At 37.3% G+C, this 576,716-nt stretch overlaps 2 long non-coding RNA genes across 2 annotated transcripts; one reads left to right on the forward strand and one right to left on the reverse strand.

Annotated features, from left to right (window-relative positions):
* Positions 1-3,670: 3,670 nt before the first annotated feature.
* Positions 3,671-43,501, forward strand: LOC139075797 (uncharacterized). The gene is made up of 2 exons (XR_011526602.1): positions 3,671-3,824; positions 43,278-43,501. It is a non-coding gene; the product is annotated as an uncharacterized lncRNA (long non-coding RNA).
* A 172,497-nt stretch (positions 43,502-215,998) lies between these two features.
* Positions 215,999-484,845, reverse strand: LOC139075796 (uncharacterized). Its single transcript, XR_011526601.1, has 7 exons — positions 484,709-484,845; positions 392,732-392,913; positions 352,766-352,893; positions 352,091-352,255; positions 350,750-350,864; positions 242,392-242,486; positions 215,999-216,150 (listed from the first exon to the last, which is right to left on the reverse strand). It is a non-coding gene; the product is annotated as an uncharacterized lncRNA (long non-coding RNA).
* Positions 484,846-576,716: the final 91,871 nt, after the last annotated feature.

The following is a 576,716-nucleotide window of genomic DNA, read 5'->3' on the forward strand; positions in this document are numbered from 1 at the left end:
TGTACTTGTACACTGACCTGTGGGGGAGCACAATAATGGTAGGAAAGTTCAAGAAAAAGCCCCTGAAAATTCCTCCTTCCAAGTGGGCTAACAAATTAAAAGCAATCCTGCATCCCAGGTAGCAGAGCAGAATGGTAGCGGCCTAAAGGATGCAAGGATGGTGGTTTTTATTTTAACCCTAAATAGTTGACCTCCCCCATCTAAGGAAAAAAAAAAAGATGGAGCATGGCAAACGATAGCAAGTAGCATACACTTAATCAGGTGTTATTTCCAATTGCAGCTGCTGTGCCAGATGTGTAACTTTATTAGAACAGATCAATACAGGCTTGAGCTTTTGATATACAGTTATTGATCTGGCATTTGTGTTTTTTGCTCCAATACTAACCAGGACAGAGACTTAGAAGCTATTTACATTCACCTAGAATAGATGGTACTATAAACTCATAGTCTTGCCCTAAAACAACAACTCTACTGATTTTAGCCAAACATAGTCAGAATAAACTCTGGTTATTTGACCTCCAATCGAATGTTTTCATGTCATCATATTATAGCTGGTTTTCATGTCGTCATATTAATTGGACCCAGTGAGTAGGAAGTGCGAAGTACTTTTGATGTCATATGCTCCACACTGTGGAAGAAAAACCCATTATGTGAATAATGGACCCAGACTTATGAACCTTTCAAATGAGGGAAATTTTTAGAAATTTAGAAACTGTAGCATATCAGGACATTTCCACCAAATTGAAGAACAAGTTATTGTACCTTGAACCTCTTAGCATTATCAAATAATCACTCCACTTGGTAGGCCCGTTTGGATTTTGAAGCTGGCACATGGAGACTTGGTTACACTGGCCTCATCCATTTATTGAGTGACTCAGCAATCTGTCAGTTTTGAGTGGGCCCAGAGAAAGAAAGGATTCTGCAGCACTTCCAGGCTGCCATACAAGCATCCCTACAACGTTATGTGACGTTATGACCAGGGGGGTTCCATGGTGCTGGAGGTGTCTGTCTTAGAAAAGGGTGTCATATAAACTCTATAGTATAGAAGCTGTTTGAAGCAGAAAACTATTAACCATTGAAAAGCAGCTTCTGGCATTTACTGGGCCCTAACAGAGACTAAGAAACTGGTGTCTTTCTATTATGAGCTGGAATTACAACTGGTACTACTCATCGTGAGCTGGGAATTATTGACCTACCAAGTAATAAAGTTGTATAGACACAATAGAAACCCATCATATAACAAAAATGTCATATTTAAGACTAGGCTTGAAACAAGTCAGAGACTACAAGTAATTTACAAAAGAGCTGGCCCAGACTCCAACTTACCTAATTCTTCTGTTCCAACATCTCTTGCACCTCAGCTCACATTTATAACCTGATATGGAATTCCCTAGTCTCAGCTTGTGGATGTAAACATGGTCCAGATTCATGGTGAAGTTAGTTGTTGTGAGCCAATATGTTGACGTTAGCCAAAAGTAATCTGTCACAGAGGGGGCCTCAAAAGACAGTATTGAAAGGAAATCTTCCTAATGGGCAGAGCTTTGAGCAACGCTCAGGTCACCAATTGATAAGGAGATTAATAAATTCCTGGGCTGAGACAAATGGCCTAGTTTGTTGCTTTGAAAGAGCAAGACTGAAACACAGAGTTGAAGAAAAGCAAGTAGATTGTTCTATGAGAAAGTGAACAAAACGTGAGGCTCTTTGTGTCTCATAGCAGTGCCTATCAAGAACATCCATCACAGAGAAAGCATTGGCAACTAGGCAGATAGAAAGACTCCTACAGTGGTGGTTAGCCACGCTCAGACTGAGTTACACCAGTGCTTGCACAATAATCCCATGAATGGAGTTCCCTGAGTGGGAGAGGGGGAGATTGTTCATTGGACTTTCACCACAGGCTCCTTCCTCACTAAGATGAACCTAGCTACTGCTGCTATTGAATGTATGACCTATCAGCAACTTAGACCGATGGTGACCCCTTGATATACTGATTTTCAATTGTCTCTAGGCTCTTAGTTCACCCTTCTTTGCCTACTCAGTGATAGTGGGAACTTAACCCTACTAACATTTCTCCTTTGGCAGCTGGTGCAATATTAAGTTTTGTTAGTAGACGGTGCTGAAAGATTACTGCAAGGTCATAGTGGGACAAAAGGGCTTCTCTCCTTGGTACTGGTTTACTTGTGTTTTCCTATGAGAGACTGCCAGGAAATCAGTGTACCAGAGGCCTGGTGGCAAATGCTCTTTGGTAATTTCTTCACCACACTACAGGCCTTTCCTACCCAACAGTTCAAGTCCATACCCTCTGACAAATTTCTTGTCCACTCCTCAGAATATTTGTATGGCAGCCACGCTTTCTTTAACGAGCTCTGAATCTTAGCCTGGGGGATGGTGTCTCTTCTAAGTTCCTAGCCCCTTCCTTGTACACTCTCTCAGCTCTACATGTAGTAGCAAGTCCTCTTTTACTCTTTTTAGTATTTAACAATATTTTACATTAAAATTTCCTTGTTTAAATTACTGGTATGATTTTTGTGTCCTAACTGGATCCTCACTAATACACATACCATCCCTCAAAGAAACAGACCAGCTACTTTTTGACTAGTTTATTGCCTTCCATGGTGGAAGAACCATGATTCATCCTTACTAGGATTCTGACATTTTCCAGGTTTAGGTTTGTGTTTCCTCTTTTCAGTGTCTCAGACCACATCACTATCAGAAGATTTCACAGGATAAGTTAAAGAGTTAAGAAACAATTCAAGACTATTGCAATAGATGAAAGAGATTGAACTCAACTCCACTGAAACAAAATGCAGGAGAGTTTTTAAGTGCTGGGATGAGCTAGTGGAAAAATCTTGGAGGATCTTATGGAGGAGGCTAGTCAATGCGATCAGGCCATCTATGTTTGCTAATTGGTGTTTAGCTTAGGGAAATTAAGCTCCTACCTTCCCACAGAGACTGGGATATAGAGGTACTGTCTTCCTGGATGATTAGGTTTCAAAGGGATAGCTCCTGGGACCTTGAGAAAGACAGTCTTAGCTTGTAAAACTGGCAAGAAGCTAGAGAAGATTTACATCTCAAAAAGGTAGAGAAAGAATTTATAATTACTAGTTCACTGAAGAAAGAGCTTTAAGAAAAGGGAGGTCAGGGGCCTATAGTCAGGAAGAAACCTGTCAAGAGTTTAGTCAAGTTGAGGGGAATGTTAAGTCTGTCCTGGTCAGAGCTCATAAAGTGACCAATTTTATTCCCAGTGGATCCTATATGATATCACCTTGGATCAAAAAACAGAAAATGAGGTGAACAATGGATACATGAGCATGGGATCCTTCAGATGCAAATATACCTCATCACTTAGAAGCTGTGAGACTAATACAATGGTAATATGGCCTCGTAAATACATAGCTGGGATACCAGCATGGGAATGATGCCATTCATGGTTGAGTGCTGTCCCTCAAGGTGTGGAATATAGTTGAACCACTGGATATTATATGATATTATAGTTCTGATAGAATAAGTATATCTAAGAAACAGAGGATAGAAACAGTGGTTCTTCTCACCACACTTCCAGGTACTCACATAGGGAATTTGTACTTCTTATGCCTAGAACTTTAAGGTCTGCTGGACTAGAGTTCTTGGTTTCCAAGGGGACTCTTATAATAGGTAATACAATAGATGTTCCAGAGAACCTAAGTGCGGGATTGTTACCTGATCGTTTTGGACTTCTCCAGATTGAAGATCATAAAGCAAAACAAACAAACAAAATGTTACTGTGCTAACAGGAATAATAGAATCTGATTATCATGAAGAGATAGGATTGCTGCCACCTGATGGAGGTAGGGAGAATTATGTCTAGAATTCACGCTATTCCCCTGAGAGTCTCCTAGGCTTCCATGATCAGAGATATTCATTAATGAGTAGTTATAGAAAGTATGGCTTTACAAGGATGTGTTGTCCAGGGGTACAGATCACTGAGGGATGAAGGTCTATGTTTACCTATTGGGCAAGCAACCCAGACCAGTAAGAAGGCTGGCTGAGAGTGAAGGGATGTAGAATAATAGTTGGGGAGGTGGGGTGGGTGGTAGTTTGTTCCAATTCTTCTTCTCTTCTATTTTTTCAATGAAACTCTGGCTGGTCACCACGCAAAAAAGCAGTGGTACTATTGAGATATTGATGGATTTAACATAGGACATGGGAGGATCTGGTCAGGGTAAGGAGTAGACTGTTGCAGATGCTTTTGGTGCTGCACCCATATCTCCTCTAGCCATATCATTTAAGTGCATACTAATTGATTACCAACTGCCATCCTTGGTATCTCTTTGTCCAAGGACTTATCTGGAACCTTTTCTGCCCATGCTGGCAGTAGACAGGAAGTGATGGAAAAATAATGCTTCCAGAATCAGTCCTCAACTATTGACTCTGAGAGCTAATTTTAAAATACCCTACCTCCCATGGTGCTAAAAGGAAACATCTCTGAGCCCTATAATCTACAATCTTTCCCAGACTTCTGGTTATCTACAGTGGCAACTTGCTTAATTGAATCCTTGTCTCAAGTTCTGCCCCTGGTAAAATCTAAATTAAAACAGACAAGCTTTGAGATCAAACTGACTAGGGTTCTAAAGTTCATTTGGAAACATCTCTTTGTAATACCTTTTCCCCTTTTTACTTCCTTCTTCTCATTTTTCCCCTCTTTCATTTTGCAAAACCAAATTTATTTTAAAACCTAATTCATTTTTGCAACTTGATAATGATAAATTCTTCATAACATTAGGTAAATAGTTTTTAATTAGTCACTTAGCATCTAATATCCTCAGTTTTCTATAAAATCTATAAAATGGCTTAGTAATATTCATTTTACAGAATATTTATTACTAATAAATAAAGTATCTAGTTCTTCATCTGGTAAATACTAGACTCCCTCTTTAAAGAGTCTTGCATTTATTTAAAGATAGGTAACTTGCTTTAATAAATTGAAGTCAAAAGAAACGTAGTTTGTACTTATACCTGAGTTAGATTCAGTTAACACTAACTGTGTCATTTTACATAATTTACACAGCATATGCAAAAAGCAGTTGGTATTAGAAGATATTCATTAAAAGACATGTATTTGAATTTTCGTAGCAGCGTTATTAATAATAGTAGCAAACCAAAACTACTCAGTCATTGAGAGTAGGATGGATGAATAAATTATAGAACAATTATCTAATGGAGTACTATGCAGCAATAAAAATTAACAATGTACAACTATTAGCTATGGTATGGATTACTCCCATAAACATAATGTTGAGTGAAGGAAGGCAGTCTCAGAAAATTAGATACTGTCTTTTTTGTTCCATTAACATAAAATGTAAAAATAGGCAAAATACTCTATTTTGCCAGCAGTCAGGATAGTAATTACTTTGGGAGGCAGGCAGAGATAGGAAGAGGGCATGAATGAGGGCTTGTGGTGTGTTGAAAATGTTTTTTTTTTTTTTTTTTTTTTGATCTGGGTATTGATTGCACAGAGGTGCTCAGTTTGCGAAAGTTTAGTGAGCTTTACACTCATAATACGTATACTTGTGTGGATATACATGTGTGTGTATGTGCATGTTAATAAAAAGTTAAAAACCAGTTAAAGTTAAAATCAGAAATATTGCTCTAGAAGTTATCTGGCTTTTACAAACAGTAGAGTACGTTATTTAAATACACCAAAATATTTCCTTTGACGTTCATCATGATTTCAACTGAAATACTTCATTACTAACGAGTAATTGATTTCTATTGTATCATTATTTCTTGGGTAGTTCTGTGGTATTTGAAGCTCCAATATCCATACAGTATGCATCAGGATACTTTTTAAACTCAGTTAAAATTCATGACAGGCTTGACAGATTCTGATTCAAAACATTAAATGTATCCTTCAAATTAATTTCCATGATATTACTTTGAAATGCTTTAAGATTGGCTTTCAACTTTTTAATTTCATTACATAAATCATAACAGACAGACAATATTTCTTGGATACTCACATTCTCATTATATTCTCTTTCTCCTTCTTCTTTTGACTTTTTTCTTATACTTCAGGAAAAAATTGTTCTTGTCATTATACCTTCACATCAGTTGATAAACTTTCTTTTATTTAATCTTCTGCCTTGTTAGAGATTAAAATGGCTTTAATAATGGGGGAGAGGTGACAGTAGTAGACAATGAAAGGTGACTTTTTCCATGTTAATATCAAGGTTATGTTGATATTATAAAACTTGGTTTACCAGAGTTTACCTTATGTTTACGAAAAGCATAAAATGTATTTATAAAATCTATGTTGATTAATTTATCTGCTCATTCAACATTTTTAGAGAAACTATTACAACCACATAATTGAATCCTGTTCTCAAAGAACTCGTTGTCTTGTGGCACTGAGATAAAGCAAAAATTATGCTATGTCTCCATTGTCTTACTAGAGGTGCTAACTAGAGGTTTGAAGAGTTTCTAGGCAAGCACTCTTAAGCCTTTCTGGGTTAGTACATAATTATTTTATCAGATTTTATTTGGATATTTTAGCCAAATTAGTGATTGAGGGTCATTTTCTGCTCTGTCATTAATTAATTCACCCATCTATTCATACATTCATTTTTTAGCCCCAGGTTTTCTTCTCCATCCAAGGTCAGCTCCTAAAGCATTTTGCTTTCACCTGCAGAAGACCACAGATAAATTTATGCTGGTTTCTTCACCTGATAAACCTGTCAAGACAAGATCCAAGACTCATCTCTCCCATTAGTTCAACAAAGCCTTGATCTCTTTGGAGTATTAAGTGACATGCCAGGCACTGGATAAATATCAAAAGGAAACAAATAAGAAAACACTTTTTAAACAGAGTGGTAGGAGCTAAAACTGAACTGTGTACAGAGGCTTTTCAAGGGATGAATAAGTGCTGAGTGGCAGAGTAGAAGATGGTGGTGCTGGAGAAAGAGTTCTGGGAAATTTTCACTAAAGTGATAAACTGTTTGGAACAGGGCTCCCTCCCTAAGTGGTAATGACCTCTCTGGGAATAGCCAATACAATATATGCATAGTGTGCAATATATGTATATGATGCATAGTGTGAGTTTTATATGCCATTTGGCCCTTTAATCCCAAAGGCATAGACTATGCTTTGCATCAGAGGCTGCCTGCAATCCTTTACATCCCATTAAATCAATTTGTCACCCTGGGAACCCAGCCACCATGTTATTAGGAAGTACAAACCACATGGAGAGGCCAGTGATGAACATACTGGTCAACAGCTTCAAGTAGCAGCCAGTATTACCCACAAGATATGTGAGCAAGGAAGTCTTCAAATCATTCCAGAACCCAGATTTCCAGCTGCCCCAGCTGACACCTATTGTAACAAGGATGAACTATCCCTACTGAACCCTGGAACCCTGCCCAAACTATAGATTGATGAGTATAATAGATGTTTTTGTTGTGTTAAGCCACTGAATTTTGGGGCAATGTTTTTTAATCTGGACTTATAAGTAGAATGATCAATATGACTATGTGAGGCAAAGAAACTCTGAATGAAACTCTGAAATACCTCTTGAAAGAGTTTGCAGAATACTAAAGCAGCATAGGATAAGCATACAAATCTTTATAGTATAAGGCAGAATATTTTCACAAAATGTGTAATCATAAAGGCATAATGGTCATGAAGGTTGTTAGGCTGACACAGGACACGTACCAATTTTGGAGTCAGGAAATACTTCATGGAAGAGGTGGCATTTCAGATGTACTTTGTACATTTATTTCCGGGAAAATTATGTGTTTTTATTCTTATACAAAATTTGTACTTTGATGATAATTTAGTTTCTTAGGACTATAGCATAAGTCTGATAAATGTAGTTTTAAAGAAATTTCTTTCCCATTCTCAGTCAATACTCTGTCCATATATGCAGACTAAAAATAAGTGTGGAATGAGACCCTCTGCATGAGTTCTATAATAAAATCTGTCGGACATGCAAAGAGATAAATAGATGTATTTGCTTCACGTCTTTCACTAGGGCTTAGGAGACATTTGGGGCACCTGAAAGTGCATAGGCAGTTAAATTGAACAATTAGCTGCCCAGTTGTATATTTATTGTAAACACCAAGATAACTTAAATAATGTTGCAGGTATAACTTGAGGATTTAACCCACATGTACGAAATATCCTCTATCAGAGCAATTTGTAAGCTGTGTAGTTAAGGAAGGGTAGAAGTCAAAGCTGCTGGGAATTAGAAATATAGATTTTATTCTTCGCTTTTCAATCTTCCAGTTAAGTGCTTCTCAATTCCTAGTGAATGTCCCAGTGTGAATGCCTCTGGGAGAATTACCTTCAGACTACCAAACCAGAGTCATTATTTTGAATAGCCTTACATTGCTAAGATGTTTTAATTCACATCTAGAATTTCCCAAGTAGTGAAGTGGCCTCAAGGCTAAATCAGACCACAAACTGTAAGAGTTTCAGAATTCAGATATTTCTCAAAAACATCACAAACCCAAACCTGAGATCTATACAAACTAGGTAATGCCTTTTTAGGCCAAATTTATGCTAAAGAATTTTTACGGGATAGAAATTCATCAGATAATTGTTCATTTTTCAACAGTGATTAAAAACGCAATTGTAATGTCTAACGTATAATTTTAAATACTCTAATATTCATGTGTAACTAAGCTATATGACTCAAATTTCTTATTCAGTATTTGTTCTCCACCCCTCCCCCATTCCAATAGCAAAACGCTAAGAAATCCATGAACCCAATTTGCTCTATCTTGATAATTTCTTGACACTGTATACTTACATTGGCTCAACCATACTAAAAGCATATTAGTTTCTCCTTCATTATGAAAGTTAAAACCAATGAATTAGCCCACAGCGTCTCATTCAATATCGACTTGCCTGAAGTCCATATTGGGTAACAGCTGTATAAACATAAAACAGTTCTGCCCTCTGGATGGTGAATTACTGCAAGGAGGAATGTGCTGTGATTTAGTTCTCCAAAGTTAAGAGCATAATGTGAATATTTACCATATTTGCAATTAAGATAATAAAACTATGATGTCCAGTGGTTCTCAACTAAGAGTAAATTTGGCAAAATCTTGGGACATTTATTCCAACCAGGAGGCATCCAGTAGGCAGAGGCTAGGAATCCTGCTAACTGTCCTACAATATAAGGACAGCTCTCCAAACAAAGAGTTATCTGGTCCAAAACATCAATAATGCCAAGGTTGAAAAACTCTGCCGTATACCTCTTGTTAAAATTTTTTTTTTCATTTGGCTTATAAACATCCAAGTAACAATACATTTACTCCTCATACTTTCAATTTTTAGATAAAATATTTTATTTTTTAAATTTAAAAACTGCAGAATATTAATGAGTTTGAATAAAGATGTTTCTTGAAACAAAAAACTATTGATTGACCCATTGAAGTTCCAAATGGTACTTGAAAAGAAATGGTATTTTAGATAATAGAGATGAGTGCTATTTATTTCTGAAGCTGTCTTAGGTGAACATCCAGGTATGAAAGTGACTTGAGGGATATTGAAAAGGTTAATTCAATATGCTTCATAAAGCGGTTCCAGCTTAAGTCCTCTTGGGTGTAGGAGTTAAGGGGACCTTAGGAGTTAGGGGGACCTACGCCAAATCAAGAGGAATGAAGGTAATGATCTTAGCAGCATTGTCGAAGCATCGCTACTCCCTAGAGGGAGAGATTGTTACTTAGGTGAAAGCGTGTACTTGGCTCCCTCTTCTATCATTTCAGCCAGTAAATTAAGCATCCACTGGAAGACACAATTTAAAGATTTGATAAAATTGAAAAAAAAGAAAGCGAAGAGAGAGAAATAAGGAGCCACAAATGCTAATGTTTAAAATAGTCTCTGGCTGGAGAGATCTCTTTCTAAGTGACGGTATGTGAGAAACCGACGTTATGGCCACAGTTTTCATTTGTATTCTGCACTTGCTTCTCTCTCGTCTATGACTTAAATCAACTAACCTTGAAGACAGATGAGTCTTTTGTATAAAAGAGTAGAAAATGGATTGGAAAAGAAAGTTGTAAATAAATTCTTAATTTTAAAAAGATAGTTACCATTTCACAATAATGCAATATGGCTCCTTTTGAATTCTAAACATTTTGAATTCTGAGAAAGCCCATTTTATAATTTAAGGTTCACAGTATAGCTTTATATTTTAAATGCAATTTCAATAGAATTGATAAATCCAGCATAATTATTCCATTAACCTCTATAAACATTCTCATTTTTTCGTGCAACTCAGTAGCTGAATGAAAACAGACCCCCAGGACCTCATTTACTTGCTATACCTGTCTCATTTACAAGCTGATTAATTTACATTTTCAGCACTTCAATTACACGGCTCCATTAATGCCCCAAATAATCTATAGTAAATAGCTTTTTAAGTTCAAACTACTCTGAAACTCTAAAATTGTAAGTTTTGTGTCATTTGACATAAACAAATTACAAGTTAAGACATATGACATGAACCCAAATATGTACTATTCTGCATTTTTATAATCCACATGAAACAGTTTATTATTATCAAAAATCATACAATTAATATTTTATTTTTGGATCCTCAAAAAAACCACAATATTTAAAATGTGCCAGTGTCTAGAACAATGTATTGCCCATAATAGAAGCTCAATATACATGTGCTATTCCGATAGGCAAATTGCTACCTGTTCTCAAAACCCTATTTCTCTTCTTCTTGGGCACACAGCTGGACAGGTGAGCGTGGCCATGTAATGGAGATCTAGCCAGTAGAATGTGAGCAAAACAGAAATGTGCATTCCTGGCCTGGTCTATGAAACACTCCCAGGCAGGGTCCTCCCAGTTGCCAGGAATGGAGACGATCCCAGGGTGATGTGGACCTTTGAATTTCTGCCAGAAGGAGAACTGGCTGCCTAAGAGCATCTGCTTTTGTATATCGCATGAATGAGAAATGAACCTTTGGAGTACAAGTCATGAAATGTGAGGGTTTATCTGTAAAAGCATCCAGCGTAATATTAGTAACTTTAGAGGTAAAAACTCTGAGTAAATTTTCTCTGACATATGTAATCATGGAAATAAGCTGTTTGGGAAATGTGTATGTGTGTCTGTATTTATACACTCACACACACACACATATATATACACACATGTTTATTTTTATATATGTGTTTATATATAAACACACATATATCAAAACATATTTATGTATGTTTTGATAAATTTCTCCAAAAAATATTTTTTATGGCTTATAAACTATTGTTCATCATAAGAAGTTTAACAAATCTAAACTCAACGAGCTGAGGACTAAAAGCCTCTTTTATCTTGTTGCTCGCCTTTCCATCACGAGTTCTCAAATGGCTTTGTTCACATAAATCTTGCACTGACACAGAAAGCAAATCTTCCTGTTTTATCATTACACTGTTTTGTTCTCTCTACTCTGATTTTCCTTCATTCCTAATGACTCAACTTGTAGCAATTCCACTTGGTTTCACTTTTTATTCCAACTTTATCTTTTGTGCCCTTGAACTTTCTGTCATGAGTATTCAGTTATCATAAAACTTTTACCTCAAAAGTACTAAACATTTGACTTGTTCTGAATATTATGTAAACCTGGACAATATTCATTTCGAACGTCTGCTTGATTAGATCAATAGGCAATATTTCAGCAACTATTCACCTGATACTCACTTTTTAGAGAGCTTTATTTTTTTTGTTTCAAGCAGTGGAACTGAACAAAATTCTTGTTTCTGTCTTTTATTGTCTCAGAACTGTTAACTCAAGTAGAGTATATAAAAATGTAGATAAGAATTTCAAAATTATATGCGTCTGGTGACATTTCTCTTCATGATGTGAACATTGCTGCGTGTTCTTTTCCACCAGGATAGCTTTTACAAGGTACACCATGTCATTGGCCTTTTATTTCACTGAGAGGCTTGCTGTGTTCACAAAAGGCTGACAGGTCTACTCCAACTAGTCAGATTTCAGAGGCAATGGTGACAGTGTGGCTGAGCCAGGCTTCACAATGGGTTGTCTTTGCAGTGTTAACATGAAAAGTCAGACAGCAAAAAGAAGACTGAATAGAGTCCCAGATAAAAGGGAAATAAAGACCTAAGGACCTGTCATATAACACTTATTTTCCAGAGTAAAAGTAGCTGAGATATAATAAAGAACAATGGCTTTGAAGTCAGAAAGACCGAGATTCACATATTTTAATCTCTCTCAGTTTCAGTGTCTTGATCTTAAAAAAAGGAGACAAAAGTATTTACATAATAGGATCATTATGAAGGGTAAGTGAAAAATGTGGGTAAACAGTCCAACGCCATGTCTGTCACTCTGAAGTACTAATATTGATTGAACACTCCTATGCGCCAAACATTGGTCTAGGGAAGTAGACAAAAATCCTCGCCCCATGGGACACACATTTTAGTGGGAGAAACTGGGAATAAAGAAGACAAATAAGTGAAATATCTAGTGCATCAGATTGCAAAAAGGAAGGAGAAAAGTAATCTAGAGGAGAGGAATAGGAAGGATTGTATTTGTAATAATAGGATGGCCTGAAGAGTCTCGTGGAAAGGTGACATCGCAGTCAAGTGAGAGAGTAAGCCATGTGGATACTTGAAGTAAAGCATTCTAAGGAAAAGAAAGAGCAAACATAAAAATACCAAGGCAAAAGCATGCTGAAATATTCCTAGAACAGCAAGGGGGCCTTGACTCAAGCAGAGTGAGCAAAGGTGGAGGCAGTGGGAAATGAGGGTCAGAAATATCGTGTATGACCTTGTAAGGTTTTGTGGGGGCTTTGGCGTTTACTCCGATGGAGATGACATGCCTGAAAGAATACTGAGCAGAAAAGTGACATGATCTGACTTATGTTTTCATAGGATCACTCCAGTTGCTGTTTTGAAAATAGATAGAGTGGAAACAAGTAAAGAAGCACATGGACTAGTTTAAAAGCTTTTTATCAATCCTGGTAAAAGATGAGGGTCACTTGGCCCACAGTGGTCGCAATACAGGTGATAAGAAGTAGTTAAATTCTGTATACAATTTGTAGGCAGAATAGGCAGGATTATCTGAGGGACTGGATATGGAGTGCGAGAGGCAGCGAGGTGTCAAGGATGACACCAAGGTTTTTATATGAATAACTGGAAGAATGTTAGTTCTTCTCCCTTTTCCTTTTTCTCTTTGTCTTTCTCATATTTGGGGGTTATTGGCTGACAGTAAATAATCATTTATCTTCTAAAAACCGGATCTTCAACAAGTTTATAAATGAAGAATCTGCTAATCAGTGCCATAACCAGAGGACTATATGTGGGAATTGAAGGAAAGAAGATCTCAATCAAGCTCTAAGCCCAATATTTAAGAAATATTCATAAATATGTTTTTAAGTCTTATAGAAGTCGAATGATACAATGGTGATTAAAGAGACTATTCCTTTGTTGGCTCAAAAGTTCATTTTATAATACTCTATATATACTATTTAAGGGTCTATTTTTTGTAGATCAAATTGTAAGATCATTTGTTGACATATTTCTTTCCATATTAGGTGAAAATGGGTTCCAGTAATAAGTAACAAAAGGATTTTAGTGCAACAAAGTTTTATTTCTTGCTTATGAAAAGTCTAGAGGATCAAGCCATGCTCCTACTAGGCAGTGACTCAGAGTTTTCGGTTCCAAACACCTCAAAAATAACTTCGAAGGATACCAAGGAAGTGGAAGTGAGAGCTACAAGGGGAGTGCAGGCTTTTAAAAACTTCGGCTCTAGAAACAGCACACTCAATTCCATTCACATTTCTTCGGCTGCAACAGTGAAACTATCTTACTATAAAGGTCTAAGAAGTCAAGGGAAATATATGAAACATTTGAAAAACACCATTTTCTCTGCTGCTGGTAACTAATCCAGAGTCTTTATCTTCCTGCCCTCCTCCCCCAAAAATCAAAGCACTGGATTTCATAGAGTTAAGATATAACATTTAATATTGTGACTATATGAATTATATAAACTCTGATGATATAAAAATGGAGTCATTGCAATTTGCTAAAGAGTAGAGCTTAAATATCCTCACCAAAAAAACAAAAAAAGGTATATATGTTAAGTGATGGCTGAGTTAACTCAGTGGAAGGGGATTCTTTCACAATGTATAAGTATATCAAATCATCATATTTATACTTAATTATCCCACAATAAAAATAAATAAATAAATGGAGTCATTGAAGGGATTCATTCAAGGGAATGGAGATACACTAGGCAAATGGTACAGCTGGAACCATATTCAAAATGTGGAAATTGCACGGGACCTTGCTGCTACAAGGACTCACCTTCCTGTGGAAAGTAGACAGGAATTCTGGATTTTAAACCTTTGTCCTGACTGATTTTCTCCACTGTTTTTCTATTCTTCATTTCATTTGTTTCCACTCTAGTCTTTATTATTCCCTTCCTTATGATTGCTTTAGGTTTAGTATGCTCTTCTTTTTTTACTATTTTCATAAAATTGAAGGTTTCATTATTGATTTGAGGTCTTTCTTCTTTTTGAAAATAGGAATTCGCAGCAATAAATCTCCCTCTGAGTACTGCTTCTGCTGCATTCCATAAGTTTTGGTATGTTTTGGTTTTGTTTTCATTTATCTCAAAGTATTTTCTGATTGCCCTTCTGATTTGTGATTGTTGTCTTTTCCCATAGGTTATTTAGGAGAGTGTTTTTGAACTGCCACATTTAATTTTTTTTAATTTCCTTATTTATTGGTTTTTATTTTTTTTTATTATGGTAGGAAAACGTACTTTGTGTAATTTCTGTCATTTTTAAATTTATTGAGGCTTGTTTTATGGCTTAATATACGGTCAATCCTGCCTAATGGTCCATGTGCCCTTGGAAAGAATGCATATTCTGATCTTATTGGAGGAAGTGTTCTATAGGTATCTATTAAGCCTATTTGGTTTATAGTGTTATTCAAGTCCTCTATTCCCTTATTAATCTCCTGCTCAATTGCCCTACACATTCTTAAATGTGGAGTATTGAAGTTTCCAACTATACGGTAGAATTATCTATTTCTCTGTTCATTTCATTCATTTTATGCTTCATATATTTTAGAGTTCTTTTGTTAGGTGCATATAAGTTTATAATTGTTTTATCTTCAAGATGGGCAATCCTTTTATCTTTCTTCTTTGACTTAACAGTCTTAACATTCTTCAACTCCAGTCACAATCTTTGTCTTAAATTCTGTTTTTGTGTAATATGAGTATAGCCAGCCCAGCTCTCTTTTGGGTCCTTTATGAATGGCATATCTTTTCTCATCCTTTTACTTTGAACCTGTTTGCATCTTTGAGACTAAATTTTGTCTTATGTATACAGCATATAGTTGAATCATATGCTTTTTGTCTCTTCTTCCAGTTTCTGCCTTTTGATTGAAGTGTTTAGTCCATTCACTGTAATTGTCAGTACTTGTCATTACTAATTGTCATTGTTAATAAGGTAGTATTTATGTATGCCAAGTTACTATTTGCTTTTTATATATTTTATGTCTTTTTTATTTCTCTATTCCTCCATTACTTCCTTCTTTAGTTTTAAATAGACATTTTCTATTATACCCTTCTGATTCCCTGTTTGTTCATTTTTTTTTGATTATTTCCTAGTGATTACCTTGGGAATTACATTTTGCATCTGAACTTAAAAGAATCTTGTTCATATTAAAACCAACTTAATTTCAATAGTATACAAACTTTTTTCTCTTATTAGCTCTATAACTTTCTCTCCTCCATGTGCTATTATTGCAATATAAATTGCATCTTTATACACCATAAGCCTATCCCTAAACAAAATCTAATTAAGTATTATTTACTGTAAAGTGGATATCAGGAAATATTTTGACCTCTAAGGCCATGAAGAATGTAATGAACTCTCAGAAACTAATTTTGTTCTAGTCCAATCTGTCTGAAACAAGACAAGAGATTTTAATTTGACTTAATATACGCTAAGATTCACCATTTAACCTAAAGGTGGAGTTCAGTGTAAAGCTCACATAAATTATCATCAAAAGTCCAGAAAATTCGACAGGAGATTAGGCGAAAGAATTGTTAAATTGAAGCCATATAATACAGTTTCCAAACATTGACCTACTCGTGCAAAGGTAATAAGGCACTTTAAGGTAAGATAGCCACAGATGATCAGAAGCTTCTCTATGTTATTCTTAATTCCTCAGGCTATATGTTTGAGGATCCAAAAGCCCTCACTTAGTTTCAGTGATTTGTTAGAGGAACTCACAGAGCTCAATAAAGCTTTTATACTCACGCTTAGAGTTTATTATAGCAAAAAGGAAAAAGGTGCATAGGGTCCAGAAGACACCAGGTGCAAGCTTCCAGTTTTTCTCTCACAGTAGAGTCATGTGTATAACACTTATTTCTCTCAGCAATAATATGTGGCAATACGCATAGAGCATCACCAACCAGGAAACTTCACCTGAGTCTTGGTGTGGACCATCACATAGGCACGGCTGACCTGAGTCTCGAGCCCCTCCAGAAGTCAAGCTGATTCTCTGTGGCCCAAGGTCCCCATCATAAATCCCAATGTTAGCGTAGACTGTTTGGTATGGCCTGTGGCCCCCATGTAAACAAAGACACTCTTATCAGAAAAGATATTCCAAGGGCTTAGAAGTTACCTACCAGGAGCAGGGCAAGGGCTAAACCTTTCTTTGGCATGTGTAGAGTGTGGACAACACAGACTTGCTGAATTAACTCTTTACTGCACAGGATCCCAGCATGAAAAACCATGGACAGGTCTGAGTCTCATGTAAATGACCCGCTCTTCTGGCAAAGCCTGAGGTCTCATGTACTTGCCAGAGGAAACATTTACCATTGCTCGAAGACAAAACTGTCCCATTAAGTTTTCATAGTCAAGAATAAGATTTATTTCCCTGGGCAATTGTGTCCTGCAACTAAACAACCTTGTGGTCAACTCTAGACAACAGGTGTTTACTATGTATCTACTTAGTGAGTTTCTGAAAATAAGCATAACACAGTCTTTCCCCTCAAGAAAGTCACTGTCAAGTGTAGAGAAAGACAAGAGAAATTGTTTAAATATGGTAAAGTAGGCGCTGTGAAAAGCATAACATAGGACATAATGGTGCACAAAGAAAGGACCCCTAACTCAGCTAGAGCAGGCAGAGATCACTGCAATGGGAAGTGACATTGAATCTGAGTTTTAAGGATGGATATGAGAAGGAGAGAAGCAGAAATGTGCATTACTGTCAGAAATTGGCCCCTCTACATTCACGGAATTATGAAATAAAATGGAGTGCTTGGGGAAACTTTAAGAAGGTTAGAATGGATGAGCACAGGAGTGCTGGCACCACATAAAACATGATGACCATGAAAACCTGTGGAAGAATCAGGGCCATACAATATCCAAGGCTAATCCACTTTCTGACATACTAAATTTTTAACTGTTTTATTCCTTCACAAACAAAAAGTAGAAATTCAAATAAATAGCAACAATGAAGTTTTAACTCAAGAAGGATTGAATATTCTAAAGTTATTTAAGCAGTCTTTTACCTTGTTTCTTAATATAATCCATGATTTTATTCTAGAATATTACATTTTCTGTTTGCATACATAAAAGCAAACAAATATAAGAAAGCCCAGTAGGCATTAGTTGAGTATATGCAAACTAGTGATAAAATCTCATTGAAATACAGAAGGTCAATGATCAGAGGAGTAAAATAATATTTAATAAAGCCATACCAAGCTGTTAGATGGGAATCTGTGATAAACAACATGAGATGCAGGAGCTCATTTCATAGCCCTTTCTGCTGTTATGATATCCCTTATTGTGAACAAGATGAGTCTTTTTTATAGCACTTTGCAGTCCCTACATCCAATAGGAGCACAGAAATGCAGAAATAATTGAACTTCACTCAGATCTTACCACTTGTGAATGTATTTTTAGCTCTTTGCGTCTTAGAAATAGCCCAATATGCCTCCTGGTGGCAAACCGCAGGTGCACATCAATTGTAGCTTCTGCTTCATATACATCATAAGGGTGAAGCCAACTTCAAAATTGCCCCTGGAACATCAACTCTTCAATGGCTTCCCCGCAATACTGTGAAAGGAAGGCTAGAATTTAGGGCAAGTGCTAGGCGAGGCATGAGTTAAATCAGATGCCACAAGCATGAAGCAACGGTCATTTTTGCAAATCAACCATAAAAACATTGTAAAGCATCTACCAATAAAAACTCTGAAAAAATGATGTGATTCCTGAGAGGGCTTTGCAGATATTCAGTAGTTACTCATGAAATTTGAGATGGTGTGCCAAAGGGTTTAATGTCCCGTTTCTCTCTTAAGAGACTCAAAATTACACTGTGAAATGGATTCTTCTAGATCTGCACAATAATTTGAGGGAAACTGACACTACTCTTAGTATGGTAAAAAAGGGACAGAGCAAGGGAAGCATTATCCCTTGGTGATGAAACTGGAGTCCAGAGGGTAAACTCCTGGAATTACTCCCCCATCACGTGTTCTCAAGTTATGCTTTTTAAATCTCTTCCTATTTCTGTCCTCAATTCCTGTATTTTAGCCCATTAGAGTCAAAATCCTAATATAAACACAAAGTAAGGAAAGGGACATTGAGTCTGGTCACACAAAAGACTGAACGGTTTTGAAATTTATTTCCTTGGCAAAAAGCTAAATAATGTCTATTGCAAGATTATTTTCTTCTCAAAATGAAGCTAAAATGATTCCCTGAATGTATTTTTGAAACTTTCTCAATGCCTCAAATTTAGATAACAATTAGAACAAGTTAATTGATTCTGCGTGCTCGAACCCAACTCCTGCGATAGCTCTGGAAAGATGTAAACGTGATGAATACATTTTAACTAATATGGGTAATTCTCCTTATTAGTCTTTAAATGAATATGTGCTGTCAGTTGGATTCCGTGGCTGTTTGCCATTTGTGAAAGCCAGAGATTAATAATAGCCTGCTTGAAAGAATAGATTTATTCTTTGGCTTCACTGCCAGAATAAAAATGTTAAAGGCTGAATGTTGAATTCATTGCTAACAATTAATTCCCCTGGATAATGCATGTGTTGTGGGCATGTTGTGAGTGTAAACGGTCAGTGTTCATATTAGTCTGAAATACCAGCCCTGTAAGTGATGTTAGAGCTTGGCTCAAAACATCCACAATGTACACAGCTGACGAAGTAGCAGACCGAGGTGGTTAATGGAGATAGAGCAATTCTTTAACAGTAGCCACCCAGCTGTAATTTATAGGGAAAGTAAATGATTTTAACTGCCTCTATTTGATCTCTTACCTGTCAAATATTATTTCCTATCAGTCCTATAAATTCTACCTAACACTTAGAGTAAGCAGCAACGATGATCTTTATAGGAAAGCAATGAATAGCACAGGATTTAATATGAAAAGTAGCATACAAAAGTGAAGATTTTTTTAAATTTTTAAAATTTATTTTATTGCAGTAACATTGGATTATAACATAATATAGCTTTCAGATGTACATCGTAATATATTTCAAATTCTGTGTAGGTTACATCATGTTAACCACCCAAAAACTAACTATAGTCCATTCCCTCACATGTGAGCCTAATCACCCCTTTTGCCCCTCCCCCTCCCTCACCCCCATGGTAACCACAGATTTAATGAAAATTTATCAAGGCTGGTTTGCAGAAACATGTGCTAAGTTATCTTGGAGTTTTTTAACTCTCTGAAACAAACAGTTAAGTTATAATGAGTAACGTTGGTAGAAGAGTCCTCAATGTACTCTCCCTCACAAACAAATGTCTGTATTCTTGGTCAATAACGTAGCTGTGAGATGCTGCTATACTGCAGAACAGGAATAGCTGTCTGTGGTTTGTCAAGTTTAAAATCTATGGTAAAGAAATAATTGTCTAGAACAGGGTTTGGCAACCTAGCTCTCGGATCAGCTCTGTCCCACCATCTCTTTTGTAAACAGCTTCATTAGAAGACAGCCACCCTTGTTCCTTTTATGTTTTATCTATGGCTGCTTTCATAGTACAAAGGCAGAGGTGCATAGCTGCAATGGAGACAGAAAGGCCCCAAAGCCTAAAATACTTGCTATCTGACCCTTTTCAGAAGTTTACTTGGCCTACATAGCATTGTAATGCACCCAGCCTTCACCCCAGCACCACTGACAGGAAAAGGCCCAATGAAGCTGACTTATCACTTGGTCTTTGAAAAGGCACTATGTCTTGGTGTGTAGAAATATGTCGATTTTTTTATAACCTCAATTTTTTGAGATGTTAGCTAGATCACAGGTGTACCTAAACTTTCTAAATACAATCTATACGAATTACATTCCTAGGACTGCTGTAACAAATTACCACAAACTGACTGACGTAAAATAACAGAAATGTATTCTTCAACAGAATTCTAAATGTTAGAAGTCCAAAGTCAAGGTGCCAGCACTGCCAATCTTTTCTCTGAAGGTTCTAGAGGAAGATTCTTCCTTGCCTCTTCCTAGCTTCTCATGGTTGCTGGCACTCCTTAGCATTCTTTGGTTAGTAGATGCGTCACTCCAATCTACTTCCATTGTCACATGGCCTTCTCCTTGTGCATCTTCATATCATTTTTCCCCTGTGAATGCATGTCTCTGTTTCTCCATATGACATTTTCTCTCTATGTATGTGTGTTCAAATTTCCTCTTCTTGTAAGGACAATAGTCATTGGATTAGGGCTCACTCTAATTTAGTATGACCTCATTTTAACCCGATTACATCTGCGAAGACCCAGTTCCTAAATATGGTCACATTCATAGATGTCAGCTGTTAGGACTACAACATATCTTTTTGGGAGACATAATCCAAATAATAACACTACAGAACATTACTTTTTTCTAAACAGTTCCAATGTCTATTCTGATTTGTTTTTGTTTTTAATCACTCAATGTATTTATTAAATATCAGTAGATCACTTTTGAGCATCCTTTTATCTTCCCCAAATACACTTCTAGGAAACTTCAAATCTTATTCCTTAGTTATAGTATCTTGGGATGTAATGAGTAAGTCAGTCTGTGTCCTCATTGTAACTTTCATCAATGTATATTTTGGTCATATCCTCTCTTCAGATTTATTTGAAACATAGAAATATTCTAAATCAAACAAATTTTATCCTCACATTGGATTCTCACAATTTTGGACTCTTATTGGGCCTACTTCCAATGTGATGTTATTCAACTATCCGCCATAATTCCCCTCACTTTTTATTTCCTTTGTTTTTCTTTCCCTCATCTTTTGCTTTGTCCCCATTTTCCCAAGTTACACTGTAATCCAGAAGTGAGCATAGCAATAGGTGAAAAAATTACATATATAATTTTTTTTGCTTGATCTGTCTGATAAAGCAATTGAGAAAGAACGGCTGAATTCTGTTCAGTACTCTTTGTTTATAAGTTGGAAGAGAAAGTGGTCAGCGATAGACTAACTCTTAGAATGCTATTTTAGATGCATGAAAGGCAGTGCTAGGAATTTTCAAATTTGTGAGTTCCAGGAGCTCCTGAGACCCACCAGCAGCTGTACAGAAAAAGGATATTCTGTGGTAGTTTCCATAAAATGTTTTCTAAGGCATGAAGGAGTCAAGAATTATAGATATGGACGGACCTGAAGGGCATGTTTTATATCTGTGCTCCTGTCTGAAGTGATAACCATTCATAGAGTCTGAAACTGGTTTCCCTGCTTGAGCAAAAGGAGAAGGGTAATATAGTGGTCAGCAACATCTGCTTCAGACATGTGAGCATGTGTAAGTACACACATATACACACTATTAAATATCTGCTGTTCTGAACCTAGGGAATTGCAGACCCCAAGGAGAGAGCGCATCTAGGTGGGCAACAACAGTAGGCACCTGCAGCCTGAAGCCCCCCGTGACGGCCCCCACGGCAGAGGAGGGAATCCAAAGGGCCACTGTGGCTACGAAGAGGGGCCCAGGCCCAGTTAGCAACTACGGACAGGGTTCCTGGTTGGTGAAGTATAAACAGCTGCTCCCCCCACCGCAGCAGCTGAAACAAGTGAAAGGAGCAACTAAACTCTATCTCCATGCGGAGGCACAAATCAACATCATCAAGCAATATGAAAAAATACATTAAATCTCCAGAACAGAAAGAAAGTAACAAATACACAGAAAACAATCCCAAAGAAAATGAGATATATAACCTAAATGATGATGACTTCAAAACAGCCATCATTAAAATACTCACTGAGTTAAGAGAGAATTCTGACCGACAACTCAACGAGTTCAGGAGCTATGTCACAAAAGAGTTTGATACGATAAAGAAGAACCAAACAGAAATACTGGAAATGAAGAACACAATAGAGGAGATTAAGAAAAATCTAGATGCTCTGAACAGTAGGGCCGATAATATGGAGGAAAGAATTAGCAATTTGGAAGATGGCAATATAGAATTGTTGCAGGCAGAGGAGGAGAGAGAAGCAAGACTTAAAAGAAATGAAGAAACTCTCCGAGAATTATCAGACACAATTAGGAGATGCAACGTAAGGATTATAGGTATACCAGAGGGAGAAGAGAAGGAGAAAGGGGCAGAAAACCTATTCAAAGAAATAATGGCTGAGAACTTCCCAAATCTGGTGAGGGAGATGGATCTTCAGGTGACAGAAGCCAATAGATCTCCAAACTTTATCAATGCAAGAAGACCAACTCCACGGCATATAGTAGTGAAGCTAGCAAAAGTCAACGACAAGGAGAAAATATTAAGGACAGCCAGGCAAAAGAAACTAACCTACAAAGGAACCCCCATCAGGCTATCAGCAGATTTCTCAGCAGAAACTTTACAGGCTAGAAGAGAGTGGAATGATATATTCAAAAATCTGAAGGACAAAAACCTACAGCCGAGAATTCTCTACCCAGCGAAAATATCCTTCAAATACGATGGAGAAATAAAAACTTTCCCAGATAAACAAAAATTAAGGGAGTTCATTGCCACAAAACCTCCTCTTCAGGAAATCCTCAGGAAAACCCTCATTCCTGAAAAATCCAAAAAAGGAAAGGGGCTACAAAACCAAGAGCAGAGGAGATAAGTAGAAGGACAACAACAGAGAGTAGCAGCTCTACATCAGAACAGATTAAACCATGGGACGAGAAACAAAGGAAACTGAAGAAAACCGGAAAACAAGACACAAAATGGTAGTGGTAGGCCCCCACGTCTCAATAATCACTCTAAATGTAAACGGATTGAACTCCCCAATCAAAAGACACAGAGTGGCAGGATGGATCAAAGAACAAGATCCAACAATATGCTGCCTCCAGGAAACACACCTCAGCCCCAAAGACAAACACAGACTCAGAGTGAAGGGATGGAGAACAATACTCCAAGCTAATAATGAACAAAAGAAAGCAGGTGTCGCTATACTAATATCAGACAAGGTAGATTTCAAAGCAAAACAGATAAAGAAAGACAAAGAGGGACAGTATATAATGATAAAAGGGACTCTCCACCAAGAAGACATAACACTTATAAATATATACGCACCCAACACAGGAGCACCAAAATTTGTAAAGCAACTCTTAATAGAACTAAAAGAAGACATCAACAACAATACAATAATAGTAGGGGACCTCAACACACCATTAACACCAATGGACAGAACATCCAGACAGAAAATCAACAAGGAAATAATAGAATTAAATGAAAAATTAGACCAGATGGACTTAATAGATATATATAGAACACTTCATCCAAAAACAGCAGGTTACACATTCTTCTCAAGTGCACATGGAACATTCTCAAGGATCGACCATATTTTGGGAACCAAAGCAAACATCAATAAATACAAGAGAGTTGAAATAATATCAAGCATCTTTTCTGATCATAACGCTATTAAACTAGAAATCAACTACAAGAAAAAAGCAGAGAAAGGTGCAAAAATGTGGAGACTAAACAACACGCTTCTCAACAAACAATGGATCATTGAAGAAATTAAAGAAGAAATCAAATATTATCTGGAGACAAATGAAAATGAGAACACGACATACCAAATCATTTGGGATGCAGCAAAAGCAGTCCTAAGAGGGAAATTCATCGCAATACAGGCTCACCTCACTAAACAAGAAAAAGCTCACGTAAGCAACCTCAAACGACACCTAACAGAACTAGAAAAAGAAGAACAAACAAGGCCCAGAGTCAGTAGAAGGAGGGAAATAATAAAAATAAGAGCAGAAATAAACGATATTGAAACAAAAAAGACAATAGAAAGGATCAATGAAACAAAGAGTTGGTTCTTCGAAAGAATTAACAAAATTGACAAACCCCTAGCCAGACTCACCAAGAAAAGAAGAGAGAAATCGCAAATTAATGAAATCAGGAATGACAGAGGAGAAATCACAACAGATACCAATGAAATACAAGAGATCATAAGAGAATACTATGAAAAACTATATGCCAACAAATTGAACAACCTGGAAGAAATGGACAAATTCCTAGACACCTACAATCTCCCCAAACTGAATCAGGAAGAAATGGAGAATCTGAATAGACCAATCACAAGTAAGGAAATAGAAACGGTAATCAAAAACCTCCCCAAAAACAAGAGTCCAGGACCAGACGGCTTCTCTGGAGAATTCTACCAAACATTCAAAGAAGACTTAATACCTATTCTCCTCAAACTGTTCCAGAAAATTGAGAAAGATGGAGAACTCCCTAACACATTCTATGAAGCCAACATCACTCTGATCCCCAAACCTGACAAGGACAACACAAAGAAGGAGAACTACAGGCCGATATCACTGATGAACATAGATGCAAAAATCCTCAACAAAATTTTGGCAAACCGATTACAGCAATACATCAAAAAGATTATACACCATGATCAAGTGGGATTTATACCAGGGACACAGGGATGGTTCAACATCCGCAAGTCAATCAACGTGATACACTACATTAACAAAATGAAAACCAAAAACCACATGATCATCTCAATAGATGCAGAGAAAGCATTCGACAAGATCCAACACCCATTTATGATAAAAACCCTCAGTAAAATGGGTATAGATGGAAAGTACCTCAACATAATAAAGGCCATATATGATAGACCCACAGCCAACATCATACTCAATGGACAAAAGCTGAAAGCCATCCCTCTGAGGACAGGAACAAGACAAGGGTGCCCACTTTCACCACTCCTATTCAACATAGTTCTGGAGGTGCTGGCCAGAGCAATTCGGCAGGAAAAAGAAATAAAAGGAATCCAAAGAGGTAACGAAGAAGTAAAACTCTCGTTGTTTGCAGACGACATGATCTTATACATAGAAAACCCCAAAGAATCCACAGAAAAACTATTAGAAATAATCAACAACTACAGCAAAGTAGCAGGGTATAAAATTAACGTGCATAAATCAGTAGCATTTCTATACACTAACAATAAACTAACAGAAAAAGAACTCAAGCACTCTATCCCATTCACAATCGCAACGAAAAGAATAAAATACCTTGGGATAAACTTAACCAAGGAAGTGAAGGATCTATACAATGAAAACTACAAGACTCTCTTGAAAGAAATAGGCGATGACATAAAGAGATGGAAAGACATCCCTTGCACATGGATTGGAAGAATAAACATAGTTAAAATGTCCATACTACCTAAAGCAATATACAGATTCAATGCTATCCCAATCAGAATCCCAAGAACATTCTTCACAGAAATTGAACAAACAATCCTAAAATTCATATGGGGCAACAAAAGACCGCGAATTGCTAAAGCAATCCTGAGCAAGAAAAACAAAGCCGGCGGAATCACAATCCCCGATTTCAAAACATACTACAAAGCTACAGTGATCAAAACAGCATGGTACTGGTACAAAAACAGGTCCACAGATCAATGGAACAGAATTGAAAGCCCAGAGATAAAACCACACATCTATGGACAGCTAATCTTCGACAAAGGAGCAGAGGGCCTACAATGGAGAAAAGAAAGTCTCTTCAACAAATGGTGCTGGGAAAACTGGACAGCCACATGCAAAAGATTGAAAATTGACCATTCTTTTTCACCACACACCAAAATAAACTCAAAATGGATCAAAGACCTAAAGATTAGGCCTGAGACAATAAGTCTTTTGGAAGAGAATATAGGCAGTACACTCTATGACATCAGTTTCAAAAGAATCTTTTCGGACACTGTAACTCCTCAGTTGAGGGAAACAATAGAAAGAATAAACAAATGGGACTTCATCAGACTAAAGAGCTTCTTCAAGGCAAGGGAAAACAGGATTGAAACAAAAAAACAGCTCACTAATTGGGAAAAAATATTCACAAGCCACTTATCCGACAAAGGGTTAATCTCCATAATATACAAAGAACTCACACTACTTAACAACAAAAAAACAAACAACCCGATCAAAAAATGGGCAGAGGACATGAACAGACATTTCTCAAAAGAAGATATGAATATGGCCAATAGACACATGAAAAGATGTTCATCATCGCTAATCATCAGGGAAATGCAAATCAAAACTACACTAAGATATCACCTTACCCCCGTTAGATTGGCAAAAACATCCAAAACCAAGAACGACAAATGTTGGAGAGGTTGTGGAGAAAGAGGAACCCTCATACACTGTTGGTGGGAATGCAAACTGGTACAGCCACTATGGAAAACAGTATGGAGATTTCTCAAAAAGTTAAAAATAGAAATACCCTATGACCCAGCCATCCCATTACTGGGTATCTATCCTAAGAACCTGATATCAGATATCTCAAGAGTCCGTTGCACCCCTATGTTCATTGCAGCATTATTTACAATAGCCAAGACGTGGAACCAGCCTACATGCCCAGAAACTAATGATTGGATAAAGAAGATGTGTTATATATACACAATGGAATACTACTCAGCCATAAAAAAAGACGAAATTGGCCCATTCACAACAATGTGGATGGACCTCGAGGGTATTATGTTAAGCGAAATAAGTCAGTCAGAGAAAGACGAACTCTATATGACTCCACTCATAGGTGGAAATTAGTATATTGAGAAGGAGATCTGATTGGTGGTTACCAGGGAAAAGGGGGGGTGGGGGGAGGGTACGGAGGGGGAAGTGGTGTACCCACAACATGACTAACAAAAATGTACAACTGAAATCTCACAAGGTTGTAATCTATCATAACATTAATAAAAAAAAAAAAAAAAAAAAAGGGACCCACCTCTGGTTATCAGTCTAAATATAAACTGATGAGATAACAAAAGAAAACTATATAAAAGCAAATATTTTCAATCTCTTTATGTAGGTGGTATATATTTTCTGTTATTCTTAATCTTCTGTTCTCTGGGCCCACTTGAGAAGGCAACCAATTTTACAAGTGGTAGCCGCAAATCTCATACTTTCTTGCTTTAGAGTTCAAGCTATAGCTTGCTTCACTTTTTATTTATTAATTGTTAGAATTTGGACGAATGAGTAATTGGCTTTGATGAACATCTTCAGCATCAGCCTCTAAAACCTGTACAACTGCTCTACATAGACACTGTGGGAGTTATGTGTCAGAGATGGCAGAGTGCCCACCACCACATCGTAGAACACCACCACCCTCTCTGGTTCTTGGTTTCAGTCTGGAGACCAAGGTCAGCTTGGCAATTCTGCAACAAAAGTAGCAAGAGGAAGAAGAATTGGAAATCTGTTCAGACCACCACATGATGCAATCAATTTTTTTTTCTTTTTTCAGAATCATATAATATATTCTTATTGAAATAAGTGAATTTAATTAAGCATTTTAAATATCTTATTAAGGTAACTGAAATTGGTCATGTTCCTTTAATTTCTGGCCAACCCATAGAGAGAATTTGCAAATTCCCATAGTTGGAGCAAATGCCTAAAAGACAACACTTTTCCAATTGCACATCTTTTGTTAGCTAAATGAAAATTCATCAGGAGAAAAAAAGCACTAATATGGTTGAAATAAATCAAAGTTACAAAATTTTTATAAGCAGGAGAACATGACTTAATGAGAGATAATGAGTAAGAGACTTTCATTTGGTCAATTCTAAAAGGCATAAGGCTCTTCTCAGAGATGATGAGCCTAACTAATAAACAATGAAGGCTTATTTCATCCTTCAGAGAGTATAGTATGATCTGCGTGTTCACAGGGAAAAGCAGGAATGCTGTCACCACCATAGAAAAAAACTTATAATAATATTTGAGGAATCTCTTCTAAAGACTGTCTAAATAGCATATGCAGGTGTGATATAGCTGCTGAAATTCTTACCAGAAAAAGGTAAATTATAAACCAATAAATAGGCCTGAAATATCAAATTGGTAAGTGTGTTATCTTCTTAGAAGAATAAGTCAACACCTTCCAACCTGTCAAAATGTATTCAAACTACTAATTTTTCTCGTATTTCTTGTGGGAAAAATTAACAGGACTGGCGTTAAAAATTCAAACTAATTTATTAAGTCCCCACTCCATGCTAAATACACTGAGGGAGTTTGGAGGCCACAAACAAAAATCACTGCATTTGCTCCCAAGAACATTACAATATACTAAGGAGACTTGCATTTAAATAAAGCAAGACGATTAAACACATTACCTGTTGCTATGGAGTCAAGGACGGGGGTACTGAGAGCATGGTGGGTAGAGCTCCTAGATCTGAGAACTCAAGGTCAAGAGAGAGTCGGGGAGGCCTTCCCAGAGGAGTGGAGTAGAAGTACAGTGGGGGGCTTTGGAGAAGAAATGAATGAAAGTCACAAGTGGTATTATTATGCAAGCACATTTCTAGCTACATGGGCAGAGGAAGGACATGGATGACAGTTTTCTAGAAAATGTTGAAAACTGAATTTGAAGCCTGAAATCAAATTTTGTTAAAAAGTGAAATATCTGCTATATTCCAAAGATGAATGAAATAGACAAAATTCAAACAAAATTGTTGAAAGAGAGAAATCTATCTCCCCTCATATATACACACATATATATTATATATGTACTATACATGTACACACTTATATGTACTACAGTGTATATATATGTGTGTGTGCACATGAGTGTACGTAGTAGAGTTATTATTCTTGAAATCACAAATACAATGAATGAGTTAATGCTAATAAGTTATCAAACGTATATGATAGACATTTTCTAAAAACAAATAAATTATCTCAAGAAGAAATTGGATCTCTAAATGGATCAACAGACGTTAAGTAAATGGAGTAGATAGTTAAAATTTCCCCTTTTCCCTACTCTCCAATGACACCAAATCTAGATGCTTTTACAGGCAAGTTTAAGCAAACCTTCCAAATGTTTTATCTCTGACCTTCACACATTTTTCCAGAGAACATAATAGAGTGAAACTTTTCCAATTCTTTTTGTGAGATTCATATAACAAAAATGCCAAAACTAGACAAGGACAGTACAAAAATTTATAGGTCACTCTCATTCATAGAGTCAAACCTTAGATTCATTAAATTGTATTAGTAAATTGATGCCAACAATGTAAAAAAATTTATCTGTCTGGTATGCAAAGCAATCTAGCCACACAATTCATTAAGAGATTAAAAAATGCATCTGATCATCTCAAAAGAGAGAGAAAAATCTTCAAATAAATTTTGCTTGCAATCATCATTAAAATAAAAAAGACACTTTGGAAATTAGTAGTTGGAAGGAAACTCCTCAACATTATTTATCAAAACCCTGTAGTAGACAACATACTTAATGGCAAGTATTTAGAAGCTTTCCCACCAGGAATAAGGCAAGTATATCTGCTCTTCTTGCTGTCTTGTGCCTTTAAATGTTGCTTCTCTAACAGTTCCTCCTTTCCCCTACTAGACAAGGTGAAACTTTATATGTCCATATTTTTTTACCTTGTTTTCCATCTCTTTAATTTTTTGTTTGTACTGCAGAAGTATTCAGCTCTGTCTTCTGACACAATTATTTTTTCCTATAGCTTATCAGTCTATTGTTCAACCCATCTATTAAGATGTTTTTCCTATAACTATATTACTTATTTTACTATATGTAGGACATATATTTTGTCCTTTTTCAATTATTCTTATTTTTTCATTCATACTATACTGCTCTTGCCCTTTGATCTCTATTAATCTTCTAACCATTTGGACATTTTACTTTTCATTCAGATTATTCTAGTGTCTCAAGGTCATGGGCTTTGAATTTTCTCATGTGCTTCATTACTGACTCCCCATTGTGGTGGTTTCTTTCCTTGATTGGTTTGTAAGTTTGACTATATCCCATTGCAGTGATAGTTTTCCTGAGAACTTCATATGATCCGGTTTGTGGGAGCATCCCGACAGCATCAACTCATGATGCTTTTGCCTAACCTCACAGATTGCTGGTACAGGACAACTTTCTTAAATTTTTTGGTCTTAAATTTCCTGAAACACATAGCTGTTATGAATTCAGATTCTGTTCCCAAGGTTGGTATGAACCAGAAGAGTGGTTTCCTCTGGGTGTTTCTTACACCCTGAGCCCTAGTCGGGGGTGTTCTTCCATGCTGCTTCCCAGGACTAAGCGTTGTTTTTTAGCCTCCCTTTCTTTCAAGTGGCAGCCTTTGTGAGTCTTGATACATGCTCTTGACTTGATTTCCCTCTTCTTCGCAGCCATAAGACAATTTTCTTTTATCAGTTTCAAGATGACTGATGTACGCTAAGTTACTTTTATTCTATTTTTTCCATCATGTTGACAGGTTAAGAGTGGCTTTTGAATCAGCTCAGATTGGCATATTAATTGATAATATATGTTAGACTATTTGAAGTCACTTTCAAAATGGTGATTTAAAATTCAGCTACGGTTCTTTGGCTAGAGACTCTGAATGGAGCGTAATCTGAAGTGTAGGCACCATGAACCTAATAAATCTCAAGCTTTGAAGGTCCTGCATGGGCTACTTTCATAGTCCTATAAAATTTTTAAAAGTAAGGTGTTTTATGTTATTTTTATTAAAAAAGACTTCCCTCCCCAATTGTATAAGGTTCAGGCCCCATAAAACCTGGAATATCCCCTGGGTGTGCTTTTGAGAGACTGAAGTTTCAAAAAAGAAAATCTAAATATACACTCAATGCCAGCAATTATAGAACTATAGGAAGTGTCCACTACAGTAAACAGAATCTCAGATTTTTAAAATCTTTGTAAGATGAAAAGAGAAACGCATAATCACGAATGAGTACTAAAGGCGGCATGATTCAGAGGTAATCTGGTCAGGAAAAGAGTGCCAGAATGAGCTGAAGTTTCAAGAAAAGTGCCAACAAAGAGAATGCATATATATATATACTCTATAATATGAAAGAGAAATAGAAAGTCATAATCCCAGTGCTTAAGGAAAATGATAACATGCTAGCACCCGAAGACAGAAGGCACTCCTACTCAAACCTAATTTTAGTTCAGTCTCTCAGAGTCAGGAAAATAACGTGTATAATGGAAATGTATTGGAGGCCACAAACGAGTGATAAAATAATCTAAGATCTCCAGTTAGCAAGTGAAGAAGCATGTAACAAGATACTAAAGAGACTGCGAATGTGGTGCCATAGTTTGAACAATTATGAAAATGAGGGAGAGAGAGTACACTCAGAAAACTGGAGTTAAGCAAATGTTCTGAGCTTTCAAAGTGAGGAGAGAAAAGATAAGTTATTTGAGAAAATTATAATCTGAGGGGTAAGAAAGGCCTCAGAAAATTTTTCTAGCAAAAATTTAAATAATCAAAGAGTCTGAATGGATTTTTTAAAAGTATATGATGATCCCTGTGATCTAGCTGCATTCAACAGCAGGACGTAATGACAAGCATGCCTCATTCACATTTTAGATGAAATTGCTAGGAGATGCTTAGGTAGTAGTAGATCCACTGTATTAACATCAAGACACAGATATAATGGGAAATTATTTTGTGAAAGAACGAAAGGGGTTTTTTTGTTGTTGTTGTTGTTTTCCCTGAGGAAGGTTTGCCCTGAGCTAACCTGTGTCACCAATCTTCCTCTACGTTGTATGTGGTTTGCTGCCACAGCATGGCTGATTAGTGGTGTAGATCCGCCCCAGGGATCCAAACCTGTGAACCAGGGCCACCAAAGCAGAGCATGCTGAACTTAACTACTATGCCATGGGGCTGGCCCCTAAAATGGGATGATTTTAAGAAGCCTATTTATTGTTGGTTAAGTTCTGTTGAAACCTGGGGGAAGCTGCTGGTGGAATGTCATGTGGCTTTGTTTTAGACTTTATCATGATGCTTTGGTTTAGTTTTTTTCCGTTTTGGATTTTTTCCAATTAAAAACATTGAAGGCAGAGTTATCAAATTTTTAAGTTCAAGAAGATGGGACAAAAACTAATTTAGTAGCAACAAGATCAAATTCTTCTATTTAGGTCAAAACTAAAGAGACAATTAGAAAAGATTGTGAAAATCTTCTCTTAGATTTCCAAGCATATGCTAGGGTGGGACACCAGCCCTATGCTTCATTGATCAAAATACAGGTACAGGGTAAGCCAACAAAATAATGATGCTATTGGCACAAACTCTAATACAACCTTAATATGTGAGAAAATGCTCCAATCACACAGAATGAAGTCTTGTTTCTGCAATGAGCAGAATATATCTGATGAAGGGGCTTTAAATCATGGTGGTTCACATTAATAGGGATACTAAAGAAGTAGAGAATAATTATAGATAGCGTAAAGGATAGATATTCGTATTTTTTTGGTCGGATGTGGGTGTCATACATAATATTTAAGGAATTATTTGAGTTGGTTGTTTAGTCTAATGAGAAGAAGACCAAGAAGAGACACAGTAGAGTTTTTAAATATTAAAAAAAAAAAAAATAAGGGCTGGCCCCGTGGCCGAGTGGTTAAGTTCGCGCGCTCCGCTGCAGGCGGCCCAGTGTTTCGTTGGTTCGAATCCTGGGCGCGGACATGGCACTGCTCATCAAACCACGCTGAGGCAGCGTCCCACATACCACAACTAGAGGAACCCACAACAAGAAATATACAACTATGTACTGGGGGGCTTTGGGGAGAAAAAGGAAAAAATAAAATCTTTAAAAAAAAAAATAAAAATAAAAAAAATTTTTTATAAATCATGTGGATTAAGGGAAAAAAGTCATTAGGATTAGCAGAAAACTTCTGTGTTCTCCTTTTGCATAATTTGCCATGATTCACAGTCCAAGTCAAAGAGCAAATCCTCTGTGAAACTGTCCATTCACTCCAGCAATATACGTTTCTGAGCAGTTTTTGTGGATTTCTCTAGTATGACTTTTATTACATGTGTATTGGAATTATGTTTTAATGGCTTTATTCCTCTTCAGAGTTCAGAACAGAGACCATATTTTATTCAAATTTATAGCAAATCAGAACTCAATTCAACTTAAGCCAGAACTTTCAAGCAATTAAGCTATTTAATGGAATGGAATGCGGTGTTTTGAGATAAAATGCTCATTTGTAACTGTTTCTAAAGTGAAAATTCATCTCTCCAGCTGCTGTTGAGAGGGCTTTCTCATCAGGTTGCATTGAGAGAGAAGTAGAGATTGACAAGATGACCATAGGTTTGCTTTCAACTCTGACATTCAGTGGTTTCCTGTCCATGTCTTTCCCTTCTGCCCTTCTTTTCCTGCAGCATTTTTGGTGCCCTGTTCTCTTCCTACCGCCTATAGGATTGTCCTGGCCTGGGATTCTTTAGAAATAAGGTCCTTTAGAAATAAGTAGCCAAAAGGTTGCTTTATTTACTTCAGTAAAACTCCCATTATATGGGCAGCCCTTCTAATTACAGCCTCAAAGATTTATCACAAGTGGAGCAAACAAGTGAAAACGGCCCTGGGCATGGATTTAGAATACTCGTGTTGAAAGTTTGCTTCAACTTACTATATGACCTTTGGTAACTCACTTGGCTTCTATGAATCTAATATTAAATTATAGGAAACCTCAATTAGGATCATTATTGTGAGAGAATCTATAGGTGTCACACAAATATTAAGTAGTAGTATTAGCATTATTTTCAGGGTTATTCTACCATCCTTGCCCTCATGTATGTGGATGGGAGATCTCTCTATGTGGACAAGAATGTGTTTAAGATACAGTGGCCACATCTAGCACCCAGCTTCTCTTTCACAAGTCATTTCCCTCTCCCAACAGAACATAAAACAAAAGTTTAGTATCATTCAATGCACAGACTCTAAAGGTCCTTACTCTTGGTATCATAGAAAATTGCACATTTCTAAGAAAGATCACTCTAATCACTCTATTTTGCATTCAGTGAGAATTGGTGGTACCTCACTCTGAAGAAGCCTGGTTCTATATATCATCCCTAATTGCCTTGTCGAAATAGGCCCATATACTCAAGTGCTAGAGTCTTTGCTCTGGTGTCTTTGGAGATCTTACAGACCCTTGATGACTTATTATATGTCTCATCAAGTGCTAGAACTGGCCACATCATTTGCAGGTCTCAGTGCAAAATGAAAACATAGTCTTTTGTTCAACAATTATTAAGAATCTCAAAATGGTGACAAGGAAGGATTAAACCAAACACAGAACCCTTCTGAACACTGGGCCCTGGGCAAATGCACAGATCACACACCTGTGAAGCAAGCCCTGTCACATGTCAATGCACAAATGAAGGTGAGATAGTTGTAAACCACCAAAAAAGTAAAGTGAGCATTATTACAAATTATGTAAACACTTGAATTAATGCAAAGAGAAATTTCTGAATAGACACAGTCGTTAAAGAACTTCAGACACAATTCAAAATACAATCATAGCTAAGAGAAATTCTGCTTTAACTGTCTTTGAAGGCAAAATTGAATAACTGCACTCTCCCTTTCGACTATAGACCTGAACACCAGAAAGAACTGAGTTGCTATTAAATAGCTCTTGTGTTTCACCAGAGGTGGTTCCACCTCAGGAGACATGGGTATCTTGTAACAGTATATCTATAAATATTTGTAAATGATTTTGAGGCAAAATATCCCTCTATTAGTACAAGTCATTATTTTTGTATAATAGAGTCTACTAGACACTGTTAGTCATTTCTTATTAACAGCAAAAAAAAAAGAAGAAAAAAGAAAGAAAAGCAGCAGAAGAAAAAAATCTGTTGGGGAGACTTCAGTCCTTGGGCGACATTCCTTACTTTTTATCAGATGCTAACTGCTGGAATCTGTGAAACAGATTTTTGACTGTGTCAGGGCTGGCTCCATCTCAGCTATGAACTGGGAATTTTCAAGGAGAGTTTTATAGTAATTTCATTTGGATTGACAGAACTGACTTTGGTGTTTTATAAACTGATCAAGGGGCAGGAATTTTCGGACAAGGACTTGATTTTCTCATATTTATGATATCAATATTCACTGATCTAATCATTCTTCTCCTTCCTTCTTCAATAATAATAAAGATCTGTGGTTATTTCAAATGCAAACTTAGGGAAGACAAGAAAAATATCTATTCGGACTGAATCGCAAGTTTTTAGATTATCTTCAAAACATTGTCTCAAATAAGCATTCAGATTTTAATTTGGTGGTGAAGGAAATTGTTTAAATTTTTTTCTCAAGTGTTTTCTACATTACAATTATTATTCCATACTATATATTAGAAATTAGAATTGATATCATATATTATATATTAATCCCTTCCAATGCTAGCCCCAGCCACAATTCATTGCTGGTTTAACAGACATTGTAGTGCTTAGTCATCCCTCAGTGTTCATAGAGGATTGGTTCCAGCACACCTAGCCAGATACTAAAATACAGGGATGACCAAATCTCTTGTCTAAAATGGCACAGTATTGGCATATAACCTACGCACATTGTTACATATGCAAATATGGAGGGCCAACTGTACTCACACATAAACACACATCTCACTTTAAAAGGAGACTCCTTGAGGTTCTCATCAAGATGGCGCTGTGAGCAGATGTTGAACTCGCCTCCTCCCGCAAGCACAACCAGGTTACAACAATTTTAGGAGGAATCACCCTGGATTGAAAACTGAAAACTGGATGAAAAGAACCCCCACAACAAGGGACAGTCCTGACGAAAGCAGAAGAGGCAGTAACTCTGGCCAGAGAGGAAAAAAGCCACCTTTGGGAGCAGTGGAGCTTCTCAGCTGGCCAGGCGGGAGCCAACCTAAGGATATTCCGATAGCATCTCAAGATGCCTAAGAGTCTCATGCTACTATACATCGGAAGGTGGACGGACTTCCCCCAGGGAGGAGGTGGAAATAGGTGAAAACTCTCCGACCCCCGACCCCCGGACAGCCTAGTTCCTGCAGGAGGCTCTCTTCCAGCAGACTCCCCCATAGCATCGCCACACACCAAGGGCGGGAGTGTGCACTCACAAGTGGAGCGATGGTGGAAACAGGTGACAACAGCCCTACTCAAGCCCCCTGCGATTACACCTAAGCCCAAGGGGAATCCCCAGGGTCCCACACCCACTGGCAGGGAAGGCCTCCGCTCGCCATTAGCAGGGAGGCCCCGTCCAGAATCCAGAACAAAGGGCAGCTCCCGGTGGGTGGATTCCCTGGCACGGCACCAGACCGCAAGCTGCTGCTGGGCCCATGGTCTCCGGCACACTGGTCGGTGCAGGGGACGCCCGGACTTCCCGTAGACATATTGGGGACACGGAGCTCCAGCACCAGGCTCAGCAGCCCAGGGTGAGGCTCCGGGGTCCCGCACCCCCCACCCCCGGCAGGGAAAGCCTCTGCTCGCCATTAGCTGGGAGGTCCTGCCCAGAATCCAGAACAAAGGGAAGCTCCCGGTGGGCAGATTCCCTGGCATGGCACCAGACCGCAAGCTGCTGCTGGGCCCACAGTCTCTGGCACATGGGTCGGTGCAGGGGGTGCCAGGACTTCCCGTGGATGTGCTTGGGGACTGGGTGGAGCTCCAACACCCAGCTCTGCGGCCCAGGGGGATGCTCCAGGGTTCCGCACCCCCCAAGCAGGAAGGGCCTCTGCTCGCCATTGGCAGGGAGGCCCTGCCCAGCATTCAGAACAGCAGGAAGCTCCCTAGAGCAGAATTCCCCAGAAGGCAGCAGCTTACAAGCCACCGCCAGGCCCATGGACTCTGGCCATGTCCCAGACGAGGCAAGGGGCTCCCAGAGATACCATGAGAGTGGAGTGGGGCAGAGTGGAGCTCCGGTGAAATGGCTACATAGCCCAGGGGGGAGCTCCAGGTTCCTACAGCAGCCTCAGTGAAAGCCTCTGCACAGCACTAGTGGAGAGGTTCCAACTGGCAATAACAAGGCGGGAAGGCCCTGGGGCAAAAGTAGCACAGCTAGGTGAGCTAACGACAGACTGCAGAAGATACCCATAGCTCTGCTGGGACCTATAGTGGACAAGTGTGATCTTATGGGCTCTGTTAGGGACAAAGCAGAGATTATAGGTGATCCTGCTCCTGGCTGCTGGGAAAGCCCACAACACCACTGCAGACCACAAGGAGGGAGTGGGTCTAAGTGGGCTGCAACAGTAGGCACCACCAGCCTGAGGCCCCCTTGCAATTGCCCCCACAACCGATGAGGGACCCCACAGGACCACTGTGACTATGAGGAGGGGTCCAGGTCCAGTCAGTAACAGCTGACAGGGTTCCTGGTTGGTGCAGTCTAAACAGCTGCCACCCCCCCCCCCCCACCAGCCGCAACAAGTGGTAGCAGCGACTAAACTCTATCTCTATGTGGAGCACAAATCCACGCCATCAAGCAGTATGAAAAAATATATTAAATCTCCAGAACAGAAGGAAAATGATAAGCACCCAGAAAACAATCCCAAAGACAATGAAGTCTGTAACCTAAATGACGATGATTTGAAAAATGCCATTATTAAAAAACTCAACAAGTTAAAAGAGAATTCAGATAGACAACTCAATGAGTTCAGGAGCTATGTCACAAAAGAGCTTGACACTATAAAGAAGAACCAATTAGAAATACTGGAGAAGAAGAACACCATGGAGGAGATTAAGAAAAATCTGGACTCTCTGAACAGTAGGGTTGATAATATGGAGGACAGAATTAGCAAATTGGAGGATAGGAATATAGAAATGCTGCAGACAGAGGAGGAGAGAGAACTAAGACTAAAAAGAAACGAAGAAACTCTCCGAGAATTATCTGACTCAATTAGGAGATGCAACATAAGGATTATAGGTATACCAGAGGGAGAAGAGAAGGAGAAGGGGGCAGAAGGCCTGTTCAAAGAAATAATAGCTGAGAACTTTCCAAACTTGGGAAGAGAGATGGAACTTCATGTGACAGAAGCCAATAGATCTCCAAACTTTATTAACACAAGAAGACCCACCCCAAGGCATATAGTAGTGAAACTAGCAAAAGTCAATGACAAAGAGAAAATACTAAGGGCAGCCAGGCAGAAGAAAATAACTTACAAAGGAAACACCATAAGGCTATCAGCAGATTTCTCAGGAGAGACCTTACAGGCTAGAAGAGATTGGAATGAAATATTCAAAACTCTGAAGGACAAAAACCTGCAGCCAAGAATACTTTACCCAGTGAAAATATCCTTCAAATACAATGGAGAAATAAAAACTTTCCCAGATAAACAAATGTTAGGGGAGTCCATCACCACAAAACCTCCTCTTCAAGAAATGCTCAGGAAGAACCTCATTCCTGAAAAATCTAAAAAAGGAAAGGGGTTACAAAATCCAGAACAAAGGAGATAAGCAGAAGGACAATAACACAAATTAACAGCTCTCCATCAGGACAAAATGCAAAAGAACCGGAAAACAAGTGATAAAATGGCAACAGTATGCCCCCAAGTTTCAATAACCACTCTAAACGTGAATGGATTGAACTCTCCAATCAAAAGGCACAGAGTGGCAGGATGGATCAAAGAACAAGATTCAACAATATGCTGCTTCCAGGAAACACACCTCAGCCCCAAAGACAAACACAGACTCAAAGTGAAGGGATGGAAGACAATACCCCAAGCTAATAATGAACAAAAGAAAGCAGGTGTTGCCACACCTATATCAGACAAAGTAGACTTCAAAGCAAAACAGATAAAGAAAGACAAAGAGGGGCAGTATATAATGATAAAAGGGATGCTCCATCAAGATGACATAACACTTATAAATATATATGCACCCAACACAGGAGCACCAAAATTCATAAAGAAACTATTAACAAAACTTAAAGGAGACATCAACAGCAATACAATAATAGTAGGGGACCTCAACACCCCATTAACGCCAATGGACAGATCATCCAGACAGAAAATCAACAAGGAAATTATAGAATTAAATGAAAAATTAGATCAGATGGACCTAATAGATATATATAGAACACTTCATCCAAAAACAGCAGGTTACACATTCTTCTCAAGCGTGCATGGAACATTCTCAAGGATAGACCATATCTTGGGAAACAAAGCAAGCATCAACAAGTTCAAGAGGGTTGAAATAATATCAAGCATCTTTTCTGATCATAATGTTATGAAACTAAAAATCAACTACAAGAATAAAGCTGGGAAAGGGCCAAAAATGTGGAGACTAAACAACATGCTACTGAACAAACAATGGATTATTGAAGAAATTAAAGAAGAAATCAAATATTATCTGGAGACAAATGAAAATGAAAACATACCGTACCAAATGATTTGGGACGCAGCAAAGGTAGTCCTAAGAGGGAAATTCATTGCAATACAGGCTCACCTCAATAAGCAAGAAAAATCTTACATAAACAACCTCAAATGACACCTAATGGAATTAGAAAAAGAAGAACGAACAAAGCCCAAAGTCAGTAGAAGGAGGGAACTAATAAAAATTAGAGCAGAAATAAATGATATTGAAACAAAAAAGACAGTAGAAAGGACCAATGAAACAAAGAGTTGGTTCTTCGAAAAAATTAACAAAATCAACAAACCCTTACCCAGACTCACTAAAAAAAAAAGAGAGAAGTCTCAAATAAATAAAATTAGAAACGAGAGAGGAGAAATCACAACAGATACCGAAGAAATACAAAGGATCATAAGAGAATACTATGAAAAACTATATGCCAACAAATTGAACAACCTAGAAGAAATGGATAAATTCCTAGACTCATACATCCTACCCAAACTGAATCAGGAAGAAATAGAGACTCTGAATAGACCAATCACAAGTAAAGAAATAGAAACAGTAATCAAAAACCTCCCCAAAAATAAGAGCCCAGGGCCAGACGGCTTCTCTGGAGAATTCTACCAAACATTCATAGAAGATTTAATACCTATCCTTAAACTATTCCAGAAAATTGAGGAACAGGGAGCACTCCCTAATACATTCTATGAAGCCAACATCACCCTGATCCCCAAACCTGACAAGAACAACACAAAGAAGGAAAACTACAGGCCAATATCACTGATGAACATAGATGCAAAAATCCTCAACAAAATTTTGGCAAACCAAATACAGCAATATATCAAAAAGATTATACACCATGATCAAGTGAGATTTATACCAGGGACACAGGGATGGTTCAACATCCGCAAGACAATCAACGTGATTCACTACATTAACAAAATGAGAAACAAAAACCACATGATCTTCTCAATAGATGCAGAGAAAGCATTCGACAAGATCCAACATCCATTTATGATAAAAACCCTCAATAAAATAGGTACAGAAGGGAAGTACCTCAACATAATAAAGGCCATATATGACAAACCCACAGCCAGCATCATATTCAACAGACAAAAACTGAAACCCATCCCTCTCAGAACAGGAACAAGACAAGGGTGCCCACTTTCACCACTCTTATTCAGCATAGTACTGGAGGTTTTGGCCAGAGCAATTAGGCAGGAAAAAGAAATAAAAGGAATCCAAATAGGCAATGGAGAAGTAAAACTCTCGCTGTTTGCAGATGACATGATCTTATATATAGAAAACCCCAAAGAATCCATAGAAAAACTGTTAGAAACAATCAACAACTACAGCAAAGTTGCAGGGTATAAAATCAACATACATAAATCAGTAGCATTTCTATATGCTAACAATGAACTAACAGAAAAAGATCTCAAGAACTCAATCCCATTCACAATCGCAACAAAATGGATAAAATACCTTGGGATAAATTTAACCAAGGAAGTGAAAGATCTATACAACGAAAACTACGAGACCTTCTTGACAGAAATCGACGACGACATAAAGAGATGGAAAGACATTCCATGCACATGGATTGGAAGAATACACATAGTTAAAATGTCCATACTACCTAAAGCAATCTACAGATTCAACGCTATCCCAATCAGAATCCCAAGGACATTCTTTACAGAAATTGAACAAAGAATCCTAAAATTCATATGGGGCAACAAAAGACTGCGAATTGCTAAAGCAATCCTGAGTGAGAAAAACAAAGCCGGAGGAATCACAATCCCCAATTTCAAAACATACTACAAAGCTACAGTGATCAAAACAGCATGGTACTGGTACAAAAACAGGTCCACAGATCAATAGAACAGAATTGAAAGCCCAGAGATAAAACCACACATCTATGGACAGCTAATCTTCGACAAAGGAGCAGAGGGCCTACATTGGAGAAAAGAAAGTCTCTTCAACAAATGGTGCTGGGAAAACTGGACAGCCACATGCAAAAGATTGAAAATCGACCATTCTTTTTCACCATTCACCAAAATAAACTCAAAATGGATCAAAGACCTAAAGATTAGGCCTGAAACAATAAGTCTCCTAGAAGAGAATATCGGCAGTACACTCTTTGACATCAGCTTCAAAAGAATCTTTTTGGACACCATAACCCCTCACATGAGGGAAACAATAGAAAGAATAAACAAATGGGACTTCATCAGACTAAAGAGCTTCTTCAAGGCAAGGAAAAACAGGATTGAAACAAAAAAACAGCCCACTAATTGGGAAAAAATATTCACAAGTTATTTATCTGACAAAGGGTTAATCTCCATAATATACAAAGAACTCACACAACTTAACAATAAAAAATCAAACAACCCAATTACAAAATGGGCAGGGGACATGAACAGACATTTCTCCAAAGAAGATATATGGATGGCCAATAGACACATGAAAAGATGCTCATCATCACTAATCATCAGGGAAATGCAAATCAAAACTACACTAAGATATCACCTTACACCTGTTAGAATGGCAAAAATATCCAAAACCAAGAGTGACAAATGTTGGAGAGGCTGTGGAGAAAAGGGAACCCTCATACACTGTTGGTGGGAATGCAAACTGGTGCAGCCACTATGGAAAACAGTATGGAGATTCCTCAAAAAGTTAAGAATAGAAATACCTTATGACCCAGCCATCCCACTACTGGGTATCTATCCTAAGAACCTGAAATCAGCAGTTCCAAAAGTTCCATGCACCCCTATGTTCATCGCAGCATTATTCACAATAGCCAAGTCATGGAACCAACCTACGTGCCCAGCAACCGAAGATTGGATAAAGAAGATGTGGTATATATATACAATGGAATACTACTCAGCCATCAAAAAGGACAAAGTCGTCCCATTCACAACAACATGGATAGACCTTGAGGGTATTATGTTGAGTGAAATAAGCCAGACAGAGAAAGATGAACCCTATATGACTCCACTCGTAGGTGGTAGTTAATATATGGACCAAGAGAACTGATCGGTGGTTGCCAGGGGAAAGGGGGGTGGGGAGAGGGCACTAGGGGTGAAGTGGTGTACCTACAAGATGACTAATAATGATGTACAACTGTAATTTCACAAGGATGTTAACTTTCACAACCTTAATAAAAATAAAAAAAGAATGAAAAAAAAAAAAAAGGAGACTCCTTGAGCATAGACTGAAGAATTATTATTATTTTATGAAAGAGATACATCTTGGTGGCATTGACTCTGTCATTGCTTAATTTGGAGAGTGATTTCAAATAACTTTTATAAGTTTCAAAAGCATATAATTTTCAAAGCAAATGCCTGTAGAAGCTCCATATCTTATTTAAAAGCCAGAAAACTATGTCTTCAATCCACGGTGCTACTATTCTCTGAAAATAATATTTTATGTGACTTGTGACCTAACTTCATTTATTCAACATTTATTGAGAAAATGCCGTGTACTGCGTACTGTGGCAAGAAGTTGTGATATTAACATAAATATTAAATGGGAACTTTTAGGTAAAAAATAAGGCTGTTTCCTTTCCTTCAGAGCCAACAAAATTTGCTGTATCCTAATATCACAGTTTCTAGGATATTCAAATGGGCTAAAAGTCTAACAGAAATATTTTGAAACATGTCGAAATTCATTGATGTCTATCAAAATATTAACCTGCATAAGAAATATATTAGCTACATTTTAACAAAGCAAACAGAGCTTTGAGGGAATACTTTGGGAAATATGATTATTGTCTTCAAGTTCCAATGCAGATTTATTTGTTTATTTGTTTGTTTGTTTACAGGTCCGTTTTCCCCCCTGAAATTCAGCCAAATAGTGGATGAATCACACCTGCTCAAACAGTAGGAAATGATTAGTGACATCTGTTGTAGATGACTGGAGACATCTGTGAACTTTAGATCAATTTCTACTTCCATTTTAACACTTTATGTTCAAAAGTGACAGCTGTTGTCTCTGAAGCTTCTCACTTTCATATCTGAAATAAAACATAAGAGTTTTAAGATAAAATAATTTCTGCTAATTTCAAAGTGTCTTTGCAGATTGTGTTCCAAAATATTTTTGGAGTTGTATTTGTTGCTTGCATGTTCAAAAAATTAATTATTGTATGCACACATTCATTGATTCATTCTGGGCTTTGTTGGTACCTGGCTCTTTAGACATTTGAAAATTCAGGATATGAGTTCACAGAAGAGACAAGTCTGGCTTCATTATCACGAGCCAGAACACTTAGCATCTGTATATTCGTGGTGATTGGGACTGACATCAAGATTCTAAATCATACCTGAGGCAGCCTGGTTTCAGAGAAAGAAATAGCTTTTGAAAAATCTAAAACCTGCCTGAATGGAATTTTCCCTAATCAAAGCTAGCAAGTAAACAAAATGTTTTATTATGAGTGACCTCTCCTTTTCCCGTCCAATTTTCCCTTTCTCTTTCACCAGATACAGAGGTTCTTGATATTCTTAGCACCTCCCAAGCTCCCTAGTGGTTTCCTTAATATATCTACCTGTTTTCTAGATAGCTCCTCCTCTGCCTGCCTTCTGCACACCCATCAGTACCTGTACAGCATAGTTTCCCTTAGAGACCAACTATTTACTTATATAAATAACCAGATGAATTATGGACTATGGACTGAATGTTTGCGTCCCCCCCTCCCCCCCCAAAAATCCACGTGTTGAAACCTTAATCTCCTCTGTAATGGTGCTTGGAAGTGGAGTCTTTGAGAGATAATTAGGGTTATATTAGGTCATGAAGGTAGGACCTTCATGTTGGGATTAGTCCTTTTATAAAAAGAGAAGGAGATCTGAGACCTCGCTCTTCCTTGTGAGCGCACAGCCAGAAAGCAGCTGTCTACCAGTCTTGCCAGAACCCAACCATGCGGACATCCTGATCTCTGACTTCAGCCTATAGAACAATGAGAAATAAGTATTTGTTGTTCAAGACACTAGCCTATGGTATTTTGTTACTGCAGCCTGAGCAGACTAAGACACTTCCCACACAACATTTGCATTGTAATTGAAGCTTCTAAAAGGTGATATCATATGGGGCACCATGAGAGGGCCCATGGAGATATTTGGGAAAGAGTGGCTTAAAAAATTACCTCACTTAAAGGCAGAGAACAGAAAAAGCCTGTTTTCTTCTTGTTCTACATCACCATTCCCTTTTTGAATACTATTACTTCTTAAAAAACAAAAAGAAAGAAAGAAGAGACTTCCACAAACATACTAAAAACTTTATATACACACAGATATACACATACTCACTACTTATACATGGTAAACAACTCTGGCTTCCTCAGACCATGTCACCAGTGTTTTCTCATTCAGTGTTTCAGCCTACCTAGAATACATTTTATTAGAAACATTTTTCTTCTTTTGGACTTTCTTTTACCTTGGAAAAAATTTTTCTCTTTTAATGGTGTAATTATTTTTCCATATATCATTAAAATATGAAAAAAAACTTGCAGATTTTCCCTATTCTTCACCTCCTTGATAAGAATTCATCTGGATTAAATTTTTATTATTATTTTAGTAAGGTAGGTTTGTATTTTCCAAAGCAGCAGACTAGCTGTGGCTGCCAAGATGCATCCTGTGCCAGCCATGAGGAGAAGGCACTGCTGCCAGCAGGGCCCCTGCAGCAGAAGCTAAAGTGGGTGTTCGACTTAGTCTGTCTGTCCTTATCAGTGGATGCTAGGAAATGCTGAAGCATGATCTTTCTCATTTAACGTCTCATTCTACTAATGACAGCTTCTTATCTGCAGTGCATTTTGCCACAGGTATTTTGGACAAATTTCCTCTTTTCCTGGCTGCACAAAAGAGACAGTCATACTGAGACTATTGTTGCTAGGCTTCCTTCTGCCTCTTACAGGGTGGTGGAAATCTCCACACAAGGATGAGGGTTGCTGCTGCCCAACCCAGAGCCACCTGAGCCACTGAGGGACTGGCCTGCCTATGGCCATTAGAGAAGGATTCCTCATCTCCACAGAGACAGGGATACAATTCCTTGCCATGAAATACTGTATTCTTTTAACTTCAATATTTGTTGAGCAGCATCAACGCGGGAATTATGAACATAGAGATTCATAAAATGTATTATCACTGCTTCAAACAGCTCACTATCTTGTTTCTTGGGCACAGGTCACTCTCAAATAGCAGTCCCACAATATATCTCAATGACAATTAGTATGTACCAAAGACTTCGCCAAACTTCATCTGTGTTTTCTTCCACCAAACTTACCAGAAAAATTCCAAGATGATTGATTTGACTTTTATCTAGTGAACGCGCTGACTTTTAACATGTGGGTCTAAATAATCGGTAAGCTATTGGAAATTGAGATAAAAATAATGGGGAAAAAAACTGGATAGCTGAGAAATAATTGTTGATCTTTTTGATATGTTTATATGGCTTGACTAGTAAAAATGCCCTGCTAAAGCATAAGCCTGCAGGACCCCTTATCAATTCTCTGAAGAGAAAAAATAGGCATAACAGTTTTTGTAACTCTGTAGTCTAGACACGAACTACAAAGACAAGGTGTACTTTCACCCAGCACGTCATTCTTGAAAAGCACTGATGATGACAGTAATAAAAGTAAATCAGATTTCCCTGATTTCTTCTTGAATATCCTTAATCGGAAAATATGACGTGGTAAACAAATTGTCGGCTATTCTTAAATTCTTCCTTATTGGTTATGCACCCAGTGGTGGGTTTTGTTTTGTTTGTTTTAAAATAAGTATTACGTTGAAGTAAGAATCAATTTACTGAATTTTCTCGCAACACAGTTGGCCTAACACATAGGCCTCGATGATGCGATTTATGAGAAGAGACCAAGAAAACTTCAGCCTAAAAATACTTCCCTTGTTAATGACCAAAATTCTCAATTAGCAATTTCTTTACCTTGCTTTTACTTCATCGCCCTTTCTCAATTCATTTTTATTGAAAAATCAAAAAATGTTTTCAAATATCATCCAATTAAAGGACACCTTGAATTTAATCCATGCAGGCGCCTAAGTAACAGCATTTTAAATTTTTTTCCAGTCTTCTTTTCACCTCAAACTGACAGACCTGGGGAACCTAAACCTGTGAGCCAGATCTGACATTTCCCTCATTTCAGCCAAGTACGAAAATGACTCTTTGGTGAAGAAGGGCCCTCTATGTCTTTTAAGGAAAGTTTCCTGAGAGTTTACAAGATAGAAATATTCTATGAAAGTCTTTATCAATTTGTTCTGTGTTTATTTATCTTGTGGATCTATCTGATACTATCCTTGAAATTAATAGCTATATATTTTTTCATTTCTTTTTCCCTATCTCCCCTATTTTTTTCTGTTTCTCCTTTTTTCTTCAGTACTTTTGTCTATGTATTGGGGAATAATGTAAATAAGAAGTGTGATAGTTTTTTATTGAATAGAATCTTATCTTTCTTATTCTTATTGCAAACATCATATTTTGGACCATTTTATGTCTCTTAAGCATAGTTTGCCTTTTACCTTGGTGGTCCTCATTTGTTTGCATTGTTGTACTATTACTAATAAGGAAAAGGCCTCCATTTCTACTTCTTACCCATAAGCATTGTGTCCAGACTCCATCCACAGGATTCTTCTTATCTTGTATATAAAGTTAAAAAATTATATGGCTTCCAAAGAGAGATTCTACATCATTTGCTTTATTTAATCCTATTAATGATTTGTTGATGATTCCTCAGATATTATGTTTTCACTGACTTAATGAGATATGATTGACATATAATTAATGGCTCAGCACATATTTAATGTACAATTTGATAAGGTTTGGTTTTTATATACACCTGTCAAACCATCACCACAATCAACATACTGACATGTCCATTATTGCCCAATGTTTCTCACGCCCCTTCTTAATCCCTCCTTTCTGTCCACCCCACTCCCTGATTCCAGTCAACCACTGATCTGCTTTTCTGTAGTTATAGATTTCCTTGTTTTTTCTAGAATGTTATAAAATGGAATCATATAGCATATACTCTTTTTCTGGGGGAAAGTCTGGCTTCTTTGTCTCAGTAAAATTATTTTGAGATTCATCCATATTGTATGCATCAATAGTTCATTCTTTTTTATTGCTAAGTAATATTCTATTACATTAGAGTACCACAGTCTATGTATTCATTCATCTGTTGATGGAAATTTGTGGGTTTTTTGCTATATTATTTTAAAATTCTGGCAAATGTTCATTATTCTGCTACCAAGTGTAAGTCATCATTTCAGATGCACAAACTGCTTTAAAATGTCCAGTCAGGTAAAAGTTCCCCTTGTCATGTTGTCTAAACATAACCTTTACAAAAATTGTGCAGAGAAAAAAAAAATTTGTCCACCAGAATTTCACATTTCAAAATATGGAGGATGGCTATGAACAAATCTATATATTTCATGAAATTAACAAATGGATAATATAAGACTACTGTCTATATAATTTATTTCTTTAAAACATGAGTAGGGTGTGAGTGAGTGAGTCAGGTGATGTTCCAGAAAAAGATGTATAATCTAGCAAAGACTGATATATCACAATAGCTTCAACAGGGAGGGTACTCTCGCTTTTTAAGTCCTATTAGGTATTATTAGGCTAAAGGCAGTCACTGTAGGAATCCAATGTTTATGTCAATAGCCGGCTTTGTTTCATTTGGAGACACTGTTTTCTTAGCAGAGCAAAGCCCTATGTGATGGTGTCTAGGCAGGGCATAAAAGATCCTGTCTTGACCATACACTGAATCTGATGCATCCTGCTTCTGCCTCATCCCTCCTCCTCCCTTTCCCAGATGTGCCATGTCAAGCAAGGCAAATGTCAGGGCAAGAATCTAGCAGTGAAATGGCAGAGCTCTTGACTCTGAGCCTGGAGAAGCTGCAGCAGATGAGCCTATTTATCAGAAGTGTAACCTGTCACCTACACCGCCCATGAAATCAAATAACATTCTCTCTAAGGCAGCTGTGTGTGTGTTTTATTTGCCTTTTTCCTCACAAGAATCGCATAGGAGAAACTAACAGCTGTGTGTCTTAAGAGCTGTAGGGTAACCTGGGAGCCACCTTCTAGTGAGATGTAACACAGAGCCATGCTCTTCTCTGAAATCTGATCTGATAGCAGAGGGAAGCCATCCCTCCCAAAGATAGAAGGGCCTCTGAAACATACTCTCCCTTACTTTCCAGCAACAACTTTCCCTTACGTACTTCCAAAAATAGTGCTTTGGATAAGCAAAGACTAATTACTTTTACTCATGTGAATGACATACTATTTGTGCCTTATTAACTAGCATACCCTAACAAGTATGCATATTGATTTAATATGTATTAGCATACCTTTTTTTGGTCCTATTCTCTTACAACCTTTTCTCTGATGATGTGCATTTAGTTTTATTTTCACGGTCTGTGACTTACATGGCAAGTTACCTGCTTAGAACTTAAGAATAAGTAAGAGAATATTGACAGACATATAACAGCACACCCCTACAATGTTCCCCTAAGAGATCAACAGTTCAAATGCTGGTTTCTGGCAAGTTTTTCTACTTAAAAAGAAGACCACCTTTTCCATTTCACTGAGGAAATATCTATTGTTTTCTCAGCAATCTCTGGTGCCCTGGAAGAACACACCTGGGTAATTAGGCATTAATCCCAGGTATCGGGACAGCCTGGCCTGCCCTTGACTCCATCAGCACACATCAGGAAGACTATTACTTTTTAGTGAGGCTTGTTCTCTGTTCCTTTTCTTGTTCTGCATCTTGTCAAATTGAGGGAACACAGTGTTCCCTTGACTGGATCTGCGCTGTGGGGATGCCCTGCTCCACAGTCATGGGAGTAGTTGAAGATACAAAGAAATCCAGACACAACATACTGCTTCTTTCACAGAAAATATCCTGCAGAGAAATAGCATTGATTATTCCTGGGGACGTTTTAAGAAGGCTTAATTATGGCTCTTGGAACATCTTTCCTTTTCATTTTGTGTCATACATGAATAGAAGTGAAAGATGCTTTCACACAGCAAACCCTCTATGAGAAACAGAAAGAACTGAATTGAATAAATGTGGTTCGGTAAAGATCACTGACTACATTGCTATATAGCAAAAAAAAATGCCTTTAAAAGCTTACTATATGCAAAATCCATAATAAAATATAGTCAGTATATGTTTTTTGATAGCCTGAATTTTGAAGTCAAGTAGAGAGGCAGGTGTATTCTCATATGACTATAATACAAAGCAACTGTTGATGCAAATAATCCACAACCAACCTATAAATCAGAATTTATAGGTGTGAGTTTATTATAAGCCAGAGTGAGGATTATAACCCTGGAAGGCCTTCGAAGGAGTTCTGCAGAAGCATGGGTTTCAGTACAGTCATTATCTTTTTAGAACAAAGAACATACATTAAACCTACCCAGGATACATTTTCAGTAAAATTTCAAAGAGGTGTTCAGTTGTAAATTAGCAAGTCAACATGACCCTGATGTCAGCAAAGGCACTAATCCTGGCATTACAAATAGGGCATTATCAATAGAGTGTAAGAGGGGAAGTATAAATTCTTATCCTAAGAGAATGCATTCCTTGCTTTAATGGTTAAGCAGATCTACAATGTGTTTGATAGGCCCTAAGTCAGGCTTCTTAGTTCAAGCTGAATCAGTTTTGAACTCGAATAGTTACCCCATATACCTCAATATGTGAAAATCTCTTGTCACATGTATGAAAGACGTTATAACAGAATCAAAATCATTCTTTTGAATGTCGAATACTAGATCTCCAAATATCTGCCAATACGACATTCACCAAAACAACCTAGTGATAAGACAAAGCTGAGTTTTGCATAGGTGAGAGCAAATACTTCCTCCACAGAGCTTTGCTAGTGTCTCAAAGTGGGGAAGGTGAGATTGGAATTCCAGAGAACTGAAACTTTGGTTTAAAGGAGGGCTTTCAATAGGAGTGAGAGAAGGGGGAAGAGAGGATGGGAGCTTGATTAGGGTTGGGGAAGGATCATAATATAACAGTTTAGGGTTGGTACAACAAGCAAGGTAAGGAGTTTTGAGACAAAGGATTCATAGAATCTTAGAGTGAAAGCTGTCTGTTGATGTGCTCCATTTGAAGAATTCTTGGTTCTTTTGGGAAGTTCCTTCCTATAATAGTAAAGTCATGCTAATGCAGACAATGGAATAGAAAAGTTATGTTAATGTAGACCAGGGATCAGCAAACTGTGCCTCTGTACAACAGCTGACCCTGTGGGCAAAGCTGAGATTCTTAAAGGATTGTAAGAAAGAAAATTCAACAGAGACCTTATATTCCCTGCAAATCCTACGATGTATACTATCTGGCCCTTCACAGACAAGTTTGCCAACCCCTAATGCAGACAGTAAGTTGGGTGGATGGGGAGGTAGTTTGAGTTTCAGCTCCAAGCCTCGTGTAGGGGTAGACAGTTTTGTTTCTCAATACTCAGGCCTACTGCAGAGAAGGAGAAGCTCATTCCTACAGATAATGGGTGGTGAGAAATTTGGGTTTGGCCTGGGAACTCTGACATGAAGATTGGGAGATGAAGTAGGGAAAGGCATATTCAAAAAGCAAAAGGAACAACTTGCGCAAAAGCAAATGTAGGGGAATACAGCAATTTTCTCTTTTTTTAATCATCGCCTCTAGAAGCACTTATTCAGATCTTGATTTTTAACAAGTGGTGTAATAAGCAGGCCGATCAGCTTTATCCCTGCTCTTTGTGAACCAATTTTGTCTGACAACAAAGAGTGACAAGAACTGAACCATTAAGAATGTGGATTCTCAGGGAAAACCCCTCATACATATGTCACAGCTAGCAATCTCTATTATTTCTTTCTTTTTATTGTTTAAATACTGAATTCCAAATGAGTCTTTTCCTCTAGGAAATATTTCTATTGTATTTTCTTCTCATGAGTAAGTATAAAACTAACTAGAATTGAATTGTGTAATAGTCCATTCGGAATCTATTAGAGGAGTTAGACCCATTTGATACAATGCAAATTGCTAATTAATGAACTGATGCAAGTAAATCCTTAACAACATAAGTAGCAATTATTTTTGGTTTGAGTAGTAGATAATACATGAACTTTTCATGTAATCCAGAAAACAGTATATTGTTTTATTCCACAGTCTTTCTGTTCTTTGAAGCTATCACAGAGTGAGTGTAGTTGAATACTAGCATATCACAATATGTCATACTGAACGTAACCCAGTATGAGAAACTATAATAATTTCCTCTGGATCCAAGTGAGATATACAAGTCCTAGAGCATTTCCATCCACAGTTCACTTCCAGGCTATATCAACCTCACACTGATCCTAGGTGTTTGGTCTTTGGATTAATCTGTCAGAATATCCAAATAGCAATATATGAATATTATATACAGATAAAGCTAACATCCAGATAAAGCCAGAAATCAGTGTTTTCCATCCACTCATAAAGGCAGTTTCTCTAGATTCTTGAAGTAAAACTAAAACAGAGGAAGGGTGACTTTGTCCAAGAGAGTTAAGAGAAAACAGAGACAGAGAAATAGAGATAGAGATGAGAGAGAGAGAGAAGAGGGGAAGAGAAGAAGACAAAAAGCCTTCGGTCATACGGAATGAAGAGATTTAACTTTGGAATTAGAGTGTTTAGAATTACCAAAATGAAAATTCAATGCTCAGAGTTTTCATTTAAATAATTCTCTTGGAGCTTTAGGAAAATAGAAGTTGCACAGAGCACAGCATCCGGTTTATTTCCACAACGGTTATAAGTACCTTTTTTCAGGAAAATATTAGAGAAAAAATAGGCATTCTCATGATGACTAAGTCCATCTGCTATAGACCATTAAGAATTTGATCTGTTTTGTGTTATTTAAAATGTAGCACTGTGCCAGAATTTTATCCTACTGATCAAATAAAGGGAAACTAACAAAATAAATGTGCTTATATGATTGAAGTCTATTAATTATAGACATCAGACAAACTAGATCATTTGTAGATCATTTGCCTAACTGAGCACATTATGTCTTTGGGATTAATTCCGTTTCTGTGATAATTGCAACAATGAGGGAAAAGAGAAGGGTAATGAAAAATAACCCTAATACACATGAGGTACAGCTTTATGTTGACATATGGAATGGTCTGTTAAAAGCTCCTTTTTGCATTCCCCCCAACTCTCAAATTCTAATCTTTGTACAATGATTCAAGGAATAGATGATACTACAGATAATCCAAACATTTTAGAAAGAGAAGAAAATGAGTCTCAGAAAGGTCAAGTGTGTTTTTCAGATTCCTACATTAGATCTCCTGGGCCCCCATTTCTGTGCTTTCCACTAGATCCTAGCCACGGTAAGTCGTATTAATCCTGTTATGTATTTCCATCACCAAACACTTCAATAATGAGTTCAACAATTTTAAGAAAGGCTTTGAGATCTCAGAGTGTTCACTTCAGCCAAGGATAGCTGGAAGGCACATTATATGCAAACAGGAAAGGACATAGTTGTTATTCCCTTGCCCACTTTCAGCACTCTACTGTATCCTACTTATTGACGCTCTAATCCTTGAAGATACATACAGGACCTGAATCCCTCCATTTTGCTTAATCTATGTATCATCCTTCCTCATCTTCATTTATATGTTGGTCCTGGATGTCATATTAATTACCTGATCTACCCCTTCATCAGTTCGCTCAATCCCAAGTAACTTCTGTACTTCTGTCACAAATTGGATCAACTCCCAAAGTAGTTTGATAATATTTATTTTCAGCACCTTCAGAGTGGATGCTAAGTATCTCTGGAGATGAGTACTATCTTCTGATTGGGTGACAATTCAGTGCTAGAAAGAACCTTAAGCTACTAGACAATCACTTAATGTGTCTTTGGTGCCCTCTCTCTTATGCTCCTCAGTGACTGTCCAAATATTAACAGCTTTCCTCAGTTTTTTACACAATCCAGTTCCTGTGCTCCCATCTTCAATAGCAAATCTTACCACCCAAAATACCAAACAGTGGCACTTGCAGTACTGTATTACAACTCTGTCTTGCTTATCTGTATTCACTATTTGATTGTAAATTGTTTAGGAAGTGATCATTTCTTATGTAATTTTGTATCTCCAATGGCTAGTATACAGAAAGATCTAACATAAGCAAATAGATGGATATTGATTCATTCCTCTGTTTTTTTGTTCATATTCTTCTTGTTGGAATTTCTTTCGCCTACTCTCCCCCTCCCTTCCCACCATCCGTCCAATTTGTTGCCAAATTACTTCTGAATTCATTTTATCATGTACGACTCATGTATCCTCTCTCAGAAGACTTACTTGAATACCTCTAATCTGGGTTACCTGCCCTGACTCTATGCTCACAACACGCCTGTGAATAACTCCATTATAGTTATTGTTATATTGCCTCTACTAATTAAATTATATGCATCGTAAAAAAAATCAAATAACACAGAAAGATAGGAAATTAAAACTAAAACATCTCTCCCCACTTCCTTGAAGAACAATGTTAGAGTCAAATGGCCTATCTTTTCTCAAACTATACCAGTTACTCAAAATCATGAATCAGTTAAGTTCACTTTGAATTTGGGTTATGATTTTTAAGAACTTTTTTGTCTTCCTGGAGCTTTGAATTGCCTCTCCTTTTGCTCGCCTGTAGGAGAAGCATATGTCTTCAGCCTGACTTTAAGATCATTCAAGTTCTTAGTCATAACATTTGTTAAAATGAAGTCTCAACTTCCTGTTTCAGTTAGGGCAAGTAGCTCTCGAACAGTGCAGCATAGCTCTCATTCTGTCATGGTGAATTAAGTGCATTTTAAAAATCTTGTGCATTTTTCTTTCTTGATTTTTATTTAAATTTTACTTCAGAGTATACCTTACACATCTAAAAAGAATTTTTTTGTCCTCATATATTGTGGATAATTTAGCAAGAATGTACAATTTTCTGTTTGTCATACAGCATCCAGTTTTCTGATGCAAATTTGATTTCTGTTCATTTGTCTATAAACTGACATTTTTCCACAGTCACTTTTAAGACCATCTCTTCATTCTTATGTTCATAAAATTTTGAGAATGTGTCTTAACAATAAGACTTTTTCTGTCTATTGTTTCAGGCACTCCTTGAGTCTTCTCAATCTGATATTTAGACTTAAAGGATGTGAAGTAATCTCAATTAGTTCTTTCACTAGTGTCTTGCCTCATTTTTCTTCATTCACTCTTTCTAAAAAACTTGTTAGTTGGATCATGAAATTTAACCCACCATATCTCTGATGTTTCTCACATAATTTCCTCCTTTTTCCACTTTTTGCTCTATCTTTTGATTCATAATCTTGATTTTATTTTCTAACACTTTTTAAATGATTTTTTCTTTTCAGAAACACTTCTTATTCTCTGATCACTTTTTGAAATAGAAGCTTCGTCTTGTTTTATGGAAAGCAGAATCTTCTGGAATCTCTCTAAAGATTTAAATATCGATTTTAAAGGCATTTTTCTGATCTTTAAATTCTGTTTCTTTTGGAATAATTTTTCTTGTTTGTTCACCATGATGCTTCTCTATTTTTGTTCTTGACTCCTAAAAATTTCTGGCCATATTTTGTTCTGAACTCATATCTATGAATTAAGAAATGTGTGTTAAATATTAGCTATTGACCCTGATTTCATGTGTAGGTCTCTGTTCTCCTCCATAGAAGAATTGACTAGGTAGGGACATGTCAACTGACGCCCTTCAGTATGCCCTGCATGTGTGGGAAGCATACTGGCATCCTGTAACCATCACGCCACCTGTCTTATACCAAAATAAGATGTTTATTCTTAGTCTTTGCCCACCATAAATAGATTGTTCAATTCCTTTAGAAAGCAGATCTCCAGTCTTCATTTTTGGGTTAGCCTCTCTAAATATGTACTGTGGGAAAATTGTGATCCTCTGCCTTTAATATTATGAATAAAAGCATAAATGTATGACTCTGGTCTGTAGCCTACTCCTGTTCTCTAAGCTTGAAGATTCCCCAGGACTCGCCTGGGAAGTATGTTTTCTCCAGCTACAGTCTCCTCCTATCCATGTATCCAGATTGCTACTGGATTCCTCCACTAGTTTTTATACTCCAAATTTCCCTACATGTTTCAAAGTCTCTGATCCGCTGATGAAACCCTGTTCAGTATAAGAGCAATTACAAATTCATTTCCATATATACAACTTCACGGTCATTTCATGAAATTTGTAGTGAGGAGTAGGACAAATGTATGTACTTAGCCACTTTGAACTGTAGCACAACCAACACACTGCCTTAACAAGATCCATTTGCCAAAGTTGCAACAGGTAATGGTTGGCATTACCATGATGCATTTTCTAATTTCCTTCCTGATATCCACTTACCTTTTTGTCAACAATAAATATAAATTGTGGCACTGGTAATACCTATGTGTGTAAATATTCATGTATTTATCTCACTCTACTCAAGAGTTGAAGTCATAGCTCTACGGACCACATCTTCTCAGTCTTTGGTTTGATAGCAACTGCTTCTCAAATGTTTGTTCAAGTAGCTAGCCAATGTGCACACTTCTCAAGCTGAAAAAGCCATTTGGCAATCAAAACTTCTTCTCTGGTGTCACATAAGAGATGTAGCCCCCTCCATAAGAAATATACTCTATAATGAGAACAATAATATCTGTCTACCAAAGTTTTTGCTTGCTTGAAATATGGTTTCTTTTACTATCTTCTTAATTTATTCAACACTGGTCCTAACTTGACAGGCCAGGGAGAATAAATCTGAAGTATAACAATTAGGAATAAAGCAATGCTAATTATAAGCAAAAATAATTATAATTTCTTGAGCAGCAGCGTTTCTACCCTCATTACAAAGGAATTCAAAGCAGTTTAGAACCATTATAAACTGCATGTCTGATCTTTGGTTGCATAGATCTTTTCACACATTTTTCTACTCTTATATTGGTCTTTTATAAACATAAAACAGCTTTCTAAACCAGAGATGCAGGAAATTGTCTGGCATTTATTATAATAATAATAAACATAATAAATGTCTGTACGATTTCTCCTCTGTCCTAGTGTTGATTAGTTTCCATAAATTAAGATACCTACAGGGCGCTAGCAGGTAAAGTAAGTGAGTATTTGGGGTTGCTATTAAAAAAAACAATTTTTAAAAATAAATATTTTATTCTCTCCTTAATAACACTTGAGGGAAAAGCAACAGTCAATATCAGAGTGGCAAGCAGGGTGTCAGTGGTAAATCAGAGACTAAAAGCCTGTATATTTTAATGTTATTTTAAAATTCATTGTGAAAGATTGCAGATATACTAGAAAGAATAAACAATATGAAAGTAGATAGTTAAGTAGATACTTAAGTACCCATCAATTAGTTTTAGAAGTAAAACATCACAAATGCTTTTGGGGACTCCTGAGTACCCAACTTTCCCTCCTCACCCACCTACCCCGAGACGTATTCATTCTATCGATTTTGGTTCTTACTAGTTCCTTGCATTTTTGTAAGTATTTATTATATAATTGTGTATCTTTAAATAATAAATTTAATTGTTTTCCATATTTTAAGATTTATATACATGATGTCATATTGTGTGTATTCTTTTGCCGACTGTTTGGTCTAATGACATCAATTGTTTGAAATTTGTTGAGACTTTATATCTAGTGCATGGTTAGTTTTCTCAAATATTCCATGTGTGTGTAAAGAATGTGCACCCTTTAACTGGGTATGTTTTATATGTTTCTATTAAGCCAGGCTTACTAATTAGGCTTTCAAATATTCTCTTTCTTTTCTCATTTTTGTCTGCTTGATTTATCACTTACAAAAACAAGTACTCAAAAATCTTCCCCTCTGAAAGGGGATTTGTAAATTTCTTCTTGCGATTTTTGTCAAATTTGTTTTACATTTGTTGAAGCAATTTGGTACATAACGTTTAGAATTTTAACATAACATAATATCTAGTGAACTAAAACATTCTTTTTTATGTGGCTATTGTAAAATCTATACTAATATAGCTCCAGAAGCTTTCTTTTGGTTAATGTTTGCTTGGAATTACTTTTTCATCATTCAAGTTTCAATATTTTATGTTCTTATGTTTTAGATATGTATCTTTTCAATGGCTTGTATCTATATTTTTATAGCTATTCTGAAAATATCAGCCATTTATCTCACATTCTTTTATTCATATGCATAATTATTTTGATTTATGATAAATTCTGATTCATTTTAACATCACATTTTGTTCTTCCTTTTACTCTACTGGTCAATGCTATTCTTCCCTTCTTTCCTGTCTTCTTTTGAGGCAATGAGTTTTTTTCATTTTATTTACATACTTTTTTCTATGTTTTTAGAATTTACGCATTGTCTTTTCATCCTTTTGTTATATTCTCTCCTTCTTCTTTCCCTCCTTCCTTTCTTCCTCTTTTCTTCACTTCCTTCTTCTCTTCTTTCTATGCCCCTTATAAAGGGGCACCTGGTATATAATTCCAAATTATTGCCATGTGGAAATCTGTTGCCAGAATCTGTTGCTTGTATATTTTCTTAACCTGTTATTTTGAAATATTATAGACTCCAGAGAAGTTGCAAAAATGTACAGGGAGTTCTTGTGTGCCCTGACCCAGCCTTCCACCAATAGTGACTTCTTGTATTACTGTAGTACACTACCAAAACCAGGAAATCAACATTGGTATAATCCACAGAGCTTATTCAGATTTTACCAGTTTTACAGGCACTAATTTGAGTGTGTGTATAGTTTTATACAATTTTATCACGTGTAGCTTTGTGTAACTACTACCATATTCAGGATACAGAACTCTTCCGTTGCTATGGGGCTCCCTTGGGCTACCCCTTTATTTGTCTTAGATATTTTCTAATAAGCCATTTATATATGTATCTGGATTTTATACAAAATATCCTATTTTTCCAATTGTCAAAAATATAGTCACGTCCCACATAATGACATTTTGGTCAATGACAGACCACATACACAATGGTGGTCCCATAAGATTAGTACCATACAGCCGAGGTGTGTAGTAGGCTATACCATTTAGGTGTGTGTAGTACATTCTTTGATGTTTGCACAACTACAGAATCATCTAACAACACATCTCTCAGAACATATCCCCGTCGTTAAGTGATGCATGGCTATACATCAAAACATTTAAGCTAGCATCTCATTCAACATTGTGCAGGCCTATAAAACATGTCTTTTGGCTGAAATCAGCCTAGAGTTGCTTGTTTGCCATCTGGTATACATTACAACTCAGCTAAATAAAACTGTGTATCTGATGATATATTATATATCTTCATCTAGTATTTGGTATTTGTTTATCTGGAGATGTAGACATATACATTCTATACTCACTCCTTACTATTCAGACATTTTAAAGAAAAGGTTGAGATTGTTTATTTCTAAGACTGTTTATCATTTACTATGTAGAATATTTAGAGTTAAACATAGTAAGTCAGAGGTCATTCTTTTCCTTCTAGCAATCAGCACATGCCATCCATAACTCTCTTTTCCCAGGCTCCTGACTCTTGTCAGTGTGTCAATGTATATGAATTTCAATTGTGATTTCCCCACTAAGGATGTCCAATATTTATCATTCCCATTATAGTCAGCACAACCTCAAGCCTAAAAGTCTACCTTGGGTCTGTATGTGTTTATTAACTTATAGCCCTGTGTTAGACATGCTTCCTGGGGAAACAAAGTTGTGTTTACTTTTCTGACTCTAAATCTCTGAAGAACCATCATAATCCTTTACATTTCTACTTCACATTTTTAAGATAATAATGACACAAATGACAGAAAACGTATTCTAGGCCCTTCCTGTATGTGTGGAACTCTGCAGTGCACTTAACAAGGATTGTTCCATTTCATCTTCACAGCAACCCTGTTGGGTGGATAATATTAACATGTTTAACTGATGAGAAAATTGAGGCTTTGGGAGGTTAGTGTGCCTGATAAAGGTCAAGTGTGAATATTAAGTGAGATATGAATATAAATAGTCTCACACATCATTATGCTCTAGAGAACTAGTTTTTAGACCTTGTAATTCAAAATGGGAAAAATGGTGGAAAATGATAAAATAGCAAGATTCAGGCCACACTGAGTCTGGGAGATGAATACCACACATTCTTTTCTGATCAAGTTTATGCAGAATTTTCTTTTTAAATTAAAAATAACAAAAATCGACAGACCAAGTGTTCTTTGAAGCGTAACTATTTGAAACAATGAGGTACATGCAAAATATACCTTCTTCTTCACTGACATCAAAGTGGAGACACTGGTCATTGTATCCAACTATAGCTAAACACAGGGCCATGGACAGGTTTAAGATTGCTACAGCACCCTACCATTGGATTGGACAAAAGTTGATAGAGATAAAGACTATTGTCTTTTAAAAGAATAAGTCAGAGCAATGTAATTTATTTATTTTTAACACTGAATTTAAAAGAGCAAATTTCATATTATATCCATCTACAGTGTGAAGAAGGAACAGTTAATGAACAATCTGATGGTTGGCTAATAGATTCTTTCAAGAGATCAGAGATGAGGGCAGGCTCATTATGAGGTGTCTGTTAAGAGTTCATTTTTAAAGACGTGGGATTTGGCAGAGGATTTTCTTGCTCAAAGCATTCGTTGTTATTCCTGGGCACGTAGGAAAAATGGAGTGTCTGACAATGATGAACAGTGCAGCAGCAGCCTTGCTGCCTGGAAATTAATTTGAAGTCCTCTTCTAGAGAACTGCTATCTTCTGTTACTACACAGAAACTTGACTGTACTAATAATGTGTGCCCAACTCCATAAGAGACACACTGCAAGGTGGAAGCCTAGAATTTCTAAAGAGAAACAAAAACATTGCAGAAAATAATCAAAGAGAAATTTTTTAGGGAAATGTCTAAATCCTAATTATCAGGGTATTTAATGAATATTCTGTGCCCATACTTCAAATTTCAACAGCCAGCTTTAAACCACATACAGGATGCAATATAGGGACATACATTCTATATTAGGAAAGGTCTCATGTGTGTTTGACCTAACACTAAAATTAAGACTAATATTAATAATAGGTCAGATATTGATTGAAATCTGTTTAATAATAATAACACATTAATAATGATAATAATAAAAGAAGCTTAGAATTATTGAGCTCTTAGTATATGCAAGGTATGATGCCAGATAGTTTATAGGTGTTAGATTATTTAATATTTGTAATGACCCTGTAAATAGTATTATCATCTCAGTTTCACAAGTGAGGTAACAAAGTCTTTTAAAGGTTGAATAAATTGCCCAAAGCAATCTTACTTCAGAGTCTATACATTTAATCACTATCCAATATGCTCCCTGTCTCTCGCTGTCTGTATTGTGAGCTCCCAGACAGCGAAGGATAGTGAACAAATATTAACCGCAGACACTTAGTACTTATATGTGCATGTGCGAGACATTCTTTAAGATGTGTGTATGTGTGTATCTTAAAGAATATATACATACATATACATACATCTGCATACATATTTTACTATAATGAGTTATATAATGACTATACATATTCATTCATATATTATGAAATATTAATGTATAATTTATATAAAATAAATGCGTATGTATGCATTTGATTCTTGCAACCACCTTATGAGGCAGGAATTTTATTTATTATTATTATTATTAACTGCATGTTCAGATGAGCAAACTGAAGCACTGAAAGGCTGGATCACCTGGCCAGAGGCTTCTCCAGAGCCAGCTGGGTCCAGAGCTGCACTCTTACCCACAATGCTCTGCTACGCTCGCTAGTGATAAGGAGGCAAAACCAGAATGACAATGAGTCCAAGGCAGCAGTGTTTTGTGAGAGATATTTTTAAACCAAGACCGTGTTTGGCCTGGGATTTGACACCCTTTCTCACTCCCTTCTCCATATTTTCGTGAAGAAATCGGTTATTGGATCTGCCAATCAGCTACGGTCAAAATGTTTGTGTCCCTGCAAAGTTCTTATCTTGAAATCCTAATGCCCAATGTGGTGGTATTTGGAGGTGGTGCCTTTGGAAGGTACTTAGGTCATGAGAGTGGAGCCCTCAGGAATGAAATTAGTGCCTCTATAAACAGACTCCAGCTAACTCCCTAGCCCCTTCCACCACGTGAGGACAAAGCCAGAAGAGGCAGGCTATGAACCAGGAAGAGGGCTCTCGCCAGAACGCAGCCATGCTGGCACCTTGCACTTCCAGCCTCCAGAACTGTGAGAAGTAAATTTCTGTTGTTTCTAAGCCACACAGTCTGTGGTATTTTGTTATAGCAGCCCAAACAGCTTAAGACCTAAGGTTAACAGAAAAAAGCTCATGTGACTGACATAATCAAGGTTCTTTCAACATCAATGAAACATGGCGAGGCACAACAGAGAGAAAACAAGCAGTCATGCCTTCTGGATGAAGAGAACTGCCGTCGCTACCTTAGACCACTGAGTCGAGTTTTTAGGCTATGACTGTTTTTTGGAGGAATAGTACAGAATAATTTTTTAAAAAGAACAGTATATGCATATACAGAGAGAGTATGTATGTATATACATGTATATGCTCTGTGTGTGTGTAATTTGTATGTGTATATTCATTCCTATCACACACAGACATGATTTTTTCGGAAAGAAAATTTTAAAAACCACTCCAGCTCTTCTTTAAAAGGGAAAAGTCTGGGATTCTTTTTTTTTTTAAAGAAAGATATTACATTCCTCGGGTTTTTGGTAATAAATTTTGTTTGCAGTTACATTTTGTTTGTATAAAAAATATGACAGATTGAGCAGCTTAGGACATATGCTACAGTTTGAGATATTTGGGAGATTATTCATTTAACAATAGCATCACTTTTGGATTAATATTAGCACACAGCTTCTTCTTGCTGTGCTAGGTGAGTGTAACTGAAGTAGTGTCCAGAACTGAAATAGAATAGCTAACGTGGCAGTACCATATTTTACTAACATCGCACCATGAACTTTGCTGTTGGGATCCAAATAGATAAAAAAGAAGGGAGAGAGGCCAAGTATTGTACGCTGTATCTGGTAGTAGTTGCTGATAGAAGTTTAATGATCAAGATAATGATTAAGATAGCAAGCTTCCTTGCTATTATGACTCTATCACTTATCCGCTTTGTGGCCTTGTATATACTTAATTTATCTGTGTCTTAGCTTCTTTGTCTGAGAGATAGAAATAATATTTTCTACATCACAGAGTTTTATGAGCATTAAGTCAGTTAATACCTGTAAAGCTCTCAAAACATCCATGACACATAATAGGTAATGTATATGTTTCCAAAAAAGAATTACTGGAAAACTCCAGCCCTTCCTTGGTATTTAAAAGCATAAAAAAATTAGGAGCATTCTTCAGGAGGTTAAGGGTTTACTCAGGGCATTCCGTCTTCTAGAATCGATGAGGGGTAATGCGTGGATCCCCAGAACTCTGTATGCAAAGCTGTAGGGAGGCTTGGTCTGTTTTTTCCAAGGGAGGAGGCGGATTTTGGCAGATGTGTTATACTGTACCACAAATAGCCTATTGTTATGAACTTATATCTAATAAATTACTGAAGCAAAACTACCTGAGCAAGTGACAAGCTGGGTACATTTTGTTTTCCGGATGCACACACCACCAAAATCTACATCCATCTCCTTCCTTCTTGATTACCCTATCTTCCTGGGACTCTGAGGCTGGCAGCTACCCAGGGCTGCCCAACACCATACTCCAAACCCACCACCTGAGTCGGCTGTCAGGAGTGCATGACAAATGTATCTCTTCACCCTAAATCTCATCAAAGCATATTTTTCCTTAGAGTCTTGCTTTAGCTGGCTGAGGAAAAACATAATCTGTTTGTATGGTGAAGACTGCCAAAAATGTAGTACATAAGTATTTATATTTTCGCAAAATACTCCTAGAACCATCACTGCTTTTGCCTAGAGGAAGTGTCTACTGCTTATTCTAGAAACAAAGGAATTGACTTCAATGCAGGGTAGGGTAGAAGTGGGAGATGAGTAAGTAGTTTCCATCAAATCATCCCCCTTTGATTTGATGGCTGCTGCATAAAGACAGCAACCTGTGTAATCCTATTTCCTGATAAGTACTAGAGCACAATCATTAAAATAATAGTCAATATTTACTGTATTGCAGGCACTATACTAAGTGCTTATATGGATGCCTTTATTTCATTCTCATGATTTAGCCCCGTGTAGTAGTAGTAAAGATTATTATGTTTATGGATGAGGAAACTGAGGTTTACAGCACTTAAGGATTTTGTCAAAGACAAACAGCTGGTAAACTGAGGAACCAGGAATCTAACCCAAACTGATGAAATTAAAGTCACCAAGATGATCAGGTATCTCGGTGAAGTTCTCATGATTGGTAAAGGATGGAACTAAAACAAACATAGGCCCATTTTAAAACAAAGCTCAGGCTTTTTTTCCTCCAGATCTGCCTCTCACGACATTTGTTGAAAACAATGAATGTCACTAGGGTAGGCCATTGATGGTACCATTTTCTTTTTCCCATTCCTTGTGAGGAGGAGAATTGAGGGATTTTCTTTGATCACTTTTGTTTGGGCAGGCAGAGAGGAAGAGAGAAATGTTAGACATTTAAGTATAGCAGAAGCAAAAGGAATGCCTTCTTCTCCATACTTTTATAAGAAGCAATATTGAAGAGATTAATAAAGACGATAGAGGTGACAAAGGTATAAAGAAGGTGCCTGACATAATAATGACAGTATATTTCAACCCAGAATAAAATGGAAAAAATGTAAAACACTGGTTGGATTTAACAGGCATCCAGCTTTATGTCAGCATCACAGGGGTGTGCTTTATAAGCAATAAGAGGTCTACCTGCTCCATAATGATCTTTCATTATCCATCACAGTGCCTGAAATTACCACGTAACTGTAACTCCAGTGGTTTAAGATTTCAGAAGATATCAATTCCAGTTGCAGCCTAATCTTCATTAGTATGTAAAACTCTAACTTGTAGGATAATGAGTTAACCCATTAATGTACTAACATATCACATTTAATGCAAGCTACAAAATAAACATCGGTTTTTTAAAATATGGCAGTGAATTGTGCATCATGACAAAGCAGGTAGATTTCATTATTCACAGACCTAGATATCCAGGCAAAACACGAATTCTTGGGAGGCCAGGGAAGGTTAGAGCCCAAGGGGTACTTGGAAATGGGTGAGAAAGGGGAGGAAAGGAGAGGAACCTGGAGGAATGACAGAGAGGAAGGTAATTAAAGTGAGAGTGGGATGTTCCTAAAAACTACCTGCCAATTCTCTCAAAAGTAGATCCTTAAAACACTGGATTAAATAATCAGAGAGTTTTGGGGATCTAGACTTTCTCAGAGGCAAAGTAAAAGATGAGGGTTGACTGAGGCTAAAAGTTTGAGGCTGGTAGGTTTGAACCAAGCAGGATAAATGAGTGGCATTAAGTTACTTTCTATCTCTTTGCCATTTACACTCAGGCATATCATTTGTACAGCCTTCTGCAAAGCAAGAGCTGAACCGTGATAGGAATTGATGCTTTCAATTTTTCATGCATTAATTTTCTATTTGGCTGATATGTCCAGAAACCCTTACTTGTCTTTTCTTAAACTGTCTAGATAATTGCTTCAAGTCTCTGCTTTTCTTTGACTGTGGGAACTTAGCCCATTTAAGCCATTTTTCTTTCAACTCACACTCACTTGGCTTAAAAAGGTGCCACTGCTGAAGCCAGGAGGTCGAGATAGGCAGATAGACCTGACAATTCACATTGCCCAAGTTCCTGACTCAGTTACTTGAAGTTTGTAAGAGGGAGAGAAAAATGGCAGAGACCTTATTCTGCTCAGCTACTTTAAAGTGTAAATAATTAACCAGATGTCAAAGTCAGCTGCAACTGGCTCCCTCTGTCTGCCCACATCTTCCTTTCCAATGAATTGCCTCACGCACAGCTGAATCTGTGGGTGGAAATATGTTCCGAAGTAGGTATATTTTCTAATACTTTCATGGCTAATCCTCCCCAGAGCTGTGCAATGGCTTAGTGCCAATATCCTGTTATCTTTCTAAATGCAAGACAGTTATTTTAGAGGATGAATTAAAATTACGCAGCAGGTTGGAGGACCAGGATGGTGGCGTAAGGCAGAATCTTGTACATGGGCATCCACTTTTGTCTTCAAACTTATTTGGAGTCTGTGCTCCTTGCACCCAAGAAGGTATTGGCAGTAGAAGGAATGTGACCTACCTGAAACAAATGGGGGAATGATGAAAATTTGCCTCATCTGCTTTCTTCAGAGATTGAAAAGAAACTTAATTTAATTAGCGAAAATGTAGTGATCACATTTCAATATCCTTGTATATAAATTAGATTTTTAGAGTTAGAAACTTTTTCACCCGATTAGGAATATAAAGTTAAAAAATTTACAGCTATCAAAGCTATCAATTATGTTTTACATATTAAAGCTATGTAAGCAGTCTGTTTATTGCTGAGCAAAAGCTTCTGGATCCAGAAATTTTAAATCAAAAACTTATTAGTATTCTCACATACAAAATTATTACTAGGTTATAAACCCATTTAGTAATATTTTAATTGTGTAAAACTCCAAAAAGATCCATATAAATTAGAGAAATGTAAAAGTTATCTCAGAAAACTAGAGAGAAATTCTAATGTTAATCCAAACTTCACATCTTTTTTCCTTGTAGACACACAAAACTTGTTTATGATAGTACTTGCAATGAGATGCATGAATAGGGAAAAAAAATAAGTGCTACCAAAGTCCCAAGGCAGAAAAAAATCACTTTCAATTTCAGTATTGGAAGCATGAGAGGACTGGATTCTTTTTCATTTGGACCTGGAAGCATGAGAAGAATTTTAGCTTTTGAAGATATTCAATAGAAAGTTCAAGGCTGAGAAGACTCCTTAAGAAAAATGCCTAGATGTAGAAAAGGGATCGCCATTTTGGCAGGAGCATCTTTGGGTACCAATGGTAGATCATCTTAGTAAGGTAGACAGCAGTCCAATTTTCATAGGCATGTGATAGTAAATTATAAAGCATACAGTACAGTATAATTTTTTGAGTTTAAAAATATATGCACAGACACACAAACACACACAAGAAAAGTCTGAAAGAATATAAAGATATGAACCAAAATGTTGTCAATGATTTTCTCCACATGGTAGGATTACAGGGTTTATTTTACTTTTTTCAAATTTATATGCATTTAAAAGTATTTTACGGTAAACATTTTGTGATATAATGTGAACTTATTTTTTTAATAAAACATAGTAAAACCATTTCAGACCGTTTGCAGTGGTCATGCAGCTTGTTAAAAGGTATTATTCACTCAAAAACATGCATTGGGCATCTGCCAGCCAGCACTGATGGATGAGAGGTTCATGGATAAGTGTGAAAATTAAACTACTCAGTTTGGTTTTTGAGAACAACTTTCTTGGTTGTCAAATTTGAAAATGAAAACACATTATTTATATAGATACACCTTAGCTTGTGTATAAAATATTTTTGCCTACAGTGGAAAATAACCATTTTGTGCCATAAATATAGGAAAGAATAATTGCAGTCTACTTGCATATTGGTAAGTCTGAATATAATAATTACTAAGGTTTAGAAAAAGCATATTTGAAACCAAGTTGAACTTTTATTTGAAAGGTTTACATTTTTTTCAACATCAGTGTGGTTTTATTTTTTATGAAAGTAATGCATGTGCATTGTAATAAATTCAAACATTAGTGAAGATTTTAAAAGCACCTATAATCCTTTGATAGATAATCACAGAAAACGTTTGAAAAATTTATGTTTGCAAATATAATTACTTGCAATATATATGAATATACAAATAAATATAATGGGATTATACTAAACCTATTTTTGTAACTGCTTTTTAATATCAATATATCTCAAGCATCTTTTCATGATAAATATAGATTTATATAATTTTGATTGCTAGTGTCCAATTACATGAATATTAAATAGCATAAAGTAATAGGAAAATTGAAAAGTGAATAGAGATAAAATTTGTATTTTCAACTCTATTCATCACTATAAAAAGTTGGGAGTCACAGTAATTTGGACCAAAGCACAAAGGAATTATTTTTATTTCTATGTTGCCAGAACTCTGCAGATAGCGATTCAAATTCTTTGCTGGTACAGACTTTTCTGATACCTACAAATCATGGGAAAATATTTTAAATGTGTGCCTTAGTTTGATAATCTATAAGATTTGGAGTGTTTTTAGAGATAGTGAAGTACAAAGAAAGTAAGCCTGGGTAGGGGGGAAGCTTTGAAGCTCTGAAAAAAACAGATGGAGTCCTATTCTGAGCACTAAAATCAAGGACTAGGGACTAGTAGATCAGAAAGCATCTTAGAAGGATACGTATTCAACTCAATCTTATGAGTCAGGAAATAGGGAGCAATAGAGTTAAGGTGGCACAGACAATGAGAGACACATGGAGGGTTACAAACAAGATCTTCTGGCTTGAAGTACAAGAATCTTTTAAGTACAACACACCACACATTCTCTTTTACCTTCCTTTTACAAATGTAGTTTATTTTATGTTGTCTTTGGTACTTCTAGTATAAATTCAAAATACTGTGGTTATAAGATGATGACTATTTGCCCTTAACCTGAGAATGTTTATTTGGTCAAGGGCTTTTATAAGAAGTAATACATTGATCTCTGTGCAAGACATTTATGGACATTTCTGGCATAGCTTTTCTTTTTATTTTTTTGTAATGCCAGTCCAACATTCTCAGCTAATCAGATTGAAAGCTTTCTCTCTATCAGGAATCAGTAAATGCTGCTACCTAAATCTGTCTGCTTTGATTGAGGGGGTGATTTGTGTAACCATGGAGTAAGACACTGTGGTTTTCTGCAGCTTGAAATAAGCCTCATTAGAAAGCAAAATTTCCTGGGCAACTAGGATAGATCTGGGAGGAGGCAGATATGAGTCTGTGGTACTTGGTTACAAGCTCTCCTGGCACCAGCGATGCAACATGTCACTTAAGGTAATAAAAACCTTTAGTAACATAGTTAAAATGCTTGCCACAGCTTATAACAGGCATGCCAAGCTACATGAAGGCTTTTTATGATATTGTCCTTGTCAGAGGGGAAATGTATCTATAGCTCACCACTGCCTCCCACAAGGGTTGCCTGCTATGATTGCAAGAACTGAGAAAAGCCATTAGTTCCCACAGCACCCAGTCCTGCTTTTAGAGGAGATGCTGAGCAGCATGGTGACGAGAAGCACTGATAGCCGCATGTGGCTTCTCTATGATGAATCACACCTTTATCACAACTTTGAGATCATGTAGTCATACCTCTCAGATCATCTAGTTGTGCCGTCTCAGAAGAGACTGAAAGCCAAAGGATTAAAGAGAATTAAAGTCCAGCCCTACACCCAAACTATGTCTCCTAACTCACACAACCAATATTCTCTCTGCCACACTCTGAGACTCTACAATTAAACTGAAATAAGAAACCCCACAAATGTGAGAATAACCAGAATGCCTACCACCACTCTACAGCTAGGAGTTTGAAAGGCTTATACGTTAGAGGCTATTTCCTCAAAGTCACTGGGTCTGTACTTCGGAGAAATGACTGCTAGATTATTAGCAGTGCCTGAGAAATATCTTTGTAGCCTTACTGTTGAGACTCACCTAAGCTAATGATTATCTGAATGGTATACTTTTAGCATTATCTTTTTGTATGTGAAAGAATGTTTATTTCAGATACTTTAACAAAATTTGTAAAATTTGCTAATCAGTATGTTTATTAATATAATACATAATTGGATAAATAATCTAGAAAATTTAAAAAAATGATGAAATTAGGTAAATTCACTTAATATTTTTTCTCAGTCTAACCTTGCTTTTCTCTACAGACTTGACCAGAAAATATGTTGATTTATCCTGAGACTGTCCATGGTGCTGAAAGTTCTTCCAGGGATTTAACGGAGCATCATGGCAGTATCACGGCAGAATCCTCTTCAAGTAATTTCTTTCCAGTTTTATTGAAACATTATTGACGTATAACATATGTAAGTTTAAGTTGAACAATGTGATGATTTGGTGAACATACGTGTTACAAAACTGCTACCACAATAAGATTAGTTAACGCCTCCATCCCCTCACATAATTACCTTTTTGTGTGTGCGGTGATAATATTTAATATCTACTCTCTTAACAGTAATAGAGTATTGTTAATTATATTCACCAGGCTGTACTTTAGATACCTTGACCTTATTCATCTTTTAACTGGAAGCTTGGACCCTTTGACAAACATCTCCCCATTTCCCCCACACCACCAGTACCTGACAATCTCCATTCTACTCTCTATTTCGATAAGTCTGGGTTTTTAGATTCCACTTATAAATGAAAACATACAGTATTTGTCTTTCTCTGTCTGACATTTTACTTAGCGTGATGCCCTCAAGGTATATCCATGTTGTTCAAATTGCAGGATTTCCTTCTTTCTCATGGCTGAATAATATATCTATCTATCATCCAGCTAGCTAGCTATCATCTGTCGATGGTTCTATCTATCTATCTATCTATCTATCTATCTATCTATCTATCTATCTATTTCTATCTCGTATTGTCTTTATCCATTCATCTGTTGATGGACACTTAGGTTGTTTTCATGTCTTAGCTATTGTGAATAATGCTGCAATGAACTTGGGAGTGCAGATATCTCTTTGAGATAGTGATTTCATTTCTTTCAGCTATATACCCAGACATGGGATTCCTGGATCATATGGTAGTTCTATTTTTAATGTTTTGAGGAACCTCCATCCTGTTTTCCATAGTGGCTTTACCAATTTGCATTCCCACCAACAGTGCGCAAGTGCTGCCTTTTCTCTACATCCTTGCCAACACTTGCTTCCTCTTGTCTTTTTGGTAACAGTCATTCTAACAAGTGTGAGGTGATATCTCTTTGTGGTTTTGATTTACTTTTACCTGATGAGTAGTGATACTGAGCACCTTTTCATGTACTTTTTGGCCATTTGTCTATCTTTGGAAAAATGTCTATTCAAGTCCTTTGTACAATTTTTAGTTAGATTTGTTTGGTTTTGGGTTTTTTTGCTATTGAGTTATATGAATTTCTTATGTATTTCAAATATCAACCACTTAGCAGATAGAGAGTTTGCAAATATTTTTTTCTATACTGTAGGTTGACCTTTCATTTTGCTGACCATTTCTTTTCCTTCAAGAAATTTTTACGTTTCTTTAATTTTTTTCCAAGCAAGCAAGAAGGCTGTGTTAATAGCAGAATGAATAGATAGCTTTAAATTGTTTATATTTCCTTCCACTTCAGAAACTTTACACTTAGAACTTTCTTTACCTAGAACATTCTCCATCCTGCTCTGCCACCACCTGATCTATCAACTCTATCCCCCTACCCTTTAATCTACTTATTTTGTGTCATCCTTAAGTCTTAGATAGTATATTTCTTTTCTGACATACCATTTTAGCTCTACTTTGTGCCTCTACTATATGCTCTCATGGTACCCAGTGTATCTCCTCTATATTTCCTTCGTAGCATTTATAACATTTTACGGTAGATGTTCACTACTTTTATACAACTGATTTTTAAATTCCAGTTTTCCTATTGTCTCAAACTTTTTTAGAAGTTCCAAAGGTTGAAAACAATGGGTGCCAAATATCCTATATTCAAAATTAAAGTGCTGGAACATTTATATATAAGAAGACTTTATTATTTATCATCTAAACTTGAACAATTATGTGAATACAATGGAATGCTATTTAAAATTAAGCTTTTGGGGCTAGCCTGATGGTGTAGTGGTTAAGTTTGCGTGCTCCACTTTGGAGGCCTGTAGTTTGCAAGTTTGGATCCCTAGTGTGGACCTAGCACTACTCATCAAGCCATGCTGTGGCAGTATCCCATATCCAAAATAGAGAACTATGGACACAGAGGTTAGCTCAGGAATAACCTTCCTAAGAAAAAACAGGAAGATTGGCAATGGATGTTAGCTCAGGGCCAGTCTTCCTCACAACAAATAAATAAATAAATAAAATTAAGCTTTGGCCACTCATGTAAACTGGGACTATTCCAGGTAAATGAGAATATAAGGTTACCTAATTTTCTGGGTCATATGTTTGTGTCCCCCCCCAAATTTCTATGTTGAAGGCCTAACTCTCAATTTGACTGTATTTGTAGAGAAAGCCTATGAGGAAGTGAAAGATTAAATGAGGTCATAAGGGTGGGGCCTAATTCAATAGAGACAATGTCCTTATAAGAAGAGAAAGAGACCCCAGAGCTTTCTCTCTCTCTCCATCATATAAGGATAGAGTCAGAATACAGCTGTCTGCAAGCAGGGAAGAGAATCCTTACCAGGAACCAAATTGGCCAACACCTTGGTCTTGGACTTCATAGTCTCCAGAACTGTGAGAAATAAATTTCTGTTGTTTAGTCTATGGTATTTTGTTAAGCAGTCCTATAGACTAAGACACCAACCTGTATAGAGCTCTCAAGAAAAGTGCTAGAAAGCTCCCTCTGCTAGCATTACACCATCATCCACCTACAGAATATGAAATAAAAAGGCATTTTGGAGATTATTTGGAGTTCACTATTTGATTATTTGGAGAAAATTGTTTATGTGCTGTGGTTTTCAATACCATGAGGCTGTAAGCGAGTTCTTGAGAGTCTATGCCTTGACCTGAGGAGAGAGAGACAGAGACAGAGAATGAGAGAGAGAGAAAAGATCAGAACAAAAGAGATGGCTGCAATGTAACTAAGCTGCACTATCACAAAAGACAGAGCACAAAAGGCATTTTCCTGAATGAAGAGAGGTGACTTCAGCAGAAAGTACCTTGAAGTCCCACTGGAGGCAAGAGCTTGATGGGCGGGATAATTTGGGAAAGAGTGGAGATTTAGGCCAGCCTAATTAAAGGAAACTATAGTTCCTCTATATTGTTCCACCAATTAGATGAAAATATAGTTGGAAGACCCCAGCAGAAAGATCTCTAAGTAACACAGAAGAACATCCACCACAGACAATCTACTGCAATCCAAAATTTCTATTTCTGGATTAAAATTTACCCATTAAATATGGCCTTTCCTGCACTTTATCTCTCCTCTGCTTACCTAATTTTGCCTACCCCACAATTCTAGTGGTTCCCAAATTGCAATTGCCTACTTGTAGAGGAGGCAAAGAAAGGAAGAGAGAAGAAATCTATAATATTTCTCTTACTGTCTATAGGCCTCTGAAGATAACTAAGACTTGAAGTGGAGGAGAGATTTCTCTTTTTCACATGGTAGTTCCATTTTTAATTCTTTGAGGAATCTCCATACTGTTTTCCATAGTGGATGCACCAATTTACATTTCCACCAACAATGTATGACGGTTCGCTTTTCTCCACATCCTCTCCAGCACTGGTTATTTCATTTCTCTTTTCTTTTTGTATTGTGATAACATTGGTTTATAACATTATATAAATTTCAGGTGTACATCATTATATATTTCAATTCCTGTGTAGATCACATCATGTTCACCACCCAAAGACTAATTACAATCCATCACTACACACGTGCCTGATCATCCTTTTCTCCCTCCTCCCCCCCCTTTCCCCTCTGGTAACCACAAATCCAATCTCTGTTTCTATGTGTTTGTTTGCCATTGCTTTTATCTTCTACTTATGAGTGAGAGCATGTGGTATTTGATTTTGGAGGAGAGAATATTTAAATGGTATGATATGTATATTTTTTAGTTTTGATAATATACTAGACTGGAGTTTTTATTACCTAAACAAAGGAAGCTATATGTTTATTAATGGAAAGGGACTAAAAAACCTTTGAATCCAGCCAGATATTACAACCAGTGTTAGGGAAGGATATTAAGGAGACGGTTTTGAAAGGAAGTTTTGAGTAATTACAAAGATTTAAATGCTTGTACAGTACAAATACTGCTGATTACCTGGCCTTTTATATATCTATAAATTGTTTTTTTGTTGTTATTTGATTAATTTTTCTTTCCTTTTTGATTCCAAGTCAGAGTAGGGACAGTATCTGGTTTGGCCATAGCACTGTCCCTGGCATGTAACAGATCTGCATAAATATTTTTGAATGGTTGTACGTGTATGTGAAAGTCCCGATTATCCATCCTTGTACCTCATTACTAAATTTTTTTTGGTGAACTAAGCATTGTTGTCTTCCAGTTCTCTAGGATAAAATGTAATTAATTATACACCATTTCCAAAATTTGTGGATTTTTTTTACACATACCTTTTTTATTGGGGCAAAATATGCATAACATAAAATACAGGTCAGTGGCATCAAGTACATTCACGTTGTTATGCAACCACCACATTTTGTTTATCAATTCATCCATCGATGTACACTTGGGTTTCTTCCATCTTTTAACTATTGTGAATCATGCTGCTATGAACATGGATGTACAAATATCCGTTTGAGTCCCTTCTTTCACTTATTTTGAGTAATACCCACAAGTGGAATTGCTAGATTATGTGGTAATTCTATCTTTAATTTTTTGAGCAATGCCTTTAATGTTTCCCACACCCCCTTCACCATTTTACATTCCCACCAGCAATGCACAAAGGTTCTAATTTATCCATATCCTCACAAGTACCTGTTATTTTTTTTCATAATAGCCAACCTAATGGATGTAAAATGGTATCTCCTTGTGGCTTCAATTTGTATTTCCATAATGATTAGTAACATCTCTTCATGTGCTTATTGGTACTTTGTATATCTCCTTTAAAGAAATGTCTATTCGATTCCATTGCTTATTTTTTTTAATTGGACTGTTTGGTTTTTTTGTTATTGATTTGTAGGAGTTCTTTATTTATTTTGCATATTAACCCCTCATCAGAATATGATTTGCGAATATTTTCCCCCATTCTGTGGGTTGTCTTTTCACTTTCTTGATATTGTCCTTTGATACACAAAAGTTTTTAATTTTAATGAAGTGCAATTTATTTATTTTTTCCTGTTCTTCTGTTGCTTATCTAAGCAACAAAAATTTTGTATAATATCCAAGAAGTCATTGCCAAGTCCAATGCCATGAAACTTCTGCCTATGTTTTCTCCTAAGAGTTTTAGCTTTAGCTCTTACATTTAGATCTTTGATCTGTATTGAGTTAACTTTTGTACATGGTGTAAGGTTAGTGCCAATTTTTGTTTGCATGTGGATATCCAGTTTTACTGACACCACTTGTTGAAAATACTGTCTTTTCCCCATTGAATCGTCTTGGCACCTTGTCTCTTGACTATATATGTGAGAGCTTACTTCTCAGCTCTCTATTTTATTTTACCAAAATATGTTTCTTTTTAAAGTTAGAGTGTATCTTTTCTTAAGAAGCAAAATAATTACCAATGTTAAGATGAAGGTGTTTATTTCACTTTTCCCTGAAACAGAGGAAATGAGGAGAGCTCCATTAGGATCTAGTTCACGAGGAATGAAGGAGAGAAATTGTTGAAAAATGATTTTTAAAAAAGGCATAGAAAGGAAGGAGATACTGCTGGGGTGAGTGGCCCTCACCTGCAATTTGACTTGGGCAAGTAAAAGTCTGTTTATATTCTTATGTTCTCCCCACTACAAATTCTCTTTCTTCTTTCCATTCTATCTTGAGAGGTCAGTCCTGAGGTTGGTACCAGGGACAGCTCCAAGCTGGCTAACAATGTGGAGCAATTAAGTCTTTCAGCTCTCCTGTTTCTCATTTTAGATGCAATCTCCCATCATCTCTTTTCATTCCAAACTCATATACACACATTCTTAGGTGTGTTAACTAAAGCACAAACAACCTGGTACCCATTATTTGAAGTAAAAAGAAAAATTTGTAAGATGATATATTGGGCTTTGCAGGAGCCATTCAGTGATTATTTGTTGTTTTACATAAATGTGAATTGCTTTGAAATTTTCTGAAAGCTAGGTAGCTGCAGTTTGCATAGGATTATGCTTCCTTTTCAATCTACTTGTACTAGTCATGGTGTGACTTACACCCTTGATCACAATAATGAAAGTTGGTAGAGAATGAAAATAGAAAATTGGTTGGCAGCTAAGGTGCCTTAGGTTGGAATAATGTCCCACATGATGACAGTGATAGAGTTCTAGCTGTCAGCAGAGTATCACTACCCCCAGCAGGGGTATAGATGGAAGCATCAGAAGCAGATGAATGAGGAAGCAGCAGGAAAGTATCTGAGAAAGATCAGAAAGATAAGTTCAGAAAACATAGTCTGAATAATTTTTATGAGTCCTTTATATCAACTGAGTTTTATGTTTTTCCTAGGTGACATAAATAACCATTAAAAGCTCTATGGCTTGGGTCAGTCTTAAGGAGTTTGAAAAATGAGAGATAAGTAGTTTAAAAAAGAAGAATCTAGCTGAGTCCTGATTAAAATTTGTAATAATATAATTGAGGAACCAGTCACATCATGCTGATAGGAACATTAGAGCTCAAATAGTTGAAACTTGAAGATATTTTTATTTAAATGCATAAATAAATCTCTTCTCCTATGATTGTTTTCCAGCAAGAACACAAACTCACTTGATCTTAAGACGTAATATAGTGACAACTTTAAACAGTGTGTGGTAGGTTTTTTAAAAGATAGTGGGCTACGCACGTGCATTATCTCCTTTCTCCCTACAGTGCCCATTACCGTGATACTAAAGGAATATAAATGTTGCAAATCCTTAATAAAAAGAAATCAGACTTTTCAGTAATTTCCACATACTAGGAGCAAATAGAAAGCAGAACAGAGGAGACTGCAACCTAGAACGTGCAGAAGCCCTGCAGAGGAAACAAGCCCGAGAGAGCTCCTGAACCGTCCCAGCTCCGAGAGGCCATCGAGGACTGAAGGAGCAAGCGAGGGTCAAATGGGGCTGAAAGCAAAAGAGCCACTGAAGTCCACTGTTTTTCTCACTACAAGAAAGGAATGCAATCTGCACACTCAGAGCAAACAAAATCTGTCAAAGAAATTGTGGTTTAAATAGAAGATGTGTTAAGACATGATTTAGAGAAATTGTTGGGAGGTGAGAAAGAATTATAAACAGAGCTCCTTTCCTTTCATAATAAAAGATCATAAAATTAAGAATTCCAGGGAGATTAAAGAATTTAGAGAGTTAAAACCATGAAGGTAATAAAAAAAAAAAAAAAAACAGGAAAATGTGTTTAGGGCTTTGAGGTAAGGAAGGCAATCTCAAAAGGGATGCATAAAGCAAAAACCAAAATTGATAAATTAAATTAGATTAGAATTGAGATGAAATTTTGGAAGGAGAAAGAACATGGAAAAGTTAGACAATAAGCGGTAGCTTAGCTTAAAAATTTGCAACATTTATGAAGCAAAGGGTTAATATCCAAAATTTATTCAGAGCTCCTAAAAATCAATAAAATAAGGCAAATAACCAGATAAAGTTAGAGCAAAAGATATAAATAGGTAACATGTAGAAGACGGATTTTGAAGTTGTTTCAAGTTTTCCCTACTGCAAACAATGCTGCAGTAAACACCCTCGGACACATTTCCACATTCAAGCGCACAGGTGCTTCTATGTAGGATACGGTGCGGTGGAACTCCAGTAGCAGAGTGCGCACAGCCTTTGTTTGTTTGCTTGGTTTGTTTGTTTTAACAGATGCTACTAAATTGCCCTCCAAAGTGGCTGTGCTAATTTATACTCCTTTCAACACTGCATGTGAGTGTCCATTACCCTGCATCCTAGTATCACCACAGATTTTGCCTTTTTCTAGTCTAATGTTTGAAAAAAGGATCTGACTAATCGGTTTTGCCTTTCCCTGATTACTAGCTGTGGGTAGAATAGTTTCTGTGCTGTGGTTGAGTAGAGAACTGTATTTCCTCTTTTAAGACTTATTTCCACTGTGTTACTTGCCACATAGATTTATCTTCTCTCTCTTTTACAGTACTCTGTAACTTATTCTTAGCCCTTTTTATACTTTGTTTGAAGAAAAATGGCTATCTATTGCATATAATCTGTGAAAAGAGAGTGGCATATGCATATTATTAGAGAAATGGAGCTAACTACCAGAATACCTCCCAAAACAAATGATTAACAGTAGCTGCCTCCAGCATAGTGAAGGTTATGGCAGAAGACCATCAGAATCTGCCCACTTTCTAGTCCTTCCTAAAGCCCTGTTCTTCCTCTACTTCAGTGAGTTGCTCAGTATCCTGCCAATAAACTTGTGTGTGTGTCTGTGTGTGTGTGTGGGGGGGGGGGGGGGGCGGGAGATGTGTCTATGAATTTTTGTTTTGTTTTTCCATTTTGCTTTGCTTAACTTAATCAAAATCAGTTTCTGTTGGCAACAAGCACAGTGCTCTAATTGATAAAGCTGCCTAATGTACCTGTACATGATTTGCAAACAAGGAGGAACAGTTAAAATTTATTGAAGAGTCATATGATAAGGATGTAATTTGGGAAAAATTGAAGCAACCAGGAATTAGAGTTAGAATACAAGCAAGAGGAAGCACAGTGTTGTGTGGAATTAAGAAGATTAAGCAGGAGTAGAGGGATGTAAGACATTATGGAAATAACACATAGTTCAGTGGAATGAACACTAGACATTATTATTTTAAAAAAAATGGGTTTGAATGCCAGGTTCTGCCCAGCTTCTGACTTGCCTAGGTAAGTTGCTTTTGCTTACTAAAGCTTTATTTCCAAAACTTTATAAAGTGGACAGTAATACCCTTTCATGTTAAGTTTTGAGGATTTAAATCACAATATATGCAAAGTGCTAAAAATCATCTCTGTCATAGTAGGTGCCAAATTAATGTTTTATATTAGTTCCTAAATTCAATAGAACTTGGCAAGTGATTGACTCTTACAAGTGAACTAAGAAGGCAAGGTCAACATTGACTTCAAGGTTTTGAATCTGGGAGATGTAGGTGCTGATAACATTTGGACAAGAGTGGGTGATAAAATGGACTGGTTAAAGCAAAAAACTGAATTTTTGGCATGTAGATTTTTGAGATAACAAGGAAATAATTTTCTCAAGAATTAAGAGAATGCTGAGACTTAAAGAATTTTTGAGTCATCCTCATAACTGTGGAAAATTGAAAGATGTGATAACCAAGTCAGTGACTTCAGAAAAAAAAATATGGATGGAAAATTCTAGTATGTGTTTATGTAAAGGGTGTGAGGGAGTAGAGTAAGTCAAGGAGACAGAAGGGAAAACAACATCACAACAGCACAGAAGCCAAAAGAAGAGACTTCCAGAGACAGGGATTTCTTATTGAACTGCCTCAAATGAGGCATACGCTACAGAAAGGAGAAGTATGGGGATTAAAAGGAATCCATTAAATTGTCTCATTAGTGAGTCTTCTCAGAGATTTGCTTCAGCGAAGTCATAAAAGTAGAACTAAATGTAAGGGATTGTGAGAATAATGCCCCATTCATGTTTCAGGACAGTTCTTATCTATGTTTCAGAAGTTGTTTGGGGAGTGGCATAGGACATAGCAAAAAAAGAAAACAAAAGAAAATTGTCTACAAAAAAATAATCAGTACTGGAATAATTAGAACTGATTTGATAGTATGACAGCAATTACACAGTTTAATGTAGTCATCCAAATTAACACGTGAACAAGTCCTACAAAAAGAAAGGGCATTTAGAAGCCTCATACTGCAAACGCCAACACAGCGATTCTACTATATCTCCGCCAATTGTCACAATATTGCAAATGTTTGTAATATTTTTTACAATAAAACATTTCATCTTAATAAATTCAAAATAAGCCACAGAATCATAGGCTTTAAAATTGGTATTTTCTGATCTTGGTGAACACTGGGATTTAAAGATATATTTTGACAGAGTTTCCAAAATAATTTCTTTCCCATGTCAGCTTTCTCTAGAAATAAATTTCTTTTTCCTTTCAAAGATCCCTCAGTAGTACTTTCCATCACGATAGTTCATTTTTTTGTATATAGATTTTAGCTCTCCATACGCAATCATGATATATTTAATAATGGGGGTAATTTCCCAAAACTCTTATTAAATAATTCACTTTATATTTTGTTCATTAAAAACTCTCTAATAAGCTGAAATGTAAAGGAGGACACATTGGCAATCATCTGTTCTGAACCCTGGGGAAACAGTGACCACATCAGCTCTTGCACAAGACTTCTTGGCATCCTTGATGGGAGAGCTTGAGCCAAACTCTGGCACTGGGGAAGAAAGTATTAGACTATCTTCCTGGATAACCATGGACTGAATCCGCAGTTTGTATTATATTACATAGTGTAGCTATTATTTTCCCTGATAAAGATTCTGAAGAGAAAGGACGGCTAGATTTTTAAAAATGTAATTATAAACAACACACAGAAAACTCTCAATCCCCACTTAGCATCACAATCGCATCCAGTTATTTGCATGAACAGTTATTAACTTTTTCTGATAGAAAAAAATGAGTGCTGGATTTTAGATACATTGTTATGAAATTTCCTAGAAAAGACGATTAATTACTTCAAATGAGACTCCAAGTTAAGTGTTTTCTGTTTGTTTGCTCTCTTCCTTTTCTTTTCTTTATTTCTTGTGGCTAAACCCCAACACTCTTATGAACTGAAATCTAAGGCATTTACAAGGAATTTGATGCTAAGTTTTAGCACTAAGGTCAAGTTTATGCTAACAAAATAAAGGCCATAAGTACTAGGTGATTCAAATATAAATAAAAGCTTCTGATTCTATCTCTGTGTATTTAGGGCCAAAACAAAATGCACAAGCTAGGTTGCATTTAAAACACTCTAGATAACTGGGAAGATATAGAGAAGGGAAATACACGGTTTTGCCTAAAGAAGCATACTGTTAGGAAACGTTTCACAGACAGGAGCCTAATGAAACTGGCTCTTGAAGAAAATAGAATTGCCTCTCTTTCCACCAAGACAGTAATGCAATTCCCTTTCTTGTCATTGCCTTTAACTCCTAATTTGTACTGAAAAGAAAATTAATGATAAAAAAAATGAAAATAGCTAGTTCACCCTGAATATTTATTGTATGCCAATGTGTGAGTTGGTCACTCAGGTCTAAAGAACTAACGTTTTGAAGTAAAATTTTATTTAAGAACAACATTTGTACAAATAACTTTGGCAGAGGGCCTGTCCTGTGAGTTCCACCAGCTTGTGGTGACATCACACCTTTTGATTCATCAGGTATCGTGATTCCACGAGGAAACCACGATTATATGTGTGTTTAGCCTAAGGCCCAGAGGGTTATCTTTTAACACTGAAAAGCTTTTAAAACTTGAAAATGTGAAATTAACTGCGCCTTAAGCTTTCCATGCACTTCCCCATCTCTGCTTATCTGCCTCTCCATTTCTGTTTTTGTTTTGCTTTTAAGCCAAGGAAAAAATAGAGGTTAAACTAGATATATAAAAAAAAGGAGACAAAAAGGAAGGAGAAAGGGGGTTGGAGGATGGGGATGTCTGAGGTGTTGGCTTTGTTCAATCAAAGAAATGATTTTCGAGAAGCAACATGGCTCACAGCTCTGTCAGTTTCCTCCTCCAGGGCAGCATTTAGAAAGTGAAGTGCGCATAGAGACCATGTCCCTGGACAGCTTCTGTGGTATGTGAGTGAGCCCCGCTCACCAGTTACTATTCTCTCCACAGTCTGATGATGGTGGGCCTTGGGTTTAGATTTTCAAAATCTAAGCTCTGGGCTCACCCTGGCTCACTAGTGAGTCCTCTTTGTTTCAGCTTTTGGAAACACACCTGTATTCAGTTTTCATCCAGCTAGAACACAAGCTGTGCTGGTGGGGAGACAAAGGAGAAGAAGTTGCAGGTAAACCTTAGTCCTCCATCCTTCTAACACATGGGTAGGAATTCACACCATGGATTTTTAATGTGATCTTTCATTCTAAGCAACTGGGAGTCGGTATGGTACTTTTCTTTGAAATTTCTAATGTGTCTCTATTTTATATGGCTTTGATTTGTTTCCTTAACCTAAATATTTACAAATATATATGGCCTTTAAAAGAACAATTAATTAAGGAGAAACAAACTTCACTGATTCAAATGTTTTCAACTTAGGAGGTTCCCGATCAGAAACTTGTCCTCACCGTGAAGGCGCACCAGCTACAGTCCAGATATGTAAGCAGTACAGGAGCAGGTAGGATGTATGAAACTCTCCTTTTCTTATCTTTTTTCCTACTGTGTTTCAGGATATTTGCCTCACATGCAAGTAGAAGCATTAAAAATATATAACTCCATGAAATGAAATTACTTATTTCAAGCACACGAAGTACTTTTTGAAAGCAAATCTTATTTCACCTCCAGATGAATGGGAAGGACAAATAAAAAGATTTATTTTCCAAAGGATATTAGAGAAATAAAATAAAATAACTTGTAATAGCACAGAAAAATGTACATTATGTTTAGATGGCTAATCAATAACCCAAAAGATATAATTTCATAAAATAGAGAATAGTGCTTATATCACTTATGATAAAAATGCTAATTCCTGGTAATCTGCTAAAATTCCCAGAAAAGCAGGAATGGTGGCATGCTTCCACTTAGTCGTTAAACATTTACTATTAAGAGCAAAGTGATAGGTTGGTAATTATCATTTTCCTTTTCATTTTATCTGTTGTTCTTAGTTCTTTAATTAATTCAACAAAGTGTGCATGCAATGAATGAATAATTTCATTCAGATGCAAGTGCAAGAGTGATCTCATGCACAAATATCTCAGATCATAGGATCCTGTCTCCCTAACTACCTATTTTAATGTTTTTCAAACTATAGTTTGCAACCCACCAGTAGATCTTAACATAAATTCAATTGGGTGGAACAAAATTTTTCTTTTTATTAAATAAAGTAGAATGGAACGTAGTAGAGTACATTATATATAGAAAGGTAAATATAGTTTCCAAAAGCTTCTGTTTCAGACACAGATGGCTGTGTGTGTGTGTGGGGAGGGGGGTACTGTTTCATTGTGGATCATCTCAAAAAGGTTTGAAAGCTACTGGCTTATACCACATATTAGCCCTTCAGTCAGATAGCTAATTGTGGCTTCCATTTTCTTTGTATGAGGAAACTGAAACTCAGAAAGGAGAGGTGAATTGTTTAAGATCTCCCAGGCATCACATGGAAAAACTGCCCTTCTATTTGTATCATTAAAATAAAAAGAATTGCTATGTTTTCAAAATATAAATCTATCTTAGGCACGTAGACTTATCTTGTCAGTTATGTCTCAGTCACTTGTCTTGGGGGGGCGTGTATCTGTGTGTGTGTCTAACTCTAACTATAAAGAAAACCAGAACAGACCCTATGCATTCCTACCATAATTAGCTCCTAGTTAATATCATCTTATTCCTGAAATTGATGCAAACCTATTCATCCATTGTTTTTCATTGATTTTTTAATATTGCAGTCAGTCTGATGAATCCTCAGAGAATCTCATCTGTTACACTGATAAAGTTCTTAGCATTAAGAGGGCCTGTGAGGACTATCATCTGACTTTTGACATTTTGACTTAGGATCTTCTGGAAATTTGGCAAACCGCTATGATAAGTATAGTTAAAGTTTAGGGTTATTCGTATAAAATTCTTGATGTTTAGAAATTTTCTCATCTGATTCTTGTTGAATGAACTTAGACACTTTTGTATTCTTGCTTACCCATTCAAAGCTCCTCTTCTCTGCAGCCGTTCATTCATTCACTTAAGTTCCAAAAGCTTGTGTTACTCATTCTTCCTTGAAAGGCATTGTACTAATCACTGGACTGATACAAACAAATAAGAACTGCTTTTGTAAAACTTTTTGTCTAATTGCCAACTATTTTTGATGATGGAAAAAACAAAGATCTGCAAATAACAGTTCTGTTACAATTCTTTTTTCTATTTCAGATGAGTGACTATCTACATGTAGCCTTGCTAGGATGCTAGCATTCATTCCTTTCTTTGAGTGGTAGGGCAATTGTCAAAAGATAGTTTCTTAATTAAAATGGTTGAGTCTTTATTAAGAACCCACTAAGAAAAATGTAAAGTATATTAGAAGAAGAAAATAAAAACAGAATAAAAGACATAACTAGAATAAAATCAAGGACATTTGTCTAGGAATCAATTATATCGTGTTAATTTGTAGTTCCAATGTGCCTCCAGGACAGATCCACAGTGGATGGGCGGCTCCAGGACTCATGCTGTTTTATTATCACTTGATATTAGAAAACTCAAAGCCATTTCTGTAAGATCATTCCATGGCTTCATTCTCTCCTTCCACGTGTGTAGGCTCCTAAAACCAAGAAAGAACTGAGCTAGTTGCTAAGCAACAACTAAGCTGTTAGGAGTGGATCCAGAGATGCATCTCTTGAATTAAGTAATTGATCAGCAGGTTTTAGAAACTAAGAAATGCAATAGTGAAAGCACCCATTAAGCCATATGTTTTAGGGAAAAGATGGAAAGGTAAATTCTAGCTTAGATGTAGGATTGTACAGAGTTTGTTTTCTTTAAAATATTATTATATTTTTAAAAATAAAATCAACTTAATGAATCTTTTTCTCAAGAAACATTAATGCTTAGTAAACTAGTTGACTCATAAACAGAAAGTAGTGTTTGATGTGTATTTTTAATCCAGCCAAAGAGAAATAAGCAAAACAGAGAAAAAAATCCAATGAAGAGTGTATTTTTCAAAACTGTGTATACAAGTTGAAGAAATTAGGAATGAATATTATAAATATCAGCATCTTTGAATGCACATATTCTTAGATTTTTGAGATTCATAAAAGAAAATCCCACAGTGCATACCTGAATAAACTATAATCTTACCAGTCAAGCACATGTCCAAAACTTGGGGGGAAATTGGACTTGAGCCTCATATAGTCTAAATGCATAGGATTAAACTTAAATGGCCCAATGAAAACTCAGATAACTTGGTTGCCAACTGATATATCAGTGGAACAGGATAAAACAGGTGGAGAATTGAGAGAGATTTGTCAGAGCCTTGAGTCCAGGATGCCTATGGCCAACTCCAGAAGGTGAGAAACTGCTATGGCGATAGAAAAAGGAGAGACCAGGAATTGATGAGGATATGAAGTAATATTTGTCATAAGCATGGAATGTGACAGTAGTAGAACATTGTCATTTATTTGCCATCTCTACCCCAGGTTTATATCTATATATATTTGATGTTTTGTGGCATAAAAAGCAGGCCACATATTATGAATGGTAATGAAAATCAAAGAGTTCTCCCTCTGTACCCCTGAAAAAACAAGTAATGAGCCAATCCCGGACAGAGATCAGCCTGAATGTTCACATGCGAGTTAATGAGAGTCAGGATGATTTATGACACATTCACCTTTCAGCAGAAACAACATTCTCTTTTAGAAGGAAGCTACCGAGTGCCTTATTTTGTGACAGAGTCTAAAAGTAATTCTCCTTTTCTAACTGCTCAACCAAACATAAATACCATGCTTAAAATTAGCATTAGATTTTTGAACAGAGAAATGATTGAAGGGTTCCCTAGAGTCCACTCCCTTAATCAAAAGTTTGATGAAGAGAATTTTTTGTTCTTCTTGGAGATTATGGCGCTTCTGAGAGGAGCAGAAGAACTTTAAAATGATAAGCAGTAGCACTGTAGTAAAAACATATTGGTAGCTAGGGCTTAAATAAGGATCATCCTTTTTAAATACCCATAATTAACCACCTTCTAAATGTAATACTAAAACATATGAAATGTTCTTCACATTTGATTAGGGTAACTTTTTTATTTCTTATTCTACAGTGAATAGATGAACCTGGTTCAATATAAGCTCATACATTTCAAAAGATAATTTATATGAGACACCAAGACCAGAAATAGTAAATATACACATGTATGTCCCAGTCTTGGACTTCTTTATTCATACCTAAGTCCTGGGGTCTATATGTAACTATTTGGGGAAAGCAGAAGAACAAAAAAATACTGTTCCAACTCATCATATAAATAGCTTTCCCATAGGAGTGACACAAATAATTTTGCTCCTTTGTAAAGCCAAGTTAATAATAAATTGCACTCTATTACAGCTGAAATTAATGTAGAAATCCCTGTTGTAATCAGTTTCAAAAGAGAATGAAATGTTTCTGTCACCTGATTATTGGTAGCAAGTTAGTGGTGGGAATCACTAATTAGGAATTAGAGTCAAGTATAGTTTTAATTATGCATGAATAATAATTTGCCTAGAGGGGTTTGAAAATATGGGATTGTTGCTGAATGTATACACACATAGATTCTCCATATTATGAGGAGGATCTGCCTAAAGCGAGTTGTTAAAGTCAAGGTACCAGGTGAGGCCTTTTAAGAGAGAGTATAAACATAGAAAGGAGAGAATGCTTTTGCTTCAAAACATTTCATGGCTGTTTGACTTTCCTGGATTAAGTTTCAAAATACTTATCACTCAAAGTTTTCTAACATTTGATCTAACCTCAACTTGTCTATCCATCATTGGTTCCTATTAGTTCCTTACTCAAATATTTAATCTAATCAAACTGATCTGTTCTTGGTACCCTAAGCAATTCATAAATTACTGTGTATCCATCTCTATCTGATTTTTTAAATTTCATTCTTTCTTTAAGGCCTATTGTCAGGAACCGTAAAGGACCTGAGACTTTTCTCTACTTGAGAGCTAATAAGTTAGCCTACCACAGTTCCATGGATGTTGACCAAAGACACAAGACTTCTGGGTCAGAAACAAAGGATTTTATTTCTCATGGAATAGCAAGCATCATTAGCTCCATGCTCCCAAGACCCATAGAGGCAAAAAGGAATGACTCAAGTGGATGTTATGTACGCAGAGGGTTTATGTCATAGACAAGGAACACCAATATTAGGAGACCAAAATCTTTTATAGTGGCTGTAAGCAAGACTGCCGCAATTTTGTCTCAGAGAGAAGGATTGTCTTTATCATATTGGACAGCCTTCTGTTCTTAAGGGAGGGATACACTATCTCTATCTTCCATGGCTGTTTAGTGTACAAATATCCTTGTAAAAATAGTCAGAACAGAAGCTGTCTTGTGCAAACACTGCTTGTGTTCATAAGTCATGAGAAATGAATGAGACACGTGAAGAATTATCTCCCAACATGCGTTACTTTCATGAAGCCTGCCATTGCTACTCAAGTCCTACCTCCACTACATTTTCTGTACTTCCACCAAACACTTAATGTATGCTCTCACATTTGTAATTTATCATTAATTATAGTATGCTTAGAACATACTGAGCATGCAATACATGTCAGCTATCATCATTGTATTTGTTTTATTCTAGGTGTACGCCTATCTCATAAAAGAGATGGTGAGGACAGTATCATTTTAGTGTTCTGAGTGATGAGCATTGGCAAATGAATGTACAGCTAAGTGCTTCAGATTCCCCTTCTACTAAAATTACAGAGTTCTCACAATGTCTTTCTAAAAGTGTGAGAGTCTAAAGGACAAATACTCCCTCCTTCAGATTTAGGCTCCCTAATGGCTGATGGCAAAATTTTCTACTCCTCCACCTTCCAAATGATCAGATGCCTTCAGTTTGCCTGGCTCTCTAGGCCATTGTATGGATGTCAGCTCTGGCTTTCAATATATGCCTAATGCTTTTGGTCTGCCAAGATTTCCTGGATTTCTTACTTAGATATCTCAGTACTCACATATAGTCCTGAATTTGTCTAGAAATCCTACCCTCCCACTGCCCTTCTTGAGTGTGTTAGCATCTTTCTGAATGCATTTTACCTCACTAGACTTACCTGAAATCTGGTTCAAATTCACCATTTAGTTAATTCAGTTAAATGCTCCAGGTCCCATCAACAGCTGACCATCGTATTTTTCCCACCATCTTCAGCTTTTTCTTTTCCAGGGACAATATAAAATGGTGCCTAAGACTTCAGGCCCTGGGCATTGTGCTTGGGATCAAATCTTGCTTCTGCCACTTCATGTGGCTCTTGGGGAGGTAATCACGGTACTGAGTGTCCTCATGTATAAAATGTAGATAATATCTCCCACTCTATGGAACTGTTGTGAGATAATAGGTATAAGGCCCTTAAAAAAGTATCAACACATGGTAATTGCTGAATAAATGTTAAGCATCATTGATTATTACTGTTATTATTACTATTATTGTCATTCACTGAGGAACTTGTATTGTAACTCATAGAAGTGGGTGGGTTACTATTCACACGACTAATCAAATAAAACAAGTCATAATCCCACCATAATCTCAATGCCCAGGAATCCTATTCGAGCAAGAGAGACTGATTGAGCCACTGAAGTAAAATTCTGCTGCAAAGATGGAATCTCCTTTCACTGACTGGATCTTATTCTTCAGCCTGGTCCAGCAGAACCTTTGGGATATGTGTCCTCCTGACTCATTCTGTATCCCTCTATCAGGGCACATGCTTTCCTAAAAAATGACTGCTGGGAGGAATCTGGAAAGGGATGGGAAACAGTGATGGCTGAACAATCCCAAGAAGGAAGATAAAATTAAACATTTTTCTAGGAAATTAGAAAGGAAAGATGGTTTTATAACTATCTCTACTATTGGAAGTGGTAATCATCTCTCCTGAAGATAGAAATAAGAATTAGGATTAAAATATAATAAAGGAAACTTAGGTTGTTTATAATGTAGTTTGAAAGGAATATTGACTCAAATTCTGCAGTGTAGAGGGAAGAGGATAAGGGAGTATAAAGATGTCATGGTAATGTGTATAAATTCCATACCTTACCTACTTCTTACTTATCTCTCAAAAGCCTGTTTGCAAAAGATAAGTATCATTCAGTATACAAATAAGAGAAACTGTGCCATGAAAAATAATTCTTACGCTGTTCATAGTCTTAAGTGCTTTTAGTAATTGAATCATTTGGAGTATTCACATAAAATAAAAATAAAATATAAATAAAATAAAAACCCATATGGAAACAATATAAATAGAAAAAGTTACATGCTTAGTAATTAAACTTACTTCTTTATATTGCCCTTGATTGAAATCAAAGTATTACTCAAGAATGATAAGGGGGTATTATTATGAGTTAAATTTTTGAAATGTAAAATTGTATTTTCTGTTAATTTTTTCTCTGCTTGTTTTGTATGAAAAATAATACTATTCAATAAATGCATCGCTTATGTCCAAATACATGTCTGAAACAAGACCTATTCTTGAGTTTATATCCCATTGAGAAAATTGTGGCCTCATTTTCTCTTTCACATTATTTAATATTTGGCTGCAGCCACTTTTTGGCAGTAGGTAGAATATTTTATAATTCTTCCGTGTTGCATAAACTACTTCAAAGAGATTGCCTGTCCATATCCCACTGCAATTATGTCAAGCCAGATGTCTAATTCCGTCCAACATCTTTAATGTCTTCAAAATCATCTTGGGTGTTGTTAGTGCAGTATCATTAGGTACAATTTGAAACTTTTCAATAGGCAGTACACGCTTCGGACTATTTGTGCAACATGTGCCCTTGCTTCTGAAGTCTTTGGGCGATTTTCTTTTATATACTATTCTCCTAACATCTTATTTTCTTCTCCAGTTGATTTACTTATGCAGTCATGGTAAATATTATCTTTCCATTTGACAAATATTTATTGAAACTCTAATAGGATACAAACATTGCACAAAGCACTGGGATAAGATGTGACGCCTGCATCACAGAAGCTATGGACGAGTCAGCAGGAAAGGAGGCAAGGTAGAAATAAACTTTAGTACAAGAGAGGCCAGGTACAATGTGCCATGAAAGCCCAGACTTGGGAGTTCTTAATATCGTTGAGTGGGAGAAGGAACATTTTAATCAGGGCCTCACTTTCACAGGAGCACAAGGAAAATAATCCCAAGAAGGAGGATGTCCTTAAGCAAAGGTACATAAGGATATAGTTTGTTCTAAGAACAGAATGCAATTCTCCATCAACTGAAGGAAGCTGAAGGAAGGGAGAGAACAATCTGTACTATGCTAAGATAGCTGGCTTTATCCTACAGGAAACTATTAAAATTTTAAAACAGGCTGTATCATGGTCAGATTTATATTTGCCAAAGATAAATCTGAAGGTCACATGTTGGATGGATTATTTGGGAGATAAACTTAAGTAGCCATATCAGTTAGGAAGTACTTGAATCACTACACATGAAGGATTGAACTAGCACCAGAAGTGGAAAGAAGAGAAATAATTGAAGAATAGTTTATTCAGAAGCTCTTTCAGTTCAACATGTAACATAATCATAAGCAGGGCTCAAAAAGTGACACTTGAATGAAAAAGAAAAAGATTAATGCACTAAAAATGGATTTCAAATGTAAAATTGCCAAAGGTTTAAAAATGATAGAGTCATATTTTATGCTCTTATATGTATTTATATATATATATATATCTCTTTTTCATTTTTTCCCTCTGTATTGAAAGAAGGGATATTTCAAACTACATATAGTGTGTGCTCATGTTTGTAGATTTATGACAGAGTGGTGTGTTTTCTGTTCTAGAATGTCTGTATTCTACTAGAGAGACGTCCCTCACGATATCCTAGGATCGCGCTGTTCAGTCTGATTAACAACGGGCACAGGCTTTGCATCTTCCATTTTGCTAATGGGCCCAAACATTCCAACTCAGTGAAGTTTCAAGAACGTTTTTGCATTACAGGTTCAGGTCATAACAGAAATAGAAAACTGACTCTATTCCACACAGCTGCCCCATATCACCAAACAAGAGAGTATCGAGACACTGGAGTAAACCAGCACACCTACATTAGAGTATGTATGAAGTGAGAATTTACTCACACCAACTCCAAGTGCCTCTACCCTGCTCTCCTATAGCTACTTTCCATAGCTCTTCTTACCTTTAAAGATACAATATAACATTTATTTTTCAATTCCAGAAAATTTAACTTTGATATAATACCTCTATCTAATCTAAAGGCGATTTCCTACTTACTCCAATAATATCCTTTATAGAATTTGTGTTATAGTTCAGGAGACATCGCGGATCTCATATTGCATTTACTTGATGCATCTTTTTAGCCTCCTTTAATCTGGAACAGTTATTTTTAGCCTTTATTTTTCATGACATATATATATTTGAAGAATGTAGGACAGTTATTTTAGAAAGCGTCCCTCAATTAGAGTTTGCCTGACGTTTTCTTGAAATTTGAATCAGGTTATACACTTTTGGTTTGAATATGACATTACGCATATTATATCCTTAAGGTATCAAAATACACGATGTACGTTTGCACTTTACTGGTGATGTTGATTTTAATTACTTAGTTTACGGATTATCCAGTTTCTACACAGTATAGTTTGTATGCATTAATATAATTTTACTTTCAGAATTAATATATAATTTATAGACTATGTAAATATCCTGTCCTCATCAAACTTCATCATCCTCTAAGATGCTAAACTTGATGAATGGTTGATGAATGGTTCTTGCCTAAATCAATTTTATTATGATAATTGTAAAATAGTAATTTTTCTCCATTCATTATTTCTTCTATGTTTATAAGTTGACACTTCATCATAAGAAAGAGGTTTCCCTTTCCTCCTGTCTGTCTGTCTATCTATCTATCTAAATATCCATCCATCTCAGTATCTATCTATAAGTGTGACTCATGGATTCTTATTATGTCTTGCATAGATATTCATAACTATAAAATCTCTGTTGTAAATTGTGCCTTTTAGCATTAAAAAATGCCCTGCTTTATCTCATTGAGTGCTTTGGAAAAAATTTTGGCTTACCTCTCTTTAATCTGATATCTGTTTTCTTATTGCTTTCAGTTACTCAGTATATCTTTGTCCATCTATTTTTAGCCTTTTTTAAATCAGCTCGTTTAAGGTATATCGTATACACAGAGTTAGGATTTCCTTTATGAGACAGTTTGAAAATCCTTTTCTTGGGTGAGTTCAGCTCAAACACAGTTATTGATAGGACTGATATGCTTTGTCTCAACTCTTCTGTATCATTTAATGTCATAACCTCAACGTGTATTTTATTATATTTACTGTGTTTCCCCTCACCATTATGTGTTTTCTTTGCTTTGGTGTTTAGAAAAGTTTTTGCTTTTTTAAATAGTAATTACCATTGTATTTGTACCTTTAATAGTGCCCTTAATCCCTTTTTTAAAAAATTAATCTCTTTTCTGTCTACAGTGCCAACTTCAAATTGCATTCTTTGATAGCCACTCATTACTTACATAACAGTTAGTGTTCATATTCTACTCTTCCCTTTCTCTTTTTTCTTCCCATTTCTTAGTTGCGTTCTTCCCTCTTGGTCAGAGAAATGTTTATATATTATTTCTCCACCATGTCCTTGCTCCTGTTTTAGTCTTAGATCTAAATTTAAATATATTAAATAATTTATCATGGTTAAGTTTCTCCAGGGTGGAGCACATCCTCTAACAAATTTCTTTGGATGATTTCATATTTTTGACGTTTGAAGAAAAGATTGGCTAGATGTAAAATCTTTGGCCCACACCATATTTTCTTGAGTTTCTTTAAAATCCTTCTTCATTCTCACCTTGCTGTGGCTGATGTGCTGTTGAAATACCTGGTACCCGTATTGCTTTCTTATGCTTATAATAATTTGGTCATTCTGCCTGTAGGCTCTAAGAATTTTTTATTTGTCTTTAAATTCTAATAATTTCACAATGATATGTCTTGGAGTGATTACTTTGGCACAAGTTTTTCCAGGTGCACAAGTTCTTTCAATATGTTGATATATGGATTTAATTTTTGTTGGAAAATTGTTTTTGAATTATTTTGAAACTTATGTTAGTTTAGTCCCATTGCTTTGTTATTCTTCTTCAGAGATTTCAGTTACATGTATGCAGATTTTCTTTACATGTCCTCCATTTTAAACACTTTTTTCTAGCCATTAGTTTTTGTCATGTTTATAATCATGGTTATTTTCTTTCTTTCAATGTCCTTATTAAATTTTCATTCAGTTTTATTCTCCTTCAGGTACCTTGAAATGTATCCCTCATTTCTGATATTTTTAAAATGTTTTCTTTAATTTCCTTCCTGTGTTCTCTCAACTCTCATTGAACTTCACACTCTTTTATATCTATGTTTGCTGTTAATTCTTGAATTTAGCATCTATTTTTTTTTAATATACCCGAATGATAGTGTAAGACTATTCAATTCATTTGAAGTTGTTTCGTGATGGTTTTGTTCTCCTTTTGTGAGGATGTTTAGGAAAATTTCTAACAGACGAAATGCCCTCTGTTTTCTTTTTTGAGTGGCTTGGTGTGGAATTACTGACATTTTTTCTATTTTGAGGCATTTTTACACAGGGCTCCTATCTCAAGAGTGCTCTCTTCTGCCAGAATAGTGACATGTTATTTCATTAACGGTTGGCATTGATGATGAGGGAGGGGGGTGGCGTGTCTTATTTTGTAGTTCTACGTTGGTCCTGCAGGACTTTAATTTTCCCCTGTTCTTTTTCTCCCCATCACTACCGGCTCTCTAAGGAGCACTTCATCTCTCCCTATAGCAATGCTCTGAGGCTACTGCCTCCACTGCCACTTGTCTTTTAGACCTTTGTTCTAGCAGTGTGACGAGCTACCAAGTCCCTGATCTGTGTTCAGGATTTGGGCACTTAGTGTTGTACTTTCTCTTTCTGGGACTGTTTTTTTTTTTTCCTGAGCATTGTCTATGTTCTCATCTCACCTTTTTTCTTCACTACCTGTAGTCTACTTATATGACTCCTTCTCTGCACTCATCTCTGCATTCATAAGCTTGCAGCCTTAAGGGAGTTCCAACAGTACCTACTGGAATTTTGTGTTTATTTCCCTACTCAAAATAACTTGAAAATCACAGTATTCTCTGACTCCTATTAATACTGATGACATCATTATTTTGGGGGTTGTCTCTTTTAGTTTCTCCACATGCATATATTCACTTATATTTTTATATGTTTGAAATAGAAATACATATTGAGTTTATTCTGCTTTTTCCCTTGGCCTGATATCATATCAATTATCCCATGTTTCCATAAAATGTACACCGCCTTTTCAAGTTTTAAAACTTTTTAAGTAGAGTTTATATAAGTAATACTGATTTAGAAATCTTACAAAGTACAAAAAATAACAATGAAACTGGAAAAGAGTAATTCCATCTCTCAGAGGCAAACACCAATAACATTTAAATTTTCCCCTTCCAGGATGTTTTTCTACACATATTAACAGAGATGATACTCCCCCTATAATTTGGCATCTTGCTTTTTTCACTTAACTGTGTCTTATAATCATTTTTCCATGTAATTTAAATTATTCATAAACTTTATTTCAATGTCTTCCTAGTATTCCACCATATGGACATTCTCCGAAGGTTGATTGCAATTTTCATTAACGAAAATTCTACAATGAACATTTTTGTGCATAACTTTGCATCCATATAGATTATTTCCTTAGAATATGTTTCTAGGAGGGGAGTATAAATCCACAACATCATCATTTCTGAATATGAAATTTTGATTTATTGTCAATTGCTTGGAATCATGACTTTAAGTGCTCTCTTTTAAAGGTGGAGATGGCAGATATACTTGCAGTATGTATATATCTGGAATTGCTTATTCTTGCCTTTTGTATATGTTAAGTAATTTGACATACTACCAATTATGGACCCCCAATATTTTTTATTTCCATACTCTACAGATATTACTCCATTAGCTTTTGTCACTTAATAATGCGGAGACTCTTAGAGCAGCTTGTTTTACTCCTTCATAGACTATCTATTTTTCCTGCATGGATTTTTATCTATTAATAACTCACAAATTCATCTCTCTAGCCCAGACTTCTCCTTTGAACTCTAAAGACATATATGCAATAGTTAACTTACCCTTTCCACTCTGGTATTTCACAAGCATCTCAATTTTAATAAGGATCTCAAACTTAACCAACCTCAAAAAAGCACCTTGGTCCTCTTCCCCGCTAAACAGAAACACGTACACATACACACATACAAACCTACTACACTCCAGCACACGTACTTGACCATTAATCTAGCAACTTAAGACAAATAACTGTATCCTTGATCTTTCGCTTTTCCTCATATCCCACATCCAGTATTTCAATAAGTGTGTGAATTGTGCCTTCGAAGCATAACCTAAACGTGTTTACTTCTCTCTGTCTCCCCTGCTTATTCATTAGTCTAGTATATCTTACCTGGAATATGACAGTAACTTCTTAAAAGACATTATAGTTACTCCTTTATGTTCCATGCTTCCACAGAAGCTAAGGTGATCTTTTGTTAAAAAGTAAGTCTTTTTTTTTAATCAAACTTTACCTTAAAAATTTTCCAATAGTAACAACAATAGTAATTACAACAAAATCCCAAATCTTCACCCTGGCCTACAGGGCCCTAAATAATTTTTAAAATGTAAATAAAATATTTAATTTTAAATATTTAAAATAAAATTTTTAAATAAAATATTTTAAATAAAATAAAATAATATTTTCCTCTCTGATCTGTGACATTTCTCTTCCACTTGCTTGTATAAGTCAAACCATATGTGTCTTCTTTCAGTTCATGGAAGATACCTGCTTGTTCCAATCTTAGCATCTTTTCAACAGCTATTGTTTCTTTCCAAAATTTTCCTGAATATTCCTGTCTAGATTTTTTTTTTTTTTTTTTTTGCCTATTATTCTTGCCTTGGTTGAAAGGTTGTCTTCTCAGAGGGGACGTCCTGACCACCCAACTTCGAAGTGGAATTTAATTACTTTCTCTCACACACTCCCTTGTTACGCTCATGAAAGCACTTATTAATATTGATGATTTTTTATCTTTTCATTTACTTTCTGTCCTTCTTATCATAAAAGCCAAAACATCTCCATGTCCTTTTACTTCTGTACCCTCAGAATCCAGGATAGTACTTTATAAATAAATTTAAATATAGGAATGAACATTTTCTTTATATTGCAATGTTATTATGCTGACAAAATTTATCTAAATATATTCTCTGACATCCATATTTCTTAACTGTCCATCAACATTTCATCTCTTGTCCTTTTCCTCTTCTTTCTTAGGGACAATTTTATCTTCCTTGTCACTGTTTTTAATGTCAATTTTAACCTTTCCTACCTCCTGTGCAGATCATAATCTTGCAATTCCATTTTCAGGCTCCCTTTATCCTATTTCCTTTTCTCTCTCCTTTCCCCTTATCTTATTGAGCCTAGTTTCAGCTTGTTCTCTCAATATTTATTTCTATCCTTGTTTCCCCTTAATTTTTTTTTACTACTGAGAACATCAAATTACTGTTATTTTTCATCTGATGACCAAAGAAGTATTATTTTTTTTAAACTTTAGAATAATGCTATCTTGATCTACAATACTTTTGTAGGCCTCATGATGTACGTATATATGATTATTTACTGATTCCAAAATTAGGGAGAGATTTAGCTAGACTCAGTGTTTGCCTCCACCAAAAAAGGAGTTATGTGGGTTTTTCTTTGCTCTCTCTGAGTAATTAGTCGGATAACAGGTTAGTGTGCATAACACCTTGCCCAGTTCTCCCTCACAAGTTTTCTCTAGTGTAGATGTGTTGAGCTAAGCTCTGAGCTGATGCTGAAAATGAAAAACTAAATTTTCCAATGTTTACTGCTACCAGAGTTCTTTCTCTTTCCACTTCCAACTTCAATACTTGACTGTGAGGATTAGACTTCCCAAGATGCAATGTGTCGCTGACTGTATCTCTTTCCCTACTTGCTGCCCAGTTGTTTTATGAATATTAAATGCAATTATACAAAGTAAGAAACTGATTGGCATTTGGGTATATTGTCCTCTGGCTGCCTCAGCGGGTGGCGCACACTACTAGTATAGTAGCCACAAATATTTCTTGCATATAAAGACCTTTATTTATTCTGGAAAACACAAGACAGAAGGTAAAGGAATAATAAAAAATGTCCTTAATAATTTTAAAGGAAGCAATCAGATGTGGACCACTGATTATGAATGTTAATCCAGTTCTTCCCCCAGCCCTATAGTTAGGGGGAAATCCTCCCAAATTTCAGCTTTAGTTCACCTATTTGTCCTAATTTTCAGGGTTGTGGGTTTGAATATTTTGTTTGTTTGTTTTCATATATATTTTCTTATTAATATTTTATTCTTTTAGTTGCTATTATAAATGGGATTGTATTCTTGAGTTATTTTTCTGATAGTTTGTTATTAGAGCATAGAAATGCAACTGATTTTTGTAAGTTGATTTTCTCCCCTGTAACTTTGCTGTAGTTGTTAATTCTAACAGATTTTTCATGGATTCTTTAGAGTTTTCTGTATACGAATCATGTCATCTGCAAACAACGAGAGTTTCACTTCTTCACTGCCTATTTGGATTCCTTTTATTTCTTTTTCTTGCCTAATTGCTCTGGCAAAACCTTCCAGTATTATGTTAAGTAAGGGCGATGAGAGTAGGCACCTTTGTCTTGTTCCTGTTCTCAGAGGGATAGCTTTCGGTTTTTCCCCATTGAGCATGATGTTGGCTGTGGGTTTGTCATATATGGTCTTTATTATGTTGAGATACTCTCCTTCTATACCCATTTTATTGAGAGTTTTTATTATAAACAGATGTTGGATCACGTCAAATGCTTTCTAAGTGTCTACTGAGATGATCATGTGGTTTTTATCCCTTAGTTTACTAATGTGGTATATCACATTGTTTGATTTGTGGATGTTGAACTGTCAGTGTGTCCCTGGTGTAAATCCCACTTGATTGTGGTGTGTGATCTTTTTAATATATTGCCATATTCAGTTTTCCAATATTTTGTTGAGGATTTTTGTATCTATGTTCATCAGTGATATTAGCCTGTAATTTTCCTTCTTTGTGTTGTTCTTGTCTGGCTTTGGGATCAGGGTGATGGTCGCCTCGTGGAATGTGTTAGGAAGTGTTCTATCTTCCTCAATTTTTTGGAATAGTTTGAGAAGGATTGGTAATAAACCCTCTTTGAATATTTGATAGAAGTATCCGGAGAAGCCATCTGGTCCTGGACTTTTATTTTTTTGGATGTTTTTGATTACTATTTCAATTTCTTTACTTCTGATTGGTCTATTCAGATTCTCTATTTCTTCTTGATTCAGGTTTTGGAGGTTGTATGAGTCTAAGAATTTATCCATTTCTTCTAGATTGTCCAATTTGTTGGCATATAGGTTTTCATAGTATTCTCTTATAATCTTTTGTATTTCTGTGGTATCCATTGTAATTTCTCCTCTTTCATTTCTGATTTTATTTATTTGAGCTTCTTGTCTTTTTTTCTTAGTGAGTCTGGCTAAGAGTTGTCAATTTTGTTTATGTTCTTGAATAACTAACTCTTTGTTTCGTTGATCCTTTCCTTTCTACTGTCTTTTCTGTTTCAATTTCATTTATTTCTGCACTAATTTTTATCATTTCTCTGCTTCCATTGACTTTGGGCTTTGTTTGTTCGTATTTTTCTAATTTTTTTAGGTGTCATTTAAGATTGCTTATTGGAGATGTTTCTTGTTTGTTAAGGTGCACCTGTATTGCTATGAATTTCCCTCTTAGGACTGCTTTTGTTGCATCCCATATGAGCTGGTATGGTGTATTTTCATTTTCATTTGTCTCCAGATATTTTTTTACATCTTCTTTAATTTCTTCAATGATCCATTGGTTGTTCAGTAGCATGTTGTTTAATCTCCACATCTTTGTCGCTTTCCCAGCTTTTTTCTTGTACTAGATTTCTAGTTTCATAGCATTATGGTCAGAAAAGATGCTTGATATGATTTCAATATTCTTAAAATTATTGAGGCTTGCCTTGTTTCCCAACTTATGGTCTATCCTTAAGAATGTTCCACTCACACTTGAGAAGAATGTGTATTCTGCTGTTTTTGAATGAAGTGTTCTATATATATCTATAAAGTCCATTTGGTTTACTTTTTGTTTAAATCCACTATTTCCTTGTTGACTTTCTGTCTGGATGATCTATCCATTGATGTAAGTGGGGTGTTGACGTCCCCTACCGTTATTGTGTTGTTGATAATATCTCCTTTTAGATTTGTTAATAGATGCTTTATATGCTTTGATGCTCCTGTATTTGGTATATAAATATTTATGTGTTATGTCTTCTTGGTGGAGTATCCCTTTTATCATTATATACTGCTCCTCTTTGTCTCTCATTGCCTGTTTTATCTTTAAGTCTATTTCATCTAATATAAGTATGGCAACACCTGCTTTCTTTTGTTTGCCATTAGCTTGGAGTGTCATCTTCTATCCCTTCACTCTGAGCTTGTGTTTGTCTTTGGAGATGAGATATGTTTCCTGGAGGCAGCATATTGTTGGGTCTTGTTTTTTAATCCATCCTGCCATTCTGTGGCTTTTGATTGGACAATTCAAGCCATTTACATTTAGAGTGATCACTGATATATGAGGATTTAATGTTGCCATTTTATTACTCATCTTCCAGTTCTTGTACGTTACCTTTGTTTCTCATCCTGTGTATTTTGGACTACCAATTTAGCTAGGTAGTTTTCTATGCTAGTTTTCTTAGTTTTCTCCTTATTTATCATTTGTGTCTCTGTTCTAATTATTTGCTTAGTGGTTACCATGAGGTTTGTATAAAAAATCTTGTAGATGAGATAGTCTGTTATCTGATAGCCTCTTATTTCTTTAGACTAAGCTTATTCCATCCTGTCCTTCTTCCCCTTCTAAGTTGTTATTGTCACATCTTATTCCATCTTGTGCTGTGAGTTTGTGGGTAAAATGACAAGATTCTATTTATTTTTGGTGTTATCTTTAATGACCTAATTAACTGTTCGCTAACCTGTTCTGATGAGCACTGCAATTTTCTGATTTTGTCTATCTATTTTTCTCCTTGTTCAGTATTTTACAACCCCTTTATGTTTTTTTTTTCTTCAGGAAATCCTTCAGGAGGATTTCTTGTAGGGAGGTTCTCATGGTAATGAACTGCCTTAATTTTTGTTTATCTGGGAAAGTTTTTATTCCTCCATGATATCTGAAGGATATTGTCACAGGATAGAGTATTCTTGGCTGAAAGTTTTTGACTTTCAGTATTTTGTATATTGCATTCCACTCTCCCCTAGCCTGTAAGGCTTCTGCTGAGAAATCTACTGAAAGCCTGATAAGGATTCCTTTGTAAGTTATTTTCTTCTGCCTTGATGCCCTTAATATTTTTTCTTTGTCATTTTCTTTTGCAAGGTTTACTACTATATGCCTTGGAAAAGGTCTTTTTACATATATATAGTCCAGAGATCTACTGGTTTCTTTCACTTGTGTTTCCAGCTCTTTCCATCACATTTGGGAAGTTCTCAGCTATGATTTCTTTGAACAAGCTTTCTGCTCCTTTCTCCTTCTCTTCTCCCTCTTGAATACCTATAATCCTTATTTTACATTTCTTAATTGAGTCAGATATTTCTCAGAGAATTTCTTCATTTATTTTTAGTCTTAGTTCTCTCTCCTCCTCCCTCTGAAGCATTTCTATATTTCTGTCCTCAAGACTATTGATTCACTCCTCCATAATATCAATTCTATTGTTCAAGGAGTCCAGATTTTTCTTAATCTCATCCATTGTGTTTTTCATATGCAACATTTCTGATTGCTTCTTCTATATAGTTTCAAACTCTTTTATGAAGAAGCTCCTGATTTCATTGTACTGTCTATCTGTATTTTCTTGTATGTCATTGAGTTTTTTCTGATAGCTATTTTGAATTCTCTATCATTTAAATTATAAATTTCTGTGCCTTCATGATTGATTTCTGGGTACTTGTCCTTTTCCTCTGGTCTGGAGATTTAATATAATTTTTCATATTGCTTTGTGGTGTGGATTTGTGTCTCTGCATAGTGATACTATCTGATCACAGCTTCCACCTGCCGCCACTCCTTCCACTTCCTTTCAGGGGTCCAGTACCTCCACCTTTAGACGTATGGTAGCATGGGTCTCTCAGACATCTTTTGTGTTGTTTGACTGTCCTCTGTTGGTATATGAGTGTCCTTTTCCTTCTGCATTACCTTTGTAATGTAACCTATGGGGAGAGCTCAGTCCACCATGATGCTGATGTCACTCCATGTATTTTAAGAGGAAATTGAGGGAAATTGCTTTGGGCTCTGCCAGCCTGAGGAAGTCTTAAACATGAAGCCCCTTAACTATATCTCAGACAAAACAACATTTCCCATAGCGTACTTTTGGATAGTGCTTTACTCTGATGTAGGCTGCATATTTTAATTAAGAAGAAACAACTTCTTCAGGAAAGAAACATCTCTGTCTTAATGGAGAAATAGGAGTTGCCAATTGGTAAAACTAAAATAAATCCAGAATAGCCAAAGATCTAAAATCAAATAACAATAATAAATTTAATTTGAACTCCCCAGAACATCTGATAGATTTGCCTTTGAGGATCTTACATTGTTCATATTCATGGCTTGCATAGTTCCTAGGAGAAAAAAAAATATGTATTTGAGGAGTCCAGCTTCAGGCTAAGGTCATATATGTGATCCTTCCATCCCAACCATAGGCAATTTCAAGGTTTTGCCTGGCAGACCTCAAGGGGAAGCTGCCCTCCCCACAGACACAGCCAGAGCATTACAGTTTTCTGGAAAGAGTTGCAGTCAAGAACTCAGCTTCCCCATGGACCAGCCATACTCATACACATAAGTGCATTCCTAACTCAGCCATCCCCATTCAAAAGTGTCCTGATTGGGGACTCAGCTGAAACACTTTCCAGCACCTCCATCAAGACTACCTTACTAAGAGGCCTTGGCTAAGGCACTTTTCTCTGCTCTGACTCTTTATTTTTCCACTCCTAGCATTTCCATCTCTCCTTCCCCCAGCTCCCTAGGTCAATAAAAAGACAGGAGCCTTTCATTCAGGGTTCCTGTGCCCTGAGATGTTTCCCCCAACCTGTACAGCATGTTATCTGACCCCTGCTGGAGCCATTCTACAGGGCAGTAAGTGGGACACAGAGGAGTCAGTACTTTTCTGTTTTGTCTCTTGTCTACACTGCTGCAGGAAGTGAATAAAGTCCCGACTGCTACTTGTGGTTTTGCCTGCTGTCCTAATTGGCCATCCCAACAACTGACAGCTCAACAGTATTCAATGGCGACATTTTTGTGAGAACACAAACACACAGACACACACCTCTATATGGTAACCTAGTTTATGGAACTGGTCAAATTGTCTTGCTTGTATGGCAAAGTATGATTACTGTGCACTGTCCAAAAGGTAGCCACTAGTCACATATGTCTTTTTAAATTTAAATTAAATAAAATTAAAAACTCAGTTCCTCCATCAAATTAGCCATATTTCAATTGTTCAATAACCAAAAGTGACTAGTGGCTACTCTACAGGGCAATGTGGATATAGAATATTTCCATAATTGCAGAAAGTTGTGTTAGACAGTGCTGCTCCAGAATAAAATAATAATTAGTTTATATAAACAGCTTAATGAATAGTTTATAAATTGCTGTGAAATGTAAAATTTTCAAGCCCTATTTAAAATTTCCTTTTGTCTTCATTTTGTTCTTAGTTTTTAAGTACCCTTAGTGGTTTTACAAACTATGTCATTTCAGTTGGAGGTTTGGAATTTCCTGAGATTCTGTGTGGGATCTCCTTTCAAACAGTTCCATTTCCTGAAGAGTTATAAAGATGGATCTCAGTCTTCTTTCTCACATCTAAACATTCTCAAGTTCTTCAATCATTCATGATAAGATGTGGTTTCTCCTACGTTGAACACAAATCTGCACTCCAGAAGTATGCTGTTCAGTGCAAAGTTGCAGCTAGCCCAGTAAATCTGGCATTATCTAAGACAAGGTTACTATAAATCTACTAATGCAGCATCATATTATTTTAGTTTTTTGTAAGGGAAAAGCTGAAATCTAGTGCAAGTTTTATTGATTACTAGATGTCCTGTGAAGGTTCATTTCAGTAGGCCTGGAATTGACCTGAGCTATTTCACTGAAATGTAAAATGTGGCTGCACAGCACTGACTCTTGATAAAGGCTTAGAACGCAATAATAATAATGTTGTTTGGTAATCATGGGTCCAAGAAGTTTCAGGGTGGTTTGTATCATCTTGTCAGCATTGTTTATTGATAACAGTGAGACTGATGATTTGCACCTGATCTCAGTGAGACCCCTAGAAGGCTCTGACATTGGGATTGGTTTCACAGCAAGACATATGCATACATGAATAGCAAGGCATAAGAAACCCCAACTGAGACTCTATTTTTATCTTCCTGGTTCCAAGGTGCTCTAAGCCCACATTCCAAAAGAAAAAGCTTATCCCTGTACAGTCTGTAGAAGGAGGATAACTGGAGTCTGTCATTACCCTCCCCAGACAACTTGCTATGAGACTGCCTTTGGCTGTGACACATATCCTTACTTTAATGGTATTGCTATATTGTGTCCTTTTCTTGCAGCAAACCCTAACTTCATAATCATTTTTATTTTGGATGCTAAGAGTGTTCTTTAGTAATCAAACCCTGTCTAACTGCCACCATTATAATGCTAGCTCTATGTAACCTTGGCAAGTTATGCAGTCTCCTTGTCTGTAAGTAGTCATGAGAATAGTATTTATAAAGTTGCTATGAGGATAAGTTCCACATTGTATATAATGTGTATAGTCAGCACCCAGAAAAAGGAATTACTCAATAAATCTAAACTATTACTTTTTTGGTAGCGATTATGATGAGCATCATGCCTCCAAATTTTTTTCACCTGATTCACTGCTACATCATATTTTATCAATCCCACACTCGTATATTTGATTTTTTTAATTTTTATTTCATCTTGGTCTGGAAATCTACACTTTTTTGGAGAAGCTTAGGCCTTAGTAACCATATTCACCATTTTTTTCCTGCACTTACTGGTCAGTCTCATGCCTGGAATCTTCAAAATCAGATGAAATGTAAGTAACATTTTTTTCTTCTTTTATTTTTTTCCAAAAAATAAAGAGTTAACCTTTTTTCACTGTCCATGATCTTCTGCAATCCTAAAGAATCCCTGCATGCTAGAGTAGAGTTGATACTCTGGAATTGGAGTCAATCCTCAACTCCAAACCCCCACACCAAAGCTTCCTACTTCCGCTGATGTTATGTTTCTGTGCTTCTGTCTTTTGCCATCACCCAAAATACAAGCTAGTCTGGCAATAAGTGCTTTTATCTTCCGATATTCAAAGACTTTTTTCTTTACGACTGTATCCTTCCAGAAAGTTGCCTCTGTCCGAGAGGACCACAGTTGGTATGCTCTCCTGCACCTCTCACACTCCAGATCAGTTTGCTAAGATGCAGGTCATAACACATTAATACATGCTAAAGCCACAAGTGATGTGTTTCCACTAGCATTTATGTAATGCAATAGAATAAGATACACTAAAATAGAAACTATCACAGTTTACCACATATAGTAAGTAAATATTGTTTGAGGAATCTTTTAGACTTTACTGCTTATGTATGTGTGTACATACGTGTGTGCACACATGTATGTATGTTTGCCTTCATGTATGTAGGTGTATGAGAGTGTGTTCTCTGTGGTGGTGTATGTGCTTCTCGTTGTGATGTAGGATTGTAGTAATGTAATGATGTGGGATTAATTTCTTACTGTCGATTACAGTCATCAACATTTGAAAATAATGCTCTAGGGACCATATGAGCAAGGATGGAAGAAAGTATTCTCCTAGATGTCATTTGCCATTTTGGCTGCTTCATTTACATCCTAGGCAAAATCTCCTCCTTTGTAAATGCCCATATGGTTTTCTATTGATGTCTCAATACTTTACACATATTCATGAAGGAATTTAGCACTTCAAAGTCTCTGTCCACACTCCAAATCCAGTCCTCATTCTGGGGAACATCTAACAAACTGTTCCTTAGCACCTTTAATTTTTATGATTGTAACATTTATCTGGCGATTTCCAAGGTCATACTTTTGGTACCATTCTTGCTTTCTAGTTTTCTTTAGCTCTGTTTTCATTCTCTAACATAATATCTTATTTTTGAGTTCTCTCACTATCTTGTTCTCATTATACACACTCTAAGACTCTACTCCATCTTCCAGTGCTTCAATTTCCACTCTTCTCTAAGTCTCTCTTTGTACTCCAATCTTCTCTTCCTTTTTTAGCCAGCCTAGACTCCATTGTCATCACTTCCATCTATCTTTTGTGAATACCATCAATACTTTCACCTTTCTGTCCATTTGCCTTATCTTTCTACAAACACCTAAACACTTTCTCATTTCTCCTGAGCCTGAACTGGTGAGTGTTGCTAACCCAGATCCAAAAAATCATAATTGTGCCAACTGGAATTGCTAAAATTAAACAGTATTCTATCTAAGCAGAGACCTCAAAATTGAATTGTAACCCTATTACCCATCCTTAGTCAGATCCTTCACTTTGGAATAGGATGATATAGAGATCTCTATTCTTGGAACAATTGACCAGTAGTAGCTATTTGGATGCCCAATGTATGGAAGAGGATTGTAAAGCTGCAGTTGGGCTCAGTTGGAAAAAAGTACAGTGATTGAACAATGATCTCTTATGTGTAAAGGAAGACAATGATGGGTTTTTGTTATATTTTTCCTTTTTCTATTAACAGTGATTTCAAAGATGCATTTCAAACCCATAATCTCCTTAAACCCATTTTCTTAAGAGAAGGCCTCTGTTTTCTCTAAGACACAACATGTCAGCTGGAGGTCTGTCAATTTCCTACTTAGTGACTCAATGTGTTTAAAACCAATGCATATATTTCCTTCTTGATGGGGAAAGGAGGTACCTTCCTCCCACCTGAAAATTTTATATCCACCTCTGTCCTCAGCTCCATCTCCTCTTGCCCCTTAAGAAAACTTTCCTTTTGAAATAAGCCTTAATTTAATATATTTTTTCTTCTATACTGTCTAACTTTCTGCATTAATCATGTGCAAGTTTACCATATCTTTTAAAAATATTCCATTGAGTTGTAATACCCTCTAATTATCCTAAGATAGCTTCTCCTTCAAAAAGTCTAAGCTACTCTCACCACTCAGTTAATGTGATCTCTCATTTAGATCATCGAACAATTTCAGATTTGTCAAATCTAAGCAACCTCTTCAGTTCTCATCATCCTTGACATAGCTCAGGGATTTGGCAAAGGGAACAATGTATCTCCTTGAGACTTGCTACTCCCCAGATTGCTCTAACTCCATTGTTCTCCCTTGTTTTCTTTTCACACCTTCAATCATTCACTTTCACTTTTTTCAGGATTCTTCTTTCTCTCTTCATACCTAGGTATGGGAATAATTAATTATTCCCATGGATACTATTCTCAGGCTTGATTTCTTCTACATCAAAATGGCAACCACGGATTTTTTTCAGCCATACTCCTGGAATCCAAAACATATATTCCCAGGTTAGATATCTCTCCTGAGCTTCATACTCATGACTATAGGAGCAAATAAAACAGTTCTACTAGTTTGAGCAATATGGAATTTCTCTTATTTAACTCTTTCCAGCTAAACATGGCAATTTAACTTCTTTCAATCCAAAACCTAGGCATTATATAGGAGTCTCAAATTTAACAACTATAAAAAAATACATGTAATCTTTCTTTCTCCAACTATCTGTCCTTATTCTATTTCTTGATGAATGTTACTACATGCACTTATTTTCCAAGCCAAAACCCAATAATTTACCTAAAAATACTTATTTTCCTTACTGACCAAACACAATTAATTACTAAATTCTTACAACTTTCCTCCTAAATGGTTCTTTTTTTTTTTTTTTTTTTTTTTTTAGGAGGCACAATTCCTGGTAGACTTCTTTGGGTTTGGAGGTAGCATACTCCTCATTTGGAAAGTCTTCTGTAGCCTTATTACCAGGTGACATGAAAGCTGTCACCTTTTTTTTTTTAAAGATTGGCTCTGAGCTAACATCTATTGCCAATCTTTTTTTTTTTCTTCTCCTCAAAGCCCCCAGGTACATAGTTGGATATTCTAGTTCTAGATCCTTCTAGTTCTGCTATGTGGCATGCCACCTCAGTGTGGCTTGATGAGCTGTGCTAGGTCAATGCCCAAGATCCGAACTGGCGAAATCCTGGGCCACCGAAATGGAGCATGTGAACTTAACCACTCAGCCACAGGCCGGCCCCTAAATGGTTCTTATTTACATTTTGCCCTCTCCATTTCTAGTAACACTTCAAAGTCTCAGTATCTCCTACCCAGGGCTTGTTTCTCAACAAGATCTTTCACTTTTGGTCATTTTCAATGCTTTCTCATCACTGTTGTCCTGTTAATTTTTCTAAATCTGATTCTGCAAATATATTTTGCAAAAATTGTCCAGAATTTCCCTTTGTTTACAGATTAAATCTAAATTCCTTTGTTTGGCATGTAAAAATTTTCACATCTGATCCCTGTAAACTTTCCCAACTTATGTACTATTTCTCTTGATACAAAAAAAATGGAACTGCTTTCCCATCCTGAATATGCCACGCTCAGTAATGACTCTATACCTTTGCATGTTTCGTTCCCTCTCCCTGGAATACACCATCTTCTATTGTAAAAGGAAAACTCCCGCTCCCAGTATCTTAAGGCTACCTCTTCTGAGAGTCATCTTTGACCTCTATCATAAGATTTAGTCTGCCTTTATCATGCTTTCACACTGGAGGTTTTATGTCACTCAACTGTAGCAATTACACTATGGCAGTGTAATTATCTAGTTGTTTCTTGACCCCCTACTACAGTAGCTATTTGTATAACAAGTGCCTGATATCTCTAGTGGCATATAATGGATACTTAGTGAAAAATAAGAGAACAAATGATTCTCAAAGATGATAGAGATAGAAACTAACTGAGCTGGAGTAGTCCTTATTTTCTATTGTCTATTAACATTACATCTGCCTTGAGCCCTAAGCCTATCTTCTCCAAGTTCTAGCTGTGAATACAGATTTTAAATTATATTTGTATTTTTAGTAATTTATAAAGATCTGAATTTTTTTTATTGGGGGGAGTAGAGGAAGCATACTTCCTGAGTTATTTAGTATCCAGCAAAGAGAAACAAATGGGCAAAACCACATAGGACAATACTTATGAGCACTTGGAAATGAATAAGAACACTTGTGTGAAATCATTTCTTAAGATGGCTAGAGCATGAGATGAAATAATTCATTTTTAGTTACACAATACATGTATACCAGTTATATAATGCATGTTGATGATAACGTAGATTTATGAAAGTAGACAGATACTTGTATCATGGAAAGATATTCAGGCAAATGGCTTTGCTTTTAATTTTTAAAATGGGTGTTTTAGAGAAAAATTCAGTCAGAAATAGGCAAATCGATGATTGGCTCACTAGATTTAAAGGGCAGCTCTCTCTTCTAAAGGCCGTCCTGCCTAGAGACTCAGCTTTGCCTTAATGAAGGCTGCCAGGCTGCAGTGTGCAATTTGAAATGCTTCGGTCTTCCAAAGCTCTGGCTGAAAGTAGAACTCATTCCTTCTGAATAAACAATGTAGTTTGCTAGTATGTACCAGAGAAACATGATGTTATTATTTGTACTTCCACAGCAATTTATTTGTTTTCCAGTGTAGGAGTGATCCTTCCCTCACGCTTACCAAAAAGAGATAAGAGAAATAAAGATGGCGTCTGCTTTCTAGACAAAGAGTATTGATTGTTCAACAAACCAGTAAGGATGAGTAAGTACTAAATGGAAATCATAATAACACCATGATGATCTCTGTGCACAAAAATCAATAGAAAGGGAATGGTTTTATAAGAGATATACAATGTTATTATTCTAATACCTCAGGTCATAAAGCTGAGGCGTTTGAGTGTGACATGACATATTAGCCAAACTGGCTCGGAAACTGGGGTAGCCAAAATGATCTCAGTCATTTCTGATAGTTCATATCTCATCACCTCCCCACCTTTCCACCCCCATACACACAGGAATGAGCTCCAGCTACAATCCTTTCAATTCTTTAATTTGTTGCAATTCCTGAAGTTTGTTTTCAACTCAGGGCCTTTCACCTAACTTTTTTTCTTCCTGGAACATCAAGGACTGGTTCTAACTCGTCATTCAGGTCTCTGCTCAAAAGCCATCTCCTATGAGAGGACTTGTCAAAACACCGTATCTAAAAGAACCTACACTTTACCCCATGCCAGTGTTACTGTCTAGACCATTACCTTCTTTGCATTTACTTCATAGCCTGTACCCTTCTCTGTAGTTGGTTCTTTATTTTGTGTTTCCTGCCTCAGTAGAAAGTCAGCACTTTTTTCTGTCTTGTATGATATTATTTTTTCCAACATCTGCAACTTTATTTGGAATATACTAGGTGCAAAATAAATGTTTGTTAAATGAATAGATGAATACCTTTTAACAACCAAGTTTTCTAGCATATATCTGTTGTCCTTTCCCCATCAGATGGCAACTTTCTTGATGGAAAGGCCAGGACGGTGTTCTCTTATTTTGCCCCTTCTCCCTACAGAAAGCTGTATAATCTGGCTCCTCCCTTTAGATCTTTCCCACTTTTGATTCCCTGAACAAATACTAACTCTTCTTCATGGAGGAAGAAGCTTGCTATTTAGAAGTGTATGTTGTTTATGTTTTTGTTCGCTTTGCCATTGGTCAGCCACATTCCTCTGTGGGTATAATAAGACAGATGTAAGGCAATATTGCTAATTTGTTTCTCTTTCCTATCTGCTCTTCCAGGAACAAGGTCACTATGTAAAAGTTATCTCCCTCAAGACAGAAAACACTCTATATGAGGAAAAGATTCGTTACTCTTCAGCTGGATGTAGAAACCAGGAGAAAGCAGGAGAAAAAGCAAGTCATCATTTTTAAACCTTTAGAGCTGCATGATATTCAATTGACTAACTGGTTCTTATACTTTAGTTACAGTCTCATTAACCATAAAAGAAAAATGATCTTGGATTCAAAGTGAAGGATAAACCATAGCTTTTATTCCAAAGGGAAAATCTAATTATAGCCTAAAGAGTCTATGTGAGTAATATTGATATAAAATGTAGAAGAGAGCCATTACATTGCCTCACTAAAGTATTAGTAATAGATGAACTTCTTCTAGGTCAGTAACTTTTCCCCCTGTTTTCCTGGAGCATTAATTATTTTTTCATTAGGTTCTTTTGGTAACTATGAAATTACTACCTTTTTGTTATATCTGTACATCTTCTATAGTCTCCATTCCTGTCTCATTTCTGGAAAGTTTTTCTAAAACAAAAATTAGCCATCTACTGCCTGAGTGTATTTGTGGGTTCAAAATTAAAACTTAGGTGCTACATACATACACCTGAGAACTCAACGTCTAAATTATGGCTTGCAAGAAAACTTGTTAGCATTTTAAGCAACTTTCCCAAGTGTAAATTCAGAGAAAATCAATTTACTTTCTCTCTCTTTAATCCCTGGCTTGGGCTGTAATTTTGCAGTTCCCAATATCTCTCTGAAGCCCATGGTATATTCTACTTCTTTTCTTACAATGCATTTCATACCTATCCTTTGGAGTTGATCTTGAAAGAAAATTAATGGGCTCCTTATTCCATATTGCAGTGTTTCAGGTAGCAAATGCATGATAGCTACTTAACCAGTCCCACAGTAGCTAACCAGTGAGTGTTGCATTAATGATTTTGGAGAAAGTTAACTAAGAACATCTATCATGTTGTCATTTGTGGTAAAAGAATGCATCAATCAGAGCATAGGAGGGACCTGTCTTTGCTTCTGTCTATGGGTACTACTGAAATCTGTTACAGAAATCAATAGAATAGGTATAGTACACTGCATTTATGTTGATTAAATAAAACAGAAAAATAGAATGTAGGAGATGAGCACTATGTCTCCTACAATAAAGCAGAGGTCAGTTTCCTGAGATAGGAACCACGTTTATGAATTTGACATTCCTGAGAGGTTTTCCAATATCAGTGTCTTGTAAACATGATCTGAATGGTTGAAGTTTTAACTTTTTTCAAAGTACCGTTTAACCTGATACAAGGAGAAGCAAATTGATCATCCAGTCATGGGTGTTTTACTCCATTATTTCATTCCACTGTATATGGAATTCATTTGGGAGATTCTCAGTGCACTTGCATTCTAACACAAAAACCTAATATCTGTCTCTGCAGCAGCATCCCTCCTACACTCTTATCTTTCCATTATTGGAATCTCTCCATCTCAATACATCCCGCCATCTGGAATTCCATTAGCAAGAGCAGATGAGGAGAAAAGGACACAACAAGAGATAAGAAAAAAATAAGCATTTGCTGAGTGATTGATAGAAACGAAGGAACTGAAGGAGCAGATAAGCGCAATAAAGTGGTCTAAGATGTCAGTCCTTAAGGTAGGCATAGGAATTATATGAGCAAAGAAAATATAATTTTGAAATATAGCTGACAGTTATTAAAAACCAATGATGAAGAAAGTAATGTTACCTTTTTTCAAAGAAGGATAAAACAATGATTCAGTTATAAGAGAATGAGAATTGAGGCCCACCTTCAATTAATTCCCAGATACGTACAAAATTTTGAAAAAATGTGATAGGCATATTCTCATGCACACTTAGTAAAGTACAAACTGATGAAACATTTCTGGGGAGCAATTTAGTAGTATTTATAAAGATGAGTAAAGTTCTTAATATCCTTTTACTCTGTAATTCCCATTCAAGAAATCTATCTGAAGTTAATATTCTGAATGTAAGGAACTATACAAGAAACACAACCTCAATGTTATTTATAATAATCAAAATATTGAGCCAACTTAGGTTTTCAACAATAGAGAAACGTTCTAATAAATATGGTACATCCAATCAAATTCTTTTTGGAGAATAAATCCCTGGAAAATTATTCATTACAAAATGTTAGGTTAATAAAATAAAAACTGCACATAATCCCCTATGTGTTATTATTACTACAATTTTTATATATAAACATATATACATGCTTATTTATTTGTTTGTTTATATTCATGAGATAGAAGCACTTCAGTTTTCATTTGTTAAAGGAATCCTGAAAATAATTTCATTATTGACTGAAATGGGAATTATCGGTGAAAGCATATGCTGTTTCTACATCCACAGTGATGCTGTGGAAAGACCTCTGGAATCTTCATAATCTGAATTCAACTTGTTCTGCTGCACGGCAGACATATTTAGTGCTTATTGAAGTTTCCACGTGCCTAACCTCCCTTTGGCTTAGGTTGGCGATAGGGAACAGTTCTGGGTCCTGAGCAAAGGACTGTGAAATGTGTTGCTTCCATATTAAGAAATCAAGTGCTTCTGTGCCTCTACTCTCTCTCTCTTCCTTTGCCATGGTGTCCTTCGAGGCTACGTAAGATGGAGGAAGACAGTCCAACTTGGACTGTGACATGAGTGAGAAATAGATTTACTCTTTTAAGACAGTGAGATTTCAGGGATTGACTATTCCTACAGCCTGACCTAACCTATCCTGACAAATACACATTACTTAAGAGCTCCTACGAACTTGAGATAGTCACAGCTATTTAATCTTTTTTTCTTTCTTTTGTTTTTTCTTTGAGGAAGATTAGTCCTGAGCTAACATGTGCTGCCAATCCTCCTCTTTTTGCTGAGGAAGACTGGCCTCGAGCTAACATCTGTGCCCATCTTCCTCCGTTTTATATGTGGGACGCCTGCTGCAGCGTGGCTTGCTAAGCAGTGCGTCTGCACCCGGGATCTGAACAGGCGAATCCCAGGTCACCAAAGTGGAACGTGCAAACTTAACTGCTGGGCCTCAGGGCTGGCCACTATTTAATCTAAGTCTCTATTTCCTCACTTATTAATCTAGTCTCAAAGATCCTGAAACAAACCTCACAGGACATTTCTAAGGATGCAGCTTTACTTATGCAAAATGAATAAGTCCTAGAGATCTACTATACTGCATAGTGTCTACAATACTGTATTGTGTACTTAAAAGTTGCTAAGAAGTTAGCTCTTACGTTAGGTGTTGGCACAAAAATAATCATAATAATAAATAAGGAGGAAACTTTGGGAGGTGATAGATACAATTATGGCATGGATTGTGGTGATGGTTTCACTATACCACCAATACTTGTCTCCAAACTCATCAAGTTGTATGCATTAAACATGTACAGGTTTTTGCATGTCAATCATACTTCAATAAAATAGTTTATAAAAAAGAACTTAGTAAAAAAAATACATAGAAAATGATTGTACAATAGTTTTGGTTGAGTTTGAATTTCCTTCAGGCAAAATAATCAAATCTCATATTCTACCCGTTTCTTACAGTATTTTATTCCCCTGTACACATGATCCTTTACAAAGGAGAACAGTTCAATAATTTGTTAAAGAATTGGTCAGAATATAGAAAAAGTATAATATAGGGAAATTCTCTTTGAGAGCAGACTAAGATAAGGAACAAAGGAAAAGGGAGATAAAGAGATAAGGATAAGCTGTGTCACCTCTAAAAGCAGAGTTCAGTGAGCCTCATAGTAACATAAAAAAGAAAACCTCACATTGTTTTAAAGTTCACTTTAAAATAATCATAATAAACTCTAAAAGAGTTGGAGACATCACTTCATATTTGTCAGTTATTAAACAAATCAACTCACCACATACACACATGCAATATATAATAAATAATATAGAATGCTTTTTTTGTTTTCCAAGGAAAAAAGAGAAATTGCGTGTGGTGGTGGTGGGAATTAGCAAAAGTAGTTTAAAGAAAGCAAAGAAGAGATGTAGAATTATATGCTTTAGAGATAAGAAAACTAACAGCTCCCACCTTAGCCAGAGAACTTATTGCTACAGTCTTGCAAGCTGGCCCAAACTGTTATAATAGTATGTTTTTTTCTGGGATTATAAACTCCATTAAGAGAAACTGTGATATAACTTTGAAACTGTATTAGCTTCAGTAAATTATTTCCTTCCCCAAAACCACACTACATAAAGCAGCAAACCTCTGGTTGGTTAAGTAAGCACTAAAAATTTTGGAAATGTAATAAATGTATCTGTAAGATCTCCAAGATTCCAACAACAATCCCAAAGGGACAATATACTGATCCAATCACTTTGGTCCTGCATCACGAGGCAGCAGATAGAGAAGTCAATGAAAGCATCGGAGCACAGAGAGGCAGGCAGTAGTCAATATCAGAATTTGAACAGAACTGTCAGATAAAAAATCGTTTAGATTTACCAAAATTTATTTCCTAATACTTGATGTTTAGACTGCATGAAATTCAGAGCGTACAATCTTATTTTAGTCCCTTTTCCCTTTAGCCTCTCCTCAACCTTCTCCAGTCACTATAATAAGCTAGTGATATATATCCATTTCAAGAAAAAGTTTGCCAGTCTGTGTTTTCAGTGGCCACTTCATAACATACCAAAAATGTATTTGCAGAAAAATAATTATCACCAAATTCATACATTAACATCTAGCCAGGCTTAAACAAAACCATTTATTTTATCGGAAAAAAATAAGAATAACCAGAAATTATTTATTGTTTTTGCTGTTGACTTTATATTCCTAGCTATGATTCTTACCTGAAAATTCTAATGTTTCCCAATATCTACTCAATAAAGATAGACTTCTTAAGCCTTACCATGTATAGAAAGTGACGCTCTCTGAAGCAGAGAGCCCTGCCCTTCCATCATGGTAGGCAAGGCCTTTGGAATCAGATGGAGCTTTACATTGAGACTTTGCTGAGTTTCCATAAGCAATTCTCCTACCAATTGTGAAATAGGCACAATGTTACCTCTACTGCTGTGAAGGACACCTCTTGAGACACAGCTAATATGAATAACTTGGAGTAATTATTATTATCAAGAGCTGTTCAACCTTTCTCTCAATCATTTCCATCTAAATATAGAATGTCACTTAAGTAGAGATTAGCTTTTCCTGCCCCCAAAATTTCAGTGTTAGCTCAAATCTTCAATGTGTAAGTCACAGATTGAATTCCAGTAAAAACATGAGTCTTTTTATTCCTTTAGATAGTCCCACATTCATTCAAAAAAATTTTTTTGAAAGCATGATATTGTGGATGTGCAAACATGCAAGAATATTTACAGTCCTTTCCCTGAGGGAGTTTATAATCTAATGAGGTGGCAAGACCAAAACAAACAGAAGAGCTAAGAAAGTAAGATAAAATAATCCATTTTGAAGGAACAGCTCAAGAGGAATCAGAGTGAGCTGGAGTCAGGTGCTAAAAGAGGCTTCCTGGGGATGGTGAATCTTGAGTTTAGAAAAGGAATGGGTTGAAGAGAAAATAAACGTGTCTCTCTCGGAAGAGCAATTATTTGCATACCTATATTGCATTTCCTGTTTCTATAAATTGTAGAGTAGAGACAGCGAATTTTACCCATCCCTGTGACTTCTTCTGGGTACAAAGAAAAATTATTGTACTGCACTATATGAGCGGACCCGATATCTCCGTTTCCTCCCCACTAAACACTAAACCTCAAAGCAGAAATTAAATGTGGAGGTTACAAAACATACTTTCTCCCAAATATGAGAAATAAGAAATATTAGAAATATTTAATAGGAATAATTAGAAAGGAAATTTGACTGTGTGAGATGCTTAAAAAGAACTAAGAAATAAATGGGAAAGGGACAATAATCAGAAAAATAGACAAGATGTGTTCATAAAAATTGAGGCATAAAAAAATAAGATGACCTATAACAGATGTCAAAAAAGAAAGGCAAAAACAATATACCTTGCCTATTTTAAACAATTTTTGAAGTCTCTGGAGAATTTAACCAGTAAAAAAACATTTCTTGGAATTAGCATATGTGGATCTACATTCCTAAAACCTCTAGAAAAAAAGTTACTGTGTTCTTGTAGGTTTGAGAATGTGTGCCTTCTTAACTGTAGTATTTCTCGGAAACTTTAGTTAGTTAATATGTGTTGTTGTAAGACCCCAAAAGGTGGGGCTAGTATAGAGTTTCCAAGCTTATTTGACCACAGAATTCTCTCCTACCCCAAAGAAAATATCCAGAAATATCTTGATGAAAATAGTATTCTTTGGAGCATAGTTTGGGAAATACACCACTTACATGAGCAGTCAAAGCCTGTCGATATAGCAAATTTACATAAACTAGTAGAAAAGGGTTTTTCATTTGCTAATTGTCAATCACATAATGGAATTTTTTCTATGTCCAGATAATTTGCTTTATATGTGCTTTCTTTGTATAAAAGAATGTAACTGAACTTCTCCTTAACCCCTGTCCGCTTTTCCAGGTTCCAGCTAAGCTGGTGTATTCAGTAATACTGCAACGAGCACACTTTGAATAAGTATTTGACCATTCTCTGATGATGCTGTTGTAGTCATGGTAGTAAATTGACATGTTGGCAGGGTGAGGGAATGAACAGCACAGGCAGAACTATAGAATTTGAGAGGTAGAAACCACCTGAGAGACTTCCAGTCAAACTCTCATTTTACTTCTCATTTAACTCTCATTCATTTATTAGAATGAGTATATTGAGTGCAAGTGGAAAAATGACTTTTTCAGGGTCTCATAGCCAATTGATGGAGATAATTTCTCTGAGTCCATTCTAGTCCATGCCTTGAGCAAGAGAAGATTAAAGCACCTCTTTAGGAAAAAAACAAAAAGGAAAGCATATTATATCAGTTTGACTTTATTTTTAACTGCCCTTTAATAAACCTAATGAGAAAAAGTGAATGGATTATGATCAATTCTATTTTTTTCTACCTTATCCCCCCAAACCATCCCAACATCTAGCAAATTCCTTTATACCCAGTGGGTTCTCTTTAAATGTCTCTTAATTAAATGGTTGTGAACTTCTGAATTCAGAGACTACAAAATGAATAAAGTGGTTGTTTACTTTATTAAATGATTCCTCCCATAACAGAAAGCTCAGACCCTGAATCCGTTTTGTCATCACCTCGCCTGCTGGGCTGCATAAAGCAGAGGCCACGTGCTGAGAGCTAATCCTGAGGGCCACAGCCAGGCCAGGGTAGCATTTCCTCTGGCCTCTGCATTAAAATCTCCAGGCTGGACTTCCCACAAACTCCCACCTCTGAGTGTGTAAAAGCCACTTGCACTTGAGCCAAAAAGAAAATGAAATTGATGAGAAACATTTTACTGATACTAAGCAATTTCTGGATTGCAGGGAGCGCTCTTAAAAGATAGGTTAGAAAAGGATTAGATTTTCAGCATACACAATAAGTACATGAGCTTGACAGATAAGTTTTGTGGGGTTTTTTTTTTCAGCTGCTAAATTTAGTGTTATAAAACTGCCTTCAACGTTTGAAAGCTGAGGATTGGATATATGTCACTTTAACATTGTTCAACACTTACAACTTTCTCAGTTAAAACAGAAAATGCCTTTTTCCACTTGGATACGTTTTTTTAAAATGGATTTTCTGTTCAAATGTTCTAGAAATATTCATCCACATATTGAAATATCTGCCATAACTTTACGTCAAGAAGATGAAAAATCCAAGTAAATGACAAAACAACTAAAATGGAAATGTGGTTGTTAATTTGAATTCAGCATGTTTTGAGTATAATGGGATTACATCAACTCTTTCAATGCCATGGTTATTAAGAATATTGGCCTCAACAAAACTGGAAACTCCTTGCAATTCAACAAACATTTATTAAACAACTTTTCTGTGTATTATTTGTATGTCTGATTCTGAGTTGAGTTTAGAAACTCTGGTGTGATACAAGCATGGGATGTGTTTCCTGCCCCTAAGAACAATTATTATATAGTACATATGCATGTGATTATGTAGTGTGAAGTGAAATTAAAATGATACATACATGAGTAAGATAATATAGAAATCATGAAAGAATCACATGGATAATACAAATTGTTACAAGATAGAGATTCTTGAAAGAGGTTGAATTAGAGATGTGCCTGGAAAGGCTGATAGAATTTCAAACAATGGAGTGAATGAAGTAGCAGGAAATAGAGTTAGGAATATTACAAGTAAGAAAAGGAGAACAATGAAAATTATATTTACTTGCAAAAATAAATTAATATAATATACTATAGTGATAAAAGACAAAAATCACATTATCATTTCCATAGATGCATAAAAAGCATTTGAAAATATCTAAAACTCTTTCATAATAAAAACACTCAACAAAATAGGAATAAAGGGAACGTCCTCAATCTAATAAAAGGCATCTACAAAAACCTACAGCAAACATTATACTTAATGGTGAAATATTGAATACTTTTCCCCTAAGATCAGAAATTAAAAAATTGAGTTCTAATCTTGTTATTTCTATTCAATATTGTACTTGAGCTTCTAGCCAGGGCAATTAGGCAAAAAATTAAATGAGGCATCCAGATTAGAAAGGAAGAAGTAAAACTATCTCTATTTGCATGTGACATGATCTTGTATATAGAGAATCCCAAGAAATCTACTAAAAAACATTAGAACTAATAAACAAGTTCAACATGGTTGCAAAATACAAGATCAATATTAAAAAATAAGTTATATTTCTATGCACCGGCAATTAAAACAATTCTATTTACAACAGCGTCAAAAAGGATGAGATACTTAGGAACAAGTTTTTAAAAAGAAGTGCAAGAGATGTACATTGAAAAGTACAAAATATCTCAGAAAGAAATGTAAAGGTACAAATAAATAGAAAACTACTTCATGATCCTGAGAATTGTAGTCATGATGTTAAATTGACTTGTTAAGTTGTTAAAACTCCCCACATAGATCTAAAGATTCAACACAATTCCTACTGAAACACCACCTGACTTTATTTTTGTTTTTGCATTAACTGACATGCTAATCCTACAATTCATAAGGAAATGCAAAGGACTTAGAACAGCCAAAATGAAACAATCTCAAAAAAGAAGAACAGAGTGAGTACACCCACATTTCCTGATTTAAAAACTTATTGCAAAGCACAGTAATCAACACTGTATTACATTATATATGGTGTACTTTATCAAAATTAAAAACATTCGTGTTTCAAAGGATGCTGTCAAGGAAGTGAAAAGACAATCCACAGACAGGGAGAAAATATTTGCAGATCATATAAGGGTCATATAACTAGAATTTGCAAAGAACTCTTAAAACTCAACAAGAAAAGGATAAATAACACAATTTTGCAATGACCACAGGATGTGAATAGCCATTTCTCCAAAGAAGATATAAGAATGGCTAATAAGCACTTAAAAGATGCTCAACATTATTAGTCAATAGGGAAATGTAATCGAAGACCATAAAGTGATACCACTTCACATTTGCAAGAATGTCTATAATAAAAAAGACAAGCAATAACAAGTACTGGTAAACGTGTAATGAAATTGGAACCCTCATCCTATGCTGGTGGATACGTAAGATGTTGCAACCACTTTGGAAAATAGTTTGGCTGTTCCTCAAAATGTTAAATATAGAATTACCATATGACCAAGTAGTTCCACTCCTAGATAGATACCCAAGAGAAATGAAAACATATGTCCACACAAAAACTTGTACATGAATGTTTATAACAGTATTATTTATAATAGCCAAAAAGTGGAGAACTCCAAATGCAGATCAACTGATGAATGGATAAACAGAATATAATAAATTTATACAACGGAATACAATAGGGCCATAAAAAAGAATCAAGTGCTCATACATGCAGAACATGAATAAACCTCGAAATCATTATTGCTAGGTAAAAGAAACTAGTCACAAAGATCACATTTTGTATGGTACTACCTATATGAAATATCCAGAATAGGCAAATCCATGGAGATAGTAAATTAGCGTTAGCCTTATGCCTGGGGATTAGGAGAGTGGAGGAAGAGCTGGAGGGTGATTTCTAAAGGGTACAAGGTTTCTTTTTTGAGTGTGATTAAACGTTCTAAAATTAGAATATAGTGATGATTGCACAATCTCGTAAATATACCAAAAACTATCTAATTGTACATATTAAATGGGTGAACTTTTTGGTATGTAAATTATATCTCAATACAGAGTTAAAGGACAGTACAGGTTAAATTTAAATCTCATTTTCACCGATTGCTAGTGTGTGACTTTGAGTCACAAACTGTTTGATCCACAATTTCCTCACATGGTAAATTGGTATAGAAATATCAATATTATAAAACTGTTAAGCACTTTCAAATGAAAGCATAAATATTTTTAAAAACTTAACAAAAGTAAAGGTGGGCGAGCAGGGCACTCTCCTCTATGTAATCCACTGTGGGTGGAAGGCAGATGATATTAAAGACACAATTCCAAAGCAATTTATTGATCCTCTGTCATGTGTTAGGTACTCTGTTCATGCTGGGAAAATGCCAATGGTAAGTAAAGGAGACATAGTTCCTGCCTTCACAGAGCTTACAATTTAATGGAATATACAGACATTTTTTCAAATAATGGCAAAAGTATAAAATCTCATATTATTAATACTTCAAAAGAAAAGGACAAGGTCATGTAGAAGTATTTAATATGGGGACATGATTTAGTGTTGGAGATTGTTCCAGGAGTGTGTGATTTGGGTGGTGTAAGGAAGACTATCCTGAGGAAATGGGTTTGAGGCAAGATCAGAGGCATGAATAAGAGTTATCCAGGTAAAGGGGAGGAAAAAGAGAGCTTTCCAGATAGAACAGTTTGTTCAAAGTTCTGAGATGGCAGGAAGCACAGAGCTGTCAAGGACCTGAGGAAAATAAGGGGAGGTGGAATATACAAAGAAATATAAAGGCTGAAGAGAGGACAATGATCCAGTAAAAGAGATCAAAAAGGAATAGTCAGGGGAGGAAAAATATAGCCAGGAGAAGTTGGTGTTGCAGAAGTGAAAAATAGTGTTCAGTAATGGGGATGGTTTCAATATTGTTGGTTGCTGCCGGGAGTTCTATTAGGAGGGAGTCTGAAAAATACCCAATAGATTTAACAAAATGAAAATCATAGTTGATCCTACCAAATTTTATTTCTATAAGTTTGCTGCCTCAGAAATCAGAATGGAATGGATTGAAGAAGTGAGAAATGAGGTCAGCTTCTATAGTATAGATCACTCTGATTGTGAAAGAAGAGAGGTAAAGATGTGAGCTCAAAGGAATTGTTTTGTGTTATTAAAGAGAGAAGACCCTTGAGAATATATAAATGATAACGAGAAAGATCCAGTAACTATGTTCAGACTGAAGATACACAATAGTGTGGGTTTCTGAAATGAGGAGAAGCAAGCAGGAGATAACAGAGAGAGAATCACAGCAGATGCAAATATGTGTGCTGTTTGGCATCAGGTATTTAAACAACTCCTTGTTTAAAGGCTTCTAGTTAATTTGGTAAAAGAAAGTTGCCATCCCATGGCAATAATGGGGTGGAGGTAATAGTGCTGGAAATTTGAGGAGAATCAAATAGAATTTAAAAAGTCATTGTAAGGAAACATAGTAAGAATTCCATGCAGTGCTGAGGGCCCACTGGAGAGCAGTGGGTCCTAATTCACCATGATGCCAGTCTTTCCTAATAGCGCATTTCTTCATCACTGCTCATCTTCTCAGATGCAGGCAAATACCTTGATATATTGTAAAATGGAAGTAATGGAAGCATTGAGTAACCAGAGAGTTTAGATTTCTGTTAAGAGAGATATAGAAATGATGAGCCATAAATTCAAAACTGCAAGGTGGGCACAGTGAAGTTGGAAGGGGATGAATATGGAGAAAGAAGGGAGAGTTATCAGTTGTCATGATGATGTAGAAAAGTTATCATAGTAGTTGGACAGCAAGTTTTAGGAGATGGTGATTAGAGCATAGGAGAAGCATCCATAATCACAAAATACTCATGGCTCTACAGGCATAGGATCCCATTCCCCCATTTTTAAACCATGCTTTTCCCTCCTTGTCACCCTTGTCCTTTCTACTGCCTTCTGAAGATTAGCTCTGTCACTCAGTTACATCTGTTGCTAGGGTAAGGAACCAGAGATTACAGAGGAGCAGCACAAAAGGAGGAAATATCACTTCAACCAGAGTCAGAGAGAAGCCTTATCTATAGCCACCTGGAAGCAGATGGGCTAATATAACTTCATTTGTGTCTTTGTAAACCTTAGCTTGCAGTAAGTGTTGCAATTTAATAGCATGGGTCTTGAAGATTAATCTTAGCAGGCTGAGTCTTACAGGCTGAATGACGAAGAGAAAATCAAATCACCATTCACTGAAGATTGCCAATAAAATCAACAACAGTAACAGTAGTGATGGCAACTACCATTTATTGAGATTCTTGCATCCTATCTTTTTCACAACTTTATGTAATTCATCTAGTTTAATACAATATTTCAAAAGGGTGGATGTTATCCTTCCTGTTTTACATTAAGGAACCCAAAGACCATAAAAGGTAAATAGTTTGTGCAGGTTACTTGACACTGGCAAAACTGGGTTTTAAATGCAGGTTGATTAGATTGCAAAACCTGTCCTCTTTTCCCTGTGCCAAACTGTTAGTCACTTGGAAAACTGTATAACTTAGACATCTTTATACTTGTGTATGTATGTATGTTTGTATGACTCTTCCCCACATGATAAATCTAAGAGGTAAGAAAACTGGTTAACTATTTATATTTTTAATGTACGAAGAGACAGAAGCACAAAGAGTTTGCAGCAATATTAATTGATGTTATATGATAACTCTCCCAAAATGAGAGTGTCGGATATAAAACTTTTATCATATATATATTGAGTGACTTTATTCTTAAATGGGTGTCAGCAAAATCTCTTTACAGTAAAATATCTATCAGATTTAAGGAAGATAAGTAAACTGAATATGAAGATTTGACCAGAGAAGTACAGTTCAAGAATCCAAAATATTACTGTAAAACCCACGGAATAAATTTCACTTGTAAGAAAATGAGGGTATGAATAGTCTTTGCTCTAAAATTGTAATTATGCCAAGTCATACATTTTCTTAAGCCCTCTTCAGATTTGTTTAATTTTTAAAATGCTCTCTTTCAAGAATTGCTTCAGGGAGAAATTGCTAATAAAGACATTAAAAAGAGATTCTTCATGACATTGCAATTTATATTGCACGTTTTACAAAGTCAGCTACAAAATTTTAAGATGCCACCCAAAAATCTGAAAACTGTAGGCCTCACACCAGCTACTGAGAGACCAAATATTGGTTTTCCTGGCAGAGACAGACAAGATCTTCCACAGATGAGGTCAATAAATGTCAAACCCTCACTCCCCAAAGGTAGATTTCAAGCAATATCAGTAGGAGTACATTGGCTAAGCTCCCTGATTTTGAGACTACAATTGGGAGCAATGATTTCTAATATGGTGAGAACTGCAAACATTTAAAAGTTTTTAAAACGATGTCAGCACCTTAAATTATACTCAGGAACAAGGTAGTGGCCAATGTTATTTCTCCTGCTATGTGTTGGGTAATGCAATTATTCCTGTAAACCTTTTATCACACACTGGAGAACAGAAAATCACATAAATAATTCTTCCAAAGAAGTGTCAAGGAAGCAAAATGCGACAACTAGACTCAATCATCCTCAAAGTCTTAGAGAAATATAACTTTAAAAAATTATTAGTCAATAAGGCACTAATTGAAAAACAGTGCAATTATTTTTTTAATTTTTTTGAGGATGATTAGCCCTGAGCTAACATCTAGTGCCAATCTTCCTCTTTTTGCTGAGGAAGACTGGCCCTGAGCTAACATCCATGCCCATCTTCCTCTACTTTATCTGTGGGATGCCTGCCACAGCATGGCTTGCTGAGCAGTGCCATGTCTGCACCTGGGATCTGAACCGGTGAACTCGGGGCCGCCGAAGTGGAATGTGCAAACTTAACTGGTGCGCCACTGGGCTGGCCCCAAGTGCAATTATTTAATCAATATTTTAGGCTAAATATGCATATATATTTTTTTTAATCTAGCAAATGCAAATATTTTTGGAAGAATGTAGGACAGATGTTATAAATAAACTAGTTATGGAAAGTTTCTGTCCCCATTTACCTGGTTATCCATTTGTTATATAAGATATATTTGCATGATAAGGATACAATGCTGATACAGCAAGCTAGAGAATGAAGTCTTTCCATGGAATATTATTTCCACAGGCTGTCCAAACTTCAGATGTTATCTGACAAACATCTCATCTCATAGACTAGCTGTCATATCTGTCTCCACTAGTTTGGAATACAAAACAATGTCACCCAATATTGACACCCTAAAGACCACAATCCTTTTCCTCATAGAAAAGTTAACTCAAAATAGATCATGGCTCCACATGTAAAAAGTAAAACTTTGGGAAAAAAGTCAGAGGAGAAAATCCGTGCTACTTAAGTTTGGCAAAAAGTTCTTATATATGACACAAAAAGAATGATCCATAAAAGGAAAATTTGATAAATTATACTTCATCAAAATGTTTTAAAAAGCAAATATTTGCTATGTGCAAGTTTCTAAGAGAATAAAAAGACGAGCTACACAATGGGAAAAACTATTTGAAAATCACATATTCAACAAAGGATTTTTATAGTGTATAAAGGACTCTCATAACTCGACAGCAAACAAACAACCCAGTTGAAAATGAACAAAAGATTTGAACAGATACTTTACCAAAAAAAAGATGCACAGGTGGCAAGTGAGCATGTTAAAAGATGCTCAGTATCATTAGCTTTTAGAAGCATGCAAATTAAATCTATAATGAAATCCCCCTACATACCTATTTAGAATGGGAGAAAAAAAATCCCACAAAATCCTGACAATTCCAAGAGCTGACAAAAATGCAGGAGAGCCGGAACTCTCAAACACTTCTGACAGAAATGTAAAATGGTGCATTTCTTACAAAGACATATATCTTTATATATAAACTTTATGAGAAATTTATGCTTATATATTATATAAATTATATATAAAATATATGTGCTTATTATATATTATACATAATTATGTAATATATTATTATATATGATATAATATTGTTTAGACAAGTTTCACAAAAAGTTAAAGAAATTTAGTATCAGACCCAGCAATTCTACTCCTAAGTAATTGCCCTGGAAAATGGAAACTTGCTTTTACACAAAATTCCACAAATGTTTATAGCAGCATTATTCATAATAGCCCTAAACTGGAAACCCAAATGCCCTTTAATGGGTGAACGAAGAAACAAAATGTGATGTATTCCTACAATGGAATAATACCCAGCAATAAAAAGGAAGGGAATTTGACACACACAATAACATGGGCACATCTTAAAAGCATTATGCTGAGTGAAAGAAGCCAGTCTCAAAAGATTACAAGCTGGGGAGAAGATCCAAGATGGCGCCGTGAGTAGTCCTCTTTGTCTCTCCCCCTTCGAGTCTACAATTATTTGGACACTTATCGCTTGACAAAGGATATCCAGACAGCATCTCAGGACGTCTGAGAGACCCATGCGACTATACATCGGAAGGCGGATGGACTTTCCTCCAGGAGGATGTGGAAATAGGTGAAAACTCTCTGACCCCGACGAGCAGCCTAGTACCCGCAAGTGGCTTTCTTCCAACGGACACCCCCAGAGGATCTACACACATCTAGGGCAGGAGCGAGCACACAACAGAGGAGCGACAGTGGAAACAGGTGACCAGAACCCTACCTAAACCCCCCGCAATTACTCCTAAACACAGAGGGAAACTTTGGAGTTGCACATCTGAGCCCGCGGGGAGAGTCTCTCCCTGCCATTGGCGGGGAGTCCCCGCCGGGTGTTCCTCGGCACCCAGAGGGTCCCAGAGAGAGTTGCTGAGGGTACGGAGGTCTCCCAGCTGCCGTTGCCCGCCCCGTGGGACTAGGGATAGCCGGAGATCTCAGAGAGGACCAGGGCTGGGGGAAGTTTCAAAGGCCGGCTCTGTGACCCGGACAGGAAGCGCCGGAGTTCCACCCGGGCAGCAGACAAAACTCTCTGTCTGCCATTAGAAGAGGGGCCATGCCCAGCATTCACGGCTCCGGGAGAGGCCCGGAGAGAATCCCAGAGGGCGGGGCGACCCCCAGCTGCCGTTGCCCACCCCGTGGGTCTAGGGATAGCCGGAGATCTCGGAGAGGACTGGGGCTGGGGGGAGTTCCAGAGACCCAGCTTCGTAGCCTAGGGGGAAACCCTACAGGCTCACAGCAGCCTTAGGGAAAGCCTCTGCACAGCACCAGTAGAAGGCACCCAGCCACCAGCCACAAAGCTGGAAGACCCCAGGGCAAAAGCAGCATAGCTAGGTGAACTAACCACAGACTGCAGAAGATGCCAATAGCTCTCCTACGACCCATAGAGGACAAGTGAGATTTTGTGGGCGCCAACAGCAACAGAGTGACAAATATAAGTGATCCCACCCCTGGCCGCTGGAAAAGCCCATAACACCGTTGCAGACCCCAAGGAGAGAGCACATCTAGGTGGGCTGCAACAGTAGGCACCAGCAGCCTGAAGCCCCCCTGTGACGGCCCCCACAGCAGAGGAGGGAATCCAAAGGGCCACTGTGGCTACGAGGAGGGGCCCAGGCCCAGTTAGCAACTGCGGACAGGGTTCCTGGTTGGTGCAGTATAAACAGCTGCTCCCCCACCGCAGCAGCTGAAACAAGTGAAAGGAGCAACTAAACTCTATCTCCATGTGGAGGCACAAATCAACAACATCAAGCAATATGAAAAAATACATTAAATCTCCAGAACAGAAAGAAAGTAACAAATACACAGAAAACAATCCCAAAGAAAATGAGATATATAACCTAAATGATGATGACTTCAAAACAGCCATCATTAAAATTCTCAATGAGTTAAGAGAGAGTTCTGACCGTCAACTCAACGAGTTCAGGAGCTATGTCACAAAAGAGTTTGATACGATAAAGAAGAACCAAACAGAAATATTGGAAATGAAGAACACAATAGAGGAGATTAAGAAAAATCTAGATGCTCTGAACAGTAGGGCCGATAATATGGAGGAAAGAATTAGCAATTTGGAAGATGGCAATATAGAATTGCTGCAGGCAGAGGAGGAGAGAGAAGCAAGACTTAAAAGAAATGAAGAAACTCTCCGAGAATTATCAGACACAATTAGGAGATGCAACATAAGGATTATAGGTATACCAGAGGAAGAAGAGAAGGAGAAAGGGGCAGAAAGCCTATTCAAAGAAATAATGGCTGAGAACTTCCCAAATCTGGTGAGGGAGATGGATCTTCAGGTGACAGAAGCCAATAGATCTCCAAACTTTATCAATGCAAGAAGACCAACTCCACGCCATATAGTAGTGAAGCTAGCAAAAGTCAACGACAAGGAGAAAATACTAAGGACAGCCAGGCAAAAGAAATTAACCTACAAAGGAACCCCCATCAGGCTATCAGCAGATTTCTCAGTAGAAACTTTACAGGCTAGAAGAGAGTGGAATGATATATTCAAAAATCTGAAGGACAAAAATCTACAGCCGAGAATTCTCTACCCAGCGAAAATATCCTTCAAATACGATGGAGAAATAAAAACTTTCGCAGATAGACAAAAATTAAGGGAGTTCATTGCCACAAAACCTCCTCTTCAGGAAATCCTCAGGAAAACCCTCATTCCTGAAAAATCCAAAAAAGGAAAGGGGCTACAAAACCAAGAGCAGAGGAGATAAGTAGAAGGACAACAACAGAGAGTAGCAGCTCTACATCAGAACAGATTAAACCATGGGACGAGAAACAAAGGAAACTGAAGAAAACCGGAAAACAAGACACAAAATGGTAGTGGTAGGCCCCCACATCTCAATAATCACTCTAAATGTAAATGGATTGAACTCCCCAATCAAAAGACACAGAGTGGCAGGATGGATAAAAGAACAAGACCCAACAATATGCTGCCTCCAGGAAACACACCTCAGCCCCAAAGACAAACACAGACTCAGAGTGAAGGGATGGAGAACAATACTCCAAGCTAATAATGAACAAAAGAAAGCAGGTGTTACTATACTAATATCAGACAAGGTAGATTTCAAAGCAAAACAGATAAAGAAAGATAAAGAGGGACAGTATATAATGATAAAAGGGACTCTCCACCAAGAAGACATAACACTTATAAATATATACGCACCCAACACAGGAGCACCAAAATTTGTAAAGCAACTCTTAATAGAACTAAAAGAAGACATCAACAACAATACAATAATAGTAGGGGACCTCAACACACCATTAACACCAATGGACAGAACATCCAGACAGAAAATCAACAAGGAAATAATAGAATTAAATGAAAAATTAGACCAGATGGACTTAATAGATATATATAGAACACTTCATCCAAAAACAGCAGGTTACACATTCTTCTCAAGTGCACATGGAACATTCTCAAGGATCGACCATATTTTGGGAACCAAAGCAAACATCAATAAATACAAGAGAGTTGAAATAATATCAAGCATCTTTTCTGATCATAATGCTATTAAACTAGAAATCAACTACAAGAAAAAAGCAGAGAAAGGTGCAAAAATGTGGAGACTAAACAACACGCTTCTCAACAAACAATGGATCATTGAAGAAATTAAAGAAGAAATCAAATTTTATCTGGAGACTAATGAAAATGAGAACACGACATACCAAAACATTTGGGATGCAGCAAAAGCAGTCCTAAGAGGGAAATTCATCGCAATACAGGCCCACCTCACTAAACAAGAAAAAGCTCACATAAGCAACCTCAAACGACACCTAACAGAACTAGAAAAAGAAGAACAAACAAAGCCCAGAGTCAGTAGAAGGAGGGAAATAATAAAAATAAGAGCAGAAATAAACGATATTGAAACAAAAAAGACAATAGAAAGGATCAATGAAACAAAGAGTTGGTTCTTCGAAAAAATTAACAAAATTGACAAACCTTTAGCCAGACTCACCAAGAAAAGAAGAGAGAAATCGCAAATAAATAAAATTAGGAATGAGAGAGGAGAAATCACAACAGATACCAATGAAATACAAGGGATCATAAGAGAATACTATGAAAAACTATATGCCAACAAACTGAACAACCTGGAAGAAATGGACAAATTCCTAGACACCTACAATCTCCCCAAACTGAATCAGGAAGAAATGGAGAATCTGAATAGGCCCATCACAAGTAAGGAAATAGAAACGGTAATCAAAAACCTCCCCAAAAATAAGAGTCCAGGACCAGACGGCTTCTCTGGAGAATTCTACCAAACATTCAAAGAAGACTTAATACCTATTCTTCTCAAACTGTTCCAGAAAATTGAGAAAGATGGAGTACTCCCTAACACATTCTATGAAGCCAACATCACTCTGATCCCCAAACCTGACAAGGACAACACAAAGAAGGAGAACTACAGGCCGATATCACTGATGAACATAGATGCAAAAATCCTCAACAAAATTTTGGCAAACCGAATACGCAATACATCAAAAAGATTATACACCATGATCAAGTGGGATTTATACCAGGGACACAGGGATGGTTCAACATCCGCAAGTCAATCAACGTGATACACTACATCAACAAAATGAAAAACAAAAACCACATGATCATCTCAATAGATGCAGAGAAAGCATTCGACAAGATCCAACACCCATTTATGATAAAAACCCTCAGTAAAATAGGTATAGAAGGAAAGTACCTCAACATAATAAAGGCCATATATGATAGACCCACAGCCAACATCATACTCAATGGACAAAAACTGAAAGCCTTCCCTCTGAGGACAGGAACAAGACAAGGGTGCCCACTTTCACCACTCCTATTCAACATAGTACTGGAGGTGCTGGCCAGAGCAATTCGGCAGGAAAAAGGAATAAAACGAATCCAAATAGGTAACGAAGAAGTATAACTCTCGTTGTTTGCAGACGACATGATCTTATATATAGAAAACCCCAAAGAATCCATAGAAAAACTATTAGAAATAATCAACAACTACAGCAAAGTAGCAGGGTATAAAATTAACGTGCATAAATCAGTAGCATTTCTATACACTAACAATGAACTAACAGAAAAAGAACTCAAGAACTCAATCCCATTCACAATCACAACGAAAAGAATAAAATACCTTGGGATAAACTTAACCAAGGAAGTGAAGGATCTATACAATGAAAACTAGAAGACTTTCTTGAAAGAAATTGACAATGACATAAAGAGATGGAAAGACATTCCTTGCACATGGATTGGAAGAATAAACATAGTTAAAATGTCCATAGTACCTAAAGCAATATACAGATTCAATGCTATCCCAATCAGAATCCCAAGAACATTCTTCACAGAAATTGAACAAAGAATCCTAAAATTCATATGGGGCAACAAAAGACCACGAATTGCTAAAGCAATCCTGAGCAAGAAAAACAAAGCCGGCGGAATCACAATCCCCGATTTCAAAACATACTACAAAGCTACAGTGATCAAAACAGCATGGTACTGGTACAAAAACAGGTCCACAGATCAATGGAACAGAATTGAAAGCCCGGAGATAAAACCACACATCTATGGACAGCTAATCTTCGACAAAGGAGCAGAGGGCCTACAATGGAGAAAAGAAAGTCTCTTCAACAAATGGTGCTGGGAAAACTGGACAGCCACATGCAAAAGATTGAAAATTGACCCGTCTTTTTCACCACACACCAAAATAAACTCAAAATGGATCAAAGAGCTAAAGATTAGGCCTGAGACAATAAGTCTTTTGGAAGAGAATATAGGCAGTACACTCTTTGACATCAGTTTCAAAAGAATCTTTTCGGACACTGTAACTCCTCAGTTGAGGGAAACAATAGAAAGAATAAACAAATGGGACTTCATCAGACTAAAGAACTTCTTCAAGGCAAGGGAAAACAGGATTGAAACAAAAAAACAGCTCACTAATTGGGAAAAAATATTCACAAGCCACTTATCCGACAAAGGGTTAATCTCCATAATATACAAAGAACTCACACTACTTAACAACAAAAAAACAAACAACCCGATCAAAAAATGGGCAGAGGACATGAACAGACATTTCTCAAAAGAAGATATGAATATGGCCAATAGACACATGAAAAGATGTTCATCATCGCTAATCATCAGGGAAATGCAAATCAAAACTACACTAAGATATCACCTTACACCCGTTAGATTGGCAAAAACATCCAAAACCAAGAGTGACAAATGTTGGAGAGGTTGTGGAGAAAAAGGAACCCTCATACACTGTTGGTGGGAATGCAAACTGGTACAGCCACTATGGAAAACAGTATGGAGATTTCTCAAAAAGTTAAAAATAGAAATACCCTATGACCCAGCCATCCCATTACTGGGTATCTATCCTAAGAACCTGATATCAGAAATCTTAAGAGTCCGTTGCACCCCTATGTTCATCGCAGCATTATTTACAATAGCCAAGACGTGGAACCAGCCTACATGCCCAGAAACTGATGATTGGATAAAGAAGATGTGGCATATATACACAATGGAATACTACTCAGCCATAAAAAAAGACAAAATTGGCCCATTCACAACAACGTGGATGGACCTCGAGAGTATTATGTTAAGCGAAATAAGCCAGTCAGAGAAAGACGAACTCTATATGACTCCACTCATAGGTGGAATTTAGTATATTGATAAGGAGATCTGATCGGTGGTTACCAGGGAAAAGGGGGGGTGGGGGGAGGGCACAGAGGGGGAAGTGGTGTACCCACAACATGACTAACAAAAATATACAACTGAAATCTCACAAGGTTGTAATCTATCATAACATTAATAAAAAAAAAAAATAGCCACTCCCCCAGAGCAATCAGGCAAGAAAAAGGAATAAAAGGAATCCAAATAGGGAGGGAAGAAGTGAAACTCTCGCTGTTTGCAGACGACATGATCTTATATATAGAAAACCCCAAAGAATCCATCGGAAAACTGTTAGAAGTAATCAACAACTACAGCAAAGTGGCAGGGTATAAAATCAACTTGCATAAATCAGTAGCATTTCTATACTCCGGTAATGAACCAACAGAAAAAGAACTCAAGAATACAATACCATTCACAATCACAACAAAAAGAATAAAATACCTTGGGGTAAATTTAACTAAGGAAGTAAAGCACCTATATAATGAAAATTACAAGGCCTTTCTGAGAGAATTGGATGACAACATAAGGAGATGGAAAGATTCCATGTACATGGATTGGAAGAATAAACATAGTTAAAATGTCCATTCTACCTAAAGCAATCTACAGATTCAACGCCATCCCAATCAGAATCTCAATGACATTCTTTACAGAATTAGAACAAAGAATCCTAAAATTCATGTGGGGCAACAAAAGACCCCGAATTGCTAAAGCAATCCTGAGAAAAAAGAACAAAACGGGAGGCATCACAATCCCTGACTTCAAAACATACTACAAAACTACAGTAATCAAAACAGCATGGTACTGGTACAAAAACAGGTGCACAGATCAATGGAACAAAATTGAAAGCCCAGAAATAAAACCACACATCTATGGACAGCTTATCTTTGACAAAGGAGCTGAGGGCATACAATGGAGAAAAGAAAGTCTTTTCAACAAATGGTGCTGGGAAAACTGGAAAGCCACATGTAAAAGAATGAAAATTGACCATTCTTTTTCACCACTCACCAAAATAAACTCAAAATGGATTAAAGACCTAAAGGTGAGACCTGAAACCATAAGGCTTCTGGAAGAAAACGTAGGCAGTACACTCTTTGACATCAGTATTAAAAGGATCTTTTCGGACACCATGCCTTGTCAGAGAAGGGAAACAATAGAAAGAATAAACAAATGGGACTTCATCAGATTAAAGAGCTTTTTCAAGGCAAATGAAAACAGGATTGAAACAAAAAAACAACCCACTAACTGGGAAAAAATATTTGCAAGTCATATATCTGACAAAGGCTTAATATCCATAATATATAAAGAACTCTCGCAACTCAATCACAAAACATCAAACAACCCAATCAAAAAATGGGCTGGAGACATGAACAGACATTTCTCCAAAGAAGATATACTGATGGCCAATAGGCACATGAAAAGATGCTCATCATCGCTGATCATCAGGGAAATGCAAATCAAAACTACACTAAGATATCTCCTTACACCCATTAGAATGACAAAAATATCTAAAACTAATAGCAACAAATGTTGGAGAGGTTGTGGAGAAAAAGGAACCCTCATACACTGCTGGTGGGAATGCAAACTGGTGCAGCCACTATGGAAAACAGTATGGAGATTCCTCAAAAAACTAAAAATAGAACTACCATACGATCCAGCCATCCCACTACTGGGTATTTATCCAAAGAGCCTGAAGTCAGCAATCCCAAAAGTCCTGTGCACCCCAATGTTTACAGCACTGTTTACAATAGCCAAGACGTAGAAGCAACCTAAGTGCCCAGCAACAGACGAATGGATAAAGAAGATGTGGTACATATATACAATGGAATACTACTCAACTGCAAAACAGAACAAAATCATTCCATTTGCAATAACATGGATGGACCTTGAGAGAATTATGTTAAGTGAAATAAGCCAGCAAGAGAAAGATAATCTGTGTATGACTCCACTCATATGAGGAATTTAAAACTATGGACCAAGAACAGTTTAGTGGATACCAGGGGAAAGGTGGGGTGGGGGGTGGGCACAAAGGGTGAAGTGGTGCACCTACAACATGACTGACAAACATTAATGTACAATTGAAATTTCACAAGATTGTAACCTATCAATAATTCAATAAAAAAAACTGAAAAAAAAAAAAAAAGATTACAAGCTGTGATTCCATTTATCTGACTTTCCAGAAAGGTAAAGCTATAGAGATAGAAAACAGATCAGTGGAAATCACATGTTAGGGATGGGAGAAGAATTTGACCACAAAAACAAAGGGGCATCCTGAAAGACTTTATCAGGAGATGGAACTGTTCAGGATCCTGATTGTCGTCATCATTTACCTGAATCTATTCATGTCTTATACTCACAGTACTATATACTAATAAAAAGAATAAGAACAGTATTGATAATAATAAAGAACTTGCACAAAAAGAGAGAAGAAATACTGTGCCAACATGTTTGCTTCTTAAAGAGCCAAGAAAGTATTTATTTATTTCAGCTTTCTGGTTCACCAAAAGGTTTTTTTAAAGCACTTTTTTTTTTTTTTTTGATGAGAAAGATTGACCCTGAGCTAACATCTGTTGCCAATCTTCCTCTTTTTACTTGAGGAAAATTGTCACTGAGCTAACATCTGTGCCAGTCTTCCTCTGTTTGGTATGATAGATGCTGCCACAGCATGGCTTGATGAGTGGTGTGTAGGTCCACACACAGGATCAGAACCTGCAAACTCTGGCCCACCGAAGCAGAGGGCATGAACCTAAACACTACACCACCAGGCCCGCCCCTAAAACCACTTTGTTAAAAAATGGTTTCAAGTAAAGAAAAGAAGAAAAATGCCCTTTCAGTGCTTCATGACAGATGCCCAGGATTCTGGTGGAAAGGATAAAAAAGCTTTAGCCACAAAATAGTGTTGTCCTGCAGTAAAATAGCCCTTGCTCTGGTCATCATGGCTCAGTGACCTCTAAATCCTCTAAAGATGACTTGCCTTGACAATATTGCGGTTGCTGAATGCAGAGTTGTGATTCTATGTGCTAGAATTCCAGCATCTCTGGTGAAGCGTATTGTCAGCAGCTCCTGGTGAGTCATCTCCTCCAGCAACTGATACCTCTGACATTCTAACTATTGCAGTCGCTGCTCAGAACAAAGTGGTTCCTCAAGGTCCAGTGTAGAAGCTCCTAACCCCAGAGGCAAGTTTACTCAAGACTGGTGTGCACTAAATCAGCCATACTCCCAATGATGGAACTCCCGGATTCACTCAGACAAGCCAATTCTACCATGAAGACTAGAGAGGGACAGGAACTAATCTCTGACATGTCAGAGAATTAAAACAAATGATCCCTTTCCTCTGCCAGCCCTGATGCAATGACCAGCCCCTTACCTCCAAGCTCTGTGATAAACTCTCTCTCCAGACCTCCTTCCTTTTTTGGCCATCTGGCCATGGCCGAACTTATGTGCACACGTGTATAAGTAGGTAAAAGGGCTTTGCCTAAACCAAAAACATCCAAAAATTTCTACTGGTAGATACAGCAGTGGTGGGATGACTTGGATCTGTCGAAACACATTGTTATCCTAGTAGCAGGGATTTAAGTATTGGAAAGAAAATTAGAGATCATTATATTTAACTGTCACACAGAATATTCCAGAAAGATGGTCATCTATGTTCTGCTTAAATTCCTGTTGTGTTGGAGGGCTTGCTATATCATGAGACTGACTCACTATGAGTCCGACTCAGCTGTTAGAAAGCATGTAGCATAATTTATTTTTCAGAACTGACAGAGTATAAATTTTTGTTATTTTTGCCACATTCTTGTAGTTTGTTAACATTATATTGGACCTTGATTCCATCATATATAATATTAGTAAGTCATTCAAGCTTGTTCCCTTTAATGAGGACAAACTTTTTAATTCAAATCTGATATAACACCCCTCAGGACAATTTGGGAAATTCTCTTTCCAAAATTTATATTCCTACTTCTTCCTTGCTATGATAAAGTTTCCATCAAAATCCACTTAGAAGATTCCTTTTTTTCATCCCTACATGGTTATCCATTGCCTTTTACTTCCAAAGAACTACCATTAGTAAGTTAGTAGTAGATAATTCTCCTTCCTTAGAGCAACAGATTCAAGTTGAAATTCATGTAGAAATACTAGCCCATCAGGAGTGGTAAACACAACGCTTACTTTTCAAAGGCCAGAAAGTTTTCAGGAATTAAGATACTTTCCCTGCATCATGACCATGGAAAATGTCAGAATGCTTATCACTGCTCCTTTAAATGGAGAAAGACTACAGAGCAAGTGAGTAGAGGAATAATTAATTTATGTTAGTGATATGATGTTTAAAATGTCACATTTCTAATTGTGCCTTTTTTGATATGTTTTCATTTATTCTGATGCTTTGAAATTTCTTCCAAGTGAGGCCAATTAAAGAGGCTTTTAAATGACTCCCAGGAATATAGTGTAGATGTGCTGGTTGTAGGGTCAGACAGCCTGGATTCAAATCCCATCTCTACCGCCTACTCACAGTGTAGCCTTGGGCTTAGTTTCTCCTCTGCAAAATGGGAATCATAATACACTAAACCTCAGAGAGTTGCTAGGAGGTTAAAGTTAATTATATGTAAAGTGCTTGCTGAGAGCTCCCCAGAACAGAAAAAGCTATTTATAAGCTTTTGATAAGGCAAGCTGAGTTTATGCCTTATCCAAGAGAACAACACCTCTACAGTGTCTGATAGCATGTTGGAGGGGAAAGGGACAAGGCTAGATTTATGAAATTTTGAAGTCTGGTTGAAAGCAGGTTTTCCAATGTGCATTGCAATGAAGTTTGGGTAAGGATCGTGATAGTTGGGGATTGGTGGAAACAGTAGGTTTTGAGGAGAGGGAGTCAGGGAGTCTCAGGCCATAAACTGCTGATGCTTTCTATTGAAGAAGTAACGGGTCTTGGGTATTCCTATAATAAGCAGTACAGTTACGTGCAGCATTTATCTTCCTAGGCAAGAGTCTTCTATATGCTAATAAAGACTATGGAATAGTAAAAATCATATTAAGATAATTTTGGTTCTTAATGTCCAAGTGGTGTAAAGGTATCTTAAAAGAGTATCTGGCACATACTAAACACTCTCTCTCTCTCTCTCTATATATATATGTATATATGTATGTGTATATATGTATATATATATATATACATTCAAGTTTATTGACACCATTATTATTAAAATCGAGTATGTCAAATTTTGTATAGGCCCTTTCAAACCGTTAACATGGCCCAGTTTTTCCTGGGCTCTAGGTTCTGATAGGTATTTGTTTTAGACTTAAGATAAGCCTCCTTTCTTTTGTGCCTCTGCTGTCCACGGTAATTTTCTCCCAATCCAGTTAACCCATGGGGAGCAGCTGTCACTTTGTACCATGGCTAGCACAAGGTGATGCAATACATATTCTATTGGGGTAGAGGGACACATCCAAGAAAAATTTCAATATAATAAATTAAGGGCTCTAAAATAAGTGTGAATAAAGGCTTTAAGAACACAAAGGATAATGAGTGCAACTGTGCGTGGCAGAGATTGCTTCACAAAATGCATCACTGCGGAGAGGACCACATGTTGAGTCAACTTAAACAGAAGTTGTGGGGAACTCCCATGGAGTCTGAATTTTAGGCAACACTCGAGGTATTCCTACAAACCTTTGCACTAGGCTCTAGCTTGGACTACATTGTATCCCAGTTTTGGAAGTGACTGCTACAATGTACTACTTAGAGAGACACCTTTTACTTACATCGCAACTGCATTACATACTGGGCATTAGCAGGGGTACCTGTAATGTTCAAAATTCAACTTTAAAAAAATGTGGTGGTGATATCACAGACCTTTTTTATTTATACTTTATGTCCTTTTGTGCCAGAATAGCCCTGGTTTATACCTGTTGTCCCAGTGTATTTGTGAATAATGCCTTGTTTCTCTTCTAAAATAGCCCAGAATTTAACAATGAATTATATGGTCATCCTATTTGTACTAACTTTTGCTACTCTTCCAGTGAAAAATGGACTGGAAGCTGGAAAGCAAGTGTATGAATTCCAGCCCTGTCATTTACCTTAGACATATGATGTAACCTATCTGAAGTTATTAGAATAATTAAATATAATAATAGAAGTGCAAATGTAGAGTGCATAAAATGTGATCTACAAATGTTTGGTTAATCTGAATTATATCATATACAATTAGCATCATAAGGGTTGGAAGTAGGAAATATTTTAAGGCAAATGCAAATATACCATTGTCTCCGTAATACAAATGATAACACTCGATTGGGTTGCCAATGTTTATATTCCAGTCTCAGGTCCAGTTGTCCTCCCATGTAAAGCCAAGTAAGGAATAGTAAGAACCAGAGCCTCTGTGTCCAACATTAATTCATTGTATCATTGTGGATAATCTTTTCTTAAAGTTTCAATTTCTTCATCTCTAAAATAATATGATGCACTCAATGTTCTTAAGAGGTGTGGAAACCTTCCTCCTGTTGTGTGAGAAACATGTGGAGTCATGGTTTGTGGGTAGGGTGAGAAGATTTACACATGGCCTGAACTCTGTTTCCCCCATGCATAAAGCCCTGCCCACCTACTCCAGTTCTTCTTGGTGCTAGAGGGAGCCCTCCGGGATCTAGAAGAGCAGGTGTTGTTAACATTGGGCTGGTTAGCCTCTAAGCTTTAAACTCCTAAAATATCATAGATAGAGAGGTCACATAAGTGAGAGTTTATGTATTTAAAAAATAATAATAACTCAAGAGGACACCAAAGTCTGTATCTTTTTCCTAGGGTTTAAAACAAGAGAAATTGATTCCCTAAAAGGTCTGGAGCTCAGAAGTCCAAAATCAAGGTGTCAAGGTATCATCAGGGCCATGTTCCCTCTGAAGGCTCTAGTCAAGAACACTTCCTTGCCTCTTGCCATTTCCAGCATCCCTAGGTGTTAATTGGTTTGTAAAAGTATTTCTTGGGCTCAGGCTACAAATACCTTAGTAACTCATAGTTACATGATCATTCACCTAAACTAGGAAATTTATATAAAGAGTGGTATCTGGTGTCTATGAAAATTGAATGCGCCATTAATAATAAGTGAGGAAAAAACTTTATTTTTTCCCATTATGTTCTTGAATTCAAAAGAATAAAACAAGTAATAATTAGGAATAAAACATGTAGAATTTAACTTTCAAGTTGCCAGTTAAACAAAGAGAAGCCAGGCAATGTTCAAGATGAAATTTTAATGTTGACATCAACTGAACTCATGATGAATAGTATAAACAGTAAATGAGTAATTGCATACTATGCTGAGTATATTGTTATGAAAACTCTCTCTAGTACATTTCCTGTATAGTTTCATTCATAACTATGAAGTAATTATATTTTGTCATCTAATGATCGGAAATAAATGAGCTACATTCAAAGGCCACGACTTTCTTGTTTCAATATATATCTTTGAACTTGTAATAAGGTTTTCTTCTATAAGCAAGAGAGAATCTAAGTATGCCACCAGGCACTAAAGGGAACATTAAGCTTGTTAGTTCTCTTTGCAACTGAGTATTGTTGAATTACTTGGAAATAAAAAATTTTCGTGTAATATTATTTTCCATTGAGTTTGTCCACATTTTTGTATGACAAGGTTTTTCTTTCTCATAGGAGCACGGTGATATGCTATTTATGTTAAAGAAAAGCTAAGTCTTTTATTAACGAGAAAAATAAAAATTGCCTATTGAAACCTTTGCAGAATTTTAATCACATTAATTTAATTATGGAGAAACAGAAGCCAGTCTCATTTGAAATTAAAAATTGAATAGGCAGATCAATGTTATCCATTGGGTACATAAGGGTAGCTACATTTTTATATTGAATGAAGCAAGGCCTAGTACAATCTAATTTTGCTACATTAGAATGTTTATCCCACCTTCCCCGATCCATGATCCCAACTCGTAAATCCACTCCCTTCAAAAAAATTAGTTAATTTAGTGAGTAAAAGATGTAAACAGTCATTGTGCAAAATACCAAGTTCTATAATAAAGGTATGAGCAGAAGGCATGAGTACCTCTGGTGTAGTGTATGCTGTGGGGTCCTGCATCCTTTCCCCTCAGCCCCACTTTGAGGATTAAAGGACTCATTCCCCCAGCTGATGAAGTATGAGTTATCCACAGCTCTTGACAGAGTCTTTCTCGAGGATTCACCCCGGGCTCTGCCACATGTCTCACCCCTTCCTGGGGCACTCCACATACAGTGACTTGCTGACATTGAAGTATAAAGGCCCAGCCCCCTTGCCTTAATTCAGGACAACTCTGAAGAGTCATGCTAGCTATGAACTCCCCATAAAATTGGCTGAGGCCTTCGTTGTGACTGTATCAAAGCTCAGCTTCTCTCTCTGTGCAATCCTGCTTCCTTCCCAGCCTCCTACTCCCACAGATATTGATTCTAAGAACACATTCCCAACAAGCTTCCTACATGCAAATCTCTGTCTTACAGTCTGCTTCCTGGCAAAACTGATCTGTTACATCTAGACTAAGGAGGTCAAGGAAGACTTGTTAGACGTGTTATAATTTGAGATTTATCTCTTAGTATTAATAAGAGTTTGTCTAACAGAGAAAAAGAAAATAGAGTGCATTCCATGCAAGAGGAACAATGCAAGAAAAAGCAGAGATATGAACGAATATGCCTTACTCAGGTAAGTTGTGCAGTTTTGTTAGAATACTAGAGAGGTGATTTATTGGCCTAACAGGGACAGGTAGGGTGCAGATTATAAAGGGTCTTGGTTGCCTATCTAAGGAATTTGGATTGTTCTCCACAGGTATTAGGGAATCATTTGTGGATTGTATATACAGGACAGCACAATGAGAGTTGTTTCCAAAAGAAAACTACAAGGTAGTTTAGAAGGGAGTTAAGAGACAAAAGCAGGAGAGAAACTATATAGAAGGCAGCTATAATTTTGGAAGCAAAGATTTTCAAGGGTTACACTGAAGCAGAGATGGTGAATAGGGAAAGGATGTGGGCAATATGATGGAGGTACAAACAACTTTACCAGATTATTGGCTGTCAGAAATAAAAATGAAGGAGGGATAGAGTTCCTTGCTTGGGCCCATGAAGGTGGCTTTGGTTGTAAATGGTAGGCAAGGCAACAGGTGGAGGGGGTATGGTTGAGATTGTGGCATTAGGGGAGAAAGGAGGTGAAGGGCCTGCTGGGTGCCCTGCTGAAGACATCTTCTTCAGTGGCTGGCACTCTGCGTTGCACAAAAAGAAATGGTATTCCCTCCCAAATAGTGGTTTAGAAGCTGTTAGCATATCGAGCGTAGCATTAAGTTTTGTTGTGGGGAGGAAAAGGCGTATTTCCCAAGAATAACTTCATGCTGACATCCATATGACATGACCTCAGCCGAGGTCCAAAGTTAGCTGGACCATTTTCCAGAGAGAAACAACACGTGACACCCTGGTGAAGCAGCATTAGGCACCATTGAAAATGCTCTGTAGCAGGACCATGAAGAACTTATAATGTGCTTATTTTCTCTGACAGCAGGGATCCTGGAAGCAGTTTTCTGCTTTTCTTTTGTGGGATACTGAAGCAGACTCCACGCCGTAATTGTGTAGGCATACGCCTTGACAATGGAGCTGACAAGCCTGTCAGACTTGACTAGACAGTGAGAGTGTTAACCCTGGCTCACTTCCTGCCAGTAATAAGAAGTCTTGCTGGTGCTCTGTGAAGCTTATTTTAAGTATTTCATCTCAACAAGATTTATACATATGGGTGCAAAATCTTGAACATTTTAATTGAATGTTCTGTATGTCTAATAATTTTCTCATGTGATTGAATCACACAGAAATGAAGTAATTATTCAAAAGACAAATTGGCATTTTGAGAGTTCATGAATCATCTGTATCAGATCATATAGAGTACACATTAAAAATGCAAAATCTGTGGCTGGCAAGTGGTGCAGTGGTTAAGTTCGCACATTCACTTCGGGGGCCCAGGGTTCGCTGTTTCAGATCTGGGTGTAGACCTACGTACAAGTGGTAGGCATCCCACATATAAAATAGAGGAAGATGGGCGTGGATGTTGGCTCAGGGCCAGTCTTCCTCAGCAAAAAAAAGAGGACTGGTGGCATATGTTAGCTCAGGGCTAATCTTCCTCAACAACAACAACAAAAGAAGCAAAATCCAAGTTGTCAGTTTACTGACTGAATTAGAACCTGAAGCAGGGTTTCTCAACCTTGGCCCTATTTACAATTGGGGCAGGACAATTCCTTGTTGTGGAGACTGTCCTGTGTTTTGTAGGATGTTGAGCAGCATCCCTAGCTTTCACCTACTAGATGGCAGGAACTTGCGTGAGCACACACACACAAACACATGCACACTCATGTCGTGACAATCGAAAATGTCTCTAGACATTGTCAAAAGTTCCCTCTTAGGCAAAATCACCCCTGGTTGAGAACTACCAATCTAGAGGAACGGGCCTGAGAATTTATTTTTCTCCTTCATATTTGATGATGTGTGGAATGGTGTGACCTAGGTCATTAGCAGTGTCACAATCTCACCCCTTGGGGGACTACTTCCTCTAGTCTTTTGCTACTTTCTGGCTAATAAATCTCTCTGTGGAAGGAGGGGCAGAGAGAGGAAACTGCATGCCTGCGGCGGGCAGGGGGACCGGCAGGGGGTTCTCTCTTCTCTTCCTTTTCTATGCTTCTCTGTTTGTATAAGCCCTGAATGTCACCCAGTGCCAGCTGCATGACTTGGCATCATAAGTGATCCATTTATTGTGTGGATAAGGAGAGTGTATCCTATCCTCTTGTGCACCGAGAAAAAGATTGAACGAATAAATTTTGCACCCAAATTATCTACACAAAACAGCTAGGCACTGAGGAGTCAGGAATGAATAAAGCACATCTCCTAGTCTCCATAGTTTACAGACTAATAGGGAAAGACCATCGTTAACAGACAATGTAGAACCTTGCTTGTGACTATTCAAGCAATCTGATTAAAAGATATGGATCCAGTAATGCATAAGGTAAATGCCCCACGACCAGGCCACTGCTGCTCAGCTCTCATACAAGGTGGGCTCCTTACTTTTGTCAGTTTTTGTCCCTTAGTAAGTAAGTTTACATTCCCTGGACACAGTCCAGTAGAAAAACCTTAGTAATTTTCCTATTTAGAAGAAAGTGAGGGAACGGATGCAGCCTAGAGAAGGCTGTGCCTGGAATTAAAGGGCCAAATACTGAAATAATGTTTGTTCCTATTTGTCCATCATCTGTTTTGGGCTTTGATCAGCTGCCAAACTAATTGAAGCTGATTAATGGATTTTTATTTGGTTTTAGTTTATTGAGTGACTAAAACAGTTATAAACCATTGTGAGGAATTATCACCATGCGTATTCTTCTTAATGATGTTTAAAAGCTTGAGTATATGGTTTGTCAATATAAATAATTTGCATTAAGAATTTATTTTGTTTATATGCAACCAATCAACTATTTATTGAGTGCCTGAAGTGACTTGGAGTAGTTATTGTGGAAGCTGCAAAAAGAGGTAAGATGTAATCTTTAATAACACGCACTTTATAAATTAGTTGGGAAGATAGGAAATACATGCTTATAAGGGACAATTAAACTTTTTAAGGCTTTATATGCAAAAGGCCAAATGATCCACTACAGAAAAACAGAGGCAAGATAGATTTTCATTCTGGATGATCAGTGATGACATACACATAATATGGGAGATAAAATGCACTGGAAAGGATTCATGGAGTTCCTATTATGTAATAGGAAGGACATGAGAAATCACCCTTTGGAGAAACGGCCTAGATAAAGCCGTAAAACCAAGATTGGACAAAATGTCTACCTAGGACAGAATGTAATACTTGAGCTGCGATATAAGTTGAAGTGTCAGTCAGGGACATCGCAGGCAGACTTGTCTGTCAGGCATTTGACCCACTGGGAGATATTGACAGTTTTGGATTATGGTTTCAGACTGATGATAGCCATGTTTTAGAAAATAAATCTGACAGCAGTGAAAACAGAGCACCTGGTGGTGGCACTGTAAATAAAAACAAACAGTAATTGTAATTTAAAAGGGAAATCGACACGCCTTAGAAACTGACTAAATAAGTTTAAAAAAGGGGAGGGAGTTGACTAGAGGTTGAAAATTGAGTTTAAAGACCAGGAGATTAACGGTATTGCCAACAGAAATAAAAGGAGACCATCATGCTGAGTGAAATAAACTGCAGGGTGAAATGAGATACTGAGTTTTTAAAATACTGAAATATCAGTTATAGTTTGTAAGATGATATTATCTAGTAGATATTTTGGTGAATTGGGTTTAAGAGAGAATTCAAAGCTAAGTGTATAATTTAGGGAGTCATTCACTTTAGATGACTGATAAAATCATGAAAATAGATATACTATCAGAAGATGAGATCTACCTCATAAAGATAGAACTTCAAGATATTGCTATATTTGAAAGCACGAGAAAAGAAGAAAGCAATTAGAGAATTGAAGAAAGGAAAAGAATTAGACAATGCAGGGGCATAGAATTTAAGGGAAGAGAGAACCTCAAGAGACAGGAAGTACTTAAGAGTCTCAAATACTGCACAGAGGTTGGGAAAATACTTTGGAAAGCTCTAGCACCTCTTTCTCCTATAAAGTACTGGGAAAATGTTCATATATTTGCTAATCTACTCCAAGACCAGGGGAGAAAAAAGGCTATGAATTACATGTGAATAAATGTATTAGTAAAAATAATCGTGTTGAGCTTCTGTTGCCAATCTGCCTCTTTTTGCTTGAGGAAGATTGTCCCTGAGCTAACATCTGTGCCATCTTCCCCTATTTTGCGTGTGAGATACTGCCACAGCATGGCTTGATGAGCACTGTGTGGGTCCCAGTGAAGGATCCAGACCCACACACCCGGGGCCACCAAAGCAGAGAGTGCGAACTTAACCACTGCGCCACCAGGCTGGGCCCCATGTTTTGAGGTTTTAAAAGGAAGAAGAAAGGTGATACTTCTACTAATGATAAACAGAGATTCTGACTTTCCTCTGCCTTTGTACTAAGCATGAGAGAGGCAGACAGAATTTTAGGAGGAACTAGAAGGAGCAAAGAAAAAGATCACTGTTTCTTTTAGGAAATGATTTTCATTCTACTGCTGTCTCTTTAAAAGTAAAAGTCAACGAATAAATGTCCATTTAAATTGATCTTCTCTTGGACTCTGCTATTGGTCTGACATATAAATTAGTGTTTCTTAGATTTAACTGTCCCTCTGGGAAAAGACTGAGAAACAACAATAATATTTTATGGAGAGTGTCAAACATCTTGCCTTTACAGCAATTCTTTTCTCTGTATCTTTATTATTTTTGGTAAGATGGATGATGGAGACTGCTATAATCAGAAAGATACTAATACTAATTTGGGGCTGTGATAAAGCAAATGTCTTGGTCACATGTTGTGACTGGAATTTAAGGGCTACTATCTTTTGTAGAACAACTTTAAATGAAAGTTCCTTCTGTGACCTTGAGACACTCACTTCACTTCTTAAGCCATTTTTCTCCTCTGTTAAATGGAAAAGTTAATACGTACCTTTGTTACTCTAGAGTGCCTTGAGGATCAAATGAGATGATAAAAGTGAAAGTGTTTGGTTAGCTATGAAATGCCACGAGTGTTGTTATTATTGTGAATTCTTTCTAGACGGTAAGTTTCATTGAGTCAGAGAGCCAACCTATATTGTCCCCATGGCACTACGGTACTTATCATAGTGCCGGACAGGAAGTAGGAAATCAAAAATATTTTGTTGAATTTAATTACTTCCTGAGAAGTAAAATCATGAAAATGATTGTGTATAAAAGTATCGATAAAATATATACTAAACCACCAATAAAAAATTATCATGGAAACAAAGCCCAGCTAAGCACTCGCAAGAATGCTGATCCGTTCCTGGGCATATGACAGCGTGTAGACCAGCCTACATCTGTCCTGTGTGTTGAAAGCTTTCCAACGACAGAAATGTCACAATTTCCACTGTACCTTTTATTTCATGTCTAACAGGCTTTCTAGCCATATCCCAAACTAGAGATGGTTTATTAGTAAACCTAGAAACTATATCCAGAGGAACTGATAACACCCATACAATGAAGTCTATAAAAATTCAACAAAAGGCAGGGAATGAGGGACAAAAAACAGACTAGATGTGGAAACAGGAAGGCAATACCAAACAGTGTAGAAGCAAAGAATTGTAAAATAAAATGTTGCATGGAAATGTCTATTTTTACTGGAGTTCATGGACACTTTATTAAAATATTAGAAGCATGTCCAAGTAAATTTGACCATAGAAAAAAAAAGCAATATTCTATGGTATTAATTATTTCAGTAGGACTCTTAACATAGTAACATTTACAAAACGGGGGGAGGGTGATGAATAGCCAGTGGTGAAAAGGGAGAATGGACAGTGGAGTGAGTAAAGGGAAGTGCAAAACACAGCCACATAATGGAAGACTTGCTTCCCCTCCCGCCTCCCAAACTTCCTCAAACAAATAGTGATGCCATTTTCGGGGGCTGATATCTCAATATTGCTCTCAGCTGACTATCAAATAATGCCTGCTTTATCGTTAACTAATAATTTGTTACCTGGTAAGAGATTTTTTATTAGACCCTCGCTTCCCCAAGGCATTGTCACTTTAAATGAACATATATATTAAAAACAGAAACGGTGGCATGATCGACAGTTGAACTAATTGGGAAAAAAATAGCTAAAGAACTGGTGGGTAGGATGCCTCCCATCCAACACCAATCTTAGCTAGGCCTTATTCTCACCTCTCAAGTCAGTGAGTCAGTGTTCTCTTAGAAAGATACAAAGGATGCCCCCTGATATCATTCACACCATCCAGGTACAGTGGCCCAGTAGTAGAAAGAGGCCCTAAACTTGGTATGGGTTAATTAGAGTGAGTCAGGTCACTAAAACCAAGTTTAAAATATGCTGAGACAAGGAACAGGTCAACAGAGGACTTTGATAATAATAATTAGGGCATGTACGTGAGATATCCAGATATGTGCATTTCAGAGACACTTCTGATGACCAGAAGAACCTCCCCTAGGGCATCATTCTCTGTTCATGATGAGAGCCAGTCCTATTTACAGCTTGGAATTTTGTCTAAAACATCTTCAGGGAGAGGTGGCATTAGACATGAGAGACTTAGAGAGCTATCCTCATGGCTGCTGAAAGTCTGCCCACTCCCTGGGCTAATGGTCGTCAGGTATTCCAGTTCTCCCACTGAAATGTAGGGGCCTGGAGCACCTTAGTGTGCACCAACTCTCGGCTGAGACAAAGGGTGACGGTGGGCCTGCCGGGAAGATTACTTCCATTGTAAGTCCTACAGAGGGCTTGTTTATTTCATTCTCCCGGAAGGCTCAGGGGATTGAACTGAGAAGGCTCTGGGATGGCATCCATGCTGCTTTCCTTAGGCCAAGCAACTGATTGCTCTCGGAAAACAGGTGGACAAAATCAAAGGTAAATCATTGTCCACAACTGTATTACATGCATCATTAGCTTCCATCCTCTCAGTCACACAAACTATAGAGATGAAATGGAGGAGGTTATTTTTTTTTCCCTAACAACATTCTGGATTATGAATAATATAATAAAAGATCATGTTTTCTTGCTCCCCCATTTCACATGACTTTTATTTGGTGGGGGGGGGGGGCAGGAGAATAATGAGTTGAAATGATGATTCTAGGGAGCTTTATAATATATTTTGTTAAGTAATATTACAGTGCCATTACATACACCAAAGACCTTTTCAGCAGTAAACACACATTTTAAATCAGGGTAGGGTGAGGTAGGGGAGGCAGTGGTACACATAAATAAACCCACAGGTAGACATCACAGAACACAGTGTAAAAATCTCTGTTGCATACACCCAGCGTTAACATTCAGGCCTGGAACATATGGAACAGATGCTTGTTTTAGTTCATGGGGGATTCGAAAACCTCTAGGTTTCTACTCTTGGTTTCACTTTGAGCATTTTTGCTAACAAAACTACACATATATAATATATATTCTCTCCAGCAGCTCTTTTTTTTCTCACAGATTTATCTCTGTTTTATTGATTTGTTGCATTTTGAATTATCTTTCAATGCCAGGAAAATTACTCCTTTTTTTCCCCTCGCAAATTTCCCTTTTCCTCTCTCTTTGTTATTCATAAGCCTTCCCCTGGAGTCTGCTTCAGGATTGAATTTTATAATGAGAAGCGTTGCAAGACCACCTTTCTTATAATATGAGAGCCCTAAGTAAAAAACAACATTTTTGTCCACTTCTGAGATTGGTCAGGGGAGAGGGAGAGAGAGAAGGGCAACAGAGAACATTTCTGAGCAAGCATTCCTGCCCACTTCTTCTGTTGTCCTGTCATGAGCTGCACCTCAAACACAGTTAGGCCAAGTTAGATAAGAATCCTCTAGGGAAGATATAGATTCTTCTGGAAATGTGTTGTAATGATTCATTGTCTGACACTTTCAACTTTTCTCACAGAATTGGGTTTAAATCATTGACCTTGTATGGAGCTGTAGGGCAACATACTGCCTTTTAGAAAGGTAGTGAAATAATGATGCCCAACACAGCAGTGTAAAGAAGTTTAGTAAGCTCAAAATGTTAAGGTGCTGCCCTTGTCCAAACACCATGCCAAAATGAAAAAAAAAAAAAATGCAAGTATGCTTCAAATTATCCAGGCAAGCTGCTAATACGTATCCTTTTACAAAATCCCCAGACTTTCTCCATCTCTAAAACATAATGTGTTATAGTTGAATCAATGTTAGAAAATTCTGACCAATTTCCTTCTTTATGAATATGAGTGAGGGAGTATGTGGTGGTGGGAGAGAAGAAGGGGGAACAAGGGTGAGAAAAAAGGTACTGACTATAGTCAGTAGGCTTCATTTATTTAATATTAATTTTTCTCACCCATTCGTATTAAGCAATTGAACTAGCATGCCTTCAGAGAACACTAGGTAGAAAACTGCTTCCCGGTTTAGTAATTTTAAAATAATTAGAAATTTATGGGGGTCTATACTGAAGACTGAGGGGTAAAATTTAATTCTGAAGTTTCAAAATCTTACAAGTTATATTCTATAACAATGCTAATGAAATTCAAAGTGCACTTATTGATTTTGTTCATGGACTTGATGTGATGGGTAGTACAAGGATGATTAGATCAGATTTCCTTCCCTCTGAAACTTGCCAACATGAGTAAAATTCAAGTGGTATCAAGTATATGTCTTAAGTGAAGTCCAATAAAGTGTTAGGTAATTCCAAGGAATGAGACATTACATTGAATCAATAAATCAAAAGAGTTTTCCCAGAGCAAATGATGATTGACATAGATTTAGTAAATGGATAAAATTTCTATAGGTTCAGGAGAGTGATGGGGGCAGTGTCTCTGGTACCATGCTGAAAGCAAAATGAATGCTTACAAAATGCATGCTGAATGAATTAATCCACTTCAGACAAATGCGAATTATAGAGACGGTAAAAGGGTATGAAATTTCAGCTAAAGATAAGATCTGAGGATTTAATGAAAAATATGGTGACTATAGTTATAGAGATATATATAATTATATATATAACAATGTATTGTATCATTGAAATTTGCTAACAGAATAGAACTTAAAAATTCTCACACACACAAAAAACTTAGGTGAAACAGATAAAATCCTTGAAAGACACAAATTACCAAAACTGAAATAGAAAACCTGAATAACCCAATATCAAAGATATTGAAATTGCAATTTAAAACCTTCCTACAATGAAAATTTCAGTCCCAAATAGGTTCACTGGTGAATTCAATTCAAAATTTAAGTAAATAATTAAAATCAACTCTATGGAAACTCTTTCAAAAAATAGAGAATGGAGCAATAAGATCAGCACTGGTGGCTGATTTGAGTGATTCACACAGCAACACAAAATTGAGAAAAATAAGGCAGTAGAAATGATTAAGTCAAAATGCTTAAGTAGAATAGTCAATTGTTGGTAGAATAAATCAGCCCTAAAATTATGAAGGGTTAGAGGGCATAGAGGTCATGGTTAAGATGAAGTAGAGGAAAATGATGGAGTGTGAGGTGAAATCATGGTGGTCAGAAAGAGTAATTTCAAATTTTAAGATCTTAGAACAGTTCTTGATGATAATATAATTCAAATCCTGATTACTAATGTGATGTATATGAATGTCAGGGAACCTTGGAATTATCTAAAATAATGATGGAACAAAATGAAAAGGAAAATTAGGGGGCTAGTGCTAACGTTGGTATGGAATAGAGAAATGTGTCATCAGATTTGTCCAAAGACAACAACAAAGGTGCAAGAATATTCTGTTACTAGGCCATGTGTTTCATTTGCCAAGTAATTACTATATGCCAGCCATTATTTTTATCACATACCTTCATTCTGACATTTTACCCTCACTATTGAATTTTTAAGTAAGTATTCATAACTTCAGTTTACAGATGATCACACTAATATGCCAAGATGAAGATATTATTTAAGATCTCCTGTCTACACAATGGTGAGGCAGAACATCAAAACGGATGTCTGTGCCTTAAAAGCTCATATTCTTTCTACTAAATCATCAGCCTCACCACGCAAAAAATATCTGAAAACATAGCAGGATGATTAGAGAAGCATCGTAATGTTTACTGAGTTCTTACTGTGTGCCATAGGCAGAGCTAATTATTTTATGTATATAATTTTATATATGTATATAATTTTATTTAACATTCACAAAAATGCAAAGAAATCAATATTATATATTTCCACTTTAGGAGAGAAAGGAATTATACTTAAAGAAGTTTTTCAAATTTTCAAGGTTGTAAAGTTAGTGAGCTAGGATTCAAAATAAGGTCTGTCTGACTCCCAAAACCTCTCTTACAGTCCTTCTGTGATCGTGCCTGAGTTTCAATAAACAATGTGTTATTGAGCAAAGGCAATAACCTACTCGTCTAGAGATAGAAGAAGTGAAGAATAATGCTTACGCTTTTGAAATGATGTTATGAAGAAAATTCAGGTTTTAATTAAGGCAAAGACAAGAAGGTGGAGACAAAGGAAAAGGCAGGTGAGAGAAATAAGGGTACCATGTTGTCTCAGAGTTGGGGAATGGATGGGGAAATGTAGCATTGGAGGGCTGTTTGGAAACTCTTATCAGGGAATTGCGTTCAGGTAGAAGCTGAGTATATCCCTAAGAATATGATAATTATTGGGGAGAAGAATGTCATACAAGATTGCCAGGCTCCCTAAATGCTGTGAGACAGTTGGGAATGTGCCATTATTCCTAGAGTGAAGCTTTCCTCTTGAAAGTCGAAAAGTGTTCTGATACCCACTCAAGTCTCTTTTGCCATTTTCTTCTATCCATCACAGGCAGTAGGGCACATATTAACAAAGCCTGGAGCAAGGTAATCAAGAAGCAATTGGTCCACTGGCTATGGTGATGTGACTGAATGGAAACATTCCTAAGGAAGAAGAAAGGAATAAAAGAAGAATGGAAAGATGGGTAGCCCATGGAAGCAATCACTTTGCCCTTGCAGTCACGGGATGTGTTAACCTGAACTTCTGTTTATAACAGGAACATATCTATTTGCTTCTAGCCAGGATGAAGATCACATAACAACCTATTGGGATCAAACTGTAAAATTCTGGCACAAAACATTTATTTCTACTGCTTTAGGTTTAGAGTAATTATTTATCCATCAACCCATAAACTCAACCTGTATAGCTCCTAAGTCCATCTAATTTTACTTCTTGGTTGTAGCTACAGAAAAATCAAATATTTTAATACCTTATAGAAATCATTACAATTGTTTACTCACATTAAACTGATAAAATGATCTAATGCATGAAAAAATTTAATTATCTAATTTAGTTAGAAAAAATTTTTGTATAACTCTATTATAATATTCAAAATGTTTGCAAATAAAAAACTCCTAAGACGATCAATAGCAACTGAAAATATGTTGACAAATGTGATGATAATATATTAGTGAACATGAATCTTTAATACTCTATTAAGGAGAAGTCACCAGTTTATTAGATTATTTGAGTCACTATAAAATGGTGTAAGGAAATACAAACCAAATAATGTGAGCTAGAATTTTGAGTAATTTCATTCAAAGATTATTTTAATAACTACTATTTTATTTGAGCCAAAGATGGCACATCTCAGTCAAGATGCAAAGAGATGTACCTTAGAGATCATGTTCCTCCAGGTTGTCATTCTAGTCATACAGAGAATTAACAGCAGGAAGCTGAAAGAAGTTTTCCCAGGCTTATGGGCTCATGGCCAGCATGTAAGGGATCTGGATCTCACTCCCCAGTACCACTTAGTTCAGGCTAGAATTTACTGGCAGGGGTCAGCAGACACATGACTCCCCCCATCCCCAATCGCCAACATCCTTTAAAGAGGCCTGGGAAAGCCAGGGGACACCTACATACATTGTGGGCCTAAAACTCCAGGAGGGGGCCCAGTCCTGCTATTCTTCATTTTTATAGGGCAAAAGTGAGAGCTGTTTTTTAAGTGGAGGATAAATAATTTTTAACTTCCATTCCTAAAAGGCCCCTTCTGTTCAGGGAAGTGCTGGAAATGCTTCATGCCCAGAGGCTGCAGAAAAAAATTTAATCTACCATTTAAAGATCTCTCCCTAACTGGCCTCTTCTTTGATAACTTTCACATTTTTTTTTTTTTTTCCTTTCAGAAGCCTTTGGGCTCTTGTTAATCCCCCAGCGGTTTTGCCAGCACACCTTTGCATTCCGGCTTCTGCTTCCTCCCCTCCTCTTCTGCATCTCCTTTTCATCCCTCTGGAATATCTTCCCCTCCTCTTTTATAATCCACGACTCTCCCTATCCTTAAAACCCTGCTTAAAGCTTCAGATTAAATTAACTACTGTTCCTCCAACTTGTATAGTGTAGACCTTGAAAGGGTCTTTAAAGTGTAAATGTCATCTGGTTAGTTCTTGCCCTTAAAGAGTCATTTGTGTGAATCTCTGGGGAAGGATAACAGGAGAAGGAACTTGAAAGAGATTTTGAGCCAATGAATGGATAGGTGAAACGCATGTCCATGGTTATAACTTGTAAAGTCTGCAGAACTCATAGGCTAAAATTATTAATAAGGAAAAACAAATTCCAAACGTTTCATTTTCCCAGCATTATATCGATCATAGAATTATCGCGAGGAATGCTGTCAGCAACTTGATGCTGCCGGTACTACTGTCTCTCAAAGATGACAGCTCTGTAACTCACATTTGTCTGAAATGGATTAATTCATTTGGTATGCCTTTTGTGAGCATTGATTCTGCTCTCAGTGCAGTATAATTATAGACTATGACAGCTGAAGGGGACCTCAGAAATCATGTCATACCCCCACCCCTTTATTTTTCTGTAAATTCACTGTGGGAGTGTGATAAGCAAAATAGTTGTAGCTTCTCATTTACTGCTGTGTAATAAGTGAAAAAATAACGTGTTGAGACTCATGCAGTGCCTACACCACAGTCCACAGGCATTTTAAAAGTGTGGGGGCAAGGTGGAGTTGGGGATTTTTAAAAAGTCAATGAAAGACCTCAAACACATGGTCTCCTTAAACCCAGTTCATTCTCCTCAGGAGAAACAGCACTGGATTATGAGGCAGAGGCCTCACCACACCTGGTCACACCTGGCTCTGTGTGGAAACTTGACAATCCGTTACACAGTATGTGTCTGAACTCAGGTTTTTCCAGCTGCAAAATGGAGAAAATGGTACTTGTTCCCACAGAGTTAAGAGATCAAGAGGGATACACTTTGTAAATTCCAACATGTTTTACAAATATAGTAACATTAGTTCACTGTTCTGCTCTTAGGCACTTTCTGAGGTCCATAGAGTAGTAGCTGCATTTTTACGTGGATAAGTTGAACATTTTTCAGTTCCATGAATAACACAATTCAACAATAATGAAGATGAAAATATTGGTTGTTCTTTTCCACTGAGCTTATGTTAGCTGGTTGCTTATAAAACTCTGCTACCCGCCAATTCTTAAACATCAATTTGCCTAACAATATAAGTTAAGTAAAAGTCACGAGAGAGAAAACGATTTCTTAATAGAAACAAAATTAATGTACTGTATATTATGAATGTTTAACAATATTTATTAGTAATGATACCTATAAATTGACATTCCAAAATTTTGAAAACATCTATTCTATTGAAAATCTCAAAAAAAAGGTTAACATTTCCCTTTAAATAAGGCCACAATGAAGGCCAGGAACTGTTGAACTGTGATAGTATACATCGCTATTTTCTTTATTGTATCAGTTGTCTAGGTTATTTAAATCTTTTGATAAAGTTTTATATATATATACATATATATATAATATTATATGAGAGAGAGAGAGAACTCTGAAGGTTATCCAGAAACAGAATTTGCAACTGAAAACATTACTAAAATAATTTAAATGGTTCTCTGTACCTCAGTAGAAATGAGCCGCATGAAATGATGGGATACTTTATTAAAATGGAGAAGGAGAGGTACAAAGCTTTAGATCCTTTCCCCCCATCACCCTGATTGTAAGTTGTTTGCAAGCTTTTCCATTTTTTTTAGCAAAATTTTGAATATTTCTGAAGAATAATTTCTGTTTCCTTTACCGAATAAAGATCTCTTTTGTCCCACCTCTAATTAGTTATAGATTAATCATTATTTTACTTCTAAGAAATGTGATATTTTGTCAAAAAGTCAGGTTATATTCTGAAATACATGGGAAGGAATGGCTCGGCTTTGTACTAGCTGTTGACTTTTTAAAAAGCCATTTTCCTTCTCTGTGTTTAGTTTTCTATTCTGTAAATAGGTGTCATGAATATCATCCCATATCTTACAGAAATGCTAAGAAAAGCAATGTAAGAGGAAGTAGGAAAGTAAGTGGAGGGGCATTCAGGACACAGCCGGATGGAGTCCCCCTGTAAGGGAGGACAGCTTATGTCTCGACACCTTCTCATTCCACTGTAGTTTCAAAGGCATGTGCTCTCATTGTATCTCCAACTCTGTAGATGAAAGTGGGTAACACCTCTGATTCCTCCCTAAATGCAGAGAAAGTGAAAACTTGGTAGTCTTCTTTTGTCCACCCTGACTTCAGGCTGCTTTTCAAATAGAGGGATCAAGTTTCAAATACAAGGTTTGAGTAGTAACTAAGTCTAATTATGGGAGCCAATATAAGTGGCAGAGAAATGGGAATTTTCTGCTGATGTGACACTTTTAGGAAATGAATTCCCATAGAAGAATGGGAAAGAAAGAGCTTCTCTGCTGAGTCAGGTTAGAGGCCCCAACCCAGGGATTCTGTACTTACCTTTATCATAGCAGTGATCACATTGGAACATTATAATCATCTCTTTGTAGAGCTCCTGCATCATGAGAGCCCTGAGGGTAGAGTATTAAACAGTACTCAACAGAGATCCCAATCAGCTGATCACTACAGCCTGGCTCATGGCTTTTCTAGCGAGGCAAAGAGTTTGCCTGGTTGCCTTATACTCCCTTTCTCCAGTCTCGCCATAAAAATCTCATTCTCTGCATAAAAATCTTTCCATTCCTTTCCGTGTATCTTTCTATTGCCCCAAAGCCTCAGTGAGGATATAAATAGTTCCCAAAAAATAGTTGATGACTCTTGACTTTAACAATGACCATATAGGTGCAAAGAAAGTGAGTGTCTTCTTTTCTGGTACATCACAGTTTTCTAAAAGTATTATTACAGTTGAAATTATGTATTGAGTATTTAATTATTTAATTGAATTTCTACATAAGAATTTTATTGAAGAGTTTCACAGTTTGACTAAATATATTCTGTAAAATAACATAGCATCATGGAAAACAATCCTTATATAAAAAATATATTTTGACCTTTATTCCCAAACCCTTTAAAATATTTTTAGAAGCATTTTTGCTTGCATGATTCCTTTGTAATTGTCCATTACCTAAAGAATCAGAAAAGAAAGATTACAGCTTTGGGAATGTACAAAGAAGGGATTAAATTTCTACAATTAGAAAACATATTGTAGCTTTCCCATCAGAATATATCAAAACTCTCATTTTCCTGTCATTTTTGCCAAGCCAGCACATAATTACTATACCTACCTATTGTCACCAGACTAAGCTTTGTGCTATTATCTACAGCATCAAGGAGAATTCAATTGATCCTGTTGCAGAAGCATGCCATTCCTCTCCCTTTTATGCTGCATGCTCAGAGTGACATATTTAACTAGGGTAACACACTTATGCTGCCAAAAAACCCTCTAGCCGTGATAATGGTAGGTTAGGGGAGATGAAGAGAAAGACGAGGAGCAGTCAGTCACTTAGTGATCTCTTGAGTAAATTTACCTGAAAGAAAAGCCAACCCAAAAGGTAAATATAATGAATATAGCACTTTCACACGTGTGATAGAATAAATAATAGATACGAATACTCGGTGACAACATAGGGATCAATATTAAGAAACATCAGAGTTTTGTGAAAGTTATTGACGTGTTAAAATCAAAGTCTATATTGCAGAATTTCTCTAGTGAAGAATTGATAAATGCCAGGTATTGGAAAAGACTTCTTTTTCATGTAAACATCATATTAAACAATGAAAGGCACTTCAAAATGGTTCCAACTTGGAAATAAGCCCTGCAGAGACAGGTTGACTGTCAAATTTGTCTTTATTTTTCTGAAGATTTTGAATACAACAAGTATTCAAGAAAACCAACCAAAAAATAAGTAAAAACTCATCAATGGGAAGGGACTTGATTGAGAAAAGCAGCTGAGGTTGGATGCAAGAAGACATGAAAGTGTAAAAGAATGCAAAATTCTCCTCCTCTGCCTTTGGCCCCAAAATACAGCCCTTTCCATAACACCTTATCTACATTCCATCCAACATTAATGTCTCCCCTCAACACACCCTTCTAGTTTATAGACTCTTTGTTGTCTATTCTTTCTCCTGAGACATTCAACCTTGCACAGCAGGCACTAGGCCCTATTTCCTTTCAGACAAACAAAACCTGGCTAAATTATTAAACTTTTCTGTGCCTACATCCAAATGTCCCTGAGCTAGGTCATCTCCCTCATCTCTACAGATTCCAGTATGAGAGCACCTTTGACTTTTGGTCAGAATTGTTAATGAGAGGGAAATTGCTACTGAGAACAAACTTTTAAAACTTTCTCTTCTCTAAAGTTTAAGGCATATCCATTTTGAATTAATGGACTTTAGAAAATAAACTGTTTCCTTTGATGTCTAACTCGTAGGAGAAGCCATGTGCCTCTACATGTATTTTGGACTTGAGAGGTTTTCTCTAGAATTTATCAGTGCAGAACCAGCTTGCTATGGCTAGCTCACCCATCTCTTTGTATAAAGAATTATCCAGGAATAATAATGGAAGTGATCACAGTTATGACCAAACCTCCATGCTCCACATATGGTACTCTGTAATCACTTTCATCTGAATGGGATTTCCCTACTCTTTTCCCCATATAAGTCAATTATTAATTGTACGCAATTTCCATTAATCTATCCCTTAGAGATTTTAGCTTTTATTCTCACACAATTAAATTTCTTTCTCTTCCTTTTTATTATAACTCTCTCTTTCAAATGAATGGCAAGGATAGTCTACGCCACGGAAAGTTTTTACTGATGGTTGATGGTTCCTTTTTTCCCCTGCACTGTCTTCATACCTCTTCTCTGTCTTCATACCCCTTCTCTTTAACTCTCTAGCAAGTGTTTTCTGATGAACAGAAATGATTATATCTGGGGTGAGATGACTGTCATGCAGTTGTTGGTAATGGGTTGAGCCCTTCAGCTGGTATCACAGAGATGAGTTTTCATCCTTATCGTAGAGGAAATGGGAGGGAGGTAATGTGTTTCACTGTGTCGTTTTGTGCCTCAAATTTCAGATAGAAATCTACAGGGGAGGAGAAGGAGACCAATTCCTTTAAACATCTTCTGCTGGAAGAAGAGAAAGTTTGGGAGCACATACTTCCCTCTTTTGTTTCCTGTGTTTTTCACTCCTCCCAGCCATCCCAAGAAATGTTGCTTGGGGCTATACAAATATTTTCCCAATTCCAGGAGGCAACATGGCAGGGGGAAAAACAGGAATTATAGGACACAGTCGTAGATTTAAGTCCTGGGTCATCTCTACCTACCGGCTTTGTGTTATTGACAATTTATTAACCTGTCTAAGCACCTGATTTCTCATCTATAAAATGGAGATTTTAATACATTTATTTTAAGGTTATTATGAAAATATAATGAAATGGCATAAGTGAAATACCTAATATGGTTCTTGGAACGTAAAAGATGCTCAAAATATGTTTAGTTCCCTATTCCCACTCAATCATTTTATACACGATGCTTACATTTTTTATGCATCATTGTCATGCAACACAAGAATATCGCAGAACACCTTCAACACTCTCATTGGGCTAGGTTAGATTAATTTTGTTGATGACACACCTGGAATTCTTTTCATGCATGTACAAATTTTAGACTTTGCTGTTGACATGCTGTTAACTCTGCCATAACTTTAAACTACTTAAAGCGAGAATTCACAGACATGAAAGGTGAGCTCATGGCAAGGCTGTGGCAGAAGCTATTTGAGGACTCAAAGACTCTGTGGAAGCCCCACAAAGCTGAGCAGGTGAAGGCTTGATTCATCCGTGCTTTGGGTCAGCTCTGTCAGTGAAGATCAAGGGAAAAGGACAGATACCACTGAGCAAAACTATTTACTGAAGGTTCAGCTTCAGAACACAAACGGTCTTTAAGGTTTGGCGGGCAGTGGTGTGTGGAGATGCTTCCTTAGGTTTATGAGATGGTGTGAGAATCTGCTGCTTCTCAGCCTAGTTAGAGTGTCTAAGATTTCTCTTCCTTAAACAACTCCTGAGAATTTGCTATTCTATCCTGCAGGTATGAGAATTAGTGGCAAGCTGAGTGATTTAGATTCTGGTATAAAAAATTCAAGATTCAATTGTCATTTGGAGTGTTTGTTTAAATGCCAGCTGTTGCTAAATGGAACTGCTTAGTACTCTAAGTGTCTTTGAGATGGAGAATGCACATCCTAATGTCCCCAGTGCTTCCTCTATCCTTCCCCCTGCCTCCCCATCCTACTTCCCTCCCTCTCCGTTCCCCTCTTTCCCCAAAACAGGAGGGAAAATTATTGAGTGGATGCCTGTAACTAGTCAATAGTTCACACACACACCCCCACCACTTCAGTAGCATTGCTGGAGTCTCAGTTCTCCACACTTCCCCTTTTTTGCCTTCATTTTCCTCTTACATGGAGGGAGAATCAATGAGATAATAGTTTGATAGGCCTGAGAGAGAAGTGTCCTGACCCTTGCTCTCCAGGGAAATTCCCAGAGAGACAGTAAGATCCCAGGACAGAATAGCTGCTTGAAGCATCTAGACATATGAGGCCGTAGATAATCTCACAGATTCCAAAGTGTCGTGAAGAGACTTTAGAGAGGGCCCTGTGATCTCCATCTCCTAATATTCATACCCTCTGATTTTCTCCCTTTGAGTGAGGGCAGGAATCTTCACCTACTTTTTACCAATTAAATATAGTGAAGGCGATGGAATGCCACTTTCATGAAAACATAAGATTGAAATCCAACTTGCTAGAAGACTCTTTTCCTTGCTAGCTTTGAGGATGCAAGGGGCCATGTTGGGAAGGCGTTTATGTTAAGGAGCTGAGAGTGGCTTCCAGATAGCAGTCAGAAAAACTGTCCAGCAGCTGCAAGGAAATGAATACTATCAACAGCCAAGTGAGCTTGCAAGTGGCTCCTTCTCAAACTTAGCCTCAGATGAAGTTGCAGCCCTGGCTGACACCTTGATTGCAGCTTCATGAGATTTTTAATTAGAGGGCCCAACTAAGCTGCATGACACTCCTGATCCACAGAAAATGTGACATGATAAATGTGTATTGTTTTAAGCCATTAAACTTGTGGCAACATGGCTATGCAACAATAGACAACTAATATAGAGAGCACAAATGGAAGGAGGGAAGCAAACCTGAGAGAGAAGGGGATGGGGAGAATGGACACTTCAGCTGCCTAGTTTGAGGAGTAGGTAGGACCAAGAAATTTTTGCAGATTGTGATCCCTGGGAAGAAGGCTTTGAAATGGAGCTTAGGGTACAGGAATTTTATTAGGAAGTTCCCTTGGAATCAATACCCGTAGAAGGGAGGTAGAAGAACTGGTCAGGTCAGAGGGAAAAGTGGAGTTGTGACACAGGACCAACGAAAGCATCAGCCAACCCCACAAATGCTAAAACTAGAAAAGCTTTTCAAAGCTGTCATGCACTGGACCAAAATGGCTCGGACTTTCTATCGCCACAGTGAACTGTCACTGAACATACGCAGCCCCAGGAAGGTCATACCTTTTACAATGTGGCATCAGCTAAAGACTGTCTCCTGACAGTAATCTCAGCAACTTGGGCTACCTGCCCCACACTGAAGAGAGATCTGGGCCCGCCATCACCATGTCTGTTACAGGTGTGCACCAGAATGGACTAATGACTGAAGCATAAGTTACTCTGCCCCCTTACTAGGCCTACATAGGCTCCCTCTAAGTCTGACACTGCTCTGAGAGTAGGGTGATCTCAAATTGATGATTAACTTTTTGTCACCAAGTTGGAATAGTAAAATCAAAACAAAAACTGAGTTGCAGAAACATCATTATATTCTACCAGAGCTCATGGCCTGAGCTTCCACAGCTGTTGCAGTAGCTATTATAATTACACCAGGTGCACAAAGAATGGAGGCATCAATTCCAAATAGAGGAACTGAGAAAGATTTCATGTATGATGAAGGACCTGATGACGTTCTCAGCGAAACTGAAGAAAATGTAATGAAGAGACTAGTACAAATGTGCAGGCAGGATTAAGGGGACAAATAAGGGATGGCACAGCATCCTGGGGCCAAAAAGAACAAGGTATCCTTACCTTCCTTAGGCTGGAAGGGTCAGTGTGAGAAAGCCATAACTGTAACTCAAAGAAAGGATTATTACAGTAGGGGAACTGGTTTTGGATGGAAGATCATAGGCAATGCCAAAGTAAAACACCCCTAAATATTTCCCCTTCCTCTCTAGATCTCCTGTCATTACCTCCCGTTGGTCACAGCCAATGAGAAGCCAGAGGGCAAGAAGCGCAGTTGGAACAGCACAAAGCGCCTGCCTCCCAGGTCACCGAGCAGCATGGATAATGGATCTGAATGAATAAATTGGAGAATGGTCAGCATGGAGTTGGAAATTGAAGGAAAACACCTTAAGCTGAGGAAATGGGATGAATAAAGGCAGAGAAATAGGAAATTCCACTTTAAATCTGTTTAAACAATAGTCAGTAGTCAGATGTGTTTGGAGTATGAGCTGCTTTGGGAGGTAGTTTGAGATAGAGCAGACTTGGTTCAGGAAGGAAGGAGGGGGAAGGGATTGAAAGAATCCTTGTCCAGATGCTCCCATCAGGAAATCCAGCAGATCCTGGCAAAATAGGACAGGACTGATTTCTATGTTGTAATCCAACAGTCTCAGCCACAGAATTTACTTCAGGGAGTCAGGATTGGAGAATGTGACTGGGCTGGTGACTTTCAGACTATGTAATAATGAGTTATATTATAACAAGTTTCTATTGATTTGTACCTGGCCATCTCCATCAAGTTCCGCATACTCCGTTACTTAATTTTTTCATCAGCATACAGTCCACTAAGACCCTTAATCATTGGTCTTGATCACTCCAATTTTCCTCCCGTGTTGAAGGACTGAAGCGGCCCTGTTAAATGTGGTATTCCAGGTGCATTCACAGCATTGTCATGTGGGAAAAATCCTTTGTGTGGTGTAAAATCACACAGGCATGTGTTGCAGCTAATTAGCTGGATGACAACCAATACCTCAAGTCTTTTCCAGCATTATTGCTCTCCCCGCTTTTCACACCCATCATGTCAATACAAGGTTCCCCAGTCTATTAGCTCACCCTTTTGCCAGCAATCTAACATTAATTTACTGATGGATTGTTTAACCTTTCTCCATTCTTTTTGCTTGTTTTGCCTTCTTTGATATTTGTAACATCTCCTGGGCAATAGCTCCTTAGAATTCTATTGACATATAACTTCCTCCATCTTCTGGAAGAATTTACCAAATGCACAGCAAGTCACACTTTAAAATGGTTACATTTTTCCCCAGAAACATGCCATTTCGTTTTTTACCCTATCCTCTCTCTTCAAGATAAGAAGTTACCTATATTGGGCAACTATTTGGTGCCAAGCACTCCACTAGGTATAATGCTATGTACATTTCATTTGTTGACTTGCTTCTCACAAAAACCTCACAAAGTGTTTTGTCACCCTTTTTCATTCAATATTATAGTTCTGTTATCCTATAATTTGTCCAACATTCATGTAACCAAAATGTTTCAGAGTCAGGATTTAAACTCAGGTCTCCCTGACACCAGAAACCTTTTTCCCTATGCCACACTTTGCAGAGCTTTGCCATATCCTTTGTGCTCCACAGGTGGCCAGTATGGTCATTGTTAGAAGAATACGGAATCATATGAGCCATTAGCTTTTCAGTATGAATGAATTACTGTCAACTCTTTCAAGAGTATTTACATTTTATAAGGGGTCTTAAGAAAAGAACTCCAAGAAACGGTTCTAAAAGTAGTTTTCAGGCACTGCAATTGGCTGTAGCAGTTACTTTTGGATAAAGAAGTCTTTTGGATTCTGTCAATCTTCCCTATAAAACTAATTTAATTCTTTCATCAGTGAGAGTTACTAGAGACTGAACATTTTGTTTTGTACAGTAAGGTAACATTTTAACTTCTCTGAACAGGATGCCATTCAGTTTTTCACCATGGTATTGATTCAATGCTGAAATGTGAATGCTGTGATCTACCAACACCACCACTACCAGCCAGGTCCCATCCCTATACACAGTGAGTCTATATTACAGAAACACTAGGTTGTCTACCTGGAACCACGATAAATTCAAGACTAAGACTATGATTCTTAATAGTTTGGCCTGTAAGGAACGACCATTCACTGTAGAGATTTCTTTTTCATATCGGGCCTCCATCCAGGAATATTTCTAAATCAGATAATGGTGCCTCAAAGACCCTCCAGGTAATGATGTCCACCTCAGAATGGCCTTGGAAGGGACATATTTACTGGGAATCCTTTGGGAGTTTTTCACTTTTTCTTTTGAGCTTCAGGATTTCAGTGATACACCATGAAAAAAAAAAATGGCCTCTCCATAGTGGATTCAGGGAACAGTAGCTATCCACAATCAGTCCACGAGAACAGCAGTCTGTTCTATCCTGATCATTGATGTCAACATCAAGAATAGTAGGATGGTGCAGTGTACACAGAAGATTCTCAATAAATATGTGTTAAATGAATGGATGAATTCTAAACATTTCTTTAGTGTTAGGATATGTCAGACACTTTGCTAAAGTTTAAGGATGCAAATATTAAATAAAACAGTTTAGCTGTTGAAAAGGAGCTCACAGGGGAATACATAATGGACTTGGAGTACAAGGTTCACATCCATAAAGCATTCTCAGAGGCTCCATATTCTAAACAGAGCATGCATATTATGAAGCAGACAAGGTCAGCCTCTATCCATTAACTGGCAACTGTGGTATGGAAATTATAGGCTTCATTTTCTATGAAAAAAACAGAAAAGAGGAAAATGATGAGGAAGCGAGCTTGGGAAAACATCAAGTATACTCTTCTTGTAGCGTAACGACTCTGAAAATTCTGTGTTCTCTTTAGTGTATTAGTTTTTAAATAAACGTTTTTTGGCATATAACACAAAAATATAACAAGGCAAATTTATAATTATGCAGCTGTATAAATCATCACAAAAAGAACAAGCCCATGTAGCGAATGAATGGATCTAGAGGTTAAGAATTGATAAGAATTAGAACATTACAGGTGATCCAGAAGCCCTCCCCTTATCCATTCCTCCATCACTGTATACTCCCTCTTCCTCAAAGGTAGCCATTATTCTTACTGTTAATACCATGGATTAATTTTTCCTCTTTCTGATCTTTATATAAAAAAACTTATCATTCTATACCCTTTTTAATCTGGCTTCTTCTTTGCAGCATTTTTTTTGCTATATTCATTCATGTTGTTGTGTTCATATCTTTTATTACTTTGTTCTATACTATTCCAATGCATGAATATCCTGTAATTTAGTTTTATTCTGCAGTTGATAAAGAATTTAGTTGTTTTTGTTAGTGCTGTTGTTAACATTCTTGTATGTGTCTTTTGGTGCACAAATGTGTGTAGTATGTATATGTGTGTGTATGTTTGTGTGTGTGTTGTTGTGTGTATGGTATATATTTAAAAGCGGAAATGCTGGATAGGCAGATATCTATCTGTCTGTCTATCATCTATCTATCTATCTATGTATCTATCATCTCGCCATCTATCTACTTATCTACCTACTTACTATCTCCCCAAATTTAGTACAAAATGACAGAGTTTTCCAAAATGTTTATAGCAATTGATACTTTAAATCGCAGCATGTCAATCTTCATCAATTTGTTTTGTATATAGTGGTATTACGTCATGGTTTTAATTTCCTGATGACTAATGATGTCAAGCACCTAAATATGTTTTTTGGCCATTTGGATATTTTTGTGTGTATGAAATGTCTGTTCAACTTTCTCCTATTTTTTTTTTTATTGAGTGGAAATTCTCTTTTGTATTGTAGGGTTTATATAACAGATATAAACTCTTTGTTAGTTATATGTATGTCAAATATACTCTCCATTTTGTTATTTACATTTATATTCTCTTAATGATATTCTTTGATGAACAAAAGCTCCTAATGTCAGTATTGTTTAATTATCAATTTTTCCTCTATTTTCAATGACATATTATTATTTATCATTTTACTTTCTTTTTTTTTTTTTTTTTTAAGATTTTATTTTTTCCTTTTTCTCCCCAAAGCCCCCCGGTACATAGTTGTATATTCTTTGTTGTGGGTTCTTCTAGTTGTGGCATGTGGGACGCTGCCTCAGCGTGGTTCGACGAGCAGTGTCATGTCCGCGCCCAGGATTCGAACCAACGAAACACTGGGCCGCCTGCAGCGGAGCGCGCGAACTTAACCGCTCGGCCACGGGGCCAGCCCCTATCATTTTACTTTCATCATCTTTGTATTTTATATTTAGGATGTGTCTTACGAGAAACACATACCTGTTCTTTGTCACTAAATCTATTAATTCTCATCATTTTATCATTTAAGTGGAGTATTTAGCCCATTTTTATTTAATGTAATTACCAATATAGTTATATAGATATGCAGACCTTTCATCTTACTACTTACTTTCTTTTTATCTCATGCATTCTGTTTGCTTTAGTCTATTCATTTTTACTTCTTTGCTTTTTAAAGTAATTTTGTTACATATTTTTTCCTTCCCTGAGCTCATTAGTTACATAGTTCATTTAGTGCCTACCCTGGAGATTACCATTTATATCTATGATTTATAAACTTCTAATGAAATAGTACTATTGACATTCCCTTCATTATTCAAGGACCTTTGACTCTATTAATCATCATCCTGAGTTATATGTCCCTGCTGTCAAGTAATGTGTATCTCATTATATTTTGAATCTCAAAGAATTTATTATTGTTTTATATAATAAATATTCTTTTAGATTTATTAACATATTTACCATTTCTTTTTTTAATTGAGGTATAATAGGCACACATTTACCATTTCAATTGCTCTTCATTATCTCATAAATCTCTAAGCTTCCATCTGAGACTGCTTTCATTCTGTCTGAAGAGCATCTCTTTTCTTTAATGCAGGTCTGCTATTTATAAAATCTCTCTCTCTTTCTTCTTTTTTTCTCTTGGTCTAAAAATGTCTTTATTCTAACCTGCATTTTTGGAAAGATAATTTTTCTTTATACAGAACTCTTATTTTGCAGTTATTATCTTGCTATCCTTTCAAAATATCATTTTGTTTTTCTCTGGCTTCCATTGTTTCTGCTGAGAAGTCAGCTGTCAGCCTTCTTGTTGTTCCTTTGAAACAATGTCTTTATTGTTCCTCTGACTGTTTTTGGGATATTATGTTTTATTTCAGCAGTTTTACTATAATTATACCTAACACCATTGTTGCTGTTTTATAATCTTGTTGTTTTGGAATTTGTTGGTAATTATCTCTTCAATATTGCTTCAGCTCCACTCTCTTTCCCTTTTTCATCATATACTAAATATTCTCACTATATTCCAAGTATCACTTTTTTCTTTTATGTACCTGTTTATTCTTTCCTTTTGTTTTTGTTTTTCTAGTCGTGTTTCTGACATTTATATTCTAGCCCATCATCCGGTCCACTAATTATCACTTCAGAAATGTCTAATATGATGCTAATTCCATCTATTAGTTGTTTCTTTCAATTATATTATTCATTTCTTGATTTTTTATTTGACTTTTTCCAGCTTTATTGAGATATAATTGACACATGACATTGCGTAAGTTTAACACCTATGATGTGATTATTTGATATTTTGGTAGTTTCCAGTTATGTAATGAAATTCCAATACTCCATCTTATTTTTGAAATTACTTGGGTATATTAATCAGATAACATCTTAAGGATGTTATAAATAACTCTATTATCTGGCTTCCTATTAGTCTCTATTGTCTTTTTAAACACTTTGCAGGTTAGATCCAGTCTAGTCTTCAACAGTATGTGTGATTATTTTTGACAAAGTGCTAACAAAGCATGATATATGAAAAAGTATAGTGATAAGATGAAGCTCTCCACAGTATCATCTTCTACATGGAGAATTTAACTTTCTTCTCTGATATGCAGCTAGGCTAGAAAAACCATCTCAGCCTGAGGACTGATAAGATTCAAAACCTAGTTTCAATCCTTCTGAGGGATGATCTATATCTGGATTACCCTTAACAGTGACGCTCCTCCTTAGCAGGCCCCGAATTTCTACGTTTATTCTCTTATTCCTGTGACTCTATAGAAAGCTCTGTTTCATTATTCACGTTCTTAACTATCTGTAGTCAGCTGAAGGAAAAGTGTTTGGTTTTCCTCTCTGGTTGTCTCTTTCTTCCAAGTATTATCCAAACACATTTTTGCTCCTTTGGCAGCTCTATGCTTCCCTCAAGCAACTTGTTTACATTGAATCCAAGTTTTCCAGTTCTTTTCAGTGGAAGATTTGAACCAAAACCTCCTATTCCACCATCTCCAGAAGCAGAGTTCCCTGTTTCCTTTGCTTTGAATCAATAAGAGCTTTAAGTGAAATCATCTCTTTCAGTTGTATGATTGTGAATATGTAACTCACCCATGAATATGGATGGGGTGGCCAAATTCTTGGGTGGCCAAACCAGAAAATTTTAACTCTCAGTGACCAGAACCCAGATTGATGGAGTACAGCATGCAGCAAGTGACTGGTATCCCCTAGAGAAGTTTCTGACTAAGGGTACGCTACTATAAAATATCTGAATAACACACAGCCCAAAAGTTTTTCTTCATTTGACCTAAGTCAAAGTAATTTATAAACTTTCTATGATTGCAAAAGTTTTTGCGGAAAATCAGAGGAACTTTTCAGCAGCAAAGACTTTCTAGAAGGTGTTTTCAGAGCATATGTACACTGGAAGAAAGCCATGCCTTCAGTATGCTTGTGCATTTGTAAAACAGCAAACAAGACAGCTAAAGCAAGAAAAGTTAAAAAGATTGAACATTTTCCAGATCTCATCTTTGAGCAGCTAACAAAGGGACTGACACCTCTACTACTACAAATAAACAATAGCAACAACAAATAGTACAATGATAATACACATTCACTGTGTGCTTCCTGCATGCCAGAAACTCTAAGAGTTTATGAACAATACCCCACTTATTCCTCAAAATAAGTCTATGAAATAGCTGCTATTTTTTCATCTTACAAATAAAGAAGATGAAACTCAAAGGTACCAAGTCACCTGTCCAAAGTCATGCAGCTCATGTGGGGCAGGTCCATAAGACCCTGGAGCCACACTCCTAATTACTATATTCTAGAGTCAATTCTAATGAAGCAACTGAGCCACCATGAAATCATGTGGCAGCTCATGATACGTTAGAGAACAGAGACACAGAGCAGAAGAGTATTTGCATCTAATTTGGATTCTTACTGTCCTCGTTCTTCCAGCTAAAAGCCTGATAGCTCTTACAGTGATAAGTGTGTATTCCTCTCTCTATATAAATGTGTGTCTGTGTTTACTGTTAATAAAGTGTTCACAGTCCATTTATTTGCATACATTCAGTCAATTTCCAAATAATCGTTTTGAAATTAAATATCATGGTGCTGCATGAGGCAGACAATTTTTTCTAATTCTGCCGTTTATTATGGCCCATCTCAGTTGAGTTTTTTAAACGTTTTCACCTAAAATTCAGTTTCCTCAGCTAAAATATGGAGGTGATAACACTACTTTCTCATGGATGTGATTATATTAAGATAAAGCTTTCTATATGTGTGGTACATTGCAGGCACTCAGTTAATATTCTGAGTGTTGTTTTACCTTTAAAAAGCATGGTTAAACTAACAGCCCATGTATAAGTTAAGAAAGACATCTGGACTTTATGGGTCTCACTTGTCTGGTTCCCATTCTTAGGATCAAGGAAAGTATCCAAGCTGGGTACTTATGTAAGTGGTAGTAGGAAGGGCAGGCTGACTGTTTATCTGAAATGGTGGAGCCATGGGAGGAAAGCCCTAAACTGTAGTCTGTGTAGGAAATCAAGATTTTAGCTGAGAAAAGAATGTTAAGTATTTCAAAGGCCAAAGTCCTCATATTGAATTCTGAAATGAGAAAAGAAAACAATAGATCAGAAGCTAAAGAATTGATGTTAGAACGGACTGTCAATCACGGTAGCAGTGGAATCTATTCAAAACTAAAAGCCTGATCAAAAAGATAACGCATGGGCTTCCATTTATTTGGCTCCAGGGAAGTGGAATGAGGGCAAGGGACAATGTACAGATGGAAACCTCTAAAAAGCATAATAAAGACCTTTGTGCCAAGATTAGGTAATCAGTGTAAGCACCAGTCCTTCCTGAGTGCTATGGAATATGTCTATTCTTTTATAAGTGCAATCATCATCAATATTATTCTGCCTTTATAAATTCAATGTGGCAGGCATTTTACCTGGTGAGATAACAACAACCCATGTCCTTTCCTGAATAACAGAAATCATCTGAATAGTTCCCAGTTTGGCATAAGTAATCTGAATTTTAGATGTCTTATTTTTAAAATGAGTTAACAACTTAATTAAGATAAATGTTCTCTTTACACAGACTCCTAGCACATAGCCTGAAGTATTTTGGGCATGTTCCCATGACTCCCTGTAGTGTAGAATGCTAAACGTCAGGATCAATTCCCTATGACCTCTACGCCAGGGTTTCAGGACCAAGGAGAGCTGTGTATTTCAGTAACTGTGGTTCATGTTACTCGTGCATTTTGCTTTTTAGAAGCATGCTTTAGCCAGGAATGCAAACCCAACTGCTACTGTCTTAACCTAATTAGGTTTATTTATCAGGCATGTGGCTTAATAACTAGTCATTAACAAAAGGATCATAAATAAGCAATATTTCTTACAACAAAAACAGAATTCTATTAAACTGTCTAAACACCCTTTGTGAGGGCATTTTCTCAAGAATTCATTACTAAAAGCAGCTTTCTACAGGACAGACCTTTCTATTTGCCCCTATGTTTGGCATCTCTGCCTCTACTCACAAACGCCATTACGTGCTCCACAGTTGTCTTTAGAAGCCTTAGTTATTTCATTTTCAGCTACTCTTTATACTGGGCTGTTCTCAGTCAATCTGGAATGAAAAGGCTAGGGTATTCATGGTCTTCTGAAACCTTCTTCTCAGTTCCTCTGAAAATGGCTATTATCTGTATAAGCAATTTGCTATGCCTCTTATTTGTCTATTTGACTTTTTGTTCCAATCAAGAGAATTTTGGAGTAGATCTTGTACAGTTCTAATCCTAGTAAATACTCATGATCTAGGCATAGTGTAGAACATTTGTGGTTTTCCCTTCATGATCCATAATCCATGATCCAAAGGGTCACTCCTTTGGATGCCTTAGATTCTCTGGAATCTGGCGGAAAAAGTAATGGCTGTCAGGCAAGAATGATTTCTTATAAAGAATACATATAATAAAAAATGACATAAATTAAATAAATATAATGTACTATATCTTGTATTTATTTTTTATCATTGCTGTAAACCCTCTATAAGAAATGCCTAAACATGTAATATGTGTAATTTCCATTATAATGTATTGCCACCCTATTATAGGTGGCAGTTTTTTAAAATAGTTTCTCTGCTTTTAGTTTATGTTCAGTTGAAATAGTAAAGACTTATTCCTTGATGTTTATTGCCATAGAGAGTTAAAGCAAGTGAAACATGTCATAAAAAGATGTATACAATGTAGGCACAGCTGTACGTCATCATTGTGTCATTCGGTTTTCATGTTTAAGCCATTTATATGCATTACTAGGAACACATTTTAAAATGATGGAAACATTGAGAATATGGTCCATGATTCACAATACATTTTTTGTAACTAAGCAAAATTTTTCTAATACAAAAAAGGTTGATGTATGATATTAAGAAATACTGTGTGCTTTTATTTCCAGAGTAAACTATTTTGTACATTAAAGCTAACATATATTGATTCACTCTTGTGTGAATGTCAAAGTTGGGATTCTATTTTTAATTTTCCAGGCTGTGGGCTTACAATTTGAGTTGCTATATGTATTTAACATATTTCAGTTCACATAATTTCTCTTTTATTATTAATTTATAACCTTGGAATAAGCCCAGGAATGTGGTTTCTATGAGGTACAATGTGCAACATTACATAACAAGGAGAAGATGCAATGTTATTAATTAGTTCTCATCTGGTCCTTGGTCCGTTTCAACACAAAACCAGCTGCCTTCAGCAAGATCTATTTCTGGCAATTTCCCAAACTATCTCTCCCTATACCTTTGACTCTCCATTATGGACTTGCTTTCTGGGCTGTCTTTCTAACTCTCAATTTCTCTGACCTCTGGTTCTGCTATTAGGCCTTTCATTTGGGGTTTTATAATCCTCCTTGTCTTTGTTTCTACCATATTATTGGCTCTGCACCCTCCTTGGAGAATGGGATTTCCTAAATGTCTTATGAGACTTCTGATGTCGTCTCATGTGTCCTTGGATGAACCTCTGACTAGAAAAAGTGATTTAAGTATTTCACACTTAAAAGCCATGCTATACAAAATAAAATGAATTTGTAATCTAAAATCACCTAATCATCTTGAGGAATGTTTTTGTACTCATTATATGGGGCAGGCTGGTTTTCCATGCCTCCCTGTAGGGTCAGGATGTACCCATTTGGGATACCTCTGAGAGGGAAAAAAGACAGGCACAAGGGGAGTGATTCCCAACAGCCAATCAATGAAGGAGCCATTACCAATAAATTATGTCTGGAATTAATGTTCCAGATAGGAAGAACTAAGAGTTAGAAATAAGGAGAGCTTAGCAGGATGTATTCTTCAAAACTGGAAGTCTAGAAGCTTAAAATCAAGAGCACAGCAAGTGGGTAAGTGTTGGCCATTGAGGGGGTGAATGAAGTGTGAAATGAGATATGGGATGAGGAAAGCAGATTCAGTAACACACCTGCAAATGTGGGAACTCCTGTGGGAAATTTATTCACGGGCCCTGAAGGGCACAGACAGGCTGTATTTTTCAAGAAGCAAAGATAGTCCAGACCCCAGTTGAGCCTTTTCACAGGCCGTAAGTCAGAACACTTGGATACAAGTCTCAGGTCAGTTCCTTACCAGTGTGCACACGTCAGTTACTTACCCTCTTTAAGCATCAGTTTCCTTCTGGGTAAATGTGGACCAAAAACGTGTCCATTGTGAGGATCAAATAAAACAATGAAGTGCAGGTGCTAAGGGGGGATAAAGAGATTTTATAAGAGTATGCCACTATCATGACCTAGGCAAAATTACTTCATCTTTTTGAGGGTGCTGATACCCAAGCCTTTGTGGAATACAGAAATATCTTCTGAGAAACACAAAGACCCATATAAGAAAAAGTAATAATTAACTGTTCATTTTCCTATGCAGATGTGGACAGAAAATTGATAAGGCTACACATATAAAAGTCAAGTTCCTGCTACAACTCCAGAGCAATGAGGAAACTGTGTTGAACAAACCATTAAGCATATCATGTCTTTTTCTTATTCATAGCCCAGCAATTTTTAGTTTTCTATTATGTGATATCTATATAATTTATGTGTATGAGTATATATGTGTGTTTATATATAATTTATATGTGTATATATAATATATATTTTATATATAGTATAATATATATATATTATATATATACTATATATATATATATAGTTTGTGTGTTATTCCAAAAATATCTTGGAAAGACCATAAATTTTTACTAATATTTATATAGTTCTTGAAGGTTTGTAAAATTCTTTCAAATCCTTTGTTACCATGTTCAAGAGCATTTAAGATTCACTGTCAGTTATGGTATGGGCGTATAATATATGTCAATTTGGCATCAGTGCGTGGAGGTACGTATATGTATAGAGAAACGTTGAGTACTTCAGCACTTCACCCCTAGAGAAAGTAAGTTGGAGTAACTTCGACTGGAATAGGAGATAAAGTCAAGTAAAAAGCATTGTGAAATGAACAAGAGAAGGGGCTATGGTTCCTCAGTGTGTACCATGAACAAGGACTTCAGCCCTTTTTCCCTTAGTTTCCTCATCTGAAAAACATAGATGATAACGGTAATTACTTTTAAAGCACTCCCGTAGATTAAATGTATTACTTGATGTAAGCAATTAGGAGTGTGACAAAGCCATTGCTTGAGAAGTTTAACACTTTCTGAGATCCTAACAATGCAAGATTGATGGGACGACTGCAGCTAGAATACTGATCAAATGCAGGTTTTAAAAAAATGTATTTTTTAAAAGATGATTTATGCATGGGTATGAACAAGATGTGATGGTGGGTCTAGCAAATGTTGCAGCCTTAAAATATAATAGCAGGCAGTAGGAAAGGATAATGAAGTAAAATTGTTCAAGGTCTAGGATTTATGAGAAGCACCATGAAAATCGCAGTGAAATTGTAGGTTGGAATAACTAGTATCTTAGAAGACCTGAAACAGCTGATATCTTCCCTCATTAGATCTACCCCTGTTAAGGAAGTTTGCAATTAATATGAAGGAGGTTTCATTTTCATCTGTCCAGGAAGCCTCAGTGTTGATGGGGAGAGATAGCACTTATGTTTTGCCATATTTGCAATGTAATTTGGGGAAGTGGGGCCCTGACGATACTCTAGTAGAGTCAGTTTTCAATGGCAGGTGCAATTTGGATCCCAGTCTGAGCAGGGCAGCAGCTGAACCAGACCACGAGTCAGTAGGCATGGCCAATGACGGATATGGACAGTGTGATGTAAGAACTGAAGAACTGAAGCAGGTAAATGGCATGATCCCACATGAGTTTTAGAAAAGTGCCTCTGGCAGCCGTGTGGAGGGTAGAATGGTGAGTGGTCAGCTGGAGACAGGAGACTAGATGGGGACCTATTGCAAGACACACTGAAGGCCAGGACTAGGACAGCAACAACGGGTTCTCTAGATGAGGACCAAGCAAACTACAGCTCATGGGCCAAATCCAGCCCATCATTTGTTTCTGAAAATAAAGTTTTATTGGAATGCAGCCACATCTATTGACTATGCATTGCCTCTGACTGCTTTCATGCTGCAAGGGCAGAGTCAAGTACTTAAGAATAAGACCGTATGGCCTGCAAAGACTGAAATGTTTACTATCTGGTCCTTTACAAAACGAATTTGTTGATCTCTGCTCTAGATGGGTGCCCCAGAAGATAGGTCCCTGCCTCTACCCTGGCCACTTTCTGGGCCAGTCCACATGACTTAAATTCCTCACTAAAATATCCCCAATTTCCGGAACTGCTCTGGTATTATAGCTGGCAATCACCACACAATTCTTACCATGAAAGTGTAGACTGTAGCCTGAAATCCTTCATGTCGGAGGAAAAAAGAGAAAAGACACAGATACAGAGCACCAGATGAGACCAAAAGCAAAGCAAAGGCGGAGGAGCATTTTGTCCACTTTTGCTCTTGTTCAGAGACAAAGGGCTAAAAAGACAACATTGTTTCTTGTCCCGGACTCACTTTTACCTTCCCTAATGATTATTATCATATGTTGCATGTTATTAGAGGAAGTTTGTTTGCACTGAAATTCTCCCCTCAGGCACTCTAACATATGACTACACATGAACTGTTGCCATGCTTTCCCCAAAGAAACAACAGAGCAGGCAAGACATGAAGTATTCCTTAGGCCAACACACTCTCATCAAGGCTTTCTGGAGCTACACAATAGTCACAGTCCTGTCCCCACCATGGTGGTGGTGGGGGGGGGGGGCGGGGGTGGCGGGGGGAATTCACATTCTATCTCCTCAGCCTGTTAAATATTTTCTATTCTAAATTTTGCTCCTTTTTTTTTTTCTTTCGAGGAAGATTAACCCTGAGCTAATATCTGCTGCCAATCCTCCTCTTTTTGCTGAGGAAGGCTGGCCCTGAGCTGACATCCATGCCCATCTTCCTCTACTTTATATGTGGGATGCCTACCACAGCGTGGCTTGCCAAGCGGTGCCACGTCTGCACCGGGGATCCAAACTGGCGAACTGCGGGCCACTGATGCAGAACATGCGAATTTAACTGCTGCGCCACTGGGCCGGCCCCTAAATATTTTCTATTCTAAATATCCTACATTTATACTTTACATTTTTATTTTGTTTATGTATATGTACATATATGTGTGTGTACGTATGTATTTTGTTGGTGTTTGAAAGTGTTTAGGTGGGGCAAGATTCCTCCAGTTTACCGCACGTTCCACCTGGGCTTCTTGGCCCCTCGACGTATCTTGAATCTGAGTTTGACAGCCTCCGTGCTCAGCAAGTGTAAATGCCCTCCTTGAGTGCCTCCGTCTCTTTTCTCACTGCCTCTGTCTCTCTCCCTCAGTCTTTCTCCCAGTCTCTCTCACTCTTTCCTGACAACCATCCTTAAAACAGCAAACGTCACCTACACCAACCCCCATCCTTGCCAGCAGCCCCAGCCTCCCTCGCTGCTTTATTTTATTCTGAAGCATCTAATGTGACCTAATACATTACATTTATTAGTTTATTGTCTGTGTTTTCTCAGTGCTACACATACTCCATGAACACAGAGGTTTTTCTCTATTGTATCCCCAGCCTCTCTCTAGGTACCTGCCATGTGAAAAATGTGCAATAAATATTTGCTGAATGGTGGAATAAATGAACTACAAGAGCACGTGTCTGTCACTCTCATGAAACATCCATCCATTCTGACTTTGTTTTTCAATTATTTATGTATGTGTTTCCTCCGCTATCAGAAAGCTCCTGAGGACAGGAATCAGATGATTTTTATCTTTATGGCCCCAATATTCAAGAAATTGCATGCAAATAGTAGGTGCTCAATTAATGTTTTAATCAATGAATCAAAAAGATTTTCTAAGTTAATCTACACCACATATATGGTATGAAAACTGGCCCCAGTTGTTTCTTAGTGGGGAAATGGGTTGTAGAAGAATAAATTTAATTAGAAATGATAATTGTCAGCTTGAAGGCACAAATATTTAAGCCTTGATCTATATTGTTTTCCATCCAGAATTTTGCATTCTGATCCTCCTTGGCTGAGAAGCTACCAAATTAAGAGGCCCAGGTGATGCCTTCCAGACCCCACCTCTGAAGGGAAAAGCTGCTCTGAGCTGTTCACTCCTGGCTATATTAGGTTGCTCTAAGAATAAAAGATGAGATGGGACTGTCTTGTGTGAAAGTAGGTCTACTGTCTTCTCATCATCCTCTGATGTTCAGCTATTCCTGTAACAAAATATTTCTGCTCAGCATTTTTTAGCCTTTGACTTGCATCTCTCTATGCAGTTTACGTGATTAGATTCTCTTTTCCTCACTTGCTAATTTTCAGTTTTGTATTACCAGAACTTTGCCTTTAACTATAAATTGTTGAAAGACTATTTCCCCAGTAAGCTCCGTATTAGTCAGGAAACTATATGCCCTGTGTCCAATTATGTTTGCGAAAACTGGGTTGTAAGTGCCCCTTGGAATTGACAAATGAATTTGTTGACTTTTCTTTAAACCATTGCTACTTTAGCAGTATCTTTGAGGTTTTTCCATAAATGTCTTTAACCATTTTCTCGCTTTTTGGACAAAAAAATTCCTCCTAATATTAACTATTTGATAGCTGATTCTTTTTATGTAAAATTGAAGAATTAGCCTTCTAAACATGCTACAAGATGCACTTCATTAATTCTTATTTTATTTATTTTTAATCATTTTGTCTTTTTCATTTTTTTCAAAAATTTGGCTCATAGTAGCTACCAGTAAAATGAGAGAAAAGTAAGCATTTTTACTTCCTGAAAACAAAATCTTTAGTTTTTTACATTAAAGCTTGAACTAGTGACAAAGGTAATGATTAAAGTGTTGTGTATAGGCGATATTCCTGGATTGTACTCTAATTGGAGGTTATAAAAATAATGAGAAATTAAAGGAGGAATTGTTAGTATCATGCTTTTGCTGCAAATAGCTCTTTTCCAATATAGGTTTTTTCACCAAGCAATCTCGCTAGAGAGACTGTCTTACGGGTTAAATGCCCTTTTAAGTGAGAAAGAAGTGTCAGAAAATCAAAATTAGTTGCTTCTCATTAAGTTCCTGGCCATATCCTTATATAACAACATGCTAGTAAAAGCATTTCCGAGTCAGAAGCCCAAGTGTCCATGAAAGGATCACAGCGAACGTGTGTCGCATCGCTGCCGTCAGCCTCACCTTGACGTCCTCCACTAGCCTCCCCATCGTTCTCACCTCACCCCTCACTCCAGCTCTCGCTTCTTTTTTCCGCCTCTTCCCGGCACAAAGTGTCCTTAAGGATCATTTGGAAATTAGAACAAACAAGCTTTATGCTGAAGACAAAGAAAAGGAATTGTCAACAACAGCATTTTTCGCCCCGAAGAAGCCTAATAAACCATCACCTACTCTTTTTAGTTTCTATTCATTTTTTCCTTGAAACTTCTGTAGTTTTTGCCAAAATTGGTTGCTTTCACCACTTCCAATCTTTCTTCTTTTAGGTATATCATTTAACTTCTCTGGGTTACATTGTCCTCAAAATGTGAGGCTAAGAAGTCTAGATAATCTCTAATAACCCCTCCAGCTCTAAAATTTAACCATCCTTTTACTGTTTATTTACCATTCTTTTACTATGTTGTTAATGTGTGTCATGGACACCCACATGCACACACACACAGACCAGCATGCACACACAAGAGAAGGGACAGTGAACTTGCAGGCACAGTTCAACGAGATAAGCATCAATGAGATTCACTTCCTGCTGAGCTTCTATTAACTTCTTCTAATTATTTTAATCTTTTGGTGACTTGAATTTACTTTTCCATTTATTTATCTTTCTCTGGTGACCATGTAAACTTGTCTATAATTGTATGGTCTGCAGTTTCATTATTCCTCATACTTCATTAAAACAGTAAACAATCAGAGTATGTTGTGTAAAATGCACTCATTTGAGTCAGTATTCTTTTTTCTCAAATATTTGGCAAATAAAATAGTAGAAAATTTGTTACTATCCAAATGAACTTATTCTAAATGGAGCATTCCTATGATTTTATTCGGCAGGAGAAAAAATTAATCATTATTTTGAACACTCTTATTTGAAATAGCATCTTGATCCACAATCCAAGTCAGAGGCAAAAAAAAAAAAAAAAAAAAAAAAAAATTCTGTCTGCTCTTGCTGTCAGCACTAGGTTTTTAGAAACATGAGAACACAGAGCAGGGAGGTAGGACTAGGAAGGCAATAATCTGTCATTTCCTGGGTGAAAGGTGACCCTTTTAATGATGTATTTGTTAACCTAAGCGACAGAGGCCATAGAGCCAAGACTGGTTCTAATGACATATTAAGCTGACTAATGGTCCAACTGGCTCCTTGCCCCTACCTCCTTTTAAACCTGGCAGGTGTGGCCACTAGACCACTTTTTATTTTCAACCTCTACCCCCTGCACTGAAAAATTCTAGTTGGGAATCAGGGAACATTAAGAGCATTATTAAAGTTTTTATCCAGTTTAGGGTCAAGTAAGACTCGCTGTGCTCGTGGTCGTCCAGTTGCTATGTTCCTACCTTCTTACCTTAGCATCCTATTCTTGGATCTCCCCTCCTCCTGTCCCACTATTTCTAAGCTTTTGACATATTGGAGGGTTTCCTTGATAAGATCCCTGATACCCTTTTTTTTTCTGTATGTGCCTCTTTCTTATTTAGATCTATATTCATGTACCTCTACCAATTATTTTCCTTTGTACACATGTTAAACTGGCCAGTTTAGAACCTCCTCAGACCTAGCCCAGATTGACAAGCCTGTTTTATTTTATGGTATTGCAGGCATCCACATTTCCCCCAAGTCTCTAAAGGGCTTTAGCTGTATTTATACCTTAGGGTTCCAAGTGAGTCAATATCTCTAATAGGATATGTGGTTCTTATTTTTTCTGATTTGGCTGATTCTGCCATAACTAAAGGAAGCCAGCAATGTTACTGAAAATAGGCACATACGGTTGGACACTTAGGAGAAATTAAAGTTGGGTAAGGAAAGAGTAATCTTTCTTTCCCACTGGGAATTTCCAAGGGCTGATATTTTCAGGATCTTTTTTTCTCTAGTGTCTCTCTCTTCCTTTATGATTTCTATGAACAGTTATATTCCAGCTGCTTTTCTCTTCCAATTTCTTAGATTCCAGCCCTTCTACTTACGGACTGTTTGTACTTAAGCTCTCTGTGCCTTAGATTCATAATCTATAAAATGTGGTAAAACCTATACCTGCCTTCTAAGGTCTCTGTGAGGGTTTAATGAATGAATTCAGGTCATACACTTATAAGGTGCCTGGAATATAGTAAGCGCCTGATGAGTGTGCACTATTATTAATATTAGAGCAGACAGGCACGCCTGCCTTTGCCACAGTACAGTATCTGGGTGTCAAACTCACAGAATTTCTTACACACCTACACTATCTCTAATCATTGTTTAACTAAGATAAGGTCCCCATTTAAATCTATCCTAATGTGTAAGCTCCTAAAGACTAGATTTACACTGTTCAGTCTCAGAGTGGCATCTGATTTGAGGAAGAAATAAGATGGATTAACCTCCCATAGAGGTGGACAAGCCAATAGAGAACATCTAAAGTAATGTGTCAAAGCACATTTAAATATATTATGTTAATGTCTGGACTGGAAGGAAATGGGAAAAACCTTTAGACTCTAGAAATAACTAGATATCTTGAATTCAGAGATGTAAGTAGGTCTTGAATCCTGTATTTGCCCAATTGCATTTGCTGATTCATAATGCCACAAAACTTGAATTTTCACAGCTGTCACGGAAGGAAGGAGGTAAAGCCAGTGCTCTTGAAAGATGCAAGTCAGAAAAAGAAACATATATGTGTAAATGGGAAAAAAACAAGTCCTCACAAGCAGTCCACCCCTACTCTCAATTTTCATGAAAAATGCAAATTACAGAAGGATACTAATACTATAATTCTATTTATTTAAAGTGACTAAACTTAATATATTTTTAGGGATACATAAATATGTAGTAGAACTATAAAGAAACCAAAGGAATGGCTAATCATTCAGGGCAGTGGCTTCCTACAAGGAAAATGTGTGCAGAAGCTGATATACGCAAGGCTGGGAGCACAAAGAGTCTCAAATCTATCAGTCGAATGTTCTGGTTCTTAAGCTGAGTAGGGACTACACAGATGTTTGCTTCAATATCATTGCTTAAAATTTCTCTCTTAGCATATGTTACTTTTATTCCCTTTATAAAATAATAATGAAACAAAAATAAAGAGCTAACGGCATAAGTCATTTCAAAATAGCATAGATTCTTTCAACGCTTTTCAAAAATTCTAAAAGTAAAGCCCACAGCCACATTAACCCCCGCTGTCTGCTTCTCTGAAACCCTATCCATAGTGGAGGAGAAGCTGAAGGAGAATCAGTCAAAGAAGAGGCAGGTAGGCCAGTCAGAAGCCAACCGAAGCCATACAGCTGCATGTACTCTCCACGCCCAATACCAATACCCCGCTTCCTAAATTGCTCCCCCTCCTCGACCCATCTCATTTGTAAGTTGGTTATTCAATCAATAATAATTGATGACGAATGATTACTTTTTTCATCCCAACGTGCTCATTCATTCATGTATTTAATAAATATTTACTAACCACCTACCACAGGTCAGACACTGTCATACGTGCTAGAGATATATTGGTAACCAAAAGACAGTCCCTGTCTATATGTATTTTATAATCTAGTGGCTAAGTTGGGCCAAAAATAACAAGGCAAAACAAAACTCTGTGAATACATATGTGTTTTGGCATGAAAAATAGCCAGTGCAAGGGGATACAGACCAATGGGGGAAGCTATTTTATATACGCTGATAAGAGCATTATTTTCTTTTTTTGAAGAAGGGACATTTAGACTGAAACCTGAATAAAATGAAGGGTCAATTTATGCACTCTAGATTGAGTGAATACAAAGTGCAAATGCCCCAGGATAGGAGCTTCCTTAACCTGTTCAAGAAGTAGTAAGAAAGCCAGTACTGCTGCAGGTGTGTGAGCAAAGGGCGGAGAGCCAGGGAGTAAAGCCATCGTGGTCTCAAGGCCAGAGCTTGCAGGGCATTTTAGCACAAGGAAGGACCTTGAAGTTTACTATAAGTGAGATGAGAAGCCATTGAATAATTTTGAGCAAGGAAGTTAGAAACCATGTTTTATATTTCAAAGGCTGATCTAGGGGGAGTAAACAGAAAAGGCTTGGGGAAGCAGCAGCAAGATACTTTAGAAGCTATAGTAGAAGTCTGGGCAAGAAAGAACAATACCGTGGGCCATGGAATAGTAGTGGAATTTGTCAGAATTATTAAGATTTGGGGTCTGTTTTAAAGGTGGCACATATAAGATGTGTTGCTATAGGGCACAAGAAAATGAGAGTAAGAAAAATTAAAGGCAAGATTCTGTCATGAGTGTCAGGGTCAGTCGTGGTGCAATTTGCTGAAATAAGGAACACTGGGGGAGAAACAGGCTGAGGAGGCAGGGTCAAGAAATCAGTTGTGAAACATGAAGTTTGAGTGAAGTGGAGCTTTCACTACACAAGCCTGAAGTTCAGGGTAAAATTTGAGCTGGAGAGAGAATTTGGGAAATCTTGAGAACTGAATTGTACTTGTAGCTGGACACAGACCTGGATGACATCATCTAGCGAAGGATTACAAATAAATAAGGGCACTGCAACATACATAGGGCAGGAGAATGAGGGTGATGCCGCAAAAGAAACTGAAAACCAGTAGACAGCAAGCTCAGAGGAAAATCCAGAGGGAGTGAGGTCCTGAAGCCAAGTGAGGAAGTTTCCAGATGGCTTCATTATGTTAAAACATCTTAAAGGCTAAAGGAGATGAAGACTGATAACTAACCACCAATTTCAACAAGGATAAAATCATTGGTGACCTTGACAAATGAATTTCACTTCTATGCATGGACAAGTACCTGTGTGGTGTGGGTTCAAGAAAACATAAATTGAGGAAGTGAAGGCAGTGAGACTAGACAACAGTCTCAGTGAAATCTAAAGATGGCCTGCTGTTGCTTTTGGTGATCCTGTCAAGAGGGAAAAGCTGATGTTGCAGCAGAGAAAAGGGATAATGGCAAGAGCAAGAGCTTTGAGTAAGAAAAGTAAGACGGGTCCCAGGACACAAGCGGAGGGATGGGCCTTAGACAGGAGTAAAAGAGTCATCCATTGTGAAAGAAGGAAGATAGAGAATATAGGTACAGACACGTGCATAGGGGTGGAGGGAGTGGTGGAGAAATGAAAGAATGCTTGTCTGATTGCTGCTGTATTCTTAAGGAAAGAAAAATCAAGTCCACTGCCTGGAAGTGAGAATAGGTGAATGGGATGATGGAATTTGAAGAGAGAAAATAAGATAGAAAGAGATAGAGGGCGAAACATTAAATAGAAAAATGTAGTAGGATTGCTGGACAGTGTAAGAGGCCCACTTAAGAATCACAGCCATACATTTAAGGTGAGACCAGTCAGCATGGTTTTGTGTTGTTCTCCAACAAGCTGTTAAGGAGTCGTCTGCGGAAGAACTGAAAACTGGACTTAACTACAGTCAATATTTACCAGGCAAGTGTGATGGAGGGAGAAAGGCAGGAGGGTTGAGCACGGACACAAAGGAGTGATTGCAGTGATGGAAAGTAGAACTTAACCTGGGAAAGGAAAGAAGTAAGGATGCTAAAGGAGTTACAGATGCTGAGAACACAAGAGGCTCAATAAACTATGTATAGGGTGCATACATCTTGCTAAGCTAATGTTTGTACTTTTGATTTTGCCTTTGAATATTTTGCATCTTCTGGAAAGTCTTCATTCATATAAGTGCTTTTTCTCTTCTATGAAAAAGAAATGACCTAGTTACTTCACTTCATGTTTGCATATGCATTACATCTGTCTACCCCCAAACTGGAAAGTGGTACAGCCTTAAGACTGTCAAAGAATCTGGTGAAATCAACCATGGCATTTGGGATAATATAAAGATTAAGATTGGGTGTTTGTGTGGGGTCTCTATGTGAAGCCAAGTGAGATTCTGACAGCCCTGAATATGCATGAAAAACTAATGGTTAAGGTCACCCCAAAGTTAATTCGCATAAAGATTGAGGACCTGCTGGGAAGTGTGTTTCCTCAGGGAATAAGAAGCCACGCAATGGTAGCTTGACTTAAGCCTTGGAGTACCTAAAAAATAAACTCTGAGTATAGCATGGCGTCTATATTCACTTATATGGATTGTCACTCAACATGGTCCGCTTGGATTCTTCTCTGGGTCTGACTGACTGGCAATGAGCCAGTGTAGACACGTATAGAACCAAGAAATAAACAATTGGAAAGAAATAAACAAATAAATAAACCACATTTTTTACTCAAATCTGTTGCTCCTGAAACCAAGAGGACAAGTATCTGATAGAGCAGAACTGTTTAGGATGCTTCCAGTAGCGTATCTGTATCACAACCAATCCCCAGGGAACACTAGAGAATAAACAACACCTAGAAAAGTGAGCAGAGACAACAAATCCCTCTGGGACTGCCAGAAATAATTATGTGGGTGTTGACTCCACAGGGAGCCTGAGGTTGGAGCATGATCTGGTACAACTGGGGACAATTATTTTAAGTCCTTGAGAGGTTGAGGTTATATTAAAACTATAAATAAAATTTTGATTAAATCATGTTTGTGGTAAGTCCTAGGAGGAGGTAAGTTAAACAGAAATATTACTGATGTCACATGTGGAGGACAAGATGTGCTGGGTTGGTAGAGTGTGATGTAGGAAGGAGGTTCAAGGACATATACTATGCATGAGGTATGGAACCAAGTGAAGAAATTAGCTGGGTAGGCTGTGTTCAAGAAGTAAATTATGTAAATTATATATCTAGAAATGATTTGGGTATGTCAGAAGAAGGATGGCTTGAGGCAGGATAAATGGGCTATTTGAATGGAAATTACTAAACCTGGACTTGAGTTCACCTCTTGACTATAGAGAAGTATTTCCTGTTGATATATCAAGAATAAAATGTGGATTTCTAGTGTGGACCGTAAATGGTTCTTGAATAAATGTGTTCACAAGGTAAGTATTCAAATCAATCTATCTATCTACCTATCATCTCTCTCTCTCATCTATCTATCTATCTATCTATCCACCTATCTATTTTCTAAGATATTCAGATATCCAAATATATTGCTGCAGAACCTTGATACTATACATTTATAACTGATGAAGTCTTTACTTACAGACACAAACAAAAGCGAATTTTTGATCCTCAAGCCAAACCTGCTAAATAAATAGCGATGATGTTGTGATGACTGTTTTATAGAGAGTTTAGGTGACTTGGATCAGGTCAAAGACAATTGACTCAAGCATTACGCTTGTCTCATTACCCTACATGGTTTAATGTTCCCAGCTCTAAAGTTACAGCCAAATTTTTAAGGTTCATATGTTTTAAAATCCAACGAGGTTATAAGGTTAGGGAACCTCAGCAGTGTTAATCCTAACAAAGGAGATAAGTGTTAGTTGTAAAATTAAATCAGAGGGGGCTGGCCCCGTGGCCAAGTGGTTAAGTTCGCGCGCTCCGCTGCAGGCAACCCAGTGTTTCATTGGTTCGAATTCTGGGCGCGGACACGGCACTACTCATCAAACCACGCTGAGGCAGCGTCCCACATGCCACAACTAGAAGGACCCACAGCTAAGAATATACAACTAGGTACTGAGGGGCTTTGGGGAGAAAAAGGGAGAAAATAAAATCTTTAGAAAAAAGAAATCAGAGTTCAAAAATTCCTCTCTTTGGTATGCACAAAAAGAAATGTGTGACAGTTTTCAAAAGACATGCAAAATAATTTTGATACCATTACTATCCAAATGCCCATCAACTGTCGAATGTATAAATTAGTTGTGATACAGTCACAAAATGCAATATTATACAGCAAAAAGCGTGAATAAACTATAATTCAAGCAACAACGTGGATTAATATCACAAATATAATGTTGAGCAAAAGATGTTAGGCACAAAAAAGTACATCTATTTATAAAAGCTTCTAAAATAGGCAAATTAATCCATGCTGTTAAAAATAAGAACCAGGCAGGGGCTTCCAATTTGGCTGTGCTGAGAAGGGGGAGTTGCCAAATAATACAGGCTACTCAATTAAATTTGAAGTGCAGATAAATAATTTTTAGTATAAGTGTGTCCTGTGGAATATTTGGGACATCATTAGTCTTAAAAAAAATCCTATTCAAATTTAACTTGGCATTCTGTAGTTTTATTCGCTAAATCTGACAACTCTACTGAGAAGAGTCCAGGCAAACCCATACCTAAGAGCTGAACCAACCAACCAGATTAGGGAAGTAAGGGCAGGCAACATGAGACCTAGCTCATTCGTTTCTCCAATCTCCACTAGCTACAAGTGGAAGTGGAATTTAAGGCTAACCTCTCGCTAGGTAAATGTGATTTGGTGACTTGGTAAAGCACCTTCTCATGTGCATTCACTATTTGTTGGCAATTGGAAAGGGAGAACAGCTGAATTGTCAATTGAGACTTCATCTTTCCTCAGGTGTAAATTATGAGAAGAGATCAGGCGTTGTCACAAATATTGTTGAAAAACAACTGGAGAGGAATTTCTTAGACTGCTAAATATCTGGCAACTTTACAATTAATTTTTAAAAAAAAGAAAATTAGGGGCCGGCCCAGTGGCGTAGTGGTTAAGTTCATTTGGTCCACTTCGGCGGCCCAGGGTTGATGAGTTCGGATCCCAGGCACAGACCTACATACCACTTATCAAGCCACGCTGTGGCAGTGACCCACATATAAAAAACTGAGAAAGATTGGCACAAATGTTGTCTCAGCAACAATCTTCCTCAAGCAAAAAGAAGAAGATTGGCAACAGATGTTGGTTCAGGGCCAGTCTTCCTCATCAAAAATAAATAATAATAACAATAATAGAGGTTTGATGGAATTTGTATTTGAGTCCTTGGAATAACCTAATTACTGGGAGGCCCTAAGAAATGTCTGAATAATGTAGGCATATTAATATCAATATCTCTTAAGTTTTTAAACGTTTAAATTCATGCTTTATTTCTAACATTTTGTAGTTGTTTCTAGCATCATTCATCAGATGAAAAAAAACTAGCTGGAAAGAATCACTATTTTTCCCCTTAGGAGTTCTTGATTTTTATAACATTTTTTATTATGATAGGACTATAAAGAAAAGAGCATGATTTTAACAAGCCAACCAGGAACACGCAAATGAGTGTCATTTCCCTCAAATAAAGGGGAATATAGTGCATTTTAATAGTGCTCCCATTATTCAAAGCATTTTAGAATTCTTTACGTGGAATCACCATAGGACCCCGTCAGAAGTTCTTTTGCTTAGTCTTAGCATTTTCTCCATTTAAGAGTATATTTCATTTAAGGATTGACTACGTCATTTAGAATTATGCCTGGAAAATAAATTGTTTAATCTAGCTGGGTAATATTGTGTTTAAAAATATTTGGTTAAAAAGATATCTTGGCTAGGAATCTGATTCTGAACTGTGATACCAAGATATGGGTGTATGATGTCATTATTTTAAACGTGATACTAGTCAATGACCAATTCTGAAGGAATGTGCACGTATGATTTTCAGGGTGTCTCATATGTATATTAGTCTATCATTCTAGAAACAGATTTATTTCGGCTATCACTGCAGCCAACACTTAAGGCAGAAATCACCTGGGAATCTTGAAAATTATCAGCAGCGGGCCTCAGTGAGAGGCGATCAATAAGGTAGTTCATGTGACACCCGAGTGTAGTTCTCTCTTTATAAGGGAAATGTCAGCTTCCCCACAGGCTTGTTTCCTTGGTCTTTGGAGTTGAATGGTACTGGATGCCATGGTAACGTCTAGAAGCACATACTGCACATGATAACAGTAACAAATGTTTGCAAATTTTGACACTAGAACTGCAGGGTCTGAAGAGGAGAGGCCTATATACAGTTCTGCAAACCTAAAGAATTCCCAAGTCAGGAGGAAAATCCCAAAATGACAGGTAGTAATTTATCAGTCAAACTCTACAAAATATTATCCTTGATCAGATGGGAAATATTAGACTACAAACATGAAGATCAGGAAAGTTTCCATCTCTTGTTAAGCAAAAAAAAAAAGAAAAAGTAAGCTAGGAGAGCCTCTGTTGAAAGATGGTTTGTGCACCTAGGAGCCTGTGATCAGAGACTTTCCTGTCTTGAATAAAAATATATCTATGAACTAATATTACTCTGACTTGATTTATTTGGAGGAGAGATTTTTTGCATAATAAACTACTTTCTAGAGCAATTTTAGGTTTACAGAAAAATGGCACAGAAAGTACAAAGTTCCCATATGACCCCCCAATACCACAGTTTCCCCATCATCAACACTTATATCAGTATGCTGCATTTGTTACGACTGATGAACCAACAGTGATACATGATTTTTAAGCAAAGTCCATAGTTTACATTAAAGTTCACTTTTTGTGTGGTTAGTTCTATGGGTTTTGACAAATGCACAATGCCGTGTATCCACCATTACAGTATAAAATAGACTAGTTTCACTGCCCTCAAAATGTACTGTGTTCCATCTGTTCACCTTGCTCCCTTTTCCTCTAAACCACTGGCAACTACTGATCTTTTTACTGTCTCTATGGTTTTGCCTTCTCCAGAATTCCAAATAGCTGGAATCATGTAGTGTATTGCCTTTGCAAACTGGCCTCTTTCACTTAGCCACATATATTTAAGGTTCCTCTGTGGTTTTTCATGGCTTGCCAGCTCATTCTCTTTTATTGCAGAGTAATATTCCATCGTCTGGATGTAGGACAGTTTGTTTATCCTTTACCTATTGAAAGACATCTTGGTTGCTTGAGAGTTATTTTTTAACTACAAAATGGTGATTTCTTTTAAAATGTCATCTCAATAAATAATCTTACATTCTATAACTTTTGGTGCATTTCTTTTCTTGAATATTTTCTTTGCCTGGCTACCCTTTATAAGGAATTTTAATGGTCCAGAATACAAGCCTGAAGCTTATACTGGTGAGAGATTTTTATTACCTTCCGTTTCTGCCATACTCCCAGCATCTACTAAACTCTCTCACACACACAATTGGCGAAGAAATCTTTCCTTGTTTTTTTCTTTATCTCTTGATTTTGTCCCACCTCCCCATCCTTGCCTTTCTTGATTGGACCATCACTATTGTATTCTAATTGGGTTTTCTCACCCTGGCCTTGCTCTCTTTAAAAAATTCTCCACACCTCTAGACTGACTTACCTAACATGTTAATTAGCGCTTTCTGGTGTAAAATTCTGCAGATACTCCATTACCTTCAGGATCAAAATCCCAAATTATAAACACAACCTCAAAGTCCTTTCTGTTAAGGCCAACGCCTCTCCTCATCTTTTTTACCCTCTGCTTCTCAACTACGTTTGCTTCCTCACCTCAGCTTCTCTTTTTTTTCATTTGTTGCTTCTGCTCCCTGAACATTCTCCCTCTTATTCATCTCTTTACTTTCTAGCACTTATTATCAACACAATGTCTCCTCCGGGAAGCACTCCTTGGAGCCGTCACAGTGTTTTACACTATATTATAAAACTTTATTTATCTTTAGCCTTAATGGATTAATTCCTTGAGAGAAGAGCCTGTGAAAAGTTTATATCCCCAGTGCCTAGCCAATAGATTTGACCCTCATGTATAATCTATAAACAAAATTAATTCTAAAATTCTGTGTGGGAGTTTAATGGCTCACTAAAACAATAACAACAGCAAAAAAACAATAATTGGATGCCTAATCAATGCAAACTGCTTCTGCGATGTTCAGGGATGGTTCTTTTTTACATTTTAACTCAGTTCTCACAATACCATCAGTAAATATGCATTGACTGCCTTTCTCACAAACCTGTCTATAGCATCTTAAGCAAATGAAAGGTTTATTTTTTGTCACATAACAAGAAGCCCATATGCAGGTCATCCAGGGCCGGTACAGTAGTTCTAAGATGCCATCAGTGCCCTAGGCTATTTTATATCTCTGTTCTGCCATCTGCAGCACATGGTTTTCCTCCTCGTGGTCACAAAATGGCTGCTTAACATTCATCTTCCATCTCCCCTTCCAGCATAAAAAATGTGATGAGAGTGGATGTAATCCATGGAAGGTAAACAAACTTTCTAAGAAATTCCCAGCAGACTTTTTTTTTAAAAAATCTCATTGGCCAGAACTGGGCCAAATAATTCCCCCAGCTGCAAGGAAGTTGGGAAAGGTAACTAATCATGAAGACATTCTGAGCAAAGTTAGTTTTATATTAATTTGGAAAAGGGGGACATAAATATTAGCTAAACAATGAGCAGTGTCTGGCACATGAGATTAAGCAATATTGTTATCCCAAGAACAACCGAGAGAAGTTATTTGCCCCATTAGTCCAAATGATGGGTAGGCAACTAGAACCTAGGTACTAGACAGAGCTCTTATAAATTTCATTAATGAAAAGTGGTATCCACAAGTTCATATAATATAGATGTTAATTCATTATTAACCTGCCACTGCTCTTTTCTACAGGGAGAGTGCTTAATATGATAACAGATTGAGGCAGCAATTTATAGTTTCAATAGTATATTTTTTGGAGTGAGAAAGGCTCAGTTTTGAAACTAAAATTCCCACCTACATCTCCCAAATGTTAGAAAAATGCTTTGTCATCTATCCCAGCAGCTGTCTGGAGCCTTAGAGCTCAGAACAAAATTCACAAATGTAAATAATCACACAACTGTTTTCTCCCTTTGCTGGAAGAAGATGCTCATTATATAATTGAAAAAAAATCCAGTGAAACAAACATGTGTAAAACAAATTGATTGGTGCTAGGACCATATTGTATGTGCAGCAAACCAAGACATATTAAGTGAAGACAATGAAGCCATTTCAAAAGAGTGCTGCAAGTAATTTCCAGTAATGGATCGACCTGTAAAGAAAAACACACAGAATAGAGCAAAGCTAATTTTACATTAAAACCAGAGGGGGGAACAGCCTCCCCTTTAATTTTTTGTATTTTTGCATAATCACCTCAGAGTTGGTAAATATATAATCCAACGATCTTTCAGGTCATGTGAGGCTTTTCATAAAACTTTAGAAGACTTTCTGAAAATTTCCTGACCTTTTGAGATGAGGTAAAGCCTGAGAAAAAGCCCTGGGTTTATTTCCCCAGGGCTTATAAATTAGGATTAGATATAGTTGATCCTATTTTCTCAAAAGAAAACTGCTGATAAATTTTTTTCATCACTATATAAACGAATACACCAAAATGTGTTTTCAGTGATTTTTTTTCCTAGGTTGTAGGAGTCACAAAGGGCTTTTCTATTTTCTTTATGTTATCTAGGATTCCTTGAATTTTGTAAAATTATTATGCACTTCTTTTATTGTAAAGAAATTGTTATATGAAGAAAGAAATCATGCTATGTAAGCAGCTCTTCATTCCATCAGAGAGGGTTGGTACTGCTTGACCATGTCCTTACGTGCCTTTCGAACAGTGTGGTAGAAGTGATGTAAGTTAACACAGAGTTACAAGCTACAAACACTGCGTGGCATTTTTATTAAAGAAGTCGGCTTGAAGCAGCCAATTGTTTTACAAAACCACAGCAACTTAAGTCCTTAACAGTACTATTGCTAACATTTTTGGAATAGTAGAATTGATTTTAAGGTAAATTCTACGTGTCCGTTCCACTCAGGAAAGTCTTTCTCAACTTATTTTTCAACTTAATACACTGGTATCAAGATCACGTAATTAAAAGTGCTGAGATGCCCAGAAGTTAATGAAGAATACAGTAAGCACACTGCAGAATGAACATTTTTATGGCTCTTGTACATAAAGCACTGGAGGCTAATTATTTTCAGGCCCGCCGGTGAAGGAAAAGTTGTCCTGAGAGAATACTTATTTCTATGACCTATGGTGAGCCCTCTTTATTCAGAATCTGTGGCGCTACCTCAGAGCCAGTTCTTTTAGGCTTTTCAATCTTTGCAGCTCAGAGAGGCATTTAATGAATTAATTTTAAGTTTTCACTGAACTGTGTCCTTTCACTGCCTGATCTTACAATATCCAAGGCCAGGACGGGGATAATATCAAAGTCAATTTTCCAGAACTGGCTGGCATGGCTCTTCACAGAAGTAAGGGCTGTCCCAGGCCTGAACACTTTGGACCAACAAAAGAAAGCTAAGGGATTTCATGTTCAGTTTCAGTCCAAAGTCTCTGTTGTGGGGCCACGGGAAGGCAAGAGAGTAGGATGATTGACTTAATACCCTCTACAAGTGATGCCTGATTTCTTGCAACACACTCACATGCGCATGCAGAATTTTCTTTTGTTTTCCTCAAAAATTCGCATGCACTTCCTGGCATTTTTTGTAAAGAGACAGTACACTTACAGGGCTAGCCTTTTTAGGCATTTAATTACACTAATTTTCCAAGGAAAAAGTAAATGTGAGTTTAAGTTTATAGCCATATGTAATGATGGTAAAAATCTATTTACATTTTAATTTAATAGGGGTTGTTGGGCCTTAAAAAGATCCATTTTTCTTCTGTGTGGCAATTCTGCTGGGAAAAACTGCCTCAGATATTTGAAGCTTTGATTCTTGGTTTTAGAATATAGACAGGATCTGATGATAATGTTTATTAGTATTACTGGGCTTCTAATTTGTCTGAGATTAGAGGCCTTTATGAGCCCATTGAAGGCATGTTTTGGTCAGACTTCTATCTCCAGAAATATCTTGTCCTTAAGTATGTAAATAACTTATTAAATGTCATTAAATAAAAAGCAGCTAGAGTTTAATTTCTGTGAAATAGTATATGTGAAAAATGGAAAGTATTGACATCGTAATCAGGCAAATGTTTTTCCAACTCTTTGTGTGACCCAATGGGGGTGTTCAATCACTCTGAGCCTGATTTCCTAACCTGCAGAATGGCAGTACTAAAAACTAACTCCCAGGGCTATTGTGAATATTAAATGAGCCAATGTACGTACACTTACTGCTGTGTAACTGGTAGTGATTTTATTGGTAAAATTTCATAATGTTTATTCTTATGTTTTACGATTATGATTTACTGTTCAGTAAATTAAATTTTATGTGTCTGAAAATTTTTTTATTTATTTAATGAAAGATTCATCCTACAGAGTAAATAAATCAAAGTAAGTAAACTACTAAAGTAAATCATGCGCACTTGTAATCCACATGCTGCCGTAATCTGATACCTTAAAGTCTCACCCTACACCTTGTATGACTTTTCTTCTCTCATGAGAAAAAAAGAGTTTAATACAATTAGTCCCACTAAAATCTGTATGTAGTTTTGAAGAAATAATTTCACATGTTATCACAAGTAGAATATAATGCTTGTAAAACTTTGTTGTGATCACTCTCCATTTACAGTTGTACCTCCCGGCTACTCAATGCTGTTAATAAGAGTTAGAGAAGTATCTGATTATTAACCCTCCTCAAATGATATAGGAAATCTATAATTGGAGCTCAGCCCTACCAATCACTTCTGTCCCAGGAGGGATTATATAAAAGACCCTAACATCTCCCTCCTTCAAGTCCATGCCAGATTACAGGCAAACACTTACTCTGTCCCAACTTTAACATGGAATCAGTTCCAGTTCCAGATCTTCTTGACCAATTGAACAAAAGAAACACACACAGAGTGATAAGAACAAGGCTGTAATAAGTGAATGTTTGGCAATACTGTCTTAAGAAGAGGTTAAAACAGCAATTTTAAAAAAAAAACCCTTTTGAAACATATCAAAGTGTGTGTGATCTTACAAGAGTAGTAAATAGGAGGAAATTCATGGTATCAAATACTTAGGTTAGTAAAGAGGAAAGGTGTCATATCAATGATCTTAGTATCTACCTTAAGAAACTGGAGAGAGAAGAGCAAATAAAATCCAAAGCAAGCAAAAGAAAGGAAAAATAAAGACTGTAAGTCAATGTGTGAGTATAAATTAATGAAATAGAAAATAGAAAAAGATTAAACCAAAAACTGGTTTTTTGAGAAGATCAATAAAATTCATAAGCTTCTGGCTAGACTCATTAGATAAAAAGATAAAAGATACAAATTACCAAGATTAGGGATGAGAGACGGGACACCACTATAAATTCTATAAATATTAAAAGAATCATAAAGAAATACTATGAATAACTTTTGTCAATAAATGTGACAAAGGGGCAAATTCCTTGAAAGATTCAAACTATCGGAGCTCACTTGAGAAGAAATAGATACCCTGAATAGTCCTATGTCTTCTACAGTCATTGAATTTATAGTTAGAAACCTTCCCACAAAGAAAACTCAAGGCCTAGATGGCTTCACTGGTGAATTCTTCCAAACATTTAAGGAAGAAATAGTATCAATTCTACAAAAACATTTCCAGAAAATAGCAGAGAGAATACTTCCTGACACCTCTTAACATCTACCACTGTTACCCTATTATCAAAACTTGACATTTGAATAATAATATACTTCCATTATAAGAAAATAAAATAACAGACCAATATCTCTGATAAGCATAAATGCAAAAATACTAAACAAAATTTTAACAAATCAAATCCAAAAATATATAAAAATAGATAATACATCATGACTCAATGGGATTTATCCCAGCAATGTAAATTTGTTTTAACATTTAAAAACTGATCATTGTAATTTACCATATTAACAAATGGAGATTATAAAAACTATATGAACGTGTCAGTAGATGCATAAAAAGCATTTAGAAAAACCCAACATCTTTGTCTGAAAAAAATTCTTAAAAATAGACAGACAAGTGAATGTCTTCAACCTGACAAAGGCAGCTACAAAAAAATCTACAGCTAACATCATACTTAATGGTGAAAGACAGGATGCTTTCCCTTTAGGATCAGGAACAACACAAGCATGTCCACCCTCACATTTGTTCAATATTTACTGGGAATTTTAGCTGTTACAATAAGGCAGGAAAAATAAATAAAATTCATGCATTTAAATCAGAGAAGAAGAAGCAAAACTATCTTTATTTGAAGAGGACATTATCATCTATGTAGAAAATCTTCTGGAATCTACAAAGAAGCTATTGGAACTAATAAGTGAGTTTAGTAAGATTGCAGCATAAATAATTAGTTTACAAAAATTACACATATTTATATATACTAGCAATGAACAATCAAAATGTAAATTTTTTAGAATATATTTACAGTAGCATCCAACTATATGATATAGTTAAGAATAAATCTAATAAAAGATGTGCAAGAAGACCTGTGTACAGAAAACTACAAAATATTGGTGAAAGACATTAAAGCCTCAAGTAGAGAAATGTGTCTTGTTCACAGGTCAGAAGACTCAATATTGTTGAAATGTCAGTTGTCCTCAAATTAGTGCATAAATTCAATATAATCTCAATCAAAATCTCAGCAGGTTTTTTGTGTGTGTGCAAGTTGAGTGTAAAATCGATATGGAAATGCAAAGGACTTAGAATAACCAAAACACATTTGAAAAAGAAGAAACAAGTAGGAAAACTAACACCATATGATTTCAAGGCCTATTATAAAGCTACAGTAATAAAGACAGTGTGATATTGGCATCAAGATAGACAAATTGATCAGTGAAACAGAATAGAGTCCAAAAGTGGACCCACACACACATGGACAACTAGTTTTTGACAAAGTCTCAAAAATGACTCACCAAAGAAAAAACAGTCTATCAATAAGTGATGCTGGAACAATTGAACATCCATAAGCAAAAACAAACAAACCCCCAGATCGAAAAAAAAAAAAATCTATCCATACCTTTCACCATATACAAAAATTAGGATGGTACACTTACATGTAGAACCTAAAACTCTAAAACTTCTAGAAGAAAATGACAAACAATATTGTAACTTTTTGTTAGAGAAAGATTTCTGAATTACAACACCAAAAACATTATCCATATTGGAACGAATTAATATATTGGACTTCATTTTAAAAATGCTCAATTTTCAAAAGATCTTGTTAGAATAAAAAGCCAAGTCACAGAATAGGACAATATTTGCAAATTATATATCTGATAATAGATTTATATCCAGAATATGTAAGCCACTTCCCAAATTCAATAATAAGAAAATAAACAATAATTAATTAGTTGGGGGTAATTACACTTTTAGCTACCCAAATGTATACTAACTATAAGTTTAGTATATTGAATTTGCTGACTCCATCTTATGATTTTAGCAACTGATCTCATTCTAGTGTTCCGTCCTTAGATTTTCCAGAAATCTGTGAAGCAAATACCTTCACTTCTCAGCAATACTCTCCTTCTGAGCACCCAGGTTGTACCTTCTTCTATTTCACTAGTCAGTTACTATATTTTCACTCATATTCCATCTCTTAAAACTTAGTTGACATTTCCATATCTTGTCGTCTAGTCTGTTCTTTTTGTCCTCTTGGGATTAAATATTTTAAAAAATTATTTTATAATCATTTTATCGGGATTCAAAACACGTCCTTGACACACATGACCAGTTCACCAAGTTTAATCAAAGATCTCATTGTTCTTTTCTAGTTATTTTTGTGTGATTTCCTGAGCTTCTCTTCTTTATGTGTCTTATTTTTCTCTTCTTATTTATCTGTTTCTTGTTCTGATATAATAGATATCAGGCATTCCTGAGGTCAGTGTGCCTCCAAGTTAAACCTGTGAAGTCACACATTCTCTGAATTGTTGTCTAACAACACTGGGTTCACATTCCACTTAGTCCTCATTATCTCTGATATATGTTTCTTCCAAGAGACCCAGTGGTGGGTAACAACAAAGATGCTTTGTCTGCAGAATCTCTCCTCCTTTGCTCTACCTCCCTGCTGCACCACTGTGTGAAAATAGTTAATCTCATTTCCCATTCACCCCGTGGCTACTATGCATACCTCAATTTCTCCTTAGATGGTCAGTGGATCCACCAGGATGAAACACTCATAGCAAATTCTATACTTGACCTTAAACCTGAAGAGGTACATGATAATTCTAAGTATACTCTTTTATTTAGATCAAAATTTCTATATATATGGGGCATATATCCTTCCTAATTTATGGTGTGCTGCCATGAAACTTCACTTGTTTCATGGAAAGATGAAATTTTCTTCTCTATTTTACAAACTGCTTTTCATAGACTTTAGGTAGATTTCAAGGAAAAGAAGGAAAGTAAAAGATATCTACTTTTCCATCTTTAAACAGAAGTTCCAGTTATCTGATAAATAAAACAACAGAAATGGGCACTGTCAGACAGTGGTTTCAATTCAGGACTTACTTCTCCACAGCCATGCAGCCAAACCATTCCACCTGTTTTTGAGTGGTTACTGTGATGAAAGTAAGTATTCTTTTGTGCCCAGGGTGGGAGGCGGGGAGAAAGACAAGAAAAATAAATGGCAAAGAACAGGAGACAAGGCCTTAAATAACTATAGTATGGCAAAAGTGAACAAATAAAGAGCTGGAGACAAAGTTCCCTCAAGCCTGTTGAAGCTCAGTCTGAAATCAGGGATTTCCCTTTGCTGTATGCAGTGCTGGTTGTCTCCTCTCCCCACCAGACACAGCCATGGACACACAGCCTCAGGGGTGCCTGCTCAAAGCCTCCCTCAGCGTTCCCCAGCCTCACTGTAAGGGCTTTCTCTTCTCTCTCTCGGTGACATAGCATCCAGGATTTTGTCTTTGTTCTCAAATCTCTAAAAGCTACCACACAGTATTTTCTTTTGGAAAATGCACCAGCCTTTGCTAACTTGGGGAGCACTGTGGGACAGGCCACAGAAAAATCTCAAAGTTGAATTTACCCCAAATCCAAGATTGTAGAGAAAAATCCCAAGCAGCCAGTCCTCTGCTTTGTTTTGTCTCAGCCTCATCCTGGCCCGACTCTTAGTTACCCACAGTTAAAAGCTTCTCTCGAACAGATACCTTGGAGATCAGAGGCAGTTCCTAGCTCTTACCTCTCACAAAGACGTTGAGAAAGGGAAGAGAAAAACAGAGAAAGTGATAATTCCAAGATCTCCTTTTCCAAATTTATAAACTAATTAATTATAGAAAAAGGCAATCCAGCTCCGCAGGACCTTCCCTTGCTTCAGTCCTGTGGTCTCTCCCCCAGGAGGACTGTCTGGTACTTCCTGTGGTCTTCAAATGTCAGATTGTCCTACTTCTTTCAGATCTTTTCTTCTCCTCATTCTTCTTCCTTCCAGAGGTTGTGATATAAAAGGTGGGGCTAACTTCTGTGAAGTCTCGCTTTCAGCTGGCTGCCAATTGGAAGTTCTACCCACCTAAGTCATATCTTAGCTCATATCTTGCATTCAAAAAATCAACTGGGAGTGTCTGATGGCTTGGGCACAGTGCTGGTGGGAAATGATGTGGCGGTGAGTAAGAGCCTGTCCAGCTTTCACTAAGCTCTTGGGGGAGACAGACACGTGAACAAATAATTATAACAAGAGATAGTAAGCAGTCAAACATCATTCTTAGCAGTGAATGATTCAGATAAAAACCCTAGTTAAAGTTGCTGAAGACATAATCATAACCAACAGAAAGATATTTTCCAAAAATATAAATGAAAGTTGTTTGTCCATTAAACAAAAAAAAAATAAAAGCCTCAGGTAAACAAAGATAAATGTGAGTTAACATTAAATCCTAAAACATTTACTTAGTCCCTAGGTGCTTTCATTTCTTTGTTTGGCTCTAAAAGATTTATCACAATTTTACAAACAGAGTACTATTCAAGAATGGTTATACTATTTATATAGCATATAGAGTTATACCATTCTTATAGTGTAATAGCAACACTTTTTATTTCAATTATTTATGGAAAAAACATAATGGGATTTTGAGAAATCTTTGTTTTATTGTTCACATATCGGACAACAGTAGTTTTGTGTCCCAACAGTCCAACTAAAATTGCTCCCTTTGCGACTCATGTTGCTGGCATGGTTGAAATAAACAGAACTACAAGAAGTAGCGTATCAAACACAAACCTATATAGATGGATAGGATTTGGCCAGGCAAAGGGGAAATGAGCAAAAGTGAAGGTATTCTAAGGAAAGATACTCAAGTGAGCTGAGAAAGAGAATGTCCTGAGTAGAGAACAGAGCACGCTGAGCAGGAAAGAAGTTCAGCCAGGTAGACTGAGCCTGCAATGTGGAGTGTCTAGCTACTTAGCCAGGGTGCTTTCAGGTTAAAAGGCACCCATCAGAGAGGCTGAGCTGTCTGTTGAATACAGCGTCATGAGGGAAAGACTGAATCAAAGGCTACTCTTACAATGCAGTCATGTGAATGAGAAAGCAGATCCCCCAAAACTTTTTCTTTAGGTCTAAGACTCACCCTTTTCCTGGATTAGTCAATGGTTATTTTTATAATATTTCATGCTGTCTCTACTCTTCCCAGTCTGACACAATCTAAGAGAAACTGGCTTCCAACGTGAAGAAGCAGATTTTGCTGAACAGAATCCCCAAAGCCAGCCAGCCGGCCTTCTTCTCGGCTAACATTTCCTCGGACTACGAATTTTAGGTGATCTTTCAGTGAGATGCAAGCTCGCATCTCTATTTTTCTTTCTTTCAAGAAACAATCCTGGCCATTTCTAAGCATCTAGTGATTAAAATAACAATGATTATTAACTTAGGTGAGCATACACTCTAGTTTGCCCAAGACAGTCCTAATTTATTGTTGCTGTTCTGGCATCTGATACAGCCAAGCTTTTGTCCTGGATTTTTGCATTGTTTAAATGAGTATTATCGCTAATTCCTTTAAAATAAGCTGGGATGGGTTTGGTGGAGGTGTCATCTAGTAGTGTGTGAAATAGAAATTTTTTCTTAATGTGTGGTTAAATTTTTAAACACAAACAGTAATAATTTGTCCCTCTTCCCCTGGCTCTTTCAGATGCAATGTAATTTATACCCCCTTTGAAATAGTGCATGCAGAGAGGTCAGTAACAAAATTGGGACACAGGAGCCTAGGGACAGCTAAGTCCTTCAGTCTCAATGGCGGCGAGAGAAGTGCTAGTCTCTGCTACCCCTGCTAGCTCCTTGGTGCACCAGCCGGTTGTGCCATGGGCTGTGCTATGGCCTGTGAGATGCACAAAGCTAAGAGGCCACCAACTGTCAGGTGGGTGTGAAATATGCATGGGAAGTGGAGGGGGAGCAGTAACGCTCAGAGAGAACCGCCTAAATGCTCTTGCTACTATATGGTATTGTACTGCATAAATCTGCAACCATTAATTTTATTGTTTAGCAATGCTTCTCATTGAAACAAGCCCTTTCAGCAATAGTTATTTTTTTTAAAAAAAATACGTACTTAGTAAAAATATAGGTACTGAATTCCATTTCTTGTGAACACTGAGGATCATATAATAATGCACAAAATGTTTCTGGACACTTACTTTCCACTGTAGATCCCTATGGGGGCTGTAGAAATATTACTGACCACAGGAAAGTCAGAAAACGTTCACCTGCTTAAGAAGCATCAGCACCTACTTCCAGAGTTAGTAGATATTTTCAGACTGAACCCAAAGTTGACAACTGAAGATATGTGGCTGCAGAAGGTATGTCTACATAACAGTCTGTGAAGTATGAGTTTTCGTTTATATCAAATGACTGTTCTTCCAAATTAACATTGCTCATTTTCAATTCCAAGTTATTCCACGTACGTGCAAAAAGTGAAGTGATGGTTTTTAATATGTTGGCTCTATCAAAAGAAAAATTTCACAGTTTAATTATGCCAGTTCTGTATCACGGTCATCAGATACTTAAGATAGAAAATTAATTAAAATGTTAATTCATTTTTAACCTATATATGAAATTTTTTAAACTTTTGTAGGTTCATTCTCATAAAGGCAAAATATCTGTCATTATTGGGGATGCTAGAATTCAACATTAAAGATAAATTAATTTTGTTATGATAGTACAAATAAAAATTTTAGTGAATAAGATTGTTATGGTAAAACAATGTTTTTACCACATTAAGAAATCCTTAATGCAGAAATTTACTTGGAACTGGCTGCAGTGCATATAGAAGCATAATCGTATCCACACAATTTGTGATATTCTATCAGTCAAAAAGGAATCTGAGGTTATAAAGGGTTAGAGTAATAGAACTACGTAATTTTTTGGACAAAGCATATATTGAAGAAAAAATCTACAGCAGAAAAGTATGCACTTTCTCTCTTTGCTTCCTGGCATCCATAGAATCTTCGAATACAGGAAAGTTTGAGCTTTTGAAGAGTTATTGTATAAATTAACACAACTATCTTACAACGTCATAGAAAGTGAAGAGTGTTCTGTATTTAATTAAAAATGTTTGAAATATTTAATGAAAGTACTCTATGACTAGAGCACCAAAAATCTTTAGCATCTGAAGCTTTTGTTAATTGTAATTATTGAATTAAAAAAGCTTATAAACAGAGCAATGCTTAAATCTGTTCTCATATAATCAGAATGGAAACTAGCTCCAATAGTGTATAAGGTATAATTTTGAAGCTCTAGAATCTTCTACTGTAATCTTCTGTGGGAAGACTCTTGGAGAACCTAGGTTACATTGGATGAACTTACGTTCTATGGTGAAATCGAACAAAATTAACTTGCCTATGATTTAGTAGCATCTAATTTTTGCATTCTAAAGAATTATAAATATAGATAATTTATTTGACAAGTTTTGTTTTGTTGAAACATTATAAAAGAAAAGAATATTGAATGGAGGCAAAATAGGGTAAACTATAAAAATATTTCTGCTGAAATATTTGTACATTTCAGTGTAAAAATTAGAATTGAGACGATGCTCCATTTAGCAGAATTTGCTCTGCACTTTATGAAAATCTCAGTGTCTCTAATAAATGTATTCTCAACTGAAAATTATGGTCTATCAAAAATTAATTAAATTTAAATGTATTAATGCAATGCATTAAAGCAATGTATTAAGCAATTTAAATGTATTAAACATAATGTGACTTTGCAGAAGACTGCAGCAATCATAGTGCAAAAAATTTCCTTCTTGAGAAAAATATAAGTGACATAGTATTAGAGACGTATAAAGCTAAGGAACTGTTGGGGCCCCAGGCAGGCCACCTCAAAATATGGCACAATGGCATATTGATTATTTTGAATTAAAGTCACTTGAGAAGCAGGCAATGCAAAAAAAGGGAATTTTGATCCTCTTCTTTCCGTTCTCCTTGAAAGCAGGAAATAAATGTCCTCTGTGAAATGTACTCTCCCTGCGTCCTCATCACCAGAGCTGGAAATTTAGGGCTGAGAAGCCAGAACAAAGAAACTTTGTCACTTCTGCACTACTTTACTACCCCAAAACCAAATTCTGCTCAAATTCCTTACAAATTAAGCATGCAAACCTAAGTTTCTTTTGTCCTGTCAAATCCTCACAAATTTATAGTTTCTTTGTGTAAAAAGATACACAAATTGCCTACTTTATTCACTCTCTGAACATCATTTGTATGATCTCTTAGGCACACATATTAAATTGTTTTTTCTCCTGTTAATCTGGTATTGTGTTAGCTTTATTTTTAGCCCAGCCATCACAATTCAAGAGGAGTAGAGGGGGAGCACTTCCCCTCCCCAACAGAACTAATTAAAGTATATGAATATGCACCAAAAAACTTGTTTATATAAACATTTTTAATGTTATTTTAATGTTTGGAGATATATATTATATTTTAGAAGCAATTTTAACTTTAAAAATTGTTTTTGAATAGGTCTACTTGTATAACAAAATGGTCCATGAATTAATATTTCAAAAATTATACAATTTAAATTATTTTACCATTCCCTTTATTCTCAATAGTATTCCAGTTCAGGTTGATATGATCACCTCACAATCACAGACAATATTAACTGCTCAACAGCTTGGACACATGTCCGCTATCATCAACTCATTATCTCTGTAAGGAGCATATTATCATTACTATTTTGTAATGAGGATACTGAGGAGAAGGAAGGTTATGACCTCAAATCACACATCTAGTTAGTGGCTGAGTCTGACTGATTTCAAAACCCAGGCTTTTAAACATTTATTAAGAATAGAATTCTCTCACCATTTTACTAAGATCATCCTTCAAAGACCTTCTGATACCATAATAATGAATTGATACTCAAAATTAAAATAATTCTTTAAACAATTTTGATTTAAATATATTATTATTTATAGGAAAATGCTCCCAAAACATCTATAAATTTTTAATTGACCTAATAAGTCTCATACTTTTTATGTAACTATTTAGAGCAGTTAAATTAAACAATGCTCTTGGAGCACTAAAGTATGGAAACTACTAGACACTCTTGGATTTTATAGTCAATTAATATTTTGGTAACAAAATAATCAAATCCTTAACTGTAATAATTATATTAAAGTTCTAAAATAAGCAACTTTTGAGAAATAAAATTAAAGTTAAAAAAAGTGTAACTGGGGGCCAGCCTGGTGGCGTAGTGGCTGGGTTTGCATGCTCTGCTTTGGCGGCCCAGGGTTCATAAGTTCAGATGCCAGGTGCAGACCTATGCACCATTCATCAAGCCATGCTGTAGCAGCATCCCACATACAAAATAGATGAAGATTGCCACAGATGCTAGCTCAGGGACAATCTTCCTCACCAAAAAAAAAAAAAAAAAAGTAACTACAAAGAATGTGGAAGACCTCCCAAGATGCTATTTGCTTTATTCTTTTCTAAGCCATAGTTTCTATTTTGTTTAGCCATTGTGCTGTTTTAATTAAAAGTTATAATACTGTATATAAAATGTTCAACACTTGTCTGACAATACTCAAGTAATTACTCTGACAAGGTTTGATATTTTCCCCAAGGAAGTTAAAGCAATGTAGGAGTCTAATACCATCCATGAAGAAATATGTGTCTAACTGAAATGTCTGGAATCTATGGGTTTGGGTCTCAGATCAAAATGGTGAAATAAGAATGGTCTAAGAACTCGCAGTATTTTCCAATTCAGTGTGCATAAAGTGCTCCTAAAACTTTTTAAAAATGAGAATAGTAAAGTTAATTAACCTACAAATGGTTGAACACAAGATGTAGTACTATAGTAAGTGACTTTGTCATTTATGTTATATGTATTTCTCGCTTTTTAAGATATCCTCTCTTTTTTCAGAAATAGGAGTATAGAACTATACCTAAATCTTAGCTCCATCACGTACTAGTTGCACACGTGAGCATTTTATTCACCTTAGTTTCCTATCTACATGAGTAGAATAATATCAACTCTACAAGTTTATTGTCAAGATTAACACTAAGCATTTGGCACCTGCACGTCACTCAAGAAAGAGGAATTGTTGTTTTCATTAATGTACTTACAAGGTTTTTATTATGACACTTGCTTCATAGAATAATAGAATTGGAGAGGTCACCCAGACCAATCTCTATATGAATGTAGGAATTTCTTCCATAGTATGCTTTGAAGGAAATAAAAATTTTAAGAGAAGTTGTCATGTGTAAGGAGAATGTTTATTCCGTTTTGCTTGAGAGGGCAGAACTAGGCAGAGTTAGGTAAAGTTTCACAGAGTATGATTCCACCTCAACCAAATGAAGAATAGTATGATAACCAGAGTTGGCTAACAACGAATTGGGTGGTGTGGGGAAGTAGAGAGTTCTCTATCACAGCACATATTCAAGTAGAAGCTATCTGGTATTAGGTTAGTACTTGCTTGAAGAAGATTAGCCCTGAGCTAACATCTATGCCAATCTTCCTCTACTTTGTATGTGGGATGCCTCCATAGTATGACTGACATGTGGAGTAGGTCCGCACCTGGGATCCAAACCTATGAACCTGGGCCACCAAAGTGGAGTATGCAGACCTTTAACCACTCAGCCACGGGGCTGGCCCCTAAGCTGATTGTTTTTAAGAAACTGCAGACACAGGAGAAACGCTGAACACCAAGTAGAAGTTATCCTTTTGTAAGAGACATTTACGTGTGTAAGGGAAGTCTCCATTTGTAAGGATGCCACCCTCACTGTTCCAGGAAGAGAGGCATGACCAAATCTCTAAAAAGTCTTATCAATGGAGAAAGCAGGGAATTGAATCTTTATAACAACTATATCCTTGTTTATTGTGCTTTCCTGGTAAGCTCCCACAACTGGTTCCCCAACCCCCAAAGTCTTTCTTTTGTCTTTAGTGGAAGATGGTATTTAAAGTGATGGCCTGAGCCTTTTAGGAGAGTAACTCAGTTTTCCTGGGTCTCTCTCATGCATACATGAGGTATACATGTTATTAAACTTCTGTTTGCTTTTCCCCTGTTAATCTTTTTTTTTTATTACTAAGGTATCTCCACCAAGAACATAGAAGGGTAGAGGGAAAATTATTTTTCCTTCCCCTCACTTTCTTCTGCATGCTTTCATCCTTGCAGTATCCCTCCTTGAATCTTCCACTCTTGTCATATTGAACTGCTCAAAATTCCCCACGTAAATCAGATTATTTGACACCTCTGCCTGTTTACTGGGGTTTCTCCTATCTAAATCTGCTTTGTTCTTCCTTCCCTGTTTGCCTAGTTATATCCATTCATTGCAACCCAGTTAAAAGTTCATCTTATATGTGAAGACTTTCCTGACTCTTGACCAAGTAGAAATGAGCTTTGAGAGAAAAAGACAGAAATTGTAGAAAACCAAAAGAAATATGTTTGAAAAGAAAGTCAGAGGCAGGATCTGGAGAAAGGTCCTGAGTTGGATCATACAGGAACTATATCAGGGAGGGGAAAATTCCCTTCTATATCCCTCCTGAGTTTTGTGGCTGGACTAATAATAAAATTGACATGAGACCACAGTAATAGAAGAAAAAATCAATTTAATATGTGTGTATGGGACATTCATATTAATGATGCTCAGAGAGTGAACAAAGTGAGCAGTTTATGTATCTTTGTACAAAAAGAAACAGTAAATTCATGAGCAAATGACAGGACAAAGAAACTTAGGTTTGGGGTATGTAATTAGTGAAGAATTTAAAAGTTTAGGTTTGGAGTAGTAAATTAGTAAAAATAACAAGGATTGCTAAAACAGGTTTCTCGGTCTTGAATTCCCTAGCTCTGGTGACAAGGATGTCTCTATCTCCTGGTGCAGGGAGGGTATCTTTCACATGGGAGATTTATTTTCTGCTTTCAGGGAGAACAGTGAGAGGAGGGTCAAAATTTTCAGTCAAAATAGGTAACTTTTTAATTCAAAATAATCAATATGCCATTGTGGAATATTTTGGGGTGGCCTGCCCTATGCCCCAAGGACAGCAACTTGTCCCAGGGAATCTAACGGCTCGGGGTGACCTTGTTTTGTACCTACAACATCTAGCACAGCACTTGATACATTAATTACAGAATAACAAGTCAGTTTCAAGTTGTCTCACCTTTCCAATAGGGGCGAGAAACTTCACAAGTTTTTTTATTTGTTTGCTTTGGAGATGGATTTCAATTAGTTTGACTAAAGAGAACTAAAGAAACATAGGATTAATAGATGAGATCTCTTTTTGTCCCAGAAATAAATGTTTTGTTCTTTCTAATGAATATGAATTTGCCATATAGTAGAGACATGTTTCCTAAGGAATTTTTTTCTCCCTTCCTTATGTCTATCTGGATATACACACCAAGATTTATTGAAGCAGATGTTGTGCCGGACCAAAGAAATGAGGTTCCTTAGGTGTTTAGCACCTGCTAAAAGAACATCTTTATTGTCAAATCCATTCAGAAGAGGGCTCCTTGTAACAGAAGTCATTTATGCCTAGAATCCAGGCTCCTTAGCAGCTGGGCATGAGAAAAGAGCCAGGACCTGTTTAGTCAAATATGTTTTGTACAAGGCATGGGCGTATGTGTTCACGGAGGCAGCTGGGATGTGGGAACTGTGTCTCTATGGAAAAGGTAGTGTAGGGGAGGAAAAATAATTTTCCCTTTATCCTTCTTGGTTCTTGGATTCAATCCCCTGTAATAAAAGACAGATTAACAGGAGAAAAACAGAAGTACAATAACGTGTATACCTTCTGTAAACATGGGAGATATCCAAGAATACTGAGTAACTCACTTAAGTGGCCAAAGCTTACTCCTTAAACATTATCTCCAACTAAAGACTAAAGGAGATGTGGGGGTGGAAAGCCAGTTATGGAAGGTTATCACACAAAGCACAGTAAATCAGGTTATGGTTGTTATGCAGATCTAAGTCTGACGCCTTCTCCAGTGAAGAATTTCTAGAGATTTAGTCACCCTCCACTTCCTGGTACAGAGAGGAAGACACCCTTACAAATGGAGATTTCCTTTCTGAATGTACATTTTTCTCACAAAAGGGTAACTTCTACAGGGTTTTCAGAGCTTCTTTTGGGCCTGCTATTTCTTAAAAATAATCAGCCTAAAATAATCCTTATGCCAAAGAGACATATTTTGGGGTGGCAAATTCTGCTCCCCTTCAGCAGTCAGTCACTGCTCAGTTCTCGGCCAACTCCATCCCTTTTGCCTCTGAGTAGAAGAGAGTTTCAGGAATGGGTGAAACACTTGCCTTGCCCAAGCCCAATGACTTGAACTTGTATGTGGTGTAGAGGAAGTCTTTCTGCAAGGTGATATGGTAAGGAGGGTGCACATCCTGATACATGTTCCTATTTCTCTCTTATTGTTTCCATTTCTAATAACTATGTTTCTGATTATAAAATATAGCAATTCATTTATTCCTTAAACGAAGGCATTAATGTATTTGTTCTCAACCTATTTTATTTGCTGTACACTTTCAGATGCTAGCAATTTTGGCTACATGTGAAAGTCTTAAAGGACTCAGAACAATGAGCACTGTTGCTAATATTTAGCAATAATTATACATTAGCAATAATTACAACAAAATTGCTCTTAACAGTATAATAGGGTCTCGCAGTGTCTTTAAAGCACTCACTGTTCTCTCAGACTTACCTGCTCAATACTTAGCATTTATCACTGTTTTATCAGAATTATGTATCGCCCAGAGAGCAAAAGCTTGTAGACTTTTTTTTTTTTTTGCATATTTATAAACACATAATATGTCTTTGGAGCTTCTTGGAAATGGTACAAACCTCTCATCTATTACAAGAATGTGTATCCTACTCTACAGAGCTTTGCATTATTGCTCAACTGTGACATTCTGTGTGACAGATCATTATTTTAGGATGTGTGCTCAGGCTTGGCAAAGGCAAAATGTAAACCTTGATGAGTATTTAGTAGGGCACTGTTGAAGGGTTTGAAATATACAAGCGGAACAAGGGATGTTTTACTCTATCAACAATTTCTGACTTAAAAAGTAACTTGCTATATGGGAGAATTCTTTACTTTTTAAATTACTGTATATTTTTATTGCCTTTATAAGATTAGCTTGATATGAGAGAATAAAAGAAATAAAACTTTATTTGGGGGGAAGAATAGAGTTATTAGCATTTTATCCATTTCTTCATTCATTCATTGTAATACTGAGTGCCTTCCATAGACCAGGCATCAAGCGAGTCATTGGAAACACAATGGGGAAAAAACAGGGCTCTTCATTCCTGAGGCGCCCAACGTTGTGAGAGGGACACATGCTAATCAAATAAGTGCACTTTGTTCTTACATTTACAGTTGTCCTTTGGTATCCTTGGAGGATTGGTTACAGGACCCCAGCAGATACCAAAATCTGCGGATGCTCAATCTCTTATGTAAAATGGCATAGGATTTGCATATAACCTATTCATATCCTCCTATAAACTTTAAGCTATTTCTAGATTACTTACAACACAATGTAAATACTTGTTATACTAAACTGTTTAGGGAATAATGACAAATAAAAAAGTTCAGTACAGATACAACCATCTAGGCCTTTTGATCCTCAGTTGGCTGAATCTGCAGATGCAGAACCCGTGGATACGGAGGGCCAACTATATTCAAAAGCCACATACTGAGTGGCCACTAATATTTTCTTCATCCTAAATTCTATGGCCTATTACTACTGTTCTTGGGTTATGCTGGTGGGAAATTGAGAGAAGTGCCCAGCCTTGGGTGAGTGGAATAGTTCCCTAGCATTTATTTAATGTTCTGTAATTGGAACATGTGTTTTGTTACTATGCAGGCCTGGATTTTTATTCTGCTTCTGCTGCTTAGGGCTTGTTCCTGACCCAACCCTTCCTACTCTACCAATCTCGTTTAATGCCCTCCTCCTCCTTCCTTACTATGCATTAGTTACACGGCACTAATCATTTTTCAGTTTCTTATGAGGCCCTTAAAATACTCAGGAGCCTTGAGATCCCATCCCTGTGCAGGGTGCCCTTCAAATAAGCATCGTCCAACAAACAAAAGTAATTGAAAAATAGCCTAAGCATTTATTGACTTTACAAGAATACCAGAGGATTGATCCCTTGAAAATTCGTGGCAAAACTTAGAAATGATTTTCTCCATCTCTTCATACACACATGCACATAGGTACTCACAAACCCCCAAAGAGATCTCTGCCTGCAAATTTCTCTCTTCCATTACTCACAACTCCATTCCTCGTCTCCCTTGCCCAGCCTATTCACAATTTGTCTTAGGATCCTTTTCCCATACACTGATCGATCAAGTATTTTCCTCTTTGCCAATGACTTGGCTTTTGCAGTGAAAAACAAACCAGGGAATCTCTGGGCTTCTTGCATCATCCATTCACTGTTGCTGCCTAACAGTAGCCAAGAAACTCAGCTTGTGCAACCCACTTCCCTTTGAGTCTTCTCATTCTTGTTAAAAGGGTAAAAGTCTGTGATTGCTCATCTTTTAATCTCTATCTTTTATCTCTGTCATTTTCGTGTGGTGAAAGCTATTTAATAGTTGTACTTAGTTCTTTCCATCAAGTCATATACATTGTCTTTACCTCACAATTCTAATTATTCTCCAAGTTGAACAAGTAGGGTTGGAGAAATGTTTCCTTCTCCCCTTCTAGGTTCTTTGGCTGCTCTAATAATTAAATTGATATAAGACAGATTAATAGGAGAAAAACAAATTTAATTTTGTACATATGGGAGCCCCAAAGATATGCGACTCAAGGGCAAGTCAGGCAGTTGAAGCTTATATGCCATCCTGAGCTAAGGAATGGGATAGGGGCCTGAGGCTTCAAAGGAGATAAGGGTAATTCACCAAACAATAAAAAGAGCAGATGCCTGCCCTACCATGCAGACAAGTCTTTCAGATAAAAGTTCTCTCTGGTAATAGCTCTCATTCTGGCCAGGCCCCCTATCTAAATTCTTTTAGGTAGTTAAGGGAGAGTTAGAGGTGTTTCTTGAGTCTGCTAGGTCTTGATTGACTTCAGCTCAAATAATCCACAAGCCAAAGTAGCACATTTTGGGGTGGCATATTCTGCTCCCCTTCAGACCTCAGATGGACTCTAAATGTGATTTTTTTCCAGAAAAGTTTCCCTAGAAGCTTCATCTGGGGTTAACTGTTAAAACTCCCACAACACATTGTAGTTTTCTTACTTAACAATGGTACCTATGTAGTTACATAATCGTGTATTAATGTCCCCCCGCCCTTTCTAGGATGTAACATGACCACGGCCACTCATTGTGCCACTCCAGGGGGCTGCCAGCCATTCATACCGCATTCCATGTGAATGGATCTGTGAAAGAAAAATTGTATCTCACCAGTGAAACAGGCAAGGAAGACTTCATTCAAGACCATTGTAACAGGGGAGAGAGATTAAACAATTCCTATTCAGGCAAAATGCGGGAGAATTTTTAACCAGTAGGGTGAGCTAGTGAAAAACTACTGGAGGACGTTAGGCAAGGAGGGAGGTTGGTTAATGTGATCAGGTCACATGTGTTTGTTATCTGGGACTCATGGAAGTCAGGCTCCTATGCTCTCACAGACACTGGGAGATAGGGGCTTTATTTTTCTCGATGAATACATTTCAAAGGGATGACTCCTGTGTAACACAATGTCTGACACACAATAGATGCTCAATAATTGTTGAATTCAGAGGTGAGTCCATTTACATTAGAGATGGTAATAATACTACCACCTAAGAGGGGTATGAGGCCCATTTGGACATTGTACCTAAAAGACTCAGCATAGGGCCTAAAATATAGAAAACTGTCAGCACAAATTATATATATTTTAGCAACAAAACAATCTTTAAAGGATGAGGTTGAAAAACTTTGAAATTTTCTGTTCTAGACTCCATCTACTTTCCTATCCTCACCATTTCAAATAAGAGGTATACTTATAATATGGATCTTTAAATTATCTTATTTTAAATTGTCTTAAAAAGATCATTCAGCATATTTTATTCACTGAAAAATATGGAACGAATCAAAATGCATTATTTTTTTCCCCTCTTTTGGAGGACGAGCTAACATCTACTGCCAATCCTTCTCTTTTTGCTGAGGAAGACTGGCCCTGAGCTGACATCCATGCCCATCTTCCTCTGCTTTATATGTAGGACGCCTGCCACAGCATGGCTTGACAAGCCGGTATCTGAACCTGCGAACCCCAGGCTGCTGAAGCAGAACATGCGAACTTAACCACTGCATCACCAGGTTGGCCCCAAAATGCATTCTTTTGATAGCAAGTATGTATTAGGGTGGGTGGTGGGTACGGAAATCTAAATATTTCCAGAGGAAAAACACGAAGTTGTTTTTTAATCAAACAAAGGCCAAAGAGCTCGTTTTTAATTGAATTATAGGATTTGTAGTGGAGCTTGAGGGCTGAGCAGCAGACATAATTTGTCTTCCATTTAACAAAACATTTGATTCATTAGCTTATGAAATGTTAATTACTCATTTATTTTAAATTAGTTTAAATATGAGCTCCCCATGGACTGACAGTTGTCGAAATTCTACAGCAAGTATTAAAATAGGCTGTGTGTACCCTGCAACAAACCCACCACCCTGCTTAGTGAAGCCATCTAAAGATTCCTTTTACTAATTACCATTGGCCCTGAAGGCATTTCCCTGACGCAGTAGGAAGTTGGTTTGTATGGCTAGCAGCTCATTTTTATAAATATTTATTAAATGTGTGCTCTCATGTAATGAAGCTGTTTCCACGTCCAGTCTAATAGCCACTCTACCCCTGCCTTGTAATGTCGCCACTGTTGAAGTGGTAGTCAGCATAGTGGTTATGAGCCTAGGTTCCAATCTCAGTTCTATCTGTCACCAGCAATGTGACCCTGAGCAAGTATTAGCCCCACTGTGACTCAGTCTCCTTGCCTCTCAATACAGATAGTAACAGTACCAACCTCACAGGCGTACTGGGGGGATTACCTGGAACATAACGATTATCCAGAAAGTACTAGGCATTGTTCTGCTCAAGGAATTCTAGGGTTAGCAGACCAATAAACAATTGGATGTAGGTTTGTTTTGTGAAGGGTCATCCTTTGGGGGATAGACATTCTCATTAAAACTTGATGCTCTGATTCTTTTATCAAATGATCAGATGCTGTTTTTCTTTGTGGTGTTTCTTCATTCCTTTCTAGAGAGCGTTAGTTTCTTTTTCACAAGATCTGCCTACATAGACTATCTTCCACCCTCCTAACGTCTGACCATATGTTTCAGAAACCTGGTCCTTGTCATGATAGCCTCACTGAATTCTCCCCTGATTCCTCCAGCCCATAGCAAATTCTCCCTCCTCTGAACACTATTATTTGGCCTATTATTTATTCTGCATGTGTTTCTTAGTTATGTCCTGGCTTGTACCAGCATTTGCATTGGTTCATTCTAAAGTTGTAATATTTTACGTGCACAAGCCTTGTCTCTCCAACTGTCCTGTGAGCCTCCTCAAAAGTGGGATTGAGCGATATGGTTCTCTGCATCATCTGGCACAGAGCTGTGCAGGAAATGCTTAGGAAGGAGGGAAACAAACCAGAAAGGACTAGTGCGAAACCCCCAGCTAGGAAGCGGATGCCTGCTTTTGACCTGGGATTATTGAGGGTACCAACTTTCATCACAGACACAGATAAACAGGACTCACGTAAAGAGAAGGAGAGAAAAGATAACTTCTGAGATCAAACACTGGGGCAAAGATTTTCCTGGAATGTGCGTGTATTGGATAGGGATCCAAGGATGTTTTAAAAAATCAGTCAGTTAATTTAATTTACTATAAATGTTTTTATTGTGGGGTAATATTTTTCTTTTTTCTCTTTTCTGTTTAGCTTTCCTTTTTCATTTTCTCCTCTCCGAGTACCTATGACAGCCCCTTTTACCCATCAACGTAAAGAGAAACTGTGTAATATATATATATTGATTTAATCATTCAACCCCACATAAATTTATAATTGTGATATATAATATAAATTAAAATATCATCCTATATATATTTTTCTGCATCATGATTTTCTCTCTCAGCCAGTAACTTCTGTAACTCCCTCCATTTTAACTGACATATACTCCTTGGTGAGGGTAGAATTCAGCCATTTTCTTATTGAGAGGCATTCATTTGATTTCCATCTTTTTTGTCATTGCAAACAATACTGCCGTAAACATTTCTGTCCACCTGACTCCATAGACTAATGCTTTCCATTCTATGGAAAAGATTTCCATTAATGAGGTTGCTGGGTCAAAAGATTTTTGAAAGTTCAGTTTAATAGATGCTGCCCAATTGCTTTTCCAAATTTTTGTAACGCTGTATTTTCCACCAGTGCCCTATGAGACCACTCCTTACTTCACAGCCCCTTCATCAATAGATGTTACAACTGCTTATTTTTTTAAATTCATTCCCTCTTCCAAGTATCCTTTGCTTTATTTTGCTAATCTTGTGATCCCTCAATTTGCCTAATTCTGGGTGTAGAGAAGTCTTCCAGTATACTCATATTCCAGTCAATTCTTGCATTTCTTTGTGATTTTTAGCTATTATGCTTGTGAGATGCAAATTTATGGCTAAGTTTTTTAATAAACTGTGCCTTTATTATTACATTATGCATTTCTTTATCTTGCACTTAAATTCCCAATAAGCTGATACTGATTTCCCACTCCAACATTTTTCTCTTTTCCTTTTTTAAAAATATCTTGTTTCACTTTGTGTGAGTATCCCTTTATCTTAATTGTTATTCACTTTAAATGTGCTTCTTATAAATAGCTTATAACTAGATTTTGCTTTATAACCTAACATAATAAAAATAAAATCATTGATGTGGTTAAAAAAAACGCAAAATACTTAAAATATTTGTAGCCACAGGCACAAGATTTTAATTGGGAAAGGTTTCATTACAGTTGTTTTTACTTCCTGGGTCAGCTCATAAGGTCTTGTTTATTACAGAGAATAGTCGTAATGGGCAAAGTGAGAAGGGAGGTAGAAGACTGAAGAAACAGAGACTTGGGAACATGGTTACAAGAATGGAATCTCTTTCCTCCATCTCTCAAGATCAATCTAGCTGCTCCTCCTGCATCAACACTCTGCTTGATCTTGAAGATAGCTGTGTGCAAGAAGGCCTTGAGCTCTGTGGTAGAGTGGCCAGATTTAGCAAATAAAAATATGGGACACTCAGTTAAATTTGAATTTTGGATAAACAACAAATAGGGTTTTTCTACTATGTTTCATATAATATTTGGGACATTCTTATACTAAAATAATAATTGTTGCTTATCTGAAATTTAGATTTAACTGGGTGTCTTGTATTTTATTGGGTAACCCTATTCTAAAGGAATCTCATTACAGATAATTGGTGCAGGTCTTTCTTCATGGTGGGCCAGGCAAGCACCTGGAAACATTAGTCAGATGTCCCAGTTCATGAGCCAGCAAGTAGCCTGGATCGTGGCAAGACCCCAGCACTCAGATATTTGTAGAGAGCTCCTCTTTAGGGTAGGGAAAGGATACCATTTGACACTGACCCTACGTAAGTTTGACTGGGTCCCTGGGCCCCAAAATGCCAAGACAGTTGTACCAGGAGCTGAGCTAATTGGACCGGGTCTTCTATGACTCTGTGACTGTGATTGCTAGAGGAAACCAGACAATGGATAGGCTTCCTCCAGGTATTTCAGCTGCGAACTATCAGCATGCCTGCTTCTAGATCTGAAGCCAGGGCTCAGGAGAGAAGCCTGTTGGAAATCTACCAATGTTTAACTGCAAATGCACTCTCCAACTATCGTACTCGAGCCCTAATGAGCTACAAATAGAGAACTAACCAGCCCTCTCAGCATCTGAGATTGTCAGTTAGAACATATGTAAGAAATAACTGAAAACTCAATTTTAAAATAATAATAACTGAACTTAAAAAAATTAGCTTCAGCACCCTAACATGGTTTAAGCACTGCTTAAGGTTTAACAATTCAGTGGATGAACTGAAATTGGAGATGACACTGTTGAAAACTGCATTAATGGTCTAGAAGGTAAAATAGGAGAAAAATATCTCAAAGTAGAGGCAAAACACAGAGGGAATAATGAGAAAAAAGGGAATTTAACATTGAATAATGAGAGCTCCTAAAGGATAAAAAGGTTGGAGGAGAGGTATTAATATATCGTAATAAATGACAGTACCCTTAAATTGAAAAGAGCTCTAAGTCCTGAGATTGAAAGATTTCACTGAATTTCACACTGAGTTGTAAATGAAGGACACGTATCTAGGTATATTCCACTATAATTCATGCAAAGGAGAAAATAAAGAAACTGACATTAGACATCTCATTTGCAGTACAGGAGGCTACAAGACAGTAGATTGGTAGGTAGCATCTATAGACTACTGAAAGGAAAGCCCTGTAGCTCACAGAAGACTGGGTGTACATCTCCAACTCCATTCAGGTCTTTACCCGCATAGGTTTATATGTCTGCACACTGGGTCTTTGCTTGTGGGAGACCAGAATATGCAGTCCAAAGTATGCCTCTTTGGCATAAAGATTATTTGGAGTTGATTATTTTGAGAAACAGCAGACACAGGAGAAGCTCTGAAAACAGAGCATTAAGTTTCCCTTTTATAAGGAAAATCTGCACTTTGTAAAGGATATCTCCTATGAAAGGGTGTCTCTCTCTACTAGGAAGAGAAGGGTAACTTTTTTTGTGTGTGAGGAAGATTGGCCCTGAACTAACATCTGTGCCAATCCTCCTCTATTCTGTATGTAGGATGTCACCACAGCATGGACTGATGAGCAGTATGTAGATCCACGCCTGGGATCTGAACCTGCAAACCCCAGGCTGCTGAAACAGAGCACATGAACTTAACCACTATGCCACCAGGCCAGCGCCCCTAGAACGATAACTCTTAATCACAAGAGATTCACCAATGGAGAAGGTACTACTCAAACCTGTATAACAAACCTTATCCTTATTTACCATACTTTTCTTGGTTACCTTCCTGTAACTTGCCTCCCCTGCCCGGAAACCCCAAACCGCTTTTCCTTCAGTCTAAAATTGTACATAAGCCTAAGTTATAAACATCCCTTTGAGTTACTCATGCCTAAATTTCTCCCATGTATACATGAGATATACATGTTAAAAAATATCTGTTTTTATCTTATCTTTCTTTTGTAACAGAAACCCAGCCAAGAACCTAGAAGGGTAGAAGAAAAAAAGATTTTTCCTCCCCTAAAGACTCAACCAGGGACTTCTGCCTGTGTCTGTCTGAGTGCCACTGATGAGACATCTGTTTCTCTAAGGGCCCTTTGCTTGGACCATGCTCTACACTTCTGACTCAAACTGGAGACTTAATTGTGCCTGCATTGAAGCTACTTCGTATGTGATATCTGTTTAAAATGTAGGAATAGTTCATCCTGTGACACGTCCCATCCCAGCCATCCTTAGCCCTCCTCCATATTGCACTTTAACCCTGATGCTGCCCTATTCAGCCTCTCCCAGTCTGAATGTTCCACTACTTACCTACTGTCTATTTTCTGGAAAACAACTATTCACAGAATACTCCCTCCCCCGGGCTCTTGTTTGAGGATATAATTTCCCCAGAAGCTCTATTATATTAAATGCTGCTGATTTCTAAAACTTCCAGTTTGAGAGATGTTTAAAAACCTCCTTGCTCCCCAGTGCTTTTCCAGTCCATTACACTGCTTCTTTCCCGTATCATCCCCACCCCGCGACCCTCAGCCATCTGGCTGCACTACCTATCTCCCCGACCTGGTTCCTTTCACTTTCTGACCTCCCGGTCACTCCCCCCAAATTCATTAAAGACTTGAGGATCTGGTTCACAGTTCTCTCTAACCTCTAAATATTTAAACCTAAACGGTCATTTCCATGAAAATATTTTATTCTATGCCTGTAATATTTTTTAAGGTGTTTTCAAAGACATGAAACTATTTTTAGTTGATCAACACTCCACAAAATCAAAGGGAAAGCAAATAAACCACACAGAACCAATACTTTAAGCATTATTGGGAGATAGGGAAATACAACTTTACATTATCTGTAAGTAGAGAAAAAACAATCAAAAAAATTCCAATGGCTTTCCCACTGTCAGCTCTGTGCTACAAGCCTGTACGTGCAGAGAGCACAGGAGGGAAGACTAACAATTCTCCATGAGTGAGAAGAGAGGAGAGCAAAGGACTGAGGTGAAGCATAGACAAAATAATTCTCAGAAAGAAAACGCTCAACAATAAATGATAAAATACTGAACTCATGTCAGAACTTGGTAGTTCATAGAATTGACCACAGGAAAGGAAGTTGAAAGTGTATAGGACCAGAAGTGGCAGCTTCCAAGATGCATTGTTTCTGGGAGAGAATCAGGTATATTAAGGAGGGTGTAACCTTCGGAGATGAAACAGTAAAAGGAAAGCAGAAAATACAAGGGCAAAAATAAGGATCTTACAGAAATGAAAGTGAAACATGATCATCTAACTCAAGAATGAGATTCATCCAAGCAAAGATGACAGAGAAAATGTTGACAAAGCAAATAATGGTAAGCATTTCATACTTTCTTGAATATATTTCACATGCTCATTCATGAGTATTTCATATCTTCTAGCCAAGAGCAAAGCAAGGACGAGATTATGGTAGAATGGGTCTGTATGTACATATGTGTATGTATGTGTGTATATGTGTGTGTTTATTTACATGTTTGTGTTTGTGTATGTGTTTGTGTATTTACACACATGCACATATTTCCTATTCTGTCTGCTGAGAGATACACTAAACAATGACATCCCAGTAAAAATGAGCACACTTCATACTCAGATCTTGGACTCTAATATCATTTTCCACTAAAAAGAACCAGGACTCCACAGAGAGGGTGTTTCCAGGACTGGGGCAGGTTAAGTACAAAATAAGCATAAGCTTGGAATGTCTTGTTATGACAGAAAGTAAAGAAACAATCAAATTATATATACAAATTATATATAAATATAATATAAATATATATAAATTATATGTGTAGAAATTATATTTAAATATATATATATGGAGTGAGAAAGAGAGAAAGAGCACGTTACAAACCAAATGGTAAAATGTTAACAATAGATAAATCTAGATAAGAGGTATATAAGTGTTCTTTGTGCTAGTCTTATTCATGCAACTCTTTTGGAACTTTGAAATTATTTCCAAATAAAAGTTTATAAATTAAAAAAAAAATCAGGCCTTTTAAAGTTTACCTATTGGGAGGAAGAGTTAATATTTTTTTTAAAGCCTACATAAGACATGCATGCTTCTACCTGACCTCTGATATGCGTGTTGTAAAATGTTTGTAGGTCAACTGGGAAGAAGGTGGAGAAAAATAACATCAGACATTACATGCTGTTTGAGAACTTGATTTTTATTTATATTGTAAGGATTATATGAGTCATTGTAAGGAATACTAATAATTAAGCTTTTTGATGATAGTTTCTTCATTGATGTCTTTTTCACTCTCCATGTTGTTCAGTGCCAACAGCGAGAGCCCCAAGTCTGTGAAAAAGATGACAGGGAGGCAGTTAGAAAATGTCACTAACTCCTCTGACACTAGAATCCAGGTTTGGGAAAAAACCGTATTTTGTTCAATGTCTTAATCTGAGAGATGTATAAGAAATGTCCTTGTAGGTCTGATATCCTTTTTTAAAATCAGTTAGTTCAGATAAATCAGAACTCCATTCATATTTGGGTGTTATTTCCATCAGCTTTCCTTTTAACAGTAAACAGTATTTTGTTTTCTTGCAAAATACTAAATCCTTCAAAGATTCTTGATGAATTATTTTAAAACCACCCAGCACACCGTGCAAACTTGTTGTGGCTTTTTCAGAGTTTTATATACAAAAAGCTATTCATTTCCAGATCTGTATGCCAACATGTTTCTTACCCTCAGAACTGCAAGTATGCTCTGTCACGTTAAAATGACCAGAATCACGGAACAGCTGAATAAGAGTTTTCCCTGGATGGAAATTTTACTCTATGATTAATCAATTTTTGTATATTATAGTGATTATAATTAGAATGGACAGGCACAGTGCCGTATATACACACGTGGATCAAATCTAAAGACTCTTTGTAATTCTCCTGATTGTTCTTTACAACTGCTTTGATGTTACTTAGCGGTTCCTCTTATCTGATCTGTTTGAACTTCAAGATAACATTGACTTACGTGTTTCAGTACATCAATAATAAATCACTTTGGAGACACCATAATTCTAAAGAATCTTGAAGCAATGAAAGACTTCTGCAGGGTAGGATTCTTTAGGGTACTTTTTCTTTCTATTAAAGAGATATCATATGTTGTTTATTCCCAACAACTTAAAAGACAAATCTCAAAGAGCCCAGAAAGTGTTTCCTTGCCCAACCCCATCTTGCAACTGTCTCCAAGTTCTAAGGGGTTAAACTTTGTGCTGAAGACCCAGATGCTAGTTCAGATATCTAATAATTAAACAACTACTTGTGGTTTCCGAAATAATTAAAAAAAGAAGAAATAACTTTTCTTGAGATTTGATGTAAATATTAGGGGCCAGGACATAGTATGTTCCTGGTAATTTACAAAGCCTTCTGAGCTGTTTAAACTTGATTATATTAGGAGAAAAAAACTAAAGCAACCACAGAACTTGCCAGATGTCATTTTAAAAAGCGACATTTGACAGAGGTGCATGCTTTGTGGCTAAGATGTGCTCATTGACTATCAATAATAAAGTTTATCTTCTAGACACGTACTAAGAAAATGCTTTAAAACTAGCCTGTAGAATTATAAAGACAGAAATGTGGTGCTGTTAATCTCACGTCTTGCCTTTAAATGTATGCGTTTCTCAGCCCTCTAGGGAGATAATTTTCTATCTCACCATTTCTCAAACTGGGTTTACCAAAACACCAATTTGGCAAGAAGAAAAAGCTTAATATAAACTTCAGCAATAAGTCAGTATCACATCATTGTAACTCTGGTCAATATTGTACACTTAATTATCTTATAGTAGATTCCTAATCTGCAGTATATCTCTGTGAATGTTAAAAACTCAGAGAGTTGCTGAGGTTAAAGAGAAATCTATTTAATTGTGTTTAAATAAGGACAAACAGAATTGCTGGGAAGATGGCAGTGTAGGAGGACTCTGAACTCGCCACCTCCCACGGACACAACACATTTACAACAACCTGTGAAACAGTTACTCTTGAGAGTGAACTGAAAGCTTAGTAGAAAGATCCCCCACAACAAGGGACCATACTGACAGAGGTGGACGAGGCAAAAATACTTTTCTGTTGAGAAAAAAAAGCCACATTCGAGCCACAGCACTTCATGGCCAGGAGCAATCTAAAGGTAGGAAGCTTTTCCTGGAGGAGCAGGGAATCTGAGCAGGAGACCATGCCACAATAAGCAGCCTTTGAATTCAGCACAACCAAGACAAGTACCATAATGCCTGCCTTTGCTAGCTATTAAAACCAATGAGAAATACCCACAGAAAAGCCATGGAACACAAGAGAGAGAAAAATCTACTCTTAAAGGGACCATGCAGAGTTTCACCCATTCCAGAAACCAACACAAAATCACCAGAAAGAAAAGTCACAGTCCCTTGGTGACAGAGGCTCACTTGATAGGCTCTGGGTGCATCTCAGAGAGACAGGAGGTGGCTGGGCCCACCTCCCCAGGGACTGAGACACTGGTAACAGCCCTTATTGTGACCTGGAACATGCACACTGACACAGACACTGGCAGGCACCATTGGATTTCTTCCTCTGGCCTGTAAGTGCAAGGGTTTGCCTCACCTACTGGAGCATTGATTTAATCCAGCTCAGATAGGGCAAGTAGCCCATCCTAGGGACTGGCCCCGACCACAAGCAAGCCCTCAGGGAACTTGTTGGCCCACACAGGCAGGGTGTGTGGGACCTCTGCAGCGGGCGAGTGGGGAACGGGGCATGCACCCGGGGCAGGACTGCATTAGCAGGGAGGTGTGGGCCTGTGAGTGGTGGGGCTTGTTGGCTGCAACAGACTTGTGCCACTGGCCTTCTCAGACAGCCACACAAGGAATCTGCCCACCTTCCAATGCCTGAAATGATTGTGTGCTGCCACGCCTGGGGCTGGCCCCACCTAGCTGTGCACCTGAGACAGCTGACAGCAGCCTCAAAGGCCAGAGGCCTACAGCAATTGTGAGCCACTGAACCTAGCAACCAGCCACGCTGGGGGCCTGACTCACTTAACAGAAAAATAGCAGCAAATGTGTGCTTTTAGACCTTGCAGTCAGCTGTGCTGGGGCTTCCCTTGCCCAATAAAGTGACTAATGTGACTGTAGCATTTGCACACAACTGAGCCTTACAATGAGCCAGCCAGGGAGTCAGCCTAGCCTATCCATGCACCCACAGCAACAGCAACTCCATCACAACAGAAAGGCACATGTAGCCCACATAGGGGACACTCTGGAACATTCAGAACTGGTGATGAAAGGAAAGCATATTTCTGGGCCTCATAAGGCATCTCTTGCATAAGTCCACATCTCCAAGATTGGGAGATATAGCTCATCTACCTAATATATAGATATAAGCAAAGGCAAAATGAGGAGACAAAGGAATATGTTCCAAATAAGGGAACAGGACAAATCCTCAGAAAAAGAACTAAAGGAAACAGAGATAAACAATCTACCAGATAAAGAGTATAAACAAATAGTCCTAAGCATGCTCACTGATCTCTGGAGAAGAATAGATGAACACAGTGAGAAAATGAACAAAGAATTAGAAAATATGAAAAAGAACCAATTAGAACTGAAGAATACAATAATGGGAATGAAAAAGTCACCAGAGGGAATGAACAGCAGAGTAGATGACACAGAAGAACGGATCAGTGAAATTAACAAAAGAGTAGAGGAAATCACCCAAGCTGAATGGAAAAAAGAAAAAAGAATTAAGAACAACAAGGACAGTCTAAGGGACCTCTGGGACAACAGCAAGTATACTAACATCCATGTTATAGGTGTCCCAGAAGGAGAAGAGAAAGACAAAAAGGCAGAGAACCTATTCAAAGAAATAATAGCTGAAAACTTCTCTACCTAAGGAAAGAAACAGACTTCCAGGCACAAGAGCAGAGAGAGCACCAAACAAGCAAACCCAAAGAGGCCCACATGTAGACACATTATAATTAAAATGTCAAGAATTAGAGATAAAGGGAGAATCCTAAAAGCAGCAAGAGAAAGGCCACAACTTATATACAAAGGAAACCTCATAAATCTAGCAGCTGACTTCTCAGCAGAAGCCTTATGGGCTAGAAGGGAATGGCGTGATATATTCAAAGTGCTGAAAGGAAAGAACTTACAGCCAAGAGTATCCACCTGGCAAGGTTATCATTTAGAATGGAAGGAGAGATAAAGACTTTCCTTGACAAGCACAAACTAAAGGAGTTTATTACCATCAAACCTGCCTTACAAGAAATGCTAAAGGGACTTATTTAAGTGCAAAAGAAAAGACTACAAATAAGAATAAGAAAATTATCAAATAAAAAGTTATAACTGGTAAAGGCAACTATACAGATCAACCACTTATAAAGCTAATATGAGGGTCAAAAGACAAAAGTACTAAAATTATCTATTTCCATGATAAGAGGTTAAGGAATATATAGACACAAAAAAGAGGTTAAATATGATATCAAAAACATAAAATGTGTGGGGAAGGGAGTAAAAGTGTAGGGCTTTTAGTAAAAGGCCAAACCCAAGAGACCATCAAATTAATATAGATTGCTATTTACATACATTGTTATCTATGAACCTCATGGTAATCACAAACCAGAAACCTACAACAAATGCACAAAAAAGTTAAGGATAAAGGAAACCAAACATAATAATAAAGAAATCCATCAAATTACAAGGTAGGAGAGCAAGAGAAGAAGAAAGGAACAGAGAAGAATTACTAAAATATCCTAAAAAAGTAACAAAATGGCAATAAGTACATACTTATCAATAGCTACTTTAAGTGGCAATGGACTAAATGTTCCAATCAAAAGACATAGGGTGGCTGAATGGATAAAAAAATAAGACCCATATATATGCTGCATACAAGAAATGGACTTCACACCTAAAGACCCTCACAAACTGAAAGTGAAGGCATGGAAAAAGATACTCCATGTGAATGGCAATGAAAAGAAAGCTGGGCTAGCAACACGTATAGCAGACAAAATAGACTTTAAAAGCAAAACTGAAAGAAGTGGCAAAGAAGGGCACTACATAATGACAAAGGGACAAAGCCAACAAGAGGACATAACAATTGTAAATATCTATGCACCCAACATAGGAACACCTAAATATATAAAGCAATTATTAGTGGATATAAAAGAAGAAATAGACAGTAACACAATAATAGTAGGGAACTTTAACACTCCACTTACTTCAGTAGATAGATCATCCAAATAGAAGATCAATAAAGAAATGTTGGCATTAAAAGACACATTAGAACAGATGGACTTAGTAGATACATACAGAACAGTCCATCCAAAAGCCACAGAATGCACACTCTTTTCAAAAGCATATGGGAAATTTTCCAGGATAGATCACATATTAGGCCACAAAACAAGTCTCAATAAATTTAAGAAGATTGAAATACTACCAGGCATCTTTTCTGACCAGAACAGTATGAAACTAGAAATCAATGACAAGAAGAAAACTGGAAAAGCCACAAATGTGTGGAGATTAAACAAAATGCTACTGAACAATGATTGGGTCAATGAAGAAATCAAAGGAGAAATAAAAAAATACCTGGAGACAAACGAAAATGGAAATATGACATGCCAGCACTTAGGGGATACAGCAAAAGTGGTTCTAAGGGGGAAGTTCATAGCAATACAGGCCTACCTCAACAAACAAGAGAAATCTCATAAAACAATCTAATGGTGCACCTAAAAGAAGTGGAAAAAGAAGAACAAACAAAGCCCCAAATCAGTAGAAGGAAGGAAATAATAAAAATCAGAGTGGAAATAAATGAAATAGAGACTAGAAAAAATCAATGAAACTGACAGCTGGTTCTTTGAAAAGATAAAACAATTGACAAATCTTTAGGGGGACTCACGAAGAAAAAAAGAGACAAGGCTTAAGTAGATAAAATCAGAAAGAAAAAGAAGACAAATTGCAATACACACCTCAGAAATACAAAGAATTGTAGGAGAATACTATGAAAAGCTGTACACCAACAAATTGGATAATCCAGAAGAAATGGATAAATTCTTAGAATCATACAATTTTCCAAAACTGAGTCAAGAAGAAATAGAGAATTTGAATAGACCAATCACCAGTAAGGAGATTGAAACAGTAATCAAAACCCTCCCCAAACACAAAAGTCCAGGACCAGATGGCTTCCCTGGTGAATTCTACCAAACACTCAATGAAGTTTTAATACCTATCCTTCTCAAACTCTTCCAAAAATTTGAAGAGAAGGGGAAGCTCCCTAACTCATTCATTGAATTGAGGGCTCTTTTTATGATACAGGACCCAAAAGAATATGAAAATCTTTCTGCCGGAGTGGTTATTAGAAGCATGGAGAAAAGATAGCTAATCACAGTGAAACAGAAATGCCTCACTTGCCCTGACAGAGGTAGAGGATAGAATAAAGAGGCTGAGGGACATGGGCATGGTGTAATGGATATGCTAATAGGGCGAGATGATCTACCAAAGGATTACATTCTACAAGAGGACCCAAAGGACAATACATTCACTAATGCCATCAGGAATGCATAGGTGAGAGGGCACCAGCATCACTAAGAAGTTTCATGGTAGCTATCCTCTGCAGTCCCCTCCCAAGACCTAAGATGGTAGGTCACAAAGCTGGGCTTATTAATATTCATGGAGATCATGGCTCCCAAAATAATTGAGGCCAGATGGTGGGGCTTGACTCCCAGGAGTCATGAGGTCATAACTACCATAAGGACCAGCAAGGTGAGAGGTGTAGCCAAAAAACTTAACCTATAAGGTATGTAGAGCTAATCGCAAAACAGACACCTAACAAGGGCTTAAGATATGTGAATGCGACCATTCAATAAAATGTCATGATTCTTTGTTCAGTTCCCAGATAGGAACCAAGACTGAAGAAGTGCTCTAGTCCCTAGAAGAAAGGACCGTGCAACACCATGACAAGCTTATACCAGGACAATTTTCCAGTCCTTCCACAAAGGGACCTATATATTGAGTGACTGTACATTGGGAAAAAGTAGAATAACCAAACATTTTGAGGACTAATGGACACAGAGTCTGAGTTTACCTTGATCCCAGAGACCCAAAGACCATCATAGCTCACTGTTAGAATGGGGCTTAAAGGGGACAGGTGAAGGGATGGATAAAGTCCAGTTCTGTCCTATTTATATATCTGGGAACTTAGGAAATAACTAATAAGTGAGCTTGTGGAAGGAGAAGTGGCCCAAGGTGGGAAGAGAGAGATTCCTGGGCAGTGGCCAATGGCCTGACTATCTGATTAGGTTACAGAAGGAAAAGGGCTGGAAGATCAGAGACAAGGAGATCTGGGGTACAGACATGTGAATTGACATATATGAGTGAGCGTCGAGTGTGAAGATTTTTACATCACATGTTAATGTCCATCAGAAAATATCCACCATGTAGGAGGCATTGAAAAACCACCTGATAGTGGCCAGGGATACTAAGGCATGTCTGATGCTAGGACACGTAGGAGGCACAGAACCTTTGACATCTGACTGGCTTGAGGACAACCTGAAAACCTCACAAACATTCCTTAAACTGTCCAGCAGTCAAGGATGGTTGCACTCAACCTTCCATCTGTCTCCTTCACTCAGGATCAGACGTGTTGTGGTCTAAAAGCTCTTCCAGCCCTCTCAGGCTACCTTCATATTTTCTCTAGTAGCTGCTTCATTTAATAAAATGTTCGGATGTTTAATCACTTCTTGCCATCAGCTCTTGAAGGATCCAGTCTAACACAGTTACCCTTTTCTTTCGTGCTTCTAGTCTCAATAAGAGAATCTCTTTTGTCTATCATCTTGTTAAATGCTTTTCTTTTATTATGCATGTTGATTTTCTCTGGTCTCTCTGCAATTCTAACAAACTGACTCAATTTTGCCAGGTTTGGTCAGGCTTACTCCCAGTTTCCTGGGACAAGAGCTCCAGTGAGAAGGCCACACCACAGCTGGCTATCATTTTTACTCCTCTTGAAAAGAAACACCATAAAACTTTAACCAGATTTCCATTAATTCGTGAGCTCTTCAAATATTCTTTTGTTGTCCTTGTTCTTTTTCTCTTCTTCTTCTTCACATTTTTAACTTGCAATTCCCTGCTGGCATCTTTAAGCTATGCCTCCCCAGTGAAAACACTTGTATCAGAAAGATTAAAGCATAATTGTTGAGCAGCACACCTAGTCTTTTTAGCTATTTAAAAACAAATCAACAAAGTGACAAAAAAACAAAATAGTAAGAAAAAGCAATTTGTTTTCACAGCCCTGTCTCTCCCCCTATCAATTCCATTCACTGTCAATCTTTCGCATTGTCTTTTTTTTTTAAACAATGTAATTTTTTTTTTATGTTAAAAACAGGATGCAGATTAAGGTAGAAGGGGAAAGTTCTAAAGAAAAGCTGAATTAAAGTTACTACGTTTAATTTCGATTTTCAAGTAGTTCTGTTATCTCTGAATTTTCAAATGATCCTTAGTGAAAGAGATAAAGCTCAAGTAAGCGTACTTTGTGCAAAGAAGAAAATTCCATTGAAGCTGCTGAAACGGCTGTAGTCAGCTGCTCTCTTCAAAGTTAGCTACCACAAGGGGGTGAGAAATCCATGGTGGTCAGGTAGAACGCGCACACCACTGAGGAGGAACCCTTTCAATAGTCTAAGAATCCTTTGAAATATTTTATACTGAGAAAGATGGCAAAACGAAAACTGGCCACTTCACCCCGCTTCTCTGCAAAATATACTGGACTGACTCTCTTTGTGAGAATAATGTGCTCGTTTTTATTAATGAAGACAATTAATTATGGGTAACAAATATTTATTAACTTTGAACCTGAAAGGCCATTCAGTATTTAACTTATTAAAAAGAAGACAGATTCCTAGAAGCTAAATTTTCTACAGTGTTCTGACTGTAAAAGAAAAACACGTTCAGGAGGACGAAAATGTGTTATGACAATAACGGAGAAAGCTCATGGGCAACACGACTATCTTGGAGAGAGAAGTCTTTTATATTTATACAAGTATACTACTTTTGGTAGTCTTACATTACTTTGAAATTATATTTTAGAGGCATGTTTAATCTATGATCCTACCAAGTTTACCTAATAATGACTTTTATTATGACAAGCTCCTATCACATTTCTAACACAGCGAATGATTTGAACCTTTTTTCTTATTTTCTTAGGAAGCTAAAGCAATGTATCTTTGAAATTGCATTAAATTCTTTTCTGGGTACATATTTAGATGTGACAGGAGTGGTGTTGGTAGAGAAGACAGATGTAAAACTTCCCACTTCTCAAGGAAGCTTTCCGTTGAATGGTAACTGGATAGCTTGCCTCAGATTGGAATAGATCAGTACAGTGGCTCAACTACTACTTCGCTATGAGGGGAAGAAAAAGACCCACCCATTTTGTTTCATCATGCTACATGAGCTTACTCAGTTTCTGGGTTGGTGACCATTCTTCTGATGCCATGAGCAAATGTGTTTCATTCCTACATGCCCCTGACATGAGAAGATTATCACCTACCACATCTAAAAGGAAAAGCACATTCCTTGATGGATTATGACTATAGCTTTTTTCTTTTCCATGTCAGCCCCTTTGGACATCTCTAAAAGCCTTGCCAGCTCAAGATAGATCCAAAGATAACAAAAGTCTACAAGGGAATATTATCTGTAGTATCCCAGGTACTGTGCTAGAATTCCTGCCTTTAATAAACAACAAGGAATATGATAAGTAACAAACCTATAAAGAGGTGTGAATGTAAGCCAGGAAAGGCAGGATCTATTTCAATTTATTTTACTCCCTGGAGTCCGAAGTTCTTTATAGGAACTTTATAAATATTTAAAAAGATCATCATGTAAATGTAATTAAAGAACTCGAGACGGAAAATATGAAAATTCCCCCTTTCATTGGTGCAGTGGTTTCTATTTCTCTGGTGTATTGACAGAGACAGCTTAGAAAAGAAGATTTTATATTTGTTTATTCTGGGATTCTTAGTGGTTGGCAAGGAGTCGAGTTTTAATTTTTATATTGTTTTATTTGTTTATTTTATTATTTGTTAACGAAAGGTGGGGTTACTTGGTATTCAGTTTGAGGTAGATCATAGAAATCCTGCCAAAAAGCTACGCTGACCCGCAGCTCTTTCCCCACATCTACCTTCGGATTCCCAGAATGGACCCCATCTCATCCCAGTCTATTCCAGTCTTACTGAAACTTTTCCTCAAGAATCAACCTTCCTTTCATTTGGGAAGCCAGCCCAGTTGGTAGCCACCACCACCAATGGCCCTCCCCGTTTCCCTCCTTTTCCCCATCCCTTGCACAAACCTGCACCCAACCTCCTTTAGATGATTATCACTAATCTTTATTAACCAGAATAGATTTAGCCTTTATTCATCCTTCCCAAGTTTGGAATGACTTGAATTGAATTTGCCTGAGGGTAACTTGATATCGGAGGCAAAAAGTGTGCTTTAACACAAGTTGAGAATGTTATATATTTTGGCAACTGACATACTTTTTGGTACTTTTATAGTCATGGTTAATTCGTCTGGATTTTTCCACTTTCTGTTTTTCTATCTAGAATTATTTGTTATTTGTAATTCCACTAGTTGGCTTTTACAGGACAAAAATCAGAATTCGCATTCTTGGGGAAAGAAAATGAGGTAACAGGTATAGAGAATATCTGTTAAAGTAAGTGCCACATCTTACAATTGTTACAATTGTAAAATTTTTTTAGAGTTTTACAATTTTTAAATTACAAAATAACTTGCTGAGTCATCCCTGCCTTTTTTAAAAGGAAAAAAAAATGCCTGAAAGGCCAGAATTTATGACAACAATTTTAAGAATTGAATTGCATGTAGTGCTAGCGTATTTTTTAATACAGCATATAACTGATACTAATGTTGATAAAAATAACTCTGTTTATTACTAAGTAATTTAAGTCAAAGTGATTCTGTTCCCTCAGCTGGGAGGGAAGCTTGCTCCGTCAGCATGTGGTTAATCTAACCCATGCTACCTGCCAATCTTATTCTTAGCCAGAACCCACCCCATCGCATCTCCCTAACTCTTCTTCACCCTACACTTTTGACGCTGGAGTATACATTTTCTCAATATGCGCCTTTATACATTTCCCCTAGAGGTATAGGGTTCGTTTTTTCTTCCTATTTAATTGCAATCCAATCACTACACTGACCTGGCTAAATCGCTCTCTCTCTTTTTTTTTTTCTAGCCTAACTCAAAGTTCCTGCCTGAAGCCTTTCCCTAGCACACCAGCTGGAACTATTCCTCCCGCCTGTACTTTGCCACAGTTCCTCTATTTTAACTTATGTAACATGCTTCAATAGGATAGACTAATTGTGTACATGTCTTTCCACTGAAGGGCAAGCTACTTGAAGCAAAAATGATAGTTTATTCCTTTTGGAGATGCTTAATAAGTATTGGGTAAATTGATCTAACGGTGATATTTTCTCTTTGGAAGAGTTTAAGCCTATCATCAATCTATTTTGTCTTCCAGGATTGCTGTAAATGTTTCCTTGATAGATTCTTTCTATTCCCTAGCTTCCTACAAAGAATACCTGTTAAGAGATTTTCTTAACACACACACACACATACACACACACACACATACACACCATGTTATGCATATAATACACTATTCAAAATCCATGTAAGAGTTTGGAATATTCACTCAGATAGCTGAGTATGTAACAAAATGTTGAGTGAAACTTCTTGGAAATTGGCTGGTGATATCCAAGACAAGGATAAAGAGGCTCTAAGCACCTTCTATTCTAAAAGGAGCTGCCAACATTTTAGGCCAGACATCTCCTCTTGGATTTAGCAGATTTAACATTTAGCAGAACCCACTCTGCTAGACTCAATCATCTCCACTACTTCTTCTTTACTTCTTTTCTAATCTATATAAAGACACCTGGGGAGTGTAAGAGAGGGAGTAATAACAATCCTGAGTCCAAGGCTTAGAGGCTTTTTATTTTCTCCTCCTTAAGAATACTTCTCTAGGTGAGGAGAACTCCCAGAGGACCACCTGAGACATTGGGAGCAGCAGTGAGGGGGTAAATGAAGAGAGCATTTGTATTCCTGGTCTTGGGAGGCAGTGGAGCTGTTTCCACTCACATCAACCACCATGGCATTATGGACTGAATGTTTGTGTATCCCCAAAATTCATATGTTGAAGCCCTAACCCTCTATGTGATGGTATTGAGAGGTAGTGCCTTTGGGTGATAATTAGGTTTAGATGAGGTCATGAGGGTAGGGCCCCCATAATGGAATTAGTGTCCTTATAAGAGGAGGAAAACACGAGAGCCCTCTCTCTCTCTCTCTGCCATTTGAGGCAAGAAGGTAGCTATCTGCAAGCCAGGAAGAGAGCCCCCACCAGGGAAGTGAATTGGCTGGTACTTTGATCTTGGTACCTAGGCACCAGAACTGTAAGAATAAATTCCTGTTGTTTAAGCCACCCAGTAGATAGTATTTTGTTGTGCAGCCTGAGCTAACTAAGACACCCAGCAAGGGCACATTTGTATCCAAGGCCATGTGGACCTAAGGAACTTAGTTAGGCTTGATCCAACTAGCCATCAACCCTCCCAAAGGGCTTACCTGCCAGGCAAGGAGATCTCCAAAGAAAAAAACTACATACGGTGTGGTATATAGTTAAGGGTGGGAGTTGAAGTTGAGAATTATAGTTTTAAGAGATACTGCACTTGTAAGGACAGAGAGAGGGTATCCATGTTTGGGCCAAAAGTAGATGAAGCAGAAAAAGAGACAGGCAGACATCACAGATAAACAGATTGGAGAGAAAATGTGGCTCCAGAGAAAGAGAAGTGGAAAGTGTAGATGCCTTGGCTCTTGACAGCGTATAGCCTGTATTCTTTGAACCAAAATCAACCAGGTACCAACAGAAAATGAGCATACCTGCCACACAGAAGCTGTCAAAGAATGGCCAGTGTTACCCAGAGAAAGAGGGAGAAACGTCAAAAGAGGACTGTGCCAGAGCAAGTTAAGTAAGGAACAAAGCCCTCTCCCTATTCAGGCTCCATTAAACACTGGGGATCTAGTGACCCAGAAGAAGTGGGAGGAAGAATACACCTAGCCACAACACCAGTGGTTCTAAAACTTTTTGTTCTCATACCCCTCATACACTCTTAAAAATTCTTGAGAATCATGAGAGCTTTTTGTTTATATGAATTTTATCTATCACTATTTGCTATATTTAGATTTAAAATTGAGAAAATTTAAAAGTATCTATTAATTTGTTTTAAAATAATACTAAAGCCACTATCTGTTAACATAAATAATATATTTATATTTTCCAAAAGATATATTTCCAACATACAAGACAATTTAGTGAAAACAGTGGCATTACTTTTTATTTGCAAATATCACTAATATATAGCTTAGTAGATCACTGATTGCATTCGATCTATTGAAACATATCGGTTTCATTGAAGCACCTGAAGAAAATGGGGCTTCACAAAGATATGTCATTGGAAAAGGGAGGAGTAAGTTAATGTCCTTTTTGGATAATTGTGGATATTCTTCTTTAATATTATGCTGAAACTAAACATGTGGTGGTAGTTTCTTAGAGGTTAGTTGCAATGTGGAATCTGAAACTATATCAGTAAACATTTTTTATATTCTGTTACATTCAAATACACTGGCTTATCTTATATTTTATGCATCATTTGTCTATGCGTGATTTTGTTACATCATGCATTGGTCATTCACTGAGCTATGCAGTTCTTCCAAAGTTGACACATTTCGTTATAATTGTATTAGGGGTTCCTAAGACCACCTTCAGGCTCAATTTACTGGAAGCAGTCGCACAGGGATGTGCTTAATTCTATGAGCAACAGTGTGTGACAACACGTGCAAAGCATTGCCAGCCAGAAAAGCTCACTTGAGCCGTGGTGTCCAGAGTTTTTATTGGGGGTGAGTCACATAGACATACTGCTCCCATGACTGACTTTAACTACTCAATCTTCAGTCCCCAGATGTCAAACTGATACAGCACAGTCCAGAAATTCAGGCTGAAAAAAACACTCTTATCAGACTCAGATGTTATCTACCATGAGCTAGTCAATGGCCAGTCCTTTCTTTGAAATGTGCAGAATTTGAACAACCCAAGCCTGCTGAGTTAACTCTTTACTGCACAATAATATAGCAAAATACCACATTTGTTAATATCACCATCAATTTCAATAGTCTTCAAGTATTTGAAAGTTGTTAAGCTCCCAGTAATAGACACAAGTTTCCAAAATTTCAAATTTTCCTTAAAATCTCAAATTTTATCATTCACAACAAATACTCTGCTTTCCTTGAAATGACAGGCTCAGTTCTTTCACTTTGAGAGAATATGTCTCAAGTCTAAATAATCAAAGTTTGTCTATCAGTTATTCTTCAGGAACAACAACAAAAAAAGTATTCCATAAAAAAATGGCTGTCAGCCTGCAAACCAAACAATTCCAAGGTCACTCTATCTCTACAGAGCATCATACTTTGGTTTGCATTAGAAATACTTTATCACATAAAATTTTAATAAGCTATGTATTCTAGGTCTGAGATTTAGTAAAATTAATTAGTTTTACTGACTTATATTCTTAGGTGAAACTGGCTTTTTCCCCTGTGAGTTTGTGGCGGTGAAGAACACAATAATTGCTAGTAGAGTTTAGTGCCACTGCCTTTGCTCATGCTAAGACACTAGCAATTTTACCCACCATTGATTTTGCATCATTAGTGCAATGTTAATACAGTAAAAAAGAAAAAAATATATAATATTATTATGAAAATGGTTTTGATTTCATGGACCTTCTAAAATTATCTGAGGGACCCGAGGGTTCTGTGAATCACATATTGAGAACTATTGCTTCAGACTTGTCATTTTTTTCCTCCTTGATAAAATGTGCTATATCTATGGTCTAAGCAGCTCCTATAGCTGAAGACGTGCTTTCAATAGAACTCTGTTTAAGCTCATAGAAGAATGATGTTTACTTTTGATTCTACTAGAAGAAGTTTAGGTGTTTCAAAGCATTAACCTGATTGGCATGAAAGGTCCTTGAATGTCAAAGTCATAGAACATAAAAGAATGAAAAAAAATTTCTTTGGGGCCAAAAAGTGTTTCATGAACATATTGTACATGTGTGATGCAAGAAATTAGGGGAAATTGTGAGCACTATAATAAATATGAAAAAATGACCACTATTTACAGCACTATCAAATGTTACATATTTTGAAACTAATTTATAATGTAAGCTAGTATAGCTGTAAGTCACATGTAAGAATTCCAAAACTGTGATCTTAAGTCTGTTTTCACTCTTCTTTTTCCCTACTTGTTAAAGTTTCATTTCTGATGTCTAGGAGTTAAAAATGTTTCTGATATTTTTCTTGCTTTTCTCTCCTCTCTTTCCAATGAGACATAATTTGGACAGGAGCCATTTTCCTATCACACTTTGACTCCCTTCTCTCAGGAAAGGATATTGTGTAAAATTGATTGCATAATGCTGTTGTTTTCATATGCTGTAGAAAATCTGACTGTTTTCATGCGCTGTAGAAAACTTGACTAATCCACTCACTCGTCTTGCGTCCATATTGTCAGTAAATCCAAAATAAATTATATACGGTCATTAATCAAAAGCTAAGAAAAAAAGATTTATCTCTTTAGATTTTCTTCCACTATTCTTTTTCTTTTAGCTTCTATAATTGAAGTCTGGAAGATTTTGCTCCAAATGTGGTGCTTAGTTACATTGTTTAAACTCCCATTTTTAAAACAATCTGTTTACAATAAGCATTTCTGATTACGAAGGATGAAAACGTCTGTCGAGACTACTCTTCTACTTGAGCATGATCGTTCAGTGAAAAGAATGCTGCCTATTTTCACTATCATCTCCTGTAAATATATAGCTCACAATTATTCCATTACATAAATGGTCAGTAGTTACATATAAACTGTCGTCATATCTTTTCTTCTTTGAAGATTGATATAAAGTGGCAGACGAAGATTTCCTTGTTAGCTTAGACATGCCCTATTCTTAAATTAAAATATTAAAAGAAAATCTTACATTCTTCTCATCTTACATGCTGTGGAATTGAAAGTGATGTTACTTGTGATATAGATGATGCCTAGAATGGGGACTTAGTCCAAACAACTTTCACATTAGTAGGGTGAAATAACAAGTCATACACATTAATGCAAAATACAACATGTGTTATAAAAGAGAACAAAAAGAGTTTAAAAGTCCTAACATTCCGATGTGGATCATCAGGAAAGATTCATCAATGAAAGCAGCATTTTAGTTGGGCCTAAGAGCAGGAAAAAAATTAGGGCAGGTAGATAAGTGTTTAAAAGGCAAAGCAAATGAGAAGTATGGCCTAACATTAGAAGTGGAAGCAAAAATGTACTTTTAGAGAGGAATGAAGAGTAAAATTTGTATAGAGTATGGAAAGAATATATGTGCAAGACAGTGGGAGAGAGAAACAAAAAAGAAGAGGAGCCCAAGATGACATCTGGCCTGGGCAACTAGAAAATGTTAATGGCTTTTAGAACAAACAAAACACACAAAAACAAAAAAGCGAAGCAAACAAATAAGCTAAACAAAGGAATTTAGACTGAAAGCTGTCTTGATCAAGAAGAAAATGAGTTCAGATTTGGATATATATTTTTAGCAATGTTTCTCAATAATATGCCTGTCTATGTTAAGCCTTGTCCTCAGATTCAAATAGTTGATTTTGTGAACTGAATGTTAAAAGATAATTTGATTGCTAACTGGATGAGCACAGACTTTGGAAGTAAAGACAGACTGAGTCCTGAGTCTCCTTCTCCTTCTATTATATTCAACTCCACCTTTCTCCCTATCTGTCTGGGACATTTCATTGCTCACGAACTGCAGACCCAATGTCTGCAGAGTGCCATCATTCTACAGTGCAGGGGACTCTTAAGTGCCTTGGGATGGGTTAGCTTGGATGTAAATGGAGTATTTGAAATTCCATACTGCATTTTTTCACCTGAGTTTGTGCACTTGAGTTAAAGTTACTCAGGAGATTACAAGCAGCATAAGCCAATGACGAGTAACCCAGCAAAGACCCCTAGTTGGTTCCAAGAGTGAATTCCAATCACACAGACACATGTAGGCAGAAGGAATCGAAGCCAATGACAACACCATAAAATGTGCCTATGAAGATTAGACAGACAAATGGACCGTGCAGTAAGGGAGTACTGCACCCACATTTGGGTGTTCTTCAGCTGGGAGAAGAGGAATAAGTCAACTCCAAATAAAGCATGTGTTACTAAAAGAGGAGGCAGGGTAAAAGGAAAACGTCCTTTGTGACTTCTGATGGGGTATTTATACAATGCCTAAAGTGTGAAGGGAACCGACTGAGTTCTGTGCAGGTGGCCTGCTCAGGTTATATGTCTGATTCCTCTCATAGGAAGTTTTCTGAGACATCAACATCTTTGATAAGGGGTTTTATCTTTCTCTTTGTTAACGTCCATTGACTTTGTGCCGAACTAATTATGTCATATTTATTGTAAATGGTTTCCACAATATTTTATTTTCATTAAACCTTTAAGAAGTACTTTATTTACCCAGTGCTACCATCTCTTAGAGCCAAAAGATATCACCAATATTATTAGAACAAGTTATAAATTTGCTTTTAGAATTGGGACTTAGAATAAAAAGTACATCAGACATTTAATTTTATATTCCACGTAAATGATTTTTAAGTGGAACGAGGTCAGTTTATCGGAGTTGAACAACTGATTTCCTGGAAAACTGACTAATAAGAGTTAGAAAGATATATACCACTGTGACACTTAAATAGAGTTTGTTTGCTTATGATAGCAAACTGAACTTTAAAACCCTAAACATGTTTAATTAAAATAAAGTAATTTTTGCAGAGCTATATTTGAACAGGCAGTACAGTACCAACAATTATCTATAATTATCCAGCTCCAATCACAAAATAATAGAGGTTTCAATGTCACTAAACACAATAAGGATAATCACTCTTCCATTATTCTGATGGGCATGTAATTAGCAACTTAAAAAAACTCTCCTAAGGATGTAACAGCCACAATTTCAGTAAAGACTTACAGTCTAAGCAGCTGGATTAATTGTATTGTAGTTAAAACTGACCTTTTTCATTGCAGTTTTAAATCCCATACTAGCTTTTTTTTCAGCTAAGGCCTATTTTTGCCTTTTCAAGCACTAGCAATAGCCCCCATTACTACGATATATACAGGATGCCTAAAGACCTCATGGCTTGCCTTAGAAACCTTATCTTGATACATGGGATAATATCTACTTTCCTGCAATTAAAAAACTCATCCTTGTTTAATGTATTAAAAGGTAAACTGAGGCAGATTAAAATTGTTAAGAGTTTATTTAAGTTAACACCAGTTCCAACCAAGCAGCGCCAAACAGGAAGTGCTTAGGAGTGCTCCACAGACAGGAACTAGGGGCAAGTTTCTCATAGAGAAAATCCAGAAGCAAAGCAAGAAAATTATTTGATTGGCTATAGCTTAATCAGTTGCATTATTTGGGAAAGCTTAGTTGGCTGTTTGTGATTGGTTGTTGTTCTTAACCTTGAGGCATTTACAGAAATTGACTCTAGCATAGGTTTCCACTTGCTAACATAGGCTACCAAGGCATTAGAGCCACTCAGACTAAAGGCCTCCTTGTTTGACTACTTTAACAGTAAATATCAGCTTTTTAAAAATACAAAATAATACGACAAATTTATGAAAAGCTTGATCGTAAAGAAAAACATCCACAATCTTAACACCCAAATACTATTAATAAAGTGATTTGGTTCCCTCCGTAGGTATATATTTAAAGATGTTTATAATTATAGGGAACATCAGTTTAAAGAACTTCACAGTTATCATTTTCCAGTGCTGCTGTGTTGTCTGTATATATAAGCAAAGTTTGAATACTTTTTCCAAATAGAAATACTATAATTTATTTAACCATTCCCTTAGTTTTTGGATATGTAGGTTGTTTCTAACTATCCATTTCTATAAATAATTGTATTAAATTTAGGCTTCAGAAATCAACATGCAAAATAACATTATGAATCTAATGTCCATAAATGAATGAGTTGCAAATGTGCGATCTTAATCATATGGGTATCAAGATATTAAAAAAAAAACTTAAATATACAGTCATATAGATGCATTATATACATTTTAGAACTAAAAAGGCAAAATTAGCTATAATTAAATTATCTTAATCATTGAGGTTTATTTTATCCAATTTTTTCTGTTTTTAAAAATATTTTGAGGGGCTGGCTCCATGGCTGAGTGGTTAAGTTCGTGCGCTCTGCTGTGGCGGCCCAGGGTTCGGATCCTGGGCGCAGACGTGACACTGCTCGTCAGACCACGTTGAGGTGGCGTCCCACATCCCACAACTAGAAGGACCTGCAACTAGGATATACAACTATGCACGGTGCGGGGGGGGGGGGGGGTTGGGGAAATAAAGCAGGAAAAAAAAAAAAGATTGGCAACAATTGTTAGCCCAGGTGCCAATCCTTAAAAAACCAAAAAAGGAAGATTGGCAATAGTTGTTAGCCCAGGTGCCAAACTTTAAAAAATATATATATATTTTGAATAAATATTGCACACTAATTTTATATCTTGCTTTCTTAATCTAATATTATTTCACATTTGAGGTTTCTCATTATTGTATAGAACTTACTCTAAAAGCCACAGAGTGACCTGACAAAATTTCCTAAATATTCACCAACAATTGGATATCAAGTTTTCTTCAATATATTTCATGGTAAAAATAATGTTGTGAGGAGTATCTTTAAAATATATGCTATAAAATATACATAGACAGTAATAGAGATAAATATAGGTATTTTATACATATTAAAATATATAAATATAGATAGCTTGTATACAAATATAGATATTCATATTCTTTTGCCTAGTAATTCACTTCTTGAACTATATCTTGAGTATATACATAGAGAGAGAGAAATATACTTTTTTCCTTGACTCTTGACAATATCTCCAGTTAGTTTTCCAAAGAGTTATACAAGTTAGTGTTATCTGAAATACGTGAGAATTCTGTTTTCATCCTGTCTTGGGCAATAGTAAATATTTAAAAATAAATTTCCAATTTAATTGTGGAAAATGTGTTCCTTTTTGTGTTAATATTCATTTGCTTACTTGATAGAGATTGGATGTTTTCACACTAATATCAATTATTTTGTTTAATCATCTTCATGAACTTGAAATTTGGTCCATTTATTTGGGAAGTTCTTAGTATTGTTTTTTACAGATATTTCTAGGATATTTATATTAAAAAGATAGTAACACTGTCATAGAATCAGTTGATTGCCTTGTTTTTTAATATAGTTTGTGTATAGCCTTTTTAATATATTTTATTTTGCTCTTTAGCATCCAGAGGTTTTAAATTACACAAGCAAATCCATTAATTTTATCTTGGAAGCTGTTTATTGTACTTCTAAACAGAAATTCATGCCTTCTCCAAAATTTTGCTAAAGATCTGATTCTGTCATTCTTGTATAAAACAACATATTCAAATATATTTTGTTATGTATTTTTGCTTACAGTCCAAATTAAAGATCCAAATTGTTTTTATCAAGTTGCTGACTTGTTTGTCCCAACACTGCATGTTGAAAGAAACATAAGTTTTAAAGAAAAACTGGTGCCTTCGTTGAAAATCACTTGTCCGCAAGTAATAAAAACATCTTAAACTTTTTTAAGCAAAACCAGCCAACAATAAATTGGTGAAAGTAGGGATTTAAGGGGAAGGATAAGGGATAAACGAATATCTTTTGGAATTTAGGGTCAGTGAATGTAGTCAGACATCACAGAGATTGGAAGCAAAAATAAAAACACTATTAGGAATCAAGACAACTGCTCTCTCCACTTCTCTTTCTCTGGGATCACATGGTGTCTCCAATCTGTTCCTCTGTGCATGTCTACCCGACTCTTACACTCCATCTATGTTTGGTCCAAACCTGGCTACCCCTCTGCTGCCTTTAGGTTCAGTATCTGCAGTTAAATAATCCAACCTCCCTATCCCCTGATACAAGCTTGCTGGAACAAGACTCTGAGGGGGTTCCCACTTAATGGGCTATTTACTCAGGTCCAATCAGATGTGGTTGAGGCCACAGTAATGGAGTAAACACAAGGATGCAGCTGTCGCCATGAGGGACAGTTGTCAGAGCAGAAGGTAGGGTTGAAGCAGGCAACACACAGTCCGTCTATTACAACCATCAAGAGGTGATTAAAAGTGTGACTGAAAAGCTGATTCAGTAACCACGGTTTACACTGCTTCTAGGACACTGCTTAACAAATAATGTTTAATATACATTTGGCGAACTAAATTAAACATTTGAAAAACTACTAATTTTCTTTAGACTGTGAATCCATTCAGATCATTAAACATAATTCAATTCATATGTACATAACATTATTAGTAATATATCTACCCCAGAAAGCATACATATTTGTGTTTGTTCATGATTACTACACCTCACTTTATTATACAGATGTTTCTTTTATTTTTACATGAATGTTAACTTCTATCATTTGTAAACTGCTAGAGCCTGAGCACCATTTTACTGATTCAGCATATTAATCTCACATTAACTGGTTCTCTTCAGTTTTTCTTTCAAGTCGGATTTGAACGGACTTTTACTAATGTTATATATGTCCTATTCCTCATCTTTTCCTTCCCAAGATCCTGCTTCTCTCCCCAGAAGGCCTCTTAGTCTCCTTACCACTCAATGTACTTTTAATACGTGAGTTAAAGAGGGAAAATAATCGGAGATTTAACTCTACCCTAATTTATCAATCTTTGCTATTTGTGTGTTCTTTATAAGTTAAAGTCCATTTAAAATAGAGCCACATGAAAGTTGAATAAATAATCTCTAAGGTATATTCTGCTAAAAGTTTTTTTATTCTAGATGTACATTCTGTCATGTTGCTACATGCCAAATTACTTCTTCTTAGGTAAAAAAAAGCAAGACAATATATTTTTTCTTTACTGTTGATTAGCCAAATAGGCCTTATTAATTTTCATTTAAGTATTAAATTTAGTGTCTGCTATTTGTATATTTTTCTTTCTTGTTTTATGATTTTTACCAGTGAGTGATTAGGAAAAAGCTTGTCTCTCTTCTCTTTCTGCATGGACAGACAGACCGAAAGCGACATTTCCATGTGAGTTTTTGAGAATATTACACTGTTTTGTCGATGAATACCACAGAAATTGCTGGGATTTATTCTAAGATGCATAGTATTACATGATATCATAATATCACACCTCCAAAGACTTCCATTAGAAAGATATAGAAGAACAATTAATTTGTATTTATAGGCTTGAAATAATTTTGTCAAAATAAAAATATTTTAGTCTGTAACCTCTTACTGTTTATTCCAAAGTTATTCTCTAAGGTAATATATAGGATTTGAAACTTTTCTATTTGTCTTTAAAAGTTAACAGGATTTCTGTGGAGTATTTCTTCCTTCAAACAGTTAGCTATCTTTCTCAGAATATGTAGGCACATTTTATCAGAGTGTGCCAATATCAGATTTGAAAAATGTTATTACTACAAACTTACAATATGTTAGTGACTATAAAAAGAAAAAGACTTTAAAATACAGGTCTGGTCCTTTTATTAACCTTTTTTGTTTATTGAAAACTTGAGTGTTTCTGAAATATGCCTATAGTAAGCCACCATAAGCAAATGGGAAGAAACTCTATCTACCAAAAATGAACGTTTTCGGTGAGGCATCAAGATGCATTGAAGTCCATATAAACTACAAAGACAGTAGAGGACACTGGTATTATAGAATTTTTTGCTAGATTAATTTAATTATCTTAATATATTTATGTCAATATATTACTTCCAGACCATAATCAAGAAAACTGACTATTTATTCTGTCTAGTTTTTTTTATACCATCAATATTTTCTTATTTTCCCTGTTTTTTCTGGGACCTGTATCTGGCTGATACCAAATAGTTAGTAAACTTAGTAGATTAGAATCAATATCTTCAGCTTCATTTTTATTGGACCCATACAAAATGAGTTAACTATCTATATTGGTGTCTGATAAAAGAATGTGCAATTATCCAAGAAACGAGAAGTAGACTCTAGAGCCAAATTCTACTCTTTAATCGTCATAATGCCAGCATCTAGAATTGGCTGAGGGTAGCCCTTTAAGTTAGATTTTCTCAACAGCATTATGAAGAGCAGAGTCTAAGAACTATAATTAATGAACGACCTCTGCGTAAGCCAAAGATCTACATAAGGCTATTGGGAGACTCAGAGAAGGGCAATTTGCTAATCAGGAAATTCCAAAGGAGAATCTCCAGCCAGGGATGCATAGACATAAGTGTATGAAATGAATGGGACACCCAAATCAGCATATGTAATGGTCAGCTGTGCTGAAATTCCAGCTGCGAGGTAAATAGAAACAAACATCCAAAGAATTTGTGATGCAATTGACAAGAAGTCATTCAAAATTTGATAAATTTGACTACATAAAAACCAACTTTTGAAGTTAAAATAACACTGTCAACAAAATTGAGAATCAAAGACAAACCAAATAAAATACTTGCAACATACTTGTCAAAACACTATTGACCTTAAATACAATTTGCTGTGCAAATCAATAAGCAAAAGATGAACATCAGTGCAGTAAGACAGTCAAAAGCACAAAAAGAGAATTTATCCAAAAAAAGGGAAAAATAAATTTACATGGCAAATCAACACATGAAAATCTCCAACCTCAATAGTCTTAGCAATATAATTTTTAAATTAATGAATTTCAATGCTTTACTTCTCAAGTATAGAATGGTTTAAAATATGATAATACCCAATATTGATAGTCTATAGGGAAATAGATACTTAAATGCCAAAGGTGAAAGTGTTGATTACTTTCTGAAAAGCTATTTTGCAATACATATCAAAATCCTTGGTGTAACTTACCATTTAAGTTCTAGGAATTTATGCTGAGATAATTCCATTGAAAAGTACAACGATTTAGTTGCAAACATCTTATTCTACTAATTATTGATAATAGTAAAAAAAATTATGTATATCCTAAATGTTCAACAAGTTAAGATGATTTAAATAAATTATGGTATATGCATACAGTGAAAAACACTATTAAAAATCATGTCCTGGAATAATAGTTAAGAAGATGGAATGAAGTTTCCAATGAACATATTATTATGTATAGATCTGTGCCCACCATTTCCTTCTCTAACAGCTCATGAGCACTGAATTCTGGTGAAATTACCATGTGTGGGAGTTCAACGAGACTCGAAGCAAGTGCAAAATAAGTGTGTACATCTACTACTGCGTAAGTGCGGGAACTGACACTCAACACATCCACACTTTCCATGTGATCCAGAAGTTTCATTAAACACAAAAAGAAGACAATGGTGTTCCAAGAAATACAAACAACCATGGAAACCTATCATATTCTTTCTTACTTATTTTACTTCCCTGTATGAGCCAACTACTTATGCTGAAAATAATGACAGAGAAAGAAAGGAAAAGATCTGGCAACGCATAGTTGCCTTTTTCCTTTCAGATCTTCCTTCATGATCAGTAAGCCGAAGATAAAAAGTGTTGTTGGAATGTGTCCACAACAAGAAGTGAAATAAAAGCAGCTGAATTTATTTTATGCATTGTTTCCACTGTTCTGGTAAGAATAAAATACACATGTACTAGCTACAAAATAGGAAATGTATAATTTGGATGACTGGGCATAGGAATTAAATGCTCTTACATTTGCATTTAAAACTGGCCTTGCACAATATAAAGATGGATGCTAAAATTCATGCTAACACTTAAAAATTTTAATTTCTCTTTACTTACAATGGCATTAAGTAGAAAATAAAAACCCCATGCCAAGTCTAGAGACTACTGAAGAAGGAAAAATGCTCTATATTTTAATGTCTTTAATGGCACTTTTACCTGCTTTTTGAACAAGGGATCTCACATTTTAAAATTCCATTTGGCTCCACAAATTATGCAGCAGCCCTGACTGGAAGAAGTTTGTTTTGGTTCTGGTTTTTTACAATTTTTGCTCACTTGGAATATTTTGCAAGGAAGCCTAAGACACCCCATCAACAGCACTGGCTTCCTTTCACCACTAGACATTAAAAAAGAAACACTATGACAAGTTAAAGAATAGCCCATCCAACCCCTTTATTTTACAGATGAGAAGCCCAGAGAAATTAAGTGGCTTCCGGAAAGCAACCCAGTGTCTGACTGGAATTGAATATATAGGAAGTGGAAGGATCTCAGCCCCTTTGGAATGTCTCAAATTGAGAAGAAACTATTTATAGTGATTATCCAATAAACTGCAGCTTCGGTGTAACTTGAATCTTTTCTATAAATTTATACATAGCTGCAGTGAACAGCAAAATAGGTTTTGCATGTTTAAAAACATTGTGCTTAATGAAAATGAAAATACAGCTTATCAAAATGTGTGTGACACAGTGAAAGCAGTGCTTAGTGGGAAATTTATAGCCAAGAATGCATATATTAGAAAAAAAGAAAGATCTAAAGTCAATAACCTAAGTTCTCACCTTAGGAAACTAGAAAAAGAAGAGCACATTAAATCCAAGTGAGAAGAAGAAAAGAAATAATAAAATTAGAACAGAAATCAATGAAACAGAAAACAGGAAATCAATAAAGAAAATAAACAAAACCAAAACCTGGTTCTTCGAAAAGATCAGTAAAATTGGAAAGTCATTAGCCAGGTAAACTAAGAAAAAGAGAGAGGGGACACAAATTACTAATATTAGAAGTCAAAGAGGAGACATCATACAGATCCCATGGACATTAAAAGGATAATAAAAGAATTCTATGAGCACATGTATGCCACAAATTTGATAACCTAGACGAAATGGACCAATTCTTTGAAAAATACAATCTGCCAAAACTCACACAAGAAGAAACAATCTGAATACATTATATCTATTAAAGAAATTGAATCAATACTTAATAACCTTATCTATTAAAGAAATTGAATCAATAATTAATAACCTTCAAAAAATAAAACACCAGGCCCAGATGGGTTCACTAGTGAATCCTACCAAACATTTAAGGATGACATTATACCAATTCACTACAACATCTTTCAGAAGATAGAAGCAGAGGGAATACTCCTTAACACACTCTACAAGGCCAGTATTACCTTAATACCAAAATGAGATAGGCATCACATGAAAAAAAAAAAATTACAGACTAATAACTCTCATGAACATAGATGCAAAAATTCTCAATAAAATTTTAGCAAATCAAATCCAACACCGTATAAAAAGAATTATACACCACAACCAAGTGGTATTTTTACCAGGTATGCAAGCTGGTTAAATGTTTGAAAATCAATAAATGTACTCCATCACATCAACAGGCTAAAAAAGAAAAATCACATGAACATATCAATGGATGCAGAAAAAGCATTTTACAAAATCCAATACCCATTCATGATAAAACATCTCAGCAAAATAGGAATAGAGGGGAACTTTCTCAACTTGATAAAGACTCAGAAGAAACCCCACAGATAACATCATACTTACTAGTGAGAAACTGGAAGCTCTCTCACTAAGACCGGTGACAAGGCAAGGATGTCCCCTATTGCTGCTGCTTTTCAACATCATACTGCAGGTCCTGCCTAATGCAATAAGACAAGAAAAGGAAATAAAACATATTCAGATTGTAAAGGAAGAAATAAAACTGTCTTTGTTCACAGATGATATGATTGTCTATGTTGAAACTTGAAAAGAGTAGACAAAACAAATTTCTGAAACTAACAAGCGATCATAGCAAGTTTGCAGGATACAAGGTTAATATATAAAGTCAATTGTTTTCCCAAATATCTGCAACGAACAAGTGGAGTTTGAAATTAAAAATACAATATCATCTATTTTAGCACCCAAAAACTGAAATATTTTGTGTAGGTATAAATATGAACAAAATATATACATTTCCCTGATGAAAAATGCAATTTAAAGCAACAATGAGATACCAGTACATACTCACTAGAATGGCCAAACTGCAGAACACTGACAATATTAAACGCTGGTGAAGATATGGAACAACAGGGACCCTTATTTATTGCTGGTGAGAATACAAAATGCATAGCTGCTTTGGAAGTCAGTTTGACAGTTTCTTAAAAACTAAACATACTCTTACCATACTATCCAGCAATCGATTCATCCAGCAATGAAGAGATAATTTATATCCACACGAAAACCTGTGCATGGATGTTTACATTGACTTTATTTACAATGTCCTTCAGTAGGAATGAATAAACTGTGGTACATCCAGACAATGGAATATTATTCAATACTAAAAACAATGAACTCTCATGCCATGAAAATACATAGAGGAACTTTAAATGCATATTGCTAAATGAAAGAAGCCGGTTTTAATCATACAGTAAGTGTACATACTGTGCAGTTTTGTAGGGGAGGAAAAATATCTTTTCCTTCTACCCATCTAAGTTCTCAGCTGGGGCCCCTGTAACAAAACACAGACCAACAAGAGAAGAGCATACATATCTATTTTATATAAATATTATATGACATAGGAGCCTTCATAAAGAAATGAAGACCTGAAAAAATAGTAAAACCTGAGCATTTTTATGCTAGGTCTGATGAAGAGTACAAAGTTGTAAAATGTTAAAGGACAAACGGAAGGCGGTAATTATAGTAAACTGGCTGAAACTTAGCAGGGCCTATTGGTTCAGATTCCTCTCTGCATCCCTCTATCTTCAGAGCTAAGGATGCTCCTTTCCTCCCAGTATAGGGAGGGCACCTCTCACATAAGAGGTGCTTCAGGGGAAGGTCAAAAAGTCCTTCTTGCACTTAGCATTTCTCAGATTCCTTCAGGTTGAAATATTCAATATGCCAAGGTGTCATATTTTGGGTACGGTGTCCTGTACCTTGTCAATTCCTACTATATGATATCCTGGAAAAGGCAAAACTGTGGAGACCGTACAAAGTTCGATAGTTGGCAGGAAGTAGCAGAAAGAGAGGGATGAATAGGCAGAACACTGAGGATTTTTAGGGCAGTGAAACTATAGTAGGTAATACTACCCCAGTGGATACATCTTTCAAAACCCATAAAATGTACACCACCAAGAGTGAACTGTAATGAAAACCATGTACTTGGGGTGATATGTTAATGTAAGTTCATTGATTGTAACAAATGTACCACTCAGGTGCAGGATGTCGACAGTGGAGGAGATTGCACATGGGGACAAGGGGTATATGGAAACTTTCTACTTTTTGCTCAATTTTGCTGTGAACCTAAAACTCTCTAAAAATAAAGATTATTAATTAAAAAAAGACATTGCACTTAAAGAAAAGAGATTAAACAGAATACTTAAGTAGTGAGTATGCAAAGGAATTAGAACAAATGTGCAAAAGCAAGAGCAAGCTTGAGGCTAAGAAGGCAGGAATGTTTCATCAAGACTCACCTTGACCTTGGCTCTCAGAGGTGATGGGTAAATGAATAAAACCACCGAGTGTGAAGTGAAACCGCTGAATCTTATCTCAACTTTAAGTTTAAAAACAAAGAACAATGCAGTTTTTACCTGTCTGTCCATTTTACCAATCTCCGCACTGCTCAGAATTTATATTGTTTTATACAGCAGGAGCAGAAACACAGCAATGCATTTGGGCTAGATGGAATGGCTCATTCCCACCCGGAGTTCAGAGCTCGCCCCCCTGGTTTGAACTCTGTAACAGTCCCTCTAACGGTTTATCTGCCTCCACTGTTCTGCGGCCCTTCACATGAAGCCACCTTTGTTCTGCCAGGAATATCTTCCTACGCACAGATCACTCTCCTCCGCTACCTGCCAGAGACGGAGCTAGCACAAGTGAGAAGCTTCTGGACTGGTACTAAACTTCTAGGCAACTGCCTGGGAGAAGCTAAGAATTCCCTCACAAACTCAGGATTTGGAAGGACATTCTCATCCAATTCAGGAGGAACTTCTGTCTGACTTTGGTGAGGAATCTGACTCCAAAAAGCCAGCAATGAGGAATTTCACTCATTTAAATTTAAACTAATGGGAACTATGTGTATTTTCATTCACCATCATTTGCTCACAGGACAATTCGCAATTGCTTGCCTCCTAGTAGTTACAATTAGATGCTAATACATTGTGACAGTGCTTTTCTTTGTGACAGATCACTCATTTTCCCCTCTTTGCCTGTCTGTGACTTTCTGTGTTTATGCCTCAGGATTTATTAATTCGCATATCTCCATCTTCCTGCATCTTTGCCGATCCACTAATTCCTTTTACACATTTTTGCCAGTTCCCTCTTCTTCAGAGATGGCATGAAATTCTGTTTACTTTTCTCCATTTTCTTTTATCTGTCTCATGGGCTTCATTGCAGGAAACTACTATCTTTCTATGACATATTTCTCTATTCTATTCCCGTCTCTCTTTTTCCTCTTTTTACCTTACTATTATTTTTTTAGGTGAGAAAATTTTTGGACACCAGATAGAAAATTCCATAGACGCAGGAAGAGTATACCACTGCAAGTTCATGAATTCTTGAATTTTAGGAGAAATTGTAGTCACAGAGGGATCACTCTATTTTTAAGTTCTGTGCCATTTCTCTTAGACATGAAAGAACATCAAATGGAAGGAGATACAGGGCAGTCAAAGCAGAAGGAACGCCTGGACCAAGTACTGTTTGAGGAAATGTAAGAATTCTAGAGGATAACCTAGGAAGCATGAAATTAACCTGGAATCCTTAGGCTCAGGACAGATCTTGAGGCCTTGCATATCGAGTTTAGAGCTTATGCTTTTGGAGGTGAGGAGCCAACAATGATTTATAAGAGTACAATTGTTAAGAGATTTTATTTTATTCACTGCTGATCTTGGAATCCCTATCCCTATTTTTCATCAAAGATTTACAGTTCCTCAACTGCAAAGTTTCGAGTAAGTGTGTTTTCAGTAACCTCATAGCCATGTTTAGGGAAGGAATTTGAAGGGAGTATTTTGATCTATTCTCAACTTCCTGCTCTTTTCAGGGAAAAAGTGCTCAACAAATCAATGGGGTCATATTAAAACCTTGTTTGTATCCTCACTTGAACAAGCCATTGTAAAAAATAAAATAATAAAGATTTGTTTTAAAGCACTCTGGGAAATGTGAATGTAGTCTGTACACTAGATGATATTGAAGAATTTGTAATGTTGTGATGTGTGATAACGGCAAAGCGTTTATTTAAAAAATACCTGAATCAGCTGGAATCATAATAAAGCCTTGATAGGTGAAACACATGATATCAAAAATATGATTTGAAATATGCCAACTCCTCCAAAGCTAAAGTACAGGAATATATGAAGTTGCAAAAAAAGCAATTATTGATCATTGTTGAATATAATTGATAAGATGGCATTTTTTCTACTTTTTGTTGGTTTTTTTTGCTGAGGAAGGTTAGCCCTGAACTAACATCTGTTGCCAATCCTCCTCTTTTTTTGCTTGAGGAAGATTAGCCCTGAGCTGACAACTGTGTCAATCTCCCTCCACTTTATATGTAGGTCGCCACCACAGCATAGCTGACGAGTAGTGTAGGTCTGCGCCTGGATCCAAACCAGTGAACCCAGGTCACCAAAGCGGAGAACACCAAACTTAACCACTATGCCAGAAGGTTGGCCCCTTTTCTCTGCTTTTATGTATTTGAAAGTTTCCAAACATAAAGTGAAAACAGAAAATTGAATTCACCAAAAGTAGTCAAGGAACTAAATAAGCAAAAAAAAATAAATTTTGGCAGTCAGATGAACAACAATAAAAATTAGAAATTAAACTGTTATTTTTTTAAGTCCTTTCTAAAGAGTTAAATATAAACAGATATTCTAAAATCCTTTAAAATGAAGCAAAAGGAAAGGAAATGCAATCTTAGAAGCCTCATAAAACTTATTCAGAATTAAGACCCTGGGAAGTGTCAAATAATCATGATGTATAGGAGATAATTACTCAATCTCTGGAAATGGAGAACAGCCATGGCCTCCCCTCATACACTTTCAAAGTTCAGTTACATTTTATAAGAACCTTGATGTACTCATTGTATAGAACCATTAAATGTTAGACCGGGAGGGAACCTTAGAAATCACTCCAGTCTGCCCTGTGTTCTACAGCATATTATTTTGAGCTACCAGTACAAACTGCCAAGCTCTCAAATTTCAAGGTGAGTAGATTAACAATATACTCTAATTTCACATTGTACAAGGGAATGATTTTGTTTTGGAAACCATGCCCTTCTGTGCAAAAATAATAACCACTAGTAATAACCAACAGCTTATACTTGAATGGTTCCATCTAAGGAGTTCAGAGTAAATCACAGACTTTGTTTTGGCCTCATACATTGCCAAACCACGTAAATCTTAGAAACTGTATCACTACTCCACGACCAATCATTCCTATTATTCTACAAATTAATTATGAGTTTGAATATGCTACCTTAAATGCTAGGAATGCTTTTGACATATAATTTAATTCCAAGTAAAGGCTAACACCTATGCAGAATATATCTAGTGTCTAATGTGGAGCTGTTAAAAGACGGAGTTGGCAAACTACTGCCTGCAGGCCAAATCGGACCCAGCCTCTGTGTTGTAGGTAAAGTTTTACTAGAACACAGACACACACATTCGCTATGTGTAGTCTCTGGCTGCTTTTACAATACAATGACAGAGTTGACTAGTTAACAGAGACCATAGGGCCCACAAGCCTAATATGCACTGTTTAGCTCTTTATAGACAAAGTTTGCTAAACTCTCATTTAAAGCATTGCTCTCAGCAAATTGCCAGTGTCACAGATGATTGCCAAAATGACCATACTAATACAGAAATACAGAGAAATTCTTGTTGAGTTGCATAAATATGAGATTAATAACTGTACTAATGTGCATTCATAATGAGGGCTCTATAATATATTGTGTGGGAGGTTTTTAGGCTATCTATTATTAATCAGAATAGGTACTACAAACAACAAATTAGCAAGAATTATTATTTCTAGAAAAATATTCCCATTTTCCCGTGATTTCCATTGTAACTTCAGTGATGAGTTTGTTGGTTGTGTCTAGAAAGACAAAAATAAGTAGGATCCAAAAATCCTTGAATTCTCAATCTGGAGCCTACTACTGCCATAGCTATCGTTTCTAGATCAGAGAGAAAGAGAGAGAGAATGGGAATATTTCTCAAGGACATTGCTTACTTCTAAATGGACAAAAGAACTTGACATCTGGAATAAAAGCAGAAGAATCAATCTCTTTAACCCCTTTCTCCTGGCCATTTCATCACTTTATTTGTAATCTTGAACATTATGCTTTGCTCACTACAATCCTCCTTAAACTTCATATAGGACTATCAAGGAAGTCCAAATGAAAGTGGGGATATATTTGTCATGGATTTGTTTGCTCAAAGAAAATGGCTGAAATCCAATGATCACAAAATTTATGATACACAATTTTTGAATTTCAACCTCAGATTGTCTAGGTAACATGAGATTTCAATAACATCATAGTGTTCACAAGGAACATGGCCAGGCCATGACGGTATTGACACCCACAAAGGGTATGGATGTTATTATAGCAGAAACTTGAGTCTATTTGGGTTTTGTAGTTCTTGAGAAGGCTTCTTATAACTTCTATCAAGTTGGCTATGTGTTGCAGAAGAAAACAAGACTTCCTCTACAGATAAAGTAACAGTAAAATCTTGTGAATTAGAGTAAGATTCATAACAGAAATGTGAACAAGATCCTTATAAAAAAGTTTATTGGCTTTTTTTCTAAAACTTTAAAGATGGGCCACAATATCTTCCAACATGTTAACAGGAACCTTCAAAGCTAATCTCACGTAAGAGTCATTTAGTCTGTGAGTCAATTAATGTTGAGGCTGCAGTCAGTCATCAGTGCTTGTGTGCTAAATAAAGGAATCGCAGAGTTCTAGTCGTATAAGCCATTGGAGCTAACCAGGAAAGGAACTGATGCATTCAATTACATCTCATTCTAGACTTATATTTAAAGCATGTGTGCATCGACTGTAGTGAAGGGATACCTCCTACTCTATGAAATCTGTTCTGAAGAAAGAAGGGTCTCAAAAATTACACGTTCTGCTGTTCTGAACTGCCGGTAAATTCCTTAGCTACTAAATTAAAGGTTCTTCTTACTACTGCAACGACTGGTAAACTACATGAGAAGACATACTCTGTATTTTGCCACTTCAAGGATTTTTATAAAGAAAAGTTGGTAGACAGTCAATTTAACTGTTTTTCCAACAGAAGTGAAGTGGATTTCCTAAGTGTGCAGGTACTTAATCGCATGTTTTGAATGTGTCATAAAAAACAGTTTTTTTGCAAACAAGACAGTAACGTTGTTGATACATTTAAAAAGACAAGGTTTATCCATTGTCATCCTTATATGAAGGATGTATTCTAAATTTGCATGGCACATCTATGCAAGGAACTGGTGACTACAGTAATAGCCAAAGGTACCTGATCATATTTTACATAGAAAATTTTAATTTGGATGAAGTACATTAAATTTTTTTGGTTGATTTTATTTTGTGAAAATATCTTTTATTGAGAAAATATGCTTTTTTAATACACTGGACATATTCTTGTGACAGTAAATGCATGTTGGTTTATTTCTTTTTAATCTATATTTTATCACTAATAATGATTTGATAAAAGACTCTCCCTTAATGGATGAAAAACGAGACAATGGCCAAGCCAAAATAGTTAGCAAAAATGAAATTTTGGGGTTTTCTCAACTACCACAGTTTCAACAGGTGGTATAAACAGTGCTGGAGATCCTTGTGCATTAAAAAATACGTATTTGTGTGAGCTAAGGGATCACGTACTGTTGCACATTTTTAAAAAGTTCCAGAAACAATTTAGATTTGAGTTATAGCTTGCTGAGGGCTAAAACATAATTAGCCTCATTAATAAAATCTACAGTAGAAGTTTACTGAACAGGTAGACATTTTAAAAGTATAAAGTTTATCTGTATAATATTATGAAATGAAAATAAAATATTTTTTCTCTTCTATTCTGTTGTTATGTTATATACGAACTATACAAAGATTTACGCCAGTAATTTTTGAGAATTGAAGAATTGTAATTTGCTATACTATTAAGAACCATTATTTCCATTATTTCAGAAACTAATCAATCTAAAACTGGAGCTGAATCTCATAAAGCCTTCTCTACATGGCAGAGGCATGATGCGCATACTCTGCAAAGGACAAGGAGAAACTTTGCTCTCAGGTGGTTATTATTTTGCATGTATTTATTTTTATGCTTTTTGGCTTTCAACGTATCATTATTTATTTTGCCTTTTATGACAATTAACAAGACATTCAAATGACCACAATCTTCTAATAACTAGCTGGATTGTTAGAAATTGCAGAATGAATCAACTAATTTTGCTACTAAGCAAAACAGCAAACAGCAAAATTGCAAGACTTTCTAAAACAAAAATTTGACTATTTCATGACGGTAGTGGTCCACAAGATGTTACTCAGATAATCCTAAGATGTGTCACATGAGTAAACTTCGGTGATGCTGTTGAGTTGATACACATCTACTGTAAATTGCTGTGCAACCTGCCACGTTGCTGAGGATACTAGACAATAGAACATGATAGGTGGAAAGTAAGGTCTGTCAATACTCTGAAAATTTCATTTTAGCTATTTGTGTAAAACTCTTCCTCCCCCGAAGTATCCGCCATCACTGCTACGGAGCTGTGGAATTGATGGATTGGATTTACACCTCCTCTTCCTTCTCTTCCCACCTTTTTGGTGACAGTGCTAATGGACTGTCAGATGACTGGAAATGAACAGTCAAATCCTGGCAGCAGGAATATGAAGAAGCAGCGAGGGGCACAGAGTTCAGCCTATTGTTATCTGTGTTTCTTCATTATTTGAGAAGTGGATGTAATGAGCTTTTGCTTAATTTGGGACATCCTCAATTTTTATCATCTGGATAGTTAGCCTCATATATCTGACATACAAAAAAGTATCAGCATAATAGAAGCAATTCTGTTGACACTTCAACTGTCTAAACGTAACCCATTAATTTGAGTAGTTACCTGAAGAGGATGTGTTACAGGGAAAAGTCATTGATTGGTTCCAGAAATCTTCATTAAAGAACTGTCAACACACTCTCAGCTCTGGTGCCAAAAGCAGAATTTCTTTAAGCACTAACTACATTCTTTGGCAGAGCTTGGAAGGCAGATGCCAAGTCTACATTTGATGCCTATAACTAGAAAAATAACTTGAAAAACTACTGCTTCCATTTGTCTTGATCAAAGATCACTGATTTTTGATAATGTACACCATAATCTTATCCAAAAGGGAAATTAAAGGACATGAACTGACATGTTAGAAATTAGGGTTTAATTTTAAATAAAAAGAGCTTCAAAAATGGGGTGCACTGATAAAGACCATTTAGAACCATACTCTAAATAGCCACAATGAATGTACATGGAACTAATTTGATCAGACCAAGTAAGTTCTGCTAGTGCAGGCTGATGAACTGGCACACAGAGTACTGGGTTTGAGGTTGCTCAAAGCTGATTGGCATAGGGACTCTGAAGTATATGATATATAAGAATTGGAGAATGTTTAGCTGATAGAATTTAAGAATAACATCAATTTAATAATCAGAATTCTATCTGGGTATAGAGTTGACCATGTGACTATTAGCAAAATAAAAGTGAGTCATATTTTTTTTCTGGTCAAATGTTTTCCCAGAATTGTTCAGGACTCTGAAATGACTTTGAACTATTTAGATGTTACTATTTCCACATGTGCTATTTGGTTTGGGGATTAATTATTGTCTTGACCTTTCCATTTTCAAATTAACTGACGGATTACTGCCTACTCCCACTGATACTTTAATCTTTGGTGATCTAACTTATTCAATTCTTCTTCTTGTCTGGTCCCAAAAGCTACCACTGACATTATCTTGCCCAGTGTTATCTCCTTCATGGTTGTTTCCATCAGTCCACTAGGCAATCCTACCCCTCTGCCTGGTATGAGTAGTTATAATCAATGGCTATATGGTTATCTATCACTCCAGCCAACTCTAAGTAGTTTATCATTATGTTATGCTGTCTTCAGTTCAAAGTTGAGTTGTCAATAGCACTGCTTCTTAAAAGTCAATGTAGTAAGCATCTTCCTGTCTTGTTCTGTTTGTCTTCTTGCTCATGTCTATTTGCTATGTGGTAGGCAGAATTCTCTAAGTCTGGTACTACATAGGAAGATGAAGATTAGAAATGCTACAAGATTCTCAATGACTAAATCCATCTAAGTTAAGTTTGGTGAGGTTCAGGGTAGAAAAACAGAAATAGTCGAATGGCAGCTTCAGTCCAGCAAGGGTAGATATGAGACAGAGAAGCAACTCCGAATGCGCCCTGGCCATTATATGGGACTGGACAGAGTTAGAAAGGCTGTGGTCATTATTACCTCAAATAGCCAGGGCACAATGAATCATGGAAACATAACTGGGTCAAGAAAAACTTAACTCCTTGATAAACTAGATCCATCAAGCTTCAGATCGAGAAGGAAGATTCAAGAAGCAATGTTAGTAGCACCAAGGATACATCCAAGATAGTTGCACTCAAGATGCTCTTGCGTAGTTGGAGAAAATTAGTTCATTACTAGTTTACTAGTTCCTTGTCGTCATCCCCACAGCTGTACATCTAAAAGAGAAATTTCATCTGAGTTTAGCTTGGTGTTTGAGGGCTCCATTGTCCAAAGGGCCTGCTTGGTCATAAATTATATATACCACCCTGATTTAACAAAAAAATATTTCTCAAATTGTAAAGGACTACACAATCAAAGATCTAGTCAGATTCTGAGTTGAGAGTGTAGGGCCATTTACTGGTAATTTTTCCCATACTTTTTCTAGAGTACTCAGGCAAGCTTTTAATTACAATCTTATTCTCATGAACATGACAACATCAGGAAAAATGAGGTACAGGTTATTTAGTAATCTTGATTGGCGAACCCTAAAGACATAGTAGCAGACGTTTTGCTGCATTATCATTTACACCTGGCTGAACTACATTTCGGTAGAGAAGAAAGTAAGCTTTCTTTCATCTGGGACTTATGATGGGACAAAAACTTTGCTGGGACTCAAACTTTAACACGAGCATAGTAACAATTGTTCCTATATATATTTCTTCCTATGTTTTACCCAATTTTCTTTGTTAGAGCAATTGGTTTTGAGTTAATTTTAAATAAAATTCTCTTTTAAAATATATTGCAATAATAGCAAAGGGGCCCTTTCTGGCATTGTGACCCAGCAATGCTGTGGCAGAATTACAAGATTTATAACAGAAAACATGGGTGTTTGTTTCTACTCAGATCCTGCTCTGCGATTCTCGAGAGTAGCAGTGGCTTTAATCAACATTATTATCATAAATATGCCCTCCTAGCTCTCTTAAATAAAGCAAGAGGGATCATAATATTCTACATATCATGAATAATTTCAAAACAGCAAGGTCAGGAATAGCAGAACTTAAGATCCACCACTAACGATTGTGTGGGGGTAGAGGGAGGTGACTGATAAGACACACTTCACCACATGCCCACCCATTAGCTTAAACACAGTATTTTTAAATTTTACTTACACTGCTCTGTAGCTGGAAGTAAAACCTCAATGTATTACACCTCACTGAGTATAAAGAACATCCACATGATATTTCAAAGTCTAGTTTTAAAGTGTACACTCTTACCCCTATCAAGCAATGTTGTAGCCAAATATTAAGAAAGCAGCCTGTAGATTGGACATTTTCCTCGTGTTCACATTCACATGTTCAAAGGTGAACAGCTTAGTCAAATTTACCATCCCAAGAAAGTCCTTACTAAGTCTGAAGAATTGCTTGGAGCTCAGAATGCTTAGTTATGAGAATAAAAATTTCTGTAGAACGTAAATTGAATGTCGAGAGTTCCTTTCCAACATGAGCTTCCAGAAACACTTATGACTGAAAATGAGGGATTTATGTAGAAGTTATTAAGATACTTTGAACTCAGTATCATGAAATTTTCAGAGATCTGTTCTTGTAAACACCTTGCACAATCTACTTTGATATATGAGTTTAAGTGTAAAAATTTAACTAATTTCTTACATACTCAGAATTAGGAATTCACAGGTCATCAAGCTCAGTTTCTCTCTTGATTCAAAAACGCCTGCTGCCTCTTTGAAAGAGAGGCATTTGATCTCTTCTTGGCCACAACTAATTTCTCTTTGGGACATTTCTAATGGATTTAAGGTTTTTCCTCACATTGCTCCAAAACTCACTGTTCTCTACTCCTGCCCATGGGAGTAATACAGCTCTGGTGTTTTATCTCTACCATATGACAGCAACTTAAATATTGAAGGCAACTCTCTTACTGTTCCTAAAGTCATTTTACATACCCCACAAATTATAGAGCCTTCCCCTTTTGATCACTGTACTAGGGACACATGCTAGTTGGTTAGTGTCCTTTACATGTACTATGTCACATTGTTAGCCCAAAGAGATCTTATGATTAACAAAACCACCATCAGCTTGTAGTTTGAACCGTTACCAAGGCAAGTCTGCTTTACTTTTCGTTCGAGAAGTTGTTATTTGAATGTGAACAATTATATCTGTCAAATTTCATTGTCGCTGCTTACCTTATCCATGGTCCCTGCTTACCTTATCCATGGTCCCTGCTTATCTTATCCATGGTCCCTGCTGAGTTGCCTCTGGACTGTGTGGCCCAAATCTCTGCCCACAACTGACTGGACTGAGTGCAGTTCCACGCCTACCTCCCCAAGAGCAGTCCTTTGATTGACTATTCAGGGACATGTCTCTTTGGTGACATGTATCTAAAAGATGAGAAGGGCTGATTTGGCCAGTCATCTCAGGAATTAAAATAAAGACAATATATTGCAGAGTGTCGTATGCATACCAACGGCAGCATCCGAAATTACTTTAGGTGGTATATGCATGATTGAAACAAGGGATGTTAAACATGTTTACTTGTCTATGCGTTAATAAAAACTAGCACATCAAACCCACTGTCCATTTTATGGACAGTGATTGTTTGGAACAGATTAAGAAAAAAAAAAAGAATCAATTTAAAGTTGGTTGAAAGAAAAATACCAAGTAAATGAAAGAGCCCTAATAAAAACAAATGACTGGAACACATTTTGAGAGCAATTCCCTTGAGATCGGTTTTTCCTCTGAAACGTGTCTAGCTACTCTTCCTAAGAAGGTACACATTCCAATTTCAGAATCATGTGTTCCATAGGGCCTTTAAGTTACTGACACATTTGGGAATGCATTTTATAGACAGAAAAAAGGAAACTACCAGTTATTGGTGCATATTTTCTCTCAGATCAAGTCCCACTCCTTACGAATCAGCTACAGCAAACCCCCCCAGTATACCAAGGCAGACTTCCTAATTCCAACTCTGGGTTCCTATAGCAGTTTGTTTTCATTTCCTCTTTTCTGAGTTTTAGAATCATGTTTATTTTGCTGACTTTCCAGGAGTATATTAATATATGTCCATAGTATCTGAGGGGTACTGCTATTATTTTTCAATCAAACAAAAGACTGTAGTGGAAACTGTTATCACAACACAATTGACTTTTTCCTACAAGGGAGACAGGCAAAGGTGAAGACAGAACTATCAAAAGCCTTGGAAAGGTTATCGTTCTGTGATAAAGAAATAGGGAGCACAGTAAAGAGATAAGGCTTAGGGCAAGGCTAACATAGATTTGAAGTCCAGCTCTTCCACTTACTAGCTAAGTGAACTGAAGCAAATTATTTGTCATTCCTGAGTCTCGAATTTCTTGTCAGTAAAATGGGGACCTGAATGTAAAGTGCTAAGGACAAAATAAATCCATCCAGTAACGGTTATCAACAACATTGCATTATTCCTATTTCTTAATTCAGAAAGAAATTGATGCAGATTTTGTGAATAACCTTTCATATGACTCATAAAAAGTACTATTGTTGCTACCATTATTCCTTCTTTAGTAAAGAATCAAACAGACAAAAACACCATCAGTGGAATTCACTTCATAATGAAGCTTATGAATGGTCCAAAACAATTAAATAATTATTATTTATTAATTAAATATTTAATTAAATAATTATAACAAATAATTAAAGAGAACATCCTTAGGTTCTCTATTTTATAGTTTCCCATGTTACAAATAATCAAAATTTGGATTCTTGTCAGTTTATTGATATTGGAGGGGTTTTTTTCTTTTTTTTTCATGAGGAAGATTGTCCCTGAGCTAACATCTGCGCCAATCTTCCTCTACTTTACATGTGGGACACTGCCACAGCATGGCTTGATGAGTGGTGTATAGGTCCATGCCCAGGATCCGAACCTGTGAATCCCAGGTCACCAAAACAGAGCATGCAAACTTAACCACTATGCCACCAGGCCAGCCCTGAATTTTTTCTATTTTTATCTGAAAATGTATTATTCTTTAATCTGAAAAAGATCACTCTTTAAAAAGTCAATACCCTGGTAAATACTTATTCTAATTAAAATGGGGTTAGTTAATTAGAACTGTTTGAATTCTAATCGACAAGCGTTCATAGTTACAAAGTCCTTATATGAGACTATAAGGCACAAGATACCTAAGGTAATCTTTCTGAGTCCAATATACAATAGGACTAGTTTTATTTTTCCCCAATTAGATCCGGATCTCCTCAGAACATTTAGTCTAAGATATCTGAATGGAAATTGGTTGACTTTCTATTTTAATAATTTTCACCACACTATCCTCATACAAATCAGAAATTTAAAGCCAACGAAATCATTTATACGCAAATGCATTTTGAGATGGAAAATATGCAGCAATGAAATTTTAATTTCTGTTCATTGTAGGCTAACGTATAGGGAAGATTTGATAAGAGTGTGATGGGGAGTAAAATATGATATTTTTTTAATATACAAGCAGAACTGAATTTTTTTTTCAGGTTTCCTTCTAATTAGATATTGTCACTATAGCAGACAAGTGAAGTTTAGAGTGTGTCCCCCTGCAGAGAAGGAGTGTGAAATGAATGTGTAATTTCAGAGGCCTGTAATATAATTAGAAAATCCTTGGTGAATCGTCGACATCAGGAAGGACATTAAAAACCGAGTCACGGTCCTTTAAAAAAAATCAGATTCCATTAAATGGAAACCCTGAGAAAATCAGTGAACTCAGTCACAAAGGTAAAAGAAGGAGACTGAAGTGGTCAACACTTCACAGCTCCGTGTGTTCAGCTATCTATGATTTGTTTTAGAAACAGTGACTCTGGTGGCAGGAAATTGAAAGCAAGATCCTCCTACATACATTGTTCCTTACTGTGCATTATTTAAGAAGTTATGGTAGTTGCAATACCAGAAGCCATGCTTGAGGAAGGATCACTACTCAAGCAATGCAGGTAGCTTACACTTCTCCTGCATATAAAGAATCCAACCATGTGAACACAAACTGTTAAGCCAAGTCAACTACCTCATCCCTCACCTTATAATTCTCCCATGGTTTCACATTTCACTCAAAATAAAAGCCCAAGTCCTACCAATGATCTATATCCAATGTCCTCTTCAATGATCTATAAGGCCATAATGAGGCTCCCATTGCCTCTCTGATCTCATTCCCTACTCCTCTTTTCCTTGTTCGTTCTGCTGTAGCCACAATGGCTTTATCCCTAAACCCACCAGACAAACTCATGCCTCAGGACCTTTGCATGTGTTCTCCTTTTTGCCTGGAAGGCTATTTTCCCAGATAACCACATGGCTTACTCCCTTACCTCAGGGTTCTGCTCAAAGGTAATCTGATCAGCTTGGCCTTCCTTGATCACTTCACTAAAAATTAAACAACCCATTACTCTCTTTCCTCCTTTCCTGCTTCACTTTTCTCCATGGCACTTTTAACTTCTAAGATACCATACATTTTACATATTTAATTTGTTTATTGAATATTTTCCCTCACCAGAATTAAAGCTCTATCATGGTGCAAATGCCTAGAAGAGAACCTAGAACAAAGTAAGTGCTCAATAAATATTAGCTGAATAAACAAATGAAAAAGAGAAAGAATGAATGAAAGTATTAATTTATCGTTTAACCACAACCTCTTAATCTAGGAAAGGCAGAGAGTGCTAGCTTTATAAGTTTCAAGGATGAATCAGACATGCCTCTTTCTTCAAAATGCTTATTGTCCAGTAGAAGAAAGTAATCACCTTTGTATGTAACATTAATATAGTTTAGAGAATGCTAACTACTTGAAGGCTGATGAGATTGACAAGACATAAATACTGCATTCAGCTAAAAAAACCAGAGAAGTTTCATGGAAGAGATGGCATTTGAATTGGTTTTAAAAGATAAAGAGGATTTAGATATGTCCAAATGAACATGACACTGAACCTGAAGTGAATTTGCTCACCCCTTGTGCAGCAAGCCAATCTCTGACACCCGGTGTGGTGGAAGAAAGTAGGAATTTTATTTTTGCACAGTGCTGAGCAAGGAGAGAGGGCAGCTAACAGTGAAATCCCAAACTCCCTGAAAAGCTAAAAGGAAGGGTTTTTATTTGGGGTTTTAGGTAGGGGAAGGGGAGCATATGGCCTTGCTGGTCGGAGCTTTCCCACCAGCCTCTCTTTGGCCTTGAGACTGCTTGCAGTGAGGAGGAAGCCTGTGACCTTGCAAGTCAGCAGCTTTCCCACCAGTCTGTATCTCTTTGCGGGGAGGAGATAATCCAGGTGCTTGTCCTTAACCGTGTCTGTCTCCATGGAAGATGGTGGATTCTGGAGCCAGGAAGCCAGAGAGTAAGCAGGGAATGAGTGTTTTGGTTTTAACCCCATATATGCTGGGTTTAATGTGAGGAAACTGATATCAGGGTCAATATCAAACAGATGGGGAGAGTAGCCAAGAAGGAGAAAACAGAGTAAATAAAGGCTCAGATCTGTGTGGTCACTGAACACAAGTAACATTAAACTCTTCTGTTTGGCTACGACACAAGACAAAGAATGAACACAGAGAAAGAATACTGGAAAGGTAGCATCAAATTATGAACATCCCCAACAAAGATTCATTGTTTTAATAATGTTTATTGCTATTTGAGTATAATTACTTTGATCCCTGGTTGGACTTTGAACTTTGTTCCCCACACTTTGTCCTAATTACTTTATTACTTTATTTATTTATTTATTTATTTATTTATTTATTTATTTATTTATTCTGATGAGGAAGATTGCCCCTGAGCTAACATCTGTGCCAATCTTCCTCTACTTTATGTATGGGATGCCACCACAGCATGACTTGATGAGTCGTGAGTAGGTCCATGCCCAGGATCAAAGCCAGTGAACCCCAGCCGTTGCAGCAGAGTGCATGAACTTAACCACTATGCTACCGGGTGGCCCCTGCCCTAATTACTTTTGAAGTTTAACTTTCTTCTGGAAAGATTTTGACAATCAGTAAGAAGTGGAGTGTTTCCTGGGGTCTTTGAGTGGCCAGGGACTCCTCTTCCCACCTCTTCCCTGTCTTTCTTAGATCATATCCTGCCTGATGGATCAAGGTGCTAAGCTGTGTCCTTCACAGCTGAACCTCAGAATCTTACCCAGTAGTGGGACAGTTCAAGGCAGGTGAAAGTATTTACACCTGAGTCATGGCTTCAGTAGAGAATTGTCGACCAGGAGAAATTAGATCCAAACTGAGAATTTTATGACTAATTCTACTTTGGATCATTCTTTTGGTGTTTTTAATTTTTATGCTTTTTAGGTCTACTTTACCTTTCTCTCTAAAGAGTAAATATTTTATGTATTAAAAAGAAATTATTTATTAGTATCATTTATTATATTTTAATCACTTATTAAAAATAAATTATTTATGTATTTAAAATGTTTCTTACTTTTAAAAAAATATTTATACTTTTGCCCCTTACCTTTTTTATTTCTTACTTAGAGCTAAATCTGAATGCAACTTTAAATTTTTCACTCTCCCTCATGGGTCTTCATTTTTCTTTTTCTTGAAACTCATTTGATTACTTTTAAATCTTATTAGCCCTAAGCCTTTTTTCTTGCTTTGAGTCCTTTTTTAAACCCTTAATCTATTTAAATATCTTACTATAAAACTCTACATTTTAGTTTTTCCCTCCCGTACTTTTTTGCACATGTAACTTTACACCTTTCAACCCTATGCATTTTTTCACTTCTATAATAATCTTATTTTTGCTATTCTCTTCTTCTCCTTGTACCTTTTAATGATCTTATGAAAAACTTTTTGATACAGGTTAGTAAGAAGTTCAAATGCAAAGATGCAAACATTAATATAACCTCACACTATGCATAAATGTGGTAACAGGATTTCTCAATTTTCCCCGTGGCACATCCCCATCCCTCCCTCACCCCCCTACCCATCATGTGACCACTCCTCATCCGGCCAGGAGGGATAATGTTCCAAAATGTTAACTTAGAAAAAATCAGGAGACTCATGAGTTAATGCTCCCAGGCATTAAAAGCACCCCCTCCCAACCTGCACACACACTCAGTGCTGTTAAATTTCTTGGGCTACATTGCATGCTCACACCATTCTATCCTATCCCTACTTGAGAAAAGCATATATTCTATCCCAAGGCCTCTGATACAGATAGCCACTGTGCATTTAGCAGACCATGTCGAAATCATGCCATAAGCTAGGAGGGGATACAGTCAGCAAGGTCATAGCAGAGAAAAGACCTTTAGTTGTCTTACTCAGATGATGGATCCAGTGGTGTTACAGCTCCCAATAGACATCCCGGAAAGCGGGATTCCTCATCCAGATATCCTGCAAGAGTTTAAACTAGCCTGGTTTTAGTATGATCTCCCCCTCTCTTTGTCCTCACCGTTAGGATCTAGGAAAATCTCCTTTAAATTAAAAAAATAAATTAAATTTTGATCAGACGTGTCCCTTTCTGTGTGGTTCCTTTACCTTCACAGGTGCTACTGTGTAACTGAGACCAGCCCAGAGGTTATAATGTGCAGAGAATTGACCAACTCAATGAGCCGCAAGGCACAGTGAAGGCCCAACTTCTAGGGTGATTTTTGGGTTCCTGGGATAGTACAGGAAATCATTCCGAGGAGACTTGATTCCTTCCATTTTGATAATGTTTTTGGTTTTACTTCACTTTGACCTGCTGGTCTCCTATTCGGTCTCTTCCCTGGTTGGGAGGCTTCAGTGGAGTTTCCCCAGGTTATTGTACTTCCCCCTCAACTTCAAGATGTAATATCTCCCTTTTTAATTTTCTGGCTGAGAATCTGTTGTGCTTGCCACCGTCGCTCACTGTTCTATTCTTCTTCCATGTTTAGTTTCATTACTGGTAAGTTTCACTCCAGCACAGACAAATTGGCCCAGAATGACCCTGCATACATGGAGGACCTGGGTAGAAATGCCCTAACCTGATTCAGTAGTGGGCAGGCCACAATAGGGGAACAAGCCCTTTTGGCAGTTGAAAAGCCATTTGGTGGGACCTAAATGACAGCTTTAAAGATTTGATAGATGAAAGGTTTTGACCCACAATGACTAGACTCCTCTCCCGGAACATGGCAGACGGCATACTTAACAGTAAGGCCCCTTATATTCTGATATACCTGAGGGGCTTTTTGTTTGTTTGGTTGGTTTTGAACCATTTAGGTCTCTAAGGAAACTGGCTAGGAACAGCTTTAGGACAGTTGAGAGAAATTTCACACAGCTGCCTAGGCCTCTAAACTTTAAGATCAAATGTTTGGAAGGACTCTCAGGGATTTACATAGACCAAATCTTAAGCCTTCTAAAAAATAGAATAAGGCATCTTCTTCCCAAAATGTCTACAATATGAGAGTTCACAAATCAATTCAAAAGCTGACTTTTAGGAGAGAGAAACAGAAGAAGGAAGGAAGGAAAGAAAGAAGGAAGGGAGGGAGGGAGGGAGGGAGGGAGGAAGGAAGGTAGGATATCCTAAAACTTTTCTGACTGCATCTTAATACGGAAGATTTTTAATTTCCTCTTTAACTTTTTTCCTCACTTTAATTTTCTCCATTATAGTTTCCAAAAGAAGCATATAAATTATCAGGTACTAATATGGTACTCAATGCATTTATTTTTGTTATTTTTATCTGTTTTGTCCCTCTCCCATTTTTATTACACTCATTTCTCCCTTCTCTACCCTAATTTCCTTCCAATCCTCACTCTCCTTTTTCAGAAAGCATGCATTTTCATTCCTCTTGCAAAAGAAATAAAATGAACACCTCTTATTAAATGATATTGTTAAAAAACAGAGCAGTTTGTAACATCCATTCCCCACATATTGCACCTCAAAATTTTCCCTTTAGTATGTGGAGGAGGGGGAGTGGTTTGGCCACAGTGTCACTGACAGATGGGGTATCAGTGTCTGGCTTTAGCAAGATTCACCAACTTCTGGCTTTTTCCTGCCCTGAATGCTCGGCGGTTTGTCTTACCAGCACTGCAGCCCTGCTGTGAAGACTCAGTCAGTTCTATTCCCCAGGTCTCTCTGCAGAGCTCTCTGAAGCCTGATATGGACCTGTGCCAGGCAGGAGGTCATTTCATAAAACAAGCCAAGATTTCTTTTATTTCCTTTCACCACTTGACTCCTGATTAAGCTTCTGGTGGGAAATTTTTGAGGTTATCACCCAGTATCTGTAGCTCAAGGAAGACAATTGTACTCCATAATTGGAAGCTTCATCTCAGTTGTAGATTGAAAATTTAACACAGAGAGTGCCTCAAAATCAGAAGCAGAAAATTGGGATATGGGGAATCTTTGTCATTGACATAATCTCTCCCAACATATGGCAGTATCAGCAGAGGCCACTCTTAATTAAAAAATTAGATGGTAGATAACAGAAGTATGAAGGCTTTTCTCTAAGCTCTTTTACATTATTCAACCTGTCCATATGTCCATCAAGGAAAAAACTGTAAAAAAAAGAAAAAGGGCAGACAGCCCAGAGATTGGTGGGTTCTATTTGATTTAATATCACATTAATACTCTATATGAACAGATATATACAAAGTTTGCAACCTGATAGGACAATGATGATTTCATCTCACTACATTAAAGTAAATAAATATAAATTTAGAGCACATATATTTTCAATCTGTGATAATTTTCATACTGCTGGGATTACTTTCCTTTCATTGTCTGTTGAAAAAATTGGATTCACAAAGAAAATAAATCATATGATGAGACTTTATAACCAATTTATAGAACAAACCACTCTCAATTATTTTTAGATATGCTTTCAAACAATTTATATTTTAATTATAAATCTTCTAAAATATACTAATTAAAGGAAAACTTCTAACCAGCAAGTATTTTCCCAGTGAAGTTTGCATAGATTGTACTAGAAAATTAACAAACAGTATTTCTAATAAAATACTCCTCAAGTGAACTAAATTCACTGATTTATTCTATTCTTCCTCCCAATTAGGCTTCACAGTTTTATTTAAAATTTATGGGGCTTTGTCACTCTGTTAATTGATGTCTTCCAAAAGCTTTGGAAAATTATCATCTCTGCAAATATTTCTTCTGCTTTATGTCTTCTTTCCTATTTTCTGGGATTCCAAGTAAATATATGTTAAACCTGCTCACTACATCCTCTGGGTCTCTTACCCTCTATTTTGCACTTGTGCATCTTTAGCTTCATTCTGGATAGTTTCTTTTGATCGACTTTCTGATTCATCAATTCTCTCTTTCTCTGTGTCTAATCTGTCTTTAAACCTATCTCCTGAGTTCTTAATTTTGGTTACTGTATTTTTAAGTTTTAGAATTTCTAGTCAATTCTTTTCTTTAAAATTATAGTGCCATGTTACATAGTTTCCAAATCCTTGTTAACATTTTTAAGTTCTGTTTTTATTTCCATGAGCACAGTGAGCTTATTATTTTCCCCAATCTGAGCATATTTCCACTACTCCGATGGGTCTCTGTTGTCTGTTATTTATAGCAGTTCTCTTTCATGTTGCCTCTTCTCTGTGCCCCTTGTTATCTTTGTGTGCTAGACGTAGCATTTGAAAAGTTCAGTAGCAATAATTTGAGGTCTAAGATGATGTTATTATTTGCCGTAGAAAATTTTCATTTGTTTTCATAGGTGCCTGGAAGTGCTAGCTTTCCAGGATCACCTTAATACAATTTTTGTGGGCCATTTAAATGACTTGACACTGGTCAGCAATCTGTTCTGAGATGGTTTTACTTCTGGTTCAATCTTCCTCCTTGAATTGGTTCTCAAATTTAAGTCAGGGAAGTTCATCCAGGGAACCTACCTTTGGCAAGCCCTGGACTCCAACTTTTGTCCCTGAAGTCCTGAAACCCTGTCAAAGACCTGCTCAGCTCCTCCTCTGGATTAGCAACTGCTCCTGGGCCAAAGCAGTTCCAAATTCCAGGCTCATCTCTCTGAATTCTTTCCTCTCTTACATCTTGGTCCAGTTATTCTTCACTATTTTGTTGACTATTTGATGCTTAGAAAGTTATTTTTTTAGTTCATCTATATTTTTAAATTATAATCAGCAAAAGGTTGGTTCAAATTACTCAGTCTGACATTATCATAAACAGAAGTGTTTTCTAATTACTCTTAACTAGGCAGTTTTTAGAACATACCAAATGACGGCACTGATATACATATACAACCATGTTATTATTTTCACTGGGAATGAAGGAAAGGTAGATCCAACTGGAAATTTCCCCATCAACCCCAAATCTGTGCTATCTATCCTGATAGGTAAATGACCTAGTAGCTGTATGCAATAATTTCCCTATATTCCAAAAGGGATTTATAGAATATTTTATCTTCAAGAGAGTGAATGAACAATAATAAAGTAAACTTTCCAGTTTGTGCATGAGGAACAGAATTGGACCATGTAGAGAAATATGATTACATTCCAAGCAGGAGAAACATCTTACACAAGAAACAAAATAAAATTATAAAATACTTCTCATCTTCTCTTTGGAGTGAAATTCTCTGGCACTCTCTCCTCTTTTCTCGATTTCGGATGATGACCTCGTCTCATATGTCATGACGAACACAGATGAAATCAGATGTGAAGGCCTCCATATTCCTTCTGTCACATTGCTCACCCTCCTGCATCTATATCCACACTTCCCACCTTGTCATCTGCTATTAAAATGGATGAAGTGTCTCTGGTCCTATCAAAAATCAACACACCCTTTTTTTGTCTAGATTTCTATCTTCCCTCTCTAACAAGATCTCCTCTCCTAGAATTATCCCTCTTCCTTTAATCATTGGTGCTTTTCTCTCCACTAGATTATTTTCACCAACACATTAAAATGTGTAACAGGGGTAATATGTTAAATATAATTAATGAACTTTTGGCTTTTACCTTTCTTAGCACATCTTTCTTCTTAGTTGAAGAATCCTTCAGCCTGGAGGATAAAATGAAGAGTTAAAATCCTTTACCTCCCATTTTTGAACACTCAGAGAGAGCATGGAGAATTAAAATTTAAATACAGGACATCAAGACAGAAGAGAGAAGTACTAAAGCTTCCTTCTTTTGGCTCCAGAGAAGGGGAAGATGCCACATGAGAGTGTCTGAATATTCCTCTCTGGCTTTGGTGGGGTGTAGAATACATTTACATCGGATAATTGAAGCTATCACCAGCAGCACGGGGTATTTTGTATTTATGACTCAGGAAAGAGACCAAGTCTATGAATGACTGGCTCTCTGAACCAAACCAAGGCCTAATTTTACCAACTTGGGGGTACAATGTGGTCAGGCAAAGGGTGATCTTGATGTTTAAATATCTGAATGTGCCCTCAGTGTATGGCTGCATGGATGCTACGTTGATTCCATGGGGTCTGCCTTGTCTGCCAAAATGACTTTGTAGCATTGGTTGGTCTCTAGTACTGGACCAGAGGGCAGGATACAAAACATGACAAGGTCTCAGGAAGAGATTGGATGCTGAGAGAGCCAGGGAGAATTCTTGGGCTTTGAATAAGACAGAGCACCTGCGAGAGTGAGCAGACTATGAGTTAGAACAGCCGTGGACTTCAGCATTGAACGCCTAAAATAAAAGACATCAACCAGGAGAGAAGATGGGACCTCACAGGATCTGAGTCTTTCCTTTCACCACAGGGATACAAAAGCAACACCCCCTTCCCCCCCCCCCCCCCCCGCCCCATACACAGGAGAGAGAAGCCATATTAGAGAGTATTTGGGGGAGGCAATTTGAAAACCTGATCACTTTTTCCCTAGAAATCTTTTTTAGGATAATCTCAATGATTAGATGTGATTAAACTTTAACCTGGAAAGAACACTTATTTAATGTTTTTCTCCTCTAGCCAGCAGGTGGCGGCTAATGAGAAAGCAAAAGTAGCAGAAGACAAAACAAAATTACGTGCATTCCACACATCAAAATTAGAGCGAGTTACATTGTATGATTTTATCTGTTTGTTTACCTATCTTTTATGAAAATGAACTCCCTTAAACCCAATTACCTCATCAGTACAACCTTCATTTCTTTCGTCTCCAAATTTGTTGAACTAATTTTCTTCCTGGTGACACCACTTTCCTCTGCTTGCATTCTCTCTTCACCTCCACTCTGATTGCTCATCCCTCCCCTTCACGTCACTAAATCCTACTTGTCAAGATCACCAGTGAGCTGCAAGTTGCCAAGACCAACGGGCATTCCTCTGTCCTTCCTTTACCAATCTCTCAGCACCATTTGGCACAGCTGACTTTCCTCTCTCTAAAATACCTTCTCATTCCGGATTTTAGTATTCACTGATCTCTTCTACCTCCTTAGATGCTACTTTTCAATCCCTTTTTCTCAGTATTCAACCCAGTCATAATTTCCACACTCTTTCTGTGTGACCTTCTCTAAGTCCACGGCATTTGTAACATACCATCTATACAGTGACAACTCCTATCTCTTCCCAGAAGTTCCAGCGCCATAGATCCAACAGCCAACTTGACACCTTCACTTGAACTTTTATTATTTTGAAATTCTTGACACCTACTCCCCAAAATTCTTTTCTTCTATCATGTTAGGAAACAACATTGGAACTTGAACAATTGTTTAAAAACCTAGAATAGACATTATGCTTGACTATGCTTTTTTACTCACACCCCACATCCAATCCATCAGCAAATTCTTTGGTTCTGCTTTTCCAAATCCATTCACTTGTTACCATCTCCAAGGCCACTACCCTCTTCCAGTCACCATTGGTTCCCACCCAGACTAACACATTAATCATCAAACTGGTCTTTCTTTGTATTCCCTTTGTCCCAAATACATGATAGCCACAGTAACTTTGTGACATTTCCTTTTTTAAATTATTTATTTATAGGAAAGTAATATGCCATAAGACTGATTGTTTGGTATTGAATAAATAACACGTCTATTATAGAAGGCAGTTTGATTATCTTGTTTACATGGTAGAGGCCTACTGTGGAATAACCATATGAAGTTTAACCAGTATGTGAGGTTTGCACTTCCCCAAAAGCAAATACACGTGTGTAAAATCAGGCTTACACATGGGTCATTTCTTTGATTACAAGAAAACTAAGAATAATTTTAAGCAAAAGATACTCTCTAGAAGAGATCTACAGATTGAGAGGGAGACATATAGCAGAATGAGAAAAAAGAAAATGATAAAGTATGCCATAAGCACAGTGTATGTTCAACAACTATTTGTTGTTGTTTATGATGAAAAGGCTTTCCAATGGGATCAATGCAGTGCCTGGTACTGGCATTTTTTCTCATTTTTCCATAGTTGACAGAAATAAAGGAGACATTGAAAGAAAAGTTTGCATGGATTCTGTTGAGCTGAAGAGGGTAGATGGACATCTCTTTAGAAAAATGACAACAGCCTTGGTCATCCATCTCGCAAATGTGTATCATTAATCCAACGGAGACAGTGAGAAAGAGCATGAATCAAACCAAATCTGAGGCAAAGTAGAAACGGTGCTGGGCTGGGAGTTACAGAATCTGAGTACTGGAGACAAATCTCTTATTAATGGGCAGTATGACCTTGAGCAAGTCTTTGAGGCTCTAGCTGCTTATAAAGTAACTGGACTAGATCAAATTCAAGGTCTTTCCAGTTTATATTTTCTAGAATTCATGATTCTAACCTCACTATTGGAAAGCCAACAGATGCTGTACTGATTTTGGTGGATTAGTAGAATTGTCTTCACATACAAAGAAGGCACCATGCCTTTAGGTATGTGTGGAGGTTATCCAATGGATTTGTTCCCTCACAGACTATTTTGCATCACTCACTGCTTATACCTCTAAAGTTCCCATTTGGTTACATGAATGTTTGTTTCTGGAACTTACTAAGGCAATTCTTCATTGTAGAACAGTCTGAAATAAAATGTTGGAAAAGTTGTTAAGAACCATACAATGTCTTAGGTATGTGTGTTATATATGAAATCTCAGAGTATAGAATTGTTGAATTGTATTTTTTTTAAAGTGCATATCAGAATAAATAAAGATCGGCAATTTTAAAAGTACGTAAGGTTATATGAGAAATTAGATTTGCTATGGTTAAAATACGATTTTTGAAAATTGAAGAGTTCACTATATTCAGAAAAAGGAACAAGCATATCTTGGGCAATGCATTCGGCCCACAATTTGGATAACAGTTTAAATCAAGGCTTACAGCTCCGCAGGAAGGTGGAGACCCTGAGCAACTGAAATGTAGGCTCTGGGAGAGTCTGTCTTTCGTGGAACACTTTGGAGAAAGTACCACAAACTGAAGAAGTATCATAGTCAAAGAAACAGTGCAGTGGTGGGCACGTCATAGCAGAAAGTGGAGTCATCTAGAAGAAGAAACTATCCTCATCAAAGTGAGGCCCTGGGATGACACGGTAAATAACAAAAGTTAAGATGGTTATCATTGCCTTACTGCCTCCCATATCCAAGGCCCTCTACTAGGTGCTTTACATTTCCCGTTTCATTTCATCTTCACAGCAAATCTAGGAGTTATATAATGTCATCCCCATTTTGAAATTGAAGAACCTGAACCTTAGAAAGATGAGGCAATTTTCAACAGTGATGAAGGTGGTATGAAGCAGAACAAAAGTAAAACTCAGGACCATTCACATCCAAAGCTAATGCTGTTTCACTTACTTTAAGCTACATAAATGGACAAAACATCATTATTCTGAGAAGAAGTTGTATAGGAGAATCAAGTAAAGAATAGGTATGTGAGCGGCCAGCCCAGTGGTATGGTGGTTAAGTTTGCACACTCCATGGCAGCCTGGGGTTCATGGGCTCAGATCCCAGGTGCAGGCCTACATGCCACAAAGCAAGCTGTGGCAACTTGCCACATACAAAATAGAGAAAGACTGGTACAGATGTTAGCTCAACGACAATCTTCCTCAATCAAAAGGAAGAAGATTGACAACAGATGTTAGCTCAGGGCCAGTCTTCTTCCTCTCCAAAAAAAAAAAAAAAAATGAATAGTTATATCACAAGGCACAAGTATTTATAAAAGAATACTTGAAGCCAGAGTGATTTAGGATGACTTAAAAAATGGAAACTCATTGCTTCTTTGGTATTGGAGCACCAAATTTCAACCTTTTTTTCTGAATGAATGAAAGCACTCATGTATAAACTCCAAATTATGAAGTAATCAAAGAAAATGCTTTGGGATACATTTTTATACTTAGTAAACACTTGGATGTATTTCACTTGAAATTTCACATACTATCTACCTCATAAAAATATAGCTTCATACATTCTGTAAAACTGCCAAATACTCCTTTAAACAGTCTTCTATTTTTCCCAAACCAGAAATTTGTTAAACTCATACCTAACCTGGAAAACAGCTCATTTGACTGGTGTGCATAAACTCTTATTTGATAATGGAAAAGGAGACTTTAGTCATTTAACAATAATTTATAAAATGCTACCAAAATGACCTATTAATAAGGGAAAATTGAGTTTATTGCTTATCGCAATAAAAGAGATTACTATCTTAACGGAATTTGGGTAGCATTTCAGAGGAGGGAAAGAAAAATTAGAATATTTATGAGGTTTGGGGGGCCTGGTTTAAGGAACATATTTGATTAGGATTCGGTAAGGTTCATGATGTAATAGTTTAGGATTGATGGACACAGCAAGCTAAGGTTTTATGGAGAAAGCTTCAAAGAGAATCTTTTGAAGAAGTCTTTCCATGCTATATTTTGAAAAATTGAACAGTCTAATGTTCACTTTAATGGGCTTCTGGGGAATTCCTAGAATGAGCAATAAAATTATTTGCAACTTGTCTTCTTGAGCAAGAGTTTACTGGAGTAGTAACATCATGCTAATGCAAAAAAAGTTGTGGAGTCGTACATGGTTTTGGTTCCAGAATCATGAAAATAGAAAATGATTTTAGTTGAGTATTTAATTTGGTCTAAGAAAGTTAATTCTTTATTACCAATCTTTGCAAAATTTTGAGAAAACTTTGAAGAATATTTTTTCATGAAGTGTGATTGAGAAACTTTATGTTCACAAAAGTCTCCATTTAATTCTACCCAATTTTAATAATTACTTACTGACATTTTATAGTATTTAAATAAATATGATTCTCACTTTGTTGTTCTCATCTAAAAACACTGTCTCATGACAGAGAAAAAGGTCATTCTAAGGGCAAATAGTTATCTCATCATTTTTTATCCCATCAATAAGACTAATAAAACCATTTCTTCTACTGCTTAACTGGTGAAAAGAGGAAAGGCATAATTTAATAAATCACATCAGATGAATTGGATAAAGTTGCCTTCAGTTAGTTTCCAACCTCAATTGAAAAATAAGGTTAAAAGATTAAAGTGGCAAGAACTATGAAAGACGCATATTATAATCCAGCAGAGATAAAGAAAAAGGAATTGCTAGTTTCTACTACTGTTGGTTTGCAAATTGATGCCTGTACATGAACGGCAAGGAGAGACCAAAGAAAGAGGCAGGCCACTCCAGATTTGTAAGTGGCAGGTTTAATAAGCAAGGGAACTTACATATGAGGCTTGTCTTGGGCAGCGACAAGATGAGTAGATCTCCACACCCACCTGCCAGAATCGTAAAAGTTTATACAGAGGACTTAACAGGGCTCAGTCACACATGCCATCCAGATGACCTAAACAATACCTTACTCTCCCAAGGCTGCATCCTTGAAACAGCTCCTAATGTGGGAATTGTGGGCAGAAAGTACACTCCAGGGACGGGGGAGGGCGAGGAGCCTCGGATTGCCTGGGTCCAGCTCACGGGTCAGTCTGCTGTCAAGTCCTCTCAATGACCTCCTCCAAAAACTACTGATCCCAGTAAGTGTCCACAAGGAAGTGGTATTTGAACTGATCTTGAAGGAGGTGAAAGGCAATCCTAAATGAGAGACTAGAAAGGCCCAGTGGCTAAAGAATGTAGGCCACTGGGGCACAATGCATAGAAAAGTTGAATGGAATGGGAAGCTCAGCCTGACAAAAAGTTGCTCTCATATCTTTCTCTTCTCAAAGTTAGTTTGTTTTCTTGGCTAGACCAAGGAAATTTTTAAAAGAACAATTCATTTCATTCTGTTAAGCTGTTAATTTGGTTGTAATGACAATGGAAAAACAAAGTGAAACTACACAAGTCTTATCTCAATAGCATTTAATGCAATTCTAATTAAATAATTATATATGAGTGACACCTGTCTTCTCTGATATGGATCATCTTTGCTACAGTGCCAGCCCCATGGTTTGAATCAATTATTCAGTGGCTACATGAACTGTATGAGTTAATTTGGACTGCAATGAAACTTTGTTTATGTCTTAAGAAAATATCCACTTGGGAAGATACCTGCTTTGTTTATATATATATAAATATATCTATCTGAAGGATTTACTGTTTAGAATCCCAAGTCATTTTTCAAAAGCTAAAAGCCACTCTTGGTTATACCAGTCAATAAAGGCATCTCTGGGCCTTGTGAAGTCATACATTTTTTATATGTTTGAGTTAGCACAGACTACACTTTGAGTTGCTTTTCTAATTTTACTTTCTAGCCTTTTCCCTTTGTTGTTACTCTTGTGAAATTTGTTTTTCTTTGTCTTATGTTCTGTAATTTTTTTTCCTCTGAAGCAAAGTGGTTCATACAAGCATGGAAACCACGGCCTTTGCTTCAAAAGCACCAGCTCTCCACAGGGAATATACTTATTCCAGAAAGGACAAAGAAGTAATTTAGGAGTGACAGAGGATTTTCATAGTAAATGCTACATGTCCACTGTCCTTTCGTTCTTTAGTCCACTGTCCTCTTGTAGACCTTATCTGCCAGTTATTCATCTGTGACCTTTCTCCTGGTAAGAGGAGTTAACTAGAAATTTGATATATCTTCAAATCCTATACGAGCAATTATCTTTGATGTGTTGCTTCACCTCTGGCTCCTTATTACTCTAATGCAGCAGGAATCCTCTCTATGATGCTAGATACAAGGCACACAGGCCCCTGCTCCTCCCTTCCGTGTCCTTGGTAGGTCTCACCAATGTATTCTGATGCTCTTCACCTCTAAGTGAGGATGGACACAGCTTCAGAAACTGCTGCACAACATTGCAGCCTTCAGTGGCATTGGCTTTTGAAATGAAATCTCTTTGCGACCCTTAACATTTTGAAGTGTTTTCACCCTTTCTCAAATGGGAAGGCAGGTTGAAGCTTATGAGGAAGTCAACAAACGTCAGGGCTCTGATGAGATGGAGAGCTCACCTCTGAGACCCGGTGGGGAGGCCTTTTACTAGCAGTGCTTGGTTAACGCCCCTCCACTACTTTGTCCGGAGCCTTGCTCATCACTCTCACTTACTCCTTTAAAGACGATAATAAACTGCAGTTTGGGTTCCCCATCTGTCAAAGAAAAATAAAGGTTGGATATAAAATAGGAAAAATTGGATACTTATAATAAGCTGTGCAGATACAAAATATGCATGAAGCCATGTTGTCGTGCATTTGCTTGCTTAATCAGGAGGGTAAGAAAGATGTATTTAGAAGTTTGTGCTATTCGACTTTCTAAAATAACATGGTGGAGGGTAGCATTTTTGCACTTCGGAAAATGTCTTTTTCTTCCCTTTTATGTATCTCATTCATGAAGACTAAGGGTAGGCATTATATCAACGGCCTGCAAGTATACTCACTGAATAGTATTTCCTTCTACTTTAAGAAGTTAACAAGCACCAACTATCTAGCCAGGCAATTGGGCTAACTCTGACAGAATCTCATGACTGGTTACAATTTAAAACAAGCCAGATGAGACCATGTTGCTTCAGAAATAGCATTTGTTTAGAGGCAGAATATGGCAATTTGTTCCAGTCCAAATTCAACTGAAAGGGACAATAAAAATAACTTCCGCTGCTTTTGGAAAGTTATTTTTTTCACATGTCCTACTGACGAACGTATATTTTTACACAGATTGCCCATGAACACAGAGAATAGAGCAGATCGGGCAGCTTACAGGAAGGGGCCAACTCTGCTATCTGTCAAGGAAGCACAGTGTAGGGCACAGTGGGAGTTCATTTACCCAGGTTCCCCTGCCTCCCTCAACAAGATGCAGGTTTAAGCCTTTATATTCCTAATCGGGATATTTCTCGAATGTCAGTGACACATCTTTAGAATAGCATAAAAGAAAAGAATAATTGGAAATGTGTCAATTAGGTCTCTTACAATGAGAGTTTTAACATTTAAGGAAAAAACTGAACGCCACAGCACTGACTATGATCTAATTGTATAGGACATCACAGGAAGATATCATTTCGTTTCCAATGGAATTCTTTAGCCAATTCCAACTGTATTATTTACATCCAGGCTTTGTAAGATTGATTAAATTAAGTTTTAAGTATCTTTATATAAATAATATAGTCAAAGCTTGCTGACTCGAATTCAGTTATATTCATTTTTTTGACAGGGTAATTGGTATCAAATTTAATTTTAATGATCTGCTAAAGCTATGGTTTCTTTTGTCTTTCTAATTGTGATGGAGTTATTTAGCAGAGCGAAGTTATTGTCGTCTTCTCTGTTACTCTTAAACAAAAAAAGTATTTGGTTTCAATTTATTCATACCAGAGAATAGAATACCAGCTAATTATTATTCACTGTGTTGAAAAAGAAAATCCTATTAGGTGGTTCACATGAAACAAGAAAAAAGAAACCTGCTAACTATTTATTTTCTAGAGGTTCACCCCTTGCTAATAGATGACCTTAACCAAAGGAATGCTTCTTTATAAAAGGGTTACGACCTGCTGGATCATCTCCTTGACTGGCTTATAGATGTCTCTTTCTGTGGTAGCAACTAAAAGTCTTTCTGGTATGAGCCTTTTGAGGCTGAATCGGGGCACTGTTTTGATATTGATTTTAAGATGGAGTAAAATCCTGGGTGGGGTCCTTTAAGTTCCCCTGCCCCACAGAAAGTTCAGAGCAAATCTGCTTTCTTGAGGTCAGTCCCACTCCTGAATACTCTGCACCAATTGCTTTGTGTTTCCAGAGCTATTACTATTTCTAGAGAAAAGACTTGTAAAAATGAGCTGCCTTTCAAAATTGGTGTGGGAAGCATGAGGGATACACTGTTCACATTAATGATGGACCATTGGAAGAGCATGTGATGCAGCCTTGTTCCTGCAGTAGGAAGGGAAGCGTATTTTCTGTCCTTTTTCACTTTCTACCAACTCTTGCTCCCAGACTAGATAGTCTTCCATGTTTTGTCAACCTTGTCCTGGCTGCTCAGAATCCTGGGCTACACAACACTGAGGGTTCTTTGGTTAGAATCTATTTCTTCAAATAAGCTTTAAGAGAATTGGACTTTGAGTGATAAGTTACCTTCAGATTTCTCTTAACCTAACACCCTACCCCATGTACCAACTCTACAAAAGCATACCCCAGGGATTTGCTTTATTCCATCCAATGATTGGAAAGGAGTCATGCACTTCAAGTACACTGATGGCAAGATAATACATATACTTAGTTAAAATATGTTTTACTTTTAAGTTTTAGCCACTACTCTTAGTTCTGCTCTGTGGAAATAGAGCATATGTCTAAATTTTCTTTTACTTAACAATCCATTAAATATTTTCACTTCTTTATTACACATCCACATTAATTTCTCCCTTTTTCTAACTTTTGATTCTTGCTATTATCTATTGTCATATCTATATGATTCTTGCTAGTATACTTATGTATTATCTGTATCTATATATTATCTGTATTGCTGATATCTATATAGTTATTGTCTATTCATGCTATTATCTTGTGGTATTGAGGTCTCAGCACCATCCTTACAACAGGGGTATCATTAGGAAAATAATGCAAGACACACTGTGTTGCATCATAGACTCTCTTAAAATTTGCCACCCAGAAAATAGAAACTAAATACTCCAAAATAGTTGTTGATCAGCCAGGTTGTCTTAATCTAATATTAAGATTTCTGTCAACAAAATTTTGCTATATATTTCTTCCAAGAACTTCTGACAAACCAAATTTTTCCCATTTTTGTACTTAATGAAATATGCTGGACTTAACTTTTGTTTTATAGATTTCAGTTGACATTTCAGCCTATCAGATAATTTTGAATCCTAAGTTTGATATTAAACACGTTAGTTTTCCATTCAAATTTTTTGTCACTTGAAGTACTGTATCTCCAATATATGCAAAGATTCTGAAAACGAAGAAGGGACTACTCGAAAACCTTATAGAAGATTGAGTCAATAAATGCAGAAAAAACGTTTGATGAAACCCAACATCTGTTCGCAGCAAAACACTCTTAGCAAACTAGGAATGGAAGGAACTTCTTCAACTTGATAAAAAGCATCTATCAAAAATCTACAGATAACATTTTACTTCATGCTGAGAAACTAGACATTTTTCCCCTAAGATTAAGAATGAATCGAAGATGTGCTCTCTCACTACTCCTACTCAATATCATACTGGCAGGCCTAGCCAATGCCATAAGAGAAGAAAATAAAATAAAAGGCATACAAACTAAGAAGGAAGAAAAAAATGGTCTTTGTTCACAGATGATATGGTTGTCTATGTAGAAAATTCACAAAGAAACAACAACAAAACTACTGGAACTAATAAACAATTATAGTAAGGTTGCAAGATATGAGCTTAACGTACAAAAATCAATTGCTTTCCTATTTATCAGCAATGAGCAACTGGAATTTTAAAATAAAAACATAATACCTCTTATATTAGCACTCCCAAATATATATTTAGGTATAAATCTAACAAAATATGTACAAGATCTTAATGAAGAAAACAAAAAAAAAAACTGATTAAAGACCTTAAGATCTAAATAAACAGATAGATATTCAGTGTTTGTGGATAGGAAAACACAGTATTGTTAAAGGGAAAGAATAGACAAATAGCTCAATGGAATGGAATAGAGAGCCCAGAAATAGACCCACACGAATATAGTTAATGGATCTCTGACAAAGGAGCAGAAGCAATTCAATGGAGAAAGGAGAGTCTTTTCAACAAATAGTTCTGGAACAATTAGACGTCCACATGTGAAAAATTATTCTAAACAATGACTTTACACTTTTCACCAATAACAACTCAAAATGGATCACAGACCTAAATGTAAAATTCAAAACTATAAACCTTTTGTAAGATAACATAGGAAAATTCAAGGTGACCTTGGATTTGGTGATGACTTTTTAGATGTAACACCTAAAGTACAGTCTGTAAGAAAAAAATTGATAAATAGGACTTCTTTAAAGTTAAAAAAAAATCTGCTCTGTGAGAAACACTGCTAAGATAATGAAAAGATAACACACAGATTGGGAGAAAATATTTTCAAAACACATATCTGATAAAGAACTGCTATACATTGGTCAAAACCGATAGAATTATACAACACAAAGAATGAATCCTAATGCAAACTATTGACTTTAGTTATAATAATATATCTATATTGGTTCATCAATTACAACAAATGTTCCATGTCAATGCAAGATGTTAATCAGAGGAGAAGCTGTGTGTGGTCAGAAGGACTATCTGGGAACTCCCTGTACACTCTGTTCAATTTTTCTGTAAACCTAAAACTGCTCTAACTAATAAAGTCTATTAATAAAAAATGAAATAATAAAAAATATTGAACTAGAGCCATGAAAATACAGTACATTATAAACACAAATGACTCTCAAAGATGCCAGGAAATGGATGCATTACATTGAAGGTTGTAAAATATAGGGGGGATATTAGATATTTACTCTGCTTTTTTATATGAGCTATACTATGGTTGAAGAGGGGAAATTTCTCTTTATGGAAATAATTTAGCTGATGCACAATAAAGAATGATAGAATTAGAATATCACCATTCTGTAAAGCCCTAATGGATTAAGGGATCTAAACAATGATTATCAGTTACTTATAACATCAGAAAGTGAGAAAACCATACTTATGAATCTCATTATGAAAGTACACAATCCTGCCCATTAAGTAGTTTATCCAGTACTAATGAAATAAATGAGCAAATTGAACCTGCATTTGATCAAATCTTTAAATCTAATACCCATTTATAATAAATCAAGGTAAGCGGAAACATTTAAAATAGCACAAGCAGACAATCCAATTTAAATGGGAAAACTTTTGAAAGAAAAATCCTCTTGTTTCTCATATAAAAATACTGCAAAAAAGAAAAAAGATGCAGGAGGAAACTGGACTTTAAAAGAGACTACAACCTAAATATAATGTGAGATCCTGGAATGAATTCTGTATTGATGGGAAAACTGGCAAAGCCTGAATAAAAGTCTGTAATTTATTTTATAGTATTTCACCAATGGAATTTTCTTAATTTTGACTAGTTATGGTTATGTAAGATGCTAACATCAGCAAAAAATGAGGAGAAGATATTCAGGAACCCTCTTGACTATCTTTGTCGGTTATCTGTAAATCTAAGATTATTCTAAAATAAAAAGATTCTTTTAAGAGAGACACTTAAAAGACATATTAACCAATATATGGGACATTTGGATCTCTATGCAAACAAACAAACTGTAAAAGTTAATAATAATTACAAGGCAACTGAGGAAATAGGAACATGGCTGAATATTTGATGATATGAATTAATACTAATTACTGTTAATAATTTGTGTCATAATTTTACAAAAGTTATGTTATTAAAAAGAATTTCTTTGGTGTTAAAGATACATATTGAAATACTTCAAATGCACAGATGTAATGTAATGTCTGGTGATTGCTTCAAAGTAATCTGGTTGGGGTTGCAGATGAGATAATAAGTAAAAAGAGTGGTCATGTATGATTATCAGTGAAACAAGTGTTACGTGCAGGTACTGTTAGGAATTTTACATATATTATCTCATTTAAACTTCTCAACCTTATAAAATATAGACATTATACAGCTGAAAAATCCAATTATCAGAGTGGTTAATTATCTTTTCCTAAGACACAAAACCACTAAGTAATTTAGCCAAGATTAGAATCCAGATCTGTGGGACTGCGGGACTCTGAAGCTGGTGCTTCTTTCTTGAGGAGTAATTTCTAGTAAGTGTATTGTTTGAAGACCACAAGCTCCAGGCCACAGATGAGAGAGGCAAAGCTTACTAGATACTATGAACTCACTTATAGATAATGCTTCTGTACCAGCTCTCATGCTGCCTAAGACTGGCTGTATTGGTTTGCATTAATTTCTCTGCAACAGTGAGGGCTTGCACTCCCCCAATCACATCATTATATTTAGTCTCATTTATCACCAACAGGTTACCCTCAAAATGGTAGATAACAGAGGTCAGAGTACAGCTTGAAGTCCCTTTTTTTTGCATTCTCTGAAACCAATGTATGATTAGAATATGCGAAGTAATGATGATGATGATGATAGCTATTTGACAGGATGACGTCCTAACGAGCAGGCCATTCAGATGTAAATAAAGAAAGGAACAGACACCCTGCATCCCATCCTCCAGGCAAAGCTGGAATTTATTAGACTTTGGGACACATAAATCTCATGGTTTTAGGATGAAGCCTCAGCAAATTGCCATATGAAAAGATGTGATATGGGAAGTGCTGACAACCTGTAGTGCTCATCCTATGGGAAGTTTCAAAATGATCTTAAAATGCTCCTTATGTAAACTATTATTTGAATATACTTGTAGCTGGCACTGATTCCAGATTCTGTACTTTGCAATATATCTTGACATTAAATATCAATAGTGTTAGATACAATTAATGCTAAAGTACATCAACTCTGTAGCTGGTTACACCACATTTTCATATTGTTCCTTAATAATAATAATAGCGCTAATAGTAATAGTCAAAGACCCCTATCCAAGTCTTTTCTAGAGAATCAATGTGACTCAATGTGAGTGCCATTATTTTAGTCTCACAACAACCACTTAGAAACAAAATTATTGGCTCCATTTCTTAAATGAAGACAGTGCATAGAAAATATAATTATTTGTTAAGGTCAAGAAGTTAGATCAGCCCAGATCATGTCTTTTCCATGAGTTTTTTTTTTTTCTTCTAGTATTAAGGAACTGACACTATAGCTCACTACTGCTGATGCTTTAAGTGATGACATTACTTGGCAGAAATACCTTATATTCCTGCTTTGCCATCATAATAGCATGTGGGCAATTATCCAAACATAGCCACACCCTCTGGGGAAAGAGATGACAATCCCAGCACTGTGTTATAGGTAGATTAGTGGCTCTTAGGAAATTTCTCTCAGTGAAGTCTTGTGCTCCCCTGCTCTGGGATCAGAAGTAATATCAGTCATAGCTATGGGGAGAACTTCTGCCAAAAAGATACCAATAGACAATAGTAATGAAAAGGGAGGGGGTTGAGGTATTCCTATATAAGGCAGGTATTTATGGCTTCTGTCATCCATTTTGCAAAGGATTATGCCATATATTGCTTTAGGTTCTGAAACTAGTGGAATCTCTTTATAGGCAGTATGTGTGTATATTTGCTGTGTGTATGTGAGATAGAGAGAGAAGTAGATTAGAGATGGTTACAAATTCTCTGTCATTCCTCCCATTGAGAGATGGTGTCCATGTCATCTCCCCTTGAGTATGGGTAGGCTCTGTGACTGCTCTGATCAATGGAATATAACATAGGTGATGCTATCCTAGTTTCCAGGCTGAGGTCAGCGTCTACTTCTTGTCTTGTGAAACACTTGCTCACAGAACACTTGGTCTGAGGGAAGCCAAATTCTATGTAAGAATTCTGACTAACCTGAGACTGCCATGTCGTGAGAGCCCAAGAGACATGAAGATGCCCTAGAAGCTGAGATGACAGTGGGGGAGAGAGAGAGGCTAAGGAACACTACAGTGCCAGACAGGTGAGTGAGGACTTCATTTTGGAACTGAACCTTGACACCCCAGGGACCCTGATGAGGTGGTGTGAATCAGGAAAAAACCACCCAGCCAAACCCTTCCAGAAATTCTAGATCCACAAAATTGTGAGCAACATAAAACGGTTATTTTTAACCGCTAGGTTTTGGGGTACTTTGCTTTGCCACAATAGAGAACTTTAAAAATATACTAAAAAGAATCAGATTTGTTTCAAAAAGGTAGACTTTCTGCAACAATTAGCAAAACAAAGCCAATAAAGGAGCCTTTGGTTGAAAGGAAGAGGGGGAGAAACTTTTTCAAAGTGAAAACACTCGTTTGCTATAGTTAACACTTGATCGTAGGCATTTGTGATTAATACCTAAGATTAACAATTTGGAATTTAATGGTTTGGAAATAAATGACAAGAGATGAATTTTGCAGTTTTGATATAAGGTAGCAATTTTTTTAGAAGATTAAAGAATCTATGATGAGCACTTTTTATATATTAGGTTAGTACTGTAGTAAGGACTAACATCTCTCCTGTAGGAAATAGATTATTTGCTTGCAAAAGGACTTGGAATTTAAGAGAAATCCCAGTTCTTGTGACTTTTCTGATACAGAAGTGAGAATAATAAGTGTTTCAAAGATATAGAACCTTTTTCCTCAAGGAGGCAAAAAAAAATGTAGAACCCAGAAATATACAGATATTTCATACTCATGAGTGTTTATCAAAGTAATAATTTTAAGCCCTTTTTGGTTAATGGAAGTGCACTGAATTTACATTTGCTGCCCTTCAACAACTCTATTAAAACAGTAAAAGGTTTTTGAAACATCATAGACCCACAACAAAAGGCAACAGAAGAGGAAAGGAGACAAGAGCAATGCAATTTTGGAACCTAAAAAATAGAACCTGAAACTGACTTAGCAGTTGGAAAAGCAAAGACACACTCTGATCTACTGGTTCTGATCTGATTTCTGGTTCCCACAAAGAAGGCACTAGGTTGGAGGCACTAGGTTTATTTGCATTAAGGATTGAATGTGGGGCTGCAAATAGACTCTTCCAGATGTAGCTAGTTCTCCTCCTCTACATTATACTCTGTCCCCTATCTTGCTATAAGCCTAGAGGTTTAGTCTTTGCAGAGGTTAATATACAGGATCTCAGGGTTGGGGGACAGGTTGAAGGTAGGGACACCATACCAACAACAGGGTGATAAGAGAACATACACTTACTGTATATTGACACCCTAATCTAACTCCACTTCTTCACTCAGCTTTCAGACAAGGCAGCTAGGTCTATTCCTTCCACACAAGAAACCAAAATGTCCTTCTCCAGGAAATCTGACCAGTTCTAGGGGGGCGGGGGTAACCTAAAGTTACTGACATCAGAGTCTCATCACAGAAACAGCCCTGGTGAATCACTCTATAGCAAGAGGCAGGGTGGGTAAACTCACACACACACTCAAATATTCCAATTGTTTTCATAGTGCCCACTCTTAAATCTGAGCAAACAACCTCGGTTCACCAGGTTCAAACTATCTGAAGAAAGTTTCTCAAGTGATAAGTACAGAACAAATCAAACCAAAGCAATAAGCAGCTTGAACAAGAGAAGAATATGCGGGGAAAAGAAGACGATAAAGGAGAAAGTTATATTAATACACTCAGAGAGGTAAAAGAAGAAATTGCATTTACGAAACAAGAACAAGAATTCTATTTTCAAGAAAGAAATAAAACAAAGAAATTCTCTTCAGATGAGAGTAAGGAAGAGGGGCAGTGGGGCAGAGACAACCACAGATGACGTGCTAAGAAACTGCACAATGAGGAACCCCAGGAACTCTAGATTATGGGTAAGTGTGGCCAAACACTCCCCCTCCCCCAGCCCCCCCCTCCCACAACAGGGCCGATGAAGAAACAGCAATTGTGCGGCAGGAGCTGCAGGAAATGAAATGGAATCAAAGATAGAACCCCAAATAGGCAACATTTCCCTACAAAGTGAGAGGATGCTACCATTCATGGAAACTGGGTCTGAAAGGGAATATGGCCCCACAGCCTCCAAGCAGTAGATGAATGCAAAAATATACCTAGTGAGTCACTAAGAAATTAAAAGGGCAGTGTTAACCTAAGTACTAAAGTATCTCAGAAATAACAGCAAATATCTCATAAAAACCCTTCCAGAAGGACAGAGTTGAGGGGAAAAAGAAGCAATTGCTAGGAAGGAAAACCAAACTGATGAGGGTAGGGCGGAAATGCCCAGGATATAAGAAGGTTTAAGTTGTAGGAAGGATTCAGAGAGAGCAGTTACCAGAAAGCATTGTAATGACAAACTATCGGTACAACTTCTCAAGGTGAGCACATCATTTCCAAAGGCAAATCTGGATGTACTGTGGGAAACTCCGGATGAGGCTCAGAAAACTTTGCAGAGCCGGGCCTAGCTCTGATTCAGAAGCAGCTCACAGACAGCCATAACCTAACCGCAGAGAAGGGAGCCCTGCAGCTTGATCAACGAGCACATAAAAGATTCCCTGTTCACCCAAGACTGAATCAACCTCTTGAGACAGTTCAAAAGAAATATTCCTCAAGAGATCACAGTCCATTTGGGAAGAGACAATATTCATGCATGGCACATTGCTAACAAAGGGTCCCTGATTGGTTGGGTTATTAGGTTAGAATTTATGTCAATGCCTATCAACGTCACAATGCATTCTTTGCACCAGGCCGCCACTTACAAGTTACATTTGTTTGATCTTGGGGCTTCTTTCAGTTTCCTCCTCTGTAAAATGGGGATAATAATAGAACACTGTCATGTGTATTTCCTGAAGATTAAATAATATAAAACATTTAGAATAAGTCTGGAACATAGTAAGCATTTAATAAATATCTGCCCATGTTATTATGATTAATATCATCCAGTTGCACAGTTATGGAATTCAGTTTGAGCCCCAGTCAGCCTCTGTCACAGTGACTAAAAACATCAGTCATGTAATGAAAGGATGGGAATACACCTGTGTACTCAAGAGACCCTGATGTAGACTCATAAATTCGGAAGAGACTGTGGGTGTCATCTTTGGAATCTCATTGCCTGCAATAGCATCTGATGCTCACTTGATATTCAGTGAATCCATGTTAAATGAGAAGCAAAGAATTGGCATCACTGCAGGAGAAATAATTCAAAGCCCATGTCCAATAATCAATGTTTTAATACTGCCAGCTTCTTTGCAATTATTGTATATGGGAAGGGATAATTTTTGACTTTATTGTTTTTATATTCTTCATAAATAAATCTCAAATATATTTTCATCATACGAGATTTAGTATGTTTTTTTTGTTTGTTTCATAAAAGTTTTAAGTGAAAGAAGAATTTATGTAATTTGAATTTTTAAAAATTAAAATAATGTTCTTAATATTAGTACATAAGACAATATATTTACTCTAAGGCTAAGAAAAATACTTATTGTCTAGGTAATCTAAAACACTAAGGAATGAAAATATTACAATTATATTCATAGTCTCATTCAACACTCAGAAATAAACGTTTTACTCGTTTTTTCTTTGAAAAAAAGGATAGAGCTCGGGGCCAGCCCTGTGGCCAAGTAGTTAAGTTCATGCGCTCTGCTGCAGGTGGCCCAGTGTTTCGTGGGTTTGAATCTTGGGCGTGGACATGGTACCACTCATCAGGCCACGCTGAGGTGGCGTCCCACATGCCACAACTAGAAGGACCCACAACTAAGAATATACAACTATGTATCGGGGGGCTTTGGGGAGAAAAGGGAAAAAAATAAAATCTTTAAAAAAAAAAAGGATAGAGCTCTTAGCAAATACCTTTTCTTTTTCTGTGTGAAGTAAACAATACATCACGTGAAAATAGAATGTGTTGCTCTTCTGATCTGTGGCCAAAACATGCTGCAATAATTCATATTACATCAAATAAAGAAGGTCTAAATCCACTAGGTGCCCAACCTCAGGGTAATATTCTAAATATTTAGCTGGTTCTGTCTGGGCATTGACAAATGAGAAAGGATGTTGGCTATTAACAATCTGTTCAGCTGTAGTGGGCTTACAGCTGAATATCAAACAAGGCTGACACCTATTCTTTTAAAAATAGATGTTTAAGCCGTTTAAAATAAAAAGAATATTAATAAAATCTGCAGGTATATTCTCGAAGCCTTTCAGAGTTTTGTGAAGAGTAGCAAAATATTCAGTTGTCATTATATGAACCACCCCACAAAAAGCTTAGAGGACTACAGCGGCTCCTGAATCATTTGGCGTAACAAAACTACAGTGCTAGGACTAGAACGGCATAAAACAGACACTGTGTATAAATGCAGCATGGTCATTCTTTCATTGATTTTACTTCCCCCACTGAACACATAAACACCTTCCATAGGTCTTTGTCAGCTAGATTATTAATTTTTGTTTTAAATTCCAGGGTAGTTTCCTCTAGTCTTAAAAATGCTTGCCTTTCCTTCTGCATATTCCTCTGGGAGGAGGTATTAATTTTTTTTCCAATAGAGCTTCCTTGACATTATACTTAGGGGACGTGATTTTTCCTATTGATTTCTTTGCTGTTCATTCCTCACGTGTTTTCTTCAGATACTCTTTTTGGGTTTGCGTTTTTCCTTTTCAATTGCACGGAGCCCTGTGATATCACAGAGCCACAGGAAATCTTTCCATTACTACCTCGTTTTCAATTATTTTGATTTAATCTCAGAGCCGGAATGTGGTTTTCTCATTGAAGAAATTTCTCCTTATTTCATTATTAGTATGTGAGAACCGTTCCAGGCTGGTGAACACATTTAAATGTAGTTAACGCTGAGGATGATTCCATTACATTTTCTATTTTTCTTCCAGTGGTAATATGTCTCAGGATTCCTCAGGTCTCCTCTGTTTATGGTGTGATAGGAGAACACTTCTCAGGCTTTCTCTGCAGGCTTTTCCCCTGACGGCAGATTAACAGGGAAGAATGCAGCAACAGGGGGCCCTGCAGGCAAGGCCGAGAATTACAGGAGCGTCAACGTGAAATGCATGCCCCTTCTCTCTCTCCCTTCAGAGAAGGGCTGTCACCCACTTTCTACAAAGACTCTGATTTCTGGTGTGAGAAATGCCAAGCGGTTTGACCTTGACTCTCTCCCATGGCTCAACATGGCAGAGCCAAGTGTGGCTGGGCTTTCAGGGTGCCAAGGCTGTGGAAAGCACAGCAGGAGGCTCCGAATGACTTTGAAGGGTGCTGAGTGCTAAAAGTGAGGCCAAGTCTGTGACAAGCTACAAGTCCAATTTGTAACCTCATCTAGTTCTAGAAGGAGGCCATTTTCCATAAGGAACGAGCAGTGCAATTTAAGAAAGGATTTTCTCTGTGTAGTTTTTCTGCCCTTTCAATGAAATGAGATTATTTAATGAACAAACCTTGACTGGACTTAAGCAAAAAGAAGTAGGCCATATAGATGCTTCCACTGACACCAGGTCCCTAGTCTTTATAGCCAATAATCAGGGCTATTCACCTTCCTTTAACCTGTTTGATGTGAGAGGTGGTAGTTTTATATTTATTGAGAAATCTTAAAACTAGTAACTGAAAAAATAGATGAAATTAGAAATGTAACCTGAGGACCATTCCAAGCATAGCTAACTGGGAAATACGAACTGTGCTGGATTAGAAAATGATAAAATGGGGGCCAGCCTGGAGGTGTAGCGGTTATGTGCTTACGTTCCGCTTTGTGGCCTGGGGTTTGCTGGTTCGGATCCCGGGTGCAGACATGGCACCGCCTGGCATGCCAGGCATCCCACATATAAAGTAGAGGAAGATGGGCACAGATGCTAGCTCAGGGCCAGTATTCCTCAGCGAAAAGAGGAGGATTGGCAGCAGTTAGCTCAGGGCAAATCTTCCTCAAAAAAAAAAAAAATTAGAAAATGGTAAAATGATTATAAGTAGAGAAATATTTTTAATAAAATTTAGAAAAGTATTTTAAGCTGCAGTAGCCATCCATAATGGACATATACAAAGCAAGGGGAACAGATCATATCCAGGTATCTTTCCAAAAGCCAATCTGGCTGCTAAAGTTCTGGCATTTGAGACACTTGGTAGGAATTAAGTACACTATTAGACTTAGGAACAAAAACTGGATTCAATTGCTAGCTCTGCCATTTAGCACCTTTTGAATCTCAGTTTTTCTTTCCATTAAAGTGGAAATAAGAGTCAGCCCTGGTGGTTAAGTTCGGCATACTTGCTTCGGCTGCCCAGGTTTGGTTCCCTGGTACAGACCCACACCACTCATCTGTCAGTGGCCATGCTGTGGCAATGGCTCACATGCAAAAAGAGGAAGGGGGGTCGGCCCCAGGGCCAAGTGTTTAAGATCACATGCTCCACTTTGGTGGCCCAGGGTTTTGCCAGTTCAAATCCTGGGCACAGACCTAGCACGACTCATCAAGCCATGCTGAGGCGGCATCCAACATAGCAGAACTAGAAGCACCTACAACTAGAATATACAACTATGTACTGGGGGGCTTTGAGGAGAAGAAAAAAATATTGGCAACAGATGTTATCTCAGGGTGAATCTACCAAAAGGAGGAAGATTGGCAGCAAATGTTAGTTCAGGGCAAATCTTCCTCAGCAAAAGAAAAAAATAAGCAGAAATAATCTGCATATCTTGCCTGTTATTAATGAGTTTTTGTGAAGATTATTTAAGAACAGTTTTAAAGAACTCTGGAAACTATAAAAATATGCCGAGCTGGGATGGTAGTGTTTGTTGATGGAATGAACAAAAAATAAGCACAAACCTTATCTATCTATATTGCTTGTGAAAGAACACTAAATTTTGAACTACCTCATATCTGCTTCTGGTTTAATTTCATGTGTTTAATGATTATCCTTTACCAAAAATGTATGAGTTTCTGGATCACCGCCCTTTTTGTTTTGTGCTCTCTACTGACATAACGTGATAAAGTAGTGTTTGTTAGCAGAAAGAGCGTGAATGCAAAGCCAGAAACTGTTGCAGTTTAACTCCAGCACTGCCACCCTATATTTATGGGATGTGGAACAAGCCAAATAACTTCTTTCAAGCTGAGATTTTTTGATCTGTAAAATGAGCACAATAACATCTACTTCATAAAGTTGCTATAAAGACCTGAATTATAACTTACATAAGGCACCTAGAAGAGTATCTGGCACAGCAACAGGAACTTTGTTATCTACATAAATTTTTTAAATAATTTCTAGATCCTCTCACCTGATCTTATGCAAAGGACATTTGCAGGTGTTTAGCTTAAGATAGAATAAATTCTACCTTCAATTTAACCTCAGGCAAACCATCAGTGCCAACTCATTCCATCCACATTTGGCTTTCAAAATCTTACCTTCTTAAACACTTCTTCTGCTTCCTTAACTCGTGATCGAAGAAACTATCACTGTGTCTCTCATAGTCCAAAGAAACCAGGAAGAAAAATCCTTTTAAAGCTACCGCTTAACCATTGTCTAGTCCCCAAAGCAGATGTTGATGTCCTTAGCGACTGACTCTCCACAGCTGGATTCCTTTCTTCCATCAAGCATTGGTGATCTCTGTATCACCAGAAAACAAATTCTTTCTGTCCAACCTCTTCTTAGTTGTGCATTCAGTGCTTCTTGCTATCATTTTTCCCTTCTACACTTATCAAAAAGCCCACTCATTGTTCAAGGTTAAGGTCAAGTTCTGTTTATTCCCATGAAGCTTTTCTGTCCACCATGTTGACTGTTCTGACTCTGAATTTTATAGTACTTATTTTCTGTACCAATAACTCTACACTTACCTTGCATAACAACTTAACCATTATTATTCAGGGCAGAGTTCTATGTTTTATATATTATATCTCCCAAGATGGTCTAACAATGTGCTGTGGATAGGATGCTCTTTCTATTTTCTGAATTATGCAAATGAATCTGACACAAAAACAAATTTTATTGAAAACACCTCAAAGCAATGTATGATTTGGGTGTCTCTGCTCCAGCACTCTGATTCCACTATCCCAGCAAGAAGAATTAATTATACTTCCTTTTTCTATTATGCATTTTTCCCACTTAGCCACAAGGTGGTCTTCAGATGCTTTCTTGGCCGCTTTTACTGATATCAAAAATGTCACCAAGTGCTGGCAGGAATCCGCGAGCTGAGGAGCCCACAGGAGCAGCTACAGCTTCTTGCCTGCAGTTACACAAATGCTCTCACTAAACATACAATATTTATTCTGTTTTTTGAAAGAGACATCTTTCATTCCCAAGGCAGTAAATCTAACCCTGTTTTCCTGAAACAAAAGATCACTAAACGAGAAGAGAAAAAAAGGAATTGCAGTTGTGATGAGGTGAAGTGAGGAATGCATGAAATTTTCAGCATCAGCTGGGTCAAGATACAGACAAATTCTAGAAGTGAGAGAAAGCAGAATCAGCGTATAATGGGTAAAACACGTATACTTGCATTGGGAAATTACTGTCTTTCAAACATTTTTTGAAAATAGTGGGCTCTTTCTAAACATATAAAACCATAAGGAAAGTCGTTTTGTTGAAGTAGGATTATTTCGCCTAAGGGGCAAAAACCCCAGTCACCTTTGTAGCATCAGACCTTCTGGACTGCTTTCCCTGCCTAAAAAAGGCACTATTTCAAAGACTTGCTGAGAACCCCATGCCCTAGTCAGCACGAGTGGAACTATGAGAAGCTATATCAAATTCTGTATGTAGAGATGGCTCTGTGAAGGCCCTTGGCGTCTCAGAGTCAGCATCTAGCACGTACTATACCAGGATGGAAAACAATTTTTCTCATGTAGCCATGTTATTCTTTTATTTTTTATTGTGTAAGTTTTGAGCATATGGCTTTATAATTCAACATCTGTATACACTACAAAGTGATCACTGTTACCAGTCTAGTTACCATCCATCACCATACAGTTGACCTCCTTTACCCCTTTTGCCCACCCCCACCCCCTTCCCCTCTGGTAACCACTTATGTATTCTCTGTATCAATAAGTTCGTTTTTGTTTTATTTTGTTTGCTCTTTGGTTTTATTTTTTTTAGATTCCACATATGAGTGAAATCATACAGTATTTGACTTTCTTCATCTGACTTATTTCACTTAGCATAGTACCCTCAAGTTCCATCTGTGTTGTTGCAAATGGCAAGATTTCATCTTTTTATGGCTGAGTAGTATTCCATTATGTATATATGCCACATTTTCTTTATCCATTCATCCCTTGATGGGCACCTAGGTTGTTTTCATATCTTGGCTATTGCAAATAATGTAATGTAGTCATTATAATATTTCTGCTCTTTCCCACAACTTTTGTCCAGTCTCTAGTCACAAGAGGAATTACTCAGGCAGGATTCACAAAAATAACATTATTGCTAAATACATCATAATAATTAAGAAAACAGCTGCATATTAGAATAGTTTAAAACACCAGGAAGTGCCTAAGACATTTGGCCAGCATTTATATGGCAAGGTAGGATGGATTGTCCCCAAGAACTTCGTACCTGATAAGATGCACACATTCACCAGCTCCACATTTACCTTATTAGGGGGGTCTCCTGGCCCTGCCCAGCACCTGAAGAGCTGTCACTCACTGAGCCATCTAGTTAAACATTCTCAGGAGAGAGCCTTCCCACAAAAACAATTTCCTCAACCTCAAGCTGCAGATGACGTTTTAGCTTTAGTTGCTTTATTAATATATTTTAACTACAGATAAAAGTTGCAGCTACAAGATTATTCCAGGGCTTCTGACTTTCCTTTCTGTCAATCCTTGCAGCCAACTTTGCACTTTTATCTTCCACTGTCCTAATTAGGAGTGATAAGTTATTATGAAAGGGAACTTAGGCCAGAGGAGATAATGACCAGCTGTCCTTAATGCACAAAACAACAAGTAATTTCAAAGTCGTCCATTTGAAAGTTTAAAATTACCAAGTCCCTGACATATATGGTCAGAGAAATCGTCAGTTTATTTTCATAAGTTTTATTTCCAATTAGTCTAAAATTCTGAAAAGATGAACTCATAATGTAGAACAGCATTCATTATTTTGCTTAAAATATGTGAAATGTAATATTTTAAATTATTATTGATTATAGGAACCAGAAGTTCCTTTAGATAGATAGATAGATATATCCCCCACATAAACCTGTGAACAAGTGTTGCAAAAGCCAATTTCTTTCCCCAGGCAAAGTTGGAGGTGTCCTTCAGCCAAAGATGTTAAAGGTTTTGGTAGTAATTGAGCCATAGAACTCTCTTTCTCCTAACACTTACTCAGAAACGCATTTCTGAAAATTGGGCCAGACAAGAAGATACTCTCATCTGGACATCTGTGATAATGATGACTACGCAGCAAAGAAACTCTGGTAAATGCTTTGGTAATCTGTGAGACAAGAAGTAAAGAAGATATAAAATGGAGAAGAAGAGGTAGGGGGAAAAGAAGCTTAGTAATGACTTAGAATTAAGAAGCGACAGCTGGTCACATGGGAAGTTCTCAGTGGGACCTGAGGAGTGAATCTATGGCAATCATCTGCCCCTACCCTTGCAGCTTAAAATAATTAATATGTGGTTGTGATTATTATTAAATTGTTATCACCCTGTTACTACTACTTTTGAGGCAGGAATTTATAATATATAAATTACATATAAATTGTAATTTATAATTTACTCTAGACACAAGAAAGTAGTAATTCTGTCTGAAATGTAGCTCAGGCGATGACATTGGCACTTGTATGTCTAGTTACCTGGCGTGTGTACAGTGTCTAAGGGCCCGGGCAGTCCACTTGGAGACAAAGGGGTCCTGAGTCCTGGAAGAACTCGTATTAACTAGACAAATGGAGCTCTTTCAGATTTTGTTTTTTACTAACATTAGCATTTTAACTCAAGAACTGGAATGCAGTGAACATTAAACAGAAGAAATAGTAGAGTAAAAAAATCATCCCATAATGATTCTATCATCCTTCTGATTCCCTACTTAGCATATCAGTTAATCACATGATCAAAGAAGCCTATTTTTAATGTCAATAGGTTTTCCTGTAGTCAAATATCTAAAATTATGAATGTAACAAACGTAGGTCAAACCTAGGGTTAAATTCAGCTGGAATTTTCTGGTTTCATTCATCACAATCCACCACTTATCCCCATGAGTTGATGGGGCTCAGGAAGACAGATGTTTAGAGATGCACAAATAAACCTAGGTGAATTGATACTGCAATATTTTTGAATTCCATTTGCTTATAGTCAGATAGACATAACCATAAAGTCAGAATTTGTAAGAAGCTAAACGGCATTGAAAAAAATAGAAAGAAAAAGCATATACAGATGTTTGCTTGAAAAGTGAACAGTAGAAAATATAAAGCAAGTCTCCAACTAAGTAATCATCAGGAGAAAACTGCCACACCATTGAGATTTAACAAAGAACAGCATGGAATATGTTGCAAGATAATAATAGAAAGTAAGCTATAAAAAGCAAAGATATTTTTCAGAATACAGGGGAAACAATGTTCTCCAATAGTCTTTAGGAACATTTGAAATAAAGCCCTGTGATCTGAGAAAAGAACAAATAGAGAGAAAACAAGTAAGAGGCCTCAATTCTCTCCCACACCCTCTTTCACATTTGGACAATACAGTTTGTCTCATGGGCCATCAAAGTGTCTATCCCTGAAGAAATGAGGGTGCCCACAATTTAAAAAGAAATACAGCATTCTCATTTCTTTTGCCTTGCTAAATTCTTTAAAGTTGTATCAATTATGGTCAACTTTGTTAAGTGAACTTTCTCATTTACTGATTTCCTAAAGAATTTCATTTCAAATATATTTGTATTTTAATGATGACAATCCCACTTAGAATATATATAATCTAGGCAAGTAAAATTTTTAACTCCCAAACTCAGTTTTTATTTCTGTAAAATGAGGACTTTCCAGAGCTTTGAGAGGATCAGAGATGATATGCGGTGCCAGACATGTTCTGTGTGTCTGGTAATGATCAGTTCCCCCAAGGTACTAATTATAAGCAAATATCTTCTACGAGAGTTTTAAATGTACTCTCCCCTATAGCCGCCAGATTCTTTTGAAAGTCTGAGGCAAAGCACCATCAAAATAATTTTCAAAATGCTAAGTTGCCTATATTACTGTTCCAGATTCTTCTTAAAAATAGTTAATAGCTTATTTTGAGTATCATTATGTACAGATTTATGTTTTAGGGAGCTCACAATACTGCTCACTCCAATCATATCTTTTAAGACTGAAAGCATTGAAGTGGGCAAATTAAGGCTTTTCAGGTAAATGTACAGACTATGAGCAATTTTCTAGGAAAATGCACTATTTATAATAAGAGTAAGCCCAAGTTAAAGTAATTTTATAGAGAAAAAATAAAAGTCAACTCATTTCAACAAATATTTACTAAATGTCTGCTATGCAAAAGGCAGCTAGAAATTAGAAGTGCAGAGACAGTGCTGTGACAGAGAACTGACGCTTCTCTCTCTACTCCCAGGGCCAGTGTTGGTCAACATCGGTCAGCAGTTAGGCAGATAGCAGACATGATTATGTCTGTAGATGTCACAAGATGGAAAACCCCTAGGGGAGTCTATGGAACTTCAATAATAGAAAAGGTGAAAATGGAAATTGCCGTAGGATGCTGAAGACGTGCCCAAAACCTAGAAGAAGGAATCCAGTAGAGTGAAAGCATACTGCCAGAGGAATAGCCAGGTTAGAGATTTGAGGCAAGAAGAACTTCGGTCAGATATGTTCTATCTTAATTTTCATGAGTATGTGATTTCCTTCCCTAACATACCTGGTAAAACAGCATAGTTCTCATATCCATATACATAAAAATAATAATAATTAAATGGAACAGTGGGAATACCAAGTATTCTCCAGGATATACAGCAGCTAGAACTCTCTTACATTGCTAGCGAGCGTGTGAATTAATAAAATCATTTTGGAAAAACGTTTCACAGTATATACCTTAGAACCCAGCAATTCTATTCCTGGGTATATACCTAACACATATAAGTGTTGATGGCCAACAAAAGACATGTATGAGAATGCTTATAAGCAGCTTTATTTTTATTTATTCAATTTTTTTGCAGGGAAAGATTTGCCCTGAGCTAACATGTGTTGCCAATCTTCCTCCTTTTTTCTTTTTCCTCCCCAAAGCCCCAGTTCATGGTTGTATATCCTAGTTGTAAATCATTCTAGTTCTTCTTTGTGAGCCACCAACACAGCATGACAACTGACAGCCGGTGGTGTGGTTCTGCAACTGGGAAACAAACCTGGGCCACCAAAGTGGGGAGCCCTGAACTTTAACCACTAGGCCATCAGGGCTGGCTGTAGTAGCTTTATTTATAATAGCCCCAATCTGAAAATAGTTCAAATAGCCATCAGTACAGGATGGGAAAATAATGTGTATTTTATTCATAGAATGAAACACTACAATATAACTTAAAAAGAACTGGCAATACACTCAATAGCATGGATAAATCTAATGGACAAAAGCTGAGTAAAAGAACCTAAACAATAAAGAAGACATACTGCATGATTCCATTTGTACGAGGTTCAAAAACAGACAAAAGTGATCTTCAGCGATAGAAGGCGGGACAGTATGTTGTTGGAACACTCCTGGAAGGGGGCTGTTGACTGGAAAGGGGAATGAAGAGTTTTTCTAGTGATGGAAATGTTCTACATTGTGATCCAGATGGCGTTTACAAGGAGATATATATATCAAGCTGTTTAATTATGATTAGTGTAATATATATATATATACACACACATGCACATATTAGTTAAATATATAGATATATAGATATTATATATAGAGAGAGAGAGAAAGAGAGAGAGACAGAGAGAGAGGGTACAAGTGAGCCCATCCACCCTCAGGCTCTTAGATAGAGATCATCTTGCCTGTAGCTACAAAGAACCACCTCATTGCAGGCAAGGTTATTTTTGTGTGTGTGATTGGGTAAGAAGGAAAGGTAACAAGGAAGATTGGCTAATAAATCTGATTAAATGTATATGAAGAATATCTAAATTTCTATTGCGCCAATCAGCAATGTCCAATATTTTAACTCATGTCTGTCTTCTATTTGTTTTGTCTTTGCGTCTGTTCCTCCTCCAGATTCCCAGACGGCCATCTCCTTAAAACACATGGCTTAAGTGCATGCTATATCTCACAGAGCCCAGCACAAACCTAGACAGACAAATGTAGATGCTCAAATCAGGTTTATAATAGGCATGATAATGCCATTTGTCAATGACCATTCTATACCTAACAATATAATTAATCCTCCTACAACTCTCTGAAGTAGGTATTCTTTATTTTCAGTCTACAGAAAAGGAAACTGTGGCTCAGAGACCTCTCATGAATTATAAGTGGAAGAGCAGGGACTTTAACACTGTAAACAAATCTCATAATCTCTGAGGCAGACACTTTCAGTTGTTACAGTAGCCTCAATACAAAACATCTGCTGAGACCGTCTTCTTGGCTGAGATTTTCATCACCATGGTTCTACCCTGAGTGATCTGTTTGGTGCCCCGGCCAACATCAGAGACCATGTTTATCAAACATTGCCTGAGAACCCCAAATGCCCACAGTTCTGTAGTAAACATGGCTCAAGCCTCACAAAGAGGCAATGTCCACCTCGTTCACGTGGTTGGTTCACAGTTTCACAGCCTCCTAAATGGTCTGCTGTCACTTCTCAGCATATCCACAGATTGAGTCAGTCAAATGAATCTGCTCAGGGCTCTTTAGTCATTTCCTTCATGTAATTTGTCATCTCCTTCAAATTATTTATTATTAAATTCATAATGTAATTAGGAATAGTTTTTGATATATACCTAATGGTCCCTTTATTCTGAACATTTCTTCATCTATTTATAAAATTACAAATTTGAATTTTGTTCTTTCTTGATCATGTCTAGAAAGATTATTTAAGCTCCCTTAGGAAAGCTGGTGATTTTTGTACTATGGCCAAAGCAGATTGGTGCTTCAGTGATGGTATGCTACCAATCCATGTCCACAGAGAGAGACAGCCTCTCTGGAAGGAATTTATTGTCTTATTTTACATCTGCATTGAATAACACTGTCAGCCTACAAATTTTTGACAGTTCTGCATCCTCTCCTCATGTAATTCAACCTGACGACTAAAAGCAGATCACATTTATAGAACATCAGCACATTTTTAGGTGGCATGGGCATTTCTTTCATATAATGATCTGTCAGATTTAATTCACCTATGGGTAGAATGCCCTTTAGTTTTGGCAAATTCATATTCATCATTCCCTTTCTGTGGACAATCAAACAATGCAGTAGCTCATAGGATCCTTATTATCCCATAATATATCTTAGATCAAACTCTTCCTAGAGGACTGAGTCTAGGCAGGGGTGCCTTTTACTTGAGATGAAGATATTTAAAGAGAGAAGGACCACCAACAGAGGGAGAGTGAAGAAAGCACTGAGTAACGGAATGAAAACTTTCCGAGAAATGTGCATGCCACTGAAAATGTACAAGAAACCCTCCTGGATTTAAACTTGATTCCACAACTTATTGTATTATCTTAATAACATAGCCTCAGTTTACTCATTTGTAAATTTATTGAAAACATTAGATGAGGCAGTTCTTAAGCTGTGTGGCAAAAAACCCAACAGGTAGTTAATGCAAAAAAGAGATCTCTTCTGAGAGAATTTTCCTTGACTAACTTACACCCTACTTGATTTCAATCTTTATATTCCTGTGCTATCCTCTGAGCACAGAGAGACCCAGGGGATAATTGACACTGTTGCTCACCACAGCACTGTGTGAGCTGAACTGTGAAAAGCTTCTTAGAAGGTTATGACCAAAATGCCATCTAGGGCCCCTGCTGTTTGTCATTTATTTTTCTAATAAAGGGGTTGGACTTGATCCGGTCTCTCAATCTGTCACAAAACAATTTACATTTTTCTCCTCATTATGGAATTTACATTCTGATTTTGTTTCTCAAAGAGATGTTACTGAATCATTGTCCTCCTTAAATATTCTCTTTCGAGTTTTCACTAAAATCTCAGTAGAAGACTTTATTATCTTTGTCAGCAAGCCTGATTTCAGTTCTAACTTCTCTGGTCTTCTTCTCTCACCTTTCCTAGGAGGTGGTTTTCTTACCTTCTGCGGCTGCTGTCTGTACCTTCATGCAAAAGGATGAAAGACTCTCCTTGCAGACATTTGTAAGTATGCAATTAAAGTAATCATTTCGGAGTTCATTTTCATAACGTTTCCTAGAGGAGCCACGGAGTCCTGGCACTGCCACTAGATGCTGTGCTACCTTGAAAATGTCATGAGGCTCCCTGTGCCTCGCTTCTCTCATCTATAAAATGGACAAAACATTAATAATAATAGTATCTACTCTAGGATATTGTTGTGAGGACTAATCTATAAAACACTAAGTATAGTGACTGCCACATAGTAAGCATTTAATGCCAGCAACAGATGTATTTAATAATAAAAAAATGCATTTAAACCACTTGCAGCTAGTTTTATTCATCGTAAGTGCTTAATATAAAGAATATTATGTAGTTTTGTTTTTCTTTGCTTTTAACTCTTATATGCTCTTAGCCTCTGAGGTACTGGAAGCTCTATCTGGTATATAGTAGACATCAAATAAATGTTTAAGTTCATAAGTTCATGATGCAACAAAAGTGAAATGAAATTTTATTCCAGCTGTTCAAATGTAAAGGCCTTATGATGTTGTTGATGATTTTAAGCATTCTGCACTTAATAGTGATGTATGCAATAGAAAGAAATCTGTCAGATAACAAAAGGAACACTTCCTTCTGGATACTTAGAAAAGGCAAACTAAACAGAAAGTTCATGGTCCTGAGCACGTTGTCAGATAGTGTTTAGAATGTCTCCGCTCTGGTAACTTCAGTACTTTGCAGTATTTTCAAACAAAATGGGACAAAGCCTAGTATAACACAATTGAATTAAAGAATGCACTTGAAGACCTTCTATTTTGAAACACATTAATCAACCTATTGCCAACAAAGTGTAGGTAGAGTTTTAATTAAGACTAATCAAAGGTACAATACTCATATGAAATTATCTGATCACTTGTTTACATAAAATTATTGGTAATAATGTCCTTATAGTTTCTTCTCTTTAAATGATAGATTACTGTAGCAAATCTCCTTATGAAGAGCAAATTTTCATTTCATTTTTAGCACTGAACTTTAGATGAGACCTCATTAATATTGTTCTATTCAATGGCCATTCTAACAACCAGAGCTGGACAAAAATGGAAAGGATTGTTGTGTGAAGTATTAAATTTCCTTATTTGGTTGGGTTTGGTAAGCATGAATAACTACTTCTAAAGAATATTATAGAAACAATAAAAAAATCTATATTAGATGAAGTTTTGAACTCAATATACTCCGAAGTTGCTTTCATCTCAACAATTCTAATTTGGAACTTATAACTTTACTGGATATTAAGCTCTGGTGGTTTTGTATAATTAAATCTGTACTGATTGGTAGAATTAGAAGCAAATCATTTGCAATGTGTTTGATGTGTGTTTATTTATCCAAATAAATGGTTAGGAATGATTATTGTATTTCATAAGAGAAAAGACAGTGTTATCATTCCTTCATTGTTGCTTCCCACCATTATAACCACTTAGCATTCATTCCAGTCTAATATGCATTTCACAATGGATTTATTTGATATTGCAGTGGTATCATATACATCATCAATTGCTATGACAACCCAGCGTTGTAATCCTGTAGTCATGTTAGATCTCATTAGTGTACTTACCAAATGCTCCTATGAGAATATTTATAATCTATGATGATAGAGCCTCAGTGATTATTTTTTCTTTGATTCTCTTTTATTGTATTTATTCCCTCTAAATGGATTTGTGTATTTTTTTTCCTCTGAACATTCCATTAGTCCAGCTTTTCCTACTTGAGCTATCAGGATTTCTACCGGAAGCAGCATTTCCCTTTCCGAAGAACTCAGGTAAACCTCATTTAGCAATGTTCAAAGTGTACACATTTATTTCAATGACACACATGACTTTTACAGGTGACTCCACTGACATTTGGTCAGTCAGTGTGCACTGTTAAAGCAGCGCCTGCTGGTTGCCCGCTTATTATGGAACCTTCTGTCTCCTTCACTACATGGTTAAAGTAAATATCCATTTCTGAAAAAGACTTCTATAATAGCATTTAATGGTGTTTTTCTGAGCATTTCCTAGTATTGCTTTTCTTTTTTGCTAAACTAACTTGCTTTTATCTTCTTACCTTTTCTCCCAACTGAGTATAAACAAAGCTCAAGGCAAACTACTACCATGCAAGTCCATTTATCAGCAAAGGAAAGAAAAACAAAATAGCTTTAATTTTAATTCAACTCAATTTCAAGTATTTATTGAGCCTCCGTTTCCTGCCAGGTGCTGAGCCAGGAATCAGGTCAACAAAATGGCTTTAGTTTCTGTCCTTAAGGAATTTAGCCAGAGAGGTGGGTATGTAAAAATAAAAATACTGTAATGTAATAAGCACTAAAAAATATCTGTAATGCAATGTATAACAGTTGCTAAGAGTCACTTTAGCATAGTGGTTAAAAACATGGACTCTGGAGGGACTCAGAACTGTATTGCCTGGGTTTGAATCCCAGCTGTAGCTTTTCCTACCTGTGCGATTTCGGGCAAGTAATTTAAACTCTCCGTGCCTCAGGTTTTTAACCTGTAAAATAGTGATAAAATTAGTACCTACTTCAGAGTCATTATAAGCTAATATTTATACTAAATATAAATGAGTTAATATCTATGAAGTGCTTAATATAGTGTTTGGCATATATTACATGCTATATAAGTGTTTGTTGAATATAATAATGGAGGGTTAATTAATTGCTTATGGGGTGAGAGATAGCTGATCCCAGTGGGATATTAGGAAAAGTACTTCAGAGAACTGGTATTATTTAAGACTCTTTAAGGATGAATCAAATTTTCCAAGAAGGATGAGAAGGGGAAAGCATAAATAATGACATATGGGTGTCTCAATTCCCTAGGATATTTAGTAAAGGGCTAGTATGCTCATACAAATAGAAGAAAATCTTCATTAAAATGAGTGACTTAAGATGAGTCTGGGCAGGAGGATAGGAACAAGTTCTGAAGGAGCAAATTAAGGACTTTAGATTTCAATGGCCAGGCAATGGAGAGCTTTTAAACTTAGGGTCTGGTGTGATTAGATGTGAATTTTAGAAAGATAATTTTGATTACAGTATATGATAAATAAATGACAAGCAAGGAGATATATTGGAGTATATGAGGATGCCATTTGGGTTAAAACTAATTTGACCCGACCTTGTTTTTCCAAAAGGGCTTGACATGGCCTATTGAGCATGCACTGTATGTCTGCTTTAAATATTTACTATGTTCCAAAGACAAGAATGATGCCCCTAAAGATAGGGATGTAACTTCCCCCCATACTGGCATTTCTTTAAAGATAAGCATCTCTTCCTGGGAACTAAGGATTAATTACTGGCCTGCTGTGCTCACCTTGTGACCACTGATCTGTTGCGTCAGCAAAGCAATCTCGTGACTATTGTGAAGCAGACAATCCTATAATATGCGATGTTGCTCTTTGTTCCAATATGGTATATAAGCATTCTGTACATCCCACTTCTTTCGTGCCTGTCCTTCCTTAGGGAAGGAAGGCCCCAGGCTAGTCCTCAGATCTGGCTCTTAATAAACTCACCCAAATTTTGATTTATAGGTTGACTATGGATTATTTGTATCAAAATATAGAAGATGAATTGGAGCAGAGAGACAATGATTTGTTAAGAGACCACAGTCTGGGGGGAAACATCCTGGGACAGAAAAGCAGGATGCCATTAATGGAGAAGAAGAAAAAGAAACATGGCCCCATTCTGTAGAAGAAAGAACTTTCTCTTGATGAACTCTCCAATCTCCTCCTGGAGAGAAATTAACATACCCTGTAAAATGCTCCAGCAATTTTCTGGTAAATGCTAATGGTCTAAGATCTCTTCTGTGAAACTTGTTACCCATCAATCTAGCTAATTGTCAGTCAAGAGTAATGGCATTAACTAGACACCCTCCTTTTTCCTATATCTAGTCTAACAGGGTTACCTGATCATTCTTCTTTTCCTTAACAAAATGTCCCAACTAAAAGGAGATTTTTGAATTAAAATCTTCTTAGATTTCCTTCCTTTAGGGGAAGTTTGAAATGAAATTTGACATGTGCCTGTTACCAATTTAGCAGGAAAATAATTAGACAAAGAAAGGAGAAATTTAGAGAAAAACAATGCTCTTGGCTTGGAAATTTTGAGCTGAAAGTACCTGCAGGATATCCAGATAGAGAGGAGGAGGGTGACAGTAGTTACTCTTTATTGAGTACCCTATGTGGAAGGCACTATGCCAGGTATTTACTTATTTTTAACCTTACAAAAATCCTGCAATTAATATCATCATTTCCATTTTATGGATGCGAACACTGAAATAAAGAGAAGTCATGAAATGTACCCAAAGCCACCTAACTAGTGTTACTGAGATGAGATGCAGATCCTAATTTCCTGATATCAGGATCTGTACAGGGGCTGGCCTGGTGGCACAGCAGTTAAGTTCGCACGTTCCGCTTCTCGGCGGCCCGGGGTTTGCCAGTTTGGGTCCTGGGTGCTGACACGGCACCGCTTGGCACGCCGTGCTGTGGTAGGCGTCCCACATATAAAGTGGAGGAAGTAGAGGGCACGGATGTTAGCTCAGGGCCAGGCTTCCTCAGCAAAAAAAGGAGGACTGGCTGTAGTTAGCTCAGGGCTAATCTTCCTCAAAAAAAAAAAAAAAAAAAGATCTGTACAAACTTCACTATGCCAAACACACTCTGGTGTCTAGTGATTAGGAATGATTACATATTGTCTTAAATGAAGTGTTAATGACTTATAAAAATTATTCACATCTCTATTAAACATAATCTTAAAAGGTTTACTCCATTCTCAAGTCAAATTTTAAAATTAGAACATAGGGCAGCTGTATATCAGAATGATCAAGAGCACAGCTTTAGACTCAGGCAGACCCAGGTTTGAATCCATGACTCTGGAAAACTTACTGCGCCTTGGTATCTTCCTCTGTAAGAGGGAGATGCTGTTTCTCTCACGAGATTACTGAGTACTTAATCAAAGAGTATTTGCCAAGAATTTTGCACAGTGCATGGCAAATAGTAAATAACCAAGAGTAGCTCTTACCACTATTACAATTATTTACGATGACTTGACTCAGAAATATTTTTGTGGAGACACGTGGTCAGTATTAGAGTGAAAATCAAGGGCAAGTGACTTGATTGTAAAAACTTAACTTCTGAACAGAAAGCTAATAAACATCAGGTCAGTTTTCATTTTCTCTCATTCCAACCCAGAAAAGGTACAGAGGTCTAGAATTATCCCATGAAACTACCAGCTATCAATTATTCTATCTTGTGATTCTACTGAGGATCCAAAGGTAAAAGACACACATTACCTTCAAGGTGTTTACAGTCTAGTGGTGAAGAGAGAGGGGTAAACAATTAATTACAGTGGTAATGTGATGAGGCACTTATTGATTTACTATCAGGTCACCTCTAGTCCAGAATAATCCAGAGTGGCCAGGTTAATTACACAGTAGCTTGATTTGGGAATTCACTTTGAAGCAGGATTAAATTCTGCATCTGAAACCCAAACTAAATTTGATCTGAATCACAGATTGGCCTTCAAGTTGACCCAAGATTCTGATCTTCCATTGGGTATGGCCTGATCCAGAGTTATAGAAGCTTTGTATGGACATGGAACAGTTGATCAGGACGCGAGTGTTAAGTTCAGTGGCCTTTGGGCCAGGGTGTAAGAAACAGAACTACCTGACCCTGGCTAACGTGAGCTAGGAGATCAAACATTGAAAGGTCAAGAGGAAGTTTGAGCCACATCATTTCACGTCTAGTAAGCATTGGCTCTGTTCTCTGCCCTGTTCTAGTGACAGGTTAGATCAAAAAGGGGAGCAGACCATGGATCCCTGCCCTCCAATAACTTGTAATGTGGTTTAGAAGAGAAGTAATATACAGAAAATCAGGAAATGACATCCCAGTCATGATAAATTCCATACCTATAATGGCCCAGACATCTTACATATATCACCTCCTGCAACTGTGATACGAATCTTGTGAGGTAGGTAATACTATCTCCCTTTTACAAACTAGGAAAATGTCTAGAAAGGTTAAGAATTGAGTGTAAATTCATACCAATACATTTAAAAAAGGAAAAATAAGTAGATTCCATATCCGTCAACTCCTAAGGTTACACATGCTATCTGCTATCTTTCTTCTTCTCTCTTAACATCTGTGGAACTCAGTTTCTTGTCAGCAAATAAAGATGTTGGGCTAGAATTAGTCAGTGGCTGCGCCTTAGAATAAATGAGGTTTTTGGAAAGAACCTAAGTGCCTGGGTCTCTACTCTGGAAATTCTGTTTTAACTGAGGTGAATAAGTAAAATAACCTAGAATTGGCATTTTAAAAGAGGCTCCAGGTGATGATCACACAGCTGTCCTTCATGAGGGGTACTTAGGAATCAGTGAACTAGTTCTGTACATCTTACAGAATGGTCCTGGTACCAGCAGCATTGCCGTCACTTGGGAGTTGGGCAGGACTGCAGAAGCTTGGGCTCCATCTCAGATGTACCAGGTCAGAATCGGTATTTTAACAATGACTCTTTTACAATTAAAATTTATGGCCCTGACACTAAAAGCTATAGGTATCCTAAAAAAAAGAAAAAGTAAAGTGAGCTAACCTAATTTATAAAATCCTCCCGAAGGAAGCAGGACCAATGTTGAGTAGGCTCCAGATTAGCAGTGGGAAGGGGAAGAACATTTGGAGTTCAGGAAAACAACAGCACTAGAAACACAGGGTGGATCTAAACCCAGAGATTCTTGGACTCGTGATGAATTTAAAGAGAAGTTTTTATATCCCACCTCTCCTTCAGGACCCAGGCTAAATGCTTGGGGCAAGTCTCTTCGTCTTCAGTTCCGTTTCTGTAAAACAAGATCATAGGATGAAACTCCTCCTTCTGTTTCCCACACTGTAAGCATGGTCAGATAGTCCCATGGGTGACCCACTTTCAAGGGAAAGTGGTTCTTTTGAGACCACTTCCTTGCTATGCCCAGACAGTCTGATTTTCTGTGAACCATCAGAGGTGACCGTGGTGGGGCTATTGAAAACTTAATTTTACTTTTGGTTTTGAAACAAAAGAGCCTTTGCCAACACTGCTGACTGGCTATGAAGTGGCGCCTGGTGTCAGCTCGGCCAAAGGTGCAAGAGGAGACCAGAACAGAAACTATCAGAAGGGGCTAACCTCTGCTCTACCATGGTCTGAAAGAGCAAGGCCAAGAACGGAAGCTCTTGAAACACCCCCAGAGCAGGGGTAGCACAGGGTGAAGTGATGTCGCGTCTGGATAAAGAGCAGGGACACCTGCACTCAATGATGCCCAGGAAAGTAGTGACAGAGCTGGAGCAGCAAAGATTCCAAAGGCCATAGGACAGAGATGTAAATAAAAGGCTGCCCTCTGAAGGGGTCAATAGGTTCATATGGAGGACCCACGCTTGAACATGATTCTCCCCACCCGGCGGGTGGGACATGAGGCTGTGCGCAAAGGGGCAGCAGCAGCTTGATCTCTGTTGCGAAATAACGCAAGGTGCAGAGCACAGGTGGCCTGGCGCCGGGAGCCATGGCTCCCTTCAGTGAGGATGCAGGCTGGAACTTCAGTGCTGTCTTCATCTGAAACTTTCGCTCTAGCTTCCCGGCAATCATCCAAAACGTTGACTGCCTTTTAATGTTGTTTAGTTTGTGTTGCAAATTCCTTTTGCATGACAGATGAATGATTTTATACATTTTTTTAACCTTCAGGCATTAAGTTGGCTCCTGTTAATTTAGCAGATATATCAGCTGAACTTTAATATAAAGAGTTCCATTAGCCACACTCCAAGTTTCCAATGGTTAAAACTTGTGGGATATTTTGGAGAGGGATGTTTAGGTTAAAATCCAAAAGCACCAAAGCAATGCTCTTCTAAAGGTGAAGATAGATATTTCGAACAAAGCAAATTGCCATTAATAAGTTTAAGTGATGCAAATGAAAACACCAGATATTTAACAGCTGTGATGTAAGGACTGAACTGAGAAATAGAAGGGGACACCAACTAAGGAAGTTTCTGTTTTGTACGTAGCTGTGCATAAAATAATCAGCTCCCAGACTTGCATCAATTAGTTCTGCTCTTCTCTGTCTAAACTCCCCAGAGTTGGGAGCGTCCCATAGGCCTCTCAGTTTGTTCTTAAATGTCACTAGAACCTCTGCTCAGAATTACAAGCTAATTACAACGTACACATTTGGGGATACTTTGATGTTAAGAATTTGTGCAAATTTAACAAATGAAACCAGATGAATTGGAGCAAGGAGAACCATATGAGAAACATAATGTGGATGTAGAGATAAAAAAAAAACTCAGGCAATATTCCCGACATTTTCTCCTTTAGCATTGTGTTTATCAAGGCTGCACACTGCAATAATGGTGACTAATGTTGCATGGTGTAATGGAAAATGATTGAGTGATATATCAGCGCAGTAGCTACACATCTGAGCATGTACTTAACAGCTTGGCTGGTTTTAATACGTGCCATAATTACAGATATTAAGCTGGCAGGTTTAGCTAAAAATGGTTAAGAATGTAATCACTGAAATAAAATGCAACATGGTTAAATCTTTCAAATCTTAATACCACTTCCCCTTATTAACATGCAAAATGACTTTGCTGCTCCTCACCAAAATGATTTTCATGTAACATTTCACTTAGACCACACGTTTCCACAGGTGTTCTGCTAATTAAAGAACAGAGCAAATACAGCGCTCATATTGACTGTCCGCATTGTCCTGCACCTCGGAGACTAGATACAACCATGATCGTCACTAAAGACCTAATATGTAAGGTGAGCTAAAATGAGGATTTACATAGTGTTTGTATTCCAGATCCTATAAAGTAATTGTGCTTTTTTTTACCGTTCAAAGTGAAAGAAAGCCTTTTTCTTCCTTGTAGGGCAGCTCCACACTCACTTTAAACTAATCCTCGCTCCCTCTAATCGGTGACCAAGAGGCAGGAACCAGCTTCTTCAGTTCTTTCCAACAATACAATCTAGTGGGAAAAAAAATACACTCCAGAAAGCAGAGGTCACAGTAAATATCTACTAAACTAAGTATGTTTACCCGATGATTTTCATTACAAACTGGACATGAAGTCTTTGGCAAATGTTTAAAAACCTAAAAGCGGTTTTCACATGTCTCAAAAATACAACAATCCTTTAGAATATATTATTTGCAAATAATTATGGATAAAAATACAGTGATAGTGTTAAAACAGGTAAAACGGTGCTGTATTTATCTGGAAGTTAAAAATGTAAATAACAGAAATCCCCATATAAAATAGCTCCTATCTAGGGCTATGAATCATTCTTCATGCCCTATCCATCGTGTTCCCAGGATTGTAGCCATTCGCTAAAGCTTCGGTAATTTGGTATGATTTTTCACAGACTTTCAAGCTGCTTTGACAGCACTAATTCTAGTTTTAAAATAATTTCTTTTTTTTCGATTTCTTTAGTACTTCCCTTTAGTTAACCACATTTGACGTTTCCAGATAACTATATCTAGTAATAATAACTGAAATTTATAATTTTCTGGTTGAAATAAATGATCATATCTACAATGTATTCCAACAAAATATTCACACAATTAATTAATGTGATGCTGACATTTTCATGAGTAGATATAATAGTAATATCTGTGGATTACCTGAAAATCACAACTGTTCAAAATGTGCAGCATTAGTTTCAATGCATATTTTTGCTTTTTAACACCTGAATGATCTATCTATCTATCACATTCCATATATCTAAAGGCCATCATATCCAATTTCTATTAAGCACCTAGGAGGAATCTACTTAAACATTTAATCGTTTACCACCTGGTCAATACCTAGTAAAGATTAGAAGAAAACAAAACTACCAGTAATCTCCTAAATTTGTCATAAAATTTTTAACCTAATGTTTTGTTTATAAAGAGTTGGCAAAACAAAGAAATGTCTGCTAAATGCAGAAATTATTTTCTCATTTTTGGACTTTGCTGAGAATTATCCTAACTTATCTATCACAAAAAGAAGAGAGATGCATCCAGGACCACAGCCAATGACAGAAGCAGAAAGAAGATCAAGATGGAGAAACGATACCTCTACATTCTGGAAGGAGATCCTACTCCTTAGGATTAAATTGGTGATAGTTGGTAAGTTACTTAAGTTTGGAACTCTTTTATTTATTAGATTGTAGGAAAAATATTATTCCATGTTAAAGAATTTAAACAGTGATATCCTTGTATTTAAACTGATCTCATTAGCAACAGAAATTCATATCTTCAATTAAATTAATCTAATCTTTTAAATTGGTCAAAATGATGCCCAGTAGAGAACATCCTACATGATTGCTTGTTTACAGATAACAAAAGCTGTTGCCAGAACCTCAGAGACTATTATCTAATGTTATCTCCATTTAAGCCTTTTTGAGTCCCTCAGTATGTTTTCACAAGATACAAAGAGAGAACAAGAATAATCGGAGAGAGGTAATTTAGATATTATATATTTTGTAAAAGCTATTTTTAAAAGTGAGTGAGTTATAAGAAGTACCAAATTACTTCATGAACATTTGATGAAACCTACTGGTTAGACAAGCACAATGTTTTAAATTTTTTTCCACTAAAGTAGCTTTAGCAGAGGAAAATAATCTTTAACTCCGAGGGTCTGCAATTAAATTGTGAAACACTCAACCAAGGATATCAATTTCCTTCGAATTTCTGTGTTTGGTCTTAAAAACCCACTAGTAAATCTTTAATTCATCTTTTTATTTTAATATAAATAGATGTGTTCATCCAGGTCCTCTGAGAAGCGGATGCCAAAACAAGATTAAACTAGCAAGGGATTTATTCGAAGAAACGACTGTGAAAGGAAATGAGAGGGGACCCTAAGAAGGCCAGGACAGCTATCAGACCACATGCTGGTCCGGCTCTTGTGAAGGAGAGAGGGAAGGAAGGAAGTTTGGGTGGAAGAGTCTTAGAAGGCAGTGCAATTCCAAAGAAGTTTGACAAAGCCAATGGAAGTCTTTGATTCAGAGAAGTCCTCCATTTCCCAGGAATGCATCTTCTTATCTCTGCCCTGCTTAGTCATTGCCTGGGAGCAGCCCACAGGAAGTATGGGATACAGGCTTATTAAAAGACTAAGACCTAGTCATAAGATTATAGAATGCATCCCCTCCCCCAACACCTTACTATGACAGCAACAGGGCTTCTGAATAATAACAGAGGATTGCAGCTAAAAGAACTGAAAGGTCCAGGCTCTATTTAAGAAGGAGTTTCTGGGGGACCCAAAGACAACAAGGGAGGAAAAAAACCAAGAAAACTAAGAGAAATCAAAGCCTCAGATATCCACAGTTACAGCAAACGTGAAAGATAGCCAAACTCGTAGCCAGATTAACATCACCTCCCTACCCCCAAAGGCCTGTTTACCTCAGTTGTCACCTCAGTTATTATTGCTCAATATATCAAGCCTGGTTTTTAACAAAAAATTAGAAGCTATGCTAAAAGTCAATAAAAAAACACTATCTGAAAAGACAAAGAAGCAACAAAACCAGATTCAGATATGGCAGAGGTTTTAGAATTATCAGACTGGAAATTTAAAATAATCACGATTAATATGCTAAGGGCTCTAACAGAAAAAGTAGAGAACATACAAGAATAGATAAGTGATTTAAGCAGAGATTGAAACTCTAAGAATCAAAAGTAAATCAAAAATGCTATACCAGAAATGAAGAATTCCTTTCATGGGATCACCAATAGATTGGACATAGCGGAGGAAATGAAACAGTGAATGTGGATGTATGTCAACCGAAACTTCCGAAACAGGTTTAATCATACTTCCAAACTGCTCTCCAAAATGGTTGTATCAACTCACATTTCCATCAGCAGCGTCTCTATGTGCAATTTCTTACATTTTCACTCAAACTGGGTATTGATATTTTAAAAAATTAAATTATTGACCACCAATATGCATTCTATTCCTGACAGCTTGTCACCTACAGTAAATATGGTAAAGATTATGCAGTTTCATCCAGATCGATGATACAAACTGAAAAGGATTGAGTTTACTATAGTGCCCTAAGGCAGGGTATTTCAAACATTTTTTACTGTGATTTAGTGAGAAAAAATACACACACACACACACAAACTAAACAAGAATTACATGAAATGATAATTAGACACTATGTGTGGTGCATGCTGGAGTTTTCTAGTCTAGTTTCGTCTTCTCTAATCTGTTTCATTTTTAAAAATCTGGTTGAGACCCACTAAATTATTTTCATAACCTATAAATTGGGGTAAAATACAAATGTCCTTTCTCTAGAATGTTTTTAACACTTTTGAGCTAAAATGTACACCCAATCCAATGGAATGAGTTTTAAGTGTACTGTTTAATAAGTTTTAACAAATGTTTATTTGAATGACCTCTTCCCCCATCAAGATGGAGAATATCTGTCACCTCTGGCAGTGCTCAAACTCACGTCTTGTGCAAGCAAACACTGATCTAATTTCTATCATCATACATTAGGTTCGACTGCTCTAGATCTTGGAACAAATGGAATCACAGAGTATGAACAGTTTTGTATCTGATTTCTTTCACTCAACGTGTTGTCTGTAAGATTTATCCATGAATATCAGCAGTCCATTCATTTTATTTGCTGAATATGCTTTCAGTGTATGAAAATAGTACAACATGCTTATCCACTTACCTGTTGAGGGACATTCCCTCCCCTCCTCAGTTGGTGATTATCATGAAAAAAGATGCTATAAGAGCTTAGGTATCCTTTTGTGGGTGTATTTTTCATTTCTCTTGGTAAAATACTTAGGAATGAAATTGGTAGATCATAAGGTAGTGTATATAAAACACAAAAACTGCTAAAATACTTGCCAAAGTGGTTGTATCATTTTACATTTCCAAAAGTAATATATTAAAGTTCCAGTGGCTCCAGATTTTTGTCAACTCTTGGTATTTTCAGTTTTTGTATTTTTTAACTCTAGCCATTTTTGTATGTATGAAGTAGTTTCTTACTATGGTTTTAACTTGCATGTCCCTGATGACTAATGATATTTAGTATTTTTTCTTGTGCATACTGACCATTAGTACATATTATTAGAACATTTTGCTTTTTTTTTGTTGTTTTCTAAGAAATCTTTGCTTACTTCAAATTTGTGAAGATTTTCTCTTTTCTTCTGGAAGTTTATCATTTCAGCTTTTATATGTTGGCCTATGATCAATTTCAAATTGATTTTTGTTTAAGGTGTGAGACAAGAGTTCAGTTTCATTTTTTTCCTTATATGGATATTTATTCGCTAAATTGCCTATCTTTTCCACATTTAATGCCTTGGCATCTTTGCCCCAAATCAATTGACCATATAAATGTGGATCTATTTCTGTACCTTCTGTTCCATTACATTAATCTATTTTTTAAAATTTTACTCCAATATCACATTGAAATGCTATAGCTTTTTAGTAAGTGTTCTTCCAACTTTGTTTTTCTATTCCATAATTGTTTGACTATTCTAGGTTCTTTGTATTTCCACATAAAATTTAAAATCAGCTCGCTAATTTCTACTAAATAGTCTGTCAGGATTTTTAATGGGGTTTGCCTTGAAATGTCAAATGATGATGAGACTACCACTCAGTATCTGAAATAAAAAGACAATGGTACATTAACTTTATAAAGAAGAAAAGAAAACTATATTTTTCTAGTCTTCTCAAGTTTATCATATATTGAAACCCAGGAGTATTTGTTTACTAGAACTGCTGTAAACAGTGATGCTTGCTGAAGCCACTGGCCTAAACTTCCTAAGTTAGCCAGCATCCTTGCTGTGTTGACTTTTATCCACTAAGAACAATCATCCTCTTGAGCAGTCATGTGCAAGATGAGGTATACGCAAGTATGGCAAGAAAATACTGAAATTTCTATTTACATATATATTTGTACTAAAATAGTATAAATTAGTTTATATTTTTGAGTATGTATTATAATGTCCAAAGTGTATATGCATATGTGTGTCTTTCTTCGGTCATTTTTCATGTATCCCAGCTTTATGTGATGCTCTCACTTTATCACTAGTGCTAGAGTTGCATTTTATGTAAGCCAGAAGCCAGAGGAAAGAAAAGAAATGACTCTTGGTTTTCTAAAGAAATAGTGTGTGTAGGGGCCGGCCATTCGCTGGGCAGACTTACATGACTGCTCAACATGACCATCTTCTAGGTTGACATGAACACTACTAATTTCATTACCCTGAGATGCTGCAGCCGGAAAACTGCCAGGTGAGCTGACCCAAACCAGTGCCTTCCCAACTTAGAACTGGTTGAGGGCCTTGGTGAATCCAACACAAATAACCTGGGCTCTGAGTTTTGTCATTGTATTAATAAAAAGTCCCTATTATTCATTTTATTCATGATTTAACTTGAATAAGTGTGGTCTGAGAAGTTAGTCTCCTGAAGCTCCAGAAAAGCATCAGGCGTCCAGCTCACTTTCTTAACAGGTCAGAACCTACGTGTAAAACTTTGAAAATGCTAATTACCTTTTGCTCTGCTCTGACAAAGGCCAGTGTTCCAATCTACATGGACTTAATGCCAACTTCACATTTTTTTGCTAATATGGGTTTCACAGAAGATTAGAAAACACCATGTGTGCAGATACACACACACACACACAAACCTTCTCCTATTCACCTGTGAAACGTTAGTACAAATTACTGAAATTCTCTCCCACAATATCACAGGATTTACAGAAGTTTCTGAAGCTCTAAATTAATTGCCATCACAGTTTTACCTGTCATTGTCAGAGTATAGCCATTGTGTCCCTTGTTTACAAAAATAAAAATAAAAACAAACACAATGCGAATCCAGCAAACAAATTGCAAATAAATCACTTAAGCATCTGCCCACTTGATACAATTTAAGGGTAGATAAAAGTCATTTTTATTATTAACAATCTTTCACCATAGAAAAGTTCACCAACCTACCTACCTAAGGGTCTGGCAGTTGACACCTCAAGATCAAGGAGTCGCCGTGCAGTAAAGCCGATCACAGTTGTAGCTACTCTGCCTACTAAGGCATTAACTCTTTAGCAAACAGGGTAAGGGGAAAAGAGCAAGAGCTTTAGAGTTGTAAACTCGGGTTCAAATCCTGCTTTTGCCACTTTTTTAGCTATATGACTATGTAAACCACGTAATCTTTCTAGTCATTTAAAAATGGGAATAACAGTACCAACCTTGCGGGTTTTCTGTGAGGATGAAAGAGGTACAGAGTGCTTATGACAGTATGTTGGTCATGAGAAATGTTATAGAAAACCTTAGAAACTTTCTATTTGTCTATGGCCCCTTGAGGGCAGACGACACTACTGTAGGGAACCGTTTGAGGGCTAAGACTGAAACTCGGAATTTCTTATTACAGCTTCTTCCCATTGTGACAGCTCACAACCTAACATTGTGACTTATTTTGGCTCCAGCTAGGCTTTCTAATCCAAGAAACCCTCTCGTTAGTGCAAATCTCTTTCTGCCTCCCATTAAACTAGACTTGATGTCTTGAGGGTAATTTTTAGGGTACAAAATTATGATTTAGTGGTTTCCTTCTAATATTCAAAACCCTACTTTTGTCCTTGAGCTTTAGATACAACATACAAATCTTTTTATTCAATTTATATTTCCAGCAAATTTTAACAGCGGTCTCACTTATAAACTTAACACCATCAATGTTTTAAATTGCATTCATAAATTTCATATATTTCATTTCCTGTTTAAGCACTTTGGCTAACTTATAAAATAAAATTTCCCCTCATGCTTTTTATAAAACCAGCAGAATTAAAACAATAAATATGGTGACACTTAAATTATTTTGTTTCCCAATACAATACCTAATCTTAGTAAATTACAAGTCCAAAGCAATTACAACTCAATGAAATATTTTAAATTAGAATCACAAAGTTAATTTTTTACTTGAAAAAGTCAAATTCTCTTTAATAATACAACTAGCTAAAATACTCAATTTGGACAAATTCTTTCTTAGCACAAAAATATTAATGCTATAGGTATGATTCTATCAAAAACTTGCATGTTTAATCCCAAATCTTCCTCCGGTCAAGGATGTTAAGGAAATAATGACATCACTCTATACATCTTCTCAGAGAGTTAAGGTCATATAAGGACCAGAAATATAGGCCAGGAATATGAGTTCTGGATGGATAAATTTACAGGGTGATTTTTTTTTCTCACGATCCCAACTGTCAGGCTGACTTCCATTTTTAGGCACGTTATCTTGGAGTCCTTAAATTAAAGAATGAGGCTGGTAATGTAACCCATTTTCCTACACTTGAGCCACATCCTTACCTCATTCTGCCATTTTTTCACATACCTTTGCAAGCTTCCGCCTAGGCTGCTACATCACTCGATTGAAATCTTTGTTTCCCTGTTTCTAATTTTATCGATCTAACTACTTCATAGAAATTTGTCATTTTTTTTAATCCATTCTCTCTTAGGATGGAGACTTTTCAGATTTTAAAATGGTATCCGTGGGAATTCTGTAGACCTCTTGTGGCTTTGTCTGTCTATACAATGCCAAGGTGATTATCTTGATAAGACTAAAGGAAAGAAAAGATTCAGCTGGGGTACAAACCCAAAAGCAGATGCAAAAAATTATACCAGATTCAACAAAAGACAAGACATACACTCAAAGACACCATGTTGAAAAGCTCTAGGGGGCGCCATTCACAACAGGAGCCTTGAGCGTGCGAGCTACAGTTCTGGGCACTGAAGACACACTTATTAGTGTGTCTTCACTTACAGGAACTTACAAGAAAGACAAAGTTCCTGTTCTCCTGGGGCTTACCTTCAAGTGAGAGCAGAAAGCCAATAAATGAGTGATCGAATATCAAAACCAGATCATTAGAGTTTTTGATAAGTGCCACAAAAGAAATAAGGCAGGAGGGCATAATTGACAGTAACAGGGGATGGCATGGGAAGACTAATTTTGAAAATAGTGTCCAATAAAGTCTGTTTAAGAAGGTGACATTTGAGCTGGAGGATGAAAAACGGTAGTTTTCTGAAAAGCTGGGGAACAGCTTTGGAGGTAGTAGGTACACAGTGTCAAGATTCAAAGTGTCACCTGCAGCATTATTGGCATGTTTCAGGGAAGGAAGAAGACCAGCATGGCTGAAGGGGGAAGCAACCAAAGGAAGGTGTGATGTGAGCTGAGGAAAAACAGTCTAGTCCAGACCATGCAGGACTAAGAGGCCTTGGTAAAGCCCTGGGGGAAGCTTGGATTGTATTGGAAGGATTTAAGGTTTGAATCAAGGGTTTAATGTGATTTGATTTATTTTTCAAGGATTTCTCTGTGATGTAAAGCCTAAACATTAGGGAAACAAGAAAGCCTGAGTGAGAGATATTGGTGGCTTAGCTTAGAGCTGTGATAGGAAAGATGGGGGAAATGGGCAATTTTGAGACGTTCTTTGGAAGCTAAATTTTCAGAGTGGTTTGGATGCTGGGAGATGATGGAAAGAGATGAATAAAGCATTACTCTGGGTTTGGGATGGGTGGGTAGGTAGATGTTGGTGCCATGTGCCAAGATGGAGAAGACTGGGAAGAAACATGAGGGTGAGGGGAAGGGGGGCAATTTGTGATGCAGAAGAGAGAGGGTGACTATGGGAACACAGCTCTGACATGAGAGAAGATGGAGACCAGAGTAAAAGGCAGGGCAGGGGCAGAAACTAGCTTTGAATAAAAGGAGAAGCTTCACTCTATAATCAAAGGAAAGACAAAGAAAATGGGAACATAGAACTTAAAGTTTTAGATTTTTTGCTGGAAAAAAGGAGCCGTTTAGGTCAATGATTATCGCAGATAAATACTGAAAGAACGAATAATACAGTTTCTGTGTTACTTTTACTACTTTATTAAAATTACTTCATTTGTTAATAAAGTTCTTTATGAAAGGAAAAACGTAGATAAAAGTAAACAAGCCAACATCCTACTGTGTGTTTTCTAGATGTAGGAACACAGACATGCTCAGCACTTAATAGTTATCAGACTTGCTTGTTGACAGTTTTTCTCAGATTATCAAAAAGTTTTTATTTTCCCTTTCTACTATATTTTTTGATGTATTTACTGTAGGTAACAGAGCATACACTAAGAAGATTAATTTGCTCTGGGGCTGTGAAGCTTACACTAAAATGACAAACATGGTATTTTGTATAATATGTAATTATTTACTAGTTTAGGGCTATCCGTTGGCACATTAGAGAGAGAGCTTGCAAACTAAAATCAACACAAATAATAATTGCCTCTTCTGGGAGGAGTCCCAGAAACTAGAACAGGGAATCTGGGATGTTTGTTTTGTTAGTAGTATTTTTGTAACCAGAAGGATTTGAGTTGGTCTCTCATGATTTCCTGTTTCCTGTCATCTTTTTTCTATCTTTCACTGATGAAAGATTTTACTATTTCCTGAAGGAGATTCTTATTTTCTGGACAATGACTCAGTGTCACAGAAAACATACGAACACACACACACACCCCCACATACACACTCATTCATACCAACAGCAGACAGTCCTCACTCAATCTCACTCTGACCACAGCTGTCCAGCAACGAACACTAGTCCAGTGCTACCCATTTTATATAAAATTGCCACAGTGATGAAGAATAGTATCTTCATAAATGTCGACTCAGAAAGCCGGAGTTTCCACTACGACCAAAAGAAGGTAACTTCAAGTCAGTTACACTTTCTATTATTATTTCTTTCCTCTTAGCAATTTTCCTAAACAAAGTTCAACTAAAAGTTGTGAAATATGATTTTATTTAGGAAAAGCTATATATGGCAATGCTATGATTAGATTTCTGCTATCTATGTCTCTCGTTCTTTCTGTGATAGAAAAAAATTTGATAGGATTCAAATATCAAAAATATTTTGTACTTCGTATGGTAATACCCAATGAATTAGGATGAGAAGAATATTGTGAAAGTTAAAAACAGTAATAGGAATATACAATTAGAGGAATAATATAGGAGAGAGGGTATTACATAATTAATGAAAAGGATTGCAAGGACAGAACTTATAAACAGAAACTGAATTTAGTTATAGCTATCATTACTCTGATTGAAACACTTCAGGTGGCTTAGATTTTGAATGTGTAGATTTCATATATGGATGGAAATCAATTAGTCAACAAGTCAACCACTGAGAACTCACTGAATCTAGCCAAAGAGTTGGAATATAAGAAATAGTTCCCGTACTCAAAAAGTTCATAAGAGAGATAGTAAAGTAACTTTAAGAATAGACTTTTTGTTTTAGAACCAAGACTTTGAGTTATATATTATTCTGCACATGAGGGATTTGAAGTATAGAACAATGTGCCCATAGCAAATAAGCGTCAGAGATAGTCTTCAAATCCAGGAATCTCTGGCACAAGGCTCATGCTTTCTGCATCCACAACAAGCAGCCTGAATCAATAAACATTTATAGATTTCAGAGAGAGGAGGAATTAATTGGCTTAAAGTTCTCAAGTGTGCTTTCTAAAGACAGAGTTACTTGAGTTGGTTCTTGAGAATAGAATGGGATTTTTAAAAATCAAGAACATCATCTAGATGTGCAGGAGAGGAGGACTACAAGTTCCCCAAAGTAGGCTGAGGTTCCTCAGAGGACCACAAGTGAATACAGCCATGCCTCATTTTATTGTGCTTTGCTTTATTGCACTTTGCAGATATTGTGTTTTGCACAAATGGAATGTTTTTGGCAACCCTGCATCAGGCAAGTCTATTGGTGCCACTTTTGCAACAGTGTTTGTTCACTTCGTATCTATGTGTCACATGTTGGTAATTCTTGCAATATTTCTAACTTTTTTATTGTTATTATATATTTTTATGTTGTTCTGTCATCAGTGATCTTTGATGTTTCTAGTGTAATTGTTTTGAGTCACCACAAACCACACCCATAGAAGATGGCAAATTGAATTAATAAATGTTGTGTGTGTTCTAACTCTTCCATAGACCAGCCAATTCCCTGTCTCTCTCTCTCACTCTCCTCAGGCCGCCCTATTCCCTGAGACACAATATTGATATGAGGTCAGTTAATAACCCTACAACGCCCTCTAAGTGATCACGTGAAAGGAAGAGTCGCAAGCCTCTCACTTTAAATCAAAAGTGAGAAAGGATTAAGCTTTGTGAGGTAGGCATGTTGAAAGCCAAGACAGGCTGAAAGCTAGGCCTCTTGCACCAGTTAAGCTACGAATGCAAAGAAAAAGTTCCTGAAGGAAATTAAAAGGCCTACTTCAGTGAACACAGAAACAATAAGAGAGCACAACAGCCTTATTGCTGATGTGGAGAAAGTTTTAGTGGTCTCAATAGAAAATCCAAGCGGCCACAACATTCCCTTAAACCAAAGCCTAATCCAGAGCAAGGTCCTAACTCTTTCTGTTCAATTCTATGACGGCTGAGAGAGGTGAGGAAGCTGCAGAAGAAAAGTTTGAAGCTAGCAGAGGTTGGTTCACGAAGTTTAAGGAAAAGAGCTATCTCTATAACATAAAAGTGCAAGATGAAGCAGCAAGTGCTAAGTAGAAGTTGCAGCAAGTTATCCAGAAGATCTAACTAAGATAATTAATGAAAGTGCCTACAGGTTTGCAATGTAGACAAAACAGCCTTATCTTGGAAGAAGATGCCACCTAGGACTTTCATAGCTACAGAGGAGAAGTCAATGCCTTGCTTCAAAGCTTCAAAGAACAGGTGGAATCTCTCATTAGACCTAATGCCCCTAGTGACTAAGTTGAAACCAAGACTTATTTACAATTGTGAAAATCCTGGGCCCCTTAAAACTTATGCTAAATCTACTCTGCCTGTGTTCTACAAATGAAACAACACCACCTAGGTGACTATACATCTGTTCACATCATGCTTTACTGAATATTTTAAGCCCACTGTTGAGACCTACTGCTCAGAAAAAAGATTCCTCTCAAAATATTGCTGCTCATTGACAATGCACCTGCTACCCAAGAGCTCTGATGTGTATGTACAACAAGATTAATGTTTTCCTGCCTGCTAATACAACAGCCATTCTGCAGCCCATGGATCTAGAGTAGTTTCGACTTTCAAGTGTTATTTTTTGAGAAATACATTTCATAAAGCTATAGCTGTCATAGATGGTGATTCCTCTGATGGATCTGGGCAAAGACAGTTGAAAACCTGGAAAGGATTCACCATTCTAGATGCTATTAAGAATATTCATGATTCACAGGAAGAGGTCAAAATATCATCATTAACAAGAGTTTGGAAGAAGTTGATTCAAACCCTCATAGATGACTTTGAGGGGTTTAAGACTTCAGTGGTGGAAGTAACTGCAGATGTGGAAATAGCAAAACTAGAATTAGAACTAGGGTCTGAAGATGTGACTGAATTGCTACAAACTTAACAGATGAGGAGCTCCTTCTTATGGATGAGCAAAGAAAGTGGTTTCTTTAGGTGGAAACTACTCCTGGTGAAGATGCTGTGAAGATTGTTGAAATGAGAACAAAGAATTTAGAATATTACATAAACTTAGTTCATAAAGCAGTGGAAGGGTTTGACAGGACTGGATCCAATTTTGAAAAACATTCCACTGTGGGTAAAATGCTACCAAACACCATTGAATGCTACAGAGAAATTGTTCGTGAAAGAGTCAACTAATGCAGCAAACTTCATTCTTGTCTTGTTTTGAGAAATTACCACACCCAATCCAACCTTCAGTAACCACCACTGTGGTCAGTCAGCAGTCATCAACATCAAGGCTAGACCCTCCACCAGCAAAAAGATCACAACTCACTGAAGGCTTAAATTATGACCAGCATTTTTAGCAATAAAGTATTTTTTAATTAGGGTAAGTACATTGTTTTCTTAGACATAATGCTATTTCACACTTAATAGACTATAGTATAGTGTAAATGTAACTTTCATATTTCAAAAAATTCATGTGACTCATTTTATTGCACATTTGCTTCATCACAGAGGTCTAAACTGAATTTGCAATATATCTGAGGTATGCCTGTATAGTGCATCTGAAAATCAGTACTTTAAACAAAATTAAATTGAGAAAAACAGCATCTTATTTTTTTCAATTATTTTATTGAGGTCATAACATATTGAGGTTTATAACATTGTGTAATTTCAGGTGAGCATTATTATTTACCAGTTTCTGTATGGACTGCATCATGCTCATCACCAATAGTCTAATTTTTATCCATCACCATGTGTGTGTGCCCTTTTACCCTTTTGCCCACCCCCAACCCCCTTCCCCTCTGGTAACCACTAATCTGTTCTCTGCATCCATGTGGTTATTTTACACATATGAGTGAAATCATATGGTGTTTGTCTCTCTCTGTCTGGCTTATTTTGTTTAACATCATACCCTCAAGGTCCATCCATGTTGTTGCAAATGGAATGATTTTGTCTTTTTTATGGCTGAGCAGTATTCCATTGTATATATATACACCATGTCTTCTTATCCATTCATCAGCTAAAGGGCACTTGGGGTGCTTTTATGTCTTTGGGTATCATTAATAATGCTGCAATGAACATAGGGGTGCATAAATCTCTTTGAATTGTTGATTTCAAGTTCTTTGGATAAATTTCCAGCAGTAGGACAACTGGATTATATTATGCTTCTATTTTTAATTTTTTGAGAAATTTCCATACTGATTTCCACAGTGGCTGCACTATCGTGCATTCCCACCAGCAGTGCATGAGAGTTCCCTTTTCTCCACATTCTCTCCAACACTTGCTATTTTTTGTTTTGTTAATTATAGCCATTCTGATGGGCTTGAGGTGATATCTCATTGTAGTTTTGATTTGTATTTCCCTAGCAATTAGTGATGTTGAACAACTTTTCATGTGCGTATTGGCCATCTGTATATCTTCTTTGGAAAAATGTCTGTTCAGATCCTTTGCCCATTTTTTGATCCAGTTATTTGTCTTTTTGTTGTTGAGTTGTACGAGTTCTTTATATACTTTGGAAATTAACTCCTTGTTGGATACATGATTTGCAAATATTTTCTCCCAGTTGGTATGTTGCCTTTTTGTTTTGCTGATGGTTTCCTTTACCTTGAAGAAGGTTTTTAGTCTGACATAGTCACATTTGTTTATCTTTGTTTTTTTTCCCTTGCCTGAGTAGACATGGTATTCAAAAAGATGCTGTTAAGACCAATGTCAAAGAGTTCACTGCCTATATTTTCTCCTAGGAGTTTTATGGTTTCAGGTCTTCATTCAAGTCTTTAATCCATTTTGAGTTAATTTTTGTGAATGGCATAAGATAATGGTCTACTTTCATTGTTTTGCATGTGCCTGTCCAGTTTTCCCACCACTATTTATTGAAGAGACTTTCCTTTCTCCATTGTATGTTCTTGGCCCCTTTGTAGAAGACTAGCTGTCCATAAATGTGTGGTTTTCTTTCTGGGCATTCAGTTCTGTCCCATGGATCTTGTGTCTCTTGTTGTGCCACGACCATGTTGTTTTGCTTACTATAGCTTTGTAGTGTATTTTGAAGTCAGGGTTGTGGTGCCTCCAGCTTTGTTCTTTTTTCTCAGGATTGCTTTAGCTATTCAGAGTCTTATGTTGTTCTATATGAATTTTAGGATTCTTTGTTCTATTCCTATGAAGAATGTCTTTGGGATTCTGTTTGGGATTGCATTGAATCTGTAGATTGCTTTAGGTAGTATGGACATTTTAAATGTTTGTTCTCCCAATCCATGAGCACAGAATATCTTTCCATTTATTTACATCTTCTTCTATTTCTTTCAATAACTTCTTACAGTTTTCAGCATGTACGTCTTTCACCTGCTTGGTTAAATTTATTCTTAGACATTTTACTCCTTTTTTTGCAACTGTAGAGAGGATTGTATTCTTGACTTCTCTTTCTGCTAGTTCATTAATGTATAGAAATGCAACTGGTTTTTGTAAGTTGACTTTGTACCTAAAAGTTTGCTGTAAAGGTTAATTATTTCTAATAGTTTTCTGGTGGTTTCTTTAGAGTTTTCTATATCTAGAATCATGTCTTCTACAAACAGCAAGAGTTTTACTTCTTCTTTTCCAACTTGGATACATTTTATTTCTTTTCCTTGCCTTATTGCTTTGCCCAAAACCTCCAGTATATGTTGAATAGGAAAGGCAAGAGTGGGCCCCCTTGTCTTGTTCCTGTTCTCAGAGGGATGATTTTTAGTTTTTCAATGTTAAGTATGATGTTGGCTGTGGGTTCGTCATATATGGCCTTTATTACGTTGAGCTGCTTTCCTTCTATATGCATTTTATTGAGAGTTTTTATCATAAATGGATGTTGATCTTGGAAAATGCTTTCTCTGCATCTATTGAGATGATCGTGTGGTTTTTATTCCTCATTTTGTTAATGTGGTGTATCACATTGATTGATTTACAGATGTTAAACCATCACTGCATCCCTGGTATAAAACCCACTTGATCATTATGTATGATCCTTTTAACGTATTGCTGTATTCAGTTTGCCAATATTTTGTTGAGGATTTTTGTATCTATGTTTATCAGTGATATTGGCCTGTAGTTTTCCTTCTTTGTGTTGTCCTTGTCTGGCTTTGGTATCAGGGTGATGTTGGCCTCATAGAATGAGTTAGGAAGTATTCCACGTTCTTCAAATTTTTGGAAAAGTTTGAGAAGGATAGGTATTAAATCTTTGAATGTTTGGTAGAATTCTCCAGAGAAGACATCTGGTCCTGGACTTTTGTTTTTTGGGAGGTTTTTGAGGTTTGAAAATTAGAGAAACTTGAGAATGTTTATAGACTGAGGAGAAGGATTCAGGCAACAAAGAAGAAAAGGGAGATGGAGGGGTGGAGGGAGGTAGAGAGAAAGAAGGAGGAGGAAGAGAAAGAAGGGGAAGAGTAAGAAAGGAGAAGAGAAGGGAACAGAGAAATATGGAGAAAATATACAGGAAAAAGAAATTGATCACCAACTATGCAGATGCCCGGAGAATAAGGAAGCAAAGGAAATTGGAGGTGGAAGAATTGAGTTCGAACTGGATTATGGGTACCTCATGCTCTGTGCCTGTGGCTGTCAGTTTACATTTAACCTATCAAAAACAGAAGGTGATTCTCAAGGCTAGAAGTAGGTCGGGGGTTGAACAATGAAAGCTTTGTCACTGAGGGGGTACTTCCAGCAGATATCAGAAAAACTCATGAAAGGGCAGCTTGCTGCAGATTCTAGGTAGGCACTGAGTCAATATCACCAGGATTTTTTCCAAGGCTCAAGAAGAAAGAAAGTTCAAACTATAGATGGAAATAAAGAGTTCATGGTTTCACATGGGTAGAGAGGGAGTGCAATAAGCTAAACTCACCATGCTTTGGGGGCAGAGGGTACATCTACATTCTAAAAACTGAAGTGGGTCCTGGGTTCTGGAGCCACTAAAGCAGGTTCTGATGTCGTGCTACTGAACTGTGAGATATAGACACCCAGAAGCTTTTGCTCCTGATGAAATTTAGGGACCCCTCCTGAAGCTTAACACTAAGCTTCATTCCCAAAATAACGCCGAGAGATCTAGAAACATGGTAACAACTCTAGAAGGAAGTTGAGGCAGTTAAGTGGGTTTGGCATCTGAGAAATAGACATAGTAGCAAGACCTGAGACACAGACGAACATTCTAAAGGAACAGCGAAAGCTTATCACATATAGAGAAAGAAAAATCCTCAGCTATAATTCTAACTCACTTTGTGAAATTGTACAAATTCTTAACTCTCTAGGCCTCAAAACCTCTCTGTCTCGAAAAAAGAAGTGAAAATGTGCTTGTGGAGGCAAGATATTTTTAAGGCATTGCTTTAAAGTTCTTTGATGAACATAGGCACTGGATGATGTAAGAGCAAATAGCAAGAATTCTCTTATTAAGTGAACACAGGAATAATGTCCTTTGAGGAACAAATTAGTAAATCCATTTTAATTTTAATTGCACTATGTAAGTCAAAGACATCTTTAGGGAATGAATGGAGATAAAACTTTGAATCCAAATATTCAGTCAGTGAGGTCAAGGCTCAGAACCCAGATGAATAGTTATAGATCAACAGAGACATGACTCAAACACTGAAGGCCTAGGGATAACTGAGTTTCAGGGGTCTGCGTCCAGGGAAATATGAATCAAAAACCCACAAGAAGAATTGAAGGTACCTAGCAACGAGACTAACCCTATGCTGGATAGACATCATACAATGGTAACTGCTCCTTACAGGTTTCCTGCCCAAGTTGAAATTAAAGCCTACCATTTGATTTTATGGATTCTCAGCAAATATCAAGCTCTATGCTAAGCTGTGTTGGACACTGGAATCAAGAAATAAATATAATAGCATCCCTATCATCAAAGAGCTCATAATCTGGATAGTACTGAGTATCAAGTAAGGACATTTGACCAGAGCTTAGTCTCAATAGCCAAGAAACTAGGCTATTCTCAAGAAGACAGGAAACATTTCTTTAGGAAATCAGTCCTCCATATGTTTGCAAGATCCCATCATTTGTTCGCTCTAATGAGCCAGTGCAACCAATAAGAATACTGAGTTATAATGAAACCTTAAGTTAAAGTATCTAATACAAACCTATCCTCCCATTGTATCCAATGGTCGGTGTGGAGACAGCTGTGGACAGGGAGAGAGATGAACACTGGTGCAGCCAGAGGGAATAATGCTCTTTATATTTTCCATATCTCAGCACACTTCACATCATCACTGTAGACGTTTCCTGAATTATAAGTTCAAATAAAAAGATGAACACCCCACCAGGAGAGATCCTTGGTCCATCCTGCTCAGTGACTTTTTCTCTGAAAGAAGCACCAAAGTATGTGTTATATCTACAGGAGACTAATATACTCCTTGAATCAGTAGCAAATGTTTAGGGTTATTTCACAAATAGCGTACATCTTGTAATAAATTCCATTATGTATTACATTTTCCAAAAACTTATTTAAACCCATTTAAAACGTTTATTTTAAAATTCATTGTGTCCCAGATCATAAATTAGTTAATCTTGGGTATAAGTGAACTTCTTGTGAACTTCAAGAGAGAGATCCTTAATATCAGATCATCACCAAAGATTTGATTAGCTTTATCATATGTATATTTTTATTTTAAAAGCCACTTTATCCCTCATATACTTATCCATCTTAACTTTTATTTCTCTAAAATGGGAAGTTCTAATCATTAAGTTTTGACTTTGATAGCACCTATTTTGTACAAATTCTCACTTCCTCTCTTAATCATTTTGTTTCACATTCTTTGACTACCTGCCACTGAGTTGTTTTGATTCTAGAGTGAGGTAACAAAATCTGCATGCATTCCTGAAATATTCCAAGGGAGAGGACATCACAGTTTTATATAAGTAAAGGATGAGTTATACTTCTTTGCCACACCTGACCAAGCTCTTCGATATTCACTCGGAATCTCATTTTGCTATCAAAAGAGTAACTTCTTTGTGTTTCATTAACCTAGCATGAATACGATCCTGTCCACTCTTTCACATCTATAGGCTTAATTTTAGTGTTAATTTTATTATCAAGTTGGGTGTCAGGGTTTCCATTAGAATAACTTTTTATGTAAAATAAAATCTATTATTTTCTCAATCTTTCATGAGGCGGCTGTGGCTGTATTGTATGTGTTCAATGGCTATTAGAATTATGCCCTACTGATGAGTACAGCAGAGGTATGGAGTGTCAGCACTCTTTTCTTCCTGTCTCATCATAATGACAGCAAAATTTCAGGGCAAAGTTTATCTATAAATAACACAATTAAGGGGCTCAGTGTAAAATAAAACCAACATCATATTATTTTAAAATTCGTAGATCACAAAAATTTGCTAATTATTTCTATTCACCCTTTTGGTTTCTTCTTGCCATAATTACTCTGTAATAATATTTAAAACTGAGAAACAGGCAAGCTCTCTTATAGTGTGCCTGTTTCCTCATGTCTTCAATGCTCCTCCCAAGTCCTATGTATTTCAGAATCAATATTGATTTTTACACACTAAAGGCACATTTGTTTGGTTTTCTGCTCTTTATAATTAGTTACGTCTCAAGTTACTGAGATCACGCCTCCTCCTCTCATCCACATGGTACATAGGGTTCAAGAAGTAACCCTTTTTCTAAGCAGTAATCTACTCTCTGTGTCTTGGAGACAGACAGGAAAGGCAAGTTAATCCTTGTTTTTCATGTCCCCTTCCAGTCATAAAAAGCAGGTTGTTCTGACCTACTGCCTCACTGAGAAGTGGAAAGAAAGGAGCAGATACACAGATAATAAAAACTCTGTGACTCTATATGAACCTTAATATATGTTTTCTTGTGGAAAATACACAGAAGATCAGTTTTAAAAGTAATATAACAGTCTGTGACAGTGCTAGGTTGTGTTATAGCTGGAGGGCTAAAAGAATTTGGTAGAAATACCAACAGGGTAGTGGAGCTTTCTTTGGAGGACCAGACACTGGAGCCCTGATTTTGCAGACCGAAAGGCTCAATGGAACAGCAGGACAGAAAAGGAAAAAGACGGATTTTAGAAAAAGATTTAACTTCACAAGAGGGAATAATTCATGTGGAGAGTTGCTCTCATGTAAACCTACAGATGGATAGAGCACAGTCCACCTATCAATCAAACCTCCATTCATTTGTTTAACTAGTCTTTGATGTCTTGTTGTATCAGTTACCGTTCTAGGTTCTGGAAATACCAAAAAGAAAAGAACATGGAAGGCCCTTACTTTTTTAGGGGCTTCCTTATTAGGGAGATGAATTGGTTAGACGGCCACATCACAAATTTAGACACCCGTTTAGTGTCGTTGCACAGCAAATGTAAATATTTAGAGTAGCCCACAAAACAAACACAAAGGTAACTAGGAGCTATGCAGCCTTAGAGAATATACCTTTCATGAAGCAGAAAGGAAAAGAGAGCCAATTTGATTAGTTGCTGTTTAAAGGGCATATTTATCTTGCTTAGTTCTAGTCACAGACAATTTGACATTTGCATTACCGAAGTCCATTTCCAAGTGGCTTTGAAGAGCACTGAAATGTTCTTGGAACCTGGCCAGAGTCACTTTGGCTTTTCTATCTGCACTTGCATGAAAAGATCGGTGCATGAACTATAGCACCTATGACAACTAAGATGCTAGAATATTGAATGGCATCATTTTTTCAAAGAGAGAGTGGAGTACCACTTTCAAGTACAGACAATCTAGAGATGGGTTTCAGTCAGCCTCTGTGAAGGTTTCCTTCCTGATGCCAAATATGCCCTCAATTTGAAAACACAATTTGGCTTATATATTGCTATTACTGAGCTATTATTTTTTAAGAAATGACTATTTTCGATGTGAATTAGCCCATTCTAGGCAATGAGTGCATGAAGTAAATTGAAAATAATACAAGCAAAATTGAAGCAGAGGTCTTCAGATAAAGAAAATTACACAGCATAACAATTATAAGTGCTCCTATCTCTTATTTCAATAAGAAACGGAATCCCATGAGTCCAAAAATATTTGCATCCTAATAGTTATTACCTTTCTCATGCCAATTCATAGCTTGGTAAGATTTTTTTTCCTATTCCTATTCACCTCACTGGCTCAAAAAAAAAAAAAAAAATTCCACAGGACTTCCCGAGAGGAAAGTAGATAATGCCAAGAAGATTATAGTTCCTTATTTATGCTGGTATCTATGATAAAATGTGCAAGGTTTAAAAAGACAAGCTAAAGATATACTAAATTGGGAAACATTACTGGGCTAACATTAGGCTGTGTTCCACTAGCCAAAACCTATTCCATCAAGTGGAAAAATAAAAAACAGAAGTGTGACAATAGCGTGTGTTGTTATGCTTATTAATACTAATGGGATGTAGTGAGATATAAGAACTACCAAAGTTCGTCAACAGTTGCGGGTAGAGGGAGTAGTTGCTGATAAAATTCTCAGCTATACTCCAACATTATTGTAATGAGAATTATTTTTTCCATTCTGAAAATAATATGTTGTCCCAGTATGCATTTGATTACAGTTCTCAATTCATCAATAAGGAATTTCAAATACACTGCATTTTGAAATAAGGCTATAAACAGACAGTATGATTCAAAGGAAAGAAGAGATATTTAAATTAGATTTTGTAATATAGTGGTATAGCCGATGCATGTTTTTATTTTTATATTTTATTTCTCACAGGAAATGATGCTTGAATCAGAATTGAGAGGTAGAAGATTTTCTAGTCCATTGATTTTCAAGCATTTTTTAATCTGCAAAAGCTTTTATTCAAAAGCAATTTTAAAAAGAAATTCAGTACAATAAAGCTGTTGTAGCTGATGTGTGATCTTCCATGGGATGGCTCTATCCTTGCTCTATCTTCGCTCTCTCCCTCTCCCTCAGGCCCCATCTCTATTTCACTAGCTCTTCTTCCCACTTGAGACTGGTGGACATTTCTCCAAGTGTAGGACTTGCTCCCTCTGTTCTTCTCCCTGTCAACTCAATGTCTCTTAAGAATGGATTAACCCTCCCCCTACCTCTAAATCTTTAGCACATTCTTTAGCCTCAGAACCTCAGAAATGTCTAGAAACCTTTTCACACTTTATTGCTTCTGTTTCTAACTCTTCTGTCCATAGACGGTGTGGCTAGGGGTTTCTTGGAGTGGAATTTGAATGAAAGGAGAAATAGAAACAGCAGATTTCTTATTTAAGAATTGTGTCAAGGAAAAGAAGAGAAACAAAGCATTTCCTAGAAGAGCAGAGGAAGAGCTGAATTTACAACAGGCCAACTCTTTAAAATAAAATGTGAATATCCCCAACATAACACAATTCTCTGTGTATAATGGTCTGTTCCTGTGGTTCTGTTTTGACTTTTTCTTGTTGTTCTCCCCAAATAATAGGAACCGACTGGGATTTTGCCTGTCCCCAGTCTTCACATGTGGCCAGACTCTGTTTGCATAGCTGGAATAGCACTAAACATATGTAGAAAAAGCACTTTTAAAAGTTCAAGTCAAGAATGACCCATTAATATGCCCTATAGAAAACACATTTACATACCATAGGAGAGAGAATCTCATTACCATATGTGGAAGGTGACACTACTGGTCTTATAGATAGTTATACATAGCTTGTCTTCATTCTTAATGTGGCATGCCATATTCCAAACAACTGGCTTGCTCCTTTCTGTATAGTTTTCCTCCATCAATAGTAAGAGAAATAATTCTCTAATTTATATGTGTTTATAGTTAAAAGCACTTTTTGTCACATCAGTTACTTTACTTGATCTACCAACAAACTTGCCAAAGGTCGGGCTAAGTATTAGTTAGAAAAAGAAACTGAAAACCAGCTAATAAAAGTGATAAAACTAAGTCTAAAAGTTACATCTATCTTCTCCTCACTCTGGTCTTGACAACTACCTTCTGTCACGTGAACACAGTCATAAGAGAGATTCTATTCAAGACAGAGAAAACATAAGCACCCTTGAGAGGCCTTAAAACATATAAAATATAACAAAAGTATAAAATAAATACAAGTGAACGTTTGCCTGATATCCTGGACAATTCCGTGAGCCTTCAGCCTGAGGATCCTGCAACAAATACCAATGAAACTTGACTGTTTGACACCTGGCACCCTGCTGAAGCCACTAGAGGTCTATATGGAGAACAATTCTTTTCATTGTTGTTCCCTGGATTCTTGGCAATGACACCGGTTTCCAAGAAATAAAAATACACGGAAAATAATCAAGATTTGCACAAACCTGACAGCCCCTTTTACCAACAAGATTTTTTTCACATTCAACTTTCTTGATTAAAATAGGAATGTTAAAAATTGTGCATTTCGGCTCACTAAATGTGGTTATTCTAAGCCTATACACAATTAGATTTTTAAAAGGAGTTATTACTAGCAGAGGCAAATGATTTATGTAGTAGATTAACGATGCTATGATAAATATTAACATTTGCAATAATTTTCAGAAAAATTAGTAGCAGTTTATCTTTAATGTACCCAGAGCAACATTAGTACATATCAGTACAAAGGCAAAGGAAATTCATACACTAGCAGATAGAAAATGTAGTCAAAAAGTGAAAAGAGTGGAAGAAACATTTTAAAGTTTACTCATTGTTCCTCATTTTATTACCTTTCTTTTTTTTTTTTTTTAATTTGGGATGTACAAAACTCCCTAGGAGATAGAGAGTTGGGTTGGAGAGCAGCCATAAATTGCATTCCTAACTGCACAACGGTGATTTTCCAGGTAAAATTCTGATGAAATGAATGTCAAGAGGCAAAGTGGTTATGAACGGGAAGGATTACACTGTGGTATAATGAATGTAGAATGTTTAATATTTATAGTTTTAGACTTACAGAAAAATTGCAAATATAGTATAGAGACTTCCACATTCCCTATACCCTGTTTTCCTGTTATAAGCATCTTACATTAGACGTTGGTACACTTGTCACAATGAACCTATCAATACATTATTATTAACTAAAGTCCATGCTTTATTCAACTTTCCTTGGTTTTCATCTAATGTTTTTTTCACTCAGTTGTTTTGTAGAGTGACTCAATTGGTGTTTGGTGTTTTTCTCATAATGAGACTGTGGGTTCGGGCTTTGGGGAGGAAGATCACAGAGGCGAAGTGTCATTCTAATCACATTAGATCAACTGTACATACTATCGACACCACTTATCACAGTTGATGTTCACCTTGTTTACCTGGCTGAGGCAGTGTTTATCAGGTTTCTCCACTATAAAGTTATCCTTTCCCCCATCCATAGCATCCTTTGGAAGGAAGTTGGTATGCACAGCCCACATGTAAGGAGTGGGGAGTTATGCTCCACTTCCTTGAAGGAGGAGACTCTATATAAATTATTTGGAATTCCTCTGCATGGAAAATTTGTCTACTATCCCCATGTATTTATTTATTCAATCACTTATATAAGTATGGACTCAGGGACATTTATTTTATGCTTCAAGATATAATCCAATACTACCTTACTTTGTTCAAGCTTTAGCCTTTGGGAGCTCTTTCAGTTGGTTCCTGTGTTCCTTGTGTCCTTTTGGCATACCTTCATCAACGTGTGTATGGGAGTGTTGTTGGTTTTTCTTTTTTTTTTACATTTTCTTAGTTCCTGGCACTACAAGATGCTCCAGGCTCATCATGAAGATTTCTTACTCTAGCCATTTTTCAAAGGAGTAGAATGGGCTTCAAGACAGAAATACATGGACTCAAATTCTGGCTCCACACTTATTCACCTGAGACCTTGGGCAAGTTATTTAGCATCTCTGAGACTCAGTTTTCTCTCTTGTAAAATGAGAACGATACTAACCTCAAAGGGTTATTATTGGGTGTAAATGAGAAAGCAAACATAAAGCCAAGCTCCCAACACTTCAAATACTTAAAAGTATTAATTTTATTCCTTTCCTCCCTCTTTATCATCAGTTAGCAGAGCAACCTACTCCTTCCCTCCTAGGAGCCTCCCTGAATCACCGCCCATCTTCTACCAGTTGAGGAAGCTTCCAAAACCACTGCCCTGGAACGGCACTCTAGCGACTTACAATTTAGAGATGTCTTTCTTTGCGCATAAACTAACACACACACAGAGGCATACACATATATGTTGTGTTACTTCACATAAGTGTAAGGTATTTCCAAGCTAACATGTCGGTCCTTATTATGAGATATATTTTATATGAAATGCATCATAGCAGCAACGTTGTGAAGCTAGTATTTTAGATGGCTTAATTTAGAGGAAAAGGAAAAATATTTGTCCAAACGAGTAGTTACCATAACAACTAAATGCAAGTGTTTTGTTTGGGTTTTTTTTTTTTTTGGCAATCACTTCATCATTTTAACATTTCAGTTTCCATGACAACCAAATGCAGTTAGCATTATCTCTAAATACACTCCTTAGGTTTTTTCTTTTTTTTCAATGAATGAAGGTCTTTCATTTTATGCTAAAGAGATCAAGGCTATCTGGATAAACAATGTAAAACCTGACAAAGACAACCCTTTATCATGAAAACATTATCAACATCAAATAGAGTAACATTATGGATATCATCTATTTTTTTCTCTTAATCATGTTTATCAAGGAATTTTACGAAAATATACCAGAAATGACCAAAGAAAATTTGTTTAAATTTCTAGCACAGGTTATGCCCCAAAGAAAGACGTATTTAGCTCAGAGTCAGACCTCATTCTGTGTTGATGTTAGTTTGTACTTTTATAACACAGCTAACCTTTTAGTCATTTAAAGACATGAAGCACTCAACTCTGGTCCCTTATTGTAGTTCACTTATCTGCAAAGGCTTTTATGTAAGAGAACCTATTTCTACTGAGGCTGAGGTTGTAACTTCATTTTTTTTCCTCTCACAATACTGTTGCAACCGCGCTTTCTCTTTTCTCACTTATTCTCCCTTCATTCTCTCCTACTGTTTCCCTATTTTGTCCTCTTTCCTTGCCTCCCCCTTGTCCTTATCTCTCTTGACCTGGCGACCCCCATGTCACATGCTAGTAGTAACAGTAGTGGCACTAGCAGCGAAGCAGATTAGGGATGAGGGGTTTAATAAACACCTCCTTGTGATCAAAATGCTACTTGAGAAAAACTGTAAACTCCAATCAAAATTTCTCAGACACTCAAATACAAATGCTTTATAGAAAGGAAACTCTAAAATGGGGACTCCAGGATCCAATCCCTTTCTGCTTAGCTTCTAGAATTATTTAATATCACAGGTTCTCTATAAGAAGCTGACTCTATAACATACTAGTTAATTTTTTAAAAAGTCATATAGTTCTAATTCTGCAAATGCAAGAGGTAGACAATTATTTTCTGTGTCCATCTTTGTTGAGATGTGTCCTCAATAGGTATGCTGAAAAGGGAGACACAAAAATGGATCTGAGCAAGATCTTTCTAAAGATTCTGCAGCTCTTAATTTGCCTGGGATCAACTTAATGCTAATCAACATAGTGATAGCACCCAATGCTATCATTTTTCTGAGCCCTTAATGAACCCAAACCCTATAATATCAAGCATAATATTAGGAGCCAAAGTAATCATGGTCCTATTCCATAATTCAATTATTTTTACTGTTGCCAGCTTCATCTTTCCAGCAAGGTCCTCAGTTAGTAATTTATAGTTATATTTCCCCTTCAGGATTCCTCAGAAGAATCTTTTGTACAGAACAGGTCTTACCCACTTACCTTGCTTTCACTTTTGATTTAAGAAAATGGGGGGAGGGAGAGATTTAATTATCACAGAAAACACAGAAACTTAGGAAGTTGCGGATAATGCATCAAACTTAAGCTTATGTATTATAGTTAGGATATCACTTCAGCTGCATGTAACACAGACCCCAAACACTGATTTAAACAGGATAGAAGTATTTTACACTTTCACATAACAGGCTGGTATAAAGGTTGTGCTACATGGGATCATTTAAGGCCCCTCTTGCTTTGCCTTTCCTGGGACGTCATTCTCGTCCCACGGTTCAGGCTGTGGGGTCACTGTGTTCATGTTCCAAGCAGCAGGATGGAGGCAGGCTGTGAGAAAAGTATGCACCTCCCTTATAGAACATGAGTTAGAAGTTCCACACTCCACTGCTGCTAACAACTTATTGTCCAGAACTTAGTCTGGTTGGTCAAGTGACAGCTAAAAATACTTGACTCTATTTCTATGAGGAAGAAGTAGAGAATCGATCTTGGGAGACATCTGGCAATCTCTGTTAAGTTCTGTTTTCACTAGAAAGTTAATCGTGTGTATGTGTATTTCCGATTTCCCAAAATTCAAAGAGGATGTAGAGAAAACCAGGATAGAAGTATGGCTTGAAAATTCCTACTGCTATGTAAGATGGAGGCTTGAGTCTTTTACTGCTCAGAAATCTGCTCCTAGTGAGTGCCCTCATCATTAACTGCTCAGGAATCACTGATCTGCTCCCTAATTACCTCAAGTACCCAGACAAAACATCATTTTGCTTTGTCCCCCAAAGCTGCCATTTTTTATTTTTCCTACTCGCTGCTACAGAGAGCAGCATTTTCTAGTTCTTTATGGCTTTCACAGAAGGGAAATATTTGTTTCCTCTTCCAGAGGCATTAACTGTGGCTATCATGGTCTACTTGCTTGCTTACTCGAGTTTTTCCATTTAATTATTTCCTTTCCTCCTACAAAATCCTCTCTCTCTCTCTCACACACACACACACACACACACACATCTCTAGTTGTTAATGGGAGTAGTTGAAATTTTTACTTTTATGTTATCAAATAATCCTAGATGGAAGAGCCAGAGGGAGAGAGGAAGAATCATTAGTTGTTTAAAATTCAACAAGCTGGGCCTGAGTCCTGCAATTGCCCACCAGTGAAATGGTTAGTGATTAGAAGTCAATTTTCTCCATTTCCATCCTCTTCTGTGAATTTTTAGTAGCCTTAATCATGTTTTTAGCTCTTTTACTATGGAGTGAAAAGGTATGAAAGTGATAGCTTAAAATATGTCCGCGTTTATAAATTCTTTAAATTTAAATAAATATGGATCTATAAATTATAAAACTTGGCCAGCAAAATATGTCATAGAAAAATACCAAGGCTTAACCATGGCTCTGAACCTTTAGGAAGAACCTATTACAATCAAGAAACCTTGGTTCAGGACCTGAAATGGTACCAAAAGGTCCATCTTTGTAATGTCTCATGAAAAAGCTGGTGCCTTCTACATATTTTTCAGAGAAAACAAGCAGGAATTGCAGAAATATAGATTATTTTCAATATCAAAATAAATTTTAGACTTCTAGACATAGCTACTAGACAGTGATTTCATTTCACTTCAACAGTATCTACTTGGAATATTTTTAGTATGTCCAAGAAAATGTGATATCGACTTCTAAAATAAAAATGCAATTTTCCCACAAGAGATATGGTTTATGAATATGTAACTCACATTTCCAACTTCCGAAATGCTTAAATTATAATGATTTACCATATCTACAAACAGTCTAAGACACAAGCCAACATGATAACTCATACAGGGTAGAAAATTGAATCTCCTAGAGGCAGAACCTGAGTCAGGGATCCAAGTGTGCATGACTTAGTGAGGAAGTACAATTCAGGAACATCCTTCAAAGTGAGGCAAGCAGGAGCAAGGATGTGATCTCAGGTAAAGTCTAGCTTTGACTTGGTCCATGAGGGACTCTGGACTCTAACAGTTCTTACTCTACACGTCAAGGAACTAGTGTGAAAGTTTTACCAGTGCTAAGTATATTTCAGCTGTACGTTGGGCAACAAAGGAAGTGACCATTTAATATCTCCATACAGCCAGTTGACCTACACTGACGGACCTGGGCCATCCATCGATTACAGTGAGACAGACCTGGGCGTTAAGTCTATTACCTGACTTGTCTATGCCTACTCTATCAGGGGAGCCTTGATGATGCTGCTTTGGGTCCTTGAGTATCAGAGTCAATTTAGACCTGTATCCAACAGCCCTTGGAAGGTCTAGTTATTCTTCTTTTCTCAGTGTACAGTTACCAAAGTAAATAGCTCTAGGCCTTCTAGGGAAGGACTGGGTGAATCATTACTGTACACATTTGCCTCTTGTTGCATGGTCCTTACTCACGTGGGTTGGCCTTTCCTTCAGTTGATGGTTTCTGGATCTGAAATCAGGATCGGTTTGTAAAACTAGTGAAGAGTTAGCTGACCTCAGCCTTCTGTCCCTCTGCTGTCCTACCCTTGAATTCTTTTAGTTATCTATATTAAGCAATATCCCCTTTGGTTGCTCATCTATATTTTCCCTAGAAACACCATTCTCTATTATCTACCTCCACAGATCCTTGTGGATGGTCTTCCAACCTTTCTGCCCATAAAGATAATTATGTCCCCCTTGTCCAACATCACTAATTATTAGGGAAATGCAAATCTAAACTACAATGAGATATCACCACACACCATCTGAATGGCTATTACTAAATAGACACTTAAAAGCTGTCAACTGGCCTCTGCTATTATAGGGTCCTAACATTTACTACCATCAGCCCTGGCCTACAGATAATAGGCACTACTGTGCTTCTCATTGATGTCAGTGCCCCCTACCAGAACACTATGTATTGCTTTAGGAAATGGAGCATCGCGTGGGGCCCTCCTAAGGTCCCTGTCACAGTCGTATGCAGTAGACCATCACATCATGCGTGCTTCTCTCAGCCTTTTGATTCCATCCTCCATGGTCTGTCAGGGCAGTTCTAGAATCTCTTTTCTAAGCCCCTATGAGTTCTCACAGCAGCTAATTAGAAGTGACCCACAGGGGCCTTTCCAGGGTGTTAAGCCCTGTATCACAAGAGAATTTTTCTTATTCACAAACTTCCCCTTCTTAGCTTTGTATTTTGCCCTCCTTGACCTAGCACCCACAGGTTTAGTACCCGAAAGTTTAATTGCCTTTGGTGCGTAAGTTACCCATGAAATTTTCACTCAATCAGCACTAAATGAGCACCTAGTATATGAGAACTATGCTAAACATAAGTCCAATAAAAGTTAGTAAAGTAGTATCACATAAAATTAATGTTGCTGTGAGGGTTATTTTGTGCCCTCAAAAGGCTATTCAGTGGGGGCCAGCCTGGTGGCTCAGTGGTCAAGTTCACAAGTTCCACTTTGGCGGCTGGGTGCAGACTGCTTGTCAAGCCGTGCCGTGGCGGGTGTCCCACATGTAAAGGAGAGGAAGATGGGCACAGATGTTAGTTCAGGGCCAGTCTTCCTCAGGAAAAAGAGGAAGATTGGCGACAGATATTAGCTCAGGGCTAATCTTCCTCACAAAGAAAAATAAAATGGGGCTGGCCCAGCAGCACAGCAGTTAAGTTCGCACGTTCCACTTCAGCGGCCTGGGGTTCACTGGTTCGGACCCCAGGTGTGGACCGTGGCATCGCTTGTCAAGCCATGCTGTGGTAGGCGTCCCACATATAAAGTAGAGGAAGATAGGCATGGATGTTAGCTCAGGGCCAGTCTTCCTCAGGGAAAAGAGGAGGATTGGCAGAAGTTAGCTCAGGGCTAATCTTCCTCAAAAAAAAAAAAAAAAGACTATTCAGTGGTTTGCTTTGTATTCAGAATTAATATTCAGTTTATTATAGTTACAAATTCAAACACTTATTTCTATTAAATAAGTAGTAGAATTTATTTATTTAAATGTATTTCTACTAAATCTTTAAGTTTAGCATACAAGTCTTATTTTTCTATTTATAAACCTAGCAAATTTAAGTAATTACTTTCAAGGGGTCTTGAATAACATTTTGCTCCTTTTACAAATTTTATTGTATACCATCAAATATTTCAACTGCATTTATAAATTTAATTAAGTGAATTTCTATTTTAAATTACTTTAATTGTCTGATTTAGCAAACAAAACCTTCCAGATTATAGTATTAAATGATCCACATAAATTAAATAAACTTCATAAGTACTATGAATATAAATTTATCTTGGATATTCCAAACAGTGCATAAACTTAGTAAGATTTCATCTTAAAATCATAAATCTATGACTTTTCATTCAATTACTCCATTTTATACTTTAAACTGGACTTATAAGATTAGCACAGTAATGCATAAAATTCTCTTAAAATTTGTAAGTACATGAAATGACAAACATCTATTATATATTTTCCTAAAATTAAAAAATTAATGCTGAGGCCAGCCTGGTGGCACAGTGGTTAAGTTCATGTGCTCCGCTTTGGCAACCTGGGTTCAAGTGTTTGGATCCTGAGTGCGGACCTATATACCATGCTGTGGCAGCGTTCCACATATAAAAGAGAGGAAGACTGGCGTAGATGTTGGCTCATGGACAATTCTCCTCACCAAAAAAAAATTAATGCTAATATTTTTATTTTCTTAATCATTTTGTACTTAATTCTGAATATCCTGGAGTTAAAATATGTATACCCACTGAGATATTAGAAGAAAATTATCTCAGTTAATTGAGGTTATATACTGTCTTAACCATGAGACATAGAGCTGTCAACCTCCAGGGAGATTTCTCTCAAAGCCTGGACAGCTGGGCTGAGCCTTATTCAATACTTCAAACATTTTTCAATACTTGAAAACAATTTAATCTTGTAGCTCACACAGCCTACTTTTTATTTCAACTCTCACCCAAGTTGCTCATTTGATTGAATTTTGCAGGTTGGGGGTTATGGAGATCTAAATGTCTTCCTGCCTAACCCTAAAGACCTTTAAATTTAATGGAATCCTAGGTTATGTATAAGTTTGTTGTTTTTGTGTGTGTGTTGTTTGTTTGTTTGTTTTTTAGGAAGATTAGCCCTGAGCTAACATCTGCTGCCAATCCTCCTCTTTTTGCTGAGGAAGATTGGCCCTGAGCTAACGTCCATGCCCGTCTTCCTCCACTTTATATATGGGACGCTTACCACAGCATGGCTTGCCAATCAGTGCCATGTCCACAGCTGGGATCTGAACCCATGAACCCCAGGCCGCCAAAGCAGAACGTGCGAACTTAACCGCTGCACCACAGGGCCAGCCCCATGTTGTTTTTTTTTAATATGAAGACTTTGAGTCTTGGAAGCCTGCATTCTTCTGTGTCCTTAACACCACACAACTCTTTGGTATATTTAAAATAATTCCCAATAAACTGAATATTTCACAGAAATTTTACCTGATTGTGGATACAACTTACAAAATCCTTCTACTGACAAATAGTAGTACACTATTTCACACTCAGAAAGCAATCATTTCTTGATCTGAAAACCCTGTTCCTGCAAATTTGTCCAACCATCCATCTATTCATTCATCTACTGGATAATTGACCAAAGCCCTCTGCCATGGAATGCCTTTTCCAAAGAGGAAGTCAAGTAACTGAGAATTACTGCCTCTTGTTGAGGAGAAATATGTAAGAAAAGAAGTAGTCCAAGTTTCCTCATCTGTACAATGAGAATAACAATGAATATAAAACTCTTTGCACAAGGCTGAGGAATATAGTCAACCTTGAATGAATGGTAACACAGGTACAGTGGAGCACTTAAAATAGAACTGAACGCCTATGTTTAGAGGCATAGTCCCGGGAGATGAGCAGGAGGGTCACCCCATCTCTTTGCAAACACTCAGGAATGTGTTGAAGTTGCTTGTTACTTGTTTGGTGAGTGGGGTGAGTGTAAGGCATTGTAGATTCACTCTCAGCAGTTTCTTAAATGACGGTGGAGCTTAGAGCATCATGGAATTTAGCTGTGTTCTGAAACAAACCAAAGTATTCATTAACAAATATCTGCTAAGCATCCACTACTCATCCTTTACTCAGCACTGTTCTGCATGCTGAGGATACAGGAGTGAACAAAACAGACCAAATTCCTACTTTCATGGAGCTTACATTCTGGTGGCTACAGTCTCCAGATGACTAGGGTAGAAGAGGGAGCCAAGAGGATAAAAAACTCCCCTTCAAAAGGGTAAGGGAGTTTCTCATGCCTGCCGTAAGCCTCTTTCTATGGGAGGTATCAGCAGCAGCCACGTGTCCCTCTGATGAACTCTGGAGCATCTGGAAGCATCCTGTGTTGTTTCTTGTTTTGTTTTAGCAATTCCAATTAATTTCTATACATATTTTCCATTGAAGAAAATTTATGAGTTCTTTTGGCATCTTTCCCTTATTGCATCATGACAAACACAGAACTAACATAAGTGAAAAAGTCAATCATGCTATGTAACAAGAATTATTACTATACTGTAATTTGTGTTGAATTTCACATCACAATAAAGTTCTATTTCAAAACTTGCTTTACTTGGAGGCACCTTGAACTGACTTCTTTTAATTTTATATACTTTCTTTTTAATGTGGATGATTAAAGACATCTGATGAAAAGTGACCTAACTGGAATTTATTTAATTATATAATGTTTCTTGGGATTTATTTTAATAGGTTAAAAGCATCAAGTCTAACATTGGAATCTCCCCATGTGATCTTCATTCCATTTTTCTTGATAAAAAGTGTTATAATCCTTACCAGCATGACAGCTGACTTACGTGGCTGCTTTCCAGCAATTCTAGAGTTTGCATTTAGTGTTTTCCTGGAGAGTTCATACACTTTGTATATTATGGGTACCATCCATATTATATTTTCTTTTTTAATTTCTGTGATTGATAGTGATTCAGCCTCATTGCCAATTGCCTTTTCTTAGACTGTTTTATTTTAACTTTTTGGTGAGAATATTTAAGTTCTACTCTCTTTTTACATAATTTTAAATTTCAAATTTTACTCAGTGAAAAAGTTCCATTACAAAGCTTTATCATGAACTCTACATGCGAAGTTTTTCCTGACACATAGAGCTGAGAAATTTCCAAACTTGTAGTGGCAACAGAACTATTATAGTTCTGCAATGTAAGCAGGTAGTTCAATTTCTGAAGTTTAAATCCTATAAGTGAACCGAATTTATTTAGTCTTAGGAGAAACAATTTGTGAATGCTCACGGCAGCATTATTTGAAATCATCAAACCTGGAAATAACACAAAGGTCCATCAACAGGTAAATAGATAGACAAAATGTTGTATACACAGAGAGTGAAACATTATTTGTCAGTGAAAAGGAATGAACTACTGATACCATGGATGACTTGAGAATACCTTATGCCGAGTGACAGAAGCAAGAGAAAAACGAAATACATACTCAATGATTCAATTTACTTAGGACGCAAATTAATATATGATGACACAAAGCAGATCAGTGGTTACTTGGGATGAGGGGTGGAATGAGGGATCTTTTGGGGGCAATGGAGATATTCTCTTCTGTGCTGTGATGATGGTTTCATGGGTGTCTACAGTTGACAAGAATCATCAAATTGTATATTTCACATGAATAAATTTATTGCGTAAAGTATGTTCCTCAACAAATCTGATAAGGAAAATAATTTCTTGAAAGTGGGAGAAAGAAAAATCACATATAAAGCAAAGTTATCTAGTTTAACATTAGAATTATCTTCAAGATTAAATTCTCAAATTCACTAGTACTTCTTCAAAATGATGAACGAGGAATTTAGCTCTTTAGTCTAGAAGTCTATTCAAATGTCTCTCTCTCTTTTACATTAAACATACACACACACACAAACACACACATGGCATTTTAATATTGAAATGCAAAGGGTGCTTCTGTTATACTCTTTAAGCACTAACTCAAGCTCTAAGACAAAGCTAATAAGTCAAGTTATAAGCCAAATGAAAATATGTGAAGATGAGGAAGAACAGAAATTTTTGTTCCCCTAAATTTCGTATTCATGAATGATAACATGCATTCTCAGTCTCTGACTTCTATGGTCTTTATGCTGCTAACCATGCTTTCAGAGGGAGCAAACAATCCTAAATTTCCCCCACAGCCTTGTGTGCTGCCAATAGCAACCTCTCTCCATTGGCCAGAGTTTGAAATAATCATTGAAGCATTTGCCCCACTAACCATATTGAGTAATGTAGGTAAAGTTAACACTCTGAGTAGTAGAATCTCTTTCTTAGAAAATACAAAAATGAGTCGTATGAAGAAATTAGGGGCTCCTGTCAGAGCTTGGAGATGGCTGTGGGTCACTTCCTCAGCAGAGCTCCAGGACAGATTCAGATTGTCTCCTGGTTGTTTCTCTAAGGGCAGACATTGCACTTAGGAAAATTTTTGCATTTCGGATAGACAAGTGAACATTCACTGAGGGCAAAGTCACTTACAGTGTAGCTGGAAAATTCCAACAGCTGATGTGTACATGCTTCTTGCTGTTAACAGTGTCCTCCCAATTAAAAAAATTAAATATCTTCTCCTTAAAAGATAGGCTGTTTGAACTGCCAGCCTTCTTTTATAAACCTGTAAAGGGAAAAATTAACTTAATGTTCTTTCTGCCTGGAGTTCTTCATGCCAGTGTTCATAAGATATCTGCATAGCTTGCTCTCTTGCCTCCTTCAGGTCCTTGTTAAAATATGACCTTCTCAGCAAAATATTTCTGACAGCTTATTGAAAACTGAACCCTACCAAAACTCATCCCCCAGCCACACAAACACACACACACACACCCCACTATGCCCCTTCTCTTTTTTATATTTTTTCCATCATTCCATTATATGGTAAACTGGATGTGACTGATTTATTTTCTGTCTACCCTCCTCCCTCAGCAACCTCCACAAGATTTTTTGTCTGATTTGTTCACTACTGTATTCTGAGGTCTAGAAGTGTTCCTAGAACACAGTGGACACTAATTAAATATGGATGAATAAATGAATGAATAGCTATGCTACAGAGACAGGAGGATAAGTCCAATATACAGATCAGAGCCCAATTCATTGACAGTCTGGTAGAAGTAAGCAAGTTTTCCTTACATTTTGATAGGAAATCCTCCATGAGCCTCCATGAAGAAAGTGTCTAGAATTCCATACCTCAGTATTTTCCAAACTATTCCAATTATTTTTCCATGAGATCTTTTCCATGTGTTTCTTATAAAAGAGTGTCTATGGATAATCAAATTTTATAAATATAGATTATATTCATTTCTTAGAGAAATATAAGGTACATTTTATTAAGAGCTCTGAGAAACTCTGCAATAAAATCAAATAAAAAAGACGTCAACAAACTAGTCAATTTTTTAACCCACTTCCCCAAATTTATTTGATAGTAATAGTTTCCTCCCCTTTGAAATGTCTAACATCATATTGAACAGTGGTACTCAGTGAGGCATGATTTAGGAAATTCTGGCAAATTCAAACTATTCTTCATCTCTGAGGGAAAAGAAAAACTACATCAGTCATTTAAAGATGCAGAAGGTATAGCAGCATTATGAAGAGAATTGCTTAAGAATTAAATTTAACCAAACAAGAAGTAAGTCATAATAATGAATCAAAGGGAGAAGGACAAATATTTTATAGAAACAATGCGAACTACGGGTTTATACTTAAGGCTTAGCAATAAAATTATATAGACTTAAGGCTAAGTCCATGTAATTGCTGATTAATTTTTTGAAGTTTAGTGCAGTTTAAGAAAGGATTTTGAAATAGAATATATAATACAAAAATAATACTGATTATACATAAGTAAGACAAAGGCATACAGATGAGAATTAGAAAATAATGAAAGTTACACTTACAAATAGTGGATAGTTTCTCCATTGAATTTTGGGACAATTAACCCTCCATTTGGGGTGGTGGAATGCCCATCATAAACATAAAAAATTAGTTACTGATTAATTATGTGTTAACATTTAACATCAAAAATAAAATCATGACAAGATGAGTAAGAACGAGGAGAATATTTCAATAATTTGGGGCTAACGTCTTTCTAAGCAGAATGCCATGATCAGAAGGCTAATAAAAAAGTCACGGGTGTGTTCCAATGAACTTACATATTGTACATGGAGAAAGTTACAAAAGATTTTAAGGAGAAACAATTTTTAAAATATATTTGCAACATATATGACAAAGAGTTATGTCTTTTACTTACAATTTTTACAATTTAATAAGAATGAAGTCAACCTCAAATCCACGGCTTTTCTCATAAAAGAAAGAAACACAGGTAAAGTATTGAACTTCTAAAAAGAGGCTTAAATTCTTTTAATTAAGCATCTATCAGCTTGACAAAATTAACAAGATCAGTAATTCTTAGACTCTGCAAGTGTTTGGGGAAATACACACTCCCAAATATTGCATTGGTAAGAGTGTCTTTCTCTCTCAATAAGTACCAGAACTGAAACTACTTTTCACCTCAACAGCTCTACTTCTAGAAACTTATCCAAAAGAGAGAAGTGAAAATATGCAAAACAACGTGTCTATATTCAAAGGAACTTTTCTTTTTTTAATTGAGAAATTAACTACTAACAATTAAAACGTGGGAGGATTTGTAGCATAATTTGTAAAATAGGGGCTTTGGAATCAGGACCCAGCTAGACTGAATACTAAGATGTTGGGCAGTGTCTTAACTTCCTTAGGTCTTAGTTTTTCAGGTTACAAATACATACACACATACAACACACACATACGCACAAACACATCCCAATATTTTATGTAGCACTTCAAACAAATGACATAAATCACGCCCTGACATGGAAAATGTTCTGATACATCGTTAAGTCAAAAACAACCTGGTCCAGTGTACATATTAGATATATCACATTTATATTGTATGCCCAATCATATATCATATCATGAAAAAAGACATAGTAAACTGCTAGCAATGATTAAATCGGAGACTAGGGAGGTGGTAGTCAGGGAAAAGGATTAGGTAGAAGAGGAGACTTTTATTTTCTACTTAATATAGTCTATAATGTTTAAATATTTTTCAACTAATATAAATCAGCAACAACAACAGAAATACCTTCAAAAAATTTCAAAGCCAAATAAGCTTATTTGGAGTATCTTCATACCACTCGGTGAAGATTGCCCCATGAAGGCAGGACATGTTGTCAATGCTGTTCACTGTCTTCTCAATTTAAAATTAAGCAAACAAAAAGTCCACCTCTGTACTCAAAGTCAGGTATCCATGAGATTCATAGATCTCCATCTACTAATCTTTATATTTAAAAAAAAAAGCTTCCAATAACTTATTTTTGAATCCTAAGAACTGAATTATCCATCAGTTAATTAATCCTATTACAGGATTAGAATAGGATTTAATAATGAACTCAGGGGAAGCCTTTTAAAAACCATTTTTTAAACTCTCCTGGATTTGAAAGTAAAGTAAGACACTGAGTTGAGATACAAAGAGCAAGCTAATCTCAGAGTCAGAGGTTAATCCTAGGATTATGAATTTTAATAGTTATGTATGTAATTTCATCATTTGAAGGGAAAGACTTAAATGCTGTTTCCATGTTTGCTTAAATAATCTATCACTGCAGCAATTCACTGAAATTTAATTACAGCCTGGATGATGATTCTCCCGCCAGACGTGGAATACCAACTACTGTGGACTCCTCCAATGTTCGTTTCAAACTGGAATGCAACGCCAGGGGTATCTGAAGCAATGATGTGGTGGAGAAACACCAGTTTGCAAAAAGAAAGACACCTGGTGATTTTATTACTCTAAAAAGAGTAGCTCTATGAAAACATCTTCTGGGGATAATTTTTTAGCTAAAAAGAAAGAGTTCACCATACACTTAATGACATGAATTTGTTCTGGAACTAGACCAATATTTCCAGGGTTCATAGAATCAGAAACTCAATATCTTCAGAACTCTTCTTTTTTTTTTAGAAAGATCTTTGTAAAGTAGCGAAAGCTCTCTTATTAACTGAGAGTAGATAATAATTTAAAGCAAATGCTATATTGGAAATGTATCATTGAAATATATTTTAAATTAAAAAATTGCTTTTCATACCTGAAGAGGTGACCTATTGTACTTTATGAGACAAAATAAATAATCTGAAGCCACTAAATTGATACATTTTAAGAACTCCTATAGCTCACTTTAAAGATTTTATTAAAGTTGCCTCTAAGCTTTCTCACTTTAATTTAATTTATGTTTTCCAGATATATCCTTCAGGAGACATACAAACATTTCATCCAAATACTCTATGTATTAACACTTTGCTGATAGCGGATATATATACTGCATCCTCTCTCCATGTACATCAGTACCTCCTCAGCACAAACCACCAGCATGTTCAACACTTCCCTCCCTTCTTCAGTACTTCCTGTGGCTCCTAACAGCAGCCAAAGGGATTCTTTTACAATTCAACTCTCATCACGGCACTCTTCTACACAAAATCTTCCGCTGATCCTTGACTCCCCACCACCCCAATTACAGAATAAATCCAAAGGCCAGAGACGATCTTCATGACCCGGCCCACCTAGCATTATCTTCCCTTGCACTGCTTTGGAGGCACTGCCTTGCATCGTGGTCCTCAAATATATCCTTGCACTCTTTCTGACATGGAAAGGTCTACCCACCAGTATGTCTGTTGCTTACTCCCCCTCTTCATTTAGATCTCTGCTTAAACATGACCTCAGTGAGTCTTCTTCTGAGACCTGTTACCATCTTGTCTTGTTGTTATGTCTGACAGTGTATTATATATTTGTTTTAGGTTTTTGTTTTGGGGTACTCTTGATATCTGTCATCACAAGAATATAAGCTCCATAAAAGTGTGGGTTTTGACTGTTTCAATACCAGATGCATGATACGTACCCAATAAATATTTGTTCAATAAATTAATGAAGATTTTAAGAGATAACTCAATGTTATTTTATTTTCCAGAGTCTATGACTTTAATATTTTTAACATCTGATGATTAGTAAAGACCAGTCAATTAATATTCCTCAAACAATATCTTGGTACTCTATAAATCCTCAAGGGAAAAGAATTTAGGGAAGAACATCTTAATTAACTGAGAAAAACCTTTATTCTCTAAGGTGACATGAGTTGGTTAATTTTATCGGGATGGAATCACTATAGAGACGCAATATATTTAACAAGAAAATAAAGTTAGTCATCTAGGGCATTATGAGAGGCATCTGGGCCCTAACCTATGCCTACTTAAAGCCATATACACCTAACCTCAGGTATGACGTCAGAATTGACTTATGATATTCAGAAAATGTTTAATTCCTCTCTGGATGACTTTCTATCAGGTTTAAATTAATATAAAATTAAAAACATATTTTACAAGTCCTTAATATAATAAAATTAGCAATAATTACAAGTCTTAGTTATTGAGTCTTCTGTATCTCAAGAATCATGCTAAGCTTTTTTATATATGTTAGAGAGATAGTGTAGACTACCTGCCTGAGTTCGAATCCTAGTTTTGCCTTTTATAAGCTGTATGACCTTGTGAGAGTTACTTCATCTCTGGTTACCTCCATTTCCTTGCCTGTAAAACTGGAATAACGATAACACCTACCTCAAAACATTGATTTAACAATTAAATGAGTTTACTTATGTAAAGTTTTTAAAACAGGGCGTGGTAGGTAGAAAGTGCTCAATAAATGTTAGCTACTGGTATCTCTAAATTTAAAATAACTCTGCAAGATTGAGGTTGTTATCCCAATTTTTCAAGGGAGTAGATTCAGTGATAGTAAGTACCTTTTTAAAAGTTACAAAGTAAGTGGCAGAACCTAGAAATGAACATGAGTTTATCAGGTTCCAAAATTTGTAGTAGATTCACTTTGTGACAGTCCTCCTGTTTTATGTCACCATATGGCCTCATTTCCTGTTGACTGGGATGAAGACCATAACATTGATGATATCAATTTGCTCCCCCCAACACCCAAATCTCTCTGTATAATTTTATCCTTTCCCCCTGTTTCTGTATTTCATTGAATAAATCATGTCTTAGTTTTTACTACTTTCCTTCTCCATTGGATTCTCAATACGCATAAATATAATTGTCTTTTTCATTCTAAAACAATTAAACAATAAGAGATACATAAAAATACACTCTTCTTTTACTTCTTCATGAAACTCTCTTATTTGTCTCTTTTTCATATCCAGATTTTTAAAAAATTAATCTTATCCACTGTCCCAAAGCTCCCATCTGGTAGAAATCCTTTTTAATTTAGCTTCCGTTACCATCATTCAATGGAAATTACTCTCTTAAGACTAAATTTCCAAATCAGCTGTTGCTCCATCATCTCCCTTTGACCTTCCTGCAAGGCTTGACAGTTAACGTTCCCCTCTTCACCACTCTCTTGGTTTCTGTGGCTCTGAACTATGCAAAATTCCCATCTATTTCAATTATTGTTTTCCACTGGTTAACTTTTTTGAAATTTTATAATATTCTTTCATCCTTTAAATGATAGAATTTCCCCCAACTTTCTAAACTGACTGTACTTTCTTTCTTAATTTGTGGTCACATCCACTTCTAAACCTTAACTATAGATGATATAGATATTTCCAACACCTTGTCTTTGGACCTTCAGTTCTACCCAAATCTAGGCACACTTTCAACCACTTAGAGAATTCTCCAATTATGTGCTCTTCTAATCCTCAACCTCAACACAATCTTTTAGTCTACGAACTATCATTAATAAGTGGAAGTAGATCTAAGCTTTCTTTTTCCAACAACATTCATTCGCACTTGTTCAAACTCTTCTTTCCACTCCTTTATTCCACCGAAACTGAGACACTTTCTGGCAGTACCTGAAGTGCAGCACATTATCTATGTGAGGATGCTTTAAAGATCATAAAGATATTTCATTGCTCTTTATTTGTTTTGAAATTCGCCAATGTTTAAGACATACTTCCTCTTCCTGTTCTGATATCAGCATAGAAGAAAATTAGTTATATTATTCTATACTACGATTTTCCGTGACTTATCTGTTAGCAAATAACCCTCGTTTTCTTTTCTACTCCAACAAGTGGTATACTATCAAGTATTTAACAACAAGCTCTCCAGAGGTGGGAGATCCTATATTTATTATGTGGTAGATAAACTTAGTGTGTTGGGAATACATGTAAGGAAGACAGACAAGATATTGCTCTAAAGAGCTTCTATTTTTGTTGGGAGAGACACAACAAACAAAAAACAATAACAAAAATAAACAAACCAGTTTCTCATAATAAAATTGGCTAAGTAGCAAATGAACAGAATTGTGAAATTAAAGAATAATAGTGGTTCATAGCTAACAGAATGGCTCTTTCTTCTATTTTCTCAATTCTAAACGTCTTATTTAGTAAAGACCCAAAGCTCTAACTTACTTTGTATAATTATGAAAATAACTTATTTTTACTCGTTCTCTAAAGTTTGATGCCATTTTTAGAACTTTCAGAAATCAAGTGACTAGAATACAAAATGGTGGGATTTAGTGGCATACATAAAGTAAACAGGTGTATTCTTCCTCCTACCCCTTGCACACGGCCAGAAGGGAAGAGATGTTGTCAGAGGCGTATGATCACTGACCTTTAATATTGAAAGGAAATGAAAGAGGGTCAGGTGGGGAGAAAGTAATTTCTTTTATGCCTTAAGGGTGACTTAGGCCTGTTTTCTTCTTTTTAAAGATTTCCAAACATCTTTGCAGAAATATCCATTATACCATTGACAAGATTTGCATTAGTAATAGAATCATAGTTTATTATTGAGCAACATTTAGCAATTATGTCGAAACAACTGCCAATTAGCTTCCACATAGTATCATCCCAAAGAAATGATTACAGTCTTTATTTCTTGATCTAATAACTATGTTCAAATAGTGAAATAGTTACTTATCTAAATGATAACCATTCATAAATGTATCATAAATCATAGTCATGGGTTATGTTTATTGTCTGTATTTCACAGATATTTTCCATTATGACTTAAGGTGAGGTATGAAAATACTTTCTTATTTAGACAGCGACATTTTGTACAGCTTTCTTTAGACTTCAAGACCTAATTCAGGCAACTGGCTTGGGAACGTAAGTGCATGTATTATTATTTTCATTACCACATTATTCATTTATATAGCATCTCCTTTCCTCAAGGACCTCAGGGTGATTTACAAACATTAATTGCCAAATACCCATAGTGTTCCTTTGAGATATGTAAGCCTGAAGTTGGGCTAATTAAAAATTGTAAGCAAGTCCTTATCTTACACACACACACAACTTATTTACAAAATAACCCTTTCTAGGCTGTGCAGGAGTGAGTGATAGAGAAACGACAGCAGCAAGTTGCTTAGGCCAGATGGCGGCAGGACTTGTGAGACTCTGGCCCTTCTGTTTGAAGTGATTTGCCACTGTAGGAAACCAAAAATGAGAGGGTATGAAGCTAAGTCCATGGAAAGTTTAATTACACTAACAGAAGTCTAACTTCAAGCTTGCGCCCTTCTGGGATAGAAGGAAAATTCCACCTCAGTCATTATTGAAGTTCTTTCTCTATCATAGTATTGCATTAGAATCTCAAAGACCCATGTGATATTCAAAGGAGGGAACTTTAATGCCCAACCTCTCTGGGCTACTCCTAACATCCTTACTGCTGTTGGTTCATTGCAGTCTAGTCACTCTCTGCCTCTGTGCCACATGCCTACCACACCACCTCCGTGATCACACCATGCAGCCAGCCTCTCTACATTCTGGCCACATTATTGGGATACTGCTGTAGAGAATAGCAACAAAGCCAAAAATTGATTTTGAAAAAAAATCAATAAATTTGATGAACCTCCAGTAAGGCTTGCTCAAGATAAAAAAGAGCAAGCCAAATAACCGATATCAAGAATGAAAAGGAAACATTATAGATCAGACATTAAACAAACCTGTTGATAAATACAATTTTAGATGAAATATAACGATTCCTAGAAAACACAATTCATAAAACTGAAAAAGAAAAAAGATAGAAAAACTTTTATATTTCTTTACCTATTAAAGACATTCTCAATAACTTCAGGTTTGTGACGTAGGGGAGGCACCCGGGGATGTTAGACACTAAATCTGTCACTCTTTTCCCTGGCTTTATTTTTCCCTTCTGTAAATGAGGAGGTTGAACTGTATTATCATTCCAGAAAGAAAACTCTAGGCTGATAAACTTTCACCAGAGAACTGGGCCAAATATGTAAGGAAGAAATAATACCAATGTTTTATACACTCTTCCAGAGAAGAGAAAAAGTGGGTATACTCTTCAATTTTTTATGTGACCATCATAACATTGATACCAAACCACAAAAAGAACAGAACAAAAAAAGGAAAACATAAGCTAAGCTCATACATGAACATAGATGCAAAAAATCCTAAACAAATATTAGCAAAACTATTTCAATGATAATTGCAATATATCATGACAAAGTAGCATTTATTTCAGAAACGCAATGTTGATTTAACATTAGAAAATCATTATGCTCTGCCCTTTTAACAGAGTAAAAAAGAAAAATCATATGATCATCTCAATAAATGTAGAAAAAAGTTTAATGAAATTTAATATTGATCCACGATTTAAAAAGAAAATCTTGGCAAACTAGGAATGGAAGGGAGATTTCTTAATCTTCTAAAGGGTATTTACCACAAACCTACAGCAAGTATTTAATGAGTAGTCATACTTTCTCTTTGAGACAAGGAACAAGACAAGGATGTCTACTCTCACCACTTGAATTCGATACTTTTTTAAAAAACTGGATACTGATGATATACACAGATATATCAAAAGTAAGAACAGTGGTTGCCTTCAAGAAGGTAGAAGGATATCAAGTAAAAATGGATAATGTAGGTCACGTTTATTTCAAAACTATTCCTATATTACTGTAACAGCAGTAATGATAGTTTGATGTTTGGGATCATATTAATTGACACATTGTAATGGATTTAGAAGAGAACAATACAGCAACTCACGAAACCTGAATTTCAGGCAAAGGGGATTGAGGCAAGGTAAGGATGCCAAAAAAAATCTTACCTGACTGGCAGAATTCTAATCAGATGTCAGTGAATTCTGTGTGGCACGGGCCACGGCTGGCCCTTTCCCCAGTGGTCTGCTTTCAAGAATTTTTCAGTTCCCTATACCTGGTGGGAAGCCCATTGTGACAGAAGCCTTCTTAAGTATTGTCACAGATGATTACCTTCCTTGTTGACCCAGAAAAGACACAAACATACAACCTGGCTTCACCAACCTAGAAGTACAGCCACCTCCCAAGTTGTAACCTTCTCTATCTGGAGCCGTGAGAACGTTACCTCTGTAAGCCTCAGTTTCCTTATCTGTACAATGGAGATATTAATTGTTCCTAACTCAGAGGGTTGTTATGAGGGTGAGAGTTGACGCATGTAAAGCATTTAGAACATTGCTTGCCATGTAGTAAGTGCTCAGCAGGTATTGGCTATTACTTTGATCATTAATGTCCACCAGGAGGTGGACTTAGCCTTTGGTACCTAAACAACAATTACATCAGAATATAATCAGTACATTGGGTCATTTGTCCTTGTGTGGCAAGATGAGTTGAATATTAGTTGGCTAATTGGGTTGAGATAAGCCAAGCCGAGGCTGGTCCTTTCTCACAGTCTTGCTTTCCCAAAGATGAAGATTGAGCCCAAAAGCCCTTCCTGCTGATCCCCCATCTCATGCCTTCCCATTTCAGGTGGAGAGCTGCTCAGACAAAGTTTTCTCTCTCTTTCTCTCTCTCTCATGATATCACTTGCACAAACATATGCATCTACACAAGATTTGCAAGGCAAAATTTACATACACAAACTGTTTGTATCGACAAAAGGAAGTCACGCCACACACTCCCAAAACATCTTAGATCCACAGCTCTGCCTCAGCCGCCTCATAGGATTTACTTCACGAATTTTCATTTAGACTCTCAGGCTATAAGAGCTGCATTGTAAAACAGCTTTTCTTAAGGAAAATTGAGGGGTGCCTCTGCATTATAAGATGGACCCTAAAGGATATATGCAGCATTCAGGTGGGGTTTTTTCCCTTCAAAACAAAGGATCAGCCTGCTCCAAAAGTAAGTTCAAGTGTCAACCTCTTATAAAGCAGGAAGTGCTTTCAGCTTGTGAATAACAATAAATAAATACAACAAAACTTAAGTGCCAAGTTTCAGCCAGGACCATAAAATAGGAAAGCTTGGTAAGACATTCTTCAGGATCTTTTTCGAACAATTGTATGATTCCATGTTTTAAATATTTCCCCCAAGGGTATTAAATCATGAAAAACAAGCAGAAGACCTTAGATGTTTGTCTTAATTTGGGTTTCTGTTCTTTAAGATACTGACTAATTGTGAATCCTTGAGGATATGGACAAGAGTAATTACCTGAGGAGCCCAATGTGATAGCCGCTTACATGGAAAAATCTGGAAGCACATCATTTGCGCTACACTGATGGCCACTGCACTGCTGGCGTTGGTGGCATCAGGCGCCATCCTGAGGCTTTGGGGAAGAAGGAACAGTTGAAGATGAAGTGTTAGATGAAACCAGTATCTCAAAGTAAATGCCCAGGTTCGGTGCAAATGGAGAAAAGTGGTGGATTAATGTTAGCAGTTTTCTCCAGGTGAATTAAATTATTCACTGAGCCAGCAAGTTTCCTATCTACTCATTAACCACTTCAGCAAGTCCTGGAGTAATTGAGGCAGAGTGGTCCTGTTGGCTCCTTGCCCCTAACATGCTTTTCAGGAAACGGAAGTCAAGTTGGATATAATTAGGTGGGGTCCAAATTAAAATGTAGTGATAGTGCACATATGCCTTTCTCCCTGTTACGCCCTACATCATTTTCAAGGTGAATTTGCCAACCCAAGAAAAAATAAAAATAAAGCTCATTGTCTCACAAATGGGAAAGAGATTTGCAAAAACAAAAAGGAACTCTTTTTGACTTTCTTGCTTACACATTCTAGACTGACTCCCAGGATATATTTACTTCCAAAACACTTTCACTTGTTTGATTTTTTTTTATCTCCCCTTTTTGTATCTTATTGTCACAGCATTCTGTATAGATTAACTCATGGAACTATAAACACCTTTCCAGGTGCAAGACTCTTAAAAGTTGATAATTATGCTAACATCACCGAAGTTTTGTAATGAAAATGCTGATAAAAATATTCATATGAATGTAAAGTGCATAAATGCTATAAAAATATAAATGTACACCATAGAATATCTACATAGATATAATCTCTCTTTTGCAACACGTAATAGCTGATCTGTTTCTGGAAGGTTATATCTGGCTCAGGTTGGAGACAAAATCCAGTCAGTAGAAAAAAGTGCCTTGGAGGTACCGCCAGGCCTCATTTGGCAACAATAGTGATGTGCGACAGCACTTAATGAAATATCATATCTTTTCAATTAAAACTTTATATACTGGAGGTTTACTTAAATTACACCAAGTAATTTTCAAATCTAGAGCTTAGTGAGGCATCAGAGATGAACTGTGTGCCATTTCAAAGCATTCATGTGAACACTTAATCATTATTTTTCATCACTAAAAAACCACTTTTCCCCCAAATAATAAATATTGAAAGAAATGAGTGTCCTATCATACAGCATCTATTTTTATTTTAAATGATTTATCCTTTTCTGAAGAGCCAAAACGAAATTAAGCTCCATCAAAAGTCCTCTTCATGCTTTCCAAACCAGAGTTAATAGGCTGTCACTTTACTTACGCGGTTCTCTTGATTCTGTGATTATGGAACAGCAGTTTTCTGACTGGTTTCTTCCAATGTGGACAGCTGATTGTAGACTGAGGTTAGTTGGTATTTGTCTGGAAGGAAAGTTATCCCCAGTGCTCGGTGGGATGTTGTGGTCAGAATCCTTGCCAGCAGCTCTGCCTGAGAATCAGCAAAGGAGCAAAGTATATTCAGCACCTCCTTTTTCAGTCACAGTTATAAAAGAAGCAGACATACATTTTATGACAGATTGACTAAATTCTTCAAACAATCCTCTTAGGGGGAACTGGTAGGTGCCAGATTGTTATAAGAAGACTATCCAGAAAAGGAAAAGGCAATTTTAGATGAAAGGAGTGTTTTTTATTTACTTTTATTATGTGTGTGCATTTGTATATATGACAAGCTTGTGGCCCTAGGAATTATCAAATTAGTAGATTTTGCATCTGCTGATTTCTCTATTTTTCAACCTCATAGTTAATTTATTTAACTGCATCCTCATTAGGAGTTCTGAGCAAATAATATCACCATTTAATTGGGTAGGTATTACATGCTTGGCAAAATACTTCAACAGCTATACCTTATTATTTGATCTCCATAATACTTTTGGTTAACTTGGGGTGGTATCATTTTACCAATAAAGAACCTGAAATTCAGAGGAGGTATATGACTCGCCTTAAGTGTATACTGCCTTTTTGAAAGCTGCAGCTAAGTAGAATGTCCTCGTTTCTAGTAGGATGATCTTCCTACTCTACCATATGGCCACCTATGATGATATTTCTTCAGGAATTGCACAACTGGTTCTAAAAACAAAAGCAAGGATAAAAGCAATTACTCAATTTGCATCATTTGATAAGAGCTGTTTTGTATACCAACATTTCCAAATAATAGAGTCACCATCAAATACATGGATTATTATAATTTTAAAAAGTGTCAAAAATAATGGGAAGGTTGTTGCTAGACGCTAGCCAACTGATGGATTAGCTAAGATACATTCACAAACAGTACTTAAGAGAAGTCAATCTGGAGTGCTACTGATGACCCTTCTCTTTGGTTACATGTCACCGAATGACTCATCTCCCTCAACCGTCATCCCAGTGACCGTAAATACTGTGAACACTGAAGAGGGGTAGATGAGGTGCTTTCCTATTCCAGCACAGAATGGGTTTCACCCCTAATGAGAAGTAACGTACATCAGCAACAACTGAAAGCAGTACACCCTTACTCACGTCAACGTATTTTGACATATATAATCTCATTTGATCCTAAGAAGACCTCTGTAAAATAGGGAAGATAAAAGCCACATTTGAGAGGGAGAGAGAGACCACTGAGGCTCAGCAAAGTGAAGTGATTGCCTCAAGGTCTCACACCTCGGAAGGGGCAGTTCAGGAACAAAAATTCAAATCTTTTGACGCCAAATTCAGCACTTTTGGAACCATGTCTGTGAAAACAGAGAACCTAGGAATGTTTGCTGGAAATATTTTTTTGCTTCTTCTGTCCTCTCACTAGACATGACTAGGAGCTCATTGCCCCAGAGATATTGCATAAAGGATTTTCTGCCTCTCTCAGGTGGACAGAAGGGGAATGCCAGGACCTTTCATCCATTTTCCTTTCCCATCAAATAAAACGGTGATATGTAGGCTCTTTGTATTAGAGAAATGCAAGCAGGAGGCCAAGTGGAACAGGAAACAGATGTATTTGTGCTGCCTGAAGCTTATATAATTGGATGGCCTTTTTAAGAAAAATTATCCAAATTATAAATACAAAATTAGATATTAAAGCAAATGTTTATTTAAAGTGAGTAAAGAAATCCCAAACCAAGTACCAATTTCAAAAAACTGACAAACTGCAATATACAGAAAATTAATGTCATTTATTTATTAAATGACATATGGCAAAAATATCATTTTTCCCTGTTTTCTGGATGAATAGCGTTTGCCTCTTCAGAGGACAAGGATTTTTTCATGTAATTTTCAATAAATAAAGCAAAAAAGATGATTGTCATTCTTCTACATGTTTTTCCTCCCCGTTAACTAACTTAGGAGCCAAAAGTCATAAGGCACATTCATATCGAAGTATGACATCTGGCCTCCATCTTGGATGAGTAGGCATAATGGGTATGAAGAGTATTATGGGAAGACATTTCTATACCAGGAAGGTTTAAATAAAAGCTTGTCAGTGTTCCGTGGAGGAAGAGCTCAGCAACACCAGCTTAGCAACCCTTCCAGGTAACTATCTAATCAGAGCTAGTAGTGCAGAAGACACACACAGCCACTTTGGAAAATGCCCATGCTGCCAAACCACAAGAGAAGCACTAGCTTATGTGCTTCTTTCCTAGCTCGAGAAAGTGTGGTGGAAGGAAGGACTTTCCTACAGACACAAAGGAAAAAGTAGTCTGCTCTCAGGAGTGGTCCTAATAACACTCTGACTGATCCTCCTTTGCATTCATTCATCCAACACACACACACACAACCTTTAATGTGCCAGGCACTATGCTAAGCCCTGGAGCTGTAGCAGTAAGCAAATCAGCATTCCATCTATGCTGCCTGAGAGGTCACCTCTCACAGCTGAGCAGATTGACACATGTAGGAAATTTCTATTCCCAGGGGAATATAAGATCCTGGGGTAGAAAAACTAAGTTCCCTGGGAAATTCTGAACAATTTTTTCTCCCTAACTTTATGGAATTCTTGACTCTCAACTGTGGGTTGAAGTAACTGGAACATTCCTTAGCTCTGATCCTCACAGGCATTAGTACCATGCAGGCACATTTCACTTGCTGACATTTGGCATCTCAGGTCGTTGTAATCCAAATGAAGTCTCTGTAGCAATAATGGTGATAGTCACATAAAATTACAGAAGCAATTTAAACCAGAAAAGAAATATCTCCTCACATGAACTCTCTATGACAGCGCTGGGCTGAACTACCCTATTGTTTTTAAATTCATACCACCACGTAGAAAAGTTTTAAAGATGCCATAAATCCCTTCAGCAGAATTTAGACAATCACTCACATGACATGTCACATTTGGGGGCATATTTTCATCATTACTCATTGTGTTTGTCACAATACTTGATATTACAAACAAGACCCTCATTTTAAGAAGCTCATTTTCTGGCATATAATTATCCTCCTAAAACTATAATCCTTTGTTTGTGAAAGCATGATTTATTTCTATGGAAATATGATTACAACTTTAGGTAAAGGAATAAACAGGAGAAACAGATGAAACTTTTAAAAGTATCCTTCTTTCATGCAAATTTCTCGAGCAATAAAGTGAGAATTAAGAAAATAGAACATGCATGATGGGCTGGCAAAATTGTGGCCGAATACAATTTCTAAAATTTTCTCAGTACTAGGTGCTTGAAAGTACACAGTTTATTTAGGATGACTGCAAGTGCTGTCTCACCTTTTATGCACTTTCACTTTGGGGTAATTTACATATTTGGCAAAATTTTTACTTTACTTAATTCTTAAATTTCACTCTTCCTATAAATATTTTTAATGTTTCCAAACTCCTATTTCATCCAAAAAGGTAAAATTTATGAAGGTCATATTTATGTCAGCAGCTTTCAGGATGAATTCTGCAAACTGCTTTGCCGATCATTGACTTTCTAACACTATGTCTAAAACAGCAAAAAATGTTAATGCAGAACCTTACGTATAACACACTTATCTGCTGATAATGATAGATATACTGTGATTAGCCTATTCAGTCTAAATTATTTCCCAAAAACCCCATTGGTTACATAATTATCGTATCCAAGGTATATTTCTTTTGAATTCTTACTGTTGACTCTATTTTTTTTAAAACTATTGATCTACCCATCTTGTTTACCCTTTCTCCTTCTCTGAGGTCATTGGCATGCCTCTCTCCTGCTTCTCCTTCTGCATCTCTGATCACTCATTCTTGGTCTCTTTTCTGTGCTTCCATGCATCTTCTAACATCTAAATGAGGCAATTCCACAAGCCTCCAATGATGATAGTTTGCTTTCATCTTGCTCATTCGTGCTCCTGTGTTTACTCCAAATCTGATGGCATCAAATGCTACTGCTTGTCAACATCTCCCAGGTCAAACTCTTCCTACCTGACTTTCTAAGTGGCTCATGATTTATCCTTATCTTCCTCAGGGAAAACATCATGTCACACTCAATTAGCTAAGGAAAAATCTTTTTCTGAAATGTACTCCCTTTCTTTACCATTTCTTGCTGCTCATGGCTGCAACATTCTTTTTACCTCCCACACTAGAAACCTAGCAGTCATCTAAATTTTCCCTTTGCCTCATCCTTTGAATCCAGTCTGTCACTATATCAATACACTTTCTTACTTAAAAAGTCTCCTTTCTCTCTATTCCCACACCAGTCGCATAACTGGAGCCTTCATCACCACCAACTATGTACTTCCCAGCTGATCTCCTTCCTCACCATTATTCCTCTTGCCAAACACAAATGGATTGATCCTCCAAAAACAGCCCATTAATCATGCAAATCCCTATTTCAAAACATGATGTAGTTTCCTATTTTCCACCTCCTGCTTCCAGTCTAATATCTCCTTCTCCATTTTATTTATCCAAACTGATTTCTGACTGATCCCCATTATATGGTTCGTAATACAGTAGTCCCTTCTCGCAAATATTGTCCTACTGATCTTTCTCTTAGTGTCTTTGTTCATGTTGGCCCTCTCTCTAGTAAGATATAATTATTATCTCCACCTATTCAAGTTCTACTCCTATTTCAAAGTCCACCAAATTTCCTTGCCTCTAAGTTCACACACACTGATCTCTCCCATCTCTAATGTGCTATCACACTGAAGTTCTAAGCTATTTGGAACAATTCAAATAAATGGCTGAGGCTGCCTGGATGACACGTTTTGGCCAAATCTCAAGGGGTTCCTGCATCCTAGTGAGTCCACCATAATTTCAGCTGTGATTGCCTCTTTTACACTTTCAAGAACTCAAATTCTGAGAGAGGTGTCAGAAGGGCATCATAGGCGGACTCTGAACTCACCTCCTCCCATGCATACAACAAATTTACAAGTACTCTGGGAACAATTACCCCTGAGAGAGAACTGAAAGTTAGATAAAAAGAATTCCAAAGCAAGGGACAGTCCTAACTGAGGTGGAAGAGGCAGAAATTCCTTTCTGGAGAGAAAAAGGCCACCTTTGCAAGCCACAGCACTTCATTGCCAGCCAGGAGTAATCCTAAGGTATGCAGCCTTCCCTGGAGGAGTGAGGGACCTGAGCAGGAGAACATTACTGCTATAAGCAGCTTTTGGATTTGGCACAACCAAGATGAGTGTCATAAATCTAGCTTTGCTGGCTACTAACAACGATGAGGAATACCCCTAGAAAAGCTGTGGGACATAATAGAAAAAAAGCTGGCTCTTAAAGGGCTGAGACAAAACTTTACCCATTTCAGAAAGCAACCTAAAATCACCAGAAAGAAAGATGCAGAGTCTTTCATGAAAAGAGATTCACGTGATAGTCTCTGGGTGCATCTTGGTGAGAGGTGAGACCTCTCCAGGGACTGAGACATTGGCAGCAGCCATTATCATGATGGAGTACAGGCATGCTGACACAGACACTGACAGATGCCATTGGACTTCTTCCCCTGGCCAGTTAGCCCAGAGTCTGCCCCACCCACTAGAGTATGGATTTAATCCAGGTCAGCCAGGGCAGGCAGCCTGCCCTAGGGACTGGCCCCACTCAACAGCAAGCCCTTGGGCAACTTGTAGGCCTGCATAGGCTGGTTGCCTAGATCCTCTGCAGTTGGGTGATTGGGTCTGCCTCTGTGGGGCAGGACATGCATGAGAAGTGAGTGGAGTATGTCGGGCATTTGTGGAGTGTGTGGGGCCTCTGCAGTGAGGTGAATGGGTCTGATTTAGAGTGTTGGGGAATGCATACAGGGCAAGACTGTCTTGATGGTGGATATGGACCTGTGGGTGGTAAGGCTTGTCAGCTGCAGAAGACTTATGCTTCTCAAATAGCCACATAAGAGATTGGCTCCACCTTCCAAAGCCTGAAACAATTGGGTGCTCCATCACCTGAGGCCAGCCCCACTCAGCTGTAATCCTGAAAGAGCTGACAAGAGCCTTGCAGGCTGGAGGCCTACAGTGATTTTAAGCCCCTGAGGCTAGCAACCAGCCATGCAGGGGGCCTACTCACTTAACCGAAAAACTTCAAAAGGAATGTGCTATTATACCTTGCAGCCAACTGTACAGGGGCTCCCTATCCCAGAACAAGTGACTGAAGGGTCCACAGCAGCCACATGCAGCTGAGCATTACAACCATCTGGCCAGTGGGACATCCTAGCCTCCCTGGGTACCTTCAGGAAGAGCAACACTTCTGCAACAGAAGGACACATGTAGCCCACACGGGGATCACTACTGGAATATTTGGAACTGTGACAAGAGGGAAACACACTGCTGGGCCACATAAGGCATCTCTTATATAAAGCCACCTCTCCAAGATCAGGAGACATAGCTGAGCCACATAATACATAGATATAAGCACAGAGAAAGAGGCAAAATGAGGAGGCAAAGGAATATGTTCCAAGCAAGAGGACAGGACAAAACCCTAGGAAATGAACTAAATGAAACTTAAATAAACAATCTACCTGACAAATAGTTCAAGCAAAAAGTCATAAGGATTCTCACTGATCTTGGGAGAAGAATGGATGAATTCAGTGAGAAAGTCAACAAAGAATTTTAAAAATATAAAAAGGAACCAGTCCAAAATGAAGAATACAATACTGGAAATGAAAAATTCACTTGAGGGACTCAATAGCAGAGTAGACGATACAGAATGGATCAGCGAGCTGGATGAAAGACTAAAGGAAATCATCCAAGCTGAACAGATAAAAGAAAAAAGAATTAAAAAGAATGAGAACAGTCTAAGGGACCTCTGAGACAACACCAAGTACACTAATATTCGTATTATAAGTGTCCAAGAAGGAGAAGAGAGACAAAAAGGCAGACAATCAATCTGAAGAAATAATAGCTGAAAACTTTCCTAACCTAAGGATGGAAACATATCCAGGTACAGGAAGCACAGAGAGCACCAAAGAAGATAAACCCAAAGAGGTCCACACGAAAACACCTCATAATTAAAATGTCAAGAATTAAAGATAAAGAGGAATCATGAAAGCCACAAAAGAAAGGCAACAAGTTACATACAAAGGAAACCCCATGAGGATATCAGATGACTTCTCAGCAGAAAACTTATAGGCTAGAAGGGAGTGACAGAATATATTTAAAGTGCTGAAAGGAAAAAACATACAGCCAAGAATACTCTACCTGACAAGGTTATCATTCATAATGGAAGAAGAAACAAAGAGTTTCCCAGAGAAGTAAAAATTAAAGAAGTTTATCACCAAGAAACCAGTTTTACAAGAAAAGCTAAAGGGGCTTATTTAAGTGGGAAAGAGAAGACAACAAATAGGAATAAGAAAATTATTTAAAAAAAAAGGCAATAAAGTCACTGGTAAAGCCAAAAATACAATAAAGATAGCAGACCAACTACCCATGAAGATAATATAAGGGTCAAAAGACAAAAGTAATAACATTACCTATTTCCATGATAAGAGGGTAATGGATACACACACACACACACACGAAGAGGTTAGATATGAGTTCAAAAACTTAAAATGTGGGAAGAGGAGAGTAAAAAAGTAGAGCTTTTAGAAAGAGGTCAAACTAAAGAGACCATCAACTTAATATAGATTGCTCTATATGTAGGTTATTATATATGAACCTGATGGTGATCACAAACCAGAAACCTATAATAAATACGCAAAAAATTAAGAGAAAGAACCCAAACATAATACTAAAGAAAGCCATCAAACCACAAGGGAAGAGAACAAAAGAAGAAGAAAGGAAGAGAGAAGAACTACTAAAACACCCAGAAAAAAAGTAACAAAATAGAAATAAGTGCATACCTATCAATAGCTACTTTAAATGTCAATGGACTAAATTCCCCAATCAAAAGGCATAAGGTGGCTGACTGGATAAAAAAACAAGACCATATATATGCTACATACAAGAGACACACTTCAGATCTAAAAACACTCACAAACTGAAAGTGAAGAGATGGAAAAAGACACTCCATGAAAATGGCAATGAAAAGAGGCTGGGGTAGTAATATTTATATCAGACAAAATAGACTTTAAAACAAAAACTGTAACAACAGACAAAGAAGGACACTACATAGTAATAAAGGGAACAATCTAACAAGAGGATATAACACTTACAAATATTTATGCATCCAACATAGGAGCAACTAAATGTATAAAGCAATTATTAACAGATATTAAAGGAGAAATAGACAGTAACACAATGATAGTAGGGGACTTTAACACTCCAATTACACCAATAGATAAATCATCCAAACAGAAGATCAGTAAGGAAACATTGGCCTTAAACAACACATTAGACCAGATGGACTTGGTAGACATATACAGAAGATTCCATTCAAAAGCTGCAGAATACACATTCTTTTCCAATGCACATAGAACATTCTCCAGGATGCATCACATATCAGGCCACAAGTTTCAATAAACTTAAGAATATTGAAATAATATCGAGCATCTTTTATGACCACAAAGGTATGAAAACTAGAAATCAACTACAAGAAGAAAATCAGAAAAGCCACAAACTTGTGGAAATTAAACAACATGCTACTGAACAACAATTGGGTCAATGAAGAAATCGAAGGAGAAATCAAAAAATACCTGGAGACAAATGAAAATATGACATGCCAAAATTTATGGGATACAGCAAAAGTGGTTCTACGAGGAAAGTTTATAGCAATACAGGCCTACCTTAACAAACAAGAAAAATCTCAAATAAACAATCTAACCCTGCACCTAAAGGAACTGGAAAAAGAAGAACAAACAAAGCCTAAAATCGGTAGAAGGAAGGAAATAACAAAACTTAGAGCAGAAATACATGAAAAGGAAACTTAAAAAACAATATAAGAAATCAAGGAAACAAAGAGCTGTTTCTTTGAAAAGATAAATTAAATTGACAAACCTTTAGCTAGACTCAGCAAGGAAAAAAGAGAGAAGGCTCAAATAAATAAAATCAGAAATGAAAGAGGAGAGATTACAAAGGACACTCAGAAATACAAAAGATAATAAGAGAATACTATGAAAAGCTGTATGCCAACAAATTGGATAATCTAGAAGAAATGGATAAATTCTTAGAAACATACAACCTTCCAAAACTGGACCAAGAAGAAGTAGAAAATTTGAATAGACCAATCACCAGTAAGGAAATTGAAAAAGCAATCAAAAACTTTCCAAAAAATAAAAGTCCAGGACCAGATGGCTTCCCTGGTGAATTCTACCAAACATTCAAAGAAGACTTAATACCTGTCCTTCTCAAACTCTTTCAAAAAACTGAAGAGTATGGGATGCTTCCTAACGCATTCTGTGAAGCCAACATTACCTTGATACCAAAACCATATAAGGACAACACAAAAATGAAAATCGCAGGCCAATATCACTGATGAACATGGATACAAAAGTCCTCAACAAAATACCAGCAAATCAAATACAACACTACATTAAAAATATCATAAACCATGATCAAGTGGGATTTATTCCAGGGATGCAGAGATGGTTCAACATCCACAGATCAATCCACATCATACACTACATTAACAAAAGGAAGAACAAAATCACATTATCATCTCAACAGGTGAAGAAAGAGCACTTGACAAGATACAGCATCCATTTATGATAAAAACTCTGAATAAAATGGTACAGAAGGAAAGTACATCAACATAATAAAGGCTGTCTATAAGAAACCCACAGCTAATATCATTCTCAACAGAAAAAAACTGAAAGCTATCCCTTGAAGAACAGGAACCAGACAAAGATGTACACTTTCACCACTCAATTAACATAGTATTGGAAGTCCTAGCCAGAGAAATCAGGCAAGAAAAAGAAATAAAAGGGATTTACATTGGAAAGAAAGAAGTGAAACTGTCACTATTTGCAGATGACATGATTTTATATATAGAAAACCCTAAAGAATTCACCAAAAAACTTTTAGAAATAGTAAATGAGTATGGCAAATTTGCAGGATATAAAATCAACATACAAAAATCATTTGCAATTCTATATAATAACAATGAATTAGCAGAAAGAGAAATTAAGAATACAATCCCATTTACAACTGAAACAAAAAGAATAAAATACCTAGGAATAAACTTAACTAAATAAGTGAAAGATTTGTACACTGCAAACTATAAAACATTGTTGAAAGAAATTGAAGAAGAGGGGCTGGCCCCATGGCCAAGTGGTTAAGTTCACACTCTCCGCTATGGCAGCCCAGGGTTTCACTGGTTCGGATCCTGGGCATGGACATGGCACCAGTCATCAGACCACATTGAGGTGACATCCCACGTGCCTCAACTAGAAGGACCCACAACTAAAATATATGCAACTACGTACTGGGGAGATTTGGGGAGAAAATCAGAAAAAGAAAAAGAAGATTGGCAATAGTTGTTAGCTCAGGTGCCAATCTTAAAAAAAAAAAAATCTGCAGCTAGTATCATATAAAAAAAAGAAAAAGAAATTGAAGAAGAAAACACAAAGAAATGGAAAGATATTCTGTGCTCTTGGATTGGAAGAATTAACATAGTTAAAATGTCCATACTTCCTACAGCAATCTATAGATTCAAAGCAATCCCTATCAAAGTTCCAACATTTTTCAGAGAAATAGAACAAACAATCCTAAAATTTATATGGAAAAACTAAAGACCCTGAATAGCCTAAGGAGCCCTGAGAAAAAAGAACTAAGCTGAAGGCATCACACTCCCTGATTTCAAAATATACTACAAAGCTATAGTAACCAAAACAGTATGGTACTGGCACAAAAACAGACACACAGATCAACAGAACAGAATCAGGAGCCCAGAAATAAACCCACACATCTGTGGACAGCTACTTTTTGACAAGGGAGCCAAGAACATACAATGGAGAATGGAAAGTCTCTTCAATAAATGGTGTTGGGAAAACTGGACAGCCACATGCAAAAGAATGAAAGTAGACCGCTATCTTACACCATACACAAAAATTAACTCAAAATGGATTAAAGACTTGAATGTACAACTTGAAACCATGAAACTTCTAGAAGAAAACATAGGCAGTGAGCTTTTCAATATTGATCTTAGCAGCATATTTTCAAGTACCATGTCTGACTGGGCAATAGAAAGAATAGAAAAAATAAACAAACATCAAACTAAGAAGCTTCTGCACAGCAAAGGAAACCATCAACAAAAGGAAAAGTCAGCCTAACAATTGGGAGAAGATATTTGCAAATCGTATACCTGATAAGGGTTTAATATCCAAAATATACAAAGAATTCATACATCTCAACAACAACAAAAAACCTCAATACAAAATGGGCAAAAGATCTGAACAGACTTTTCTCCAAAGATATACAGATGGCCGATAGGCACATGAAAGAATGTTCACCTTCATTAACTATCAGGGAAATGCAAATCAAAACTACAATGAGATATCACCTTACTCCTGTCAGAATGGTTATGATCAAGAAGACAGGAAACAATAAGTGTTGGAGAGAAAGTGGAGAGAAGGGAATTCTCATACACTGCTAGTAGAAGCGCAAACTGGTGCAGCCACTATGGGAAGCAGTATGGAGTATCCTCAGAAAATTAAGAATAGAACTACCATATGATCCAGCTATTCCACTGCTGGGTTTTTATCCAAAGAACACAAAAACACGAATGTATAAAGATACATTCACCCCTATGTTCACTGCAGCATTATTCACAATAGCCAAGACTTGGAAGCAACCTAGGTGCCCAACAAGGGACGAATGGATAAAGAAGATATGGTATATGCACACAATGGAATACTACTCAGCTGTAAGAAATTATGAAATCTTGCCATTTGTGACAACATGCATGGAGCTTGAGGGTATTAGGCTAAGCGAAATATGTCAGAGGGAGAAGGTCTATTACCGTATGATCTCACTCATAAGTAGAAGATAAAGACAACAAACAATCACATAGAGACAGAGATTGGATTGGTGGTTAGCAGAGGGGAAAGGAGGAGGGAGGAGGGTGAAAGGGGTGATTAGGCACATGTGTGTGGTGATGGATTGTAATTAGTCTTTGAGTGGTGAACCTGATGTAATCTACATAGGTATTGAAATGTGATGATATACACCTGAAAGTTATATAATGTTATAAATCAAAGTTACCACAATAAAAAAGAGAAAAAGAACTCAAATTCTTCTGATCACTCAGGTATGATCAGGCTGTAATTAATGAAAAAGAACAAGAGGAAAAAAAAAGTAGGCTGGATTAGTTCTAAGTTCAGCTCAACAATCCACAGCCATATGGACTCAAGAAAGCAACTCAGATTTTCCTGTCTTGATTTATCATGGTTAAAATTGGTATATTAATATCAAATTTCCAATACTCCCGGAAAAAAAGATAGGCAGTATGCTCTTCGACATTAGTGTTAGCAGAATCTTTTTGACTACCATGTCCCCCTAGGCAAGACAAACAAAAGAAAAATAAACAAATGGGACTACACCAAACTAAAAGCTTCTGCACAGCAAAGGAAACCATCAACAAAACGAAAAGACAACCTAACGGTTGGGAGAATATATTTGCAAATCATATATCCAGTAAGAGGTTAAAAATACAAAATATGTAAAGATCTTATAGAACTCAACAACAAAAAAACCCACAAGCAATGGGCAGAGGATGTGAACAGACATTTTTTCAAAGAAGATATACAGATGGCCCACAGGCACATGAAAAAATGTTCAACATCACTAATTATTAGGGAAATAAAAGTCAAAACCATAATCATCTCATGCCTGTCAGAATGGCTATTAATAAAAAGACAAGAAAAAACAAGTGTTTGAGAGGATATGGAGAAAAGAGAATACTCATACACTGCTGGTGGGATTGTAAATTGGTGCAGCCACTATAGAAAACAGTATACCATTTTGGGGAGATTCCAAAATAATTAAAAATTGAACTACCATATGATCCAGCTATTTGACTTCTGGGTATTTATCCAAAGAACAAGAAAACAATAATTTGAAAAGTTATATGCACCCCTATGTTCATTGCAGCATTATTCACTATAGCCAAGACTTGGAAAAAACCTAAGTGCCATCAATAATACAGAATATGTAATGAATAAATAAAATGTAATATATTTATACAATGACATACTATTCAGCCATGAAAAAGATGAAATCTTGCCATTTGCGACAATGTGGGATGGATCTTAAGGGTATTACGCTAAGTGAAATAAGTCAGACTGAGAAAGACAAACAGCATATGATTTCACTCATATGTGGATAACAAACAAACACAAAGATACAGAGAGCAGATTGGTGGTTACTAGAGGGAAAGAGGGTAGAGGGAAGCTGAAAAGGGTAAAGGGCTGCATTTGTACGGTGATGGACGGCAACCAGCATTCTGATAGTGAACATGCCGTAGTCTATACAGAAGACGAAATATAATGATACACATCTCAAATTTATGTTATAAATCAATTTTAATTCAATAAAAAAATTTTTAAAGATATATAGAGTTCGAGCACAATGCCTGGTGTGTAATAAGCGATAAATAGTAGAATTATTTTTTAAAAATATATCAACTCCCCCTAACACACTACACTGCTATGGAAATTAAATAAGATAATTTATGTAGAAGAACATTGTAAAGCATTATACAAACATACACAATTATCATTAATTCATGATAACAAGATTCATGGGATAGTTAGTTCTAAGCAATAAAGTTAATTTAATAATTTATAAAGAAAAATAAATTTCCACTCACTGGAGAGATGTGTGTGCTCTTGAGGTAAAATCATATTTGGATTAAAGGATGTAAGGAATTGAGTAAATAATTTTAAGATTTTAGAGAAATAAATCCTGAGGGACTTGAACAGTCTTGAATGATAGCTTGCAGTAATTCTTAATCTTTTAGGGGGCAGTGGGGAAGTGCTGGAAATAAAAATCAGGAATTATCTGCAGAGAACCAACCCTACCTTGCCCTGGGAATTTGTGTTAGCTCTGAGAGTGGAAGATGGTTGTATTTTCTGAATTTATGTATTCCTCATGCAGTAGGAGACCAATTACACTTTATCACTGACAATTAATCCCTAGTGATAATCTGACCTATAATGTTTTAAGTCCCTCAGCATCATATTATCTCTAAGAATAAATTGATTTCTCCTCTGTATTCTATTACGACTTTATCTGAAGAATGTGGGAACTAAACAGCCTGAAATCTTACCCTAGCTCTATCACTTACTGTATTATGTTACTGTATTATATTACTATATTTTCTTACCTTGAGCAAGTCACTTTATGCACCTCTATGCCTGTTTTCCCACCTGTAAAATGCAGATAATAAGGTGCTTACATCATAGGTTGTGTACAGGCTTAAATGTAGCAGGTGCTTGATAAATTTTATATGAGGCTTTAACATCTGCTTCATTGTGCTTTATATCATAACCACCTCTTTGCATATCTGTCCACTCTGCCAGACCAGAAGCATCTTCAGGGGACAGGTTCTGTCTTATTTCTCTTTATTAGCTTCTCATCACTTTCATACTACTTCGCTCACTGAAAGTATTCAGAATATTTGGGAAAAAGTTCCAGGGCCATTTCATGTAGGTGTCTTGCTTTCCCAACTAATATTTGATACTGGAATTTTTGTGAGCCCTCATTCAAGGCTAGAGTTAGTATCTGATATTCTTTTTATTCCTTCAAAACAACAGGCACTTAGTAAATACTGATGACTGGTTGACTGTATATGAATCGAGTTCTAACATCCTCATGAAACCTGAGTAATGAAGCACATTGGGCAAGGGCTTTTATCCCATATTCTCCTTTATCTTCCCTTTCACCATATACCCTTGGTTCCTACAGCATCCATCAGTGGTAGCAATGACTACAACAATGCCAAGTATGTGCAAAGCCAACTGCAGAAGAATTACAAATCTGATCACAAAAACAAGCACTTCAGAGAAAATAAAATATTGATACTTTGCTAACACTTTGGAAGAAACTGAGAAGCACAGAAGAATGAATAACTAAGCAATGTTTTCAAAATGACAGGAAACAAAGCTGTGAGAACAAGGCCCTGCATGAGCTGAACAGAGGCTAAGAATTTCAAAGGATGATACTCACTGATGCTCCGTTCTCTTCAGAAACAGGAAATAATTCCTTTCCTCTACCAAAAACATGGGTAATTATTGATGGTACCACCCTGCAATGAACGGCATTGTCACAAGATTATTCTTTTCCTTATTTTACATAAGCTTATTTTGATGCCATTTTATTTTCTAGAGAAGGATTTCTATTCAGATGTTAGATAATTCAATTAAATTCCAATTTTTAATCACCAAGAATACAGTGCTCTCTGACTCTCCAAGAGAAATGCCTTTCTCTAATTTCCTCCATTGTACTTTGCAGATACAAAGTATACTGTTTTTAAGAATTCACTTTTTTGTCTATTCTATAAAATACAGCACATGTCCAATTAGGTTATGAGCTAATATAGGGAGAAGTCCTATGTTAATTATCCTTGCAAGTACCTGGTACAGTGCCTAGCACATGACAGGTATTCAATAAAAATTTGTGGAGTAAGTAATGAATTAACAAGGGACAAATATATGCTCACCAAATTCCCAGGTTCTGAGAGTTTCAAATAAAATGAGAACTAATGCTTGCCTGCGAGAGGCTTCCAATAAAGTCAAAGGCATAACAAATTCAATTAAAAGATAATAATATAATATTAAACTTCAACTTCTAGATATAATGGTACCTGATGCTGGAGTAGTCCTCCTACCATAAACGACTACAAAATTGGACACAACTGTGAAGAGAAGGGAGCCGCATGTTTTCCCTAGCCCTGTCTATGAAGACAATTTCCCAAACATGGCACAGAGAAGTGGAGCCCAAGCAGGACACAGTGGTTCTGCCGTGTTGAGGAGACAGATAGGGTTTGGGGTGCAAAGGCTACAGAGATCTTAAGGGAAGGATACCAGAGAGGACTGACTTGGGGTCAGAGTGGATTCCAGAAGTCTGTGTGCAAGTCCCCAGGAGTCCTTGGCCAAAGTCTGAGATAGGCATACACAGGTTAATACTACATGAGATTTATCAGTAAGTGACTGTTACAGGGATGAAAGTAGAATGGAGAGAATAGAGGCCCAGTGGTTATAGGATACTTTGGAGTTTTGTACCAGCCAGAGTGGACACATCTGATTCACACCATGGGTGTCCAGGTGAAGACCAAAACATGCCTTAGAAATTAGAACTACACTGTAGAGTAAAATCTACTCTAGATCCACCTTAACAATACCTAAAAATGATCATTGGCAACATCCCAGAAAACACAATGTTGAGAGTTTAAGTTCCAGCATGTTTAGAGGGACTTTTCAAACATTTTGAGTTTTCCAGTGACCCACTCTAACAGAAAAGATTACACAAGTTCAGGGTGATCATCCAGTAAAGACTTCATGTTAGAAAAAGAATCAACGTTCCTCAGAGGAATATGATAGAGCACAGGGTCCCTTTAATGTGCCATTCAAAATGTCCAGCAAGCATAAAAAGTTACTAGATATGCAAAGAAACAGGAAAATGAGAACTATATTCGAGAAAAAAGTAAACAAACAAAGCTGACCCAAGATAATCCAGATGTTAAATTTAGCAGATCCAATTGTAAACAGTATATAAATATTTTTAAAATGCATGCCAGAGGATATTGAGGTTATACCTCTAAAGAGTTGAATAAACAAAGAAAAATATCAAGCAGAATTCTATATTCAACTAAATATTTTTTTAAATAAGTCTGAAGTAAACATTCTCAGATGAATAAAACAAATGAAAGAAATTGTCAATAGCAGACATGCACTACAAAAAAACACTAAAAGATGTTCTAGCTGAAGAAAAATGATAATAAATGGAAAATTTATTACGATAAATTTAATATTTATTTATTATCGCAAGGAAAGAATTTAATTCCTAAGGCAAAAACTAAAAAACAACAAAACTTAAAACACAATTTTAATAATTTTTAAAAAACTAATATAGGACAGTACGGAGAATTCCCATGTACCCTCTACCTGAAACACACAGGTTCTCATATTATTAACACTTTGCATTAGTGTGGTACAACTGTTACAATTAAAGTTATTAATTTGAGATAATTCTCAGCCATTATTGCTTCAAATATTTCTTCTATTCCTTCCCCTCTTTCTTCTCCTTCTGGTATTCCCATTAATAGTTTGTTACACCTTTTCTATTTGTCTCACAAAGCTTGGATGTACTGTTCTTTTTTTTGTTTTTTTTCATTCTTTTTCCTCTTTGCGTTTCAGTTTGATATGTTTCTATTGACATATCTTCAAGTTCACTGATTTGCTCCTCAGCTATGTTCAGTTGTACTGATGAACCTATCAAAGGCATCCTTCATTTCTGTTGCAGTATTTTGATTTCTAGTATTTCCTTTTGAATTTTTCTTGGAGTTTTCATCTCTTAGGTTATATTATGCATCTGTTCTTGCATATTGTCTACTACTTTCATCAGAGCCCTTAACATATTAATCATAGCTATTTTAAATTCTCTGATAATTTTAAAATGTGTCATATTTGAGTCTGATTCTTATGCTTGTTTTCTCTTCATATTGGGTTTTCCTACCTTGTAACGTTTTTGTTGATAGATAAATTAATAGGAACTGAGTTAATTAGGCTTCTAGTGTGAGATTTTATGTTAAATCTGGCTAGAAGTGGAGCTGTGTTCAATGTTTGCTACAGGTACAGGTGCCAGATGTCTCAGCTTCCTCTAGCTTCGTTGTTTCTTTGTTTCTTTGTTTCTTCCCTCCTTGTTCTTTTTAGATTCCCTAAGAACTCCTTCTTAAATAGAATCTGTGTCTTACAGTTCTCTCAGTTGTAGTCCACTCTTATTACACTGGAGCCCTGATGATGTGGTGGCAAAGTGTTGGGGAAGGGAAACATTCTATAACATTATGATGGGATCTCAGCTTTTTAGTGGGCCTGAGTCTCTGGGCTGAGACCTTCAGAAGCATTTATTAGCCTTTTCTCCCCTTTTTCTCCTTATCTGAGACAGGGAGGCTAGGGGAGGCTGCAGCTGCCTAATTGCCCTTCCTCCAAGTCAGGTAAGATTCAGATAAAGGAGCTTCCTTGGAGAGCAGGGACTTGTTATGGAGAACTCTCCAGGTGTATTTAGATTTTTTTCCCAGCTTTATTGACTTATAATTGACATATAACATTGTATAAGTTTAAGGTACACAACACGATGATTTGATATACATATATGTTGCAAAATGATTATCTGGGTATATTTAGAACTAGTTAATTTTCTCCTTTCCCTGCCTGTAATAAGAGGAATTTTTTCTCTGATCTTTCCTATGAGAAAATTGGGGCTATTGGAGATAATACCCACAAAAGTGCAGGCAGTTTCCTAAAATTCAGGGCCCCCAGAAGTTTTAATTCTCAAGTAGTCTACACTGTGACTCAGCAATTCCTCCAAGTTACCACCGTGTAGGTGTTCCTTCCTGTTTTGGGCTCTGGGGGTTTCTGCTTTGCTTGAGCTGATCTCAGCTGTGACTCTCTGTATTCACTTCCCTTGTCTTTCCAGATTTCACACTGCTGGGTCACCCTGTGACCTCAATTCTCTGAGAGACATAAGAAAAGTCATTACTTGTCTTTTCTCTGTTTTTTTTATTGTGTGGACAGGAGTGATAGCTTCCAAGCTCTTTACATGTCAAAGCTGAAACCAGAAGTCATTAATTTTTTTCTACTCTATTAGCTTATTTCCAGTGTTCAATACAGTATTATTAAGTATAGTCATCACGTCTGAACATTTGATCACTAGACTTATTCATCTTATATAACTTCAACTTTGTAATATTTGACCAACATCTCTCTATTTCCCCCACCTCCCTAGGCCCTAGTAAGCACTGTTCTACTCTCTGCTTCTATGAGTTCAACTTTTTTTTTTAAGATTCCTCATATACATGAGATCATATAGTATTTCGACAAAGGTGCCAGGGTAATTCAACGGGTATGTTTGTCACTTGAAAAAGCAACTAAATTTCCATGTGAAAATTAAGTCTAACAGTACCTCATAACATACAGGAAAATTAAATTAATTCAAAAAAGATCACGTACTGAAACAAAAAAAGCTAGAATTTGAAAATATTTAGAAGAAACACAAAGCAAAGTCTTCATAATTTGGGCCAGTCAGAGATTTATTAGAAAGCACACAAAAAGCTCAAACTGTAAAAACGTGTACTGAAAAACTACACTTCCTTGAAATTAAAAATGTCTGCCCTTTAGAACAGACCATTTAATATTTTTAAAAATGACACAGACTGTGAAATATATATTTGTATATATATGTACATACACACATAAAAAACTCTTGGTTCAATAATAAGAAAATTCAACAAAGTAAATAGGTAAAAAACTTGAACAAGCACTTTATAAAAGAAGAAAAAGAAATGGCTAAAAGACACGCTCAACATTATTAATCACCAGAGAAATGAAAATTAAAATCATGTTATAACTTCACAACCTCTATAATAAAATTTTAAAATTAAGAAGATTGACAATGCCAAGTATTAGCAAAGATTTTTGAACAACTGAAACCATCACATATTGCTGATGAGAAAGGAAAAGTGCTACAATTGGTTAGGGAAACAGTTTTGAAGTTTCTTATACATTTAAATATATACCTTCCCTGTGATTCAGCAACTCCATTCATAGCTTTAGTCAAGAGAAACACAAACATCCTTCCAGAGAAATATTTGTACACAAATGTTCGTAGCAGCTTTACTCACAATAGGCAGAAACTAAAAACAACCCAAATATCAATCAAGAGATGATGAAAAAATGTGTGGATATTCATACTGATGAGGATTTTAGGCTGGTTAATTTTAAAACTACAGATGAGAAGCAGGCTCCAAGCAGTGGAATTTGCTTGTCCCTTTGTTGGCAAACATTTACATTTCTAAGGGAAACCTGTATCTGTGAAGATGCCTCCCTCTCTGTGCCAGGAAGAAGGAGGATGGCCTTATCTCTAGAAACTCTTAATCCATGCCAGAGGCAAGAACTTAAGTTGGTTACTGTCTGGCAACCTCATGTAACTGATTTAGGGTGGTGGCTTCTGGCCTTTACTTAATCCAATTTGATTCTTATCTAAAAGCTGTGGGACCGCCCAATGGCTGGACCCTATGGGCACTGATACCATTTTAACTTTTTTACATATTCTTTGTCTTGTAAAGAGATAACTCACATACCTATGCCTTAAATTTAGCCTTACTCTCCACCCAACTTTGCAGCAGAAGTGGCAGCAGCAACATGCCGGCAGCAGCTCTGCCTGCCCATGGGTCCTGTCCCCATGCCAGCAGCAGCAGCAGCAGCTCCCCATGCCAGCAGCATTTCTGACTGCCCGTGGGTCCTGTCCCCACGCAGCAGAAGCTCTGACTGCCCATGGGTCCTGTCCCCATGCTATTCTATACTATTCTCTAAATAAAAGAGCACTACTGCCAGATCTTAAGAGTCTAAGAAATCTTTCTTTCGACTCCTCGGCTCACTGACCTTGCATCAATACAATGGAACACTACTTATCAACAAAAAATGTATAATCTGGGGGCTGGCCCCGTGGCCGAGTGGTTAAGTTCGCGCACTCCGCTGCAGGCGGCCCAGTGTTTCGTTGGTTCGAATCCTGGGCACGGACATGGCACTGCTCATCAAACCACGCTGAGGCAGCGTCCCACATGCCACAACTAGAGGGACCCACAGCGAAGAATATGCAACTATGTACTGGGGGGCTTTGGGGAGAAAAAGGAAAAAAAATAAAATCTTTAAAAAAAAAATGTATAATCTGCTAAAAATGCAATAAGATAGATTAATCTCACAGACGATGATTAAAAAAAGAAGCCAGAATCAAAGAGATTATATCGCATGACTTCATTTATTTCAAGTTCTAAAACAGTGTGCTAAGCTACCGTGATGGGACAGGACAGGATGGGGGTGGGGGATAAACCACTAAGGTGCACAAGGAGGCTTTGTACTTTGGAGATGAAGGAAATGTTTCATATCTTGAGTGTGGTGTAGTTTACACAAGTGTAAATGTTTGTCAAAATTCATTGAACTTTTTCCTTAAAATCTGTGAATTTTATTGAGTGTTGATCATTTAATCAATCATTAAAGTTGATTTTCTTTTTTTAAAGATTGGCACCTGAGTTAACAACTGTTGCCAATCTGTTTTTTTTTTTTTCCTGCTTTATCTCCCAAATGCCCCCAGCACATAATTATATATCTTAGTTGCAGGTCCTTCTAGTTGTGGCATGTGGGATGCTGCCTCAACGTAGCCTGACAAGCAATGTCATGTCTGCACTCAGGATCGGACCGGCGAAACCCTGGGCTGCCACAGAGGAGTGCACGAACTTAACCACTCGGCCATGGGGCCGGCCCCAAAGTTGATTTTTAAAAATAGGTTTGCCCACACTCTATCCTGTGTCTTAAGGAATGCCTAGGACATAATAGGTTCTTGATAGATATTTGTCAAATGAATAAGTGAGTTAACTAACTCAATTAACAAATGTGTGATTAAATGCATTAAATAAAAAATGAATATAAAATAACATATAATTCGCTTCTAGGATGAAATGATGAGCAACAATGTCTGTAGAAGGTCAAAGAAGGGAGAGCTTGGTGAGAGAGTTTAGAAGGGAAGGGAAGGTGATTCCAATTGGACCTGAAAAGTCACATCAATTATAAGTAAGAAATGGCTCCCTCTTTGAGAAAAGTAGGCTAGCATTTGAAAAAAGACATAAAAGACAGGAAGGAATATGAGTATTAGGAGAATGAAGAAACAAATCTTGATCTGAAAACTCTCATCAGAATTATAATAAATAATTTTTAATTAGTAAATTATTGTAATAAATAATTTTAACCAGGCATAGTGGATGGATTGAGTATATCAATGAAAGAAATCAGGGAAATCTGTTATAATAATCTATGACAATACAGTAGTGATAAGGTAATATAATAATCTAAGAACCAAGAGATGAGAGCCTGCCTAGATTATGGTACTAGCATGTGACATAATAAGAAATACATATTTGAACTCTGCCCTGGTTTCTGAGACAGAGTTCCCAAAAACCTGGCAATTTTCTGTGTGATAGGGTCACTAGGAGCATCTTTTGTTCTAATATTTGATATTTGACTCTAGTTCCTCACACAAAACCTTCTAAGACTCTTGGAATCTCCATAGTGCTGAGTGTCTTTTGTATGCTAATGAGATGGCTCATGGCTGGGGCCCCCTAGATAGCTTCAGGATGGGGGCTGGTCACCAGAAAGACCAAGTCATGATTACAAGGTTGAAACTTTCAGCCCCACATCCCAACCTCTGAGCAGGGGAGAGGGGCTGGGGATTGAACTAATCACCAACAGCCAATGATTTAATCAATCGTGGCTATGTAATGGAACCTCCATAAAAACCATAAACAAAGGTGTTCAGAGAGCTTCCAGGTTGATGAACACATGGAAGTGCTGGGAGGGTGACATGCCGGAAGAGCGCATGGAAGCTGCACTGCCCTTCCTGCATTTCTTGCCCTACACAGCTCTTCCATTTGGCTGTTCCTGTGTTGTCTCCTTTATAGTAAACCAGTAATTCTAAGTGAATCGTTTTCCTGAGTTCTGTGAGCCATTCTAGCGAATTATTAAATTCAAGGAGGAGGTCATGGGAAGACTGATTTATAGCCAGTCGGTCAGAAATATGGGAAGCCTGGACTTGTGATTGGCATCTGAAGTGGGGGCAATCTTGTGGGACTGAGCCCTTAAATTGTGGGATCTGACACTAACTTCAGGTAGATAGCGTCAGAATTGAATTGAATTATAGGACACTCAACTAGTACAGGGAAAATCTCAAATATTTGATGTCACAAGTGTGAGTAGAGAGAAATAGTTTTCCCTTTAGAGAAGTAGGAATGAAAATCAAAAAAATAATTGAAAATTTTGTAGGAAATAGCATGAGAATTTAAATTCAGTTCAATTCAACAAATACTTCCTGATATTTTTTTTATTCTGAGCACCTCACCTTCTGTTAACCCAGTCTGTCACCAAAACCTTTCTCTGTCAATGGCCTTCGACTTGGTCTCCTTATTTCTACCCTTTTCCTCATTTATCCTCCAGTCTCACCTTAGCTCACATAAATCACACTAACTCCCTGTTCAAAACCATCCAATGGCTTCCCACCAGTCTAAAAAATTAAATCCAAACTTTTTATTATAGCTAACAAAGGCCTTCATGATCTAATCCTAACTAACTCTCCAGAGTCATCTCCTACTGCTCTGTCTGGGCTCATACTGCTTTGGCCACCCTGTGAGGGGAAGATGCTGTGAATCTTGCTATGCGGGGAATATGCCACCACTTTTTATCCTTAGGGTCCGTACCTAGAATACTTTTCCCTAAAACATTCATAAGGTTTGATTCACCGCCTTATTCAAAGCTCAGTGCAAATGTTATTTGCCCCAGAGAAGACTGATGTCATCACTCTATCACAAATAGGATCAAAAATTCTCTCTTCCCTCTCTATCCCCTTACCCTGCTTTATTTTGATCATAGATTTCATATCAACATGAAAGCATGTTGCTTAGTTATTTACTTGCTTGCTGATTGTCTGAATCTTTCTCTACTTCTAGAATACAAGCTCCATGAGAACAGAGCTCTTATTCACTAGTAACTCTCCAAAGTCTCTTTTGAGTGAATAATTGTGTTGAGGCCCAGGTCAGGCCACCCCAAAATATGCCGCAATAACATATTGATTATTTTGAATTAAACTTACTTGAGAAGCATTTGCCCCTCCTCTCTCTAGTCTCGGTGAAAGCAGGAAATAAATCTCTCATTTGAAATGTACTCTCCCCACACCAGGAGCAAGACATCCTTATCACCAGAGTTAGGGAAGTCAGGGCCAAGAAGCCTGTATAAACAAATCTTGTGTAAACAAAACTTGTTACTTTTACTAACTTACTACCTAAAGCCTAAACTCTGCTTAAATTCCTCACTAATTATATATCCCACACCTAAGTTTCTCTGTCCTGTCTATTCCTCACAAATTTCTTGGGTTTTTGTGTAAAAAGATACATAAACTGCCTGCTTTGTTCCCTCTCTGAGCATCATTCATATGATCTCCACTATGTACACAGTAAATTGGTTTTTCTCCTGATAATCTGGTCTTGTGTCAATTTTATTATGAGTTCAGCCATAAGTACTCAAAAAAGATAGAAGGACGAACTTCCCCCTCCCTGGGTCAGAGAAGCCCAGCTCCAACACTTACTAGCTATGTGAACTTGAAGAAGTTACTTTAAATTTTCTCACTCTTGGAGTCATCATTTTTTTAATGGAGATAAAAGTAAGACTACTGCTATCCAGGGCTTTATAGGAATTAGATTGCAGAATTTACTTAAAGGACCCAAAATAGTGCTAGCCCAGAGTAAGTAATAAGCAAATGGTAGTCCCCACAGATTGGATGTATCAAATGCATTCCAGCACCTTAAAAGATGACAGATTATGGGTTCTTCCATTCCTAAGGTAGAGGGGGAAGTATTCCTCATAATGCTAAAAGTTTTTCTACTCAGAGTCCCCACTTGTGTAGCCACTTAAGGGTTTGCAAAAGCCCACACGGAAAATTCTTAGCAAAGTTCCAGGGCATAAAGCTTCATGTTCTCATTTGTTCGATTTTTAAAACAGACTCAACTCACATGCTTTATCTGTAGAACAACCATTTATAGAGCTCATAGATATTGTGATTCCTGGAGGCAAACTTACTATAAACTTGTTTAAGAGAAAATGAAAAAATGTCTCACCTTTCATTTCAGCTCTAGTTATTGGAGTTTTGGTTCCAACATGATTCCAAGTATATAAAAATTCAGTCTGGAGTGAAGATATTTACAACGCAGTTGGTGAATGCACCATAAAGGGATGAAACATCATGTGACCAGGTGTACAATTACAGCTTCCCAGACCAGGTCATGAAGGGGAGTAAACATATGTCATACCCACCAAAACAGAAATTTCCAGAACCATCTCGTTGGACACCAACATACAAAACTGTGCTCGCTCAGGATCGTGAAAATACTCTTTAGCTTTGGGAAATAACTTGGAAGACTGTGAGAAAGAAAGCCCATTCTACTGAATTTTTAATTCTTTATCTCAGCACCATGTAAGTTATCCCTGATCTCTGAAAATGGAATTCATGTAGCCACAAATCCTTGAGGAATTTTATGCAAAAGTCCAGGTAGCTCCCCAACTAGTTTCACCAGCTCTATTCTAATTTGTCTCGCACACTGGTAGTAGATGAATGTGCCCAAAGTGGACTATTTTTCCTTTCAGTCCTTTCCACAGGCACCTATTAGATTCCCCATTGTTCATGATTTGAAGCTCACATTCCTGAGGTTAATATCCAAGGGCCTGAGCATTTGGCTCTTAATTATCTTTCTAATCTTATCTCCTACTACACCCTTCAATCTGCTCTTCCTTCTTGATAAATATAATTTTCCAATTGGTGCTTTTCTATCCCTGGGCCTTTCTCGTCTCATTTTCCCTTCTAGATGGATCATTAGATTCCTCTCTTTCTGCCCAAATCCTTGTGAAATTCTTACCCACCTTGAGAATCTCTTGGTTTTATTTTTGTATTTCACTTTTCCCCTTTGTAACACTACATGTTTTAGGACTATTTTTGTGCCTGTGGCATAATTCCAGCTCACCCATTTGATTCATTCTTTAAATTCCTACTAGATGCCAGGTACCATGCTAGGCACTGGAACCTCAGTGTTGAACAAAAACAGACTCGGTTCCCAATCTCATGGCATTTTCAGCTAGTGGGCCTTCAAACGTTAACTAAATAATCTCAGAAACAAATGTACTATTATAACCATAACAGTGATTGGGAGGTACAAATGCTTGAGATACCAAAATAGTAAACTTGACCCAGTAAAAATGAGGCAAGTTTTGCCTAAGAAAATGACAACTGAGATAATGAAATCTGAAGAATAACTTCAAGTATACTGGAATAAAGAGGGTGGGAAAAAGAGCTTCTGGCAGAGTGACCTGTATTGGAAGGGATTAACTCAAGAACTAGGGACTGAAAGAAGTCATGGTTGATAGAGTAGAAAAAGAGTAGTGTGGTGTGGAGAAAGAGGAATTTGGAAATTTAGGTATTGGCCAGGCCGTGGATGGCCTTCTAGGCCAATGGTTCTCAAATACGTTAGTCTCAAGAACACTTTATACTCTTAAAACTTACTGAGAACTCCAAAGAACTTTGGCTTATATGAGCATTACATCTATCAAAACTTACTATTTTATAAATTAAACCAAAGAAATTTTTAAAGTATTTGTTAATTTAAAGTAACAAAATAAATTTACTCCATGTTAACATGAATAACATGATTTTTGTTTTAAAAAAACTATGTCTCAAAAGAAAAAGAATCAGTGAGAAAAGTAACATTGTTTTGTTTTTGCAAGTCCCTCTAATATTTGCCCTAATAAAGGACAACTGGATTCTCACATTCTCACATCTCAAACACTTCTGCATTTGCTCTGTTGCCATATCACAGGTGAGGTTGCCATGGAAAATTCCAGTCCCATTGAGAGAGAATGAGAGTGAAAAAGTAGTAGTATTATTAAAAAAAATAATTTTGACCTTGTGAAACCCTTGAATAGATCCCCAAATGACACTTTGAGAAAAGCTGTTCTATATCATGTTAGTAGATTTATGTCCTATGCCATGTGAAGACAGGATTAAAAGGATGTAAGGGAAGATGTAGGTAGATGAATACAGTGGCATTTTATAACATTTTAGAGAGACTGGTAGCTTGAACTAGGGTGTTTCATACTTATAGAGAAGATGGGAGGATTCGGGTACTAGTTAGAAAAAATCTCCTAGAGGACATTTGTTGATAGATTTGATATGGGAAAAGAAAGAAATCATCGAAAAGGACTAGTTCTAGTTTTCTGGTCTGTACTAGTCGATGGATAATTGGGCTCTTCACTGAAATAAGAAGCAAAGAAATAGGAACACTTTGGGGAGCACAATCATGAGTTTAGTTTGGCCGTGTTAAGTTTGAAGTTTCTTTCAGACATCCCCCCCAAAACGGCAAGTAGACAGTTGCTTATATATGCCCAGAGTACAGAGGAGAGGTCTTGGCTAGAGACATACGTGTGTGCCTATGGTGGTTAGTAAAGCTATTGGCGTGTTTTAGTCTGCTTAGGAGAAAATATGGAGAAACTAGAGTGTAGAACCAAGCCTTGAACAATTCCTAAATGTAATGTTTGAGGTGAAGAAGCCATATTAGTAATGTAAACAAAGAGACAGGGTAGCCATAGAGATGTGAGGAAAATCAGGAGAGTATTCTCTTAGGGAATAACCAATAGAGTAAGATTCCTGAGAAAGAGAAGAGCCAAGTTAACGACTTGTTGTTGTTGTTCTCTAATGTAACCCTGGAAGCAAAGATACCAGGGACCCAAGCATCCAGTTATGTGAGAATGGGACAAAATTCAAATATAAACAATTGCACAGAAACTGGCTAGAAGTGAGAATTTGATTGGAAAACAATTTACCTGGTGGACAGTGCTTGTGTTAAAAGCCATAGGTAAAAATGTTACCTAAGAACTACATAGTCATCACATCTGGTTAGGTAAAGGAGGTAAGAGAGACTGTGGATGCTACCTTCATATACCCATCCTTCAAACAAGTCTTAGGGAGAAAACCATATGAAGATGTTTCATCTTTCACTAAGAGGAGAAGATTTTCAGGGCTGTACAGAATCTAAGTGCTTGACCATTGCATTTCTACTTATGAAGTTGATAAGCATTAAGGTCTTCTTAGACGCATCTAGAAATTATAATCCAATGCAAGCTGGAATGTTTCCCTCCTGAAATTCTTTCAGTAGAAAAATTGTCTCAGAAAGCAAATCTATCTGATCCTATGTAACATGCTTCCTGAGGCAACCAATGAATTTAATGAGTCCATGATATCGATCAGGAAGAGTAGGAAGCCAAAGAAAGAAAAGCTGGGAAAGCAAACAGCTGAGAATTTCCTTTCTGGATAGCAAAGGAAAACCACAGGGTAATATACCAGCAGACTTAGAGTAGCAAATTTTAGCACATCAACCATGTGCCAAATACCATGACAGATACCACAGATAAAAATATGAAAAAGAGAACATTTAGACTCTGGGGATAGGCATGTGTAAATGTATAATTCTAAAACAATGTGGTTAGTGCCATGTTTTTTTTACTCTTTCTCTTTCTATTGATTGAAAAAAAACATAGGATTTTAAACTCTCTGTGAGATAATAAAGTATTGAAAAGGGAATGGAAAAACATCTCCTGGAATTAGAAGAAATTATGAGAGGCCTCAAATTCATACTAGATAAAGTTATAGGATGGCTCATTTAGGTTCACCAAAAATGATATCTAAGCTTCAGAGAAACCTAGGTATTTTGACAAAAAATTAAGTCAGCAGAAACAGAAAAAAAGGAGGAAATGTTGCCTGTAGTTTTGATTTGGGTTAAATGACAACCAAAGAAACAAATTAAACCAAACTGACCACTGGTAGTAGCCATGACAAGAAATGAAGGCAGCTATTAAAAGAAGCCAGAGGTATGATCACCAACCGGCTTAGGAGGTCATTCTAGACAGCTTATTCAAACAATATTTGGGATAAGTCAATGTTAAGCAAAAAGAAAGTTAACTTAAATTCTAATTGATGAGATAACATTTGTTCAAAGTATATCATTTTAGTCTGAGGTATTTTTGTTTTTTTATACCTGCCTTAAGATATTTTGCTAAGCTCTTTTAAGAAATAATTCATTTTTTGTTGAAAATATAGTTTTGTGGAAAAAATAAGGTTACTCATTCATTTAAAAAGTTTTGTTCAGGGACCTGCCCAGCAGCATAATGGTTAAGTTCGCACACTCTGCTTCAGTGGCCCACAGTTGGCAGGTTCAGATCCCAGGTGGAGACCTAGCACCACTCATCAAGCCACGCTGTGGTGGCATCCCACGTAAAATAGAGGAAGATTGGCACTGATGTTACCTCAGCCACAATCTTCCTCAAGCAAAAGGAGGAAGATTGACACAGATGTTAGCTCAGCAACAATCTTTTTTCAACAAAAAGAGGAAGATTGGCAACAGATCTTAGCTCAGGTCCAACCTTCTTTACACACACACAGAAAGTTCTATTCAGTCTTCCTATGTGTCACACAATGTACTAGCTAATTATGGGATTGAAAGCAACTCAAATATGCCATGGTTTTATTCACCTTTTTGAGCTGCTTATAAGGGATTAATGAAGGTCATTCTTTCATGGGGTTGCAAAATGTTATAACAGAGATCTGTCACCTAGAGTATTTTTAACATGTTCAATATCAGAATTTAAGAAGAAATAATACCAGCATGCATGTCAGAGATATGCCTCTTACGCATTCCCTTGAACAATGGCTATGGATAAGGAACAAAGGTAACTTTTAGCAGGTCACCTTGGCTGTCAGTTACCCAGACTCGCCCTACCCCTATGACTTTGTAACACAGCACATTTCACAGTACCAGGAATATAGGAGGAGCCTACAAATGTGTGTGGAACCCATTGATCAAAAAAAGAACAAGACGGAGGCCGGTCCCATGGCATAGTGTTTAAGTTTGCATGTTCCACTTTGGTGGCCCAGGGTTTGCCGGTTTGGGTCCCAGGTGTGGACCTATGCACTGCTTGTCAAGCCATGCTGTGGCAGGCATCCTACCTATAAAGTAGAGGAAGATGGGCACAGATGTTAGCTCAGGGCCAGTCTTCCTCAGCAAAAAGAGGAGGATTGGCAGCACATGTTATCTCAGGGCTAATCTTCCTCAAAAAAAAGAAAAAGAACAAGATCTATGAATCTGAATCCTTATGTAAAAATTTCAGTCCAAATTTGCCTTGGGACCCAGTGAAAATAAAGCATCAAGCACTCTGCCTAGAGTGTGTAGACAACAAATGATGAGATGAGATAAAAAAGGGTAATGGGAGCATGTGCAAAGTGCTACTGGAGCAAATGTGAGAGCTACAAAAGGACCTAGAAAGATGGTAATCCAAAAAGGAAATGCTTGAGATATGTTTTACACACTGAATAGATATTTGCCAAGAAAGAAAAATGAGCAAATCTCTCTAGGTAGAGAGAGAAAATAATCAAGGGCACAGTAGAGTAGAAGAACGTGTATATTTGTGAACCAACAATCATGTGACATTGATGAAGCAAGGCATTTGGAGTGGGACTGGGAGAATATGGACCTGAAAAAGGCTGAATGAAAGACACCAGATGGTAAAGGTCCTCTTTGCCATGCAATGGGGTGTGGGCTTTATGCTATACATTTGCAAAGGAAAGATTTTAACACTGCATCCGTATTTTTAAAAGTGATATCATTTGTGAAATTTTAACATATAAAAATGAATACAAGTGAACAAGGAGTAGGGTACGCAGACCACATTTAGTGTTCTCCTCAACCCCAGAGGGGATGGAGAGGAAAGGGGAGTGAGAGTCAACTGATGCTAAGGAGGTAGGATTGAGTTCTCCTATCCTTTAGACACACCTACCCAGCAGAACTGCAACCACACAACTTGCAAGTTGCCTTCCCATGGGAGGGGAGGGGAGGCTTCTATGACCACACTTTATCTTGACCTTCCCTCTACCCATCAATACTGCCTGTCAGTAGTCACCACAGGCTTCCCTTCCTCCATTCGTCCTCCACAAGTTATTTGACAGAAGTCCCACCTTAAACCATTTCTTACTCTACACACTTTCAGTGAGATCTCATCCCGTCTATGGTTTAATTAATTCCTATATGCCAAGGACTCCCCAAAACATGCTTCTAATGGTGATATCTCACCTGAGATTCCAGCTGGGCTTTTCTACTTGGCTGTCTCCCACATCTCCAACTCAGATTGCTAAAATGGTGCGAGTGGAAAGGATTTGAAAGATCTTCCCTTCTTACATCCACATTTCACAGATGAGAAACAAAACCCAGGAATGTTTATTGCTCTCCCTACTTTGTCTTTCTCCTCAGTGCCTGAAATGGGAGTAGAACTCCAATGCCCTGACTCATATTTCTTCTTTCCCCCAGTATTTAATTTGACATGTGCATGGACTCCAATGAGGGTCTGTGCTATGGGGAAAGCACTGTGCTAGGCACCTTAGGAAATGAAAAGATGTAAGACGCTTCAAGCAGCTTAGAGGCAATTACAGAGGATAAAAATGTACTGTAACACAAGGCAAAATATAAATGTACCAGGAGAGCTATCAAGAAAGAGCTCCTGGGAGTTAAACAAGGGTCAGTTTGTGTTTTGTTCTGTTTTGTTTGCATTTTTAAACATGTGATATGCATTTTATGTTTCTTGCATGAATTTGGCTGATTCCTAACCATGTTTACTTTTACATACCAAGCATACAGTTGGGATGCACATATTCCCTTCTCAAAGGAAAGCTGCAAATTAACCTTAGGATCATTGCTAGGGCTTTGTGTATTTTCTCCCCCAAAAGAAGCACAAAATCATTAACTTCTCTGAGTCTGGGGAAATACTGGGGTGGAAACAGATACAGAGAGGTGGTGAAGCAATTTAAGCCCAGAGCGGTTGTTGTGTTGCAGAAACTGCACAGTGGATCAGGAGACAAGCTGTCAGGACTACTCCCCACACTGCTGAAACACTTCAGCATAGCCTTCGATTCAGAAAACAACCCTGTTTGTTGATTTCAGCTGCAGTAGCCATGAGAGAGCCTCGGCCGCCTCAGTCTTGGAATTGTGGCATCCACAATAGTTCTTTCTGTCTTCTCTGAGGCTTCTCCAGGTTCAGAACTCATTAGGGAAGCAGAGAGAAATGTAGAGCTCAGTAAAGTGAAATGCATATCACTAGGAACCTTTTCCATTTAAGTGTGTAGAGAGAATACCTATCAGGAAAGACATTACTGCATGAGATCCCTAAAGTCCTCTTATGGACTGTGAGCCATGATAATAAGGAACAAGAATTCAGCAAGATCCACTGAGAATCTAAATTTTAATAGGGGTCTGATTGGCGTTTTCCTAGTTATACCCTCTGCCTCAGAAAAAGGAAGAAAATTATGACAGTGCAAAAGCAACATCAACCCTCCCAGGGTCCTCCATAGCTCTCGTATCTGAGAAGTTCAGAGCAGAAGAAAATGATCAAAGATTCATTTCCAGGGCAGTAGGAGGACTAAGGAAAAGATATCTCTAGTCATAGTTAAAAGACTGGAAAATAAACTCGACGGTAAACTATAGGCAAGAACTCTGAAAAATTACCCCTTGTGACATCAACATATACAACATATTTTTTATGAAGACAGCACCAAATATAAGACTGAAAATTCCAAGAGGTAGCATGGTGTAAAGCAGCACTTTCCAAAACTTAATGAGAATCTGAATCACCTGGAGGACTTGTTAAAACGCAGCTTCTGATTCAGTAAATCTGGGATGGGGCTGGGGATTCTGCATTTTAAACAAACTTCCAGGTGAGGATGCAGCTCCTGTGGACCCAAGGACCACACAAGGGGAAGGAAAGTTCGTCAAGTTAGAGGTCAGAAAACCTGGATTGCACTCTCTTCCTCCCTTCCTCCACCACACACACACACACACACACACACACACACACTCACACTCACACACACAGACGCACACAGCCACACTACTTACAAATTTAATAATCTGCAGCCAGAAAGCTGACCTCTCTGGGCCTCCATTCCTATAAAATGGGATACTAATCATATGCCTAAAATAGAGTCTCATTGAGAAATAATACATATGAGAATACTTTAATAATAAAACAATATATAAATAAAATTTATTGCTATTTGAACAAACAGAAATATGAAATTACTTATCTTAAAAGAAAAGCCACTGAGGGTGATAATGCATTGCTGGCTGTTAAAATCACCCAAAAAGCTTTAAAAAATAATCCCGCTGCCTGGACACTTCCCATCTTGCCCTGTGATTCTGATGTAACTGGTCTAAAGGTGACCCAGACACAAAGTGTTTTTTTAAAAAAAACTCTTCAAGTAATTCTAATATGTAGACAGTGTTGAGAACTGCAGGACCTTTGAGAAGAATGCTCATTGAGCAGAGCCGGCTGGGAGAGTCAGGGAAAGTCAACTGGGTGGCTGCAGAAAAGGAAAAGGAGATCTGGAGGGGTATTTGGGTCAGTGTACCTGCCCACCAAAGGAAAACTGGTTTCTCCACTGAAAAGATATTCAAAGAAAATGGGAGCAGCTGGTGAAGGTGTTAATAAGGCTTATCTCACTGTTGGTTGTGAGGATCAAATGAGATAATGTCTGTGAAGGCACTTGAATGTCTGTTAAGTGCTATAAAAATATGTAGTGGTGTTATTACCAGATTCATCAAATAACTCTTAGACCTGGAAGACAGTGAGATGTAACTGTTAAAGAGGATGACTTTAAAGCAGTCTCCTTCAGAATTTACCTCCTAAAACAATGTCTTGAAAACTGATAAAAATGTACAGAGGAATCTGTGCTGTATGAGCTAAGTAGAACCTCTGATTATTGTCTGTGATTTTTGTGTGTGTTGTTGTTCTTGAACTTAAAGTTTACTCAATGCTTTATTGACTAAGTACTCTTGAAATTTCAGTTTCGAAACAAAATGTGTTTTGGGCAGCCTCTTAAAAATAGAGAAAACTTTAAGTGGGTGCAAACAAAAAAAAAGAATTAAAGACAAGCAGGTGTGTCACATGGACAAATTTACATAAGCAGCAGGTGTTGAAAATAAAAATCCAAAAGAAGAGAAAGCATCTACTCAAAGGATGAGTGCAAGAAGGAGGTGAGGTAGCATGCCCTGGTCCACCATGGCACAAAAATATCATAGTCCTTTGCCTATGGCTATGTAGAAAAATATGGCAGACCCTTATCCATGAAATGATCTTGGATAGAAAGTCTCTCAAGGGTGTCAGGAACTCTGAAGCATAGAAAATGAAATAGTGTTGAGAAATAGTGTTGAGCTAATAGGCTAAATCTCATGGGGAAAAAGAAAAAACTGAAAAACGTGAAAACATGGAAACATAAGTTTATAACACTCTACGTGCTACTGCTTTCTTGTTTGTGGAATCCGCAGATATATGTTTGGTAGTGCAGAATAAATTGTGAACAGATAATATTTATTGAGTGTTCAATGTTTGGCTCTTTACATTATATTAATTCTTTGAATTCTCATAATAACTCATTGAGGTAAGTATTATTATTATTATTACCCTCATCTTACAGAGGAGGAAATTGAGGCAAAACCAAACACTTGTCCAATAAATGGCATAGACCAGAATTTGAAATTAGGTAGCTTGATGCAAGAGACTATAATTTAACCACTGCATTATCCTGACTCTCTAATTTGATTGGATGTTCCTAGTGGAACTATATTAACTAGTGAAGGAGAAAGTCTTTCCATCTTAATATTTCTAGACTTGATTGGGAAGGACTTGTTCCTGTTAATGAAGTTGAACGTGACATACTATCAGTGGATGGTCTCTTTGTTTCCTGCTCTTAGTTCAAGCTGTACAACCCAGAAGTGTAGCACTTTTTCTAGTCAATTTAATTTTTACATATCTATTTTTCCTTATTAGACTATAAACTATCAGACTACGAACACCACTGTTCTAAGAACTGTGTCTTGTTCATCTTTGTAGCACTAGCGTCTGGCACAATATAACTTTGCAGAATAATTAGTGCTCAATGGGCCACTCAGGAGTAGCTATCTAACTACGTGAGGTTTAAAAAATTATAAACAGAGGGAGATCAAGAACAGAGATTTAGATTTGAGCATTAGTCCAAAACATGATAACATCACTTGAGGAAGAGAATTTAAAGACAAATTCGGGAGGAACCGAGGTCAGGGCATACATTTAGATAGTTTGGCTGGCTCATTTACCTCACTTCCAGTATTTGTTTCGAATGAAATATTTTAAATGAAATATTTTTAATAAATATACATCTTATATATTTTTTTAAACTCTGAAAAATTGAGAAGGAAGGAATAAAGGAAGAAAAGAGGCCAAATAAGAGAGAAAGAGCTTTGTGGTTTATTGATGTATCCATCACTATTTATTGAGAATTACTATGTATCAGTAATTACTGTGTTTCTCTAGGTTTTGAGTAGAACAGTTATCAAGATAGAAAGATAGAAAATATCCCTGTTCTCAAGGATCTTGTATACTAATGAGGAGGATAAAACAACGAAACTAAGAAAGTGGTAAGTGCTATGAAGACAAGTAAACAGCGCAGCATGAAGATAACACAATAAGTTAAAGCTACAGAAGAGAAGGAGTGCCACTCACAGTGTTAAAGGTAGACCCCACTAAGAAAATGACATTGAGCAGAGACTTGTATGGTAAGAAGAAAATGTGCAGATGAACATCTGAAACAGAGCGTTCTAGGCAAAGGGAATGGCAAAGGCAAAGGCCATTTTGATGAGGCGGGAACAAATGTGATGTCTTTGAAGACTAGGAAAGGCTACTGCAGCTGAACACAGAAGACTCAGGGCGATCCCAGCAGAGGGCTACTGGAAACCAAAGAAGATGAGACATGTCAATTGCTGATGAGAAGGTGAATACTGAGGTGGAGCTAACGTTCCTAGTTGGGTAACTAGGATATCACTAGTGTCTTTAAGAGTGCAATTTTAGTAGAATAGTTGGACTTGATGGGCTTTTGATTCCAGGAATCCAATAAATGAGTTAGGTGATGAGAAAATTAAAACATCTTAGGATTTTAGCAGATAAGGAAAGAAGAGAGGCTGTAGTGAATTGAAATGCAAGCAAGAGAGAAGATCATCAGTGAAGATCTTAAATGATTTAGATGATATGATTGAGGATACAAGAGGAGAAATTATATTTGGAAGGAGAGCAGCTTTTGCTGACTAAGAATTTGAGTAGAGACCATGTAAGGAAAGGGAGGCGTGATAAAAACACAGTACTGGAAAATCTGAAGTGAGAAGGAGGAAATCTGAGGCAGCTCATGGCATTTATTATTTTCCCCCACTAAAGTAGATGGTAAAGCCTTTTCTTAAGAATGGAATCCACAGGAGTAGGACTGATCATTTGAGGAGAATTGTGAATGTAGGTGACACAGAAAAAGGTGAGAAGTAGTAATGCCTAATGGGTTATGAACTAATTGAACGCCAGAAAGCATATCTTATTCATTCCAGGGTCCCTGGCTTTACATAAAATATCTTTCACAGAAAAGATACTTGGTCCTCATTGCCCCCAAAATGAGTGTTTTGGATTTATAGAGAAAGAATATGGGAGTCTGAATTTGGAGAATCTGATTATGTCATTCCTTTCTCTACAGGATCAAGTCTAAACCCGTTTGCATGGAATGCATCGCCTCTCAATACTACAACCTAACTTTCTAGCTTTCCTTCCTGCAGCTTCTCCCACAGCTCATTCTTCTAGTCTAGCTAAACTTTTCTCTATTCCTGTAACAGACCGTGCTTTAAATGTGTAAGTCATTGTCCATGCTGTTGATCCCATCTGGAATACCACATCCCTTCATGAATGCCTGCTAAACTCCAATTCATCTTCTAAGTCTCTGAATAAATATCTTCTTTGAAATCTTGTGATTCTCTCCTCAGAACTATCTCTGGGTTCTCTCAGTTCCCTTGGCATGTTATACATACCTTCTTTGTAGCATTTATCACACTGTATTTTCCTTACTTGTTCTCATGTCCAAGTAGCTCAGGATCAGAGACAGTGTTGTATGCAATTTTAAATACTCAGGATCTATCATTATTATGCCTGGAGTGTATTAGGCCCTCAATATGCTTTTACTATACAAATGATCAGCATATCTAATGCCTTTTTCCAATGCTATTTTATTGAGCTAAGTTTTAATAGCTGATAGATCTACTAAGGTCATAATCTTAAATATATTATAAATACATTAGGACAAGTCATCTATGTTATGTGCTAAAACGAGTAATGTTAGCTTTAGCAATCATACCTGAGAAAGATCAAGATACAATTTTTTGGTGAAAAAATATGTAAAACATACTTATAACTCTGTCCAGATGTTAAGTTGATTCACTTCAAAAGAGACAGAGGAAAGAGTGATATCAGCAGAATGGCAGAGTAGAAAGCTCCAAATTCCTGTTGCTCCACAGAAACAAAAATCAAGCAGAAACTGTCAGAACTAACTTTGTCAGAAATTTGGAAAACGGTAAAAAGTTCATAGTAACCAAGAAAATACTGAGTCAAGAAGTAAGTAACTTGAAAACAGTAAGAAAGCTTTGCGATATATTTACTTGCCCTTGTTCCATTCCTCCCCATCTTAACCGCAGTCTTGAAGATGGCAGCCTGCATTCCCAGTGTGGGATCCCGGTACCTGGTTCCAGAGAGAGCAGAGCAGACTTTAACTGAAATTACTGTGTCTGTTCTAACCTATATGGGAGCGACCTGAAGGACTGATGCAAGACACTCACCTCTGTTTCACCTAACTTGGAATCAGTGAAAGCAAAAAAATGGCAGACATTCCTTGAAAACATTATAAAATGAATGGAAAATCCATAGCCACCTGGGGTAAAAGGCTATGGCTTAGACATACAATATACAGCATAAAGCCTGACAGGAAAAGCTGGGGACAATCTTTGGGAAATTGGCACTTTGAAAACCACACATGTATACTCAGGAATTTAGGAAGCCATGCTTATGCTCAGGGCAGAATTCATGTTCCTAAAATGCCTTGGAAGAAGACCTTAAGCTTTCACCTTTGGCTGATCTCTAGGCTTAGCATAAGCATGGAGTAAAGGCTAAGACAAAGTTATAAATGGCCTGGTTGAGTGTTGAAGAAGTACCACAGCACAGAGCCAGCCTGCAAAGACTAGGATAGGTGTTCATTTGTTTGTTTGTTTTAGATCCTGGTGTTCAGGAAAATCTCTATCACAACACTAGCTGAATATAGCTAAAGGAACAGAGACCTCAGTGAGCACACATGACGAGGAATACAATTACTGCAAAAATAGTTTGGAAAAGTAACTAAACAAACAGATGATTGCAACCTTCAACAATCGAGAAAAGCAAACCCTGAGGAAGGAGAAGAATCTTATTTACAAAGTTACCATATCATAATATTCAATTGTCTGGTTTTCAACAGCGGCAACAAAATCACAAAGCATACAACAAAACAGGAAAGTATGACCCATTAAAGGGAAAAAATAAATGAACAGAACCAATCGAAGACCAGATATTGGACATACTAGACAAAGACTTTAAATCAACTGTCAAAAGAGACAAGAGCGATGCTTGTACCCATAAAAATAAGTCAATATTTCAGCATCATTTCTTGACAAGAGCTTTGAAACTTTTTAAGCCAGTGACTGATTGAGGTTTTCAAGTTTGCATCATATTAACACGAAAGTGCCAACCAATAAGATAAAAGTGCTTTGGGTGGATGCTACCAGCTGAACTGACTATCTCTAACAAATGTCTAGCTAGATTACGTTTGATAAGCAGAAACACTTTAAAGAACTACCCTCACGTGTCTACTTTGATGAGTGATCACTGACTTACAAAATGTTTCCCTAAAGTCCTGAATTAATTCAATTGTGGAAAGTCATGCTACAAAATAGTTTTGATTCTGCCTACAAGAAGAAATAACTATACTTTCCAAGTACTTAGTATGTGCTAGGCAATGTGTTAAACACTTTCCATGAAAATTTTCATAAGAATTCTCTGAAATAAATACAATTAGATCTCCATTTTACTGGTAAGAGAAAATGGGCCTAAAGAAGATGAATTATTAACCAAAAAGCTCACAGAGAGAGAGTAGAGATTCGAACACAGTGCCTCCCTCCAGAGCTTAGCCACACTTATCTAACCGTGATGTCTCCCACATGCTATTGAACTGAGCTTCCCAGAAAATTCAGAGTTTTTTAAAAGTTTTTATCTATGCTTGTTAAGAAGGTAAAACTCTGCCTTCTTATATTTGATATTTGGTAAAAATATGTCCATTCCATAATTTAGAGCAGTCCTCTGGATTTAACATCTAACATTTAACACAATTAATATCAGACACATTCAGTAATAAAGACTATAAATAGCACCAGAGATATCTGCCAACTTAACTATTTTAACTTTACAAATATGTGACTCTCTTACTACTCAGAGTTTACCATGTACATATATTCGCCACTTCTAGAACTACAGAAAACCCCAACTGGTTACTATAGTTAATCCCTTGCCTTACATATAAAAAGAAAAAGAAAAAAAAACTCTTATTTTGAACAAAATTCTAGTAGTATAGGCCTTTCAGATAGATTGGTTCACCTGAAAATTTGAATGACCTTTCAGTAATTGATATAATAAAAGTAAAGTAAAAGACATAAAAATATATGGCACATGTATATATCTGATGCGCAGTTATTGAAAAAGCAGAATAGCACAACTGAGTAATAAAAATGAGCAATTGTTATGCCTAAGTGGTTTGGAAAATTCTTGGCAAGGAATTTGGTGGTGATAGAGATAAGGTTTTTATTCTGAAACTCATTATTCCTGCTTTTCACTTTGATGATTTAAAAGTCCTAAATGAGAGGTCAGATGGGGATGGTTGCAGGGAGAACCAGAGAAGGAAGTGAGAACAAAATGAGAAAGATTGAGGAACTGCTGAGAACAGAAACAAAAGTTTACTTTTCAAGTGGAAATCGAGCCCAACACAGAATGAGGTAAACCCCATTGGAGCGAGCACAGTTCACACACAAGTGAAGAACAGAGGTGGTTAATGGACAGAATGACTCACCTGATGTTGGATTTTTCTAGCAAACAGCATTTCTAAATCAGGCATCTTTTGTTACGAGTGTCAAGAGAATACAAAGACAGTCTAAATCCAACAAAGGAAATCATTGATTCAAAAAGAATAGATGAAAACCCATTGATAATGAGCCCCAGAGCAATTCAACCTCAAAAATATTTGGCAGTATTCACTGAATGTGGCTCAGCTCTTTGGGGAATATCATGCCCAGGATTTTATTATCGTTAGCAAATTCTCTTTAATTAGGATGACTTTTATTTAGTACCGAGGTCACATTTATAAAACTTTATCCTGCCTGAAAAAAAAGTCAGCGTCCTGAGGGACTACTGCTGGTATTCAATCATGGCTTTGGAAGGTTTTGCTCACAGCTGATATTCACCTCAGCAACTTCCAAATGTGTCACTTTGCTTGGGTTTTACCTATCATTGTTACTCAAGGGCCTTTGGGCAAAGTTATGAATAATCACCTAGTCTCAATCCACTGCACTATAAAGACAACAGAGTCTTTACAGACCTGATGAGTTTTCAAGCTAATTTAGGAGATCTTATAATTTTGATAGTTTCAGCTAAACATTACTTCATGCTTTCATCTAGACCTTTACAATACAATAAAAGTTTTCAGAGTTTGAGAATCACAATACGTGTGAATTCAAGTCGCATCTTTCTCCTTTCCGTCCTTTTGTCCATCAGCCTTGAGCTAAAAAAGTGCTTATTTTCTACAGGGTGATTGAGGGGTGTGTAGGAGAACAAATCACAAAAGAAAGAACACTTACATGGTGATGTTTACTCTGCAACACAACAGAGCAAGCGTTCCACAGTTTGTGCAAGGACTGCCGATGCCGTCATATTTAATTGCCTTGTGAAGGACAGAGCAGTGCGTGCCGTAACTCTGGTATATTGGTGAAGAAGGCAGGCAAGCACCAAGGAGAGAAGGAAATGTTTTCTTCATTGTCTTCTAAAAAGAAACATAAGCAGTTAAGCCAACTACAGGTTTTTTTCTGCAGATAGTAAATTTCCCATTCCTTTTAGATGGTCTAAATTTGACTTCAGGCAGAACATTTTAATTTCCCCAAATTAGTCAAGTTTTGTTTACTGTTCCAAATCTTTGGCATATAAAATTCTCTGTAGGGAATTCGTTGATGGACGATGACTACCAGCGTTCACTCTTGGTTGTCTAGACTACAGACAGCTGAGACCAAGGGCTCTTCCCTCCCAGAGGGAGCAGGCTGCACTGAAACTCAGTTTCCCAAGGCCTCAAAGACCCCTCTGTGCAGTGCAGCTGGCCTTTCCAACTTCTATAAACAGTTGGCACCTAACCCAAACTGTCCAGTGCCTAATAATCTGATAGTCTTCTCACTGACAAAGTTGTTCTTGTAAGTGTCATATAAGAAGTTGCAGTGTGTGAGGTTCCTTCCCTGGAATGCTGACTGCAGTAAAGAGTTGACCTTGGGTCTGGGATGTTCAAACCATGCCCAGTTCTAAGGAAAGACTGGCCTTTGACCAACTTCTGGAAGGTACCCTCTAAGCCCTCAGAATATCCTGCCTGATAAGAGTGCCTTTGCTTACTTAGGGCCTTGGGTCATCCCAGATAGTCTACACTAACAGTATGATTTATTGCTGGGGCCTTGAGCCACATGGTATCAGTTCAACCTCTGGAGGGGCTAGAAACCGAGTGACTAAGGTTAGTCACATGGGTGCTCCACGCCTACCTGATCAACCCTCAGTGAAAACAGAACATCAAGGATTGGGTGTGCTTCTCTGGTTGACACTATTCCATAAGTATTGTCAAACATTGCTGGGAGAATTAAACACCATCTGTCCACTTCCCTGGGAAGCCCATGCCTGGTGTCTCCTAGACTCTGCCCTCTGACCTTTTCCCTTTGCTAATGTTAATCTGGATGCTTTCACTATAGTAAACCTTAACTGCAAGTACAACTGCTTTTGTGAGTTCTGTGAGTGCTTACAGCAGATCATTGAATCTGAGGGTGGTCTTGGGGACTCTGGCCACACTGACCCACACTGTGCATCCAGCAGTCTGCTGGCTCCGTGTTCATGAGGACAGCAGGAAGACTGGGGGGCCTGCATCTTCTCTCCCTTACAACCCTTGGCTCAGAACTTTCCCCAGTGTAATCTGTTCCTTATTCCACTCCAAATTACGTGGTGCAATGGAATTCATTGACAGCAGGTGCAGAAATCATAAGCTCTTACTCATTACGTTACACATTGTTAAGACATTTATGAACAAAGATGAAAGAAATTTTATGTTTTTCGTTTCATTATTTTAAAATTTTTAATTTGAAAATTTGAACTTGTGACACAATTCACTTTGATTTCTTTTAGAATTCCAGTATCATTGAGTTACACAAAAGATCCTTTATTTGCTACCTAGTACCACATCCTCAGACCCCTATTGGTTAAAAATGCATTAATATACCAGGTAGACAGAGATAATTAAGACAGTAAAGCCAAAGAGTGTCAGAAGAGCTAAAGTAGTAAATAAAATGAACAGGCATGCCAAAACCTAAAGTTTATTACGTGTTTATTCCAGTAGTTAAGGATTCCTATGAAGTTTTTCAACTATACCTTTGTCAGATTCCTAGAAGCTATCATTGTCTATATGTATGTTTTCTTATAAAAGGTCACCATTAAAAAATATGGATAAATCTCAACTCTCAGATATAAGTTATACTGATTCATATACTTGCAATATATAGTATGACCAATGTTATAACCCTTGAAGAACCCTGGCCACCTACCTGTGTCAGTGTGCCAGAGATGGTGCATAGATCATTTTTCAGGAGTGAAGTGGGCAATTGCTACCAGCATAGGCCAAGAGCAAATTATGAACTCTGTGATGTTTGTCTCTGATTCCAGTCTTACCTCTTTTCTTTGTCCCAGCTCTGCACTACCTAACCACTGCTCCACTCTCCCAGCCCTTGAAGCATATGCTCATAGGCACACTGAACATGCACACTGAACCCACTCTGCTTCAGGTATGAGTGGCTGCCATGTCTGGCACAGAGCTTGGCACATTTGAGGCACTCAGTGTTGATCAAATGAACAACTCAATAGTCTTAACTTCTTTTTCAGAGAGGCAGTCCCTTTACAACTCAAGATTCAAGATTCTAATCAACTAACTACGCATGCCCTTGTCCACTTTTGACCTTTCAAGTCAGAATAAATAAGTAAATTTTGTATCTTCTGTGAGGATCCAATCTTTTTCTATCTTACTTACCAAAATACACTAATCACATAATTTTCAAGTCAAAAAATTTTTCCAAAGAACTCTTGCTTTTGGCACAGTTTGGAATAGGGTATTTACTTAGTGAATGTGAGTACAACAGACAGCTGAGGTAATTTGCACCTAAAGAATAAAACCTAGTTTTCTTTTACTGCAAGAATCATTGCTGGTGTTTTAAATAAGTCCTCCTGAAAAAGTCTCAATTCCTGTGATACTTTATTTTTTTTTAATCTTTGTGACACTACATGCTATCCTATATTAAAATTATTCATGATAGTTTATCTCTTTTAATGGACTACAAATTCCTCAAGGGTAATGGCCTCATTTCTACATGATCCTAGAACAGTTACCTTAGTACTTAGAAGATGGCAGTTGCTCAATAAATATTGGTTAAACATACAAGTAAATGATTGGTTCCTAAATCTTTTGTGTATGTGTGCGTGTACTTTCTTTTTTCCTGTATGAAAGCACAGATTGAGCACAACTAAGAATCAAAGCTAAACTACGGGATTTGAATAAGTTCTATCTTGCAGTTCTTTGTAGATAAAGCAAACCGTTGTCACAACTCCTTACTACAGCAAAAAGGAGTTACCACCAGCAGGTACAAGCGAAGATGGCCTTCTGCAAATGCCCACTGCCGTCCCCCTCTCCATTACCTTGCAATCATCTTGCACTCTTGACTCATGCCCAAACTTCTGGATCGTAGCCCACCATCTGGACTTCTGTCCTCCAAAGGCATTGTCTGCACTGGGTCACTGACTAGAGCAAAATGTCCTACTCGTGATCACTGACATTTTTTTCCAATAGCAATAATTGTCAAACATCCTTCATTCCAAACTTCATCCTAATTCTCAGTTTAACAATGTTATTTGTGGATTAAGAATAAATTTTGTTAGAGGTTTGCCCAGAGAATTAATCCTACTCTAAATTTTTAGGAATTATAGTTTTTAAAAGGAGACATTGAAAAGCAAACAAAAATCATTGAGTGATTAAGTTCAGGGCTGGAATATTACAGACTTGCCAGCCGGGCCCAGCCAGCTGCCTGTGACTTTCCACACATCAGCAAGTTCCCCTCATAAAAGGTTTACTGCTCAAGCCACGCTGGCTGCAGACAGAGTTAAACCAACACTGTACAAAAAAAGTGAGGGGAAAACAGTGTGAGACCAACTAAAACAAATTGGTAATGAAAGCAACAGCTGGATGTCAACATGTTCTGCTCTGTTAATAGCATGTCAACGGGGTGATTTTAGAGAAACCGGTGCCGTCTAATGGAAAGGCGAGAGCAGCGCCCTAATGGGACAGAGCAGGCCTGTACAGCACCAGCGGCATTCCTGCCCACTCCCTTGGGAGGGCCACCTGTGCAGATGAAAACCCGTGAAAGAAACTCTTCTCTCTTCTAAAGCCTCCCACTGAACTGCCGCCACAGGGAATCACATCCCTTTCACGTTAATGCAGAGCTCATTTGACAAATGATGTTATGACAGAGTAGGACAGCCAAAGCAGCCAGAGAAGCACTGGAAAGTCAGATGACCTAGGTTCTGAGTCCAGCGCTGTCATTACGACCTTTGTCTCTGCTACAACTCAAACACCTCATTTGTAAAGAGAGGAATGTAATACCTTTTTCTGTCTGTCTTATAGGAGTATCTAGAAGACGACATGAAGAATTATATATAAGGACAGTTTGGAAATTGCAAACATTGTCCATCAGATAAGGAACTCTTCTTAAATGGCTGGCTGGAGAGTTTTTGAAAACTGGTTTCATCACTGTTTCAGAGCACGTAAAGGTGAGTCTAATACTGAACCATTTCTTCTTCTCATAGCTCGGGGTAAACCTAGGACCATATCACTGCTGAGAAATTGTAGGTCAGATGTAATATCACATGTTGGTTGCATGCGTATGTGCTAGATCTTCTCATCATTTCACCCTCGCAACAAGCCTCTGAATTAGGTATTATCATTCCACTTTACAGATAAAGAAATTGAGGCTCAAAGAGCTTAAGTAAGTTGCTCAATGTCACACAGCTATTTAGCTGCAGAACCAGGATTTGAACCACAAAGCCTTAGTTTTAACCACTATGCTACATCCCTGCCTTCATTTTGAAGAGAAGTAAAACACATGATGTTGGGAGAAAGAGAAAAAAAATCACCCTCACACCTCCCACCCCACAGCAGGCCCCCAACTGAAGGAAGGGAGGTGTGTCAACCCAGAATTAAGTAAGGAATTTTTATTACCCTGGAGGTTACACTTTAATTACTGTTCTTATGACCAGCTGTGACCCAGAGCTTTTCTTTTAATCTACTATTTGGGGAAACTAGAGAAACTATGAGAACTTCCCACATTTTCATTCAATGTCAAGAAAGAACTAGGCCCCAGAGGGAGTTTGTAGTTAAAGAGGAGAAAAGCATTAAGTAGCTTTATGAATTACTCCACTCTTTCAAAATATTTAGTTACACTTTCCTGGACCTAGGAGTAGAAATGCCTAGTGTTTAAGAAATATCATTGTCAGTGCAGACACGGAGCATGGTTTGAGACCAGCTAGGTGTTTCAGAGGGAGAATACTTGGGGGAGGAAAAGCAGGCTCAGGATGAATCCTCTCTCTTACTAACACATCCCCAGGCCAGGCCAGGCCTTTGGAGTTCTCTGTGTACAGAGCTGCCTTCTGGCTCTCAGGCCCCAGCAGAGCTCTCAAGCAGCCAGCCTGTCCAGTGCCTCCTTAAAAGCCAAGTCCCTTCAGGTCTCTGATTCCTTCCTCCTTCCCCTGCTTCCTCCCATCCTTTGGAGAGTTGTACTTACTTCTGTGAGACGTCAAGTGTAAAATGGACTGTGCAATCATTTCCCCAGCCAAGAATATGATCTTATAGACCCATATAGTCATGCATCATTGCAACAACTGCAGATTTACAGAGAAAAAGAAAACTAAGCACAAATCAACACTGTACCAGTTTGGTGGAGGGGGATGGGAGATCTAAGCAGCAGCCTGGCCAACATTTGCTAGTCTCCTTAGTCTTCCAAGAAATGAGAAGTGGACATATCTGCATGCAAAATAGTGGAGAAAACTGAATAAAATTCATTTGCAGAAGGTGAAATAATAGACGAAGATGTATACACATACTCTAGGCAACGTTAGCCATAGGTTATAACAGGAGTCCAAATTTATGCACACAACTGTTCGTTTTCTCCCATATAGGCAATTCGATAATTAAATAATTGGTTATGACCAAAACTACGATTTTAATACTTTTAACAAATCACTAAGATTATAAAATCTAATGAACATCAAGAGACATAATCTCCCTGAACAGTCAGCCTGCTACTATCCTTGGAACCAAGGTTCTGGAGTCAAGTGGCAGAAGCCTTCAACCTTCCTCCCAGATTTTCTTCAGAACAGGACTTTCTACTGATTTAGTGTTGTTATAGCATAGAATCAACAAATCTCCAAAGTAGGAATAAAAAACTACATTTACTATCACCTATTATGTGCATATATTGTCCTTTGTTTACTTCTCACAGCAGCCCTATGAGGTAGTTAATATTATCCCCATTTTACAGATGAGAACATTGACACTTAGAGAGGTTGTGTCATGCTCAGTGATGGCAAAGCTGGAACCAGAGCGCAGAGCTCCTGAATGCCACTTCAGAACAATTACCAGTACCTTATGTTGCCTCCCTTCTCACCAGAATTAAAATGTAGGGGCAGTATTCACCTCAGTGAAGGAGCTGATGGAATTGTTCACTGGTGGCCCTAGGCTTTTCATCCCTGAGCCCTTTGTCACAGCAGTGTTTCTCCTTTCTCCTCATGATGCAATACCATTATCATTGGGCGATGCTCAAAGTGGGAATCCTTAAAGTTGGCCCAGGCAGGGCTGGTTTCATGGGTGTGCAACCTGTGCAGTCTCACAGATGCCCAGACTCAAAAGGGCCCTGTAGTTCGGTTAATGCTCTGCTGTCACTATCTCAAAATTCTTAATAATTTATCTTTGAACTTGTGTTTTGTAAGTGAAGTTCAACGAGACAAGGGAGCATGGTTCCCAGCAAAGGAGATAAGCGCAATATGCAAAAACCATATCTGCCCTGTTCCTTGACATCTTACTTGCATGTAGCCTTGGAGATGCCCTATGTATACAGAATTCCAGTGAATTTAGGATGCATCGGAGTTCAGCTAGACTCAAAGCAAGTATAAGATAAGCATGTTATATCTACAACTAAGTAAGCAGGGGCACTGATAGCTCCAGGAGGCTATGCTTCCCTTCAGAACAAGAATCTGCTTTAAACTCAGAAAGAAGACAATGGTGTTCTAAGAGATACAGTAACCAAGGAAACTTGTCATATCCTTTCTTACTCATGTTACTTACGTGTAGTTCCTTTCCCTTTCAGCCCTTCCTTACTAGTCTATAAGATTAGGTAGACAATGTTGGTAGAGGCGCATGTGTCAAGAAGTGAAATCAAAACAGTTGAGTTATTTTTGTGCATATATTTCCTCTCATGAAAAGTATGCATATGTCCTGAGAAATATGAACTGTGTAATTTAGGTTATACCACATATGACCTGAATGTTTTTCTATTTTCATTTACATTGACATGGTATAATATGAAGATCAATGTTAAAATTCATGCTGATTATTTAAATTTTGATTTTCCATACTTAGGATGACATTAATTAGTACATAAAAAAACACTATGACAAGTCAAGAGAGACCACCAAAGAAAGGAAAAGCCTTTCATTTTAGTACCTGTAATGAGACTTTTTCCTGCTTCTTGAGCAAGGGTCTCTCATTTTTCATTTTGCCCTGGGCCCAGCAGATGAAGTAGCTGTCCCCAGACCTAACAAGAAAGTATTCTGCAGTCTTCAAAATGCAACCTTCGGTTCTGCAGCATCTTGACATGCTGTGGCCTGAGTGGAGCCATAAGATCTTTAGATCAATGTGGCCTGCAAAAATAGAGGACTCAGAAAAGGAAGTTTAAAGTCATGGCCCTAAGCACACAGGGTTTACATTGTTTTTCTAGAGCAAAAATCTTTTATTTTGCTGATACTGGTGAAAATAGGATATTAATCTAGAGAATGGCTTATAGCTGAAAGATTTGAATTACACACATTTACCCCACAGTTTCAAGGTACAAGAAATAAGTCTTGCCTTGGCTATTGGGGTTTGGGCTACAGAGTCTAATGACATTGTGACAGGGAACGTTGTAACTGGTTTTCTGAATTGATGTATTTTTTGTAGATGGACAGGGAGAGTATGTTCTAATGATTAATAGTGTGAATCCAGACTGACCCAAGTCCATCCATTTATTCTAAGTTAAGGAAAGATCTGTTGCCTTGGTCTCCCCAACTGTAAAATGTAGATAAAGACACCTACCTCAAAGAGGGTTGTCAAGATTATATAAGATATCCTGGGCAAAAAATCCAGGACAGTGCCAAACACAGTTTGTTCTCAAAAAAACAAAAAAAAAATCTATCTATCTATCTATCTATCTATGTATCACCTATCTATCTATATTTCACTGGGTCCTTTCTCATCAGGAAGGAAATTCCTTCTGAAGAGCTCACTCATCTCTCCTTGAAGCCAAGTAAAGCATCACCTGACCCTTTCCTTCAGAGAACTTCTCCTTCCCTTTTAATTTTTGTTATCCAGTCCTTCTCTTGAGCACTGAGCACAGTCTCTCTATGTTTCTCATCTAATATCATGCTTTGAGCTCCCTCAACTGTAACTTTTCAAAGATAAAGTATGTAAGTCACTCTCAGTCCATCACCCTTACTCAACCCTAAAGCCTGGGCACTATCCTGCTCATCCTAAAAGGATCTCAACTAATATGCGTGGAATGAAGGGATGACCTCTACTTCCCATGCTTTCAAGATACCATAGTTTTATGTATGAAAGGAGTATGAGATTTTCCATGTGAGGATCTTGAGAAAGGTCAAGTAGAAAACATAAGGGCTTCTCCTACAGTGAGCCTCCTGCATTCACCATGGGCTACTTGAGCCACTATCACAGTTGTTTTATGGCTTATAGTTGACTGAAAGGCAAAATCAAAGTCTTTAGCATGGCATTCAAGACCTCAGCCAATCTTGTCCCATTCTACCTCTTTAGCATCATCTCCTGCTATTTTTTTATATTTCTTATACTTTATATTCTTATATTTAAGTCCCTTGACCTGGCACCAGACTTCAACATATCTGATTCCCAAGTCTGTATCCCTTGGAATATACAAAGTCCTCTCCTCCTCTCTCTCTCTGGCCACTCAGTTCTCAAGGCCTCACTCAGATCTTTCCATTTCCTCCACCCCACCACCTCTTCATAGAGCTACTCCTTCTCCCTGTTCCCACAGCTCTTCTCCCACTGTGTTATATCATCCTTATCTTTATATCTCTGAATCATCACAGGCACCTGATACAAGGAGTGTTTACTAAATCAATGAATGAATGGATGGATGGATAGATGAATGGATGGATCAACTATGGGCCACACTCACTCCACAGTTTTTCTCTGCTAGTTCTCACTCTGTCTCAGGTCGATTCTCTGGTCCATCACAGAACTATTAAAAGTGTACTGTTAGCATGTGGATTTAAAACTAACAGCTTCAACTATATACAAGTGACTCAGCAAGTCCAAGACATTTACTAATCTATAATTTCTTGTCATTTTTTAAGAGACCTAAATTTTAGTTATTTATTGAAGCTCCTCTCTCGGAAATAGTTACTGAACTGGTAAGTAAGACTAAACGTACCCCCAGCACTTGCATCTAAATGTTTTTTTGTGGTTCTCTACTTATTGTTACATACCAAGTAACTATATATAAGATATACATCATTTTAAAATAAAGTAAAAACTGTTAAACAAACCAAAAACCTCTATGTCTCTGTCAAAATGGCTCTCAAAAGAAGCTAATTGCTAATCTGAGGGATGGAAGGTGCATTAGTGGGCCAGGGCTACGGTAAGAAAGCACTGCAAACTGGGTGGCTGAAGCAACTGAAATTTGTTGTCTCACAGTTCTGGAGGCTAGAAGCCTGGAATCAATGCGTCAGCAGGGTTTATTCCTTCTGAGGACTATGAGAGAAAGATCTGTTCCAGAACTCTCTCCTTGGCCTACAGATGACCATCTTCTCCCTAAGTCTGTTCATGTGGTGTTCCCTCAAAGTGTGTCTCTGGGTCCGAATTTCCCCTTTTTGTGAAGGCACTGGTTATATAGGATTAAAGCCCATCCTAATGAGCTCATCTTAATTAATTACATCTCCAACAGCCCATTTCCAAAAAGAGTCACATTCTGAGGTCTGAGGTACTGAGAGTTAAGACTTTAACATAGGCATTTGGGGCTGGGGGAGGCATATAATTCAACCCATAACAGAAGAGAACACACACACACAATTTTCATTGACATACAGAGTTGAAAATCAGTTCGGCAGTGGTTCCAGGTGTGACAAGAAGCAGTCCACCGTCAGCTTCATTACGAAATAAGAAAAAATAATCCGGAAAACTATGTCAGTGAAACTGCAAGCTGGACTTTATTTTAATAACCTAATAATCAATTAGTATGGCTGAAGTATAAGGTCCTGTGAGGGAAGAGAAGCAGATGAAGAGAGAGCTAGGCAGAACCAAAAACAACCTGAAGGTGCCAGGCAAAAGATTTGAGACTTTATCTCGTCTCAGATTCCTAACTTTTCCCCTCAAGTATTCCCTCAAGGCAAGGGAGAGTGACAGGACACCTTAATAAGGTCTAGGCATATAGCCTTAAAGGGCCTGCCACCATACGGAATGTCTTTGAAGGCTCATGGTTCATCTTAAAATTTCATCAAGATTTGCTTTAAGCTCCATAATTAGGTGCATTTTATTCTAATAGTGTCCTTCCCCACATTTTCAAGTAAAACTAAAGGCTGACTGGGGAGCTGGAAAGGAGAGCTCAGTATGATTCTAGAATAACACAATTGTTTCCTGGAAGATTAAATCAAGGAACTCGCTCAAAGGTCATCTGAAATGACAAAAGAGATTAAAAATTTCAAAAGAAACTTTTAAGGTATATATAATAGATGTCTAGGAATGATAAAATAAGAGAAAATGGAGACATAATTTATAAAAACTTAGTGACAGCTTAGAATTAAAGGTAAAAAATATAAAGAAAGAGAATTGGAAGAATATTGAAGAAAAAGGAAAATTTCTAAAAGTTTCCAGTGAAAAGAAGCAGCATCCACAAAGAACAAAATATTAAATTCATATTATCTTCAACAACAGCTGAACACTATAGACAAGAATACAATGGAATAATATGTATAAGATGTTGCAGGAAAAGAACATTGAACCTAGAATTGTATATCCACCAATACTATTATTTAATTGTGAGGGCTGAATAAAGACATTGAAAGACATGTAAGGCCTCAAAACTTTTACCAGACAAAGGGCCTCATTGAAAACAATTGAAAAGAAATATTCAGTTGAAAAATAAAGAAATCTGCAAACATGCTCTTAGCATATGACGCGGTAGGGTTAAGTAAATAACATATATTTTATTGTAGTCCACAAAAGTAAGGACAGGGAGGAAGTTCATGAAAATCCAGAAGCAAAACTTAAGCAGCGTTAACGTGGCTGGAGGTTAAGAGGGCGACTGGGAAGGAGGGAGCTGGAAGTGGAGAACACTGCGTGTTTACTGTGAATATACATTTTCGTCAGCTACATATTCACATTCATGAGGGATGCGTCCTAAAATCTTTGTGAATCTCAAATTTTCGACTATCGCAAATAATTTCCAACATCAAAGAAGAAAAAGATAAATGAAAATTTTAAGTGACTTCTTCAGACTGCTAAAAGTTCCATGATTATAGTACTGAATCAGAAGTCCTGATTCTGGGATTTGATGGCAGGTGTTTCTCAAGGTCTTTCAGTACCAGCACGCCTTAGTCTCTCAGAGCTTCATGGTGAGCTCTGAGACACAAATTACACAACACTGTAGGCAAACCATTAAGAAGGAGATGACTCCAATGGAGTTAGAAGAAAATGTTCAAATTCTTTTGCAAAACAATGAAATCAAAACCTGACAAAATTGCAAAAGCAAAAAGGACAGTTCAAATCTAAAACTCATCATATTATTAAGAGTTAATTGGACAAAATATGTGATGCAATTATCTGAAAATAGCATGAAAAGATATTGAGTCAAATTCCTCATTGTTTTTTTTTATTTTACTTTTATTTTTTCTAGGTTTATTGAGGTATAATTGACAAATAAAATATAAATTAAAGGTGCACATCGTGATGTTTTGATATATGTATACATTGTGAGATGATTAACACAATCAAGCTAATTAACATATCCATCACTTCACATATAGTTACTTTCGTGTGTGTGTGGTGAGAACACTTAAGATCTACTCTCTTAGCAAACTTCAAATATACAATACAGTATTCTTAACTATAGTCATCATGATACACATTAGATCTCCAGAACTTATTCATCCTACATAACTGAAACTCTGTACTCTTTTGTCAACATCTCTCCATCTTTCCCATGCTCCAACCCCTGGCAATCACCATTCTACTCTCTGTTTTTATGATTCCACATAGAAGTGAGATAATGTAGTATTTATCTTTCTGTGTCTGACTTATCTTATCCATCATCATATCCTCCAGGTTCATCCATGCTGTCACAGAATTTTCTACTTTCCTTATGGCTGAACAATATCCCTTTGTATCTATGCGCCACATTTTCTTTATCCATTCATCCGTTGATGGAAGCTTAGGTTGTTTCCATATTTTGCCTATTGTGAATAAGGCTGCAATGAACATGGGAGTACAGATTTCTCTTCAAGATATCAATTTCATTTCCCTGGGATATATATCCATACTGAGATTGCTGGATCATGTGGTAGTTCTGTTTTTAATTTTTTGAGGAGCTCCCATACCATATTTCATAATGGCTGTATCAATTTACATTCTCACCAACAGTGTACAAGTGTTCCCATTCTTCCACATCTTCACCAATACTTACTGTCATTTGTGTTTTTTATAATAACAATTCTAACATGTGTGAGGTGATATCTCATCGTGGTTTTTATTTACATTTCTCTGATAACTATTAATGTAGAGCACCTTTTCATATACCTATTGGCTATTTGTATGCCTTCTATGGAGAAATGTCTATTTAGATCCTTTGCCTATTTTTTATCAGGTTCTTTGGTTTTTTGCTATTGAGTTGAGTTACTTAGATATTTGTATATTAACTTCTTATCAAATATATGGTTTGCAAATATTTTCTCCCATTCTATAGGTGGTCTCTTCACTCTGTTGATCATTTCCTTTGCTATGTAGAAGCTGTTTAGTTTGATTCAATCACACTTGTCTATATTTCCTTTTGTTGTTTTCACTTTGGGGCTCATACCTAAAAAAACATTGACCAGACCAGTGTCAAGATGCTTTTCCCTATGATTTCTTCTAGTAGTTTTACAGTTTCAGGTCTTGTATTTGAGTCTTTAATCCATTTTGAGATGCTCTTGTGTATGGTGTAAGATATCAGCCTAGTTTCATTCTTTTGAATGTGGCTGTCCAGTTTTCCCAACACCATCTTTTGAAGAGACTGGTCTATCCCCATTGTGTGTTCTTGGCACCTTCATTGAAGATCAGTTGACTGTAAATGTGTAGATTTATTTCTGGGCTCTCTATTCTGTTCCATTTGTCTATGTGTCTGTTTTTATGCCAGTACAATACTGTTCTGATTACAGTAGCTTTGTAATATATTTTAAAGTCAGGAAGTGTGATACCTCAAGCTATGTTCTTACTCAAATTGCTTTGGCTGTTCAGGGTCTCTTGAAGTTCCCTGAATTTTAGGAATTTTTTTCTCTTTCTGTGAAAAATTCCACTAGAATTTTGATAGGGATTACATTGAATCTGTAGATCACTTTGGTTAGTATGGAAATTTTAACAATATTAATTCTTTTAATCCAAGAAAACAGCATACATTTCCATTTATTTATGTTTTCTTCAATTTCTTTCACCAATGTTTTATAGTTTTCAGAGTCCAGATCACTCCTTGATTAAATGTTTTCCTAAGTATTTTATTCTTTTTGATGATATTGTATATAGGATTGTTCTTCTAATTTCTTTTTTGGATAATTCATTGTTAGTATATAGAAATTCAACTGATTTTTGTATCCTGAAACTTTACTGAATTTGCTCATTAGTTCCAACGTTACTTGGTGGCATCTTTAGGGGTTTTTATATCTAAGATCATGTCATCCACAAACAGAGACAATTTTACTTCTTTTCAGATTTGGATGCCTCATATTTCTTTTCCTTATCTAATTGCTGTAGCTAGGACATCCAGTACTGTGTTGAATGCAAGTTGTGAGAGTGGGCACTCTGGTCTTATCCCTGATCTTAGAGGAAATGCTTTCAGCTTTTCACTATTGAGAATGATGTCAGCTGGGTTCTAGTCATACATGGCTTTTATTATGTTGAGCTACGTTCTTCTATACCTAAATTTGTTGAGAATGTTTATGGGGGAAGGATGTTGAATTTTGCCAAATGCTTTTCTTGCATCTACTGAGATGATATGATGTTTATCCTTCAATCTGTTAATGCAGAATATCACATTGATTGATTTGCTTATGTTGAACCATCCTTGCATCCCAGTGATAAATCCCACTTGATCATGGTGTGTGATCCTTTTAATGTGCTGTTCAATTCAGTATGCTATTATTTTGTTGAAGATTTTTGTACCTACCTTCATCAGGGACATTAGCCTATAATTTTCTTTTCTTGTAATAGCTTTGTCTGGCTTTGGTATCAGGGTAATGCTGGCCTCGCAAAAAAAAAAGAAAAAACATGTTTGGAAATGTTCTTGCCTCTTCAAGTTTTTTAAAAGAGTTTGTTTAAAAGAGTTTTTAAAAATGTTTGGTAGAATTCACCAGTGAAGCCATCTGGTTCTGGGCTTTCCTTTCTTGGGAAGTTTTTGACTACTGATTCAATCTCCTTATTCTTTGTTGGTGTTGTCAGACTTTCTACTTCTTCCTAATTCAGTGTTGGTAGGTTGTTTGTTTCTAGGAATTTATACATTTTCTAGGTTATCTAATTTGTTGGTGTACAATTACTCATAGTAGTCTCTCATGATCCTTTGTATTTCTGTGGCATAAGTTGTAATGTCTCATTTTTCTTCTATTTTATTTATTTAAATCTTCTCTCTCTTCTTCTTGACTAGTCTGGCTAAAGGCTTGTCAATTTTGTTTATATTTACCAAAAAAAACCTCTTAGTTTCATTATCTTTTTTATCATTTTCCTAATCTCTGATTTATTTCTTCTCTAATCTTTATTATTTCCTTTTTCCTGCTCACTTTGGGCTTAGTTTGTTCTTCTTTCTCTGATTCCTTGAGGTGTAAAGTAGGTTGTTTATTTGAGATCTTTCTTTTTTCTTAATGTGGGTGTTTATCACTATAAATTTACCTCTTAGAACTGGCTTTCCAAGTTGAGCTGTTTTATTTGCTTTGTTGGTTTTTTTTGTTTTGTTTTTTTGCCTTATTTGAAGAGACAGATTAGTAGGAGATCCTATCCTGCACAACTCTATTTCTAGTTCCTTTCTCTACCTCTTTCTCTCTGGTAGCCCCGTTCACATCTTTCTCTCCTCCCTAGGAGTTCCTGTCCAAGATTCCAGCTGGGTCTCCTAGCTGCGGATCTGATGCCAGGAGGAGACAAGCTTGTCCTTCTTGGGGGATAAGTTTTAGGATTATATGCTTTCTTTCAACTCTAAAAAGCCAGGTGGGATGCTGAGAGCTTCCTGTTAATTTTCTCTAGAGCAGTGACCTGAAGTGTTCAAAGTTAAACATCTTGCCTCAATACAGCAGAGTTGAGCTGGCTGTCAGTGTGAGATCATGCAGGATCTGCAGAGGCTCCTGAGCATTCTTAGCAAGGCACACACAGAGCTCTGGCTGTGCGGGAGAGAGACATGCAGAGTGCTGGAAGTACATGTGGGTTAACTGAAGGCTGCTCTGTAGGTGATGCATCCTAGGAGGCTTATGAGCAGGCCCTTGGTGGAGTTTGCCAGATAATTAGCAGAAAGCACAGCCCTTTGTTGAGTTCTGTGCCCCAGTTGCTGTGAGCCCTCACCCTTTTTCTCTGCTCCTAGCAGCCTGCAGAATCTTCAGCCATACCCATCCCCTCAGTGTTCTGGGTGGGATGAGAAAGAAATCAACCTCTTCGGCAACGTCCTGCATGGCTGACGAAGTTGGGCACTCACTACACTCTCATTTTACCCTGTGGGAGAGACTGTGGGCCGAGGGGATCTCTCTTGGCACTATGCTCTACTGCCTTGGGGAGGGGGGATTAAGGGAAAGTGAAACTATTCTTCTTACCCTCTGCAATGTGTCTATTCTCAAATTTTTTCCTCCAAGGGTGTGCTGGGACCTCTCTGCTGGACTCCTGGGCTCCCACAAAGATACTCTTCTCCGTGTGTGGTCATTGAAATAAGGGTTTCTGGGCAGAATAGGAGAGGAAATGATGGCTGAAAACTATTTCACCTTCTTGCTGATGTCACATTTCTCAATATCTATTTTTAATTTTGTAAAAATTCCTTAGTCTTTAATGTATAGTATTCAATAGTATTCAATGGATATTTTATAATTATATAAACAGGTAAAACTGATTTACTAATTTATATATTACTATAAAACTAATATACATCTGTAACTGACATAGATGTTTATATATAAAACTGACATATATCTCATTTATTTATGAAACATTTCTATATTATTAATATTTATATATGAAACTGTCAATATAGTTATATATACATATATGTTATATATAAAATACATACATAATGATATGTTCTGATGGAGAAATACTTCATTACATTGGAGATAGAAGGTTATTTTAATTCAGACTCAAAATGCAGAAGCCATAAAAGAAAAGACTTGTAACTTTAACTACATAAAAATTAAAATCTTCAACATCATGCAAAATATTGCAAGGAAAATCCAAAGAAAATGACAAATAAGAAAAATATCTGCAAGTCGTTTTGTAGATACAGGGCTAATTTGCATAATATATACAAGCACATAGAAATTGAAATAAGATCTAAAAATATAGTTTATATAAAAGGATATTCATACAAAAATTTTCTCAAATTTACACATGATAAAAGAAATGCAAATTATAATTATGAGATACCATTTTTTACTTATTAGAATAGCAAAAAACTGAAAGTTTCACAATGTACTTTAGCAAGACCGTATTGAGACAAGCCCTTTTAGATACCGCAGGTGTGAGTATAAATTCACACAACCCCTTTAAAGGCCATTTGGGAAATGTCAATCAAACTTGCAAATTCATTTACCCTTGCCCCAGACACCCCACTTCAGGAAACTTATGTAAATATGCCTGCATCTATTGAACATGATACATTTACAAGGTTATTTATTAGAGGATTTTTTTTTGAAACACCAAAAATTGTATCCATCCAAGTCATCATCTACGGGATTGTAGTTAAACGTGGTATAACTCTACAATAGAATACTATAAAGCTACCACAAAAGGATGCGGAAACTCTCTGTTCTAGTCACTACCGCCACATAAGAAACCATCCCAAACTTACTGATACAAAACAACACTTTTATTAGGCTCATGGGTTATCAGGGTCAATTCAGAAAGTGCACAGTAGGGACCGCTTATCTCTCTTCCACCAGGTATGGGAGCCTCAACTGAGAAGACTTGAAGACTAGGGGCTGACTCCGCTGCTGGAGGCTGAAATACTGGAAAAGTCCGCTCCCCTAAGTGTGGTGCTGAATATTGCCTTCTAGAACCTCAGCAGGGGCTGAAGCTGCAACACCTGCATATGGCCTCTCTGTGTAATTTCTTAGGCTTCCTTACAGCATGGGGGCTAAGTTTCAAGAGCAGCATCCTAAAAAGAATGCTAGGAGGAAGCTGTATTGCTTTTTTGTCCTAGCCTTGTCACAAAGTCACTTCCTCCATGATTACAAGCCCATTTAGATTCGTCGACTCATCTCTTGATGGGATGAGTGTCAATATCACATTGGAAGAAGAACAGATTAGATGGAAACGTTGTTGCTGCCATTTTTGGAAAACACAAGCTGTCCCACTATATGGAAAGATTTACAGGATATACAGTTAAGTCAAAAAAGCAAGGTATTGAAAGGCATGGGATACGCTACCTTTTATGAAAGCAAAAGGGAAGAATTAAGTTTGAATAAAGAAACCCTGGGGAAAAAACCACAAGAAACTAATAAACATAGCTAAATTTGGGGGGAGGAAATTTGAGGGGATTGCAGAGAAATGAGCAAATAATACCAGGAGAGAGAGCTTTTTGTTTCTTTTGTGTTTCTCAAACCTAGTAATGTGCATCCTTTGAAAGATTAAAAATAATGTTAAAAATAATGATAACTGGTAAACACACTGACAGACACACATACATTTACACACACATGTAGATAATTCTTCCACTAGAATAATTATGTGCACTTATGATCTCTTTAAGTGTAAAGAAGTATTTACATATGTAAGCCTGCCCTAAGCAAAGAGCATGTTTTTTCTCCAAAGAAAACTCACCGTAAGATATTCTACATATGTGCTTAGAAATAGAAAATTGATTTTTCTTCATTCATACTTTGTATGGAAGTCAGTGATGCTCACCTGCAGGATAAGGCTTAGAATCCATTCTTTTTCACTGCATTTCACTTCTCACTGTGAAAGTTAAAGTGTCAGTTGATTGTGAACGTTTGGTAACAATCTCTCTCTCTCTCTTTCTCTCTTAATAAGAAATATTTATTTAGTGTTACCCTGAACCTGGTTATTTGCTAATCATTTCAAATGCAACATATAATTTATCTTCACAATAACATTATGAGGAGCTATTATTTTTCCAATTTCACAAATGAGTTTGCAAAATAACAAAATATACACATGGCGTGTAGTGGAGACAGTGCCTTTGTTGGCTCTAAAACTTAATCCCCAAACTCAATTTCAAGACCCCACTTTCTAACACCTGGAGTTAACACTCACCTGGAAAACCCTTTAACAAACTGTGAGGTCATTTAGTTGGAGGTAACTCTGAAGAGTACTTAAACCAACCTTTTCAATGATAGAAAAGGAAATTAAGGCCAGAGAAACAAACCATCATGCAAACCCCAAACAGCTTCTACAAGTAAAATCCAGGTATCCTGACTCCCTGTGGGATGTGCCTCCCACTGCCGCAAATGTCCTTCTTCAGAAAAGAAGAACTCATTTGTCACCTAATAACCCTGCCCAACTGCCTGTGACGGGTTGTATTCAAATCTACTCCATTTGGAGGTACACTCACAATAGAGCTGCAACAGCTGAGTGGGAGTCTGATCAGCATCACAAAGGGAGAGAAATGGCCCACTTTCCCTTGGCTATAAAAAGAGTTCTAATTGCACTAATGCACTTAGAAAATACTACTTCTAGTTGGTATAGGAGGCTGCTAGCAAACAACCATGGAATCTGAACGGTCTGTAACTCGGGAATTCTTTTCAGTTAGGCGGTTGACAGGCACTTCTAGAGGAAGGTATTTCAGATGATCCCACTGTCCCTGGACTTCAAGCAGGACATCACCAGGAGCCATTTTGACCTACTAAGGCTAACTCTGAAAGTGCCTGCTGCCCAGTGTATCCTATGTGTGAAATGAAGAGTATACCCCAGCAAAAGCACTCCACTGACATTAAACATCTGCTCACACGCGGAGCTATGACTTGCTGAGCACCTTCTCTGTGCCTGGCACCCTCTCTCAGCCAGGATGTGTGAGAGATGAATCAGGCACAGTTGCTGACAGATGCTAACCACCAGCACAGCATGGATCTACTCACTTCCTCCATCAGTGTCAACGCCAAATGTTAGCTACTTTATAATCCCTTGATTCTTCAATCAAAAAGAAGTTGGGTTTTTTTTTCAGCTTTATTGAGGTATAATTGACAATGATTTTTTTTAACCTTCAGTTGTGAGCCTAATGTTCTACACACATTTTTGTTTCCACATGCTAATCGTTGCTGTTGCTGAGCAGGTAAGGGGCAGACTTCCAAAAGCAAGCTTCACTTCAATATTCCTTAGTTAAAGGAACTAGTGCTCCACCTACAGTCAGAGCCAAGTTCAGGATTGTAGCGGAAGGCATAAAAGAAAGCACCACAAGAGAAGGCAATAGGAAGTGGAAGCTCCATTAGGGGAAATTAACTTCTGATAGGACAATTCATGGTGCTTAAATTATTTCTGTCTACCTTGTTTCATTGTCCCATGTCAGATTTTCACCAAGCCAAGATAAATCTGTGACTTTTTCAAAGAAGGCTGCCTCAAAAGAAGTGTACCCAAAGTGCTAATTGTTGATGTTAAGGATCAACACATGGCTGACTTGTGTGAATAATAAAAGAACATGATATTCTACATATTTCTAATAAAACATAGCTTAGTATGCCTGATTTCCAAGATCTTAAACCATTACTATGTTTGATTCTCTCTGTTTGCAGCAGTCAGCGTAAGGTTCAAGCACAGGGGGAAAAAGAACCTTTCCTCCTGGCTAAACCAATACAAGAAAGTACCCAGGGCTGTCCCATTGGAGCATTAGAAGTAGCCATCTCTCTGAGCTTGAGCTGACATTCCCCTATGTAACTTATAGATTTTCTTTTTAATGTTTTTTTCTTACGACAAGGTCAGTAGACTTTGTTCATTATGCATCATTCTGATATAACACTATTTAATATCTATCTATCTCTCTCTATATATATTGCTTCTGCCATGACAACATTCTCAAACACCTAAAGATGCATCCACATGTCAGGAAAAGATTACTACCTTATGAATAAGGAGATCTGAGAACTAAAGCCAGTGTGATGATTTCACAGCAGATTTTGAATAAGTAATATACTCTCTGGACAATACCTTTCAAATCTATAAATGCAGTTAATTGTACTCTGTCCTAATTTTCCATCAAAACTTTTTAAACCTCAAATGGGAAAATTCATGTGACAGTTCTTTGAAAACCATAAATCACGGCAAATTTGTAGAAGAACATTACATAGAATAAAGATTAAGGTTGTAATAAAAGCTATCAATTAAAACAAGCTATCACTTCATTAGTGATGTTTCCCACTTGTTCTATAGAGAGTGTATTAGTCTGGGCTCTCCCGAGAAGCAGAACCAACAGGAAGTTAGGTAGGTAGATAGAGATATAGAGATAGAGAGAGAGATTTCTTTTAAGGAATTGGCCCACTTGATTGTGGAGACTAGCAAGTCCAAAATCTACAAGATAGGCCAACAGGCTGGAGACCCAAGGAAGAGTTGCAGTTTGAGTCCAAAGGCAGCTTGCTGGCAGAATCCCTTCTTCCAGAACGGTCAACTATTTCCTATTAAGGCCTTCAACTGATTGGATGAGGCCCACCCACATTATGGAGGGTAATCTGCTTTAATCAAAGTCTACTGATTTAAAATGTTAATCTCATCTTAAAAATACCTTCACAGGAATATCCAGACCAGCGTTTGACCAAATATCTGGGTACCGTGGTATAGCCAAATTGACACATAAAATTAACCATCACAGAGAGTTACTATTCAGAATTACTAGACAGGAAGTTCATTGAAGAATAATGACTTTTTCATCTCCCACAACCCACATCTATAACACTTTATATGAATACATGCATAAAAAATGTTTGCTGAATAAGTGGATGAAAACTAGAAACGGGTCTAGGACAATATGGTTTCATGGAAACTTTCATCTTCCTGAATTAATTTGTAAATATCAAAACCAAGAGAAAATACCCAAAAGGCAAAATTGTGGATATACTAGGGGGTTGCCATCCAAAATAGCCAGGATGGACCATGGAGAACACCTGGCTTTTCGTTTCTTTGCTTGCTCCTCAGGCTCTGAAGTCACCATCTAATCCAGTGCTGGCCCTCTTTGGTGATCCCCTTCACTGGCTTTCAAAGTTCATCCAGAATTCCCCTAATTTATTGACTGCTCCTTGTTTTCAGCATCACATCCACAACTCAGGTGAACCACACGCAATTACCTTGCAAAAGATAACCTACCTCAGATTGGAACTTTGGGGAATTATAATGTTTAAAAAGCCCAATAAAATCTCATGTGCTTTATAACATTCTAACAAATACCATTGGCTTGGAAAGAAAGTGAACAGAATTTTGTGATATCCAATCCCTCTATTCCTACAGCCTTCTCTCTAACACAATGGCATGGGCTGAGCTGTGTAAATAATGAACCACATCATGCCTTCTGATCCAGCTAGTTTTGGAAAATTCTAATTTATCAGGCGCAAGTAATAAACATTTCATGCTGGCTGTAATATGGTTGTAAAACCAAATATTGCCATATGTCGTTTGAAAGTGCAAAATCGAAAAGGGAAAAATTACCCCCAAACTAGTCAAGCATTCACTGCATTTCATGCTTTGCCAGGTAAATTGATAAAGAAAGAAATGTTTAGAGCTGGCAGGTCTGTCCTTGCAGCTATGCTGGAATGGCCATTAGAGTCAGTCATCCACAAGGCAAGGGGTTTCGGACTTGCCCTTTGATAACTCAATGCCCAGGTAAGGAGGGAAAACAATCTCCCAAAGAAAAAGTAGGCCATTCTTTCTCTGCCTTGGTTGCTTTGCTAAAGCAAAATAAGAATCATATTTAGACTTATAATATCTGACTGTAAGTTCCTCTTCAGCTATCTACTAGCTGAGTGACTTCGCCATTCAATAAAGAAACGTTTAAACACTTCGTTGTACATATGACTAATGGAAATATAAGAAACATCAATGCCTATTGGACAGGAGCATATTACTATGAGGTATTCCCAACGGAGGATTTCCTGTCATAAAGATAGATGATTTTTAATTATCCTCAGGTAACATAATGGTTCAGAGCTCAACTACTAAAATCTTTTCAAGACAAGTAAGGTCTCATCATCACATTAGGGAAACTATTCCAACTTTCTGAGCCTTTTTGACCACTGATTTTTTTTGAAACTCTAGTTTTTAAAACATGGTGATTTGGTGAGGGTACTGACATCAACATTCCATAATAAACCTTTATACTAATTTGAAACTCATTCTAAACTTTGTACATATTAATCACTCCAACTTTCCCCCATAGAGAAAATGGGCTTCTAAATTGACAAATGATATATGAATCTCATTGATAACTCTAATACTGACTCATAGGTATAACCACAAAACGAGCTTAAATTCTATCTCATCTCCTCACTTAGAATCTTTAGTCATATTGATCAAAATCTCATCTTTGTATATTTTGTAACACTTTTTGTTTGTATCTGTTCATTAATTTTATATATACATATATATCAGTATATAATGAATGAAATATATATATCTGGACATATATATATATCAAGATACGCTAGATTTATCAAGATGATATATACTAGATACATCAAGATACTGTAGTATACATATCAAGAGGGACTAGATATAAACAGTCACTGCCCTCATGCAGCTTAGTTTCTCAGATGTTTCTAGATGTTAAAACTGCAGAGGAGAGCATGCCATAGAACATATGGTAAACGTGTACTGAGAGCCTTTTATCCCTTGCCCACAGAAATAAATCAAACTCAAGATCTGGTTGACCAGAATTGATGCTAACTGTCCCACATGCTCTTTTTTATTCCACAACAGCCCAATGTGGTAGAGATTGTTCAAACACTGAGGATATGGCAGTAAGTAAAACAAAGAAATCTCCTTTGAGCTTATATTCCAATAGGAGAGTCAGACAAAAACCAAAAAATAGATATGTACAGTTTAAATAAGATATAACAACTTAGTGTTAGGCGCCATGAGAAAAAGTAAAGTGCAGTACTGTGATAAGGGTGGTAGTGGTGTAATTTTAGATAGAGCGTTGAATTTGAGTGGAGTTCTGAATGAAGTGAAGGAGCAGAACAAAGGGCCTGTCTGAGGGAAGAGCACGCAGGCAGAGGGAAAAACATACATAACAGCCGCTCTGAGGCTGGAACATGTGAGGACGGCTGAAGAGGAGTGAGTGGGAGAGAGAGAGAAAATAAAGTCAGAACAAGAGCTACGAGGCAGCTTCTGTAGTATATTGTAGGTCAAGTCAAGGCATTTGGTAGGAAATTAATATGATGCTGCCTTAAAATCAAAGTGTTGAAATTTCAAGAAGGCAGATGTGATATAGTATAATATAGTAGGAAGAAGGGTGTTATCCTTGCACCCAAACAAACAACAACAAACCCCAAAAGAAGTAAGCGTCTGGATTCCTTCCTCAGACCAAGTTATCCAATTCCCTGAGCCTGTTTTCTGTTTTATAAAATGAAGACAGCACTGCCTGAAGGCAAGGGTGAAAACAATACAGTCCTAAAAGCTAAGAGTCAAACCTTAAAACTGGTGCAAGTTATGTGAAATGCCTTTTATGCGAAAACCGCCTTAAGGAAGAAAAAATATTCCCTATGCCAGAAGCAGGAAGGAAAAAAATCTGGCTGTTACTATGTTGATAAAAATCACATATCTCAAGAAAGAATGAGTCCTTCAGAAAACGAATCAGTTGGCAAGGAGCATGAGAGAAAGGAAGGTATGAATTATCAGTCTGCCTCCAGCACTGACTGGGGAACAAAGAGTCCTAGGAAGACAAAAGGATGCAAACATGCCCAATTCTCCTTATTGTGGAGATAGATCTGTCAGACCATGGGAGCCTGACGTCGTTAAACATATGAGTTAGCCAGCCAACTCTCCCTCTTCTGATTCTGTGCTCACAAGCTACCTTCTGATAATCTACCTTCCCAGGATGATTTTCTACAGAGAGAGAATGTTCTGGTGTGCTGGAAAGTTACATTTCTCTCTATAAATTACAGCATCGGCATTCCGTATTTTATACTTTATTCTCCTGTGGATTTAGTTGATGTGAATCAGCATGCCTAAGTCCAATAAAGCTCGGGGAAACCGACACTCTCTGTTTCCTGAATCTGTAAGACTGAGGGGTCAGACCCTGGGTTGTGATGAGCCGAGCAGGTGATGCCCCTCCAGGGGCTATTGGTAACTAGCCAGGCATACATATTATTTTCTAACTTCTTCACAGCCTAATTCAAAATGTTGTGGGGTTCAGATGCAATAATGTGTTTGAAAAGGTTTAGGAATCTGTAAAGTCTTCTTTTGAGGGACACTGAAAAGTGCCTAAGAGATGCTGTAAGAAACGAAGTGTGTTCTGTGGGCCTTGCTCATCTGGCTATTTGGGACCCTCTGTGGTACAGAGGAAAACTTTCCAATCTAGGAGCAATGGGTTTATCAGCCCCACGGAAAATGAAAAACTCACAGGGACAGGTTCAGATGCTGAGTAAATCATCTTTCCCTGTTTGAGTAATTTTCTTCCAGGGATAGAAAGTCTAGATTTTCCTTTTAAGAATACAATATTTCAATACAAAATTCTGGAACCATCATTGATTCCTTTGTGAAATATATATATACATATAGATATAACTATATAGCACTTACGATGTGCCAGGCAGTGGCCCCAGCTATATAATTTGTAGGGCCCTGTGCAAAATGAAAATGCAGAGTGCTTTGTTCAAAAATCAAAAAAAAAAAAATACTGTAAAAGGTATTGAAATATAAATATTTTTCTTTTCTTTCACAATCTCTCTCTTCATTTGTCATAGTGTTATTCATTTGATATTTAATGTCACTCCAAATAAAGAAAAATTATTTTTTTATGGAATTCACAATAGTTTACGTCATTATGAAATTTCAGTTGTACATTATTACTTGTTTGTCACCACATAAGTGCTGCCTTCACCTCTGTGCCCACCTCCCACCCCCCCATCCCCTGGTAACAACTGCACTATTCTCTTTGTCCATGTGTTTGTTTATCTTCCACATATGAGTGAAATCATATGGTGTTTGTCTTTCTCAGTCTGGCGTATTTTGCTTAACATAATATCCTCCAGGTCCGTACATGTTGTTGCAAATGGGACAATTTTGTCTGTTTTTATGGCTGAGTAGTGTTCCATTGTATACATATACCACATCTTCTTTATCCAATCATCCGTTGGTGGGCACTTGGATTGCTTCCATGTCTTGGCTATTGTGAATAGTCCTGCAATGAACATAGGGGTGCATGAGTCCCTTTGGGTTGTTGATTTCAAGTTCTTTGGATAGAGACCCCATAGTGGGATGGCTGGGTCATATTGTATTTCTATTTTTAGTTTTTTTAAGAAATCTCCATACTGTTTTTCATAGTGGATGCACCAGTTTGCAACCCACCAGCAATGGATGACAGTTTCCTTTTCTCCACAACCTCTCTGTCATTTGTTACTGTCTTTGTGATTATCGCCATGTTAACAGGTGTAAGGTGACATCTTAGTGTCGTTTTGATTTGCATTTCCCTGATGATTGGTGATGTTGAACATCTTTTCATGTGCCTATAGGCCATCTGTTTATCTTCTTTGGAAAATGTCTGTTCATATCCTCTGCCCATTTTTTGATCAGGCTGTTTGGTTTATTTGTTGTCCAGTTGTGTGAGTTCTTTATATATTATGGAGATTAACTCCTTGTTACATATACGATTTGCAAATATTTTCTCCCAATTGGTGGGTTGTCTTTTTGTTTTGATCCTGGTTTCCTTTGCCTTGCAGAAGCTCTTTAATCTGATGAAGTCCAACTTGTTTATTTTTTCTTTTGTTTCAATTGTCCGAGAAGACAGAGCATTCCAAAAGATCCTTCCAAGACCAACGTCAAAGAGTGTACTGCCTATATTTTCTTCCAGAAGTTTTATGGTTTCAGGTCTTACCTTCATGACTGTGATCCATTTTGAGTTTATTTTTGTGTATGGCATAAGAGAATGGTCTACTTTCACTCTTTTGCATGTGGCTGTCCAGTTTTCCCAACACCATTTATTGTACAGATTATCTTTTCTCCATTGTATGTTCTTAGCATCCTTGTTGAAGATTAGCTGTCCTTAGATGTGTGGTTTTATTTCTGGGCTTTCAGTTCTTTTCCATTGATCTGTGTGCCTGGTTTTGTACCAGTATCATGCTGTCTTGTTTACTATAGCTTTGTAGTACATTTTCAAGACAGGGATTGTGATGCTTCCAGCTTTGTTCTTTTTTTATCAGGATTGCTTTAGCTATCTTGGGTCTTTAGTTGCCCCATATGAATTTTGGGGGGGTTTTTTGGTGGGGGGAGTTTTTTTTTTTTCTTCCTCTCCCCAAAGCCCCCAAGTACATAGTTGTATATTCCAGTTGTAGGTCCTTCTGGTTGTGCTATGTGAGATGCTGCCTCAACATGGCTTGATGAGCAGTGCTAGGTCCATGCCTAGGATCTGAACTGGAAAAACCCTGGGCCACTGAAGTGGAGCACACGAACTTAACCACTCGGCCACAGAGCTAGCCCTGCCTCATGTGAATTTTAAGATTCTTTGTTCCATTTCAGTGAAGAATGTCACTGGGATTCTGATTGGGACTGTGTTGAACCTTTAGATTGCTTTGGGTAATATGGACATTTTAGCTATGTTTATTCTTCCAATCCATGTGAATGGAATATCTTTCCATTTCTTGGTGTCATCATCTTTTTCTCTCAATAATGTCTTATAGTTTTCATTGTATAGGTCATTCACTTCTTTGGTTAAATTTATTATTAGATATTTTATTCTTTTTGTTGTGATTGTAAATGTGATTGTGTTTTTGAGTTCTCTTTCTGTAGTTTGTTATTGGAGTATAGAAATGCAACTGATTTTTGTAAGTTGATTTTTCACCCTGCAACTTTATTGTAGTTGTCAATTATTTCTAATAGTTTTCCAATGGATTCTTTAGCTATATGTAGGAACATATCATCTGCAAAAAGAGAGAGTTTCACTTCTTCATTTCTTATTTGGATTCCTTTTATTCCTTTCTATTCCTTTCTCTTGCCTAATTGCTCTGGCCAAAACCTCCAGTACAATGTTGAATAAGAGTGGTGATAACGGGCACCTGTGTCTTATTCCTGTTCTTAGAGGAGAGGGCGTTCAGTTTTTCCCCAATGAGTATAGTGTTCAGGCTGTGGTTTTGTCATATATGGCCTTTATTATGTTGAGGTAATTTCCTTCTATATCCCCATTTTGTTATGTTTTTATCATAAACAGATGTTGGATCTTGTCTAATGCTTTCTCTGCGTCTGTTCAGATGATCACATGGTTTTTATTCTTCATTTTGTTAATATGGTGTATCACATTGATTGACTTGCAGATGTTGAACCATCTCTGTGTCCCTGGTATAAATCCCATTTGATCATGATGTATTATCTTTTTGATGTATGCTGTATTCAGGTTGCCAATATTTTGTTGAGGATTTTTGCATCTATGTTCATCAGCAATATTGGCTTGTGGTTTTCCTTTTTTGTGTTGTCCTTGTCAAGCTTTGGTATGAGAGTGATGTTGGCCTTGTAGAATGTGTTAGGAATCATTCCATCTTCCCTAATTTTTGGAACAGCTTGAGAAGGATAGGTATGAAATCCTCTTTGCAAGTTTGGTAGAATTCTCCAGGGAAGCCATCTGATCCTGGACTTTTATTTTGGGGGATATTTTTGATTACTGTTTTAATCTCTTGCTTGTGTTTCATCTATTCAGATTCTCCAATTCTTCTTGTCTCAGCTTTGAGAGTTTGGAAGAGTCTAAGAATTTATCCATTTCTTCTAGATTGTCCAATTTGTTGGCATATAGCTTTTCATATTCTCTTATCTTTGTATTTCTGTGATATCTGTTGCAATTTCTCCACTTTCATTTCTAATTTTATTTATCTCAGCTTTTTCTCTTTTTTTCTTTGTAAGTCTGGCTAGGGGTTTGTCAATTTTGTTTATCCTCCCAAAGAACCAGCTCTTTGTTACTTTGATCCTTTCTAAAGCCTTTTTTTTTTTTTTTTTTTGCTTCAATTGCATTTACTTTGGCTCTGATTTTTATTTTTTTCCCTCCTTCTGCTGAATTTGGGTTTTGTTTATTCTTTTTCTAATTCTGTTAGGCGTAGTTTGAGATTGCTTATTTGGGCTTTTTCTTGTTTGTTGAGGTGAGCCTGTATTGCGATGAGTTTCCCTCTTAGTACTGCTTTTGCTGCATCCCATATGATTTGGTATGGTATGTTTTCATTTTCATTTGTCTCTAGATATTTTTTTATTTCTCCTTTCATTTATTCAATGATCCATTTGTTCTTCAGTAGTGTGTTGTTTAGTCTCCACATCTTAGTCCCTTTCCCAGCTTTTTTCTTGTAATTAATTTCTAGCTTCATATCATTGTGGTCAGAAATGATACTTATTATTATTTCAATCTTCTTAAATTTATTGAGGCTTGCCTTGTTTCACAACATATGGTCTATCCTGGAGAATGTTCCATGTGCACTTGAGAAGAATGTGTATTCTGTTGTTTTTGGATGGAATGTTCTATATATTTCTATGAAGTCCATCTGGTCTAGTTTTTCATTTAGTTCCACTGTTTCCATGTTGACTTTCTGTCTGGATGATCTATTCATTGATGTGAGTGGAGTGTTGAGGTCCCCTACTATTATTGTGTTATTGTTAATGTCTCCTTTTGGGTTTGTTAATAGTTCCTTTTTGTATTTTGGTGCTTCTGTGTTGGGTGCATAGATATTTATAAGTGTTATGTCTTCTTGATGGAGTGTCCCTTTGATTATTATATACTGCTTCTCTTTGTCTCTCATTACCTGTCTTGTCTTGAAGTTTACTTTGTCTGCTATAAGTATCACAACACCTGATTTCTTTTGTTTGCCATTAGCTTGGAGTATCATCTTCCATCCCTTCATTCTGAGTTTGTGTTTGTCATCAGAGCTGAGGTGTGTTTCCTGGAGGCAGCATACTGCTGGATCTTGTTCTTTAATCCATCTTGCAACTCTATGTCTTTTTATTGGAGAATTCAAACCATTTACTTTTTGAGTGATTATTGATATGTAAGGGCTTAATGCTGCCATTTTCTTACTCACTTTCTGGTTCTCCTGTAGTTCCTTTGTTTCTTGTCTACAAATTTGGACTACCAATTCAGTTGTGTACTTTTTTTGTGCTGGATTTCTTGGTTTTCTACTTATTTATTATTTGTGTCTCTGTTCTGCTTTTTTATTTAGTGATTGCCATGAGGTTTGGATACAAAATCTCATAGATAAGATAGTCCATTTTCTGATGATCTCTTATTTCCTAAGACTGAATCAATTCAGTCCCTTTCCTCTTCCCTTACTATATTCTTTTTGTCACATCTTATTCCATCTTGTGTTGTGAGTCTGTGGTTAAAAATGACAAGATCATCTTTGTTTTGGTGTTTTCCCTCCCTTTATCTTTAATGTTTTACTTGAGTATTTGTTAACCTTTTCTGATGGATAGCTATAATTTTCTGATTTTGTCTACAAATTTATCTCCTTACTCTGGGCTTTATAACCCCTTTCTTCCTTTCTTTTTTTTTCAAGTGTGAGGGCCTTCTTGAGAATTTCTTATAGGGGGTTCTTGTGACTATGAACTCCCTTAGCTTTCGTTTATCTGGGAAAAGTCTTATTTCTCCATCATATCTGAAGGATATTTTCACAGGATAGAGTATTCTTGGCTGAAAGTTTTTGCCTTTCAAAGATTTGAATGTATCATTCCTCTCTCTCCTAGCCTGTAAGGTTTCTGCTTAGAAATCTACTGAAAACCTGATAGAGGTTCCTTTGTAAGTTATTTTTTTCTGCCTTGCTTCACTTAGTCCTTTTTCATCATTGAGTTTTGCCAGCTTCACTACTATACGCCTTGCAGTAGGTTTTTTTACAGTAACATAGTTAGGAGACCTAATAGCCTTGTTCACGTGGATTTCCATCTCTTTACCCAGGTTGGGGAAATTCTCTGCTATTATTTCTTTGAGCAAGCCTTCTTCTTCATTCTCCTTCTCTTCTCCTTCTTGAATACCTATAATTCTTATGTTGCATTTCTTAATTGAGTCAGATATTTATTGGAGACTTTCCTCATTTCTTCTTAGTCTTAGTTCTCTCTCCTCCACCATCTGGAGCATTTCTATATTTCTCTCCTCAACGTTACCTAGTTGTTCCTCCAAGATATCAGCTCTACTGTTCAGGGAATCCATATTTTGTATTTTCTGATCCATTGTGTTTTTCATCTCCAATATTTCTGATTGGTTCTTCTTTATACTTTCAATCTCTTTTACGAAGTTCCTCCTGAACTAATTGAATTGTCTCTCTGCATTATCTTTTAACTCATTGAGTTTTTTAATGAGAGCTATTTTGAATTCTTTGTCATTTAGCTTATAGATTTCTGTGTCTTCAGGATTGATTTCTGTGCACTTTTCATTTTCCTTCTGGTCTGAAGATTTAATATGTTTTTTCATACTGCTAGACAGCATGGCTTTGTTCTTCCACATCGTGGTATTCTTTGACCACTGTTTCCACTTACTGCCCCAGCGGCTTCTTGCTCCGCCCTTGCTATCTGCTCTCCTGGGGTGTTGGCTTGATGAAGTCACCCTCCCATTAGCTAGTCACCTCTGTTGGGGGCTTTCCCCCAGGCTGTAAGGGACCTCAGGGATCTATGATGCTCCTGTGAAGAGGTGCCCTCCTCCCTTACCTCTCAAAGGCCACATGCAATCCCCAGGTCACTGCCCTTTGGGGAAGGAACAAAGCTTTCTCTTACCCTGTTCCACCTCCTTGGGCTGGGGGGACTCCACCACCTCCACCTTCTGACGTATGGTTGCCTGAACGTCTCAGACATCTTTTGTGTTGTGTGGATGTCCTCTGTTGGAATATGAATGTCCTTTTCATTGTATCATAGAGAGGAGAGTTGACGAGAAGAGCTCATTCCACCATGGTGCTGATGTCACTCTCCAAGAAAAATTAATTAAAAAAAAATTTTAGAATGAATTTTATTGTCCATCTTTATATTGTGCAATGCCAGTTTTAAATGAAAATGTAACAGCACTTATATGCAGTCATCAAAACCACACAATTTGTATTTCTCATAGGTCATATGTGCATATGTATTTCTTTCTTGCTAGAACAAAAGAAACACTGCACAAAAATAATTCAGCTGTTTTTATTTCATGTCTAGGTACATGGACATTCTACCAACACTGTCTACCTTTAGCTTACTGAATAAGGATACTGTGACAGGAAAAATAGCTATGATTTTTTCCCCTTCCCTCCTATGTAATTATTTTCAGCATAAATGGTTCACTAATACAGGTAAATAACATGAGTAAGAAAGAATATGATAGGGTTTTTGGTCATGATGTTTCTTAGAATGCCATTGCCTTCTTTCCACCTTTGATGAAAGTCCTTGTTTGGACAGAAATTTTAGTCTCTTAAGGCTGCCAGCACTTTCACTTAGCCAGTCATAGATGTAACACTCTTACCTTGTACTTGCTTTGAGTGTCGCTGAACTCCCACACATTGGGTTCACTGGAATTCTGTGCTCATGAGACATCATTAATGTTATGTGATTATGCAGTAGCAAGGAAGAGAGCAGACATGCATATTATGAATATTTACTCTGCTCATATGCATGCTTAAAATTATTAAGAATAACAGAAATTATGAAGAATTTTAAATCAGCAACAGCAGAACATTATATCAAGCTTGAGATTGTTCTGAGCATGGTGGCCTATTTTATGACCATGAAGCCAGCCCTGCCGGGCATTGATTTAAGAACAAATAATTAAACTTTCATAACAATTATATGAGGTTGGCACTACAATTATCCCCCATTTCAGAAAGATAAAACAGCACAGAGAGGTGAAGTAGCTTATTCAAGTGCTAATAAGAGCTAATAAGTGGCAGAGCTGAGATTTGAACCCAGGCTTTGAAGCTTAAGAAACCATCATCTTAACCAATACACAGAGTTGCTTCTCCTAAAGGCATTGATTTTAAACTCAATCCCAAGTTTCTTTAGCAATTCTCCACTTCCTTACTTTCTAAATATCTAAAAGACAATTCATTTTCATCACAGAGAAGTCCACAGATATTGTGGGCATCTTTTGTAATTGACTACAGTTTACTTTAGAGCTATGATGAATAATGATAAAAGTTATCATTGAGTGCTTCCTATAAGCCTAGCAATTTGAGGAGGTGGATGCAGTTATCACCTATGCTCACAGATGAGAACATAGGAATTTAGAGAAATTCAGTAACCTTTGTCACACAAGTAAAAAGTGGAAGAGGCAGGATTTGGCCTCAGACAATTCGACATCAACATCCATAGGCTTACATACTTTGTCATAGCAGTATAATTTTCCCGATGTTCATTTTAATGGTGCCAACAGTGAGCAACTGGGACCAGACCTATATTGATAGACTTTATTTCTGCCAGATTTCTGTTCAACCTCACAGGCTCAAAATGAGAGGTATAATTCAATTGCAAGAATAAAGTGTTTGACATTCAAATGTGTACCCCAGTGCAAATTTGCTGTTTTCTTTTAACAGTTTCTTCCTCTGTTTGAAGAAATTTCAAATAGATTTAACCTAGAATGAAATGCCAGAAATATAAAGAAGCCATAGAGTTTAGGTTGCTGTCCTTGGAGAATCTGTTATCCCTAGCTGATAACCTCTAAACAAATAGAGGTGGCAACTGGATAAGCTCTCTTAATGGAATCCAATGGAGAGAGGAAGCTCAAGTCCTGGTCTTGCTTCTGATATCCATTAACTCTACATAATTCTTTGGACAACCTTGAGATCAAAAGAGAAGGGCATAAAACTGGAAAGTTCCCAGCTCAGTCTCAAAAAGAGTTTTCTATTCAGAAGCTGCCTTCAGAATAGCATTATTTTTACAGTAGATCCCATAATTAAATAACAAAAGCATAATCAGAATAACTATCTCCAAAAATCTTAGTAAATTAGGTAACATAAAAAAGCAAAGAAAGACTAAAGAAGTAATTTTGGTTTAGGACATAAAATTAACTGAGGAGCTAAGGGACTGTTAAAGTCCAGAAGCCATGTGTAATGATGGAAGACTTTTAAATTCTTGGCAAATTTTCAAGGCACATAAAGGAAAATTAAGACCCTTCTTCCTAACAGATTTTTAATTATAATAGCATTTTATTCAAAAGTAGCTGAATTTTTTTGCCCTCCATTGGCTATTCTGCAATTAGCTGAAGATCCATCACAGAATGTTTGGTCCTTCTATTGCTGTTCACCTAAGGAAATCAACATATTAGAGACATTTTTAAAATAACTGAAGATGTAAACTCATTTTAAAAAGCAGGAAATTAAGGGATACAGAAGCACACTTTCTAGTGAAAAAAAGTATTCATTCCATTCCCTGTTCCTTTAATGGACCACACAGCTCCTATATTTTCTGTTTTTTAAAGAGAAGCTGTCCTAGCTTGAGTTTCTCCAGAAAACAAGGGCAAAAATGAAGGATTAAGTGCAATATTTACTGGGGAGTTTGATGGAGGTGTCAGGAATGAGGGATAGGAGAATGGAAACAGGGAATAAGGGGGAGGAATACAGGAATGCATCATGGAGTTGGCAACTGATACAATGGGAAAAAGTGCTCTAATTGAAAAGATCAAATGAGAAGTCACATGAAATATATCTTAAGACACGTGTCTCCTTGGGAAAAAGAAAGGGAAGCATTTATCCACTGACCTTTATTCTTTGGTCAAAGGACACTCCCCCCAACACACACAAATGCAAACATACATGCATACATACATACATGCACACACTTCACGATTTCACACGTGTGACACCAAGTGGGTTCCTGTGGATGTCCCACACACTTGTGAAAGAGACAGTATAGGTCAGGCAGCACATGCATGTACTGGGCAAATCTGAGATGAGGTGTTGTCAGGGTGCTCCTGCATGAAGCTGGGTGAAGCCAGCATGGAATAGGTCACTACAGCTGTAGCTGGAGTAAAAGGTGCAGTGGAGAGGATTTGAGTAGTTCCCAAAGGGGAGCCCAATAGACTGTACTTGTTCACCTCAGATCAATTTCCACTAGAGTTCTGAGCGGCTATTTCACAAACGTTTTGGTGACACAGATAAATTCTTCTAATATCTTCTTAGAATAATAATAATGGTATTTCAAAGGATTCACAAACATACTTTGAAGTAGATTTAAGTTTTCTCCAACTCCAAATCCCACGTCATCTTGAACTCCTCTTTGCCTCTAAGGAAGAGTGACCCCCCACAGTGTCCCGTTAGCCCCTACATGTTTGCTGCTCCATCTCTTCACTCATACCCTCTCAAGGTTAGTGATGCCTCTCTGAATTGCCAAATCTAGCAGTCTTCTCTTCACGTGGAGCATTCTCTCCATTCCATTGCACTGTCATGACTACGCATTCTGTCTCTGAAGATGAATACTCCTTGCTTCCGCTGGCATTTATCTTCAGCTTATTCTATTTCTGTGCACTGATCTTCATCATCCCCCGTAGACTCTCTTTCTCTTTCATCTCTCTAAAGGTGAATCTTTTCCCGAGATTCTGACCTTCTTCCTCAAAATTGTCTCAATGATTGCATTAACATCTCTCTCTCCCCCACAGAAGGTCCTTTTCCCTACACCTAACCTTCCAACCGTTCCTTCAGCTATGTTTTCTTTGAAGTCCAATAGTAGGTGTGGAAACCAGAGTCTCAAATGCAGTCTGTTCTAACTAATTTGTGACCTTCTTTCTGAAGCTCTGTCTCTTTCTGTATTTCTGCTAATGATGCATTCATTCTTGTAGCCTCCCGGGTCCTAAGCTCTGTCTATCAGGCCTCTCACACGCTTATTCTACATATTTCTCAAGATGAAATAGCATATGATTCTCCTCCTTTTAAATAATTCAGTGGAAAATGTACCCAAACTGTAAATCTCCTGGTGTTCATTTTCATCTTTACATTAAGATTCCCTGACACATAACCTCTTGGTCCTAGAAAATTTTGGGGGAAAAAAATGTTATTCTCTAGGAGAGAGCCATCCACTCAGGATCAGCCAAGGATTTAGCTCAAACTCTGTTTTAAAACTTCTTTTTCCGTACATAGTTGTATCATTCTGATTTTGCATACATCACTAAATACGATCACATCATGATTCCCTTTAATTCATTGTTTTTAAAGATTTTATTTATTTTTCCTTTTTCTCCCCAAAGCCCCCCAGTACACAGCTGTATATATATATTTTTTTTTTAGTTGTGGGCTCCTCCAGCTGTGACACGCGGGACGCCACCTCAGCATGGCCTGATGAGCATGCTATGTCCGCACCCAGGATCCGAACCGGCAAACCCTGGGCCCCAAAGCGGAGCGCCGCGAACTTAACCACTCGCCCCAGGCAGGGCCGGCCCCTAATTCATTTTTAATTTGTACTTTACTTTTGAGCTTCTCCTTCTGTTCCCCACACCACCTGTGTAAGTTCCTTCCCACCTCCTCTTTATGAGGTAACCCAAGGTTAACAACTTAAAATGCATCCTTTCGTAGTTTTCTCTGCGAGAAAAAAATGTAGTCATGTGGTCATGTACATATTCACATATACATATCCATATGTAGGGCTAAAATTAGCAATACGTTACAAAAATGGGATATGACACAGTATTTTAGCTATTGCTTTTTCCGTGTAATTACACAGAAATTTTTCAAAGTACGTAGTATAGTTCTCACTCATTGTTTTTAGTGGTTTGGAAGCAGAATAATAATTTATTTACACCTTTCACTATTGATGGTTTTTTTCCCCACTATGAATAATACTAATGTAAACAACCTTGTAGATAATCCTTACAGAATTAAAGTTTTCTTTATATTGAATTCACTCTCAGGAGAGGGATTACTGGGTCATAAGGAGATATATATATATATATACTTTTTTCATTGATGTTAAGGGATTGCTTTCATATTTCTTTTAGCATTTTACAAGCATATCATCTTTCCCACTCTTTTACTCAGGTGGCAAAAGATTTTATGTTTATTTCAATATTTTCCAGTATAAAGAGTAAAAGGTGAAATCTACTACTTTATCTTTTCCTGACTACTAATGCGTTTGTGCATCTTTTCAAGTATTTTTGGCCATTCAGATTTTCACTGCTATAAATATTTTCTTTGTATTTGTTGCTCCTTTTCTATCATTTACATATCTCTCATAGATTTTTGAAACTTTTGTACAGAAAAGATATTAGCTTTTCCTCTGCTTCACAATATTTTTCCCAAATTTATGGTTGGTTTATTCACTTCATTTATGGTATCTTTGCCATACTAAAAACTTTTAAATTGTATATACACAACTAGTTCTCACTTTTCTTTTACAACTTCTGACCATAGAGAATTACATGCATCCTGGAATGTGTTTTTCCAGCAGCAATTTGACCCAGAAGAGACAGGTGACTAGCAGTGGCAGAAGAGGGGTAAAAATACATGGACAAGTCATCATTTTCCTAGAATTCCTTGCTGAACCTTTAACATGTCAACCTTTGGGTTCAAAATGAGTAGAATTTAACTTTGGCATCCAAGAAGGAACTGAATGATTCTAACAAAAGTGAGGGCATAATCCATTGTCATAATGAGGGAAGAGAATACGGTCAGTAGAAGTAAGTGAGTAGACGAAATCCTAAGACAGAACCAAAAAACTAAATGGTTAATGGTAGATAAGACAGATTCACACTGAATATGAAAATTGATACTTCTCCTGGTTGTACAGTCTACTGAAAAGAATTAAATGGTGACGGCAAATTTCAATAATAAAATTCCACAGTTATTGAAAATCTTCTCAAATATTTTACTTACTTGTCCTTAATTAACCAAGTATGCTTGATATATTTCAAACTTTCTTTAAAAATTCAGCATTTCTAGTTTTTTAGCTTATCATTCTGAAACTTAAAGAAACTTTATAGAACAGGTACATGCTGAAGATATACAATATTGAATTTAACATTATTGAACACCAGGCCATATCCTGGGAGTTGTGTGTATAATATGAAACTATAGCATCCACAAATATTTTGAGGGTTTACAATTTGCCAGACAACATATGCTTTTTAATGAGTTTACATTATTTAATCCTCAAAAGAATTCTATAAATTGAGTACTGCTGTTTTCTTTGCATAAATAAGGAAATCTAATCTCAAAGAGATTTAATGACTAATTTAAGGTCACGCAGGAACCAGAATTCAAATCCAGAAAATGCCTAATAATAAGCTCTCTTTTAAAGATGAACTATTTACACAAAGCCTCTTTGATCTATCTATTTGGTAACAACCTAGTTCTTTCCTCTTTTCCTCAATAACTCAAATTATCGAGAAAACTTAGAAACCTAGATGTGGAGATCGTTTGCCACTGTTTCCTGACACAGAGGAAGCAATCATTTTCCTGATTGTATGGATCAATACACACTGCTAGTGTGTGTCTTCCCATGTGTGTGTATGTGTGTTTGTGTGTGTCTGTGTGTAAGGGTAGTGTAGTGGTATGGTGGCGAGTTCTTTGGGAGTGACGAATCAGGGCATATGATCCTTAAATACCTTGTATTGTTACCAGAATAAAGATATTTCTGTTAATTAGTAAGGATTGGGGTTTTCCAAGGTGCTCTATCTACCAATAGGTATGGCTGGTAGATCTGCGGTAAATCACAGCCTAGAGATCAGGAGTCTCTGTTGCAGGACACACACACTCTTTTGAGAATTCCTCCAGGAAAGCCTGCTCCCAGAAAGGTGCATGATTTTCTCCAGACAAAGGAATTCTTATTTCCTTGGAAACCATATCTCTGGTCTCTAGTCTCAGTAACTCTTCTCACCTAATGCTTAATAGCCCTTTATCTTCTGCTCCTAAAAGACAAAAGATTCTCTTGAATAAAGTAGCATATGGACTTCCCCATCTTTCTTATTCTATCTACATAATCATCATATGATTCTGATTCAATAATTTGAATCGGTCTTTTACGTCTTATTTTCAACCAATTGCAGACCATAATCATAACCACCAAAAGTTCCTTTCAGTCAATTGACAATAAATCTCCTCTGACTAACAGGGAAACTTAATCTCAAGAGATTGACATGGGATAGGAGGAGGGTTCACATTTGAGTGCACTGGGAAATCTGAAATAGATTTGGACTCTTATCACTTATGTTGAGAAGTACCTTAGCGGCAAAAGTAAGGAGGAGGATGGGGAAGAGGAAAAAGAGGAGGGAGAGAGAAGGAGGGGAAGGGGAAAGAGAAAAGGAAGGAGAATGAGAAGAAGTACTGAGGTATAACAGTGAGGTTTTAATCGGAAAAACAGAAACCATTTCAACTATTTATATTAGAATGAATTTAATTTAGGGAATTGGTTACACAGGTGATGGAGCAGCTGAGAAGTCAAGGTAATCCCAAGATTACCAACAGCAAGAAACCACTATACCCTGGAGCTGGAGAGACAGAGGGAGAAAGAATCAGTGTTACCTGAACCCCAGGGCCAGGGACATCTGACAGAAACTGGAATATGACAGACCTATCAGGAGGGAGCTAAGTCATGGAAGGTCCCAGCCTGGTCAGGGATGCTGCTGGAAGCAGATAAGAAGAGGAGTACTTCCTCTCTCCATGTTCTGAATTTCCATCAAAACTTATTTTGGGTAGAGAGAGTTGGAATTCATTGATAGAGAGCCTAGGATACACAGCCTGTAGGTGTCAGCTTCCCCGCAATAAGAGAAGAGCAAACATTGCATCTGAGGCATGTATCTAACAGGCTCAGGCACAGTAGGTAAAATCAGAACCCCAGTTGGATTTGAGCCAACCATATTACCATGGTAATATGTTTGGGGTGCATGATTGACAGTGATGGTCGAGACAGGGAACTAGAAGAAAGGTGACAAAATACCACTGGTGAGAAAATTCTACATGTAAATGTACATGCAAACAATAGAGAGGAAGGGAAAAGATTCAGTAGTGCCTACTGAGGGGAATTATTATGGCAAGAATAAAATGCCGGTAAATAATTGAACAGGAGCATGCGGAAAACTATTAAACACAGGTGGATAACGAGAAGGGAAGAGTTCAAGAGCTAAACTGTCAATGACCCCTGTGAAGTGAAGGGGACAAGGTAAAAGCTCATGGTTTGAGAAGAATTAGCTGCCTACTGAGTTGGCTGAATGGTCTGGGGATAAGCAAAAGGTTCAGATCCCTAGAGAAGACGACAAATAAAGGTGGTTTTTGTTTTGTTTTATTTAGCCTCAAATTCTAAGTTGCTCCAGGATCATGCACATGCCCCATGAATGCCAAGTCTGAAAGAGCAACTCATAAAAGGATTTAACCTGTCATGACCCCTAATGACACCGCTAAAAACCTCCCTCCATATCAACTTATAACTGGTTTGTACTTAGCGCCTTTCATAGTTCCATCTACTCCACATTCTTAACCTTCCTGGCAGGCTGTGAACACAAAAGGCAGTTTATCTTTATATTCCCGGTTTCAAATTGTATGGAGCCCTAACACTGTTTACATCAGCATCCCTTGAGATACTTGTCTCTGTTTTTTGAGGTAACATTGATTTATAACACTGTATATATTTCAGGTGTGCATCATTTTATTTCAGCTTCTGTATAAACTACATTGCATTCATCACCAAAGGTCTAGTTGTCCTCAGTCTCTGTACACATGTGCCCCTTTACCCGTCTCGTCCTCCTCACCCCTTTCCTCTCTGGTAACCACCAATCTGTTCTCTGAAGATACTAGTGTTCTTTTTTTGTTTTACTTTTGGTGAGAATCTCTGGCGAGACACAAGATTCTTCATTTTTAACATATCTCAACTGATATCCTTGCATACTTCAATTTGAGAATGACTATATTTGGGGCTCTTTGGAGGTCCCTTTGAGGCCACCGTGAAAGGAAGGAGCAAGAAAGGATACAAAAAGAATATAAAGTTCCAAATCTCCATCTCCCTCCCCAGAGCAGGTCTACATATTGGTCTCCCACCAAGATTTCATTGGGAGAATTTATTTTGTAAAAAAAAAAAAAGAAAGAAAGAAAAATATATGTGTAAATGATATGTATATATTAAAGGATCTATAGAAATTTGTCCATTAATCTGGGCCCATTCTAATGAATCCTACACTATTATCTTGCTACTTGCCTGAGGTCCCCTTTTCTGTCTTTCTAGGTCGCGCTCAGTGTTTCATTCCCTGAGGGATGGATCCATCCTAGCAAGTTGCTAGATATATCTTTAGCAAATTCATTGTTTTGTAGTTTTCAGAAGACACTTTTCCTTGCTTTAGTGTTCTGGCCCCTCTTCAAAGAGTGTTACTTCCCATGATTTTTCAAAGATTGTTGACAGTAATGACATTCACTCATTCCGTCAACATCAGTGAGCCCCTGTATTGGGTCAGGCACCAGACTAGACATCGTCTAAGCACTGGAGATTCAAAGTTAAATTAGCAAGGAATGTGTAATACTGTTTAATACCTGTGATAACCTACACACATTCTTTTTTGCATGTGTGCATTCATGTGTTAGTAAATGTTTATTTGTGCCAGATTATCAGATGCTAGTATTGGCAATTCAGCAATAAAAAAGATACTACCATTTCCCAACTTTCTACAAAAAATATGTAATAAAGTTATCAAACATATAAAGTAGTATATAGAAGTTAAGTTTGCACATTCTGCTTTGGTGGCCCAGGGTTCCCCGGTTCAGATCCCGGGTGCGGACATGGCACCGCTTGGCAAGCCATGCTGTGGTAGGCGTCCCACATATAAAGAGAGGAAGATGGGCACGGATGTTAGCTCAGGGCCAGTCTTCCTCAGCAAAAAGAGGAGGATTGGCAGCAGATGTTAGTTCAAGGCTAATCTTCCTTAAAAAAAAATACTACTTTTATGTACTTTAAGCTAAAAAAAGACATCAGAAAATAGTGAGACATTTTTCAAAGAACAAAGACAAAGAAACTATACAGACTGGGTTACAAAAATGAGGGAAAAAAGAGGAAGTCAGTAGTGGTTTTAAGAGAAAAAGATTAGGGAATATGCTATTCTCCTAATTAAAAAGATGGAATTAAATAATACACACTTTTTAGATCTGTCTCAGGAGCAAAGAAAGTTATAGAGAAAGGATAAGGATGCAAGCTAATGCCAGATTGCCAATCCAGGAATAAAGAGAATTGTGGTTTGCAGTCAGAAGGCCTGGGTTTGACCCAAACTTTATTCCTTATTAGCTGTGTGGCCTTGGGCCAGTTGTTTGACCTTTCTTCGGTTAAGAATCTCACTTATGCATTTATACAGTGGAAATTATACCTGTCCTATGGTGTGTGGTGAGGATTAAATAAGGGTAATTACATATGAAGTTGCCTTGAAAATTTTAAAGACCTTCCCAAATATGAGGGCCCACGACTCACAAGCACAATTATTTTAAAATCAGACCTTGAAGCACCAAAGGTTAGCAGATTGTTCCTGAAATGTAACCCATGAAGCATTGATTCAACCAACATTAGTTGAGCATATACTAAACAACCTGTGAATGTGCTAAGTGCGAAGAGGAGCCATACACAGCTATACATTAGGATAAATGAAACCTTTGAGGAAAGAAGAAAGTGGCACAAACTAGGGTCAGGCTGGTTTCAAGGAGAAAGTAGCTCTTAAAATTGCGTTGTTGAAGCCCTTCTAAATGAATTTTGATTACTGTTATCAGTGGAGTTTGTAAAAAGCTGAAATAACTCAGGTAGAAGTAAGAAGTACCAGTGGTAAGAAATGTTAGTGTGAATAGTATTTTTAAATTTAGATGTGGAATTTGACCTCTGACATTTCTAAACATGGGTTACAAATTTGTTTATTGTTTGCTATAATCTTGCCCCAAATTCTGCTTAGAATTGCATAGAACATAAAGCATACACAGAAATGGCTGGTCATATAGTTGACCACTTAATGAACTTAAGAGAATCTACACATTGAGGGAAAACAGGTACATATTACGAAATTTTTAAAACACATTTTTATAAACCAACCCATGCGATTATCTTTAAAATCAGATAGACACTGAAAGAAAGACAAACTATTTAAATATGAGAAATATGATATCCCATTGTGCCAATAAAGAGAAGGTTGGGAGTGACATTAAGTTGATAAAAAGAATGAATCAAGATTGTTCATCTATCCCCTTAAAGCATATGACCTACAGAAAACACATGAAGTTCAGGTGCTGTCTCAGGGTAAGATGGACAAAGAAGATGGAGGCAAGGCAAACCGAGACATAGTTTATACAAACTGGAGCACACAGATCTCGACAGAAGAGATTCTAAATATCTCGAGTGCCTCCAAATAAGCTGGAATCTGAATCAGCCAACCAAAGTCAAAATATCAAAACAGACAGGGAGGACAGAACTATAATAATAACATAAAGATAGAGGGTGAACCAGTGCAAAGTGTTACTACAGACTTTGTAGAGGAAACAGTTGCTCTTGAAAAAAGGAGAATGAAAAGAAGCAATCAAAGAAGGAACTTATATTAGTTTTGAAGTTACCCGTACTGGAATCCTTTTGTTTTAATCCACCAGCCTCAATTCCCTATCTGGTAATTACATGTTGTTCTCCTTGAATATCCTCCTTTTCCAACTCTGATCTCATGTTAGTTTGGATTCCTGCATTCAAGCATATTTTCCTAGGTCAACTTCTCCCAGGAATTCGAGTGCAAGCGACTCATTAAGGAAGTGCTTCCCAGATAAATCAGTAAGAAAGTGGGAGAAGCAAGACAGGGAAGGGGAGGGAGTCAAACAAGTGTATGATTTCAGGTGAAGTTCCAGTATTAGTCTGATGCCAGAGAGAGCTCTGCAGCAGAAATTGCAAATTAGGGTTTGTTTTGCCTCATGGCAAGGGACCTGGACTTTTATATCCCTACCAGTCTACTCAGTGGCTATGGGGTATCCTGGGACTAATATAGACTCCCAGGCATCTAGCTCCCCCATGATCTGTCTCTCTCTGTGGGCCAGGGCAGCCCAGGGCAATCCTCCAAAGATTGCAGCTGCACAGCAATAGCAGCAAAGACATAGACATGAAATGGGCTCAAAGGACCCATAACGTACATCTGAGGGGATCTTTTCAGGGCACCAGCAGTCTCCACACTAGGCGGACACAAGAGGTAAGTCAGGCCAATAGTGTATTCCTTGCCCCTGGACATACAGAATGCTTTTGTAATAGCATGTGGCCAAAGGATGTGTAATTAGAAAGTTGAGAAGCACCCAAAGAAGGATGCAGAGAGGTTACATGTAAGTCTGGAGCTTTTGGCAGTTATCTTCCACCAGAAAGAGAACATCTGCCCAAGAATAGAATAAATTGAGAGGGAGTCAAAAATACTAAGCACAAGGTTGTGTCTGGTGACATTATTTGAACCACTCTATCACCTAGTTTGATGCCTAAACCAGAATTTTTCTGATAAGGCTGTTAATATCCTTTTTAAGCGAGCTGGTTTGAGTTGATTTCTCTTACTTGCAATGGAAACAGTCATATTTTAATAATTACTAACAAAGTAACACTGTTGAATCATTTTCTGAAGCCTGAATCCCACCTACATTTACTCTATGAAATCTGTTAGTCTGATATAAAGCATCTACACGTATACTCCTCTTGAAGGGAGCTATTATCACAGCCCTGGGAAAGAAAAGTAGCAACTTAAAAGGTAGACCATGCATCTTTCACTGGCAGGATGACTAATTATGATCAATATAGAACTGTCTTACAATTTAATGTTGTTGTTTTACTCTATGAAGGTTGAGGAGAAAAATAAATAATGGCCAATCTTTCAATTCCAGCTCTCCATACTGAAAGACAGATGGTCAGAAAGAGCTTCAGAAAAGACGCAGTGAAATTCACACTATAAGGAAAATGAAGAGCAGCCAAAATAAAAAACAAAGAAAAAAGAGTGAAAAAAGAAATAGATATGTGATATTGGGAGTTCAAGATTAGGATAATTTAAGACCTTGTGGTATATTTTCATTCAATCATATACTTATTTATTCATTTAGCAAATAGCAATTAGAGCGATTGATTATGTCCTCGGCATTGTGTGAAGTAGTAGGGAGGCAGACAGTGTCCCTGCATTCATGAAGCAATTATCTTTCTGCCTCTTCTTCCCTCTCTCCTTCTTTCTCTTTTTCTTCCTCATCCTCCTCCTCTTCCTCCTCTGTCTCCTCCTCATCTTCCTCCTCCTGCTTTTCTTCTTCTTCTTCTTCTGATTCTGTTTCTTCAACTTTTTCTTCCTCTTTTCTTCATTTGTTGTTATGGTTATTCTTTTCATTATGTGATGCTCTAAATTGAAAAAAAATTACCATCTGCCCAAAGATGAGTGACGGAACGGAGAGATGTCAATTAACGTACTGTGACTGAGCCAAGACAAGATGTTTGGGAATGGTAATCTAAAATCATGAGGGAAGGCCAATCTGTGGAAATTAAAGGAATAGATGAGAAATTATCAAAAGGGGAAAGTGAGAAGCAGTTTTTCTTGCACCAACAAATAAATCCACGCTTTCCAAAGGCAGCAGAGTAATAGCAAATTCAGGCTCTACCATCAGAGGGGCAGTCGTATGTTTTCATTGCCATTTGCTACTGGAGCAACTGTTGTAATGATGCTCAATAATATAAAGAAAAAATGCTCATAATAAATGAAAGGATACAACATCTCAAAAGAGAAACAGAAACTAAAATGGAATCAAATGGAAAACACTAGACTACTCTTTTTACAAATAGTTCTTAACACATCATGTTAGCAAATAGTGAAAATATGTAACATTAACTCTGAGATTTAGTTTCCTGTCTATAAAGTGGGGATAATAGTCCTACCTTGCCTGTATATATTATACTCTCAGCTATAATCATCATCACCATCACCAGCATAACCATTATATATTTTTAACAAACTGTTCCCAGTACAGCATACAACTTCTCTATACATACCAACTTCTCTATAAATATTTGAATGAAGAAATCAATATCTCAGGGCTAAAACCTCTTTAAAGGAATAAAACTAAATTTTAAACAAATAAATATGTGAAAAGAATGAAAAGAGCAGGATCAAGACAAACAGGTAAAGAAAAACAATGAAAAGTGCTATTTTTTCATTTAACAAATTTTTTTTTAATCTACTCTGTGATCTGCACAGGATTAAGAGCTCTTCATAAAAATCATATTTTGGTTGTTTTTTAAAGTTTCTGTTTATCTTCTGAGATGTAACTTTTCATGTATTATGAGCATATTTTTCTTTACATGATTGAGCATAGTCATAAAACTTGCTTTAAAATATTCTTCTATCTAGTTCTGACGTTTTGATCATCTTAGAGTCAGTCTCCTTCAATTCAGAGGAAGCTCTAAATTCTAAGTAGAAACGTTGTCCAAATCTTCCTGTTTCTTACTCTCTCTTTTCTGGGATTCCTTTTCCATTTTCCAGCAGCTGTGGTTGCCCTAACCTGTGCCATCTGGTTCTTCAGGACAGAAAAATTGTGGAATTTTCTATCTAATTTCTACCCCTTCTAACAGCGCTTCAAATCACTGACTACAGCTTATGCTCAGGCTAAAATCTATCAAAGTAGAATACGCAAGGTGTTTTCTCCCTCCTTCCATACTACGCCTCTACAAAATCTGCTTGCTTTTATTCCACTTTCCAGTGTCTTCAGGTAGTTTTTATTTTTGTTTTCCAATTTTACCCAGAGTTTATAGTTGGTATCAATAGCAAGCTTAATCTGGCTGGAGCTTCATCACTCATATAAGAACTGGGAATCCATAATGTATTTGTAAAGTTTTTAGTTACTGGTAAAATGAAGTATAAGTATTTAAAGTGTGAATATTTTAACTCTACTCTTTATCATAACTTGTGAGAATTAAATGAGTATAGATGTAAAAAATACAAAATCACTGAAAATGAACATACGTCCATTTGTTGTATAGCAAATCCACTATGAGTTCAAGCGTGCCTTTGTTAGTTGTACTTATATTTTGTAGTTGACAATGACTTCTAAGGTCCTTAGGGTTATTATTTCCACATTAACACATTTTGGAGACAAAAAACAAAAGTTTGCAGTATCCAGAGGAATCAGTATTAGTATCTACTGACTTGTCCCGAAAGCATTTATTTGTCTGATTAAATCTGGAGGTTTCTGAGGAATTTGAAGGACAAAGGGAACCAGGTGTTTCCTCACAGCCATTCTTTAATCATTTCATAAAAACAAATTTACAGTTTCCTTAGCATAAGCCACTGAGACCACAGCAAACATATCTTCTGGGCGACAGATAAATCTATATGGCCATTTTATTGATCCATATCCCAAGCTGCACAAACCTTTAAACTCAGAATGGCATTGTTTGATTTTATAGGATCTTAAAGAGAAGTTAGGTGTAGACCTGGACATGAACAGCAGAAAGCAAATATGGCTGGTTTTATTATTTCTTAACAGTTGAGCAGAAAACTTATTTGGCAGAACTCACTGCAAATTTTTCCTCTACTCTTCTAACTTGCTTAACAACCACCTTGCAAACAAGGTGCAGTTCTATTTAATTTTTCTAACATTACTAATTAAAAAGTGAGAAATTCACAAAGCAACTGGGAAGGGATTTATCTACATTAGTCATGAAACTCTCCTTGGTAATAGAGGTAATTATGCCTATAAATTATCTTTCAGACTGTGAAAATCTCCCCTGTTGTAGGTTGGAGCTTCAGAGTCATATGCCAAGCCTGGTCAGGAGAGCCCAGAAAGGGCATCCTCAGTCCAAAGAAGATCACTTTCCACTGACCACCAGCCTGCTGACTGGGATGGCTCAAGATCAACTCCCAGTGCCTCCAACTTCTATATGACCATATGAGTCGTGTCAAGAATGGGGAACATGACTGGATACTGCCTGATCCTAATATTACTATCGGGAAAAATCATATTTTAGCCTGTGTAGAGCATCTTCTTAGGTAAGACAATGAGGTCTAGATCTTGTACTACATAAATGTCTACTACTTCTCTAACCTCCAGGCATACCTCAAAGATTTCTCCAAATACAGGTAACTAGAAGTCAAGTCGCTCTGAGCTCTCCAGAATATATTTGACCTTCTAAGTCTCCAGGATATTTTATTCTTACAACTTTTCTCTTTTGGAATTTTCTCTTATAGGTTGCCTTTCCCTTTGAGCCTGCTTAAGATACTGTACAAAAATTCTCAACTTAATTTCCTTCATGGCAACCAGTCCAGGATGCACTGATTGCTTTGCCACTTTACCAGACTAATGTCCCAGTGTCCTGATACAGGGAGGCCAATACCAAATTAGTATCTTGGGTATTGGGGAGCAGCCAATCCAGTTGGGTATCTTTCCAACTCCATGAGAATATAAATCCATGGGATCAGGGACATTGTCTGTTTTGTACACCCATATAACTCCAGCACTTAGACGAATGCCTGACAAAGAACAGATACTTACGTAGAGTTGATGAATGAATTAATAACTATTTAAATAATTGAAATAACTCAACATCCCCCAAGGATCTTTATTCAAAAAAGTACTGCAACTGTTCTTGTCCTTTTTCTCCCCTTCTCTTTCTGGAAAATTCAGAGCTCAAATAAGGTAAAGCTGGTACCCAAGCAGGGGATCAGCCCAACTAAGGTGAGGAGAGAAGCAACACATAGGGACAGCCTAGAGCAGTAAAAGTAGCATTCCAGCAGAGGGGTGAGCCAGCATGTGGTGTCAGAGTTCAAGTAGGATGAGGAAGGCAACCTCCAGAGATGGGGGCAGCCCAGTAGAGAGAGTCAGATTCATGAGAATTTGGGGAGCCAGCCTGGTGCAGGTTGTCAGAGCCCAGGGAGGGAGAAGAGCAGCATGGCTGGGGAATCACAACCCATGATGAAAAGGACATCCATGCCTGGGGATAGCCTGGTGATAGCCTGGCATCAGGTATTAGAGAAGTAGCAGAGTCAGGAGTAACGTATGCTGAGGTGCAACTTGGCATGAAGAGTCAGAGCCCAAGAGGGATGAGGAGGATGTCCAGGGTGGAGAAGAATATGCCCTAGGGTGGTGGTCTAGTGTGCACAAGGTAGGTGAGGAGGGAAACCCGTGAGGAGGAAATGGGCAGAGATAGATTGGTTAACATGTAGGGGGATAAATAAAATAAGTAAATATATGGAAAGCAATGGATCCAGTTTCCTCACTATCAGAGAAAGGAGTTACAAATGTAGAAAAGGGAAAACCAGAATAAACCCTGTGTTGTTAGATTGGAATTCAAGTTATCTGTATAAACTCATGGCTTTTAATATAGAGAGATAGATAAAGAAATATAGATGTCGAAGTGTGCATATGTGTACATACATTCATATACTCCTTAGAGCTGTCTACTGCAGGTCCCTGGGAACATTGACACCTCAATAACAATAAGCACTTCTAACACCCAAATCTTGTCTTCTAAATACCATTCTCCACCAAAAGGAACTAGGGCTCCTGGAAAAAATAGCTGATTTCAAGTTTAGGGCAGGGTAAATACAAGCCTAAGAACACTTTGTTGTGCCAGGAAGTAAGAAAGTACTCAAGAAAGCTAGAAACATGTCAAAAAGACAGAGAAACCAGATAAAAGGGGCTCTGCCTAGTCAAACTGGGGGCAAATTTAACATCAAAATAAATAATGACAACAATGGATAATAACTCAGATAAAATGTTTTAAAAATTTAATGTTATATATACAGATACAAATAAATTATAGATGACTAGATTGAAAGTTTGATGAGGAACAGAATATTGACACTGTTCAAAATCCTTTCTCACAATATACTTATTACCTACAGAAGAGAAAGGGTAAGTGGAAAAGCCTGAGAGACACCTCCAGAATCAAGTGATCAAAGTTAACATCACTAATTTTGAGCAAATCAAAATTGTGCACCATTTGATAGGATATAATGAGAAAAAAACATTATCACTCCTGTGACGTTCTTGCCAAAGATGGATGACCTGAATCTGGTCATAATGAAAAACGTAAATAGAGGAGCGTTTGACCAAAAAAAGTGGCCTATCTTCAAAAGTATCAAGGCCATGCAAGTCAAGGAAAGACTGTTCCAGATCCAAGGAGAATAAAGAGACATGACAATCAAATGCAACACGTGATTTTTAACTGGATCATCCTACTATAAAGAACATTATGGCAAAAATTGGTGAAACTTGAATGGGGTTTGAGGATTAGATGACGTTGCAGTTATAATGGCTGTGTAACAAATCACCCATAGACTAAATGCACACTAAAATATTCAGAAGTGATTGAGCAACAAGTCATCTGCTCATGCTCAAATGGTTCAGGAAAAATATATATGTATATACTATATATATACATAGTGTGTTTAAAACCATTCTGTAAATTTGTAATTGTTTCAAATTAAAATATACATATTTTTATAAAAGTTATGAAATTTTCCTTAAAAATTTTATGAGGGGCAATGAAGATATGTAAACTCACTCTATCAGTCCCTTCCCTCTGTGTCCTCTGCAAAGATCAGGCTGGTAAACTCACAATAAAATGTGGTTATGAGTTGTCCAGAAATTCTTTCTTTGCCCTCCTACAAAACCTACTGTCTGCAGCCCACATCTTTACTTTGTACCCACTAGTGTTTATATACACATACATGCATCATACATATGTATGTCATATATGAATGTACATTATATAATATATTAAACAATATTCATGTCTTCATTGAATAGCTAATGAATTAATCACGAGCCTCAATTTATGCATCAGAAAATAAAGTTCCTGCATTTGCATCTGTATTAATGCAAAAAATAGTCCACCAGGACAAAGTTATTTGAAGAAAATAAAAGTCAGATTGTGGAGTAAAGTCTTCAGAGAACCACAAAAAATTGCATTAGCCACTTGAGTGCCTTTCTATTTAGGCTAATATGGCAAAGCTAGCTTGCTGTCGACAAGCCCTTTTGCCTTTCCTCCTGGGCACATGGGCCGCCTTCATTTCACAGAGCACTTGTCAGCCTAGATTCCTCGGTGACAGTGTGGAGCAGAGCACTCCTCCTTCATCACCATTCCATCTTTAAATGAGAAAAAATACCTTTCCACATTTTAAGCCGCTGAGATTTTTTCCCTGCCATAGCAACTACTACAATCTAAACCACAGTGATTTACTTATTCTCAGATCTGATTGCGGTAATTGTTAAATCTCTCAGTTTTCTTGGAATGAAACATTTACAGGACAAAACGGCCATTCCTTGCTAATAACCAGCTGCCTCTTCGAGGATGAAATGTGTCTTCATTCTGCTAATGAAATCATTCATTTTTTTCTATCTATTAAAGGCCTGTTTCCAGGAAGAGAGTTGAGGAGGAGAAAAGAGCAACTGCCACATTTGTCACTATCTATCCATTCATCTGCTGGCATCTATGTGTGACAGCCTGTTATATATACTAGGTACAGAACGTCAAATCTAGTGCATGAGAAAATGTGCACTACGTATAATTTTATTACTTCAAATAATTCTAGTGAAGTGTGGTGAACGTAGGAGCAGAAAACCCCGAGCGTGATGGCAGCAAACAGCAGAAGACTCAAAGTGGTCTAGGAATGAGGAAAAGCTTCCCAGAGAATGTCCCACTGATCTCGATCCCTCTGCACAGGTTGATTTCCTGGCTTAGGTTCTTGCAGATCAATCTTTCACCCTGTGTGGGATTCTCCCTGGTACCTGACAAGAAACCGTTTTATATGTATTTCCTGTTGTTTTCCTTGGTTAAAACCACCGTCAGTTTTCCCATCTGTAAAACAGGGGTACAAATAGGCATTTCACAGGTATTATGAGGTTAAAGATACAGAAGTATGAGGAAGGGCCAAGCGTACCAACCGACATGCAATGGACAAACAATAAATGTAATTTTATACCGTGAGGCCAGAGTTCTTCAATGTGATCATCTAATCTAGCTACCAGATATCCATATCTTATTCCTCATCCACTTTGGGAGTTTATGTTGATCTCTTGTCGTATACCTAAAGAAAATAGATATTTGAGTATTAAATTTGTGTTTTCCCTGAATCTTACCCTTCTGGTTTCAATATGTTTTTTTTTAGCTGAACTTGACCGTATCTTTGCTTTTCCCTGTTAGTGACAAATATAGGTATCTTGGCTCATATCAAATCTTTGGTCTACCTCCCTGTGGACAAAGTCTTGACCTTGTCAACCCAGAGAGCCAACTAAAATCATCACCATCATCATCAATGTCATCAAGATATTAATATTAGAACTATCTTTCATTGACTTTTTACTACATATCAGGCATGTTCTAAGCACATAATGATTTTTATCCTTATAAAATCCTAAAATAGTTTGCAATATTTACTTTTTAAGAAAGAGTATATTGAAGTTTATAGTGGTTGAGTAATTTGCCCAAGGTCACATAACTAGTTCGTGCCAGACTTGGGATTCAACCTGAGGTCTGTTTGCCTATCTAGGTTTTCCGCTATATAAAAAGCCTTCCCACACAAACTTTCCAAACGTTTTCTTGTAACTTTTTTTATTGCCACATTTTTTGAGCCACAGTGATGGTGACATTTGATATACCCATTAAATATATCAGTGGATCATCAAATACATCAGTACATCAAAATGCCGTGAACCTGGAACCTGAGGATAAGGTCAGGAAAAAGCAACAGAAAAGTCCAAAATATAAAGATTGAATGAAAGTATTGGAAACTGTAATGTGACGCAATGTAATGAAAGAAGACTTGGGTGACTGAAAAACAAAGTTGAGTAGTAAAAATTGTCGCCTATGCTACTGCAGCATTAATGAAGGGAAAGGGCACTTTATATCTATTTTCTGGTTTGTTTACCAGGTTACAGCCCTAAAAAGAAGAGCCCTTGATGCTATAATAACTGATCATACTATCCCTTAAAATTAGTTTGTTTCTCATACAATTGCTGTTCTCCCTAGACTTAACTCACAGCCAACTGGATTCTCTAACTGGAAGAGAACCTACTGATCAGTTAAATCAGATATCTCAGCCTGCTTAACGGAGATCAGACCTTCCAATCCGTGTTTGAGTGGGTAAAAGTTACTCTAGAGAGAATTCTATTTCTGGGCATAAACAACTGATCTTCGTGGTTGAAAAACTAGTCTCTTACGTTTGGCTCAGTGTCCCCACAAACGGTACCCCGAAGAATGAGTAAAATATATTCCTCAAACTACAAAGCTGAGGACCAGACCATAGGTGAAGAAAACTCCATCTGTAAACCATAGCCAGCATCAATCCACCACTATTGCTCTTTGAGAAGAAGAATCCTTTATTAGATATACAAGTGCCTTCCACCCAGGAAGGACGGTCAGGAATACCTTGGGCAACAGGATGCTCCCTAAGGTCCTCAATGTCTCTCCTAATAGCTGTGCTGATTGATTGTATAATTCAAGGATTTTTTCCCCCGATCCTTAGGGTTAACTACCTGATGCAGAGTATTTCCTCTGATAGGTCCTTAAACTATTTCCTGCCACCCTCATCCCTTGGTTTATTGGGAAGGGAATCTTGCTTCTTTGTTTTGACTTTGACAGTAGTCTCCAAAAGTCTTCTGAAACTCTTCACCGTCCTCTTGAGGAAGTGCTGTGTAATTCTCTTCACCAGCTGACTTGACCAATTTGGCCTCTGATGAAATACCTGAGCACACGTTGCCCTAACTCACCCAACTCCAGGGAATAGAGTAATTGTCTGAATTACGACTCTCAAGCTGATTCTTTGTGGCCAAATTTGCTGTAGCTTGGACTGTAAGGAGATAAGTCTTTCAAATAATAACTGAAGATAATCAGAGAAAAACAGCAAGTAGGCACAAGGATATTTGTAAAATACTGCTGCATTTCATAAAATTTCCATTAGGAGAAATTATCTAGAGATTACCCTCAGGCAGAAATTTATTGAAATTACGTAATAAATATAGTTCTCTGATATTTTAAGAAATAATTACTGGAAATAGAAACATTCCTTTTTTGTTCATCTATATCTTTCCCTATCATCAAACTGGAATATTTCTTTAAATTATGGAGTAAAACCTCATCTTCCTTATATTATGCTTTAAGTGAAATATTTCCACGTGTATTGGAAGGGAGGCTATCATTGATTCGTATGCCCATTGCTTATGCAACTTCTTTATTTTATCAGACCAGCCATTAATACAGGTTGAGTTCCTGACATTACATGATGAGATGTAATGGGATGAGGCGGACATAATCAATGAGATGCAATCACCACTATAAATATCTATGGTCTCTCTGTCTCTCTCTGGAAATGATAATAAAATCTGGTGGAATAAGAAATTCTGTGATCCAAAATATCTAATGTTAAAGTTGAGAATGTTTTTAAATGCATAGCACGCAAGGATTTCTATTTTTCAAAAAGTCAAATTCCCTTCCCCCAATAAGTATCTGACATTAAAATCCTCCTCACTATAATTTGTTCTTTGATGATGCAGAATTCCTTATATCCTTTCTATGTATCAAGATGATTCAACAAATAGGTATTGAACCTTAACTACACATAAGGTTCAAGCATGGGCTCTAGAAAGCCTACAAAAGTGAGTCATCAGGTATCTCTTAAGTATCTCTTATTTATTTTAAACATCAGTTTTAACTATATGTAGATGTGAGGAATTTCATGGTTTTAGAGGTTTCCAGCCAACTGAATACCAGATGGCAGGGTGTTTATTCTGCCAGGAAAGATAAGGATCTCATGGGAAAAAAAATAGAATATTCTGGATTCTTCCTGAATGTGTTTTGCCCTCTGTCATGATAGACAATTATCTGAAAGCATTATAGACCCTTTATCCTCTTTGCAAATATCTATAGTATAAAGTTCAAATGCCTTGCCGTGATATACAAGGCCCTCACAATCTGGACTGCCCTTCATTTTAACTCCATTGCTTTAACTCAGGGGCGATATTAAAAACCAGCAAGGCCTAGGCACCAACCAACCAGAAACAAACAGCAGGAGCCCTGGAGCAGGGACTTGGAGGCCTCCATCAGTGTTGGGCAATTTAGTTGTTAGATTTGGGGGAGATTCAAGGGAAAGGTGCAAGGCAGCCAATTTGTCAGTGGAGCATCACACAAGGGATTTGGGGCAGTGGTGATTTACCAGGCAGATGGAAGTATCTCAACATTTTAGTCAACAGTTGAAATGTGGGCCGATAGCCTATCAACTCTGCTGCAGCTGCTCCTCAATGAGTACCCTTTCCAGCTGTAAAACCAAACTAGTCAGTATTTCTGAAATGTTTCATACCTAACTAACTAATATCCTCTAAATATTTCATGCCCAACTAGTTAACATTCCTTAAACATTTCACACCAATCGTTAACATTCTAGAGATGTTTCATTGCAATGTAGTTTCTTCTGCCTAAAATATGTTTTCCTCGCCTGCATAAATAAGTTTCAAGACCTTGCTCAAGCTTCACAAAGGCCAATATACTTAAACTCTGTGCCCGAAGGCTTCTTTCTGAGCCTTTCTCATTGCCCACTCCTTCCTCAAACCAAGACATGAAAGATGTCCTCCTCGTGCCCTGACCTTAGACTACATAATGGTGACAAAGAGATTTTCACATATTGAGGTATGTGGGGTAACTATTCGGGTTCATGGGGTCAAAACTGATTCAGCTTGAACTAAAAAGCATGACTTGTGGCCTGTCAAACATACATTGTACATCTGCTTTAACCATGAAAGTAAAGAACGCACTCTCCAAAGATAAGAATGCACACTTCCCCTCTCACGCCCTGTTAGTAACACCGGGATTAGTCCCTTTCCCAACGTCAGAGTCATGTTGACTTCCTAATTTGCAACTGAATACCTCTTTGAAACTTTGATGAAAATGTATCCGGGATGTATTTAATGTATGTTCTTTGTTCTAAAAAGATGTTGGACTGTACTGAAAACCCTGCTTCTCTGGAATGCTTTCTAAAGCCTTCTGGGATTATAATCCTCACTCTGGCTCAAGAAAAACTGACCTTATTTCTCTCATCTATAAAATGGTTATTGGCTATTTTGGGTCAGCAATGGTATCTCAGCATTTATTTGTGTCAGCTCCTGGAGTAAAGGATGGTGTCCTATTCATCTTTGTATTCCCAGTTCCTAATGGATATAAATTCTCACTCACATGCTAGATCTTTATTAAATAGCAGGCCAATGAAATTGGGATTTCTTCCTTTAAACTTTGCCCATCTGCTGAATAAAAGTAAATTAGTCCAGATGCAGAGTTTGCTCAATGTTATTAGATCAGTGATTCTCAAACTTTATCACGCATCAGTTATCTGAATGGCTTAATAAAACACAGATTATTGGGTGCTATCCCCAGAGTTTCTTATTCAGTTGGTCTGAGAACAACACTGGTTCTCAAACTGTGGTCCCCAGACCAAGAGCATTGGCATTACCTGGGAATTTAACAGAAATGAAAATTCTTGGACCCCACCCCAGATCTATTGAATCAGAAACTGTGAGGTGGGACCCAGGATGTGTGCTTTCACAGGCCTTCCAGGCACCTACTAAAGTCTGATTATCACTGCGTTATTAGGCCCTCTAGAGCAGGGATGATGTCTTCTTTTATAATACCACATAGAATAGTTTTTGAGTGTGATAATATTTCTTTGGTTTTAGTTTGTTTGGTTTGTCTTAATATTAACTGATATTCTAACATATAACACAGCAGAGGAGTTAGTTTCCACAGATTCCTCCCCAACCTTTCAGTGCAATTCTTGCCCCTGGCCACTACCATTTTCCACACATGAGACCCTCCTTATCATTAGAATAGATTAAGTAGATTGGCCAATAGGACTCTTTTACATGTGTTAGAACTGACAAAGATAAATCTGATAAGATTGTCTCTTGTTTCTGGAGATAGTCTGAGTCAATATAATAAATTGAAGGACTTGAATGATAAAACAGTGATAGGCACTCAATGAACAACAATGTTACTGATCTTCATATTGATAATACAACCTCATATACCCACCCAGAGTAAAAATATTGATTCTAACTCTCATTTAGAAATAAAAATATTGGAGAAGATAGCTAAAAGACCATCTGTTAGCATGGTGCTAGGGCATTGGTCCAAACACAGACTCCCCCACCAAGTTCAGTGATGCTGCTTCTCACACCAGCTGCTGGGTCACGGTGGTCCCAGATGGTACCCGCCAGGACCAGGACTCAGTCTGAAACCTGCCTCCTTACTATGTGTTCTATGTCCTATCATGAAACTTCACAAAGGCCACCAGGAAAGGATCTCTGAAAATGGAATCCTTTACCTTATGACCTGGGATATAGGTAACAAAAGTGCCACACCTTATGTAATCAGGGTGTGGTTTAGTTGATCCATAACCCTTCACAAATTAGATAAATTTATATTTAAACTTATTCTCAGTTAAATTCAGTTAAATAATTTGTCGATAATTTTATAACTGTTCTGTTCACTCCAAATTGCTAACTCACTTGTGATACATGTTAAAAAAGAGTATAATATAATATACAATGATTAAGAGCAGGGCTTTCATTTCAGACTAGGCCAGAGTCCAAATCCTATATCTCCATCCCAAAGCTGTGCAGAATTAGCGATTTCATACTTCTAATGCCAACTGCTCCTAAACATTAACTTCTCTAATAAAACAACACTAACATCTGTAATGATGATACTTGGATGCTTATTTTTAGCTCTAAATTGAACCTAAATCCTACACCACTAACTATATTGTGGATATTTTCACTCTCAATATTCTATTGTTGACCTTTTGATTAATTACTCACCAATATCTTGTTCTCTTTTCTTTTCTGGATATATCAGAGTCTACCCTTGTCAAGCCCCATGTAATTAATTGGGAAAATACAATAGTTCTGGCTAATGCACATGTGAGCAAAAACGATGCATGTCAATTCTGGGCCAAGTTGGTGAAAACAGCCCCGTACAATTTTCCAGTCTCTCTCTTCTCCTGCCGCTGTGATCAAGAGGAGATCTTGTCCTGAGAACACAAAGTTACTAAATCAAAGCAGTCTGGATGGTTGAGTCACCATGTGGGGGCCGGCTGCTGTGAAAAGGCACTGTGAACAGAATTGAACAATTCTTGCAAGAATATATTTTTTGCTGCATTAAAACACTTAGATTTGTGAGTCATTTATTATGTAGTACAGCCTTAACCAATCTTGACTAATACAAGGTCTCAAAACAAGCATACCTCTTTTCAACTTAAGCACATTATCCTTTCCAAAATCATATTTTCCTTCAATCATATTGAAAGGTGAATTTTTAGCCACTTTTTACTCTTTCTTCTCTTTTAGCCCCTATGCCCTCCATGTTTTGTGGCATCTCATCATTTATATCTTAGAAATGTTTCTCAATTTTTATAAACTCCTAGCTCTGGGAAAGGAATAGTTGACTCTTATCTTCCGTCTCTAGAAGAGAGAAACGTTAGTAATTTTGAAAAATTAGGAATCTTATATTCCTAGGGTTTATTACTTGGCAGCCTGCTTTTGCCCACTACAAGAATCTCCTTGCCTGACTTTCAAGACTCTCCACTTTACCTCTCACTATCATCCCCCTGTATTTCTCAGCACACACTCTTACCACCCTCCAATCTCCTCGTACATGCCACTCTAGTCATGCCTCTGTGCCTTTGTTCTCTGTCTTCTCCACCTCTCCTGCTTTCAGCTGAAATCCAAACTCCATTCCTTCCATGAAGCCTTTTCTCATTTTTCTAATCTCTCTGGTCGCCCCTTACTCAGAATTCTTTTTTCATGAAGTAGTGCCTTATAGTTTAGTTTCTAATACTTCTGTTGGAGAAGGCCATTGAGATGACATGACTGCCAGTTGACCCACAAGCTGGACTGGGGCAACTGAAGGCTCCTCACTTCTTCCCCTGTCCTTGGAATGTACATTCTACCCACCACTCCTACAAAGGGAGCTGTTTTCAAGGACACAGCCCTGAGAGAGTAATGTGTTGTTGAGACCATCTGAACGGTATATGTGACCAAACCCCCTTAAGGCTTCTATATAAACTTTTAAGATTCTGGCAGGAGGTGTGGAGATCTACTTGTCATGAGGCCGCTCAAGACAAGCCTTGTATGTATGTTCCTTAGTTATTAAACCTGCCGCCTAGCAATCTGGAGTGGTCTGTCTTTTTCTTTGGTTTCTCCTTGCCCTCCAAGTATGGAGGCCAGTTTCAAATTTCACTCAGGGGACTCCCCAGGCTGGAAAGCAATAACTTCTCTAATTGTTACTGCTGGCTCTTAAAAAGTAGTAGCCCTTCTTCATACTGCCCCTGGATCTGTTAGAATATTTAGCATGACTGCAGACACAAAGTATTTAATAATTGTTACCCGTTTAAACGCATTGATAGACTTTCATTTGGAAATCAGTTTCTTCTAGTGAAATGTTGGAACACATCCTCTTTCTTTTTTTCACAACATCTCAGCCCCCAATGTCTTCCACCAGGAAAACTGGCTAGAAACCAGTGATTTGTTCTTGAAAAAAGGAATTGGATCTTAAATTGTGGTATTTCAAAACCTTTGAGCTGAATGGATGGTCCTCACATTCTTAGTAGAGGGTTAGTGACCTATAACATTTCTTAGTATTTGTTTTCAGGAATGAATTCAATTCTTTTCTAATTATATATTGTCCAACAAACTTTAAGAGTACTGTCAGACTAGTTTCAAAAATTAAACTGGCTTACTCAGTACAGTACAGATGTGTTATGATGATAATGTAGATAATGTAGGTGGTTTTATTTGTACTACTTTCATTGCTTTGTCCTAAAGTTATTTGGAATATAATTGGTATTTTTCTGTGCTCAAAAAGAGTTCTCTTCTAAATTGTGTCTTCCAATTATGGTTGGTAATTATTATAGCCTTAGTTTGTTTTGTTTTAAATGCTTTTCAATAAAGATTTCTCAGTAATTAAATTTCACTGACCTAGTTTTCACTTCCCTGGTCTGTAATCCATTTCATCTCCTAGGTTCATAATAAGTAATTACACAGATAAATGATAAAATAGCAAAAGAAGAGAGCAGAAAAATCAAAGGGTCCAAATAAATCACACACTGTCATCAGTTGCAGGATATGTAAGAGATAGTTGTAATTTGATCTTGAGGGACACTCTCTAAATGCAATTACAACACTTCCAGATGCCACCATCTCTTTCTCATTAGTACACACTAGTCTTTTGTAGAAACATGCTACAGTATTTTATATTCAAAGCTTCCCTTTTAAGTCTGTTCACTAATGAGATTCAGTGGGTTGTTGCATTTCTCTAAGACACTTTCCAAAACTTAGTTGTACTGCTAATGAAGCGTGCTGCTTCAACTTAAAAAATATAGGCCTGAATCTATTGCTTAAGGCAATCATTCTTGGATGCCCAACTCTCTCTTTAGCTACAAATGTTGTCAAGAGCCTTTTACTATTATTACTAATTTATCCATCAAAGAGTTATTGAGCCCCAAGCACCATGCTAGGCACTTAGGACAAAGGAGTATACAAGACACATGTAGTCTTTCTCTGTGCACATGGAATTTCTTCAAAGCTGAGTTGTCCAACATGGTAGCCACTAGCCACAGGTGACTCAAATACTTTAAATGTGACTTGTCCAAGTGGAGCTGTGCTATAAGGAAAGTATACACCACATTTTGAAGTCTTGCCACAAAAAATAAATGTAAAATCTCTCCTTTTTAAAATTGATTACATGTTAACATTATAATATTTTCGATATGTCGAGTTAAATAAAATATATTGTTAAGATTAATTTTACCTGTTTCTTTTTGCCTTTAATTTAAAATTACATAAGTGGCTCATATTGTGCCTTATGTTATATTTCTATTGGATGGTACCTCTCTAAAATCTCCAGGAAGACAGACCACTAAATAAATAATTATAACAAAAGATAAGAAGGAATTAGATAAGGAAAATATTAGAATGTATAGGTAGCAGGAGCCTTGTGTCATGGTCAGGCACAGGATCCTTCTGGGACCAGATTCTCATCCGAAGAGTTCCAGAGTGGAATGGCTACCTCGACTAATTTCACTGATTCTTCTTTTGCTATCCCCTGGCACATTGTATATACTATTTTAGTGCTCAGGACATCGTATTTCAAGTATTTTAATTCCATAACAAATACTAATTCAACTAAACACTCTCCTACTAACCTTGGTATCCCTAGCACATGTCAATGTTCCTGACACATAGTGCGTGTGCATGAAATAATGAAAGACGTCTTCTGGAGAACTAGGAACAAAAGTCGACAACCTGGGATGTCTGCACACAAGTAATACTGCTATCAGTCACTAGGGTACACTGCCCTCCCCGTCCAGGAACAGAGATATTTTGTTATTCACTCCCTACAGATGTCCAGCCTGGCAGAACTGATTTTTAATGATACTATTGTCAACACCTGATGATCAACTGCTTCCTAGATCCTTGCACTTGTAAACAGTCTGCCATCTGATGTGAAACATGGCAGGACAGCGGTGCTGCTGGAAGTTATGCACCAGTAACAGATCCAGTCTCCCATCCATAAAGAAAATTGAACAGCCCTCCTGCATGGTGGACTTTCATTCCAGTCTGAGGTTTGATGTATCCTTGACTGACAGACTACTGGAGGATGCATCAGCTTACTGCATTTTGGTTTATGTCCTTGCCTAATATGGTATCACCTTGTGTGCTGCTGAGGTGGAAAAAAAAATCAGTCACTGCGATGAGTCTGTATTTCAGAAACTCCAAATTTGTCCGGCAGAAGTTTGCATAAAGCCTCTTTCTTCCCCAGGATTTTACCCCAAGAGTTTTATAAAAGGGAACATGATGCTCTTCAAATGCTCTTTGGCGGGGCCCTCAAAAGCAATGATCAATGAAAATAGCTTCAGTGTGCTATCTTCAAAGAGTTAGATGGAGTCTTTCAAATTATATCTATGTAATATACAGGTCCTGGGAGTGATTTCACTTTTTTAATTAACTAATGAGGAACATAGGTCCCTGAAAAAAACCTGTTACGTCAAATAACCAGTTTTAATAGTTTAAGTTCTGAACTGACAGAATCTACTGGTTATTTTTCATCAGGGAAAACAGTGCCTCGATCAATGATTAAACTAATCAATTAACATTTAAGTATTGAGTTCTCATGCTGGCCCAGCACTTTTCAAATACTAAAGTGCATACAAAAGATTAAAAATATGGTTTTTTGCCTTTATTGGAATTAAAAGCTAATACAAATCAAATAGAATATCAAGAGTTATGCAATAAAGTGAGCTTTCTGTAATCTTTTGTGTTGTCAGAGATCAGAGAAAAAGTGACCAGTGAGAAATAGAGTAGCCCCCAAGGACTTCATTTTGCCTCAGAGGTGGCTCTGTGGAGTTTCAATGTCTCAGTCCTCAGAATTAATAAAGAGTTTCAATTTCAGAATTCACTGTGAAGAAGCACTTCTGCTTCCTGTAGTATGGCAGACAAGTTATTCTGAACGGCCTTCAGTTGGATATCTAGATGCTAAATGAACTGCAATAAATATCGATCTAAATGATTGCTGATCTTGAAAGGAACTAATAAAAATGTCCAAGAGGCAAGGGTGGGGAAGGAGACCAGTCTTTGGAAAATCGCTAAGCCACTGGGTGTAGGGGACCCATAAATAAGCCATAAAGAGTTGTACTTGAAACCTGGATACTAGGTGCAAGCTACAAGAATGAACAAAACAGTTTTGTCTGTGTAACACTGTAATGACAGTTAAGGTGCAGATGAAGTGGCTCCTTGGGTTAGAATAACACAAAAGGCCAGATACCCAGGAGTTCTGGGCTCTTGACCACCAATCATGTGCCTTTCTGGGGTCTGAGAACTCCACCAGGAGAAAGGGATCAAGGGAGCAATTGTCAAGGCAGAGCTGTCCGGCTTCAGGAAACTTCCATGTAATTGCTTCTGTTTCACTAGTGGTGTGGTGGGCCAAGTTCCTCATTTTCCACCAACCAAACTTCAGACAGCGCCGCAATTGGCCTATAATACCTCTATTCTCTAAATGAGCTTGTATAATATCTGAATTATCTGCTCCTCTAAATATTGGACGAACTTTCCCGTTAAAAAAAACAGGTTTGAAGTTTTCTTTGTGAGAATATTTTAAACAGCTAGGTAATTTCTTTACTTGTTATAGAACTATCCATGTATTCTAATTCTTTCTGAGCCACTTTTCCCATATTAGATTTTTTTCTTAAGATTTGCCAATTTCTAACTTTTTAGCATAAAGTTATTCATGGCATTTCATATTATCCTTTAAATCTTTGCTCTGTCTGCAGTTATGACACCAATTTATTAGTGTTCTTTTTCTGTGCTAACTCTCTTTTTTCTTAATTGTCCTTACCAGAGACTTGTCTATTTCACCAGCTTTTTCAAAGGACTAACGTGATATTTTTATCCTTTTCATGGTTATTTTTTCCATTTTATTAATCTTTGCTCTTTTTAAATGTCTTTCTTATTTTCCTTGAATTTATACTGTATCAGACCATAAAAAAATCCTGAATAATTGAGAAAAGATTAATATTGTGCAAATTATGTTCTTTGACCACAATCCAATGAAGTTAAAAATCAATAACAAAAAGATAACTTAAAGAAAGCATCCACTTCAAAATTTAAGTTACATTTATTAAAAAAACTCATAGTTAAAAGAAGAAGCAATGTTGGATATTTTAATACTCTCAGAACTGAATAATGATGAAAATACCTCAGGAAATCTTTAGATGGTCATAAGGAATATTTTGAAGAACATTTATAAACTCTGATTTCTTATTTTAGAAAATCACAGTTAGAAATTCATTAGAGACTAAATGTCCAACCCAGGAGTATAGAAGATGAAAACCAAACTGTGACATATTCATATACTGGAATACTATGTATTTTACGTGAAAATAAATGAACTATAGCTACCTTCATCAGTATATATGAGCCTTAGAAACCATTTTAATCAAAAAGAAGCAGCCCACAGAAAAATGCCTGTAATTTCATACCATTTCTATAAAGGTCAAAAATGTACAAAACTAAAAAAATACATTGCTTAGAAATATATAATATATAGTAAAACTGCAATAAAGCTCAACAGAATGATAAACACGAAATTCAACACAATATTCCCAAGGGAGGATGAAAGAACGTGCAACCGGGGAGGAGCACAGCGGGGACTTCAAAGATATTTATGATATTCTACTTTGCTGGATAGTGGGCACTGGGGTGTTTATTTGATCATTCTTTATATTCTATATGTATGTGTGTTTGTGTATAGAGATACATAAATATATGTATTCATGTTCTATTTTCCTATAGAGAGAGATTCTATGTATTCTTTTGTAGTCTTATATTTCCTAACTTATAAAAAAGAAAATAATTCAAAGTCCTAAAAAATATCCAACAAGAATGGATTTCTTCAATAACATCAGAGCATGCTGATACTGGAACCAGAAAGTGTATCTGGTCCAGACTTTTCATTTTACAACTGAGAAACTAAGGCCCAGTAAGGTGAAGTGTCTTACCTAAGATCCTAGTTAGGATCAGAAGTGGGATGAGAAACTTGAACTTCTGACTCCAAGACCAGTTGTCCATCCATAGAAATACGGTCCCTAAGGTGTGCCAATTCATAGAGAGGTTAAAACTTTTTGGGGGAAAAAATTACTAAGATTTTTTTGCAGTAATTGGTGAAAGAAAAGGTATATCTATGTCTACCTTGAGATGAAAATGTAACTGTCATTGGATATTTATAATACATTCAACCATTATCAATATTTTATATCTTGCTATATCACTTCTCCAAATTTATTTATGATTCTAAAAGTTACTTCCATAAAATAAGGTTCTACAGTGACATGTTTGAGGAATAGTAAACATTTGATGTATTGCTTACTAAAGTCTCTAGAAGTGCTACACTAAAGAAACTTTATTTAACCAAACAATTCCCAAGTGAGTTTGGTTATGGCCCCAATTTATCACATAATACTTAACAGCATCCCAAGGAACACTCTGGGTACACTTTTAGAGACTCTGGTTTTCTGAATTTGTTAAATCAATAAGCACATAGCTAGATTAACAAAGGACAGGAAACAATAGAGGTGAGTCCTTTTGTTCTGGATACAGCAGAATCCAAGCATCTACCCTAGATTGCCCCACATGCCATTGGCACAGATGCCAAGCCAGGTGCCTCTGAAAGAAGGTGGAGAAGGACCTCAGGGCTGTAGCACAAGGAGTAAAGGAGTACTGAAATAGGAAGAGAGAGGTAACAGACAGATGTTGTCTATCTTGCAATTTCTTTAAAGTGAATTTCTCTTTCTCTTGCTTCCAAAGCTCTCATTGCTGATCTCAAAGAAGAGAACACCATGAAACTCTCCCTAGGTTAGAAGCTCAGATGTGCCACATGGGATGCTAAAAACTGAGTCGCTGCCTCTAAGTCAGATCAAAAATATGACAAAATGTCAATGCAGATTGGTTAAAATGATTGAGCCAAATGAGTATAAATCTGTGCTTTCTACATTATAAGCTTGAGTTTAAAAAAAAGGATCTGATAATCTCCCAAGAGAATCATATTTTCCCCATTACTGGAAAATGGTAGTCAAACACACAGTCCTGAACAGCAGGCAAGGCCTGCATGACAAACAATTACAGCATTTTAAACCACAGAAATCAACGTATCAAGTAAGACATAGAGAGCAAGAAAACAGATCATGGAGAAATCCTGAAGCCTAAGTATTCCTGTCCTCATGAATTCCTCCAGAGACCAGTAAGGACACTATACTGTGATTTCTCCAAATTAACTGACATACTTTGTTGTATCAGACTAAGATAATATGCCTCCATATACTGGATTACTTATGATGGATTCCAGTGGTTTGCCTATTAGAGCACAAGTGAAATGTGCTGCTCAATTCTAAGCAGTGATGAATCTAGAAGCAAGTACTGTAAGCATAGAGGGCAAAGGTGAAAATACCCTGAAATTCATAGCCTTTAAAGGACCAAATGTAACACCTGTTCAAATGGTTATTTTAAAGAAGTGGGAAAAGTGAGGATAAAATACCAATATAAATAGTCTTTACATTATTTGAGAGCTTACATAGAATTTGCAAAGTAAACAAGTCATAAATGGGGTTCAGAAAAGACAACTGAAACCTCTAGCAAAGTCTAGAAAAGCATCTGTATTGTCAGTTCAGAAGTGTCCGAAGGCCGGGGCAGAATCTTTGGGGACCAGAAAGAGAAGCCCCTCTCATGGGCAGAGAAGAATATGAGAGACCCCAGAGAGTGGAGGAAGAGAGGTCACTGTGATGGCATGTTTAAGGCACTTGAGCTCAGAGTAGGAATCCGGTCCTTATAAAGCTAGAGATTTCACAGATGGGAAAGTTTCACTAGGAATCTCAATACAACCCTCAAGGCTAGCTGTGATGTGGCAGGGGTTCAAACCATCAGTGGATCCAGAAGAAGTGGCAAATACAGAGCAGACAAAGGAAGCAAAAACTTAAGGACACTTCTGGAGCCTCTGTCTAAAGCTCTTGGCTTGGCGTGAACAGACAAGGAAGAAGTTGCATTCAAACTCCAATGTTTCTGAGAAGTTCAAAAATCTGGAACTATGTACTGAGTTACCACACAGGTAATTCCAGGGGCCTGCAGCCTGCAAGACTCCAGCTCCTGGTTGGACCCACCGTGGATTCTGATATCATTAGTCTAGTAGTAGAATTTAACGGCTGTTGCAAATTCTGCTAATAGCAGTTTCATTACTATAGCTGATCTTCCTATGTTGAAATTTTTGTAAGCATCTTTTCTTGGTTCTTTTATGATATTTGAATTTGTCTGTGTGTGTCCTGATTCTATGCCTGTTTCCATGAAAAGCTTCATTATGTAAGAATGTTGCATTATCACTTTATTTTGAACCAAGTTCTGATTACTCTCAAGTATATTGTGATGCAACACACACAATTTTAACAATTTTGCTTTTGAAATATTACCTCCTTAATTTTTTTTCTTTGTTAATACAATAAAACATTCTGAAAATTGCATGGCAGCTACTCTGTGATCTGAAAACCTTGCTAACACACACACACAAACATTTATAACTTTTACCAAATAATCGGATTTAATGGATATTAAGAACAGTTATTGTGGCATTGCATTTTTAGAGCAACTCATGTAAATAGATTGATCATTCAAAATATTATTTACTTTTACCAGAAGTAGGTAGATACTAAGAGAACAGAAGACAATAGAGAAAACTATATATTTTGCACAAACAAGAAAAATGCAAGATGACATCAGACACAGTTTTTGTGCAAGCCTGGCAGCTTTAGCTTATATTTGAAAGCTTTCAAATATGCTATATGGAAGTCATGCTTCTGTTTGAAAAGCAAATATGCATCGACAGAACAGAACCTTAAGAAGCAGAGTTTTGGAGATCACACAAAACCAGGTTCCAATTCTGAATGTACTGCATATGGACCTACTGGCCTCATGGTCTCCTCTGTAAATTTAGGACTACAAAACCTATCCAGCAGGACTCTATAAAGAATGACATAGAAATGTTTCTGATATAGTTGGTTCTCAAACACTGACCAATATGCACCCCAGGCCACATCCCACTCACTCACACACACAAACACACACACACACCACAGCTATTTCCATTCATGTTAGATCATTACTTATTTGCTTTAAAAAGTAGATAAGTAGGGGGCCGGCCTGGTGGCGCAGCAGTTAAGTGCACATGTTGCGCTTCTCGGCGGCTCCGGGGCTCACCGGTTTGGATCCTGTGTGCGGACATAGCATCGCTTGGCACACCATGCTGTGGTAGGCGTCCCACGTATAAAGTAGAGGAAGATGGGCACAATGTTAGCTCAGGGCCAGGCTTCCCCAGCAAAAAGAGGAGGTCTGGCAGTAGTTAGCTCAGGGCTAATCTTCCTCCAAAAAAAAAAAAGTAGCTAAGCAGGAAATAAGAAATTTTTGTAAGTTATATACAACCAAGGTGAGAATCATCTGCTATTACACAGGATATAGGTGCTATTGCCTCTAATACTTGGCCTCCTTTTCAGGAAAATATTTGGCCTTGCATTTGTTCTACTAGCAGCTCTTGGAAAACAGTTGAGAAGAAAATAGTAAATATCCCAATTTCAAGATTGGTATAATATGTCTCAGTTCTTTCCAAGCTGGAATACAACAAAGGAAAGATGGAATCAGAGTTACTTGCTAGTCACATTCCAAATTTCAGATCTCATGAATAAGAGAGATGTAGAAAGAACAGCACTCAACTTCTTCCCATCTATAATAGATAACAGATGAGCTCAGACTTTGGAGAAATTTATGGTGATAAAGCTCAATCATTCATTTTCAGTGTTGTTCATTAAGATGATCCAATGAGTGGAGACACTAGAATTTCAGGGGTTCATCTCATAAAAACCACACATTGAATTGAAATAACAGTTTTTTTCTGTTACCCCAGACAAAACTGGCTGTATTTAGAAGAAAATTTAGAGTCTCTTATTCAGTTATGTAATTAACTGAATATTAATTATTGCTCATATTACTTCAAATCAATTTAACATTCTTTTTATTAAAAGTTAACTCTTTAATGCTTAATTAGACTTCCATATTTTAATGGAAGAGATGAGGTAGTATCATATCGCCTTTGACTTGCATATTACTAGTATACTTTGTGTTCTCTAGGAACAGACAGCTTAGAACGAAGAATCTCCATTCTTTAGAGAAAAGCATATACACCGAAGAGTTTATTTAAATTCTCCTCATTTCTCTGTCATCAATTTTTAAACAACAAATTTTACTTTTCTTTTAAGTTCTCTCTGAACAATAGCTAGACCCCACTCACTGAAAGTGAACAGGGACACAACATGCACAAAGAGGCTCTTAGCCTTCTCTCTTCTCTCAGCTAAATTAGATCTTTAGATGAAACCACGATCACAGAAGGCCTCCATTCTTCTCAGCACTAAATCACTCTGATTACTGGGGAAGTTAGATCCTTAAAGAGAAGAGTGAGAACTTTAAATGGCTATTGTTTAGTGTTCAACAGATCTAATGAGCTTAGTCAATTAATTAAGAGGATAAATAAGCCCAAGATGATATGGTTCATATAAGTGTGTTAGATCAGCTGACAGTTAGCTCTCTCATTAATGCAGGCAATCAGCCCCAGGTTGTATAGACGATGGGGTATGGATGGCTTAAGATTGCACGTAACCTAACACTGTTTTTAGGAAAACAGTTAATTCCTTTACTAATAGTTTGTCATGGGTGCAGTCTGAAAGTCTTTCCATCATAGCCTGACAGACTGGATAGCACTTTAGAGCTCACCTCTTCATTTTACAGAATTCAAGGTTCAGAGAGGTGACACGGTTTACCTAAGCTCAGAAAGCATAACTGTATGGAAGTTCTACAAAAGATCAAAAAGATTCAAAAGTGGGGTAAAAGTGGATCTGATGAGTTAGATATAAACAAAAGACCTCAAATAACTTCATGTTGGAACAGTTATATTTTACACCATCTGACCGGAAATATGTACCTTGAAAGAAAGCACAAATTCAGGGTCAGATGGACCTAGACTCCCTGTGGCTGAAAGCACTCTCCAGTCAGCCACATTTTTCAAAATTGAAAATGTGGTTTGATATTAATGGGTAAGGAGTTTCAAAGACCAGATGCATTCACTGTCTTCCAAGGACCATGACCACTGACCATCCTTCCAAATTCTTTAGGCATTATACCCAATATTCTTGAACAAAAGAACTTCTTGGACCTTCACATGTAAAAGTCTGGCATCTGTAACACCATCATTCCCACAGACCTTCAGTTCTTTTCCTTCTACATATATTATAACAATCTGTTCTACTCCCTCACTCTGCCCTTATGCAGAAGAGAACATATGGGATTTATGATTACTATAATGAAAAACTACTAAATTTATGGAGAATTCACGTTTCTTACTGTAGTATGCTTCATTAATGTCATTAGAAACCCAATCCTAACCTTTAATGAGCCTTTATGGGAGATTAATGTTTATGAAAACACAGTCATGATGTAAGAGTATGCATGCTCTCAAAAAGAGAAAGATCATAAAAGAGGAATGATAAGATTCAAAGAAAATAAGAGATGTAGTTAAAATTTCAATGGGTGTGGTGTGGTGTATTAACTACAATTTAGCAAGGGAAGAAAAAAAATGGAGAACCATTGAGTTTTTTCCACAAAGAAACCACTTTATAAAACATTAAATTCCATTTCCTTTAATAACATTTCACTATGTAAGTGATCGAAGCTAGTCCCTGCATTTCCCACAACTATGCAACTGTAGGCACACCCGGTTGAGCCCTTTACAGTTTGTACCCTAAGCCTCATCAAGTTGGGCAGTATTTTAACAGTAGGCATGAGTAATGAATTAATCTTGCTCCATCAGGCCCAGTATTCCTGATGTTTCTGAGGTGAGTCTTTGGGTATCCAAGCTATAGTCACCAGGTCACCAAATCACCAAGTCACAGTCATCTATAACCAAACCAGTTACCAGTCACCAAGCCATAACCAGCTGTTGCCAAGCCAGTCACTACTCACCAAGTCAGCCACCAGTCCATCAATGTTTTCTCAGTTTGGTTGAATAGACCAGAGCCAACAAACTTTTTCTGTAAAGGGCCAGATAATCAATATTTTAGTTTTCTAACATCCACAACCTCTCTGCCAGGCCACACTACTCAGATCCCAACATGATTCACAAATAATTCTCATAAGTTAAGAGCCATGATTTAAGCACTATGAAAGGAGACTACCATCCTGATTTGCTGCAGTCTTCTTATCATTAAGCTACCAGGTTCCAAGGATAATAATCCCCCACAGGGCACAGCTAGTTTTCTCAGGCTAAAATAGCATCCTGGCTTTGGAACTCAAGGGACGAAGATTGAGAAGCTCTGTGGGTGAAAAGCAGTATTATCCTCCAACCTGAAGATCAGTCAACTCCACATCCTGCCCATTCATCTGTATCAGGCCCATGGAGCACACACGGTAACCCTGGTAACCAGATCTGTCCTTCCCAAGAGCTTTATTTGACCCCACAATGTTTTTTTTAACATGGTGTAGTTCAGAATATTTAAAAATCAGAAAATTTCTCATAAAAGCCCAGATATATAGCTTTTCTTGAAAAATAAGCCTAAGCAGCAAGAAACAAAAGCAATAACAAAACAAGCAAAAATTGGCTGTGGCTAAGCAGTGGCTGTCCCATTTCGATGGTGCATGTCCTACCTCGTTTGCTGATGCTCCACCCTGGGCCTCCCTTCTTTGCTTATTACATTGCTTACATGGCCTTGGAAAGCATTTTACCTTGAGTACTCAGCGAAAAAGAATATAAACACTAACAAAAGAGTACAATCAGTCGGAGAACGTCCCTCTTCCCTAGTATAAAGGTGGGTCACTGATTTAAGAGTATCCCCTTCCCCATCAGGAGAAACAGATCTACCTTTGCCAATCCTGACTCTTTAAGACCAGGAGTAGACTGAGGAGCTTGAATTCCCAAGAAACAAAGCTTCAGTTTTCAAAGTTTCTCACTGATTCTCAGAGTAGACATGCCCTCTGCAGGAGCTCTCCCTACCCACCTGCCTATAGATGACCTCTAAGGGGAGGCTCATAGCTAACCCCTTAGATGAGGCACTGTGTCAGGTCTGCCCTCTTGCTTGGGGTGATCCAAACTTGCATCACAAGATGATAAACCAAGATGCCCTAGTGTTCCAGAAGGTTTTTTGCTTAAGTCAAAGGTGTGACATGTTAGAAGCTCATCAAATTTGAATTGTGAGGCAGAGAGAAAACCCAAACCCCTTAAGACTAACAACATGGCAAAAGATATATAGAGAATTCAGAGTAGAATTCAGAATAGAAGAGACAATAATGGGGAACTGGGTGTCTTAGTCAACAGTTTGGACTAGCTATAATGACAAATTACCATAGACCGAGTGGCTTAAGCAATAATCATTTATTTCTCACAGTTCTGGAGACTGGGAAGTCCAAGACCAATGTGCCTATAGATCTGGTATCTGGTGAGAGCCTGCTTCCTTGTTTGTAGATAGCTGTCTTCTGGTTGTATCTTCACACGGCAGAGAACAGAGAGGAAGCAAGCAAGCTCTTCTTGTAAGGGCACTAATCCCATTCACAAGGGCTGCATCCTCATGACTTAATTATCTCCCAAAGTCCTCACCTCCTAATATCATCACATTGTGTGTTAGGACTTCAGCATATGAATTTGGGGGGGGGGGGGGGACTAACATTCAGTCCATAACAGTGGGTGATGGATCTGGTCGTTGTATCTGGTAATGACAAATCCTGTGGTCACAGATGAATATTTAGGACAGGAGGCCTCAGTAAATGAGATCATGGTCTTCAGCCGACCTACAGAAGAAACACTGTTGTCCCAGGCTGGAGCCTGAGCACCGAGGACTCATGGCAGGTGAGACTTAAGGCAGATGCCCAGTCAGGCTTCATGGATAGCATGTTCTCCTGAGCCACAGGGCTAAAAATTTCTATCCAGCTCTCTATAAGAGTCTTAAAATTCATACTGAATAGGACAAACTGACATTTTCATTCAATTCATCCATGGTATGAAGACCTACAAAACCGTTTAAGGCCATGGAAAGAAAAGGAATCTTCTTCTTTTGAATGATTTAATTCTCCTTTATATTCCTTTGTTTACTGATAACCTGGTTTCTGATTTTGTTTGATATTTTACATGTATATTTTATTGAATTGTGTGATGGCTTTAACATATTTTAATAATGCTTTTAAAAAAGTTAATCTACAAAAGAAAAAATCACAAAACACATTTAGCCACATTCCCAGAAATGAAACTATTTTACCAAATAGTACTTAAGTACACCACCACCACCCTACCACCCTCAGCTTCCCTCCAATTCACAGCTTACATTTCCATCTATATTTGTTAATTATAGGTATGAGGTACACATTGCCATGTAGTTTTGAGTGTAATCAATTCTGCCTTTTTATGAGAAAAATATGTAAAATATTTTATGTTAAAACAGAGATTTGTCACACTTATGACAAATGTGAATTTACCTTAATCAAGATGCCTGATGTCCTATTACACTCTCTCATCTTAGAAACAAAGAGTAACACAAAACTGCCTTTAAGTGGTTGTGAATTCTTTGCCTAATCTTCTCTTCCACCATTTCCCAGTCAGATTACCCTCTTAAGATGCATACTCTTCTTGAAATTTTTATTTTATTCAACAAGTTTAGTGCATGCTAGGTATCAGCATGATAATAGAAACCAGATACATAAATAAAAATAAAACACCATTATTCCTCAAGAAACTCATAATCTGGTAAAATAGATATAAAAGTTAAAACATTTTGTGCATTCATTTATTTATTTTCTTAATAACTAATAGCTGAGTGCCTAGTACATATTTGTCATTGTACTAGAGAAGAGGTAAAAAGAGCAATCATTGTATATGACATCATAGTGCTTACAACCTAGATAGAGCAGGAGTGACAGACAACAAATACATAGAAATAATGTGTAATCAAAATTAAGTGAAGTTTTACAAAGGTAAATAGGATACTATTTAAAGACAATAAAGTGAGAGACTCACTCAGAGATGGACACCAAAAGAGATCAAGAAGGGACAGAAAAATCGAAAGCAAATCTGGAGAAGTAAGAGAAGACTGTTCCAGTGAAGAAGAGAGAGCTATTCTGGAAAACAGTACTTTGCATAAGTGAGGAGTATTTTTTCACATGTTTATCTGCGTTGGGGGTTAGGAAGTGTCATGGCAGACTCCTCAGAAGGTTACTCTTGAGTGGGATTTCACTGCATATATAGGAGTATTCCAAGATGCAAAGTGGAGAAAATGTGCTCAATTTCTAACAAAGAGGACAGATAGACAAAAGCACAGAAGTATGAAAGAGTATGACACATTTAGGTAATGGAAATTCTTTCCAGAGAGCTGGGACATCAGTTCTGTAGTGGAGAGAGGCAGTATCTGAAATAATGACAATAGATCATGAGAGGCCTTATATGCCATGGTGAGAAGTTTGAACTTTATCTGGTAGACAATCAAATAAATTTAATTTTACATGGAAAAATGATGTGGCCAGATTTGTACTTTGAAAAAGTCACTCTGATGAAAATAGGACATTGCAATCATAATTCAGTAACAATATGTAGCCAAAAGTCTGAGCGTGATCCACTGGAATAATTCATATACGAATTTATGAAGTTTGGAGTTATGGTGGTGGCAGTTAAGCCAGAAGGAAACAAAAGCACAATAGACATAATAGTGGAATATGCCCAACTTGCTGATGACAGATAATCCAGAAAAATTAAAGGCGAGCAGAGTAAAGATGGCTACAGGATTTATGATGGTGTGCCATCTATTAAGATCAGAAACTCATTTTATTTAAAATAAATAAATCAAAAGGAGATATCAAAGAGATAGCTAGATTTTCAAAATTGAGGCTCAAGAAAGAGAAGAAGCTGGGAGATTCCTATTTTTAGAACCATCCATTTAGCAAATTTAGTTGGAAACTTGAAAGAGTATGAGAGAAAGCAATGAATAAGCCTTCCTAGGTAATAACTATAGAGCCAGAAACACAGAAAATTAAATATCAGTCTAAGGCTATAGCTTACATTTGGGGACAGGTAGGACAAGACTACTAAGGGATACATTGAAACAACCCCTAAGGAAAAAGGAGATCCACAAGATTAATGTGCCATGAAAGCCAGTAGAGAATTTAGACAAGACAGTGGCTTCAGAGATTAAAAGGACACTGATGTCTTTACAGAGAACAGTTACAATAGATAAGTGGCAGTAGAGTCCAGTTTGCAAGTAGTTGTGGGTGTTAGCAGTGGGGGAAAAGAAAACTCTTTTGCCTCTGTATCCATTTCCTCTCCCATTCAACAATGGAGGAGAAGTTACTGCACTAATTGTTCAGATTCAGAATTGTGCTCTGACCACCTCTACTGGTAGGTAGACTCATTCTACTTCAAAACATCAATCTCTTCTACTCCATAAATTAATGTTGTCCAAGTGAGTCAGGGTACCCTCTTGGGATATGGCTATCTATTTTTCTTCTCCTCATAAACATAACTGACATAAAATAAATTATTATCACTTCAGACTTTAAGAATAGCCATTATTAAAACTGAGACTTACGGAGGACAGGAAGGGTTTTACTTTTCTTTGAGTCTAAATTATACACTCTGACACAGTCACTGAGAGACATAAGAAATTGTGATTAAGAGTGATTGCCCATGCAATAATTTGTTTTTTCATCATCAGTTGTGCAGCATATTGAGTCAATTAAGAAACTTTGAATATCCTAAGACAAGGTTTGGGAATTTCTTGAATACTGAACCAAATACAATCAAAATACCACCAAAACTCCAAACAATGGAGTGAGTAATAAACAACTAGAGGTTCTGAAAGTATACTACTGTTTCATTATTGAGTGTATAGTATTTTTAGTTCTAGAATTTCTTTTTTTAATAGGTTCTATTTCTCTGCTTAGATTTCTTAATTTTTAATTTATTGTGACCATGTTTTCCTTTATGTCCTTGAGCATAGTTATCATAGCTGCTCTAAAATATTTGTTTGCTTATTGGAACATCCTGTTCATGTCAGAGTTGATCTGCTGGTTTCAGGTTTAGATGTTTTGGACACTCCAGATTCTGCTATATTCCTCTGGGGAGTATTGCTTTTTTGTTTGTTTTTTGCTTTTGTAGGTAGTTTACTTGGCTAAACTCAAATCATAAACTCTGTCTCTTAGTTAGCCTCTCGAATCTTAGTTCAGAACTTGTGTTCTTAACTGGTCTATTTGGAGTCTTCCCTTTGCATGCATATTTTAGGGGTCAGTCAGAGATTTGGACAGAGCTCATACACAAAACTTGGAGTTTCTCCTTTCTGGCTCTCTCCTTTCCAGGATCTCCTTGTTCAGCAGCAATGATGGCCTTGAACTCTGTCTCCTAATTCTTCAGGTTAATCCCCTCAGAAATCTCCAAAATTAAATAATTTCTAGATTGCTTATCCATCTTGATAGTGATATTCTGAATATAGCATGGCAAAAATGACCTCGTTTAAATGCAATTCTTAAGAAAATTTCTGATTAGTATAAAACATAATAAGGCTATTATCTCCCTCATCCATAACATAATAATTTAATTTGTGCTGCTCAAGATTACATTCACATTTTAGTAGCCACTGGTTCCTTTTAAGCTTCAGATCAATTAAAATCATAATATTGTTCTTTGGTTTTTGTTCTTCATAAAGCAGGCCCTAAATTAAGACTTGTCAGTTGAAAGAACATCAACATAAGCTTCCTCTACATTATATATATGCAACTTATTTAGGACTTGACCTGAAATTATCTCTGTTTAAGTTCAATGTTTTCTTAAAGACTCATTACTCATTCATATTTATTCTTTCATGAAATATTTATTGAAAACCTCTCAGGCACTGGGAACACAGTGGTGAACAGCACTGCCAAAATTAGTCTTCTTAGTAAATTTATATGCTAATTTAGGATGCTAAATTATACACAAGTAAACAAGTAATAATATGAGATAACGTACCTACAAAAGAAATAAAACAGAATAATATGGTAGTATAATAGAGAGTGATGGACAAAGTGTCATCTGTATTGGGAGTCAGTGATGTCCTATCTGAAGAAATGGCATTTAAGCTGACATATGAATAATGATAAGGGTCCTATTGAGACAAGTTGAAATCTAAGTGTTGTATTTATCATCACTTTTTCTCATATCTTTGAGTCATCTGCAGATAACTTTAAAACTTTTTCTGATTAATTCTTAGAAATGTTGAAAATCTCAAAGATAAAGACAAAGCCACGTGTCAGTTTAGTAAATTCCTTCTTTCTGGCCAGAATGCTCTATGAATCTCTCTCTCTGGGTATTTTAAATCATGAAATAATCAGTCCATTTAATTTTTGTATAATGTAGTTAATGTTTCTTCATCTGGCCACAATTGTATCATCAGAGAATTTATTCAGTAATATTGTCCACTTGTTGGAATATTTTCTCCATTTTTTAACCAAAGCAATTTACACTTGTTTGAATTTTATCTCATTTAACTTTCCTTATTCATCCTTTCTGTCTCTTTTTATTCCAAATGACAAAATACACACATGCATATGTATGCATACAAATGATTGTAGATAAAAAGTTCCCAGGAGTGGGAAAATGGCAAATATTCATCCTCCTCCCATCTCCCAAACTACCAAGTGTTAAAAACAATGCCACACACATAATAGGTAGGTAACAAATGCAAGCTGAATTATTAAATAAAAAGATTAAACAAAGACAGGAAAATGTTAAAAAATCCAACAACCATAGAAGAAGACATTAGTCAGAAAAAATCAGGTAAATGAAAGGATTTTAGCAAACTCTCATACCCTGTACAAATGGAGCCTTTTCTACATGAGTAATGGAGACAGCATTATCAATACCTACAAACACAATTTATAACATCAAATTTCTGATGGGAAGATGTCTATTACATATCTCAATGATATGTTTTATTTCATGACACATATCACAGCTCTTTGGATAGTATCTAGTAAGTATATATCTTTACATATTTGCCCATTAAATTTTACCTATGGAAGGGAAATGAACCTATATAGACCAGAAAGATCCTCTCACTAAGCCCTTACTTACTCATTCCCAAAGATGGAAGAGGTCAATTTGAAGAACAGATCTTCCCAAAATGCTTCTTGATGCCGTACATCTTATACCAGTTTTATCACATCTTCACAATAAATTATATGCTATAATTTATGCATCATCCTCTAATCATTGGTTGCAAAGATAAACCAGTTGGAAAAAAAATTCCATTCTAATTTGAGTTTATCTTTTTCCTTTAAATGTCATTTGTCAATAGCGCGACAGGCACACAATTCACCCTAAAAGAGAACAGTATTCGGTGAGCACAATGGACAAATTTTACAGCAACTTACCTCACTTCCAAGAAATGCACCCTACGTCTGGTTTTGATACAATAAAGAACACATAAGATAATTATTCTCTAGATGGAGAACACAGTACACTTCATTACAAATTTTAGTAAATTAGAAAAGTTAGAAATCCTTGGATTTCTACATGTTAGGTTGGTTACCTTATTACTTTTTCTCTGTTTCAGACTAAATAATTTCTATCCTTATATCTTTTTTCTGCCATAATACTTTAATGTTCTTAGTATGCCAAAAGTTTAAATTTCTTAAATCTTTAGAATTATTGTGTCACATTGGGCACAGAGCTCCAGTAACAGGTGTTTGATAAGTGCCGGCTGTCCTGGGAGGATCATTGCACTGTGCTTACATGCTGTTCTCAGGTCCATGAATCCCAAAGTTATACTCACTTATAAGTGAAAGGAACTCAAGAATTTCTACTTCTTCTAGTAGAAAGAAAAATCAATGAAAATATTTTACAATCTCTTTGCTTTCTTAACAGGCTGAAATAAAATGTTTGCCTCAACAATATTTATCAAAAACATTGTCATTTTAGAAAATGCATTTGTAAACATAAACACTCCAAGGCCAGGCCCATACGCCTACAGCATTGGGCATTTGCATATTGATTTTAGGGCACTGTACTAAGGACTAAACTGATATTTTGATAAGCATGGTGCAACTCTTATGATAGTTACAGGGAGGAAAAAACGAACCCTCAATGAATCATTCTGATAAATTCCGAGAAGCATATATTTTACTCACTAAAAGAAAAATATTATTTTGATACATATAAAATATTATTTAGGAGGCACTGAGAATAAAATCAATCAGGTATAGCCAAAAATAAAGTTGGAGGATAAGAAAACATATATAATACATGAATATATAAAATATATCTCTTTTGCCTAACATCTTTAAGCTGGGTCTAACAAAAGGCAATGATCCAATTGAGAAAATAAATTACTGTTTTAACAAGGCATGGTCATTGACTTACGAGTGGCAAAATTTGACTTTCTATGATCCAATGTGGGCAGAGGTTTAACAAAACCCCTTCCACTGCTTCATGAGAATTTGACCTTTGGTTAACTTTCTAGCTTTGTTTCCCTGGGAACCAGATAAAGGTAGAATGTCAACTCTGTTACCAGGCAATATTGACTATGGTAGAAATGATCCCTGATTGGTAGATGTCATCTGAACCAGGAGGAACTACAAAGAAATGATCATTCTTGATGGGGATATCTCGTGGGGACACATGATTTGGGCTTCTCCGAGTATGAGTATGGTGACTCTTCTGTCCAGACATGGCTCCTTAATTGCCCCTGGAAGTAATGTCTATGTAGATAATACACGATATTTTGGCTCTTGCGGAACATGAGACTTCTAAGTAAGGGATGCTCTGGTACTTATCCAATGTGAATCTCATTTTGTACCTGAGCTATTACTGGGGAGAAGATAACTCCCAGTTGGCTACATGAAATGCTGCAAGGACTCTTATAGAAGAGAAATGTCTAATTCTGCTCTGTTAGCAAGATATGTTTCCTTTCCTATATCCTTTTTAGTAGAATAGTGCCAAATACGGTCTATGGTGGTTTTGTGAGTCTGAATGTTTATTTGAGCAATCCCCAAAATATGCATGCACATGTAGTCATTGCACATTGAAAGACGATATGGTATATCTCTTCTCTATGTTTATATAACTCCTTACCAGTAGCATACCAACGGCGAGTGCATTGTCTTTAGAGAACAAAAATTCAAAAATAAAATCAGCTAAAACTGGTTTGCTTTTTATGATCAACACGTGTCCACAATTCTAAATAACGTCAAAGATAAAATATTCTGCCCTAAGGGCAAACTGCTCCCACTTCCATACCTTTGTATACGCCATGAAAATAGTATTCCATTTTCTAGGAGATTCATGTAAATCCAATGGGAGTCAGAATCCAAGACCTAAGATATGCTTCACGGATTGCCAAGTGATTAGGAACCAAGAGAATGATTACTGGAAAAGTAACTTCCTTCTTACAATTGCATCCTTTTCTCCTTTCATTCCTCTGTATGAAGCAGTTTCCAAGGAGTCTAAAAGAACTACTAACATGTGGTGACTTCCCCCACCACTGTCATGGCCACCAACACCAGACCTTTACAGATGAATTGAGCCAGAGAAGAGACCAAACAGTGTGTCTTGGGCAGGTGTCCATAAAACAGTTTAGGAGAAAAGGAGATGAAACTATTCTGAGTCTCCAATATCTTTTGGTCTATACTTTGCATATAATGAATAAGATCACAAGAAAATTGTACAAATGCTAAGTAATCCAAAAGTCTCCACAGGTAGGCATGGATAGCCATGGAGTAAAGGTAGAGTTCTGAGAGCTTTACCTGAGACCTGTCTGTTATCTGCCATTCAAGGTCTAATCCACAAACTCCCTTCAATTCTAATGTAGACATAGCAGGAAAATCAAAACAACATATATTAGAGGAAAGTGTCCCACTCAGATCTCTCCAAAGAGGAAGGAAAAACATAGATGGCTGCAATTTAAAACGAAACCTCTTTATGTCCACCCGGATAAGTTTGATCACTTCCCAGTGAGGTACAGACCCCCTCCTCACTATGGTTAACTCCAGGTTGATGTCTATGAAGTTTAGTGACACTTGGTTTAAATGATCTCAAGACCCCACCTTGTCTCTCAAAATCTACAACCTTTTAACTCATTTGAATTGTTGACCATAAGTAGAACCCGGACAAATAAAGAACTCATTAGGAAATTCATCCCTATTCCTGGAAAAAGAAGTCACAAGTCATGCCATAGTTTGCTAAGTAATTTTTCTTTCCATCTTTAAAATGCCTTTCACACTGTAACCGTGTCTTCTCCAAGCTTAGTTACTCTTCTTAATCATTGATTTTTGAAGACGTCACTGAAACCTCTTATCCCACAACTTAATTATGCCTCTGTAAGCAATATAAGTAGGTTAGAAATTCCCTTTCCTTCCTTGAACTTAATCAAAAGTTACTTCTTCAATAAACAGCCCCAGTGCATGGTAAGCAGCTTTGTGAATCAAAGCGTTGAGGAGAGGAATCCAAGCACTAGGATATGGCCAGCAAAGACGTTGTCAATAAGTGTCAGGTTAATAGAACGGCTTTAAATCTTGGATAAATTAAGGTAAGACCACATCATTTCAGATAGTACAAATAATTCCTTACTGGGATGAAGTCTTTTGTAGACAAGATCAGAGATCAATGATAATCAGCCATTTTAAATACAGTGCATTCCTTTCTTATTAAGTGTTCTGATAAAAGTCTTCTCAGAAATGGGATAAATTAGTTTCTAGTAGACACTAATTCAACATGTAAGTGTTAATTTAAAGTATAACACCTTTTATTTATAATTTTGAGAACCTAGAAGAATTTTATATTGCCGAGAGGAAATATTACTTGATGCTATGCTTTCAGTGTTTTAAAAAATACAAGCACCCAGCTCAATTGAAAAAAAAAAAAACTTTGAAACAATTATATTACATATTAGCATACAGGCAACAAGAAGAGAGTGTACTTTAACATTCAAGAAAAATATGTAATTATCACACGTTAGCAGCAGGACTGAAGTGTATATTACAGCAAACTACATTACCCATATGCAATAGCACATTTGTATCACTTTGAGCTTGGTGGGAACAAAGAATGGGAATTGTGCCTGAAAAATGATGAAAATTAATAAAGAAAGCATAATTTTTATTTCAAAAACAAAAAGAAACTTCAAGATGAAATTGAGTAAGTAAAATAGAAAAACATGGTGCAGGGAATGAACTCTGAGCCCTTCCTTTCCCTGAATGCTTGCTGTCCAGCCTAGTGGTAGGCTCCATGAAGCAGGACTGATGGAGAATGCTTTGCATTATGAGCAAGATAGTTCACTTGAGTTTCTTATTCATTTCTGCCCTAATTTGAACATGTCTATGGCAGTAGAAAGGGTATGGGCTTTGTAACCAAACAGAAATGAGTTTAAATCAAGTCTCCAGCATTTACTATGCATTAGAAAGTGGGCAATCCCTTCACCTCTCTGGGCTTTTGTCCTTTTCTCTATTTCAGAACTAATTTCATCCAGAAAGTGTCAACATAGGGTTAAATATAATAGTGTATTCAAAATATCTATGGAAAGGCCTGTATTGGATGCCGAGGGCAGTCACAAGTGGGTAGCTTTAACAACAGAAATTTATTCTCTCAGTTCTGGAAACCAGAAGTCCAAAATCAAGGTGTCAGAAGGGCTATGCCCACTCCCAAGGCTCCAGGCCTTCTGGTTTCTGATGGCTTCAGGTACTCCTTGGCTTGTGGCTGCATCACTCCAGTTTCTGCCTGCATCTTCACATGGTCTTTCACTCTGCGTATCTTCTCCCCTTCTATCTCTTATGAGGACATTTGTGATCAGATTTGGGGCCCACCTGAATAATCCAGGATGATCTCATCTTGAGATCCTTAACTTCATTACATCTGCAATGATCTTATTTCAAAATAAGGTCACATTCACAAGTTCTAGAACATGGACAGATCTTTTGGGGGGCCATTCTTCAACCCATTATGAGGTCTAAAACATAGAAATGCCCAATAAATGTCAGAATTTTCCTCATAGAACATGAAATGCATAAATTTACCTAATGGGTTGAGAAAGATAGGGTGGAATGAACAGTGATGAATAGGACACTGATATTAAAATTTGTCCTCAGGTGACTAAGATCACCATTTTTCTAAGGTTAAAATATGTACACAATTTGTATAATTTTCTTATATCCCTTGTCTATATTCACTATTCTACCAGGATAGTTCCCAAGAGAAGGAGCTTTGTGCCCTCTCATTTACTGCTACATCTTACCCCAACCCAGTGGCTGGCATTTAGTGGGAACCCAATGAATATTAATTAAATAAATGAGATGAAACCCATGCCCAAGCCTCATAGCTAGTTGGGGTAGGGCCAGGTTTACAAACTGGTTATTTGATTACCATTACTATCACTGAGAGATGTTTTTTGTTGTGGTGGTTGTTAATTTGTTTTGAATGCAAGCAAATTGAACCACACATTAGCACTGAAAGAAAATACCCCAAGGAATTCATACTGTGGTTTAACTCGGAACTACTATGTGGCTGATCAGTCATTCAGGGAGCCTGATCACTGACGAAGCCATATGGTTCTGATTAGTTATACTAAATGATTCAAAAGAATTCTCTGCAAGATAATGTTGGTGTTCAAAATATGTCCTAAATCACTAGAGCCAGGGCTATTGCAAAAAGGGGCCTATGTGGTAGGATTTGAAGAGCACCAGACAAGAGTCCTACCAGAACGTATCTCCCATCTTCTAGAAGTTTCACTGGAGCTTTAGGTCACAAAGGCATTGCATCTTTTGAAAAATATCGCTATTAAAATGCAAATACTCTTTGGGAAGGAATCGTATATTAAGTTATTTATCAGGCTATGGAAACATGTGGAACACATACTACGTGTGGCATTGTGCTAGATATTGTGAAGTCTATGGCAATGAACAGGATATTGCCCTTGCTCTCAAGAAGTTTGTGGTCCAGTAGGATAGACAACATCTTGCAAAGAAATCTAATTCAAGTCATAAAGTATTACATTCCCAACTAAAGGTACCAATTGTTATAGGAACACAGAGAAGGAAGCCATTAATTCTGATTGAAAGGACAGGAAAGTGGTAGAATTTGAACTGACTTTCAAAAAATACTTGGGTTTTGACAAGGAAAAATAGAAGAGAGGCTGTTAAGAGGCTGAGCAAAGTAGGACGAGGTAATGCTGTCAAGAGCCAAGAAGAAATGAGACAGAGTGTCACTGAGTAGAGGGAGCAGGAAGGAAAGTGCCAATCATTTTCTAGGTACTCCTATCTCAGGTATTTGCCATGCGTTCAGCATTTCTTGTAACTTCCAAGAAATTCCAGAGGGCCAAATGAACACAGTGATGTTGGATTTGGGAGTGGAGGTCCCTGAGGGATAGTTAGAATGTTTGGAAGAGAGTGTTTTGGGAAGACCAAGTGAAAGCTGAATATTGTGGCTGAGAAAGGAATCCTCTGTACTCATTCCTACTTTTTCTCAGATTTCTAGGTTGATCTTAGAAGGCATCAAGGGTTTATGGTCTGGCCAGTGAACCATCCCGCCACTCTCAGGCTTCCAGGGTCGTCCTGCAACACAGGGATGTGCACTCTCTACTGAGTGACTTCTCCTCAGTCAACCGGCTCACAACTTCACCTAGCCTTTTCTCTCTCTTCTTATGGCTGCCTATTCTCTTGAAAGATGCTCTTCCAAGCCATTCTCCAGCTCCAGCACCCCTACTCATTTTTTCTTTCTTTCTCATTTCTTGCATTTCTTCATGCTATTTCCCAAGACCTTTCTCCCTTATTCTCCTAGAAACTCTTGTGCTGAGTTGACATACCTGCAGCTGGTCCTAGATGTGAGAAAGCAGTTCTATCAAAAGTCCTTAATAAAAGACCAGTTAGTTGCTCCCAAATATTTCCATAGGAAAAACTGTCTATTTAACTGACATGGTGAGGAAAAAAATTGTGTTTGCTTAACTGGGGAAATTGCTTCCTTGTGCAATGCATTTCCATGGCCTAATGACGGATTAACAGCACACCTAGTATGGAAGTACCTCTTAAAAGCCTCGACCTATGCCTGGAAACTCTAAATGGCTGTTTTCAAGTGCCTACTTCCTGCTAAGATGCTTTTGTTCGTTTCGTGTAGCTTCCCTGATCTATTATGACTGCTGCATGCTTCTAATTTTCCTGAGCATACAGTCATTTCTAAGGATGACTTCATTCATCTTATGGAGGGCTTTTAAAACCATTTGTGAAGGAAAAGTGAGCATTTAAAAGCAAAATGCATTTCTGAGGGTCTCAGATAATGGGTGTGATCTCTTAATCACTCATTTCCTTTGCTATTAGGGATAAGATTTTTTTTAAGGCTGCCTTTTCCATTGTTGTTATTCAAGCTCAAAGATAGAAATTCATGATTTCCTGAAGATTCATGTTGCCCCTGCTTAAATAAGAGATTATTTAGAGCTAGGCACATTTGGTGTCACTGTCGTTTTGGATATCCTTTGGGCAATATGAGGACATTGGTGTAACAAATTTACTAATTTTTTCCAGATCCTAAAGACTCAAAATAGCTGTATATGGAAGATTATAATTTTCCTACCCTAAATGAAACTATTTATTCTTTTACTTTGGAAGAGTTTTAGGTAACCAAAAAAGTCCCTTCAGGGGCTGGCCCCTGGCCGAGTGGTTAAGTTTGCCCACTCCGCGGCAGGCGGCCCAGTGTTTCGTGGGTTCAAATCCTGGGTGTGGACATGGCACTGCTCATCAAACCACACTGATGCGGCGTCCCGCATGCCACAACTAGAAGGACCCACAACGAAGAATATACAACTATATATGGGGGGCTTTGGGGAGAAAAAGGAAAAAATAAAATCTTTAAAAAAAAAAGTTCCTTCATCTTCATTTTTAGGGTCTCTTTCCTTAACAGTTTTCTTTCATTAATAACATCAGAATCATTTTTGTCCCCATTTTTGTTTAACAATGAAAGGAGTTAAGAGTAACTTTTATGTGTTATTTTCTTTTGCTTCTAAGGTGCAGTAGTTATCAAGAAAAACAAAAGAGAGTTGTTTCTGTCATATTTTTAACATTCTTTGTTAAAGGAGGGAGGAAAAGGTAAGTTTCTTGTGGAAAGAACTGAAACAATGCTTTAAGAGACTGACATAGAAAAGATCGTTTTTCTTTTTTTTACATCATAGTCTAAACTTCATTTTTAAAAATGAAATCCCAAAATGATTAGCAAATGGAAACTTTATTTCTAGCTATAAGGCTTGGGTTAGGCTTATTCAGATGAACGCCCTTCTAAGGTAATTTAAATAGGAACAATCACCTCACTGATATTTCATGATCTGTGTCACTTCACAACTCCATTCCCTTGTTCCAATGATCGATGAATGAACTTTGCCTAATCTATAGTCTTAGCTAGAGTAGGCTGAAAGTAATAAAGCAATTTATATGGCACAACCATTTTTGCCCCTGTGTGAGGTTACAATTGAGGCTTCTCAATTTTTACTTCTCCTAAATTAAATAAGTAGAGACAGAAATACTGCAAGATAATGACAAAGGCAATGAAGCAGTCAGGTAATGGCTCAGGCCAAATCTGGGATAAATATTTATTCATTGCTATTCTCACAGAAAATGTGCCTGGTGCCTGAACTCCCTGAGCCAGGTGGGCCTGGCCATCTGAACAAGCCTCTTCAGTCATAAGGTCAGTACTTAACCTCATTACACCTTTAGGCTAATTTCTTTTTAATGTGGTTATAGAAGAGGGTTTTGGAAAGACTAGACCATTTATTGGCTACTGATTACAGAAGATGTGCCTTGGCAGAGTTAGAAGGAGATAGGACACAGGAGTTCCAAGATTGGTTTTGCCACATACTAAGTCTATAACCTTAGGAAAGACAATTTAAAAATTCACATGCTGGAGTTATTTCTTGGCATTCTATGCATTGCTAAACTGAATTTCACCCAAGTCATTTAACTACTTAAAGTACACGAAATAATAATGCTCAGAGTGATTGTGAGAAACAAATATAAAAGAATATATGAGACAGTGACTGGTAAAATACACAGAAGGACACATGGTTTGGTATGCTCCTTATTTTGACCATTAACAAACAAAAATTTCACATGAAAAATCATTTTATCTGTCTCAGTAATGTAACCAGTATAGTCCTAAAATGTGTATTTGGAGACCCATTAGGAAATTCTTCTTAAAGTAAATCATCCTTCTACAGCATGGCATATGCTTTCCTATCACTCAAGCTGCTCAAATGGACGTGTGTGGATCGAAATACAGAGGCCATGACCTTGCTGTATGACTTTGTGGCACCTCCTACTAGAATGGACAGAGTATATTTCCCATCCCAATGACTTCGGGCTTGGCCGTGTTTTCTGCTGTGGCTAGTGGAATGTTATGGACATGATGGGAGCAGAGGTTTAAATGTACATGCATGGTTTGGCTTGCCCCCTTGCCTCTGCATTCCCACCATTAGCCACGAGAAGAATGCATCCTGGGTTTCCAGGTCTAGTAAGAATGAAAAGCACATGCAGTAGCACGGAACCTGAAGTGCAGCCTGAAATAGAGCCTCTCCAGCTGACCCACAGACCCAAGAGGTTTGTGATATAAGCCTCTGAGATTTCAAGGTCATTACACAGCAAAACTGACATATAAAAGCATATACCATATTCTAGTGTTCTTTAGAGAACAAGTAGAAGACAGACCTTCCTTTCAGAGACAGTTGGATTAAAAGAGCCTTGAGAAAGGAAAATGGCTGTGAAAAATAAAAGCAACTCAAGAGTCTTGTCTATTCTGGAGATAAGGGGAAGGATGCCTTAGTAGGTTCAAAACTAAAAGCCACTGTGGTTTTGAAAAAACTGAGATAGCATAGAGAAAGATCAGCACTATTCATTTCCTTAATTTAAAAAATAACACACTGTATCAATTTATACTACCTTCATGAGAGCACTTGTTTCCCCACGCCCTTACCAAAACTTGATAGATCAAATTCATTAATTTTAACAAATCTGTTAAGTAGAAAATCATGTTACGTTAATTTGCCTTGAGTTTTTATATATTTATTGAACATTTGTATTTGTGCTCCTATAAATTTCCTATTCATATCATTTCTCCTGCATTATATTGGATACAATTTTTCTGTTTATATCTATAAAAATTACATTTTTAATACTCTTTACTCCAACAATTCAACTGTCAGCAATTCAGCACATAAAAAATATGTTCTCAAGAATGTCAAAATATATGTATAAAGAGTTCACAATAAGATAATTTGAAATAATTCACAAGAGTCTCTGGATGAAGGTGGGGGAAAGGTCCTAAAATTTTTTGCTTTTTCTTATCACAAGGCTAAAACATATTCTTTAACAATTTTTTACACCTCGAAATTCAGACTGGCAAAAGAAGAAAACTAAAACAACACAGACAATCAGAAAAACCACTATCAGTAATTCTATTGTTGAATAGCCTTTCTATTATATAACCTGTGTGTATGTATTTTTATACTGTATTATTTTACAACCTATGCTTTTATTTAACAACATATGATATATGATATCATATCATATGATACATGATAATTTTTCCAATGTTAATAAATTTTCTTCTACAATTTCATTTTTAATATCTATAAAATTTCCCTTGTTCTCTAATGCATTTAGTTAATCCTTCCATTTTGGCATTTATATTTTTCCACTTTTTTATTCTAATAAATAATGCTTTAATAAATATTTATATTGCCATATCTTTGCATACTTTAATTCTTATCTTTCTAACCCTTACTTTCAAATGTATTATTGTCGATAAAAGAATCATCGAAACTTCCTCCACAATAGTAATTGTGTCCTTGGTGTTTTGTGCATAAAGCTGAGGTCAACAGAATGATTTTGGATGTTCTGCTCACTATAGGAAAAAAAATTAAAGGAAAAAAAAGAAATTGGCATAAACTTCCTAAGACTGTCATCCAAATTATCCTAAAAAGAGATTTTCTAAATCAGGGAAGCAATGCTATCATTAAATAAAAGTTTAAAAACATGTTTGTGCTAATATATTGGTTGTGGCCAAATTTATAACCGATCTCAATTCTGCTTTTGTGAGTTTCATGTATATTGTATATCACAGTTTAAACCATAGGAAATTGCTATTATTTGACAATTATATACCTACAAAATAAAAGTACATTGCCGGCTCTAGTGTACAATATAATAATCTATTTCTTTTTTTAAGAATAAACGTCAACTATTAAATATTTACAGGGAAGGCTAGTTATCCTTGCTTTTATGATATGTTTTGGGCCCTGGGTATGATTTATAGGTTACTAAGACCTGGATAAGAAATATAATTTCCAACTCTAATATTGTATATGAGAAAATATTATCCACAGCATTATTGACTTCTAGGAACACATGCCAGCAAAATGACCATTGCCAGAAGTTATAAAATAGGAAATGATCAAAATTGGGCCATTTTCTTCATTCAGTAAAATTGTAAAAAGTTTAAGAATTACAGGATAAAGGATATTTGGAATCCTTTACAAAATGTGACTCAGTAGGAACTTTATAAATATTTACTGATATGACTACTATATTTCATCTATGAACTTTTTTCATTGCACAGGAAAAAATAATCAATGAGACAAAAACTTTCATTTTGACTGGGTATTCCATGTTTCTTTTACCAGAATTCTGAGACAGGAAAACAAGCTTCTGTCCTAAACTGCTCATATTGATAGAAAAGTATATTTAACTGCTGTCTTTAGAGTATTCTTTGGTAAACATGAATAGTTGTTTTAAAAAATCTATTTTTTACTTGCACATTACAGTTATCAAGATAAAGAGCTGGCCCCTTGGGTTGTAATTAAAAGAGAAAATGAAAGGAATGGATGCTGGAACGAGACCACAAAGCAATATGACTTGGATTCCAGAAGTTTCACCATCCTAGTGTGGCGAGAGCTCCTGATTTCACCACCAAAGCTCATTGGGGCAAATAGGATGAATGTTCTGTAGAGATGAATCAGAAATGTAGGGGAGGAAGACATCTCCTCTTCCCAAATGTGGGTTTGTCTGGCCGGAGAACGAATTAAATTCACATGAGACAGAATAGCAAGAGAAAATTAAACAAAGCTTTATGAGGAACCATGGCCCAGGGCCTTTCTTCCGGAAGGAAGAAAGGGCACCGAAGATGTGGGGTGCACATAGCGGTTATATACCCCCAAACGGGGTGTTTCACATGTGATTGAAATGTCCCTCCCACAATAGTCAAAAGATTGCCATGTCGGCACAGTGCTTGATGGACACAGCAGGTAGTGGTCTGCTCTCTCAGTGGGCGTAGCAGGAGGCAAGTCGATTGTCTGGAGCTGGGCGGTCACAGGTGAGCACAGCAATCAGTTCCTAGCCTAAGGAAAGATGCTTAATCCTTAAAGAAATGCCACCTTGGGAGGGGGAGGGAAGTCAGTTACAGGAGGTTACCAGACAAGCACAATAAAATGCAGATTTAAGTCCTTGCCTTTGGTATTGATTAAGAGTTTCTAGAGAGAAGGTCATCTCCTTTCTTCTTCCTGGTACAGAGAGGGAGCACCTTTTACAGATAGAGGTTTACCTTACAAATGTAAATGTGTCCTAAGGAAGGGCAAGTTCCATTCCTCAGACCCTCCTTCCCTGTCCCAGTTTATCAAAAGCAATCAGTCTCAAATAATCCTGATGCCAAAGAGACATATCTTGGGGTGGCCAATTCCAGGTCCCCACAGAAACATATCCCCTAGACCGTGCTCATGCCAGTGTCTGGGTCATGCTATTCCTGAGACCAGAGCCTCAGTATCAATTCTGGCTGAAATAAGACTACCCCACACTTCCCAGAGTGACCAATTCACCCAATCCAGGGATCTTCTGCTGTCTTTCCTGATGGCTCAGCTTCCATTACAGGTCCCTGCCAATTTGCCCAGGTCACAGTAGGTCTGCAAGTTGACAGAGATCTCACATCTTGTCAGTGTTCTGCTTAGTCAGGGGGTGTCTACTTCAAATTTAGCCTGGACTCCAATCATTACACCAGAATCCCACAATATATGTGAGTTAGAACTTAATATCAGAGAGCAAGTTGAAAATCACATAGAGTCAATGTACAGATCTTTAAATATCAGTTCTTTCTCCATGTGGTGAGGTGCTCATACTATGGGAGCCATGTGTGAACCAAATCTGAAAGGGAAAACAAAAGATGAAGTCTTCTATCTCACTTTTGGGCACATTTCCTTTGAAATTCGGTGATAGTGAATCTAGAAAGGTCCATACAAATTCAATCGTAATTCTGACTTTCTAGTTTCTGTCATGAACATGTTGAATTTGAGAGTTAAATTTCTATATTATGCAAGTCCCGTGTCCTCACACAGCTGCCAATTTGATAGGTTGGATTAGGTTCCAGTGTCTGCTTCTTCACAGATTATGAGCCATCCAGTGTCCACAGCCTCTGGTCTTTGATGCAAGAGTCAAGCCTGACTGAAATGCCTATTTCTCTCGTGACACATTCCTCTCAGGAGTATTTTTCTTCAAAATGGTCTGTGAAGAGCCATACCAGTCCACAAGACTAGTTTTGACAAATCTGATTTTCAAAAAAGAAGTCTCAGACCCTTTCCTCATGTAAATTTAGGATTATCTAAACTCCACATAGAAAAGAATATGACTCTAGGTCAGGGTCCTTTTACGCTCTGCACAGAGAGGATGGGGTACATAGTAGATGTTCCATAAATGTCGTTCCATTCATTTTCTTCCTCTAGGCTGTCTTGAAAATCTGAACAGGAACAGGTCTGATGTCTAGAGGAGGGAGCTGTGTTAGTGTTAAGCACCACTGTTTCTTCTTTGACAGTCTCCTTTCCTAGATAAAAACCTGCAAGAAATGATTGAAAACACTCCAAAATAGCCTCCTGCCTACCCTATCCCCAATCTGCCAAAAAACAAAATGAAATGAAAAACAAATTCTCCCGTAGTTATTCTCTTTAAAACTCACTTATATTAAACTGTCCCAGCTCCTTTTGGGTTTCATTTTAAGTAGTAATAATCTCGAACCAATGTTAGAGAAAATGTATGAGTTAGTGGAAGCAGTTAGATTGTCTTCTGACAATGGCCATTATTTTGTTCTGTTTTTTAGTGATTGAGTCTTGATAATTCAGCTGTCTTTGGATGGCCCATGATAACGACAATCTGAATGCCGAATCCCACATGTACCAGGTCATTTTCCCAATCTTGCGGAATTCTTTAAAGAAAATGAAAAAGATACATGGAACTTTGTGCTACAGTTGTATAATCTTCAGCTATTTAGGATTTTGGTTGTTCACAAGATATTAGAATTAGACACTTCTTTTGAAATACTTTTTATGGATACTTCTGCGTCATTTATTCATCAGCAGATTATTCATTAACAGTGTCCATCATCATGATCCGAGAAGCCTCCAGGAAAGCAAGGAGGTGGAAGGTCCTATCACTGCTAAACTAAAACAATTCAATATGTCAGTTTCAAATAAAAAAAAGTCTCAAAGAATATTCAAAAAAATCAAAATATAAAGTAGTAGAATTTTGGAGCCGCAAGGAACATTACATTTCTCACAAAAGAGGAAATACGTGAAAGCATTTAGTAAACTGTAAAGTGCCATATACATCTATAAAATGCGTATTGTCGTCATCTATGTAAATCCCCACATTTTACAAGTAACAGAATAGAGAGATTGAGAGATTTAAAAGATTCTTCAAGTCTTTGCAATGCTTCCAAAAATCATTAGGACTGTCAACAACTACCCCCAGGCAAATTCCCATTAACTATGATCCACAATTACTGGTCAAGCTTCGGCAGTTATCCAGCCATTCTCATCCAACTCAACATCTGCATTTATCAGTAAACTAGTTCAGAGAATATAAAAACACTCAGGTAATAGTCATTTTCCAAATTCCCCACAATTGCGTACTTTCTCAAAATTGAAATGAAAGAGCCTACCTTATTTTTCTTAATGTCGCTGACCAAATTCTTTTAGGTCCTAATGTATTATTTTCTTTTATAACTGACAGCATTTAGCTATGTAAACATACAGACCCAAGATTAATCCTCACCCTGAAAGCTGCTAAGAGAAGCTAGTCAAAGACGAAAAAGAAGTAAATTTTACCTTAAGAGTTCAACAAAACATGATGTTTGGGTAGTGAATGAAATTGCCACAGTACTCCCCGGAGCAATTGTTTTCAAATGTATTTTATTCATGTTTCTTTCTTCAAAAGAAGGCTTTCCATAAAGCCAAGGAAAATGAATGAACAAGGAGCTGCTCTGACTGAAATATAAATGAGAAGTCCAGGCAAAGCCTTTACCAGTTGGGGTCCTCGACAGGCGCTCCAATGAGTGCAGTTTGAAAACCATCGTAGAGGATAAAGCTCAAGTTCCCTAAACCGGCATTTTTGGCCCACTCTAATCTAGCTTCAACCTTTATTTTCAGCCTAAGATTTAATAAACTTTAATTCTTTAATAAAAAGAGTGCTCTGTAATTAGGATATGACAGCAAGTTTTCTCCATCTGTATGCAGGCAAATTAGCCTATTAAGAATGTACAAATGCAGCTGGGCGGCAACAAGGAGTGATAGAAAAAGAATAGTAATAGAAAAGAGAAGACTTTGTTTCTAGTTTATTCTATGTGACCTCAAGTGAGTCTCTAAATTTCTGGACCTCAGGTGAGGCATTTGCCAAATGTAAGGATAGAACACCTTTGTCAGGAGGCTAGACAAAATCATTTCTTAGTGTTTCTTTATACTCTAATATATGATTCACTTTGAAAAATATGTTTTAAATAATTGTTTCATGCTAAGGCACAAAAGATATAATGATAAATAAGATAGACAAAATCCTTACATTCAAAGAGAGTAAAGTCTAACGAAAGAGACATAAATGCTATTACTTTGTTCTTTTTCCTAACAACTGATCCTTAGTAAATCACTTGTGTTAAGATTGCTCATTATAGCGACAATCTGAAATCAGATTCCTGCATAGACTAGGCCATTTTCCCTACCTTGTGGATGCACTTGAGAGAACCTGAATTTCCATACATTATGTTAGTCTTGGTGCTATTTTGGTCTCTGACCCAGAGAACAATACCTGATTCAAAAGAAACAGTATCTATGGTCTTAGATATTTATGTAGTCACAAAGCCATCCTTGCAGTGGGACTGGATCAATTTAGGGCACTTTAGTTGAATGTCCCACCAGGGAATAAAGATGCTAAGCAGTCCAAGCAATATATAATCCATGGGCAGCTAATAAAGACTAGAAAGCCTGTCTGGAAGAAGTGACATCTAAGCTGAAACCTAAAGTATGAGAAGGAGGTAGCCAAACTGGGGTGGCAGAAAGGAGCAGTTGAGCAAGAAGAGCCCTTCAGACCAAGCATGAGAAATAGTTTCAGCAAAGACCTGGAAATGAGAGAAGAGCGCGTGTGTGGTAAGAGAAGAGGTTAAAGAAGAAAGCATAAGCCAAATTATTCAGATCTCTGTGTACCTTGTTAAAGACACTGGAGAGGTAATGGCAAAAATGGAAAGGCTTTAAGCAGGCACAATATTCAACTAAAGTTGCATTTTTTAAATATAGCTCTATATTTGGCGTAGAGAGTAGGAATGAAGCAGATATCAGAGGCAGTGAAGCTCTAGCTGGGAGGCTGTTGCAGTAATAGAGCATTATGCGTGGCACTGGGGTTAGAGGAAAGAGGTATGATTCAATAAAATTGAGCCTTTGATTGGAGGTGGCGGTGATGAGGAAGGAATTGAGCATGATGCTGAGGTTTCTAGCTTGAGCCACAGGGTGAATGTGGTGCCATTCACCAAGGGGATAATACTCTTAAAAATAATAATGACTAATGTTTACATAGTGTTTACTCTTTGAAGGCACACATATTAACTCATTCATCCTCATCAACTCTATGAGACAGTTGTTATTTTTATCCATTTTTATAGATGAGGAAACTGACACACAGATCAAGAATGGCCCATGTCAGTTGAATAAAAAATTAACAATAAGCAATTTCTAGAAGTTAATGAAAGCAATATAGTCATAAAGTTAAGCAAATCAACCTTGAGCCCATGCATAAGCAGAAAATAAAAGCAAGGACTTTGAAATACGAGTTCCATCCAAAATGACTTGGGCATAAGACATTGGACAATATCCTCATATGTCCATGGGAATGAGATTTAAAGTCCATCCCATCTGCAAAACTTGGAGAGGCTGAAGAGGACTAAAAGTCCTCACCAAGCTGGTAAAGAGGAGAAATAGGACTCATATCAAGTTCCAATACATCACCAGTACTGCATATCAATGATAGCTTCAGTCCATTATGTACTAGTTTCATTTACTCACAACTAGTGCATTCAGTAACACCCAACTAATTGTTTTTCTGCCTCTCTAAAGTTCTAATTAAAGAAATTTTGGTATTTTGATAGGGAGACCATTGCAGGAAAGATTCTTCTTCCCACAGTGGAGAAATCCAGATTAGCAGCACCCTTTACAGAATATTGCTTATTGCTTCTAAAATGCCAATTTTTATTTATGTATTCTACTCACTAATTAGCATCATTCTTTGCACTGAATGAGTTTTCAATAATTTCTTAGTAACAGCACAAGAACAGCTAGTAACTCCTACTGTGGGTTTAGCCAGTCAGAATGCTAAGCATTTTACAGTCTCAATTTGCAAAGATTAAAACCTTGTCAGCACAAAGAAAGAAAAATGATAAAAAGGTAGTGAGCAGAAAGAGTCAAACTAATCAGCTATGTCTGTCTTCCTTTTTATTTTTTGTACCTGTAAAGTTGATTAGAGTTCTCTCCCTCCAAAAAAATGTCATCATAAACCAAGGTTAGATAAGGAATCAAAAAGACGTCATATGAAGAGAACATAAAAGAGAAAGAAAACTCAGCTTTGCTCTCTCTTCCACAAACCTTGCTGGACTTTGTCTTTTTAGACCCCTAGCTATCAAATGAATTGATCCCTGACATTTTTGAGCACAGGCACAACATGGCTGATGCATGTTTACAGAAAGTTACGATTTCTACTGCGCACACACCAGCAGAGTAGAGGAAGGCAAATAGCATTCACTGAGTTCCTCCCCTCTGTGCCTTCACTTACACTATCTCAGGTGATCTTCCAATTAGTCCATTAATCAACAGTTCTTTGCAGAAGGTCATATGGCAGACACTTGCTCTGTACTAAGGATTCTGTGGTAAACAGGAGGACACGCCCCCTTTGATTACCATCTGAGTTTCCCCAGCTATTAAGTGTGGTGTGTGGTGTGGGGGACTATTCAAACTCAAATGTATGGCTCTTAAACCCCTTCCTTTCTACTGTACCATCTGTCCTCCTGGGCATTTCTACTCATTCTGGGTTACATAGCCACAGAAGCCTTATGTCCCTAATAGGGGTTAAGAATCAAAGACAGAAATAGGAAAAATATTTTTAGGATAGTTCTTGTTTATGCTTAAAGGATCTTGTTATGAGAAAGGATTATTAAAATGGGCCCCTTGTTGGTTGCCATGGTGTGAGGAGCAATTGGAAGGAATTTTCCAAGATGGTCATAGAGAATCTATGAGGTAAAACAGAAGGCACACCTCCTCTAGGCTGAGTAGCGGGCCTGGCATTGCTGAACAGTGAAGGGAGATCTGGGATCTATTTCTCTATGTCTGCTACACACTCCAAAAGCCCAAAAGATTATCTAACATTAAATTAGAAAATGACAAAATTCTCCGTACATTCCTCTTTTTAATTTTGTTCACAAAGTGGCCACGTAAGGAGTAAGTCAGCAACGAGTTGCCACAAAGTGTTACACCAGGTCAGTCCACCCCTTGACAAAAATTAATATAATTGACACAATTACGGTCCAAGTGACTGAAACTAGGAGATTGCCGAGTATAGTTTGCTGAATCACTGCTTCAGGAAATCAAAGTGCTTCTTCATGAGGACAAAATCACTAGTGCTCCTCTAATTTGGCTAAAATGTATATGTGGTTTCCCCCTGTGAAAAGCACATTGTGAAGTTTCACAGAGGATGAGTTTCCATCTCTAGCCTTGATTGTGAAGTCAGGATCCTCATCCTGATGGCTGTTCCTTCCTTCAACTCTTTTCAGCCCCATAACTAGCCATGTATGAAGGTTCCCTTTTGTGCCAAATGCTAACACACAATCAACTTAATGCAGACCCTGTTCCCACACTACTTACATGTTCTTTCACTTATTATATAATATTAAAAGAGTGTTAGAGGGCTGGCCTGGTGGCGCAGCAGTTAAGTGCACACGTTCCACTTTGGGGGCTCAGGGTTCGCTGGTTCGGATCCCAGGTGCAGACATGACACCGCTTGGCAAGCCATGCTGTGTAGGCATCCCACATATAAAGTATCAGAAGATGGGCACGGATGTTAGCTCCGGGCCAGTCTTCCTCAGCAAAAAGAGGAGGATTGGCAGCAGTTAGCTCAGGGCTAATCTTCCTCAAAAAAAAAAAAAAGTGTGTTAAATGTTTACTAATTTGCTGACCACAATTTTTATCTTTGTTATCAAGTCCCTAAAGAAAAGTACTGCTGCTGAGAAAGATATTTCTTATTTTCAAGGCAAATAGGCTTCCCTCAGTGGCAAGCTGGCACGATGGATATTATTCTCTCACTTATCAGATTAGGCCTTTTCCTTTAGGGAGGAACCATCTACCAGAAGTTGAATCCTCTAATACGCCTCAGCTTGAAATCAATGTCCACTCAACTATGAGCGAAGGCAGGACTTTGGAGAGGAGTGACAGGGCAGAACAGGACAGGGAAAACACGGATTACTTAAAAGGTATAGGAATAGTTTCCTCGGTCCAAAAATGCTTTATCATGGAAAGCAGCAATTTAACTTAAGCGTGGTCCCGTTTCAAAACGCAGACGAAGTGAAGGGTTTAGGCAACAAGGAGACACGGTGACACCCTTGTGCCCACAAAAGGGAGATGGGCCTTCTCCAAGGTGCTGAATTCAAGTAATGGATGAAAACTTTGCCCCGCAGTTCTTGTGACTGATACTATATTCTTATGTTGATTGACATGCCAGAAAAAAAGGGTTTTCTGCTGCTGGGTTGGGCTCTGGACTGAACACAAAGCAACCTAGAGAAATTCCTAAAGAACTCTGCCACCAGAAGAACTTGCTCAAGCAGTCAGCCCCAGCGTCCTTTATCTCCTCCTGGATTCAGGAAAAGTAGCAAGAAACAATATAGCCACAGACCACCAAGCAAAGGTTTCATTCTTCTTGGCTGGTTCAGATCCACTTACAGAAAATCTATTGATATGTCCATAAGGACAATCTGAACTAGGGCCATAATTTATAGCCCCTTTCAGTTATAAACTAAAATACCCTCAGTAAACTGTCTACCTCATAAATAACTGAGTTAAAAATTACATCAGAATGCCTTTAAAGTTCCTTTAATGCAAGTCCCACTAAATGAAATAAAGATTCACACCTCGATTGTCTTCTAATAAAGTTTCATTATTTCTTCATATTTATGGGGACCACAGTTACAGTGAGGGCTGACAGCTCTGGAGTTTTAGCGTACTACTGCTCAATTCCTGAGGAAAATGAGGACCTCAGAGTCCTTTCCACAGTCTCAGAGTGAATTATGAATCTGCTGACCTACACTAGTACAGCCTTCAACTTAAAAAAAAATTAAAAGGCAGGAGAACTTGGGAATAAATCAGCCATCCCCTGAGGACACAGGACAGAGATGAAAACTCGCTGACTTCTTTGAGCTCTCCCAGTGTGACAACTAGGACAAGGAAGCTAAAAAGAACAAAGGCTATACGAGGTAATAAAAAGTGTCTGCTCTGAATTTTAGGCTGTCACACCACAAAGCAAAATAGAGATTTGAGTGATCTGGTGTGATTTTTGTCATCCCAAAGGTTCTGAATTGCCAGGCAAGCCCTATAGAGCAATTGTTTTTAACCAGTGGTGTGTATCAGAGTCAACTTTGTATCTTTTTAAAAAAGCTATTCCCTGCCCCTGTATCACTGAAGGATCAGTGGGTCTGAAGTGGAACCAGGGTAATTTTTCAGAGCTCCTTAGAGGATTTGGAGGTGCTGCACTGATTAAGGACCACTGTTATGAAGGCTGATTAATTTCCAGGAGGACAGTGCTTCTTAACGTTTAATGTGCTTGTGAATCATCCCATCAACTCCCCCACCCCAAACCCCAGGATCTTATTAAAATGCAGATTCTGACCCAGTGGGTCTGGGATGGGGCTGAGCATCTACATTTCCAACCAGCTCCCTGGTGATGTCCATGCTGCTGGTGTGGGGACCCCACTCTGTGTATCAAGTCAGTAAGCTCTATACCCTAACTTCAGATGGCTGCCTTCAGGTGCATGGGCACAGGGCAGAAGTAGGGAGCCTAGCGCTGGTTCACGTGTGGTTTGTGGATCAGCTACCATAAAATCACATGAGCTATATTAAAATTGAGATTCTGGGGCCTCGTCCCAAACACACTCAATCAGAGCCAGTTAATCACGTGCCCTGGATAATGCTTTTATAAACACTAAAATTTGAAAACCACTAAAAGTTAGAGAATCATCAGCAGTGGATAATTAAAAGTGTTCCGAGTCCCATAATCATTCAATGACAAGTTATATATTTAAACTCATTATCAACTAACACGTTTTGAGCCTTCTCTAGTTTCTAGTTAAAATTGTGAGATGTAGGGGATGGCCTGGTTGTGTAGTGGTTAAGTTCGCTCTCTACTTCAGCAGCCCAGGTTTCGCCTGTTCGGATCCCAGGTATGGACCTGCACACTGCTCATCAAGCCATGCTATGGTGATGTCCCACATAGAAGAATTAGAAGGACTTAAACTAGGATACACAACTATGTACTTGGGCTTTGGGGAGGAAAAAAGAAAGAGGAAGATTGACAACAGATGTTAGCTCAGAGCCAATAAAAGAAGAAGTTGTGAGATGTAAGAGTTTGAAAACAATATAGCCACCTTGATAAGTCACTTTAAAAGATATATACAAAAGAGCAACTAAAACCTTAAATATCATTAAGCTTGCTTATCTCTACCTTGACTGTGTTCTCACCCATGAGACTGTCCCCAGAACTGTTATACTTTGGGGTTACTTATCAGCTACTTGTCTATTTTCCCAACTGCTTTTCCTTTACCAATACCTGCCCACATGCACCTTCTTTGTCTTACCTGCATACTCCAGGTGTGTTCTATCCCTGCCACAGAAAAGCTACTTTTAATTTCACCCAGCAAATATTGCTCTGTGGCTGATACTCTGAATTCCAAATCCCTGAATGTTATTTCTGGGACTGGAATGTGAATTCACAAAATGAAAGAACCAAAATGCTGTTCTTCTCCAAAGTACCAATTAGAAGTAAATGCCATTTCCCTGCATATGGAAAAATAGAGAAAATCTACATCTACAAAAAGTTGAGTAAATATAGAATTTTAAATTAAGGCTGCACCCAGGCATTACAAAATGAGATCTGGAAATTATGTGTTTAATTGGATAATTCAAGCCTTAAAATATTTCCTTCCCCCATGTACAAGCTGGAAGTTTTAGAGTCATATTCACACCAAATTTTATTCTTTTAAATGTTTTAAATTAAATATATAATTGCACATAATACATTATGCAAAATGTTATATACATCTGTAGACTACTTTTCATATAATTGACTATTACAAATTTGACAAATATCTCTTAGCAGATCATTCCTCACAATTTAATTTGGAAAATGTTTGGTTGGACTACATCGTGCTCAACCATTCATTCTTACTTCCTTCTCACAGTCACATTTCCTGTGATCTTATCTCTTGTCAATAATAACAGCAGAGATGCCTGTGATGAACAAGAGTCAGAAAGGAGTGGACTTACTCTACCAGGAAGAGTGGCATGATTACTGTTTGAGTTTCCTCTGGCTGCCATAACAAATTACCATCTACTTGGTAGCTTAAAACAACACAAAGTTATTATCTACATTTCTGGAGGTAAGGAGTCCAAAATGGGTCTTACAAGCTAAAATTAAAGTGTTGGCAGAGCTGCATTTCTTCTGGAATAAATTTAATCAATAAAACAACCCTGTAAATCCTAGTCTTAACACGGGGACCCTTAGGTGCAGAGGAAGGCCTGGATGGTATAGTCTCAACTCAAGCATTCACGGTTTCTTTGGGAAATATTTTATGAAGGACTTTTACCAGCACAACACAATTCTTAGAAAGTGCTGCTCATCCTTTAATATTCTGACTCAAGCATGAAATCTTCCCCCTTAAGATTCCTTAGCACAGTTGGGTCAAACTTAGAACAAAGTTGATTTTATTAAACGCTTAGGGGTTAAAAAAAATATTAAGAACAACATCTAAATGTTCATGTAATCTGGCTTAGATCATCTGGTTTGATCTCTAAAGTCTATATGAGAGGTTTGATCTTTGACCCCGCCTAGATCCTGGTGAATAGGCAGTAGGCAGAATCATCATGGCTATTACTCGAGAATTCATATCTGGGCATTTACTCTTCTCAAAGTATAGACCCAAACAATGAGGCTGCTGCAACCCACATCCCTGTCAAAGGTCCTCCTTCAAGTTCCTTGCTTAAAGCCATGCCTTCACAAGATGACGGACACCCAGAACTATCATCTCAGCTTCCCAACTTCGGGCTACAGTGGCCCCTCCATCACTACCATGCACACACTCATACACAAGCCTCTCACCTCCATCAAGCTCTTAGTCTTACAAACTGACACTAAGGTCAAGGACTTAGTTTTGATCAGGTTTGGTCAGGAGAGGACAATCAAGATTTCAACACAAAATAAGTTATAGGAGTTTAGAGCATCCTCTATAGAGAATGAGCACGTATTCAGTTTTGTTCTTCAGATTCCTTCTTCTCTTTTCTTATGTTTCTTTAGAGAATGTGCAAAAGTTTCCAAAAATCTAAAGTGCTGTTATGAAACTCCTGCCTTTCTCTCCAACCACTTATGTAATCAATGGAGATGGAGGAGTAGTTGAAACTTGCAAGGATTTGACATTCAAAAGCACAAATTTCCCTAGGGCAGTGGATCTCTACCTTGGCTGTACTTTGGAATCAAAATGTCAAGATTTGAATCTAGGTTCTACAACGTATCAGTTGTGTGTCCTGGAGCAACTTGCTTAATCTTTCCGCGCTAGTTGTGAAATTGGGGTATTAAGTGCATATATCTTATAAGATTATTGTGGGATGAGGTGATATCAGTAAAACCTTTAAAGAATACCTGCCTATCATACAGTAAGTGCTCACTGAATGCAAGCTTCTATGGTTGCTGTTAATTGTCTCTACCATGTTCCATATCCATGAAGGAAATACATTATTGAGACTCTCACTCTAGGTTCTGCCAGTGATTTGGACAGTGTGAGACAAGTCAGAGCCCCGGTAGGTGACTTAATATCAAGCCTCCTTTGTCTGATAGCTCAGATGGTTGGAGTTTTTGACCAACTGATTACATGGCCAAATAATAAAATAGACAGATTTGTTCCTATTTGGCTATCAGTCCCTTGAATCTAGAGGAGAAGTAATGACTCTCCTACCCTACTTACTACACGTGCAAACACACACACACCACACACAATGCCCCCAACATATCATATTCCTTTCTTTGAGTATGACTTATGAACACTGTCAATTCATTCATACATTCAAACAAAATTTATTAAACATGTACTAACTGTTAAAGAGGTGGAACATATGCATCTCAAATCCAATCTAATCTCATGCCCTGTCTTTCCATGGAAGTTGGAATTTAGAATTTAACAACTGAGATTCACCTGGGCACAGTAGTTAAATATCTACTGAATCATACATGATAATTACTATTATTGATCATATGCATAGAAGCCTCCATTTTTCCACATACTTTTCAGTTTTAAAATCTAAAATATGCTTATGTTCACATTATAAACAATGAATAACTTTAATACATAGTTATTCAATTAAAATAAACCCCATCCCTTAAAATCACAATTCTGATTAAGGTTTTAATGGAATATTGTAAAGGGAAATCTCCACCTGTGTTTCTTCTGTACACATAACACACACACTTCTCTTCTAGTCACCAAATGTATGTGGGGTTTTCCCACACCAAGCAATTCTCTGATTCTCCAGACACCAGCTGAGTGCCCTACAATTTGACTGAATTCCAACACTATCTACCTGGAGATAGCATCAGATCCCACAAGTTAAGGGCTCAATCCCACAAGACTGCTCCCCCAACTACAGCCACCAATCACAACTCCAGATTATCACCTGTGCTTCTGGCTGACGGGTTATAAATTGGGGGTCCCCAGCATCCCATCCTTGGATTTGATCATTTTCTAGAACAGAACTCAGGAAAACAATTTAATACTGGATTATTGGTTTATTGTAAAAGGGTAAGATTCAGGAATAGCTAAATGGAAGAGGGGCAAGGTATGGAGGAAGGTGCGTGGAGCTCCCATGCTCTCTCCAGGAATGCTACCCTCCCAGCACCAACACATGTTCATTAACCCTGAAGCTATTGAATAACAGTTGCATGTAAGTACTAAGAAGGAAGAGCATAGTCAAAAAATTATAAGATCCTTTGTATTATTCTGGAGGAAGGTAAAAATATTGGTTAACTTTAGACTTTAATAAATAAGCATGCTAAAATAGTAGGGTAGTCACTTGAAGAATAGTAGGGAGCCTATATATTCCAAACAAATAGAGGGCAAAAACCATGGGAAAACAACAAGACTCAATGAAACAATGATGAAAAAGGAGAGGTAAAAGAAGAAGTTGAATGTATCATACACAAAGAAGAGCTCAATTACATAAAAAAGAACTCAATCAGAAATCTATTTTTAAGCTAAGATCAAAGAATATTTTTAGAAAGGATATTTCTTCAGGGAAAAAATTAAAATAAAAAATTACACAGGAAAAATACTTAATTGTAGAAATTCATAATCATACATTACTGGGTTTACATACAAAAAGCATGTTAAGATTTACAAATTACTGAAATCAAAAGAGAAACACTTCTCTTAGAATTTCTGAATGTTTCCAGAGAGATTTTACTTTTTCCTGAATCAATATGGATGATTGCTCTAAATTTTCACTTCACCTTGATGTACAGAATTCAATCCCCTATTCAAAAGCTTGATAAGTGGTCATAGAGATGGCCCAAAGGCCATAATTTCTATAAACAATGTACTTCTGAAAAAAATCTTACCTACCCTGATATTGAAAATAACATAGATCTCTGATTCTGTTTTAATCCAAATAGCTCTTAGGGGTGACAGTGAATAATTTGACCTAAAGAATGTTTTTCAGCCTCTGGCACAACCAATCAGACACTTGAACAAGTATTTCAGAAACAAAAATCATCTCTGCTCTGGCATTTGTTTCCAGAGGCTGGCCTTTCTAGTTCTCTGTGGACAAGATGGTGAAAGCTTTAAAACCTGGCTATTTCTGTACACTCTGGGTTAAAAACAGAGATCATCCTTTCCAAATAGAAAAGAAGGAGATTTACTATCGCTTCTTAAAGAAAGAAACAAATTCCCCTCCCAGCCTGCATTAGTAGCTACCACGCTGTTTGAAATTTGCAAATAAAAGCGCATGTGCCACACCTATGATTCTCAAACTTCTGTACGTGTAAAAGTTTTACGTGATGTCTGTTCCTCATCCAGCTTTCTGATCTCCACCTCCAGAAACCCTGATGAGGAGAAAGGGGGCAGAGAAAGGGAGGAGGGAAGCCATAAAGTTGCACATTTGAAGACACCCTAGGTGATTTGATGCCCGTCATCTAAAGTGCTGATCAATGACATCAGCATCACTTGGAGCTTGTCAGAAATGTGGAATCTCAGGCTCCACTCCCTACCTTCTGACTCAGAATCTAGATTTTTATCAGGATTCTCAGACGATTCATATGCATATTGAAGATTGAGAAGCAACGCATTAAGCATTTTTCAGGGAGTTCTCGTAATTTACTAGAAAGAATTTCTAAAGTCTGATGACTTTTAAAACTTAATTTCTTGGTAGAATAAATATTCTTAAACAGAAACATTATACATTTTAAGACAATTTAAGTCATTTTGCTTAACTATAAATGGCATGGGAACAGTGCTCTGACTGTAGTTAAACCGTGAGCTAGGGGCTTGTAACAGTAATAGCTTGGCTGTAAGTAATGGAGACTTGGAAAATAGAAGACTAAACAAGACAGAAATTTATTTCTCTCTCAAGTAAAAGCTGTCCACATATGGGAAGACCAAAGTAAGTATTTTGGCTTCACACTGCCATCAAAGACTCCGGCTCTTATCTTTCTGCTTCATCTGGATGTTTCCTATATCTCCAGTGATCAGGTCCAAGTTCCAGCCAGCAGGCAGAGGAAAGGGAGCAAAGACAAAGAGCATCCTTTTAAAGTGTGTTTCTGGAAAACTCATGCAACACTTTCGTTCACATCTCAGTGGCCAGATCTTAAACATATGCCTACAATCTATCAACAAGGAATGCTAGGAAATGTAAGCTTCTGGCTGGACATGCCGCCACTCTCAACATATCAGAGTCCTATTAATTAGGGAGGAAGGAGAGAATGGATGTTGGCGTGGGCAACTGGCAGTCTCTGCCACAGACCTACTTGAGAGTCCAAGCATGAGTAGAGGCAGCTCCCAATTCAAAACATCTGCCTTGTAAAACAACCTATATTTACGAGTGACCTGCTCTACTCCTTGAGGAGACATTGTGAAATGTAATGCTTTGAAGAAACCTGTGAGGTGCAACATGGAAAAAAGCAAGAACATGTATAATGGATTTACTCTACTAAGGGCCACTGAATGACTCAGCTCCAGGAGGCACCTTCTTTATGGCAGCACTTTCTGGAAATATAGAGAGCACAGCTTGCATGGTTTGCAGTGGTCCTAACTCAGGGACCCATTTATTGGCTCATCTGTGCAAAATCTATCCTTGATATGGCCTGATGTTTTATTTTTCCCCCCATTTTTTTAGCAACAGTGTTTAAAATTCCTGATTAGCAATTCAAGCAGCCTCTTTTAAAAGCATTAATAGCTGTGGAATGGCTATGTGCCGTCGGTCACTCACTAGGGTGAATTGGTTTAATTACATTAATTTTTTAATGGCTAACAAAGATCAGCTGCTTTGTGGAGAGGAAGCTGTAGTTTGTGGCCAGGGGAGGTCAGTAAATCACTTTAAGGACCAAACTTTTGTTCTGCCCCTCAGCTGTAATGGTACAAAGGCATAGCCTGAAGTCATTAGAGGCCAGAAGGAGAGGGGCATGAAGGTGCTGGATTGGAGTGCAGAAAGAGGCAGATTGATGGAAAATTAAAACTTAACTATTTCCAAAATTTGCATAAAAGTGTCAGGGTACCAGGAATTGGTAAGAGAAAAAATCTCCCTTCTCTCTTCAACACCATATTCCTCTTTGCCACCAGGACAGACAACGTAGAGTGCTCAAGTTGGCATTATTAGCATATGGTGTGGGTCCATTGGGGTTCAGTATATTTTGAAGGGTAGCTTGGAGATGAGCTAGCAGGTATTGTGTTTGATAGGAAATGCATAGAATTCCAAACAACTGAAGGGGAAAGAAAATAAATCAGGGATTGCCACATCCAGGATAGTATTGTTATCGTTCTTGTTGTCGTGGTTATTGAGGAACTCTTTACATACACAATCGTCTGTAGGAGAACAAACGTAAAACAGAAAGAGAACAGCAGTGATTTGATGTGGGGTCGGTGAGCCGAGGAGTCGAAAGAAAGATTTCTTAGACTCTTAAGATCTGGCAGTACTGCTCTTTTATTTAGAGAAGAGAATAGCATGGGGACAGGACCCATGGGCAGTCAGAGCTGCTGCGTGGGGACAGGACCCACGGGCTGTCAGAGATGTTGCTGGCATGGGGAGCTGCTGCCGCCGTTGGCATGGGGACAGGACCCATGGCAGTCAGAGTGCTGCGTGGGGACAGGGCCCATGGGCAGGAGGAGCCACTGCTGCTGCCGCTTCTGCTGCAAAGTTGGGTGGAGAGTAAGGCTAATTTAAGGCATAGGTATGTGAGTTATCTCTTTACAAGACAAAGGGATATGTAAAAAAGTTAAAATGGTATCAATGCCCATAGGGTCCGGCCATTTGGCGGTCCCACAACTTTTAGATAACAATCAAACTGGATTGAGTAAATGGCAGAAGTCACCGCTTGAATATTATCCTCAGCTAAAGACAAATGAGGACTGGGGGGGGGGGGGGGGTCAGTTACATGAGGTTGCCAGACAGTAAACATCTTAAGTCCTTGCCTCTGGCATTGATTAAGAGTCTCTAGAGATAAGGCCATCCCCCTTCTTCCTGGCACAGAGAGGGAGGCATCTTCACAGATAGAGGTTTCCCTTAGAAATGTAAATGTTTCCCAACAAAGGGACAAACAAATTCCACTCCTCGGAGCCTGCTTCTCATCTGTAGTTTTAAAAGTAACCAGCCTAAAATCCTCATCATGATTGTTGAAGCAGAACCCAGTAGGCTGGATCTCCAGTTCTTCCTCCCAGCTCCCAAAACACAGGGTAGACCACCAACCTGCCATTCTAGACCAAGAAGGAACAGTGTCTCAAAACAACGCAAGAGCTCAGATCTTCTTATTGGCTACTGTAGGGGAGGAAGACATTTCCTCTTCCCAAATGTGGGTTCGCCTGGCCGGAGAACGAATTAAATTCACATGAGACAGAATAGCAAGAGAAAATTAAACAAAGCTTTATGAGGAACCATGGCCCGGGACCTTTCTTCCCGAAGGAAGAAAGGGCACCGAAGATGTGGGGTGCACATAGCGGTTATATACCCCCAAACAGGGTGTTTCACATGTGACTGAAAAGTCCCTCCCACAATAGTCACAAGATTGCCATGTCAGCACAGTGCTTGATGGACACAACAGGTAGTGGTCTGCTGTCTCGGTGGTGGGTGTAGCAGGAGGCAAGTCGATTGTCTGGAGCTGGGCGGTCACAGGTGAGTGCAGCAATCAGTTCCTAGCCTAAGGAAAGATGCTTAATCCTTAAAGAAATGCCAACGTTGGGAGGGGGTGGGAAGTCAGTTACAGGAGGTTACCAGACAAGCACAATAAAATGCAGATTTAAGTCCTTGCCTTTGGTATTGATTAAGAGTTTCTAGAGAGAAGGTCATCTCCTTTCTTCTTCCTGGTACAGAGAGGGAGGCACCTTTTACAGATAGAGATTTACCTTACAAATGTAAGTGTCCTAACAAAGGGCAAGTTCCATTCCTCAGAACCTCCTTCCCTGTCTCAGTTTATCAAAAGCAATCAGCCTCAAATAATACTGATGCTAGAGAGACATATCTTGGGGTGGCCAATTTCAGGTCCCCTCACTACAAAGTACTACCTTCACGTCTGCAAAGTCTGTACAGCACATTGTATGTGGATCAAAGACATGGTTACTGCTGCTGCTGGTGTTCATTTAAGAACAAACTACTAGTATACAGATTGTATAGAATTTTACATTTTCAAAGAATTTTCACATACATGAATCTTGTATGACACATCAACCCTATGACAAGGATAGTACGGGTACGAATGTGATCATTTTACGGATAAGAAAATTGACGTTCAAGCAATTTAAGTGACAATGTCTGGAAGTAATGGAGGTAGAGCAAGGATTCAGAGCTTCTGACTTCTCGACTCTGGCTGTTCTTTATACTCACCGGGGAAATTGTAAAAAATGAAATATCAAGGATTTTGGGAGAATGGAAGTAAGATACTTGATTTTTAAATATCCGAGGACCCCTGTCCCCTCTAATCAAACCTGATAGAACAAATCCAAACACTCACCGGAGCAGCCACAACAAAACTATGAGTATCCATGAACCCGGAAATGCGAGCAAGAAGTGGGGAAAGCCAGCATCAGCAAATACACACACATGTTACCAACATCTGTGCGGGAGAACAAGCAAGAAGGCAAAGCAGCTGCTAATGGCTCTGAGAACCAGAGAACCCAAAGGGCCAAAATACTTACTGAAAAGTGTGACACCAATATAGAGACAGCTGCAGGAACAAGGGGGCTTTTATTGGAACATATTAATGGGGAAGGGGTGGCGGGGACACTTGTAAGATTATAAGTGTCGTGGGCCATCTGAGCTCCATGAATTTTCAAAATGAGTAAAGGGAAGCTCCCAAACAAGACAAAACCCCACCCCGTGGAAAACACCTATTGAGCAGGACAGGTAGGACAGAGCTGAGGAAAAACATAAGCCAGATGAAAGAGGGGGAAGGGTCAGAGGAGTCAGATTTCAGAAACCATTACACTGTTTTTTTTAATCATTTCATTAAACAACAGAAAAGGTAGTGCTAAAGCCCAAATCTAGAAAAGCTATCCTGGATCACCCTTCTTGTCTAAAATATGGGGAAATTTTCTTCTCTTTAACACAAGCAAAAGAGAAGGAATGTGGTCAAATTCCATACAAATTTATCATTAAAAGAGTAAATAAGGAGCAGAATACAATAAAAGCTCCCCAGAAATATATGCCCATAAAACTCTACCATGGTATTTCAGGAAAAGAAAAATGAAAATACATAAGAAATAGATTGAAGCTATGAAGAACAGCGTAAAAGAGAATTAGAAACACATAGAAATGAGGTTACTGAAAAATGGAAGCTATGAACAGGTAGGAGACACAGCTCAGGAAAGAGCCTGAATAGAGGCAAAAGTCATTTTAGAGATGGAAACTAAGCTTGAAATCTCTCAAAAGCAAATGAACACAATAGACAATGCCTTCAGAGAAATCGAAAGTTGAAAACAGGAAAGTTTTAAAATCAAAAAGAAACACAGGAAAAGATTTAAAATATTTTGGAGAAAGAGATAGCTATAGAAGGTAAGCAAAGGTGATTGGGCATCCTGTCATAGGAGCCCCTCGGGAAAACCAAAGCAAAGACAGAGAGCAGATACCAAAGGCCATCTATCAAGAAAACTGCCCTCAAGTTTAAAATAAAACAAAATAAAGAGACTTGAAACTTCACATCAAAAGGATATACCACATATGTGGGAAAATCATCACAGGACAGCCAAGGCTAGTAAAAGAATTGGGCTTTAAAGAAAAAAAGAATCCTGTAGGTTATGAGGCCCCTGCCATCTCGCCAAAGTCACTCCTAAGAAAAAAAAAATCAGGTTGTCAACAGACATTTTGACTTTATGTCAGAAGAAAGTGAAGCAACACATGTAGGATACTTATGGAAAAGAAAATGTGAACCACTGCGTATTATCCAGCCAAAGATATCTTTAAGCAAAAAGGGCACAGCTGTTATTAACCTGCCAAAACCAACAAGCAAACAACAGCTACAACGATGCTCAAGGAAACAGAGAACACTGTTTCTCTACTAAAGAAGCTTCAGACAACCAAAATGACTAGAGAAACATTGACACAAGATCTGCTGGTGAATGTTAAATATATATCCATCTGTAGAACTAAGATAAAATGATGCTTATAGTGGAAAAAGTATAAAGTCTAATGGTTACAGTCTCTGCCTATAACAAATGGGGATCCAAAAATAGGGACATATCTGAGGAGGAGAATGAGCTCACTGATGCCTTTTGGTACTATCTGGGAATAAGAAAATATTTCAAATAGATGCTGAAGGAGAAGGAGGAGAAAGGGAAATAATTACCAGTAAATTGCAGGACTTCTGGTAGTAGGGAACGAATAGGAAATAGCTAGAGAGGGAGAAAGAAAAAGGAATGAACTATTGGTAGACACTGCAACATGGATGAATCTCAAAATAATAACACTAACGGAAAGAAGCCAGAAAAAAAAAGAATACAGAATATATGACTCAATTAATATAAAATTCCTGAAAATTCAACTAACGTATAGTACCAGGAAGCCAGTCAGCGGTTGCCTGGAGACAGAGGGGTTGGGGTTAGGGAGAGTCAGCAGGTAGGGATTACACAGATCGCACAGGAGCAAGAGGAAAGTCTTGGGGTGACTTCTCTCTATTGTGCTGATGGGTTCACAGTGTATGCACATGTCAAAACATTGAATTGCACACTTTAAATTGTATAGTTTTTTACTATGTCAATCATACCTCAATAAGGCTATTTAATTAAAAGGATAAGAGAAAGGGCTATAATTAAAAGCAATAAGCCATGGGTAATTTAAAACCAAGAAAATGACCTTTGTTTTGCTCTTGAATCGAATATTTGGGCAGCTCTTGATGGGAATAACTTATCTCTGCTCCAATCCATATCACCTGGGGAAATGGAATCATCTGAAGGCTCCCTCACTCACGAGTCTAGTGGCTGATGCTGTCTATGAGCTGAGACCATTCCTGTGGCTGTTGGCCAGAACATCTACAGGTGACCCCTCTTTGGAACCTGGACTTCCTTACAACATGGTGGCTGGTTCCAAAGGTGAGCACCCACGAGAAAGCCCAGCAGAAGCTGCGTCAGCTGCGTCACCTTATATGACCTGCCTTCCCGAAGTCACGCAGAGTCATTTCTGTCTCACAAAGGCCCACCCAATTTCAATGGACAGAAAATAGACTCCACCTCCTGATGGAAGCAGCAAGGTTCTAGAAGCACACATGGGATTAGAAACATTTTTGTGACCATTTCTGGAAAATGCAATATGCCATATGAGGTAAATAAATGAGTAATCATATTAACGTAATTAGGAACTTAGATTTTTGGCATGGAACAACAGAGATTCAGAGGTAAAAGTGATGGAATTAAAGAAAAATCCTGTATTCCTGAATTTTAAAATATATATGTATTTTCCAACTATCTATTGGAAAGCCTAGCAGATGGTAATTCGGTAACAACAAGCATGCCTAGCAATCAGATTTGTATCTCTAAATACGTTTCTCCATAAAAGGAATTAGGACTCCTTGGAGAAATAGCTGTTTTCAGGAATGTTCAAGATGAGCTTTCATACAGAAAGCAAGAATGCTGTCAGAGACTGCTAGAATTGTGTCCAAGGGTCTCAGATTCCAAAATGGAGAGGCTTCTCTGGCCATTGTCGAGACCATTTAAGTATAAATAAGGAAAACAATTACAAAGTATTAAAACATATCAAATATTTTTAAACTCTGCATTCATAATAATGCTATTAAAAAAGACATCTCACTGGAATAAATTAGGGGACGACTGCGTTAGTGAACACTGGTAAATAAAGGGAAAGAATCAAACATTTTTTCTTTCTTTACTGTAAGCTGTACCTCAGGGTAACCAAATAGTTGACTAGGGAAATCTTCTCATCATAGAAATATTCTAGGTAGTATGTAAAGAAGGAATAATTGAATTCATATACAACCATTTTTTAAATCTTATTAAAAAAAATAAGTCTAAGCATTGATCACCAGAAGCTGTTAATATCACAAAAAGAGAAACAACCAGAGATGTTTTGCCTAATGATGGATGTGCCCACCAACATCTATGAAATAGTCTCTCTGAAGTAATTCAATCTAAATTCTATCAAGCTTATAGCTCCAGCTATCAATTTACAGGAAATACAGGATATTTGGGAACGTATTAAACGATGTCACAGAAATTCTGTCACTCATAACCATTTGGAAAACTCTACAATACAAATGACCCAGTCTCTTTTCAAAATTGCAAGAAAGAAACAAATGAAGGTAATATACAGACTGAAGCGATGTAAGAGACACATTAACCAATCTCAGTGAATTTCCTTTATTTGAATCCTGATTTGAGCCAAAAAATTATAAAAAATATGAGAAGCGTAAACACTGGCAGCATATTTGGTTATATAAAGGAATTAACAAGTTTTTAGTATTTGATAGTAGTAGTATAAGTGACTTTTTAATGAATCCTCTTCTTTCAGTCAAACATATATTCATACTAAATTATGTACAAATGAAATTATATCTAGGACTCATGTCCAAATAATCCAGGAGAAAGAGGCAATGAAAGTGGGGTGGATTGGGGAGGAGATGAAACAAGTTTAGCTGGGAGTTGATAGAAGCTGAGTGAGGCTTACATTATTCTGTGGGTTCATTATAGTATTTTTCCACTCTTTATACAAGTTAAGGATGTTCCATAACAAAAAGTTTAAAAATTAATAGTGAAGTAAATAACTATACCCTCACCCCACTTCCAAACATTCTGATTTAATTGTTCTGTTAACACCCAGGCTTGGGGGGTGTTTTTTAAAGTTCCCAGGAAATTTTTTTTTTTTTTTTTTTTGGAAGATTAGCCCTGAGTTAACTGCTGCCAATCCTCCTCTTTTAGCCAAGGAAGACTGGCCCTGACCTAACATCCGTGCCCATTTCCCTCTACTTTATATGTAAGACACCTGCCACAGCATGGCTTGCCAAGCGGTGCCATGTCCGCAACCAGGATCCAAACCAGCAAAACCCAGGCCGCTGAAGTGGAGCGTGCACACTCAACAGCTGTGCCACCGGGCCGGCCCCAGGCAATTTTAATGATCGGCTTTGAATGAGAACCCACCTCATTGAGCCATATTATATTTCATCGTAACATGAAGCATACATCCTGTCACCTAGGTGACCTATTGATTTCAGAAGCCACAAATCTTAATAGAAACTAGTAGAACCTTCACATATATGAGTACAGTATATGCACAAATACAAGTATCCTAAAATAGTATACATTCCTGCTTGACAGGAAGAATGACCAGACTGCAGTGACGTGTTTTCTGTGGGGTTTTCCTTCTGTGCTTGGCTGTTTACAGAGCTGGCTGGAGCAGGATGGATCAGTGTGGAGTTAAAGCACAAAGTCATTCACACCAAGGTGACTGAGGCATTTGCTGGAAGAAAGTATGCAATAAGCTTGTATGTGGGGCATTTTGGGTTACAAATTATTCAGCTGGAGTACTCTTCTCACTTTACATGCTAAGAGTATTTGGTTAAGACCACAGTATGCTATTTTAAAGTCCATCTTGATTCAATGCCTTGCATGCTGGTTGAACTTGAGCAACATTTGAGATGCGGAACGACTCAATACATCATACTCACGGGAGAATGAAAACACCCTGTTTTTCTTATTGTGCAATTTTAAGACACATTAATATCATTCTGCCTACTAACCAAAATGAATACAGTCCTGAATCCCAACAAACCACCTTTTATTAATACTATTATTCAAAATCGCTCCAGCAGGTTACAGCACAAGAGCTATTTTTCCAAAAAGAGTCTAAAAATATAGCTCTGGGAAGACAGTCCCCAAAATATAGAATACCATTATACATGGTAGTCCTCAGTAAGCCAACTGTAAGGGGTTTTTTTTTCCCCTAAAAACTTATTTCTGTGAATTCTTCTGCTTATAGTACATTTCAAGGACATAAAATCTTTCAAGAATTTATCAGTTATTGCTGATGCATGTGGCAAAGATTGATTGAGTACTTACTTTGTCTTTAAAGAGCAAACTCAAGTGGGCACAATTTCAATCAAAATCTCACCAGAAGGCCCATATCCAGCCAGGATCTAAGTGGTGGAGTCAGAGCATTGACAAAACCCGGAACCCATCTCTTTTCAGGAGCCAGGAGTGGTCATCTCATCCCAGAAGGAGGAGAGTACTCGGGTCTGACATCTGGCTCAACTTGGACTCTTCATTCCCAGCCTCAGCATCCCTAACTAAGACAAGTATTGAGGCATCTCCACCCAGCATACAATATTCAAAGCCTCACTTGGAGACGTGAACAAACTCTTAATTTTTCTCCAAGGACCTCTCCAGAACACCTGCATGAAAATTGTACTTTTTAGTTGAAAAGTACCAACTTGTCAGCAGTTTTGTTTTTCAGGTTTCTATAGAGGAGAGGGCACCTTGGTAGTGCAAAGAGCCAAGCCTTGGGTTTGACAGGTCAGTTGGGTGCCTGTGGATATTATTTCACCTCTTAGAACTCCAGTGTCTGCCTCTGTAAAAGAGGAGTCAGATTACCTGTTTTCTGGGGATAACTAAAGGTTAAAAAGAGATGCTGTGCAGTATCTTACACACAACAAGTGCTCAGTCACTGTCTATTCCCTAGTTTACCCACTCCAATTAGAAAAACTCTGCCTGGAGGAAATGAACACAACCCTTGTTCTCAATGCCTTGTCAATCTAGATAGCGTTCCTCCACGTGTATTCCAGGAACGTTACTTTCTTGGGATAGTATTAGGTGATCCACAGAGTTACTGGAGGGAAAAGGTTATGTCTGTGGTCAAATCAGTTTGGGAAATTCTGAGCCAAACATCTGTCTTCATGACTGCTTAGAGTTTTCCAACTGCTGATGTAAAGTGTGATTCTTTGAAGGTGTGCTGCATTTCCCAACGTTCAGGGTAGGGGAAGCCTTTATGTCAGGAACACTTATTAACACATGAAGGAACTAATATGCTGTGTGGCAACACAGTGTAGCAAATGTGTGTCCTGGGAACTGGACTGACAAGAGCAGTGGGCCATCGCTGTTGCCTCAAAGAACAGCAAGGCTTTCCTTGTATCTTTTCTGTACCCGGATTACTCATATGCGCCCTGAGAATGAAACACCTTCAGCAATTCACTGCACAGCTACTGGGTGATCTATTTTTATTTTCTATTTTTTTGCATCTGGATGACTAAAAGTAAGTTGTTCGCTCTCGTGAACAATACAGTGAATAATTATAGTACCTGCCGCTTGACAAATGAGCATGATTTCCAAAGTGCAGGGGTCACTTTAGTCAGAAATATAATTAGCTGGACAAAAAGGAATTTGATGTTTTTATACTTTTAATAGACTGTTTAAAAGCAGGTTTGGGGAAACTCAAGGTCATGGAAATTCTAATTTTCTGTGCGCTGGGTCAGATACATAATAAATAGCCATTCTGAAAAGGCAACTGATTTAGTTGAACAAGTATCCGATGCATACCTGCTATAGACGAGGTACTGGTTGGTAAACCAATAATGATGATGGAAAGCATGCATCCCTTTGAACAATAAATTACACTGAGTCTATATTGTGAACTTAGAGTAAAAAAGCTTATGCTGAGTCTTCGGGTAATCACTTGCTTTGAGCTTCTGTCACGTCTGGGATTTTGACATGCTGCAACATTTTAGTTCCAACTCTGCTTAGCAATGCCATTGTAAAAACCATTTTAACTAGTGCTCAAATGGGACAGAATGTGTGTTGGTTGCCAAAGCAACTGCTCAGTGTGTGGTCTTGTGGTTCAGTGCCAGAGCAGCTGGGGTCGACATTGGAGGAAGGTGAAAAGGAGGTTGCTTGCATTGGAGTGGCGTCCAATCTACATATTCAAGTGAAAGACATTCAGATTAGCCATGCCCAGATGATCCCAAGTATGCTCAGGAGGCTGAAGACATCCCAGCTTGGTAGGTGACTCTGGTCTCTATGGCAGGTGAAACCTTAAGGTAATCCCAGAGGTTCTAACTCCTTGTCCCGATCCCTGTATAATCTCCTCCCTTTGAATATGGGTGAGTCTGTAAATAAGGCTGATTCCACTCCTGTGATTAGGCTACATTATGTGACAAAAGTGAAGGAATTTTGCAGGTGTAATCAAGGTCCTAAGTAAATTGAGATTGAGTTAATCAAAAGAGAGATTATCCTGGGTAGGCCTGACCTAACCAGCTTAGCCCATAAAAGGGACGGGATTCTTCCTGAAGAAAGAGATTGGAAGTGAGAGAGATTCTCCTGCCAGCCTTAAAGAAGCAAAATGCCATGTTATGAAGAGAGCCAGGTGGCAGGGAATGGCAAGCAACCTCTAGCATCTAAGAACAACCTCCAGCTGACAGCCAGCAAGAAAATGGGGACCTCAGTCCTAGAGCTATAAAGAATTAAATTCTGCCAACAACCAATAAGCTTGGAAGAGGACACAGTGTTAGAAGAGACCCCAAACCAGCTAACACCTTGACTGCAGCCTGGTGAGACCCTGACCTAACCAGAGGACACAGCTAACCATGCCTGGACTCCTGACCCACAGAAACTGAAATCATAAATGGGTATTGTTTTTATGGCAGTTTGTTGATAGCAGTAGAAAACTAATACAGTCTGACAGATTTTCATCAGAAACTATCTTCTCAAAGATACTTTTAAAATGTTTTCAGCAATGAATGAGAAAAATACAGTTTTAGACCCATATGAGACCAGCAAAGTTTTCTCCTCAAACCTTTTACATTGGGGCCGGCTCCGTGGCTGAGTGGTTAAGTTTGAGCGTTCCACTGCAGCGGCCCAGGGTTCAGATCCTGGGCACGGACATGGCACCGCTCGTCAGGCCACATTGAGGCGGCGTCCCACATCCCACAACTAGAAGGACATGCAACTAAGATATACAACTGTGTACGGGGGGGTTTGGGGAGATAAAGCAGAAAAAAAGAAAAGATTAAAGATTGGCAACAGTTGTTAGCCCAGGTGCCAATCTTTAAAAAAAAAAAACCTTTTACATCAGTGAACAGGAATATGAGATAGAAAAAGATGATATAACCTGTTAATGGTCACATGACTAGCTAACAACAAACCAAGATTAGAACAGAGGTCACCTGGTTTTTAGTCTACTGTTCTATGAGCAAATGCTACTTGTCACCTAAGAAGTACAAAGCAGCACAGACAGAATCCTATGTGTACTTTAAACACCTTTATTAAATGAGTTTAATTGTCCGTATTTTCTGATGGAAAAATAATTCCTCCAATGGTTTTGCTTAGAACAGGTAGCTTGATTCCATGGTGCACAAATCAAGACAGGTGTGTCATACATATCAAACTGGTTTACAATAACAGTATTCCTGAAGTTCCATACGAAAGCATTTCTGGCAGTGTCCTCCCTTCCCAGGGGTTTAACATGGTCTTGTAAACACATGGTGTATCCATCAGAGCCCAGACAAGAGCTGGAAACCACACTAGTTATCTCAAGAAGGGGAGTTTAACATAGAGATGTGGTAACTAGATAAATAGCTGTTAACTAGGTAATTGAAAGGATAAGCAGAGATTTCTATAGTTTAAATGGGTAGTATCTGCAAGAGGCAGCTATCATTCCAATAGCCAGGGAACAAAGAGTAGTATTAAACTTACAAGGAATACTGTGAAGCTGAAACTCCGACGTCTGAAGCACGAGTGCTGGTCAGCGGGTGTATCTGAGCTTGAAAGACGGCCTGTGGGACTAGGATCCTGACCTCTAACCAGGGGCCTCTGGCTCAATGGGGCAAAGAAGCCTATTCTTCAAGTGCTGGGAAATTTCTAACTGGATTCAGCTGCTGCTACAGGAAGACACAGCTGTTGCTGAGGTGAAAAGCGAGGCTAGAGTAACACCTTCAAGAACAGCAAGCAGACAGGGAGCTTGCAGGAAATAAACAGGACAGAGCAAGTACTCTACTCTCTCTACTCTCTCCATCATCTTTGCAGTCTCCCTCTAGCATCTCTTATTGACAGAGCCTAACATGGAGCCAGCCCAAAGCTGCCAATGTGGTTTCAGAGTCCCAGTCCAGAACAAGATGAATATAGAAGGGCAAATTGCGAACTGAGGAAAAATAACAACTGACACACATGGTTTATACTATTTTCCCTCTCTCTTGCTCCGTTTCCCAGATTGTCCGTCCAATCCGAAAATCCTCAGCGAAGTTTCCCCCCAAACGATATAAAGTTGATATATTGGCTCTTGCCCATGAAGTTCCTACAAAACACACGCGACTGTCTCCTTGATCTGCTACCACTAAACATACAAAGCATCCAAGAGCTGAAAGCTTTTGCCTCCACCTCAGCCACTGTGCCTGAGCGCTCCAGCCTGGAAACAATACTGCACACCCAGTGGAAATGAGGAGATGCCTTCCTCTGTGTTACGCTTGGTTGCATGAGTTCTCAAACTATGCTGCCTGTGTTCCTGCTGTCTCAGAGATAGCACAAAGGAACTGGCCCATTTTTGCGTGCATCTGTCTCTCTCTCTACCACTAGGACTAGAATTCCGGGTACTAGTCAGAAAATTATCAGAACAGACACTGCTGTGAGACTTCATCCTTGGATCGTGCTTGTGCATTCTGACTCTCTGTCCCCGTATGATGCGCCGTATCTCGTTCTTTAATACAAACAGTGCTGCGATGGGTAAGTCATGAGTACCCTTGAATTTAGCCTGAACCCACAACCTTTGCCACTTAGGATAGGACATTGTACTACGTGAAAAGGGCATTTTAGGGGGCAAAATGAGCATCATAGCTATATGCAGACCCAGCAGCCTGATTGCCTGGGTTTGAAGCTTGCCTCCATATGTGACCTTGGGCACGTGAGTTATCCTCTCTGGGCCTCATGCTCCTCAACTATAAAATGGAGTGATAACAGTAGTACCTGCCACGTAAGCATTACATATGCGAATGTAGGCAGAGCCCTTGGATGAGCAGCTGCCATAGGAAGTACTTTATAAACAGAAACCATTCTTATATTTTGTATTCCAAAGTGTCATTGTGAAAATGTACCCAGATATTATGCCAACATACCAGCAGAATTCTCACTCCAGCACCAATATCTCTTTATCATGTACTTGAAATCTAAATTTTGGAGTTCCTCAGGACTCCATACAGAGTTTGCTTTTCTTTTCTCTGGTTATTTTCTTCCCTAAATGATCTCATCCTTTACTATAACTATATATCATTTATGTGTCATCAACTCCAAAATTTATTTCTCATACACAGATCATTGCTCTCGTGTTTAATCATGCACATATCCCATTACATGCCCGCAATAACCACTTTGATGGCTCATAGGTATCTCAAACGTAGCATGCCCACAATTGAATCATTAGTAGCCCAACCCTCTTCCAATCTCCTTTTCCCAAGTCTTTTCCTTCCAGTAAATGTTACCATAGTCCAACAAGGTGCTCCACCCATACAAAGTGCTCCATAACACCCCATCCTCAATTCATTAATATTGCGTCATTTTTATCCAAAATATAACTTAATCCATTAATTTCTCTTCCCACCCTACTATTATTTGTTATATAAACTATTGCTTCCACCTTTCCCTCACCATAATTCTTTCCCATAAGTCAGCCAGGAGATAATTTTAAAGTATGGATCAGGTCATGAGGTTCCTCTTCTCATACTCTTTGATGGCTTCCCATTGTGCTGAAAATAAAACTCATACTTTTCTTCCACAAGGTTGCCAATAGATCCTTGTGATATGACTCCTTGTCTCTGCAACCTTTCCAGTCTTCCTGGACATCTTTCAGTCCCTTACACTGAACAAGCCCTTTCCAGCCTCAGGATTTTCATGCATGCTGTTCCCTCTGCTTGGAATGCTCTTTCTACCTTCTTCTAGCTGGCTCATTCTTATCCTGAGGTCTTAGCCACAGTGTCAACTCCTTGGAAAGATCTTTTCTGATAACTCTGTCTAAAGTGGCTTCCCTTCCCTACCAGCCCTCTCCTGATCTATTATTCCCTGACATGGAACCTCATTCCCTTTAAAGCATTTATAACCATATGGAACCATTTAATTATTACTTTTATGTACCACTGTCTGTCTTCCCCTGCAAGACTGCTCTGAATTCTTTTTTCCTACCACTTTGTACTCTGCTACTAGCACCGTGCCAACCCCAAATAGATATTGAAAAAATATTTGTTGAATGAATGAATGAACACATCATAGGTCTTCCCCATGAATGTGTTTTGCTGAGAACAACAGATTAACCACCCAGATTGAAAGCGGAAATAGCAAAATTCCTTGTGATGAAATGGTACAGCAACATATCTAGAATATTAGTATCCTTAAAAGTTTAAATGCATATTTTCCCACCTTTCGATTCCAGGTGTAAGCAGATTATCGATAAGCTGAACCATGGAGCTTCACATCCGATGTAGTTCCCTACCTCCATCACCAGCAGCTGTCATGTCTTGAATCTTTCTCTTCTCGGGAACAGCCATTTCTGCTAGTTTTAATTATACCAAGTACATTTCCAATACTTAGAACAAAGGCTCAAATTCTAGTTCTAAATAAATCAACAGTCACATCCTTTTGTGTTATTGAGAAGAACCATTCCAGATCCTAAAATAAATGACTGTTCCCAATATCCTGTGCAAAACTCATTTCCCTCTTTATCTCATGCTCAGCATATGACTTAAGCTTCTATGTTTGACCTTCATCGCTCCACTTTGCTGAGATGGGTCTCCTAGTAAATATCTTGAAAAAGCTTAGAAGTGTAATCTTTAAGTAAGCAGTTTAAAATTTTAGGTCTCTATGTACCATACTTATTTAAACCCAAACCAAGGAACAAGGCAGAGCTTACATATAAACTGTTTTTATGATAAAAACAATAAAAACCTCCTGCCTGGAAGCGTCTCCCAGAACAATACCACATAAAATCTCTCCTCCTCACCAGGACCATGCCTAAGCTTCTTCTATTGAAAATAAAATGCCCACTTGCACCCCTCGTTGCCCTCTAGCTACCACTCTTTCATTTCCCTCTTTCCAATCTAAGCCACTTTTTTAAGGAAAAAGTGATATCCATTTTCACACATTCTACTCTGTCCTCAAAACACTTCCCCCTTCCCAAGCAGCACAAAGCCAATGACTGACTGATATGGGATACAAACACCTGACCCCTCATCCCAACTTTAGACGACTCTGAAGGGTCATCCCAACTTCTGGGTTCTCAGTATGTCAGCTGAAGCCTTCAATGAGCCTGCAGCACAATCCAACTTCTCCCCCTGTCCTATCCTGCTCCATTTCCTTCCCTTCAACAGGTGTTGGCCTCAAGAATACTCCTTAATAAACATCCTATACTCCATGAACCCAACCTGTGCCTAAAGCCTTTAATATTATAGATATCTTTTAGTTCTCTTTTATATCACTCTTAACAATTGGATTTTTACATGTGATTATTTGATTAACATCTGTCTCCCCGCTCAAGTCGTATACTCCATGAAAACAAGAACTGTGTCATTTCTGGCTCACTATTTTTTCTCCAGTTCCCAGCACAGTGTCCTTGGCACATAGTATATGCTTGCTGAATAGTTAGTTGTTGCGTTAGTATGTAAATGAAGGAATGCCTGATAATTCATCATTAGGAATTAATTTCTTTGGATTAAGTTATTCAGTTTCCTAACTAAAATGCAATTGACCCTTAAAATATCGGGGTCAATATCAGGGTCAAATAGAATGCACTAAACAAGGCAGTGCGTTCTAGGCCAAGCACATAAAGACTTTCCTAAGGAGAAAAGCCTTTAAGAATGGACTCATGTAGGATGTTGAGTTGAAGAAAGAGCTAAATGCTAATGGAAGACCAACAGTCAACATAATGTAACTGAAAGTTTGAAAAAGCATGGCTTTTGGACTCAGCCAAAGACGGATTTGAGGTCAGACTTTGCCACTTACTACCTAGGTGATCTGTCATAAGAATTAAAAGAATTCCAGTTGGAAAACACCAGGCATAAAGTAAACTCATGATAAATATTGGGATCTTCTCCATATACTTTCCCATCCTCCTCCATCTACTTTGCAAATTTTCCTCAGAAGAGTGCTGCCCATGAAAGTGTCTTATCTGAATATCCATAGAGGAAGGAAACCAACATGGAGATGTAGTTTGGCTCATTCAATTCTTTTGCTCTTTCTTTTAAATCTTTCCAGTTTCAAGTTTATTTCAGTGAGACAGTCATCACAGAATCCTTGAGATGGTTACTATTGGATCTGGTTAAAAGTAATGAACTGAAACAAAGTATTATGGCAAAACTATGCAAATCGATCCACAGCTAAATCAAACTCACAGGCAGACTTCTCACCCAGCGCCAGCTAATTTGCTTCATGCTACTGGATATTGATTCTACTTGGAGTGGTGGGAAATCTGTCATGCTTAAGATGCCATCTGTTCCAACTGCCAATGGATGTTACTTCTCCTTTCCAAGGTCTGTTGGCCAAGAGCTTATCTCTAATTTCCTGTGGGCTTTTGAAAGCTTCGTTAGGTTTTTAGTCAACATTAGCCAAGGAATCCAATCTATTTATTTTCATTACTTCTAACAATTGACTAATTTTATACTTTTAGTCAGGAGCTTCCCCTCAACCACAGACCACAGACAGAAAAATCAGAGGAAGAGAGAGTTGTGGAAGAAGGACATGGGAGTTTTGTGGAAAAGATAACAGAATTGTAGACAACTCAACAAGAGTTAAGTATGTAATATTCCATGAGGCTAGAATAAGGGTGGAGGGATTACACAGAAGATGTCAGTTTTTTAGAGGAAATGCCCAGCAAACTTTCAAAGAAAGGTGTATGTCTGGAAAAATTAGAGTAAGAAGAAGCCTTCCCAATAAATTATGGAAATTCTAATTTCTGGAACATCAGAGATGTGTCAAATGCTGTGGCTGGTACTATAGTAAATAAATATTTACCCATTTGGACTGATCCAAACACTTGTGGATAACGTGCTTTTCATCATAGATCTTATGGAACCAAATGAGTGAGGGGTCTGAACAATTCAACTAGGAATGAAACAAGTCTAACTCTAAACAGTGACGTCTAATGAACATTTTAATGGTTAGGAAGGTTTAAAATTATGTGAATCCATTTATTTCTTCTCAAAGGTATATTTCTTCGAAGTAAACTCCCTTGGTTTAAAAAAATTATCACTCTATTCAGAACATACATGATGCTCCAATTCTGAATATCTCCAAATACAATGTTCACTGATTCTTCAGAAGCTGAAGAAAACTAAAACAAGTTTCTGATCCATGGGTTGTTAGACTTTCCCACCTTTTCGTAGTATCTGTCAATCTAAAGTCGACAGTGTAATTAGCAGATAACACCTAGTTTAACTGTGGTTGGCGAATTTCTTACATAGATATATTTAGAGGTGAAAACAATTCAACTAGTGTTACGGCTTTAGGGGTCTTCTTTTTTTTTGGAGTCCTGGTGAAAACAAGAAGCAGCAGATTTGAGGCATGAATAATATATTCAAAGTTTAGACATCCAATGAGTCTAGCCATATATTTAAACAATTAAGTCAGTAATCTTGTCAAAAGGCAAGTTAACACGGAGTAGGTGAGTTTCTAGATTTCAAAGGACTGTAAATTATCAAAAATGCATATCTCTGAAAGAAGTTTGAATTATTAGGGAGCTAATGACATGTCAACAAAGAGGAGACAACTACATGTAAAATGGCACCTCAGCCTGCACTCTAGCCCCTTGGAACAAGTACACACTCAGCAGTGTATGTTTTAGAATTGCTTCTCTGGACATATGTCTGCTATTTGAAGGCCCTGAACTCAGGACCCTGTAATGTCCCCATGTTTCAAACGTATCAGAGAGGGACTAAAATGAAGGCTTCTCTCAATTAACCATCTTTTTCAGTTAATTCATTTGTATTTTAGTAATATTTTTTGTCTATAATATAACAAACATTAACTGTAGAAAGTTGAAGGAAATTAAAGCCACTCACATTTTTCCCCACAGAAATAAGATCTTGGTGAACACATATAAATCCTTTTGTACATACAGACATGTATACATAATACTTATTTACAAAATTGAGACTACATGGGAATGGTCTTATAATGTGCATTTTTCTTAATCAATGTATTTTAGAATTTTTCTCTGACATTAAATGTCTTTCTTGAGTAAGATTTTGTATATTTTCATATATTCATCAATAAATATTCATTGTCAGATGGTGATAAGTACTGAAAAGAATACATAACCTTCACCCATTTGGGGCAAAATGGGTAAAGGTGGTCAAAAGATACAAACTTCCAGTTATAAAATAAATAGGTCACGGGGATGTAATGTGCAGCATGGTGACTATAGTTAATAATACTGTTTTGCATATATGAAAGCTACTAAGCAAGTAGATCATTTTTTCCCCCAAAAGCACCAGTACATAGTTGTACATCCTAGTTGTAGGTCATTCTAGTTCCTCTATGTGGGATGCCACCACAGCATGGCTTGATGAATGGTGTCTAGGTCCACGCCCAGGATCCGAACCAATGAACCCAGGGCCACTGCAGTGGAGTGTGTGAACTTAACCACTACACCACTGGGCTGGCCCCCAAGTAGATCTTAAAAGTTCTCATCACATACACACAAAATTTTATAACTATGTATGGTAATGGATGTTAACTAGACTTATTGTGGTGATCATTTCACAATACATTAAATATTGAATCATTGTGTCATCCACCTGAAACTAATATGATATTATGTGTCAATTGTATCTCAATTAAGAAAATAAAAACAAGAGTATATGGCAAGGTAAGGAGAATAAGGAGACAAGTGGCAACTTGAGGGATGACACTCTTTAGGGTCCTCAAGGAAGACACCACGGATCATGTGATGTTTGAGCAGAAATTTGAAGCACAGTGCCACAGCCCTGAGCAGGAGAGTGCCTAGCACATTCAAGAAACTGCCGGGAGGTCAAGGGAATTGAAGTGGCATGTGCTGGGGAGAGGTATCAGGAAATGAGCTGGAGTAGGAAATGAGAGAGGTCAGTTGTTGGAGGCAGAGGTGGTAACCAGGTGAGCAGACTATGCTGGGGATAGAAGTTTAGTTTTCACTCTAGTGAAATACTAAGACATACAAGGATTTTGTGCAGATGTAATGTGATTATATTTGTATTTTAAACAAATCCATTTTTCTTCTCTGTGGTTAGTAGAGTGTAGATGGACAGTGGAGAAAACAAACAAAAAAACGTAAAACATGGAGAAATCTATAGCAATAATCCAGGCGAGAGCTAATTGTGGCCCAGACCAGGAGAGTGGCTATGGGAAATAATTGGGCTCTGGACATATTTTGAAGGTAGAGCCAATACATTTGCTGATAGATTGGGTATGGAATATGAGAGAAAGAGAAGAGTTAAGGATCACTCCAAATATTTCATCTGAAAGCTGACCCTGAAAAAAAGGTCAAAAGTGAACTAAGTTTTCCTGTAAAGAGCCATACAGAAAGTATTCTAAGCTTGTTGGCCATTCAGTCTCTGTCACAACTACTCAACTCTGATGTTGTAGCATGAAAACAGCCATAGACAAAGAAACCAACAAATGTGGCTGTTTTCCAAAAGAAACTTATTTACAAAAACAGACAGTGGCTGAATTGACCCATAGGCCATAGTTGGCTGATCCTTTAATTGAAGTTGTCAAATTCATGATCATAGAGTGGTTTATGGTATGTACTTATTGTCCAGAAAGACAGAAATCACTCAGTTTTAGCCACCTGCACTATCATGCATTTCAGCCCTACCTCTTTAAAGATCATTCATTAATTTTCACTCCCTTCTCAATCTGCCTACTACTGTTTACCTCTCAGTCTTCAGATAGAGGCTTGCGTGTGTGTGTGTTTCCTCCAGAGTTTTTTAATTGTCAGTAGGAGAGATGGACTGTAATTGACTTATTCAATCTTGGCTGAAACTGGAATCTTCATTGATTTTTTTTAATATCTCTATCTTGCATTCCTTGTATAAATACCACTTGGTCATGGAATATTATTCTTTTTTATATATTGCTGGATTTATTTTGTTATTATTTCTTTAAGGACTGCTACTATTAATGTCCATGAGGGATATGCTTATGTAGTTTTCTTTGTCTGTAATGTCTTTATCTTCTGGTTTTGCATTAGTGTAATATTGATCTTATAAGAGGAGTTAGGAAGCTTGCTCTCTCCATTGGATTTCTGAAAGAGTTTGATAAAATGAATATAATTTCTGCCTTAAGCATTTGATACCATTTACCCGTGAAGCCATTTGGCCTTGGAGGTGTTTTCTAAAACATATTGGTATTCACTTTCTTTTTTTTCTCTTAAAATGTTTTTAATTTATATATTTTTTTCAGTTTGATTGAGATATAATTGACATATAACATTCTGTAAGTTTAAGGTGTACAATGTGATGATTTAATACATGCATTTATTGCAAAATATTTGCCACCACATCCTCCACCTCACATAATTACCATTTTGATGTTGTTGTTATGGTGAGAACATTAAGACTCTACTCTCACAGCAACTTTCAAGTATACAATACAGGATTGTTAACTGTAGGCATCATGCTGTACCCTGGATCCCCAGAACTTATTCACCTTATCACTGAAAGTTTGTCTCTTTTGATTTTTCTTGAGCCAATTTTGTTAATCCATTCCTTTCAAGGTATTTTCCTATTTCATCTAAGTTTTTAATTATGTTGCATAAAATGTTTAATAATATTCTTTTAATGTATGTAAAATCTATAGCTGTCGCTTTTATCCCTGATGCTGTATTTTATGTCTTCTCCTTTTATCTTGCTCAATCTAACTAGACGTTTACGAATTTTATTGATATTTTCAAGAAATTGAATATAGGTTTCATTGATTTCTCTCATCACTTTTGATTGATTTTTGCGCTTATATTCATTACATTCTTTCTTTTACTTATTTTTGATTTAATTTGTTCTTCTTTTTCTTGCCTTTTAAGTTGAAAACTTAGATAATTGATTTTGGATCTTTCTTATTTTCTAATATAAACATCTAAAACCATAGATTGCCATTTAAGCGCTGCTTTAGGTGCATTCCAAAAATTTTGATATGTTGTGTTTTCTTTTTCATTAACTTCAAATATCCCATTTTTAATTCTTCTTTAAATCATTGACTATTTAAAACTGTGTGGCTTACTTTTTAAATACGTTAGTATTTTCCGGATATTCTTCTCTTAATGATATTTACTTTAGTTTTATCATGGTTGGAGAATATGTTCTGTATTACTTTAATACTTTCAAGTTTATTGAGACTAGTTTTATGGTCCAAAATATGGTCTATCTTAATGAACATTTCATGTACATTTTAAAAAACAGGGGCCTTCTCCGTGGCCGAGTGGTTAAGTTCGCACGCTCCGCTGCGGCGGCCCAGGGTTCGGATCCTGGGCACGGACATGGCACCGCTCGTCAGGCCACGTTGAGGCAGCATCCCACATCCCACAACTAGAACGACGTGCAACTAAGATATATAACTGTGTACAGGGGGGTTTGGGGGGATAAAGCAGAAAAAAAAAAAAAGATTGGCAATAGTTGTTAGCCCAGGTGCCAATCTTTGGAAAAAATACATAAAAATAAAAAACAAAAAAAATTATATTCTGTGCTTTTGGGTGGAGTGTTTAATAAACACCAATTAGTTCAAGTCAGTTGATGGTGTTGTTCAAGTCTGTCATGTCTTTACTGATTTTCCGTTTACTTGCAATATCAACTACTGAGAAAGGAGTTTGGAAATCTCTAACTGTAATTCTGAAATTGCCTCATTCTCATTTCAGTTCTATTGGTTTTTCCTTCATAAATTTTTATGTTCAGTTATGGGGTACATAAACATCTGATTGTTATGTATTGTTGATTAATGAAACTTTTGTCATTAACAAATATCCTCCTTTATTCTTGACAAAATTCTTTATACTTCTATGATAATAATAGAGCCACTCCAATTTTATTATGATTAGTGTTTATATGAAATATCTTTTACCATCGTTTTCCTTGTAACCTGTGTTTTTATATTGAGAGTGATTTTCTTTCAGATAGCATATAATTAAGGCTTGACTTTTCTTATCCAGTCTGATGACTCCTGCTTCTATTTGAAACATTTAGTCCACATATATTTAATATAAGTGTTGACTATAAAGTGAGACCAGTCAGTTCTTCCTTTCTTTTTTTTTTTCCAGCTATACTCAACTTAGAAATGCAGCCTCAGTATAGTTGGAAATATAATTCTTATCCATGGCTTCAAAGTTGAAGCTTTTTCTCCCACAACTAGAAGGACCTGCAACTAAGATATACAACTATGTACGGGGGGCGGAGGGTGGTTGGGGAGATAAAGCAGAAAAAAAAAAAAGATTGGCAACAGTTGTTAGCCCAGGTGCCAAAAAAAAAAAAAGTTGAAGCTTTTTCAAGAAGCATGATGAATTGAAAATGAGGCAAATACTAAGGGACTATACAAGAAACGTATAATGAAGAAAGTAAGATACAAGCTGGCTAAGGGCAATGAAAAAGTTGTATGAACGATGCATTATAGGCCCTGATGTGAAAATACAGGAGTCCAAAGCCTTGAGGAAGTAAACTTCAAAGTTAAAAGTAATTGTACAAAGTTTAAGAAAAGGTGTAATTACAGGTAGTGAAACGTTTTAGGTTGACAACTAATTCCTCATTGGAAGTTCAAGTAGATATACAGAATGGCCTTTTCAACATGTAAATATTAAAATTTTAAAGTAAAACTGTTACCTTACTTTAATAACGTAATATATGAAAGACACTTGCTATAGCAATTTGATATATACCATCATTCATTTTAAAAATATGTGAATAAGTTCCTCTTTAACAGGAAAATGGCACCATTCTTCTTCATCTTGAATTCATATTTCCATTCCACTTCTCCCACGGAATTTTATGTTTTTGTGTTTGAAATTCTTTTCAGTTTGATATATGTTTTCATATTTGAAAGGCTTTTATTTATTATCCTATTTACATTTCTGCCATAATAACATGTATCTAAATTAATTTTTGTAAATTTATGTTTAAATTTTTTCTGGATTTATTTACTTTACAATTACTAGCCATAGCCAATTGATCAAAGCATTATAAATATGCCATAAATTTTGACATTTATTAAGCATAAAATATAAAATTTTATTTAAAACACATCTCTTAATAAGATGGATAAGCCTTTAAAATAAAAAGAATTGTTTCCATGGGCCAGTATTGCTTATTACTAGAATGGGAGAAGGTTTAGCATCAAACCTATTCCTACATTTTTATTTGTTTGTTTTTCATGGTTTAAGCACTAAAAAAAATTATTTATATGAATAAGTAGATAGGACTAGAAGGATGGTTATATTAATTTTGTTCAATTATCTGAACTCCTCCAGAATTACATACCTGAAATCACATGGAAATCTACAATTTAAAAGAAATAAGTTTGAATGCTTTATTAGCCTCTTTTTGAAGGCAGAGAACTGGTAAGAAACAGAGCCAAAGTATTGTTATCCACTCATGAGAGTCAATCACCAATATTTAGAATGCTCCATTTAGCATTCTGGAAAGTTTTATGCCCAGGAGCAATGCACCAAAATAAGAGCAACCAACCAAAATTGGATAGTTAGTAGGCAAAATAATGCCCACCCCAAATGTCCATGTCCTAATTTCTGGAACCTGCAAATACGTTAGTTTACATGACAAAAAGTACTTTGAATGTGTCATTAAATTAAGGATGTTGAGATATGGAGATTATCCTGGATTATCTAGATGAGTTTAATGTCATGACAAGGGTCCTTTTAAAAGGGAGTCAAGAGTTTCAAAGTCAGAGACAGCAACTGAAGATGTTACACTGCTGGCACTGAAGTTAGAGGCAGGAGCCACAAGCTAAGGACAGTGGCCACCCTGTAGAAGCTGAAAAATACAAGGAAACAGATTCTTCCATAGAGCCTCCAGAAAGAACGCAGCTCTGCCAATGCCTTGATTTTAGCCTTGTGAGACCCATGATCAGAATTTTGATCTCCAGAACTATTAAGATAATAAATCCCTGTTGTTTTAGTCCACTGCAGCAATAAGAAATTCATACAGATGGTAAAAATAGGAGAAAGGCAATTGTGGAAGTGGAGACAGAAAAGGGTAAACTGACATGATGCTCAACCTAATCTATTTCAGGAAAGCGGACTTACAAATGTTAAGAATTGGGAAAATGACTTTCTTAAATTACCCAAGAATTCCTTGGGAAGTCTTTTGTGTTCTGAGGTACAAGTACTCTAATTTGAAAACCACTGCTTGTAGGAGGTGACCATAATAGTGTGTTGCTGAATTACTGTGGCAGAAAAGATCACCGGAAGAGAACTCAAGGAATTGAGAGGTCAGGGTTGGAGTGATCATCTACATATAAAAAGAAATATAAAAGAAATATATTCAGTAGTATAACTGTGAGCCAGCAGCTAAAATCACAATGAAAGAGGTAGTAATAAGAGAGCTTGTGGATGACTATAAAAAGAATGGGAGCTGGTGATATCCACTGAACGCATAATGCAAATATTTTAGTTTACTATTGATCACATAAATTGTCTCCAATTTTTTTGCAACTATTTCTAATATTAAAGTTAATATACTTATAGATTCACCTTGCATGTTTCTGATTTCTTCATAGGAAAAATTCCCAGAAATTGAATTACTCTCTCAAAGTGCACACACATTTTTAAGAGTTTCATTACTTTACAAATTGCCCTTCAGAAGTGTTTATAAATTTACACTCCTACCAGCATTGTGCGAGGGTCTGAAGTTTCCGGACACCCTGAAAATAATAATTTTAAAGAGATTTGCTATTTTATGGCAAAAATTATCTCTCTACTGATTTAATTTGTATTTTTATTACTAATGAAATTGGATATCTGTGTATATATATATATATATTGGATATTTCAGTTTCTTTATTTTGTAAATTATCTCATTATATGCTTTAACACTACAAATGCATTGTCTTGGCATTGTATTTTTTTATTTTTAGTTGAATGATAACACATTCTATAATATTTAGTTTTCAGGGTGTTTGAATCTCACAAGCATCAGTAGGAATTAGGAAAAAAACAGCATATTATCCTAATTAAAGGTGAGCAACGTGTGACTTAGAAGAAGAGTTTTGTTCAAGTTCACACAGCTCATAAATGAAGACCTAAGACCAGACCCTAGATCTTCTAAATCCTAGTCCAATGTTTATTTTAAATTCCACATTCTAGTACGTTATAAATGTGAGAATTGGAACAAATATTTAATCTGTAATACTTGGTTGTCCAGGTCAGGCTCCCTATAAAAACACCTTACTTAGGACAAAATTGTAACCTGTGCAAATATGCTCCACTCTACATGTCTCTTCTCAGACTCAAGGGAGGGGAAATAATGGAAAAATATAAAAGGAATAGCGAAAAGGGAAAAAAGACATTTTGCCCTCAGTGTAGTAAACTTCATAAATAGAGTCAAACGCTTTCCTAAGTCAGGAAAAGATTTACACTTCCAAAATAACAAAAGAAGATGAAGGCCATGGATAGCAGAAACTTCTGAGTGCCAGCCATGAGTTACAAAGGAATCCATAAACGGAAGTCTCCCTAGATGGAAGAAACATTCCCCAAGACACGGATGCCTGAGAAAACCAGGAAGATAGTGGTAATTGTTGTTGAAGATAGGAACTCATGGCTTCTATCCAGACTGACCCAAGTTATCCAATCAGAATTGGGACTGCTATGTAGTAGGGTGTGCCATTAATACTGTTTCTTCTATGTCATGAACCCCTTTTTAAAGTTTAGATCTCTTACATATGAATAAAAATTATCTCCTCCCCTAAATTTTTTTCCAAAATTTTTAAGCAGTTTTCTAGAAGTCCTTCTGAGACTTCTAGACTTTGGAGATTTCTAATTCATTGGAGCCAATTGACCTGCGTTACTAGAGGAGTATAAACCATCCTTTACGCCTAGACCGCTCTCCATGGTTTCCTTGGGTAAGTCTTACCTCACTGCTAGAGAATTCTGCATCCCTGAGTGTGTGACTAGATTATTTCTGGTTAACGGCTTTCTGATTTTCTAGATTATTTTATTTCATGGCTGCGTGCTTCTCTCCTCTGGAAGCAAGTGTTGAGAAGTGGTACCTCTCTTTGTTCCGGTTATATGTCTATCAGGATTCCAGGAAACTTCTGGTGACTCAGGCTTCTTAAAAACCAGGTTACAGGGGCTACAGTAAAAAGACTGTCGGCCAGTATCAACTATATGGTTGAGAAAGTTGTCCTAAATGCTATGCTATACTACTGACCATACTATGCTTCGGCTGATGACGACATCTTCAAGCTATCTTGTGTTGACTGTGTCTATCTTTTTGTGTGTTTGTGGAGTAATTAATTATGCCATCTTCCCCTATCTTACCTTAAAACCCCAACTTGCTTATTAGGAGAGAGAAAATATCTTTTTCCTCTACCATTCTAAGTCCTTGGCTGGGACCCCTAAAACAAAAGACAGATTAACCAAAGAAGCACATACAAATTTATTTAATTTAAGTTTTATGTGAAACGGGATCCTTCATAAGGAAATGAAGACCTGGAGAAATGGTTAAACCTGAGTGTTTTTATGCTATGTTTGATGAAGAGTGGAAAGTCAAGGAAAGATATGACAGGACAAAGAGTATGAGCTAATTATAATAAACTGTGTGAAACTTAGCAAGGCCTATTTGCTCAGATTCCTTTCTGTGTCCTTTCCTCTTCAGAGATGAGGATGCTCCTTTCCTTCAGTGTAGAGAGGGCATCTCTCATACGAGGTTTGTATGGTCTGCTTCAGGGGAAGGTCAAAAAGTCCTTCTTACACATGCCGTTTCTCCAATTCTTCAGCTGAAAATATTCCGTATGCCAAGGTGCCATATTTTGGGGTAGGGTGTCCTGAATGCTGTCACTTATATTCTCATTATACTCACAATTCTGTATTTGACTAAGCGATCTGAGACAACCCAAATTTTTAGTAACCCACAGTTAGTAACTGTACCTTTAACATAATCCTTCACTTATGGAGTAACTTCAAACTCAGTGAAGACAAAATCTCAAATGTCTAATAAGCTGATGATTTCTTTGATTGGTATACTGCATCCTTTCTATATCAACATGAGTCTCAGGTAGCTTTTTTTTTCCCTTTTTGCAAGATTCCTTGTTTAACTGAACAAAAAACTACAGGAAAAACCTAAACACTCATTCCTTCTTCTTCCTCTGACACTTACTGAAGGTAAGGGCTCTTACGAAGAGGACCTGAAATTATTTTACAGCTTCCTTAACCATGGGAGTTCCAAGGGACATTTACTCGTTGTTCCTTCTCCCCTCTTACAAAAACCCATATCCTTTCTAGTAGCTGAGTGCACCCTTAGCAAAAAAGATTTCTCTTCAGCCCAGTAAGAACTTGCTCACCTCTTCAAGTGTTTAAACCTTAATCCCACACTAAGCTTCACAATATAGTTGAATAATTTCACAAATTTACAGAAAACAGGCAAAAATGTAAAGAGAAATTTAGAATACTGTTGTATTTCTATACCCTAAATTGCCAGACTTGCATCAATTTAATTGATTTTTGGTTACCACATAGAGAGAGAAAAAATGACTAGTCAAAGTAGACTGGAAACCTAACGAACCATTATACCAGAGGACGATAACAAAAATAATTAATTTAAAAGAAAATTATTGTAGACTACTCCTGAAATCTTTCCTATTAGGGTTATCCGGACAAGTATCCAAAACTAGATAAAAGATTCTTGAATCAACTGAGTACTTTAGAAAAAGTCTTGCTAATATCTTTAAAGGATGTTCTGGCACCCATATGGATTAAAAACAAAAATAATAAAATAATTAAGAGAATCTGAGATTGGCAAGTAGTTCATCTGGAGGAATTACCACAAATAGCTGTGTACTACCAAGACTCTTAAGGAAGAAGAACAAAAGAAAATGAAAAATCTGACAGCATTACAAATCAAACAATTGAGTTAAGATGACCAAGGGCATTGGAAGCAAGAAATTCCCTTGTTACAAAAGGTCCTTCTTGCTTTCTAAATTTTAAATCTTAAAAAGAAACTTATGAAAGAAACCAGAACTAATTTGAACATTGGAAAAGAGAAAACTCTATGAAAGTTCAAAAAACATTAAAAAGGCTAACTACATGCTCCACTTGGGACTCAGTCATAGGTTCTCCCAGGGTACACATTCACAAATGGTTTTGTCCAGTGATTATTTTAGCCACCCCAAATGAGGCTGGCATAATTATTTAAGGTAAACCTTGACTTTTCTCTTGGATGCAAGTTCTATTCTTTCTACACAAAACCCCTCTACTTTATCTCAAGTGGTCCTCCAGAGTAAAGGAGACCATAATTCACATTGGAAATTTCTACCACCCCTCTGAATTTACCTGATTCTGCCTCTGAACCCTTATCTATCTTCCTTAGAATAGTAATGAAAGAACTAAAAAGCATGCTTCTCTTCCACACAACTGTACTCTGGTTAAATTATTTGGTAGAGATTTTTTTTTTAATAAAGAGAATTGCAAAATTCAGTTCATTCCAGAAAGAATTTGCTTAAAAAAATCTAAAGAACTAGATAAAGCTAGGCTATAAATGCACTATAAAGCTAGGTTATAATTTCTGTATCTTTACATTCCCTTTCTCCTAATAACCCAAGGATAGACAAGTTCCCTCTGGCCTATACTAATAGCTCTATAAGAATATGCTTTATATTCTAAACGAAAACAATCAAAATTCAGATAGAGACCCATAAACCCATTCCACAAACCTTCCCAATACCCACTGAAATCAAAACCTGTCACAGGAATGAAACCAAAAATTTCTTCTCTGTCATATACTATGTCCTTACATAGCTCCCATTTTCATGGGTTGAGGGAGGGACATATCAGGGTTTTGATTAGTATAATTATAGGTTAACACAATATCCTCAGTTGTGGGCACCATGAATATAAGCTTGCTTTCCAAAAGAAAACCCAATAAATGCTTTCCATAATTTATAGCCTATGATTGGGCCTACCAGAAAACACGTCAGCGTATAGCCACATTAGAACCTAGCTGCGAGGTATGATTTAGTATTTTTAATCACTCATGCTGTTAAACTTCAAGGAATTGAGCCTAATACAAATAAGATAAAATTTCATCCCAATTAATTTCTACTCATACCAGGGATCTCACTGAAGGCTAACTAAAAAGCCTCCAGAAGCAGATGATCCACAAGAGTAGACAGCTATACTACGATCTCCGGATCTCAAGGAGACAGTCTTCAAATATGGATAGCTTCTTTCCAAGTACTTTTTGTCACACGCCATGATGGCAATATGGACAGTCATGCACTAATCTGCTTTCCCTTTTTTTTTTTGTCACTCATTACTTTATTCTTTACCATGGGCTGGTTTAATATGATCAACTGCTCAGATGAATTCTTAATGATTATCTGGCTTAGAGCTGTAAGTTTAGCCCCAATCACACTTTGGTATTCATACATCGTTTTATGACAGGTGGCTCATTCCTTTATTAATCTCTAAGGAAATAATGATTGTAGGTGTGTGATTACTTTCCATTTCATGGTAAGAGAACCCCTATGTCTCAAGACCACATGACTGAGCAGGTTATGCTGAAATTCTATGTGGGAAGCATTCTATAAGAAGTCACTTGAGGGGCTGGCCTCGTGGCCAAGTGGTTAAGTTCGTGCGCTCTGCTTTGGCGGCCCAGGGTTTCACCAGTTCAGATCCTGAGCGCAGACATGGCACGGCTCAAGCCATGTTGAGGCAGCATCCCACATGCCACAACTAGAAGGACACACAGCTAAAATATACAACTATGTACTGGGGGGATTTGGGGAGAAAAAGCAGAAAAAAAAAGAAGAAGAAGGTTGGCAATAGTTGTTAGCTCAGGTGCCAATCTTAAAAGGAAAAAAGGTAAAAAAAGAAGTCACTTGAGATCATTCCCTAACAAAAGTAGGTCCCTCAGTCATACCAAGCCAAGGGTACTGTGCTTAGAAAGTCAAGCTACTCAGGGAACACCTATGGATCACAGATTTTGTAATCATAGTATCTATGAAATATACAACCTGCATCCTACTGGGGAAAAAATTAGGCTGTTTTTAGCCATGGAAATATTTTCCCCACTGGACCCCCACAGAAACACAACATATATGTCTCCTAATAACATGGCACACATACATCCCTCCCTACCCTCGCAAACCTTATGCTTTATTTCTACAATACAAGCCATGGAAAATAAATCAATCTTTATTCTGGGTTAGTGGGACTAAAGCATGATATAAACTGCCTGAAAAGGAGGTTCAAATCACCTCACTTAGATCATGCTGCTTATGAATATAAAGGGATCCGCTCAATGCTGTTCAGTGGTGCTCCTCATCCCAGAAGAGATCTGCCCTCAACAATGAAGGATGAGCAAAATTTTCAGGATAGAGCCTTCAAACCTGATAACTGAAGAAAATTCATGAATGATTTCCTTCCATCCTTAAACTTTGCCTGATAGGAAATTAGAATAATTGGCTGAATTATAGAACATCTGGCAAATATATTCCACACTGACGAATCTGGTCAATTAATTCAACTGAATTGATAACCAGAGAATTAATGAAATTCTGAGAAGTAGCCATCAAAATGGCAGAGTACCAAAATGGTGCTAGGACAATGGGATATCCACACGCAAATGGATGAAGTTGAACTCCTACCTCACAGAATATGAAAAAATTAATTCAAACGGGATCAATGACCTAAACGTTAAGAGCTAAAATATAAGACTTTTCAAAGAAAACCTAGGGGTACATCTTCATGACCTTGAATTCGGCAGTGGTTTCTTAGATATGACACCAAAAGCACAGTAACAAAAGAAAAAAAAGATTAAATGGACTTTGTCAACATTAAAACTTTTGTGCTTCAAAGGACACTATCAAGAAAGTGAAAAGAGAACAGGAGAGCATATTTTAGAATCACATATCTGATAAAGGACTCGCTTTAGATTATATAAAGAACTCTTACAACTCAATAATAAAAAGGCTAATAACTCAATTTTAAAATAGGCAAAGGATCTGAATAGACGTTTCTCCAAAAAAAAAAATACAAATGCCCAATAATCACATGAAAAGATGCTCAATATCATTAGTCATAAGGGAAAAAACAAAAAGAAAAACCCCACTGTGAGATACCACTTCACCCCCAGTAGGATGGCTTTAATCAAAGAATATTAAATGTTGGTAAGGCTGTGGAAAAATCAGAACCTTCATACACAGCTATGGGAATTTAAAGTGGTGCAGCCCCTTTGGAAAACATTTAAGCAGTTCCTAATAACTGCCTAAATAACCATAGAGGTACCATTTGACCCAGCATTTCCACTCCTAGGTATATACCCAAGAGAAATGAAAACATACATCCATGTAAAAACTTGTACTAAATAGCAGCATTATTCATAATAGCCAAAAGGTGGAAACAATATAAATGTCTATCAATTGATAAACGGATAAACAAAATGTGATATATCCATACAATGGACTATTATTTGACCACAAAAAGCAATGAAATACTGATATATACTACAACATGTATGAACGTTGAAAACATTATGCTAAGTGAAAGAAGCCAGTTACAAAAGATTACATGTCATAGGATTCCATCTATATGAAATAGCCAGAATAGGAAAATCTATTGACTCAGAAAGTAGATTAGTGGTTGCCTAAGGCTGGGGTGGATGGAGGAATCAGGAGGTAACAGCTAAGAGGTGCAGGGTTTCTTTTGGGGGTAATGAAAATGTTCCAAAATTGATTGTGGTGATGGTTGTCCAACTTGGTGAATATGCTAAAAACTATTGAATTGCACACTTCAAGTGGATGAATTGTATGGTGTGTGAACAATATCTCAATAAAGCTGCTACCAAAAAAAAAAAAAGACAGGGGTCTTACAAGGAGGAACCCATGCTGTACAATGCGGGAAATCTTGTACTGATATCTCCACTGATCTGACCACTGTCCTACAGTAGCCTTACAGCAAACAAATCACTGTTCTGATAACCACAGGACAATCAAGCATTACCTAGGATCCCTGCTGTTAGTTTGCTGTTGAAAAGATTGGCTGGTTGGAGAATAATGAAGCTAATTGTGTAACAGCTAGATCTGAAGTTAACATGAGGGAAGCCATCTTAGGGAAAGGAACCAATATTGTAACTATGGCCCTGACTCACTAGTCTCTCTGAATACATTCTAGCCTGCTCATAGCCTAGATGGTTAAGCACCTCTTGCTTTTACAAAATACATGATCTGCTAGTTCTACAACTCTTGCTTACGTCTATCTCCCAGCTGGGTTAAAACAACTTTGTTCTCTGAGTTCCCCAGGAACATGAGGACCTCCAGAAAAAAAATTCTGCCTTGGAACCCATCATGAATGACAGAAGAAAGAGATAATGTGGCGCCATGAAGTTCGTGACACCGGATACTCAGCATCCCTAACCTTCCTCCTTCCCTGCCCATTTTCCCTATATAAAGCCTCAAGATTCTGTATGATTTTAAGATGGTTCTTTAGGACACTAGTTCACCATCTTCTGATTGTGCTAGCTAATCATATAAATTTTCCTTTCTCAACCACTGGCTTGTTTGCAATTGATTGGAAACAGATTGCGGCAAGCAGAATGATCCCCCTTTTGCTCGGTTACAAGTGTAAGATTTGCATGTGTCCAATATCTATGCTTATGCACTGGAGCTACACCTGGGCAAATCACATGTTTCTAACCCATTATGAAATCAAATTAATGATACTGAATGAGGAAATCATAATGCAAACTTATTTAGTCTAGTCTGTACCTCAAAGGAATGATTGACCAAAACAAGGAACTTAAAGGGAAAATAAAATTAAATTAAATTTTGCCCTACATTTCTCGGCCTAGGAAAGCTTTGCATTTCTCAATTAAAGAGATTGCTTTCCAAGATGGGCCATGAGTAGAAGGAGCTTCCTAATACCAGCTAAGAATGACAAAGGCATCCAAAAGAACAGATGCCTCTATAATTGGATGACAGGGTCTCTCAAAAAAGCTGGGATTATTTGCTATTATTTTATCTGCCATGGATCAATTAGGCTATGCACATAGAAAGTATTTAATAAGTATTTGCTGAACTGGAAGAGAAAGAGATTGTGAAACCAGTTAAAAACAAGAAGATCTGTATTCTTTGTTTATCAAAACCTATTGGTTTCTGTCACATCTGGACCACACTTTATGCAGTTGGAATTGCGACTGCCATGTAAATAATCTGAGCCCTAAATACCACGTGTTGTCTCTTTTCATGGGTCCCTTCCTTTTATAAACCTGGTGTTTGTATGCCAGTAAAATTTCCTTATTTTTTCCCCAAAATTGTGTATGTATTTAAGTAAAATATTAACTTCTTGTTGAATTTTAAAATATAATAAGGATATGCTACCTAACTCAGTAATTATGTCAATTTTGAACAGTTTTCTCCCGTATAGTCAAATTGATGTGAAAATGATTGGGAAGAATCAGAACAGGAAAAGAAAAAAAAAAACTGGAATAGGAGAGGATTAGAGAGGACAAATTCAATTTTAAATTTGCTTTTTGAAAAAAGCCTTTAAAATCAAAAATATTGAAGGAAATACATATAAGCTGGAATTTGGTCAATAATGGCTTGCTTGAACTCTTTTCTTCATATTGCTGATGTTGTTTCAATTTTTTCCTTCTCATTTTTCTTTCTGAATCATGCTTTGTGTGTTAATACTATATAGCTCTCTCTTGACAACCATATTCTGTTAGTCACCAATTTGTAATGATGTCCCACACATGGGGACCTTCTATGCAAGAGTTTCACTCCTGCCATCCTAGTTCAGGCTTTCAGCACTAGCTTTCATCATCCTGTATATATGTATGTTTCATTTCCCCAACTACTTCCAAACAGCCAGGGATTTTGCTATTATTTTATCAACTGTAAACCTAAATAGGCTATGCATATAGTAAGTGCTTAATAAGTATTTGTTGCATTGGAGGTGGAAGAGACTGTGAAATCAATTAAATGAAATTTGAAGATAAAAACACTAAAAATGTAGAAAATCCACTCTATGGCCACCAAGAAGAAGGCTCTGGTCCACATTTTCCAATTATATATGCCCATTACTTAACGCCTGAGGGCACACTTAGAGATAAACATGATACACTAAATTTCTGGGTATATCAGAAGCTTAGTTACTTAAAGAAGGCTCAGAAATGTTTGCAGTAGGCCAAGCTGTTATTTTACAGTCAGGCAATTAAAAACGTCCTCTGGAAAATGAATAACATGGAAATTTTAGTCTTCATTGATCCAAGGAGCCTTTCCCCAAGCAATCAAGCAATCATGTCATTAAAAATTAAGCACTTCTGTTTCACCCAATTAATAAGTAGAGCAAATATTAATCACACTAATGACGGAACACTCAGTTCAAGAGCTAACTGAAACCGGCATAAGCGACTGAGTAAGCATTTGTTTGTTTAGTTTGCTTAAGTGATGGTTACTCATGGCCCCATCCCATGGGCTTTGGAGTCAAAATCCTTATATTCAATTGCCTGCACCACCACTTTGTAGCTGTGCAATCTCGAGCAACTGTTTTTCTTAACCCCACTAAACGTTAGTTATTTCATCTGAGAACCAGTGATAAAATTACATATGGTCGTTGTGAGGATTAAATGAGCTATAAATATAAATTACTTAGAGTATCTGGACCAAAGAAGATTTCAGTAAATGGTAGAAATTTTTATTAAAACCCGTTTTTAATGTTTCAGTGCTTGTTTTTGCTTTCCAAATTTACTTCTTCTTTGGCTATCATTTGACCTCTCCTTAAATTGCCATTTGAAGAAATAAACTTCTAGATGATACACTGGCCTCCCTGAACAATCTTTTCTCCACAGTTGGGATTACTACCACTTAGAGAAGCAGACACATTAATACAAAATTATAATACCAAACATAGTACTGTGGCAAAAAAAAAAAGCAGTAGGTATGAATCATTCTTTTGAGCAGCTTAGCAGTTAAGAGAAGCAGCTTGAGGAGAAAATCTTTAAGGAAAAATTATGTTTGGATAGAGATACTTCATTCATAAAGGGAAAGGAGAAATGGAGAGGGTAGGAGGGAGAGAAGGGGAGATCACAAGTAAGGAGAAAGAAATTGCAGTGCAAAATGAAGGATATGACTGATAGAGGAAGCTTTCAGAAAAAAATAAAAGTTCGTGGAATCAAGAGTACCAATGAATGGATCAGTTCTAGAAAGAAGGTATACATTTTCCTAGAAATGAGAAAAAAAGGAGCTCATGGATAATGATATGGAGAAAATATTAGTTGGAGAAAGAAGTTGAGGAACTAAGTTGCCAGTAACACATGGGACCCCTAATTAAATGTGAATTTCAGATAAACAGTGAAGACTTTTTTAGTGTAAGTATCTTCCACATGATATTACATGGAAAATACCTATACTTAAAAAAATTATTGATAGTTTATCTGAAACTCAAATTTAACCATGTTCCTGTATTTTTACTTGCTTAACATGACAACTTTTTATGATTTCTTTATACTTGGTAGAGCAGCTGTATGAAAGGCTACCCAGAATAAAGACTTGGGAAGAAATATAGCAGTGGAAAGGAGTGGAACAGCCACAGTAAAAAAAGGCATAATGATCTACTCAGGATAGAATTTTTACAGTTAAGTGAGAGACACTGAGTTTCTAGGCCAAATGTTCATCTTCTCTGGTATTCAGGAATTAATTTAACTCCTGAGATTCTTTGCATTTCATTTTCTAGCAGGTCAACAACATTGAGGCCAGAATTAGTTCCCTCGGCACGCTTGGTACCGAAGAAAATAAAATTCTTTTGGTCTGAACACCAGATCCAAGCACTTATAGTTAACTATTCTCTAGCGTATGTCAAGCCCCAATTTAAAGCCTCCCTTGGATTCTTCTAAAAATCACTTTCTGCAGTGTTTCTTGATGCAGTGCTTTGTCCTGCCTGGAAAAGTTCCTTTCTTAGTGGCTGGCCACTTTGAAATCTTCCTTAGCCATCTACTTGATTTTGGTCAGTTAACATTCCTAGTCTGGCTGTTCCTAGACATTTCTATAATCATGAGTATTCCTTCCTGCATCCTTACCCACTGCATCACGTATTCTGAAAGCCCCAGGGTTTCTAAAATCATATGCCCTCACATCTCCATCCCTAGGATCACCACCTGGATAGCTGGCACACAGAATTAGTTTCTTCGGTCTTTGCTGACTGACTACCCAGTCACCATACCCCATGATGTCAAAGCACCATTGTAACAGCTTTGCCATATTTAAAATTTCATTTAACCTCAAAGGAGAAATATTTAATAGATAAATTTCAGAAACTGTAGATGCAGAATGAGGATTTGTACTGAAACTCTCCAATCACATCATGGGCTATCTCCCTACTGAGATTACTTGTCATGTAACACCCTAACTAGAAGTGAAATAGCTAGTAAAGTAGCCCTTCGGAGGTTAAATTCTGAGAAGAATTCTTGAGTCCAATTTGGTCTAAGAACTCCTGATTCAACCCACCTAAGGGTTCATTTTTATCTTGATACTTTCTGGTAATTTTATATTAATGTTTATGACACTCAACCTCATAATATATAATTGAACGATTCATGATGCATTAATCTTCTCTTTAAAAGATTAGTAGAAAGTGCTGATTCATCAGAAAGATAAATTAGACTTGTATTAGATCAGCCTTTTTAAAAAAAATCATAAGTTTTCCAGTCCCTTGAATCTTGTCCTCTGAATCTTTACACTTTTCAACTGAAGGCCAAAGTCAGAGACCAGCAGATAAAGAACACATTTTCAGAATGCATTTTAAATCTCTGACCAGATATCAAAACTCCATTTTCTCAAGGTTTCTCAGAGGACATAAAGTAACTATTTTAAGTGTATAAAATACATGCTGATTTTAAATATATAAAGCATTAGCTGTAACTTTTTTATTCAGAGCTTTAGGGTGGAAAGTAGTATGAAGTGAATAAAGCGGCACCAGGTTCTCAAATTCTGCACCTGCATCCATGGAACAGCAGTGTTTCTCCAGTTACATTTAGGTACCCTGCCAATAAATTGTTTTCCCAACTTGAGGGAATAAATCATGTGGAAAAAGTCAAACGTTTTTAATTTCAAGTTATTTTTTCTTATATGTGTGTATGTTTGTGTATGTGGGTGTGAGACAGAGACAGAAAGAGAAAAAGAGAGAGCGACTGTATCTGGTATTAGCTTCTATTCATATATCCTAGAATAAGTTATTTGATTAACGTGAAATTTTATTTATAAGTAAAACATCATAGCATTTTCTGTTTCTCTGTAAAGAGCTGTTAGAGTCCCATGATCTCTGCGATCTGAGCACTTGTGAGAAAACTGGACAGAGTGTAGTCAAGGACTAGGACCTGGTTTTTATTCCCTCATTTGCCATTATTTCATCATGTGGCCTCAAGCAAGTTCCTCTGTTTCTATGGAGCTCAATTTCCTCAAATATAAAATAAGAACTTGGGTTAGATCAGTGGACTTTAAACATTTTTTTTAATGTAAGAAAGTTACTTTAAAACCAAATCTTACCAAGAAGTATAAAAAAATAAGATAAAAGCAAAACATCTTTGATTGAATAATGAGGGTGAAAGGGAACAGGCCCAAATCACCCCAAAACTTTCCCTTGATAATGTCCAACTCCCGCTCCCAGAAACCCACGCAACATTTATTATTATATAGTATTTATTCCTCTTTTAATCATAGGGCTAAATAAACTCTAAAATCTTCTCCAGTTTTACCAAGGAATTATTTTATTAAATGCAAATATACTATAATAAAGATACTACATGATAGTATATTGAGTTAATACAGACTTCACACTATCGGTTTCAAGACTCACTGTTGGTGCTAAAATAAAGCTCTGGAGATGACCTACAAGCTTGCAGGCTGATTGCCGTTACAGCGACAGGAAAATGTGAGTGGGTCAAGGATGATGGGTAAGAGATACATAGTAAATAAACCGGAAGATTAGGCAAAGCAAAAGCTTTGTCAAGAAAAGCCCACAAAAGAGAATGATGAAAAAAAGCAGGCCCCTAACACTTATGAGGCCCAGATAACACTATACATGCAGGCCCACATATCACATGTCTGAATATTTAAGAGTTAGTAATCAACATTTTAAGGCAACATTATACAAATAGCTATTTTTCCCCCACAGATGGGAATTTTCTCAACAAATAAGGAAAATGTCAGTAATTTTTCATAACATCCACTTCAGTGGTGCCAGTAAATGTGACCTTTGGAATAAAATACCTTGGGATAAATTTAACCAAGGAAGTGAAAGATTTATACAATGAAAACTACAAGACTTTCTTGAAAGAAATTGACGATGACATAAAGAGATGGAAAGACATTCCATGCACATGGATTGGAAGAAGAAACATAGTTAAAATGTCCATACTACCTAAAGCAATCTACAGATTCAACGCTATCCCAATCAGAATCCCAAGGACATTCTTTACAGAAATTGAACAAAGAATCCTAAAATTCATATGGGGCAACAAAAGGCCCCGAATTGCTAAAGCAATCCTGAGTAAGAAAAACAAAGCCGGAGGCATCACAACCCCTGATTTCAGAACATACTACAAAGCTACAGTGGTTAAAACAGCATGGTACTGGTACAAAAACAGATGCACAGATCAATGGAACAGAATTGAAAGGCCAGAGATAAAACCACACATCTATGGATAGCTAATCTTTGACAAAGGAGCAGAGGGCCTACATTGGAGAAAAGAAAGTCTCTTTAACAAGTGGTGCTGGGAAAACTGGACAGCCACATGCAAAAGATTGAAAATTGACCATTCTTTTTCACCACTCACCAAAATAAACTCAAAATGGATCAAAGACCTAAAGATTAGGCCTGAAACAATAAGTCTTCTAGAAGAGAATATAGGCAGCACACTCTTTGACATCAGTTTCAAAAGAATCTTTTTGGACACTATAACTCCTCAGATGAGGGAAACAATAGAAAGAATAAACAAATGGGACTTCATCAGACTAAAGAGCTTCTTCAAGGCAAGGGAAAACAGGATGGAAACAAAAAAACAGCCCACTAATTGGGAAAAAATATTTACAAACTACTTATCAGACAAAGGGTTAATCTCCATAATATACAAAGAACTCACACAGCTTAACAACAAAAAAACACACAACCCGATCAAAAAATGGGCAGAGGACATGAACAGACATTTCTCCAAAGAAGATATGAATATGGCCAATAGACACATGAAAAGATGTTCATCATCACTAATCATCAGGGAAATGCAAATCAAAACTACACTAAGATATCACCTTACACCCGTTAGATTGGCAAAAATATCCAAAACCAAGAGTGACAAATGTTGGAGAGGTTATGGAGAAAAAGGAACCCTCATACACTGTTGGTGGGAATGCAAACTAGTGCAGCCACTATGGAAAACAGTATGGAGATTTCTCAAAAAGTTAAAAATAGAAATACCTTATGACCCAGCCATCCCACTACTGAACCTGAAATCAGCAATCCTAAGAGTCCCATGCATCCCTATGTTCATCGCAGCATTATTTACAATAGCCAAGATGTGGAACCAACCTAAATGCCCAGAAACTGATGATTGGATAAAGAAGATATGGTATATATACACAATGGAATACTACTCAGCCATAAAAAAGGACAAAATTTTTCTATTTGTATCAACATGGATGGACCTTGAGGGTATTATGTTAAGCAAAATAAGCCAGAGAAAGACGAACTCTATATGACTCCACTCTTAGGTAGAAGTTAACATATAGACAAGGAGAACTGATCAGTGGTTACCAGGGAAAATGGGGGGGTGGGGGGAGGGCACAAAGGGTGAAGTGGTATACCCACCACATGACTAACAATAATGTACAACTGAAATCTCACAAGATTGTAATCTATCATAATCTTAATAAAAAAAAATAATGTGACCTTTGTGCTGCAGCCTCCCCTATTCTCATTCCCAAGATCTTTCTACATTTATGGAGCCCTGACTCTTACGTTAAACCCCTTGATTCCTGTATTACTTAGAAGGGCTCTGCTTTCCTGAATGAACCCAGACTGATGTAGTGTTGGTATGGAAAATGTTCTAGGATGATAGGATCTTAAGAATAGGAATCTGGAACTGGTTCTGTGATTGATTAAACCTAAGAACAGTAATGACACTACAATGATTACATGAAGCTGGAGAATTGTAAGGACTCACAAGATTCTTCAAAGTACACTCACCCAAAGTCATACAAAGGCAAAGCATCTGGTAAGCAGAAGACAGCAAGCACAGGAAGCATTAGAAGCCAAGAGACTTCCAGGCGCAGCTCCCCAGTCCCTCTCTCAATTGCACAGGTTGAACCTCAGTTCCGGATTATGAACCACCATAACACTCTGGATATGTGCAAGAGTTCTTAGTTTCAGAGAGCTCAGGCAAAAGTTTCCCGAAATGTCTTCTATGCCCCACTCATCACATAGCCAAAGCCAGGCTATGAAACTGGTTAAACTAAGTATAAGTCATCAATCTGCACATGCCCTAAAAATGTGAAGAGCTGGCCCTGGTTTCCACCAAGGGAATTTCAAACTTTTAACAGCACATTAAAAATCACTAGCTAGACTATCTCATCTTTATCTTGTCTAAGTGTCAATACCAGACTTCCAGATTTCCCAGAGACAAGCAGAGATGTCCCAATCCAACAGTAAGATAACTCTATCTTACAAAACCCCTCTGGCACTGGAAAATAAGATACTGGTAATCCATGACAAGGAGTGGTAAAACCAAAAGAATACTGCATTCCTAGAGGGACTGCAGAGATTAATGCCACTATCAAGGACTTGACAGATGTGGGAGAAGGTTATTCTTATCTTAAACCCAATCAACTCACCTATTTGGACTATGCAGAAGCCAGACGAATCTTGGAGAATTACAGTGGATTATCATAAATTAATGAAGTGGTAACTCCAATGGCAGATGCTTTCCAGCAAATCAACACAACCCCTAGTACCTGATGTGCAGCTACTGATCTGGTGAATTGTTTCCTCTCTCTGTCTATTTCTTCAACAAAAGAAGTGACAGCATTACACTTCTTCTAGCTTCTTTCAGGAATATATTAACTTTCCAGCCTGCTGTTTTAATCTAGGGTATAAGGAACTTGATCATCTGGCCGTTCCACAGATCATGACAACAGTTCACTACATTGAATGCTGATTGACTTGGTGAACAAGAAGTAACAAATATTCTAGATCAGTATTATTCATAGTGCAGTCTGCATACCAATGGAAATTTGAAAATTGTTTGTGGCTAATTTGCAATAAGTTAAGTACAGAAATTTAGACTAAGAATTGAGAAATTTTATAGCAATTTGACAGTACAATTTTGTGTCTGTTGAATCTGATATTAAAAAATTTAAATGTATTTTCTGTCTTTATAATTTTATTTTTTAGATTCATTTTTACTGTATTTTACAGAAGTAGCAGTCTGAAATGGATTGGACATGTAAAAACAAAAAAATAGCAACATGTCACAGATAGTTTGAGAAATATTACCCAAAAGCAGGATTCAACAAACTACCAGGAGCCTGTTTTTGCATGGCCCAAGAGCTGGGAATGATTTTAAAGGATTATAAAAAAAAAAGGAAGAAGAAGAACATATGATGGAGTGTTATATAATCTACAAAGCCTAAAATGTTCACTATCTGGCCCTTTATAGAAAAATGTTTCCAACCCCTACCCTAGATATCTTGGTAAGACACATGTGACAAAGCATAGGAAATAAACCCCTCAACAGTTCAGGGTTCTATAACTTCAGTAAGGTTTAGAGTTTCAGTGCATGTCACTATGTCACTATGACATGAAGGAAAAGCTGGTGTATCTGGCCCCTACCCCATCAAGAAAGAAGCATGTTGCTATTGGGCCTCTGAGTTTTGAAGGCAACATATGCCAGCTATGGGCGTGAAAGTTGCTTGGACACATTTACCAAGTAATTTGTGAGATTTCTGGTTTTCGGTGACGTCCAAAAAGCAGGCTCTGCCATGGGTTCACACTACTGTGCAAGCCTCTCTGTCACTTGTGCCATATGGTGCAGCAGCTCCAGTGGTACATGAGGTATCTGTGATAGGGATGGTAAATGGAGCCTTTGTCAGGATCCGATTGATGAATTATCATGCAGATCCTTGGATTCTAGAATAAATCATGCCCTCTTCTGCAGAAAACTATTCTCCTTTGAAACATAGCTTCTGTTGTACCCTGGGCTTTGAATAACTGACCATGAGACACATAGTTACTATGCAACCTGAAGTGCTCATCAGAAGCTGAGTTTAAGCTGAAGCAGGCCATAAAGATCATCAAGTAGAAGTGGTATGTGAAAGATTGGGCTCCAGAAGGTGCTGAAGGCACACAAGCAGCATGAGCAAGTCGTTAAATTCTCATGGTGCCATCTCCTTAAAATTTCATTTAACCTCAAAGGAGAAATATTTAATAGATAAATTTCAGAAACCGTAGATGCAGAATGAGGATTTGTACTGAAACTCTCCAATCACATCATGGGTTATCTCCCTACTGAGATTACTTGTCATGCAACACCCTAACTAGAAGTGAAATAGCTAGTAAAGTAGCCCTTCGGAGGTTAAATGGCCTCTTCTCCCTCACCTCACATTATGGCCTCACGGAGACTCCCTCATGACCAGTTCACTGAAAAGGGAAAACAGTTGGGTATGGTTTACAAATGGTTCCAGAAGTTTGCCTAAAACCACCCAGAAATGGCTGGCAGCTGTGGTCCCGAAGGAGTTGTTGGAGGGATATCCTCCTTGCAGGTAGAATTTGGAGCAATTATGTGGTTTGCCTAAAAGGTTAGATTTCCTGGAAGATGAAAGTATAAATCTACTCTTACTTGTGTATAGTCACTGACAATTAGCTGAATGGCCAGGAATTTGAAAAAGGAAAGATTCAAAAATGGGAAAAGCTGTTCAGGAGAAGAGGTATATGAATGGATCTTTCAGAACGGGCTGAAATTTGGGGGATATTTGTGTCTTAGGTAACTACGAACATAGTTCATATTGATCATGGCAGAGGAGACCGCAACAAGTAGATGGACAAGAGGTTCCACTCTGTGAATAGCAACCATGGTTGGAGTTGTGGAGATTACATATAAGCTAAAAAATAAGAATTTTCATTCACCGTGGTTAATATGGCTACATCTGCTACTGAGGGAGTAATTTATCAGCAACATAGACACCAGTTCTGAGTTCCTACTAAGCAGAAAACTATGATATACTTGCTAAGGGTATAAAACGATCATGGAGAGTGAAAGTCGGAAGCCATAAATACCAACTATGGCCCCGTGAAAAGTTGCCTTTTCTTTCTTTATTCTTTGATAGGTATATCCCTCCAGTCCCTATTATGAAATACAAACTATGCTTATAGTTGTCGACTCTATATCTCAATATTCAAGTCATGGACTACCAGAAATGGACAAAGTGGCACATCAGCATTTGTGCCTTTCCTGTTGAGAGAACTGAAGTGTCTGCACTTGAATTAAGATTAGTTACACCATATTAGTTGGAAGCAAGATGTTGTATTTGTATTTATTCAGAAATTTAATCTAAGGAGAAGTGTTGTACATGATGCTGAGCTGATAAAGGGGTGAATTGTGTTTGTGTCTTGTCAACTCAGCATCACCCCTATTCTCTCCTTTCAATGCAGAGGAGCGGGAACTACATTTTCAGGATCCCCAACTTTGTGTGGTTCTGGGTTAGAGTTTACCAATGAGAGAAGCTCTTGCGATGTTCTGCAGGCAGAAGGGAGAACAGATCATTATTCCTGGGAGTTCCTGGTGAGCAGATTCATGGGTCGATGGGGGAGATCTGGTGACTTCCCAGGCATTCCAGATGTATGCACACTTTGTAGTAGTCTGACGGTTGGTGGGAACTTTCCCAGAGACAGTGAGATTGCAGCAGTTTCCTGGTAACCTTTTAAGAATCACATGCTTAAGTGGTCCAGGCTGAGGTCATTAATGACCATTTCCCTGACCTTCCAGCTGCATACTTCCAAACGTTCACTATCTCAGCCCTTCTCAAAATCATGTAAACCTTAATTCCTTCAATTTACATTTTTTTCCTGTAATACCTAGAGTGGCTCTGTTTTCCTTACCAAATTTAGATTGATGCAAATCATTAGCCTTTTCTTTTATCTATGTGCTTTTGCCACTCGAATTCCCTCATTTCCAAAGCACAGTCCTTCTGTGGCATTGGCAGCAGCACAACTCACAAACTTGTATGGCATTTGTTTATGGCTATCTTCTGTTTTGAAAATATAGGACAAAATGTGGAGAAGTGCTTCTCTGAGGCCTGAACAATGTTAGTCATGAGAATGGACGTTCATGGTTTCAGATTGTACTGTGCCAGTGCTGAGTCCTAGATCCCGAGGGACAGAAATAGCCATATGCTCTTAAACAAATGCATTCTGTGTGCGCTTGTGTGACACACAGACCCTCTAAAGTGCAGACCAGGATAGAAGTCTGTCTTGCCCCACCCTAAAGGCAGTTCTAAGAGCAAGAGTCGTCTGTCCAGAAACTATGAAGGCAACCGATGTAGATGCTATATCTTCTGGTCTATACATTACCATCATTTCAAAAACTGTCACAGTCAGAAACTGGAATGTATTGTTTACAGATTTATGGAAAGCCACTGAAATACATGCAGCAAGTCGTTCACGTTGTCTGACAGGAAATTAGTCACAAGAGCACTGAATCACACTTTCCCTTTATTAGTCACGTCAAACACCCAGAGAAACATGCTATATACACTCAGTGTGATTAATTGGAGTTGAAAAGGCCCACAGATTGTTTTAAGCCTTTTAGAATTGTACTTCAGGAATGTTTTCAACAAATATGCTCAAAATAGCTAACTGAGAAACCAACCAAGCTACGTATATGCTGCAGAGCATTTGTGCGACACTCCCACTGACTCGGTGTTATCTAAGCCCACACAGAAAACATCAATTGCTGTCCCAGCAGTAAAGAAGTTTTCAGATTCATTTTAATCCTAAGATTAAAGGGATAGAAAAGATGCTGAGAGATCTTCAAGTTCATCAAGATTAGACTTAACTTGCTCCAACGAGAACAGAATCCCATCTCTTTATACTCTCTAAGGAAGGGACATTCAACTTCTTTTGCTACGATTCTCTCTGCTGGGTATCATTTGAATTTTTAGATGTGTCTCTAACCTAAATCAGTTCTGTTGTTATTTCCTGTCCTTTGTTCCACACTAGACAAAGACAGTTTGCATCCTCTTTGGCAATGCATACTTTAACATTGATTTATTTATAAGTATATAAAATACATATGTGACCCTGAAGCCTAGGTTCATTTCTTCACCAATCAATTTATGAGCACCTCCTATGTCACCGCTGCCATACTAGATATTAGAAAAACAGAAAGAAACAAAAGGAACCCGTAATCTAAATTGTAAACCTAAACACCACCTTTAACCTTTGTAGCCCTTTACAGTTTATAAACTGCCTTCATTCTCTTGATAACATTTGAATTTCATAAAAATCTTCTAACACTTTCCAGGATTACTGTATCAGAAATAAGACACAGCAAAGAGGTGAGGCATCTTGAATGCGATCCCATATCTTTCAATTCTTTGTCTAAGGCTATTTCTATTATGCCTGTTTTATGAAAATGTTCATCAGTGAAGCCGTTTCTTCAAATAAAAACCGAAGCAATAGCCCAGCATATTTGAGATTCAAGTCTGGACCCCATTTCTGCATTTAGTCAAACCAGGTATCAACCATCCAACTTATTCAGCCTACACGTTCATTATAAAGAAGACATATGTATCCACAGTTTAGTAAATATTGTAAATTTTCTGAACATTTCATGGGAAAATGAAGGAGAGAGTATAGATCATCTGCTAGGACTTCTTAGTAAAAGTTTCATTAAGCAATTTTCCCAACTTTTTTGGTGTCCACTTAGCCAATCAGCGATTCTTTCTCTCAGCTGTCTACCACTCCCTCTTGCTTTCCTTTAGCTTCCTCTGCTCTGTTGCGGCAGTATGCACACAGCCACATCTAAAATTCACACTTCCCACAGGTGACACTCACTACTCCATGCAGCCCTCCTGGTAGGTGTCGTCCATTGACCATTTTGACCCAGGAGCTTTACTTAGGGATTATTTGGATGTGAGTAACAAAAGAAATAGCCTCAAACTCCCCTAAACAAAAATCAGAGTCATGACCACTTTATTCCCATAAGGGATTGAATCATGAAGTAGAAAACCAGGTCACAAGGTTACTTTGCAATTTCTCCAAGCCTCGTCTCAGTGGTTATCCCATCATGTCACCCTCTGCAGAGTAGTTTTCTCTGCTTCTCCTAACAGAATTAAGATGCCCCATGCAAGCCAGACAGCAAGCACCCACCAGAGACTGACAATAATTCCCACATCCTGTGAGAGAAAATCTGGTTGACTCATCATGTGCCAGTCATGTCAGATGTCCAATAAACCATGGCAAAATCATGTAAGTCATATAAAGTCGTGGCAAAGTCATGTAACCCATTCCCTACCCAGCAGAGGTGGCGCAGACATACTATAAAAAGTGGCCCCAGGGACCAGCCCCATGGCCAAGTGGTTAAAGTTCAACACACTCTGCTTCAGTGGCCCAGGTTCATGGGTTCAGATCCTGGATGTAGACCTACTCTGCTTATCAGCCATGCTGTGGAGGCACCCCACATATGAAACTAGAGGAAGATTGGCACAGATGTTAGCTCTGGGCAAATCTTCCTCACAAAGAAAAATGGGGGTGGGGGTGGGGGCCTTGGAGCCAGCCCTGATGGCCTAGTTGTTAAAGTTCTGCACCCCACTTTGGCAGCCCGGGGTCAGTTCAAGGGCACAGAACCACAACACTTGTCTGTCAGTAGCCATGCTATGGTGGCAGCTCATAGAGAAGAACCAGAAGAACTTACAACTATATACAATTAGGTCCTAGGGCTTCGTGGGACAAAAAGGAAGGAAAAGGAGGAAGACTGGCAACAGATGTTAGTTCAGGGTGAACTATCCCCTAAAGAGTTAGTTAGAAAGTTCAGAAAAAGACACAGTCCGCTTTTAAAAAAAAACAGAATGCCTTGTATGCAACTGGTAAATTGGTTAAACATACACATAAGTCACCGTTTAAAGGCTATATTTCTGAATTTGAGAGGTCAGTATTTATTCAGTCAATCAGTTAGCCCTTCAGTCAACAAATATAGGCTTCTGGTCTGCAGAAGTCTCCATGGAGAAGCAACAAAGACCCAAACACGTAGCCTGTCCAAAGACAATCTGTCTAGTAGAGAGCAAAGTGCACTGTATACAGATATGCCGAATGCAGTGTTTCTCTAATGAGGATCTATTGGTGTATTACTGTGACACCATAAAGTTCTTTATGACAGCTTTTAAATATTGTCTTTGTATTTTGTTGAGAACCTAAAAATATAATTCTATTCTGGATTATCTAGATAAATACCTAATAACCATGCTTTGCCACAGACTTTCATTGCTTAGGTCTGGTTGATGTTTACGGGTGAGGTGTGAAATGATCGTCTAAAGTAATCACTTTTACTTTGAACTGCTTAACGAGGTGTTTCTTATATTGGAATTGACAGATATAACGGGGCTTTTGAGGTTTCTCAAGTTTAAGAAGCACTGATAGAAGGAGAAAGTTGATAAGGAGTTATTTACTGAATCCCCTCTAGGAAATATATATTTTTAGAAAGCTTTTATAAAATTTCATACTTAACTGTAAAATAATCATGTGAAGCTGGTAGATAAGGAAACTGAAGCCTATATAAGCTAAGCAGTTTGTCCAAGGCTTCACAGAGATGGCCAAGTTGGGAAGCCATGATGGTAATCGAAGTGTATCTCATCCACATCCTTCTTCTACATTATGGTGACTAAAGAGAGGGAGCATTTATGTGCTATACTCCACACTTTTATTTATAACATAGGTAGTTAGGAGGTAATTCTGGCAGAACTAGAAAAGCTGAAAAGCATGAGTTGTATATAGGGAACAAAGACTATTCGGATCTGGTAGACGTAGCAGGCATGAAAGTGGGGTTGCCAGATTTAACAAATAAAAATACAGGACACCCAGTTAAATTTAAATTTCAGATAAACAGTGAATAATTTTTATAAGATGAGTATTTCTCATGTAGCATTTGGGAGATATTTACACTAAAAAATTATTCATAGTTTATCTGAAATTCAAATTAACTGGGTATCCCATATATATCTGGCAACCCTCCATGAAAGGAGGTGGTCGAGTATAAGCGGGAAGGGTTGGCAGTGGTAGAGATAAATGGAGCCGAAGGCTGTCAACTGACTAAGATTAGACTTTATTCTCCTGGCAAGGGGGAATCATTTGGGGTTTCTGAGAAAGATAGCAACATGATCGGATTTGTGTTTCAGGAAGATTAATCTGGCTGAGAAGGGTAAAGCAAATTAGAGACATGAAGAGTCAGAGGCAGCAATTCAGAGGAGAGGTACGAGGGCCTGAATTATGCTAGTGGCCGTCGGATAGAGGTGCCAAGGTAGAGTTGAGTGACATAACAGAGGTAGCATCATCAAATTAGGTATTCTCAAGTTGGCTAGTGAAATTTGCCTTCCTGGATCTGTAGAACTAACAAACACCTTTGAAAAAAATATGTACTACTGTCAATATTTCTATTTTAAAACAAATACTTAAAATGCTTCTTGGATTGTTTCCCCCACGCCGGGGTGACATTTTCCAAAGAAGCTATGCAAACAGCTCAAACTCAATCCTGAGTCCCACCTCGAAGTTCATGAAGTTGTTTCTCATCACGACAGTGAACCCAGAGCACACATTCAAGAGGCATGTGATGGATGAAGGACAGCTTTGAGCTGCCAGTGGGAATGAAAAACAGAAGAAGACTGAAGACTGAAGCACAACAGAAAGAAACCTTACCTTTTGGTTGTTTTGTATCAAGCATGAAGTTTATCTTTTGCCCCAGGACTGCAATGATTTCCACATGGGCACAGTGGTTTATGGTCACAATGTAGGTGCCCTCCAGAAGTTACCTAAGTCATCCGTCATGCACAGTCTCCAGTTGTCACATGGGTATCATCTAGATACCACACACACTGAAAAAGAGAACAGAATATAGTGGGAATATTAGAATTTTTAAAAAATCAATTTTTTTCATTTATTCAGCTAATATTTTTTGCATACCTACTATGTTCTAGATCAGAGTCAGTAAAATAAGCCCATAGGCCAAATCTGGCCTGTAGCCTGTTTTTATAAGTAAAGTTTTATTGGAACATAGTCACACTCACTGGTTTAGCTGCTTTCACTTCCTCAATGGCGGAGAGATCCCACATCCTGCAGTCAGCAGGATGACTTTCCTAAAGAGACAGACAGTAAATATTTGAGGCTTTGTGCAGCCATTCAGTCTCTGTCACAACTACTCTATTTTGCATGGTAGCATAAAAGCTGCCATGGACAATACTCAAATGAATGGCTATGGCTATACTCCAATACAGTTTTATTTACAAGGGCAAGAGGTCAACCTGCAGCCATAATTGGTCACTCCCTGGTCTAGACCATAGATGTCCCTGGAAAAAACAATAAAATTTCCCCAAGAACTAACCAGCACTGACCAACTATTTTTATTTCTCTCCACTAGTGTAGACACACAGGTTCAACAAAACATATTTTATTTGTTTGTTTTGGTTTTTCCACTTTATGACATCTATCTTGCGTAACGCAATTTCAACAGGTCACAATTAAATCTCAAGTTCATCTTATTCTATTTTGTTCTCATTCAAATATTTGATATATTAGTAGTCTGTTGCAAAAGAGAAAAGAAAATATCATTTTCATACGCTTCTCAAATTCCTTGGCTAGAGAGATTTTATGGCATTTTGTTTGTCGTTATTTCAACACATAGTCGAGTAAATTGGGTTCTTTGACTAAGTTTGGATGTAGATTCTGCTGCATGATGACCAACTGCTAGTAGCTGGAAAGGGAAATATACAAGCATTTACAAGGCACACTGAATTTAATCCATTGCTACAACTGGGTGATATCCATTATATGTAGAACAATAATTTATCAATAAGAACCCAATCAGATACAGAAACCATACCAATAATTTAATCAAGAAACTTTAATATAAAGAAATACTAACTAGTACAAAGGGAATGAACATTTTACTAGTAAAAGGTAAAAGAACACTAAAGAATACAGGAAAAACAGACATGAGAAACAGCCTCTACCAATAGGGTGGAAGGATAACACTCAAGGAAGAAATGAATTCACAAGAGGGTTCTGCCAGGGCTGAGATTCAGACCTCATCAGAGGGCATGGCTATGGCCCACCAGATGGCCAAGTTGACTGAGCTCCTGCACACCCAGGCTGGCAAGCAAAAAACCAACCACTCACTGGAGTGCTAACGAGATTTGCATGGAAGCCACCCACTGGGGCACCCACAGGACTTGCTAGGAAGCTACCCACTAGGGTGTTCACAGAATTCACTTGGGAATCACCCACTGCGATCCTGGAGAAACTACCTAGGAAGTCTCTGGTTGGCCACTGTTCCCTAGTAGCAAGAAAAAAAAAAAAATGCTGCGTCTGGAAGATATGTCCCTCCAGCCCCGTCTACTGACAAAACCTAGCATCTGTGATTGGCAGGAATAATTGCATTTTGCAAATAAGGTCTGCAAAGCATCATTTAATCAATACACTGTATTCCAGTAAGAATCCATTTACGTATCTTATGTCACCCACGTGCCAGGTAACTAGCCCTAAGCCCTGAATGCACACTTGCCTCTGGATTTAGTGTAGATATCTGGTCTGGACTGCATGTTTGTGTCTCCCTAAATTCATATGTTGAAATCCTAACCCCCATGCTGCAATGTGACTGGAAAGCATCTCATTATTCCCAGAGTTTGCCCCATGATTTCTAAATTTGCACCTTTACTAATGCTTCTTCCTCTGACTTAATTCCCCCAACCCTTCAAAATAAAATATGTGATGAAATACTACCTAATCTTTAAGGTCCAGTTTAAAGGTAATGCCTTCATTGTCTACCCTAAATTCTTCATCGGAACCTGTTATCTTTATTCTGGGGCCCATGATACCCTGTGGTTCTGTTATAGGTGCTGGGGATACATGTGAACAAGACAAAACCCTTCAAATGGAGATCCTTTGGTAGTGGATGAGACAGACAATGATTAAAGACACAGGAGAAAAACTAGGAGAGTAGGACTCCAGAAGTCAGTGATTTCTAAATAGAAGGGATGATCTTCAATGCCAAGTGCTACTGAGAAATACAATACGACAAAAACTGAAAATAGACCATTGAGCCTGGCAAAATGGCAGTATCCTTTATAAGTTATTTTGGCAGAACAGTGTAAACAAAAACCTAAATGGAGTGGATCAAAGAGAGAATGATAGATGAGGAGGAGACAATGAGTAGAGACAACTTTTTGTTTTGCTGCAAAAGGGGTGATTGCTCGATCAAAGTGGGTGCTTTCCTATATTATAAGGTGAAATATTTCATAGTATGATTTTGTATTTATGAGAGTGATCTACAAGAGAAAGGAAATATTGAGAAGCAAAAGAGAAGCCCTTGCATAGGCAAGAGAGATTGATATCTGAAATACATATACAAAAACTGTAGCTTAGAGGGGAGCTAGTTCAATCATGAAACGAGAAAAAAAGAGTACAGAGATGCAGGATGCAAGTACAGTAAGAGATTTGGGCAGGGAAAATTAAACTGTTGGGTTGGCTCTATTTTTTCAGTAAAGAAAGGAATAAAGGATTGGGGAAGGAGAATTAGAGTTTGGAGGAAAGGGAGGTGTGAAGGAGTCTCTCAGAAAATAAGGTGAATTTCCCAGGGTTGCCATTAAGCGTGGATGACTTATTTGAGAATTTAGCATTGACTAGGCAGCATGATTGTGTCTTTTTCTCCAGCCACACTCTGATCTGTGGGTGCAGAGGTGAAGTATCTGGAGAGTTGGGTTTAATGAGTGTAGAGATATTGTCAAGTAAGAATGAAGGAAAAAGAGAAGGGGAAGGAGTTGACAATGTATTTAAGGGAACAGTTACAATAATGGAGCATGGAGTCCAAGCTGGGTGAGAAGGGAAGTGAGTACATGAGGATAGTAAAGAAGAATATAAAAGCTACTGAGTAATAGAAGTCCCAGTGGGATCAAAGAATAGTTGAAAATGGGGCACTGGAATGGTATTCCTGATGACAAGGTCTAAAATAGGATGGTAGAAGTGGGTAGCTGATGCAGGATGAAGAGAAACACTCTTGGGAGTGGAATTTAAAGAAATCTTTCCTTATCTAATGGCACTTATACACCACCCAGTACTATTTAGAGAGTTGTATATTTGTATTTCCCAAAATGTTTCGGTTTACCGCACCTTTAATGTCTCAGTAATTTTTCTCACATCACTCAGAGGCCAAAAAAACTCCTTACAATTCTTTTTATTAAGCAGTTAGGTCTAAATAACTTAAGAAGTATTTAAGTCTTAACAACTTAGTGTTTAAAAAAATACACAGAAATTGAAAGAAAAAGTAATATTGGGTTAATTGAATAAATGCATGAAATACCACAATGAAGAGAGGGTAGCCCTCTTGGGAAAAGTTCATCTCTTGACTAACTTGGAGAGGGGACGAGGCACTGCCTCTATCCTCGATCTCCTAGTCCTGCGTGCCACAGCCTGGAACCCAGTTTTCCAGTCCAGGAAATGACCCTATTTGGTGCGTCCACATATGGCATAGAGAGCTGGAAGTTGCCATGTTTGCTAATTTTCTGCTTGGGATATGTGTCCTAGAGGAGAACAGGATTTAAGAAGAAAAGCAACATGAGTATGTTCATGCAGGAAGATTGTTACTAGTTCTGGTTTCTTTTTCCAATTGGCAATAATAATAATAGGTTTGAGATCTTAATCTGAATCATTTGGTCTTCCCCCTCTGTAACGCTTGCCAAGACCCGCATGTACTTAGTCTATTATGGTTACCTCCTGAGATCTGCACTTACAGTCTCTTGACATTTAAGAACTCCTTGACTTTTCACTTACAGACCCCCTCATAAAACTAACTAATTTCCTTTTCCAGGATTACCTCTTTACTTTATTGCATAGGTAGCTTTAGCTGAGTTCTTCCTTTCTTCTGCAATGTTTGTACCCCCATCACCACATGTCAAAATTCTCTCATTTCTTAGGAGCCAATCTCCAATATTGTCTTTCCCATGAAGACTTTCCTGTTACTTCATTAAGTAAATATACTCGGATTCCATACTGATTTCTTTCAACAACGTTTCGTATTTCCCTGATGTCAATTACCATGCTCCACAAGTACTATATTCCTTTGTCTACTGTCTTCAGAAAACACCACCTGATAAGACTATAGACTGTAGACTAGGACTATATCTTATGGCATTAGTCTGGTATGGGAGATGATGAATTACACCCGATTGTTGGGTATGAGGCTCAGCCGCTGTACTTGCTAGAGGTTCTCTTCAGTCCTTCACTTCCAATTCAGTGAAAGATAGATAAAAACAGACTCAAACACAAATTGACTAACACAGTGTTTAACTCATAGTAGGTGCCAAGTAAACATTAGCTTTTTACATCTTTAGAGCCTTCCTGGCCACAACACAAAGAATGCTCAACATTTTTAATTAATTTGCATGGAAACGTAGATCATGATAAAGGTTGTCATACTGGGAGCTCAGTGTCATCAACTAAACAGTCTTATTTGAATCTCTAGTATAGCAAAATATTTAAAGGACTAAATTTCCAAATCTCAGTTTCTCCGATATGGGAAACAAAATATAGATAAATCTAGTGCTCCCAATTGTTTGTGTGTGTGTGTGTGTGTGTGTGTGTGAATAAGAAAGAGAGAGGCACAGGAGTAAGGGAGATTGCTTTTTGAATTTTTAAGTTCCAAAATCAGACCGTTATTTGGATTTTGTGTTTATTTTTCTTAGTCCAGTATTTTTTCTTAGTCTGTTCAGTTCAGTTCAAGTTTTAGGTGGAAACATATCAGTTTTGGTGGGTTTTTTTGCTTTATACTAACCTTTCTAACTTCCTTTTAGCTTCATTTGTCTGCTCATTTTTCATTATCTCCACATCCAATGCAATTACTACGGTCAAACAGAAATTTTACTTGAGTTTTCATTTAAAAAATCAAAAGTTGCTTAAACTACACAAGTTGACCTAATTAAACAAGAAATGAAATTCTAAAAATTGTGCATAAATTGAACTAATTTTATCAAATGAATGAATAAATATTGGGTTAAATGTTCTTTAATATAATCCTTGGGAATAAATACACACATAAATAATTATTTGGGCAAAGTAAATAATTTCACCTTGATATATCTCTTTTTTAAAGGGAGTTTTTCATATATCAGATTTGTTTCACGTGGGATAAATCTATAGTCTCATTTCTACCTACTTGATATTCATTTCCATGATGACAAAATATATATTGGCTTCTGAGAAAATAAAAACCATGCTTAATGACATAAATAAAGGGGCTAAGTCATGAACTGCACTAATAAATTTAGACCACAATTTAGAAAGGGCAGCCAAATCAAGTGTCCCATCCCTTATATTCATTTGGAAAAGTCTTCTCTGAAGCCAGAAAAGAAATATAACTCTATTAAACCTCAGACACAGGCTGCTAACCAATTGGATATAATTTTATAGATTTTTTTATACTTAAATATGGAGAGGCTTTTGAGTGTCATTTCTTCAACAAGATTTGTATAAATGAGGGGTGACCAACTGCATTGTGACATACAAATGTATTGCTCCATCTGCTACTTTAACAGTTTTGCTATGATGATGAAAAACTTACAATGACATTTCTCTTGACATAAATGCAGATCCATAAAACAGAGATTACACCTCCAGGATCACAAAATGTTTGAGCTAACAGGATCATAGATATGACTTAGTGTAGCCTTTTCCTTTTATATTTCAGTGTGTCAAGACCCACAGAGGTAATGATATACCCAAGATCATCCTGTTGTTGGATGTCTACACCACAGGACCTTTAGGACCCTGTTTCTTCCTCGATCCCACAGCTGAAAAAAGAGAAGGAAAATTCCAGTGCATTCAAAATCCAAAATTTACAGCTTAACCTCTTCCCTGCTTGTTGAGGCCCTGAGCCACTCTAAAAATTCTAGCACTTCGTCCTTCTGGCGAAGGGTGTAAGCTCTCAAGACGGCCTTTTCAGAGACTCAGGAATCACCCATGGTGCCGTCAGCTGACTTCCGGCTCCTCCCACAGCCTCCTAGACCCGGCTGTCTGGTTGTCAGCGCAGTTACCACCTGCCTGTCTGCTTTCCTGTATTCCAAAGATTTCCCATTCTATTCTCTTTGTTCCTCTGTATTTATGGCTTTGTAAAAATCACTGTGCTATCATAGTATTGACGTTTGGGTGCAAAGGGGGTTCAAACGCTGGCTTAGTCATCCCTGGGACGCTCTGGCGAACTACAAAACCCCGGCAGGTCAGCGCACTCAGAGTGACATCAGTGCTAAGAGGCAGTTTGGTCTGTCAGAAGGGTGAAGACTTTTGGGGTCACAGAAACTGGGATCCAATTCTAGTTTTGTGATTTTTAACTAGGTGATATGGAGTAAATTAAAATATCTAAGTAAGTTTTGGTTTTCTCTGTAAACTGGACATAATACACATTTTGTAGGTTCTTAAGAAAATTGGGTAAAACAATATCTTTAAATTACCTGGAGCTTTTTAACTCAAGTTGTGACTTACAAATGTTAATTCCATTTTATTTCCTTGAAAGCAGATCTAGAGTTATGCTATTCAAAGGGTGGTCCATGGGCCAGCAGCATCTGCATTACCCAGTGCTTATTCAAAATATAGAACTTCAGGTCCTACCCTAGACCTGTTGAATCAGAAATTACATTTTTTCAAGATCCCCAAGGCATTTGTATACGTATTTTTATGCATATAAAGTCTGAGAAGCTCTGCTCTAGAGGTCCGTTTTTATTAACTAACAGCTCTTGGGGTGAAATGAAAGTGGAGGCAATGGGGAGGTCTAAGAATGCAGCTCCAGAACATTCTAGGGAAGGTTCAAAAGTTCTGGTGAGAAAATTGCGGAAAATGTCTTTAGCATTTAAAAGCATAGTCTTCTTCCAGTTTTTACTCTCTCTTGTTAACAAATTCAGTTAGAGATCCTAGAGCATGCTGAGGCAGCGTGTAAGAGACACGTTGAATAGATGCAGTTCCCACGCTCCACCGCCATGCAGAAAATGGGGATGACTCCATGCCAGGTGAGTGTTCCATCCAACTAGTATTGTTTCTTGAGAAAGCCTTTCCTGTGGCACCTGCAAAATAAATTTTTAAATCTACAAGCAGGCCATGAGTATAATTCTTCTTGCCTGAGCCCAACATATACATAAGCACAGGTTTCCTGTGTCTACTGACCCTGTTTTGAAGATGCTTCAGCCTCTGTGTTACAGCCAGAATTTAACCCCAAAGCTGTTCCTTCAATTTCTTCCATCAATAGGTTCTTAGGTCACATAGGGATGACGAGAGCATTTTACGGTAAATGTTGGAGCCTGGCTGGTTGTCATGAGTGTTTTATACTTCTGTTTAGGGCCCTATATTTTGTGTGTTTAAAAACATCTAAAAACAAGTGATAATCTCTTGACATAGAAATATTTCAAAACAAACCAACTGCCATTAATCTTATCAAGATACTTGAAGCACTCATTTAAATTTTGGAGTCTGTGAATTCCATTGATTACTGGAAAGAATTAAGAAATGTCAGTATGATGCCACTAACCATCCTTCAGCTATCCTTTAATCTGACCCCAAACAGAATACTCTCTTAAGCACAGACTTAGGTGACAAGAAAAAAATCAGGAAAGTGATTATCAGCTTTTCAATCAGGTAGAGCTTTATAATTGCAAAACTACTTTGGATTAATTCCACCTTTAAATCACTGCACCAAGGAACTCAATAAATGTTAATCGGAGGGCTGAATGAACCAACGTTCAGTGACAGTGCTTCACCAGTACATCTAGAAAAGCCTTTACCCTTAGGACCTTGTTTGGCTAACCACTCATCTAGTAGATCCTTCCAGATCTCATCAGTAATTGCAATGTTACCTCTTTGGATAAAAGAAAAACTCAGCCAGTTGTTATGATGACAAGTATATCCCTGTAGATACTTAACTGCCAAGAGGAGAGGTTGGATGTGAGGAAATTTCATTATGCACACATTTCCATTAAAAAAAAAGTAAATGATCAGAAACATCTCTCTTAAGGACAGTCTTTAGCATCAACCTGGAACTGATTCAGTTGTTGCTGTTGTTTTAATGGAATTACTTTTTTTTCAATAAAACTTCACTGAAATTTTTTAGCAGAAGTTTTAGTTGCTGGCATTCAGCCAAAGTATTTGTCAACAGGATTTCACTTCTTAGATGTGTTTGGAAGCTTTAAAAAAGTTTTTTATTTCTTGTTTTCCATTTAGAACTCTCCAGAGAATGTCTAGAGGCATAGAAATTAGACAGTCCCTATTCCAAATTTCTTTTTATATCAAACTTGAAATTCCCAGGACTCCCTTGGGTACTAGAATATGCAAATATATGAGTGTGACACCACATGAATACATGATTAAAGATTCTGTGACTGAAAGAGAATACCAGTTTAAATGAAGTGAAATGTATTCTTTTCTTAGGAAAAGGATAAAGAAGACCAGAAACATTGAAGTTTATTGGGTTTGATGATGATAATAATATAGTACAATTCACTGAATTAAAATTCCAATCTTGGTCTGTCTCTCCATGCCATAGCATGCTTAGTTAAGTGACTACCTCAATTGCTGCAGTTAGAAGGACATTCAGCTCTTTTTAATGAGAGAGCAAATGTATTTGCTCTGATGGAGAAGTTGAGTTTTATTCAAGGAAGAAGACTATGGTTCACTTACAACACATTCACCTGAATGTGCTACTTTCTAGCTGAATGATCTTGATTCTTTCTTAGAACCTTATGTCCCTCATTTCACAAATGAAGAAAATACCTAACTCTCTCATAGGATTGCTGTGCACACAAGTAGAGCACACGTACAGCATTCATATCTAATAGACGCTCAGTAAATGTTCATTGCCTTCATTTGTTTTCTCTCCACAACCTCAGGCCGTGAATGGAAAATACCTACATGGCCTAGAGACTTCCTGGGTCTTAATCAATCATGTACTCTATCAATGACAATCATCAGCTGTATGGGTGGAAACAGTCACCTGTCATGAGGCATGTATCATATATTGACTTGGCTCATAGCCTCAGGATTCTGTGGCTCCTTATGCAGAAACAAATTTTGAATCTACAGATAAAAAGATCTAGGATGCTTTAGGAAAACTTTCTGTACCAAAAATTAGATCTATTCTCCAGTCTGGTTTTCACCACCAAGTGACTCAGTGACTTTTACTGTCACTTTATCTTTTAAGACTCAATTTCGTCGCCTGAAAATCTGTCTCAGTTAACTCATAGAGTTTCACAAGGATCCAATGAAATCTACACAACTACAAGGCAGTGCTGGTAGAAGAACCATGGAAATCTTGCTGCTCCTCTGAGCAATTCTGTTTTTATCAGCTAGGACGTAAAGAAAAGGGAAGATTTTCTAAGTAACTCATTAGCGACTCTGAGGTTTTCCTCATGCTGAGAATCAACATGTCAGAGAGGGTGAGGGGATAAATTCTCTGTGAGTGAGACCAATGGGACAGTCAAAGGGTAGGAGTTGTATCTCTGTACAGGAGGTACAAGAGAGTGTTAAGAAAAGGGATAAAGGTCAGTACACAAGTACATGTAATATGACACAGCAGGTCATGACATAAAATTATATGAACATTTAGCATGTTTGTGAATATGTAAAAACAATTTGAAAAAAGAAGACAATTCAATGAGGTTGAACTGCTTTTCCCTGATTGGGAGCAGAGATTTGTTACCTCATGTAGAACAGGAGCCATGAAGCTTTTTTCTATGCAGTTGTATATTGGCTTATCGATAATAAGGAGATGGGCCATTTCAGCCTGGGAAGGAAAGATGTGAAAGCAACTGAGTGACAGTGTGGATACCACAGCAATTCTATTACGGTCATCCCCAGCATACCAGCAGTGGCCTATCTCTGAACTTTCATCAGCTACAGAAATGGCTTAGCAAAGACCTTCTTTGTCCCTGGATTGAACTTTTGAATGAACTTTTGAAGCCTTTTGAATGACCATTAACAGAGTCCTGCTACTTGCTGGCAATGATCTCTTAACCTTATGTCTCAGATTCCTCATGGATGTCCATTGTAGACAATGAAAGCCATGGGCATTCTCAGCCATAATTTATCTTTCCAAGGTGTGATTATTTGAGGGGGTTGCAATCAAGAGAGAATTTCCATGCTTCTTTTGTTTAAATATCTGCATAACTTTCCAGATATGTATGCATACATCCCTCATATCATTCCAAAATAAGATGCTGAAGAGAATGAACCAAATCTGGAAAGAAAAGCAACTGCCAGGGGTGTAGGAACTTCGCTTAAAATAGCTTTTCTGTTATAGAAAATTCCAACCCCAGTCATCACCTTTCTAAGGACTTAAAGGAATAAAGCCCAGGTCGACCCAGAACAACCTTTGTTGAAATTTGGTCACTCTCTGTAAAACAATAATCTGTTATTCCTCAGTACGCTGGAAGAAAAGGTGCCAGAAACCCAGAAGTGGCTACAAACAGACCCAGAATCAGCTTCTAGTGCTAGAAGAGAGTTTGTTTTCAAAGGAAGGATAGATCCTTTAAATATTACCTATGAAAGAGGGCTCTGGTATTCTACCAAATTATGTCAGAACACGGGATAGGGAGGCAGGAGAATATAGAATTAGGAATCAAGATGCCTTGCTCTGCCTATAGCTATTTGCACATCATTGAGCAAGTCGCTTTCTTTATTTTGCCTCTGCTATCCCAACTATAAAATTGAAAAGTAAAATTATGTTCCCTAATGTTCTATCTGGCTCTACATCTCTATGATATTCATGCCACCCTCTGTTTAGTAGTGACAAGAGCAATCTAAGGGCCATGCAGGGAGAAATCAGTTTCATCTTACATGGAACAATCTTTCAAAGTGCCATCTCCTTCTTCAGTTTCTGTATAAAAAAGTAATTATTTGTTTATTTGGTTATATTTACCAGGTTAATCAGCACCAATGAATCTACCAACCAAACTGAAAGCTAGGACCCTGAAAAAACCGTAAGATTCTTTTTTTCTTTTCCCAAGATGGCAGAAGTCATATCTTTGGATTCAAGATCATCAATGAGTTCACAAAGCCTAAGAGATTTTCTCGGTCTTGATAAGATGCATGTATTTCTAACAATCTTTTGGAACAAACACCAGCCTAACACTCAGCAATCTTGGATTGGACCCAGCTGCTAAAAATTTGCTGTGTGATCATGAGCATATCACTTGATCTGCCCAGATTCAGTTTTCTCAATTCTACGTGATGGGATTGGAATAGGTCCCATGCAGTTCAAACGTTCTATGATTCATTTAAACAACCAGTGGAAAGGAATGATTGTAATTTTAAGTGGAGAAATATTTTCTCTATGCCTTCATGCTACCCCTATTTTACCTTCACTTCTTCTAGCTCCACCTTGCAATGATGGCTGAATTGCTAAATTGCAACCACTTTCACTCAATGAGTAATTCTTGTAGCACCTAGAACAGTATCTGACACATATTAGGCCCTTGGTATGTGTTGTTTGAATGTGTGAATGTAATAAAACTACAGATTAACAATGGGAAGCTTCAACTATTACATTAACTCCAATAAAATCCTATGAAATCTAAGACTAGAAACTTCTGAATTGGAAGTTATGAGAGTTAACCAGCATTCTGAGAGGTACAGTTACTTATATATCTATTGCTTTAGGATAATCTGCAGCTGGGACCTAATTCCAACTAAATGAACATGAGTCAAATCTAAATTAATTCGTCCCTTCAAATCCAAGCAGCATAGTGGAAATTTCTCACATGTTCAGTCATAAGGTGAATTTCTGGTCAGTATTTCATTATTCGTTCATTATTATAGGCAGGTCACAGCTCTAATTTAAATATTCTATTTACATCTGGAAATCTGTGCTATGGTCTTCTTTGAAGTGCTATTGCAAGGGAGAGAGAAAGGAACAGCCATGAGAATGAAAATAAATTCAGATCCTGGTTCCTCAACCAGGATTTAACCATCCCTGTTCTCAGTTTCCAAGTGTAGAATGATGCCAATTGAATTTTCTCCTGCATACCTACTTGATGAGTATTAATAGGTTACTGTTGATTATTAATGGAGGAATATTAAAGGGTATGCCTAGTCTAAAAATAAGAAGAATAAGAGAAAAGGAAGGAAGCAGAAGAGCAAGGAAGGAAAGATGGTCCTTTTGGCATCTATTGGATGCCCTATTGATGTCATCTTTGCTTCTTCTAAGAGATTCCAGAAACTAGAACAATGAATGCAAAACAAAATGGGCTTGGGGAAGAACCATGGGGGTTATTGGCAAAGGGAGAAGAGAATTGACGCATCAGCTATGGAATCCTCAATTATCAGTATTGTGTTGACAATAATATTCCAACTCTTATCCACCATTTGCATATACAGGCATATGCATAGCTCTATTTATGAGCTTTAGTACATAGTTAATTCACTCAGAAAGCACCTAGGGATACATTTACAGTGATTTAAATACCATACCTGAAAGAATAATATACATCTTTAAGAAATGAACACCGTATTTCTAGAGGAAGTAGGTGGGAAAGAAGATAATATTGTTGAAAGGGATTTGTAGCAAATGGACAGCCTGTGAGCCAGACTCAAAGTGTGCTGAGAGAGAGGGAAGAGAAAAGAGGAGGGAGGTTGCATTAAAAAATAAATAAATGATGACTGTGAGCGCATTATTATATATCACAGAGTTCCACCCTGGCCAGAGACAGAGGTTATATATGCAGCAAAGTCAACACTCCTCTAAGGAAAGCCAGCATGGGGGAAATATAAGGCCATAAGAGGCGCTCCATTCAGCATGAAGCCTACAGGAGTGGAGGAGACAGGCAAAAACATATCATCACACAAGTCCACTGAAAGGAAAGCCATGGGATTCTAATCGCCTGAGAAAGAGTAAAACGGGCTGATTAAAGGAACTAGACTACGTTAAATTTCTACCTAGAACGATTATTAACTTTACTCAAAAACTGACTTCTGAAGATAAAAATGTTAAAGAAATGTCTTGCTTATGACATACTAAACCCACAACACTAAGGCTTACATCCCTTTTCCTTTAAGAACACTCAATTTTAGAAATTTTAGAAGTATGATCAAAGTTAAGCAACATCTCCTTGCATGAAGTACACAAACCTCAAGCCATTTGTTGTTGGAAAGTTTTCAGATCTCAGGACTTCAATAAGGAGAGGGTGCCCTCCCGTTCCCTGAGGATAACCTCCTCTTGTGAGTGAGCACTTGCGCCCCGGAGAGAGTTGAAATGATGGGAGAGCGATAAAAGATGTTTGCAAAAGGTAGATGTTGACATTAACTCTCCTCCTTTTTTTCCCCCAATCTCAACTGCACCTGCCATTAGAAATCACGCTTCATCTGTAACCTGCTGCTTGTGCAGAACAAACTCGAACCTCTGGGTGAGCTCCCAAAGCTGTAGTTGATTCACTAAATATTAAAAAAATAGTAATAATAACAAAAAATAAATACATAAAACTCCCAGCCATTTGTGTCAAGAAGAGCTAAGTTCTCCAGCAAAATGCAGAAAGAGTTCACTATAGTAAACGGCAAGAAAATTTTCAGATAAACGATGACTACTGGAGCAAAAATGAAGATGAATTGACAACTTCTAAAGAAGCCGAAGAACTCATTTCCCTTCTGAAAACATTAGGTAAGTCCAGCACTGCCTCTAGAATAGTCAAGATGTATAAAAAGATGCATTTATATTTAGCAATTTGGGAAGGGCAAAACTCGCATCTGTGTAGTAAGCACCTAGCAGAGCAAGCAAACAGAGAGAACCGTTTACCAGACAAAGCTGCAAGGCACGTGGCAACGCAGCAGGCCCAAGAACGGCGGATTTCCAAAGGACAGCCCTGTAATGGAATTCCTAGTGGGACGATCAAAGAGGTGGAACCGTCAGCCAAGCACGACTGCACATAACAAATCCATCAAGACCTATGATATCCTTGGCAAGACAAATAGCAAGGAGCACAGAGACTTAAATTTGAGAAAATTTACTATCCCCAAGCCTCCAGCAGGCCTGAGAAACAATGCCAGTCGAATTCCCATCTATTCCAACAACACAATCAAAATACCTTTCCTTAGCCAGTTGAATTTACTGCCTAATATTTATTTATTTTTAACTGTATGCATAGCTCTATAAATAAAAATATGTTTGTACGTGTTTTTACATATCTCTGTTACCACATCAAGCAAAAACAGCTTGACAGATTTTTATGAAACTTGGACCGTATGTTTTGAGCAAGAGATTTTGAATATAGGCTATGTGGCATACCTGAAATTTGCTTTGGGGTCCTCTGGGGGGCAGACAAGCAGTTATTTACCAGAGCAGCTGGAACAGAAGTGAAATAAGAGGCCCATAAGACCACCAAAGGGAGTAATGAGCCATAAGTATGAAGATGCATTAATATGCCAAGGACAGAGAAAACAATCAGTAGTTTTAAATATGCGTCCCAATGCAAACTGGTGCAGCCACTATGGAAAACAGTATGGAGAGTCCTCAAAAAACTAAAAATAGAACTACCATACGATCCAGCCATCCCACTACTGGGTATTTATCCAAAGAGCCTGAAGTCAGCAATCCCAAAAGTCCTGTGCACCCCAATGTTTATTGCAGCACTGTTTACAATAGCCAAGACGTGGAAGCAACCTAAGTGCCCATCAACAGACGAATGGATAAAGAAGATGTGGTACATATATACAATGGAATACTACTCAGCTGCAAAACAGAACAAAATCATTCCATTTGCAATAACATGGATGGACCTTGAGAGAATTAAGTGAAATAAGCCAGCGAGAGAAAGATAATCTGTGTATGACTCCACTCATATGAGGAATTTAAAACTATGGACCAAGAACAGTTTAGTGGATACCAGGGGAAAGGTGTGGGCACAAAGGGTGAAGTGGTGCACCTACAACATGACTGACAAACATTAATGTACAATTGAAATTTCACAAGATTGTAACCTATCAATAACTCAATAAAAAAATAAAAAATAAAAAAATATAAATAAATATGCGTCCCAAACTGATTGTCACAAAGGCAGGTGTGGTTTGCAATCTTGCCACTTCTCACCTGGGGAACTCCATGTAGCACAGTTCAGGTTAAATAGCACCAGTGACGTATTTAGTTAATAACTGTGATTTACGCTTTTCTTCTGCAGCTCTGGAGAGGCATTTTTAGATAGACTCTTTAATATAGGATGAATCCTACCCCCAACCCTGAGTCAGAGTAAGTAAATGACAGTTCCTCACTTTACACTGGTGAGAGGGGCTTCAACAGAACACTCGGAGTGTTTGTCTCCCACTGTTACAAGGCTTTGGGACATGATTTCCTCCTGTAAATGTAACAGTCTAGAGGCAAGCTGACTAGTCACTAATGACAAGTCAAAGGAAGGGTGACTGAGTTGGGTTCAGCCTGCACTCCTGGACTTTGTTGGCAGAAAAGATGCATAAGCACTTCCCAATGACCAGCTGTCTGCCAGGCAGGACAGAGAGAGCTGGAATGCCATTAAATCCTATCCAACTGGAAAACAGACTTGAGCAGAGAGAAATTGTAGGCAATATTTCATTTCTACCGGCTGTGGAAGGACTAAGTTACCAGCCCAAATAAAGAAATATTTGCTATTATCAAGGGAATTACAGGGAAGACCCTAGTAATTTGGGAGTAGAAGGAGAGGCTTTCCTCCAAAGAATGCTTGAGTATCCTGTGAGAGGAAGAATCAGTTTTAAACACCTGCCAGGTCCAGAGGGCCAAGTCAACTTTTGACAGTGCCAATTATGTAGAACTTATTGGAGTTATCCTGGACCACTTAGATTCTCATCCAAAGGAAAGGGAAGAACTAGCTTTAACAATATTTTTGAAGGGACAGGGGAATGAGTACATGGTTGCTTAATGATTATACCCCAAGAGATGTGTTTGTTCAATATACAGATGTACTATACACACGAAAGGAACAGCGGAATGGCACACACACACATGCACAAAGTATGATTAAATAAGGTAGTTTGAAAGAAGAAAACAATTTAAGAATCACTTGATATCTGAGAATTGTACCGCTCAGGGACCTATGAGAGCTCCCAACTGTCTAGTAAATCATGTTTCTAGCCCTTGGCCTTATATTTGAGACTCTACTACCTGACCCCCTGTGTCAACCTCTTTTCCTCCTGAATCTCATTTCCCATCGCTCCCACATGTGCATCCTTTGGCACAGCCAGGCAAACTATTCATTATCACTCTCAATACTTGCGTCCAATTTCCCATTCTGCTATATCCAAAGAAATGCTTCTTATTGTTCAAAGAATCCTCAGGACCAGGCAAGATGCAGCCATTCATCTTTTGTGCCCTAGGGTTATATGTTCTCATGGCTGTTGATTTTCTCACTCTGTCAGGGTTCAGTGGTTCTCAAAACTGGCTACATATTATAATTACCTGAGGAGCTTTAAAAACAATACCACTGGCTGGGGCCCCACCCCACAAGAATTGAATCGGAATCTCTGGGGGTTGGTGTAGGGCAGAGAGGTTTTATTCTGTTTTTGTTTTTTTTTAAAAACTCCCCAAGTAATTCTAATGTGCAGCCAGGATTGAGTCTATACTGGCCGAGGGACAACACAGCTAGTCAATTTCCTCATGTGGAAGAATTTATAAGTTTTCTAAGCTGACCCTCTGAGAAATTTTGATAAAAAGTCAGCTGGTTGTGCAGCTTTTTAGTATTCTATGACAAGTGAGGGTAGAATTAGAAGTGACTGTGGATAAAATGTTAGGCCTGGGGACACAGAAAATTGATTGAAAGAGGGGGAAACGGTTGTCCCTGAGCAGTAGTTCTCAACGCTACGTACGCAGTTCTATCACTGGGCACCTAAAATATAGCTGTGCTGGGGCCTCAGCCCCCATAGATTATGAGTTAATTGTTTTGGTAGACTCAGGAACCATGTAGTTTTAAAAAGCTTTCTAGTCGACTCTGATGTGCAGCCAGGATTGAGAATCCCTGCTCTGGAGGGCAAATGGAGAATTAGTGTTGCCTGACACTCGATTACCAACTGAAGCAGGGTCTTCTATGGAGGGTACTTCCGTAAAGACCGGAGAATGAAAGAGGACATTGTGTCTGTGAAGATGTTGTTAGTTTAGGGAATTTTGTGATCAAGTCTGGCCCCCAAATCTCAGTCAGTTTGCTCACAAATATCTAGGCTGCACACAGAGGCATCCTGTTCATAGTTTGGTAAATGCATGGAAAGGAAAAAAAGAAGGATATCTCAAGAGGTCTTCTTTGGCTGTTTCTAGTAGACAGGGATTCCTTAATAAAAGCTGGGCATGAGGGTGTCCTCTCTGTGTGACTATTCTCTCCCCTTGCTGTGGTACAGTACATTCTCCTTCAGAGATAGTCACTCCTCTCCAGCACCTCCCGACCTGAAAGTACTTTTCCCTCTCTTGCCTTCAGGCTTAGCCATGTGGCTTACTTTGGCCAATGGAATGTTAGCAGGCCAGACACTCTAAGGGCATGACAAGTGCTTGAGAGTCGGGCTTGCTCTGCCATGGACATAAGGTCACATCTTGATTATCTTGCTGGTTGGTCCAAGGATGCTCTGCCACACTTTGAGTGGAGCTGGCTCAGCCCACCCACAGATCTGCAGGGAGAGCCTCTCCGCTCCTGGAACCTGAAGCAGAGCAGCCTGGTAAAGCCCTGCGTAGATCAGATGAGCCTGGCCGATCCATAGGTGAAGGAGTTAAACAAATGCTTGCTTTGGACGTGGCTGTACTTTTTTGGTTGTTTGTTATGTAGCCACTTTGTGGCCAAAGCTAACTGATACGCTTGCTGTCCACCTCTTTCCTAAGCTGGAATGTCCTCCCATCCTTGACATGTTTTTCCAAATTAGCTCAAAACCTACTCCTTTAAGAAGCCATGTACCATGCGGGAGGCGATTTTATCATCTCATTTCCTCACTGTCCCTTCAAACAGACATGACATTAGGTTTTGTCTTTTGGAGGTTGCTTCATGAAACACTTTCATCAACAAAAATAATTTTAAGTCTAGTCCAAGCAAGACTATTCTATTCCTCCAAGGCCTTACCTCCTAACTACTGGTGTTCATGGCAGGACTAGTTACAGTAGTTTAAATTTAGAAGCAATCTATACAACTAATATTAGGAGAATTGTTAAATAAGGTTTGTAATTTTCATAAAATAAACTATCACATTTTTAAAATATGCTTATGAAATTTAACTATGAAGCAGTATCTATATTAAAAAAGCAAGACATAAAATTGCCTATAAGGTATGGTTTCAATTATATAAAATAAAATATCTGTAAAAAGTTTAAAAGTATATCAAAATGCTGATAGGGGCTGGCCTGGCAACACAGCTGTCAAGTTCATGCATTCTGCTTCAGCGACCTTGGGTTCACAGGTTCAGATCCCAGGCGTGGACCTACGCACAGCTCCTGAAGCCATGCCATGGGAGGCGTCCCATGTATAAAGTAGAGGAAGATGGGCACGGATGTCAGCTCAGGACCAATCTTCCTCAGCAAAAAGAGGAGGATTGGCAGTGGATGTTAGCTCAGGGCTAATCTTCCTCAAAAAGAAAAAAAAATGCTGACAGAAGTTGTCCCTGAACAAGGGCATTATGAGTGATCATTTCCTTTTTTCAAATCTTTTCCATACTTTCTAGATTTTCTTCAATGAGCATGTTTCAGGAGAAAGAAAAAAGCTCTAAAAAGGGCAAGGAAGAAAACTTTCCCTGAGGAACTTGGAATTCTGAATAACACATAACTCAAAGGGTGAAAAAAGCTGGCAAAAGTTGTTCTTTTTATAACCTACTCAACTGGCAAAATGAGATGAGACGGCATCTTCCCAACAGGTGAAAGTCTTTTAAGGAGCCTTCATTTCTTCTTGAGGATCCTGATCCGCGTGGCCTCGGCTAAGAATAGGTCTCGGTTTTATTCTTTCAAATCCTGCACCATTCAGTATGTTGTGTTGTCTCCTCCTTAGACTCAGAAGCAGTTCAATACTAACTGATGAGGTTTTTTGCTTATTTTGTTTGGTTTTAGTTCATTTTTCCAATCCCACTAAACTGCATGAAGCCTACGTTTTATAGGTAGCCAATGTATAACGAGGCCAAAGTCTCAATAAATGTCTAATTTGACATTAACTTTGGATTTTAAAGGCCACTATTTATTTATAGTGTGACATTTATGTTTTTGAACGACTGACCTCTATTATGTTTTATGTAATTGAAAACATACCAGTTTCAATTCAAAACTATAGTCAATTTTATGTCTTGTTTTGTTAATACAGATGCTCTCCTTTACTTAAATTTCATAAGCATATTTTTAAGCCAACAGATTATGAGTTTCTTAAATGGAAAACTCTATCACATTCATCTTTGTTATCCTCATCACCCAGAAAGTGGATGGCACATTGTAGGTGGGGTTGACATTAACAGTGCTCACTAACACCTGGTTTTGTTCTCTAAGACCTGAAACACATCTGGCTTCACAGGGATCTTGCAGATGGATAGAGCCAGGTGACTAATTCCAGCCAGCAAATTATGCGGGGACATGACAGCTGTCATTCTAGCGCTGAAGCAGTGAAAAGTCCATGAGCTATCCTCTAAATCCTCTTCCCTGTCTGCAGTCACCCAGGAGCCCTGTGTTGAACGGCAGAGCTGAAGCAGGATGGAAGCAATCGGGAGCCCTGAGCCACCACCTGGAAGGGAGGCCTGGAGGAGAACAGTCGAGCCTGTGGCAGATTTTGCTTGAGCAAGGAATAAATTCTACATGTTGAGCCACTGAGCTATCACAGTTTATTTGTTCCTGCAGCACAGTCTAACCAATCCGAATACTGTAGGCATTTTTTTAAAGCTGATTTGAATTTAATTGGAAGGTTTTAATATTCCACTGTCAAAATACATCTGCCGGTATAACCAAAAGCACCTACGCTTTTGTGTTTCTACCAAATGTTTCAGCATTTGCAAAGTTTAACAGGGGGAGAAGATAGCCTCTTTTGTTCAGGCTACTCAATCAACCACAGACTTAGAGGTTGCAGGAAGGATATGTAAGCTGCTAGGCCCATGCTTTAGGCCTCGTGTCTCATTCTCAAGCTGCAAATGAAATTTCCAACCAAATTTCCAGCCCATACTTACATCTCTGGTAGTGGTCTCCAGGCCGTTCGTGGCACTGCAGCAGGTAGAAGACAGGGGCTGTTAGATGGACCATTCCTCAAATGTACAGAAGTAAAGAATGAGGCTTGGTGCCTTGCTCTTCAAAAAGAAAGAGGGTAAATAAGAGCTCTAAACCTGCTTACACTATTGCAAGCTTGAGCACTGTAGAAACATGGCATTTCCTTATAACTAGATATCTGTAGCTCTCTCTTCCAGGAATACTCCTTTCTGTAAAAACTAGCCTTAGTTATTCAATCCATTTTTCCAATAGTGAACAAGATGCAAAAGATTCCAGACATTTGGGAACATGAGCATATGCAGCTATAAGACAAATATGTATTTGAAAGCCCCTTTTCTCTGGGACATTGAGTTTCCGAGGCCCTGTATAGACATGATTTCTTTTCCTGGAGTGGTAGATTTATAAACCAGTTAGTAACTAGGTGATTGGCTGAATTTAACGGTTGCTAATTGATTCATTACTAATTAATCTAGACAAAATGATCAAACCACTTGTTTATTTCAAGCTTAGTAGCAATAAAAAGTCTATTACTCCTTTAAAAATGTGCTGTATATAAGTACCCCCACATTCAGTAACTAAATTGGTACAATTGTGTATTTCAGGGTCTGTCTCCAGCTGCCTTGTCATCTGTTCCAATTCCCTGCCTTCCTCTTCCCCTAAATCTTCGAGTTCTTTGGGTCGAGATACATCTCAGCAATGCCCACTCCTGTATTCACTTTTAGAAACTGTGGCAGCAGGATCCCACTGAATCTCACCTTCAGGGGGGCCATAGATGTTTGCAGCTTCTCAGCTCTGTTCATCATCTCCTCTGCAGTGTCCTCACTTACACTGCCTGCGAAGCCTTGAGAAAGTAAGTGTTTAATCTTCACACGGGACCAAATGGATGAAAGCTACTCTATTATTTTTTAAATACTTCCGTGATTCAAGTTAAAACAATGGAGGATTCAGTCATATTAATGGGTATTGCAGTATGTTAGTTCCAAATAGGAAAACAAAGAATTCAAAGAAACAACCTACTACCAAACAAAGTCTAAAGCAGTTTACAATGTAAAACAGCCTAGCATGGTGGTTTTCTGAAGACATCATCATACTCTTTTTGTGGGCCAGAGTTCAAAATCCAGGTCTGAAGGGATCAAGGCAAAAATGTCTTACTAAATGAGAAGAGAACAATATATAAAGCATTTCTATAAATTTGGGGACATACGTCCTGCCCTCAGAGACGTAGATGTATTCATTGCAATGGCAATTGCATGATGGTTCAAGGCGCCACTGCCCTGCTAAAATGGCCCACTTCTGAAATTTTTTAACCCAGATGACTTTGTAGTATTATACATAAAAATTCTACTTCAAGCTCACTAATTGGTCAGATGCATAAACTTTCCAGTTTGTTATTTTTTTCTCAATAAGATAGGAAATATTCATACAGGGCAAAGATGTTCTCAAGACTGCTACATTATAATCCCAGACTGTATAGTATTAATAAACAACAATCTAGGTGTATAGATAATTACCAAACTATGGTCATCTAAAGACAGTTGATAGAGTCAGATCGTACAGCCAAAACCATCTCTGCACAAAGATTATTTTTTAAGAAGATCCAATACTCCACGTAACTGTTTACCCAAGTTTGCACTACTGCTGAGTGCGAACATACAAGTGTCCCAGCCCTCCAATTCAAACTACTTAATCTGCTATCAAGTGTGAGGGCACAATCATTACATAATTGTAGAACAATTAAGTCACCCCAAAGAGGGCATCCTTAAAATGGCTGTTCTCTGGATATCAAAAACTTGGGCCTTCCATTCTTGCTTGTCTCTTTAAGAACGCAACTTCCATATCCGTATAGAGTGTTTCCTTCAGAAGTGTGAGGGCATATGAAAGGAACTCAAGAGAGAATGACTTTATCCAGATTCCCACACCCATTGACATCCTTAGAACAAACATTTTACAGATGGAGAAACTGACGCTCTGAGAAGCTGGCTCTGAAAAAGCCTACACAGCACGTTATTGATGGAAGTGGAAGCTACACTTGAGTGCCTGACCTGGGAGGTAAGCTGTTTTTCCAGCTCTCCGTACTACCAACTTCACATTTTCAGATACTGTCTACTCTTTGGTGCTGCACATGATTTCTTGCTTTTCAACCCAAACTCAATTTCCCTCCACCACTCCTGCACAACCTCTTTCTTTGCTTCCATGACTACATAACTGAACATGAGGATAGGCACTGAGGTTAGAGACAATCCAGGATTTACTGAGTTGAAACCCACTCAAACACAACACAGAACAATACCCCATACCAGAATGGTTGAGTACCTAAACTCAAAGGTCATGAAGACAAAGTGGCAAAAACAAATTATGGGCAAACAACAGTGAAGTTTGGATATATTACTGCTGACTAACATTCTTCTTCCTGGTGACTGATACTGTAGGAAGTAAGATTGATTTATATTTCAGTTGTAAAAGCAGTTGAATAGAAGAGCCTGTTTAGCAAAAAATTTGTAAATACAGTCACTATCTTCTTCCTATGGCCCACTGCCATAACCAGTGGTGGTTAGGGCACCCTCAAGGGATTGCAACCTCCATGCAAGAATGTTCTCAGTACCTGGATCAGGAGTGGACAAGACAACTCTGCTGAATCACCTGTATGTGGTGTGATGCCCTCAGTCCAGGGCGTGGATGCCTACTGCCTTGCCCCACTCAAGGCATGGCGGGACCAGGTGCCTGTACCCAGCCCTCCCCTATGCCCACAGCCAGGCCCTGACCTGGGGAAAGGGCATCAGTTCTGTAGGTCAGGAGTCAGTTTTGGAGGCTCTGAGGAAGAGTCTACTTCCAAGTTCATTCAGGTTGCCAGCTCTCAGATCTCTGCTCCTTAGCTCTCTCCAGCTTGAATCCAGCAACAGAGGATCAAATCTTTCCTATGCTTCAAATCTCTCCGCTTTCCTTCTGCTACCAGCCTGAGAAAACTCTGCTTTTAAAGGGTTCGTGAGATTTGATTATTCCCACCCAGATAAACTCCCTATTTTAAGGCCAACTGATTACTAAGCTTTTGCCATGTAACATCCAGGTAAAGGTCCTGGGACCATCCTAAAATTCTACCTACCACAGTTAGAAATATTCAATCAGAATTTCCCGAACTTAGGAAAATCTTGGGGTTAGAAATCTAGATTTGGGATCCATCACCTTTAGGTGATAGATTTACAAAATATAAATTCATGGACAAATATGATACTACTGGCTCAGCAGTATCTTTTAGCATAGAATCACAAGACACGAATGGTTAGGGCAATGTTTGGTGTGTTGGATATTGTTGAGGCTATCCCTAAGAGTAACCCTGGGTTAGCTTGACTTTCCATTTAGGACACTCAAAATACTCATGGCATCAAAGAAATCAGTCGCAGAGAAATAGGAAAAACAGAAGTTAAAAATGTCAGGCAGGGGACTGGCCTAGTTTGCGCAGTGGTTAAGTTCACACGCTCCACTTTGGTAGCCCGGGGCTCACTGGTTCAGATCCCAGGTGCGGACCTGGCACCACTTGTCAAACCAAGCTGTGGCAGGTGTCCCACATATAAAGTAGAGGAAGATGGGCATGGATGTTAGCTCAGGGCCAGTTTTCCTCAGCAAAAACAGGAGGATTGGTGGCAGTTGTTGGCTCAGGGCTAATCCTCCTAAAAAAAAGGTCAGGCAAAAGACATAAGCACAAAATTATTTTTTTACCTTTTTTTTTTCATTGAGTGGGCTACATAGCATCACATACATTCATTTAACGTATTTCTCCAAAATGAGAAATTTCAATCATTTTATCTCTTCCACCAGGATTCAGGTGGTTTCCTACAAAGGAGGGCAATAAGAATTTGATATATGTCTTTATTGGTTTAGAAAGGTCAAAATTTTATTCAGTCAAAAACAAAAAGACCTTTATAACTGAATTCTCCTCTGTGCCTGCAAGTTAAATTAAGGAAAATTACATATCTTTGTTAGTCACTTTTCCTCTTCTCTTTCCCCACCTTTTCCTCTTGGAAAATTTCTCTCTGTCCCCATGAGTTGTTCACCCTCCCTTTGCAGGTGGCTCTCTCAAGTTGTCAGCAGACAAAGAACAGCGGTAAAGTTCTGTTCAGAGAATTAAGAAGGCCAGAAATGCCCTAGTCGTTAAAGACTGGGAATGTGAGCAGTGAGAAGGAACCAGCCAGTCCTTCTGTGAATTCTCAGAAAATCCCAGCCCTTTCAACTCAGACCCTCACCCTGTCACTCTGTCTCAGGCAAATAGAGCATTTGATTCAACTCAGCAAACCTATATTGAGTGCTACTGTGTATACCTACACTATCCATCTCACTCTCCTTTCCCGATTTACCAGTAAAAATCTACTTAAAATAATACGTGGAGTAGTAGGTTTCAATATATTATGCACACACACACAACAGTGCATGCTGTAAGATTTTACATTCCTGCCATTAAAAATGTTGTACATTGTATTTTTGTGTGTGTCAGCCCGTGTAGCAGCAAATGAAGGAATATGTGGAAAAGAATTACACTGGATTTCATAGAGACCTTTTTTAATGGAGTAGAAAGGTACATTGTCAATGGATGCTCATTTTATTTCAGATTTCTGTGTACTGTAGTTTGCTAAGATTTTAAGTCAACAGTCATAACGACAAGGAGCCCCTGATAATAATGACAGCATATGTTACAGGTCATCTCACTCCATGGGCAAAAGCAATCTTGTAGGAGATGAAACACAATATTGTAATTAGAAATAGACGGATTCAATAAATATTAAGCAGTAAAAAATATTATCCATTTAGCCATTTTCTTCTCAGCAGAACCTGCAATTCAGGCTCATCCTAATATCTGACCCATGAAATTAAGATGATAAGGAGTTATTGAGAGAGAAATGGAGAGAATTTAACAGTCAAGGCTTTTGGAAATTCCAGTATGCTTTCTGCAACTGCAAGTTGATGCTTCTCTCCCTGCCCGCACCTCCACAGTAAACAAGAAATGACAACTGGCAAAGGGACAAATGAACACATTTGAGTAAGTCCCGTGTATAATTCTGTCTGTTACATTTTGTCATTTTGATAGAATCAGGCTTCAAGATCTGGTGTTCCAGATAATGCCAATAAGGACAAATTTTAAACTATTTTACCTATATTTCCTGGTTATTTACAACCCCTTTGACCAATTTGAGCATCTCTTTTCATTGAAAACTGATCAAATTAACCCAGGCCCCCAAACCACTCCTCACTGTTTTCTTTTGGAGAAGACTCCCTTCCCTCCATCACAAGGAAAGTGACTTGTATAAACTGTGTCTTTAATCAAGTCCATCTAGTCTTCTCCCAGTCTCAATTTTGCCTCCAGGCAGCCCGAAGCAGCAGGAAGCATGGCAAACTAGCTCTCTGCTAGCTAATCTGATAGACTAATCTGACAGAGATGAATGCTTTTTAGGGAGGTTGCTGTTTTGCCTTTTGGAAATGGATACTAAAGGCTGCCCAGGGATAACGGTAAGATAATGTTTGAATATTCTAATTACTTGGGTCTCTTTTCACTAAAATGTTGGCTTTATATGGCTCTCATGATAAATAACTATTCTTGTAATACTTTTCAATGAATAATAATAATGATAACAATAACAACAATAATAATGATAATGTATAGCTCTTTTTTATTATTATTTTACCAAAACTAGGCATTGTACATATTCACTAAACTAGCAATGAAATTCTTATCCAGCCGTTCAGAATTCTGCTGATAGAAAGACACTGTTATTAAGCTGATAAATCACTAGAATTTTTTCCACGGTTTGGTTTAGGGAATTGCTTCCATCTGTGAGTGTCAAACTTATTCCCTCCCAGAAATCTCTCCCTTCTTCTCAAATACTAAAAGCATCCCTGGAGTACTTTAAGAACAGACAGCTGGAGTCAGGGCTTCTAACGCTTGTTTAAGTTATAACTCTCCTCAGGAGGCCTGAGGGCCTGGGTCACTCTGCTGACTTGCAGCCTCACTGGTTACCATTCCACCTGCTCCACCCCAGGTAGGTGCAGGGCACTTCTAACCCTGCTCAGCAGCCCTTCTGATCCTTTTTGTTTTAAGGCCTTGGGGTATGTGTGTTCAGAAGATAACAGCTTACAGGTATATGCAGGTCCCCAGTGTCAGACTCAACTCAGGGCATAGCAGAAGAAGAAAACAGCTGAAACACTGGAACAGGTGAACTAAGGCAAAGGCCAGGTGCAAAGGAAAAGAGTAAGTCAAGGGAGAGTCAGGGATTCCATCCTGGGTCAAGATGGAGTCACAAAGCTTAGCTGGAGGTGTAACCATGGAGCACAAAGAAATAAAGTCAGCATGAGGCTATGGGCTCAAGAGCATGGGAAAAGCAGAGAGGCATGAGAGTAAGAAAACCTGGGTTTTAACTTCAGCCCACTCTGATTATCAATTTCCTTATCTGTAAACTGAAGTTTTGAAATGAAATTATCTCAGTCATTTAGATATTATGAGTCTATGAAGGCCACACAAATAGTCAAAGCCATAAACACCACACTGTCTAGAGACCAAAACAAGACAATGAGTTAGAGCTAATTAAGTAGTCAGAGCAAATATAGATGAAAACAACAGCCCTTTGAAACCAAGTAACAGTCTGTCTCAGACAGAAAATCTCTCATACGCATCCTGTTATCTGCATCCTTCCAGACACTCTCCTAGGCATTGCAGAAGGTCCTAGCAATGAAAACCATGCTCCTTTCCCTTGAAGAGGTTGCATCTTTGATCGAAGGAGAAGCTTCACTTTTATACAATTAGAAAACAAGATATATATATTATGGTTTAGAACAACAATAGCTGAAATGACAAAAGATAGTGCTAGAAGCGTTCACGGGAGAGTGCCCAGGACTTCTCAGAATATGGCAGCTTGGGTCCACGTAGTTGACCTGCTCTAGATGAGTTACTTTCCAAGAAACACCCAGCAGGTGCTAACTCTCAATCTTAGCAAAGCTAAGTAGAAGCTTGGGTTTATCTGGCATTATCTACTGCCAGAAGCTTAAAATCCTTCTGGGATCATCTGCAGCTCCTGCCAACCTCCAAATACAGTGTATTGTTGGATCTTATAAAAAATCTAAACCAGACTATAGTCTCAAGTATCATGCCTGGACAATAATAGTAAGATATTGTTGGGCAAATACCTCAAGTCTAGGTCAGAAGTGAGTCCTGTCCAACAGAAGGCAATCTTAACCATAGACTTAGAAAGGCATTATTTCCCCTACAGTTAATCAACAAACCATGGAGGGTATACTCTCCTAAGAGTGGGAGTAAGTAGAAGTCATGAATTCAGATTTCAGGCAGAATCGAAGGCATAGAGACCAGAGATGGAGCTGGGGTCCCATCGTGTGAAGATAAAGCTCTGAGGAGGGAACCTATCTATTACCCACTTGGCTTTTATCCTAAGACTGCAGTGCAGATTATGGCTACAAGAATGCCAGAGGCCTGCAAAGTAATTCTGTTCCTGATTGGCTTGTGAACAAACAGCTAGGATTTCATGACATCAGGTTACTGGTGGGAGCTTCACTTTTCTTTCCCTTCACGGTGTCCCCTTTGAAAGGCAAATAAATGAGAAGTCATCCAGTTGTGCAAATGGCAACAAAACTGTAGTATCAGAGATACATAGAGAACTAAGAATTCCAGTTACTTTTCAAGTTCATCATATTTCTGTTGGTCCAAGATCCTATTTGGAATCCTGGTAAATCTCTCAGCTTTCACAAGCTGCCTACTTGCAAGCTTGTCAGCCACAACATACCGAAAGGAAGTTTTATGAAAGGATTTGTTTCACTTGGTTTTTTAACCAAGCAAGAAATTTGATATTATGAAACCAAGAAATCAAATTGGTTTAAAGTTAATAGTGCTTTACGATAAGCAATCCCCTGCATCATTCGTAGCTGCTTGAGTTAAAGACCTTTTCATCTTGAGGTTTGCCGTCTGCTGAACAGCTCTTTCCCAGTAAGTCCATGATAGCGCCCTCAGATGAGAATAATGATCTCATATGGTATGTCTCCTCTTATCTGCAAGCATGCCCATTGTCAGCTACCTTCTTTCTGCTGGTCCAGAGCCTCCTACTAATGAGTTGCACCTTTGTTTCCTGTTGGAGCCACTGACCTTCTGGTCTGATGTTTTGCAAGTGCAGTTTATATCTTCTTCCTACTCCCACCTTTATCTCTCCCAAAATTTTGGGCATTGAAAATTGGTACTGAAAGTCTGGGAACTTCCTGCCTGACCCTTACTGCATGTGCCCTATTCGGAGTCAGCCAGTGCCTTTAATTCCGCAAAAGGTAAAGTCACTGAAGTCTCACAACCACAGTAGAGATGTCAAAGAGGCAGTCTGTTCCGCCATACCTCTTCTTGGAGAGCTTGCTCACCCTACAACTTTGGAAAGGACCTCGTTCTACATCATGGCAAAGCTAACTAGAACTAGAAGTGATCACCAGGACCAAACTTGGCCAATCATTCTTTCTTATGGGAACTTAGAACTGGGACACAGAGCGTCTAGCCAGTCTGTGCTGCGTGCTTGAACGTGGTGGTCATACAGGGCACTTTCTACTTTGCAAGAGTAAATAACTCTGAAGAGAAACAAGGAAATTGGTGGACACAGAACTGAGGTGCAATGCAAAGTTCAAGAGATGGAGAAATCAATATTGACTAAGTTCCTGACCTTGGCTCATGTTACACACTAGATATGGGTCACCTGGGAGGTTCTGTTCAGGGCAGTCTTTCAAGCACACAGGGAGATTTATCTTGACACATGCCTTCCAAATCACTGCAACAGGAAAAGGAAAGGTAGAAAATTGCACACCAGCTCTAGTTTCCACCCCAAAGTAACAATGTCACATCTGCTTACATTTCATTAGCAATATGAAGTCACATAGCTCTAACTTCAAATGGTGTGATAAAGGGAAAGCCCACCACGTGCCTAGAGGGAGGAAAAATTTAATATGACTTCCACTGCATCCTTAGGCTCTTTTCCCTCCATATATAAATATACAACCATCTTTTCTTAGCTTCCAGCTCACCTCTGAAACTGTTCTTCCCATGGTTACTAGTGACCAATGTATTGTTAAATCCAATTAACACATTTTAGTCCTTACTTTGCCTACCCCCCTCCCCCCGCCCTTTTCCTTTCTCTCTCTTTCTCTTTCTCTTTCTGTCTCTGGCTTCACTGACACCACTGCCTCCCTCCAATCTTCTTATCCATTCCTTCTCCTTTCCCTTCTTGTTACGTC

This window comes from Equus przewalskii, chromosome 14, assembly GCF_037783145.1.
Source record: "Equus przewalskii isolate Varuska chromosome 14, EquPr2, whole genome shotgun sequence".
Classification (NCBI taxonomy): Eukaryota; Metazoa; Chordata; class Mammalia; order Perissodactyla; family Equidae; genus Equus; species Equus przewalskii.